Raw genomic sequence first — 576,716 nt, forward strand, 5'->3', positions numbered from 1 at the left:
GCAAACGTCACAACTTATTCGGTGTTGGCGGTTAGGCATTGGCAGGGGTCTATTGTTATGCAAATGAAGGGGGAAGGAAACGCCATCACCTTCCCCAAAAAGAAAAGGGTAGTCCGGTAGAGGACTCCGGGGGGCGTTGCCTTGTCCGAAACCTAGGGAGGTAAGGGCCTCCGGCACGCCCCAGAGCGGTGACACCCGTTGGGATCCTAGTTGGCGTACTTCAACAGGACTCCCGCGGCTTGTGGACAACCCTTCCCAGTCCCCATGCCGGGTAGTTGATAGGAGCCAATGCCTAAGGCTAATACCTTCCAATTCTGTAATCAATAAAGTTGTGGCCTTTTATGCCCATTAACCTTAAATACTGTGTCCAGTGTCTTCATTTCACATGGGGGAGGGGACTTGCCACTCAAAGCACAGAAACAGGCAAGTGAAAGGTGGGGGTGCACTGTACCAATTGCTTAGTTCAATCAGAAAATACTGCGGGAAAGCAAAAAAGTGATGCGATCCTAAGCACGTTTCCTCAGATGTAAGTCCCACTGAGCTCTATGGGGCTTACTTTCAAATCCCCAGCAGACAACTCCCAAAAGTTCCATATCAATGTTAAATAAGATAAGAGAATGGAACCTTGTGGGATACCTCAACACCACAGTTATGGAGCCAAGCAACCATCTCTTCATAACTACTTTTCTGCTGGTGGGAGCAAAGCCACCGTGATACAGATACCAATGTTGGTATGGAAACTGCCTTGGGTGCCCTGTATAAAGACCTTTGTTGGGAGACAGAGGCCGGAGGACCCATCCGGTCACAATCATAATAATAATTTATTATTTATACCCCAGCCACTCTGGGCGACTCTCAACAGAATATTAAAAATGCGATAAAACATCAAACATTAAAAACTTCCCTAAACAGGGCTGCCTTCAGATATCTTCTAAAAGTCAGAGAGTTGTTTATTTCCTTGACATCTGGCGGGAGGGCGCCACCACTGAGAAGGCCCTCTGTGTGGTTCACTGTAAGCTCCCTTCTCACAGTCAATCCCCTCTTGCTAGATTTTACCAGCCATGATGGGCAGGGATTGCGATGGCATGTTGTTGTTTTTTTAAAAAAATACTTTATTAAATTTATATATTATGGAATGAGACGCTCCTATTTTCCTCAGAGAAATGTTGGAGGGTATGCAATACACACCCATAATTTCTGCGCATGCACCCACTGGAGAAGGCGCAAGTGTAAGAGATTGGACAGAGAAGAATTTATGGGGACATAACTACTACATCCTTGGATGTGGTTCGAAAGCACGTCAAAGTGCAAGTAGATAAATAGGTACCGCTCCAGCGGGAAGGTAAACGGCGTTTCCCTGCACTGCTCTGGTTCGCCAGAAGCGGCTTCGTCATGCTGGCCACATGACCCAGAAGCTGTACACCGGCTCCCTCGGCCAGTAAAGCGAGATGAGCGCCGCAACCCCAGAGTTGGCCACGACTTGACCTAATGGTCAGGGGTCCCTTTACCTTTACTTTAACTACTGCATCCACTAAGTGGTAGCTTTTCCTTGATGGTGTCCTCCAAACATGTATGTAACTGTAATAAAAAAGGCTCTTACGACTCTTAGGGTGTGTGATCAGCCTTTTCTGCTCCCCAGATACCCACCCCTCTACTAGGTGGGGCGCACGACTGCTCCACGAGGGAGTCCTGAGCAATGCAGGAAGGCTGCGGTCCCCACAGTGGCCGTGTTGGAAAGACGGCATGATCTGCCGGAAGAGAACGAAATAAAATGCCCTGTGAGCAGATCACAGCATCCACGGTGGGGGAGGAAGCCAAAGGCCATGCCTATGTATCACTATAAAAAATAACATTAATTGGGATGCTTCGCCATTTCCTGAACAACCCATAATTAGGTTAGATAAGAAACTAGCAGTGTCTGAGAGCTATAAATGTCTAAATTAAGTTATTTTGAAAGTGCCCGGCACTTTGACATTTTGAGAGTTCACAGTAATTGAGGTATTGAGATAAAATTGCTCCTGTTATTTAAAAGGTCATTATCTTCTTCAGTTAGATAGATGGAGACTATTTTCCACTCTAGTGAGCCGTTCTATTTGGGACAATTAGCCAGGCTTGAGTAGATCGGCACAGGCCCTACTCCCACTTATCACAGCTCCGGCCGTGACACAGTGAAAAGGTTTGTAAATACAGGCTCAAAATAGCCCATCTGTATTCAGATCACAAGCAGGCACCAAAAACAAACCTCACGCGACACAAACGCCATAGTTAGATGCTGAATGACCCAAACTCAGCCCTTGGAACAAGAGAAAGCCATTTTGCAACCGGTCCCTTCACTCCAACCCCCACGTGCTAATTATGTTATTATTAAGGGAAGTTTTTCTTTTCCCTTTCATAATCCACACTGGTTTCTTTAACGATAAAAAGACTTAATTTGCCATTTTCCTTTTTAAAGAAATCAACAACAAACAGCTGCCATACAAGCAGTAGGCGGTCTTCCGTGCATTCCTAAACTTACAGGAAAGCACAGGCAAGGACTTCATAAGGTTTTCAATGAGCAGTTTGGAAGGATGCAGAATTCAGCCCACTGATTTTATAGCCTCCAACATTTCTCTGATGAAAATAGGGACGTCCTATTCAATAATAATAATTTCACTTTTTATACCCTGCCTGTCTGGCTGGGTTGCCCCAGTGACTCTGGGCAGCTTTCAACAAACTGTATTTTTCGCTCTATAAGACGCACCAGACGACAAGACGCACCTAGTTTTTGGAGGAGGGAAACAAGAAAAAAAATATTCTGAATCCCAGAAGCCAGAACAGCAAGAGGGATCGCTGCGCAGTGAAAGCAGCAATCCCTCTTGCTGTTCTGGCTTCTGGGATAGCTGTGCAGCCTGCATTCGCTCCATAAGACGCACACACATTTCCCCTTACTTTTTAGGAGGGAAAAAGTGAGTCTTTTAGAGCAAAAAATACGGTTTATAAAAACATAATAAAACATTAAACTTCCCTATACAGGGCTGTCTTCAAATATATTTGTATAGTTACTTATCTCCTTGGCTCAGGGGTCACTTAACTTCATACCCTCCATCGTTTCTCTGAAGCAAATAGGAAAAGCAGGGCATTCCAGGATCAAATCAGAAACCGGGACGGCGCCTGTAAATCTGAGACTTAAATCTGGAAAACAGGGCCTGTTAGATTTGTAGAATGAAAGAAAGCCCCTCTCCCCACAGCAGACACCTAAAAAGTAAGGTAAGCACACCAAATTAAAGCACCCCAGGTAACTCCTGCTGAACTTTTCCCTTCCATTTGATAATTTTCAAATGGAAATCCATTTTTTGTGATCAGATGGAACACAGCCAGGGGAATGAGATATTTATTTATTGTTAGATTAACTAACCTGCCCTTCGAACCGTAAGGTCTCAGGCCAGGTTGCAACAGTGGAATATACAATTATAAAACAAACAGACCCGTTAACAAACAGAAACGATTCCCAAAAACGATTCCCAACCGCTTATGTATAAAACAGTTAAAAAAACCAACAACTTCACATATAAAAACAATACATTGGAAAACGGTTCTGTATTTTACAAACAATTAAAAATACTTCCAAGACACCCGAAACTGTGAAAAAGATGGGAGAAAATACATGGAAGCAGCTTTGGTCATAGTCAAAATATCCACCTCAATGAAGCATCACTTGATTCCAGGAACCAGGCACAAAATACATCCGGTGTGAAAAGGTGGTGGTCAAAAGGCCCCGACCGAATACTACAGGGCATCTAGGTTTGGGCCTATGCAAGTTGTCTCTCCATGGTTTGTTGCAAACTCCATAGGCACTGCCTTGTCTGTCTAATGCACTGTAATGCCAGTTCCTCCAGCTCAGTGCTGCGGCTGTTTACAGTGCCAGAGCTTGGTGTTTTGATCCATCTCAAGTTGCCTAGCTGCATGGGTTTCCTTAGTCTCTATGATTTTAAGCTAGGTAAAGGTAAAGGGACCCCTGACCATTAGGTCCAGTCATGACCGACTCTGGGGTTGCGGAGCTCATCTCGCTTTATTGGCCGAGGGAGCCGGCGTACAGCTTCCGGGTCATGTGGCCAGCAGGACTAAGCTGCTTCTGGTGAACCAAAGCAGCGCACGGAAACACCGTTTACCTTCCCGCCGGAGGGGTACCTATTTATCTACTTGCACTTTGACGTGCTTTTGAACTGCTAGGTTGGCAGGAGCAGGGACCGAGCAATGGGAGCTCACCCCGTCGCAGGGATTCGAACCGCTGACCTTCTGATCAGCAAGTCCTAGGCTCTGTGGTTTAACTCACAGCGCCACCCTCGCCCCTTGATTTTAAGCTACAGAAGAAGAAAACAATGGAAGGAGCTGGTGAGGCCTGATACGCTCCCAGGAGGCTCTTGGCCGTGGATCTGCTGAAGGTAGGGGGGCTTCCCCATAGGTATTCTGTGGAGAGCATGTGATGTTCCACTGGGCTTTTGTTTCTTGAATAAGCATCTCATGCAGGCTTCCTCAACATTGGACCCCAGATGCTTGTGACTATAATTCCCATCATCCCTGGCCACTGGTCCTGCTAGCTAGGGATCATGGGAGTTGTAGGCCAAAAACATCTGGAGGGCCGAGGTTGAGGAAGCCTGATCTATTGTGTTACTGGGCCTGAGGTCCAAAAGTAAACCCTTTGGACAGCCACAGTAGACAGAAACCTTTATTTTCTTTAGTAAAGGTAAAGGGACCCCTGACCATTAGGGTCCAGTTGTGACCGACTCTGGGGTTGCGGCGCTCATCTCGCTTTATTGGCCGAGGGAGCCAGCGTACAGCTTCTGGGTCATTTGGCCAGCATGACTAAGCAGCTTCTGGCAAACCAGAGCAGCGCACGGAAACGCCATTTACCTTCCCGCTGGTGTGGTACCTATTTATCTACTTGCACTTTGACGTGCTTTCAATCTGCTAGGTTGGCAGGAGCAGGGGCCGAGTAACAGGAGCTCACCCTGTCGCGGGGATTCGAACCACTGACCTTCTGATCGGCAAGTCCTAGGCTGTGTGGTTTAACCCACAGCAGTATACGCCCCCAAATTGTACCAGAAAAAGAAGCTATTCCAGGAAAATGCAGGATCAGTCACATACCAAATTAAAGTTTGATACTATTTATCATAGGGCATACCTTTTGGGGGGCAAATGTTCTGCTCTGGACACATTTGGAGAAAGGGTCATGGGATGGCTGCCAGGGGTTCATGGCAGCACTTCTGGAAATGGCCGCCACATCCAAAAGAGCAGAGAAGGAGAGAGGAGGACCACAAAATGGTGTGGGCATGGCTCCTCCATCGATGGAGGAAAGGAACCTCTCTTAGTTACCAGCACACACGCTCAGCTCTTTGGATGGCTCCTCTGTTCACAAGGGAAGGGAGAGGGTCCAATCCGCACATGCGAGTGAGTTTAAGGGGGCATGTTCAATTTAGGAGAGGCCAAGGCAGTGCAAACAGGAACCCAGCTGTCTTGTGCATTGTGGATTTTTTTAGAGGGCATTTACCAGTGCCTTTTGTGGGTGCCATGGGAGGAAACCAGTGGGCACACTGGCAATGCCAGTCAGAGGCACTTCAAAAAAAATTATCATGCCCTAGGCCAGGCACATCCAACAGGTAGATTGTGATCTACCGGTAGATCACTGGACGTTTGTGGTAGATCACTGGCTCCCCCCAAAATGCTCAACAACTTTGACCTGAACCCCCCCCCCCAAAATGGGCTTTCCTCCTCCCTAAAACAAGCTCAACAACTTTGACCTGAACCCCCCAAAAGGGGGTAGATCACTGCCAGTTTTTAACTCTGTGAGTAGATCGCAGTCTCTGGGGAGTTGGCCACCTCTGCCCTAGACAAACAGACCTTTGGTAACTGAACGAGGATGCAGTGGGGAGAGAAAATGGAGCTGCGTTGGACCGCAGGTAACACCCCCTCCCCTTCCCCATGGTTACGGTAAGTTTTAGAGGGTTCACAGGCCAGGGTCAAAGGCTTTAGTCCACAGCTGCCAAGTTTCCTGGAAAGAATAAATGCTGGTAATAGGGACATTTCCTTAACTTCCAGCATTGGTTGGCAGGAGAAAGTCTTTGGCTTCATATCACATTATTTAATTGCAGGCTTAGACTATGGCAGAGATTATACCCAAGACCTACACCTGTCTCTGCCTGGTATTGTGGTTCATCATTCTCTGCACATCTCACGTCCAGGTGAGGCCATCAAGGAGCAGACGATGGATCTTCCTACTCATCTACTGACCAGCAGAAGAGCTTTCCTGTGTCATCGCCGGCCAGGAGCTTGGAAGAATTCCTTGCGTGGGGAGAAGGCAGAAAGGACATATTTAGGAATAAAACAATCGGCAACATCTGGATCTTTCAGAGTCTTATGCTGGCGGCGCTCACTGGAACAGAATCGTTTCAAAACAAAGCCCTGGAGAATATTACCGTGAATGTCACATATCTTAAGACAGGAAACATTTTTTCAAGTCAGGTCCATTTTTGATAGAAAAGAAGAAGCACAATGTGTAAGAAGTGCTAATAGTAACAATCCATAGTCTCAAATTACCACTCCCTTCCACACGGAGATATATTATTATTATTATTAAATCGCCTAGGGAGGGACAGCCACACACCACCTTCTCCTGCAAATACGTATTACAGTGGAACCTCAGGTTAAGTACTTAATTCGTTCCGGAGGTCCGTACTTAACCTGAAACTGTTCTTAACCTGAAGCACCACTTTAGCTAATGGGGCCTCCTGCTGCCGTCACGCTGCCAGAGCACGATTTCTGTTCTCATCCTGAAGCAAAGTTCTTAACGTAAAGCACTATTTCTGGGTTAGCGGAGTCTGTAAACTGAAGCGTATGTAACCTGAGGTACCACTGTATGTGCCTGGGTTTGGAAATGCGGACTTGGTTTTGGTCTGTAATCTGAAATGTATCATACACAAGTTCACAGTGTTCTTGGTACTCATCACAGGGTTAATAAGGGGGGCAATTCCTCTCATAGGCTGGGGGCCAAACTAGATTATACATTAGCTACATCTCTCTGCCTCTAAGTGCAGGGTTCGTTTTTACAAAATTCTAGTTTGCCCCCAGATCACTGCCCTGGTGAGGGGTTAGGAAGCTGTCAGGCCCTATTTTGTCCCTATTTTCCAGGGACAGTTCCGGATTTACAGACTCTGTCCTGGTTTCTGATTTGATCCCGGAATATCTGTTTTCCTTAAAAAAGTAAAGGGACCCCTGACCATTAGGTCCAGTCGTGGCCGACTCTGGGGTTGCGGCGCTCATCTCACTTTATTGGCCGAGGGAGCTGGCGTACAGCTTCCGGGTCATGTGGCCAGCATGACTAAGCTGCTTCTGGTGAAGCAGAGCAGCGCACGGAAACGCCGTTTACTTCCCCGCCGGAGCGGTACCTATTTATCTACTTGCACTTTGATGTGCTTTCGAACTGCTAGGTTGGCAGGAGCAGGGACCGAGCAACGGGAGCTAACCTCGCTGCAGGGATTCGAACCGCCACCTTCTGATCAGCAAGTCCTAGGCTCTGTGGTTTAACCCACAGCACCACCTGCATTTCCTTAGGCTGTCCCTATTTTCATCAGAGAAATGTGGGAGGTTATGGAATTAAATGACCCCCAAAACAAGGAGATAAGTAACTATACAACCTTTAGAAAACATCTGAAGGCAACCTTGTACAAGGAAGTTGTTGTTTTTTAATATTTGATGTTTTTATATATGTTAGAAGCTGCCCAGAGTGGCTGGGGCAAAAAAAAAGCACTGGGTGTGAGGAATTCAAATTTGCTATTATTTTTGTGATTGGACATTTAGCTTGGTTAGACTGATGAAGAAGCACACTGTCTGCTTTTGGAAAACCAAAGAATTTTAATTTTACCTTCTGAAAATGTCAGGTAATGCTAAATAAATAAATAAATAAATAAATAAATAATGTAATTAAATAAATAATAAACAGCAAGTATTTGACAATAATCTTTCATGATGTCCGTGCAATTTCTGCCCACGTTTTACTTACCAAGCAAAACTGAATTACATTAATTTAACCAAAATATATTTTGAATTCCCAAGTCTTGTTACAGCCTTTTAGCACCCCTCATTTTTGGGATTTGAAAATTGAAAAACCCAACACTGTCATACTTGGGTCTCTGCTGTGCTTTCATGGTCTGGGTATTCATAAAGATATCATTTTGCACGCTGGGAGGGGGGCGCGGATTAAAGAAAACTGCTCCTAAAAATTTTACTGCCCACAACTGTGTTGACAGCTGTTGCTTTTGTGGTCTCTGGAGGGAGATTCTTCACACAGCGCTCCTCAGGGCCTGTCAGCCCCCGCCCCAATTTTGCTGCTAAGGCAAATCATTATTTTATATGTCATACGCCCGCCCCCCCATCAGAAAAGTCTGATTCATAATGAAACCACAAGACCAATTTCATTCTTAGTCTGCTCTCTCGTGGCCAGATGAGATAACTGCGATTGAAATGATTACCTGGAAACCGCCAGGGCTGTGACAGCTGGAACGGTTTTGCTAGTTCTCTCCGACGGAGTCGTGCTGAGATTCATCTCCAGGCAGAGAGTGAACGGTTTTTCCACCTTGTTGCCTGTAGTGTGGTTTTAAAATATATATATATATATATATTCAGAAAATGCTTGGGGATTTTCATTTGGGGGTGGGTGGGTTGCGGGAAGTGGCAAATGTTATTGTCTATAGTCAGCAACTTGTTAGCTGGAGAACAGATATATTTAATCCTGGGCTTGTGCTGTTGCCAGAAGGGCCTGTCCCAATTGAATTTGCAGGCTATGATAGTTACATGTGCTGACGTGTGGCTATATCAATTGTGAGCTAAATTGGATTTGTGTATTATTGCTTTCTAAATTGCATGCCTAGTTCAGCAAAATTGTTCATCAGTGTTTACTGGCTCGGTGCTTAATAAGATGCCCCAGAATACCTTGCTGCCAGGATATAATGCAGCCCGTAATTGCCCAGTTAAAACAAATTACATGAAGTCCTGGTATTATCAACTTATCTAAATCTGCTCATAATACAACCAATAATTAAATGCCAAGAACACTGTGCAAAAATTGTAACTCAATCATTGTTACTTCAGTCTTTGTAATGACCACATTTTGGATTAATAGTCCCCCCCCCTCCATAATGTTGCCACAGAGACAGGGGAATATCTCTGGCTGTTGAAAATACCTTGAAAGTACGCAGACTTTTTAGGAAACACAGACTCTGGCATCTGCTAGGATTAAGCCTCATTGGTAGTGAGAGATGCTGCGGCGGTAAGAATATCTGTGTGGAATCTCTCTTCCAACAATACATTTATGATCTTGCTATGCTAAGGATTATTGACCTAACAATGAGATTTAGTGCACAGCCCTAGTTCAACGTAAGATAAACATCTTAGTCCACCCACATCCAGAAAAGCATGCCAGTTGGGGAAAGTGGGAACTGCCCACGCCATGAAACTTTGAAACTTCTGTGAATGTGCGTTTGCATAGTTAATATGCAAAAAAGGCCTGCCAGAACCATAATCTCTTGTTAACTGCATTCATCCAACTTACCTAAATCGGACTTTTTACACCGGAACAGAAAAAGCTCGTGACACTTGTGCAATAACACTCACCCAAAATCGACTTGCAAAGCGTTTTCCGCATGTGTGTGTGAAAATATTTCAAAAACATACGAATGTCAAAATCAGACTCTTGGCAGCTGCTGTATTTGTTAGCTCATCTGGTGCCATTTATTTACATTTTTAAGTGCTGGGATTTTCATTACTTCTAAGCTTTACATTCCCTCCCCGGAGCTCAATTGAATTTGACTTGAGCTCAATACGGTGGACAAGAACGGAAGAAATCTTTGGACCAGGAGCCCCCTGCTGGCTTCCTGCAGACTTGGCAGGTCTCCAGTTTTTATTCCATCGCAACAGACAGCTTTTCTGAAATGTGATTGGTGCATATTGCTAAAGACCTTTCTTTTTCTGTAACCATTTCTTAGTCATACTTTATAAGAAGAGCCTGCTGAATCAGGCCAATGAAGCATCTAGTTCAGGTAAAAAAATAATAATAAAAAGGTAAAGGACCCCTGGATGGTTAAGTCCAGTCAAAGGTAACTGGGTGCAGCGCTCATCTTGCTTTCAGGCAAAGGGAGCCAGCGTTTGTCCACAGACAGCTTTCCGAGTCATGTGGCCAGCAGGACTAAACCGCTTCTGGTGCAACGGGACACCGTGACAGAAACCAGAGCGCACAGAAACGCCGTTTACCTTCCCGCCACATTGGTGCCTATTTATCTACTTGCACTGGTGTGCTTTCAAGCTGCTAGGTTGGCAGGAGCTGGGACAGAGCAACGGGAGCTCACTCTGTCACAGGGATTCGAACTGCTGACCTTCCGATCAGCAAACCCAAGAGGCTCAGTGGTTTAGACCACAGCGCCACCCGCATCCCTACACCATCTAGTTCACACAGTGGCTGTCCAGATGCCACCTCGTCGTTCTTTCTCCCCTTCTGCTGCATCCATCTATTAAATCATAACCACCATAGTATAATCTGATTACTTCTGTAGCTTGAATACTGCTCGCAGGTTCATCGTATTATAATATTTCTTTAAATAGTCTGGATAGAGTCTTTCCACTAGCATGGCAGGAGAGGATGACAATTGTGGCAGGAAGATTCAAGGAACATCAAAGCAACATTTAAACATTTCAGTATGGTATAGTATAGTACAGTATCAAGATTTGTTTCTGGTTTTTTAAAATTGCAGAATATGGTATTCACCTCTACACAGTCCCATCCTTTTTTCTGACATCGTGATATATTGATATATCGCTGTTTAGCTGTTGAAATATTGCAATGTTTGAAACTCACACTTCTCACTGAGTTTGTAGACATACTTGAGGTACATATGTAAGAGGCTCATTTATATTTTGGGACTGATTCATGTTCTTACAGAGCTGCATCATTTTATACTTTCTGGATGCCCCATGATCATATTTATAAAGTAGTTGTGATCTATGTTATAAATCAAGCACTGCTAGGTGTGTGTGTGTGTGTGTGTGTGTGTGTGTGTGTGTGTGTGTTTTGTTTTCTAATGTATTTCTTACCAGTAAAAAAAAAAAAAAAAATCCAAGCAAATTTTTATTCTGAAAGTGGGCCCAGAGAAAAAAGTCTGAGAACCATTGATCTAAGTCATTGATAAAAAAATAAATACTGAAGAATGCCAGACATTGGAGTAAGATAGGGCTCACTCAAAACCTTCCTCCAGTTTGACGATACACACTTTTTCCAGTACAGTCTTCCAGCCAGATTGGGAATCTACCTGACCACATTGTCAACCAATCTTTTATCTAGCCAGTTTGCTAACGAACAACCCTGGAGAACTTTGCCAAATGCTTTGATGAAAACGAGACAATCACGCTCACTGCATTTCCAAACTTCACTATGCTTGTAACCAGAGCAAAGATTGGTCTGGCAGGACTGTTTGCCAAAACAGAAAGCAGGGATATTCTGGCCTCTTCCACTGCTGGGAATCTGCATCAAGACAAGTGGGAGATCAACCTTCACCCATTCTGTGGCATTTCTCTAAGCAGAACCAAAGGTTGGCTGTTGCAAAAGGCATGAGCTTTGCTGGAGCTCCGGTAGAAGGCTGGAGAAGAGGAACTGACAACGTCCTTTCTTTCCAGATTGCGTCAACATATTCCTAATCTGATAATCAACATAATGCCTTCTCTTTCACAGAGAAGATTTGTCCAAGCTATCCTTACCCGTTTTTCCTTGGCATTCAGAAGAGTTATTTTGTGATCTCATACTACTGTCCCGGCATGGCTGTGAATTATTTTCAACTTTCCAGACCTATAAGAGCAGAAGAAAATAGATTTAATAATAGGATTGTCACCTGAGAAAGGGATGTCTCACCCCCCCTCCCCGTTCATTCTTGGTCTTCTACCAAAAGCTATTTAAAAAAAACCTTTCCCATTTATTTTACTGGTTCTAACAGTCTCTGCTTATTTGGACCAACTTTTACTGTTGTTGGTGGTGAATTTTGACTGCTCCAAAATGGTTAAATTTCGTTATGAGCTACCTTGAACTTTTAATGAGGAAAGGTAAGGTGGTGATATTTTAAAATAAAGGTCATCAGAACTTAAAAGATAAATACAATAAGTTTCAATAATAAACTTTAAAAATTATTAAATCAACTTTAATACTAAAGCATGTTGAATTATTACATAATCTTAAATTATGAAATAATCTTTAATAAGTATATCAGTTAAATCTGCTTTCTTTTGCATAAAATTAAAAGCAACAGCATGGGGGGAGTTTTAGTGGTGAGCAAATTTGCATTGTTCCAAGCCTCAACTTTGAAATGCTAGGCTTGCCCAAGAGTAGCCAAGATGGTGAAATTAACTACAGTGGTACCTCAAGTTAAGAACTTAATTCGTTCTGGAGGTCCGTTCTTAACCTGAAACTGTTCTTAACCTGAAGCACCACTTTAGCTAATGGGGTCTCCCACCCCCACCACTGCGTGATTTCTGTTCTCATCCTGAAGCAAAGCTCTTAACCTGAGGTACTATTTCTGGGTTAGCAGAGTCTGTAACCTGAAGTGTCTGTAACCCGAGGTGCCACTGTAAATGCATGCATCTAAAATATGGAGAGAGGAAAAACCCAGAGACTTTTCCTCAAGGTGGGACAAGCTGAGGAGCCCCCGAAAGTGGAAACTCTCCCTGGAGAGGCCTACCTTTACAGTCCCATCTGTGTCTCCCGTGACTATGAGGCTCTGCACGTCCCAGTCCATCACTTCCATGAAGCAGCAGCACAAAATGGTGGCTCCAGGGCTGAAGGTTGCTGTAGCCAGAGGCTGTCCATTGACATTCCATAAGTAGAGGGCTGTCCCAGCACAAGAGGCAATGTCACCCTGAAACATATTGCAATATATCACTGGAGAGCACAGCGCGGGCTTAGGCATGGTCTCTCTCCAACTAAAACAGGCAAGGGTGACTTGTAAATAACAAAGGTAAAGGGTTAAAAGGTAAAGGACCCTTGGACGGTTAAGCCCAGTCAAAGGCGACTATGGGGTTGTGGCACTCATCTCGCTTTCAGGCCGAGGGAGCCGGCGTTGGTCCACAGACAGTTTTCCAAGTCATGCGGCCAGCAGGACTAAACTGCTTCTGGTGCAACTGGACTCTGTGATGGAAACCAGAGTGCACGGAAATGCTGTTTACCTTCCCGCGTTAGCGGCACCTATTTATCTACTTGTGCTGGTGTGCTTTCGAACTGCTAGGTTGGCAGGAGCTGGGACAGACCAATGGGAGCTCACCCCGTCACGGGGATTCAAACCGCCAACCTTCTGATCGGCAAGCCCAAGAGGCTCAGTGGTTTAGACCACAGCACCACCCGTGTCCCCTCACAATACATCACAAGGCAGGCTTAGGCATAGTCTGTCCACCAACACAGGCAAGGGGGACTGGTAGATAACAAAACGACCATTACGGCGAGAAGGGATGTGAACCTGCGTCTTTCTGGTTAAAATTCAATAGTCTTGCCAATATACAACACCAGCCTCACGAAGCCAGAATCCAGAAATTCTGAACTGATAAAGTTAGAAGGAGCCCTGCATGGATCATCTAATTCACCACCTGCGAGGCAGGAATCTCAGCTAAAGCATCCATGGCAGATGGCCATCCAACCTCTGCTTAAAAAGCTCCAAGGAAGCAGAGTCCACCACCTCTGAAGGGAGACTGTTCCACTATCAAACAGTTCTTACTGTCAAGAAGTTATTCCTTGGTCATGCTGGTCGATGATCTAGAATCACAGAATCATAGAATCATAGAGTTGGAATAGACCACAAGGGCCATCGAGTCCAACCCCCTGCCAAGCAGTAAACACCATCAGAGCACTCCTGACATATGGTTGTCAAGCCTCTGCTTAAAGACCTCCAAAGTAGGAGACTCCACCACACTCCTTGGCAGCAAATTCCACTGTCAAACAGCTCTTACTGTCAGGAAGTTCTTCCTAATGTTTAGGTGGAATCTTCTTTCTTGTAGTTTGGATCCATTGCTCCGTGTCCGCTTCTCTGGAGCAGCAGAAAACAACCTTTCTCCCTCCTCTATGTGACATCCTTTTATATATTTGAACATGGCTATCATAGCACCCCTTAACCAGCCTCTTCTCTGGCGGGCTAGGGACAAAGGTGAGAGCTGTTTCCTAGTTCTGCTGGATCTCTCAGCGGCTTTTGACACCATTGACCATAACATCCTTCTGGACTGTCTAGAGGGGCTGGGAGCTGGGGGCACTGTTATACAGTGGTTCCGCTCCTTCCTCCTGGGCGGTGTCCAGAAAGTGGTGTTGGGGGATGAGTGTTCAGTCCCCTGGGCTCTCACTTGTGGGGTGCCTCAGGGTTCCGTCCTCTCCCCCATGCTTTTTAATACCTATATGAAGCCACTGAGAGAGATCATCAGGGGGTTTGGGCTGGGTGTTCATCAGTATGCAGATGACACCCAGCTCCTGTCTATGGAGGCACAGGTCAATTCTGTGGCAGCTGTCTACCAGGAAGATTTGGAGCACAGAAGCAGTGGTTGAAGCAAACTACACTGCTTCTCCAATCCCAATGGGTTTTCCAGTTCCAGGTGTGGCGTCGAGAAGCTTAGACACACCTCTGCAAATAGGACATTTAGTTTAGCCCTACATTTAGTGCTGCGGATTATTGGAGAGGAACGTCACGAGACAAGAAGAGGCCGTTTCAAGCTAGCTAGCTCAGTTGGTTAGAGCGCGACGCTGATAACGCCAAGGTTGCAGGCTTGATTCCCGTACGGGACAGCTACACATCCCTAGATGACCCTCAGCAGTCCCCTTCAAACTTGGCAGTTCTATGATTCTCCTCTCAGTAAGAAACAGGCTGGCACAGGCATGGCCCTTGGCCGGGAAAAGATTCTGTTTTTCTCAAACAAATAAAATGCATGCGGAGAGGGTCACCTGTAACCATAGCTGTCAACTTAGAGAATAAGGAATCAGCAGCCAAAATAAGGGATTTTGCTTAGCTTATACATAAATCCGGCACTCATGCTGCTTTGGCTGCCACTGACTGTGTTTTGCAGGGGTTGGACTAGATGATCCTAAGGGTCTACAACTCCCACCAAAGAAGAGTGGCAGACAAAACTGATGAACGACGTCGTGATGGCAAAGCTTACAGGCAGAATTAGAAACCAGGTAGAGGACCTCTTTAATAAAGAATGGGGAAAGTTTATAATTTAGTTGAAAGCTATTGTCAAGAGTTACATACATTGACAGAAAACTTGTAGTAAAAATGTGAACTGTGGATGGACAAATGATTTATAAAAATAGAGTTATGAAAGGGATGCAGAGGGGGAAATCACTACATGAAGATGCTGCACTGGTTGGAGGGTATGATAAGCAGCACGTCAGGGCAGCCGTCATCCTGGTGCAAGGAGTTCCACCAGCCCTTCCCCAACCAAGAGAAGGGGGAGGGAGAGAGACTCTTGCCCACGCCGCCCGCGAGCCCGGCATGAGGCAATTGTGGCACCATGGCGGCCACTGAAGCGCCACCCTTCTGCGTTCCTCCCCATCCCCTCCTCTTCCTCCTCCCTCAGCTACCGCCTCTGGCTTCTCCTGGTAGTGAGGCAGAAGTCTTGCAAGAGAGGGGCTGCCTGCCCGCCCGCTGCCACCCGTCTCCTCATGATGCGCCCCTGAGGGGGAAAAGGGAGAGACGGAGACGCGGCAGCTCGTGCGCATGCTCTCTCTCGTGGCGGAGGACCCCGAGCCGCTGCTTCCCTCCGGAGCCGGGCGAGCATGAAACCCAGGAAATTTAAGGGACATCATCAATAAGGGACAGCAGCGGGACACGGCGCTGGGATAAGGGAGTTTCCCGCCAAATGAGGGACGGTTGACAGCTATGCCTGTAACCAAACAGAAGCGAAAAAGCCTGGAGGCCGAATCCAGCACAGAGAGAACAGTCTGTAACAATTCCCCTCCTCCTCCTCCTCCTCCTGCCTCAGCTCTGTCTCTGAGGCTGCTTTTAGTGCCCCCTCTCAGCATTAAGGATACTATTAGAAACCTCTGTAAAAAGAAGAAAAATCAATCTGTCGCGTCTCAAGATGGTTTCTTGCAGGGAAGGGCACCCATTAAGTCGTCATGAAATGTTCATGGACGTGTCAGGAGGATGATGATAAATGAATATCTTACCGTTGAATCATTGATGGCAACAGCCGAGAGGCAGGCCTCGTGGCCCGGAAGCTGGGCGATGGGTGTCAGCTGGTTCAGGTCCCAGATGATACAGGATCTGTCGGCGGATCCGCTCACGATGATGCTGTAGGAGGTGGAGGCAGCCAAGCAGGTCACGGGCTGCGTGTGCCCGTACAAAGGCTGGGAGACGAAACAAGCAGAGACCACAACAAAGGGAAACACTAATTTAGTACCAAGCCACAAGGCATCCTTCAGTTTGCATAGACAAATGGTCTGTTCCACAGAGAGAGAGAAATCTTCAGCAGAGAACGGCATTCTTTAATGCAGGGAGCAGAGAAGCCGATGCAACGCATTTCGGAGATTTGAAAAACAACCCCAGAGCAACTAGATACCTGCCCCAGCAATTTCCCAAGAGGGGTCAAGTGTGTTGCAAGAGAGAGCTCCTTGTCGCCGTCCTTAACTGGGAGACTTGTCCTAATTCGAAGCAAAATAATTTCCCCTGCTGTGTCAGTAATGAGACATAAGCAGACACATACACCTGCCTGGCACCGCTACAATTCAGAGCGAGGGGGTTTTGTGTTTTGGGGGGGCTTTAAAATCATTCGATCGAGCATTCTCTTAGAACGACAGCGCTACAAACACACCAGTGAACCTGACCTGCCTGTGATGCATGGAACAATGTGGAACAATGCTGTTAAATTAAAACACTGCAGGTGTTCAGTCTGTGGCTTCCATGGTGTTATGTACTGAGCTGAATCAATGCAATTCTGGGCTGCATCAATAGGAGTATAGCATCTAGATCAAGGGAAGTAATAGTGCCACTGTATTCTGCTCTGGTCAGACCTCACCTGGAGTACTGTGTCCAGTTCTGGGCACCACAGTTCAAGAAGGACACTGACAAACTGGAACGTGTCCAGAGGAGGGCAACCAAAATGGTCAAAGGCCTGGAAACGATGCCTTATGAGGAACAGCTAAGGGAGCTGGGCATGTTTAGCCTGGAGAAGAGGAGGTTAAGGGGTGATATGATAGCCATGTTCAAATATATAAAAGGATGTCACATAGAGGAGGGAGAAAGGTTGTTTTCTGCTGCTCCAGAGAAGCGGACATGGAGCAATGGATCCAAACTACAAAAAAGAAGATTCCACCTAAACATTAGGAAGAACTTCCTGACAGTAAGAGCTGTTCGACAGTGGAATTTGCTGCCAAGGAGTGTGGTGGAGTCTCCTTCTTTGGGGGTCTTTAAGCAGAGGCTTGACAACCATATGTCAGGAGTGCTCTGATGGTGTTTCCTGCTTGGCAGGGGGTTGGACTTTATGGCCCTTGTGGTCTCTTCCAACTCTATTATTCTATGATTCTATGAATCCTAGATCAATAGGATCCAGAATGCAGCAGTCTGATTGGTCCGCAGGAGCCACCCAATCCAGCTCCAGGTGGAAGTGAATCAACAACCTGATTGGCCTGCAGGAGCAGCCAATCAGGCTCCTGGATGAAGTGAATCAGCAACCTGATTGGTCTGCAGGAGCAGCCAATCAGGCTTCTGGAGGAGGTGAATCCTCAACCTGATTGGCCTACAGGAACAGCCCAGAATTAGCCAATCACGCAGGGCCCATTGTGTAAATAATGTATATATAGCTAGAAGTTTTGGGGAAAGTTTCGTTCATTGCTGCTATGAGCTGAATAAAGAGCATGAAATTCACACTCGACTCCAAGTATATTTCACATGCTTATTCCATACTTTGGGCCAAATGACACCAGGCACTGAATTCTGTGCCGTTTCTCCCTTAAGGCTTAAAAAGAGGTAGCTGTTGAGGCCTGAAGCAGAAGACCTGAAGGAGGAGATAGAGTTGCCTGCACCAGCGGTCTCAACTGGTGAGCCATGGCTCCCTGGGGAACCTTGAACTATCATCACAGGAGCCATGGGTGGGGAAATACCAATTTTCCTCTACGTCAATTTCCCCTCTTCTATACTCCTACCTGCCTAGTCACCTGTATTTCCTCGAGGGTGAAGAATTGACGACCTAGTGGGAGGAAAGCTCTGAAAAGTGATTCAAAGTGCACTTTGCATTTTCTTTCCATTAGTATACTTTTTCAGATTATCTTCTTATTATTTGTTTGTGTATTGGCTTCTTATTTAATTTTATTATTATTATTTTGTTTTGACAAAGTAATAAACACACATAAATAAGAATGAAAATGTGCACCCCAACACTGAGACCATTCCATTGTAACTATCCAAACTCCCAAAATTTCAACACCACTTGCGATGGTTTGAGCCCTTTCTGTTTTAACAGTACAAATTCTACAAACACCCTCCATATGTCCTCAGAATCATTTCTCCTGCATAGTCCCCATCGTGCTTTAATGGCACATGTTAATTTATCATTAATAGTTATATCCCACACCTCTTTATATCATTATTTCATTTTATATTCTGCTTGCCCCTTCCACTTCCTAGCTATCATAATTCGTGCAGCTGTCAATAAATCTGTGAGCAAGTCCTTCATAGCCTGTAAACCTTCCACCCCATCATAAATTGATAATAATGCTACCTCTGGATTTTTGGTCAGCCTTATTATTATTATTATTATTATTATTATTATTATTATTATTAGCCTTTAATTTCAGTTTCATTTTTTCCCCGACTTACAAAAACAGCATGACTCATAATTTTTATTTTTATTAAAATAAAAAAGCCTTTTCAAAGCCCAGAGAAGCACAAAGCATCGTCACAGTTTGATGACATATTCCAGCTAGGCAAAAGCTCTTGAGGAAGGTGGAAGAGGGTCAGTGGTTTGGCCACATTAAACCCCTGGAACCCGGGTTCCCCACCGAGACCCAAAAGTGTGGGTGGCAATCCAGGACTCTGGTCATTTTTGGCTTTCTACCATTTGTGCCCATCACGTCCTGGCAAATAGAAGGGGAAGAAATGGAGGTAGTGAGAGATTTTACTTTTTGGGGCTCCATGATCACTGCTGATGGTGACAGCAGTTACGAAATTAAAAGACGCCTGCTTCTTGGGAGAAAGGCGATGACAAACCTAGACAGCCTCTTAAAAAGCAGAGACATCACCTTGCCGACAAAGGTCCGCATAGTTAAAGCTATGGTTTCCCCAGTAGTAATGTATGGAAGTGAGAGCTGGACCATAAAGAAGGCTGATCGCCAAAGAATTGATGCTTTTGAATTCTGGCGCTGGAGGAGACTCCTGAGAGTCCCCTGGACTGCAAGAAGATCAAACCTCTCCATTCTGAAGGAAATCAGCCCTGAGTGCTCACTGGAAGGACAGATCGTGAAGCTGAGGCTCCAATACTTTGGCCACCTCATGAGAAGAGAAGACTCCCTGGAAAAGACCCTGATGTTGGGAAAGATGGAGGGCACAAGAAGGGGATAACAGAGGACGAGATGGTTGGACAGTGTTCTCGAAGCTACCAGCATGAGTTTGACCAAACTGCGGGAGGCAGTGGAAGACAGGAGTGCCTGGCGTGCTCTGGTCCAGGGGGTCACGAAGAGTCGAACACGACAAAATGACTAAACAACAACAACAACAACCATTTTTGCAACAGTCCCACAAAGCCCTCCATTTTACAGCAACAAAAATGACAGGAGCCATGTTCAAATATATAAAAGGATGTCACATAGAGGAGGGAGAAAGGTTGTTTTCTGCTGCTCCAGAGAAGCGGACACGGAGCAATGGATCCAAACTACAAGAAAGAAGATTCCACCTAAACATTAGGAAGAACTTCCTGACAGTAAGAGCTGTTCGACAGTGGAATTTGCTGCCAAGGAGTGTGGTGGAGTCTCCTACTTTGGAGGTCTTTAAGCAGAGGCTTGACAACCATATGTCAGGAGTGCTCTGATGGTGTTTCCTGCTTGGCAGGGGGTTGGACTCGATGACCCTTGTGGTCTCTTCCAACTCTATGATTCTATGATTCTATGATTCTAGGAGCAAGCAGAAGAAATCCAAAATCCATTCCCCAGAGATCTCCAAAATGCTGCACTAGAAATGACTTTAAAACTTTCGTATGCTTGATTTGACAGCTAATTTAATACAAGGACTCATTGAATAGCCAGATCTCTTGTAGCACTGTACTGCAGAAAGACTGGAGCAAAGAGTATATTATTTTAGATTTCAGATGTACGACGCACTTTGTGCAAACGAAGTGTTGTGGAACCTTTGGCACTGAGTGTTTTAATACCTCAACATCCATATCCATTCTGAAGGAAATCAGCCCTGAGTGCTCACTGGAAGGACAGATCCTGAAGCTGAGGCTCCAATATTTGGCCACCTCATGAGAAGAGAAGACTCCCTGGAAAAGACCCTGATGTTGGGAAAGATGGAGGGCACAAGGAGAAGGGGATGACAGAGGACAAGATGGTTAGACAGTGTTCTCGAAGCTACTAGCATGAGTTTGACCAAACTGCGGGAGGCAGTGGACGACAGGAGTGCCTGGCGTGCTCTGGTCCATGGGGTCACGAAGAGTCGGACATGACTAAACGACTAAACAACAGCATCCTCATTATTTTTTCAGTACAGATACTTTGTTGGAGCGGGGCAGTATCTCCTGCCTTCCCAAGAGTCAACGGATCTCTCACTTTGTAACACCAAGTGCTCTTGAACATAATCATTTTGCCTCCTGGAAATGTGAACTCGGATATCATACCTGCTTCAGGTTTAAGCAAGCGTCTCCATCTCTAGCCACGGACAGTTCCCAGACGCACAACGCAGAGCTGCTTCCAGAGGTGATGAGTGTCGTTGGTGTAGGGCACACAGCACAGAGGCAAAGCCCCCAATCAGCTGTGATTTCAAATGTGGTCACCTTCTACATACAAAGAGAGAGAAAATAAACATCCATGCAAGCAGGAACAAAGTAAAAGATCAACAAGCAAACAGCCCAAGAAATTCAGAAAGTAGGTGAAATATACTCAGAGTCGCAAAGTGATTTCATGCTCTTTATTCAGCTCATAGTGGTGAGGAGGAATGAATGAAAGTCCCCTCACAGTATCTGCTTTATATACACTATTTACACAATGGGCTGCACATGATTGGCTAATTCCGGAATTCTACTGTAAGCCAATCAGGTTGTGGATTCACTTCTATCTGGAGCATGATTGGGTGGTTCCTGCCAGCCAATCATACTGCTGCATTGTTCTAGGACCAATCAGACTGCTGCATTCTGAATCCTATTGTTCTAGGACTAATCAGACTGCTGCAATTTGGATCCTATTGTTCTAGGACCAATCAGACTGCTGCAGTTTGGATCCTATTCAACTCAGTACATAACACCCCTCCCCTCTAAGTTCCAGTCCTGCCCGGGAGGTCGCATTCATAGTCCTCAAGGTATGCCGGCGGCCTACGTGTGCGTTGCGGCCTGGGGTGTTCTCTGGTCCGGGCTCCAGGTTCTGGCTCGTGTTCCCAGGATGCTGGCTGTGATGGGGCTGTTTGGTCTGGTGCAACCGGCTCGCTCAGTCGTGCTTCTGGTTCCGGTGTCCTTTCGGCCTCACGGGTCCTCTCTGTATTTACTGATTCTGCCTCTCCTGCTGGCCCCTCCTGCTCTATGGGCCTCACTGCCCCGCTGTTCCCTTGGGACTCCTCTGACCTGTCCTCCTCCTGGGTTTCTCCTGGGAATCGTCGCCGTATCTGGTTGCAGTGGCGGCGCCAGCATTGTCCCCCATCCGTTAGCACCTCGTACGACACGGGGCCAGTGACCCTGGTGACTGTGGCGGGTACCCATGCTGGGCCTGCCCCAAAATTCTTTGCATACACTGGGTCCTGGGCCTCGAAGGTCCGGGGGTTCCTGCCTTCCCCCACCAGTACTTCATCCTGAGCTCTATCGGGGTGAAGGCGGTCCAATCTGATTGCAAGGCGCCGACCCATTAGTAGTTCAGCGGGGCTCCGGCCAGTCGTTGAGCTGGGGGTGCTGTGCTGTGCTAGAAGGAATGTGGCAAGGCGGTACTCCCAGTCCCCTTGCGTCATGCGGCGAAGGGTGTCCTTGGTGGTCCGCACCATGCGTTCTGCTTGGCCATTGGTGGCAGGGTGGAACGGCGCCGAACGGATGTGGCGGATGGCATTCTGTGCTGTGAAGGTTTGGAATTCTCCTGACGTAAATGCAGTCCCGTTGTCTGAGACAAGAGTGTCAGGGAGCCCGTGGGTTGCAAACAGCCTGCGTAGTACCCGGATGGCTGCGGACGTGGAAGTGGACGGTACCAGTGCGACTTCCAGCCATTTGGTGTAGGAGTCTACCACTATGAAGAATGTTTTCCCCTGAAAGGGGCCAGCGAAATCCACATGCAGGCGTGACCATGGTGCTCGGGCGGACTCCCAGGACTGGACTGGGGCCCTTGGGGGATCTGGGCGGGATTCTTGGCAGGCCTGGCAGTGTTTGACCCAGGCCTCTATCTCTCCATCGATCCCCGGCCACCACACATAACTCCTGGCAAGGGCCTTCATTCTTACTACCCCTGGATGTGTCTCGTGTAGGGCTGTGAGGACCCTTTTGCGGAGCGGCTGGGGAACAACGACTCTGCTTCCCCATAACAGGCACCCCTTGTGGGCCGACAGTTCATGTTTGCGGGTTGTGTAGCCGGCGAATTCTGGCCCAGGGCTGCTGCTGGGCCATCCCCTCCACACCCAGTCCAGGACCCGGGAGATGACCCTATCTTTCTTGGAATGGTGGGCAACTTCTGGTGCCTGGATGGGGCGGTCGGGAAGCAGCTCCAGGCTCATAACCTCTTGTGCAGGTGCTGGGTCAGGGCCTGTTTCCGGTAGTGGTAGCCTGCTGAGGGCGTCCGCATGGCCCATCGCCTTCCCAGGTCGGTGAATCAGTGCATACTGGTAGCTGGCAAGGAAAATTGACCACCTGAGGACGCGAGGAGACAGCACTTGGGGGGTCTGCTTTTCGGGGGCAAACAAGCCAAGCAACGGCTTGTGGTCAGTCACCACGGTGAAGGGCCGCCCGTACAAGAAATCATGGAATTTTTTTACTCCCTTCACGATTGCCAGACCCTCCTTGTCGATTTGCGAGTAGTTCCGCTCGGTTGCGTTGAGTGTCTGGGAAAAGTACGCCACCGGTACCTCTCTTCCATCCGGGAGTTGGTGCCCCAGGACAGCGCCAATGCCATAGGGTGAGGCGTCGCATGCTAGCACCACCGGCAGCCTCTCGTCGAAGTGTGCCAAGACAGAGTTTGAGACAAGCAAGTCCTTGACTGCCTGGAATGCGGCCTCCTGGCGCTGGCTCCACACCCAAGGGGCCCGCTTGTCCAGGAGTCTGTGTAGGGGCTCCGCTACCGCCGCCTTGTGGGGAAGGAAGGAATGGTAAAAGTTCAATAGTCCCAAGAAGGCCTGAAGTTCAGTCTTGCTCTTGGGCGCTGGGGCATCACAAATGGCCCGTACCTTGTCCCCAGTCGGGTGGACCCCTTCTGCGTCCACCATAAATCCCAGAAAGTCCACCTGAGGCACTCCTAGTAGACATTTTTCCCGCTTCACCTTGAGACCCGCCGTCTGGAAACGGTGCAGAACGGTGCGGAGGCGGTCCTCGAACTCCTCTGGTGTGGGCCCGGCAATCAACACATCATCGAAGAAGGGGGTGACGCCAGGAATCCCTTTAAGGAGAGAGTCCATTAGATTCTGGAATATGCCTGGTGCCACGCTGACCCCGAATTGCAGCCGCTTTACCCTGAACGCTCCTCTGTGCGTCACAATCGTCTGTGCCTCTGCTGTGGCCTCATCTACTGGCAGCTGTTGATATGCTTGGGCCAAGTCCAGCTTGCCAAAAATTTTCGACCCAGCCAGGGTGGCAAGGACATGGCTGACCACTGGCACTGGGTATGCGTGGGCCGTGAGGGCCTTGTTTATGGTACATTTGTAGTCTGCACAGATGCGGACCGAACCATTAGGCTTGACGGGTGTGACGATTGGGGTTTCCCAGGGGGCATTAGGCACTGGCTCCAGCACTCCTTGCTCCACGAGTCGGTCCAATTCCTCATCTATACGGGGTTTCAAAGCGAACGGGACCCGGCGGGCCTTGAGCCTGACCGGTCGTACTGCGGGGTCAAGCTGTAGCGCAATGGGGGGGCCCGTATACTGTCCCAATTTCCCGTCGAAAACCCCTGGAAATTCCTTGCATATGGCGTCCACGTCCACTTGTAAGCTAGTGTGGTTCACCCCAGTGACAGCTAGCCCCAGTGGTCCAAACCATGCCAATCCCAGTAAGCTAATGTAGGGGCCCTTGACCACAAGCAAGTCCAGTTGCCGCGTCTGCCCTCGGTATTGCACCCTGAAGGTCCCCACCCCCATTGTGGGGACCTTACGTTTCTGGAAGTCCCGTAGGGTGAATGGGGCCGGCCTGAGTTTGGGACCCCCAGTAGGACACAGTTTCCTTAAGGTCCTTGCCGAGATTATGGATAGAGTTGAACCCGTGTCAAGCTCCATGCGGCATGGGGCCCCCTCTATCTGCACCTCTACATAAATTTTCTCTACGTTGGGGTGGGGCAACTGGTATACCTGGCAGTCCGTGAGCTCCGTCGAGTTGCCTTGGTGCGTTGGGCCCCGGGACCTGGGGCTCTTGGGTTGGTCATCTGATGCCTGGTGTCGGGTGGGCCGAGCCCGACACCCCCGGGCGATGTGTCCCGATTTTCTGCACTGCCTGCACTCTGCGTTGCGGAAACGGCAGGTCCTCCTCTCATGACTCTCCCCGCAGCTTGCGCAGTTTCCTCCTCCTCGTCGAGGCAGCTGTGGTTTGTGCGCTGCTTGAGTGCGCTGCTGTACTCGGTGCACTTCCTCCCTGTCGGATCCTGAGTCGTCGGTGAGGTCTTCGTGGTGGACCCTCGGTTGGGACGGCAGGCTCGGCCGTGCCTCTTGCGTCGACCTCTCGGCAGCTTCCGTTGCCAGTGCCTCCTCCAGAGCGACCTGGAACGTTAGGTCCTTCTTAGCGTAGAGGCGTCGTTGCAGCTTCTCATCCTTCAGGCCACCGACGAGGCGGTCACGAAGCATGTTCTCCAGCTCTGAGAAGTTGCAGAACCGGGCGGCTTGGCGGAGAGAGGTCACAAACCCAGTTATGGTTTCCCCAGGGGCTTGTCGCTTTGCGTAGAAGGCATTTCGACGAGCCACCACTGAGGGCTGCGGCGAAAAGTGCCCCTTCAGCTGTTCCATTATTGTTTTGTATGGAACAGTAGCGACGTCTTCAGGCGCAAGGAGAGCCCGGGCGATTTCAAACGTCTCCTCTCCGCAGACGCTGAAGAATATCGCCCTCTTCTTGGCGTCTTCTTCGTCGGTGACCCCTTTGGCTTCTAGGAGGAAGGTGAAACGGGAGGCGTACGCTTCCCAGTCTCCAGATGCTGGGTTGAATGGCGAGAAGCTGCTGTTGGCTGCCATTCTGGGTTCCTTGTGTCCCGGAGCTGAAGCCTGGATACACGGTGCGAGGCAGCGGTGCGGCAGGTGGCGGTGCTGCGGTGCTGTGTGTGGCAGTCAGCTCAGCGGGATCCCACCTTCGTCGCCAGTGAAATATACTCAGAGTCGCAAAGTGATTTCATGCTCTTTATTCAGCTCATAGTGGTGAGGAGGAATGAATGAAAGTCCCCTCACAGTATCTGCTTTATATACACTATTTACACAATGGGCTGCACATGATTGGCTAATTCCGGAATTCTACTGTAAGCCAATCAGGTTGTGGATTCACTTCTATCTGGAGCATGATTGGGTGGTTCCTGCCAGCCAATCATACTGCTGCATTGTTCTAGGACCAATCAGACTGCTGCATTCTGAATCCTATTGTTCTAGGACTAATCAGACTGCTGCAATTTGGATCCTATTGTTCTAGGACCAATCAGACTGCTGCAGTTTGGATCCTATTCAACTCAGTACATAACAGTAGGCCTGCATCAGCACCGACCCGTTTAATATTATTTCCCCCAGTTAGAACGATATTATGAATGCAAATAGTAGGACCAGTGCCAGATTTACGTATCAGCTAAACAAGCTATAGCTTTGGGCCCCACTCTCTTGACCCCCCCTCTCAAATATAGTAAAGGGACCCCTGACCATTAGGTCCAGTCATGGCCGACTCTGGGGTTGCGGCGCTCATCTCGCTTTATTGGCCGAGGGAGCCGGCGTACAGCTTCTGGGTCATGTGGCCAGCATGACTAAGCCGCTTCTGGCAAACCAGAGCAGCACACGGAAACACTGTTTACCTTCCCACCAGAGTGGTACTTATTTATCTACTTACACTTTGACGTGCTTTTGAACTGCTAGGTTGGCAGGAGTTGGGACCGAGCAACAGGAGCTCACCCCGTCACGGGTATTTGAACCGCCGACCTTCTGATTGGCAAGCCCTAGGCTCTGTGGTTTAACCCACAGCGCCACCCGCGTCCCCCTCCCAAATATACTTCTTCTTAATTGTATTTCAGTTCAACAATTACTTTGATAAAATCCATATTTTGTTATGTGCAAATGGCTTTAGATACCTGTTAGGTCCAGAAATTACCACATAGCATTTAGTCAACACAAAAAAACAGAGACAATTTGTTGTTGACAAAGGACAGCTTGACATATAAAGGGCCCCATTACCTTCAGCAGCTTAGGGCCTCATCAAACCTAAATCCAGCCCTGAGTCGGACGTCCATCTACCCTATCAAAACCATTCCTTAACCCTTCCTTAATGTTAAAAACCATGTGTGTAGAGCCAACCTCTTTTAATTCTGGAACCAGAATATTTTTTTGTGGAGTATAGATTAACTAATGGGATAATTTTGCTGTATACAAGTTCAAAATGCTTAATTCTTTTTTAAGACACCCCCCAACACTTCAGGAAATGACAGTATTGTTTAAAACAAATGGTTGAATTGTTATTGTTATTTTTGAAAATCCGTTTCTGTGAGCTGAGGTCTACCATTTGCCCCATACAAATCCTGCACGTTCTTTTGCTTCAGTGATCTCTACAGGTTTGCTTACTCCCTGTTGGAGCTAGGATCACAAGGCGATCTCTAATGACAGGTGACTAAGGCAGCCTAGACCCTTAAATAATATCATATTTTAATTATATTGAACTTGCAAATGTTCCAAGTTCTTTACACATGGCATTTTATGATCCTTAAAACAACCCCATGACAACCTCTCCTCCATATTGCTGAGGCTGAGAGGCAAATAATAGTTTGCATTATTATTATTATTATTATTATTATTTGACCTGCCAGAAAATGTTGCTGAGGAGTGCTCTGGTTCAGGGTTCCAACCATGCCCTTTCCCAGATACTCCATTGCATTTTCTCTCTCCCTCTCTACCACTCATGTTTGCTGGCTACCAAACATACCTAGTCCTCATTGCACCTTAGTGTCCCCCCAACATTTTGTTTGTTTTGTACTTCTGCAAAACTTGGGGCTCCCCCCAACCTGTTGGCGCCTGCCTCTTGAGTTTGGGCCTTGCTATTTTGCCTACCTAAGGAGCAGCACTCAGGGAACGTTGACAATTAGCATACACAATTTGCTTGTATTTGTTTTTGTGGGCTGCCTTTCCACAAAAAGGCCTTCAAAGTGACTTCAGAGAGAGAGAGAGAGAGAGAGAGAGAGAGAGAGAGAGAGAGAGAACCCAACCCAACTACGATATTTGTAAAACGTCAATTGAAGCTAAAAATACATCAAGCAGCAGAACACTACAACAATAAATACTAAAGAGTAAAGGTAAAGGGACCCCTGACCATTAGGTCCAGTCGTGGCCGACTCTGGGGTTGTGGCGCTCATCTCACTTTATTGGCCGAGGGAGCCGGTGTACAGCTTCTGGGTCTTGTGGCCAGCATGACTAAGACGCTTCTGGTGAACCAGAGCAGCACACGGAAACGCCGTTTACCTTCCCGCCAGAGTGGTACCTATTTATCTACTTGTACTTTGACGTACTTTCGAACTGCTAGGTTGGCAGGAGCAGGGACCAAGCAACGGGAGCTCACCCCGTCACAGGGATTCGAACCGCCGACCTTCTGATCGGCAAGTCCTAGGCTATGTGGTTTAACCCACAGTGCCACCCACGTCCCTAAATACTAAAGAGGCAGAATAGCAAAAGATAAATCAGTCAATCTCAGATGGCTGAAGAAATGTCCCCGGTAGGAAAGCCAACTTAACTTTTTGTGGGGTCAAGGGGGATGTCACAAACTGGGTGCCACTACTGGAAAGTCTCTAGTTCTGTGTTGAGAGGCGAATTGTCCCCTTGTGGACTCCCTCTGATATTGGTAGGTTCTGCTGGCTAATTTTGATGGTGGCTACATAACCTAGTAGTTACGATCTACCTGCCAGTTTGCCCCATCGTGGCACCAGGTAAGGGGCACGGTGCGTATTTAAAAGGGAGGGTGACTCCTGAACCCAACCAGCAAGCAATGGTTTCTGCCAGGGAGCTGGGGACTGTCTGGGGATTCTGAGCTCTAATGCCAACCCAGTTTACACAATATTCATTCCATGGGAATACCAGTAAATTTAATAGCATGGAATACAGATTCTAAAAATGCAATAGCAGCCCTGGTGTGATGTCAAGAAATGAGATCAGATTGTCAACTGAATACGATATTTCAAAGGCATATTTTTTGACGTTCAGTCCTGTTATTGATGTCAGATGATCTGGAAGCCGATTCTACCAACTTATTCAATACACATTGCCAGCCCATCTCTCTCACTGCTTGCAACTATTGTCCACATGACCACTCAAGCAGCCTGAGGACATAATTTTGAATGTTTCTTGCAGCCATACCCGGAAACACGTTGCTGATTACCTTGTCTGACCCGGAAGCAGCTAGGCAGCAGGTGAAGTCATCGAAACCCCAGCAAAACACTTTATTCCACTGTGGGGGGATCAAAATTTTGTTTTTCCCCACGGCCAAAGTTCCCTTTTCAGTACATACAATGTGACCCACAGGTCCTTGAGGTGCGTCTGTATAGGGAAGGGGAAGAAGAAAAGGAAGTAACTATTTTGACGCATCTGCCTTTAGAAGGAGAGAGAGAAATCCAACTGGCTCATTCCCAAAGGTCAAGAAGGGAATGGAAGAAAAGGGAAGAGGAGAGATATCATATTTTTCGCTCTATAGGACACACTTTTTCCCTCCAAAAATGAAGGGGAAATGTGTGTGCATCCTATGGAGCGACTGCAGGCTCCTTGGCTTCAGTGATAGCAACGGGAAGCCTCTGAAGCACAGAGGGAGCACTCCCTCCGCGCTCCGGAGGCTTTGCGTTGCTTTCGCTGAAGCCTGGAGAGTGAGAGGGGTCGGTGTGCACCAACCCCTCTCGCTCTCCAGGCTTCAGGCAGCTATCCGCAAGCCTTCGGAGCGCAGCAGGAGTTCCCCCCGTGCTCCGAAGGCTTGCGGATAGCAGCCTGAAGCCTGAAGCCCGGGGAGCGCAGCGCCAACTCCCGCTGCGCTCCCCGGGCTTCAGGCAGCTATCCGCAAGCCTTCGGAGCACGCCCTCAGCCCCGCAAGCTCTGGGAGCGGCGGCAACACTGCGCGCAACCTTGCCGCCACTCCCGGACCTGTTCTGGGGGCTGGGGATGGGGGAAGCTCGGGCTTCCCCCACCCCAGCCCCGCGGCTAAAAGCGAAGCCAAGACAGCGAGCGGGAACCATCCCGCTCGCTGTCTTGGCTTCTGCCAAAGCTGTGCGCAGCTTCTCCCGGCTGGAGAGGTTGCGCGCGGCTAAAATAATTTTTATTCCCCCCCCCTAAAAACTAGGTGCGCCCTATGGAGCGAAAAATATGGTACTGGTTCAGAATGAAGTAGTAAACTATAAATGCTCTTCTCTAGTTGGTACATTTGCCTGACTTACTCCTTTAGCTGATGATAATAGGAGCTGTTCCCTAGCAGCTCCCTGCATCAGTTCGTTCTCTGGCTGATGGATGGAGCCAGTCAGGTCTTCCCTTTGCCATTATGCAATTCCTGGGAGACAGACAGTGGAGCCTCTCAGTCGCTTTTGGTCCCTTGGCCACTGGGCAAGTCCAAAGTTTTTAACTTTTAGATCTGCTCGTAGGGAACCTGATCCCATCAAACAAATGTGCATTGAATCTCAGCAATGGCCATCATCAGGTGCTCTTCCACGCCACCCCACCCCGCTCTAAAGTCCCCAAACAATATGTACCTTTGACAGCAACCGACGAAGGCTTCAGATTACGCAGGTTGTTGAGTGTTGGAGGCAACTGACTAGCTGTTTGAGAGAAGAGTATGCTTTCTCTGCTCATTGAATGCTTCCCCAAGGTATTCCTGGCTGGGTGTGGTTTGCTGAAAAGCTGTGAAGAAGAAAAAGTAGCAAAAAAATACTTCAGCATTATTATATTATATTATTATATTTACATACCCCGCCCGTCTGGCTGGGTTTCCCCAGCCTCTCTGAAAGGCTCCCAACAGAATATTAAAAACACGATAAAACATCAAACATTAAAAACTTCCCAAGATGTTTTTCTAAACTTCTAAAAGTCAGGTAGTTGTTTATTTCCTTGATATCTGATGGGAGGGCATTCCACAGGGTGGGCACCACCACTGAGAAGGCTCTCTGCCTGGTTCCCTGTAACCTCACGTCTCGCAGGGAGGGAACCGCCAGAAGGCCCTCGGAGCTGAACGATGGGGGTGGAGACGCTCCTTCAGGGCTGAGGCTGTTTAGGGCTTTAAAGGTCAGCACCAACACTTTGAATTGTGCTCAGAAACATACTGGGAGCCAATGCAGGTCTTTTAGGACCAGTGTTATATGGTCTCGGCGGCCGCTCCCAGTCCCTAGTCTAGCTGCCACATTCTAGATTAGTTGTAGTTTCCGGGTCACCTTCAAAGGTAGCCCCACATAGAGCATGCTGCAGTAGTCCAAGTGGGAGATAACCAGAGTATGCACCACTCTGGTGAGACAGTCCACAGGCAGGTAGGGTCTCAGCCTGCATACCAGATGGAGCTGGTAGACAGCCGCCCTGGACATAGAATTAACCTGCGCCTCCATGGACAGCTGTGAGTCCAGAATGACTCCCAGGCTGCACACTTGGTCCTTCAGGGGCACAGTTACCCCATTCAGGACCAGGAAGTCTTCCACACCTGCCTGCCCCCTGTCCCCCCAAAACAGCATTTCTGTCTTGTCAGGATTCAACCTCAATCTGTTAGCCACCATCCATCCTCCAACCACCTCCAGACACATTGCACAAATGTACCTATCTAAGTCAGCTTATGCACACTTTATACAAATCATTGTCCTCTTTGGTTCTATTTTTCCAGGTGTGTGATGCATTTTCTTCCTTTTGGAAATGTATAAGTAGCCATTTTTGGGGGGAGGGGGGCTGTTCCCAAGTCTCAGGGCTGCTGAGAAAACAACGACGCTCTTCAACAGGATTTTCCCCACTGTGGAAGGCGATATACAAAGCAAAGCCCTTCCGGATGACAAGGGTGTGCAACCATGCGTCAGTACGCTCCAGCTTTCGTTGGCACTTTCTTCCGGTATTTTTTAATCTGTTGCAATTTTGCACAAGCCTTCCTTCTATTCCTTTCTCCTATGCACACAGTGCACAACAAATCTTATTAATATTCTATCAGGTGCTATTAACTTGCGGAAGGCAGGATAAACGTGGGAAGGAAAACACCCCGACTCTTGCCACTCAGAACAGGATTGCTTTTCATAGCTGAGTGCTTAGTCATAAAATGGGCCAGACCCCAAGACTGGATGCACGAAGCAAACACGTTTTCAAAACGATCAACAGAGGGCAGCTGAAGTCAAGGCAGCCCTATAACGGAAAGGCTCAGTTTGACATATTCCTCCTTTCCTGTTTCTAATTTGTGTGCCACCCTATACCCACACGCCTCAGGGCGGTTCACAACATAAAATCATAATATAAAAACACAAAATACATAATAAAAACAAGAACAATAATTCCCTCCTCCCCAACATGTTTTTAAAGGGCACCGGATGTCGATCAGCCAAAGACTTAGTTAAAAAGGGACTGCTATTATGCTTCTCATCCTAAGAGTGTTTCCTTGGAAGCAGATTTCGCTGGTTTTCCATGGTGCGCAGTCAGCAACTCCTTGCAGAGTCATCTCACTTTGAAAAAGGCTGGGGGAAAGGAGGGGGAAGGAAATGGGACGGCTTTGTATTCCGTTGATAGCCTTTGCCGAGTGCTGTGATTTGTTTTCCATACAGATAAACCATTTAGATCAGCTTCAAACAGGACACAGGAATGACGCTTCCAAGTTATCGGCAACCACGAGAGATTCTAAGTGGGACAAGGGAGACCAGCTGCAGGCTGCTCAGAAATCAGAGCTCAGGGAGCTGCAAATGCTTGCGTCTGTGTGCATTTCTGTTCCCAGTGTTGCTTTGCGCCAGCTGGTTGGGAATAAACGGATTGCAGTGGGGCTGCCCCCAAGGAGGGAAATATGTCAGCTCTGATTGGAGAAACTGGGGACCAGCATCTCAGTACAGGCTCCTTAAGAATAGCAGTGGGAGGTCGAGAGTCAACAAGAGATGCGCACACACACACACACACACACACACACACACACACACACAACTTCATTCTGTGATGCAAGGCACCTCGCATGGCCAATCGTGCTGTGCGGTCTCTTTCTCTTAAAAAGTGTTATGTACTGAGTTGAATAGGCTCCAAAATGCAGCAGTCTGATTGGTCCTAGAACAATAGGCTCCAAAAAGCAGCAGTCTGATTGGTCCTAGAACAATAGGATTCAGAATGCAGCAGTCTGATTGGTCCTAGAACAATGCAGCAGTATGACTGGCCTGCAGGAGCCACCCAATCCAGCTCCAGGTGGAAGTGAATCCACAACCTGATTGGCCTACAGGAGAATTCTGGAATTAGCCAATCACGCGCAGCCCATTGTGTAAATAATGTATATAAAGCAGATACTTTGGGGGTAACATTCATTCCTCCTCACCACTAGGAGCTGAATAAAGAGCATGAAATCCACTCTCGACTCCGAGTCTATTTCAAAAAGCCTCAAGCATACAGCATCCATGCAAAAGCTCTCAGCCAAGGTAGATAGTCAATTCGCAGTCTACCTGCTGAAGATGAAAGAAACAAATCAGGACTTTACTGGTAGATTGCCCTACCACCTGGAGCCCAGATGCACCCCCAAGTTAGATCATCAGAAGCTGCTGATATCCTGCAAAATCCTATAATTCTGCGTCCCACTCAGGGTTCAAATTGGAGAAGGCTTTCGACTCTTGGTGACTCACTTTCCCCCACATCTGCACTGTACCTGCTTTGGGATCTGTCCGAAGTTGCTGACAAACCCCAAGACGGTGTTTTTGATGAGTGGGTCGCTGATGCTGTCCGGGTGCACCTGATCCCCATAGAAATAGGGGTGGAAGACGTTCACGGCCTTCGCTGCAGCTGGGCCACGTTGCTTGTAGCCAAAGATCAGGTCTATCCAGTGGTGGATATGGTTGCTGACGTAATCGCTCTCCAGTGCCTGAAACCCAATACTCGCTGAGTTACCTTGTTACTGAGAACACCATCCTATATTTTGCCTTTGTGGGTAGGGTCTGTGTTACTGGAATGCCCACGTAGTAGTGTGGACTCTACCACTAATCCCTGAGTTAACCCTCAAGATGTACAAATTGCTTTGGTCTTCAATGGAAAACATGGAAGGGAAAGATACCATCTCTTGGGTCAAATGTAAAAGGGTAAAAGAGTATTTGGAAATGATATACAGTGGTACCTCTGGTTACGTACTTAATTCATTCTGGAGGTCCGTTCTTAACCTGAAGCACCACTTTAGCTAATGGGGCCTCCTGCTGCTGCCGCGCCGCCGGAGCACGATTTCTGTTCTCATCCTGAAGCAAAGTTCTTAACCCAAGGTACTATTTCTGGGTGAGCGGAGTCTGTAACCTGAAGCGTATGTAACCTGAAGCATATGTAACCCGAGGTACCACTGTACAGTGGTACCTCGGTTTAAGAACAGCCCTGTTTACGAACTATTTGGTTTACGAACTCCACAAAACCGGAAGTACTGTCCCGGTTTGCAAACTTTACCTTGGTCTAAGAACGGAATCCAAACAGTGGAAGGGCACCGGTGGTGGGAGGCCTCATTAGGGAAAGCGCACCTCGGTTTAAGAATGGTTTTGGTTTAAGAACGGACTTCCGGAACAGATTAAGTTCGTAAACCGAGGTACCACTGTATAATGAATTTTTAAAAAATGTTTTAAAGTACCTTTCCAAAAAAAAACCCAGTGTCCTTTTCGCTGGGGATAATTCAGAGGAGAATTCCCAGGTGTCAAAAAACGGTTACCGTATTTTTTGCACCATAACACTCACTTTTTTCCTCCTAGAAAGTAAGGGGAAATGTCTGTGCGTGTTATGGAGGAAATGCCTACTGGTGGCATGCCTACAGATTTTCCTCCTCTAAAAACTACGTGCGTGTTATGGTCGGGTGCGTGTTATAGAGCGAAAAATACGGTATTTATGTATGCCATTAATGCGGCCCATGTTTTGCTAACGAGCGATGTCCCAACTAATAATAATAATTTATTATTTATACCCCGCCCATCTGGCAACATAAACTATGGAATATGCACAGCTTGCAGACTTAACATATGAATAAGAGAACAAGAAGAACACACGTTTAAAGAAGACTGGAAAATGTTTACTGAATATATAGGTGAGAATCGTGTACATTTAAAAACCCTGGTAGCGTTAAGATAAATTCAACACTCTAAATAAGTTTTGATGGATGTAACAATGGAATATTGAATGGTTTAGTTCATGTAAAATATGCATGGGTGTATGGTATGCAAAATGAACCATGGAAAGAGAAGAAAGGAAGTTGTTGACTGAAGGTTTTTTAAATGAATATTTTGAAGGCTTGACAACCATATGTCAGGAGTGCTCTGATGGTGTTTCCTGCTTGGCAGGGGGTTGGACTCGATGGCCCTTGTGGTCTCTTCCAACTCTATGATTCTATGATTCTATGATTCTATGAAATGTAAATTAGAAAAAATTAATAAAAATTACCATATTTTTCGCTCTATAACACGCACCCGACCATAACACGCACATAGTTTTTAGAGGAGGAAAATCCGTAGGCATGCCACCTGTAGGCTTTCCCTCCATAACACGCACAGACATTTCCCCTTACTTTTTAGGAGGACGAAAGTGAGTGTTATGGTGCAAAAAATACGGTACATACAAAAAAAATGAAAGGTCTCCCAAATTGAGTACCAAAGAATGGCTCATTTCACAAAAGCAAGTTCACAATATGGAAGCGGCGCAGAGTGGTTTTCTGGATACTGTCCTCAGTGTAGATTAAATCAAATGGGGGGTGGTTTGTTTCTTAAAAATCTTCATCTGAATCAAGAGAGACCTCCATTGGGGATACTTTAGTAGGAAGTGGGCACATTGTTAAAGAACTGTGAAAATGTTTTTGGTTTTTTTGAGAATGAACTCACTCAAAATTGTGCTTCATTCATTTGTCCATGGCAAATAGCCAATTCCAAATACAGTGGTACCTCGGGTTAAGTACTTAATTCCTTCCGGAGGTCCGTTCTTAACCTGAAACTGTTCTTAACCTGAAGCATCACTTTAGCTAATGGGGCCTCCTGCTGCTGCCACCGGAGCACAGTTTCTGTTCTCATCCTGAAGCAAAGTTCTTAACCTGAAGAACTATTTCTGGGTTAGCGGAGTGTGTAACCTGAAGCATGTGTAACCTGAAGCGTATGTACCGGTAACCCAAGGTACCACTGTAGCTATAAATGCATCAAAGTTTGGCTGAAATCTCTTGAGAATAAATGAAGCAGATATAAAACTGACCAACAGAGTTAGGGCTGTGGGAGGGCTGAGTGTCTGTGAACAGTAGCCAGCAGACAAAGAAAAAAGGTAGCGTTAATATATATTTTTTCATGGCTCCTCCCCATCACTACTCCTGGGCCAGAAAGCAAATTTAGCGGGCATTCAGTTCGACGTAAATATGTGGTGCTATTTTTGACCGGCCACCAGCCCCCAAAACATCCAAACAGCATGCCTTGTCATACTGACCTGTCTATGCAAGCTGATAAACTTATGAGGGCTTCCTTCTGCCCAGGGTGGCAACAGCACGTCACCCAGCGAGGTCCCATCTTGCAAGCTTCCTGCAAGCGACAAAAAAAAAAAAAAACATTATTTGATAATAATAATAATATTTTATTATTTATACTCCGCCCTCCCCAGCCAAGACTGGGCTCAGGGCGACTAACAACCAATAATAAAAACAAGCTGATTAAAATACAATTTAAAAGATTAAGATACAAAATTAAAACATTAGGGTGCAATCTCTTCATAGGAGGAGAAAGGAAAAAGAAAGAGGGGGAGAGAATCAAACTGATTCTGAGCCAAAGGCCAGGCGGAACAACTCTGTCTTACAGGCCCTGTGGAAAGAGATCAGATCCTGCAGGGACCTGGTCTCATGAGACAGAGCGTTCCACCAGGCTGGGGCCAGTGTTGAAAAGGCTAACCTGACTTCCTTAGGGCCCGGGACCTCTAGGGTGTTGCTATTTATGGACCTTAAGGTCTTCCGTGGGGCATACCGGGAGAGGCGGTCCCGTAGGTACGAGGGTCCTAGGCCATGAAGGGTTTTAAAGGTCAAAACCAGCACCTTAAATCTGGCCCTGTACTCCACCGGGAGCCAGTGCAGCTGGAAAAGCACTGGGTGAATATGCTCCCATGGCAGAGACCCCGTGAGGAGCCTCGCTGCAGCATTCTGCACCCGCTGGAGTTTCTGGGGCAGCTTCAAGGGCAGCCCCGCGTAGAGCGAATTACAGTAGTCAAGCCTGGAGGTGACCGTCACATGGATCACTGTGGCCAGGTCGGGGCAGGAAAGGTAAGGGACCAACTGCTTGACGCGGCGAAGGTGGAAAAATGTCGCCTTGGCTGTTGCTGTAACCTGCGCCTCCATGGAAAGGGAGGCGTCAAGGATTTGATTCCTGAATGTTGTTTAACCTTGTCTAAAGGCTGATCCATGTGTACTCTCTCCTTTCCACGACATGTTGGAGAAGGCAGGTTTAGAGTTTTGACATTGGGCTGGGGAGAACCAGTTTTACATCTCCACTCAGATGACTGGCTAATCTTGGACAACTCTCTCTCTCTCTCTCTCTCTCTCTCTCTCTCTCTCTCTCTCTCTCTCGGCCTAACCTATCTCCCCTAGTTCTTGTTACAAGTCGAGTGCCTGCCCCTCTCTCTGCTGAGTGGAGTTCCAGGCACTCACCCAGGGTCTGTGGTCCTTTGGAGAATTGAGACACAATGGAGACTGTCGTTGCTTTAAGAAATATGGTTTATTCACCTATTTACACCTTCAGTCTGCATGGAGATCTTACAGCATGGTCCTTTTAAGAGGGGCTTATCTCCCATAGCAGTGCAGGCATGGAGTCCAAGCCATCTCTTCAGCCAGCCTTCAGCCAGCCTGCCCAAGATGGATCCTGGTCTTTCTTCTTCTACCCAGAACACCCTGCTAAAAACACTCTTTTCTTGTCACCTCACACCCAGTTACCCTGGCAGCCTTCCAAACCCACAGTCTCTGTTGACACCTCAGGACAAGGGAGGCAGGACAGTTCTCCTTTATTGCCAATGGCTCTCAATAGCCCTGAATTGTTCCTTAATGGCCCTGACTTGGCCAGGTCGTTTTGCATTGCCTAGCTCCGGAATTCCTCTACAGCTTGTATTTCCCTCTTCACATCCCAAATAATCAAAATGCTACCATTTATAAATTTCTGGGGGTTAGAGGGTCCCCCCCCCAAAAAAAAGAAAATCTATAACATTATTATGTGCATAAGAAAGAGGAGGAAATCAGTAAGATAGAAATGATATACATAAATAATAATAGTAAAAAGATACAACGTTGAAATGTCAGTGCCACACAATTCATACATCTGGGGAACATAAACAGTTTAGAAATAATTGAGAATGCATTATATAAACAAGAAACAGACAGCGTAACAGCAGGAATGCAACAAGTGTGTAAATCAAATAATACACTGTTCAGTCTCACTGAAGAAACCATTCCAAAATGATAAATGATCTCAAAGAGAGATTCTATGCTGCTCATCCAAAGGTGGAACAGCACATTTCATAGATCCTTACTCATGAACAGAAATTGATCTAGTTCAACTTGGGCAAGACACTACATTAACCATACTGCGTTGTGTGCCTCCTTCCTTAATGAGAACTGTGCCAGTGATGCAATCATCTTGGGGGTGGGAGCAGGGGGGGGGAATGTTTCCTTTGATCCTGGGATTATATGCCAAGGAATATTATCTCCTTTTTTAAAAAAATGATATTTATTAAAAAATTTCAGACAATAAAAAGTCACAAAATTAAAAATAGGAAATAAGAAAAACGTAACAATAATAAGAAACAAAGAAATACAAAAATACAAAGACAAAATACATAAAGAGTAAAAAAGAAAACAAAGTTGACAAAAAATCAATATTTTCATGTCTTATATTTCATTTACTTATTTCCTGACCTCCTCACACCCCCTTTTTTGTATTCCAGTTCACATAGTTAGTTCAGCAAATCCTTACCCTCTATCATTTATCTTTTACTTATTATCTTAACCTATTATAACTATATATTTTGGACCACTGTCAATCTGTATTTACATATTCTTGTTAATCTTTTTACCAATACCACTTATTTTCAATCCAACATCCCTTCAACATTCATTAATTTTACAATATTTCTGCAAGTATTCTGCAAGTATTAAATTTCTTCCAGTCTTCTTCCACCACCTCTTCTCCCTTATCTCGGATTCTGCCAGTCATTTCTGCCAGTTCCATGTAGTCCAATTAACTCCTAAGACTTCTGACTGCATGGAGTCTGGGCTCCTCCCTGCAGCTTTGCACCTCCGATTAAAAAATGCACATCTGAGCACAGATTTGTGGTTGTCTAGATGTCAAAAGGTGCAGGAAAATATGCATTCCAATGGGCATCCTGGCAGGGCCATAACATTTTGAGGGCACATTGTTCTCATTGCACATTGGGGTGCAAACAACTGCAGTGTGGCGCTCCTTGGGCGAGTCAGGACCCAGAATGCGCAAGGTTCAAAAATGCACAGGGAGCCTTCATGAATGCAAGCCCCCTGTTGGAGACGTTCATCCAGTGGCTTAGCGTTGGTTGCCAGTGCCCGGGGCAGGTAGGTGTGCACACGCACCCGGCCAACCAAAGTGCCCCTTTGTAGGCAGATCCCCCCCCCAGTGTGGTGACACCTGTGGAGGGGAACGCCATCCCAGGCTGCGCTGGGGGTGCCTGGTTTGCTCCTCCTAAAAATTGTGCTTCTGGGGCCGCAGCACCCCTGACACACACACCCAAATACTACGTCCCTGCGTCCATCTTTCAGTGTGTCATGGGCAGTGAGACCAGCCATGAGCACATGACAGAGGGGGCAAAGCTAGCTAGTTTTTTAAAACTCTAATTTGTTTACATGGCACTATACCATGGGTAGGAGCGCGGGTGGCGCTGTGGGTTAAACCACAGAGCCTAGGACTTGCCGATCAGAAAGTCGGTGGTTCAAACCCCCGTGACGGGGTGAGTTGCTCGGTCCCAGCTCCTGCCAACCTAGCAGTCTGAAAGCACATCAAAGTGCAAGTAGATAAATAGGTACCACTCCGGCGGGAAGGTAAACGGTGTTTCCGTGTGCTGCTCTGGTTCGCCAGAAGCGGCTTAGTCATGCTGGCCACATGACCCAGAAGCTGTACGCCGGCTCCCTTGGCCAATAAAGCCAGATGAGCGCCACAACCCCAGAGACGGTCACGACTGGACCTAATGGTCAGGGGTCCCTTTACCTTTATACCATGGGTAGGCAAACTAAGGCCCAGGGGCCGGATCCGACTCAATCGCCTTCTAAATCCGGCCCACAGACGGTCCTGGAATCAGCGTGTTTTTACATGAGTAGAATGTGCCCTTTTATTTAAAATGCATCTCTGGGTTATTTGTGGGGCATAGGAATTCATTCACTCCCCCCCAAAAAAAAATAAAGTCTGGCCCCACACAGGTTCTGAGGGACAGTGGACCGGCCCCCTGCTGAAAAAGTTTGCTGGCCCCTGCACTATCCTATCACCACGTTCCTTCTGCAATTCATGACACACTTGTGAGGAAGAAATCCTGCAACTATATGTGGGATGTGAATGGGGGGAAATGTTGCCATGAGAGTAAGTGGTCTGGGTTGCAAGCAGCCATGAAAATACAGCGGGAATATGAAAGGCCTTTCCCAGCCCCAACAACACATTTCAACTTCCTCAAAGTTACTTTTGCTCCCAAATTATTTGCAAGCGAAAATTCAGCAGCGCATAAACACTTACCGAGTGCAAACTGGTTGCAGTTTGTTAAGAATTCGGGGAGGTAAAAAAACTCAGGGATGAGCTCCCTCACGTCCGTCATGTTATCTCTTGAGGCCGAGTTCCAGGTGCTCTTCATGCTATGGAACATTCTCTCGGCAACATCAAAACCGCCTCCCTTGGTTGGTGGGATGAAAGAGAGAGCGACAGGGAAAGTTGCAAGGTTGAATTACACAGGGAAAGTTGCAAGGTTGAATTAGTTTCCGGCCCTCTTTGAAAATGTGTGTTACCTACAGGGGTTGATGATCACTGGCTGAGAAACTCTCGTTTTTTTGGACAGAGAAAGATGGTGCCCCCAGCTGGTGCCACCCACAAACCTTATGACCGGCACAGTACTCAAATTACAGACCCTCCAAGTGTCCATATTGTCCAGGGACAACCCCGGATTTACAGAAGCTGCCCCGGTTTCTGGTTTGATCCTGGAATGTCCCGCTTTTAATCCCTACTTTCATCAGCGGAATGTCGGAGGGTATGGAACAGGATGTCCTTATTTACATGGGAGAAATATTGGAGGGTATGAAATCATAGGGGGCCCTTAGCCCACCAGGGCCAGGGCCTTCTCAGTGATGGCTCCGACCTGGTGGAATGCTCTGTCCCATGGGACTAGGGCCCTTCAGGATTTAACCTCCTCCCGTCGGGCCTGTAAGACAGAGCTATTCCGCCTGGCCTTTAATTTGAATTCAGCCTGATCTTCTGTTTCCCTTCTCTTCCCTCCCCCTCCCCTTTTATGAAGATTACCCGCTCTGAGACCCCACAGCTAATTCTCCCCTGGCCTCCTCGCTGGCCCAAGTATTACTAATTCAGCCAGCTAGCCCTGGTGATTATCTAATGCTTATTAGATGTATTTCCCCTAAACTGATTTCTGAACTTTGAATTTTATTGTTATTCATGTTTCTATACTGTATTTTATGCTGCTTTTACAATTAAGTGTTTTAAATTTGTTCTTGGCCGCCCTGAGCTCGGTTTTTGAACCAGGAAGGGCGGGGTATAAATACAAATTTATTTATTTATTTATTTATTTTTATTAGCGAAATGGAAAAGTCCTCCTGACTTTGCACCAGCTGTAACTTTTGAAGTCATTTTAAAACTGGGAAGGGAGATGTCACAAAAGGTAAGAGGGGAGTAAAGGTAAAGGTAAAGGGACCCCTGCCTATTAGGTCCAGTCGTGGCCGACTCTGGGGTTGCGGCGCTCATCTCACTTTATTGGCCGAGGGAGCCAGCGTACAGCTTCCGGGTCATGTGGCCAGCATGACTAAGCTGCTTCTGGCAAACCAGAGCAGCACACAGAAACGCCGTTTACCTTCCCGCCGGAGTGGTACCTATTTATCTACTTGCACTTTGATGTGCTTTCGAACTGCTAGGTTGGCAGGAGCAGGGACCGAGCAACGGGAGCTCACCCCGTGGCGGGGATTCGAACCACCGACCTTCTGATCGGCAAGCCCTAGGCTCTGTGGTTTAACCCACAGCGCCACCCCTGTAATTTCAGCTCTGGGGTCGGCTGGGCTGCCCAGGTCAGATTTTGTACTTAATCGCAGGGAGTGATGTCTGCTGTGTGCCCTGTCAGTGCGAAACACAAGAAGCCGTACTTTCAAGGTCACTGCGAAGTTAATCATTAACAGACATCAACCCTCAGAGTCAAATTTCAGTGGAAAACTGAAGCATGTTAGTAGACAGGCAGACCATATTTAGAAACCAGAAGCTAACAAGTTTCTCCTTGAAGTCTCTTTTCGAAGCGTGTATCTCATCTGCATACACACGGCTGTGCTTAGACTGACACTTCTTCATTTGCTTTTACAGCTTTTATGAAAGGTGATGGTAATCTCCAGAGAAACAATGTGATTCGTAATAAAAAGGTTACCTGTATTAAATAAAAATAATATCTACATAGGAAATGTTGTTAGTGCCGCAAATCCGGTTAAAGATATTACCATCTAGAAAAATGTAATTTTTTTGCAGCTGTCTAATGCATTTTGGAGGAAGTAATATCTTTTTTAAACATAAGCCTGTATTATTTATAAAGAAAGCAATAACTGATTTGCAGTATTTCTTATATTAATAAATGTATTTGCATATATTTATATCAGAATTAGTCGGCTCTCCTCCTCTCGGAATGCGGAAAGGAAGAACGGGAGAAAGCCCCAAACAACTTTATGAGCTGTTAGCAAAAACAAGACCAAAAAAACCCCCTCCTGCCTCTTCTCTCCTCAATTCAAGACATGTGAATTCAGGGCTCTTCTAGCCTGCAGCCATTGCGTGGACAGGCGGAGTCCCCTAGATCCCGGGTGCCCCCCCCGTCATGTTGAATAACGACTCAAGACAACGTGCTATGGGATTAAATTGGCCACAACTTTATTATATTTCAGATGTGGGTAGACCTTGGCTCAGGCATTGGGCATTTATCCCTCCCCAGTCTCCAGCCGGGGACCTAGGGAACATCAGGGTTATCCAGTGTGTGGGGAGGTGATGAACCGGCTCTGGAGAACATATGTTCAAGCAGAGACAGCCGTCCTCGTTACGCCGCCACCGCAGGGGAGAGCAATGACGACCTCTCGGCGTACGGTCAAAGCCTCCCCTCAGAAAACCCCTTTAATGGAGAACCCTGGTATCGCCTCTACAAAGAGGAAGATAGACTAAAGGATTCCGCCCAAGGCCTGACGTTTTGCTACGGGAAAGGCAAAACTTGCCAAGGCAGGGAAATTCCTTTCCGGCCCTTTAACAGCGACCTTGACGTAGCAGCGCCCGCATACCTGTGAAGAAAAGTTAACCTGCAAAATAAGACTTAACTGAGGGTGGGTAGGGTGGGAGAAGCTCTGGAGCCAACTGAGGATTCCCAGGTAAGATCCTCCCTCTATTGTGTGGGCAGGTAATCCCTCCCCTACCTGGCCTGGTCTCCTTGGCAACGCTTCCCCCAGGCGGGATTGGACAACTGACTGAGGTAGGCGGAGACCTCCAGGTATCCCACCTGGAGGAAGGCAAAGCCAAGCCTGTGCTGATGGAGCCGCTCCAGGTCCAGGGGCTGCGCGCGTCCACACAAAGGGCGCCCCCTGTTTTATGCAGGGAGTGGTCATTACTTATTTTAGGAGGAATGGCTGCAAAACATTCAGACTCTGGGCTAAAGTGGCTGGCAGACACATTTGCATCCCCAGACTTGGATAAGCCACCCTCTCCAACCCTCTGCAACGCGGGAATCTTTTGCCCAGCATGGGGCTCAAACCCACAACGTATGAGCCTTATAGCTTTGCTAACTATCATAGCTATTCTCCCAGTTCATCTGAGCCTGGCATGGATTCGAACCCAGGGGCTTTGACAGGTCACCCTGAACCCTTCTAACCCCTGAACGTCGAAATCAGAGCTCTCTGGAAAGAAATAAAACCCTGCAATACTCCCAAAGGAAGCTGCTTTACTCCATTAGCCTGCGGCGCAGGGGGGGGGGGAATGTTGAGCAGGGGGTAAAATCAGGTGGTGAAGGAAGAAGGAGCAGAGGAGCAGTCTCTTAAAGGTAAAGGGACCCCTGACCATTAGGTCCAGTCGTGGCCGACTCTGGGGTTGCGGCGCTCATCTCGCTTTATTGGCCAAGGGAGCCGGTGTACAGCTTCCGGGTCATGTGGCCAGCATGACTAATTCCATCCCTGTGCATACCCCTGCTGTGGCTGTAGAAACCGATAATGGAGAGACATGTTGTCTTGCAGCTGGGGCAGATGAAGGCATCCAGTTGTGCTGATGTAGATGAACCAAGGTATTTCTTCTTGTTGGGAGGAGCGCAGAGAGAAGAAACATCACGGGGCACCTGCAGCAGCACAAGGTTACACCTTCATCTGCCTCAGCTGCAAGAAAACATGTTGAAGTAGAAAAAGAAGAAGAAGAAGAAATAGAAGCAATTCTATTTACGATAAACAACTACCTGACATTCAGAAGACATCTTAAGGCAGCCCTGTTCAGGGAAGTTTTTAATGTTTGATATTTTAGTGTTTTTTTTGGTTTCTATGGAAGCCGCCCAGAGTGGCTGGGGAAACCCAGCCAGATGGGTGGGGTACAAATAAATTATTATTATTATTATTATTATTATTATTATTATTATTATTATTATTATTATTATTATTATGGTCCGAACTGGAGATTGAAGAATGGTGAGATCTCCTTATGTGGAGATCTGAAGACCCAAGGATTACAAATTTGATTAAGGTGAAAGTTGGAGCTTTGGGGACATTTGGACTTGAAAGGAGTAAGAAACAAGATTTGGGATCCACTTTTAAGTATGGAGGTCTGGCTGGAAGAAACATTGTCCCTATTGGGCCAGAGCGTCTCCAAGATCTGCTGTTTAATACTAAGGACTATCAAAAAAACCGGCAGAGGGGAACTGAGAGAGAATTAAGAGCCTCGGACGTGAAATCTCCAGGCTGATAGCAGATTAAGATTGATGGACATTTGTTGGGGACTGAAACCGGGAAAGGGGATGGGGTGGGGTTTGGGGATCCAAAGTGTACATAATTATAATCCGTTTTTCTTCTTTTTCTTCTGTTTTGTTATTAGTAGGAAAAGTGGGGAATTCGTGGAAGGGAACTTGGGTCGACTTTAGAAAAAGGATTTAAGAATGAGCATTGATGTATAAATTTTGACGTTGTAAAACTGGCTTTTTTAAAAAAATTGAACTAAATACAAAAAGGTTAAAAATTGGGGATAAGAACTTGCTGAACCAACAATTCGAATTGGAATATAAGAAGGGGAGGTGTGGGGAAGTCAGGGAAATATGTTATAGAAAAATATGAATTGTAAACTGTATATGTTTTCTTTTTTTGTTTTTTGTTTTTGGTTTTTTAATGTATTAAAATGGAAAATTCTCAATAAATATCTATTAAAAAAATAGAAGCAATTCTTTGCGGGAAAAACATTCACTTCTATTTAATATCACAATATCATAAAAAAATTAACAATTCAATGTACAGATAAGCAAAAATTAATTGCTTTTCAAAGTCGCATGTACTAATATTATTGGTTTAGAATTAAACTCTTTGCTTATTTTATTATTTACTTTACATACTTTATCATTTAAATGCAGCCCATCTGATTGGCTTGTCCCAGCTGCTCTGGGTAGCTCCCCACAAAAAATTAAAAACATCAACCATTAAAACCTTCCCAAATCGGTCTTTATAGCTACAACAACCTTCCAACAGTTTGTACCGAGGCCCAACAGAATGGTCCTTCATTGTCTCCCCAGACAGGTCCCAACAAACAGTAGCATGCCCCAAGATTTTCCAGTTTGCTACACCTGTGGCTTGGCAACCCTCCACAAACATGCAACTGATGCCAGAGTTGGTCAAGGGACAGTCAGCGTTGGGGGGTTGGGATGGCTTAAGTGCAGGATTTGATCATCGTATTCACAATTTTGGCTGCAACCAGCCCTGCGTGGAAGTCGACTGCCTACCTGCAATGAGCAGAAGATCTGGTTGAAAGGCTCCATGCGAACCAGGTAGGAGGCCACAATGATTGCCGAAGAGTAGTGGGTGCAGTAATGGCACTGGGCTGAGAGGTTACCTGCAAATGTGGATCCATTAGCTATTTTGCAAACTACAATTACCACAGGTGACATTCAAAGGCCTGCCATACCTTGACTGGCTAGATCTCAATGGCACCAGCTCTCTAGGAGCTAAAGGCAGTCATAAGCCTGAGCATAGGACAGCCCAAGGTCTTCCCTTTAAAAATATATACAGTGGTACCTTGGGTTAAGAACTTAATTCGTTCTGGAGGTCCGTTCTTAACCTGAAACTGTTCTTAACTTGAGGTACCACTTTAGCTAATGGGGCCTCCCGCCACCGCATGATTTCTGTTCTCATCCTGAAGCAAAGTTCTTAACCCGAGGTACTATTTCTGGGTTAGCGGAGTCTGTAACCTGAAGCGTCTGTAACCCAAGGTACCACTGTATTCGCCTTTCATAAGCTTGGGAATATCTGCCAGCTAGTGAAAGATGGGCTAAAAATTTCAGAAGTCAATAAGTTCAAAGAAATGCCTGGAAGAACTGTGATCCAAAGTGTACCCCACATTTAGGAATGGCAAAGGGGTTGCAGGGCCAGCTGCAACATCCTTCATTTACATTAGGAACTGGCTGGATGAGGAAGAGTGGTGGGAGCCTCCTGCCCAAGGGCCCCCCAGTGAGGGCACAGAAGGAGATGACTTAGATCCCGGATCCTAGTGGTAGGCAGGGCTGTCTTAAGCATATGTGGTGCTAGAGTGCAAAAATCTGCTTGGTGTCCCCCCCCCCCCTACAGGTTGCCCAGAGTTGTCAACCTTTTTTAAAGGGTTTTTTAGGGGAGTTGTCAACCTTTTTTAAGGCAACGTGCTTTGGGCCGGCCGTTGATGTTATGTATTGAAGTATTGTGTATATAGTTTTCACTCAGGTCCACCTAAGTTAATTTAGGCGGGAAACCCCGGGCTGTTGTTGTTGCAATGTTGACAGCCGGCTGCCTATAAAAACAGGCTGGCTGAGCTGTTTGTTGTTCAGTTCAGTTCCAGCTTACTTAAAAAGAACTACTTGGAGAAATCTCTGTGTCGTCTGCTGTGTCTACCCACTACTTAATAGTTGAGGTGCGCAGGCAGGGCAGAGCAGGGCACAGAGGCCCTATGCCAATCTCAGGCACGCAGGAGGACAGAGCCAGCCGCCAGCCACCTCAATGCCTTGCTGGCTTGCTATCACCTGAACTTGCGGCGCAGAGCTGCCCACAGCAGAAGAGCCCTCCACGGCGCTCCGGCAGGTGGGCTCTTCCCCGGGCTCAAACTCTCGGACCCCGGACTCTCAGCCTGGTGTCCCTGAGAGCCCGGCGCCCGGGTGCCCTGCACCTCTAACACCTATGGTTAAGACGGCCCTGGTGATGGAACACTGAAGAGCAGTCTGCTGAAGAGACGAGCCAGGAGGTGCTAGAAGCAGGGGGGTTGAGTGATCAAGGGGGGGAGGTCAGGAGAAGGAGGGCCTTCCAGGACAAGCTTAGAGGCTGAGAGCCACAGTATAAGTTCAGACTCAGATAGAGAAGAGTCAGAGGTTGGCAGCAGGACAGTTCCAGTCCTGATTTGCCTCCCCCTTGATGACACCCCAATCGAGGAGAGTCCTGCATGTTGCTGAGTATTGGGCCAGAAAGGCCCAGAGGAGGAGCCCAGCCCCTAGATGCAACCTTCGTCTACTTGGTCAGGATCCAGAGAAAAGGCTAGAGAGTGGAGCTAGCGGTCAGTTTCAGCAACATCTTAGCTGGATTTTGGTGAACCAGAGGACTCTGCTGTGTTGTTATTTTCTGTTAATAAAGAGCTAATTGTCTCCTGTGTGTGTGCCTGTCCTGTGGATGACTTGGCTCCTTGTCAACTTATTGCCTAGTTCAGGGGTTAGCAACCTTTTTCAGCCGTGGGCCAGTCCACTGTCCCTCAGACCATGTGGTGGGTCGGATTATATTTGGGGGGGGGAATGAACAAATTCCTGTGCCCCACAAATAACCCAGAGATGCATTTTAAATAAAAGGACACATTCTACTCATGTAAAAACACGCTGACCATCCGCGGGCCGGATTGAGAAGGCGATTGGGCCACATCTGGCCCCTGGGCCTTAGGTTGCCTACCCCTGACCTAGTTATTGCTGGTGCAGTACCACATCATAACCACATTATATAGTATAAAGTTGGGAAGAAACAGGAGTTAATTTATAATTATAATTTATACTCCTGGTTCTTCCCAACATATACAGAAAGTGGGGGTAGAAATGGGACAAATACCTTCGCTCTTCTCTACGTCTTCATAACGCTGGAGAAATTTCCTTTTCCTCTCTCTGGTTTGCGCCCCCATGGGCTTGGTGAAGTCGCGAAAGGCGCTGGGATGGGTAAGGTCCAGAGTCTGGCACGTAAACACAAATAGATCTTTCTCACGCAGCCAAAACACAGCGAGGAGGCAACGCTAATCCCCGACAAAGAAGCCCAACAGCAATACTCCAAAAATCCCTCCCCCCATTCCGCCTACGAAAGAATGGTAGGCTCAGCAGAGTGAAGACTCACTTTGATCTCAGTTTCAACCACACAGTGGGAAACTGTTTTATAACAAGGGTGTCTCTGGATCTTAAATTGAGGCTCAGCCAACAAAAAGTAATATTTAGAATATATTGGACCCCATTACAGGACGCAGGTGGCACTGTGGGTTAAACCACAGAGCCTAGGACTTGCCAATCAGAAGGTCGGCAGTTCGAATCCCTGCGACGGGGTGAGCTCCCATTGCTCGGTCCCTGCTCCTGCCAACCTAGCAGTTCGAAAGCACGTCAAAGTGCAAGTAGATAAATAGGTACCGCTCCGGCAGGAAGGTAAACGGTGTTTCCGAGCACTGCTCTGGTTCACCAGAAGCGGCTTAGTCATACTGGCCACATGACCCGGAAGCTGTACACCGGATCCCTCAGCCAATAAAGTGAGATGAGCGCCGCAACCCCAGAGTCGGTAACGACTGGACCTAATGGTCAGGGGTCCCTTTACCTTTTACCTGACCCCATTACGTTTGTTTTATAAAGATATCTAAGGTATCTAACAGTTGGAGATGCAATAGGGATAATTCTTCTCTAAAACATATGTTTTTTCATTGTCCTATATTGAAAGATTTTTGGCAGAAGGTAACAGAAACCATCAACAGAACTGTATGGAACAACCTTACATCTACAGAGCAAATTATCCTATTGAATTATATGCCCAGCACATGGAGCCTTACAAAAGGACAATATGAATGGACTCTCCATGCCCTTACCAAGGGAAAAAGACTGATACTGATGAATTGGAACAATAAAAATGTGGCTCCCTTCTACGATTGGATTGAAGACCTACACAAACTTGCAACATATGAACAACTTGCATATAAACGCAGACTTGCCGTGGACAAATCCAATGGCATTTGGCATCCATTCTACAAATACTGTAATAGGTTAGGATCTGGTGAAGTACAATAGGTAAAGGTAAAAGGACCCCTGACTATTAAGTCCAGTCATGACCAACTCTGAGGTTGCGGTGCTCATCTCGCTTTACTGGCTGAGGGAGCCGGCATACAGCTTCCAGGTCATGTGGCCAGCATGACTAAGCCGCTTCTGGCGAAACAGAGTAGCGCATGGAAACGCCGTTTACCTTTCCGCCGGAGCGGTACCTATTTATCTACTTGCACTTTGACGTGCTTTTGAACTGCTAGGTTGACAGGAGCAGGGACCGAGGAATGGGAGCTCACCCCATCATCGAACCGCCGACCTTCTGATCGGCAAGTCCTAGGCTCTGTGGTTTAACCCACAGCGCCGCCCGCGTCCCATGAAGTACAATAAGAACCTTGTAAAATAATGCAGTTTTGGACTCCCCCCCCCCCGTCCTCTTTGTTTTCTCTTCACCGTGTCTGGTGCACATATAGTTATGTACTTTTTGAATTTTCAATAAAGATGCTGTTTTTTTAAAAAGAATGACGACTCACCTGGGAGTGATAGTCAGCAAGCACCCACGGAAACACTGGGTACTGCATGAGGTCGCTGTAGGTGCGCCCGGCCAGAGTGTTCAGGTACATGAGGTAGTCAAAGTTGCTGATCTCTCTCCTCTGCCACGACACAGAAGCAAGGATTACTGACCATAGAAAATCTCCAGTAACAGTTACGTCCTCTCGGAGAATGAAGGTATCATTTGCTAACACGAATGGGTTCTGGTTCTGGATGTGGCTTCTTCTTGGAAAGAGGTTCTATCTCACAGACCTCACATGCTTCGTTTCCTCGATCTCTCACCTTGCCAGGAGGGTCTACTGGCCCCACTCTCTGGGATTCAGTGATCTGCTGTCTCCGCTTAGAGAGGTTCCATTTGGCTATTGTAGCTCACAGCCAGTGACGGACCTAGTCACCTCCGTCAATTTGCCTAATCATTAAAGGAAAACCCTACACAACCATTTAAGTTAGTGGCCGTCGGAATACTTCCTAGAAGTGAATTCCATAAATCAATTCCACATGGTATGAAGAAGCTTCTTTTGTCCTCCTTCAGCCTACCAAGGAAGTCAGGAACAGTCAAAATGTATATGGCAGGCACAGGCAAACTCAGCCTTCCAGATGTTTTGGGACTACAACTCCCATCATCCCTAGCTAACAGGACCAGTGGTCAGGGATGATGGGAACTGTAGTCCCAAAACATCTGGAGGGTTGAGTTTGCCTATGCCTGGTATACGGTGATCATTATTTACGCGAATATGCATTGTGAAGGAAGTTACTCATAACTGATTGTCCGTTTCACACATTGTAGTCTGTGCATGTTTATTTTAGAGTGGCTTATAGGTTGCTTAGGGATGCGGGTGGTGCTGAGATTTTTTTTAAAGGAAATAATTTTATAAGTTGTGTGTCTTTATTTCTCAACCTGTGTTGTGTTATTTTATGCACTGTGGCTTGCTGCTCGTTGGTTTCAAAGTTAGTTTGAAACCAGGGGTTTCCATTTCTTTACCTGCCACTTCAAGAGCATCGTCTTCTCCCTTCCAGCGCTTCTCCTGCAAAAAAAGGAAGAGGAAAAAGATCACGCTAAGAATTTCTCCTCTGACAAAGGAGTAGTGGCAAAGGCCAGTACAGTGGAACCTTGGTTCCTGAACGGCTTAGTTGCTGAACAAATCAGCTCCCAGATGCCGCAAACCCGGAAGCAAGTGTTCCGGTTTGCGAACGTTTTTCGGAAGCAGAACGTCTGACGCAGCTTCCGATTGAGCGCAGGAAGCTCCTGCAGCCAATCGGAAGCTGCACCTTGGTTTTGAACTGTTCCAGGAGCCGAACGGACTCCCGGAACGGATTACGTTTGAGAACCAAGGTACCACTGTATCAGCTAGTTGTGCTTACTTCTTTTTAAATTTATACCCCGCTTTTCATTAATTGTGGCAGCATTTGCACTTTGGAACTTCCTGCCTATTGAGATCCACTTGTACTCTTTTCAGAGCTTGCTAAAAACATTCTTGTTTAGAATGCCTATCCAGATGCTTAGAAAGTTGAGGTAATTTTAATATGTTATTAAAGTTTCAACTTTAGTATGCTTTTGTATGTGAACTTTTCCAGGGGCGCCGGCTTATAAAAGATATTGGGGGAGCCCGCGAAAGCTCATGAATAATAAATAAGCTCATGAATATGCAGATAAAGTGGCGCCGCCTCCTCGTGAGCGAATAGGGGAGAGCGTGCTGCGCCTATTAATCAGTTCCGAAGGAAATTGGGTGGAGCTTTTGCTCGGGAGGGAGGGCAGGAGGCATGCAGCCCGACCCTGTGCATTTTGGGCTGGGGGAGGGGCGGCGGTGGCGCTCTGCTGGAGGGGCGCCCGAGATTATTGGGGGGGGCAGAGCCCCCCCAAACGAATTTTTGAGGGGGCTCGGGCCCCCTCAGGCCCCATGGAGTCGGCGCCTATGAACTTTTCTTGATTCTGTTGTCTTATCTTTTTGTAAACCACATCGAGACTTTTAAAAATCAAGTATAAATTTTATGATTATTTTTTTAAAAAATTGTTGCATAGCAATAGTTTGGACATGACTGAGACCACTAATAGTTTCCCCCCCCCCAAAAAAAAAAGAGAGTTACAACACAGGTGAAATGGGACAACCAAACCTCTGTATTGGAATAGTCACCATTGCTGATGAGCAGGGCCAGCCCAAGGCATATTGCCGCCTGAGGCAAAGGACAATATTATGGTTCCCATTCCATGCGCAGACGCTGAGCAGGTTAATGTAGAAAGTGGAAGGCAGGTTATATAGCACACAGAGCACTGTGTTCCAACAAAGAGGAATGCCCGGGGGTTTATGCGCCCATTTCACAGCTTCTGCCACCCGAGGTAGCACCAGCCCTGCAGGTGAGAGAGCATTTTCCTCTCCCACCTGAACTTTTTTTTTCAGGAGGTAGACAGCGCAAAAGTAGAAAGCAGAGGTAAAACTTGACAGCCACCAAATGACCACTGTGCTTTATTGATATTAATTAATGCATGGAGAAATGTTGGAGAGTATGCCTTAGTCTTAGTTGGAGAGTATGCCTTAGGGACGTGGGTGGCGCTGTGGGTTAAACCACAGAGCCTAGGACTTGCCGATCAGAAGGTCGGAGGTTCAAATCCCCACGACGGGGTGAGCTGCCATTGCTCAGTCCCTGCTCCTGCCAACCTAGCAGTTCAAAAGCACGTCAAAGTGCAAGTAGATAAATAGGTACCACTCCGGCGGGAAGGTAAACAGCGTTTCCGTGCGCTGCTCTGGTTCGCCAGAAGCGGCTTAGTCATGCTGGCCACATGACCCGGAAGCTGTACGCCGGCTCCCTCGGCCAATAAAGCGAGAGGAGCGCCACAACTCCAGAGTCGGCCACGACTGGACCTAATGGTCAGGGCTCCCTTTACCTTTACCTATGCCTTAGTCCACATTGGTTTTATTTTTAAAAAAAATTGGTATGGTAGGATGTCCCTAGTTTCATCAGAGAAACGCTGTAGGGTATGGAATTATGTGACCCCCCAAGCCAAGGAGATAAGTAACTGTACAACCTTTAGAAGACATCTGAAGGCAGCCATGTATAGGGAAGCTTTTTAACATTTTATTATGTTTTCATATAGGGACGTGGGTGGTACTGTGGGTAAAACCTCAGCGCCTAGGACTTGCCGATCATAAGGTCGGCGGTTTGAATCCCCGCAGCGGGGTGCGCTCCCACTGCTCGGTCCCAGCGCCTGCCAACCTAGCAGTTCGAAAGCACCCCCGGGTGCAAGTAGATAAATAGGGACCGCTTAGTAGCAGGAAGGTAAACGGCATTTCCGTGTGCTGCGCTGGCTCGCCAGATGCAGCTTGTCACACTGGCCACATGACCCGGAAGTGTCTTCGGACAGCGCTGGCCCCCGGCCTCTTAAGCAAGATGGGCGTGCAACCCCAGAGTCGGACACGACTGGCCCATACGGGCAGGGGTACCTTTACCTTTACCTTTTATGTTTTCATATATGTTTGAAGCCACCCAAAGTGGCTGGGGCAACCCAGTCAGATGGGACAGGAATAAAGAATAAAGTAATTATTACGGAATAAAGGTAATGGGACCCCGGACAGTTAAGTCCAGTTGTGACTGACTCTGGGGGTTGCGGCGCTCATCTTGTTTTATTGGCCGAGAGAGCCGGTGTTACAGCTTCCAGGTCATGTGGCGCACCAGAGCAGTGCACGGAAATGCCGTTTACCTTCCTGCTGGAGTAGTACCTGTTTATCTACTTGCACTTTGACGTGCTTTCAAACTACTAGGTTGGCAGGAGCAGAGACCGAGCAACGGGAGCTCACCCCGTCACAGGGATTCGAACCACCGACCTTCTGATCGGCAAGTCCTAGGCTCTGTGGTTTAACCCACAGTGCCACCCGTGTTCCCAATTACGGAATAGGGCAACCCTAATTTCACCGGAGAAATGTTGGAGGGTCTGTTGCTTCACCCTGCTACGTCGCCAGGGTTAGACACAGGGCAATGATTGCACGGGTGCTTTGAGGCCTCTTGTGTAGCAGCCTGATCTGTCCTTCAGCCAGAGAATTCTACCAGATAAGGAGATCAGCCAGAGAGCCTCACAACCCTGTTCTGAGTCATGGGCTGAGTGGCTTCCGCTGGTTGGAGCTGCTCGTTTCACTGGGAGGTACAGCCAGGGGCGCTGCCTTTGACCTGGCATGTTGCAAACCAGGCAGGCATATGCTAATGGTCTCCAAGGGCTTGGAATTTCCTGTTGCTTAGAAACCAAAAGTTTCACAGGCGGCATCACAAGAGCTGACTAGAATATCACAGGAACAGGGTAAGTCAACTTCTCCCAAAGCAGATCCTACCTTATTTTAGAGTTTAGATTTTAGAGCTTGTAATCCTGTGGAAATCTGGAAGGGATAAACATTTCCCTTGCAGTCCAGGTTTCCCCCCGCTAACTTCCAAACAGTGGCAACGATAAGGACCCATTGTTTGAAGGAGATTAGTGGAAGAAGTTTGCTAACAGAAAAAGCTTGTGTTCAGTGCCAGATCCCCTCGGCGGGCTTGCTTAGTTTCCCAAGGTGCCAGGAGCTAATGCACTTTTCTGTTTATATACAGCAGCTTAGCAACGCCGTTGAGCTGCTCAGATGAAACCTCTTCATCAATTCTCTACACAGAATATCTTGCGTGGGTTTGATACCAGGAACATTTCTACCTTTTTCTTTTTAAAGGCTGTATAAGAGGAACTTTTTTTACCCCCTGCACTCCTCCTAGATGAAACTAAAGAGATGAATTCAATTGCTTTGCTCTCCGATAGCAAGCTGCTGTGAGCCAAAGAGAACCTGCACATCACAGCCTTTGTGAAATGGAGGTTCTCTTTAGTTTAAAGCAGCCTGCCTGCAGAAAGCAAAGCAGTTTGAATCCATCTCTTTAGTTTTATGTAGGAGGAGGGCTGAAAAGGCCGTCAAGTTAGCCGGGATACGCAATTTGTACGTTTCCTAACAGAGGGACTCGATATGTGTCTCTGTCAATCAAGGGTCAAACTATACACGCGACATGAAAAGTTTTGTTTGAAATGCTCCTGTGGTTGGTTTTATTTAGCCACAGGGTAGAGAGGATGTGTTCATCTCTATCTTGTCACGCAGGGATGGGTGGGTTAACCCTTTCCTTCCCAAGACAACGCTGCCCCCAAAATAACAGAATGAGCGATGAATCTGGCCTCCTAAACTTTGGGAGAAAATGGGAGCTGAGCACCCAATATCACTGTGTCTTGGAGAGGCGAAAGACTCTGCTCCTTACATTAGAATGCACACAAATGGCGCATTCTCAGATTCTGTCTGCACGAGTCATGCAACCTGCAAATAACAGAGAGAGCTGGCTATGCAGTAGAAAAACAACATGGCTGGCTTCACAGAAAAGGGTCCTTGTTTTTCAATGATGTGCAGACTTTCTCCTTCAGATTAATCAGAATATGCCTGAGCGGCCACAGAGAACATCCATTTGGGCCCAAGGAATTCAGCGGGGAATGTGGCGTGTGGGGAGAAAGGGGGCGTGTGGATATGCAATGGGGTGGGAAGAATGATTAGGCATGTGAGCAAAGCCATTTATTATGCATTTAGCGGGGATGTCAGGCTCGCTGCCTGACTTGCAATACTGCGCGGTTTCAGTTCATCAGCCCCAATGGGATAAGGTTAGTAGCAGAAGCTGCTATCTATCTGGGAGTTCCCAGTTCAAAGCTCAGCCACAAACCTGATGACTCCAGGTGAGAGCAGGAGCTGATGGCAGCGTTTCCGCCACCTTACCAGGACGGTATAAAAGCAGAGGCAAGGTTGGGTGTGTGTGGACACACTGCAAGAGACAACCTGGTGCTCACAGCGATGCGTCTGCGCCATGCAGCCCCAATTCTACCGCCAGCTTGTCATGCCCCAACACTATACTCATAAACACAAGCAACTCCACCTGCCTGTCTGATGCAGAATACAGAGAAGTTCTGCTTTCACCGTATTTTTCGCTCCATAAGACGCACCTGACCATAAGACGCACCTAGTTTTTAGAGGAGGAAAACAAGAAAAAAACTATTCTGAATGAAACAGTGGATGTATGATTTTTGTGGGGTAGCCCAATGCAAAAATCCTGAGAATCCATGTGGATCTGTGCTTTGTAACCAAGTTTTTGCGCCATTGCGGCCCCACACAACAGTGGGTGTGTGATTTTTTTGGTGCAGGCTGTAGCCACGGACATGCTATGTGATCTGATGGTGAATTTGGGGTGACCCAATGTAAAAATCTTGAGGATCCATGGGCTTTTACCTCCCCTCTCCCAGGCAGCCTCGTCTAGCGTCCCTTATCTCTCTCCCGATCCCACCGACCTTTCCTTTCAACACTCCCTTCCCTCTTGTTTGCCTTAGTGTCTTTTCCTTAGCTGGAGCAGTTATTTGCTCCTCCTTTTCTTCTAATTTCTCTCCTCATTGGTTTAGTCTTCCCGTCTCCTCTCCTTGAAAGTTTGCTGTCTTTACCTCCCCCCTCCCAGGCAGCCTCCTTTATTGCTAGCATCCCTTATCTCGCTTCTGATCACTTGCGATCAGCGGCTTTGTTTCAACACCCACTTCCCTCTTTCAAAATAAAAAAAAACATGATCTGCTTTTTGCCCCTGGGCAATTCGGCTCCAGGGACCACGCATTCACCCCATAAGACACACAGACATTTCACCTTACTTTTTAGGAAGAAAAAAGTACGTCTTATGGAGCGAAAAATACGGTATTTGTCGACAAAGCAAGTCCCAGACCTTCCCAGTCTGGTCTGCTCTCTGCCTAGAAACTCCAGTCTCTCAAAGCCTTGCACACCTGCAAATCAACTTGTGGCGCTGCAATTGGCAGAAAACTGGCGTGCAAAGCAGGATTTAACCCCTTGCTCATCAAGCTGATGAGTGGTGGGTAAGGCTGGGCAATGTATCAATCCATCATCCAACATCAGTTTGAAGTCCACACTAATGGTTTCATAAAATTTGACATGGCACTATATTCCGAATCACAATGTGTGCATGTGTGCTATGTAAAAAAAAAAATGATATGGGAAAAACGATGGAGCTGGTCATCACTTCTCTCCTGATTCTTTCTGTCCTTGTTGCTCTGTACTATAACATAACAGTTGTAACGATGTGGTAAAATAAGTAAAATGTGTCTGTTTTAGACCACTTAAGGTAAAGGTAAAAGGTAAAGGACTCCCGTCAAAGGCGACTATGGGGTTGTGACGCTCATCTCACTTTCAGGCCCAGGGAGTCAACCTTTGTCCACAGACAGCTTTCCAGGTCATGTGGCCAGCAGGACTAAATTGCTTCTGGTGCAATGGGACACCGTGATGGAAGCCAGAGCACATAAAACGCCATTTACCTTCCCGCTGGAGTGGTACCTATTTACTTGCATTGGCGTGCTTTCAGGTTGGCAGAAGCTGGGACTGAGCAACGGGAGCTCACCCTGTCGCGGGGATTCAAACCGCTAACTTTCTGATCGCCAAGCCCAAGAGGCTCAGTGGTTTAGACCACAGTGCCGCCCACGTCCCCAACTACCACTTAGTACAGTGGTGCCCCGCAAGACGAACGCCTCGCAAGACGGAAAACCCGCTAGACGAAAGGGTTTTCCGTTTTGGAGGCGCTTCGCAAAACGAATTTCCCTATGGGGTTGCTTCGCAAGACAAAAAAATCTTGCGCGTCCCCGCGGGTTTTTTTCCGCTCCCCCCCTTTTCCTAAGCCGCCTATCAGCTGTTCCGCTGAAAAACCCGCTTAACAGCTGATCACGGAAAGCCGCTAGACCGCTGTAGCGCTAATCAATGGGCTTGCTTCGCAAGACGAAAAAACCGCTAGACGACGAGAATCGCGGAACGGATTCTTTTCGTCTTGCGAGGCACCACTGTAGTAGCAGTTACCAGGACATTACCTCGTTCACCTCTGCATAGTTACATCCTTATTTCAGACATCGTGATATATAGGTATATCACAATGTTAAGCTGGTGATATAGAATGGTATTGAAGACCAGACTTTGCTCATCCCTAGTGGTGGGGGTGTTAAATCCCGCCCCATTATAGGCAGGATTCAATACGAACCCCTTCCTGGTCATTGAAGCCCCTGCTAAAATGAAGATTCCCCCACCCCACCCATTTTAGCAGGGCCTATTTTCATCGGAAATTTTTTAACAAACCTTGGAGGGGATACTTCCGGTGATACAGTGGTGCCCCGCAAGACGAATGCCTCGCAAGACGGAAAACTCGCTAGACGAAAGAGTTTTCCGTTTTGGAGGTGCTTCGCAAAACAAATTTCCTATGGGCTTGCTTCGCAAGACGAAAATGTCTTGCGAGTTCCTGCGGGGGGTTTTTCCTCCCCCCCCTTTTTCTAAGCCGCGAAGCTGCTTATCAGCTGATCCGATCAGCAGATAAGCCGCTAAAAGCCACTAAAAGCCGCTAATAGCGCTAATAATAATAATAATAATAATAATAATAATAATAATAATAATAATAATTTATTATTTGTACCCCGCCCATCTGGCTGGGTTTCCCCAGCCACTCTGGGCGGCTTCCACAGAAACCAAGAAACACTAAAATATCATACATTAAAAGCTTCCCTGAATAGGGCCGCCTTAAGATGTTTTCTGAATGTCAGGTAGTTGTCCATCACCTTGACATCCAATGGGAGGGCATTCCACAGGGCGGGCGCCACCACCGAAAAGGCCCTCTGCCTGGTTCCCTGTAGCTTCGCTTCTCGCAATGAGGGAACCGCCAGAAGGCCCTTGGCGCTGGACCTCAGTGTCCGGGCAGAACGATGGGGGTGGAGACGCTCCTTCAGGTATACTGGGCCGAAGCCGTTCCCCTGTTGATTCCAGTATCCATCTGGTCAAGGCCAGACCCGGAGGCAGGGATAGTCTTCAAACAACAACTAAACCTGCTAATCCGCTAATCCGTCAATGGGCTTGCTTCGCAAGACGAAAAAACCGCTAGATGAAGAGAATCACAGAACGGATTCTTTTCATCTTGCGAGGCACCACTGTAGTCAGCAATGCATTTGTGCTTGCAAAATACACCAGTACTTTCTCCCTGCTACCCCTGTAATGGTAGCTTTTGTTGTTGTTGTTGTTGTTGTTTAGTCGTTTAGTCATGTCCGACTCTTTGTGACCCCATGGACCAGAGCACGCCAGGCACCTCTGTCTTCCACTGCCTCCCGTAGTTTGGTCAAACTCATGTCAGTAGCTTCGAGAACACTGTCCAACCATCTCATCCTCTGTCGTCCCCTTCTCCTTGTGATCTTTCTCAACATCAGGGTCTTTTCCAGGGAGTCTTCTCTTCTCCTGAGGTGGCCAAAGTATTGGAGCCTCAGCTTCATGATCTGTCCTTCCAGTGAGCACTCAGGGCTGATTTCCTTCAGAATGGATCGGTTTGATCACTTGCAGTCCATGGGACTCTCAAGAGTCTCCACTGGACTATAAACAATCCTACCTGGCTCCAGTTAAGACTTTTCCTTAAATTATTTTCTAACTTCCCCCAAAAAATAAAAAAATCATTTTGGTAACCTGAATCCCAATCCTGATAACAGCACAGCTGTTAATCAGGCCCAAGCTAGCTTTATCTGGATGCTGTTCTTTAGGGTAGACAACGTTCTCATTCTCCTGACCATCTTACTGGCTTCGACTAAATAAAAAAGTGATACGAAGTGGATACAGTTTTCACGAAAACAAAAAGATCCGAGAAGTCTCTTCCAGGAGTAGAGTCTTACTGAAAGGCCAGATGGATCTGTATTGGGAGCCAAGGTTGTTCCCTGCCATTATTTTATTTTGGAGAAAGCTAAGTGTTTGGGCGAATGTGGGATCCTGGTACAAATTGTTAAGGGCCGCAGTATGTTATTGAAATGAGCTGAAATGCATTATCTCCCATCTGATCCCTGCGTCTATGTACTTGCACATGATTAATGAGTAGTCAAAAAGCCTGAAGGGCTTGTAATGAAACCTTTCTAATGGAGAGGAGTGTTGTAGACAAATCTATATTCTTTCTCAAACAATCATTCATCAAAACGGTGATTTGACTCTTCACAATTAAATGCCGGAGATTTCGGTTCAGCTGGGGCTCAGCCAAGTGGAACCGGTGCTCATCGCTACCCTGCAAGCACCTACAAAAAGCGCCAAAAAACGATTTCCAGAAAGTACGGACAACTAGCAACTTGCTTGGGGGTTGGGTTCTGGGGATTGTGTGTAAAGCCAAAATCACGTCTAGTCAGAGCAACCCCAGAAGTGCTCCCATGGGACCATCCCTTCCTTTCCAGATCTGGTGCACGAAATGGGTCTTTCCCCTTATATAGGAACGCAGGTGGTGCTGTGGTCTAAACCACTGAGCCTCTTGGGCTTGCTGATCGGAAGGTCAGCAGTTCAAATCCCCACGATGGGGTGAGCTCCCGTTGCTCGGTCCCAGCTTCTGCCAGCCTAGCAGTTTGAAAGCACACCAGTGCAAGTAGATAATTGGGTACTGCTGTGGTGGGAAGGTAAACGGCGTTTCCGTGCACTCTGGTTTCCGTCACGGTGTTCTGTTGCTCCAGAAGCGGCTTAGTCCTGCTGGCTACATGAACCGGAAAACTGTCTGTGGACAAACGCCAGCTCCTTCGGCCTGAAAGCAAGATGAGTGCCGCAACCCCATAGTCGTCCAGGGGTCCGTTACCTTTTTTACTTTTCCCCTTATGCAAGGTGGAGAGCTTTTAAAGTCTCTGCCTTGCTTACCAGGCTCTGGGAAGGACTCGTGAAGGCTCTGGAGGCATTTGCATGGATGGCCCCAGATGTCTCAACCTTTCCAGAGCCCGGGAAGCTGTCCACTTTGTGGGCGTCTAATTTGTGCAAGCGCAGCTGTCCAGCTGCCAAGCGCATAAAACTGCACTTGCACGGGTTAAACATGTACAAGTTGTGAGTCAACTGTACTGTATTTTGCGTGTCGAGGTCCCCAGGGCCACCCCAATAACTCACACATCACACAAATTTTTTTGTTTAAGGTTTTTGGCATAATTTTGGCCACAACTTTATTAAAATACAAAAATGTGAGTGGTTGCTTAGGCACTGGTTGCGACTATCTGCCCCCACCATGGGGGACAGACTGACATTCCGCACGCCTGCGAAAGTCAGAAAAGGGGAATACACATGGGGGTAGCGACGGAGCAGGGAACCTGCCCTCAGCCCACCCCAAATGCAGCCAGGAGCTCTTGCAATGGCCCGATCCCCCTTGACAGGGTGGACAAGCAATAGTTAGCCCCTGATTCCTTTAACGGAATCCCTTGCAGCACCAGCATTGGAGGGGCAGGCACAGCCAATAAATGCCCCTCAACCAACCAAACCATAAACCAATGCCTAACCGCAACCTTACAAGTTGTGACGATTTGCTACGCAGTAGGCAAAAACCAAATGGCCCCTGCCAATCAGCCAGATGGACAAAATTCCTACCGGGCCCCTGCCCCAAGAGCAGACGACCCCGTGACAGGCATAGCAAGGTCAAAGCAAACAACCCTAAATATGGGGGGACGGACGGGCAATCCGATGCACAGGCGAAAAGAGGAAGCCCTAGCCTCGTGCAAGGAGTTTTAGCATTTCTCACTGTCAATCAACAAATGGCAACATTAACTTCCTCCCAGCAACAAGGGAAGCACAATCGCATCAGTGGCCAATGATCAATTAGCCCGCCCCACAACTTTGGAGTGTCCTGGCGGCCACCACCGCAACACGTGCTCTCCATGAAGGAGAACACTCTTTCTTGCAGTTTACCTAGGGACGTGCCTCACTCAGTTCCATTTTCATCCTGTCATTCCATTGGCCCTTTTCACTTTCATTTGGCATTCTGCTGCAACTGGTTTAGCTTGCACTAGTCTTCCTTCTGTTAGTCCACTGATGTGGAAATATACCTATTCTTTTTTAAGCGCACCGCCCGGGACAATCGATGTGCCTACCTCAGCAATCAACAGATATTTACAAATTGATTGCCTGCCCTGTGCATTTCCTTTCAAAGTTAATGGATTTCCAGAGGAGCGCCCCGGTTGGTCTTTCGCAGCAAAATCAACAAAGAGTATAGTGCCACCTTTAAAGATAAAATTAATAAAGTGGCTTGTCACATAATGGACCATCTCAAAGCCATCTACGGCTGCAATCCTAACCGTGGTCTACGAAGAAGTAAGCCGCATTGAATTCTGGGGTGTTTACTGCCATATAAGTGAGGCTGAGGGATGCGGGTGGCGCTGTGGTCTAAACTAAGGTTACCACATGTCCCCGATTCCCAGGGACAATCCCCAGATTTACAAATCAGTCCCCATACAAAATCAATTGAAGTTGAAATGTGTCCCCGGATTCACTGAAAAAAATCTGGTAACCTTAGTCTAAACCACAGAGCCTAGGACTTGCCAATCAGAAGGTCGGCGGTTCGAATCCCTGTGATGGGGTGAGCTCCCGTTGCTCGGTCCCTGCTCCTGCCAACCTAGCAGTTTGAAAGCAGGTCAAAGTGCAAATAGATAAATAGGTACCACTCCGGCGGGAAGGTAAACGGCATTTCCGTGCTCTGCTCTGGTTCACCAGAAGCGGCTTAGTCATGCTGGCCACATGACCCCGAAGCTGTACGCCGGCTCCCTCGGCCAATAAAGCGAGATGAGCGCCGCAACCCCAGAGTCGGCCACGGTCAGGGGTCTCTTTACCTTTACCTTTAAGTGGGGTCAGCCTTTCTTTCTTTGGCTTTTAATTAGTTTATTAAAGGTTTTTCTTGTATAACAAGCTAACTGAGAAAAACACAAATAGTGTCTCCACTTTCAATTCACAGAGTCTGTTTACATTTGGTGTGAGACACTATTGTCATATGCATTATGCGGTTGCGGGGAAAGAGAGAGGAGAGCGGGGAGGGAGATTGGGGGGGGGTATATTTTGTTATATTACATCCTTTCTCACAACCTGACTTCACAGTTCATTCTATCTTGTTTCCCTCACTCAGGAATTATGCAGGGAGGACAGGAAAAGGGCAAGAACACTTTTTAAAACAACGTTACAAGGGATGGATAGTTTAAAAAAGAGAGAGCTGTCAAATCCAAATGATCCTCCTAATTCCTAGGCTGAGGCTTGGACTTTAATTGAGCAAAACACAGAGTCTACAGAGAGCAAAGGAGATGACTTATTTCCATGGGAAACGAACAATAAAGAATGATACATTCCATTGAAACCCTGATTAGCTTTGCAAAATCTGCTGGCACAGTTGCGTTGCTGCACCACTAGGGGCATTGGTTTTCAAAACTCAAAATAGGAAGCAGGTTAAGGCTGCAATATGTGGCGCTGTGGGTTAAACCACAGAGCCTAGGACTTGCTGATCAGAAGGTCGGCGGTTCGAATCCCCGCGAAGGGGTGAGCTCCCGTTGCTCGGTCCCTGCTCCTGCCAACCTAGCAGTTTGAAAGCGCATCAAAGTGCAAGTAGATAAATAGGTACCGCTCCAGCGGGAAGGTAAACTGCGTTTCCGTGTGCTGCTCTGGTTCGCCAGAAGTGGCTTAGTCATGCTGACCACATGACCCGGAAGCTGTACACCGGCTCCCTCGGCCAGTAAAGAGAGATGAGCAATCCCAGAGTCATCCCTTTACCTTACCTTTACCTCACTACCCCACTTGCCTGGGAGTAAGTCCCAGGGAATCCACTGGAACTTGCTGCTGGGTAAACATAGGTAGACTTGCCGCCTTTGGACATGCAAGCCACAGCCAGCAACAAGCAACGTAAACACACACAAAATCGACAAACAACACTTCAGATAAAAGAAAGTCAATGAGGGAGCTGTTGGGCAGTTGTAATTGTATGTCAACGAATATGTAGATAATGTATACTGGAAAGCAATTTGTGTATGTGTGCATTTTTTTTTTTTAAAAGAAAAAACAACTTTCATTGTAGAGAACTAAGGGGAAAGCGTTCATAGGAAAAGTCCATGCTGTAATGGATTTGGTGACTGTGGGTGTATATTGAATAGGCAAATGGAAGGAAATTAGCTTGATAGTTACAGTAATTTTCAATGGTTTCCTCCAGCAAATCAGTTTATTGGCCTTGGATTGGTACTGAAGAAGAGTACTGTACCTGACTGCCCTGACTCAACAGAAAATCTAGGGGCACAGGCTGAACCAACTGAACTTTGGGCCAAACTCATCATGTCTTTGTTGAGCTGCTCAGCCTCCCTGCCTAACAGCTGACATCCAGGGTAGCGCAGCCGCCACAGCCGCTTCCTTGAGCATTAGCTGAGGAAGCCCTGCTGCCCCTCCAGCAGCAGGATGAAGACAACGTCCCCTTCAGGCTCTGGGGAGGGTCTCCTCATGAGCCAGAGGCTTGTTAAGGCTGCTCCTCCAGCTGCCCTTGCAGCTCACGCAAGCTTGCACACCTGGTGCACGGGGAAGAAGCTTTCTGTCGTTCTGTATTAACAGTATTTTAATAAGAGAACCCTGCCCAGCAAAAAGGAGTGACCTGTATAGATTTAACAGTTATATGTGTATGTGTTTTTAATTCAGGTTCAACAATAAGAAGCAGCAGCAGATCTCACTGGGACGCTTTCCTTGGACTCCTTTAATTCATCTAATCTGCGTCACACTCTTTTCGCTGGGAATGGCTAAAGGGGGAAAAAATCCCAAGGGGAAAAAGGTCACCTTGAAAGTTGCTAAGAACTGCATCAAGATCACATTTGACGGGAAACGTCGCCTTGATCTGAGCAAGATGGGCATCACCACTTTCCCCAGATGCATCTTGAAGCTGAACGATGTGGACGAACTGGACCTCAGCAGAAACATGCTCAAGAAGATCCCAGACTCAATTGACAAGTTCACGAACCTGCGCTGGCTGGACTTGCACAGCAACCAGATTGAGAAGCTGCCAGAAACAATAGGGAACCTACAGAGTCTCATTTTCCTGAATCTTTGCAACAACAAGCTAACAGCCCGGAGCTTGCCCATGGAGCTAAACCAGCTCAAGATCTTGCGTAATCTCAATCTTGGCCTCAACCACATCGACAACCTCCCAACCACTCTGGGACAACTGAAGGAGCTCCAGGAAGTTGGAGTATTTGACAATTTACTGAAGAGCATCCCAAACAGCATTGCAAAGCTCCCTAAACTCAAGAAGTTGAATTCCAAGCGGAATCCCTTTCCTGGGCCCACAGAAGAGGAGCTCTACATTGACCACATTAAGCGCCTCGAGACACTCTACGTGGTGGAAGAAAAAGATCTTTGCTACCCATGCTTGAGGAAGTGTCAAGAAGAGAGGGACAAGCTGAACAAACTGAAGAACACTGCGCCTGCCCCACTCAGAAAGCCAAACTTTTCGAGCCTCATGACGCCCAATTCTACAGCAAAGGAGAACCAGGCAGATTGGAGGTGAATGGGCTACCAACCATCACCGATGGATGCATGGCCAATAGCGAGGTAGAGGCAAGGCACAGTGTGGCCCCTTTGCATCCAGTCATTGTAATCTGTCCCCAAGCAATAAAAGTGCTCTTGATCACATAGCTCTGCACGCACTAAAAGAGGTTCTCCACTACTACTAAGCATGTGTCAGTCCACCAAACAGAAAACAATATACACATCTTGCCAGGCTTGGAGCCCTGATCCATAAACCTGCTGGCCACTCTCACCCGTGGCAAGAGCAGCTCTTCAGTTTGGGACTAGAGGAATGTGCAGGGATCATCACCACAGTTGCGCTGAGCTTCAGATATTCAGCACTACTATGGAGAAGACCCTTGCCTGTCCAAGAAGAAGAGGGGTGGGACTGTTTGGGCACTGGGTGGAAGAAGTACTCCAAGAGTTTGCCTGTCCACTGCTAAGGCAAAACCCAACCTTCCCTTTTAGCTTAGAGAGGAATAGTGAGGGTTGATGTTTTGTGGTTGGGTGGTGGAGCCTGAATACTTTCCTACTCAGCCCCCAAATAAGCCCAACCTATTTCTCTAGTTCTGGAGAGGGTGGCTTTTTGGGTACTTGGCAGCAGAGGTGTTGGCAGTGCCTCGCCACCCATGACCAAAGCAAACTGCTGGTCCTCTCCTCCAGCTCTGACACCCATCCCTCTCTCCAGCTCCAAACTTAGCAGATAGGGGACGGGGAGTAGAGGATACAGCACAAGATATTATGGGCTGTCCCTTGAATCCGCTGGATGAAATAGTGGAAGAACGTTGCCTCAGGAGAGTGAGGAAAATTCTCAGGGATGATTCACACCCTGGTCGGCACTTTCCTGATCTCCTGCCCTCAGGCAGAAGATATAGAAGCATGATTAGTCGCGCCAACAGGGTAAAGAACAGCTTCCATCCATGGGCTGTTAGGCTGCTGAATGAAAAGATAACAAGAGGGCAACTGACTTCCGGGTTTGGTTGGTGTGCATCAGTAAACGAGGGGAATTAAGACTAAGAGAGCTGAGTGGGGGGTGCTCGTGTAATCTCACTGTATACAAGTTGTACAAGTGACAATAAAGTATTTCAATATTGCCCCCGATCTCATGTACAGGTGCAGGGTAAGTTCAAGAAGAGAAAGAGCAGCGAATTTTGTCCTGGCAACCAAAACCAGCCCCAAATTGTGGATCATTGGCCTTGATTGCGCACCACCACAAATATAAATATATATATATATATATATATATATATATATATATATATATATGCATATGACCATTGTCAAAATGCAGGATCTCTCAAAATAACTCATTTGCCCAAACCATATATCTTTTGCATTTAACATATAGTAGCATACAGGCATGTAGAGTCCAGCATATGTAAGTCTGATAACCTGTGCCCTGGATCCTCCTCTTGTTTGTTGCAAGGTACACACATCATTGGCTTACATGGTGTGTTGCAAACACACATCATTGGCTTACACACAGTGAACCCTACCATGCAATGGGTACAAGTCACTTTAAAAGAAACTGCTGTCAGGATAGTGAGGGAGACAGAGGGGGAAATATATATATAAAACAAACACGCTCAGGCACATATTTTTTTAAAAAGACCATAGTGACTTGCTCAAGGCCATTCTATGAACTTTGTAGGGCTTTCTGCACCCAAGCTAAGCAATCTGGCCACAGAATACACACCAGTTTGGAATGCCCTTGTTTCTGCAATGTTAGCGTTTATACCATATTTACTCGAGTCTAATGCGTACCTTTCTTTTTGGCCAAATTACATTGCAAAAATCGGGGTGCGCATTACCTTCAATGGTGCATTTACATTTGCCAGGAAATATTTCTCTGGTTTCAAGGTTTTGAAAAGTGAGGTGTGCACATTAGATTCGATAGTGCATTAGACTCGAGTCAATACGGTAACTAACCTTGGTTTTGTCTAAAAGCAAGGGAAACGCAAAACTGGTTTTGCTTGGTTCTGTCCTCCACAGCAAGGTATGGTAAAAAAATAACAATGTATTGTTGTGCTTTGGGTGACGTTTTCAAATTGTACTGTGATTTGCGACATCATGTATTCTTTTTAACATGCTGATAGCTGCCTTGGGAGGAGCAATACCTGCCGAACAATTAAAAAGAATTGGGGAACGAAAGCTGTGAACACACTCCTGTTTGCTCTGAATCCACCGTGCTCCTATGGCTGGTTTGCGAAGGCGCATACGTATGGCAGTCCACATCTCTCCTGTATTTTTTATTTTATTTTTTAGAAATACTGTGTTTTGTTGCATTTCCCCCAGATCAGCTTCAACCCAGTTTGAAAACCTAAGCCCTATGGAGTCATCCAGGTCCCTTTCTCCACCTACTGGCAGGGGCAGTTTAGGAATATGGCCAACTGTACAATGCACAAATCTAATTCGAAACACAGACAACCTCGCTAACTTTTAAGCTGGCAATGTACCTGTGGTTTTAAGGCATAAGCTTCACTGAAATATATTCGCACACTTCCTGTTTTGCAAAGAGTGTAAGAAAGCAAAACTACAGTCGTACCTTGGATACCGAACGCCTTGCGAGTCAAACATTTTGGATCCCGAATTCCACAAACCCAGAAGGAAGCGTTCCGGTTTGTGAACATTCTTTCGAACCCAAACTTCCAATGCAAGTTCCATGGCTTCTGATTGGCTGCAGGAGCTTCCTGCAGCCAATCGGAAGCCGCGCCTTGGTTTCCGAGCGTTCTGGAAGTCGAACGGACTTCGAGAACGTATTCTGTTCAACTTCCAAGGTACCACTGTATCTTATATTAAAGTGCTTTGACTTCCCTCAGGACTCCTCGGATATTTTGTTTAAGGAGGAATGTCCCAACTCATTTTAAGTTTTGCTTCAGGCCAAACTTGGGTGGCAACTTGTTGTTGTTTTAAATGAACCTTAAATGCAGTATCGGTTATTAAACTGCTTACGAGACTGCCTTCCATCCTCATGCCAGTAAAGAGTTGCGGTTGGCCTATTGGTCGCTGCATATGCTGACCACCCGATTTTGAATGTTACCATTTCTATCAGCTTCTTTTATGGCCTCGGTGCACGTATACTGGAGCTTTGGAGTTTCTATGTTCAGAGTGAAGAAAGTCAGGTGTATTACTGCAGTCAAGTGATTCAACTGATCTTCATTCTCCAGCATCAACAATTTAGAAAATAAGTTGGTCTATGAGGGAAGCAGAGAGGACCCGAAGAAGCTCCAACCAAACAGTGGGGTAGGAGAGCTAGGAAAAAAAATGTATCTGGCAACCCATGCGCCCCTTTGGTTTCAGATAGAACATAGGGACCCCTGACCATTAGGTCCAGTCGTGACCGACTCTGGGGTTGCGGCGCTCATCTCGCTTTATTGGCCAAGGGAACTGGCGTACAGCTTCCAGGTCATGTGGCCAGCATGCCTAAGCCTCTTCTGGCAAACCAGAGCAGTGCATGGAATAATAATAATAATAATAATAATAATAATAATAATAATAATAATAATAATAATTTATTATTTATACCCCGCCCATCTGGCTGGGCCTCCCCAGCCACTCTGGGCGGCTTCCAAAAGAATATTAAAATACTATAATACATCAAACATTAAAAGCTTCCCGAAAATCGCCGTTTACCTTCCCGCCAGAGCAGTACCTATTTATCTACTTGCACTTTGACGTGCTTTCGAACTGCTAGGTTGGCAGGAGCAGGGACCGAGCAATGGGAGCTCACCCTGTTGCAGGGATTCAAACCGCTGACCTTCTGATCGGCAAGCCCTAGGCTCTGTGCTTTAACCCACAGCGCCACCTGCATCCCATAGAACATGAGTAGACAAGTCTAAAAACCATGGGAAACAAATTTCCACAGCCCTCTAGCGGCTACAGTAGCTCGTTTCCCAGAAATTTAGCGTCGATTCTGGAAGTGCATGCTCAATTGTGACCAAACTAAACCTGCTGGTGTATATTTTGCTTTGTGAAGTTTCACCTGAGATCTTTGGGTGAATCAAGGAATATGTACAGTTAATGAGTGTGAAGAAGACTGGGAATGTTTTAAACACTCTGGGAATGCTAAGCAAGAAATAGCAATCAGTGATCAATTTATTTTCTTGGTAATTTCTTCTTGGAATATTTTTACCTACGTATTATTTCAGCTATTGTAACTCATATCACTGTCACTCATCTTTGAATTAAAAAAAATAAACAAAAAAATACCATTATTATTTATGTTGGAATGGATTACCATTTCGCTTGTTATATTCACATCCACACAGCAAAGCCATAGCAGAATGAGACAGACTGAGAGGAAGAGTTCAGAAAGCTTTGGTTTCTGTTTGCTGACTGAGTAGAGAGCTGTTTTGATGTTCCTGACACACAAGATTTGTATTTCCTCTAAAGAAAAGATTCAACTTTCTTTTCAAAGCCTTCACGAAACTCAGTCTTTTGTACCTTCTCACCCACAATCAATCCTGCAAATGCCTTTTTCTTCTTCTTTTGACTACCGCTAGCTAAAGGGGGGGGGGGCAAAAGAAGTCAACACATTCTACTTCACTTTTGTCACTTTTGCAAGTGTTTGCTCATAAATCCATTCTGCCCAGTTAATTATTCAATTGTATCTACATTTTTTTAATAGATAAAAAGATCCGTACAAAAATTTGCACATGAATAATATGTGTAAACTAATATACACCATATACAATTCCCAGCACACCCTTTGTCAGGTAACAGGGGGCACATTGCTTTAAAATGCTTGCTACAGTTCTAAAAGAGAACGAAAGGCTTATCAGTGAATTAATTAATGCAGTTGTTACCTTATATTAATTGATGCTTCCGTGATGCCTTTCGATTTCAGATTAGGCTTCTTCGAATAAAATCTGAACCAGAACGAAGAAAATACAGCAACAATAGAAAGGGCTGATTCATGCTCAGAAATCACAATTGCTTTAGAAATTAACTTTTAAGGATTCCAGTATGTTTTGCCAGCTAAGCCCCAGTGTAGTTCAACCACCAATTATGCGCTCAAGACAAGCTGCTGATAGGACTGGGAGAACCTTGCAAATACAGTGGTACCTTGGTCTACGTTCCAGAAGTCCATTCTTAAACCAAAAAGCGTTCTTAAACCAAGGCATGCTTTCCCAGAGCAGCGGGGGACTCAGTTTACAAATGCAACACACTCAACAAGAAGCGGAACATGTTCTGCTTCCAAGGCAAAGTTCACAAACCAAAACACCTACTTCCAGGTTTGCAGCTTTCTTAATCCAAGTTGTTTATAAACTAAGCTGTTCTTAAACCAAGGTACCACTGCATCTCCTTCAGCTTCTCAGAGTAGAACACACACACACACGGAAGTAAAAATCACTTGAATTTCCCTCCGCATACAATTATTCCATAACCCCAGTTAATTTCCCATACCACATTTTGTGTTAAGATTAGCTTTGAGAAGGGACAACAAGAAGCAACAAACACAGCAGAAATATATGAGCTCATACACCCACATATTATTTGAAGGAAGTTGTTAACAGATTATCTTAGCTGTCCAGCAATAACCCTATTCAGTCAATTTTAACTCAAAATATGCTAGCAGGAAAAAACCCAACTGGCTCAGGAAATAATTACATGGAGGGGCAGTTGTTGATGTTGTTGACGTGTGTGGATTGTGGGATAGTCATTTTTCAGCTATTAGTGCACATGCAAGACCGGGAAGGTTAACTCAACAACGAAATAGGTTTCTGCATACAAATTATTTTGCATACAAAATATTTACACACTTTGCAAATTTGGGTGGGTCCAGGAGAAAAACACATGCCTTGATATTCTGATAATACGAAAAATAAAACCTCATGTTTGTAAGGAGGGATCTGGGAAATTGCTTTGCAATATTCAGCTACATTTCCAAGATATTGTGAGTTTCACCAGCCTTCTTTTTCAATAGGGTAATAGCGGTTCTAGGCAAAACTTGTCACAGTGGAGCAAAGAGTTGTTGCTCCCAAAGCAAATTGCAGTCCAACAGACTGACAAGAATAATGGCATGGTTGTGTCACTGGGGGAAGTTAGCACAGGATCAGGCAGGAGGGAATGTCCGTCAGTGCACTAAAGAGCCTTTGGGAACTTTGAGCTCTCGTGTGAGGTACCTTTTCAGGGTTTTCGTCCTGTCACTGTTGTGGAATACAAGGAATATGGAGTAGCCACTTCTGAAGAAGATTTCCAAGGCAATCTCCTGTGAGAACAAACCAATGGCAGAATGGTGAGATTACAATGGAAAAGGGAATTCATGATCTAAGTAATGCACGAAGGGGTTAAGATCATTGAGTAACCTGTCCTGCCAGGCTTAGTTCACCTTGGAGAGGAACTAGGTAATAAATGCTTTGTTCCCCCTCCAGTCTACCTGAGAAGCTTGGCATATGAAGAGGCTAAGCTGGTTGCTTCAGCTTAGCAGATGTCTCTAACAAGCCACTCTTTAGTTCCTATAATTTAGGAACTTTCACCACTGTAACTAAGCCAAGTTTTACTGCCTGTGCAACTTTTTCCAAATGCTGTATGGGAAAGCACATGGATCTGACCTTTGGAGAGTTTGTGAGTAAACCATTTTTAACTTACCAAATGTGTGCTTTTTCTCTATGCTAAGGAAGTGTCAGAACTCACAAGGGTTTTTAAAGGTCTAACAGCCTATATTTCCATGCTTTACTTTCCTGCATGTTTTCCTGCATTTTAAATCTCTGCTGGTGTTCTCTCACCAAAAAGTACTTGCCCCAAACCTAGATCTTGGCATCCAGGGCATAATCCCTTTTATGACTATTTTTCTTTGCCACCAACAGTAAGGAGTTCTTAGCTCCATCCATCCAGGCAACCCATTTGCTCTCCCCGGTTAGGAACGAATCCAGGTTTCCAGGTCAGATTGTGGTTTTGCTGAGCCAATCTCAGTACTTTAGTTTATTCGTTCAGCTGCTTCTCAAACACCAGTTGCCCAAGGCCCTTCCCTATATTCTTAGGCTTGGAAGAACGCTTGAATAACATCCAATAACATCCAAAACATTTTCCTTCAGCCTGAAGAAACCAGGACTGTGCTGCCAAACTTCAGATTCTATTTTTTGTCTTCTTCAAAATCCACAATTTGTTTCTGTTAAGTTGTGGGTGAACATATCAGACGACACAGCGATTCTTCAAACAGCTCTTGTTTATTCAGAGGCCAGAACAGAACTGAACTGAAGGGTTCAGTCAGCCTGCTTATATAGAGCTCCAGTACAATGTAACTGTAACAATTTTCTAAAACTATCAAATCACTGAACGTCACTTTCGACCCCTTATTTGCATAACTATCTACAGTATCCCCCTGCTGGCCCAGGGTGAGAACTTCAGTACATAACAGTTTCTGTTATTCAATTACCAATGCAAGGTTTCAGTGTGGAATTTCTTTTACAGAGATCGCCAGAAAGGGAAGCACCTAGCATCCCCCCTCAGCAATGCTTTCCCAAAACTTTGGGGAGGGAAATATCTCAGATCCCTCCCCACAAATGTCAACACGACTGCTAGCCAAAGAAGCACTCACAGTCCACGCATGCTTACTATTCCCCCCTCCGTTTTCTTTTCTGATCGTACAGCTATATTTCTTGCACCTGAAAGGCCGTATATTGTGGCTGCATATTGTCAGATATCCTGTACCAAAGGAAAGGTCCGTGCCAACAGCTGGTTCCTACCTGTAGAAGAAAGCACATCGGATGGATCTCTTTAATGTCACTGTAGGAATGGCAGGAACATGTAGCCTGTCCTGTGGCCGGGTCTTTGTCGCACAAGCTATGAATGAATGTATCATTGATGCTAGAAGGAAAACAGGAAATGGACATTAATCAAGGACTGCAGCATTGACTTGTCGCTCTTAACAGGAAGATTGGAGTGTTTCTCTTGTTTCTCTACTCCTCTTCTGTACACAATCAACAATCATGTTGGAGTGGCTCTGCAAAACAAGCTAACCTGTCCCCCCCCCCCCCAAATCAGAAGTACCGTATTTTTCGCTCTACAAGACGCACCAGACCACAAGACGCACCTAGTTTTTGGAGAAGGAAAACAAGGAATAAAATATTCTGAATCTCAGAAGCCAGAACAGCAAGAGGGATCGCTGTGCAGTGAAAGCAGCAATCCCTCTTGCTGTTCTGGCTTCTGGGATAGCTGCGCAGCCTGCATTCGCTTCCATAAGACGCACACACATTTCCTCTTACTTTTTAGGAGGGAAAAAGTGAGTCTTATAGAGCAAAAAATACGGTAATTTGGCTTTTTTCTGAGCCAATCTATCTTGTAAAAGATGTCGCCCAGCCCCTACCTCCAGTCAGCCCCGTTCACTTCCAGCTCAACCAAGCTTCTTCTCCTTAGCAACAGCTGCCACCCTTTGGCAGTGCCACAGGGAATGAGGAGGTCTTTCCCCCCTCTCTCTGGTGCCAGGGCATAAGGTTCTTGCCGCCCTTGGGAAGTTAGCCAAAGCTTGGGGAAATTACATTTCTCAAGGTCTTGGAGCCTTATGGATTAGCGGTTAAGCTGGGAACTCTCCCCTGATTACCGTATTTTTCGCTCCATAAGACGCAGTTTTTTCCTCCTAAAAAGTAAGGGGAAATGTAAGTGCGTCTTATGGCGCGAATAGCGCTGCGCAGACAGGGAGAGCTCCACAGCGCCCCTTCAGCGAAGCGCCTCTCCTGCAAAGCAGGAGGAGGAGCAGAATGGGCTCCTGGCTTCTGCCTTAGCCACGCGAAGCCTCTTGAGGGCAGGGGGAGCCTTCATCCCGCTGCCCTGAAGAGGCTTCGCGCTGCTATCCCAGAAGCCAGAACAGCAAGAGGCTATCCCAGAAGCCAGATCCCTCTTGCTGTTCTGGCTTCTGGGATTCAGAATATTTTTTTTCTTGTTTTCCTCCTCCAAAAACTAGGTGCATCTTGTGGTCTGATGCATCTTATAGAGCGAAAAATACAGTAATTAGATTTTAAAAAAACAGAAGAGAAGAATTTGCAGGCTCCGAATGCCTGTTTCTTTTTGGGCAGGTAACTTGGCTTCAAGAAAGAAAGAAAGAAAGAAAGAAAGAAAGAAAGAAAGAAAGAAAGAAAGAAAGAAAGAAGCTCAAATCAGAAATACACACAGGCCAGAGATCACCAACCATTTTGGAGTAGTGGGTATGTTTTTGAGGGCTCCTTATTTCTAAGAGCGCTAGAGACGAACTTTCTGTTTTAAAATGAAAGCTCGACATCTGTGGCTGCAGTGGATAGTCTTCACAGCACCCGTGGGCACTGGTTGGCCATTCCCCAAACAGGCAAACATAACTGCAACAGTGAAAGTTTCTTAGGAGCAACAAGTAACAACGACAGATAATCACAGGTACAAGAAGAAGAAGAAGAGTTTGGATTTGATATCCCGCCTTTCACTCCCTTTAAGGAGTCTCAAAGCGGCTAACATTCTCCTTTCCCTTCCTCTCCCACAACAAACACTCTGTGAGGTGAGTGGGGCTGAGAGACTTCAGAGAAGTGTGACTGGCCCAAGGTCACCCAGCAGCTGCAGGTGGAGGAGCGGAGACGCGAACCCGGTTCCCCAGAATACGAGACTACCGCTCTTAACCACTACACCACACTGGCTCTAAGCTACAGAAAAGCTACAGAAAAAAGAAAAGCACAGAAAAGCAGAGGAATGCAGAAATTTGAGGGAGTGATGTAGACAGGAACCGGGAGAAAAATCCAAGAGAACAACTTGTTTTGAAGGAGACGAAAACTTTGATGTGGAAGCACTTTAAGCACACAACAGCAAGCAATATGCCAATATGGGTCCCTGTGTCTGTGGGCGTTGAATTGGGATTTGATCAGAATATAGATGCGGCTATTTTATGACACTTCAGAAAGGGCATGTTTTGCCAAGGGCTGCTGTTTTATGGCAGTTGAGTTCCCCAGCATTGTAGAAAGGAGCTGATCTTGATAATAATTTTTATTAGATTTCAATTACAATCCAACAATAGCCTCATTATAACAATACCAATCTATAATACAATTTTAATAGCCAAGAAATGGAAAAATTACCAACTGTGGAAGAATGGCAGATGAAATTGATGGAATAAATGGCGTTGGCTGACCTTACTGGAAGAATCCATGACCAGAAAGAAGAGGAATACCAAGAAAAGTGGAAGAAATTTAAAGACTATTTGAATAAATATTGTAATATTAAAAATTAGAAATTACTTGAAAGTACCAAATAGGACTAGGATTATATTAGGAGTTAGTTAAATAAATGAGATCTAGAACTTTAAGAAAAGTTAAGAAATTTGATTTTAATTGGAATATTGTGTTTTAATAATGATATTAGAAAACTGCTACATTCAAATACAAGGAAATTCAGATGGGAGGGCCCAGAGGATGTCAAAGACATGTTTATGAGGTTAGAAGTTTAAATAACCAATTAATTTGTGTTGTCTAGGTGTTTGTTGTTATGTTTGTTATTTTCTTTTTTGCTTATATTTGTGATTTTGTTTCTTTTTTCTTTGTTGTAGTATGTTATAATTGTAAGAAACTTAATAAAAATTATTTTTAAAAACCAACAACAATTCATAATACAATTACTAATACCAATCATTCAAATACCAAATTATATCATTTAGATAAGGTGGCCCCTCGCATGCTAGAATGGATGGTTTGATTATTTTCTTTATTTCTGCGTTCCAAAATCTTATTAATTTCAATCACATTCCGGTCATCATCATAATCCCTTATACAACAACTGCAATATTAATAACTCCTATTCGTTTTGACACATTAAATGATTCATAGAACTACAAGTGAGGCGCTCAAACTATATCCTTGTTCGTCCTGTGTGTGGCAATTATTCTGTTTCTTCTTCTTCTTGTAAAATGGTATGTCTATCTTGATATAGGAGCTGATCTTGGGGACGAAAGAACTCACCTGGTTATGCAGTGCTTTGTGCAGTAAACTTCCCCCAGCGGGGACACAGTGAAATTCTTGCAGATGTAGAAATGTTCTTGGCCAAAGAGAAGCGCTCCTTCCAAGACAATGTGTCCCTGAACGACCACCACCGATTGCCTGCATGTTATCTAAAGAGGGAAGCAGGCAGCGCATTTTACCAACAAAACAGTGGCCACTATTTGAATATTCTTGAGCATTTCACGGGTGAAAAGAGGTATACCTGTCTATCATTGATTACTGTACTACGCTGTTTCTTTGCTAGCTTACATTCCTTTGTTTTGTAATATCCTGCTACTCAAATACCATACTTTTCCGTGTACAGTGGAACCTTGGGTTACAGATGCTTCAGGTTACAGACTCTGCTAACCCAGAAATAATACCTCGGGTTAAGAACTTTGCTTCAGGATGAGAACAGAAATTGCGTGGCAGCGGGAGGCCCCATTAGCTAAAGTGTTACCTCAGGTTAAGAACAGTTTCAGGTTAAGAATGGACCTCCAGAACGAATTAAGTTCTTAACCTGAGGTACCACTATACAGTGGTACCTCGGGTTACATACGCTTCAGGTTACATACGCTTCAGGTTACATATGCTTCAGGTTACATACGCTTCAGGTTACAGACTCCGCTAACCCAGAAATAGTGCTTCAGGTTAAGAACTTTGCTTCAGGATGAGAACAGAAATCGTGCTCCGGTGACGCGGCAGCAGCGGGAGGCCCCATTAGCTAAAGTGTTACCTCAGGTTAAGAACAGTTTCAGGTTAAGAACGGACCTCCAGAACGAATTAAGTTCTTAACCCGAGGTATCACTGTATAAGACTAGGTTTTCCCCTTAAAAATCGTGCTAAAAAGTGGGGGTAGTCCTATACCTGGGTAGTGCATAGGGGTGGGCGTTGATTGGTTGCTGCCGTGGCTGTCAGGGGCTATTGTGTGTGTTATTGGATGCTGAGTCAATGGGTGGCGTTGATTGGCTGACGCTGCAGCAATTGGGCGGGTGATTGGCAGCTTCTTCAGGTGAGGGAGCAGACGGGAGGCGGGTTTTGTGACGTGTGTGGGTGAGCAATTTCCGGCATTCCCCCCTAAAAAAAGCTCAAGAACCCTTGGTAATCCCCCCCCCAAAAAGGGGGCAATCCTCCGCAAAAATAGCTCAACAACTTTTTGCCATCTCCCCCCATTTTCTGAAATTTCAGTCCCCCAAAATAGGGGGCGTCTTATAGACAGAAAAGCATGGTACATTCAGCAACATTTCTACCTGGATAGTCATGGAGGGAAGGGATCAATTTTGTATCTCTGGGTATTAATGATATGTGCACAACAACTGGGACAGAATGAAGCTGCCCTGGTGACAATGACTGCAGCTTTCCTTGTACAGTGGTACCTCGGGTTACATATGCTTCAGGTTACATACGCCTCAGGCTATTTCCATCCCAGAAATATTACCTCGGGTTAAGAACTCAGGATGAGAACAGAAATCGTGCTCCGGTGGTGCGGCGGCAGCAGGAGGCCCCATTAGCTAAAGTGGTGCTTCAGGTTAAGAACAGTTTCAGGTTAAGAACGGACCTCCAGAACGAATTAAGTACTTAACCTGAGGTACCACTGTACTAGGTTGCAGGGGAGCAAGGCAACAAAAAGGTTGGGGCTACATGGATCCAACAGTGGGAGAGCCAAATTGGCTAGACCAGTGTGTGTGGACAGCCTCAGTTTCGCCACCCCCTGTCCCGCCCTTGCCCTAGTCATAAGAGTAGAGAAGAAGAAGGCAGCCAAGTTACCACAAGCATTTGGGTCTTTTGTGACTGGGAGGAACCTACTTCCTCAGGCAAAGCAGGAACCAGTCTATGTGGATTGTGAGACAACTCTATCAGTTGTCCTTTTAAGGCAGAGGAGACCTGATAGGTGACCACATAACACCTAAATGAACATTGAAGAAGATGGGCGTCCTAAAAATGCTTCCTTCTCTTTGCTTAGAAAGCTGTAGATGATGTCAGTTTGCATTTCTTAGTGCAGAAAGTATTGATCTTAACTCAAGAGGGTACTGGAAGCTTCTCTGTGTGAAAGAAGCAAGCAGAAGGTTCGTGATGTTTGGGTTATTCCTTCAGAGAAGCTGAGTACAGCTGGTTTAAACCGATTCTGTTATCTTTTCTGTCAAGGTCATGCTGACTATAAAAGTAAGGCCAGAAGGAGCCAGGGTTTCACTTTCTCTTTCTATCTCTTTTCCTTCTGGTGTGGTGTTCTGTACATAGTTTGCTTAGTGTTAAGGTTTAGACTTATTATAAGTTATTGTAATTTAAGTTAAGTCTGCTGCAACTGGATTTCTTATGGACTGTGCCAATCCTGAATGTATTGGATTTGTGACCATTATGCTCATTTGCCTTCAGGAGCAGTAAAGCTCTGCTGGATGAAATGCAACTGCCTCTGGTCTATTTTTTGGGAATCCTGCAACGTCTTTAAGTTTTTACCCTGCTAACTATACATTGGAATCTGCTCTGGATCAATATTGAGTAGAATTCCATGACAGATGAAGGGATCTCGTAGGACTTTTCCAGAACATATCTAGAGATGTGGGTGGCACTGTGGTCTAAACCACAGAGCCCAGGGCTTGCCGATCAGAAGGTCGGCGGTTCAAATCCCCCGACAGGGTGAGCTCCCGTTGCTCGGTCCCTGCTCCTGCCCACGTCAAGTGCAAATAAATAAATAGGTACTGCTCCAGCGGGAAGGTAAATGGCGTTTCTGTGAGGTGCTTTGGTTCGGCAGAAGCGGCTTAGTCATGCTGGCCACATTATACGGAAGCTGTCTGCGGACAAATGCTGGCTCCTTCACCCTATAGAGCGAGATGAGCGCCGCAACCCCAGAATCATTCGTGACTGGACCTAATGGTCAGGGGTACCTTTACCTTAGAACATATCTAGCACTTGAGTCCTTGGAGGACTGGAATCCTGCACAACCAACTTGACAGTTCTCAAGCTGTACTGAATCGACTCAACTGAAGCAAAGTCTTTCCATCAATGAACACATTCACAGTCTCAATCATTCTCTCTCTCTCTCTCCCCCCCAACAAGCATCAAAGCTCAGACACAAATGAGGTAGTTTTATAAAGGTGCCCCCAGGGAAAATAGTGTTGTTACCTAATGAAGCAGCGTAGAGCCTGAAATTAACATAGATTAACTAAACTTGCCTTTTCTCAGAGCAGAACACAGAACAAGTTCATTGGTTACTAGAATAATCATTCAGTGATGCAAAGGTGACATGAAATAATTGAATAATTACCTCCAAAGATATTTCTCGGGGCAATGAGCAATGGATTGCTCAATTCATTCAGGGATGCAAAACAGAAAGGATTTAAGTGACATACGTCGGATATTAAAGACATGTCCTAATTTTGTTGGTACAAGATGATATACAGTTTCAATATATAATTGAAAATAGGCTGCTTTCAGATGGGTGGCAATTAGTATTAGCCAATCATTGCTCTGCGGTTGTAAATTCCAAGCAGAACTGAAACTGTCTTTCTACTCACTATCTGGAATATAACATTTTTTTTATGAGTACATCCTACTATGCTCCACCCACACTGGTGGGTGTGATGTAATAGTTGTGGGTGGAGCCATTAGTAGCAGGACACACCCCTCCTGGTGTCATTTTATGAACTTGGTCAGTCTTTCAATTAGAACAAAAATGCTTTTGCAGCTGTATTTTGTTTATGAAAGAGATTTGTAGTGTTATTATACCATAAGACTATTGAGTTAATCTTGGGTAAAGAATGATATCCTTCCCGCCCCCGCCCCCCGCAAAAAAACCCAACATTTGCATTCATTGCCATTGTAGAAACATGGCTAATGGCAGTAGCTAGAAAGCTTTTTAAAAATGTATTTTTAAAAGTTTGACATTATGGAGGTAGAGTTTTATATGTATCTTTCCTTTAAATGTACATATATAACTGGAAGAATGGGACGCGGGTGGTGCTGTGGGTTAAACCACAGAGCCTAGGACTTGCCGATCGGAAAGTCAGCGGTTCAAATCCCCGCAACGGGGTGAGCTCCCGTTGCTCAGTCCCTGCTCCTGCCAACCTAGCAGTTCGAAAGCGCCTCAAAGTGCAAGTAGATAAATAGGTACCACTCCAGCGGGAAGGTAAACAGCATTTCTGTGCGCTGCTCTGGCTCGCCAGAAGCGTCTTAGTCATGCTGGCCACATGACCCGGAAGCTGTACGCCGGCTCCCTCGGCCAATAAAGCGAGATGAGCGCCGCAACCCCAGAGTCTGTAACAACTGGACCTAATGGTCAGGGGTCCCTTTACCTTATATAACTGGAAAAGTGCTTCAGTACTAATTAGAAATTAATTACTGCTAGGAATAGACACTTTCAGGATCTTTATTTATGCATATTAATTATTTTGTACTGGTGTAATATGTACATAATGCCTGGTCTCAGTTAAATATTCAAGCAGTGATTCATACCAACTAAAGTTTCTGGAACATTTTTGAAGGCAGTTCCACACAAAACACTGAATGGGTTTTTATGATTTGACTGTAGCTTGGAAATAACACAATCTTAGTATATTCCTTGATCTCAACTGGGCAAACAATGTAGTTCTTATTTCCCACCCCTCCTTTATCTTTCCTGTTGAATCGGTCTCCAGATATTTTGCTTTTCCTCTGCTAATTCCTTCTGTGGGAAAGAGGGAGTTATTTTTCAACGGCACAGAGACCTTTCAGAGCCCCAGCATCTGAGCTATCTTAGGACCCGATCCTAAGAAAATCAAGCATGTTTACGTGCGGTAAATGCATGAACACAGGTTCACTGAGAAACACAGGTTCTTTACAGTGCAAGAAGCTGATCCATTTGGTTTATCCCTTTCCTAATGCAAACACTCCCAAAAGTAATCGCGGCAGCCGAGAATTTGCCCATCTCTGCGAAAACCCAAAGTGTGCAGTTCCACATACAACAACATTTTTACAGAATCAAACTGTTTCAGAAGCCAGCGCAAGCAATTTGGTACGGGAGAGGTGATTATCAAGGAGCAGTGCTGTGAGAGAGCTGGTTCCTGCTCTGTGGCCAGCAGACTAACTGAATTAGCATGCTAACTGAGCATATAACGGCTAATGTTACCTCCCGCAGCTTTCTAAAATTTGTATCGACTTAGCTGTTGCTAAAAGAATGCTTCTGGCATGTCTTGTGGCTTCCTGTGGAGTTACACAGAGGAACAAAGCAGTGTGGATGTTGGGTAGCAACATTACGTGTGCCAAGGCAAGCAAAACCTGTCTCACTGAGGTTACACTGATGGGAACAGCTTAATTGTGTTGCCTCGATCTACAAGAAACCTAAAGTCCAAGCAAACACATACGTATCACATTCAGAGGACCTTGTTTGACTGATGAACATATCGGCTCGACAGTGTTCCTGAACATTTCTGAAAGGCAATGCTACAGTGACAAAATGCTGTTATATAAAGTTGCAGTTAATGAAGGATATATATTGGCGGGGGGGGGGGGTAGGGAGAGTGAGGTTGTAATTTTCTCATCCCATGGTAAAGATAGTAATAGGTTGTAAGAGTACATTATTAATTGCAAGTCCAATATAAACATACTGTACTGTGAACGGCTGAAGGCAGAGGGCCCTGTCTGAATGCTGACCTCAATTCTTATACACAGAAAACTAGCTCATCAAAGAGGACACTTCTCCCTAGCATCTAACTTTCTATGTGCGGAGTTTTTTCACGTGGAGACACATTCAAGTCAATAGCAAATGAGCTGTTTCTTGAGCAATCGTTCTGAATTGTCTGAAGGGAAGTCATATGATCAGTGCTGGATTTATATATAAGCTAAACAAGTCATAGCTTAGGGGCCCCACTCTCTTGCGGACCCCCAAAAAAATTAAAGGGAAAAAACACCCTGGATGTACATTTCCAAAATATAAGATAAAAAACAAATAAAATAAAACCTACATACAGCAACAGTGTTTTGTGTTGTGTAGGCTCCTATGGTGTAAGTCATGGGCCCCGCCTGCTAGCCTGCTCCCTAAAATATCACTGGTTTGCTCATTTCTATATATAGGACGCGGGTGGCACTGTGGGTTAAACCACAGAGCCTAGGACTTGCTGATCAGAAGGTCGGCAGTTCGAATCCCCGCAACGGGGTTGGCTCCCATTGCTTGGTCCCTGCTCCTGCCAACCTAGCAGTTTGAAAGCACGTCAAAGTGCAAGTAGATAAATAGGTACCGCTCTGGTGGGAAGGTAAACGGTGTTTCCGTGTGCTGCTCTGGTTCGCCAGAAGTGGCTTAGTCATGCTGGCCACATGACCTGGAAACTGTACGCCGGCTCCCTTGGCCAATAAAGCGAGATAAGTGCTGCAACCCCAGAGTCGGCCACAACTGGACCTAATGGTCAAGGGTCCCTTTACCTATATATAGGATGCCTACATTCTGCATGGACTGGTTGGATGGCAACATGTGCAAATGGCTTTAGATTCCTATTAGGTCCATAAAATACTATATAGCATATATTCAACACAAAAAAGCAACAATTTGTTGTTGACAAAGGACAGCTGGACGTATAAAGGGCCCCATTACCTTCAGTAGCTATGGGCCTCATCAAACCTAAATCTAGCCCTGCATATGATGTTGCAATCAATAACAGGGCTGGGCAATGTCTGGTATCGAACATCCTGACATTCATGTATCACCAGCTAAACACTGCCATATACTGATATATCACGATGCCTGAAATAAGGATGGCATTAGCTGGATTCATGGTTTTTCCTGAATTGTGATTATTGCATAGCACACACAAATACTCACACACATCATGATTCACGATATATTCCCAGGTCAAAAATTATGAAACTGATATGGACTTCAAACCAGTTTTGGATGATATATCAATATATCACCCAGCCCTAATCAATAACCTAAGTTTTGCAGCGCATTGCCCCACCAGTTTTTTCACCTCAAAAAGTATGCGTGGGTTTTTCCCCCTCCTGGAAGCAGGTTTGTTGTACAAGGACATGAAATTCACTTTGTGCAACCTGAGTTTGCCGGTACAGTGGTGCCCCGCAAGACGAATGCCTCACAAGACGGAAAACCCGCTAGACGAAAGGGTTTTCCGTTTTGGAGGTGCTTTGCAAAACGAATTTCCTATGGGCTTGCTTCGCAAGACGACAATGCCTTGCGAGTTCCTGCGGGGTTTTTTTCCTTTCCCCCCCCCTTTTTCTAAGCCGCTAAGCCGCTTATCAGCTGATCCGATCAGCAGATAAGCCGCTAAAAGCCGCTAATAGCGCTAATAGCGCTAATCCGTCAATGGGCTTGCTTCGCAAGACAAAAAAACTGCTAGACGAAGAGAATCACAGAACGGATTCTTTTCGTCTTGCGAGGCACCACTGTATATAACTGAATAACATCCACAAACTAGCAGCAATCTGAAAACAGCCTGTATCGTGTCATCCCCATCTATCCTTTCAAGTCAAAGGATAGAGTTACCACAAGATAACTGTTTGGTCTACTCTTGAGGCAGAGGGGGACTGAACCCTCTTTGTAGCTAAGATGCTTAGTAGATGCTTTGTCTGCATCAGGGGTCAGCAAACTTTTTCAGCAGGGGGCTGGTCCACTGTCACTCAGACCTTGTAGGGGGCCAGACTATTATTTGGGGGGGTGGGGGGATGAATGAATTCCTATGCCCCACAAATAACCCAGAGATGCATTTTAAATAAAAGGACACATTCTACTCATGTAAAAGCACGCTGTTTCCCGGAATGTCCACGGGCCGGATTGAGAAGGCTGGATCCAGCCCCCGGGCCATGGTCTAGTCTAGGCCTCAACAGGATCTGAGGTGCTTTCTTGTTCCACTTCTCTGCACCAAATTACACCCCACCACCCATTTGGGAACAGTGATGTGCAAAACAAAAGTTCCCCAGAATCAACTGGTGGTACCTTTTCATCCTGTACAAACTCTTGCAGGATGATTTTCCGCTCTGCGCACATTTCCAAAAATTCTTCCGACTGGAAACTTTCATGCAGGGCAGGGAAGAATGTCAACTGCCCACAATCCATCTCTCCTTCTCTTCCATTTAGCTTTTGCTCTCCTGTATCAGTAGGAAAGACAGGATCAATGGCAGTATATTTACAGTAAATAATAAATGGCTAACAAATAGCTGTGTTTGCCTTGTAAACAAGCCCAACAAACTCACTAGCTACCATCGTAGCTTGCATTTCCAAGAGGGCAAATCCCTTCTTCATGGTCAAAATTGGCAGACTAGTATTTTTTCTTAAATGCCCTATACCAAGTGGACATTTGGAGGAAGACTGCATTTCTAGGCTGATGGTCACAGAAAATACCGTATTTTTTGCTCTATAAGACTCACTTTTTCCCTCCTAAAAAGTAAGGGAAAATGTGTGTGCGTCTTATGGAGCGAATGCAGGCTGCGCAGCTATCCCAGAAGCCAGAACAGCAAGAGGGATTGCTGCTTTCACTGCACAGCGATCCCTCTTGCTGTTCTGGCTTCTGGGATTCAGAATATATATTTTTCTTGTTTTCCTCCTCCAAAAACTAGGCGCGTCTTGTGGTCTGGTGCGTCTTATAGAGCGAAAAATACGGTAGTTTCCCTTCCTTTGCAGCTAGCAGAGAAATCAAAGAAGTGGGCGCATGAGAAAGAGAGCGGTCTCTTTCTGCTCCCTAGCCTGCACTATGGTATTGGGCAAATTGCTCTACACAAGGCTGGTATATGTCATGCCTTCTATATCCATAACTGACCTAGACCCTGAAAGCATCATCTGAGCCCCTTCTTCGTGTGCCTCCTCCACAAAAAGTCCAGAGGGTGGCAACACGAGAACGGGCCTTTTCTGCGGTGGTTCCTCTTATGTGGAATGCTTTCCCCAAGGAGACTCGCCTGGAACCTTCATTGCCTATCTTTATTTACGATGTTCAGAATTCCCTCCAACTTTATTTAGCTATAGTTTGAATGCTCAAGTATATAAAGGTAAAGAGTAAAGGGACTCCTGACCATTAGGTCCAGTCATGACCGACTCTGGGGTTGCGGTGCTCATCTCGCTTTATTGGCCGAGGGAGCCGGCGTACAGCTTCCGGGTCAATTGGCCAGCATGACTAAGCCGCTTCCGGCGAACCAGAGCAGCACATGGAAACGCTGTTTACCTTCCCGCTGGAGTGGTACCTATTTATCTACTTGCACTTTGACGTGCTTTTGAACTGCTAGGTTGGCAGGAGCTGGGACCGAGCAACGGGAGCTCACCCCATCGCGGGGATTCGAACCACCGACCTTCTGATCGGCAAGTCCTAGGCTCTGAACCTAATGGTCAGGGGTCCCTTTACATTTACCTTTATTCTACCACAGCTCTCTTGCTTAGCTAGCAAACTGCACCAGGTCCTTCCAATGGCATTTACAAGATCAGGTGTCATCTTGATCAAATAACTCGGACTAAACTTATCATATTAATTTGCTCTTTTTCATGAATTCATTTCATCGTGGCCTGGTATATTGTTGTGAAAGCAATCAGATGTCCAACACAAACAGATGTTTCGGAATCAGATTGGTGCCTGCCTGGCTGCCTGTTCTTTCCATACATTACCAGATTTATCTCATGGAGCCGTCAGCCCTGGAATATTACCTTGGCTTTCCTCTGGGGTTATAGCAAATGTGCTGTCTTGTGGCTGATGAGCCTGGGCAGAGGAATTATGCAACTGAAATGGGGGAAAAACAGGAAGATCAACACACTTCTACATCAAACTAGAACTCTGGTCAGAGTATTCCCTTCCATGAACCGTCCAGAGTGCCCTCCATGATAAAGCAAGGCATGGCATACAGGTGGTCAATCTTTCCTTTTTATTTGTCGACAGCACCTGGTACTTAAAAGCCCATTGCTTCTGAACATGGAGGTTCCATATAATTACTAGCAGCAGCCATTGATGGGGCTTATCGCACATCATCAGGGTTTCCCAAACTTGGGTCTCCAGCTGTTTTTGGACTACAACACCCATCATCCCTAGCTAGCAGGACCCAGTGGTCAGGGATGATGGGGACTGTAGACCAAAAACAGCTGGAGACAGCAGGGAAACCCTGATTTAAGTTTTATAATGAGACCATGTTGGAAGCATGGAAGTCAATGAATGAAAGGAGGAAGGAGGAGGGTGGAGATTGCGGGCATGATATCATTCTCTCCCCAACAAGCCATGGTTGATTGTAATGGCCTGGGATTCAGACTCGGAGGCTGAACCTGAGGAATCCCAGCCTGCACAGGAGTCCCCGCCTCCAGAACCAGCTGAGCCGGGGCTGGGGCTTGACCCTGAAGGGCCCTCACCTGTGCTGGATCCTCAGCTGCAGGCACCAGCTGAGTCTGCTCTGGCCCCTGAGGTGACGGAGGACCCATTGCCTGCAGGTACTCCACTCTCAGCCCCGTCAGGGGAAGCTGAGGTTGCCTCTGGGTCCGGTAACCCTCCAGCCTCTCCTGAGCTGCAGAGGCTCAGGGCAGAGAGGCGGAGGGAACTAAGTTCCCGCAGGAGGAGTGCTCACCTCCAGGCCAGGAGAGGCAAGTCACCTGTGGACCGGGGCCGCCCTATGCCTCGGGGCAGATAAAAGCCAGCCAGCCCCAGTCCCAGGTTGCGGGAGCAACATTGTTGGTAGCCTGTTCCTGCCTGCTCCTCCGCCAGAGTTCCTGACCTCACCTGACTCCCTGCCTTGGAGCCCGCTTCAGCTTTGACGGACAGCCTCCATACCACACCCTCGACCTCGGACTGCACTCAGACCTCCCTCGCCGCACGGTTAACCTTCAGGGCCAGCACATTTATTAAGCTGATACAGAGTCTGCTCTTCTGCGGCAACATCTGCCAGATGGAGGACCCCTGATAAGCCGTCCGAGTTTATTTCAAGGCTTCTGATAATATGCAAGTGAGCCAAAAGAAGTACAGTGGATGCTTGGGTTGTGAACGTGATCACAACGGGTTGTGCTTCTGCGCATGTGCAACTGCCAAAACCCAGAAGTAACCCATTCCGGTACTTCCGGGTGTTGGCAGTCCGCAACCCGAAAAAACACAACCTGAAGCGGATGCAACATGAGGTATGACTGTACAGGCAAACCTCGGATCCCAAACACCCCTGTATTGGAACGTTTTGGCTTCCCAATGCCGAAAACCCAGAAGTAAATGCCAGAAGTTTTCGAACGTTTTTTGGAAGTTGAATGTCCGACGCGACTTCCGCTTGAGTGCAGGAAGCTCCTGCAACCAATTGGAAGCTGTGCTTCGGTTGTCGAAAATTTTGGAAGCCAAACGGGCTTCGGGAATGGATTACATTCGACAACAGGCGTTTGACTGTAGGTGCCAACGTTCTAGAGGAAAGAGCTGCCCCTCATGATTAGTTTTACAAGGCCATTACTGATGGAAGATAATTCCCACTTGTTGCCCCCACAGCATGTCACCTTGTTCCTTGTTGACACAGCTGTATGATAGGTGACTCTGAGCCAAACCCTCTTCCTCATCCGCGAAGGGCCTTCGTATCCATCCAGAATCCACCTTGAAGTAGAAGGGGCTAAGGCTGAAGCCCAAGGTCCTCCTCTCCGAACCAGCTGCTCCTCAAGGTCTGCCCAGGCTTTTGCAGATTTGTTGTACCCACACATTAACCTCTGCGAAGAAAGACTCAAAACACTCAAAACAACTCAGCTTGGTTTTCTTACATTTATTCAGAGATTTCATCGGGCTGCTGAAGTGGGAGACCTTTACCATGGAAACCTAGGCTACGAGAAGCAGAAAGGTTTGTATGCCGTACATATGTAGCCACATAATAATTAATAACAAAAATTTTTCCAGTAGCACCTTAAAGACCAACTAAGTTAGTTCTTGGTATGAGCTTTCGTGTGCATGCACACTTCTTCAGATACACTGAAACAGAAGTTGCCAGATCCTTCTATATAGTGAGAAGGTGGGGAGGGGTATTACTCAGACTATGGCAGACCAACACGGCTACCTATCTGTAACAAAATTTTTATTATTTATACCCCACTCATCTGATTGGCTTGCCTCGGCCACTCTGAGCAGATTCCAACACATATAAAAGCATAACAAAACATCAAACATTAAAAACTTCCCGATAAAGGGCTGCCTTCAGGTTTCTTCTAAAAGTTATGTACAGTGGTACCTCGGGTTAAGAACTTAATTTGTTCTGAAGGTCCATTCTTAACCTGAAACTGTTCTTAACCCGGGGTACCACTTTAGCTAATGGGGCTGCCACGCTGCCGGAGCCCGATTTCTGTTCTCATCCTTAACCCGAGGTACTATTCTGGGTTAGTGGAGTCTGTAACCTGAAGTGTCTGCAACCCGAGGTACCACTGTAGTTCTTTCTCTCCTTGACATTTAATGGGGGGGGGGTGTTTCACAGGGCAGGGGCCACTACCGAGAAGGCCCTCTGCCTGGTTCCCTGTAGCTTCGCTTCTTACAGCGAGGAAACTGCCAGAAGGCCATAGGTTTCCGGGCTGAACGATGGGGGTAAAGATGTTCCTTCAGGTACACTGGGAGAGCACCTCCCTATCTCAGATTTCTCTCCTACACTTTATGTCCTCCCAAATATGGAACTGGTGCAGTTTCCCTGCACTATACAGGAATGTTTCAGGAGGTAGAAAACAGGACCCCTTCCCCACTATTAAGATTTCCCTGCCCCTTGCTCCAGAAGTTAGGTTCAGGTTTGAGGTTGCAGCCCTGAGACCTCCAGTGGTACAAGAAGCTGCCTTAGATAAGGTCACACAATTTGTCCGTCAGTCTGCTTGGACTTTCAGCAGTTTTCCAGGCTCAAGCAACTTAAAAAAAAACAACCCTTTTTGTAACAACCATTTACATTTCATTGAGAGTTTTTGTATTAAATTGTTTTGCCGCACCACTATCATCTTCAGTTTATTGCAAGCAATCAAATACAGTGGTGCCCCGCAAGACGGATGCCTCACAAGATGGAAAACTCGCTAGACGAAAGAGTTTTCCATTTTGGAGGTGCTTCACAAAACAAATCTCCTATGGGCTTGCTTCGCAAGACGAAAATGTCTTGCGAGTTCCTGTGGTTTTTCCCCCCTTTCCCCCCTTTTTCTAAGCCGCTAAGCTGCTTATCAGCTGATCCGATAAGCCGATAAGCCGCTAAAAGCCGCTAATAGCGCTAATCCGCTAATCCGTCAATGGGCTTGCTTCGCAAGACGAAAAAACCGCTAGACGAAGAGAATCACAGAACAGATTCTTTTCGTCTTGCGAGGCACCACTGTAATTACAATCAACAGAGGAAAACCCAGTAATTCTATATATATATATATATTTAAAAAATCAAATATGCATGCATATGGTGTTTTTCTAGTAAATGTATTAAATGAAAAAGGAGTCGTCGATTAATGGCTTGTCAGTCACAATTAATGTAGCCATTCCTATCAACTATTATATGTTCCTATGTAGAATATTTCGTTGGAAAAATCACATACTTACTGCACTTAAAAGGGGGGAAAAACATTCCTTTCCCACCAAGCAGGGGAGTGTGTGAGCAGTACTTGGTCCAAATTCTAATCTACCCACTGATGCAAATAGAGGTGAGAAAACCAACATAGCTGCCCTTAGCCCATTTTGGGTGTAAAAAAGCACGTACGGTTAGGTCTGTCAAATGAAGCCTGCAAAGGAGTCCTTTTCATTACGCTGTAGTATGAATGCATAAGAAACTGCTTTCCATTTTAATGCCTACCTACCTAAAACACACTTCTCAAACCGGTAGGGAAAATGAAGTGCAGCACCCCTTGAAATTTTGCACTTCCGAGAATGTTTTGATCCAGCTTTTCAACAACAACAACCAAAGTGTTATATATTAGGGGAAGCATGCACAAAAAATGTGCATAGCACTGAAAATGCATTTTAGTGGCAACTGCTAGCAAAAAAACCCATATATAAAAATTTCTGTGCCAATCTTAAAAGAATGTTTGTCATATTTTGTTGCATTGTGCAAAATATGAGCAAGCCAGGGCTGAAGTGATACTACCCTCGCTGGTACCTTTCCCGGGAAAATCAGAGGCTCACTATGTCAGGTTCCTACTGGAAGACCGGACAAATGTTAGAACATTAGCAGTGGCAAAGTTTTTATCGGTGGTTGCAAGAACCAGTGATCCCTATATTCTAAACAAAATGCTTGTTTAAACTGGAGGTAGGCTGTATGAATTGTGTATTGTTTTGTAATGATTTGTTGGGTCTCTGGGCCGTAATAAAGATTGATGATGATGTGATGATGAATAATGTTTGTGGAAATGGGACAAACTGGACTTAAGGATGGTAAAACTCTTTTGTGAACAGCATTGGGGGCAGGGGAGATCACCAAACAGAGAAACGGAGGGAAACTGATCAATTTTTCACCCTTCGCTAATCTGCAGAGATCAGCCCTTGCTTCCGCTTTTTATTCAACTAAACATCAGACCAATGACACCTGCACTTCCGAGTCCATGTTGCTCAGCAGCGCTGCATGGGCTCCCAAAACTCAGTGATGTTCTGCTGCCCTTAATGTTTTGTGTTTAGGTTGCCCAAAAAACTGCAAATGTACCAATGCTATGTTCAAAACACCACAATTCCCTTGCTGGATAGTAGCCCATGTGCCCATGACTAGCCCTGGCTAGGAGCAGAAAAGTGAGGTTGGGGCTTCCTACCTCAGCATGGTCCTTGCACAAAAGCGCATATAGTTCTTGACCATTTCTCCGGTATTCTTCCAGACGCGATACAAAGTCCTGATGAAAGAGTAAGGAGATGTTACAAAGTGGTTTGTGAACGCTCTTCCATATTTGGCTCAGCCCTAAATTGAAATGCACAAACCACAACCTGTGAAAAAACCAAAAGCTTCTGGAACATAGTATACGATGAGTATAACTTTATGAGAATTACAGAAGCTTTTCTACTAGGGATAATGGACACAGGTATAGCAAGAGAAGATCAGAAAATATTCCTCTATGCCACAGGAGCAGCAAGGATCCTAACTGCTAAAAACTGGAAAAAAGAAACTGTGCCAACAAAAAAGGAATGGCAAGACAAACTGTTAGAGTATATTGAACTGGCTAGATTAACAGAGGCAACTAGGGATCACACAAGATAAGAGTTTCAAAAAGCATGGGGGGGAATTCAGAGAATACTTCACAAAACAGTGCCCTAAAATACACACCTGGACTTGTTTTGATTAATATCTGCAGGAGACTTTGTGGATATTTAAGTTATAACTAGAAAAATCTTAATAATTATTCATAAAGGAAATGGCTTATAAGAAGTAAATAAGGAGGCCAGATACAGGATAAAGGAAGTCTTTTATTTGGTTGTTTGTACTTTTGTATGTTATGCTCATTGTATGTTACGTTCACGTTTAGTGAGGGTGGATTTCTTTATTGGGGGGGGGGTTATGTTATGTTGTAAATAAAAATTTAAAAAAAGAAAAGAAATGCACAAACCACAGATTTTAAATCAAAATCTCAGATTTTAAATCAAGGTTGGGGGAGAAGAGAGGAGTGGAGTGAGAGCTATGGAGAGAGCAGGGGGGTAAAAGGTAAAGGTAAAGGGACCCCTCACCATTAGGTCCAGTCGTGACCAACTCTGGGGTTGCGGCGCTCATCTCGCTTTACTGGCCGAGGGAGCCGGCGTACAGCTTCCGGGTCATGTGGCCAGCATGACTAAGCCGCTTCTGGTGAACCAGAGCAGCGCACGGAAACGCCGTTTACCTTACCTATTTATCTATTTGCACTTTAACGTGCTTTTGAACTGCTAGGTTGGCAGGAGCAGGGACCAAGCAACGGGAGCTCACCCCGTTGCGGGGATTCGAACCACCAACCTTCTGATCGGGGGTAGTAGGGGGGTAGTAAACTTTAATTCTTTTACATAGTGTGTGCGCAAGGTTTTTGTGTCAGCGTCACATGGGTAGGTTCTCTTTCTATTCATTTACTAATTTTCATTGGCAAGGAAAAAATGTTTCTCCTGTCACAAGCAACCTGTCAGTGATAAGTTCACATGGCTGTGTATATAAATGCATGCATTTATTTGCTACACCAATTGCTTGGCCAATACCCACTTAGACTTACAGATACTGGCTTTGTATGCATCTAATATATACTGTATTTCTCCATGGTAGAAACTTGGAAAAGTAAGAAAGTGTTAAAGTAATCCCTTACTTTAAGAAAGTATCATGGTCATTTCCCACTGGTGTTATGTTAACACTGGGCTTCCTGTGTTAAAGTGACACACATAACCCTCAGAGTAGCAGTTCAAAAGCACATCAAAGTGCACGTAGATAAATAGGTACCACTCTGGCAGGAAGGTAAACGGCGTTTCCATGCGCTGCTCTGGTTTCGCCAGAATCAGCTTAGTCATGCTCGCCACATGACCCGGAAAAACTGTCTGTGGACAAACGCCAGCTCCTTCGGCCTGTGAAGTGAGATGAGTGCTGCAACCCCAGAGTCATTCGCGACTGGACTAAACTGTCAGGGGTCCTTTACCTTTACCTTTTTTTTTTTTTTTTTTAGGAAAGTCATTCCGGGAGGAAATAATGTAATCTTTCTGTGAAAAAACATTACGACCCAGTATATTTGTATAAAATTAATTTTACTTTTAAAATGCTTAAATTGGAAAGAATGTTGAGGTTTGATCTTGTCAAAAAGATAGATGGGCAGGCAGGCAGACAGGCAGACATAGATATATATTGCTTTGATTTAAGAAATAAAATAACTTACCCCCACAAAAAATGTAAGAAACCCCTGTAAACCTCTGTAAGCCCCTCCCCTCAAGTTAAAAAGGGGGAATAAGAATCTACCACCAGCCCCACAGTAAACCCCCCCTTCTCCCTGTTCACCTGAATGTCCCCCTTAAAAAGATAAAAGGGGCAGCCCTATATTACTCTAGTTTTACTAAAATATTCCATGTTATTACATCCTTTTTATGTTTTATCATATTTCAAATGTGTTGTTCTTTATTGATTTCTGTAATGGCCTCTGGCTAGACAAAGGCTGGTTGATTGAATTTACTGATGCTAAACTACAATGTGCATTCTAAATGCCTGCACGGCCTTTATCGCTGTTTTAAAGTTATTATTGTGAACGGCCGAAATTTTGGCAAGCAGAAAGGTGGCGGGGGGAGGGAAGGTATTAAATATTATAGAGCTGCATACGGTGTCCCTTTTTATTCCACCCCAACTTTCCTAGCTTTGCAAACTTAATTATGACATTGCTTTGTCGCTTTATACAAAAGAAGTCTCAAAGCGGCATAACAGTTTAATAATAATATTTCATAATAGCCTGGTAAATACAGAGGCAAAGAGTGCCCATAGTTCTGTCCCCTGTGAAGGCTGGGCCAGCTGAGAGGGGCTCACAAAGCCACTTCCAACCTTGGGAGGAGGTGGTGTTGCAGGCTTCACGCCCCCCAACACGCGCGCAGAGGCTGGCTTCCAGCCCCCGCGTGATCAGGGGAATCCTCGGGCCGTGTCATCCCCTGAGCCAGCCAATCGGCTGGCTCGGGGTGTGTGGCTTGCCTCACTTAAAGTGGACGTGGCCCCGGGATCTCCCTCTTTGGTCCGCGCAGCTGCTGAGGTTTCCCAGCCATCCACCCTTTAAGGTTCCCCTTCTGACCTTGCTATGGACCTCGGTTGGTCGCCGTTAAGGGGCCTGGTAGGAATTTTTTCCACTTGGCAAATTGGCACCGGCCATTTGGTTTTTCGCCTACCTCGTAGCAAATCGCCACAACTCCTTGGTTTTGGCGGTTAGGTATTGGTAGGGGTATTGTTATGTAGATGGGTTGGGGGGTAGGAGCGCCATCACCTGCCCCACATATTGAAGGGTAGTCCGGTAAAGGATTCCAGGGGGCATTGCCTCGTCCAAAGCTATGGAGGTCAGGGCCTAAAGCGCGCCCCCGAGCGGTGACCCCGGGGGAGTCCCTAGTTGATGTGCATCAGCAGGGCTCCCCCTGCTGGTGTTAACCCTTCCCGGTCTTCAAGCAAACAGGCTGAAGCCGGATAGCCTGATAGGACCAATGCCTAAGCCAATACCGCTCTTTACCTGTAACCAATAAAGTTGTGGCCATTTTTAGCCCATTAACCTAAAATAATGGTGTCTCGTGTCTTTACTCCGACTGGTGGGAGGAAGGAACTCGCCACGCAACAGCCCTGCAGTGTAGGCCAAGATTAATACTGGCCTGGGGGGGTCAAAAGTGGAGGTGGGAGGCTAAAAAGTGGGTCACAGGGGAAGCTGGGGAGGGAGCAGATCTGGAGTAGGGGCCATGTTGGTCAAGTGGACGAGCACAGACAGGTGTCCAGCAACAGGGAACCAATTGGGGGGAGCAAGCTCCTTGTTTGGGGGGGTGCTTCCCCCAACCCACCCAGTGCCGCCCATGCCTTTAAGCAACAATTATCTTACGATCAATTAGCAGGAGTCCCGTTGACATCTTTGCAGTGTGGGAAAGGATCCTAAAACAGGGACAGCTTGTATTCAAGGTGCTGGGATAAGTAGATTAAAGACGAATGGCTTCCTTTGGAGTTCTGTAACTCATTTGGGGAACACAAGGTGGAGCCTTTTGTAACCATGGAAGGTTCCCCCATGAATAGCTCAGTCAGCACAGCATGAGACTCTTCATCTCAGAGTGGTGGGTTTGAGCCCCATGCTGGGAAAAGATTCCTGCATTGCAAGCGGTGCTGGGTTTATGTATAAGCTAAACAAGCTATAGCATAGGGCCCCACTCTCTTGGGGACCCCCAAAAAATGTAAAGGGAAAAAAACCTGGATGCACATTTACAAAATATAAGATAAAAAACAAACAAAATAAAACCTACGTACAGCAACAGTGTTTTGTGTTGTGTAGGCTCCTACGGTGTAAGTCATGGGCTCCGCCTGCTAGCCTGCTCCCTAAAATATCACTGGTTTGCTCATTTCTCTATATAGGGTGCCTGCATTCTGCATGTGCAAATGGCTTTAGATACCTATTAGGTCCATAAAATACCATATAGCATATATTCAACACAAAAAACAGCAACAATTGGTTGTTGACAAAGGGCAGCTGGACATATAAAGGGCCCCATTACCTTCAGTAGCTATGGGCCTCTACAGACCTAAATCTGGCCCTGATTGCAAGGGTTTAGAAAAGATGACCCTCGTGGTCCCTCTACAGCAGTGATGGCCAAACTCGGCCCTCCAGCTATTTTGGGACTACAATTCCCACCATCCCTGACCACTGGTCCTGTTAGCTAGGGATGATGGGTGTTGTAGTCCAACTTGGAGGGCCAAGTTTGGCCATGACTGCTCTACAGTTCTATGATTCTGGAAGGTTATGGTTCTCAATCACATGTTGAGCAGGCAGAAGACACCATCTCCTCCCCAAAATGGACAAACTCCATCCTGGTTGACTCTAATTGAGATGAATGGGATCTGTGCATGGTCTGAGCTATGCCCTAGAGTGGCCTTCATCACCCTTGAGTCAGCCAATGTTGTCGGACTACAACTCCCATCATCCCTAGCTAGCAGGAGCAGTGGTCAGGGATGATGGGAGTTGTAGTCCAACAATATCCGGGGACTCACGGTTGAGAAAAGCTGCCCTTTTTATTTTGGCAAGGCTTCCAGCCAACAAGAGATGCTTCATTATACTCAGCCCAGCTTTGATGGCTTGTTAATTAACACCGAGTCATTTCAAGAAAAGAGGAAACTGTGGGAATGCTCAAGGTGGCAGGAGAGGATATATAGTTTATTATTATCCTTCCTAACTTGCATTAGCAAGTTCCTTTACTTAGCAGAGTTTACATTCCCCTTCTCATGCACAGCAGATAACTGGTTGCAGGCTTGTGCGAGCCTCTCACTATTATACAATTCAATCTGTCTCAGATTGAATTGTACGTTCCTGGTAAGTTCCCTTGAATCCCTCTTAAAAAGAATAAAGATGCCACAATCTTATTTAAAGATGATAAAATCAGTTTACTCACATCAGTTCACAGTTGGATTCCTGAAAGCAGACTTAGTTACAAATATGTACATGGGGATCTACCCTGTATGGGGGAATAATCCCAGTGCTTCTGCTAGCTGAGAGCTAGTAGAGCAGTCCTAGCTAATAGCTGATCAAACGTAGAAGGAAGTCCAAAGAGAGAGAGTGCTGCGTGCCTCATCCTTTTGTTACCTGGACAGGTTAGGTCACGCCCACCTTCTATCACATGCAAAGGAAGGATGCTCCAGCCAGGAGGAACAGGAAGTTTCGACTGGCTGAACCAAACATCCCCCCACATGTCTTCTCTAGCATTACAAGGAATGTTGTACTTGACTGCCTCTCATGGATCACATCCCACAGAAACAAGTTTATTCTAGAGCAAGGTTGGTCAAATTGCCTCAGAATGATGGCCAGGCTTTATCATCCAGTAGCCCTTACATGAGGGACGCGGGTGGCGCTGTGGGTTAAACCACAGAGCCTAGGGCTTGCCAATCAGAAGGTCGGCGGTTCAAATCCCCACGACGGGGCGAGATCCCGTTGCTCGGTCCCTACTCCTGCCAACCTAGCAGTTCGAAAGCACGTCAAATTGCAAGTAGATAAATAGGTAATGCTCTGGCGGGAAGGTAAACGGCATTTCCGTGCGCTGTTCTGGTTCGCCATAAGCAGTTTAGTCATGCTGGCCACATGACCCGGAAGCTGTACACCGGCTCCCTCGGCCAATAAAGCGAGATGAGCGCCGCAACCCCAGAGTCGGTCACTACTGGACCTAATGGTCAGGGAGCCCTTTACCTTTACCTAGTCCTTACGTGCCAGTGGCATGGCAATTCTTCACAACAAACTGTCCTGCTTCTGCTTGGTCTGGGCTCTTAAGTTAATGTGCTACAAGATCTATGGGATCCCAGTTGACACTGGCCAGCATCCAGCTCTGTGTTTGCACTTGACCAGCAACTCCTCTCCAGGAAGCAAACTGTAAAGCACTGATGGAAGCCATTAGAGTTTGTTTGCTTGAAGCATCATTAAGCTCATAATCACGATTGCGGCCTCACAAAACTATTACATAACTCATACCCAACTCCCATAAAGACTGACCTAGAAAGCGGAAGAATCCCTCACCAAGGGCCTGGGCCAGCGGGCAGAAGTCAATGAGCCAGGAGTCTCCTTCACGGCTTAGCTCTGCACGTAAACCCTCTCTACCGATCAACATACATACACAAAGCTATAGGGCAGCCACTTCCCTGCAGTGGGGTCCTATACAGCTGGAGACTGTGGGAAACATTCAGATATGTTTAACGATTGGTAGTTTAAGGCAGCTACTAGGAAAAGCAATGCTGGTACAGTGGTACCTCGGGTTACATACGCTTCAGGTTACACACTCAGCTAAGCCAGAAATAGTGCTTCAGGATAAGAACAGAAATTGGGCTTCGGCGGTGCGGCAGCAGCAGGAGGCCCCATTAGCTAAAGTGGAGCTTCAGGTTAAGAACAGTTTCAGGTTAAGTACGGACCTCCGGAACGAATTAAGTACTTAACCCGAGGTACCACTGTATACCGTATTTTTCGCTCTATAAGACGCACTTTCCCCCTCCTAAAAAGTAAGGGGAAATGTGTGTGATTCTTATGGAGCGAATGCAGGCTGCGTGGCTATCCCTGAAGCCAGGAGAGCGAGAGGGATCACTGCTTTCGCTGCGCAGCGATCCCTCTTGCTGTTCTGACTTCACTTCGCTTGAGAGGCACTGCACAGCTTTCCCTCTCTGCTCAGCGCCCCTTCAGTGAAGCGGCAGGAGAAATGGAGCCCCTTCCATTTCTCCTGCCGCTTTGCTGGAGAGGCTCTGTGCAGAGAGCAAGAGAATATATTTTTACTTGTTCTCCTCCTCTAAAACTAGGTGCTTCTTATGGTCGGGTGTGTCTTATAGAGCGAGAAATACGGTATTTCCTTTACCAGGAAGGAATCCCTAGAGAATGGGAATGGATGGCATTTTTAGGAGAGGACAGATTAGGTAGCCAGTGGTCTTGTGTGGGAGCAAGCAGAAGTGGATCTGCTATGAAACTAATGAAGCTTTAGTTCCAGGGTCTATAATCCTGGGCCCCAGAAACAATTTTATCAGACCATCAAATGTCCCTGTTTTCAAGGGACAGTCCCAGATTTCCTGAAGCCATCCTGGTTTCTGATTTGATCCCAGAATGTCCCACTTTTCCTTTTAGGACACCAGTTCGAAAGCACCTCCGGGTGCAAGTAGATAAATAGGGACCGCTTACCAGCGGGAAGGTAAACGGCGTTCCGTGTGCTGCGCTGGCTCGCCAGATGCAGCTTGTCATGCTGGCCACGTGACCCGGAAGTGTCTGCGGACAGCGCTGGCTCCCGGCCTATAGAGTGAGATGAGCGCACAACCCTAGAGTCTGGCAAGACTGGCCTGTACGGGCAGGGGTACCATTTTCATCAGAGAAATGTTGAAGACATTGCTTTTTTCACCCCAAATGGGTCTAGTAGACCCAATTTGAGTCACACGGCTCAATTTGATTAATTTCTTGTTGTATATATTTCAACAATCCCAACATTTGAGAGTCAGGTGCTGCAAAGGTTGTTGCAAACAACCCCACTGAGGAAGATGACAGCATTCTGAATATGTTCAGAACTCCATATGCTTATTAAAATACAGTTGTACCATGGAAGTTGAACAGAATCCGTTCCGGAAGTCCGTTCGACTTCTAAAACATTCGGAAACCAAAGCACGACTTCTGTTTGGCTGCAGGAAGCCCCTGCAACCAATCAGAAGCCACGGAAGCCACATTGGACGTTCAGGTTCCAAAGAACGTTTGCAAATCGGAACAATCATTTCCAGGTTTGCAGCATGCAGGAGCCAAAACTTCTGAGTACCAAGGCATTTGGGATCCAAGTTACGACTGTAATTGTTTAATTCACATCCTATCATTTACGTCAGTATATGATTCTTGTTGTTGTTTAGTCGTTTAGTCGTGTCCGACTCTTCGTGACCCCATGGACCAGAGCACGCCAGGCACTCCTGTCTTCCACTGCCTCCCGCAGTTTGGTCAAACTCATGCTGGTAGCTTCGAGAACACTGTCCAACCATCTCGTCCTCTGTCGTCCCCTTCTCCTTGTGCCCTCCATCTTTCCCAACATCAGGGTCTTTTCCAGGGAGTCTTCTCTTCTCATGAGGTGGCCAAAGTATTGGAGCCTCAGCTTCAGGATCTGTCCTTCCAGTGAGCACTCAGGGCTGATTTCCTTCAGAATGGAGAGGTTTGGTGTTCTTGCAGTCCATGGGACTCTCAAGAGTCTCCTCCAGCACCATAATTCAAAAGCATCAATTCTTCGGCGATCAGCCTTCTTTATGGTCCAGCTCTCACTTCCATACATCACTACTGGGAAAACCATAGCTTGTGGAAAACCAGTATATGATTAGTATGAATCTTTTCTAAATGAAGAAGTAACAATTATAATAAAAGTAGTTTCACACACCCAACCCCGTGTGATTATGCAACTTTGTTACTTGAATGGTTTTTAAGCTGTTCTCCGTAACGGCTGGATGCAAAAGAGAAGATCTCCTTTCTTTTTGCTTCTTGGGGACAGTCACAGAATGAGCAGTTCTGTTTTTGCACTTTCATTAAACATCTCATTCTCACTGCCGCTCATAATCGGGATCAAATGCTCATTTTGTGTTTCAACAGACTGCAGCTCCAACCATTAGGGCGTCTCGTATAAACTTAGTGCCTTAACCCTCTAGGAGGCTAATGCACATTGCCAACTGCACTGAACCCCCACATGGTTGGGGAATAGCAAGCCAAATGAAAATCCTTGTTTCTCTGCCCCATCTTCCTCCCACCACACCCCCCCCCATTCCAACCAGCTACACTTAGGAAGCAGCAACTGCCGGGAAGAGAAACCACAGTCGCGGAGCCTCAATGTCACCTTGTGGCAAAGCACTTCGTGGAATATCACACAGAGAAATGAATAGAAGACAATCAGATCACAGGCTGGGCATTCCTAAGATCGACTGTGGATGGTAGACAGTGGAGAAAGGGGCCGTATCTGCTCTTGCACAATTCCCATTCAGTGAGAGTTTGTGCAAGAGAGCCAGTGTGGTGTAGTGGTTAAGAGCAGTAGTCTTGTAATCTGGTGAACCGGGTTCGCTTCACTGCTCCTCCACATGCAGCTGCTGGGTGACCTTGGGCCAGTCACACTTCTCTGAAGTCTCTCAGCCCCACTCACCTCACAGAGTGTTTGTTGTGAGGGAGGAAGGGAAAGGAGAATGTTAGCCGCTTTGAGACTCCTTAAAGGAAGTGAAGGGCGGGATATCAAATCCAAACTCTTCTTCTTCTTCTTCTTTGTGATAAATTGCAGCCAGTATAAATGCATAGCTGCATGAGATGACATATGAGAGTGCTTGGACTAAAATTCTCAGCCAAAAGCTTTACTTTTCTGGTTTCTCACCATAACAGTTAGTAACACTGGGCTTCAGTAAAGCAAATAATTTAATTAGACAGTGCCTATATGATACTGGGTGGCGCTGTGGTCTAAACCACTGAGCCTCTTGGGCTTGCCGATCAGAAGGTCGGCGGTTCGAATCCCCGCGACAAGGTGAGCTCCCATTGCTCAGTCCCTGCTCCTGCCAACCTAGCAGTTCGAAAGCATGCCAAAAGTGCAAGTAGATAAATAGGTACCGCTCCGGCAGGAAGGTTAATGGTGTTTCTGTGCCCTACTCTGGTGTCAGTGTTCAGTTGCGCCAGAAGCGGTTTAGTCATGCTGGCTACAGGTCCCAGAAAGCTGCCTGTGGACAAACGCCAGCTCCCTAAAAAGCGAGATGAGCACCGCAACCCCAGAGTCGTCTGCTATTGGACTTAACTGTTGGGGTCCTTTACCTTTTTATATGATACTGACCGACAGAACAATTTGGCCACAATAAGGAAATTTTGTCCGTGGTATGATTATTTTCCACCTAGTCATTCTGACACTTTGGCACCCTATCTGCAAAATTTAACAATTCCAAAATACAGGCGCGCTTTCACTTTCGCAAGATTGAATATGCTGCCTTCGGCTGTACTTGAGGGTCGATTTCAAAATATTCCACTGGGAAAATGGTGATGTCCTTGCGGAGATGGTAGTATTGAGCCCATGGCTCATGTGCTTCTTGCACTCTTTAGAAAGATTTAAGGAGTGAATTTATTGCCCCTCTATTATTGTCCATGTTGGGTTGCTCAACTATTGCTACTGTGTTCTTTCTTCTAGCAGATCAAGGTGACCAGGTAGCAGCAAAAACTGCAAGGTTTTTAGCGGGGGAATTAGAAAAAGATCTGTCATTTGATTGTTGATGTAAACCCCCAAAATGTATTTTCTATAGTTAAGTTTTTACCTCTATCTTGATACATTTTACTTTATTGCTATGGCTAGTGGCTGATGCGCAATGACAAACCTAGACAGCATCTTAAAAAGTAGAGACACCACCTTGCCAACAAAGGTCCGTATAGTTAAAGCTATGGTTTTCCCAGTAGTGATGTATGGAAGTGAGAGCTGGACCATAAAGAAGGCTGATCGCTGAAGAATTGATGTTTTTGAATTCTGGTGCTGGAGGAGACTCTTGAGAGTCCCATGGACTGCAAGAAGATCAAACCTCTCCATTCTGAAGGAAATCAGCCCTGAGTGCTCACCGGAAGGACAGATCGTGAAGCTGAGGCTCCAATACTTTGGCCACCTCATGAGAAGAGAAGACTCCCTGGAAAAGACCCTGTTGTTGGGAAAGATGGAGGGCACAAGGAGAAGGGGACGACAGAGGACGAGATGGTTGGATAGTGTCTTCGAAGCTACAAACATGAATCTGACCAAACTGCAGGAGGCAGTGGAAGACAGAAGTGTCTGGCGTGCTCTGGTCCATGGGGTCACGAAGAGTCGGACACGACTAAACGACTAAACAACAAAAGTGGCTGATGCAAATAAAGATTCTTCTGATTCTGATTCATTTGAAGACATAAGATTCAAGGCCTCCCTCATTCACAAGAACCTCAAAGCCAAAGTCATATTATGAAACATCTAGGTAACATGTCGCTAGACCAACATATATGTACCTGCGGTCTCTCTGTGTGAGCAATGGTGTCGCAAATTAACATATATTTCAGTAATACAAACCAGAGATAGCTTCCTGGACTCACAAAACCCACCCAGATCAGTATCTTCACATGATTTCGCTGCCTTTTGCTACATCACAGTGTTCTAGTTGCAAGCTAGTTATCAAAGCAGGCATTCATGTTGCAAAGGGGAAAGAGTTTAATATACATCATTAATAGCAATAGGTTTCACTGAAGGAAAGCAAAAAAAAAGAGGGTTGCCATGAGCAGTTTTGAAATGAATTTCAGATTCAAAACTCCCCTTGTGTATTTAATGGCATGCTAATTTACATTTTAATTACTTAAGAAATCAAAGCATTTGTTGACAGTGGAACATAATGTCAGCTTCATAGTGCACTGTCGGTAGATGCTTAATGAACTTAATTAGATAATTAGTGATGTTAATTATCCTTCTATTATGAGGATAAAGATGTTACACAAATGATGCACAGAAATATAATTATATGTTTGCTTGTTTGGCTCTTGAAAGAATAGAAATAGCAGACCAAACATAATGGCAAGGGATTTTGACATGTACCGCCTGCTTGCTTTAGCTGCTACGGAAACCCCATGTCTGGAAAGGGCTTTGTGCAATTCAGCTTGGTAGACCCTTCCTTAACACAACACAAACAGCAGAGCAATCCTAAAAAGGTAAAGGAGCCCTGACAGTTAAGTCCAGTCATGAACGACTCTGGGGTTGCGGCGCTCATCTCGCTTTACAGGCCGAGGGAGCCAATGTTTGTCCGCAGACAGTTTTTCTGGGTCATGTGGCCAGCATGACTAAGCCGCTTCTGGCGAAACTGGAGCAGCGCACGGAAATGCCATTTACCTTCCTGCTGGAGCGGTACCTATTTATCTACTTGCACTTTGATGTGCTTTCAAACTGCTAGGTTGGCAGGAGCTGGGACCGAGCAACAGGAGCTCACCCCATCATGGGGGATTCAAACTGCTGACCTTCCGATCAGCAAGCCCTAGGCTTAGTGGTTTAGACCAGTGTTTCCCAAACGTTTTTGGGCAACGGCACACCTGTTTACCGGAAAAAAATCTCGCGGCACACCACCATTAAAGCCCCGCCCAGTGACGTCAGCGCGCAGCGTCACGCCGGGAGGGACGCACAAAGGTCAAAGTTTTTTCCCTCCCCGCGAAGCAACGAAAGAGGGCGCCTCAACACCGGGAGGTGGGCAGGGAGCGGGGGGAGCGGCCAGACGGGCTCCGCTGGGGGACTTTCGGCTGCCGGAGGCGGGGAAGGGGCGGCTGCAGCGGACCCGGAAGTGGTTGCGCCCATCGGGGGCGGTGGGAGCGCGCCGTGCGGGTTGGTGGGTGGGGGAAGGAGAGGAAGAGGAGGGGGCGGCGGCGGCGGCCGGAGGCTGGACGGATCCGCGCAGGGACGGCGCGCGAGCCGGGAGGAGGCGCGAAGAAGGAGGCAAGGCGAGAGCAGCGCGGCTCGGGATGCATTCGGACTGCCGGCTGCTGCGCCCGAGACGCGGGGTATGGTGAGCAGCCCGGAGCGCCCGCTCCCCCGGGGGACCCGGCCGGCGCTGGCCTCCCTCCTCCTCCTCCTGTTGCTGCTCAGGCGGGACGCGGCGGCGCAGAAAGGTGCGTGCGGGAGCCCCGCCGGGAGGGGAGGGACCAGAGCCTTCCCGCCTTTCTTGCTTGGCGCCCACCCAAAAGCCCGCCGGGTTTTCGCGCCTTCCTCCAGTAGGCCGGCCGAAGCGAGCGGCGATGGGATGTGGGAGCTCGCTCGCTCGCTGCCCCGCGTGTGCTCGCCGCCGCCGCCCCGCCTCTCGCCGCCCGACTCGCCCGCCTCCCTCCCACGGCACACCAGCCGGTGTCTCACGGCACACTAGTGTGCCGCGGAACACCGGTTGGGAAACACTGGTTTAGACCACAGCGCCACCCACGTCCCTTGAGCAATCCTAAAAATGTTTAATTAGATGTCTCACCGTGCTCAGTGGCATTTGCTGTCGGCTTTCTTCTGGCATAGGACACGGGTGGCGCTGTGATCTAAACCACAGAGCCTAGGGCTTGCTGATTAGAAGGTTGGCGGTTCGAATCCCTGTGACTGGGTGAGCTCCCGTTGCTCGGTCCCTGCTCCTGCCAACCTAGCAGTTCGAAAGCACATCAAAGTGCAAGTAGATAAATAGGTACAGCTCCGGCGGGAAGGTAAATGGCGTTTCCGTGCGCTGCTCTGGTTCGCCAGAAGCGGCTTAGTCATGCTGGCCACATGACCCGGAAGCTGTACGCCGGCTCCCTTGGCCAGTAAAGCGAGATGAGTGCTGCAACCCCAGAGTCGGTCACGACTGGACCTAATGGTCAGGGGTCCCTTTACCTTTACCTTTCTTCTGGCATGATGCTGAGCATCACAGGAGTTAAGTTGTCGTATATGATCTGGCCAACAAACAATGCTTCTATGTGCACAAAGAAGCATTGCCTCCCCACTGAAGTTTTTTGACAGATGATAGGCAGAAGCATAAGGAAAACCAAGCCTACTTGCCCCATGATGCCAGCTTGAATTATGGGGTGCAAGATATGAGTAAAATTACCCCCCACCCACCCCACCCACCTCTTGCATCAGGTTGAAGCTACGGATCAAGCGATTTGTGTGTAGGCTTTAATTTGTGACCCCCGCATCCCTTGCCTAGCAGGTGCAGCTTCTGTAACAGCTGTGTTGATTTGATGGACCTTTCAATAATTAGAAATAATGTTCAGGCTTCTTGTGGTCTGAAAAGCAACATTAATCTGAAATTGGGAGCTGGGGGGAATCAGAGTTAGAAATAAATTTCAGGACAACCATAATTCTAAGAGCAGTGTGCAGCGGATCAGGAACCACTGCTCTATTTACTTCCTTGTTGTTGTTTAGTTTAGTCGTGTCCAACTCTTCGTGACCCCATGGACCAGAGCACACCAGGCACTCCTGTCTTCCACTGCCTCCCACGGTTTGGTCAGACTCATGCTTCGAGAACACTATCCAACCATCTCGTTCTCTGTCGTCCCCTTCTCCTTGAGCCCTCCATCTTTCCCAACATCAGGGTCTTTTCCAGGGAGTCTTCTCTTCTCATGAGGTGGCCAAAGTATTGGAGTCTCAGCTTCACGATCTGTCCTTCCAGTGAGCACTCAGGGCTGATTTCCTTAAGAATGGAGAGGTTTGATCTTCTTGCAGTCCATGGTACTCTCAAGTGTCTCCTCCAGCACCAGAATTCAAAAACATCAATTCTTCGGCAATCAGCCTTCTTTATGGTCCAACTCTCATTTCCATACATCACTACTTGGAAAACCATAGCTTTAGCTATACGGACCTTTGTTGGCAAGGTGATGTCTCTACTTTTTAAGATGCTGTCTAGGTTTGTCATTGCTTTTCTCCCAAGAAGCAGGCGTCTTTTAATTTCACGGCTGCTGTCACCATCTGCAGTGATCATGGAACCCAAGAAAGTAAAATCTCTCACTGCCTCCATTTCTTCCCCTTCTATTTGCCAGGAGGTGATGGGACCAGTGGCCATAATCTTTGGGTTTTTTTATGTTGAGCTTCAGACCATCCTTAGAGGTCTTCTATAACAAGCTGTAATCTTCAATCAGGCACTCACTGATCTGATTCACACAACATGTCAAGCTAGACTATGGATTCTTAGGATTGCAAGAACATGCAGGCTGCCAGAGGAGCTCACAGCAGTTTTGCTTGTCCCTCCTCCTTTTTGCTCCTACACTTCCATAGGGAGCTGATGGCACTGTGGTCTAAACGACTGAGCCTCTTGGGCTTGCTGATCGGAAGGTTGGCGGTTCGAATCCCCACGACAGAGTGAGCTCCCGGTGCTCTGTCCCAGCTCCTGCCAACCTAGCAGTTCGAAAGCACGCCAGTGCAAGTAGATAAATAGGTACTAATGTGGCAGGAAGGTAAATGGCATTTCTGTGCGCTCTGGTTTCCGTCACAGTGTTCCATTGTGCCAGAAGCGGTTTAGTCATGCTGGCCACATGACATGGAAAGCTGTCTGTGGACAAACACCGGCTCCCTCGGCCTGAAGCAAGAAGAGCGCCGCAACCTCAGCCCCCTTTGTCTGGACTTAACCATCCAGGGGTCCTTTACCTTACACTTCAGTGTGCTAAGCCAAGGTGCCAACCCAACCTGGGCCCTTGTTTATCTCTCTCCTCGCTGTAGCCAAATACAGAAGTGACAAAAACCATGTGGGATAACCCACTAGCGTAGCTTGGGGGGTGCCTGGGGGCGGCACTAAGCTGCAGGGAGATGAGGCCAAGCCGTGCCCAGTTGCCCTTTGGGCTGCTGGCGGTGGGAGCTCTTACTCTCGGCCGGCATGCACCGAGTGCTGCCCCTAAGCCAGGCAAGAGAGATGGAGGGCAAGCGGGCCGAGGCCGAGCCGCAGTGGAGGCCTGGGGTGGCGGCAGTGCTCTCCCAACCTTGCCTGTTGGCCCAGTGGCTCCACTCCCTGGTCAGGCCTGACCCAGGGGGTGGAAGTGCGGGAGGGAAGAGGCAGCATCTCTGCCCCAACCCAAGGCTCCGTTGTGCGAGGCATGATAACCTGGTGTAGCGCAGCCAGGTCTAGCCCTCCTGGCCCCCGGGAGTCAGGCCTGACCTGGGAGCAGAAGCACTGGTGAGGAGGGGAGAGGCAGTGGCAGCATATCTGTGTCCCCCCCCCTCCACTAGGCTGGAGCTTGAACAATGGCCGGGCGCCACCAGGCTGTGCACTCCTGGGTCAGGCTTCCGGGTCAGGGTGGAAGCTTCCCGCGGGGTGGAAGGTGTGCCTGTCCGTCCCGGGTGGCAGTAAGGTAAGCTATGCCACTGGGATAACCAGCCTCATAAAACCAATATGGTTAAGTCTAATTAATACACGAAGGGGTTAATGCCATAGAGTAAGGTGTCCTGCAGGACTTATCACTTCCCAGCATCTTGGGAGGAAACAGGTAATCAAGCCTATTGTATTCAGTCTAGTTGAAAAGCTCAGCATGTGAAGAGGTTTGAGCTGGTTGCTCCAGCTCAGCTGCATGGATCTCACCAGCCCCTCTTGAGTTCCTATGCCAATAGTCTCGGAACTTTTGCCACTTTGTAACTAAGCTACGTTTTACTGCCTGTGCAACTTTTCTGACTCCTGTATCGAAAAGCGCATAAATCTGACCTTTGGAAAATTTGTAAGTAAACCATTTTTTAACTTACCAAATCCAAATTTTGAAAGGAAGTGCTTGACACTCACGTATTAAATTTACTCTTAAAAAGTAGTCAAAAACTGAACAAAATTTGATTGGAAATATCACTAAACGACTTCCTATTTCTGCTCCTTTTCTCAGTGGCGTAGCGTGGGTTGTCAGCGCCCGGGGCAAGGCAAGTAATTTGCGCCCCCCTAACCCGTGGATTTGCGCCCCCTAACCCTAACCCCCAGATGTTGCGCCCGGTGTGGCCGCACCCCCCCCCGCACCCCCCACGCTACGCCACTGCCTTTTCTGTCTGAACAACATTGATTGATTTACTGCTGGCCACTGGTTAAGCCATGGTATTTGACTTAAATTGAGTCCTAGTCAAACAGCCATCCTCACACTCGGCTAATCTCTTTGCAAAGTGCACCGGAGCTAAAAGAAGGTCAGGTCTGGCCTTAGGGGAGACACTTAAGCCATCTTGCTTTCATGGAAAATAAGTCTGCACCCATTTGTGTATCTGACTGCTACAGAGACAATCTCTTGCAAGTATCTTTGTCCACTGCAGAGCAGGCCGGCCGGCCTGAGAAGCACATAAACACACAACTGCCTGGAGCAGGGAAAGAGGGAAAGATTTGGAAACTTGGTTCCGTGTCACACTAGAAAGCACAATTTATCAGATTCGGAGCTGTCAGGCGCTGACATGATAAAGAATAACACAAAATGAGTAATGTCCCAGAACCCAGCTCTTCCTTTAATTATGAGCCTCTCCCTTTCAGCGAAGAAAGACAGAAGACGCAGAAACACCAATTTCATGCACTTGTGCCTGAATAATGTCTCTGTGCTGCCTTTTCCAGATGGCAACCTTTTCTGCTGCGAGAACTAATGATGTGGGCATATTTAGGGGAAAACCAATAACAGTCTTTAACCTTCAACAGCAAAAAGCATGTTGTACAAAGCGTTCCTTGGGATGCATTAACAAATATCAATTACTTTGCTCACTGAGGTGTAATCAGCTGTAATAATCAAAATTAATTTTAAGAAATAATTAAACAGACCCCAAGGCAAATAGTTGGTGCCAGCGCTCAATTGTATCATGGAGTCACAGCACACCTGGAAGCGAGTCGCTCAACAAAAGGAGGAAAAGGACAAGCCTTGAGCCTTCTTATTAAACATTTGCTCTGCTTTGCACTGCTGGAGAAAAAGCCCAACTTATGCTGATAACAAATACCGTATTTTTTGCACCATAACACTCACTTTTTTCCTCCTAGAAAGTAAGGGGAAATGTCTGTGCGTGTTATGGAGGGAATGCCTACGGGTGGCGGGGGGATCTGCTGCAGTCGTGAGCAGAGGATCCATGGTTCCCCTTCCTTCTCTCCTCCGTGGCTCGCTTTGAAACAGCAAAGCGGGAGAAGAGCCGTTGAGTCGGGAGGAGAGAGGGACAGAGAGCCTGCTTCTTTAAAGGAGCAAAGCGGGAGAGGAGAGGAGCCTTCACCCCTTATACCCCTCTTCTTCATTCTTCTCCACACACCCCACGCGTGCTCCTTGTCCCTTGAGTGCTTTTCCTTCCCTCCCCACTTAAAACGTGGTTACAAAGCATGGATCCTCAGGATTTTTGCACTGGGTCACCCCAAATTCACCATCAGATCACATAGCATGTCCATGGCTACATCTTGCACCAAAAAAATCACGCACCCACTGTTGCCTGGGGCCGCAGTGGTGCAAAAACGTGGTTACAAAGCATGGATCCACATGGATCCTCAAGATTTTTGCATTGGGCTACTCCAAACTCACTGTCAGATCACATGTCTGTGGCCACAGCATGAACCACAAAAATCATACATCCACTGTTTCATTTAGAATATTTTTTTTCTTGTTTTCCTCCTCTAAAAACTATGTGCGTGTTATGGTCGGGTGCGTGTTATAGAGCGAAAAATACAGGTATATTTTGACTCAAGACGTTAGCAGACAGAAAACGACTGGGCCGCGACCTCAGTGTCAGAGGTGATGACTTTTTCTCCCACGCAACTCCCAGTCAAGCCTCTCTTACCCCCACGGATCACTGCCTCCTTTACATTTTTAGGCCCACCACATTTCCTATCTTTCATTTTCAACTCAAAACAAGAAAATTGGCCACAAATAAATAACGGGAATAGGGTTTTTAATTTAATGTGGAATTTTAATAGCACATTGTTAGGAAAAGGCAGAGGAACAGTACCTGCAATCACTGAGTGGGGTATTAAGAGCTGGGTTTAACTGGATGGGAGTCAGGGAAGGGAGAAAGAAATCTGAGGAAAATGAACTTTCTAGATAAATTCTTCTGTTTAGTAACAGGGATTGGATGGAGTGGATGAACTGTTACGAACATGGCATAGGCCACATTGGTGTAGATCAGAACTAAGAGCCGGGGGCTGGATGCGGCCCAATTGCCTTCTCAATATGGCCCACAGATGGTCCAGGAATCAGCGTGATTTTACATGAGTAGAATGTGTGCTTTTATTTAAAATGCATCTCTGGGTTATTTGTGGGGCATAGGAATTCGTTCATATTTTTTTTTCAGAATATAGTCTGCCCCCCCCCCCCAAGGTCTGAGGGACAGTGGACCAGCCACCTGCTGAAAAAGTTTGCTGACCCCTGGTGTAGATTATAAGTAAAAATAAATGGCCTCGGCCCAGTATACCCGAAGGAGCGTCTCCACCATTCAGCCCAGACACTGAGGTCCAGCTCTGAGGGCCTTCTGCCGGTTCCCTCTCTGTGAGAAGTGAGGTTACAGGGAACCAGGCAGAGGGGCTTCTCGGTAGTGGCACCCACCCTGTGGAACGCCCTCCCACCAGATGTCAAGGAAATAAACAACTATGTGACTTTTAGAAGACATCTGAAGGCTGTCCTGTTTAGGGAAGTTTTTAATGTTTGAAGTTTTATTCTGTAATATTTTGTTGGGAGCCACCCAGAGTGGCTGGAGAAACCTAGACAGATGGGCGGGCTATAAATAAAAAATTGTTGTTGTTATATAATAACAGAGGTTTTTTAAAGAACTTGAGAACAAATAAAGCTGAAACAGAACAGTCTTACATTGGGTTCTTTAAAAATTTAACAGTTTAAAGAGGAAGTTAATAATTGTTTAGCAATTCTTAAAATGTATAGATATGAAATATGGGATATGTGCCCTGAATGGTTTTGATATTTTTTTTAAAAAAAGTAAAATTCTAGAAACAAACAAAAAGTAGCAGATACATTCTGAGGCAAAGCTAGTCTGGCTTTTTTGTCCTGGGTGAAGTTTCTAGAGGGGGGACATTGAGGCTCCCAGCCTGTGTGTGTGTGTGTGTGTGTGTGTGTGTGTGTGTGTGTGTGTGCGCACGCACACAGAAATGCACTTGGAGGTGCCAAACTGAGTCTTTGACCCGAGGGAACTAAAGCCTACTTTTGCCCCTGCTTTACAACCCTGGTGTGATGCCAGGCACTTGCCAAGGCCCTTTGAGTTTGGTTTTTTCTTACCAGATGCCTTGCCTAAAGCCTAAGATTTGTTCAGGTGATCAGAAGATGCCATGTTACCTGCGTTTTGTATCCCGTCTGCTTCAGGTTCCGGCTGGGGGTCAGTTTCACCGCTGGAGACCAGCTTCCACTCCAAGAACGCGGCTTGTCTGAAGGCTGAGCTGGAACCTTGCTCTGGGGAATTTTCTTTTCTGATGCTGAAGACCAAGGAGAAGAAACAGTTGTTGAAACCAAAGCAGGCAAAGGTTTCTACAGGTTAGGAAATACGTCAGAAGGTACAAAGAGCATGAACCAGGTATGCGCATGGGATACACGGCAAATTGAAAGCATATCCACACTAGATTTTAAAACTGGTTTAAAAGTCCTCCCCTCTCCCCAGTTCTACAAGTGTGGTGGAGGCGACCTAGCAAAAAATGATCAGCAAACAAAAAACCCCGATATTTTTTCTATATAAGTCATTATAGGAACAGTGGCATAAAACCCAAATAAGATGGCAAATGTGATGGTCACATACCAGCCCGTTAAGGTACCTTGGGTTTGGGACAGTCCTTTCATTACCCATCAAACACTCATATGTCCTGGTTGTACCCTAATTAACTCCAGATAAGGGAGAAAGAAATCTGAGGAACTCCAGATAATCGCCTCAGCTCATTTTATTCCTGGTTATAACAACAACAGCAGGAAGCAACCCTAACACATTCACCTATAGCATACCAACACTTTATATTATGTTTCATTGGTGACCTAAGAGGAAAAAATGACTCTTACTCATACTTAATTTAATTGCAAGGGCTCCATATTGGACATTTAGGTAAAGTAAAGGTACCCCTGACCATTAGGTCCAGTTGTGACCGACTCTGGAGTTGCGGCGCTCATTTCGCTTTACTGGCCGAGGGAGCTGGCGTACAGCTTCCAGGTCATATGGCCAGCATGACTAAGCCGCTTCTGGCGAACCAGAGCAGCGCACGGAAACGCCGTTTACCTTCCCGCCGGAATGGTACCTATTTATCTACTTGCACTTTGACGTGCTTTCGAACTGCTAGGTTGGCAGGAGCAGGGACTGAGCAACGGGAGCTCACCCCGTCGTGGGGATTCGAACCGCCAATCGGCAAGCCCTAGGCTCTGTGGTTTAACCCACAGCGCCACCCATGTCCATTGGACATTTAGCTATGGTAAATTCTCCAACCAAGAACTTATACGTTGACCAGTAATAACGAACCACATGTTGTATTATACTATTTTTGTGATGTGCGAATGACATGAGAAGACTTGGTCTATTTTTTTGTATCATTTATCATTCCTGTGATCCTTGTTTATAAAAAGTTATTTTTAAATCAAGAAAAAGAGAGACAGACAGGGGAGTGGGGCCCCTGAATTCTGCTCTTGTGAACACTTTCTTATACCCCCATCATTCAGCCCTGACACTGAGGTCCAGCTCTGGGGGCATTCTGGTGGTTCTCTCACTGCAGGAAGTGAGGTTACAGGGAAACAGGCAGAGGGCCTTCTCGGTACTGGCACCCGCCCTGTGGAACACCCTCCCACCAGATGTCAAGGAAATAAACAACCATCTGACTTTTAGAAGACATTTGAAGACAACCCTGTTTAGGGAAATTTTAAATGTTTGATGTTTTATTGTGTTTTTAATATTCTGTTGGGAGCTGCCCAGAGTGGTTGAGGAAACCCAGCCAGATGGGTGGGATATAAATAATAAATGATGATGACGATGACAACGATGATGATGATGATTACTGCAGCCTAGAAGAAGTCAATGGTTGTAGAAAATGGCACCAGCCATTTAGGAGGCCAAATGCAGTCAGGGGATGGTGCTTAATGTGCACTGCTCAATGTGGTTTTAAACGTAATCTGCATCTTGGTCTTAGTCCAGGATCCTGACTTTGCCTTAGTTTTGCATTCATTCCCAAGCTCTGGGCCTATCAGTCTTTGCCTTGCTTGGGTCACCACCTCCTTTTGGTGGTGTAAACTGAAACAAATCATGTGATTGCCTGCCTGGAGAAAGCCATGTGACTCTCAGAGAGTTGGGAGGGGACATCCTGTCAGCTGACCTGATTTCTATGAACTTTCGTGAGGGGAATATCAATGGCCTATCCTGCCTTCTGACACCAGGCAGCAAAATGTCATGGTAAAGTTTACAAGGTGGCGCTGTGGGTTAAACCACAGAGCCTAGGGCTTGCCGATCAGGAGGTCGGCGGTTTGAATCCCCGTGACGGGGTGAGCTCCCGTTGCTCAGGCCCTGCTCCTGCCAACCTAGCAGTTCAAAAGCATGTCAAAGTGCAAGTAGATAAATAGGTACCGCTCCGGCGGGAAGGTAAACGGCATTTCCGTGCACTGCTCTGGTTTGCTAGAAGCGGCTTAGTCCTGCTGGCCACATGACCTGGAAGCTGTACGCCGGCTCCCTCGGCCAGTAAAGCGAGATGAGTGCCGCAACCCCAGAGTCGGTCACGACTGGACCTAATGGTCAGGGGTCCCTTTACCTTTTACCTTATCAAAGGGTATCATGACAGGTAGCTCCAAAAGAGACCAGTCTCCAAGTCATTAAAAAAAACACCACATTCTGTGAAGTTGATTCTGTTAAAAGCTTTGCATGACTCAAGGACAGAGACCTAGGAAATGCTTCCAAGCCTTTCTCATTATTTCTTCCCAGAAAGGACTCGTGTCGGTCATCTTCAGTTTCTCAGCGCTGACTGCTGTCTCTGTAGAGAGAGACATCTTGTAGGCATCTTCCAAATCCTTTCTCCTTTGAGAGAGAAGTTGGATCCAGATGGCTTCGGTTGTCTTCCAGATGTCTTGCTGAACTAGAAACAAAGAAAAATGGGGAAAGTGTTTGGTGGGAGAAGGTGCCACCAGCAAACAAGGTAATTTTCCCTTCTAGAATTGGGACTTAGGACAACTATTGCTATCAGCCTGGCTGAGCTTCCAGACAAATCAGCTCCAATTTATGCAACTGGCCCCGCCTCCCAACAGTGCGGATAGGTTAACTGGGGTTTGGTGGGAACCCCCAATGAGTAGCACAGGGAGGCGGGCCAGCCCAACCAGCTGGTGAGTCCCACGTGGCCTGAAGTGCTGCCGCAGTCCCGCAAAGGGCGCCCAGAAGGGAAGGTGTGAGCGTTCATTGTCATAGTGTGGCAAGCTTTTGGAGGAACACAGTGTAACAAAGTACTATCCTAAGAGAACCCCCATTATTTGTATACATTACCATTCTTTAAAGCAGAGTTATCATCCATCCTCCCCTCTTCTTTGCCTGGGTCCAGGAAAACACGGGAATCAGACATTGCTCTCTGCTTTGCTTCATGGTTTTCTGGATCGCTGCTGTAAACAGAGGCATGGCATGACCATAGCTGTCAACTTAAAGATTTGAAAATAAGGGATCAGCAGCCAAAATAAGGGATTTTGCTTAGCTTATACAGAAATCCAGCACTCATGCTGCTTTTGCTGTGACTGACTGTGTTTTGCAGGGGGTTTGACTAGAGGATCCTAAGGGTCTACAACTCCGACCAAAGAAGAGTGGCAGACAAAACTGATGAACGACGTCCAGATGGCAAAGCTTACAGGCAGAATTAGAAACCAGGAAGAGGACCTCTTTTTTATAAAGAATGGGGAAAGTTGATAATTTATTTGAAAAGCTATTGTAAAGAGTTACATACATTGGTAGGATTGACAGAAAACTTGTAATAAAAATTTGAACTATGGATGGACAAATGATTTATAAAAATAGAGTTATGAAAGGGATGCAGAGGGGGAAATCACTACATTAAGATGCTGCGCTGGTTGGAGGGGATGCTAAGCAGCAAGTCGGGGCTGCCATCGTCCTGGTGCAAGGAGTTCCATTGGCTCTTCCCCACCCAAGAGAGAGGGGGGGAGACTCTCGCCCACGCCACCCGTGAGCCTGGCATGAGGCGGTTGCAGCATTTGCTTCCAATTGTGTGGCAAGTTCCCTCCCCCAAAGAAATGAAGACACAGGACACGTTAGTTAAGGTTAATGGGCGTAAATGGCCACAACTTTATTGATTACAGAATTGAAGGTATTGGCCTTAGGCATTGGTTCCTATGACTACCCGGCATGGTAACCGGGAAGGGTTGAACACAAACCGTGGGGGTGTCCTGCTGGAGTACGCCAGCTAGGACCCCCACGGGTGTCACCGCTCGTGGGCGTGCCGGCGGCCCTCACCTTACTAGGTCTCGGACAAGGCAAACGCCCCCGGAGTCCTCTACCGGACTACCCTTTTCTCGGGGGAAGGTGATGGCGTGTCCTTCCCCCCATCCATTTGCATCACAAATCTGCTGCCGAGGGGAAAGAGGGAGATCCCGGGGCGTGCCTGGCCTTAAATAGCCCAGGCCACGCCTCCCCAGCCCACCTATTGGCGGGCAGGGGGAAGGCGGAGAGGCACGCCCCCGGGGATTCCCTGGCTCTCGCGGGGCTAAACTCCAGCCCCGCGCTTGTGGGAGGGGCCAGCCCACAACACCCTCTCCTCCCGAGGCTCGGAAATGGCTTTGTCATTTGCTTTGATTCAGCAGTAAAATGCAGGTTTTCCTGGGGGAAGCGTTTGGACAAATAAGGGGGGGGGGGAAGTAAGTGCTTGGACAATGGAGCTTAAAGCCCAGACCTGTGCCTAGAAATGGGGCACAAAAGGAAATCTGGACGAGCCCACTGTAAAATAGGTAAAGGTAAAGGGACCCCTGACCATGAGGTCCAGTCGTGGCCGACTCTGGGGTGCTCAACTCGCTTTATTGGCTGAGGGAGCCGGCGTACAGCTTCCGGGTCATGAGGCCAGCATGACTGAGCCGCTTCTGGCGAACCAGAGCAGCACACGGAAACGTCGTTCACCTTCCCGCCAGAGTGGTACCTATTTATCTACTTGCACTTTGACGTGCTTTCGAACTGCTAGGTTGGCAGGACCATTGTAATATAGGTGTTACCAATGCTATTTTTCTAGAAAGTGAGGTTCCAGAGCTCACCATGAACTTTTACCTTGTTCATGGCAATGGCTCCCACCTGAGAGGTGCTGGGGCCAAGCTCCTGTGAGCTCCAGCTGGGGAGGGGGAGCCCTGGGTGTCAGAAGTTCCCAAGGTAGGCACGAATCAGCATCCTTGCTGTCACATGCATTTTCAGCCAGCTGAAGTTCGCAGATATTCTGCAAGGGCACACTGCAATAATCCAGTCTGGATGTGACTAAGGCATGTGTGTCCCCATAGCCAGGTCTAGCACATTATGAGACAGACTTTGTTGCGAGATTTACAGTCAAAGGGGGAGGTGAGCCACCATTTTGCTTTCATGTGTGGATTATAGATCTGAATGGGCAGAACTCCTCTGGAAAGACTGATTTATGGTGCAACTGGTCTGGGAAAATTAAGGAGCAGATGCCTAGACTGTATTTCATCGGAATTGTCGAAAATGGCGCCGGCCGCTGGAACAGGACTTTTGGATCAGCGTGAGATGAATCACAGGAGAGCATTACAAAGTTCACACAGAAACATAAATAAGGTTTGATTCAACTTGCCTGTGGAAATACTCGGAGGTTATTAAGAAGAAAAAGGATAACAACAAAGAGATGGGAAGATGGGACTTGTGAACATCAAAGCAGCAGAAATATGAGATGACTGGACCCTTTCTGAACTCGAAGCATGGGTACCCCCAACAAAAATTTAAAATTCGGCTAAACATTTGGAATTTATTGTGTATTGGTATAGTTTGGATTTAATCTGATATGATTGGTTTGTTAAATGGAAATTCAAAAAAAAAAAAAGCCAGGTCTGGCACACCTTGCCCTCGAAAGGAAGAAACAGCAAAATTTCCACTCTCTCGCCTACCCTCCAGCGGAAGCAGCTAACACCGTTAACGGTTTATCAAAAGAGTATAAGGAATACTACCTCACAGGGCCGTCTTTAGCAGATGCGGCGCTGGGGTGCAAATATCCACCCAGCACCCCCAAATTACCACAGATAGTGTTGGGGTGGCCATAGCTGCGCGCTGCCAGCCATTGGGGGGGGCACAACTCTCCCCCATGCCGCTGTGGGAGAGCAATCCCCGTAGAGGCTTAGGAGTAAAGTTGTGCCCCTCCCAAACCTCTGCAGGAGGAGAGCACAGCTTCCATCCGAATAATAATAATAATAGTAAATTTTATTTATATCCCACCCTCCCCAGCCAAAGCCCGGCTCAGGGCGGCTAACAACAATAAAATAATACAACATTCTAAAATCATTTCAATATAAAATTAATTCAAATCAAATTGATGGCAACCATTGGGCTAGAGTTCTGTGAGGATTGCCAAAGGAGGGAGTCAGGCTGTGCCTTGGCCAAAGGCTTGGTGGAACAGCTCTGTCTTGCAGGCCCTGCGGAAAGATGTCAAGTCCCGCAGGGCCCTAGTCTCTTGTGACAGAACGTTCCACCAGATCGGGGCCACAGCCAAAAAACTCTGGCGCTGCTTGAGGCCAGCCTAACCTCTTTGTGGCCTGGGACCTTCAGGATGTTTTTGTTTGAAGACCGTAAGTTCCTCTGTGGGACATACCAAGAGAGGCGGTCCTGTAGGTATGAGGGTCCTAGGCCGTATAGGGCTTTGAAGGTTAAAACCAGCACCTTAAACCTGATCCTGTACTCCACCGGGAGCCAGTGCAGCGGGTGAATGTGATCTCGCAGCGAGGACCCTGTAAGGAGTCTCGCTGCAGCATTCTGCACCTGCTGGAGTTTCTGAAGCCTCTGCAGGGATCGCTCTCCTCCTGAGGAGGCTTGGGAGGGAAGCTGCATGCCTGCCAGACTTATGGTTGGCAGGGCGCAGCTGGAGGGCGTGCAGGGAAAGGGGAGGCCTCCGGCAAAGCCACACAGCTCCCCCACTTGCTGGGGCGCCCCTGAGAGGCCGGCGCCCTGGCGCGACGCACCACTAAGCCCTATGGGAAAGACGGCTCTGCTACCTCATGGGCCTGAATTGCAACAGGCAATACAGAAGGCAGATGGTGAAGTCCAGGCTAGAGTTGTGCGTTGCAAAGATGATGTCCCACTGCTGCTGCAGAGTCTGAAGGACACTGAGCAACCTCTGCTCATCAGGAAGGGAAGTAGACAGGTAGTACAGAATGGCTCGGTTCAAGTTGCTGTACAGAATGCTTAGGACGGCTTCCTTGTGGAGAAAACCCTTTTCTGTGACCTAGCGGAAGAAAATAAGAAGCATCAGAATGTGGCAGATCTGGGTCTGAGCATAAAGAAGGCATGGCCAAACTTGGCCCTCCAGATGTTTTGGGACTACAATTCCCATTGTCCCTGACCACTGGTCCTGTTAGCTAGGGATGATGGAAGTTGTCGTCCCAAAACATCTGGAGGGCCAAGTTTGGCCATGCCTGGCATAAAGCCAACTTTCTTTTGGATCTAGTACCAGCATCCAAGATTCAGGCCTTAGTAAATAGTGGACACCTTTTTGCATGGAGCAAAAAAAATAAAGACAAATTGCCCTTTTTCGTTACTGAAAATGCCTTCTTGTTCAAGATGGAAGCAGGCATGTTCCTCTAGGTCAGCCTTTCTCAACCTGTGGGTCCCCAGATGTTGTTGAACTACAACTCCCATCACCCCCTAGCTAGCAAGGCCAGAGCTCAGGGATGGTGGGAGTTGTAGTCCAACAACATCTGGGGACCCACAGGTTGAAAACCGCTGCTCTAGGTTGTCAAGCAACTTCACCATCATGTAGATTTGTTTGCTTCTGGTGTATCACTCATCGAATTGTGTTTTGGTTGTTCAGGACTGGAGTGTCTGTCACACCCAGTGCTTTTTTTCCTGGGGGGACGCAGGGGTATGCATACCCCTAAACATTTTGTAAATCTAACAGGAGCATAAATTAATTTTTTTAAAAACAACAACACATTTCTTCTCTAGCACAGTGAATCATCAGTTCTGTTGCTACCTCCGATGGTGGCGTCACTTCCTGTCACCATGTTTCCTGAGTCTCAGACAGAAGCGGGCGTTTAATGTGTGAAGTAGGAGTTGAAATCTAGCATGGTGACTGGTCAGTTTCGTCCATTTACTATATTAATTTCCCCCCGATTTGAACTATAAAATGGTGGTTTTCTTGAGTCAAAATGAGAGTACCCCTAAACATTTTTCTAAAGAAAAAAATAATACTGCTCACACCCATCTTTGGGTGAAACTGCATATAGTGGGGACATGCCTGCCCATCATTTGCCACCATGAAGCCCTTGTAAGAATCATAGAATAACAGAGCTGGAAGACACCCTAAGGCATGGGTAGGCAAACTAAGGCCCAGGAGCCAGATCTGGCCCAAACGCCTTCTCAATCCGGCCCACAGACGGTCCGGGAATCAGCGTGTTTTTACATGAGTAGAATGTGTCCTTTTATTTAAAATGCATCTCTGGGTTATTTGTGGGGCCTGCCTGGTGTTTTTACATGAATAGAATGTGTGCTTTTATTTTAAATGCATCTCTGGATTATTTGTGGGTCATAGGAATTCGTTCATATTTTTTTCCAAAATATAGTCCGGCCCCCACAAGGTCTGAGGGACAGCGGGCCGGCCCCCTGCTGAAAAAGTTTAGAAAGGATGTCTAAAACCTATCCCCGCTTCATTGTTGCATTTTAAGACTCACAAGCATGCATTTGATTTGCAAAAGAGTGTAAACAGAAATGCAGAATGCGGTCTAGCCACTTCGCTGTTTGCTTTTGGTAAGATGCATAATTGGGTGTGCATCACAGAAACACTCAATAATTATTCTTAACCCCCACCACTCTTGCGCAGGAGTTTCTGTATCCAACCATTGTTTCCCCCGTCCAAATAGACTGCACAAGAATATAACCAGGGAGCCGTCAAAACTACCCCCTCCTCCCATGCAAATTAAATTTGATAGAACAAAGTTTCGGGATAATTTTCTGCACCAGGAGACCTTAGAACTGCACTGGAAAGTAAGCAAAGAAGCCCCTTACCACAATCACTTGCTCTGCAAGGAAAAGAATAACTTTTCTAGGGTCGGCGGCAAACATTCCTGCATAAAGCTTCTCTACCAGCTTCTGGATAAAATAGGAAATATTCACGAGAAGTGACGGCATGGTCGGCTCCGAAGCATTTTTGGCACCACCGTTCCCTGCAAGGTAGAAAAGAAGGTTTCTATTTCTGTAACGTAGTGGATCGAAAAGGGGACAAGGGTGTTGAAAACAGCAAGTGTATCTTGCTGATGCACCCAGGTGTTTTAGATCATTAAAGAGCCAAGCTCATCCCCTAGAAATCAGCTCCTCATTGGCAACTGGGAACTTGCACTCCTTACATGACTTGCTGTGCTGTTTCCCTATGGCATAGGTCCTATGCTAGGTAAAGGCAAAGGGACCCCTGACCATTAGGTCCAGTCGTGGCCAACTCTGGGGTTGCGGCGCTCATCTCGCTTTATTGGCCGAGGGAGCTGGCGTACTGCTTCTGGGTCATGTGGCCAGCATGACTAAGCCGCTTCTAGCAAACCAGAGCAGTGCACGGAAATGCCGTTTACCTTCCCGCCGGAGCGGTACCTATTTATCTACTTGCACTTTGACGTGCTTTTGAATTGCTAGGTTGGCAGGAGCAGGGACCGAGAAACGGGAGCTCACCCCGTCGCGGGGATTCGAACCGCCGACCTTCTGATCGGCAAGCCCTAGGCTCTGTGGTTTAACCCACAGCGCCACCCGCAACCCATGACTTAGATAGGGGACTCTGCAAATAACCTCTGGAATCCCCACGCCACAAAAAAAATATTGTTGGACAGAATCTGGCAAAACCCATGGGTGGAAAGGAGAAAGTCATTTGTTTGTTTGTTTGAAGGAGACTGAATGAAGTTACAATTATAAGGATGTTTGAGTGCTTTTAAATTCAGCTCAGAAAATATATCCAAAACGTATTTTTAAAATCTGCATCTTGGGATACGATACATTTAGAAATTCATCCACTGAGATAAAATGCCAATTTAAATATGTGTTTCGTGAGGAAACGCATTTTAAAATACACGATGGATACAAACTATCGTATGTATTTTCTTTGTAAAAATAATAATTCACAGGTTAATGAGGAAATGTGACAAAACGGATTTATGATCCCATGTGAAAATGACACAACCCAGAAATATTGATTTTGCTCATTCCTAATCTGTATAGTAGTCATTGCCACATCTTGTGAAAATAAATCCCATGAATATTTTGTGAAGTAGCACTTCGTTATGTCTGTCCTAAGTCTGTAGCCTGTCATTCATTGGACTATCCTGAGTTCTAGAGGAAAAAAATGTCACTCAAATGCACTTTTTCTGTGCTCCCTCTCTATACATTTTACATTTACAGGGCAAAAGCGCTTAGCATCTTTTTATAGACAGGACACTGGTAATATATGTTGAGTGGTCATGAGCACTCTTGCTTCAAAGAACATAAGAAATGTCCCCCTGGATCAGACCAAGGCTAGATCTAGACACATCAAAAAAATGTTTCAGGAAAACGTGTGGAAAACGTTTCACATTGCTGAAAGACGGAACTCCACAGCGCCATCTGGTGTCACAGTGTTATAATGCATTTCAAATGCTTTTTAATGAATTTTATTTTACTAATGTAGCTGGGTCCCAAGTCCATTGAGTTCCAGAAGACTCCTAGCACCATCAGTTGGTCTGGTCCACTTGATGTTGGCCAGTGATCCATAGCCTTCCTACCTTCTTTCTCCACAAATATGGAGTAGACCTAGCTACTTGTGGCACTCACCTTGTGCGTTTGATACCTCCCCATCATCTTGGCCAATTATGTAGAAGATATCTATGATGGAAAGTAATAGCTCTGTCTGGAAGCACTTCTTCTGCTCAGCAGTGGCGTTCTCCTCAGAAGCCTGCCCAGCAAGAACATAGCAATCATCAGAGTCTGCAGGAAGCACCAGTAAGGCAGATCCAGACTCTTGAGAGTCCCATGGACTGCAAGAAGATCAAACCTATCGATTCTTAAGGAAATCAGCCCTGAGTGCTCACTGGAAGGACAGATCCTGAAGCTGAGGCTCCATTACTTTGGCCACCTCATGAGAAGAGAAGACTCCCTGGAAAAGACCCTGATGTTGGGAAAGATGGGGGGCACAAGGAGAAGGGGACAATGGAGGACAAGATGGTTGGACAGTGTTCTCAAAGCTACCAGCATGAGTTTGACCAAACTGCGGGAGGCAGTGGAAGACAGGATTGCCTGGCGTGCTCTGGTCCATGGGGTCACGAAGAGTCGGATACGACTGAACGACTAAACAATAACAAAGAGAAATCCTGTTCCCAGCCAAGAGTCTCCAAGGAACTTTTAATGATGAATCCTCAAGCCCATTCGGCAGACTTTACATTGCACGCTTGTGTATGGAGCCCCAGTTCATGTGAAAAGAGCAGGGGGGGGAATGATGGGGGAGCTCAAAGCAGCCCTTTTCCTGTCCACTGCTCCTCAAGGCTCTGCTGGTTAGGAGCCCAGTATACCTGAAGGAGCGTCTCCACCCCCATCGTTCTGAGGGCCTTCTGGCGGTTCCCTCATTGCGAGAAGTGAAGCTACAGGGAACCAGGTAGACGGCCTTCTCAGTGGTGGCACCTGCCCTGTGGAACGCCCTCCCTTCAGATGTGAAGGAAATAAACAACAATCTGGCTTTTCGAAGACATCTGAAGGCAGCCCTGTTTAGGGAAGTTTTAAATGTTCGATGTTTTATTGTGTTTTTAATGTTCTTTTGGGAGCCACTCAGAGTGACTGGGGAGACCCAGCCAGATGGGCGGTGTATAAGTTGTTGTTGTTGTTGTTGTTGTTGTTGTTGTTGTTGTTGTTGTTGTTGTTGTTATTTTCAAGTAATACTGCTACTGACAGGGACCTGCCCCACTTGACCATCAGGCAGGAACACTTCAGACCGTTGGCTAATCTACACTTCAACCCGGACACTAAGATCTAGCTCTCAGGAGCTTCTGGCAGTTCCCTCACTGTGGGAAGTGAGGTTACAGGGAACCAGGCAGAGGGCCTTCTCGGTGGTGGCGTCCACCCTGTGGAATGCCCTCCCACCAGATATCGAGAAAATAAACAACTATATGACTTTCAGAAGACATCTGAAGGCAGCCCTGTTTGGGGAAGTTTTTAATGTTTGATGTTTTATTGTGTTTTCATAATGCTGGAAGCATTATGGGCAACCCAGTCAAATGGGCAGGGTACAAATAATAAAATGATGACTATTGAGCCACTCCCTACATAAGGAGGGGGGTTGTGGGCTCACGCCCACCTACATCCGCGCGGGGCTGGCTGCGGACCCGCCCGACTTGGAAATCCTCGGGCTGCGTCATTCCCTGAGCCAGTCAATCGGCTGGCAACAGGGGCGGGGCTAAGCAGGTCATTTAAGGTCGGGACAGCCCGGGATTGCCCCTTTCTTTCCCTCAGCCAGCCGTGGTTTCCCACCCACCCACCCTCTAGGTTTGCACCTCGGACTTTGCTATGGACCTCGGTTGGTCGCCGCAAGGGGCCTGGTAGGAGTTTTTCCACTTGGCTAATTGGCATTATTTTGGAAGCCATTTGGTTTTTTCGCCTACCTCGTAGCAAAATGTCACAACGCCTTTGGTTTTGGCAGTTAGGCATTGGTAGGTGTATTGTTATGCAGATGAGTCGGGGGGAGCGCCATCACCTCCCCCAAAAGCTTAGGGGTAGTCTGATAAAGGACTCCAGGGGGCGTTGCCTCATCCGAAACCTATGGAGGCTAGGGCCTAAAGTGCGCTCCCAAGCGATGACCCCTCGGGGAGCGCCTAGGGATGTGCATCTCAGGGGCTCCCCCTGTTGGTGTTAACCCCTACCGGTTTTATCCCGGATAGTCTGATAGGACCATTGCCTAAAACCAAAAAAGAGGTAAGCCGCTCTTACCTGTAACCAAGAAAGTTGTGGCCATTTTATGCCCATTAACCTTAAATTCTGGTGTCCGGTGTCTTTATTTATTCCAACTGGGGGGGGGGGCGGGAATCGCCACGCAAATATTATTAGCAGTGGATTCCAGCATCCCATGGGCTCCAAACAACTCCTCCCCTTTAACCCCTTGTCATCTATGAAGGACACAGCATCAAGGGGTGGGTGCTATTTTTGTCATATGGACCCGACCTCAAGAAGTAACTCCAAGGGGTGCCACTGTCTCTCAGCGGAGAAAACAAGCATTTTTTCCATCAGGAGGAGGCGGATGAAGTCCCAAACTTGTTTCCTAGCAGGGTGAAGGGAAGCGGAAAAGGCATCGTTTTTCTTACTGTCAGAGTCAGTCGCCAGGCTGTTGGAAGGTGAAATGCTACCCTGAAGAAAAAGAAAAAGAATCAGGGAGTGACATTCTTCAAACAGTATTTTGGACTGGATAGCGGCATTCATTCTTGGCTCCTCATAGAAAAGGGTGGTGCAGAAGATAATAATAATAATAATAATAATAATAATAATAATAATAATAATAATAATACAGTGGTACCTCAGGTTACATACGCTTCAGGTTACATACGCTTCAGGTTACAGACTCCGCTAACCCAGAAATAGTGCTTCAGGTTAAGAACTTTGCTTCAGGATGAGAACAGAAATCGTGCTCCGGTAGCACAGCAGCAGCAGGAGGCCCCATTAGCTAAAGTGGTGCTTCAGGTTAAGAACAGTTTCAGGTTAAGAACGGACCTCCGGAACGAATTAAGTACTTAACCCGAGGTACCACTGTAATAATAATAGTCAGTACAATGCAATATCATAATTTTTAAAACTGGATACTTTTATTTAATATTTTAGCAGATCTGAGGCTAAGTAGGACTGATTCAGCCAGCTAGCCCTGGTGACTATCCAATGGTTATTAGATGGATTTTCCCCAAACTGATTTCTGAACTTTGAATTTTTATTGTTGTTCATGTTTTTATACTGTAGCTTATGCTGCTTCTACAATTAAGTGTTTTAAATTTGTTGTTTTCTGAACCGGGAAGGGTGGGGTATAAATAAAAATTTATTATGTATTATTATAAGCACTGCATGCATCAAAAACTAGCAGCAACAGAAATGAAAAACAGAAATGAAAAAAATGTTATACGTTAAAGTCCTATCAAAAGAAAAGTGTCATCAGTTTCTAACAGAAAAAGACACAGAGGTGGATTTCGATGGGAAGGGCATGATCCAGACTTGGATCCTAGTGGAGGGGGACCCATGCTAGGATCCTGACCCTCACTCTGGCCATATGTTTAGCAAACAAAACAATCCTGCACTTAAGGGCACAGATATGTAATTATTGCTCATGTCAACAGCCGCTACATCGCTGTCTTCTGAGAGACAGAATCAACATAATAAGCCCATGAGACAATTGGCTGTTCATACCTGAGATACTGCAGAGGGAAAGATGACCAGGGCCAAAGCTTGGAGGAAGTCAGAGTTGTACCAAAGAGGATCCTCAGAGTATTTGTGATATACAAGGTAGATGAACTGCATGATGTGCCCTGGGTAAGTGATCTCCCAGGAATCCTCTGTACCTGCTGGAGTCTGGATACAAACATAAAGGGACCCCTGATCATTAGGTCCAGTCTTGACCGACTCTGGGCTTGCGGCGCTCCTCTCACTTTATTGGCTGAGGGAGCCGGCATACAGCTTCCGGGTCATGTGGCCAGCCTGACTAAGCCGCTTCTGGCGAACCAGAGCAGCGCACGGAAATGCCATTTACTTTCCTGCCAGAGCGGTACCTATTTATCTACTTGCACTTCAATGTGCTTTCGAACTGCTAGGTTGGCAGGAGCAGGGACCAAGCAATGTAAGCTCACCCCGTCGCGGGGATTCAAACCGCCAACCTTCTGATCGGCAAGCCCTAGGCTCTGTGGTTTAACCCACAGCGCCACCCGCGTCCCTGTTCTGGTGATTACTCCATAATAATAATAACTTCTGGGTGACTTGCAACAGAATATTAAAAACACAATAAAACATCAAACGTTAAAAACATCCCTAAACAGGGCTGCCTTCAGATGTCTCCTAAAAGTCATCTGATGACATCTGATGGGAGGGCGTTCCACAGGGTGGGTGCCACCACCGAGAAGGCCCTCTGTCTGGTTCCCTGCAACCTCACTTCTTGCAGAGAGTGAAGCGCCAGAAGGCCCTCAGAGCTGGACCTCAGTGTCCGGGCTGGACGATGAGGGTGAAGATGCTCCTTCAGGTATACTGGACCGAGGCCATTTAGGGCTTTAAAGGTTAGCACCAACACTTTGAAATGTGCTTGGAAACGTACTGGGAGCCAATCTAGGTCTTTCAGGACCGGTGTAATGTGGTCTCGGCGGCCACTCCCAGTCACAAGTTTAGCTGCCACATTCTGGATTAATTGTAGTTTCTGGGTCACCTTCAAAGGTAACTTCACTTTGCCTGACTCCCAAGTGTCAACCATTTGGCAGTCTTCCCTTCCCCACTGTAGAATGGGTCTTTCGCCCTCAAGCATCCCTCCAGCCTATCCGATTCTAGCCTACAACATTCCCAGTACAGTGCTCACCTGTTTCACTATGGACTTCACCATCTTGAGCAGCAGAACCGCTCCCTCCGGGCACAACCCAACTCTGACCACAGCATCCTTACAGTGGTTGTACAGCAGCCATTGTAACATTGAGTCCAAATCTGCCTGAAAGAAGGGTTTACTGTGAATCTACAGGAGGAGGACTTGCTCCCGTGTCAAAAAGCGGCAGCTACATATTCCTCCAGCAAACAACCAAACTGCTAAGTTTGACATACGGGGTAGTGAGCATGGAGGAAGTCTCGAATTTTATAATAGGGATGCTTCCAAAATTCTCATTACACGTTATTCCCTGATTCTGGAGTTCCAAATCACCCTTGCCATGCTTCCAAATCAAAACCAACATTCTATTTTTCATCTTCAATGTTTTTGAAACTGCATTGCTCTTTTGCTGCTGTTATTGGTTGCCTGGTTCTATTATTTTTTATGTAAATTTTACTTGCTTTACTTATGACATTTTTGAAATCCACCCTAGGACCGCTTGGAGTAAAGCAGTCTGTTAAGCACAAACACTGTGCTTCGCACGCTTGGTCATGGCTGTCAATTCCTCCAATTTATTCATGTCTTCTCTCCCTCTCTGCATTTCCACATTGCACATTAATTACTGCAAAAAAAAAAACAACCCACCCACGATTGGCTTTATTAAGAGCCTTCTCTGTGTAGTGTTTTACTGAGAAGGGCTAGACTTATGCACATCGCACCAAAATAATCTTGATGCAACCATACGTAGAACCACAAAATTGCTTTTGTGCAGAATATTGCCAGCACACAGAGCAGTGACTGATGTCCTGAAATTAGTGAGATCAACATTATCAACCAGGTCCGTTTTTCATCTGTTATGGAGAAATGTTACTTTTCAAGAACCTACCTTGGTTTCATCTGGTGGCTCAAACACTGGGGTGGCCAAAAACAGTCCTGACAGAAGGAAGTAGATCTCAGGGACATGAACAAACTTGCTCAGGAATGTTTTGAGCTCTGCAAATCCAGGCAGCAAGTATGGGTTGCACTCAGAGGTATGGGGGCAACTCTTTAAATTATCTAAATCAAAAAACAACAACAAAATAAGACTCTCCTAAACCACTCAGATTTTGAATTATGGTGCTGGAGGAGACTCTAGAGAGTCCCATGGACTGCAAGAAGATCAAACCTCTCCATTCTGAAGGAAATCAGCCCTGAGTGCTCACTGGAAGGACAGATCCTGAAGCTGAGGCTCCAATACTTTGGCCACCTCATGAGAAGAGAAGACTCCCTGGAAAAGACCCTGATGTTGGGAAAGATGGAGGGCACAAGGAGAAGGGGATGACAGAGGATGAGATGGTTGGATAGTGTTCTTGAAGCTACCAGCATGAGTTTGACCAAACTGCGGGAGGCAGTGGAAGACAGGAGTGCCTGGTGTGCTCCGGTCCATGGAGTCACGAAGAGTCAGACACGACTAAATGATTAAACAACAACAACAAACCACTCAGAAATGGCAGAACATTGATCAGGCTTGACGTAAGAAGAACAAGTATACTTAGAACCTACCCATCAAAATATTCAGCCCCGCCGAGCTGTTCTCAAGCCAGAGGCCAGCCATCATCCCCTCTTTAAATTTATGCAGGAGTGTCCGATTGTGGAGGAAATGGAGTAGAAATTTCACAGCCAGCACAACTGTGCTTGGGTGTACGTGGCTTTGTGTGAACATCATGAACCAGTCGGGCCCCAGAGTCTGGAACACCTCTTCTTGGATCCTGTGTGGAAAACAACCTGGTTAAAAGACGCCACCTAGAGACACAATGCGGAATGCGGGTGGCACTGTGGGTTAAACCACTGAGCCTAGGACTTGCCGATCAGAAGGTCGGCGGTTTGAATCCCTGCAACGGGATGAGCTCCCGTTGCTCGGTCCCTGCTCCTGCCAACCTAGAAGTTCGAAAGCACGTCAAAATGCAAGTAGATAAATAGGTACCACTCCGGTGGGAAGGTAAACGCCGTTTCCGTGCGCTGCTCTGGTTCACCAGAAGCGGCTTAGTCATGCTGGCCACATGACCCGGAAGCTGTACGCCGGCTCCCTCGGCCAATAAAGCGAGATGAGCGCCGCAACCCCAGAGTCGGTCATGACTGGACCTAATGGTCAGGGCTCCCTTTACCTTTACCTTAGAGACACAACTGGTAATGTTTGATTCTTGTAAAGGGCCCAGTGCACTACATGGGTAATTCAGCCGGGCACTGGAAATTCAGCATAGTTACAAGCTTCACAAAGCTCTCTGGCACTCCATAGGGTGAAATTCAATACCACACTATTACATTCGTTCGTCAGGACCAGTGACGGACCTTGGCATCTCCAATTTTAGTAGCACCCCGTGTGACACCAACATCTGGCTCCCTGTCCCACCTCTCACCTTCCTCTGCCCCATAATCCTACTTACTCAGAGGAAAAATAAAGTTGATCGGAACGCATCACATCTAGCAGCATTCTCAGCAGCTGGTTTCGTAGCCAAATCATTTTTCCAGATGTTTGGCCTAAGCCTAAAAATCAGAAGACGAAAACAGATGTGCATGAAGTTCTGAACAACCTGGTTTAATCTTATTTGTCCCCCTGGTGAGGCAAAAGCGAAATAGTTCCTAAAAGTTTGCAACAGCCGAGAACTAAAATTGAATATGAGAATTGTTTTATTTCTAAAAGAGCCACACTCTAAGGCAGCAATAGCCAACATGGTGCTCTCCAGATGCTGCCAGCCTTTCCATCCCTTCTGTGCCCCTAGTGCGAATCTAACCCACTCATCCAGTCCACTCATCCCTGCTGTAGTAGCCTTGGCAATAGCCAAGCTGCATCACTGCAGCTTTGGAAATCACTGGGGCTGTTCACTATTTATTTGCGTAAATGGAACCTCTTGAATATTCAACACAGTGCCAGTCCTTACCATCTTCTTTTTTAAAAAAAATGAATTTTATTAGTATTTTCCACACAACAACAACACGAAAGATATCAAAAAATAACAATACACAACACACAAAAATCAACATTCGAAAACTAAAAAGCAAAACAAACAAAAAAACAAATCCATATCTTACAAGTTAATATTATAAACACTAAAACAACAAGAAGACATAGACTTCCACCAATCTCACAGCACCTCCCTTATCTCTCATTGTGTCTTCCTGTTTTCCTGTTTTCTTTATCATCTCTATCCTAACATCTAGAGATAAATCCTTCTTTCATATCCTTTCACTTCACAAGGTTATTCTAGACTCAGCCAGATTTCTGCCCTCGAACTTTGACTTTTGAGGTATTCATTTAGGCACTCCCATTCTTTTTTTACTTCACTTTTTGGTTTTTGTCTTATTATGTCTGTCAATTTGGCTAATTCTAAGTATTCTGAGAGCTTACATAGCCACTCTTCCCTAGTGGGTAACTGATTCCACTTCCAGTACTTAGCCACCAGGATTCTTGCTGCAGACGTTGCGTATAAGAAAAAAGTAGTTTTGTCTTTTGGAATATCGTCATTTAAAATTCCTAAAAGGAATGCCTCTGGCCTTTTACTATATGATATTCTTAATATTTTCTTTATTTCTTCGTGGATCATGCTCCAAAATTTCCCAATTTCGGCAGTCCTTACCATCTTCATAGTCTGGGCAGGTATGGCTTTCATCCACAGAGGAAGGGTATAAAGTGTAGACCAAGAACAAGCCAACCCTTTCAAAGAAAGGGGAAACAGTCAGTTGTCAGTAGCGTTACCAGTTCTGAATGATAACACTTAGCATCTTTCTTAGTGTGAGCTCAGAACACTGTTCTAATTGGCTAAAAATGTGATAAGTTGTTCACCACAGAATCCCTTAATATGGCACCCACTTTAATTCCTAGAACCGCGTCTCTGCAAATGCAGAAAACAGGAACCCGATACTCTAGAGCATATATGCTTTTCCTGTGATTTCGGCAGTTATGCCAGAAAACAATTATTTGAGGCCCTAAAATTTAATAGATTTTTACACAACCAACTGTTCAGGACCTGCTGGCGGACAGCGATGATCAAATTACATTAATAGCGGCTGAATTTTTAAGCGCTGTCCATGAAGAAAGAATGGGCCATGATAAAGAGACTTAGTGGTTTTTAATGGTAGGTGATGTTGCTGTGTTGTATTATATTATCTTTGTACATCAATTCATTTCTTGGAGTTAAGACTAGGACTAGGATAAACTGTGTTCGTTGAGCCCATATTTTATACAGTCTGTATATGATGTTTGTTTGTTAATGTGTGGTGTGTTATGCCTAATAAAGGATTTTGAATTGAATTCCTAGAACCATGTTTTGTGTTTCTTAGTTTCTAAAAAGTCACAGAACTTTTCCCTAGGAAATTGGGTGAAGATGTTCTCTGCCTTCCCTCGCTGTACTGCAAGTCACTAGGAAGATGGAGGTATTGATCGGCTCCCCTCAGCACAACGGGTGAACTGCTGGAGAAGCGTTCATAACCCATCCCTCAAAAAATAAACTGATAAAAGACCTGAAAGGGGTGTGTGTGCAAAGTTTAGGGCGATGTGTTTGTCTTGACTCTACTTCCTTTGGATGCTTCCTGCCCCCCCCCCCACACTTTGGGAAAGATGAATGATAATACCAATCAATATCTTTGATGCTGAAATGGTTGCGCAGCAGATGCGACAGTACGGTACAGATCCTGCCGATGCGAGAGCGTGTAATCTCAGGGTCACTGAAGAGAATAAAAAGTCTGGGTACCATCTGCACCCGATGAGCAAGTTGCACATCCCAGCTTCCTTTTCTGTAACAGACCAAAGGATCACTAACAACCTTTCTTGGAAGATGATGAAAACAACCAAATCTGCACTTCTCCTATACAATTGCTCTACCTTCTGGACCTTTGACTTCTGATGTTGCCTTGGCAACCCGTCAAAAGACTGACGGAGAAATCAAATAGTTTTCAGTGTCAGCCAAGGGGGATAAATTGTTGTCATCGTTTCACCTCTTGCTCTTTACCTCCTCCCCTCAGGCCCATAACTCTTCTTTGATATTTGCCCTGACTTAGAGAGTTCAAATCAAACAAAAGTATTGATTTCTGGAGCTGTACGTCGGTGGAAATAAATGCTTTTCTTAGAAAAGTCAGTAGAAAACATTATCAGGATCCTGGAAGACCTTTTAATGAGAAGGAAATAGAATTCACAGGTCTCCAATATGTTTTAAAATTACAAAAGAAGAGTGCATACTTGAGATTTCTTGGCAGTTGTAAGGCATACCTGATATCTGTTAAATGTTCCTGAATATGCCTTTAAGAACATATCCCACGGGGTCTGTTTTAGTGTGAAGCTACAAATTATAGTAAACATGCATTTTAAAAAAGCACTCTTAAGCTTCCGGTTATGTTCTGAAGTAACAATAGCCACATGAATCCTTTATCTCTATTCATGGACAAAATAAGATCAGCGTCCCCACCTGCTATTTGCCTTTGACTGTATCCTTGGAAGTAAACAGCACTTTGGGGGGACAAATAGCAAAAATTGGAGAGTAATTTCCAGTGGGAAACCAGCATGGGACCATGTTTCACACTGGGACTTCACCCATCTGCTTTTCTTTCAAACTAAAAACTGTTTGAATTTCATTTAATAATAATAATAATATAATAATAATTTATTATTTATTCCCCAGCCACTCTGGGTGGCTTCCAAAAAAATAATAAAAAATACTGCAATACATCAAACATTAAAAGCTTCCCTAAAAAGGACTGCCTTCAGATGTCTTCTAAAAGTCTGGTAGTTGTTGTTCTCTTTGACATCTGGTGGGAGGGCGTTCCACAGGGAGGGCGCCACTACCGAGAAGGCCCTCTGCCTGGTTCCCTGTAGCTTTGCTTCTCGTAATGAGGGAACCGCCAGAAGGCCCTCGGTGCTGGACCTCAGTGTCCAGGTAGAACGATGGGGGTGGAGACGCTCCTTCAGATATACTCGACCAAGGCCGTTTAGGGCTTTAAAGGTCAGCACCAACACTTTGAATTGTGCTCGGAAACGTACTGGGAGCCAATGTAACGTAGCATTCTTTGTAAGATTCCTAGCAAGTAGCATGGGCTCCCTTGGGAGTTGGTCAGTGGTCAGTTGGTGGATTGCAGTCTGTCCCTGTTCTAAAAGCTGAGCAGAAGGAGAATTTCAGGCCTGCCCCCTTTGCTCCATGAACAGCTGATCGAAACTGAATCGAGGAAATGTGCATGACTGGACGTTTGCGATCGCTGAATTCAAACAAACGTTGTGGCCGCACCTTCACCCCACAAAATGTGTTGCATGTGTTTAGCCCCTGATTCCAGGCTCCATGAACATGCTGACCAGCCCACATACCTTGAAGTTTGTAGGATTTCTGTTAGGTGTTCAAAGAGAGAAATCTCCATATTTTCAGGGGCACGGCACCAAAGCTGAAAGCCAAAAGGAACAGCATTCAGAACTTTGAGTGGCTTGTGTTCTGTTCGTTAGGTAAACTTTGCATGCTGACCAAAATGGTGCAACCTGGACACAGGTCAGCAGCCTCACTCAATGAGGCTTATAGGAAATGTGATTTCTTTCTATAGCGGGGGGAAGCCCCCCCCCCCCAGTATGAAAGAGATTTGGCATCTTTACCTCAAAGCAGCAAACAATATGCTGGAATGCCTCCAAGTTCTTGATAGTAGGGGTGTCCTGGCTGATCTCAGCAATGCCCGCAATGGCAAAGACAAGTTGCAGAATTCTGCTGTTTAACAAATGGATCTTTCTTTTCAACAGGTATGCCAGGAGCTGCGTATGGATGGAGGAGGAATTCAGTTTGGTTCACATCTTTAACGCAGACCTACCTCATTCACACTTCCTGAAACAATATATGAATTTTGCAATGCAGTTCTCAACCCCTCCCAAAAAAAAACGTAGACCAAAAATGCTTAGATTAGGAGAAAACGCATATAAAAATGCAGTACACTAGGAAGAACTGATAGCAAAAACATATATATTAGGAAAAATTACATCCACCAATAGTTATATCGGGGGGGGGGGAATGTGCAGTAAAATGTCAACTTTTTGTGAGAACTTTATTTTTTTTTAATTGCAAATTGATGTGGAAATGGGGCAAACTTATGATTGGGAAAATGGGAAACAGAAATATTGAAGTTGACAAAAGCTGTCTAACTGGCACAGCCTGGTTTTTAAAGAGGGTGGAATAAGAATCCTCCCCCCCTTCCCCAGTGTATCTTCCTCCACTGAAGAACGGCAGTAATTCTGAAAATTCAAAATCATCAATACTGAATTGGATTGTGCAATTATAGAATCCTTTGTCTGTTGGAGAAAGAGTGCAGTGAAAATCTATTAGGAATTGTAGGTGCTGATATTCCAAAGGAGCAGAAAAGACTTTTTATGTATGGAACAACAGCTGCCCGGGTGGAAAGAAGACCAGAGAGGAATGGCAAACCAAGCTGATGGTTTGGTAATAATAATAATAATAATAATAATAATAATAATAATAATAATAATAATAATTTATTATTTATACCCCACCCATCTGGCTGGGCTTCCCCAGCCACTCCGGGCAGCTTCCCAAAAAATATTAAAATACTGTAATACATCAAACATTAAAAGCTTCCCTAAACAGGGCTGCCTTCAGATGTCTTCTAAAAGTCTGGTGGTTGCTGTTCTCTTTGACATCTGGGACATGTGGGAGGACATTCCACAGGGAGGGCGCCACTACCGAGAAGGCCCTCTGCCTGGTTCCCTGTAACTTGGCTTCTCGCAGTGAGGGAACCGCCAGAAGGCCCTCAGCACTGGACCTCAGTGTCCAGGTAGAACGACGGGGACGGAGACGCTCCTTCAGATATACTGGACCGAGGCCATTTAGGGCTTTAAAGGTCAGCACCAACACTTGGAACTGTGCTTGGAAACGTACTGGGAGCCAATGTAGGTCTTTCAAGACCGGTGTTATGTGGTCTCGGCGGCCGCCCCCCGTCACCAGTCTAGCTGCCGCATTCTGTATTAGTTGTAGTTTCCGGGTCACCTTCAAAGGTAGCCCCACATAGAGCGCATTGCAGTAGTCCAAGTGAGAGATAACCAGAGCATGCACCACTCTGGCGAGGCAGTCCGTGGGCAGATAGGGTTTCAGCCTACGTACCAGATGGATCTGGTAAACAGCTGCCCAAATAAAACACCACGTGAGGGATAAGGAAGAGCACTGTTGCTGTGAAAAAGGAATTAACATCTCACCTGGTACCCACCAATCTGTCTCATTAGATTTTCGCTCATTGCACTGCTGCAGAGAACAGAATGCAAGACTTTGACAGCAGCATACACAGTGTGGTCATCGTGGGCCATGGCAAGGAGACCCAGCATAATAGCAGGGCCTCCTATGTAGTTCAGACTGACAGCTGCTGGGCAGGACTGGAAAACCCGGGTCCCTGTAAGGAAGGCGAGAATAAAGTGAGGAGGCAAACTCGCTATAGTCCCATTCAGGAAAAAAATCAAAAACACAGAAAGCAACAAGGAGAGAGAAGAGAGATTGGAAAGGCCAACAGCAGAATCAGGTTTCTTTATTACATACAATTGTGCATCTTTCTAGCCATGTAGTTACAGGAAGGAAACAAGTTAAAGGGGCCCCCAATTTCTGTCACCGCCAGCAAAAACGAATACAGTGGTACTTCGGGTTACATACGCTTCAGGTTACATACACTTCAGGTTACAGACTCTGCTAACCCAGAAATAGTACCTTGGGTTAAGGACTTTGCTTCAGGATGAGAACAGAAATTGTGCTCCGGCGGAGCGGCGGCAGCGGGAGGCCCCATTAGCTAAAGTGGTGCTTTAAGAACAGTTTCAGGTTAAGAACAGACCTCCGGAATGAATTAAATACTTAACCTGAGGTACCACTGCAAATGAATAGAAAGAGAACGTACCCACATGACACTAACACAAAATATTTGCACATACAGTATGTAAAATAATTAAAGTTTAACACACACAACCTTCTTTTCTCCTGCAACCTCATACAGTGGTACCTTGGTTTACAACCATAATCCATTCCAGAGATCCGGTTGTAAACCAAAACAGGTTGTAACCCAAGGTACGCTTTCGCCAGTGGGGCCTCCCCCCCCCAAAAAAAAAATTGGTTGTAATAAAAAAAATGGGTTGTAATCCAAAAAAAGGGACACGCACTTCCGGGTTTGACGTTGTTGTAATCCAAAGCGATTGCAAACCAAGCTGCCACTGTACTGTCTATAACATTTGTGGCTCACATCAAATGTAACTGATCTGTAGATAATGGCTCTATGAAATGAAAGCAGAGACGCTGTATGTGCTTTTGCTACCCAAGAAAAGCTTATTAAAAAAACAAAATGTTAATAAATGCCAAAGGAAGAACAATTGAGGAAGGGAAATATTCAACTAAGTTTTACTCAAACTAGGTCTACTGAAATCAATGAACATGACCAAATTCATTTCAATAGGTCTTTGCTGAGTAAAACCTAGCAGAACATCCATCACTAGGTCTACCACTATACACACACACACACACACACACACACACACTGGTGCCCCGCAAGACGAATGCCTCGCAAGACAGAAAACTCGCTAGACGAAAGAGTTTTCCGTTTTGGAGGTGCTTCGCAAAATGAATCTCCTATAGGCTTGCTTTGCAAGACGAAAATGTCTTGCGAATTCCTGCGGTTTTTCCCCCCTTCCCCCCCTTTTTCTAAGCCACTAAGCCACTCATCAGCTGATCCGATAAGCCGCTAAAAGCCGCTAATAGCGCTAATCCGTCAATGGGCTTGCTTCGCAAGACGAAAAAACCGCTAGACGAAGAGACTCACAGAACGGATTCTTTTCGTCTTGCGAGGCACCACTGTATCTTTGCAAAAAGTACCAATGCTAAGACAGCACAGCTCAGTTCCCTCTATCAAAATGTTCATTGGTTTTATTGGTAAAGTCCTCCTTATGAGTGCTTTGGGGAATTACATATGCAGCAAGAGCCTATGAAACATTGTCCTAGCTACAAACAAGTCATTTTTCTTGAGTGATCTGCCCAGGATAAGGGTAAAAGTTAGGTGACCTGGACTTGCAACTTTCAGTTGTCAGGGACAGGCAGATGCCCCCAAATAGTGGGGGGGGGGGCATGGGGAGCATGGGTCTGCAGTCACAGTTTGCCTAGGCAGCTAGTTAGCAGGAAGTGTTTTTGCATATCACTTGCACATTAGGAGCTGATGTAGCTGGGAGCTTCACCACTAAAGAATTAAATTCCAGTCGCTTGCCCCCATTGGTCCAGGGGTGGTTGGGGTGTCGGCCAATCCTGTGTGTCCTGACCACAGAACTGGTACAGCCAAGAAATGTTTGTGTGCTAATTCAGCGGGAAAGACCCCCGCCCATTGGGCGGTTTAAACATCACGCCAACTGTAGCCACCCACCAAATGAAAAAGGATTTCACGTGATTTGTGGCGATGTTTAAAGGGCCTTCGGTCCTACTGCCCTCCTTTGTGCACTGCTTCTGGTCAGACTTCTTAATTTTAGTTAGTTAGTTACCGTATTTTTCGTCCCATAGGACGCTCCGTCCCATAGGACGCACCTAGTTTTTTTGGGGGGAAATAAAGGGAAAAAAATTTGCCTTTATTTCCCCCCCAAAAGCAGCTCGGGGAAACAGAACCAGGTCGAGGAACAGCAGGATGGCGGCGCTCTGCCTCCCTGCTGTCCCCCGAGCTTGTGGGGCTGGCCGATGTCTGCCCCGCGTGAGGGGCGCTCTGCATCAGGGCGCCCCCCCCCCTGCGGGGCGGCAGGCTGCTATCCACAGCGTGGGGAGCCCTGCGGGGAACTCCTGCAAGGCTCCCCATGCTGCGGATGTCTGCCCGGCGCGGGGGGGCGCTCTGCTTCAGTGCGCCCCTCGCGCTGGGCAGCAGGCTGCTATCTCCTGTAAGGCTCCCCACGCTGCGGGTGTCTGCCTGGCGCAGGGGGCGCTCTGCTTCAGGGCACCCCGCCCACCGGGGGGCGCTCTGCTTCAGGGCACCCCGCCCACCGGGCGGCAGGCTGCTATCCGCAGCCTAGACATCCCTGCCGGACCTCCCATAGGGCTGCCTAGGCTGCGGATGTGTTCCTGAAGCCTGGAGAGCGAGAGGGGTCGGTGCGCACCGACCCCTCTCGCTCTCCAAGCTTCGGCAAAAGCCTGCATTCGCCCCATAGGACGCACCCAGATTTCCCCTTCATTTTTGGAGGGGGAAAAGTGCGTCCTATAGGGCGAAAAATACGGTAGTTAGTTAGTTAGTTAGTTAGTTAGTTAGTTAGTTAGTTAGGTTATACTTCTTAATATGTTTCAGTGTTCATGGCCCTCATTTCTGCTTACCGTACAGGCCTACAGCAACTGATCCGATAGTTCTTAAGGGGCCTGCAAGTTTCGCTGCAGTATTTCGAGACATGAAAACTGGCGTTGTGCTGTCACGAGAAGAGAGCTCCAGCTGAAAAATAGAGGGAGTTGTTGTGTCACACAAGGCAGGTAAATGGCAAGGATAATTTTGAAAGAAAAAAAAACCTATTGAGGGACCCCTGACCATTAGGTCCAGTCGTGACTGACTCTGGGGTTGCGGCACTCATCTCGCTTTATTGGCCGAGGGAGCCAGCGTACAGCTTCCGGGTCATGTGGCCAGCATGACTAAGCCGCTTCTGGTGAACCAGAGCAGCGCACGGAAACGCCGTTTACCTTCTCGCCAGAGCAGTACCTATTTATCTACTTGCACTTTGACGTGCTTTCAAACTGCTAGGTTGGCAGGAGCTGGGACCGAGCAATGGGAGCTCACCCCGTCGCGGGGATTCGAACTGCCGACCTTCTGATCAGCAAGTCCTAGGCCCTGTGGTTTAACCCACGGCGCCACCCACGTCCCTCTTGAGCACCATACGATGGAGAAATTCAGAGCTGTTGACCATTCTGGTCCTACAAGGAGATAGCTTAAACATTCTGGACTATTTTTGAAGATGCCATTAGGCTTAAAGGCCTTGCTAGGATCTTGCCTAGGTTGGCAAATGCTTTCAACACCGCACTGATGTTATTGGCGTGCATAGATGCCTCAGTGGGACTTTGGGTCCTGTGGCGCTCGGCTTCCCTTCATGAGCAGAGCACATTCAAGAGTGTCTAATGCCTTTGCAAAACCTTCACACTTTATTCAGCCTCCTAAGTCTCCGCTTCTGCCTCTGGTAAGTCATGTGAAGTGGGGGAAGAGTTTGATTTGCGATACACAGGCTGCGTTAGGACCTAATGCGCCATTGCAATCTCCTTGTCTCATATGTGGTAGCCAGGATGCCTGAGGCTCAGACCCAGAGGCTCAGGGGTTGTGACCTCAGAGCTCCAATGTGATGCCTTTTGGAACAAGTCTAGCAGCTCACAGCAGTTACAAGAATATATATCTATACAGTGAAGGGGGGAAGTATTTGATCCCCTGCTAAATTTGCCCGTTTGCCCTCTGACAAAGAAATGACCAGTCCATAATTTGAATGGTAGGTTTATTGTAGCTGTGAGAGACAGAATAACAACAGCTACACATCAGCCTCGAAATCTTACTGACCTGGAGAGGATCTGCAAAGAGGAGTGGGACAAAATACCTCCTGAGATGTGTGCAAACTTGGTGGCCACCTACGAGAAATATCTTACCTCTGTAATTGCCAACAAGGGTTTTGCCACCAAGTACTAAGTCATCTTTTGCAAAGGGATCAAATACTTATTTCACTCATTATAATGCACATCAATCTCTGACTTTTGTCTTCTGGGTTTCTGGGGGTTTTCCTGTTGTTATTCTCCAGGTCAGTAAGATTTCGAGGCTGATGTGTAGCTGTTGTTATTCTGTCTCTCACAGCTACAATAAACCTACCATTAAAATTATGGACTGGTCATTTCTTCGTCAGAGGGCAAATGGGCAAATTTAGCAAACTTTTTTCCATACACACACACACACACACACCCTCAAGGCTACGCTTTTAGAGAAGGAGCTGTAGCTCATAGCTGTGCACATACATTGCATGCATAGCTTTAGGTTTGGTCTACCTAAACAAGATCTCGGGTAACAGGACTGGGAAAGGCACTGGTTGGCAGTTCTAGGCTGGATGAAACAGTAATCTGACAAAGTAAATGGCAAAATTTTGATCCAAGTACATTAGTTCATGTAGCTTAGAATTGTAGACTTGTAGAGTTGGAAGGGACCATTGAGGGAGGGGTCATCAAGACCAACCCCTGCACAGCATGTTTTTCTAACTATGCTCTGGTGCATGTTCATTACCCGCTTTCCTGTGTGTTTACAAAAACAGTAGATTCAGATGCTCAAAAAAAAAATGTGCAGTTTGAATTTTAGGAGAGAAGCCCCCTGCTTTCTGTCAAGGCTCCTGGCTTTCTCCATGAAGAAAAAGCAAACAAACATGACTTGGGGTCAAACTGTTTCAGGTCAGACTTTGGGAACTGCCTACTTTCGCTTCACACTCAGGCCTAAAGATTTCTAGAAAAGTCTCTCTCTTTTTTTAGAACAATGACAGACCCATGGCTGAATTTGCTAGATGTTCAAAGCAGAATCAATTTACTTGGACCTTCAAACAAGCTAACTGGCTACATTTTTAGAGTAAGAGTTGTGCCTTGTTTGGCCACAGTGCTCTCCCTTTGAGCACCTCTTCCGTGGTGGGTTATCCTACAGCCTCCTGTGTTTTGTGAAATTGTAAAATAATAATAATAAATCTCTCATTTCACTGCTCAGCAAAAGGCCAAAAGGCACTAACCTCTTTAGCGATCAGGCGACCGTCCACCTCACCATAGAAGTCTTTTATATTTTTGATCGTGGTATAAGATGAGTTCATGGCGTTGATTCCAAATGAAATCTTCTCCTGTGCTACCAAGGCTGAAGTCAGTACACTGCTACAAGAGCTTGCGCCTAAGGACAACACAAGGAGATGGCCTACTCTCAGTGTGAGGCAAAGCAATCACTTAGGTGAGAAAGGAACAATTCCCTCCAGCATTAGTTATTAGAGGATATCCCATCCTTCCCTATTCATATACAGTATAGCTCTTTCAATACCAGATTTGCACAAAACCAGAAAAACACACGAGCAAATTTGCAATTGCCTGACTGTGCGCCCCCCAAGGGAGGACAGGGAAGGCAAGGACTTGGACCCTGGCTCTGTTGGGATATGAGTACTACGCAGGCCAATGGGGAAGAGGCTGGAAAAGCAACGAGCTGGGAGATGCTAGAGGTTTGGGTTATTCCTTCAGAGAAGTTGAGTGCAGCTGGTTTAAACGGGTTCTCTTATCTCTTTCTGTCAAGATCATGCTGGCTATAATAGTAAGGCCAGAAAGAGCCTGCGTTTCATTTTCTCTTTCTATCTCTCTTCCTTCTGGTGTGGTGTTCTGTACCATGGTACCTTGGTCCTCAAACGTAATCCGTTCCGGAAGTCCGTTCCAAAACCAAAGCGTTCCAAAACCAAGGCGCGCTTTCCCATAGAAAGTAATGCAAAATGAATTAATCCGTTCCAGACTTAAAAAAAAAAACCAAAACAGCAATTTAACATGAATTTTACTATCCAACGAGACCACTGATCCATAAAATGAAAGTAATAAACAATGTACTGCAGTGACACAATCATTCAATTAGTAGCTGAACTGGGTTCCACACAGTCACAAAAACAAAACAGAGAGCCGCAAAAACAAAAGCACAAAATAAATAGACAGACCTCAGCGTAACACTCAAAACGGAAGTGTGGCGCTCAAATCGGAAACGTAACACTCAAAATGGAGCACATTTGGCTTCCAAAAAAAGTTCGCAAACCGGAACCCTTACTTCCAGATTTGCAGTGTTTGGGTTCCAAGTTGTTTGAGTACCAAGGCGTTTGAAAACCAAGGTACCACTGTATATAGTGTTAGGGTTAAGTCTTACTATAAGTTATTGTAAGTTTAAGTTAAGTCTGCTGCAACTGGATTTCTTATGGACAGTGAATCCTGAATATATTGGATTTGTGACCATTATGCTCGTTTGCCTTCAGCGGCAGTAAAGCTCCGCTGAATGAAATACAATTGCCTCTGGTCTATTTTCTGGGAATCCTGCAACGTCTTTAAGTTTTTACTCTGCTAACTAAATGTCGGAGTTCCACTCTGGATCAATACTGAGTAGAATTTCGCGACACAGAAGAAGGCAGCTCCACCATTCGGCAGCAGGACAGAATCAGTCCTGTTGGTTCTCTTCCTCTCACACCCTGCTCCAGGAGAGTCCTACATGTTGCCAAGCAATGAACCAGGCAGGCCCAGAGGAGGTGCTCAAACCCCATGTCCAGTCCGTGTCTGTTGGGGAGGGCTCCAGAGTGAGAGGCTAGAGGGGAAATGTCTCAAGCTGAAGGAGTTGAGTCAGGGAGACCTCGCTGCGTTACTTTCAGTGAGTAAAAGTCAATTGTAATTGTGACTACATTATTACATGAGCACTGCTCCGCAGCATTTGACATTTTCATTTACATACATTCATTCGAAATAAAGATATCCTCCCACCACGCCGACGAAGAATTCTATGAAACAGTAGTCAATATCCAGAATCACTGTTCAGTGTTGGACATCATATTTGCTGAATACACAAAACTTCACAGCTTGTCTTTCATCGTACAAAGTTCGGTAAAGGTAAAGGGACCCCTGACCATTAGGTCCAGTCGTGGCCGACTCTGGGGTTGGGGAGCTCATCTCACTTTACTGGCCAAGGGAGCCGGCGTACAGCTTGCGGGTCATGTAGCCAGCATGACTAAGCCGCTTCTGGCGAACCAGAGCAGCACACGGAAACGCCATTTACCTATTTATCTACTTGCACTTTGACGTGCTTTCAAACTGCTAGGTTGGCAGGAGTAGGGACTGAACAACGGGAGCTCACCCCGTCGTGGGAATTCGAACCACCAACGTTCTGATCAGCAAGTCCTAGTCTCTGTAGTTTAACTCACAGCGCCACCCGCGTCCCACAAAGTTTGGTACCTCGCTTCATTTAAAGATTTTCAGAAACTTTGAGACTAAAGATTTCATTTTGTACTTGTTATGGTTTGAAGGAATTCTATAAAGATTGTCTATTACGTATATATATGGTCATCATGTTGCCTAGACATTGCTGACAGGGCAAGGAATAGCCTATACAGAGGGCAGGCACTCAGCCCAATGGAGCTCTCTTTCTCTTCTGGTGGAAACCTTTAAAACAGTGGCGAAAAGTGGCTGCGGGAAAGCCACTTCCAAAATAGAGAGGAGGTGGGGTTGTGGGCCCACGCACGCGGGGGCTGGCCCCCACGAAAATGAGGGAATCCTCGGGCGCGTCATCTCCCTGCTTAGCCAATCAGCTGGTCAGGGGTGTGTGGCTCGGGCTATTTATGCCCAGCTCGCCCGAGGACTACCCTCTCTTCTCCTCGCCAGCTGATCAGGTTTCCCACCCCGCCCACCTTTTGGGCGGGGTGGAAACTATGGATTCCAGTTGGTCACCGTCAAGGAGCCTGGTAGGAATTTGTTCCACTTGGTGAATTGGCACCTGCCATTTGGTTTTTCACCTACCTCATAGCAAATCGTCACAATTTCCTCGGCATTGGCGGTTAGGCATTGGTAGGGGTATTGTTATGCAGATATGGGGGGGGGGAGAAAGCACCATCACCTTCCCCCAAAGCAAAGGGTAGTCCGGTAAACGGATTCCGGGGGGGGTGGCCCTGTCCGAAGCCTATGGAGGTGTGGGCCTAAGCTACGCCCCCGAGTGGTGACCCTGGGGGAGCTCCTAGTTGATGTACATCAACTCCCCCTACTGGTGGTTAACCCTTACCGGTCATCACGCAATTGGGCTGAAGCTGGTTAGCTGATAGGACCAATGCCTAAGCCAATACCGCTCAATTCCTGCAATCAATAAAGTTGTGGCCTTTTTTCGCCCATTAACCTTAAATACCGTGTCCTGTGTCTTTATTTCACAAGGGGGGAGGGGGACTTGCCACGCAACGCCTTTTACCTTTAAACCCCACCGCTTGGAAGTTGCTACAGTATCTCGGACCAAGGTTGGCAATAAGCTGCAGAGTTCCCACGGAGAGAGCTTCTTCAAACAAATACATCGGGCCCTGGCACCAAGTCAAGGAGCTCTTCTGTTTCCAGATCCGTGGGGTAGCCACATAACCGTAGACGTCGATAAAGGAAGATGGGTCCATGGAGACAAAGTTGCCTGGGAGAGGCTGGATGTATTGCATCTGCAGCAGGGGGAAAAGGAAACACTGAACGGCTATGCTACGTTTGGGTAGCTCAGTCACCTCCCTCTGGAACTCAGATCTAGGCTAGGCTAGGCTAGAAGCCTTCTCTCCAATATCTATTTTTCTAGGATTTAATTATTATTATTTTTGTAGGAGCATTCAGTTTTGTGAGCGCCCACCCTGCCAACACTGGCCATGAGCAGCCAGGAGGAGCCAATGGCCATGTCCAAAGAGCAAGTTCTAGCCAAAGGATGGAGGAGCCAGTCAGAAAGCAGGACTGAGGGACAACCTTGGCCCCTTGGGTGCCCTCTAGATTGCTCCCCTGATTGGAACACATGGCAATCTGCGGGGGAAGAGAGATCTAAATTGCCCTTTGCTCCAATCGAGCAGTTTTCCCGGGAAGAAAGCTGCAGAGGCAGCATGGATAAGCCCAGCGCCAATCTCACCTGAGCACAAAGTGATTACCTTTGCAGAGCCAACTCTCTGCCCGTTGACATAGGCTGAAATGGTGCAGGTCTGTTTCGTTTCTTTAGCCACGGTCACCGCCAGATGGTGCCACTGCCTGGTCACTAGCAGCTTGGCACACCTGAACTGGACTTGAGATAAGGCAGAGGACCGCCCAAGGTCTCCAAATTCAGGTTCCATCATGTCTGCAATGGCAGAAGCTAGCAAGTCATTCACAACAAATACAAGCGTGTAACATTCCAACTAAAGTACTAGATGCCATGAAAGGACTTGATTCCTATTGATTGTCAGTGGATATTAGGGTTCCTAATGACAAACCTAGACAGCATCTTAAAAAGCAGAGACATCACCTTGCCAACAAAGATCCACTATGGTTTTCCCAGTAGTTATGTATGGAAGTGAGAGCTGGACCATAACAAAGGCTGATCGCCGAAGAATGGATGCTTTTTGAATTATGGTGCTGGAGGAGACTCTTGAGAGTCCCACGGACTGCAAGAAGATCAAACCTCTCCATTCTGAAGGAAATCAGCCCTGAGTGCTCACTGGAAGGACAGATCCTGAAGCTGAGGCTCCAATACTTTGGCCACCTCATGAGAAGAGAAGACTCCCTGGAAAAGACCCTGATGTTGGGAAAGATGGAGGGCGCAAGGAGAAGGGGACGACAGAGGATGAGATGGTTGGACAGTGTTCTCGAAGCTACAAACATGAGTCTGACCAAACTGCGGGATGCAGTGGAAGACAGGAGTGCCTGGCGTGCTCTGGTCCATGGGGTCACGAAGAGTTGGACACAACTAAACAACAACAACATTAGGATTCCTCAGTGACTGCAAATACATCTCTCCTCTGGGTAAGAACCCTGGAGAAATATATCTTGACTAGGAGGGGTTGGGGAATCTTAAGACTATCCGTGCAGCCGCCGGCAACATTTGTGCAATGACATTCCACGCAGCACTCACAATCGTGGCAGAAGACCCAGCTCGAAGAGAAAGATCAGATTTCCAGTGTTAAAACGTTGCAGTTTGAGTGTTGGCAAATGTGATATCCCTAAATCAGAGCTGTTTCAAGTCTAGAAAAATGTCTGCCCCCCCCCCCCGCACCGGACAAATAAGCACCCGTTGCTTATTTATTGTGTGAAAGTATGTGGCAAGACCCTCAGAAGGAAACGGTGACTGTTAAGTACAGAATCTGTACATTGGCTCAGCTTTACGCAGAAATTGGATTTAGCATGGCGTCAGCTAGCAAGGGGACAAGCAAAAGTTTGACTCTTATTCCCACAGAAGGCAAGGCCAGCAAATTGTATGTCCAGGTGGAGAACTACCCCTGTTTCAGGACATTATAAATCCAAGATTTCTGCAGGAAAGAACCTCAAGAAGGAAGGTTTTCTTGGGGTGGATTCCACAACTGGGAACAAGCAGCAGCAGAAATTAACAGATGTACAAAGAAGTAGATTAGAAGGGAATTTCAAAGTAGCACTAATTAGGAGGGGAGCCAAGCAGATTCCTTAATGTTTCTTTTCCAAACAGTGTTGCGAACCGTTCTGTAGATGGGTGGACCGTGTTCTTTCTTGCTTAACTGTGTAATGAAGGGGGCAAGTGGGGGGAGCTAAATTCAGTTTTTGAAAAGAAGAAAGAAGAAAACGTTGGCTTTGGCCCTGGACTTGAAAGTTGGGAGCCACAAAGAGACCCTACTCTCTGGTCAGTAATGCATCTGGGAATTGGGAGATTCTCCTTGCCAGAAGAGGCACCTCATGCTGGCTTTGCCTTCGGTTATATGCTCTCTTACAATTTAGAATATTCATTTAAACAACCTTAAAATGACTTCCCTTCGTCTCTTTCCATGATTCATTTTGCACAAACATAAGTCCTTGCATATGATACATAAACTAAACCATTCGGTATTCCATTATTACATCCATCAAAACTTATTTACACTGTTGGATTTATCTTAATGCTGCCCATATTTCCAAGTATACACAATTCCCCCCCCCCATATATTCAATAAGCATTTTCTAAACTTCTTTAAACATATGTTCTTCTTGTCCTCTTATTCTATATGTTAAGTCTGCAAGCTGCGCATATTCTTTCAGCTTATGTTGCCATTCTTCTTTATAATAATAAAATAAGAATAATTTATTATTTATACCCCGCCCGTCTGGCTGGGCTTCCCCAGCCACTCTGGGCGGCTTCCCAAAAAGTATTAAAATACTGTGATACATCAAACATTAAAAGCTTGCCTAAACAGGGCTGCCTTCAAGATGTCTTCTAAAAGTTTGGTAGTTGTTGTTCTGTTTGACATCTGGTGGGAGGGCATTCTACAGGGAGGGCGCCACCACCAAGAAGGCCCTCTACCTGGTTCCCTGTAGCTTTGCTTCTCGCAGTGAGGGAACCGCCAGAAGGCCCTCGGCGCTGGACCTCAGTGTCCAGGCAGAACGATGGGGGTGGAGATGCTCCTTCAGATATACTGGACCGAGGCCGTTTAGGGCTTTAAAGGTCAGCACCAACACTTTGAATTGTGCTCAGAAACGTACAATTCGGGACCTTTTCCATTTTGGGGCTAACGAAACACGGGCCGCAGTAGTAGCATACATAAATAACCATTTTTGACACCTGGGAATTTCCATCTGAATTATCCCCAACGAAAAGGACTCTGGGCGTTGTTGTTTTTTGAAAAGTACTTTTAAACATTTTCTTCAATTCATTGTGGATTATTTCCCAATACTCTTTTACCCTTTTACAGGTCCACCACCTAGGAAAGAATGTTCCCTCAACCTCTTTGCATCTCCAGCACTTATCTGATTCAGTCTTATATATCCTAGCAAGCTTTTTTCTTTTGCATTTTCACCAAGGCCACTCATGGGCCCTGGCCCTGATCCTGACCCTACACAGGCCTTACCTAGGGCCTGGAATGCCACTTCCTCAGTGGAGATGGTCAGGCAACCATCCATGGGAGAAAAGCTCACAGCAAAGCAGACGAATTCTTCTTCTGTCCTTGCCATGTGACGCACCAGCGTGAGGAACCGGAGAGGGTGGCCGCTGTGAACAGAGCCCATCTTGCTGACCAGGAACCAGGAGGAGAAAGTCAGGCCATCCAATGGGGGGAACAGCCTGGGGCCTAGAGAACCAGAAAGGAAGGTTGCAAGTCAAGTAGCGATGAGCTTGGACTGTCCTGGCTGCAGGTAGTGCAAAGTTATCCCGAGGCACAAGGAAATATGTCTGCCTCCAGGAGCTTTAATGTCAGCGGAGCACTGTTAGAATTCCTGCTCCGTGATTGCAGTCATGCGATTTTTTTTCTATCACATGACGGTATATGTTTCGACTCCACAAAGTGGGAAGTGACAGAGACAGGATGTTTGTGTTACTGTGTTCCGTGAAGTGGGACTATTGTCCTTTATTCTTTCTCTCTTGGCTGTCCGATGCTAGAGAGAGAGGGAGCCATGTTGCAGTGCTCCGTGTGTGTTTATATGTAAATGAAGTAGATTAGCCAAAATGCTGAGCTGCTGAGGTCTGTCACGCATGATGCGCAAACTCTGCGGATCCCTAAGTGTAGTGATCAGGTGCGATTGCTATGAGGAATCATAACAAATATACAGTAAGCCATCTGTGTCAGCAATGAAAGCATTGTGTTGACTGGGTTTAAACTATTTTGATATGATTTTTGTTCAACCTACACCTCTGCATCCCTGTTCCGTTTCTCTTTCTTGACCAGTCATGTACACTGCCAGTTGCTTCGTCAGGCAGGCATCCTGGGTCATCAAAGACAGTGGGCAGGCTTCTTTGATGTAGGTTTTCTGATATGTTAATCTTAGGATATTAATCTTAGGGCCAGGAAACAGATCTCATCCTTCTTATCATGTATATTGCTTGTTTATCACCTCCCGGGGTTGCCAGATGCACTCCTTTGTAGTTCTGTTTTGTTTACCCCAGAAATACGTGCGCTTAATTAGTTTTGGTAGTTTAACTTTGTCCCCACGTGGGGTTTGTTGAAATGCTCAGAAGAAATCTGATTGGTTCTTTCGAACACTCTGTAAAAAGTTCTTTTGTGAATAAAATGACCTGGGCCAGGGGTGGAGGGAGAGATTATTATACGCACCTGTCAGGGGTTCAGGAGCAGAGACGCAGAGAAGGGAGGAGACAGAGAGCGAGGGGGAGGAATACGAAGGAAGGATGAGTGGGGATGACGACCCGAGATCACCGAGCCTGTCTAGCGAGTCCGAGGATTCCCAGAAGGGAGCGCCAGCAGCCAGAGCAAGGGGGGAGAGCAGGGGGACACCCCAGGAAGAAGGGTCCAGAGAGGGATCAGAAAGCAGCAGTTGGAGATCGGGACCCACGTGCCCAGCCGGGAGCAGCGGGGAGAAAGGGGACCAGATATCGGGCTCCGGAGACTTTCAGAAGGAGGGAGGGCATGAGTCAGGAGTAGTCACGCCCACCTCGGGGAGCGATGAAACGATCAAGAGGAAAGTGGAGAGTTGGGCGCGCGCGCCAAGTTCAAATGTAGCGGAAGCTGGCGCAGTCAGCAGCCCAGAGAGTGAGCCGGGTCCCAAAGCCCGCCGCAAGGAGGCGGAAGGGTCAGGGGGTTCTGCGTCAGAAGAGAGTAGGAAGGGAGAGACCCAGGGGGGCAGAAGGACCCAGAGACGGAAGGAAAGGGGCAGGAGGTGGAGCAAGGCTAGGGTATTAAGCTGGTGCGCTAGAGGCGGGGACTCAGACGGGTCTTCGTCGTTCTGACCTAGAAGAAGTAGGGCTGCACATTGCAGTTTGGAAATGGAACCTGTAATCCAATAAAGACTCTTTGAAACTGAACGCTGGCTGACTTGGTCCTATGTGAGCTGGGACTGGGTGGCAGCCCTGACAGTAAGACCCGTCTGACAAGCTTCTGACACCCGATACCTCGCAGCGGAGACAGAAGCAGCTGGAGGAGGAGATCGGTGTTTGGGAGCAAGCTCACGACGGTTGGCAGAGATGACGGAAGCAGAGAAAGTTTCAGCGCTGCAACAGGCAGTTACCCAATTGAATGCGGAGGTACTGGCATCCAAGAAAAGGGAGGAGGATGCGGCAGCCGCCTACCGAGATCTCCACGCCAGGTTTGAAGCATGGGTTAAGCACGGGCAGCCAGGACCCAGACCGGAGGGGGTTGGGTTGGCACGGAGAGCAGGAGGGCTGGTGGCTCACTTCGATGGGAATTTACAACAGTACCCCAACTTTCGAGCAGATGTAATGTGCGCACTGCAACTGCTGGCAAAAGACTTTAGAGATGAGGAAGAGAAAGTGGGGTTTATACTATCCCATTTGCATGGGGATGCTAAAGCGTGGCTACGCAATTTGTGGAGGGATAAAGATCCGGCGCTTCAGAGTGCAGATGCCTTCATCAAAGCGATGGATGCGTGTTTTTTGTCTACCATTGATGTGGATCTTGCCCGACAGGAGATTCATGGACTGAAACAAGGGAGGGCGAGCGTCCGGCAGTACCACGCCCGCTTTTTTGCGCTGGTCAGTGCATTGGAATGGGACCGGGATTCGCCCCCAGTCAGGGACCTGTTCTGGGAGGGTCTAAGCTCTGCTGTGAAGGATGAAATTGCGAGGGGGGAGAGGCCCCGAAGCACGCAGGAGGTGGTCCAAAGGGCGCTGACTGTGGGGGTGAGGCTGGAAGAACGTCCATGGTGCAGAGATGAAGGACGCGGAGGGCGCGAAGCAGCGAGAAGTTTCTCTTTCGTTCCAAGGGAAGCAGCGCGTGCGCAGTCCACACCTCCGCCAGGAGGGGGAGTGGAACCTATGGAGGTGGGAGGCGCCAGGGCTCAGTCAGCTACCAGAGCCTCTGCACCGACGGCAGTCAAGACTAAACCTCCTAGAGGGACCAGGAAGTGTTACATATGCGACAGCCCTCAACACTTGGCGAAAGAGTGTCCCCAGAGGAGCTCCAAGCACACTGCAGCCTCCGCAACGGTGAACGCGACCACGCAATGCAGCGAAGCCCAGCAGGGAAACGACGATGTCTGGCTGGAGACAGAGGCACTGGGGCCCAGCCAGACGCATCAGTGAAGCAGTCCCCAGCGATATTGCAACCCACGGACCCCCTCCCACCCAAACCAGTAGTGCAGCTCACAGCGTCTCTCCAGCTACCCAATGGCGTCACTATCGAAGTGCCGCTTTCTGTGGACTCTGGAAGCAACGCAGACTTTATAGCACAGGATTTTGTGGAGCAGCACGCTATAAAGCTACTGCCTGCCACTCTGCCCCTGCAAGTCGTCACAGTGGATGGCAGAGAGTTGCTAGGGGGGCAGGTGGTGAAGCAGACGCCACCAATGGTGATGCAACTTGGTAACCACAGGGAAGTCATCAGTTTTAATGTCACCCGACTGTCGGACACGCCCATTGTGTTGGGCATGAGTTGGCTGGACAGGCACAGTCCAACGCTGGCTTGGTACCAGAGACAGCTGATCTTCGGCTCCTCTTACTGCGCAGAACACTGCATCCTGCCCAGGCAGGAGGGGGAGGAGGAGGACTCACAACTGCAGTTGGGAACGTTGCAAGCAGTTCCCCACAAATACGCGGACTTTCTGGAGGTCTTCTGCGAGAAAGAGGCAGACAAGCTACCACCGCACAGGCAATATGACTGCAAGATTGACCTCCTGCCAGGGGCGACGCTGCCGAAGGGGAAGCTATATTCCATGTCTGAGGACGAACTACAGGAACTCAAACAGTTCATCGATCACAATTTGCAGCGCGGTTTCATCCGGGAGTCCAGCGCAGTAGGGGGCAGTCCTGTTTTCTTCGTGAAGAAGAAGGACACGCCCCAAAAAAGATTGGTCGTGGATTACCGCCTCTTAAACAGAATGACCAAGCCCTCCGATTTCCCCATGCCCAGGATTGACGACCTGCTGGCGACGGTGCGCAAGGGACGCGTGTTCACCAAGTTGGACCTGCGAGGAGCGTACAATCTCATCCGCATGAGGGAGGGTGATGAGTGGAAGACAGCCATGTTCACGCCTCTGGGCACCTACGAATACAGAGTGATGCCGTTTGGTTTGCAAAACGGTTCTCACTGTTTTCAAGCTTTCATGCATCACGTGTTGGCGGGACTCCTCTACAAGAAGTGCGTCTGCTTTCTGGATGACATCCTGATATTCTCTGACTCGCAGCAAGCACACGACCAGGACGTTCGGGAGGTGCTGAAGAGGCTGCAGCAGCATAGACTGTACGCCAAACTGGAGAAGTGCCAGTTCGACACGACGGAGGTGGATTTCTTGGGTTACAAGCTGTCGGACAAGGGGCTAGCCATGGACAGCGCCAAGGTTCGTGCGGTGTTGGATTGGAAGAGCCCGCGCAACCGGAAAGAGGTCCAGAGGTTTGTCGGATTCGCCAATTTCTATCGCAAGTTTATCAAGGGGTTCGCGATGCAGACGGCAGCTATTACGGACACGCTAAGCTCCAAGAAAAAGAAATTCGTCTGGACGGAGGAGGCGGAGCGGTCCTTTCAGACACTCAAGCGTCTCTTCGCGTCGGAAGAGCAACTGCTGCATATCGACCCCAGCAAACCGTTGCGGGTGGAGACAGACGCGTCCGATAGAGCAGTGGGAACGGTCCTGCTGCAGAGGGACCTGCAGGGGGTCTGGAGGCCGGGGGCGTTCTACTCCAGAAAGCTCAGCAAGTCGGAGCAGAACTACACCATCTGGGATAGGGAGCTGCTTGCCATTCATGCAGCTTTCAAGGCGTGGAGGCACTTCCTGATCGGCGCCAAGCACACGGTGCAGGTCTGCACGGACCACAAGAATCTGGAGCACTGGCGCACGGCTCGGTTCCTGAACCAGAGGCAGATACGTTGGGCGGAGTTCTCTGCTGACTTCAATTTCCGAATTGAGTACGTCCCGGGCGACACCAACATCATGGCGGATGCACTGTCCCGAAAACCGCAATACCTCGAAGAGGCGACGCCAGCGGCAGCCATGCACATCTTCGCGCCAACAGCGTGGGCGTGCGCTTCAGCCACAGTAGACCTGGATGCGGTGCGACGGGCGTTGACGGACGACTCATTCGCGCAGGCAAAGATGGCAGAGGTGCACAAGGGCACGGCGAAGGGCGACGAGTTCCAGATACGAGACGGCTTGCTCTTACGTAAAGACGAACTTCGCGCCCGGGTACTGCAGCAGCTGCACGACGCACCCACGGCCGGGCACTTTGGCACAGAAAAAACGGTGGAATTGGTCGCAAGGGACTTTTGGTGGCCCAGACTGAGGGGGGAAGTCGCGGACTACGTCGCGAGGTGCGACACCTGCCAGAGGGCCAAGCCGGTGCACAAACCACCGGCGGGACTGCTGGAACCGCTGCAAACGCCGTTTGAACCATGGGAGAGAGTGGCCCTGGACTTTGTCACGGATCTACCCAGCTCGAGAGGCAAGACAGCTGTACTAGTGGTGGTGGACTTGTTCACCAAGATGGCACATTTCATACCGTGTGCGAAGGTGGCCACGGCAGAACAAACAGCCAAACTGTTCATAGATCACGTGTTCAAAGTGCACGGGCTGCCGCGGTCTATACTGTCTGACCGCGGACGCCAGTTCATCTCGAATTTCTGGCAAAAGCTGATGGGCTTCCTGAACGTCAAGATCAACCTGACATCAGCAAGGCACCCGCAGACCAACGGGCAAGCGGAGAGGGTCAATGCCATCATGCAGCAGTACCTGAGATGCTATGCCAATCAACAGCCTGCGACGTGGGTGGATTACCTGCCGCTCGCCGAATTCGCCTACAACAACACGAAACACGTATCCACAGGGGTGACGCCGTTCTTCGCCAACAATGGGAGGAATCCCAGAACCTTCCCGGGACTGGACAGAGTGGGGGAAGGGGAACCACAGACGGCGGACGCTTTCGCATCTGAGTTGCAAGAGGTCCACGATCAACTCAGACGGCAGCTGGAGCTAGCGAAGCACGCATACAAAGTACAAGCTGACAAGCACAGGCGAGTGGGCGAGGAGATCCGAGTGGGAGACTGGGTCTGGTTAGCAGCCCACGCGGTGCCGACCCGATCGTTAGCCAAGAGGAAGCTGGGGCACAAGCAACTCGGTCCATACCGAGTCGAAGCGCAGATCAACCCGGTGGCTTTCCGGCTGGTGCTACCGGAGGGTTCCAGGATGCATCCGGTGTTCCACAGGTCGGTGCTCACTCCCTACAGGGCACCGCACAGGTTCCAGGAACCAGGAACGGCACCAAGTCAGTCTCCGGAGCGGACGGAGGCGGGAAGCTTGCCACAGCAGGACCCCATCAACGAAGTCACGGAGATTTTGGACTCCAGATGGGGGGAAGACGGAGTAGAATATCTCCTAGCAAGGGAGGGCACCCGGGCCAGTGCTAATAGCTGGGTGCCGGACTACGCCTTGGAGGAACCCCTGCTCAAGGACGAGTTTCATGCCCTTTTCCCACACAGACCTATGCCAGCGGGCTTCTTCGACGACTGGTTGTTCACGCCCACGCTTTCCTCCAGCACGTTCCATGGCTTCGACTCGGAAGGGGAACCCGCACCGAGCACACGTTCCCCAGAGGGGTCACCGGAGGGTTCGGCGTCCGACAACTCGTATTGGTGGGACGATCGGCCAGAGGAGCAGTGGTGCCGGAAGTGGCGGGAGACACAAGGTCCAGCGACAGACGCAGAGACTGACATGGACGTGTGCGGGGAGGACCTTGGTTTCGAGCACGGCGGCACCGAAATGGAGGCGGAGGAGATCACCGTTGACGAACGCAGGGAGGAAGACTCGGAGGTCTTCAGTTGGCGGCCAGCAACGGGGAGCGAACTGTATCCGACATTCACTCCCGTGACGACGGAGCACCCACCAACCACCCCTGAAAGCGGGGAGGGGGGAAGGGGGGGCTTCGAGGGGGGATGGATGTCAGGGGTTCAGGAGCAGAGACGCAGAGAAGGGAGGAGACAGAGAGCGAGGGGGAGGAATACGAAGGAAGGATGAGTGGGGATGACGACCCGAGATCACCGAGCCTGTCTAGCGAGTCCGAGGATTCCCAGAAGGGAGTGCCAGCAGCCAGAGCAAGGGGGGAGAGCAGGGGGACACCCCAGGAAGAAGGGTCCAGAGAGGGATCAGAAAGCAGCAGTTGGAGATCGGGACCCACGTGCCCAGCCGGGAGCAGCGGGGAGAAAGGGGACCAGATATCGGGCTCCGGAGACTTTCAGAAGGAGGGAGGGCATGAGTCAGGAGTAGTCACGCCCACCTCGGGGAGCGATGAAACGATCAAGAGGAAAGTGGAGAGTTGGGCGCGCGCGCCAAGTTCAAATGTAGCGGAAGCTGGCGCAGTCAGCAGCCCAGAGAGTGAGCCGGGTCCCAAAGCCCGCCGCAAGGAGGCGGAAGGGTCAGGGGGTTCTGCGTCAGAAGAGAGTAGGAAGGGAGAGACCCAGGGGGGCAGAAGGACCCAGAGACGGAAGGAAAGGCGCAGGAGGTGGAGCAAGGCTAGGGTATTAAGCTGGTGCGCTAGAGGCGGGGACTCAGACGGGTCTTCGTCGTTCTGACCTAGAAGAAGTAGGGCTGCACATTGCAGTTTGGAAATGGAACCTGTAATCCAATAAAGACTCTTTGAAACTGAACGCTGGCTGACTTGGTCCTATGTGAGCTGGGACTGGGTGGCAGCCCTGACAGCACCCTTCCCAGAGTCTTGCTGGTTCAAGCCTCTATGTGTATTCTTTTTAATCAGAGTTCAATCCTTCCTTTACTTTGAGAACGCCTCACCTAAGTGTGCCAGTGTCGGTTGGAATTGGTCGCTGTGATGTTCGGGCTGAAGAAAGCTTTTGAAGCTCCCAAACGAACAACCAGGAGGGAGAGAACATGCCAGTTGGGCATGTGTCTCTCCCAGGGTCCTACTCAAGTGTAGGCTGAGCTCCTGACAAGCACAACCTCACTTTCCACACAGAAGAAGTAGAGAACCTGAATGGAGGGCACTGAACAGGTTTATTATCTTAGCTGGGGGAGGAGTGTGTGACTTTTGGTTATTAGCCGTGACCCCCGCTAATTGATTTACGAACCTCGATTAGCGATATATGGCTGCCCGGTCCGGCGCGCTTCCCTCAGCTGCGCCACTCAGTCACGGCTCAGCAGAGTTTCACACAGCGGTGTAGAACTGTCACCAGCTTGATTCAGCTTCCAGACAAATACACAGAGTCCAGTTCGTCTATTTACAGCATTTATTCCGACATTCCCCCCAGGGATTTCCTGGGCTCCTCTCCGCCATTACAGGCTACGTCTTTTCCCCACGGAACACTGAGTGGGACTGGCAATCTTTTGCCCAAACTCCTCCCAGCCATATATCGCAGCCATATATGGCAGCCATATATCCAGCCATATATGGCAGCCATATATCGCTAATCGAGGTTCGTAAATCAATTAGCGGGGGTCACGGCTAATAACCAAAAGTCACAGAGTGCTCCCTAAAATATCAACCTGTGAAGCATGCCTTCCCATCCCTGTCCCTGTGGGATGACTTCAATGTCTACCCGACCTCCCCTGAATTATTTGAATTAATGTACGGTCAGAATGCAAGTTGGTAAGTAGGGGCTTTATGCTTCAACACCTGTAAAGTGTAGGGGATGGGTCAGTGGCAGAGCACAAGGTGCCAGCTTCCACCCCTGGCATCTTGAGGAAGGGCTGGGAAGCATGTCTGCCTGCAACCCTGGAGAGCCATCTAGTCAGTGTCAACAATACTGAACTGAATGGTCTGGCAGCTCCTTTATACTTCCAATTGAAGGAGACTATAAAGGGACCCAGGTGGCGCTGTGGTCTAAACCACAGAGCTTAGGGCTTGCTGATCAGAAGGTCGGTGGTTCGAATCCCCACGACGGGGTGAGCTCCCGTTGCTCAGTCCCTGCTCCTTCCAACCTAGCAGTTCGAAAGCACGTCAAAGTGCAAGTAGATAAATAGGTACCGCTCTGGCGGGAAGGTAAAACAGCATTTCCGTGCGCTGCTCTGGTTCGCCAGAAGTGGCTTAGTCATGCTGGCCACATGACCTGGAAGCTGCCTGCGGACAAACACCGGCTACCTCGGCCTGTAGAGCAAGATGAGCGCCACAACCCCAGAGTCGTCTGCGACTGGACCTAACAGTCAGGGGTACCTTAACCTTTACCTATCCAGGTGATAAAAAGGTACAGATAAAGGACCCCTGGGCATTTAAGTCCAGTCAAAGGCAACTATAGGGGTTGCGGCGCACATCTCGCTTTCAGGCTGAGGGAGCTGGTGTTTGTCCACAGACAGCTTCCTGGGTCATGTGGCCAGCAGGACTGAACAGCCTCTGGCGCAACAGGACACCGTGATGTAAGCCAGAGTGCATGGAAATGCCGTTTACCTCCCCGCCGCAGCGGTACCTATCTATCTACTTGCACTGGCGTGCTTTCAAACTGCTAGGTTGGCAGGAGCTGGGACCGAGCAACAGGAGCTCACCCCGTTGTGGGGATTTGAACTGCTGACCTTCTCATCAGCAAGCCCAAGAGGATCAGTGCTTTAGACCCCAGCGCCACCTGCTTCCCTGTGCTGGCCGATAGCTGGCCAGGGAAAAGAAGGTTCTGCTCTTCCTTTGCTTCCTGCTCCTCCCCAGTCAGCTCCCTCCCCACATTCAAATGGTTGAAGGGTGTAGATCATGTGGGTAGTTTTAAGTCCTTCTCACAGTTTGCACCAGACTTTATGTTCACCTGGAAATATTTACCTTTCCCAGTTCCTCCCAAGATGGAGGATTCAGCGTTGGGGCCCAGAACAGTAGACAATGCCGGAAGAAACAGACAACTGGAAAAGCACAGAAAGACAAGACAATATTGGTATCTCAATATATCGATAGCAATCAAAAGACTACTTGAATATGTCTCTCGCAGTCAGCTTTGGGCCTGGTCTAGACTCTCCCCTACCTAAACCTTATCATTACTCATTCATTCATTTATTTTACTTTCAATATTTTATATGCCACCTTGCAGTGCAAAGCCCTCCCAAGACCACTCAAGTTAACGTTTAAACTATACAACGCATTGAAACAATCTCCTTATAAATACAAAAGCACTTAACAGCCGGCACAGCAGTTAAAATAAAACAAATGAAAAGAAACAGCAATGGTTTAAATATCCAGCACAGCACCTCCATTAAAAGCAGACTGAAACAAAAATATTTTGAGGCTCGTGTAATGTTAATGAAGATGGAATTTAAACCTATATCCAACAGGAAGGAGTTCCACGGATACAGGGCCAAGGCTGAATAGGCTCCATCTCTTACTGCCCAGTAACGATATTTTCTGATGGATTTGACCATTCGTGAAAAGAAACTGCTCTCTAGAATGGGGGAAAGGTGAGGAAAACATGGGGACGAGGTTTTCATGCTTACCTCCTGGGCTACCTGCTTACTGAAAATCATTGGGAAGACCTCAAAGCATAGGCAACCACTATCAGCAATAGTGGTAGCACCACCACCATCACGTGTCTACAAATTAGCCTCCTTTCTGCTCTTCGGGATGAAAAATTCCAGGCAAACTCAAAAGGCTGCCTAATCCTACATCAACAGAAGGTGGGATCAAAGATGCTGGTCTTGGTTCAGGGGGTACACGCACTGGATGGGTTCTCAAGTACATATGCAGGCCCTGGGTGTGAAAGGATTTCCCCATTCATCTCAATGGCAGGGGCACTCTCACGGCCATCTCCCATCACAAGCTTCAAAGCTATAAATCAGGGGTAGGCAACCTAAGGCCCAGGGGCTGGATGCGGCCCCATCGCCTTCTAAATCCAGCCCACGGATAGTCCGGGAATCAGCGTGTTTTTACATGAGTAGAATGTGTGCTTTTATTTAAAATGCATCTCTGGGTTATTTGTGGGGCATAGGAATTTGTTCATTCCCCCCCCCCCAAAATATAGTCCAGCCCTCCATAAGGTCTGAGGGACAGTAGACCGGCCCACGGCTGAAAAAGGTTGCTGACCCCTGCTATAAATCATCACAGGGTAGAATCGAGAAACCCTTAGCATGGAATTGCCGTGCATTTGACCCATGACCTGTTTTGTTCTCATAAATAGGCAATTTGTCTGCAAGCTGGCAAAGTGACAGGAATACGAAAGAAGAAGAGAAGAAGAGTTTGGATTTGATATCCCGCTTTATCACTACCCTAAGGAGTCTCAAAGCGGCTAACAATCTCCTTTTCCCTTCCTCCCCCACAACAAACACTCTGTGAGGTGAGCGAGGCTGAGAGACTTCAGAGAAGTGTGACTAACCCAAGGTCACCCAGCAGCTGCATGTGGAAGAGCAGGGAATCCAACCCAGTTCACCAGATTATGTGTCCAATATGAAATGTGACACCACAATGAAACTGTGTGCCATTCTTGCAAATGGAATGCAAAATATATGGGGCCAAAGGCAGAGGGTGTTAGTGCCAAGCTAGAGAAGCACAAGCAAATGTGGTACCCGTATCCTTCCAGGGACATGTCAAATTCCACAAATGAAGGTGCCAGGCAGGCATGATGGGAATCCAGGCTGCGTGGCGTCGTCATGGAGACCAGGCTCATGGCTGCCTGGAGAGCTACGGCAGAGCTGTTGGATACCCAGGATGCGTCTGAGCCCAGGGAAGCACAATGAAGATCTGCGGAACTTTTCGCTGTAGTGACTACGGAACCTATAACGGCAAACGCATAGTGTCATGCACTCTGTTATGGATCTTGGGTTCTGCCTTCAAGGGAGAACTTCTGGGAGGTGCAACTGGAGGAAGAAGAAGTGTAGGTATAGGAACACAGCAAAGCATTCCACAACTGGGAGTTAGGAGTGTGATCTGAGGGCTGATCTGTACAACCAGTGCTATTTTTCTAGAAAAAGAGGTGCCATGAACTTCTCCCTTGTTCTCCTAGAAGGTAAAAAGGGGTTGAGGCACTCATCTCGCTTTCAGGCCGAGGGAGCCAGCGTTTGTCCACAGACAGCTTTCCGAGTCATGTGGCCAGCATGACTAAAGCACTTCTGGTGCAACAGAACACTGTGACAAGTGCCAGAGCACACAAAAATGCTGTTTACTTTCTCGCCACAGTGGTACCTATTTATCTATTTGCACTGGCATGCTTTCACACTGCGAGGTTGGCAGGAGCTGGAACAGAGCAACGGGAGCTCACCGGCAAACCCAAGAGGCTTGGTGGTTTAGACCACAGCACCACCCGCTCCCTATGGCAAAACAGTTGATTTTCAATCTAGTTTGCTTGAGAATAAAAGACAGTGATGTTATCTAATACAGGTGTGGCTACACATCGGCTACTTGCTATTGCAGTTTTGAAAGCGGCACATTCCTATTTTCATCGGAAAAATGTTGGAGGGTATGATATAGGCTCTGTTACATTAGACAGGGCATAAGAAAGTTATAAAAGCCCTGAAGGATCAGATCAAAAGCAAATCTATTCCAGCAATGTGAAGCCTGTTAGAATTCCTGCTCCATGATTGCAGTCATGGGATTTTTGTCTATCACATGACGGTGTATGTTTTGACTCCACAGAGTGGGAAGTGACGGAGACAGGATGTTTGTGTTACTGTGTTCAGTGAAGTGGGACTGTTGTCCTTTGTTCTTTCTCTCTTTGCTGTCTGATGCTGGAGAGAGAGGGAGCCATGTTGCAGTGCTCCGTGTGTGTTTATATGTAAATAAAGTAGATTAGCCAAAATGCTGAGTTGCTGAGATCTGTCATGCATGATGCACAAACTCTGCGGATCCCTAAGTGTGCCAATGTCTTTTGGCATTGGTCGCTGTGATGTTTGGGCAGAAGAAAGCTTTTGAAGCTCCTGAATGATTGACCAGGAAGGAGGGAACATGCCAGTCGGGCATGTGTCTCTACCAGGGTCCTACTCGAGAGTAGGCTGAGCTCCTGACAAAGCCTACCCTTTCTTCAGGGCAGCTACGCCTATGAACTGTTGCCATCATCCATGGAAAAACCACAATTACTGCCAAAGAACTTTCAGGAAGCCAGATAGCTCCCACCCAAGAATGCCAGTCAGGAGCTTTGCAGAACTTCTGCTCCTGGCCAGGCCTCACCTTCATTCCAAGATGCATGACACGAGCCACTTCTGTCACAGAGAGAAGTTGAGGATGGACTTACACCAGACCCTGGTGCTACAGGTAGCCATGTTGTCCTGAGGCAAAGGAACTGTCTGAAAAAGGCAAGTCAAAGAAAGTAAGATTTTGCTCACATGGCCAAGCAAAGGCGACAGGAACCTTTGTGTGAGGCAGCCTAACCCAGTAAAAAAATAGCAGCTGCCAACATCTGCCTGCTTCCACTCTTCGGGAGGGAGCCCAGTCCTTACTGGAAGAAAGGAGAGGCAGTCAGGTGGGGATGATAGCTGCTGCTCTTCTGCAGTGACAGATGGTCAGAGGCCAAAAAACAGTTATCAACACACACCAATTCACTTGTACGCCATGCTTCCATTTCACTAAATAAATTAATTTAAATACTGTATAGCTTAGTCTTCAGCCTATCAATTTTAGTGAGAAATGAATTCAGTTTGGCTAACCCTTATCTGAAATCTAAGCATGCTACTAAGTAAGGCACGCGCCAGTAATATATATATATACATTTTAGCTGTGTATATACTTGGAAGCTTCATTTTATATCTATAATACAGATAAGTATGCTTATCCATTGGGACCGATCCTAAACTGGTAGCCAAAGCCAACAGTGCTGGAAAAATTAAGCATGTTTCAGATTATTATAACAGGCTTCTTTAGTTTTTGTTCTGTTGGTTTTTGTACTTTAAAGTGCAAATATTGATTTGTTTCATAAATGCAGATTAATCAAATACAGCATGAAAGTACGCCAAATAACTTGCATTAGCACAAATTGAGAAATGCTATCTTCGGGAAGGGACACCATTCTGAACGCGGTTGTCAACTTCTGAGCTTCCAACAACAGATTTTTCTTAATATGCAGACCATGGGTAGGCAAACTAAGGCCCGGGGGCCGGATCTGGCCCAATCACCTTCTCAAACCGGCCCGGGAATCAGCGTGTTTTTACATGAGTAGAATGGGTCCTTATATTTAAAATGCATCTCTGGGTTGTTTGTGGGGCCTAGGAATTTGTTCATTATTTTTTTCAAAATATAGTCCGGCCCCCCACAAGGTCTGAGGGACAGTAGACCTGCCCCCTGCTGAAAATGTTTGCTGACCCCTGATGCGGACAAAGCATCTACTAAGCATCTTAGCTACAAAGAGGGTTCAGTCCCCCTTTGCTTCAAGAGGAGATGACCACAAGTCCCTAATGTTCCAGAACCAGAATGCCTGAAAGGAAGTACCTTAAGACATTGGGCTCAATTGACTGGGACGCAAGTTTCTCAAAGAGTCTGATTAGAGGCGGATGCAAAGGGTTGTTGTCATTGTGTAGCACCTCTAAGCAGGAGGTAACAAGAGCGTTCAGCAGGCCAGCTCCACAGGCCACCTGGCGATTCTTCTCCATCTTCATCAAGGACTGGATGTGATTGGCCACAGCGTATTGGATTTCCCATGATAGCTGAAACGACAGAGGGGAGGGAACAGAAAGAAAGAATATGAGGGGCTTGCCATGGCTGCTGCCAGGTTAAAGGTAAAGGGACCCCTGACCAGCCGTGACTGACTCTGGGGTTGCGGCGCTCATCTCGCTTTATTAGCCGAGGGAGCCGGCGTACAGCTTCCGGGTCATGTGGCCAGCATGACTAAGCTGCTTCTGGCAAACCAGATCAGCACACGGAAACGCCGTTACCTTCCCACTGGAGTGGTACCTATTTATCTACTTGCACTTGATGTGCTTTCGAACTGCTAGGTTGGCAAGAGCAGGGACCGAGCAACGGGAGCTCACCCCATCGCGGGGATTCGAACCGCCGACCTTCTGATCGGCAAGTCCTAGGCTCTGTGGTTTAACCCACAGCGCCACCAGCGTCCCCTGCTGCCAGGTTACTAATAGCTAAAAACTGGAAAGGGGACATTGTCCCCTCAATAGAGGATTGGTTAAACAAATTGTGTGAATTTACAGAGCTGGCCAAAATGACAGCAGCCATTAGACTTCCATCGAATCAGAAACTCAAGAAGGAATGGGACTGTTTGGAAGAATATATGATGAAACTTCATTCCAAAATAAATTTATCGATAGGCATTGGTAAAGCTAAGAAAAAAATTATTGTAAGATTGTTCTTGGGGTTAAGGTAACTAATATATATAACACAGTGGTAAGTTTAAAAATATATCAAAAGATGTTGAGCTGTAGTGGAGGGAAGTCACAATAATAGAAATAAGGAAACTATTTATTTATTTATACACATGTTTAGTAATGAAATAGATATGAAATGGAATGTACTGCTGAAAATGGGAATCTACAAATGTAATATTCGATACTCTATATTTTGTATAGTTTATATTTTATATTTTATTATATAGTAACTAAATAAACACTCAATAAAAATTAAAAAAAGAAGATGAGGGGCTTGCTAATTTCTCCAAAGGAAGCCTGCACTCTCATGGGATATACATAAACTAGAGATGAATCAGAATCATAAAAAAGGGCAGCATTTGTCGGATTCTCCAAATCTGAGAGCCGGACTTTAATGTAGAAACCTCACCCTGGAATTCAGCATCCAGCTTCGGAATAAAAATTCGAAATTTGCTTGTAGTGATGGACAGGATTAATGAATGGGGTTCATATAAAGTTATTAGATTCTGTTTCAAGGCAGCTGTCAAATACCGATTATAGTTCCCTGCCTGCTGTCAGATAGTATCAGACGTTCACTGCCATAAGTCAGGTTTCATCAAAAGCTAGCTGCTATTCCATGCCAGCTATCATATTATAGTCCTACTGGGAACTGAACACAAATGTCTGATATTGAATATATGGTTAATGTTAACACTTATTTTCACCATCAGAATTCGCAGAAGAGAATTTTCAGAAGTTTTGTCTCAAATTTGTTCTAGCTCCGGCAGAGAACCATGAGGACTATAAGGATAATGCATGGAGAGGGATTGTGGCCTGGAAAAAGTCCTGGGGGCCACAGAGAGAAACCTGAATGGCCATAATTGGCCCTCTAATCTCCCTATAGCCTATGCAGGGACACGGGTGGCAGGTGAGCTGTGGTCTAAACCACTGAGCCTCTTGGGCTTGCTGATCGGAAGGTAAGCAGTTCGAATCCCTGCGACAAGGTGAGCTCCCATTGCTCTATCCCAGCTCCTGCCAACCTAGCAGTTCGAAAGCATGCCAGTGCAAGTAGATAAATGGGTACCACTGTGGCAGGAAAGTAAATGGCGTTTCTGTGCACTCTGGCACTCGTCACAGTGTCCTGTTGTGCCAGAAGTGGTTTAGTCATGCTGGCCACATGCCCCAGAAAAGCTGTCTGTGGACAAACGCTGGCTTCCTCAGCCTGAAAGCAGAGATGAGTGTTGCACCCCATAGTTGATTTCAACTAGACTTAACCATCCAGGGGTCTTTGACCTTCCCCCCCTTTTTTTTAACCTTTATAGGCTATGCACATCTACTTGCTTCAAGTTACAGCCCACTAAACTTCCCCCTGGGAAGCAAATCTAGCTGGGTCACAAAACATGAAGAAAGAGAGCTATCAAACTGCATGGTATCGTGGTAAATTAATCAGAATTCATTGTTATAGCTAGCTGAATACATATTATAGCTACATAAACTTGAGAGAAAAGTGGCAAAATTTATGGTAAGTCTCCTTGTATTAACTGTGCAAAGAACAAATTCCGTGTGACTTTGCAGAAATGATTTGCCTTGCTATGCATTTTTGGCGAGCAGGGTATGTTTCAATTGTCGTTTCGTACTCTTGGGATTTTGTAAATATTGCCAAAAATCCAAAAAAGAAAAGAAAATGGTTGGGGCATAGTGGGATTTTAAATAATATAATAATGACCTTCATTGTTTAGTCATTTAGTCATATTCAGCTCTTCATGACCCCCTGGACCAGAGCACGCCAGGCACTCCTGTCTTCCACTGCCTCCCGCAGTTTGGTCAAACTCATGTTAGTAGCTCCGAGAACACTGTCCAACCATCTCATCCTCTGTCGTCCCCTTCTCCTTCTGCCCTCCATCTTTCCCAACATCAGGGTCTTTTCCAGGGAGTCTTCTCTTCTCATGAGGTGGCCAAAGTATTGGAGCCTCAGCTTCACGATCTGTCCTTCCAGTGAGCACTCAGGGCTGATTTCCTTAAGAATGGAGAGGTTTGATCTTCTTGCAGTCCATGGGACTCTCAAGAGTCTCCTCCAGCACCATAATTCAAAAGCATCCATTCTTTGGCGAACAGCCTTCTTTATGGTCCAGCTCTCACTTCCATACATCACTACTTTGAAAACCATAGTATGACCATAATGAGCTATTATTGCTATATCTTTGGCCTCTTCCCAGTCCTGAGTAGAGCCAATGGTACCATGCTGCAGCAGAAGTCAACAATATATGTCTTCTTATCGCCAGCCTAACAATTCTTCTGTTTGGGTCTATACAGCTAGGGTGGCACTAGGCCACAAGTACATAGCCGATGAGCTGGGTTTGGATGGGTTAATGACTAGTTCAGGCCAGTCCTAAAGAAACACACTGAAATTGCTCAAAGCCCAAATGGACTCCTCTCCATCTCTAAGAGTTTTTTCACAAGAACTCTTAAGGGACCGTGTTCTCCAATTCTCCAAGAACCGAGAGAGCATCTTAATCTAGATATTTTAAAGTAGCTTCTAATGCTTTTTGTGCTTTAAATATTGCACTTCCTAATAATTATTTCAGTGGGAAAAAAGCAAGGTCAAGAAAAGAAAAGAAAACCTATGTTGATCTTGGCTAAGTAAACAAGTAATCTCCCAAATAAATTCAATATGGCCATAATGGAGTACAAGGAATTGATTGTTCTCATTATGACAGCAGTCCTGCCAATAACAAGATTGCCTTGTTTTGAATAAAATGTGCTGTTTTCAGGGATGCTCATTCCAGTAAAAAGGGGGTTTTAGTGAAAAAAAATTAATGGTGGCAGGAAACTAGTCTCTGTTTCCCCAGCTTATAGATTGATTTTCCTACAAATCACTCCCACAATTCGTCAGGGATACAGGAGGTGCAATTAGAAATCAGCAGACGAGCTCACAACTTTGCATGAGGGTGAAGTCTAAGGGCAACAGTGTCATTCAGAAACATGCCATATACTTTTAAGTAGTTTTCATCTCCTCCTTTCCAGTGCAATTCACAACTTTATAGCCTTGGGAACTGTACCTGTGTTTCTCTACATTGCAGATCCTATGAACGTATTGCTCTCGTTTATTCCCATTTTTTATTCCCATTGCATTCAGATTCATACATTTGAAAGCATTTGGGGATTATTAAGCATGATATAAATATTCTAAATTAATAATGTTTGCTTTTGAACTTGTGCTTTCAGTTTGGAATGCTTAAGGAATTTGACCTGTGTGAATTCTGGGATGAAATCATCAGATCTCAGATACGGAGAGAATAATAGGTTAGTAAGGACTCAGTTACCCATAATGCCCTAAAATTTCACACTTCCCAAATGCCCTAAAATTCTGCACAGATTCAGGGGGACATAAGGAGATATGGTATAAAGAGGGAGAAAAAAAGTAGAGACAGTACTGGGCTGGGCAACACCCTGATAGAAATACAAATTGCCCCCTCCCTTGTCAGCAGATGGATCATTTGATGGGTAAAGAGATCATTTGATGGGTAAACCTTTCTAGAATAAAGGTTCCCTTTACCCTTTCTGGGATGCGGGTGGCACTGTGGGTTAAACCACAGAGCCTAGGACTTGCCGATCAGAAGGTCGGCGGTTCGAATCCCCACGAAGAGGTGAGCTCCCGTTGCTTGGTCCCAGCTCCTGCCAACCTAGCAGTTCGAAAGCATGTCAAAGTGCAAGTAGATAAATAGGTACCACTCCGTCGGGAAGGTAAACGGCATTTCTATGCGCTGCTCTGGTTCGCCAGAAGTGGCTTAGTCATGTTGGCCACATGACCCGGAAGCTGTACACCGGCTCCCTCGGCCAATAAAGCGAGATGAGCGCCGCAACCCCAGAGTCGGTCACGACTGGACCTAATGGTCAGGGGTCCCTTTACCTTTACCCTTTCTGGAAGTTGGCCTTCAATGGATGCCTCCCCATCTTTCAGAGCTGAGTACTAGGGCAAAGAAAGGCTGCAGCAATTCCATTTGTTTTCCCAAAGTGGGGCTTTTAGGCCCCACTCGAAAGAGGCTGGAAGGAATCCTTTAATGTGAAAGCAATGCAACATTTGCTTTTGATCCTATGGGGCCTTGTAATCTAAGGAACCAACGAGCCAACAAACGACTACGAAGGCAGGACTTACTTCTGGGTAGGCCTCATTGTAGAGCTTGCAAATCAGTTTCACCATGACACAAAGAGCCCCAGGACACACAATTTCCCCGTCCTCAGCATCTAACCTGAAGAGAAAAGACATGGAGAGAGTTAACGTAACTCTAAAGGCATGGGCAGATAGACATCAGTGTGTAATAAAAGACAACAGTTTAGAACATAAGGATATCCTTGCTGGGTCAAATAGGAGTCCACCTACTCCAGCATTTTTCTATAGCCAGTCTAGAAGTTCACAAGCAGAGCAGGAACATGACCATAATACAGTGGTACCTCAGGTTACATACGCTTCAGGTTACAGACTCCGCTAACCCAGAAATAGTACCTCGGGTTAAGAACTTTGCTTCAGGATGAGAAAAGAAATCGTGCTCCAGCAGCGCGGCAGCAGCAGGAGGCCCCATTAGCTAAAGTGGTGCTTCAGGTTAAGAACAGTTTCAGGTTAAGAATGGACCTCCGGAACGAATTAAGTACTTAACCCGAGGTACCACTGTACACTGCTTCATATTCCCTGGTACTAAGACATATGTAAGATCCATTTAGCTACTATAGTTTTCAGTTTGCTGGACAGCTCAGTTTTTTATACTGCAATCAGAAATACACAATGATCCTACCTATGCTTACCAAACATGCATGGAATTGAACTGCTAGTCAATTCCAAATTTGCACTTAATCCGAATTTTGCAATGCAGTTCTCCAATAAACCAACGTTTAGAAAAATGCATATAATAGATTAAAATGTGCATAAAAATGAATATACCACTGAAAACAACATACAAACATGTGTTATATCAGCAGAAACTGCTTGTGAAAATTGCCTACCAAAATGTGCTTATTGGGAGAAAGTTGCACAAAAATACCGAAGAATTTCCACGAGGATTGTTTTTTTAAAGAAAGTTTACAAAACGCTGTAGAAATGTGAAGAACCCAATTTAAGTTGGCAGGAAAATGAGAAACTGGGAGGACCTAAGTTGACAGATCCTTCCACAATCTAAACAGTGGAATCGGTCCGCTTCCATTCTGTGACAATATGTTCACCCATAAATTCATTTTGCTCCATTTCCACATTAATCTGCAATGTTTTGATCCACATACATGCACACCACATTTAAATAAGTATCTAAATATGTATTTATAAATGTGTTTTTCTCTCAAAATATGTGTTTTTATATTCCCTCAAAATATGAGCAGAGAAATGGACAATTTGGAAACTACAAAAACCTATGGATGATTAAGTGACAATCAACACATTAGTCCGTGAGATGTGGATCCAAAATCACACAGATCAAATTCCTCAAGCATCTATAATCCACAATCACATCTCTTAGGATCAAATATAACCTGGACAAAACATACTGGACACACACTAACTAATTTGGTAGATTTCTAGCTTAAATGGCAAATGCCCAACCCTTACAGGCGGCCATAAAATGCACTAGGTGGCAGAAGAAATCAAAAACATCTCACAGGTTCACAATTAAAAAAACACGCACAAACCAACCACCTGAGACAGAAGGAAAGGCGGGGGAAGGCCGAACTAGCATCGGGAGAGAAGCAAAAAGTAAAAGCTATACATCAGTGCAGGAACAGGAAATAAGTCAAATAGGAAATTAAGAAATTAATGCACGAGAGAAAGGTTGTACTGACAATATAATTTCTTATAGTGGGATAAACAGATGAGAACTGGACCATAAAGAAGGCTGATCGCCGAAGAATGGATGCTTTTGAATTATGGTGCTGGAGGAGACTCTTGGACTGCAAGAAGATCAAACCTCTCCATTCTGAAGGAAATCAGCCCTGAGTGCTCACTGGAAGGACAGATCCTGAAGCTGAGGCTCCAATACTTTGGCCACCTCATGAGAAGAGAAGACTCCCTGGAAAAGACCCTGATGTTGGGAAAGATGGAGGGCACAAGGAGAAGGGGACTGCTGTCCAGTCAAAGCAAAATGCCACACATTCCCAAGCTACATCAACCTTTCTTCACGATGTTCAGGCTGGTTCAAAAAATGGCGGCCGGGAAACCAAGCTCTCAAATTCTCCTAAACAGTCCTGTGGCTGACACAGGATAGGGAGAGGAAAGAGCGTTCATTCTGCCCCTCTACAAATGCTTGAGAGTTTGCACTTGTCAATTAACAAATCATTTTTTAAAAGCAAGCAGTCCCCAATTTTTGGAAACGCATGGATGGTGGCAAAATGCCAACCAGAATGGGCATCTGTTTCAAAGATGCTCCATGACAAATGATGACAGGACTGTGCTTTACAAAGGTCAAGCCCTGAATACTGAATACTAGTAATTAAACTGTTCGTAAACGCTTTTTCACTGTGTGAACATCAGTTTACAAAGCAGCTACTAGAACACACATACTGCCCTCCAGTGCCACAGGAATCTTACTTCACTCTCAGCCAGCTGCTTCCTCACAGATTGCCCTGCAACAAAAATTAAGATTGCCGTTTCTAAATATTATTAAAGTTAATTGCTGTTTGCTTGAACTTGGCAGGTCACAACTGGCACTTTCATAACTGTCACCAGTGTCACCCAACTGCCTAATGACCACACCAGAGATAAATACAAGCCTCACATTTTTAATGTGTGAACCTGGGGGGGGGGGACACATTCTACTATGCTATAAGGGATGTCCCTGCTCCTGCCAACCTAGCAGTTCGAAAGCACCTCAAAGTGCAAGTAGATAAATAGGTACCGCTCTGGTGGGAAGGTAAACGGCGTTTCCATGCGCTGCTCTGGTTCGCCAGAAGTGGCTTAGTCATGCTGGCCACATGACCCGGAAGCTGTACGCCAGCTCCCTCGGCCAATAAAACAAGATAAAGTGCCACAACCTCAGAGTCATCCGCGACCTAATGGTCAGGGGTTCCTTTACCTTTGACTATGCTAGAACTTATTCCCAAATTCTCATCGCTCAGGAGGTTGGTTGGGAGGAATGATATCACTGAAAACCAGGGCTTTTTCTTTCTTCAGCTGGAACTCACAGGAACTTGGTTCCGGCACCTCTTGGGGGTGCTCCATTGCCACCGTAAGAGTACAAGGGAAACGTTCGTGGTGACTTCCAGCACCTCTTTTTTCTAGAAAAACACCACTGCCGCAAACATGCCCAAATTTTGTTTTCTTGTTCAGATTCCGCCTGGCTTGCAGCCCCACTGGGCTCCAGCACATTCTGCAGCAGAAAGAGAACATCGCCTGCACCCACGAATGCCAACTCTTTCCCGACAGCCTCATTCCTCATATGCTTCTCATAAAACAAACACTTTGGTCGTGGTAGAGGTCTGCCTTAGCAGAAAATGATGGCCCATCCATGGGCACAAAGCCCTCTTACAGACCTTTCCCCATCGAAAGAAGCCTGAGTGTGGGTGATAAGGTAACTCATTATTACTTTTATATGTTGTTCTCAAAGAGAACAACAACTACCAGACTTTTAGAAGACATCTGAAGGCAGCCCTGTTTAGGGAAGCTTTTAATGTTTGATGTATCATAGTATTTTAATATTCTTTTGGAAGCCGCCCAGAGTGGCTGGGGAAACCCAGCCAGATGGGCGGGGTATAAATAATAAATTGTTGTTGTTGTTGTTGTTGTTGTTGTTGTTGTTGTTGTTATATATTTTTATGGCCTGCCTTTTTCACTAACAATGATTCAAGATGGCTGGCTTACAGATAAAATAGGAACAGATAAAAACACCGGGTGGGTGGGGAGTATTTCTCTCGTGAAAGTACTGTAAATAGGTTTTGTATGTTGCGTAACATACAAAAGTCCACCCTACTGGATCCACCGTGTGGTTGACACAACAAATAAGGTGAGGCAGATCATGTGGTTATTTCTCACTGGATTGTTGCCATTCTTCCCAGAAAGGCAACATGTGGGAAGGAAAGACCCACATGACTTTCCATGTGGTTGTTTCAAGCACACAAACGCCCAATTAACATGGGATGCAGCTCCCATGGCAACGCACAAAATTATGAACAGGACCAAGTTCTGGCCGTCCCCAGTTCTGTGGTAAAGCTACAAATTTCAGGGGTAAGAAACTTTTCTGGATGTGCCCATACTAAAGCAATAAGTTAAAAATAACTGATAAATCAATTAAATAGGAGCCAATGAAGATACATTTTCCATTGGCGAGGCTGCAAGTTGAGGTCCCATAAAATTATGCTAGAATTTCTCGATTAGTTCACAACTTCCTGGTGCAGCAACAGACTCTTCAAATGCCTCTGTTTCCCAGGGATATCCCTGATTTAGAGATTTAAGTTTCTGATTTGATCCCAGAATGTCCCTATTTTCATCGGAGAAATGTCAGAGGTTATGGTAGGATGCCCATATTTTCTTTGGAGTTATCCAACCCCCTTATGGTCTTAAGTTATTGGCTACTTTTAAAATGAGGCTGCATTTTAAATTGCACTTTAACTTGTATTTTAAATTGGGTTTTCCCCCCTATTATGTTTTTACTGTGATTTTATTGGTGTTAGACACCCTGAGCCTGGGGAGGGCAGGGTATAAATTATTGTTATTGTTATTGTTATTGTTATTGTTATTGTTATTGTTATTGTTATTGTTATTGTTATTGTTATTGTTATTGTTATTGTTATTGTTATTGTTACTATTCTCCCATTTTGGACATGTAGAGATTGCCGCACAGGACTGTTCCAGGGCTCATTCGGGTTTACATAATTTTGCTTATGCACACTGTCAGGGAACTGACATCGGAGCGAGAGGTGAAGGGGAGGCTCCCAGATGATGCTGGCGAAGGACCCAGCAGCGGGGGGAGAAACAGCTCAGTAGAGGGGGAAGCCAATCAGCGCAACACCGGGGATAAAGGGGGGCAGATGGGAGAATCGGAGAGAGGGCTCCAGGACTCTTCACTGGACATCAGCGAGGAGAGCCCAGGTCCTCCGCTACCCACACCTTCCCTGCGCAGAAGACTCCCGCGCAGTGAGAGGAGGAGGAGACTGGGTGTCAAACAACTTTTATGTTGGAAGAGGTTCAAGAAACGCCCACTGACGGATTCTGCCAGTGACTGAGACAGTCACGATGAGAAGGGGCTGTGCAGTCAGAAAGGTTTAACAAGGCAAATTAACCGAGAAAGGCACCAGCTTACGAATGAGTAACTCATACCCATTACACACACAATAGTCAGGAACATAACCCCAGCCTAAGGTGAGATCTACCTGCAACGATCTGGGTAGGCCTGTGGCCTGACTCTGTTTAAGGCAGGTTTCCATATGGACGGCTCATTCTTGATTCCTCGCTGCTCTTTGGCGTGAGACCTCTGAAGAAACGGCTTCTTTGAGGAGGAAGTGGGAATACTGAGGAGTCGAAGGAGGAAGCCATAGCAGGATGTTTGGCAACTGCACATAATAATGGGAACCTCACAAAAAAGAAGTATTGGCGGCATTTGAAACTACGGAGATCTGAAGGGGAGGCTGTCAGTTACAAGCATCATGTCATCGTGGCCCTCCAGCACACTGTCATGCTATTGTAGGTTCGCATCCAGCCGCACAACATAATTGTATATGCTGCATAATTCTGCAGAAGAGTATACAGTGGTACCTCGGGTTACATACGCTTCAGGTTACAGACTCCGCTAACCCAGAAATAGTACCTCGGCTTAAGAACTTTGTTTCAGGATGAGAACAGAAATCGCGCAGCGGCGGCAGGCTCCATTAGCTAAAGTGGTACCTCAGGTTAAGAACAGTTTCAGGTTAAGAATGGACCTCCAGAACAAATTAAGCACATAACCAGAGGTACCAGTGTACTGTGCTTTGGGTTGCATCCACAACAGACCTCCTCTTGTGTAACAGGACTTCCACATGTACCTCCAAAATCTGCTCCAGAGGGTTGGTGGACACTTTGGAACAGATGTTGGGGGCACGCTGAGAGAGGAACACATTATACTGGGCATACCATTCTCAAAACATCTATGAACAACATACAGTGGTACCTCGGGTTACAGACGCTTCAGGTTACAGACTCCGCTAACCCAGAAATAGTACCTCGGGTTAAGAACTTTGCTTCAGGATGAGAACAGAAATTGCACAGTTGCGGTGCGGCGTCAGCAGGAGACCCCATTAGCTAAAGTGGTACCCAGGTTAAGAACAGTTTCAGGTTAAGAACGGACCTCCAGAACGAATTAAGTTCTTAACCCCAGGTACCACTGTACTATGTTATATGGCCCTCAGAATTTTCCTTGTTAAAAAAAGAACAACTTTTTTTGCAAGGCCATTCTCTATATTTCCACAACGCTAGCAAAATATACAGCAGCTGTATAAAAAATAGGCTGCCAAGCTGCAATCTTCTGCGCATGTCTGATTTTAAAGCACAAAATAGGCCCGTGGGCATAAATGCTGAACGTTCCTTCAGCCCATCACTTCATACCAAGAAAGATCCCACTTCCAATTGCTGTCCTCCTAGCTGGGCTCTAAACCAAGTTAGAGGCAGTTTTGTTCCTGTCATGTTATACGGCGTTTGAGCTTTTATCCTGTGTCAACATGTACAGAAGCAAGCTGCCAGTTAATTACTGCACATGGAGATGGACAACTCGGTCGCTGTCAGTTTCCCTCAGATTCTTACTTTTCCAATCTTAAATTTAGTTTGCCACAGTCCTCGTGAAAATCCACCAGCACTTCCATTCACAGTTCTCCTGACATGCAAGGTTTTTGTATGCAATTTCTCACAATATACACATTTTTCAAGCAATTTCCCCTATTATATTTTGTGTTCTTTTTCCACAAACATACACATTTTTATGCACACTTTTCCCTTTAAAAAAACAAACAAACACCTTTTAGTACACATTATTTGCCTGAAGAGCTTTGTTATGAAACCCAGAGTAGTACAAACCATGAAGGATCCATGTATTTCAATTCACATATTGTTTGATGGAAGCTGGATAAAATGTCTCCCCCTTCACTTACCGTATGAAAAGAATGCTGTAAAAATATAATAACAGAAGCATCTTTAGACATTTTTTTAGTACTTATAGTAGTCAAAAACTTACCTGTCTTTGAATTCTGGCTGTAGGTCTACAGTTGCTCTATTTTCACCTGAATGCTCAAAGTTGTCTTCAGTTTCTTCTGGTTTATTTTCTTTTACATCTTGAGGGACTTGATCTACACCTAGTTTCATGCCCACCAAGTAGCTCTTGAGTTCGAAGGGGTTCCTCTTGGCCATGTTGTCAAGGAAACTGAGTATAATTATACAGCTTTTAAGCCAGGTAGGAAAGGACGCGGGTGAGGAAACAGCTCCATTTGAAAATTCAGCGAACGACCGTGTTGCGTGGAGCTGTACCGGAATCTGTCCCCACTTCTGTCCTGAGAAGCAGCCTAGCAAGCCAAGGTCCTCCGCCATCTTGTCAAAGAGCCCCTTCTTTTGGAAAAAATCACGGTTGACAGCGTCCGAATAGATAGCAGCCGCTATTGCTTGGAGAATATGCAGTACAAGCTCCATTATGTGGCTAGGACCAAACGGGGCCCACAAGCTTGAGGGCGGATCCTGCAACGCGCCTTCCATGTCAGCCAGCAGAGAGAGCAGCCCATTAAAACCGCTGCTGGTTCTGAAGGCTGAACGGCCCTTGGGATTGTCCAGTGTCCTCAGGAGAGACTTTGGAATTGGAGAGTGAGAAAGGAAGAAAGTACTTAGTCATCACTTCATTTGCTCTGTAAACTTTAAATATTGAATATCAAAATACTTTATTGTCACTTGTACAACTTGTATGCAGTGAGATTACACAAGCACCCCCCACTCAACTCTTTTAGTCTTAATTCCCCTCATTTACTGACGCACACCCACCAAACCCGAAAGTCAGTTGCCCTGTTGTTATCTTTTCATTCAGCAGCCTAACAGCCCATGGATAGAAGCTGTTTTTTACCCTGTTGGCGCGACTAATGATGCTTCTATATCTTCTGCCTGAGGGCAGGAGATCAAGAAAGTGCCGGCCAGGGTGTGAATCATCCCTGATAATTTTCCTCACTCTCCTGAGGCAACTTTCTTCTGCTATTTCATCCAGCGGATTCACGGGACAGCCCATAATATCTTGTGTGGTATTCACCACCCTCTGTAGGCACTTCCTATCAGATGATGTCAAACCAGCGTACCACACCGTGATGCAGTATGAAAGGACACTTTCTATTGTGGACCGGTAGAAGGAGATCATCAAATGTTGATTGACATTGTTCTTCTGCAATACTCTGAGGAGATGGAGTCTCTGTTGGGCTTTCGTAACCACCTGGTTGTATTTATTTTCCAAGTAAGGTCTTCACTGAGATAAACTCCTAGGAATTTAAAGGAGTGATTTGGGCCTAGGACTCAGTGCGGTAGGTTGTAAACCTTCGGGGTGTACCCAAATGCAAATGGGGCTCCCCTGGCAGAAATGACTGGCAGAATCCGAGATCAGGGAGAAGAGGTGGTGGAAGAAGACTGGAAGAAATTTAAAGACTACTTGCAGAAATACTGTAAAATTAATGAATGTTGAAGGGATGTTGGATTGAAAATAAGCAGTATTGGTAAAAAGATTAACAAGAATATGTAAATACGGATTGACAATGGTTGAAAATATATAGTTATAATAGGTTAAGATATTGAGTAAAGATAAATGATAGAGGGTAAGGATTTGCTGAATTAACCATGTGAACTGGAATACAAAAGGGGGGTGTGAGGAGGTCAGGAAACAAGTAAATGAAATATAAGATATGAAAATATTGATTTCTTTTTAACTTTTTTTTACTTTTTATGTATTTTGTCTTTGTATTTTTGTATCTCTTTTTCTTTTATTATTGTTATTCTTTTTTATTTCTTATTTTTAATTTTGTAACCTTTTATTGTCTGTAAAATTTCAATAAATATCATTTTTTTAAAAAAAACAAATGCAAATGGGGCGCCCTCGACTGAATGATCCTCCATTTAAAAAACAACAACATGCCATCCAACATTTCTCCAATGAAAATAGGGACGTCCTGTTCCATAATAATAGTAATTTTATTATTTGTACCCCACCCATCTGACTGGGTTGCCCCAGCCACTCTGGGCAGCTTCCAACATATATGAAAATATATTAAAACATTAAACTTTAAAAAAAAATAATTCCCACTACAGGGCTGCCTTCAGATGTCTTCTAAAGGTTGTAAAGTTACTTATGTCCTTGGCTTGTGGGTCGCATAATTCCATACCCTCTAACGTTTCTCTGGTGAAAATAGGAACATCCTAAGGAAAAGCGGGAAATTCCGGGATCAAATCAGAAACCGGGAGGGCTTCAGTAAATCCAGGACTGCCCCTGGAGCCCTTGCCTTCTTCCACCTGGCCTGGGGTGGGGCTTGACAGGCTTCACGAGGACTGCGGCGGCTGCTTAGCACCGAGGGCTCCTCTTTTAAATTGTTTTTAATTTTTATCTCTGTTTTTTTAAATGAGACCATCTTGGCTGTGAGCCCTGGAAGACCTGCACCCTGCCTTAGTGGCCCTTTCCCATCTGGCCTGGGAGAGTGGAGTGCTGACTGACTCCAGCTACGAAAACGGAGACTGCTGAACAGATTATTGAGCTGGAGTATTCCCGGTATTTACAGGGGGTTGTGAGAGCTGTTGCCATTATTGATATTATTGTTGTATCTTTAGTTTTAGATCTTTTGATTTATGTGAAAGTTGTTTCCATTAGGTTGTGTACTTTTTATGCATTTTATTTATTGTTTATGTCTTCTGTTATGTTTGTAATTATGTAAATCTTGTCATGCTGTAAGTCGCCTTTGAGCATAGTTTCAACTATGGAAAGGTGGCATACAAATAAATGATGATGACTGAAAATAGGGACACTTGGAGGATCTGCAACAAACCTCAACACATAGCAAGACAGAATGCCACAGAGAGCGGTTTTAGCCTTGGCTTTGTGGAATTTGCTCTGTGGAAGGTGTGTTTCTGTGTGTTGGACTCCCACCCTACAATCTGAACTGGCATATCCCAGACAGAGGTTTGCCAGCTCTGTAAGAAGTAAACCTTTGTGACAATGGCTTTACGATGTCAACCTGCACGAAAGAAATACCTGGCCCATCATGTCTCTGGTTGAGGCAATAGATATTTCAGAGGTAGGGCTTAGAAACTCAAACTGTCCAGAATAAGGCGCTTGTAACAAAGCTTGTATCTCTATCAAGAAAAAGAAATGAGATTTGCCTGGCATGACTTGTTTTTGAGAAACCCATGCTGGGTCTTAGTAATGACAGCAGAGGCAGCCAGTTCCGCGCAACGTTGTGGGGAGCTCGTTGTGTGCGCATGACGTCACATGTGTGACACACACGTGTGATGTCCCACACCTTGGGAGCAGGCCGCAAGGCCCAGGGAAGCCGGGTGGGGTCCATGTCTGCTGTGGGGAGGCCTGGAGACCATCCCCACCTCCTTTTTTGGGGGGTGCTGTCCTCAGCCCCATAGAGTTGGTGCCTATTATTCAGAGCATCCTTTTTTAAGTGCTCACAGACCAAGCACATGAGGTGAAACATTCCCATCACAACATACAAATTCTCTTTCTCTCTCCCTCTTAACCCATCAAATGGGTGAGAAGGGGGCTTGCCAGAAACACAGGAGGAGGACTTTATTACTGTCATTCAGTTTTGCATGCTAATGTATCATACTAGGCTCCTGAACAGAGCATAAATCTAATCAGTTGGACTTCAAAGTATCAGGATAGCTCTGACACATATCTAGAAAGGTCAGGAGTAACTCCATTTCTTCTCGCTCTAACTCTGTTATAGTTTAATTGTCTGTCCTTCTGGCTTGAATCTATAAAAGGTTTGCCTGCAGTGGAACCCCCTAACTCATTTACAGCTAACAGAATTTATTTTCACATTGCATTATTCGTTATTCCTCATAATTGCCTACCTCATGCCACTCTGGAATACTGTAGAGCTAATCACATTTGAGCTTGGGGTTTAACAGCTAAATATATATTAGCAAATCAATCTGAATTTGTGCATAATGTAATCACTGTCCCAAGGGCTGTATATAACAAATTCATTTTCTTACATTATGTATTAACACAGTTATAATTTGTCAGAATTAGGCACCAACGCTGCATTGCTTCTCACTGGATCAGGTAATGCAACAAACTCAGTCTTAAAAAGATTGTTGGATCAACTGTGGTAAGTTTATTCTCTTCAGTGGATGGAAGGCATCTTTGAGTGGGTTGCAGTACTCTTTCATTCTAGAAGGTAGGGTTATAGTAAGCAATGTTTGTCTAAACCTTTCTGGGGGCAGGAGACTGTGGGATGTGAAACCCAAGAGCAGTCAAGTACAACATTCCTAGAGTGTACATGTTTACACATAGGGAGGGATGTTTGTCCAGCCAGCAGGTAAACTTCCTGTTTCCTTCTGGGCTGGGACAGACTTCCTCTACATGTGACTAGAGGTGGGTGTGGCCTCACCTGTGCAGGTAATGATAAAAGCACAGGGCAGGGCAGCCATCTTCCTTCTCTTCCTTCTCTCTTTCACCACATGCATCAAAGAAGCAACATCTGCTGAGTGAAAGATGCACTCTTGGCTTCCAGCCAAGAGAGGACAAAGGGATTGTCTTCTTATAAGATAGATTCCAAATGTCTATTACTTCATTAAGCCTAAGTCTGCCTTCTGGGATCTGATTGTGAACAGAATGTGAGTAAACTCTTTTTATACTTTTGTAAAAGACTGTGTCATCGCTTCTATTTCATGAGGGAATAAGGGGAAATTACCAGAATAATTATTATAGAGGCTTTAGCGAGCCTGAGCAAATGCAGCCGCTGCAAACTTAAAATAAAGGGGAATGTATTACTCTGCTGAAATTGGAGAACTTGTTAACACAAGTTGGATAAGGATATAATCAGACAATATATCCTCTCCTGCATCCCTGAACATTCCCACAGAGACCACCCCAGTTGTGGGGTGGGATGAAGAAAATTAGAACACAAGCCCTGTTTTAAAGAATCTGAACAGCTCCTAGAAACTTGAAATAACTGCAAAACTATGGAGTCAGAACTGACTTGTCTACATAGCTGATATAGTGTTCCCATCTGGCCTGAAATCCTTCTCACAGATGTGCTGGCAATGATGAATAGGGCCTGCTATGAAGTAGCAATATGCTGATGACACACAGCTCTGTTTCTCCTTTACATCTGCAGGTGTGGCAGCGGATGTTCTGAATCGGTAATGGACTGGATGAGAGCCAATGAACTGAAGCTCAATCCAGATAAGATGGGAGGCACTGTTAGTGGGTGGCTCCCATGACCAGATGGACGGGAGGTTGCCTGATCTTGCTTCTGGCAAACCAGAGCAGCGTACAGAAACGCTGTTTACCTTCCTGCCGGAGCAGTACCTATCTATCTACTTGCACTTTGATGTGCTTTCGAACTGCTAGGTTGGCAGGAGTAGGAACTGAGCAACGGGAGCTCACCCCATCACGGGGATTGAAACCGCCGACCTTCTGATTGGCAAGCCCTGGGCTCTGTGGTTTAGACCACAGCGCCACCCGCGTCCCCTCTTGATGGGGTAGTTACAATATATAGAGCACAACAGGCTGAATGGCAATGTTTGTAACAAATTTCTTTACTGGCTACCGTATTTTTTGCTCTATAAGACGCACCAGACCACAAGATGCACTTAGTTTTTGGAGGAGGAAAACAAGAAAAAAAATATTCTGAATCTCAGAAGCCAGAACAGCAAGAGGGATCGCTGCGCAGTGAAAGCAGCAATCCCTCTTGCTGTTCTGGCTTCTGGGATAGCTGCGCAGCCTGCATTCACTCCATAAGACGCACACACATTTCCCCTTAATTTTTAGGAGGGAAAAAGTGAGTCTTATAGAGCAAAAAATACGGTACTTCCTAACATGTGAATCAAGTCCAGGATGTACACCATACACAATCCTTAAGGTATATAACCTATTTAATTAAATCCAATGAAGATAGTCATACCTCGGGTTACAGACGCTTCAGATAGCATTTTTTCAGGTTGTGGACCGCCGAAACCCGGAAGTACCGGAACGGGTTATTTCCGGGTTTCGGCAGTCGCGCATGCGCAGAAGCGCGGAGTCGCAACCCGCACATGCACAGACACACCACTGCGGGTTGTGAACGTGGATCCCGCACAGATCACGTTCACAACACGAGTGTCCACTGTATATTTATTCCTTCTTAATACATTCTTGTGTTTACACAGTCCTCGAATGATTAAGGAAAGGTCACCGGAATGTCATGGACAATACAGCTGATGAGGCTGGCTAGTATAGGTAGGAGACACAGGCACATTGGCCCAGGCAGAGACACAGGCGGGCCGGCCCAGGCAGCTGGGTAGGCGGAACAAGGTTTCCAGTATTTCCTTGTTTCGCCCCAAAGGGCTTCCTCAGCTGTTAATAGTTCTATATAATACAAATATAGACACTTGATAACACTATGATCAATATCTTCCGTGACATTCTGGGAGCCTTTCCTTAATCATTTGAAGACTGTGTAACATAATAATGTATTATGAAGGAAGAAATATACAGTGGTACCTTGAGTTAAGTACTTAATTCGTTCCAGAGGTCTGTTCTTAACCTGAAACTGTTCTTAACCTGAAGCACCACTTTAGCTAATGAGGCCTCCCACTGCCGCCGCGCCGCCGGAGCACAATTTCTGTTTTCATCCTGAAGCAAAGTTCTTAACCTGAAGCACTATTTCTGGGTTAGCGGAGTCTGTAACCTGAAGCGTAGGTTAGCGGAGTCTGTAACCTGAAGCATATGTAACCTGAAGCTTATGTAACCCGAGGTACCACTGTATCTGCGTTGGATTTAATTAAATAGGTTATATACCTTAAGGATTGTATATGGTGTACATGATTCGCATGTTAGGAAGTAACCAGTAAAGAAATTTGTTACAAACATTACCATTCAGCCTGTTGCGCTTCTATACAGAGCCGTCTTTCCCATAGGGCTTAGTGGTTCGTTGCGCCAGGGCACAGGCCTCTCAGGGGCACCCCAGTGAAGGGCGGTATACAAAATCAATCAATCAATCAATCAATCAATAATATAGAATTTCCTTAGCATTCAGTGCAGGAGGGGAAAACAAAAGTAGAAAGGATCAAGCCCAGCCATCACGTATTTCTACATAAAGAGGGAGGGGAACTAAATAAACAAGGAGCATTTCGTATTTATCACCTTAAGTAGATCCAGCTTGAAGTTTAGTTCCCCTTGGGTAGAAGAGCACAAGGCCCCAACAATGATACTCATGTACTCCTCAGGGTTGATAACTGACAGATGCTCCAAGATAGTCAGGGTATCATTTCGGTACAATTCATCGTCTATAAAAATCTTGATATATGGCACCATCCCGTAGTCTCTGAGAACCACTAAAGCAGTAAGTAAACATAGTTAACTGATCCATGACCACACCACATCTTGGATTGCTGCATACCGACATAATTTTGAAGATATATTAGTTTTAGTACTTATCCTATTGCATAAATTATCCAGGGTCTTCGAGAGGACCAGCTAGCTAGCCGAGAATCACCAAAAACAAATATAAGGATTATAGTGAATAATGTCAGTTCTAACTCTAGAGAAGAGTTAAAGCACTTAGAACAGTGTTTCTCCAGCTGTTTTCAGACTACAATTCCCATCATCCCTGGCCACTAGCTAAAGCTGATAGGAGTTGTAGTCCAAAAACAGCTGGAGACCCAAGTTTGGGAAACAATGGCTTAGAAATTCACTCATGCATGGAAAAAGCATGGAAATAGCAAATTAGAGGGCCCCCATCTTTACTTTTGTAAGCGTTCTGCAGTATCACACATAGCAATATAGGACAATTCTAACCAAAACTGAAACGGGAGTGAAAATTTGAGATAAGGCTTCATTCGGCTGTCTTATTTTCCCAGTCTGAGAGGGATAATGGTGAAAAAAGGTTATTTATTGAGACAGACTGAATTTTGCAGCTATTGTTAAAGTTGCAAAACAACGAAGCATGGGACAGAGTGAGGGAGAAATTTCTGGAACAGCAATGGGATATCAGCTCCGCCCAAGGCATAATGGATAACAGCAACAACTGGGAAAAGAAGAGACGTAACATTTTACAAAGACAGGAAGAAACACCACAGACAGAATAATTGCCACACACATGAGGAACAAGGATATAGGTTGAGTGTCTCACTTGTAGTTCTATAAATCATTTAATGTGTCAACACGCATAGAAGTTATTAATATTGCAGTTACTGTATAAGGGATTATTATTATGACTGGAATGTAATTGAAATTATTGAGATTTTGGAATGCAGAAATAAAGAAAATCATCAATCAATTCTAGCACTTGGGGGACCCCCTAAATTATATAATTCAGTATAAGGATGATTGGTATTAGTAATTGTATTATAGATTGGTATTGTTATAATGAGGCTATTATTAGATTGTAATTGAAAACTAATAAAAATTATTATCCAAAAAAAAAAAAAGAAACAGGAGGAAAATTGCCAGTTTTTGATTAAATGTCTGAAACCGAAATTAATCCAGCAAAGACAAATTTATCCTTAATCGAACAAGACTAAATAAAAAGCAGAATGACCCTTCTGGAGAGGAAATCCAGAATACCAGTTTGGGTCACTTCTCCATAGTTGAATAAGGGGTCTCTTCTCCAGCCCCTGGGACACATAATCATAAAGAGGGACCAACAGCACTACATGGACTCTTCTTACCTGTGTTCCTAACAGATCCTTCTGTAAGAGAAGCCACCAGCTTCAGTGTCCTATTGGTGAGCTCTCTTTCCTTCGCCTGATCCTGATAGGCTGCTTGGTTTCCACCTGGATAGAAAGAAACCAGACCAATTGCCTCAGCAACAACGCTTCTTATGGAGGAGGGCATTTCTAAAATCAAACAGGAGAACCAGTTCCCGAAAGGAAACAATGCCATCTCATGAGGAACTGGTAAGGGCTGTTGAAGCTGAACAGGTGAGCAACAAGGAAGTAGAGGAATGCCACTATCTGACTGAGGTGTAAAGGTAAAGGTAAAGGAGCCCTGACAGTTAAGTCCAGTCACGAACGACTCTGGGGTGGCCATGCTCATCTCGCTTTACTGGCCGAGGGAGCCGGCGTTTGTCCGCAGACAGTTTTTCCGGGTCATGTGGCCAGCATGACTAAGCCGCTTCTGGCGAAACCAGAGCAGCGCATGGAAACGCCATTTACCTTCCCCCCAGACCGGTACCTATTTATCTACTTGCACTTTGACGTGCTTTCGAACTGCTAAGTTGACAGGAGCTGGGACCGAGCAACGGGAGCTCACTCCGTCGTGGGGATTCGAACCGCCGACCTTCCGATTGGCAAGTCCTAGGCTCAGTGGTTTAGACCACACAATGATAAAAAGGACCCCTGACCATTAGGTCCAGCCGTGAATCTGGGGTTGCGGCATTCATCTCGCTTTATTGGCCGAGGGAGCCAGCATACAGCTTCCGGGTCATGTGGCCAGCATGACTAAGCCGCTTCTGGCAAACCAGAGCAGTGCACGGAAACGCCGTTTACCTTCCCGCTGGAGCGATACCTATTTATCTACTTGCACTTTGACGTGCTTTTGAACTGCTAGGTTGGCAGGAGCAGGGACTGAGCAACAGGAGCTCACCCCGTCGCGGGGATTCGAACTGCCGACCTTCTGATTGGCAAGCCCTAGGCTCTGTGGTTTAACCCACAGCACCACCCGCGTCCCTACACAATGATAAGGGAGCAGGTTCAATGACAAGGCAGGTTCAGAAGAAAGTAGCAGAGCCAGGAAACACTCTGTGGCTACATCAGGCAAACACTAACATCAGCTGTTGATAGGGATGGTGGGCAAATCTGGCAATTTTGGTTTCTGTTTTTCTCATTTTTCCAGGCTTGAGTCCAGCTATCCACATTTCCACATCCATTTGCAATTTTTTTTAAAGTCCCAATGAAAATTTATCGGCATTCAGGTACAGATTTCTGCTAATACACACAGAGAATCATAGAATCATAGATTTGGAAGGGACCACAGAGGTCATCTTCTCCAACCTCCAACCAATCTTTTTGCCGAACGTGGGGCTCAAACCCATATTTGTATGCGAATTTCACCTAATATAGATATAGATATCCACAAGGCAACATCCTCTAGTGTTTGTTATTTTCACTAATATACACATTCATTTAAAAAAGTAAAGGTAAGGACTCCATGACGGTTAAGTCCAGTCAAAGGCGACAATGAGGGTGTGGTGCTCATCTCGCTTTCAGGCTGAGGGAGCCGGCGTTTGTCCCCAAACAGCTTTCCAGGTCATGTGGCCAGCAGGACTAAACCGCTTCTGGCACAACAGAACACCGTGATGGAAACCAGAGCACACAGAAACGCCATTTACCTTCCCGCCACAACCTATTTATCTACTTGCACTGGTGTGCTTTCGAACTGCCAGGTTGGCAGGATCTGGGACCGAGCAATGGGAGCTCACCCCGTCTCAGGGATTCGAACCACCAACCTTCTGATCGGCAAGCCCAAGAGGCTCAGTGGTTTAGAGCAGTGTTTCCCAACCACTGTTCCGCGGCACACTAGTGTGCCGCGAGATGTTGCCTGGTGTGCCGCGGGAAAAATTTAAAAAATCGAAAGATTTTTTTTTTTAAAGTCAAATTTTCAATTGGGGCGCCGTCACTAGATGACCCCTGGGGTTCCCTCCCTCCCGCTCTGCACCTCCCTCCTCCTCCTCCTGGCTCTCGGCCAAGGCTTGGCGGCTGCCACTCACTCACTCGCTCGCCCACCCGTCCCTCCATCCCTGCACCCGGCCTCTCCCCCTCCGTCCCTGGCGCGGGGGCTGCTGGGATCCGTAGTCCCCTCGCCCTTGGGCTCCGCGCCCGCGCGGGGTGCGTGAACTACGTTTCCCAGCGTGGCCTGGCGGGCCGGGCGTTTTGTTTGAAGCGCTCTTCTCCCGGCCATGGAATGAGCGCAGCGGCGGCGGCCGGGCGGGCAGGGGCTCTTCCGCGCAGACCCCGCGCAGCCTGCCTGCGCCCCCGCGGAGATCGGGCGGCAGGATGGAGCCCGGGGATCCCCGCGGAGGCGGAGCGGCGGAGGCTGCCCCCCAGGTAGGGCTGCGTCGGGGGGGTTATTTTTGCAATGCTGCATCCGCGCCGGAGGGGACGCATCAGACCGCGGGGAGACCCCTTGGCGTGCGTGCAAGGCAATGCATGCGTGCAGGCGTTGCATGGAGTGCAGTACAATGCAATGGCAACGCGGCGCCCTGCATGCATGCATGCAACTTCCACCGGCGCTCCGGACTTGGCAGGTGAGGGGGGTCCCCAGTGGGTGGCAGAGAGAGCCGGGAGGGTGAAGGGGAGCCAGGGGGGAGCAGCGCTGCTCCCCGAGCCGAGCCCGGGGGGAAACTTCGGCGTCGTTGCGCCGGGTGTTGGAAGCGGAGGCTAGCGGGGGCCCCTCACCTGCAAAACCTGGTCGCCTCTCATATATTTCGTGCATTGCATTCATCGCCCGCTTTCTCCTCCAAGGAGCTCCCGGGGGCGCGCGTGGTTCTCCCCGTGTTATCCTCGCAACAACAGCCCTGCGAGGTGGGTCAGGCGAGTGGCCCAAGGGAGCACCCAGGGATTGTCCTGGCCAGGTGGGGTGATTTGAACCCTGCTCTCTGCCCAGTCTTCGTCCTCATTTAGCCCCCACATGTGCATGACTGTGCATGACTGAGGTTTTCCCCCCTCGTCTTGGCTATGGTGTGAGTCTGTGCTGTTAATTAATGGGCTTCTGCCTTCGGAGAAGATGAGCCAGCCCTCAAGGAGGTGATTACCGTATTTTTCGCTCTATAGGACGCACTTTTTCCCCTTCAAAAATGAAGGGGAAATGTGTGTGCGTCCTATGGAGCGAAGACGCCGTAGCCCCGCGACCCTCTCCCGGCTGGAGAGGTGAAGCGCAGCTATGGCAGGAGCCTCTACAGCCCCACGTCACCTCTCCAGCCGGGAGAGCGCACGCGGGGCTAAAGAAGCACCCCGCGACCCTCTCCTGGCTGGGGAGGTGATGCGCGGCTATAGAGGCTCCTGCCGTAGCTGCGCGTCACCTCTCCAGCTGGGAGAGGGTCGCGGGAGGCTGCTTTAGCTCCGCACGCGCTCTCCCGGCTGGGGAGGTGACGCGCGGCTATAGAGGCTCCTGCCGTAGCTGCGCGTCACCTCTCCAGCTGGGAGAGGGTCGCGGGAGGCTGCTTTAGCCCCGCGCGCGCTCTCCCGGCTGGGGAGGTGACGCGCTGCTATAGAGGCTCCTGCCATAGCTGCGTGTCACCTCTCCAGCTAGGAGAGGGTCGCGGGAGGCTGCTTTAGCCCCGCGCGCGCTCTCCCGGCTGGGGAGGTGACGCGCTGCTATAGAGGCTCCTGCCATAGCTGCGTGTCACCTCTCCAGCTGGGAGAGGGTCGCGGGGGGCTGCTTTAGCCCCGCGCGCGCTCTCCCGGCTGGGGAGGTGACGCGCTGCTATAGAGGCTCCTGCCATAGCTGCGTGTCACCTCTCCAGCTGGGAGAGGGTCGCGGGGGGCTGCTTTAGCCCCGCGCACGCTCTCCCGGCTGGGGAGGTGACGCGCTGCTATAGAGGCTCCTGCCATAGCTGCATGTCACCTCTCCAGCTGAGAGAGGGTCGCGGGAGGCTGCTTTAGCCCCGCGCGCGCTCTCCCGGCTGGGGAGGTGACGCGCTGCTATAGAGGCTCCTGCCATAGCTGCGTGTCACCTCTCCAGCTGGGAGAGGGTCGCGGGAGGCTGCTTTAGCCCCGCGCGCGCTCTCCCGGCTGGGGAGGTGACGCGCTGCTATAGAGGCTCCTGCCATAGCTGCGTGTCACCTCCCCAGCCGGGAGAGGGTCGCGGGGCTAAAGAAGCACCCCGCGACCCTGTCCTGGCTGGAGAGGTGACGCGCAGCTTTAGAGGCTCCTGCCATAGCCGCACGTCACCTCTCCAGCCGGGAGAGCGCTCGCGGGGCTAAAGCAACCCCTGCGACCCTCCTGGCTGGAGAGGTGATGCGTGGCTATGGCAGGAGCCTCTCCGCTGCGCCTTTCCGCTGCTCCCTGACCTGCTCTTTGGGGCTGGTGGTGGGCTCCCCCCCCCAGCCCCAAAGAGCAGGTCAAAAGGAACCTGAAGCCTGGAGAGCGAGAGGGGTCAGTGCACACCGACCCCTCTCGCTCTCCAGGCTTCCAAGGTAGCCCCTGAACGCACCTTAAACGACACCTTGTTTTAGAGCAGGAAAACAAGAGGGGGAAAGTTCTCCCCCTCTCTGTGCAGCGCCTCCTGCCGCTTCACTGAAGGGGCGCTGGGCAGAGAGGGGGAGATTTTTTTTTCCCTTGTTCTCCCCCCTCTAAAACAAAGTGTGTCCTATTGTCCGGTGCGTCCAATGGTGCGAAAAATACGGTATGTAATTTGCTAGCAATTCATGTCCCTCCCGGCGTGACGCTGCACGCTGACGTCACGGGGCTGTAATGGTGGTGTGCCTCGAGATTTTTTTCATGAAACAAGTGTGCCTTTGCCCAAAAAAGGTTGGGAAACACTGGTTTAGAGCACAGAGCCACCAACATCCCAACTACCATTTTGTAGTAGCAGTTACCAGGACATTACCTCGTTCACCTCTACATGGTTACATCCTTATTTCAGACATCGTGATATATAGGTATATCACAGTGTTAAGTTGGTGATATATCATGATATTGAAGACCAGACTTTGCTCAGCCCTAGTGGTGGAGGCATTAAATCCTGCTCCGTTATAGGCAGGACCCCTTCCTGGGCCCCTCCGTAGTGGGGATTCGAACCACCGACCTTCTGATCAGCAAGCCCAAGAGACTCAGTGGTTTAGACCACAGCGCCACCAGCGTCCATGCTGCCTGGCTGAAACTGCACTACATAGAGCAGCCTTTCTCAACCTGTAGGTCCCCAGATGTTGTTGAACTACAACTCCCATCACCCCTAGCTAGCAAGCCCAGAGCTCAGGGATGATGGGAGTTGTAGTCCAACAACATCTGGGGACCCACAGGTTGAGAAGCGCTGACATAGAGGTGTGGTTAATGCATTGTACTGTATTTTTTGCTCTATAAGACTCACTTTTTCCCTCCTAAAAAGTAAGGGGAAATGTGTGTGCGTCTTATGGAGCGAATGCAGGCTGCGCAGCTATCCCAGAAGCCAGAACAGCAAGAGGGATTGCTGCTTTCACTGCGTAGCGATCCCTCTTGCTCTTCTGGCTTCTGAGATTCAGATTTTTTTTTTTCTTGTTTTCTTCCTCCAAAAACTAGGTGTGTCTTGTGGTCTGGTGCATCTTATAGAGCGAAAAATATGGTACCTTTTTTTCTCAATATCTTCGCCTCTTTGCGCAGTTGCGCGAGTAGCATTCCCAAGAGCCCCGAGTCTCTGAAGATATCTGTGAAGAGCAGGTCCCTCTTTGTGATGCTGTGGAGACAGCGCAGAGCAAGTGCAGTGCACAGTGGATCAGGACTCTCCTTGATCAAGCCCTGAACATCCTTTAGGATCTCGTGGGGGATGTACGAGAGATCCAGCACCAAGGACTCCACCAACTGGAAGAACTGTCTCTGGACCACCATGGGTTTGAGGGGGATGATGCCCACAAACTGGGAAATGGGCTGAAGAGACCACTCCAGGAGGAAAAAGTTCATGGGGTTCCAGGTCCAGATATCTTTCAGGGCCAGTAAGATGTGCTGGCAGAGCTCTGCGTTGCTCGATTTCCGAAAAAGGGACTCCAGCACCTGGAAGGCTTTCAGGTTTTTCACCGTATTTCCTGGGGGGGGGGGGGAACAAGAGCATCAGCAATTTCTCTGGTATTCTCCCTGGGTGATTATTTGCAACCACTCCTTTTTTTAAATAAAAAGTCTTAACAGCCCTCTTCCTAAGACATTATTGGGGGAAATCTAGCAAGCTTTGCTGTCATGTAAATGCTATGGAAATTAATGTCCATGCTCCTGCTGCAATGTTTGGTATGTAGCCTTTTCAGGGCACTTAAACGAGAGGTGCTTCCATTGAGGAAGCCCGCATTAGATGGGGATTCTCAAAGCATGACCACTTCTGGTCCAAATGTTCAGAATTAAAACTGTTACTGTTTGAAGGCACACGCTTCTCTTTTTTGTATATAATTTTGATTAAATTTTCTGTTTTGCAATTTAAAATGCTCATTTTTACGTCATTAAAATATCAATGACTTCCCTTCTTCTCCTTCCATGGTTCATTTTACATATCACAATTCCCTGTGAGGCATCAGGCATAAGCCTGCATTTTATTAATGTTTGATCAGGGCTTGTATATTAAAGAGAGGGCTTAGATTTTCAAATGTTTCATGCCAGGCAGAGAAAACCTTGGCCATTCTCCTAAGACAAGGGGCCCCCCCTTGATTGATAGCAGAAAACAATTCTCAAAGTCGTAAAAGCTGAAAATACAGACTAAGAGCAGGACATTGACCCTACATGTTACAGAAGATAACAAAGGCAGAGATAAATATAATTAGGAATGGGCAAATAGTAAAATGATACCATGGGCCTCTCTTAAACCTTGAGCTGTATTTTCTAAGGCCAGAGGCAAATGGGGAGAAGCATCTAGCTGACAGAAAAAGAGAGCATTTCTAGGAAATCTTCTAAAAACTGTTTCTTTCTTAAACTGAGAGAAAAGGCAACTGGCTTGGCTGGGGAAAAAGAAGCTTCTTCCTATTTTATTTTGAGGCTGGAAAGGAGGGTGAAAGGGGGAGGTGTAAACTAAAGAGCCTTCTTTAAAAACTGTTTTTTACTGAGTTCCTTCCTTTCTACTTTGAGAAGCTTTATTCCTTTTAAGAGGCTACCTGTGTTGTGTATTAAATATATTGTCTTAAATGTAATTATGCAAAGGATTTAAGAAATGCTAGATTTCATATAGTTGTAAGAGTTGTATTTTGAAATTAAGTCAGCTACCAGTCTAAGCCCCCCTGCTAGACAAGAAGACGCCATCCAAGCGGTCCTGATATATGGCTGTCAGACATTTGTTTAGAAACCTTCAAATGAAGTAGATCTTTCAATGTTGATGTGAAACTCAAGATCCTTGACATATGTTTAAGATAAAAATTTAAGATTAACCATTTGTTTTAGAAGGCAATAGGGCAAGGAGGGCAAGAGGTGAGCTGGTAATTAAGATTCCATGTAAGATATATTATTACTTATTTGTCATTTATATATAGCTCTTTGTCTCCCTTATAAGGATAGAAGTAAATGGGTGTATCTATTGTGATTGGTTATAGCAATCAGCCAATAGGAAATCCAACCAGGCTGATTGGACAGAGGCAGCCCAAGGAGGAGCAAAGGGGGCTGGATTAAGGGAATATAAGTGCTGGCCATAATGGCAGGAGGCCAGGCCAGAGCTTGGTAACCATATACCACTGTGCCTCTCATTTATTTGTCTGACAAATAAATAATTATTTTAATTTCTCTATTGCTGCGTTGAATATTTCATTCCAGCTAAGCGTTAACCACAAGCAGGGTGCTACATTTTATGGTGCCCTGTGACTCGGATAAGTGGTCTGCTGGAACGCAGCCCCTTCGCTCTACTGAGCAGGGTACAAGAGAGAGGATCTCTAAACTGCTTACCCAAGCGCGCACTGGTAAATTTTTCCAGGGGGAACGCAGAAGTCTCGTCTGTCTGATACCCTGCTCACTGGCGGCGACGGACCGGGGGGAAACGGAACCAACCAAGGGTAAGTGCACAAAGGGATTTTTGGCCCTCCAATTAATTGGGAGGAAGAGAAGTCTTGATCAAACTTCTGCGTCTCAGTAAGTGGGAACTGAGTACGCTAGGTGGTTGGATACATCAGATGGTGATCTGGTGGGGGAAAAGGGAAAGTTGGGAGGTAGTGTGTGGTGAAGTATCCAGCGCATTGTATGTGTGAGAAAGTACAGAGCAATCTGTAGCTGACCTGAGTGTGGAGTGGGTAGTACTTCGGTTCCCAGTGAGGCGACTCCATCTGGGCAAGGAAACCCACGAAGCGTGTGTGTGAGTGACTGAGTGGATACTTCACAGGGCCATACAATGGGAGTTGGGGGTTCAAAAGGGGAAAATACACCTCTTGAATGTATGTTAAATAATTTTAAGAAAGCCTTCTCAGGGGCGTATGGAGTCAAAATGACGCCAGAGCGCTTGAGAACGTTATGTGAATTAGAGTGGCCGAAGCAAAATACTGAATGGCCATCTCAAGGAACCTTTGATATAAATTTAGTAAGCAAACTTTGGTCTAACATCGCCAAAGAAACTGGAGGGTGCCCAGAACAATTTTCATATATAGATTCCTGGCTGAGCACATTAAATAAAAATCCTCCATGGATAAGGGAATGCAAAGTCCAACGATGCAAATTATTGGCTGTAAAAGCCGAAGCTAGGAAAGGAATCTTGCCAAATAAACTCAAACCCATTTTTGAGGGACCAGAGGAAGAGGTGCTTCCACCTCCACCCTATGCTCCACATCGAAGGGAGCCTAATCCAAACCCTCCACCAGTTGTAACCCCAAGGCAAGAAAGTGGAATGAATAATGGGGCTGGAGTCACAGAACTTGATTCCTTGATAGATTATGATAAATATCTTCAGGAGGCATTGGAGGCCTATAATGAAGCCCAAGCAGAAGTGGTTATTCCATCTGTGAGTCCCAGTAGAACTCCATCTACAGTCTCTTTTAGTGGAACAACTGATTGCCTACCCCAAACCCCTGTACATCCAAGTCCTAGAGAATTATTACAGAAGTTACAGGGAGACCTTAATCGGTCAGCAAGCAATACAGCCAGGCGTATAAGGCTGCTAAAAGAACGCCTTGGGACAAATACCATCCCCTATGATTTGAGGCCCCTAGAGCAAAGCGAAGAGAAAGATCACGTAGTAGCCCCTCTCAGAAGAGTATTTGATGCACTTGAGGAGCCTGTGCTGGTTAACGGGCAACTCGGACCACGGCCACCTCGAACTTCGACCCTCCAGTACATTCCATTCACAACTACGGATCTGATGAATTGGAAAACACACACCCCATCTTTTGCAGAAAAACCTCAGGCTATGATGGACTTGGTGACTTCAATAATAAATACTCATAGTCCTACTTGGACAGATTGCCGCCAGCTCCTGAATACTCTGTTCACCACTGAGGAAAGGAGAGACATAATTGAAAAGGCACAGATATATTTGCGTGAGCAGGCCAGAGTGGGAAATATTTTTAATATTGACCGTCATCTCCAAGACAACTTTCCCTTGGAAGATCCTAATTGGGATCCAAACAATGCAATTCACCTGGCCAGGCTTACCACCTATCGCCAGACGCTTGTGCAAGGTATCCACAGGGCATGCCAGAAGCCCACTAATATGTCTAAAGTCTCAGAAGTAGAACAGAAACCAAATGAGAGTCCAGGAGACTTTTTAGAGAGGCTGCAAGAAGCCTATCGTATATGGACTCCTTTTGACCCTGAAGCCCCTGAAAACAGCAGAATGATTACTGCTACATTTGTGGCCCAGTGCGCTTCTGACATTCGTAAGAAAATTCAGAAATCAGAAGGATGGGAAGGGATGCTGATGAGCCAAATTATGGCCATTGCACGCCGAGTTTATCGGAATAGGGATGAGGCTGAGAAGCAAGAGAAGAAGAAGTGGCAGAAGGAAAAGATGGTAATGCTAGCCACAGCAGTGAAGCAAGACTACCGCCCCTTAAATGGAGGAAGAGGGCGGGGAAGGAATCCACCACTGGGAAGGAATCAATGTGCGAATTGCAAGAAGGAGGGTCATTGGAAGCGGGAGTGTCCTGAACCCCTGAGGTTGGAAGAAGTACGCCCAGGCCCAGGCCCAGGCCCAGGCTCCGGCCCAAGAAACCAGGGACGGGGACGGGGAATGATCCGAGATGGAAGATATCAGAGACCTGGACAAGGACAGAGTAGAGACAATGTCATTGGACTGGCAGAGGAGGATTTTACCCAAGACTAGGAACGACCGGACTCCATAAAGTTAGGCTTCCAGGAGCCCACGGTCACGATTCAATTAGGAAGCCATTTAATAGACTTTATGATTGATACTGGGGCTGAATACTCAGTACTCCCAGAACTATTGCAGAAAAAGGCATCCAAAAGTGTAGTCATTAAAAGTGCCACTGGTCAGTCAGCTAAGAGGTCTTTCCTCCAACCTTTGGAATGCCAGATTGGGGGACATCGTTTAACCCATCAGTTTTTGTATATACCTGAGTGTCCAATACCTCTCTTAGGTAGAGATATGCTGTCCAAATTGCAGGCCCAAATCACCTTCACTCCTCGAGGTCCAGAAATGAAACTGCCATCAAAGGCAGCAGGAATAATTTCCCTCTCAGTACCTAAGGAACAATCATGGCGCCTAATGTCAGCCCTGCAAGTCCAACCCACATTGGATACAGAGTTAAACAAGCTCCTCCGAACTCTACAGGTGCCACCAGGAGTATGGGCCGAAAATAGCCCACCAGGAATGGCCAAGAATATAGCTCCAATTGTAGTAACCTTAAAACCTATGGCTACCCCTGTATCTGTAAAGCAATATCCTTTACCCCGGCGAGCAGCAGAGGGCATCCAGAAACATTTGGACCGCCTATTAAAATATGGTCTGCTTAAGCCCTGCCAATCAGAATGGAACACACCCCTTTTGCCTGTTCGAAAACCTGGGACAGATGAATACAGGCCAGTGCAGGACTTGAGGCTCGTAAACCAGGCTATCGAGACCTTGCACCCAAATGTACCAAACCCATATACCTTGCTGAGTTTGATCCCACCAGAAGCAACATTTTTTACTGTATTGGACTTGAAAGATGCATTCTTCTGTTGCCGGCTGGCACCACAGAGCCAACCTATATTTGCCTTCCAGTGGGAAGACCCTTTGACAGGAACAAAAGGCCAGCTAACTTGGACGAGATTGCCCCAGGGATTCAAAAATTCCCCAACTTTATTTGGCACTGCCTTGGCAAAGGATCTAACAAGTTACCCCTCAATACCTGGAGAAAAGGTGGTTCTGCAATATGTAGATGACCTTATACTAGCAGCAAAGGATTTTGATACCTGTAAAGAAGGTACAGAGGAACTGCTCCACTTGCTCTGGCAAGCTGGCTACCGAGTTTCCCAGAAAAAGGCACAGTTATGTTTAGAAAAGGTCAAATATTTGGGCTTTGACATCTCACACCAACAACGAGCATTGAGACCAGAGAGGAAAGAAGCTATTTGCCTTATCAAGGAACCTACCACAAGGAAACAACTCAGAGGATTCCTGGGAACAGCAGGGTTTTGTAGACTATGGATACCTGATTTCAGCAGTCTGGCCAAGCCCTTACATGAAAGCACTCGAGGTGCAGAAAAGGACCCATTCGTATGGGGACCTGAGCAGCAACAAGCCTTTTTAGTTATCAAACAACGACTTATGGAGGCCCCAGCCCTTGGACTGCCTAATTCGGAAAAACCCTTTCAGCTGTATGTACATGAACAGAATGGGATTGCAGCGGCAGTCCTGACCCAGAGATTAGGAAGTTGGAACCGTCCAGTAGCTTATTTGTCAAAACAATTGGACTCAGTAGCAAAAGGATGGCCTCCATGCCTAAGGGCAGTAGCGGCCACTGCAAGCCTTGTCAAAGAAGCTGATAAATTTACCTTCGGCCAGACGATGTATGTGAATGTACCTCATGCTGTTTTGACACTCATGGAATATAAGGGTAGTTATTGGCTAACGAACCCAAGGATGGCTAGGTACCAAGGCCTATTGTGTGAAAATCCCAGGATTCATCTACGAGTAGTGAATATGCTCAATCCAGCAACTTTGCTGCCCCTACCAGAGGTAGATGATGAAGAATCACATGATTGCCTCCAAGTAATGGATGAAGTTTATTCCAGTAGACCCGATCTGAAAGATGAACCATTGAAAAATCCAGATGTTGTATATTATACTGATGGTAGCAGTTACCTGCATGAAGGTGCCAGACGAGCAGGATATGCTGTGGTCACCAACGAGGAAGTTGTGGAAGCTGAAGCTTTGCCTGCTGGCACCTCAGCACAAAAAGCTGAACTTATAGGTTTAACTAGAGCTCTGCAATTGGCAGCCGGATGTAAGGCAAACATCTATACTGATTCTAAATATGCCTTCTTAACCCTGCATGCACATGGAGCTCTATGGAAAGAAAGAGGTCTAATAGGAGCCCACGGGAAGGCCTTGAAATATGGACCTGAAGTAGAAATCCTGTTAGAAGCAGTATGGGCTCCAGAACAGATTGCTGTAATGCACTGCAAAGGTCATGGACGAGGAAGGGATCCAATAACCAGAGGAAATCATGCTGCTGACAAAGCAGCCCGAGAGGCAGCCCAAAAGCCTGTGGGAGGATTTATAGCAGCCCTCATACCAGAGGTAGTTCCAGAAGAAGTTAAACCTCACTATACCCCAGAAGAGAGGAAGTGGGCTGAACAGGAAGGAGCAGTTGTGAAGGACGGTTGGATGATCCTGCCGGACAATAGGATTTATGTACCTCATCACCTAGCAGGCACAATTGTAAGAAATTATCATGAATCTACTCACCTTGGCGGTACTGCAACCAGAGAGAGTCTCAGTCGGAAGTTGTATATTATTAACCTATCACAATTAGCAACTTGCATTTCACAGAAATGTGTTCTTTGTGCTAAAAACAATCCCAGGCAGGGACCGGTACAACCTCCTGGAATCCAACATGTGGGATATGTCCCCATGGAAAGCCTAATTGTGGACTTCACAGAGCTGGTCCCTTCTAAGGGATTCAAGTATCTCCTTGTGTTTGTAGATACTCTTACCGGATGGGTTGAAGCTTTTCCCACCCGAACTGAAAAGGCACGAGAAGTAACTAAGAGACTCCTCACTGAATTGATCCCGAGGTTTGGATTACCTAGATGCATTGGAAGTGATAATGGGCCAGCGTTCATTGATCAAGTAGTACAAGAAGTATGTCGAGTCTTACAAGTGAAATGGAGACTGCATGCAGCCTATAGGCCTCAGAGTTCAGGGAAAACTGAAAGAATGAATCGGACTCTGAAAACCCAATTGGCAAAATTAACCCAGGAAACGGGATTGGGATGGGTAGATGTGTTACCCATAACACTGTTTCGTGTTCGGTGTGCACCCACAAAAAGACTTAAGTTGTCACCTTTTGAGCTCCTGTACGGGAGACCGCCCTCCTTTGTTCAGAATATTCCAGCTGATCTTAAACAAATAGGAGACCATGTGACACAGGGACAAGTGCAATCTCTCTCCCGTGTTTTTGTTTCTCTTAACAGGTGGGTCCTCGAGCGCACGCCGTGCAGCATTGCCGAGCCGATTCATCAGTTCCAGGCTGGCGATAGCGTATGGGTGAAAGAGTGGAAACGTGATCCACTTGCACCTAAGTGGCGTGGACCTTACACCGTCTTGCTCTCTACTCCAACAGCGGTGAAGGTAGCTGAGGTGACCCCCTGGATTCATCACTCCCGTTTGAAGAAGTCCGAAGGCAGTTGGACGTGCAAAGGTGACCCCTCTAATCCTTTAAAACTGACTCTCTCCAAAAACCCCTGTATCTAGCCCTACCGGGAACGGGCTAGGTCACGGGCAACATTAGACGACCGGCCTGCTGCAGCCACAACCTGGAAGCTGGCTGACCTGCGCACGCCTGAAGCTTGAGGAGCATCTGAACCAGCGATTGTGGAAGGGAAGATTCTCTTATACAATTGATTGACTGCCCCCCCCTTTGTGGAACAATTATCAGAGATATTACTCATTGGGGATCCTCGGGATATATGTTTTGGTCTTGGTGGTTCCCCATTCCTGTCACTGGGGGAATTATATTGGGACTAATATTTATTTGCTATCACAATAAGGTAATCTTTTGTGGAAGGAATGCATATGCTAGACATCAACATGATTTTATTATTAATCCTGATCCCTTGGGAAGGGGAAGGGTCCTTGAATCTGGCCAAATTGACTAAATATGGATTCCGCCATGACCACAATATGTGGGTAGGTTTAGCTGAAATGGTAGCCAATGTTGCAAATAGGACCAATTGCCTTGTTTGCTCTCTTGGGCCAGATGATTCAGAGGGAGGTATGCCCTTATTACCGATACCATTAGATGCCATTGGTATGGTAAGCGAAATACCACACCAAACAGAAGTACAGAATTTCCCCGGATGGAACTCAACTAAACCATTACGAGTTATACCTGTACAAGGGGAATTCTGTGTACATAAATCATCAGATGCAGCTGATTCTACCATGATAGGCTCTTCTCATTGTCACTATACTTGGGATAATATTAAGAATACCTGGGCACACGATACTACCTATCGAACTCGGAATGCCTTGCCCTGTGCACCTCCTTTTATTCATGCATGGAAAGTGGTATGGAACATAACTGTGACAGAAAAAGGCAATCTAACATACTGCACTGTGAACTCTCTACCTCTTCTGATATTCCGCCTTCTGTACTCCACGTACCAAAAACCTCAGACCCGATGGTTGTGGTGGATATGTGGAGAATGGGCATACAAGAAACTCCCCTCCAAATGGAGTGGGACTTGTTTCCTGGGATGGGTATTACCACCAATGTGGATTATGCCTACTAATTTGGCCAAGCGTACACGAAGAAACGCTGATATTTCTCATATAGCAGGAGGAAGTACCCAAAGTTGGAGCGGTACTGATGATTGGCCACCAGAGCGCATTATAGCCTATTATGATCCTGCCTCCTGGAATCCTGGTGAGCTCATACAAGGGGCACGGGATCCTATCTATAATCTAAACAGAATAATTCGATTGCAAGCAGTAGTGGAACTTGTAACCAATGCAACAGCCCAGAGTTTGAGACTTATTGCACAACAGTTGGATGAAAGTAGAGCCGCCATTTTGCAGCTGAAAATGGGAATGGATTATGTACTTGCCAAGCAGGGAGGCCTATGTGGAGTCTTGAACTTGACAGGGAATGCCTGTTGCTTTAACATTTCTGATAATGGTGAGGCAATCCGTGTGTTGGCCACAAAGATGGAGAATATAGCACATGTCCCAGTACAAACATGGGAAGGATGGGATATGGGATGGCTCACCAATTGGTTACCTAATGTCACAGGACTCAAAGGGATACTATTGTCTTGCTTGTTTTTCTTGACAGTAGTGGTAATGGTTTTATGTATGATGCCATGTATCATTTCATGTTTTAGAAGTACAATTAGCAAGATGGTTTCAAATGAAACTCTACCTCATATCATGGCCCTATACAGAGCTTTACCTCAGGAATATGATGAAGGTCAAGCTATCAAGGACACTTGGGACGAAGGTCCTTGAGCTTGAAAGGGGGGAATGAGGCATCAGGCATAAGCCTGCATTTTATTAATGTTTGATCAGGGCTTGTATATTAAAGAGAGGGCTTAGATTTTCAAATGTTTCATGCCAGGCAGAGAAAACCTTGGCCATTCTCCTAAGACAAGGGGCCCCCCCTTGATTGATAGCAGAAAACAATTCTCAAAGTCGTAAAAGCTGAAAATACAGACTAAGAGCAGGACATTGACCCTACATGTTACAGAAGATAACAAAGGCAGAGATAAATATAATTAGGAATGGGCAAATAGTAAAATGATACCATGGGCCTCTCTTAAACCTTGAGCTGTATTTTCTAAGGCCAGAGGCAAATGGGGAGAAGCATCTAGCTGACAGAAAAAGAGAGCATTTCTAGGAAATCTTCTAAAAACTGTTTCTTTCTTAAACTGAGAGAAAAGGCAACTGGCTTGGCTGGGGAAAAAGAAGCTTCTTCCTATTTTATTTTGAGGCTGGAAAGGAGGGTGAAAGGGGGAGGTGTAAACTAAAGAGCCTTCTTTAAAAACTGTTTTTTACTGAGTTCCTTCCTTTCTACTTTGAGAAGCTTTATTCCTTTTAAGAGGCTACCTGTGTTGTGTATTAAATATATTGTCTTAAATGTAATTATGCAAAGGATTTAAGAAATGCTAGATTTCATATAGTTGTAAGAGTTGTATTTTGAAATTAAGTCAGCTACCAGTCTAAGCCCCCCTGCTAGACAAGAAGACGCCATCCAAGCGGTCCTGATATATGGCTGTCAGACATTTGTTTAGAAACCTTCAAATGAAGTAGATCTTTCAATGTTGATGTGAAACTCAAGATCCTTGACATATGTTTAAGATAAAAATTTAAGATTAACCATTTGTTTTAGAAGGCAATAGGGCAAGGAGGGCAAGAGGTGAGCTGGTAATTAAGATTCCATGTAAGATATATTATTACTTATTTGTCATTTATATATAGCTCTTTGTCTCCCTTATAAGGATAGAAGGAAATGGGTGTATCTATTGTGATTGGTTATAGCAATCAGCCAATAGGAAATCCAACCAGGCTGATTGGACAGAGGCAGCCCAAGGAGGAGCAAAGGGGGCTGGATTAAGGGAATATAAGTGCTGGCCATAATGGCAGGAGGCCAGGCCAGAGCTTGGTAACCATATACCACTGTGCCTCTCATTTATTTGTCTGACAAATAAATAATTATTTTAATTTCTCTATTGCTGCGTTGAATATTTCATTCCAGCTAAGCGTTAACCACAAGCAGGGTGCTACACCTGCACGTTTTACAAAAACAATACCGTTCAGTATTCCATTATTGTATCCACCAAAACTTATTTCCACTGTTGAATTTATCTTAATGCTGCTAACGTTTTCAGAGGACACAATTATTTCCCACATAGTCAATAAACATTTTCCAATCTTTAAACGTATGTTCTTCTTGTTCTCTTATTTTTCTATATGTTAAGTCTGCAAGTTGTGCCTATTCCGTCAACTTAAGTTGTCATTTTTCTTTGGCTGGGACCTCGCTCGTTTTCCATTTTTGGGCTAACAAAACACAGGCCGCAGTAGCAGCAAACCTAAATAACTTTTTTGACACCTGGGAATTTCAGTCTGAACTATCCCCAACAGAAAGGACTCGGGGGGGGGGTTGGGGGGGAGTGCTTTAAAACATTTTTTTCCAATTAATTATGGAAATGATCCATAACGAAGGAACACACTTCTGATCTCTTTTTTATGTTGCGAACCAACTACTCTTGGCAGCCATGGAAGTGTTGAATGCCTGATTTCTTCTCACTTTTTCACAGGCTGTGTTTAAATTCCTGGTTGCATGTTCCCACATATCATAAAGGTAAAGGGACGCCTGACCATTAGGTCCAGTCATGACTGACTCTGGGGTTGCGGCACTCATAAGCAGAGGCTTGACAACCATATGTCAGGAGTGCTCTGATGGTGTTTCCTGCTTGGCAGGGGGTTGGACTCGATGGCCCTTGTGGTCTCTTCCAACTCTATGATTCTATGATTCTATGATTCTATTCTATGATTCTATCTCGCTTTATTGGCCGAGGGAGCTGGCGTACAGCTGGCCACCATGACCAAGCCACTTCTGGAGAACCAGAGCAGCGCACGGAAACGCCGTTTACCTTCCCGCTGGAGCAGTACCTATTTATCTACTTGCACTTTGATGTGCTTTCGAACTGCTAGGTTGGCAGGAGCTGGGATCGAGCAACAGGAGCTCACCCCGTCGCAGGGATTTGAACGGCCGACCTTCCGACTGGCAAGTCCTAGGCTCTGTGGTTTAACCCACAGCACCACCCGCATCCCCTTTCACATTTTCATGCCATGCAGCCAAATTCCCTCACATCATTGGCCACATGATACATACCTGGAGAAGGGGACTGTTTAGCACTGAATTGCGGCAGCTGGGGAGGTGTAATATTGCCTGAAACCTTCAGTTCTGTTTTCCCACAAACAGTCAGTTGTGCCAGGAAATCCAGCATTTCTTTAACATTGGCGTCTTCTTTGCTGCTCAGCAGCCCTTCATATCTGGAAACGCAGATGGAGAACTTAGTTATCACATGTGGAAACAGCAACTGGGCACCTCACTGCCACTGCTGCAGTGCAGAATTCCCAAGAAGACATATATGAGAGAAGGAACAGCTAAAGATACTCAAGGCTGAAATTAGGACTGACTAATTCAAGACCAGGGAGGAGATACCGGTAATCATACTAGCTATGACATCATGTTGTCCAGATAGTGATGGGAGGAACAGTTGAGTCTGGTTTCCTCTGTAAACCTAACTGATCCCCACCCTTGGACAGAGGTGCAGATTGGAGCACAATTCACTGGGGAGGGGGGAATATGGCAAGGGGAGCCTTTAATCTATACCAGATTATTATTATTTGTCAAAGAATCCGGGGAAACTTTTTTTAAAAAAAAGAGGAAGAAAAAGTAATTTGTTTTAAAAAAGTAGTAGTAGTAGTAGTAGTAGTAGTAATTTATTTATACCCCGCCCATCTGGCTGGGTCCCCCCAGGCACTCTGGGCGGCTTCCAACAAAACACTAAAATACAATAACCTATTAAACATTAAAAGCTTCCCTAAACAGGGCTGCCCTTTAGATGTCTTCTAAAAGTTTGGTAGTTAATTTTCTCTTTGACATCTGGTGGGAGGGCGTTCCACAGGGCGGGCACCACTACCGAGAAGGCCCTCTGCCTGGTTCCCTGTAGCTTTGCTTCTCGCAATGAGGGAACCGCCAGAAGGCCCTCGGCGCTGGACCTCAGTGTCCGGGCAGAACGATCTTCACTTCTGTGGTCTCCTCTGTCGTGTGGCCTTCTTCTGGGTCCCGGCCTGCTCTCTAGGAGCGCTAGCCGCCATGGAGTGGGCTCGGGTTGGGCCTGGGCTTGGCTACGTGTCTTTGCCCTCCCAGTGCTCTCCTACCTCTCCTCAGAAGCGGCAACACGGCAAGGTCGGGGCTCCCTCTTTCTTCTCTGTCTCCTCTCCTCTTTCTCCCTGTGTCGGCTCTGTGGTTTACCTGGCCCCGGAGCGCCACTGGGCAGTCAGCCAATTGGCTGGACACTCTTGCTCCTGTCTCAATTTGGGTCATGGGGGAGTCAGCGGTTCCCCCAGTTGACGCACCAGGCGTCCCCGGTTCCCCCTCGGCAGTGGCAGCAGCAGTCTCAGCAGCCTGGAGCCAGCCTGGTAGAGCAATTGGCTGGCTTCAGGAGCTGCTTGCTGCCGTGGCGTCCACCATTTTGCCTCACCGGAAGTCCCCATATGATGTGTCATGTGCTGTTGAACCAATCACGCAACATTCATTCCCTACTAATAAATCTACAACACTTCAAATATAAATCCGGGGACATTAAATGAAATCCGGGGACATTCCGGGGACGGATTTTGTCCGGGGACAGATTTGTAAATTCAGGGACTGTCCCCGGGAAATAGGGAATTTCTGGTAACCATACTTTAATCTCCCCTTTTGAACAATGAATAGCTGCTTAATACAACTAGCCTGGTGCTCCTCCTGTCGTGATTTAAACAGTTCCACCACATTGGTTGAAAAGAGTTAATAGCTCTCTACCCAAAATAAAAACGCAGAACCAAAACAAAACTGAACTCATCAGAGCTGTCCCTCTCTAGGTCAGGAATTTAGAAGAAGCAGACATGTTAGAAAACCCAGAAATCTGAATGTTTGATGTAAACTCAGGATTGGGGCTCTTGGGTTCTCTGCCAAACATATCGTTTTGGTCTTTGAAGGACCAAAACGCAGCTCAGTGTGGTGTAACAGAGACCCAACAATTAAATTTGCAACCATGGTAGGAAATAAAGTGAAGTTAGGGCTCATCCAGACTTCCCTTTGTGCCATGTTTCTCAGCACAGGGCTGTGCTTTCATAGAAATGTAGAGTTGGAAGGGGCTATGAGAGTCATCTGGGACGCGGGTGGCACTGTGGGTTAAACCACAGAGCCTAGGACTTGCCAATCAGTAGGTCGGCGGTTTGAATCCCAGCAATAGGGTGAGCTCCCGTTGCTCGGTCCCAGCTCCTGCCAACCTAGCAGTTCAAAAGCACGTCAAAGTGCAAGTAGATAAATAGGTACCACTCCAGTGGGAAGGTAAACGGCGTTTCCATGCACTGCTCTGGTTCGCCAGAAGCGGCTTAGTCATGCTGGCCACATGACCCGGAAGCTGTACACCGGCTCCCTCGGCCAATAAAGCGAGATGAGCGCCACAACCCCAGAGTCGGCCATGACTGGACCTAATGGTCAGGGGTCCCTTTACCTTTTATGAGAGTCATCTAGTCCAACTTCCTGCAAATGCAGGACTCTTTCAACCAATGTGGGGCCCCAACCCACAACCTTGAGATTAAGAGTCTCATGCTCTACTGAGCTTTTTGTCAAATGGAACTCTAGAGCTTCACGTCCAGGCACTTTGGGTATTTTGCCCCAGTCCTTTCCCTGAAAAAACAACGGCAGCTATTTACCACTGAATTGGAGCAAAACCCAGTTCTGCAGAAAACCCAAATTGGCGTTAGTTTCTGCTCAGCGTTAAAGAGGTGGCTTTCCTCTTCCTAACGAAAGAGTCAGGGCAAAAATAAAAGCAGAGTTTGGACACGGATCAAGAAAGTATGGACTTGTGGCTAGAAAGCTTGAGTCCTAAAAAGCACACATTAATGAAACCAAGAGTCTCGTGACAAAATACAATAGAATTACTCAATGAAAAAACACACAGTCTTCACACTATGACAACCAACAGGCTGTATCAACAGACTTGCCTGAGAAACACTTTCAGCAGGAGCTGATAGCCCCCGTTGTTCTCAAACTCCAAAAGCAAGGCGGGAGAGATCAGGTACGAATCCCTCACAAAGCACAGGATGATGTTGATTGCTTCGCATACATCACGAGGAGACAGGGAGTCAGCAAGCCTGGACAAATTCTGAATGGAAATTTTGATGCAATCCATAGCTAGAAATAATAATTAAAAAAGCAAAACAGGTAAATATTAACTACGGAAGCTCAACACTTCCACTTTCAGTACCCAAGGGTATGTCCAAAACTGGGTAAATCAGACCACTACTTCTTGGCCAGCACTACAATACATCTTGTGGATCGAATGCCATAAATTAATTCCCTGCTATCGCATCACTTATTTTGTCTGTCCTGAATCACCTGCCAATTGATTTCATTTTTTCTTTGGATGACTCATATATGACGACAGGGAGAAAGTCTTCTTTCTCTCCACTTTCTTTATGCTATGCATCATTTTATAAAGCTCTTTCATGTCCGCCTTCCCTTACTCATCTTCTCTCCCCCCCCCCATAACAATGTCCAAATATATCCCTTCCTCATAGTGGAGTTGTTCCAGACCCCTGATCATTTGGGTTGCCTTTTCCTACGCTTTTTCAAGCTGTACAACACCCTTTTTGAGATACAGTGATCAAAACAATATGCCTTTTTCCTAAAGCTGCTGCAACGTAGGTTTACGTAATGATGTTACAATGATGGCAGTTTAATTTTCAATCCTTTTGCTAATAATCCCTATCATATACTTAGGGCTGGGCAAGACATCAATAGATCATCCAAAATTGGTTTGAAGTCCATATTGTGATATTGGTTTCATACTTTTTGACCTGGCAATGTATCACCATTCATGATGTGTGTTAGGGCTGATTTTGGATGATATATTGATGTATTAAGGTAAAGGTAAAGGGACCCCTGACCATTAGGTCCAGTCACGGGCAACTCTGGGATTGTGGCGCTCATCTCGCTCTATTGGCAAGGAAGCCGGCGTGCAGCTTCCGGGTCATGCGGCCAGCATGACTAAGCCACTTCTGGCGAACCAGAGCAGCGCATGGAAACGGCATTTACCTTCCCGCCAGAGTGGTACCTATTTATCTACTTGCACTTCAATGTGCTTTCAAACTGCTAGGTTGGCAGGAGCAGGGACCGAGCAACGGAAGCTCAACCCATCACGGGGATTCAAACCGCCGACCTTCTGATCGGCAAGTCCTAGGATCTATGGTTTAACCCACGCGCCACCCGCGTCCCTATTGATGTATACATAAAAAAATATATATTGATGTATTGCCCAGCCCTAATATATCAATATATTGTTCAAAACCAGCTTCAAGTCCATACCATGATCATTGGTTTCATAATTTTTGATATCACAATATATTGTGAATCATGAGATGTGTGTCTTATGCAATCATCACAATGTGATGAAAACAGTGAAACCAGCCAATGTATCTACATAGCTCCATCCTTATTGCAGACATTGTGATATATCGATATATCGTGATGTTTAGCTGCTGATATATCGCAAAGCTGAAAACCAGACATCACCTAGTCCTACATATAATCTGCTTTCTTCACAGCTGCTGCACTCTGGGTCAGTTCTTCAATGAAGTCTATGTGGGAAGCACCTTATGGGAGGCATAGGCAAACTCTGGCCCTCCAGATGTTTAGGACTACAATTCCCATCATACCTAGCTAACAGGACCAGTGGTCAGGGATGGTAGGAATTGTAGTCCCAAACATCTGGATGGTCGGAGTTTTCCTATGCCTGCCTTATGGGATATCATTCACTTCTTAGCCCTAGGAAAGAATCTTTGAACTCAAATAACACCAATACAGATCCACGATATCTATGATGATTGCAGGTCATCTCCATCTCATAAGTACAGAAGAACATGGTTCTTTTTACCTTGCAAGTATGAAATTGTGTTTCTGGACTGGGCCTTTGAAATTGTTCGGAGCACTTGGCTTGTGGGGCCTTTCCAGGAAGGGCTACCTCGGTCCCAAAAGGAGGCTGCTGCTATGATTAGAGACTGAAGGTCAGTAGCCATGAGAAGCTCCTCCACCCCTTGGTCTTCTGCATAAATGTTGAGCATTGTCTGGAAGCAAAGAACAACTGGAAGAATCAGATGCTATTAGCCAAGCAGACCCTTAAACACAATAACACCATCTCCTGCTTTGAGATATTTTCCCCATCCTGCGAATTGAAGATTCCTTTGTGGAAATTTTTAAAGATATCCCTAAACATATTCTGGATGCAAGAAGTCAATACAAAGATTTAGTGATACCAAAGAATTGATGCTTTTGAATTATGGTGTTGGAGGAGAGAGTCCCATGGACTACAAGAAGATCCAACCTCTCCATTCTGAAGGAAATCAGCCCTGAGTGCTCACTGGAAGGACAGATCCTGAAGCTGAGGCTCCAATACTTTGGCCACCTCATGAGAAGAGAAGACTCCCTGGAAAAGACCCTGATGTTGGGAAAGATGGAGGGCACAAGGAGAAGGGGACGACAGAGGACGAGATGGTTGGACAGTGTTCTCGAAGCTACCAGCAGGAGTTTGACCAAACTGCGGGAGGCAGTGGAAGACAGAAGTGCCTGGCGCACTCTGGTCCATGGGATCACGAAGAGTCGGACATGACTAAACAACAACAACAAATCCTACCTGCACAAACATTTCCTGTGCCTGATGTTCAGATTGACTCATCCCAGTGTTTCCACCAGCTTCCTCCAGGGGAAAGGCAAAGAAGTAATATAGACACTGGAACAGGGCGACCGGGAGCCCAGATTTGATTATATTCCACCGGGTTCCTCGTTCCTGGATATGGGAAAGCAAAGCTGATTGCATTAACCCTCATTTAAGGGCTTCTATCCTACCAGCCTCTTTCAGGTGTAGAAAACAGTCCTGTGAGAAAAGCTGGAAAGAGAGTTATGTTCGCCTGGAGAAGAGAAGGCTGAAGGTGAAGAGTTGCTAGGCTGAGGCAACAGATCAGCTGGTACTTAAACTAGAATATGACAAGTGCCAGGGGCGGCCCAAGATGTTTTGGCATCTGAGGAGACCCCCAAAAACAATGCCCCCTCCCCACCAGAAAAGAAGGGGTGAGGAATCAACGTCAGGAACAACGGGGGAATAAAGATCTACATCAGGATCTGCTGCCCCGGCTGCCTGAGTTCGGTCGCCTCACCTTGCCCCATGTATGAGCCGGCCCTGGCAAACGCATACACTGCCACAGGTATAACTGATTAGAGGGTGTTGTGAGGCAGAGGTCTTAATTCAAACCACAAACAGGGCCTAGGATTGCAGACACCCACAGCTCAAGGAGCTAGCAGTGACCCTAGTGGAGTATGGTGGGCCACAGCTATCTTCATATTGGAGGTACTGGCCTAAATAAACATTGAAGATCACCCTCTCGCTCTTCTTACCATCCTGCACTCTCTCCATGGCTGCTGCCCACTCTGTAAAAGCGTTCTGGTATGGACAGCACTGGCCTGTGGGGTGGGGAGCAGCCATGGAGCCACCTTCCTGGCCCTGGTGATGTAGTTTATTTAAATGGGGCTGGCACAGGGCAGGGCAGCAGCAGGGTCGTGGCAGTATAGGGCAGACTAGATAAGCTCTGCTGGTGTGCCCACACAGCCTCAGGACTCATCCACACTCGTCCTGCTGTTTTGCCCTGGGGGAAACCGGAGCAAACAGCAATTTGGGTTTCCCCATATTGCTGCAATTTAGCACGAAAGAGCGGGTTTTCCCTGAGTAAGGAGCAAGGCAAGGGGAAAACCACGTGCACCCATGCCTTGAAAGTGCAGGTCATGAAGAAAACCACTTGGACCTATACTTTCAAGCCATGGGGCAAGCAGCTGGGTGGACGAGCCCTCAGCCTCACCACTGCCCTAAATAAGCAGCAATCGGTTAGGTATGCAGAGACCTACCTTCTTCAGCTAGAAGTTTTCAAACTTCGTAACAATAGGACCTTAAGAAACCGAACTTTCTTAAACGAAAGCCACTTCCAACCTGAAGAGGAGGTGGGATTGCGGGCGTCCCAGCCCCCGCGTGATTGGGGGAATCCCCAGCCGTGCCACCCCCTGGCCAGCCAATCGACTGGCTTTGGAGGTGTGGCCCGCCAGATTTAAATGCACGCGCGGCCGGGGATCTCCCTCTTTTCCCACATACCGGCTGTTCCTGTTTCCCACCCTCCCACCCTTTAAGCTTTTCGTTCCTTGACCTTGCTATGGACCTTGGTTGGTCGCCGTTGAGGGGCCTGGTAGGAATTTTTCCACTTGGCAAATTGGCACCAGCCATTTGGTTTTCGCCTACCTCATAGCAAATCGTCACAACTTTCTTGGTAATGGCGGCTAGGCATTGGTATTGTTTTGTAGTTGGAAGAGGGAAGGAAGCGCCATCACCTGCCCCGCATAGTGAAGGGTAGTCCGATAAAGGATTCCAGGGGGCATGGCCCCGTCCGAAGCGTATTGAGGTGAGGGCCCAAGGCATGCCCCCTAGCAGTGACCCCGGGGGAGTTCCTAGTTGATGTGCATCAGCAGGACTCCCCCTACTGGTGGTTAACCCTTCCCGGTCTTCAAGCAGACAGGCTAAAGCCGGATAGTCTGTTAGGACCAATGCCTAAGCCAATAGCGCTCATCACCTGTAACCAATAAAGTTGTGGCCATATTTAGCCCATTAACCTTAAATAATTGTGTCATGTGTCTTTATTTCCACTGGGGGGCGGGAACTCGCCACGCAATAGGTTTTGTGTAACAGCGAAATTCAATATCATTGAAGTGGAAACAGCTCTAGTTTGAACTGACTCAGGTAAGTGAATGGCGCTCACAGGGTGAATTCATACCAACTCCTTCAAGTGGCAAGTCAGGGGCAGAGGAGGACAATGTTTTATCTCACCATGTGATCAAGGGAAAGTAAGTAGACAGATCTCAGGAGCACATAACCATCATCCGGCTCTTCTTCGTCCTTCTGTTGCAGAAATTGCCACACAGCCAGTTGGGCTTCTTTTGCCATTGAAGAGTAAAGGGGGAGAAACACATTGGTGGGGGAAACAGAAGAATGCTTAGGTTATTGAACAGATGCCAGCAATACAGTGGTAGCTCGGGTTACAGACGCTTCAGGTTACATATGCTTCAGGTTACAGACTCCGCTAACCCAGAAATAGTACCTCGGGTTAAGAACTTTGCTTCAGGATGAGAACAGAAATCGCACGGCGGCGGCGTGGCGGCAGCAGGAGGCCCCATTAGCTAAAGTGGTGCTTCAGGTTAAGAACAGTTTTAGGTTAAGAACGGACCTCCGGAACGAATTAAGTACTTAACTCGAGGTACCACTGTACTCTATTCTGCTCAAGGCCCAAGAGTAGGGCTGCTACAGAACATACTCTTCTCATCCCACTCTTTGTGTCTCTGTTACTTCGATTTCTGCCCCATCCTTCAAGTACATAATCAGGGTGGCTTCGCAATAAAGCACCATAAAATATCTAATACCTAAAACAACCTAAAAGCAGCAGCTCTTTAACAGTAGGTCTATAAAAGCCTTTGGTCATAGTTGGCACAGTCCTTTCTCTATGGAAATCTCCTTTCTCCTTTGGCATGGCGAGCCTTAATTGTCCAAGGAAAAGGCACCACCTTCTTCCAGCTGTCACCCACAGTGGTCTGCTCTGTGTATTCTCCCTCGGAGCTGACGTTCCTCCATCTTTATCCCTGCTACTGTCAGTCACCTTTCCCTGGAAGGGCCTCCCCTCCAAATTTCGTTATGAACCAACACTCTGGCATGGGGATAAACAAGTCTCTGGGACGGGAGCCAAGTTTGGGATAAATGAGGTCCCCATTTCACCCAGGAATATTAACTGGGCAGTAGCGTAGCATGGGTTGCTAGCAGTGCCGCAGTGCCAAACAGGCAGTGTAGGCACCAGAGGATGGGTCCCATGCCTTTTAGGGGCCCCGCGACAACAGATCAAAATAATATTGATTTGATCTTGAAATAAAATTACATTCCAGCTTTCTTAGTTGAATATTATCCCACTAGAGGGGGCTCCCCGAGATTTCAACTGCCTACCTAGGGGCCTCCACAGGGTTGCCAGAACCCGGGGCCACATGGAGCAGGGGGTGGGAGGGAGGGGAATGGATGGAGTACACATGCGCATTCAACCGCATCACCCAGGAGATCACAACCGCGGAGATAAGAAACGCAGAGTCGGTCCATTGTCTGGTCACTTCCTGGCCCACATGGAGAAGCTGTTTTCAACAGAGTCCAGTGACAGAAGCACACAGATGTATTGAGGCAGCTCTGGGTGTTGCCATTGTGTACTCCTAACAATTTTGTGCCCCGGACAACTGCCCCTGCAGTTGTGATGGCCTGGGAATTGGACTCGGAAGCTGAACCTGAGGAATCCCAGCCTGCACAGGATTCCCCGCCTCCAGAACCAGCTGAGCAGGGGCTGGGGCTTGAGCCTGAAGGGTCCTCACCTGTGCTGGATCCTCAGGTGCAGGCACCAGCTGAGTCTGCTCTGGCCCCTGAGGTGATGGGGGACCCATTGCCTGCAGGTGCTCCACTCTCAGCCCCGTCAGGGGAAGCTGAGGTTGCCTCTGGGTCTGGTAACCCTCCAGCCTCTCCTGCGCTACAGAGGCTCAGGGCAGAGAGGCAGAGGGAATTAAGTTCCCGCAGGAGGAGTGCTCGCCTCCAGGCCAGGAGAGGCAAGTCACCTGTGGACCGGGGCCGCCGTATGCCTCAGGGCAGATAAAAGCCAGTCAGCCCCAGTCCCAAGTTGCGGGAGCAACATTGTTGGCAGCCTGTTCCTGCCTGAACCCTGTCCTGCTCTTCTGCCAGAGTTCCTGACCTCACCCGACTCCCTGCCTTGGACCCCGCCTCAGCTTTGACGGACAGCCTCCATACCGCACCCTTGACCTCGGACTGGACTCGGACCTCGCTGCACAGTTAACCCTCGGGACCAGCACCGTGGTCCTCTCCATGCTACACCACTGTAACTGGGGCTGCAACTCAGGTAACATGAAGAAGCAACATTCTGAAGACAGAGTTGTTCCGCCTGGCCTTTGGCTTGGAGTCAATTTGATTCCCTCCCCCTCTTTCTTTTTCCTTTCTCCTCCTGTGATGAGGCTGCATTTTAATTTTAATTGTTTTAGTGCTTTAATGTTGTATTTTAATATTGTTCTTAAGTTGTATTCATTCAACTCGTTTTTATTATTGGTTGTTAGCCGCCCTGAGCCCGGCCTTGGCTGGGGAGGGCAGGGTATAAATAACATTTATTATTATTATTATTATTATTATTATTATTACTACTACTACTACTACTACTATTATTATTATTATTATTATTATGGTTCACCTGCAGGCTTCCCATTCAGCTTCTTCTTGATTTCTTTCGCCAGAAGCTTCGACGTCTCGCTTGCTAAAAGGTGGGTGTTTGGAAAGCAGATGTTGCCAGCTGACTGATCCCAGGCCTGAAACATATTTCAAAAATAGTAAGAATGGTGTGTGTGTCCGTTTGGTATTAATTACACTGATTTTGCTTCCCGGGCATTAATTTCCATTGCTGCTATCCTAGCAGTAACATGTAACATAATGTTTATCACCAGCCTCCCAAATCTGCTAGCAGATAATCTTGTGTGCCCTGTTTTGGCAGGCGCTGTCATATTAAGCACCCTATATTGTTTAGTTTTGCCTAGTAGAAAAAAGGGGGTAGGTGTGGGGTGAGCAGGGGTGGGGTCCATTTTTGCTTTGTAAGCAGAGAAGAAGAGAGCTGAGGAGGTGGAGGACTTAGAGCAGAGGAAAATGGCAAGGGAATAAACCAGTAGTGGCGCTTGTGGAGGGACAGACTTGGCAGGATTTAAAGGATGACACATAACAGAGACTGCAAAATAAAATAAAAACAAAAACGTACTTGTATTTGCATCATACCTTTATGGACATTCAGCACAAGATACAACACAATTTATTTTGTACGGTGAACTTATGTTCCCCTGGCCGTGCAATTGTAACGAATAAATCGCATTTCCCCTCTGAATCATGTGGCTGTGAGTCAGAATGACTAAGGTGGCCCTGAAAATTCTATTACTTTCCTTTGGTGGGGAACTGATGGACAGGGGAAGAAGAGAAATGTTAAGACGCCTGGGTATATTTTGAAAGAGACACCCGCCTTCATCAGAATCACATTGCAGGGGAACTTTTTGTTGTATTGGCTAAAATTCCCATGTTGCATGAAAACGAGGGCGTAAGTTAATTTCCCAAACGGAGGCCATTGCAGGGTTTAAAGGGCAGAGCGGGAGCCCACTCAAGAAAAGTCCTGTGACTATGTTTGGAAATCTATCTATATATATGTTGAAAAATAATGCTGCATTTTAATCATGTGAAGCCAGTTGAAAGACTCATGAGACTTGAGAAAATGAGGAGGTTAGAAATCAAAAGTAACATGATATAGGGTAGGGATTACTGTGCCCCCCCATGTGGAATAATGACTCAAGACAACGTGCTATGGGATTAAATTGGCCACAACTTTATTATATTTCAGATGTGGGTAGACCTTGGCTCAGGCATTGGGCGTTTATCCCTCTCCAGTCCCAGCCGGGGATCTAGGGAACATCAGGGTTATCCAGTGTGAGGCGGGGATGGGCCGGCTCTGGAGAACAAATGTTCAAGCAGAGATAGCTCCCCCCGTTATGCCGCCGCCGCAGGGGAGAGCAATGATGACCTCTCGGCGTACAGTCAAAGCCTCCCCTCAGAAACCCCTTTAACGTGGAACCCTGGTATCGCCGCTGCAAAGAGGAAGGGGGCGTGGATCACCGCTGCACACACACACCCCCCCATTCAGGAAGATAGACTAAAGGATTCCGCCCAAGGTCTGATACCGCCAAAGTTGTGACGTTTTGCTACAGGAAAGGCAAAACCTGCCAATGAAGGGGAATTCCTTTCCGGCCCTTCAACAGCGACCTTGACGTAGCAGCGCCCACATACTTGTGAAGAAAAGGTGAACCTGCAAAATAAGACTTAACTGAGGGTGGGCAGGGTGGGAGAAGCTCTGGAGCCAACTGAGGATTCCCAGGTAAGATCCTCCCTCTATTGTGTGGGCAGGTAGTCCCTCCCCTACCTGGCCTGGTCTCCTTGGCAACGCTTCCCCCAGGCAGGATTGGACAACTGACTGAGGTAGGCGGAGACCTCCAGGTATCCCACCTGGGGGAAGGCGAAGCCAAGCTTGTGCTGATGGAGCCGCACAGGGTCCAGGGGCTGCGCGTGCCAATGCAAAGGGCGCCCCCCGTTTAATGTGGGGAGCGGTCATTCTGGTAGGGTCTGCCCTCCTCCTCCACCGCTTCCCTCTCCCAGTTAACCTCCTTCTCTGCAAGCTATTGCACAGACTTTGGAGAGGAAGTCTGTCCTCCTCTCTTCTCCCAATTAACCTCCGTCTCCAAACTTGCTATTTACCACTGAATCAGAGCAAATGTCAATCGGGTTCTCCTCTCTTCTCCCAATTAACCTCCGTCTCCAAACTTGCTATTTACCACTGAATCAGAGCAAATGTCAGTCGGGTTCCCCACAGATTAATGTTTGCTCCAGTTCAGCAGTGAGGAGCAGGTTTTCCTGGAGAAAACAGTGGGGCAAATGGAAAACCGCTTGGACCTGTGCCTGGAGAGCCTGCGATAAGTGAAAAACCACTCAGACCCGTGCTTTATAGAGGTGGGGCAAGTGACATGTGCTGGGAGGAAGCACAGAGAAAGGAAAATAACTGGTCTGGGCTCAAGAAGAGGGAGGGGACAGTGAGGTGGCCTTTGGTTCTTCTCAAGTGAGTCCAAGGAGGCAAGGACAAGAAAGGAGACTGACGTGAGGAGAAACGAGAGGGGAGGGGAGAGTTCCGACTGGAGGATATATTTATTGTTTTTTGAAGTGGAGTGGAGAGATGGATAATTTCAGGGGGAAGCAAGTGTAGTGGGGTCTGCCTCAGAGGCTGAAGAAAATAAAATGTTTGACTGGGAAGTTCCCAATCCCATTTGAAGGTGGAGGGTTCTAATCAGAAGCCCCAGTGATGGGCATAACGAAATCACTGGATATGTCAGTTTGCATTTCTTAGTGCAGAAAGTATTGAGGTGATGTGTAGAGGTCTTTCCTATTCTAATTAACTCAAGAGGGTACTGGAAGCTTCTCTGTGTGAAAGACGCAAGCAGAAGGTTCATGATGTTTGGGTTATTCCTTCAGAGAAGCCGAGTAGAGCTGGCTTAAACAGGTTCTGTTATCTCTTCTGTCAAGATCATGCTTACTATAACGTCCTCCCATCAGATGTCAAGGAAATAAACAACTATCTGACTTTTAGAAGACATCGAAAGGCAACCCTGTTTGGGGAAGTTTTGAATGACTGATGTTTTGATGTATTTTTAATATTTTGTTGGAAGCCACCCAGAGTGGCTGGGGAAACCCAGCCAGATGGGCAGGGGTATAAATTTATATACCTCTCCCTCCCTCCTCTCTCTCTCCCCCTTCCTTTTCTCTCTCTATCTCTCTCTTCCTTATCGCCCTCTCTCCCATCCTTCCTTCCTTCTCTCTCTCTCTGTCTCTCTCTCTGTCCCTTCCTTCTCTCTTTCTCTCTCTCTCGCCCTTCCTTCTCTCTCTCCTTTTCTCCTTTCCTTCTCTCTCTCTCTTTCTCTCATTCAGTCTCTCTCTCTCTCTTCCTTCTCTCTCTCCCTCTCTTTCTTCCTTAATTATTATTATTATTATTAATTATTATTATTATTATTAGGCCAGAAGGAGTCTGGGTTTCACTTTCTCTTTCTATCTCTTTTCCTTGTGTGTATGCTTAGTGTTAATGTTTAGACTTATTATAAATTATTGTAAGTTTAAGTCTGCTGCAACTGGATTTCTTATGGACTGTGCCAATCCTGAATATATTGGATTTGTGACCATGATGCTCATTTGCCTTCAGGACCAGTAAAGCTCTGCTGAATGAAATACAATTGCCTCTGGTCTATTTTTGGGGAATCCTGCAAAGTGTTTAAGTTTTTACTCTGCTAACTATACATCAGAGTTCTACTCCGGATCATATTGAGTAGGATTTCCATGACAGGACATAGGGGGGGGGGGAAATGATGGCGGGGTGGACAGTGCGTTTAGGAAAAATGAAAGAGTTTTCCAAACTAAAATCTGGATTGATGACGGAGCTATACTGATTCACAAAAGGGACTTCTGCTAGCACCATAGTATTTCTGGCTCCCAGAACACAGAGCTTGGGAAAATAAACTGTGTCCGTGTTTCAATCAGAATCATCGATTCAGAGTTGGTAGGGACTCTGAAGACAGTCTTATCCAACTCCCTGCAATGAAGGAATATGCAACTGACTCTTATGGGAATCGAACCTGCAACCTCAGCATTCTCAAAACCACTCTCTAACCAATGGAGCCATCTAGCTGAACAAGTCTGGAAGATTCTGTTCCTGGTGTGAAAAAAGAGGATCCTTGCAATTTGTCCTCCAGTGGCCAACAACTCCCATCTTAAACACAAAGCTTGGGGAATAAATTTTGCATCTCTGCTTCTGTTTCAAGCAAAGCCTTGTAAGGTTGAGCTGCCTTGTGCTGCTGTCCCCACACCCTGCTAATATTCCAGACAGGTAGACCTGCACAGGTGATCTCAGATGTGGATGTTCATGCTAGATATTCCTGTGAACTCTTAAAATGACTCATCCTTGTTTGTTTGTTTTCCCTAAACACCTTAAAGAGTAGCTAATAATATAGTACAGTGGTATCTCGGGTTAAGTACTTAATTGGTTCTGGAGGTCCGTTCTTAACCTGAAACTGTTCTTAACCTAAAGCACCACTTTAGCTAATGGGGCCTCCTGCTGCGGCCGTGCCACCGGAGCACGATTTCTGTTCTTATCCTGAAGCAAAGTACTTAACCTGAAGCACTATTTCTGGGATAGCGGAGTCTGTAACCTGAAGCGTCTGTAACCTGAAGCGTATGTAACCCGAGGTACCACTGTAGTAGTATAAGCATTGGTGGGAGAGGTTAGGTATTGAGATCAGAAGGGAATTAAAAGCCTACATACAGTACAGGGTTGGCCATTGCGTCATTAAAACTGGCTGGTCACAAGAATAGTTCACATGCGTGTACAATTTTGCAACAGCAATACACACACACATTGGTACCTTGGGTTACAGATGCTTCAGGTTACAGACGCTTCAGGTTACAGACTCCGCTAACCCAGAAATAGTACCTCAGGTTAAGAACTTTACCTCAGGATGAGAACAGAAATTGTGCAGCGGCAACAGCAGGAGGCCCCATTAGCTAAAGTGGTGCCTCAGGTTAAGAACAGTTTCAGGTTCAGAACGGACCTCTAGAACAAATTAAGTTCTTAACCCAAGGTACCACTGTATATATAATATTTTTTTATTTATACCCCGCCCTCCCCGGCCAAGACGGGGCTCAGGGCAGCTAACACTGAATATAAATACAGTAAAAAAATAATAATTTAAAAACCCCAGTTGATTAAAATATAAGTTAGAACACAGTTTAAAATGCAGCTTAAAATGCAAAAAGAAATATACAAAAAGAAAACCCACAAGAGGAACACTCCACCTTATGAGAGGTTTCTATCTTAATTTCCAACCAGTGACATATTTCCTCATTTGTTAGACTGTTTTTCATATGAATGACATGCTCTCAGCGGCTGTGGTTAACTTTGTCATGCTTAATTACATCACCAGGGGCCGCTGCTAAGTCGCAGGTTTGGACCCTGAAATCTGGGATTTCCCAACCCTAGTTGTGGGTCTTTCTCTTTCTTTCTTTCTCTCTCACGCAGGCACACACACACACACACACACACACACACACACACACACACACCCAGAGGTGTGGGCTGGACTTCCTGTAGAGTGCAACTGGGGTAGCAAGAATTAACTCTCTCTTCCCAACTGCAGCCTTCAAGAAGATCAAATAGGCTTGAAAAAAAATTATTCTCTTGGCTACAAGAAGATTTCTTTCAAACCTAATTTCAGCAGTGGGGGAAGGGAGAACAACAGCAACGTCCAGACACCAGCGTAAGTCACGGTGACCCATTAAGAGGCCACTCTGCAATACTATAGTGTGTGGATGTAAATCTTCTCTCTGCCACTTAAAAAATTCCCAGATATTCTGCAGATTCTACTTTGTGACATACAGTGGTACCTCGGTTTTCGAACGTACGTAATCTGTTCCGGAAGACCGTTCAGGTTCCGAAACATTCAAAAACCGAAAACTCAGTACGGAAGCCTCAGTAAGGAAAACTCAATACAGAAGCCGCTTGGCATGTTTGACTTCCAAGGCGAGTTCAAAAACTGAAGCATTTACTGAAGCATTCGAAAACCAAAATGTTCGTCAACAGAGACATTCGAAAACCGAGGTACCCAGCAAAACCATTCCTAGATATTCAGTCAAATTCTGTTCGCTCGCCTCTTGAAACCCATTACTGTTGCTGAGAGGGAGTAAAATGGTGGCTGTTGACATTCCAGCGGTTGCAGTTTTGCAGGGCGGGTTGCCACCTTGTCCCCCACATGCACACACTAGAGAAGTTCTTTTGACCATCCTACCCCGTCCCTCGGTCCGTATAGTTAAAGCTATGGTTTCCCCAGTAGTGATGTATGGAAGCGAGAGCTGGACCATAAAGAAGGCTGATTGCCCAAAGAATTGATGCTTTTGAATTATGGTGCTGGAGGAGACTCTTGAAAGTCCCATGGACTGCAAGAAGATCAAACCTCTCCATTCTGAAGGAAATCAGCCCTGAGTGCTCACTGGAAGGACAAATCCTGAAGCTGAGGCTCCAATACTTTGGCCACCTCATGAGAAGAGAAGACTCCCTGGAAAAGACCCTGATGTTGAAAGATAGGGGGCACAAGGAGAAGGGGACGACAGAGGACGAGGTGGTTGGACAGTGTACTTGAAGCTACCAGCATGCGTTTGACCAAACTGCAGGAAGCAGTGGAAGACAGGAGTGCCTGGCGTGCTCTAGTCCATGGGGTCACAAAGAGACGGACACGACTAAACGAATAAACAACAACAACAAGAACCCTGTCCCTCAGTATGATCAAGACCTCGTAACAAAAATATGCAATAGGTAGAGATCCAACCAACCTTCAGAAAGATGGGCAAGAAGGTCAGAAGTTGGCTTTGTAGCTCTGCTGGATTCATCTCCCCATATTCCATGAACTGCTTGCTTAGGGTCTCCCATAGGAAGTAAGGGCACCTGCTCTGATCTTCCTTACTGAGTTCAGCAGGTTCTGCTTTGACTACCATCTCATTGCTGGCTTGGGCTTGGGCATTCTTGTCAGGTGAATCCATCTCCTTCTCCAGCTGTTTTGGGAACTCTAGCTCAGCCTCCATGCTTAGGTCAAAGTGATCTGGGAAGAAAGACCAAAATGTCATTTTTTTGCAGGGTGTCTTACACTAACAGATGAGTTGATGTGCTGAGACAACGGTGCAAAAGGTTTGAGAGCCTTGTAGTGACGGTTCAGAGGTTACGGCAGTGCCATGGAAGCGGCTGGAGCAAAGCTTCTTCCTACATTTTTGTGGTAACATGCAAACCTGACATTTATAGTTCACTGACGCGGTTGTGTCACACACCCCAATGGCACTTCCCCTACCCAGGGCCAGAAGTGACCTCAGGGTTTCTAAATCCATCCTCTCCGAGTTATGAGTTCCTATATTGGCAGAATGGAATGAGAAGAATCACGAGGCTAAGGTAGTGTTGGAACGGGTCCTAAGATTATGTATTAGCAACAGTGCATGGGAGGCAAATCTCCAGGTGAGCAAAGGGTTTGGGACCCCAATTCTGCTGCAAAACGGTGCAAAAAAATTAGAGCAGCAACATTGTTTTCATTTCACTTCTAATATGGCGCTGTGGGTTAAACCACAGAGCCTAGGACTTGCCGATCAGAAGGTCGGCAGTTCGAATCCCCGCGACGGGGTGAGCTCCCGTTGCTCGGTCCCTGCTCCTGCCAACCTAGCAGTTCGAAAGCACGTCAAAGTGCAAGTAGATAAATAGGTACCGCTCCGGCGGGAAGGTAAACGGCATTTCTGTGCGCTGCTCTGGTTCACCAGAAGCAGCTTAGTCATGCTGGCCACATGACCCGGAAGCTGTACTCCAGCTCCCTCGGCCAATAAAGCGAGATGAGCACCACAACCCCAGAGTCGGTCACGACTGGACCTAATGGTCAGGCGTCCCTTTATGTATACCACCTTTCTATATTGCAATACCCAAAGCCATTTACGAGCTGAAGAAACAACAAAATAGACAGCAAAGGTCACACATGTCATAACAATCTGATCCAATACAAAAAAATCACAAACTTTAAAAAAAACAACTTATATTAAATAAAGCATTATTCAACAATCCAAAATAATATAATAGCAAATGGTGAAATTAAATACTAGCAAATATTAATCAGTTGACACTTATTACAATGAAGAATTACTAATCTATAATCAATAAAAATAACAGCAAGTCACAATGCATAAAATACCAGAAAACATACAAAACCACGTAAAAGAGTCAAATTGAGAAACAAGGACACACAACTTATAAAATTATTATTTTCAAATATCCCTGAACGCCTCTTTTTTCTTCCCAGCTCTGTCCTCAAAGTCCTGGTTTGGAAAAGGCTTCTAGGGTAAGGCAGGTGGAAAAAGCCATTGCCTGATGCACAGCAGAAAGTCTCTCTCCCCTTACCAGCTGAAAGAAACAGCATCTGAAATAAATTCCATGCAGCTGCGGCAAATGAAACCAAATTCCACAATGCTTCCCAACTTGGCCCTGACCTTTTGCTGCAAGTAGCACAAACATCTTAGCATTGCTCTAACTAGAATTACCAACAGCCCACTATTCCACAAGCCCTACTATTATTTCTTTATCCAGACAGGTAATTAGAAGATTGGGGAAAGGGGACCCCCCTAAACCATAGAAATTAATAAATGGTAGGATTTTGGTTACTTGGGATGGAAAGGGAGAGATTCCAGCTGCAGAGGAACTCCTAGGCTAGGCTATGCAAAACAACCTGGCCAAGCTAGAGCCATTAAGAGCCACTTACCATATTTTTTGCTCTATAAGACTCACTTTTTCCCTTCTAAAAGGTAAGGGGAAATGTGTGTGCGTCTTATGGAGCGAATGCAGGCTGCGCAGCTATCCCAGAAGCCAGAACAGCAAGAGGCTATCCCAGAAGCCAGATCCCTCTTGCTGTTCTGGCTTCTGAGATTCAGAATATTTTTTTTCTTGTTTTCCTCCTCCAAAAACTAGGTGTGTCTTGTGGTGTGGTGCATCTTATAGTGCGAAAAATATGGTATATAGGGCAATTGAGAGCCATTGGCAATACAAGAGAACTGCCCTCCCCACTTTCCCTGGCGTGTGAACAGAGACTCGGGGGGGGGGGGTTGGAATGTTATCAGGGTAACTGGCAGGTGATAGGAAAATAGTTTTTAGCAAGCTGTTTTGTTAAAGAGGAAGATAGACTGGGATCCATCTTGGGCAGGCTGGCTGAAGGCTGGCTGCTCTGCTGTGGGGTACAAGCCCCTCTTGAAATGACCAAGCTGTAAGATCTGGCCTCCCTCCCTGCAGACAGAAGGTGTAGATAGGTGAAGAAACCACATTTCTTAAAGCTACGGCAGTCTCTGCCATGTCTCAATTCTCAGACCCCGGGTGAGTGCCTGGAATACCATGGGCTCTTGCTACCGCTCAGCAGAGAGAGGGGGGTGGCACCCAACTTTTCTAACAATACAGTTATTCATGTGTTTGCTAGCCCTGAGTTTGCTTTCTTAACTGGTCACAAAGAGGCTATGCAAGGTACATGAGGAACGGCTTTTAGTGCCTAAGAACCAGGAAATGAAACCCATCCAACCGTTTTTAACAGCCCACGGGGGAGCAAAGTGCATTTGATAACTGTATACAATAGGCATAAGGAGAAACAAAACTCTTTTGAGCAAATTCCCCTCTCAACTGGTAGCACCCTTTGTGTCAGCTGCTTCAAAACGTCCAATATGGCTTCTGGAGGAGAGAAGAGAAAACTTTGGTTTCTTTATAAACTTCAGAAGTTTATAAAATTAGGCACGGCACGGGGGAAGGAGATAGAGAAAAGTTTTTCTCTTTTGAGGGAGGGGAAGGGAGGAAACGGACAGAGTATGCAAGTACATTCAACTGCCTAACGGTGTCTTTGTCCCCCAGGAGATAGATAAGAAGAGTCGTTCTGTTGTCTGGAGTGGTCACATCGTATGGAGAAGTGGAGCCCAGTGACAGAATCACACAGCTGTATTGAGGCATAATAATAATAATAATAATAATAATAATAATAATAATAATAATAATAATTTATATTTATATCCCGCCCATCTGGCTGAGTTTCCCCAGCCACTCTGGGCGGCTCCCAATCAAATGTTAAAAACAGTACAGCATTAAATATTAAAAACTTCCCTAGACAGGGCTGCCTTCAGGTGTCTTCTAAATATCAGATAGCTGTTTATTTCCTTGACTTCTGATGGGAGGGTGTTCCACAGGGTGGGTGCCACTACCGAGAAGGCCCTCTGCCTGGTTCCCTGTATCCTCACTTCTTGCAATGAGGGAACCGCCAGAAGGCCCTCGGCGCTGGATCTCACCAGGCAGCACCAGGTGTAGAAATTTTGCATCCCTAGCAATTTTGCACCTGGGGCAACCATCCCTGTGGCTCCCACATGCTACGCCAATTGCCATGCTTAGATTATCTGAGCATGCTTACGAAGGTTCAGGTTGCAAAAGGTGGAAGAAGTGCCATTACTAGTGCTACACCATTGCAAGCCTTGGTTATTTCTGTATAAGTAGTCAGAAAACAAGTCTGGGAGGGGAGACTATAATCTGGCCAAGTTCCTCCCTGCAACACACAAAACCCAGTGATTTACAACCAGGGTAAGCTGAGAAGTCAATCATTTTTTGTGCCGGTCTAACCACTACCAGTCCACCTTAATGGGCTCTTTCATAGTACATCACTTTGGGTGGTATTCAACTAAACCAACCCTAATCAATGAAACTTAAAGGTAAAGGTAAAGGGACCCCTGACCATTAGGTCCAGTCGTGACTGACTCTGGGGTTGTGGCACTCATCTTGCTTTATTGGCCGAGGGAGCCGGCGTACAGTCATGTGGCCAGCATGACTAAGCTGCTTCTGGCAACCAGAGCAGCGCACGGAAACGGCGTTTACCTTCCCGCTGGAACGGTACCTATTTATCTACTTGCACTTTGACGTGCTTTCGAACTGCTAGGTTGGCAGGAGCTGGGACCGAGCAATGGGAGCTCACCCCGTCATGGGGATTTGAACCGCCGACCTTCTGATAAGCAAGTCCTAGGCTCTGTGGTTTAACCCACAGCACCACCTGCGTCCCCAATGAAACTTAGCCATGTCCATTAATTTAAGTGGGTCTACACTGAGCAAAACCTAACTGAATACCACCCTTTGCCTCTAGAAAAAGCTTGCAGAGCTTTCAAAAAGCCCTGCAGAGAAATGGATAGCTCTGGCTAAGAGACACCCCTTTGTTGACTTTGACCCTCCCGAGCTCAGGAAATTCCCTGTGCTCCTTTCAGCCTCCTGCCTTTTGGAAAAAGAGATAAAATATCTGCAAATTCCCAGTGTCAGATTGGGGAGCCCTATGACTCCCCATGTTAAGGGGAAATCTCGGTGCTACCAGCACAGACAGAAAGTACAGCAGAAAAGAATCAAGAAAGGGGAGAAAAGGTTAATAATTAGCAAATCAGGATATGCGTGTATGGGAAGCGTGGAGCAGATATAAAATTCTCAGGTGTACTTCAGCCCAGTCATCCTACCTGTCTGCCTTCTGTCTCCTCTTTCGGCTTCTATGATTGGTAGTAGCGCCCTGTGTCTGCCTTTGGCCACCCTCTTGCCACGCTGCCACAACCCGAACTCTCACATACGTACTTTCTGTTCTCCGGGACGGCAGGTTGACAGAAGGCACCAGCCAGCAATGATCTGAAAGGGGAACTAGAGAGAGGGCAGGGCCGTTTGAACATACCTGGGCTGGTGTTTCGCTGGAGCGGACAGTGCCTCTAGCCGAAGACAACAGCAGCATGTTCTGAGCTGCCGATCGTCTTAGAGCTCTCTCTCTCTCTCTCCTATCACTTTCTACTGAGATTCACTTGACTAGGCAGTTGTGTGCTTATTTCCTGGCAAAAGCAGAAGTGGAGCAAAGGAGAGCCGACCACAAGCTCTGTTGGAGCGAAAATGCACGGCAAGGGCAGGGGCTGCTTGTCTGGTGGCGCTGGGGGGGGGGGGGACTTGGCATGTGGGAGTTTGGTGAAGCACCTGGCAAGAGATGCTGCTCTCAGTTGAGAAGGCCTTGCTTCGAAAGCTGCTTCTGCTAAGAACTCATTTACCTAAAACTTTCTGAGCCTCTGCCCACCCACCCATTTCCACAGGTTGACGTTTTGTGCGCACGCCATGGTCAGGGCCGGATTTAGGTCTGATGAGGCCCTAAGCTACTGAAGGTGATGGAGCCCTTTACAGGTCCGGCTGTCTTTTGTCAACAACAAATTGTCACTGTTTTCTTGTGTTGAATATATGCTATATGGTAATTTCTGGACCTAATAGGTATCTAAAGCCATTTGTACATGTTGTCATGCAACCAGTCCGTGCAGAATGTAGGCACCCTATAAAGTGGTACCTCGGGTTACAGACGCTTCAGGTTACAGACTCCGCAAACCCAGAAATATTACCTCGGGTTAAGAACTTTGCTTCAGGATGAGAACAGAAATCGTGCTCTGGCGGTGCGGCGGCAGCAGGAGGCCCCATTAGCTAAAGTGGTGCTTCAGGTTAAGAACAGTTTCAGGTTAAGAACGGACCTCCGGAACGAATTAAGTACTTAACCCGAGGTACCACTGTATATAGAAATGAGCAAACCAGTGATATTTTAGGGAGCAGGCTAGCAGGCGGGGCCCATGACTTACACCATAGACGCCTACACAACACAAAACACTGTTGCTGTATGTAGGTTTTATTTTATTTGTTTGTCATCTTATATTTTGGAAATGTACATCCAGGTTTTTTCCCCTGTAATTTTTTTGGGGGCCCCCAAGAGAGTGGGGTCCTAAGATAAAGCTTGTTTAGCTTATACATAAATCCGGCGCTGGCCACGGGGTATGTGCAATGCTGCGGGTTAAGGTGAGCATACCATGCGGCACGCATGCACTGCTGCTGCATTTTGGGGGGGGCTGCCCCCTTCTTTTTTATATACAGTGGAACCTCATGTTACGTACCGTCCTCCTTGCGAACGCTTCAGGTTACAAGATCCGCTAACCCGGAAGTAGATGCTCCCAGTTGCGAACTTTGCCCCAGGATGCGAGCGGAAGTCACGCAGCGGGAGGCGCCATTAGCGAAAGCTTAAAAATGGACCTTCAGAACAAATTAAGTTCATAACCGGAGGTACCACTGTATAAATTTTTAATAAAATTTTCTGTTATACAATTTAAAATACTCATTTTAACATCCTTAAAATATCAGTGACTTCCCTTCTTCTCCTTCCGTGGTTCATTTTACATATCATAGATTCCTGCAAAAACTAAACCATCCAATATTCCATTAATACATCCATCAAACCTTATTTACACTGCTGAATTTATCTTAATGCTGCCAACGTTTTCAGGTGTACACAATTTCCCCATATACATTCAATAAACATTTCCCAATCTTCTCTAAACGTATGTTCTTCTTAAAGGCACCTAATGCACCTGGGCAGGCCTCATTTTGTCAACATCTTTTTTAAAATGTGGCACCGAGAACTGGACGCAATATTCTAGATGCAGCCAGAGTAGTCTAGAATATGGTGGAACCATTACTCCTCATGATCTAGACACTATTCTTCTGCTGATGCAGCCTTAAGATTGTGCTTGCATTTCATTTCATTTCATTTTGGCAGCCAAGCTGCACTGCTGGCTTATTTATTTATGTTGCAACAGCAGTATACAAATTTAATCAATAAAATAAAATAATAAACAAACAATCATTTCTAGGGTTTACGAGGCAAGCCCACCAGGTCCAATGAGCCCCAGCTGCCACTGCTCTCAAGTAACCTGATTCTAATCTGTATTAAGCCTTATATCTAAGCTTTCCACGTTGGTGACACGCTTTTTAGATGCGCATCATTTTGCAACACAGTCATTCAGTTTTACTAGCAAACCAGAGGTTAAACTGACCCCTTTCCAGCCCCGGGAGGAGCGCAGGGAGCCTTCATGCAACACACCTAAACACTGCAGCCGACACACCAACATGTCGCGACACACAGTTTGGAAAGCTCTGCCTTGGGTGTTAGTACTGCTGTAAACAAAAATTGCCCTTTTCCCTTATGGGGTATCCAAGAGCCCATATAGAGTCCTTACATAGGTTCCCTATTGGTAGGAGAGAATAACAGAGGCCAACCAGAGAATATTGAGAAGCAAAGCAGCTAGTAAGCTTGATCTTTATTGATCTGTTGCAACAGGGTGCTCCCCTCACTCGCAGGAGAGAGGAGGAACCCAGAAAAATGGTGCGCAAGGCCTTATAAAGACTTTTGAAATTGCCACCCTGTAGATCAAGACCACCCCCAGAAACATCATACATACATCACAGAAGGGGTGTAACCTAAGACCACCCCTCAGATACATCATACCTACATCACAAAAAAGGCGGTCTAAAACAGAAAATTTGAATATTGTTTTTCTCCTGTCCTTGTTTATCTCCTGTCTGGCAGGTTACTTGATTGGATTGCCTGGGGAGCCTAGCCATTCTTTTGTAGTGATAAATACTTAGTTCCTGGGCCAGGTCACAGGCTCACACCCTATTCAAACACAGACATACCCTTAAGACAGGATTTGTGAATGAAAAGACAATGGGGAGGCTTTTCCAGTTTGACCTTGCAGAGAAAACATTTGCTCAGTTTAGGAATCCAAATGGCTTCAGTTCGGTCTTCCTGTGCTGATCTATGTATGTGCTTGGTTGGTACACTTATGAACATTACCATAGATCTAAGACCATAAAATTCCTATCACAGTACCAAAATCATTTCACACACACTCATTTGCTGTGGCCCAGGCAAAGCCCTGGCCTGATGAACCAGCAGTGTCTTCCCCATTCATGCAGCCCTATAACAACAGATGTCCCCTTGCTGTTGCCCCAGTATGAATGGGTGGACTTAGCACTTGCTATTTTAAGAATGTGTGGTCATAGAAACTCAATCTTGTTTCACTTGTTCTCATTGATGCAGAAGGTAGGCTTGGGGCTATGAAGATTGCCACCTGGAAATTAGACCCTGGTTCATTTATCTTGCCTGACAAAAGCCTGTTCAGTCTTTTTCTCCCAGTGCAACTGGGAGGAACTGGTATGCTCCAGCACCCCCCCCCCAAAAAAAGGCTAGCTGGAGTGGTCAGGGGTAGGGGGGGATGGAGACCAAGCTCTCTGAGACCACTTTTTGGTGTGTATATCAAATGGAACTAAAATATTGGTCGCTCCGTTCTGTTACAGTGGAATCATGCAAATCTGCCTGCGTCTGGAGGTGGGAGGCTGTGGGAGCATGTGTACTCACTGAAGCATTATGCGCAATGGTAAATACTGGTGTGGAGGCTATTTACAGTTCTAAGGATTTCCCCCTCTGCAATCTGGTGAATATTTTACCTATGAATAGCCAGAGCAATGAAGAGTCAAAGGGTTAGAGCAACCCACAACCTGCCCTTGTGTGTTCTTCAGATGTTGTTAGACTCCAGCTCCCATCAGCAATGACCGTTGGCCACATTTGCTGGGGCTGATGGCAGACAGAGCCCTACAAGATCAGGAGTTAAATAGCCCTCCTAACAGAAGCCCGTGGGAACACCTTCTGAGACAATGAAAGCAAATCCAAACCCCTCCGAGATAAGAAAACATCAAATGTGATCAATTGTGCTTTTAAGTCACCCCCTGGTTCTGAATGGGGTAACTGTGCCCCTGAAAGACCAGGTGCGCAGCCTGGGAGTCATTCTAGACACACAGCTGTCCATGGAGGTGCAGGTCAATTCTGTGTCCAGGGCAGCTGTCTACCAGCTCCACCTGGTCCGCAAGCTGAGACCCTACCTGCCCGCAGACTGTTCACAAGAGTAGTGCATGCTCTAGTTATCTCCTGCTTGGACTACTGCAATGCGCTCTACGTGGGGCTTTGAAGGTGACCCAGAAACTACAAGTAAACCAGAATGCAGCAGCTAGACTGGTGACTGGGATGGCCGCCAGGACCATATAACTCCGGTCCTAAAAGACCTACACTAGCTCCCGGTACGCTTCCAAGCAGAATTCAGAGTGTTGGTTCTCACCTTTAAAGCCCTAAATGGCCCCCATCATTCAGCCCGGACATTGAAGTCCAGCTCTGAGGGCCTTCTGGTGGTTCCCTCCCTGTGAGAAGTGAGGTTACAGGGAACCAGGCAGAGGGCCCGCCCTGTGGAACGCCCTCCCAACAACTACCTGATGTGTAGAAGACATCTGAAGGCAGCCCTGTTTACAGAAGTTTTTAATGACTGATGCTTTAATGTATTTTTAATCTCTTGTTGGAAGCCACCCAGTGTTGTTGTTGTTGTTGTTGTTGTTGTTGTTGTTGTTGTTGTTAGGTTATTATTAGCACCTGTGTGGGAGAACCGCCGACACCACCCTGAATCCAGCACTGTGTTTAGAAAGGAGTGAAAGGTTATGAAGAACTTTTGCAACTCAAAAAAAGAAAGAGGAATCTGTCTCCAGCTTTAAAGAGCATTCATTCATCTTTTCTGAGGCAATAATGACATCATGTGGCCACATGGATTCATTACAAATAAACTTTTTTTCTGGAAATTCAGGAGGAGCAAGCGAAGTACCCTCAAACTCAGGTGTACATGCAGAAAAAGGCCAAGGGGCAGCTGATTTTCCTAAGACAAATGAGAGTCACTTTCTCTATTGCACTTTTACTCTGCTTTTGGCAAAGTCCTCCTTCAAAAGGCTCAGAGCAGGTTGAATGCCCCCCCCCCTTCTTGCACTGTATCCAGTCCAACTTAGGATGACTTTGAGTAGGAAACCCCTTTGTCATGTAGGGCAAGTAGTTTGATCTCGGAATCTGTCAGTAAAGCTTGTCGTTGATGAGGATCCAAACATAGCGATCTGCTCATTGCTGGAGACCAATTGGCTGTTAAGGACAACGCTATAGGATCCGCCCTCAGGGGCGCGGATTTACAAAAAATATTGGGGGGGCCCGGGAAAGCTCATGAATAATAAATAAGCTCATGAATATGCAGATAAAGTGGCGCCGCCTCCTCGTGAGCGAATAGGAGAGAGCGTGCTGCGCCTATTAATCAGCTCCGAAGGAAATTGGGTGGAGCTTTTGCTCGGGAGGGAGGGCAGGAGGCATGCAGCCTGACCCTGTGCATTTTGGGCTGGGGGAGGGGTGGCGGTGGCGCTCTGCTGGAGGAGCGCCCGAGATTATTGGGGGGGCAGAGCCCCCCCAATCGAATTTTTGAGGGGGCTCGGGCCCCCTCAGGCCCCATGGAGTCGGCGCCTATGCCCGCCCTGTGGAACGCCCTCCCACCAGATGTCAAAGAGAAAAATAACTACCTAACTTTGAGAAGACATCTGAAGGCAGCCCTGTTTAGGGAAGCCTTTAATGTTTAATAGGTTATTGTGTTTTAGTGTTTTGTTGGAAGCCGCCCAGAGTGGTTGGGGAAACCCAGCCAGATGGGCGGGGTATAAATAATAAATTATTATTATTATTATTATTATTATTATTATTATTATTATTATTATTATTATATTATTATTATTATTATTAGCTCAAAAGATGCTTGGCGAAGGAGAAATCAGATTCTGTGTGCATTTAAAGCCGTATCTCTCAAATTCTGCTTTCCAAAACAAGGAGCAAACCTAAACACAGCTATTCTTCAAAACTTGCACTTATGCAAGTTTCGCAATGCGGTGATCAAACCTGATGATGTCTATAAGAATGAATATACATGGTGACGGCCACTGCAAGAAGCCTCCTGGCCCAAAGATGGAAAGCACAAGATATACCAACCATCCAGGAGTGACAGGTGAAGATGACAGAATTTGCAGAACTTGCCAAAATGTCAGGGAGGATCCGGGACCAGGCCTATAGTAGCCATCAACTTTGTGGCCTTTGCCTTCTTTCTAGAGAGCCTCCTCCTTTCTATGCATGGGAAGGCAACAGGGTTAAGTATAGTACAGTGGACCCTCCGGATACACCCAAAAAGTACATAAATAGAAGCGTGTTTCTGTGCAAAGCCAGAAGTATACATTTCCGGGTTTGCCATGGCCATAACCTGAAGATTACTTATCCAGAGGGATATGTAAGTAGAGGTACGACTGTAATTTAAGTCACTGAAATTGTATGCGTTAATATGTGTTTAAATTTGATTGATCCATAACTGATTTCTAGAGAGTTCTCTAGTAGTTCTCATGTGCTTGGCTAACATTGGTCAGATGGTGTCAGGGACTGGGCAGATGAAGAGGAGTGGTGGAGACCACCTCCCCAGGGGTCTTCCAGAGAGGAGGAAGGGGCAGAGAGTATAGACCTCCAGGAGGGGTTTGGCAGAGGGCACACTCCAGAGAAAGATGAAGGCAAAAGTTGGGAGATAATGGGAGAGGAGGTGGAGGACTTTGATAGCATTCAACAGGCAGAGCCTAAGCAGCAGTTGAAAGAGACACTGTCACTTGAGAGCCTCCCAGAACCTGTACCTTCCCCCCAAACCAGGTGTTCGCTGAGGATAGCAGAGAAGAAAGCTCAAAGTCAAGTGGTCCTGACCAGCCGCCATCAGAAGCAGGAGGAGTCTGATGAATAGGGAAGTAACAGAGAAGAGGGTGGAGCTTCACAGAGCAACGTTAGTTACTGAACAGTGCTTCATGGAGGTGTCTTGATAAAAACAGAATGGAAAAGCTCGCTGTGTCCCTGCCTCTCTGCTTTTCTGGGCAATTGACCAGATGTTGCCAACAGCACCCTCACACATGGGAGGTATCTAGTTTAGGAGAGACTCAATTTCATGTGAAGCAAGATGACTGTGTTTTAGGATCCACTGTGAATACTGCTAAGTTGAATGGAGTGCTGGAGTGCTTCTTCTCTGCTTGAAAGAGGACCACGCTGCAGGAGAAGGTAAAAGTGGACATCTCTCATAGGAGCTACAGAAGGCTGAGTGCTGAGCTCTGGAAAGACAGGGTAATACAGCTGTTTGGAAGTTAGAAGAAGAGACTTTAGGCCCATGCTTCAATAAGCATGTGACTGTAAACATTACGTTTTAATTAGTAATCTGTAACTCTAAGTTTCCACAAGTAAAGTTTTCGAATGTTAAAGTCTGGACATTGGTTTAATTTCCAAAGAAGGGTGTTGTTGTTGTTGCTGCTGCTGCTGTTGTTGTTTAGTCGTTTAGTCGTGTCCGACTCTTTGTGACCCCATGGACCAGAGCACGCCAGGCACTCCTGTCTTCCACTGCCTCCCACAGTTTGGTCAAACTCATGCTGGTAGCTTCAAGAACACTGTCCAACCATCTCGTCCTCTGTCGTCCCCTTCTCCTTGTGCCCTCCATCTTTCCCAGCATCAGGGTCTTTTCCAAGGAGTCTTCTCTTCTCATGAGGGGCCAAAGTATTGGAGTCTCAGCTTCAGGATCTGTCCTTCCAGTGAGCACTCAGGGCTGACTTCCTTAAGAATGGATAGGTTTGATCTTCTTGCAGTCCATGGGACTCTCAAGAGTCTCCTCCAGCACCAGAATTCAAAAGCATCAATTCTTTGGCGATCAGCCTTCTTTATGTTCCAGCTCTCACTTCCATACATCACTACTGGGGAAACCATAGCTTTAACTATACGGACCTTTGTTGGCAAGGTGATGTCTCTGCTTTTTAAGATGCTGTCTAGGTTTGTCATTGCTTTTCTCCCAAGAAGCAGGTATCTTTTAATTTCGCGGCTGCTGTCACCATCTGCAGTGACCATGGAGCCCAAGAAAGTAAAATCTCTCACTGCCTCCATTTCTTCCCCTTCTATTTGCCAGGAGGTGATGGGACCAGTAGCCATGATCTTCTTTTTTTAATGTTGAGCTTCAAACCATATTTTGCGCTCTCCTCTTTCACCCTCATTAAAAGGTTCTTTAATTCCTCCTCACTTTCAGCCATCAAGGTTGTGTCATCTGCATATCTGAGGGTATCTGTCATATATATATGATTTGAGCTTCTTAGCCGTGATTTTGCTACCCTTACTTCAACAAACAGTCCCACGCCATATGTACAGTATATGATCATTATTGTAATAACTGCTTATTTCTGCCTCCATGCACAGCTTACCTAGGTCTACACTGCCTGGCTGCACATTCTTTTTCCAAGCTTGGAGAAATTTGTTTCTGATGCTTGCCAAATTATAGACTGTGTGTTTGGTAGAAGCAAGGAAGAAGGTGGGGCTGGAGCATTCAAGTCCTTGCCCAGCCAATTAGATGAAGGACAGAGCCAGAGGAGGCCAGGCCTTTTGTATCTGTGCTCCTCGTGATTTATTGGCACTAATTACCAAGGCACTTAATGGCTGGTTCTGGATGGGAATTAATTCTGGCCTGGTGGATAAATAATGCACGATGGTTTATTTAGCTAAATGCAAGGCAGCAGAGAAGAGGCTGGTGCAGGCAGGAGGTTGCTGCAGACAAACAGGACAAGAGATGCTGTGATGAGGGGATTCATCTGAGTACCAGTAAGAGGGGGAAGAGGAGGGCAGGATGATGAAGACAAGGAGCAAATTGTACTTGCAATCAGGAGGGCTATGTTGAGTCCCAAGATAAAGCAAGCCAGGAGAGGTGAGTACGGCTCGGATCTAATATTATCTCCGAAGGTAGGCCATAACAACCTTGCTTTCAAGTGTCGTGAGATCAAAACAGGAAACTTTTCGGGCTCCTCGTATCGCCAATACAAATTGTGATATTGAACGCTATCAATGCGGCCACGGCATAATTATCTCGCTGCTCCAAAATTGTTTCTTGAGTTCTGAGAGGCAGGTAGGGGTGTATTCATCCAAGGTAGAGATGTATCTTGTTTTGCTGATGCTTTAGAGAAGGAAACTTGTGTGTGTGTTGCACAGCAGAAGAGGATCTTGTCCATTTTCAAGTGCAAGGCTTGTATTCTGGAACTGGGAGCAAGTGGGGTTTGCCTTGCTGCATTGTAACTTTTATCTGCTCAGTTGTGCTTGTAAAGTTCCCTAGTAATATATACTGTGTTCTCTTTTCAACATAATAGCATTTAAAGTATGGGTGGACATGTTGCAAAAATGTTTGTAGAAATGAATGGATTGTGTCCCTTGTAAGGGGCATGCTGAAAAATTGGCGGTGAACAAGCACCACAGATCTGCGCATAGTGGTCTGGGCTCCCAATGTCTTATGATTTCTCTCAAAGAGCTGTGAGGGGAGGGGAAACTTAGCTCAGGACCAAGGTGTGGACCCTCACATCTCAATATCCCAGCATGGCCAATGGCCAGGGATGATGGGAATTGTAGTTTGTCAACATTTGGACACCCACCCCTGCTATATCCCTTATGAAACATTCATTGTGATCTATTTAAACAAAACACAGGAAATAAAGCCTGCCTGCTCTGGAAGAAGCCCTTGACAGAACAGAAACCTAGATTTGCCAGCTACGTGAGTACAGGAATTCGGTCGGCTTGTTACCACAGAGCTCTTAGCTCTCCGCATCTTGATGAAACAGGCAGATTTAGAGGCTCCATTAGCGAAATATATTGTCAGGGGGATACATTCTGCAGCCTTGGACTGTTGCTGATGCAGTTCTGCACTCGGCATTGATTCTGCAGTTCATGCCTGAGTTATTTGTGCCATTTCCAGGCCAGCATTAATCCCCGCTATGCCTCTTTTCACCTGTCAAAATAAGGTAGCACAGGCAGTTTTCCATAGCCTGAGCAATGGAAAGTCAATCTGTGCAGAAAGAAATGCAGGGTAACCTCCCCACATGCCTCCATACCTTGGCTTGGGCTATTTAGTCATTCTGTAAACTTATAGTCTGCCCCTCAACATAAACTTCAGCTCACTTTTAATTTAGAAACGTGCTGCTGATACTATCATAGCTTGACAGATGTGGGTGCTTTTCCTAGGGTGTTCTATGGCGTTGTCAACTCTGTCATTTTCAGTACAGTGGTACCTTGGGTTACAGACGCTTCAGGTTACAAACGCTTCAGGTTACAGACTCCGCTAACCCAGAAATAGTACCTCAGGTTAAGAACTTTGCTTCAGGGTGAGAACAGAAATCGTGCGGCGACAGCGGGAGGCCCCATTAGCTAAAGTGGTACCTCAGGTTAAGAACAGTTTCAGGTTAAGAATGGACCTCCAGAATGAATTAAAGTCTTAACCTGAGGTACCACTGTATTTAAAACACTCAACCATGGGTAGGCAAACTAAGGCCTGGGAGCTGGTGTCGGCCCAATCGCCTTCTCAATCCAGCCCACAGATGGTCCAGGAACCAGCGTGTTTTTACATGAGTAGAATGTGCCCTTTTATTTAAACTGCATCTCTGGGTTATTTGTGGGGCATAGGAATTCGTTCATCCCCCCAAAAAATATATATATATATAGTCCGGCCCCCCACAAGGTCTGAGGGACAGTGGACCGGCCCCCTGCTGAAAAAGTTTGCTGAGCCCTGCGAGTCAAGGCCAATTGGCCCAATACTGAGTTCTTCTCAGAAGAACAACCCAGCTGATTGGCTGGGCTACTTATTTTCTGGGACTTTTATGGGTGCTTCATCGCTAGCCCCAAATATTGCAGAGTGTGTACACATTTAATATCTCAGTCAGGCCTGAACTAGGTGCGGCATGAAGTCATGTGCATATTCAACCCCTGACTTCCTTTTTTAAAAAACCAAAAGCTGCAGCAGGAGACTTGGAAGCTATGGGTGCCATCTGTTCCATTCCCCTCACTCTGCACAAAAGCCTAGGAAGAAAAACTGTCTGTGTTTGTATCTCTTTTCTGCTTCTTACGCCCTCGTAACACCACACTTAACAGCCCCTGCTAGCCAGAGAACTTTAATGCCTTGCGCGTGAACTTTGTGGGGAAAGCTGATATAATAACTGTCAGGGAACTGCCATTGGAGCCAGGGGAAGAGGGAGGGCTCCAGAGGGATTCCGGAGAGCGTCCCGGGAGGGAGAGAAGCAGCACATCTTCTGGGGAAGGAAATCAGCGTAACACCAGTGGAGAAGGGGGGCAGATGGGGGAATCGGCGAGGTGGCTCCAAGACTCTTCGCCGGGAACCAGTAGGGAGAGCACGGGTCCTCCGATGCCCACACCCTCCCTGCGCAGAAGCCTTCTGCGCAGGGAGGCTAGGAGGAGACTAGGCGTCAAAGAGCTTCTTTGCTGGAAGAAGTTCAAGAAACGCCCACTAACAGATTCTGCCAGCGATTGAGACAGCCACGGGCGCGTGGCTGTCCAGACAGAAAGGGTTCATTCAGGCAACCAGCCAAGAGTGGTGTTGATTTACACACAAGCAACCCCTAGAACCATTACAATAACATCCAGCTTCCCCAATGCATGCGGTAAGAATTATTTATGTTTCCACAAGACGGCTGCTGTTGAACATTCCTTCCCTGAATGAGAACGGCCTTGGACCTGAATGGTCTGGCCACAGGAAGCATTTGCACGCTGAAATCACGGGGCCTTCAAGGCTTCAACAACCCCAAACTTCAAACAGCATCCTTTTTTGGCCAGAAAAAGGCCCACGGGGTCATGCAGGGCTGTCAAAAACAGCCTGGGGTTGTGGAAGCATGAGAGCTTCCATGATCTTTGGCTGCCTTCAAATGCTTCAGTTACTGTGCTGGGGCAAGGGGAAAATCTCTCCCCTACCTGGGCGTGCTGGCAACCCCACCACCACCAGTGCCAGGGAAGGCGGGGTGCCTTTGGGGCACTGCCTTGGGAGTTTCTGATGCCCAGGGCAGCTGCTTCACCTCACCCCATGGTCTGGGACCCTCTTGCCCCAAGGTATCCCTGCAATATGGTGTTCCCTTCTGTTATGTACTGAAGTTCTCACCCTGGGCCAGCAGGGGGATACTTTAGATAGTTCAGGTCCACATATGCAAATAAGGGATTGAAACTGACGTTCAGTGATTGGATAGTTACAGAAAGTTGTTACAGTTACGTTGTACTGGAGCTCTATATAAGCAGGCTGGCTGAACCCTTCAGTTCAGTTCTGTTCTGGCCTGTGAATAAACAAGAGCTGTTTGAAGAATCGCTGTGTAGTCTGATATGTTCACCCACAACTTAACACTAAGCAACAGCAGGCTTTGCCGGAAGTCACTGTGCAAACCATTGGGAATTACTGTATATACTCGAGTATAAGCCTACTTTTTCAGCACATTTTTTATGCTGAAAAAGCCCCCCTCGGCTTATACTTGAGTGAGGGTCCTTTTGGGCTGCTGCTCCTTCCTCCTCTGCCGCCTTTGCCGCTGTTGGTGGTGGTGGCGGCGGAGGAACGAGCAGCCCAAAAACAGCCCTTTTAGGCTGTTCCTTCCTCCTCCACCACCTTTGTCGCTGTCGGCGGCAGAGGAATGAGCAGCTCAAAAGCAGCTCTTTCGGGCTGCTTGTTCCTCCTCCGCCGCTGCCTCCACCAGCCTCTGCTTCTCGGCAGCACCCTAGGTAGGCAGGGGGACAGGAGGGGCTGGGGGGAGAGAGAGAAGCCCCCTCTGCCGTGTGTGCATGCGTGCGCACACACACGCACCCCGGCCCACCAGGAGGTTTGTGGTGTGGTGAACCAGCTTATACTCAAGTCAATAAGTTTTCCCAGTTTTTTGTGGTAAAAGTACCATATTTTTCGCTCCATAAGGTGCACCTGACCATAAAGCGCACCTGACCATAAGGCGCACCTAGTTTTTAGAGGGGGAATTCGAGAAAAACAAGGCTCTGCTCAGCGCTTCCTTTCACGAGCAGCGTGGAGTGTGTGTGTGGCTTTTGGGGGCTTTCCCCGCTTGCCTCTCCCCCCCCCCCGCATTCGCTCCATAAGACGCACACACATTTCCCCTTACTTTTTAGGAGGGAAAAGTGCGTCTTATGGAGCGAAAAATACAGTAGGTGCCTCGGCTTATATTCGGGTCGGCTTATACTCGAGTATATACGGTATGTTCACATGTGGTGGGGGTGTAAATATGTACATTTTTTTTCTGGCGAAGGGTGTTAACAGAAATCATTGGGTTAAAGCTGACCGAAAGTCCAGAGGTAACATTATTACCAATTTACGATGGGGTGGAAGGTTCGCAGGCTATGAAGGACTTGCTCACAGATTTATGGACAGCTGCGCGAATTATGATAGCTAGGAAGTGGAAGGGGCAAGCAGAATATAAAATGGAAGAATGGTATAAAGAGGTGTGGGGTATAGCTATTAATGATAAACCAATATGTGCCATTAAGGGAACACACAGGAGAAATGATTTTGAGGAGATATAGAAGGTGTTTGTAGCATTTGTGCTGTTAAAACGGAAAGGGCTCCAACCATCGCAAGAGATGTTGAAATGTTGGGAGGTAGGACAGTAACAATGGAATGGTCTCGGTGGTGGGGTGCACAGTTTTACAGTCATACCTCGGGTTACAGATGCTTCAGGTTGCGTTTTTTCAGCTTACGGACCGCCAAAACCCAGAAGTACCAGAATGGGTTACTTCCGGGGTTTGGCAGTCGCACATGCGCAGAAGCGCTAAATCGCCTTTGCACATGCGCAGAAGCACTGAATCACCACCTGTGCAGGTGTGCCGCTGCAAGTTCTGGATGCTGCGAGTTGCAGACATGCATCCCGCATGGATCACGTTTGCAACCCGAGCATCCACTGTATTCTTATTTATTTATGATTATTACTTTGTCAAAATATAATCATAATCATAGAAAAGAAAATTAATCCAATTTTTTAAAAAGTCTGTCAAGAAAAGGAGGGCTTATATAGCCATGAGGAATCCAGGAGGCTTGGGGTAGGTATGGGGGGACCCTGCCTGTCAGATAAGGTGGGTACCCCATCAATCAATCGATTGATTGATTGATTGATTGATTGATTGAGAGATTGCTGGCGTTAAAGTTTGGAGCACACTCTTGTAGATATTCTGCCTTTGTCTTCCTTTGTGAATGATTTTTTTTGGGGGGGGAAGAAAAAAGAAAATAAAAAGTGGATTTCTCCCACCCCCCACTCTCTTTTACTTAGACCGCTCCAAGAGCCTGGTGATGGGGGAACCTCCTGGGCTGCCCTGCCGGCCTCCCTCCCCCTGCCGACAAGAGCCGGTGCTGAAACGTGGCTGGCTGAAGAAGCAGAGAAGCATCATGAAGAACTGGCAGCAGCGCTGGTTCGTCCTTCGTGGCGACCAGCTCCTGTACTATAAGAACGAGGATGAGGTCAAGCCACAGGTAAAGTGCCTCTGGGCTGGAATTGAAAAACAGTAACCAGCAATCTGGTGGGTCTCTTGTCTGTGGTTGTGTGCCTGTGTTCTGCTTTAACTGTCTACATATAGGGTCTTCTCTTGCACATCTGGCTGTGTCTGTTCTGTCCAAAGGCTTCTTTGGCGATCACTCGTAGCCAAGTAAGATTGTCTTCCAAAACAGGATTTTAGCAGTGAGTCCATAAGTGACTGTGGAGGCCAATTCTGAATCCACAGGTCCTTCCACAGTGTGGGCATAGGTTTCCGGGCTGGGGGTTGATCACTGTGAGGGTTTGCCAAGCGTGCCTTTCTCTTAGCACATTTCTCCCTTTCATCCTGAGTTCAAGTGTCTTCAAAGCCCATGACACCTTTAGTAAAGGCTGTTCTCCAATTGAAGCGCTCGCAGTCCAGTGTTTCCCAGTTGTCGGTGTTTATACTACTTTTTCTTTTAGATTTGCCTTGAGAGAGTCTTTAAACCTCTTTTGTTGACCACCAGCATTACGTTTTCTATTTCTGAGTTCGGAATAGAGTAGTTGCTTTGGAAGACAATCACCATGCATCCGCACAACATGACCAGTCCAACGAAGTTGATGTTGAGGAATCATTGCTTCAACAGAGGCATAACGTTGGCAGCACACATGTTGTGGACAAAGGGCCAACAATGGGCACTAGGACTGGGCAATATATCAATATATAGTCCAAAACCAGTTTGTAGTCCATATTGTGGTATCAGTTTTATAATTTTTGACCTGGCAAAAATCATGATGTATGTGTGTGCCGTGCAAAAATCACGATGAAGGGAAAACCGTGAAGCCAGCCAACGCCTCTACATATCTCCTTATTTCAGACACCGTGATATATGGGTACATCACAATGTTTAAGGTAAAGGTAAAGGGACCCCTGACCATTAGGTCCAGTCGTGGCCGACTCTGGGGTTGCGGCACTCATCTCGCTTTATTGGCCAAGGGAGCAGGCGTACAGCTTCCGGTTCATGTGGCCAGCATGACTAAGCCGCTTCTGGCGAACCAGAGCAGCGCACGGAAACACCGTTTACCTTCTCGCCGGAGCAGTACTTATTTATCTACTTGCACTGGTGTGCTTTCAAACTGCTAGGTTGGCAGGAGCAGGGACCGAGCAACGGAAGCTCACCCCATCGCAGGATTCGAACCGCTGACCTTCTGATCAGCAAGTCCTAGGCTCTGTGGTTTAACCCACAACGCCACCCACGTCCCTAACCACAATGTTTAGCTGGTGATATATCACAATGTTGAAAAACCAGATATCGCCCAGCCCTAATGCAGAAACCGTGACCCTTGTACACTTTCACAGCCTGGTTGTGGACACAGCCCAGTTTCAGCACTCAAGGATGAAAGACAGTGACCTGACTATGCAGGGTGAAATCTCTACCTGTATGTCCAGCTCACTGTGAAACAGGTGAAGTGCTGGTTAGCTGTGAGGGGAAGATTGTGGCTTAAGGAGTGAGCTGGAAGCTGGAATTAGAGACCTGGTGGGCCAAATTTGGTCCAAGGGGCAGAGGTTCCCCATGCCTGCTATATAGGAGATAATACACTTGGCATCAGCTCACCAAGTAAGTGTTATTATCTTCAAGCAGATACATCCTATATTGGCAGCAGGAGGGAAGAGACAGGGCCGGCCCACCCATGAGGCAAGATAAGGCAGTTGCCTCAGGGTGACAGGCCCTGGGTAGCTGGGAGATGCAGTAGATCTGCCTTCAGGGCTTGTCAGCCACCACCTTCTCCTCTTCTGTGTGCATACCCTCCAACATTTATCCAATGAAAATAGGGATGTCCCATTTATTATTATTATTATTATTATTATTATTATTATTATTATTATTATTATTATTATTTTGTTTATATCCCACCCATCTGACTGGGTTGCCCCAGCCCCTCTGGGTGGCTTCCAACATATATAAAAACATAATAAAACATTTAAAAACTTTTCTGCCGTAGCTGCCTTCATTTAGTTAGTTATCTCCTTGGCTTGGGGAGTTCATAACTCCATGCTCTCCAACATTTCTCTGATGGAAATAGGGACATCCTAAGGAAAAGCGGGATATTCCAGGAAACCGGGATGGCGTCTGTAAATACAGGACTGATCCTGGAAAATAGGGACACTTGGAGGGCAGCTTTTGGATATATGGGGAGCTGAAAGACCCTCTTTCTGCATGCTGTTTACCAGGCATAGACAAACTCCGGCCCTCCAGATGTTTTGGAACTACAATTCCCATCATCCCTAGCTAACAGGACCAGTGGTCAGGGATGATGGGAACTGTAGTCCCAAAACATCTGGAGGGCTGGAGTTTGCCTATGCTTGCTGTTTACCTTCCACGTTTACATTTCAAATGTCTACTTCCCTTCTGTTCCCTGACTTTTCTCTCTGCCAATTTCAGGGGTTCGTCCCTTTGCAAGGCAATCAGGTGAATGAAGTGGTCCCCAATCCTGAGGAGCCAGGGAAGTACCTCTTTGAAATTTCTGCAGGTAGGCCTGCCTTTCGGTCTCCTTTGTCTCGATCGTATGGTTCCGATTTGATGAGCGGAGCAGGGAAGTGGTGTAACTCCATGGTGGGGCATTTTAATTTTTAATTCTGATAGGAAATGCTCTGCAGGGGTTGAGGGGACAAAAAAAACCGGGGACTAAGGAAGGTCAAGGACATGGGCGGCGCTGTGGGTTAAACCACAGAGCCTAGGGCTTGACGATCAGAAGGTTGGCGGGTTGAATCCCTGTGGCAGGGTGAGCTCCCGTTGCTCGATCCCAGGTCCTGCCAACCTAGCAGTTCGAAAGCACCTCAAAGTGCAAGTAGATAAATAGGTACCACACCAGCGGGAAGGTAAACGGCGTTTCCGTGCGCTGCTCTGCTTCGCCAGAAGCAGCTTAGTCATGCTGGCCACATGACCCAGAAGCTGTACGCCGGCTCCCTCAGCCAGTAAAGCAAGATGAGCGCCGCAACCCCAGAGTCGGTCACAATTGGACCTAATGGTCAGGGGTCCCTTTACCTCTAAGGAAGGTCAGTTGCGAGGGAGGGAGAAATGCCCCTCTTCTCATCTGAGAAATGTTAAGAGGGTATGAGATGCTTTAGAGGGACGCGGGTGGCGCTGTGGTCTAAACCATTGAGCTTGGGCTTGCTGATCAGAAGGTCAGCGGTTCGAATCCCCACAACAGGGGTGAGCTCCCGTTGCTCTGTCCCAGCCCCTGCCAACCTAGCAGTTCGAGAGCATGTCAGTGCAAGTAGATAAATAGGTACCATTGTGGCGGGAAGGTAAACAGTGTTTCCGTGCACTCTGGTTTCTGTCACAGTGTTCCGTTGCACCAGAAGCGGTTTAGTCATGCTGGCCACAGGACCCAGAAAGCTGTCTGAGGACAAACGCCTGCTCCCTCAGTCTGAAAGCAAGATGAGCACCACAACCCCATAGTCGCTTTTGACTGGACTTAACTGTCCAGGGGTCCTTTACCTTTACCTATGAGATGTTTTAGACTACACCTTCCATCAGCCTGAGCCTGTTGTAGTTCAAAATACCCAGGAGACACCAAATTGACAATGGCTGTCTTAAACATTGTTCCTGTTTTTGCTCGGATTCCTCTTGCCATGATTATCTTAGGCCTACACCCTGGAGGAAGTTGCTGTTTTGGAGCTACTCTTTAGCTGTCAGCAGGTTTCGAACAACAACTGTTGCACTTGTTTTGATTCCCAATACCAGCATGCTCTCTGCAAGATGAGTCTGAGGACTCAGCTACCTTAGTCAAAATGCAGTGTTATACAGCACCAGACGGCTGAACTCACAACTCAATGATACTTTCAATTACAACAGTTTTTTTGCAGAGTGTTTTTTAATAGCTTCGTAGATCTAGCCACACATGCACATCCATACAGGTTCGTGCGAGAGTCAGTATGGCTATGCTTAAGCTAAGTATGTTATGTACTGAAGTTCTCACCCTGGGCCAGCAGGGGGATACTGTAGATGGTTATGCAAATAAGGGATCTAAAGTGACATTCAGTGATTGGATAGTTTTAGAAAATTGTTACAGTTACATTGTACTGGAGCTCTATATAAGCAGGCTGACTGAACCCTTCAGTTCAGTGCTGTTCTGGCCTGTGAATAAACAAGAGCTGTTTGAAGAATCACTGTGTCGTCTGATATGCTCACCCACAACTTAACAAAGTATATGCAGTGGTACCTCGGGTTAAGTACTTAATCCGTTCCGGAGGTCTGTTGTTAACCTGAAACTGTTCTTAACCTGAAGCACCACTTTAGCTAATGGGGCCTCTTGCTGCCGCCATGCCACCGGAGCACGATTTCTGTTCTCATCCTGAAGCAAAGTTCTTAACCTGAAGCACTATTTCTGGGTTAGTGGAGTCTGTAACCTGAAGCGTATGTAACCTGAGGTACCACTGTAAAAGCAAGGACCGGAAGCCAAAATTGTGACAGCAGGGACAACAAGCAAGTTAACAAACCATGCAGGAATAAGCCAGAGTTTAGGAAGACCATGGAGTTCAAGCAAGGATCAGCTGGAACTCAAAAGCCCTGTGTACTCCTGTCTGCCCCAAAGGCTCCAATAACCAGTCAGTTCATGCAGTTACTTCACTGAGAAAGCCGCTACCTGAACATTGGTGGTTCACCACATGGGGGAACTGAGCACATAGCTATAGTCCAAGACAGCACTTTGATACCAGAATGTCCTCCATGTTTGAAAATGTTACATACAGTGGTACCTTGGTTCTCAAACTTAATCCATTCCGGAAGTCCGTTCCAAAACCAAGGCGTTCTAGAACCAAGGCGCGCTTTCCCATAGAAAGTAATGCAAAATGGATTAATCCGTTCCAGATTTTTAAAAAACAACCCCTAAAACGGCACTTTAATGTGGATTTTACTATCTAACAAGACCATTGATCCATAAAATGAAAGCGATAAACAATGTACTGCAGTCCCACAATCAATCAATCAGCAGCTGAACTGGGTTCAACACAGTCACAAAAACAAAACCAAAAGAGCCACAACAACGCAAAATAAATAGCAAAAACAGACAGACCTCAGCGTAGCACTCAAAACGGAAGCGTAATTCTCAAAACGGAGCAGATTCTGCTTCCAAAAAAAGTTCGCAACCGGAACACTTACTTCTGGGTTTGCAGTGTTTGGGTTCCAAGTTGTTTGAGTATCAAGGCGTTTGAGAACCAAGGTAATTATCTCATAGCTGACCACAGAACTGCAGGGCTTTCTATTCTTATTACAAAAAGGAGCCTGTGTTTAGAGGCTTGCCTCCACGCCTGGGTGCCCCTAAATGCAATTTTTTATCACCCTGTTAGATAGGTGTGGTTGTGGTTGTTGTTTTAGTGTTTCTTTTTCAGGAATATAGTGAGGTATTTTGAGCGGCAGTCGCCTAGCATTTTGCAGCTGTGGCCCTCCTCACAGGTAAAGGTAAAGAGACCCCTGACCATTAGGTCTAGTCGTGACCAACTCTGGGGTTGCGGCGCTCATCTAGCTTTATTGGCCAAGGGAGCCGGCATACAGCTTCTGGGTCATGTGGCCAGCATGACTAAGCCACTTCTGGCGAACCAGAGCAGTGAACGGAAATGCCGTTTACCTTCCCACTGGAGCGGTACCTATTTATCTACTTACACCTTGACGTGCTTTTGAACTGCTAGGTTGGCAGGAGCAGGGACCGAGCAATGGGAGCTCACCCCGTCGCGGGAATTCGAACCGCCGACCGTTTGATCAGCAAGTCCTAGGCTCTGTGGTTTAACCCACAGCGCCACCCGCGTCCCTCACAGTTACCAGCTGCCAAATCTCACTGGGGCAAATGGATTTACTTGGAAGCAAGCTTTGAGCTGAGTTCAACCTTAATAAAGATGACAACTGCCAGCAATTAGCCCTTACTACTTTTCCGTGAGCATAAAGTTGGACCACCACCTCCCCCTTATCCCTTTCCTCACAGGCCTGTTTGCATGGTGTGCAAGAGAAACAGACAATATTTTCAAGGTTTTTTGTTTTTTTAAGAGATGTGCTGAGCTCTGTTGGAGCATTCTCATGCCGCTCCCATTACTGAACAGGCTCCGTGATCACATTTGCATCGCACAGTAATTTGCTTCCATTATTCTCCTGCTTGAGCTCCCGAGAGTTTAATTGACTCAAGTGAGCTGTGGCTTACTTGACAGCGCGAGCCCCGGGGCGTCATCAGGGATAATTGGGGGGTGTAAGTTCCGGGGTACTTACTTGTGCACATGATATAGTGTTCCACTCACGGCGGCAGCGACCAAATGATTACCGTGGAGCTGCCATTAAATGCTTCAATTACTAGCTAACATTTGCACCAGTTAATTAACTGCACTGGCAAATAAGCTTGACTTGGCTTCCTGAATTAGGTAACAACCACCAATGTTCGCTGCAGCCCAAGTACTGTAACAATATAGAGTTCTTCTGAATGGGTGCAGGGTTTTGGTTTTTTTATGGCATCAGTGCTCAGCATACATGCAAAGCTTTTTGCACTGCCCACGCAACCTCATCGTGGGCATCAAAATGCTAGCTCATTCCACACAAACACCCTTTAATCCAGATTTTCCTTCTCTGGTGAATTTTTTTTAAAAACCCAACCTATTGCCAGAAACCTTTTGACAGCATTATTCACTTCCCCGCAAAGCACCTCAACTCTGTCCCCATTTGCCCCTGCTGTCATTTACATGTGATAAGGAGGGCTTGGGGGCTGGAGAGGGGAAGACAGTTACGTGGCGAGTCCCCCCCCCCCCGTTGGAAATAATGACACATGACACAATTATTATGGTTAATGGGCTAAAAAAGGCCATGACTTTATTGGTTACAGGTGATGAGCGGTATTGGCTTAGGCATTGGTCCTAAACGACTATATCAGACTTCAGCCCATCCGCTTGAAGTCCGGGAAGGGTTAACCACCAGTAGGGGGAGTCCTGCTGATGCACATCAACTAGGAACTCCCCCGGGGTCACCGCTCGGGAGCGTGCCTTAGGCCCTCACCTCCCCAGGCTTTGGACAGGGCCACGCCCCCCGGAATCCATTAACAGACTACCCTTCAATATGTGGGGCAGGTAATGACGCTACCTCCCCCTTTCCATCTACAGAACAATATCAATGCCTAACTGCCATTACCAAGAAAGTTGTGACGATTTGCTACAAGGTAGGTGTAAGTAGGGACCATTTGCTACGAGGTAGGGACGCGGGTGGCACTGTGGGTTAAACCACAGAGCCTAGGACTTGACGATCAGAAGGTCAGCAGTTTGAATCCCCGCGACGGGGTGAGCTCCCGTTGCTCGGTCCCTGCTCCTGCCAACCTAGCAGTTCGAAAGCACGTCAAAGTGCAAGTAGATAAATAGGTACCACTCCGGTGGGAAGGTAAATGGCATTTCCGTGAGCAGCTCTGGTTTGCCAGAAGCGGCTTAGTCATGCTGGCCACATGACCCAGAAGCTGTACCCCGGCTCCCTCGGCCAATAAAGCGAGATAAGCGGCGCAACCCCAGAGTTGGTCACAACTGGACCTAATCGTCAGGGGTCCCTTTACCTTTACCTTTAGGTGGAAACTAAGTGGCTGGTGCCAATTTGCCAAGTGGAAAAATTCCTACCAGGTCCCTCAACGGCGACCAACCAAGGTCCATAGCAAGGTCAAGGAACGGAAACCTTATAGGGTGGGAAGGTGGGGGAAAACAGGAACAGCAAAGAGGGAGATCCCCGGCTGCGTCCTGCCTTTATAGGGCAGGCCACGCCCCCTGAACCAGCCGATTGGCCTGCCAGGGGGTGACGCAGCTGGGAATCCCCCCAATCACACGAGGGCTGGCCTTCACCCACCGCGCGCGTGGTGGGGCCGTGAAGCCCACAACCCCACCTCCTCCATAAGGTGGAAGTGGCTTTGGTGTCATAGAATCGTATAGCTGGAAGGGACCCCAAGGGTTATCTAGTCCAATCCTCTACATTGCAAGAATCTTTTGCCCAATGTATGGTTCAAACCCACAACCCTGAGATTCAGAGTCCCGTGCTCTACTGACTGAGCTACCTCAAACATCTTTGCAGTTTCTCTTGATACCATGTCAAGACAAGGGATGGACTTAGCCCCATGTCTGGAAGTTCTGAGGCTTAGTGCTAATCCCAGATTTCAGATGAGGCAAAGCCAGAGGTTGACTCAGTCACTGTTGAATGGAAGTCTTTTTGCACATGCCCAGATGCACCCATGCAAAGCAAGATGGATCGCAATGAATGAATGGTTAAATACCCAGCGGAACACTCATTGTTCTCCTCCTGGACTTCGCCTTCCACGGACCAGCCTACTCTTGAGACAAGTTTCCCCGCTAGAAGCAGAGGGGGCAGTTCCAAAATAGGATAGATTGAGCTCAGCTTTTCTGCCAACCACTCTCAGTTGTTGCTGCTGGCCTTACAGGGCAGTAAGTAAGAAGAAAAGGATAGGCAGAGAATGTTTATGGAGCAGGGCATATGGGAATGAGCCCAGTCAGTAAGGGGTTAACAGGAGAAGTGCTTTTTCTGTTTCCCTATCTCTTCAGGGGCAATGAGAAAGTATCCTTCTGCTTGCACTTTCCCCCTCACTTCCCCGAAAGGAAAAGAGCTCAACGAGAGCTGGAATTTCCAGAAGAGCTCTCTTAGGAGTCAGGTCCCCGTAGATACAAGCCTGATGAAAATTCGCAGGCACTCAAAATGTCCCTGCCTCCTGCAGAAATGAAAAGCATCTGTCCTCAAGCTTGGAATATACTAAAGTAGTGACATCCCAGTGTGCACATCCTCACACCTTCCTATCAAATTCTTGTCTGCCTAAGGAGAGAAAGCCTTTTTTTACAATGTCTTATAAAGGTGTGTCAGCGTGCAAGCAGGCCATATAAGTGCCCTACATATATCTTCAAAGATATTTGCATGTTGTTTTTGTTATTACTTTAGTGGATTGCCAGGACCCGCCTGGTTAAAATGCTATTTTAGCATGGGTTAAAACAGGCAGCCCTAAGTAGTAAGTAGGGACGTGGGTGGCGCTGTGGGTTAAACCACAGAGCCTAAGACTTGCTTATCATAAGGTCAGCAGTTCGAATCTCCATGACGGGGTGAGCTCCCATTGCTCGGTCCCTGCTCCTGCCAACCTAGCAGTTCGAAAGCATGTCAAAGTGCAAGTAGATAAATAGGTTCCGCTCCGGCAGGAAGGTAAACGGCGTTTCCGTGCACTGCTCTGGTTCGCCAGAAGCGGCTTAGTCATGCTGGTCACATGAGCCGGAAGCTGTACGCCAGCTCCCTCGGCCAGTAAAGCGAGATGAGCGCCGCAACCCCAGAGTCGGCCACGACTGGACCTAATGGTCAGGGTTCCCTTTACCTTTAAGTAGTAAGTGCAATCAGGTGTTGCTCATAGACACTCTAGCTTTTTAATCCTGGCTAATCAATCCATTTCAGCATGGGAAGACTAGGAAGAATTTTGTCAGCTGTGCAGAGTAGAATAACAATACAAGTTTGGGGTTTGCTTTGTTGTCTTGTTCAAAGCTGGCTCAACATTTCGCACAGGGAGGCAATGGTCTCTCTGGCAGGAGATGCTGGGGAGCAGAAGTGGCAGCTCCCCCCCCCCTTTTCCCAAGTACCCCAACCATTCCCCTCTGTTGGAGATCAGAGCTTTGAGTGCATAGGCCATTTACCCCCTAAACTAGCCTGCCCTCAGGGGCACGAGAAGAAGCCATCCTATTGCCAGTGTTGAGTAAGATTTGACACCCCCCATTGTCCCAAACCCCTGGCTTACCTGGCAGCAAATTAGTGTGCCAAGTTCAAAATCCGAGGGTTGATCCACACAAGCAAAGTCCAAAGGTCAGGAAAGGTTCAGGGTCAATCCAAGTCTGAAGTCCAGCAGTCAGGATACAGTCCAGAGTCAACCCCAAAGCACAGTCCCATGGAGGTCGAGGAGCATCCAAGACAAGGTCCGTCAACATGGGCAATCAAGCAGACGTACTGAGCACGCTCATTGCAGCTTCTGGGCTTGATGAGGCAGGTGACCCTCACCTGTTCTAAGCCTACTCCAGCTGAGGAATCACACACCTCCTCCCAGAACTAGCAAGCTTCATCTGGCCAGCTTTGTCTCCAGCAATACAGTGTCTTGAACCAGCCCTAGCCTTGCTATGCTTACTTCCTGAAGTATTTTGGGGCAGCAGGGGTTGGGGGGAATGCGGAGATAATGTGACGATCAGCCCCTAGAACACAAATCTCTCCTGTCAGGAATTCGCTGGAGCTCTTTTCCACTGTGAATGTAGATGGATATTTCCAAACATATGCCGAGCTGCCATGCTTCTAAGATTAAGGAAGGATATTAGGCCTTTATTTATTTATTTATTTATTTAGACATCTTCAATGAAAGTTCAAAAAATACATAATTATATGTGCACTAAACATGGCGAGGCATCAATAAAAGAGAAAAAAGGAGGAGGGAGAAACAGCACCCGTGTATAAGGGAAAATAAAAGGGGACGGATGGACCCAAAACTGTATACTTTACAAAGTTGTTCTTGTACTTCACCAGATCTTAACCAACTACAGTATTTGTAAGAATTACAGTACAGTGGTACCTCTAGATGCGAACAGGATCCGTTCTGGAGCCCCGTTCGCATCTAGAAGCAAACGTAACCAGTGTCTGCGCGTCTGTGAGCGCAGGTCACATTTCGGTGTTTCTGTGCATGTGCGTGATGTCATTTTGAGCGTCTGCGCATGCGCAAGTGGCAAAACCCGGAAGTAACGTTACTTCTGGGTTGCCCGGGAGCGCAACTCGAACACGCTCATCTTGAAGCACATTCAACCCGAGGTATGGCTGTATTACAGTATTTGTAAAAATGGATTCATAGAATCATAGAATCATAGAGTTGGAAGAGACCACAAGGGCCATCGAGTCCAACCCCCTGCCAAGCAGGAAACACCATCAGAGCACTCCTGACATATGGTTGTCAAGCCTCTGCTTAAAGACCTCCAAAGTAGGAGACTCCACCACACTCCTTGGCAGCAAATTCCACTGTCGAACAGCTCTTACTGTCAGGAAGTTCTTCCTAATGTTTAGGTGGAATCTTCTTTCTTGTAGTTTGGATCCATTGCTCCGTGTCCGCTTCTCTGGAGCAGCAGAAAACAACATTTCTCCCTCCTCTATGTGACATCCTTTTATATATTTGAACATGGCTATCATATCACCCCTTACCCTCCTCTTCTCCAGGCTAAACATGCCCAGCTCCCTTAGCCGTTCCTCATAAGGCATCGTTTCCAGGCCTTTGACCATTTTGGTTGCCCTCCTCTGGACACGTTCCAGTTTGTCAGTGTCCTTCTTGAATTGTGGTGCCCAGAACTGGACACAGTACTCCAGGTGAGGTCTGACCAGAGCAGAATACAGTGGCACTATTACTTCCCTTGATCTAGATGCTATACTCCTATTGATGCAGCCCAGAATTGCATTGGCTTTTTTAGCTGCCGCGTCAATATCATTGAATTTGTCCATGGCAAGTCTGCATTTATATGCAAGTTGCTCATACATTGCAAGTTTGTATAAATCTTCAATCCAATCATAGAAGGGAGCCGCATTTTTATTTTTCCAATTCATCAGTATCAGTCTTTTTGCTATGGTAAGGGTGCGGAGCGTCCATTCATAGTCCTTTTGTAAGGTTCCATGTGCTGGATATATAATTCAAGAGTTTTGAGCTTGACATTAATCACTATATATCAAATGAAGCACTATATACCAGTATTTATACCAGGGAAGAGTAGAAGTTACGTTCTGTATGCAGATGGTAACGGAAGTGTGTCTTCTTTCCAGGTGGCACAGCAGGTCGGGATAAGGTGCCCATCCACCATGAAGCCTTCTTGTTCATGGCTAGCTCCCAGAATGATATGGAAAATTGGGTGAAAGCTATACGGCGGGTAATATGGACACCATTCACTGGAGGTATGATTCACAGCTCCTATTCACAAAACCTAAATCCCTTTCTCTCAAGGTAATGTAGCAAATTGGTCTGAAGCTCAGCATCAAAAAAACTAAGATCATGGCCACTGGTCCCATCACCTTCTGGCAAATAGAAGGGGAAGGAATGGAGGCAGTGAAAGATTTTACTTTCTTCGGCTCCATGACCACTGCAGATGGTGACAGCAGCCACGAAATTATAAGACGCCTGCTTCTTGGGAGGAAAGCGATGACAAACCTAGACAGCTTCTTAAAAAGCACCTTGCCAACAAAGGTCCGTATAGTAAAAGCTATGGTTTTCCCAGTAGCGATGTATGGAAGTGACTGCTGGACCATAAAGAAGGCTGATCGCCAAAGAATTGATGCTTTTGAATTATGGTGCTGGAGGAGACTCTTGAGAGTCCCGTGGACTGCAAGAAGATCAAACCTCTCCATTCTTAAAGAAAGCAGCCCTGAGTGCTCACTGGAAGGGCAGATCGTGAAGCTGAGGCTCCAGTACTTTGGCCACCTCATGAGAAGAGAAGACTCCCTGGAAAAGACCCTGATGGTGGGAAAGATGGAGGGCACAAGGAGAAGGGGACGACAGAGGACGAGATGGTTGGACAGTGTTCTCGAAGCTACCAGCATGAGTTTGACCAAACTGCAGGAGGCAGTGGAAGACAGGAGTGCCTGGCGTGCTCTGGTCCATGGGGTCACAAAGAGTTGACTAAACAACAACAAAATGTAGCAAATGGTTATGCAGGGAACACCTCCAACCAACACGTGGCCTCCAACCAAGTCCAAAGGTTCTGTGTTTTGTTGTTCCCATTCTTGGGAAAGTTCATGAAAAGAGCAGGTCTATCGTGGTGGCCTGTGCTCTTGGTTTGGCTTGCAGAGCTCTCCTAAAGTTCATTTCTCTAAGAGGTTGATACAGTTGGTGTTCACAGCTTTGAGGTGGCAAAAGCCTTATCACTCGCTTTATTCCGACCACACCTGGAGTCCTGCATCCATTTCTGGCCACCACAATTTAAGGAGGATATTGACAAGCTGGAAGGTGTGTGCCCAGGGGTGACCAAGATGATAAATGGTCAGGAAACCAAGCCTTATGAGGAATAGTTGAGGGAGTTGGGTATGTTTAGACTAAAAAAGAGGACACTGAAGGGAGATACGATAGCCATCTTCAAATATCTAAAGGGTTGTCACATGGAGGATGGAGAAAACTTGTTTTCTCCTGCTCGGGAGGGTAGAACCTGGACCAATGACTTCAAGTTACAAGAAAGGAGATTTCAACTAAACACCAGGAAGAACTTTCTGGTAGTAAGATCTGTCTGACAGTGGAATGAACTTAGAAGGTGGTGGACTCTTCTTCCTTGGGGACTTTTAAGCAGAGGTTGGATGGCCATCTGTCAGGGATGCTTCAGCTGATATTCCTGCATTGAAGGGGGGTTGGACTAGATGACCCCTGGGATCCCTTCGAACTCTACACTTAGTGCTCTCCAAACGTTTTGAACTACAGATCCCATTATGCCTGCCCATTGGCCATGTTAGATGGAGCTGATGGTAGTTGCAGTCCAAAATATCTGGAGGGCACCAGTTTGGGAAAGGCCGGATTAGGAAATCTAGGTGCTTACAGTAACTTGCATGGTGAAACTTGCCTTTTCAATCCAGTGGAGTTCTACCCAGTCAAACCTTTGATACTTTCAGCAACCAGGTGGTTGTGCCTAGTTCTGCTTGATATTTCTGAGCCTCTGAGGCCATGAAGAAACTTTGAGTCAATTTGTGCTTCTCTACATGACCGAGAAGGGACGCGGGTGGTGCTAGGGATGCGGGTGGCATTGTGGGTTAAACCACAGAGCCTAGAACTTGCCGATCAGAAGGTCGGCGGTTCGAATCCCCACGAAGGGGTGAGCTCCTGTTGCTCGGTCCCAGTTCCTGCCAACCTAGCAGTTTGAAAGCACGTCAAAGTGCAAGTAGATAAATAGGTACTGCTCCAGTGGGAAAGTAAACGGCGTTTCCGTGCGCTGCTCTGGCTCAACAGAAGTGGTTTAGTCATGCTGGCCACATGACCCGGAAGCTGGATGCCGGCTCCCTCAGCCAATAAAGCGAGATGAGTGCCGCAACCCCAGAGTCAGACGCGACTGGACCTAATGGTCAGGGGTCCCTTTACCTTTACATGACCGAGAAGAACCCTCTGTTGACGGAAGGCATTAAGGTGATGCCTAGTAGGCAGCAGTGCTCAGGCAGCCCAGGAATGTTTCACTGGACGGGACAGACAGCATGGCATGATGCCGACTGCACGCTTCTGGAAGTCATCAAGAAGATCTCTGATAAGACCCTGAATTTCATACTCAGCCCACGGGGGAGACATTTGTTAAAACCTGTGACCCAGACTGAGTTGCTGTTTACCTTGGCTGCAACTGGGAGGAGTGCTGAGAGTGGGCAAGACCCTACCTGCCTTGCCTCCCTTGCCGCTGCATTGGAAGCTAGCGAGCTCCCCGTTTTCATTGGATATTTCAAATGCTTTAGCAACAAGTCATAATTAATGCCGAGCGAGTCGTGGCGCTGAGGCCAGATGGGCTGCCGCGATTTAATCCTCTGCAGCCGGAGGGGAGCTGTGCGGCTGCTCTCCGTGTTGCAGCCGAGGCCTTGTGGGCAACAGGGGCTGCAGGGGGACTCAGAATGTGTCTAATGCCTGGAGTCAAGACCTTCCTCCTCTGCCGCTCCTGCGCCATCACGTTGCCAGACTTCTGCTGGATGTTGGGGAGCTGCCATGCACCCAAGTGCTGCGCCACAACCAGAGGTAAGGTGCAGGGGGAAAGCCGCAGTCGTTTCTCAGATGGCAAAGCTTGCAAGGTCAGGCGGGGGCTCAGAGCTTCTGCTGAAGGCTTGCCTTCGCTTGTCGGACTAAAAACTCCCTTCAATGGAGAATCGAGGGCCAGCATTTTGTACTTGCGGCGCAAACTCACGAGTGAAGGATGGCTGCAGGGCAACGGCGATGTAGGAATCTCCAGCTCTGCAGTGATCTTGGCCATCAAACCTGGATGAATTCCATGGGTCTTTCTGGGCCTTATTTCTCAAACTCTATTTACTCCTGCAGATGTGGGTAGCGCTGTGGGTTAAACCACAGAGCCTAGGACTTGCTGATCAGAAGGTCGGCGGTTCGAATCCCTGTGACGGGGTGAGCTCCCGTTGCTCGGTCCCAGCTCCTGCTAACCTAGCAGTTCGAAAGCACGTCAAAGTGCAAGTAGATAAGTGCAAGTAGATAAATAGGTACCGCTCCAGCGGGAAGGTAAACGGTTAGTCATGCTGGCCACATGACCCGGAAGTTGTATGCCGGCTGCCTTGGCCAGTAAAGCGAGATGAGTGCCACAACCCCAGAGTCGGTCACAACTGGACCTAATGGTCAGGGGTCCCTTTACCTTTACTATTTACTCCTGCACTGCAAGGAGGTTGGACTAGATGACCCTAAGGGTCCCTTCCAACTCCACAATTTTATGATTCTAAGCCATTGATCATCAGGCCACCAATAAAGGGTTGTTGTGTTTTTTCCCATCGGACTGTAAGGTTTGGATGAAAGTGCAGGTTCTGCCTGTATGCACATGTTGTGCTGGCTGGTTTTGCTATCAGGATGCCGATACGGTTGTGTTTACATGTGACCTGTATTCAGCAGCGCAGCTGAGCCTTAAAGCTTGCCCATTCATCCTGTCACACGCACACAGGAAAGTGTCCCAGTGTAACCAACACACACAAAGAAATATAGAAAGCGAAGAAGTGAGAGCTTGCTGAAATGAGCATAAATACACAAATCGTCCATTTGATAAGATATTGAGCAGCTTTACACACACACACAAGCCAACACAGGAGAATTTGCCTAGATTAACTATTTACATTTGTATCAATTGAAAATGTGCTTTCATGAAAGTGCAAATGTGTTACTTTCTGCACTTTGGGGGCTTGCCGTTGGGCGACTGGCAAACCAGAAAGTGCATGATGACTTTGTCTCCCTGAACATGTGTGAACCAGAAGCTCTCGCAAGGAATGCAATCCTACCATCTGGGCAGATGGATGAAACCAACCAACGAATGTATTTTACGTTTTCAGAATTTCGAGTCTTGTCTTTGAAGCTGGTGTTGAATTAGGGATTTGTGACGCACTCCAAATATTTTTGCCCCCGTCCTCAACATGTTCAGACTTTGTTCTGCTAAGCATTTATTGAGTAACTTATCCCAGCTGGAGAGAGAACCTCCTACAGTTACAGAATAATTTTGTTTTCTCCACTCAAAGTTATGTCTGCAAGGGCTGTTTAAGAAACAGGCAGCTTGTCTATAGGCATATCTTCTTCCTGCATCAGGTGTGCTGACTTGAGAGCCTGCTTGTCTGTTGGACCTTAGAAGATAGAGATGGAAACCTAGCAAGCCATTTTTATTGCTCTTAAACCTAGCCAAACACCTGGCTTCGTAAGGAGGGAAGAAGCTCCAGAAAATATGTTAACTGTTTAGTTCCCATGCATCAGCCAGAGTGGTACATGCTCTAGTTATCTCCTGCTTGGACTACTGCAATGCGCTCTACGTGGGGCTACCTTTGAAGGTGACCCGGAAACTACAACTAATCCAGAATGCGGCAGCTAGACTGGTGACTGGGAGCGGCCGCCGAGACCACATAACACCAGTCTTGAAAGACCTACATTGGCTCCCAGTACGTTTCCGAGCACAATTCAAAGTGTTGGTGCTGACCTTTAAAGCCCTAAATGGCCTCGGCCCAGTATACCTGAGGGAGCGTCTCCACTGTCATCGTTCTGCCCGGACGCTGAGGTCCAGCGCCGAGGGCCTTCTGGAGGTTCCCTCATTGCAAGAAGCAAAGCTACAGGGAACCAGGCAGAGGGCCTTCTCGGTAGTGGCGCCCGCCCTGTGGAACACCCTCCCATCAGATGTCACACAACTACCTGACTTTTAGAAGACATCTTAAGGCAGCCTTGTTCAGTGAAGTTTTTAATGTGTGACATTTTAGTGTATTTTTGGTCTCTGTGGAAGCCTCCCAGAGTGGCTGGGGAAACCCAGCCAGATGGGCAGGGTACAAATAATAAATTATTATTATTATTGTTGTTGTTGTTGTTGTTGTTGTTGTTGTTGTTGTTGCCTTTTCCTTGAGCTTTTCTATGACTGACAAGCAAACTCTTGGATGTATGGTACACATTAAGCTGCCGGATAATTCCCAGAATTGGACACAAGAATTCTAGATCAGATGGACCAATGGGCTGACCTGTTCAAGGCAGCATTTTCCATCTTTGAACACTTTTTGTGGCCTTCTATTTTCCAACTGTTTTAGGTGTGGCAGCTATTCCGTGCTATGCCAAGCTCCCAACGGGTGCCCATTTGTGACTGGCATCCGCCACCCCAGAAGTTTGGTGACGCGGGTGGCGCTGTGCGTTAAGCCACAGAGCCTAGGACATGCCAATCAGAAGGTCGGCAGCTCAAATCCCCGCAACAGGGTGAGCTCCCGTTGCTCGGTCCCTGCTCCTGCCAACTTAGCAGTTCAAAAGCACGTCAAAGTGCAAGTAGATAAATAGGTACCACTCCGGCGGGAAGGTAAACAGTGTTTCCGTGCACTGCTCTGGTTCACCAGGAGCGGCTTAGTCATGCTGGCCACATGACCCGGAAGCTGTACACCAGCTCCCTTGGTCAATAGTGCGAGATGAGCGCCACAACCCCAGAGTCAGTCACGATTGGACCTAATGGCCGGGGTCCCTTTACCTTTACCTTTTAGGCTACTCTGTCAATTCTTTGCCAGCTAGTTCCCTGTTCAGAATCCTCTCCACACAACTTTTCTCCCATGGGGTGTTAAATGCATTCTGCATTTAAGTCCCCATAAGAGGAAATTGCCATGGAGAGGAAGATTTGGAACACAGAAACAGTGGGTGAAGCAAATTTCCCTTTCCTTTCCTGATTCTCCCATCCCAATGGCTTTTCCAGTTCCAGGTGTGGCGTTGAGAAGCTTAGACACACCTCTGCAAATAGGACACTTCGTTTAGCCCTACATATAGTGCTGCGCCTGCATTAGCTGATTATCGGAGAGGAACGTCGTGAGACCAGAAGAGGCCATTTCAAGCTAGCTAGCTCAGTTGGTTAGAGCGCGGTGCTGATAACCCCAAGGTTGCAAGTTCAATCTCCTCATGGAACAGCTGCATATTCCTTCATTGCAGGGAGCTGGAGTAGATCAGGCTTCCTCAACCTCAGCCCTCCAGATGTTTTTGACCTACAACTCCCATGATCCCTAGCTAGCAGGACCGGTGGTCATGGATGATGGGAATTGTAGTCTCAAAGCATCTGGAGGGCCGAGGTTGAGGAAGCCTGGACTAGATGATCCCAGTGGTTCCAAGACCATTGATCCATCTAGCCTGGTATTGTCCACACTTACTGACAACAGGTCTCCAGGTTTTGGACGTGCCCAACCATACCTGGAGAGGCTTGGGACAGGACCTGCAGCTTTCCGCTAGCAGGATCAGTTCGCTGAATCTGGCCCCAAGTCTTTGAGTGGTAGTTGAAGTCCTACTCAGAGTAGAACCTATTGAAATGAATGGGCCTCACGCAGTCATCATGTTCATTAATTTCAGTGGGTAAAACTTGGTCGAATGCCATCCTTTGCGATTATTTCAGCATAGGTACTTCCAGTTCCTTTGCAGCTACTTCTCTTTTGCAAAGCTACAGTATGTGAGTCTGTGGAACGGAGCCAGAAGCTTCTCAATCAAATGCTTGAGGAACTCTGGCGTTTTGGTAGAATCATTTTGCTCTAGAGAGACAGATACTCTGAAATGAGAGCTAGATGTTCTAAAGTGCGATTCTAGGGACGGAATTCAGTAGAGAGATCAGAGTACAAACGCTATTTATACACTGTCCATGAAGGTACATGGTGGTAGGAGAGGAACATTTGTTCGGAGTTCTTTCCACATTTCGTGTAATCAGAAGGTCGGCAGTTTGAATCCCCGCGACAGGGTGAGCTCCCGTTGCTCAGTCCCAGCTCCTGCCAACCTAGTAGTTCAAAAGCACGTCAAGGTGCAAGTAGATAAATAGGTACCACACCAGCAGGAAGGTAAACGGTGTTTCTGTGCACTGCTCTGGTTTGCCAGAAGTGGCTTAGTCATGCTGTACTAAGCTGTACGCCGGCTCCCTCAGCCAATAAAATGAGATGAGCGCCACAACCCCAGAGTCGGCCACGACTGGACCTAATGGTCAGGGGTCCCTTTACCTTTACCTTTAATCTGGCAAAATGCTCCATCAGGTAATGTGAAAGGGGGCAAGCTCATAAATAATAACTGCATGGATTATAGCATTTACAGTGTCCACATGCATTGTCTTAATGTAACCCTTACCACAACCTCCTAAAGTTAGGTCGCTATTAATATCTTCACGCTGTAAGGGGCGGTGGGTGGGGGAGTGGGCTGAGATAGAATAGTTTGCCTGAGGCCACCTAGCGAGTTCAAAGCAGAGGCAACATTCCGTCAGGACTTCCTGGTTCATAGTTAGCCTCTTATACCAGCTCTCTCTCATGCACTGAGGCTAGAGCGCCAAAGAATTTTCTTTCCTTGGTTAAGACCTGTTTGCCTCTGGTTCATCTGAAGACATATTCTAGCCTTTGGAGAATTTTGCCGAAGTGGAGGATCACAAACGCCTTAGGTGCAATTGTTCCACAGACGTAGCCAGTATGCTTCGTTACTTCCAAGTTACGGGAGGTATTTGAGAAACAAGGCTTTGTCATTCTCTCTGATGTGTGTAAAGCATGGGTAGGCAAACTAAGGCCCGGGGGCCGGATCTGGCCCAATCGCCTTCTAAATCCAGCCTGCGGACGGTCCGAGAATCAACGTGTTTTTACATGAGTAGAATGTGTGCTTTTATTTAAAATACATCTCTGGGTTATTTGTGGGGCATAGGAATTCATTCATACAGTGGTACCTCAGGTTAAGTACTTAATTTGTTCCGGAGGTCCGTACTTAACCTGAAACTGCTCTTAACCTGAAGCACCACTTTAGCTAATGGGGCTCCTGCTGCCGCCGCGCCGCCGGAGCATGATTTCTCATTGTTTGAGCACGAGCACAAAGTTCTCATCCTGAAGCAAAGTTCTTAACCTGAAGCAATATTTCTGAGTTAGCGGATTCTGTAACCTGAAGCATATGTAACCTGAAGCGTATGCAACCCGAGGTACCACTGTATTTCCCCCCAAAATATAGTCCAGCCCCCCACAAGGTCTGAGGGACAGTGGACCAGCCCCCTGCTGAAAAAGTTTGCTGACCTCTGGTGTAAAGCTAGGATTCAGCTTTTGCACCAAAGGAATTTCTCTTCCACTAGCTGTATTTAATAGCATAGGTTTAAACATGCCACAAACAGCTGTTGTGGCCTTTACAAGGTACATGGTCCTCAGTTGAATAGGGCAAATTAGTAACCTCTCTCTAGGCTTAAGTATTCTTAGACAATATTTCTTAATAATATTGTTTATAGCAGTTAACACAAACCAGAAAACTGCTGTAACTGGTGAGGAATCACAGATATGAATGAACCTTTCAGGACTTGTCAATTATGCACCTTTATTTAGAAAGTGATTGGTCTATTCTAGCAAGTTTTTTTGAAACCTTAGTTGGTCCTCTCTCCCTTTCCTGACTTTCAGCTTTCTTCCCTCCTTTCAGTTCCTTCTCCCCATGACCATTAGCCAGCTGACTTGGTCTCCATTTGTCTTTTCCCTCACATTTTATGCCCCTCATAAAACGCCACACATCTCATAACCACACAGTAGCGTCACTCCCTGGTTAGGGCGTCTCCTCATTCTTCATTAAGGAGGAACTACAATTCTTGCAATTCGGGACACGGGTGGCGCTGTGGGTTAAACCACAGAGTCTAGGACTTGCCGATCAGAAGGTCAGCGGTTCGAATCCCTGCAACGGGGTGAGCTCCCGTTGCTCGGTCCCTGCTCCTGCCAACCTAGCAGTTCAAAAGCACGTCAAAGTGCAAGTAGATAAATAGGTACTGCTTCAGCGGGAAGGTAAATGGTGTTTCCGTGCGCTGCTCTGGTTCGCCAGAAGCGGCTTAGTCATGCTGGCCACATGACCCGGAAGCTGTACACCGGCTCCCTCGGCCAATAAAGCGAGATGAGAGCCGCAACCCCAGAGTCGGCCACGACTGGACCTAATGGTCAGGGGTCCCTTTACCTTTACACAATTCTTGCAGTGCCCCTTTGCAATGTTACATGTTCCGAGGCAGGGTGCTGCTGGTGGGGTGCACTTTGACATCACACCTGTGTGTAGACTGCATTTGTGGGGGACACTAACATCTGGGGAAAGGTTCATGCAACCTGCGACTTCACAGCGATTCCTCTCAAGCCATAGGCACCCGAGGAAAACAGTGCTGGGGCCTCAAACAGCATCTAAGAATGTTTCAGGTCCCAAATGGATTTGCCCATCAACTTCTCCCTTCACTTCATGTAACCTGACAGACTCAGTCCACCTTGCTTGCCCCACAACTCCTCCCACACCAGAATTGCATACCCTCCAACATTTCTCCAGTGAAAACAGGAACCCCCTATGCCATTATTATTATTGTTGTTGTTGTTATTCTTATTATTGTTGTTATTATTATTACAGTGGTACCTCAGGTTACATACGCTTCAGGTTACAGACTCTGCTAACCCAGAAATAGTACCTCAGGTTAAGAACTTTGCTTCAGGATGAGAACAGAAATTGCGCGGTGGCAGCAGCAGTAGGCCCCATTAGCTAAAGTGGTGCTTCAGGTTAAGAACAGTTTCAGGTTCAGAACGGACCTCCGGAACGAATTAAGTTCTTAACCCAAGGTACCACTGTATTATTATTATTATTAATTATTATTATTTTATTTTATTATTATTATTATTATTATTATTATTATTATTATTATTATTATTATTTTATACCCCGAGTTGCTCCAGCTATTCTGCATGGCTTCCAACATTAGAGAAAAACATAATGAAACATGAAACATGAAAAAAACTTCCCTAGACAGGGCTGCCTTCAGATGTCTTCTAAAGGTTGGATAGTTACTTATCTCCTTGGCTTGGGGGTCTCATAACTCCATACCTTCCAACATTTCTCCAATAAAAATAGGGGGACGCCCTAAGGAAAAGCGAGACATTCCAGGATCAATTCAGAAACCAGGATGGCTTCTGTAAATCCGGGACTGTCCCTGGAAAATAGGTCTGAGATTGTGGACCACCAAAGATAATGCTTGGCTTCTCCCATTGGCAGGGATCTTTGGTCAACGCTTGGAAGACACAGTCCAATACGAAAGGAAGTACGGGAAGCACCTGGCTCCACTTCTGGTGGAGCAATGTGTGGATTTTATCCGGGAGCATGGGCTCGCTGAGGAAGGCCTCTTCCGCATGCCTGGGCAAGCCAATTTGGTGAAAGAGCTGCAGGACTCCTTTGACTGTGGGGAGAAACCTCTGTTTGACAGGTGAACTGGCATTTTTTAAGGGAACACTAGGAGAGCTGCAAGTCCCCCACGTGTCTGGATTGGGAGATTTCTTGCCATCACCGTCCCCTCCTCCTGAGGAAGGAGGATCGCCACCGTATTTAGTTTAGAAAATATCTGAGTTCAGCGGAACCTCCCAGGGCAGTGTACAGTGGTACCTCGGGTTACATACGCTTCAGGTTACATACGCTTCAGGTTACAGACTCCGCTAACCCAGAAATATTACCTCAGGTTAAGAACTTTGCTTCAGGATGAGAACAGAAATCATGCTCCAGCGGCACGGTGGCAGCAGGAGGCCCCATTAGCTAAAGTGGTGCCTCAGGTTAAGAACAGTTTCAGGTTAAGGACGGACCTCCAGAATAAATTAAGTTCTTAACCCGAGGTACCACTATATTTAGGGAATTGCCTGAGCTCCTTCCCATTACAGTGGTACCTCGGGTTACATACACTTCAGGTTACATACGCTTCAGGTTACAGACTCCGCTAACCCAGAAATATTACCTCAGGTTAAGAACTTTGCTTCAGGATGAGAACAGAAATTGTGTGGCGGTGGTTTGGCGGCAGCAGGAGGCCCCATTAGCTAAAGTGGTGCTTCAGTTTAAGAACAGTTTCAGGTTAAGAACGGACCTCCGGAACGAATTAAGTACTTAACCCGGGGTACCACTGTACAATTACAAAAAAAATAAAACCATATTATAAACACTTAACGGTTAACCAATACAGAAGTAGCCGTGTCTGTTTCTTATGCTAGATCACAGGTATGTATCACTGGTAACATAGACACCATCTCTGGGGGGCCCGAGGCACCCTCAAATTTCTTTACCGTGGGGGCCCAGCCAGCCAAACTAGCATGTGGTGCTCTGCATTTGCCATTCAAATGGGAGGGTGCCACATCCAGTGATTATGTGGGGTGGGGCTTACCTGGCCCCCATGGGCGTAGCCAGGATTTATGTTAGGAGGGCAGACTTTATGCTAGCGGGGGGCAAAACCTCAGTTATTTAACTATTTTTATTGATCTACTTGATTTAGGGGGCAGTTGCCCCCTGCCCCCTCTTGGCTACACCCACACTGCCCCCTATAGTTTATTCAAGTTGGCACCCCTGCCCAGATCCCCTCAAATATTTTATGGGGGGCAAAAGGACCTTGACCCCTGTGAGTTGGCTCCTATGATAGGAGGGAAGAACAGTGGCTACTTTTCCTTCCGCGGTGGTTAGGAGGCTTAAACATTATCAGGTAAGTACAGTGGTACCTTGGGTTACATACACTTCAGGTTACAGACGCTTCAGGTTACAGACTCTGCTAACCGAGAAATAGTACCTCGAGTTAAGAACTTTGCTTCAGGATGAGAACAGAAATCGTGCTCCGGTGGCGCGGCGGCAGCAGGAGGCCCCATTAGCTAAAGTGGTGCTTCAGGTTAATAACAGTTTCAGGTTAAGAACGGACCTCCGGAACGAATTAAGTTCTTAACCTGAGGTACCACTGTAGTAGCGAGGCTGGTCCATGGCAGGTACCCTGCACATCAGCAAGAATGGCGTACCTCACAAAGCAACAGCAGCCACTCAAAAAGCTGTTGTGCAACATGTGGGAGGGAGCAGGGTCATGGTAGGACAAAAAGACAGACTGTCAGGATGCTGTCATCGGCTCCCGGCTGGTTGCCCAGGAAAGCAGAAAGACAATGGAAAGTATCTTACATTCCTTTTTTATTTCCAACGTTACAGAGAGGGGCTATAAAACCCAGCCTCTTGGATAATGCTGTTGTCCCAAGTGATTCTCCACTCCCACTGAGCCTCTTGGGCTTGCCGATCGGGAGGTCGGCGGTTCGAATCCCCACGATGGGGTGAGCTCCCGTTGCTCAGTCCCAGCTCCTGCCAACCTAGCAGTTTGAAAGCACACCAGTGCAAGTAGATAAATAGGTACTGCAGCCAGAGGAAGAAAAACGGCGTTTCTGTGCGCTCTGGTTTCCGTCACGGTGTCCTGTTGCGCCAGAAGCTGCTTAGTCCTGCTGGCCACATGACCCGGAAAGCTGTCTGTGGACAAACACCAGCTCCCTTGGCCTGAAAGTGAGATGAGCGCCGCAACCCCAGAATCGCCTTTGACTGGACTTAACCATCCAGGGGTCCTTTACCTTTACCTATGCAGTAACCTCTAGGGTTCACCCCACCCCCAAATGATATTTTATGAACATTTTTAACATACACAGTCCAATAAACATTTAATTTTTTCGCCCTCTTGTTTTTGTCGACTTCCCACCCTGTTTCCCATGGATTGGTTGATTCTCTTCTTCTTCTGCGTCCTACTTTCTCCCTGTTAAATCATAACCGCAAGACTATAATCTGATTCCTTTTGTTGCTCACAGCTAAAATCCTGCTCACGAGTTCATCATACTATAATATTTCTTTAAATAGTCCAAAAAAAGGCATCCATTCTTCCATAAAACGCCCGTTACATTCTCTTAAATCTTGCTTTTAATTTTTTGGGGGGTGGGAATTTCTTCTTCCTTCCATTTCTGCACATAAAGAATCCCAGCGGCTATTGTCACATACATAAACTACTTCATTTTTATTTATTTTATTTTTAAGTAACCTCTAGGTTAGATTACTGCAACTCATGATGCATGGGGTTGTCTCTGTAGACTGTGCAGAATTCAGTGGCCGGATTGCTCACCAGGGCAAGATGGTTTGAGCATATAATACTAATTCTGGCCCAACTGAACTGGCCTCTAATTAGTTTCCGGGCCCAGTTCAAAGTGCTGGTTTTGGCCTATAAAGCCTTAAATGCTTCAAGAATATGATACAGTAAGCCCCCAACTTATGTACATTTAACTTTTTTTTAAAAAAAAGCTTTAAAGAGAGCAGGAAGTGAAAAAAGACTTTGGCAATCCCACCTGCCATCGCACCCGATGTGTTTTTGACTATACATGATTTTGGCTTTAGGTGCAATCCCTGAAACGTAGCCCCCACATAAGTTGAGGGTTTACTGTACCCCACCCTGTGGAACACCCTCCCACCAGGTGTCAAGGAAATAAACTATCTGATTTTTAGAAGACATCTGAAGGCAGCCCTGTTTAGGGAAGTTTTTAATGTTTTTTCTTGTATTGTGTTTTTAATATCCTGTTGGAAGCCGCCCAGAGTAGCTGGGGAGGCCCATCCATATGGGAAGGGTATAAGTAATAAATTATTATTATTATTATTATTATTATTATTATTATTATTATTATTATTAATCTGAAGTCCTCCTCCATGAGAGATCAGGAGAGGCAACAGGAGAACTGGCCTTTTCTGTGGTGGCTCCCTGTTTGTGAAACACTCTCCCCAAAGAGGCTTGGCTGGCAGCTTCATTATACATATTTACTTTGGCTTTCTGTGGCCTTTAGGAAGAGAGTGGAATGTTTTTTAATGGATTTCTCTTTCCTCTTTGCTTTCATGCATCTATATGGGGTTTACTGTCTGTTTGGTTCTAAGTCACTTTGCTCTGGACAAGAAAAAGGGCCTGACCACTTAGATAGATAAATAAACGTGTGTTTCAAGGTATCTTTTAGTTTTAGTTTTCTTTTAGGCCATTTCGGAAGCTTGCCCATCTTTGCCAAGGGCAACTGCAGAGTTTCTGACTCAGCTGCTTTGCATCTTGCTAAAACTTCCTTTTTTTCTTCCTTTGTTGCAGCAACACCGATGTCCACACAGTAGCCTCTCTCCTGAAACTTTACCTTAGAGAGCTTCCAGAGCCTGTCATTCCTTTTGCCAGATATGAAGACTTCCTCTCCTGTGGGCAACTGCTTTCCAAGGACAAAGGAGAGGTCAGTAAACACGTCGCAAACTCATGAACAAACCTTTGTGCAAAGATCAATCAAACTGGGGGTCTTTTTAGAAGGTGATGAATTCCAAAACAATAATTTTATTCTTATTTAACTTCTTTACCTGCTCTTCACCATGAGGTCCTAGACATGTGACAGCAATATAAAAACACAGTACAGTGGTACCTCGGGTTACATACGCTTCAGGTTACAGACTCCGCTAACCCAGAAATAGTGCTTCAGGTTAAGAACTTTGCTGCAGGATAAGAACAGAAATCGGGCTCCGGCGGCACGGCAGCAGCAGGAGACCCCATTAGCTAAAGTGGTGCTTCAGGTTAAGAACAGTTTCAGGTTAAGTACGGACCTCCGGAACGAATTAAGTACTTAACCTGAGGTACCACTGTATTAAAATCAGTTAAGACGAATTGCCATCAGAGGAATAGTTGCCGTAGGTGGGGAGGGAATGTGACAAGTTTAGGGACTGCCACAGAATCTGCCCCTCCTCCCACCCCATAATTTATGAGGTGGAACTATACATAGGAGCCCCTCTGCTGATATTCATTCCCAAGAGGGGGTGTAGGAAAGGAGGGGCTCTTTCAAATATGTAGGGTTTTTGAACCCTAATGTGAACACCTCGAATTGGGCCCAGAAATGAATTGGCAGCAAGGTGCAGCTGTTTTAAAATGACGGCGATGCGAGATTAGCCCTGCTGGTAATCTGGCTGCTGAGTTTCTGAGTCGACCTCTTGGAGTCAACTTCAAGGGCTGCCCCACGTCAAGCGCTTTGCAGTAATCCCGTCTGGAAGTTACTAGATCATGGAATGCATGATCATGGAATATCCAAATGGGGCCATAACTGGTGAACCAGTCATAGCTGGAAAAGCACTCTCCTAGTCACTGGGGCCACGAGTCTTCAAGGCTGGATCCAGCAGTATCAGCAGGTTAGGAGCTGCCTTGTTCCAGTGGAGGACAACTCTGTCCAGAACTAGACTAATCGATCTCCCCAGATCGCCATTGAATATGGGGGCTGGTTGTGTGTTTGGTGCTAGTTATGGAGCTATTGAGCTTAGTGTTCATTCTGCTTTCGTCCCGTCCCTCAGGGCACTCAGGAACTGGCAAGACATGTGAGAAGCCTTCCGCAGGCCAACTACAATCTCCTCAAGTACATCTGCAAGTAAGTCATGTTTATGGGAGGAGGGTGGAAGTATTGGCCCAAGCAATCTTTCCTTTGGTTTTGACAACAAAGATCAGACACTGAAGCACTGGGAGCGCTATCACCAGAGGGGTTAGGAAAGTCACTGCTGCCCAACTAGTACTGGCATGGAACCTTCTTTTTCTGGAAGATGGAACTGACGGTCTAACAGAGAGATAATCACCAGCAAGAGCATAACTGCTTGAATGTCCTGTGCATGAGCTCTTTTGCACTCTTTCTGCTCCCCCAAATTATGGACAGGGCATGAAGGCTCAGGCCTACTCAGTTCCAAAATTGTACTCTGCCAATTGCTCGTGTGTATATCTATTCAGGGGGACAAGCATGGAGGCATCCCAATTTCTACTCACAATGGCTTTGATGTCTAGAGATAATGACTTGCTAAAGCAACTCACTCTCCTCTGCTGGAGGTTGAGGACCACAGTGCAAGTGATAATGAACACCAGGGCCTCATCTAGGTCAGGATGAGTATCCAAGGTGAAGCAAATTTGGACTATGGGTGCAGCCCTCAGTGGGTCCAGCTTGCTGAGTTTGGGAAGATGTTGTCTCGGCAAAGGCTCGGAGTCAACTGAAGCTTTGGAAAGGCCATCAGGGCTTGCCCTTCCAATGGCTCCACCCCACTTGAAGACCTGTTTGCAGTATTAAAAGGAGCTGTAGCCTATTGTGGCAGTCACATGCAACTGGGTGCTGGTGGAACAGGAGAAGCTGCAGGGGAATCACCCTCAGATTCTTGAGATGATGGAAAAGGCACATCCTCAAGCTGTAGCAATGTAGAACGGAGAGATGAGCTAGAAAGAGTGTTGCTAACACCTGTCTTGGCGTGACTTGCACTGCTCTCCTAAACGTTAATCGTAGCAGTGCCTTCATTCATTGGTTAACAGAACTGAAAGGTGGTAGTAACTAGTTTCTAAAAAACAGCAACAGTTGGTCAGAATAGCATCTGCACTTTTTGCCTCATATCTCTACTTCTACATGGGCTAGCTCAGGCTTCCTCAACCTCGGCCCTCCAGATGTTTTTGGCCTACAACTCCCATGATTCCTAGCTAGCAGGACCAGTGGTCAGGGATGATGGGAATTGTAGTCTCAAAACATCTAGAGGACTGATGTTGAGGAAGCATTTTCTGCAAAGTAAAAGCATCAGGAGACTCATCTTGTATCTCCCACATATTCTAACTTGACCCTTAGTAAAGAGAGCCATGGCAGAGACACAAACGGTAACTCCTCGCTCTGGTCTTCTTCCTCCACTGAGAAGAGTTGGTGGTGAATGTAACTTTCACTTCTCTCTTGGGTGGGGTCTTTTCAAGATTTCTCGATGAAGTTCAGTCTCACTCGAGCCATAACAAGATGAGTGTCCAGAATCTTGCCACTGTATTTGGACCAAATATCCTTCGACCGCAAGTAGAAGATCCGCTAGCTATAATGGAAGGTATGCACTTTATATTCCTAAGGTTCTGATGCATATTTCAGGTGTGTGTGGACAATTTCAGCAGCTATAGAACCTGTGACTATTCGGTTGTTGAATGCATAAGAATTCTAGACAAAATGCCAAGTCAAAGCAGACCCACTGAACTCAGTGGTCCAAGTGTATTGGTTTTAGTGAGTCTGCTCTGAGTATGGCTATCACCGCAAATGTTTGCAAAGCTGGCTGTCTCCGCCTAACTCTCTTAACATCACCACACAGGTACTTCCCTGGTCCAGCACTTAATGACTGCTTTGATCAGCGAGCATGGTCAGCTCTTTGGTGCCTCTCTGACGGAGGGCCCCGGGCAGCACCCACATGGCACTATAGACCATCTCCCCAAGGACCGCGAGTTAGAAAGCCCCACGGTCAACCCTGTGAGCCAGCTCTTCAAGGCAGCATCTTCTGCAGCTAAGGAGCAGAACAGCAAAGCAGACTGCAGCCTTCCTGCAACGAGCCCCGGCAAGAGAAGGCAAACGTTGCCCGCCTGGAAATACTCCTTTCGGCAACAGGGGTCTGGGTCGCTCAGTCACAAACTGGGAAGCTCTTTGCTGGATAACCCCGCTTTCCCTTCCGGTGGGAACTGGCTCATGAATGGACTGTATTCCCTTCAAGGCCACTGCAGGCCGTCCTCAGGAGGGCGGGCCACAGGTTCGCCTCAGAGACTATCCACCTACGACAATGTCCCCACTTCCGGCCTCTCTGTCAGCACCCACAGCAGCAGCACCAGTGCCACTTGGTCGAGCTCATCCTGCGAACTCTCTCTCGCCGTGGATTCGGTCAGCAGCTGCCCTGCCTGTCGGGCCAGCGACTCCTCGGCCTTGAGCTCTCTTCAGGTGGAGTGGGCCACGGCTAGCTCCTTCCCGCAAAGCGAAGCCTGCTTGGATAACAGCGGGGAGAGGTCAGGAGCGTCCTGCAGCGGCGACAGTGATCCAAACAATGGGGCGTCTGCTTCCAAAGACTCCACACACTGCTCTGAAGCCCTGCAAAGTCTTGTTGCCGAGCTGAAGGCAGAGCTGAGCAAACAAAGGATTGCGTATGACTCCAGTATCAAAAGGTAAGCGTTCCAGAAGGCAGGCAAATAAATGCCTGAGAGTCGAGACAAGAGGCTCTGAATGGCTGTTGTTGTTTTCAGCTGGAACTCACCGGAACTAAGTTCCGGCACCTCTCAGGTGGGCGCCATTGCCATTATACGAGAACAAAGGCGGTGTTCATGGTGAGTTCCGGCACCTTTTTTTCTAGAAAAACAGCACTTTCTTTCCCTTCCATGTTGACTTCAGTTTACCCACTCAGTAATCTGAGAAATCAGAGGTTTGCCAGGGCTTTTTTTTTCAGCCAGAACTCACTGGAACGGAGTTCCAGCACCTCTCAAGTGAGCTCCGTTGCCATTGTAAGATAATAAGGGAGGTCATGGTGAGTTTCAGCACCTCTTTTTCTAGAAAAATAGCACTGGTTTGGGCCATTTAGAGATAGTGTTTTAGGAAGACTATTTAACAAGAAATACCATGCTCATGGGACACAGGTGGCGCTGTGGGTTAAACCACAGAGCCCAGGACTTGCCGATCAGAAGGTCGGCAGTTTGAATCCCCGCGAAGGGGTGAGCTCCCGTTGCTCGGTCCCTGCTCCTGCCCACCTAGCAGTTCGAAAGCACGTCAAAGTGCAAGTAGATAAATAGGTACCGCTCCAGTGGGAAGATAAATGGCGTTTCTGTGTGCTGCTCTGGTTTGCCAGAAGCGGCTTAGTCATGCTGGCCACATGACCCAGAAGCTGTATGTCGGCTCCCTCGGCCAGTAAAGCGAGATGAGCGTCGCAACCCCAGAGTCGGTCACGGCTGGACCTAATGGTCAGGGGTCCCTTTACCTACCATGCTCATGCCAGGGATAAAGACAAAGGACAAGAGGGCAGCTTCTGATTTTTGCTAAGATTTACTTGGATTTGGGGTTTCCCCTCCTGCCTTGGAGGTGTTGCCTTTTTGGAAGGCTCTGATGTGCTTACAATTGCACACATACCCCCCCCCCCAAAAAAAAACATGGCTTCAGAGAGCTTAAGCTGCAATGTCCATGATGATTTGGGAATATGTTTGACGTCAGCTTGCACTCGGGGAGCTTCCTGATGAAGTACCATATTTTTTGCACCATAACACTCACTTTTTTCCTCCTAGAAAGTAAGGGGAAATGTCTGTGCGTGTTATGGAGGGAATGCCTACGGGTGGCATGCCTACGGATTTTCCTCCTCTAAAAACTACGTGCGTGTAATGGTCAGGTGCGTGTTATAGAGCGAAAAATACGGTAATTTCACTTCCTCTCTATCTTGTAGTGCATGGCTGCACAAAGAGAGATACAGAAAAGGTATTGGTGCCATGTAGATTTGATTTAACATTTTGGAGATACATTTAATAAATGGTGTTTCTGCACAGGGATGGGTGTGGATACCCTGGGGGTCTTCCCAAAGGTATTTTGTTTTCCCACCACTTCAACAGGCAAATACTACATTTTTAGAGTTACAAAATAGGTAAGGTGAGCAGTCTCCTTATATAGATTTATGTGCAACTGAAAAGTTTGCATACACAAACTGAGGGCTGCTCCTGCCGTACATCAAGGGCTTGATCTAGAGATATTTTAAAACACTGTAAAAAATAGAGCTCCCAATGGAAATTTTCATTGACTTGGGATTGCTGCTCTACAGCACCATCTGGTGTCACATTTTTAAAATGTATTTATTGTTGTTTAGTCTTTTAGTCGTGTCCGACTCTTCGTGACCCCCTGGACCAGAGCACACCAGGCACTCCTGTCTTCCACTGCCTCCCGCAGTTTGGTCAGACTCATGCTGGTAGCTTTGAGAACACTATCCAACCATCTCGTCCTCTGTCGTCCCCTTCTCCTTGTGCCCTCCATCTTCCCCAACATCAGGGTCTTTTCCAGGGAGTCTTCTCATGAGGTGGCCAAAGTACTGGAGCCTCAGCTTCAGGATCTGTCCTTCCAGTGAGCACTCAGGGCTGATTTCCTTCAGAATGGATAGGTTTGATCTTCTTGCAGTCCATGGGACTCTCAAGAGTCTCCTCCAGCACCATCACATAAATTGAACTGTGTAGCTGAGTCCATAGTGATATGACATGCTTCCAATGGCACCATGTGAGGGAGATAGATGAAGGCAGGAATTGGTGTCTGAATGGTGCGGACTTTTTAAAACTGTTGTCCCTTTGTGCTGTATTTGGGCTCTACTTTAGACAGAAAAATGTCCTGCGCTAGTACAGTACAAAACAAAGTTGGCTGGCTGTGTCACTGTGGGGACATGACTGTCCCAGGCTTTCTATGGCAGGTCGTCACATCACAGATAAACATGTGGCAGCATTTGTTAACTTGTTCATGCTCTCTCTTGGCTTTAAGGATTGAAGAAGCAAACACGGAACTGAGGAAGAGGGTGGCAAGATTAGAAGAGGAGCTCGATCAAGAAAAGAAGAAATACACAATGCTGGCGATCAAGTTGCGGAACTCTGAGAGGGCTCGGAATGATGCAGACAAGAGGAACCACCTCCTGCAAGAAGAGATGGAAGATTTCTTCAAAACTTTGGGGGATTTGACTGCAGAAAGCCAGATGGCCAGCACCCCGAAATAAAGAGAAGCCGTCAGCCAGATTCCTCCTGCCCTGTTCCCCATTTCAAAATGGCATGGATCAATTTTGCCCGTTTGCTTGCAGTGGTGCGGGAAAACTTTTGCTAAATTACTGGCTTACAAACACTACAAAATGCCAGAGAAGTTGTTAACAGCTGAAGATAAATGATAGATTGGCAAGGAAGAAGTTGAACCTCTTATCTGGAAAGCAAGGGGGATTGTTATCAATTTTGGCAGTTTCTTTTCGATGGCCCAGGGCAAGTGTGGTCCTGTGCATGGTTGCAAAGTGCTTGAACTCTGCTGAAGCAATGCACTGCCTTCTCCTGCGCGGGAGCACAAAGTTCAGTTTGCAACGTTTAACTGATCTGCTAAATTAAAACGAACCTGCATAGTCAACATTTCTAGCCTATGCATAACTTGCATAATCAATACTGCCAGCTTACGGTGTCAACAGCAACTGATTATTATGAATTAAATTTGAATGCCCCCCTTCCTTTGAAGCTCCAGGGGCGGTTCACAGCATAAAAACACAAAATACCAACACAAAATGCACAATAAAAGCAAGGTCATATGCAAACCAAATCAATACCCCCCCCAAAAAAACCCCCACATTATAAAAGCCATAGAATGTTAAACCAGCTAATGGCCTGGTTGAAAAGCAACGTTTTTGCCTGGTACCTAAAGATGTACAATGAAGGCTCCAGATGAGTCTCCCCCAGAGAATTTCCACAAGCAGGATGTGAGTAAGGAATCCCCCAGGACTCCGGCATCTCTCAGACTGCGTTATTTTATGGAGCTCCATTCACCAGAAGGGACAACCCTGCTACTGGTTCGCTTTCTTTCAATTCTCTTCAAGCTCCAACGGAAGTCTAGGATATGTTCTATGATGCCCCTTCCCAACAAGCTACGTTTTAGGAGAACCTCTGTTGAAAAGTGTTTTGGAGTTTGACCCACAATACCCAGCTGCCCAAAAGCCACGCGAATTTCCTCCTCTGATGTGGTTTCGCACAACATGTGGCTTATTAAAATTTTTATAAGTAGCCCTACTTTCTGCCTCTACTACTTCTGTTTGACATAGTGGGGAAGGGCTGTGGTTGTGTTCTCAGATGAGATAGGGTAGGCAACAAGGAGAATGCTGGAGGCCCCGGAGAAATGCAAAATGCCTTCAACCAAACGATGGAATCTGAGGGACCCCGTAGGCAAAACAGCATTTAAACAGTTCAGAAACGTTCGCAGGTTTTGCAAAAATGGCATTAAGTTCATTTCAGGGAAACCAGGCAGGTGAGACGCTGGATAATAGATATGCGCACAATAAATGTATAAGAAGAAATTGCTTTTCTGGGATCGGGGGGAAAGAAAGAGAAGAGTGACTGTAATCCACTGCCCAATTTCCAGACATGGTTAAGCCTCTTGAGAATGTCACAAGCAAGACAGAGCCCATGCACAGTGTTTAGCATCTGAGTGTAATCCTCAGTTAAGGTGTTATTTTTTTCCAGCTATAGAAAAAGGAAACATTCATTCAAGACACCACTCTGTCCCTCATTCTGTACTGTGGGCTTCAGGTTAAAAAACTGGCTTGGGAATTTTCAAGAGTTGTCAAGTGGGCTCCCCAAAATTAACAAAGAGCACCATTTGCATCATTTTTCAGACCAGCTCTAAGAACTATAACCAAACTAGATATGATGGCTGCTTGTAAACAGATTAGAATCTCTAATCTGGGCCCATAATGCCACCACTGGTTTCAACATCAAATCTTACCCATTCCTCAAGGACCATAACAAGATGACTCACTTTTAGTCATTGCCAGGATGCCATGGTTCAAAATTAAAGTAAACAAACATATTTAACTTAAGTAAGAGCTTTGTAAATCCCACTACAACTAGAGGGAGAGGGTACCAGTTCTGAACACTTCCCCCCAACCCTCTAAAGTGTGGTAACATTTCAGCTTAAGCTGGTAAAGCACCGCTATTGTTGCCTGTGGTTTATACATTTATTGCTTTTTCCTGCTAGTCTCTCTAGCTTTGCAGTTTCTGACCCCAAGAAGTGGGGAAGATAAAACGAGAATGCCCTATATGAATCAGTAGCTCTATTTGAATCTATTTGAATTCACCGGGGGGGTGGGGTATATAGCTGGTTGAAAGAGTATTGAACGAGAAGAAAGCCAGGGTCTACAAAGGCACCATTATATTCTGGGATGGAAAGAGGTACGGAATTGCCCTAGCTAGGGTAGTAAGCAGCAGGGTTCGAAAATAAATGCCACTACATCATCAAAATCTGGACCACATGGCAAAGTTTCCCCATCTTCCCCTACCCACCCGCTAAATCTACTGCCTGCCATTCTGCCACTTTCCAGAATGGCAAACAATGTGAAATCACCCAATCCTGTTTTCTCCCATGCTACCTGAAAACATTTGCTTTTCTTGCAGCGACTGAAAACAAACACAGACAAAACAAAAATTTGAAAAGAAGTAGCCTCTCTTTAAAAACAAGCAAGCAAGCAAAGAAACAGACTTTCGCTTCCAAAGAACTGGATGGATAGAACCAAACAGTTGCAGGCAAGATTCAATTCTCTCAGCCTTCATGGTTGTGTCCAACAAGATACTTGTGCTATCGTTTAATATTTGCTTCTGTAGGCAGCACTGATGTACAGTTTTGTTCACATTTAAATCCACTACACAAAATACTTCTATCTACGCAAGGCAGTCAGCACAGCCTAAATTCACAAACATTGCATTTCCTAAGGACAAATCCCCAATGATTGTTTTACTCACACAAAACTTAATCGGTTGCACAAAAAAATATCATTCAATAATGTACACTGTAAACAGTTAACATACTTCAGTGAAGAGCAGACCATTTTACATTATATTTAACATTTCTACATAGTTCGTTGTTGATGGTTGGTTGTTGTTTTTTTAAGGGAGCACGCCCAAAGTTGGGATCTCTGTGCTGAAATGCTACCCGATTCTCATGGCTTCAGAATGACCCACTGTCAGTTTTTTTTTTTTTGGGGGGGGGGGGTTCTATGCCGCTCCAGTGACACAGTGAGGCAAAAGAGGAACGCTGTCAGTGCAGCACAATGGACGTTCCTGCAGCATCATCTTATTCAATGCATTCGCTGCAGATCCTGAAGCGACAGGATGCTGTGTAAGGAGAAAGTGCTAAATTTGGGGGAAAGAGCGCTTTATAAACTAAGAGATGCACTAGCCTGAATATGCAAGGAAGGTAGAGAAATGAGCACCACAGAACCATATTCAGTGTGGGAAACCTGAATTTGCATTGCTATTCTATTTAACTATGGGGCAAGTTAAATTTGCATGGCAAAGGCGGCGTGCTCTATCATGCTTCTTCATCTTGTTTTGAGTGATTCCTTTGGGCACAAGAAAATGTGACATTGTCAGAGCTTATATAATGTTCCCTATATACCGCAGGAGAGGTCTCTGTTCAGGACTGCTATCTCCATGGCTATACCTTAGCCTATAATTAGATAGTTTAACCACTCAAATGGCTAAAAATAAAACATTTAGCTTATGGACTGAAAAAGGGTGTGCAACACACAAAGATACCCTAATAAAATGATTCCGAAACTCAAGTAAACCTTAAATAAAGCTGTCGTGTAACAAACGGGACAGCAATGTTACATTTAATAATGTAATTTTTAAAAACGAGGTCCACATCACAGTAGTAAAACATATGCGAATTTAAAAACTCATGATAAAAATTATTAATACTGTACAATTTATTACAGGAAAGTATTGTGGCTTACTTTTAAAACGCAACTTAAATTAAAATTAGCACTCTGAAATGAATCCCACAATTACTTTTGAAAACACTCCCCCAAATAATACCACCAATTTTTGTAACTAAGAGAACCCCTGTCCCCCAGTACGTCAAGTAGTCATCTACAGCAGCCCAGGGGGCCTGCGGAGGCTTCTAGGCTGCTGTCTGTATCGGAGGCCAATGTTGGGTCAGTAGACATTGAAGAGTCGTCATTGGCAGATGACGATGAAGAGGGATGCCGAGAACCATTGATCACTGCTGCACCTGTGCTATGAGAAACAGAACATCAATTCGGTTACAGAGAGACTGGCCTCCTTCACTGGCTCGTTTTCACTCTGACTGGCCATTAATGCACTTGGCTCATAACAGGCTGGTTAAAATTAAGTCTTGTAGGATTCAGTTTTAGGTTACCCAGGACAGCACATCAGCTAAGTGCAAGCTTAGATCTCATTCCAGGTTAAACGTTTCAGCTTTCAGCTCCATTTAAAACCAGTTAAAAACTAGGATCAACTTTAAAACAACCCCTCGAGTGTCAGCTTTCAGTGCCGTTTTAAAAAACCAGACAGTCTAAGTTACAACTTAAAGCAAGAGGGCAACTTAGGTTCCAAAACAAAAACCAACCAACCACCCTCAGTTGAAGATTAAGCTTATCGCAGAGTTATTAAGTGCTGTATATGAGCTAAGTGGAAGGGTAAGACTCAATCCAAGTTAAAAGCTCAGCTTTTGGTTAAGTTTCAAAATAATTTAAAAATCAGCTCAATTTTTAAAAGTCCCACAGGGAGTCAACTTCTTGCAATCCCAGAGGTCCTCCACTGCCCACCTTAACCCACCTTTGTCAACCCCCAACAACAACAACAACAACAAAAATCAAATCACGAGGGGGTGGGCTAAGATGACCCCAAATCTCGTTTCAGATTTCTACTCACTGGAACTGGGTGCAGCCCAATAATTGAGCCACTCCTCCTTGCATTTTTCTAACAAGGCGCTCCTGACCTAACTGGCTGCAGCAACAGCTGGGGGAAGCTAGTCAGGGCTACCAAACCAGGGAGTCCACTTTGTGAGAAAAGAAAAAAAAGGGTGGCACAGTCGACAAAGCATCTCAACCTGTGGCATGTTAGCTGGTGAGTTTGGCAGTAGGAGTGAGGAGGCCAGAGCAGATTACTCCCCTACAAAGCTACTGATGTAAGAAACTCCAAGCTCCACAGTAAATCTACCTAACAACCAACAGGAACTATAGTTAGAAAGTCAGGAGGGGTCTAGGGGCTACCAGTCATACTGTGCAGAATGTTACACGTCTCTCTGCTGGACAGAGGTTGTGGGTGGGTGCTTGGTGCCATGAGTTCCTGGCCCTCAGGGATCAAACTCGTCCCCGTGAGGCCAAGGCAGCTGACTTCAGGAAGCTGAGAGTCAGAGAGGTTGGGGGACAAGGCCTTCAAGGGATATGATAACAGCACCCCACTGCCAGAGTTGCAGGCCTTCCACAGTCAGAGAGAATGAAAGCCCTGGGAGGTGGGAGTTGCTCTGAAGAGAAAAAAGAACCCTTTGGTAGGATGAACAAATATGCCCACAGAGGATACGCCTCTGGAAGTTGGGGGATTCCATCATTAGGGACACAGGTGAGCTTATGACACATGTGCAGAGTGGAGGGTGACTTGCGTGCCTGGCGCAAAGGTTGCAGTTGCTGTGTGTTGTCTACGCCAGAAATGGGCTCCAGTAGATCTCTGAGTGGTCTGAAGTAGATCAGCAAGGATGTCGAACTCCCATTTATTTAAAATGGAAACAAACAAAAAAACCTCCCCCAATTATAGGGCTCCAACAAAGAAAGACCAGGTAACCAACAGGGGTCTCCTTCCTGAATTACAAGGCAAACATGGGTGATTCAGGTGAGGTTTGCATATGCCCAAGTCAGATTACACTGTTAGCTAGGCAATGCAAGTCTGATCAGGGATTTCCTGAAGTCCTCAGTCTCTCTGGGCGCCCCCAAAAGCTGCTTTTTCAAAGTGACAGACAGAAAGCAGACTAGCAAAACTCTCTGAGCTCAAGTGGAGAAGCAGCCTTTAACTCAGCCTTTAACTCAGCCTTTCTCCAGAGTTCAGCAGTCACAAAGATTTGGGAAAGGGCTGATGGAGTAAGTACTGAAAACTGGATGGGATTCACCAAATGGATCCTGCCAGCAAAAGCCCAGCGCAAGCAAGGGTTTCCACTTGCATAACAGGGATTTCCCCTCCTCAACTGGCTTTGTGGGGTTGGATAATTCCATCTGCCAAGCTGATACGCTTGCACCGATGGGATGTTTGTAAGACAAAAATGTTGAACCTGTTCATTATTCCACCTCATGTTCTTAAGGTAACATCTAGCAACAGAGAATTGGGATTAGTGTTTGTATCCCTCAAAGACTTTTTTGAGGTCGGATAGACCCAAACAGGCCCCACAGACCTGAGACAGCTGCACATGACTATTCACAGTGACGGAGGCAGGTGTATTTACTGCATGCAGATAATAACAGATCTACACCTGCCACCTTGTTGCAGGGGAAGAAGGTGAATCAGAAGTGCTTGTGCAGACACCATCACAGAAATTTGCAGTGGCTTCTAAAATGACTTACTGTATCATGGCAATAATGGGTAACTGGGTATGTGTGTAAAATGCACATGAGTACTGTAGAGCAGGTTGCCTGGTACAGACAGCTCTTCTCCATGTAGTGAAGGTGGATGGGAATGTGGAAGGGCTGTCCTCGCTTCCTTCTCCATGCTCCAGCACAAACACCTGAAGAGGGCTAATTGGCAGAAACTAGAGCAACAGCACTTTTATTGTAAACCAACCTAAAGGAGGCGGTTGTCCACATATAACGCCATTCTTGGTTCTCTCCTCCAGGTCCATAACTTCCTTGTAAATCAACTCTGAAAATCACCAGGTATAGTGTTATCCATACAGTATTTCAAACAAGCCAGAGAAACAGACTCCTATATAACAAGTATCACATAGTCTATTGAACATAACTCTGTTCATCAAGGAGAAAGCAGAGAATGTAGTACATTAGGCAAGTCAAACAATGCACCCGTGAAACACCGCCGTTCTGCTCCACTTTGCAAAACTGAGCAACTCACTGAGCAAACAGCTTCAGGGGGGATGAGCACATAAAAAAGCATTTTGAAAAGGCCACACCCACCCTGACTCCTCGATATCTGCAGACATTTGCTTCCTTAAATGCTTCTGGGTCAAATGATTCTTCAACCACAAAACTCGCTAAACTTCAGAACACTATCAGAAACAGAAAATCTACCCAAGCAAGAGACTTCAGATACACAATGGGTGCCTTTTCCAAAAGTTGCACTGCTAGTATTCTAGAAAGAAAAATATAGAGGCATGGATATTAGTCCTGAAGAGAGGTGGCCATTATAGTGCCTTTACAGATCCTATTTGGATATATCAAAAGCTAGTTAATGGATACTATAACACCCAGTTCTTAAAATGTGCAAGGGATTTTAAAAGCAACGCCTTTATCAAAGTTCAAGGAGAAGCCCCCTTTTTAACTCTTAATTCCCACACATTTTGTTCCAAGTTTCTCTCTGACCTTTGTTCTCTCCTTTTCTGCAGGACTCTGAGCCATACAACTAACTGCCTCCCTGGCTATGCAAAGATGATGATACTCACACATGATCGTTTTCTTTCACTCCACTTTAATTAACTTATTCATGATACCCACACTTCATTGTTCTTTTCCAGCTACAAGCAGATTAGATTCTGTACTTCCTTCATAAGAAGGCACTGAAATAATGGATACCAATCTCCTACTTTACCTAGCTGTGAGCACAAAATGATAACTGAACATTAAGTACAGTACTCCTGAGATTCATTGCCCTATTTGTGGGCTTCCCACAGGCATCTAGTTGGAAACAGGATGTTGAATCAAATGGACCTTTGGTCTGATCCAGCAGATATCAATAAGCTATATATTAATAAGCTTGCACAACATCTACCTTCTCGGTAGTGGCGCCCACCCTGTGGAACGCCCTCCCATCAGATGTCAAGGAAATAAACAAAATAAACAACTATCTGACTTTCAGAAGACATCTGAAGGCATACCTGTTTAGGGAAGTTTTTAATATTTGTAGTTTTATTCTGTTTTTTGTCATCTGTTGGGAGCCGCCCAGAGTGGCTGGGAAAACCCAGCCAGATGGGCGGGGTATAAATTATTTTATTATCATTATCATTACTACTACTGCTACTACTACAGGAGTAAAGGCTGAGAAAAAGAATCACCAACCAACCCAAGTGTTCAGAAACCCGCTGATTTAGAAAACTGTTGGGGGCTGTTATTCCCAGCACAGTTTGCGGGGCAAATGCGGTTCCCACCACACTTTAGCATCTTAAAACAGTGCAGCAAAAGCTTCATTGCTAATAATATTAATACTTAAAGTATTAACCTCACCTTTCCATTCTTCTATTGTGTGCTCTCTTTCATCCAGCTGCTTGTCTGGTATCTTTGGAGGAGGCTGAAAACAAAAATGTGGCAGAAAACTGAATAGAAGGTAGCAAATATAAATTTACACTCTCAATTTCAGAATAATCGTGTATTGATCCCAGGATATTAATACCAGACAGGCCCTCAATTTATTAATTATTTTGCATTACAGATCCCGTTCGCAACCAGAGGTACCACTGTATCTGTATTTTGTAAAATAAAAAAAAAACTCCAAAAAAAGCTATGTGCCATGGCAAACAGAGCCTAGGGATCATCTCAGAATAAAGTAGTGCTCGCTTCGGCAGCACATATACTAAAAAAAAATAAAAAATCTCAGAATAAAGTAGTTTTAGGATCACTTTCCTTCAAAACAGGGTTGATTTCTATTCTCGCAAAGCTTTTTGCAATGCCTCCCATTTTGGCTCAGCTTATCCTGAACCTTCTGAAACTCCAATTCAGTAATAAGCTGTATAAGCTGTAGAGCAGACAATCAGCCTTTTGGGCTACCTTCCGGCACCAGACACCATGATCGGTGGTGTCCCTGTCAGCAAAAGAATCCAGATTCTAAATAATAAACAAAACTTACTGCTTCTGCTTCTGAAGGGTCATACCAGACATTGATGTATGGGTGCTGTAGAGCTTCATCTACTGAGATTCTTTTTGATGCGTCGATCACCAGCATTTTGGATAACAAATCTCTTGCCTGACTGGCTGCAGGAGTAACATTTAACATAGGATGTAATATTTAAACACTTTGGGCAACATGGGAAAGGTTGGGGTGAGAGTCATAAGCAAAATAAGGAACAAACTTATTATTATACAGCTTATTTGGCGATACAACCAAACTAGCTGCTTCAATTTCAATGTAGTTTATGAGCAAGGCTCTACAGTCTTGCTCACTACTTTCATCATGGCGATGTGTCAGCTAGCCTCTAGAGAGCCAGATAAATGCAAAGCATCTTCCCAACCCTGGAACCGAGGATTATCCCAACCCACTTCTCAAAGATGGAAAGAAGGCTGGGCTTTGTTTTAGTTCTGCATTTGCTGGATGGAAGCACAGAACCAAAACTAGCCTCTGACTCCTCCTCCTGAGCTGGAAAGGGAAAGAGGCATGTGGGCTTGTGTCTGCCACAGTGGAAATCGAAGTGGAGCACTGCACAAAACTCTTACCTTTCAGTTTGTTATGTTCAGAATCAACTGGAAACAGGACATCTGGGAAGAGCTTTTCAAAACTATAACCAGCATATTTAGGCCTATTCTCCACGTATGTCCTCACCGTTGGCTGCAGCTTCTTCATGAATTCTGAGCACGGCGTTCCTAGTTGTTCAATAACTTTATTCCATTGATCAATATCTGAGGTGAAGCAGCTAAGGAAAATTGTTTATGTAGCGTTCAGGACAAAGGCCATGTTAAAACTACACCAACAATAAATGGGAGAGCTATGGCCAACAATAACTTGTTAGAGAACCAATGATGGCTAAATCAAATAACTGCTCTTTTCGCTATGATCTCAACAAGGGCTAGTCTCACCTGGCGCACAGGATCTCATGCATTTCAAAATGCCACTTAGAGGCTTTCAGAACAGTATAGAAAACAGAAAGAATTTGAATCAACTGAAAGTCTGAGTTTCCCCCTCCGTTGTCAGGACTGCCACGTTCAAGACTGTTCTGGAGAGTTTAGAAAACTTAGCAGGAAAACTACACGGGAAAATACCTGAATATTACTTCTTTCTAAACAATCTGGCAACAGGTTTAACTGAAACTATTTTATTTCACCATACTAACGATTTTTAAACCTTGAGAATAAAAATATGAAAGCTCACATATAATTGATCCAGTTGAACTAATCTGAGTTCTCCAAACAGTAGCCTAATCAACAGAATAAGACATCACAACCTAAGATTCAATATCAAATTTCAAAATCGTCTGCCACACCATACAAACCCAGAAGCAAACCATTTAGCATATAGGGAACACCTATGTGAATGTAGCTTATAAGCTTTACTCTCTGTATATGTGTATGTATGTCTGCTGATCTTCTGGTCCTGAGCCAAGAAGTACTCTTAGGAAATCAGTATTTCACAGAATCATAGAATTGTAGAGTTGGAAGGGATCCTGAGGGTCATCTATGCAGGAATCTCGTTTATAGCATCCATGACAGATGGCCATCCAACTTTTACTTAGAAACCTCCAATGAAGGAGAGTCCACCACCTCCTAAGCGAGGCTGTTCCACTATCAAACAGCTCTTACTGTCAGAAAGTTCTTCCTGTTTAGTCGAATCTCCTTTCTTGTAACTAGAATCCATTGGTTTGGGTCCTGCTCTCTGGAGCCGAAGAAAGCAAGCTTGCTTCATCTTCCATGTGATAGCCCTTTAGATATTTGAAGATGGCTATAATATATCCTCCTCTTGCTTTGAGCATAGCCAAAGAAACCATCCTTATATTTATATACTGTGTATATAACTTTTCTTGCACTTGGCCATCTCCCTGCAGCTGTAGGTTACTCAGGAATACTCCTCCTTCATGACTTCCCTTTTCTTTAATTTCTTATACATGCCCTTCTTAAATCTCAGCTCATCTGTAAGCTCCTTCTGCAGCCACACCGGTTTCTTTAGGTGCCTCTCACTATTCCTTCTTGTTGGAACCGTCGGCATTTGTGTCATCAATATGTCACCTTTAAAAAACTCCCATCCCTTCTCTTTGACTATTTCTGACCATGGGATCTCACCCACTAGTTCCTTAAGCTTTTCGAAATCAGCCTTCTTAAAGTCCAGAGTGCATGTTTGACCACCCTCAGCTTTACGTTGCCTCTGTATAATGAAACCCAAGAGGACGTGATCACTTCCTCCCAAGGTTCCCAGTACTTCTGCTTCATCAATCAGTTCACCTCCTCCCTGTAGGTGAGGACTAGGACCAAGAGAGATGATCCCCCTGTTGCGTCTTCAACCTTCTGGGAAATGAAATTGTCAGTAAGGCAACTGGGGAATTTGCTGGACCTTACATTGCTGGCAGAGTTTGAGTTCCAACAGATACCAGGGTAGTTGAACTCTCCCATGACTTCTGTATCTGTCCCTTTTGAATGTCTGGTAATTTGGGGAAACCTGTGATCATCACTTGAGAAAGTGTCTTCCAAAACACCCCTTGCCCTATTAATCACACTGCAGGGAACATCAAGAGGATTGACAGTACAGTGGTACCTCGGGTTACGAACGCTTCAACTTACGGTTTTTCAGGTAACCCGGAAGTTGTCCAAGCTCTCAGAGGCCTCGCCGCTGCCTGGAAGCAAACCAGGACATCGGTGGGGCCTACAGAGCTCTCTGAAGCCTCCGCAAATGCCGCGAACCAAACCCCAACATCCGCAGTGCCTAGAGCGGCTCCGCGAATGCCGGGAATGAAGCCCTGGCATCCACGGTGGCTGCAGAGGCTCTGCAACTGGGCTCCAGCCGCAGGAGCTCTCTGAGGCCTCCACGAATGCAGGGAGCCAACCCGATTGTGATTGTGGAAGAGGACCCTGAACCCCCTCCAAACAGTGAGTTTGGAAATAAATTTAATCTTTTTTTCCATCTAAAATACTGTCTTATTTATTTTATAGTACAGTACATTGATTATTGCCTTCATTTTATGGATCAATGGTCTCGTGAAACAGTAAGATTTGTGTTAAATTGCTGTTTTAGGGGGTGTTTTTTCATCGTCTGGAAAGGATCAATCCACTTTCCATTACTTTCAATGGGAAAGTCCACTTCAGGTTAAGAACGCTTCAGGTTAAGTACAGACTTCCAGAACCAATTAAGTACTTAACCTGAGGTACCACTGTACAGGGTGTGGTGCTTTTGTCCTATCAAACCCAGTAAACCAATCAGTCTTCTCCCCATACCTCAATCTAAGCCAAGAACAGTTCTGCATCAGTCAGGGAATCACTTGTAGCAAAATATGTTATAAGAGTGAGAAACGATTGCTAACAAGGAGTATAGCAGTACCACTAATGAAGGTGTCCACACACAAATGAAGATTAACAGAATGTTAAATACAGTTACAGATAGGTAGCCGTGTTGGTCTGCCATAGTCAAAATAAAAAAATTCCTTCCAGTAGCACCTTAATGACCAACTAAGTTAGTTCTTGGTATGAGTTTTTGTGTGCATGCACACTTCTTCAGATACACTGAAACAGAAGTTGCCAGATCCTTCTATAAATGTTAAATAACTAGCTCTGTTAGGACACAAAGCTAAACATAAACTATTAAGACAATACGCTCGGGTACTCAATAGAAAGGAGAAAATGCAAAAAATGAAGTTACAGAGGAAAAAAAGCAGAAGGATATTAAATAGATCTCACTAATTTTGCACATGCTGCTCACTAGAAACACTTCTGTGTTCAAGCCCAAATCACACAAAGACACAACCATACAAGGTGTTCCTCCGGCTGGTGGAACTGTTAATCAACACAAAACTTTTTACTGTTCTGGAGCATATAAAAACCACTTTGTTTACAAAGCAAGTAGGCCTATGCTCTTAATTGGAGCAAACAGCAAACTGTATACGTGTTTGAAACAATAGAATTTTAAAGCCTCGGCAGCTGGAGACAGCATTATTTGATGTTGAAAAGGAAAATGCTAGAATACATTTGACTTTTGATCATTCAGTTCTAGGCCCAAAGTAAGGATACGGTCTGTACCAGGAAATAATACACCACCTTTGATCATTTCTCCCATGATGCACCCCACTGACCAAATGTCAACTGAAAACAAAATGCAATGACATTAACTGATTAAAAGAAAAGCAAAAAGGACTTTAAAAGGGGAAAAAAACCAATGATAATAAAGAGCAGTGCAGGATGAAAATGAATGAGAAAAGTGAAGATGTGCTTGCTATCATACCAGCAGAGACTATTTCCTACTGCTAAATGCAGCCTCAATAGAACCAAATTTATTCTAATAATTTTTATACTTATCCGGAGGAAATAATTATGAGCCTTTTAAGGGTGGGTGGAGGGAGTTATAAGCATTTTCCAAGGAATATTTGGGGGGGGGGGGGACAAAGGGGGAAGAGAGTCACAAGGTATTAGTTACCAAAAAATTCACATGCTGCAGCAGTACAAGGATACAGTCCCTTCCTGGAAAGAGGATTTTGTGGCAAACCATTTCTCCCATAATGCACCCAACAGACCATAAATCCACTATGTTTGTAGCACAAAAAGAAGAAGCAAAGCAAATTGTCACTGAAAATTAAAGAAGCAGGAGGGCATGACTGCATTTTTACTATCTGCAGAGAAAGCACCAAAAAGGAAGAAGCACTCATGGGATCAAGCTGTAAACGTATTTTTAGAACACACACACAGAGCTCCATATGTCCAAAACGTATTCTGAGTGGGACCCAATGGAAGCAATAATGGTCGCAGGAGAATAGCGTCCTTACATAGCTCCCATTACATTTCAATGCAACTTGCTAAGCAGAAGTAGAGTAAACCCCCAATACTTGAAAGCTAAAAAAAAACAAAAATTCTTGTTCATTAAGAAAAGATTAACAATAACCGAATTCCTTAACAAACAGCTGAAATGACAGAGGAAAATACACACAGGTTCATAATTAGTAATGAGAATTAATCAATCTCAAAAAGGTAGAATATCAGCGGGGTAGGTGGTTCATCTAGTGAGACTGTGTTCAACCAGTTCTAGATGGGTTCCACTCCCTCTAAAATATCAAGGGATACGTGGGCTGGCTCCTAGATGCACCCTTGTCACCAAAGGCCCAGCTAGCCTCTGTGCCAAAAGAGTGCCTTTTATCAGTTTAGGATGGCAAACCAGGTGGGATCTCTCCAGGATGGAGACAGCCTGGTCACAATTATTCATGCTCTGATAAACGTCTAGTGTTGAGTGCTCTAATGTACTATACATGTGCCTCCTCTGAAGACTGCTTGGAAACTACCATTAGCTCATAATACAGCCACCAGGCTGCACTGCCTGGAGTGTATTGAGGGAACTTCCAGGCCATTTCTGAGCACAATTCAAAGTGCTAGAGCCTGGGGTACAAGTTTCTAACTCAACACTTGCAGTTGTGCTTTTCACACAGGTACCTGAACAGGCATCTGCTCCCATCACAACCTGCCTATGTACTTTGTTCATCTCTGGAGTCTCTTCTCCAGGAGCACCATCATCCAAGGTAAGTTGAGTGGCATCCATATGGAAAGCCTTCTCTGGGAAGAATGTGCCACAGACAAGGCTGCACCACTGGAGCTAAGGCTGCTGCTATGCAAAAAGTGTCCCCCTTTGAATTCTAAGCACAGCGTTCTTTCTTATCACAAGGTACCCCTTAATTTATACCAGGGCTCCCTGAAACAGCTTCCTATGGTGGACTGGTGTGCTAATACCGGAGCAAGATGGTTTGAGCATGTAACGTCATTCTTGCCCTGACTGCACTGGCTGCCAATTAGTTTCCAGGCCCATTCCAAAGTGCTGGCTTTGACCTATAAAGCCTTAAAACAGCTCAGGACTGCAATACCTCTCCCCATATGAACCAACCCAGACCTTGCAATCACCGTCCGTGGTCCTTCTTCCTGTGCCTCCTCCATGGGAGGTTCAGAGGGTAGAATCACAAGAACAGACCTTTTCTATACTGGCTACCTGTTTGTGGGAAACTCTTTGTTGCCTATCTTTAGGTGCCAGGCATAAACATCCCTCTTCTCCCAGGCCTTTGGCCAATTAAGCAATCTATGTGAGAGAGAACGGGGTATTGTTTTTGTTTCCTATTATGGTATGTATTTATGTGTTTTTATTTTGTAAACCGCCTCGTGATTTCAGATGAAGTGTGGATTTAACAAACAAACAAACATCACATTGTTATAGACAACGTGGTCAACTTCAAGGCAAATTAGCTTTTCCTTTTCCAGTAGGGAATTTCCTGCTCCTGTTCATCAGAACCTCTTAAAGTAGTAGAGTTCTGAGGTCCTTGATAGAAACCACATTCACGCAATACATTTCAATCACTCTGACACCACTTTAAAGAGTCATGGCTTCCCCTAAGTAATTCTTGGAGCCGCAGTTAGTTATAGGTGCTGAGAGTTGTTAGGAAGCCCCTATTCCCCTCACTCCCTTTTGTTTTCATCTTAACTATTGTTGTTTTCATTTTTTAACTACCGTATTGGCCTGAATATAAGCCACACTTTCCCCCCAAATTCTGACTGTGAAAAGTTAAAGTGCGGCTCATATTTGTGACCTTGCAGTATGCAACCAGGAGTGCGGGGCAAACAGCGCCAGGGCCGTGGTGAAGAAGCACCCTCGCTGCACATAGTCCCCTGTCCTCTCCCCAAAGGCCAGGAAGGGAGAGAGCAAGGAAGGGGAAAGGCCGCCAGCAACGCGGCACACCTTCCCCCACGCCCAGTATGCAGCCAGGAGCAGCAAGGAACGGAGCGGCTTCTATTCGGGGGGGGGTCCCCCTTCAGTTTTAAAGCTGCGGCTTATATTTGGGTGTGGCTTATATTCGTGCCAATACGGTTTGTATTTGTATTTTTATCTTGTGAACCGCCCTGATATCTTGTGATGAAGGACGGTATATAAATCTATTTAGCACTAAGTAAATAAATAAATGGGACTGGTTGTTAAGCCGCTCTGAGAATTGTGGCTCTGGGGAACTTGTTAGCGCAGATGATGAAGCAGGCTTTGGCTCTACCATCCATCCGCTGATGAGTGGGAGAGCTGAAGCCTGCTTTCTCTCGCCAGTGCACAATCAGGAGTGCACTTGACAGCTCCTGGTGGTGCATTGGCAGCTACATCTCTACCTGTCCTACACCTGGGATCACATAGGACATCAGGTGTGAGAAAGGTGGCCTGGCTCAGTATAAGGCAGCTTTCTATGTTCTATTGTCCCAATCCTCTCACTAACACTTGCCCGGAGAGAAGCTAAGCAAGAAGAAATGGTAGATACCTCTATAAAAAGCAGCAAACATGGTTTCCTCTCTTCCTAGTAAGGTAAAGGTAAAGGGACCCCTGACCATTAGGTCCAGTCGTGACCAACTCTGGGGTTGTGGTGCTCATCTCGCTTTATTGGCCGAGGGAGCCGGCGTACAGCATCCAGGTCATGTGGCCAGCATGACTAAGCCGCTTCTGGCGAACCAGAGCAGCGCACGGAAACGCCGTTTACCTTCCCACCACAGTGGTACCTATTTATCTACTTGCACTTTGACGTGCTTTCGAACTGCTAGGTTGGCAGGAGCAGGGACCGAGCAACGGGAGCTCACCCCGTTGCGGGGATTCGAACCGCCGACCTTCTGATCGGCAAGCCCTAGGCTCTGTGGTTTAACCCACAGCGCCACCTGTGTCCCTCTCTTCCTAGTAGGAAAGTGTAAAAAGGAGTGTGAATGAGCAGTACGGCTTCCCAGAGGAAGATGACAAGTGTGATCTTGGAAGCAGAGGCAGGTGCATCTTACAGCCATTGCTTGACTAATTCTCCCTTCCGTGCTGCCCACAGGGATAGCAGGAAAGGAGCAGCTGTCGTCTCCACAGTTACTCCTTTCTCATAGCCACACAGCAGGAAGGATCGTGCAAGTACTAGATGCAAGGAGCAATTGCTGCTTCTGATCATTCATCTATCTTTATCTCTCTGGGAAAGCCTACCTATTCATTCACCTTCATTATTTGGAGATGGTGGGGAAAGTTTTGGTAAATCTAAATCTGCAACAGATAATCACCTGCCTCTCCAATCCCCAGAGAAGGTGGGAGACTGGCCACCATCTCAGGCTACAAGCAGCAGCCATCACACTGCAGCTTTTACAGGATAAAAGCTGATAACTGAGTGGTGGCTTGAATGAAGTTTTACATCCATTTCCATTATCAGTTCTAGATAACTGAACCTCCATGTCAAACATGAGATCAAGGTGGACTTAGCATAGAGTGGGAAAGTGTTATTTGTGCAGATAGAATAAAACACTGCCCCAAGAGCATATTTTATCTAAACAACTGCATCCCATCTTTCCTCAATGTATAAATAGTATTTCCTAACATGCTTTCAACACAACATAGTGGGATTAAACATTTAGCATTCTTAGGTCATGGTGTTATTTTAAAAAATAAGTTTCAGCAGCTGAGAAAAATGTAAAATGTAACGTGCAGGGTGTAGGGACAGAAGATATAAAGCACATTATGTTAAGGGACAAAATGAAAGTTGCTGACCATTTTCTTTGTATCCCATCCCTAGGATGACTTCTGGTGCTCTGTAGTAACGAGTCACAACATAAGGTGTCATCATAAAGCTGGTTCCTGCTGTTCTAGCTAATCCAAAGTCAAGAATCTTCAGCGTGCAGTCAGATTTTACTACTATATTGCTAGGTTTCAAATCCTTTCAAGAGAGAGAGAGAGAGAGAGAGAGAGAGAGAGAGAGAGAGAGATATTATTCTAAGCCAAGCATAAAAGTCCCCAGTAGAAGATAAAAAACAAACTGGTAATTATGATACAAGTGTGGGGAGGGGTTTTTTTCAGCCAGAAGTCTCATGCTGCCTGGGGACAATGGGAGTTGGAATCCAACAACATCTAGAAGGCTACAGGTTCCCCACCCCAGCTCTATAGGATTAAGTTTGTAATCTGGACGTATGACCAGACAGGTGGCCTCTCTGCTAGGGAGTGCCTTTCATCTCCTTATCTTGTAGTAAGATATAGGCTTGACTACTGTAAAGTGTTGTACATAAGTCTGCGTTTGAAGGCTGTTTTGAAACTGCAGTTGGTTTAAAACATAGCCACCATGGCAGTTTCATTTCAAGTGAACAGCAATCTTCCTTGGCTTAACAGCAAAGAAAAATACTCCCCAAACAGGAATGTTAAAACAACGGCAATAATCTCACTAACCCTATGTATAATTCCAGCTGAGTGAAGATGCTTAATGCCGCACAGCATTTGATAGAGGAGATAGGACATTCGTTCATGGTCGAGCTCCATTTGAATCACTTGGCAGAGATTTGCATCCATGAGCTCCATCACTATGTAACTTTTGAAGAACATCAAAGCGTAAAATCAGACGAGAGCAGCAACTTTGGTCATAAAATCAATTGTGCACTCGTAATGTACTCGCCAAACAAGTTTTACAAAAAAATTATACTTACACATCTTGAAATTCTTCCAGTGATTTCTGTGGGGTAAAGACATTCAATAGGCCAATTATCTATGGGAAAGAAACATGTCACAATGAAGGCCCACAAACAGTCTGTTTGTCTCTAAGTGAGTTAAGTAATAAATGCAAAAAGAAACACGCAAGAAAACATAGCATTTGATCAAATCAGAACTTGTAGCTTATCTTTGTTGTTTTGTTATATAGTTTTAATTTGCACTTGTTTTCATCTTTTTATGCAAAACGCTTTGTGAGGTTTAGCTGAAAAGAAGTACATAAATATTTTACAGATACCAAATTGCTGATGTCCAAAACCCATCAATTCAGCATAGTATCATCAAGATAGTATAGTATAAATCAACATAATAAAATATAATCCATTTCTAGCAAATTAAACCATCCTGTATCCTATTTGCTATTTTCTTGCTATGCCAAATTAGACATGATGTCTGTCCTATTTAAGCATTAAAGAGGAGAATGGGATGCTAATTTTTACAACAAAAGGTTAATGATAGTGAAAGAAACAGGATCAGTTTGTCCATCTTTACACACAAATGTGGCAAATGCATGAGTAAGAATGATCTCACATCTAGTCTGACCCTTACCGTTGATATTTAAACGATGAACAAGTGTACTTACGTTTTTGTGGTTTACGCACTTCATGAGGACAAGCTCTCTGTAGGCTCGTTTGGCATGGGTTTGGTTCTGAAATGGCCGACTTAGCTTCTTGATTGCTACATTTCTTTCAAGGATAGCATCGTAGGCTGCACTGTAAATAAAAGTGAACTGTCATAACCATATTTGTATAAAAACTGACAAGAAGACTGGGAGACTGGAGTCAAGACCTAGCCGTGAAACACAATCAGTCAAGGATCTGAAAGAGGTTTGCAGTATTATAGATATTCTGATTTGAATAAGAATCAAAAGAGCTTAAATATTCCGATACTGTGAAATGTTTGTGGGGAAAATAATTGCTGAAGCGAAAGGCTTACTCACAGATTGTACAGCTCAAAGTAAAGATTTTATGAAGAACATTTATCTCAAAGATGTCATTCTATGGTGATATCAGGTGATCTGCCATGGGTGGTGAACCTCAGGCTCCAACCTGCTGGGCTGAAAAGGTTCTCCACCCCTGCTGCAGACAGAGGAGGTGGTGCTGCCACTGAGTATTCAATACACTGGTTCGTTCAAGGGGCCCAGAACTGTCCACAACCACTGGTCAAGTAAAGAAAAGCAACTGTGGAAGGCTGCTAGTTTCAATGGGTGGGCTGCTTAACCCTTTTCCTTTCTGACATTTTGTCTTCTCAAAATCATTCTCTCCTGCTTGCTTTCCAACCCATAAGGGACAAGATACAAAGTCCCTGTATTTTTTCCCCCTCGTGCTTGCAGAAAAGCAAGACAGAGAGGGTGATTTAGATGAGGCAAAATGCCAGGAAGGGAAAAGGCTAATTAATCCATTCCCCCAAAAAGATAGCCCTCTGCGGTTATTTTCAATCAGGAGACTTATTCTCACATTTTATTAGGTGTGATATTTCATTGGTTTGAGGCGGAGTTTTGCGGCTGTTCTCATGGACAGGAGTGTGCATACAACTGCTATTCTCCCAATTATGTACCTGTCACACCTACTTTCTAGTTACACTTGACCTTTACATGACCTGATGTCATTGTATCTGGTTCTATTCCCTCTTTTCGCCTTGCGCTACAATAAAAGGACTGGGGCACTCTATATACAAAAGCAATGGTTCTCTAGCAACCAGTACTATCTAGCATTCAAGTGGCACGTCAATCCGTTTTGCTCATGTTCGCATTTTAAACAAAATGAGATTTCATCACTGAGCTATTTTTAAAAAAGGAAAAGCCTTACCATACTATGCCTTGCGCACCCGAACCAATAGGTTTTAAATTCTGGTATCGTTTGAGTACAGTGAAAGTAGAATCTCCAATCTCTACACTATAGAAGTTGTTTTCACGTTTGCTTCTGCTCATGACGCCGTTAGTCGAACACTTTAATCTAAAAGACATGAACCTGCAAACACAAGGAAAATGTTACATGCCTAGGCATATAAATATATAAATATAAATGTGTGTGTGTGTCTCAAAGTTTGAAAACTTTTCTGCATTTTTGGCCACAGCCATCCCAACTGTCTCGACTCCTGCTTAACACAGACAGGTGCTCTTGCTTTTAAGAAAGAAAGAGGTCCAATTTAATGTCATGGGCTGGAAAGCAGACACAGACTTCAAGAGTCAAGAGACAGGATATAGGAGTTCTGGAGCAGGATAAGAATTTCAGAACCGGATGGAAATGGCAAAGATGTCCCAGCAAGTTTCACTGTTAAAATAAGGCACATTCACTCGCAAGACACTCTCGCCTTCTGGGAAAGTTGAGATTGCAAGTGTGCAATCAGGGTGGGTGGGATTGTTCCCATTTGTGAAGGCGTCACCTGGTTCGAGGTGACAAAGCAGTGCCCTCCTGTCTAGCCTCTTGAACGAGTTCAGTTTCCGCCCTTGACTGATCAAAGCCTCTCTCAATCTCCACTGAGTCTCCCTGCTCCACAGGAAGGTTGGAGGGGAGAGCTGGCATACCTTCTCCTCGTTCCAAAGTCAAGAGTGGAAGGGGGAGATACTTTGTCCAACCCAGAGTGCCTACATTCCCCATCTTTCTTCCTCCTGCTGCTTCAGAGTCTCCCAACTCAATCCCGATTCCCAACATTGCTGTGGGGCTCATGACATCAATAACCTTACAAAAACAATTTTCTAGTAAGACTGCACTCCCTCAACATCAGCTCAGCTCAGCTCCTTGTTGGTAGAAAGAAGAGTAAAACTTTTCCTTTAGGGATCATGATGCTTTTCCTGCAAAAGGTCCCAGGTACAATTCAAATTCCAGAGGCAAGGAAAGGCCTCTGTGTCCAAGACCCTGATGAGCTGCTGTTGACTGGGAATAGATAATAGTGGGTGAGATGCCTTTGAATAAGGAAGCTTCACCCGCTTGTGAAAGATGGTTCTGAGGTACTGAGTCAACGCAATTAAGAGATGTATAGTTCAAAGGCAGCACCCTAGGTTGTTCTTGGCAGGCGGATTAATATAGGATGACCTTTCACAGCTGAGGATTAATTTTCAGTGAAACACATTTTAGCGATGTCTTCTTAACAGCATTCCAAATGAAAAGCACTAGGCCTCTTTCTTTTCTTTTTAGCATGAAACATGAATAAATAGCACAGAATGTCAGGGTAAAGTGGGATGCCATTTTGCTATTTTTTTTTAAGGGAGGGGGCAGAGAGACTTATACTGTCCCACCCTTATTTTGCCACCTGCATGCTTGCTTCCCTCCCTCCTGGCATTCTCTTACTTTTCCAGAATTTAAGAGATAGGAGGTCTAGCAATAATATTTATAATTTAATTAATTAAAAAAAAATAAAACGGGGGCAGGAAGAGAGAGACTGGCAACAGCCAAGGAACAAACATGCGGTAACCGACAGCATTTAGCTGTATCTCCATCCTGAATCCTGTATCACTACAGCATTTCCCATTCTGGACTCAGCAAGCCCCAAACAAGAGCAGTCACGGTATACAATCAGGAGATTATAATTTCTGGTTGTTGTCTGAGCAGTCCCAAAGGGAAAACTTTCAGTGGCAATATTTTTCTTACCCAAACCTTTACTATAGATTCGTGGAGTGTGTCCCTAAAAGTTCACACGCTTGAGCCTTGTTTCTGCCACTTCCTCCAAGACTCTTTAAGCTACGGCCAGTATGTACCTTTTGTAGCTTAAAGATCGCTCGGTGGAAGTTATTGATTGGGAATGGAGAAAGGATAAGAGGAAAAGCACAAATCGTCTCCATACTAGCCTTTAAACCGCAAATGGGGCAGAGACCCTAAGAGCCAAAAGCAGGGTTAGGTAGCTCTTTTCAGCACTCTGTAATTGTTTCACTAGCTCTATCACCTTCCATCGTGGGAAGCAATGTCTGGGATTCCAATGCCTGATAAGTCAGGGATTCCTAACTCCTGGCCTGAAGGATTCTTGGTTGGGGATTCGTACTTGATATCATGAACCCTCACAATCCCAACTTCTCTGTCCTGTTATGTTTCCATGACAGTACACACAACTCTCTCATTCTTTCAGTGTTGGGGTTCCCCCACCTTGCCTTTAAATCCAGTTTTTTTCTACATATTTGTGGAGTCACCTGGGTATGCAGAAACCCAACCCTTGTTCGTGGGTGGTCCCGTTGTGCTGCCTTACTGGTCATGGGAGTTAATCGTCTGGAACAGCAAGCAACAGATGCCCTGCAATGAAAAAAAACAACAGTGAAAATACTGCAGCGTTTGCACTGGATAGTATGAATGCTTGGCCTTGATCCTCAACCTTTGCTGTTTTTTAAAGGCAAAAGTGTATGTTTCTACCTTTAGTTATACAAAAATGTGGGCAAGGAACCTCACAATGGCATTTGTAGGGGAGACAGGACTGACATTTTTATTTATTTGTAATATTTGTGTCCCATTTTTCCATCCAGGAATCTATCAGTCATTAATTTAGACATTAAAACAAAGTAGCCATCGCTTTCATTGAAAGGCTTCTTGAAGTATGACTACATGAGTCTCCTGGCATCTTCCACCTCTGAAAATCAGCGGATAGGAAAACCAGGCAGCAGATGACAGTTACAAAGGACAAGGTCTCGTCCAGGGAACCACAGCTCTAAGCGTGCCACACTTGTTCCCCAGCTACTGTCACTTCTCTGCAGGGACTGTAAGCAGAACAGAGGGCCGGGGGTAGGAAAACAGCAGGCTTCATCTGCATCTGGAGTTCTTCTAAAGGATGACACAGGACCATTTGAGACATCTCTTTCAAGGCCTCAGCCCAGACACACAAAAAGGGAACTGCACCCAGAAGCCAGTAACAGGATACAGAAATGGGAGGAGGGTGTTTAGAAAAAAGCTTAATGCAACTAACACCTACTTTCTGATCCTACCTGGTTGGAGACTAAACAATATTAAAAATAGAAATCAGCCAAATCTAGCTTTTCCTTCCAACTAGAAAGTCTTATACAACAGCCTTTCCCCCTGTCCTGGGGTGGGCACCCTGCAGACCTAGAGCCAAAGGCAGCCCTCAGCCTAATTTCGAAAGACCTCCACAGATCATTTCAGATATCTGGCAAGAGTGATCTGTCCCTTCCCCAGCAGCCTCTTCTTGCCTTTAATTCCTCTGTAAAGACAACATATTTGCAGCAACAGCCCCCAGGAGGGTAGATTTCTCTGCAAGCAAGCTGCTGACCCAGGTAAGAACTAGGAGATGTGGTCCCCAAGTCCTGACTAAGGAGGAGCAGAAATGTCTCACAGTAAGTTCACTGGCCCTTTGCCAGGCAGAACTCCAGTTGCTGGGAGTGATGATCCATTTGCATCTTTTCTTAATTCAAAATAAAAATAAGGAAAATGTGCAGCACCTACCATGAACACAAGTGCCCCTGTGAAAAGGTCAAGATGGTGACTCATGTTCTCCTTTTACCAAGAACTGCATAAAATCTTTTTTTTAAAAAAAAAAACCCGTAAGCCAGGACAATCAGATCATATTCATCATCATACCCTGCCCATCTGACTGGGTTGCCCCAGCCACTTGGGTTGGCTTCCAACAGGGTATACAGAAACACCACCACCACCACAACCAGAACATCACACATTAAGAGCGTCCCAATCCAGTGCTGCCTTCAGGTGCCTACGGAAGATCATATCATTAACATCTGACAGGAGGGCGTTCCACAGGGCGGGTGTGACTACCGGAGAAGGCCCTCTGCATGGTTCCCTGTAACTTAACTTCTCACAGTGAGGGAACCGCCAGAAGACCCTCGGAGCTGGCCCTTAGTGTTTAGGTTGAACGATGTGAGTAGAGACGCTTCTTCAGGGTCAAAGCCATTAAGGGCTTTAAAAGTCAACATCAACACTTTGAATTGTGCTCAGGAATATATTGGGAGCCATTGCAAGTCTTTTAGGACTGGTGCTATATGGTCCCAGTGGCCGCTTCCAGTCACCAGACTGGCAGCTGCAGTTTCCAAGTCACCTTCAAAGGTAGCCCCATGTACAGCACACCACAGTAGTCCAAGTGGGAGATGTACCACTCTGGTGAGACAGTGCGCAAGCAGGTACTGTCTTGGTCGGCGTACCAGATGGCGCTGGAAGACAGCCACTCTGGACGCAGAATTGACCTGCACCCCTATGGACAACTGTGAGTCCAAAATGACCCCAAGGTTGAGTACCTGGTCCTTTAGGGACACGGTTACCCCATTCAGGACCTACCTGCCCCCTGCCTCCCAGAAACAGTACTTCTGTCTTATCAGGATTCAACCTCAATCCATTAACTGCCACCCACCCTCCTCCTACTTCTCTCAGATCAAAATGAATCTATCACTCTCAGTGTGGCCAAGTACTGCACTGCAACAAGCAATCACAGCCAGGAACTGACCTCAAGACGTTTTGTACTTTTCCTCTTTGGAGTACATGTTATGACTACAACTTTCAATAATATTCATTCCAATTTTACTTTTCTATATGCTATTTCTATTTACTTTCTTTATTCTTTTCACTCTATTATACACATCTGGATAAGGTGTTCTATGTGCTTCTTGCTTTGATTTCTTAATAATAAAGATTAATAAAGTGAATAGTCCCTCCCAGTCCTGGCTCTACTTTCATCAGAAGAGCAGGGTTAATAATTGGCCATTGAGCTTATCTCAGGAGCACTATGTGACCTAGTCTGCCTTTCTTCTCCCTTTTGTCTGGTCTATAGGGGACTAGGAAGGACAGGTGGGTTTGGGGTCCTGCAAAAGAAGACTGTTCCAAGCCCTCTAAGTGCTGCATGTTCTTTATATTTTTAAGTATCTTCCCTCCAGTACTGCTGAAGGAAGGGCATTTAGGTGCACCAGTGTGAAGTCTCTGCAATGCTTTTGGACCAAGAGTGCAGAAAGACAGTTACTGAATTTACTGAATTAGAGTGCTCCGTCAATTAGTGTGTGGTTGGGGGTTGAACCTAGATGATGTTGGCATTCAACATCTGCAAAACATTGCTTTAGAGCCACTCTAGCCCTCTCCTATTCCAGAGAAATGGCAGAGCCCAAGGAAAATCTGGATAGCTAGAGTTCAGACGTTTGATGAACAGCAAACTGAATGGTTTGTGGGGCTGCTAAGCCAGTTGGCTGTAAGGTTAGCTTTTGCCAAAAATTGAAAATAGCAAGCCAGTCCCTGGCTTCAGCTTTCTAAAGGCCTGCCTCCAGACACTGGGTGATGTCTGTCACGCCACAGGGTACCTGAAGAACAGCCCTCAGAAATCTGGATTGAACTGCTTTGATAGGTGTAAAAATGGAGTAATGGTTAAGATGGCCAATCAAGTGACTGCATATTTATTTTCAATAATAATAATAATAATAATAATAATAATAATAATAATAATAATAATTTTTTATTTATACCCCGCCCTCCCCAGCCAAGGCCGGGCTCAGAGCAGCTTACAAGCAATAATAAAAACAAGATGAATGATTACAACTTAAAAACAAAAATAAAATACAACATAAAAATAATGGAACATTAAAATATTAAAATGTAGCCTCATCGCAGGAGGAGAAGGAAAAGAAAAAAGAAAGAGAGGGAGGGAGGGAATCAAACTGGCTCCAAGCCAAAGGCCAGGCGGAACAACTCTGTCTTACAGGCCCTGCGGAAAGAAATCAGATCCTGCAGGGCCCTGGTCTCATGAGGCAGAGCGTTCCACCAGGCCGGAGCCAGAGTTGAAAAGGCCCTGGCTCTGGTTGAAGCCAATCTAACTTCCTTAGGGCCTGGGACCACTAGGGTGTTGTTATTTATGGACCTTGAGGCTCTCCGTGGGGCATACCAGGAGAGGCGGTCCCGTAGGTACGAGGGTCCTAGGCCGTGAAGGGCTTTAAAGGTCAAAAGCAGCACCTTAAATCTGACCCTGTACTCCACCAGTGCAGCTTGAAAAGCACTGGGTGAATATGCTCCCATGGCAGAGACCCCGTGAGGAGCCTCGCTGCAGCATTCTGTACCCGCTGGAGTTTCTGGGACAGCTTCAAGGGCAGCCCCGCTTAGGCATAGAGAAACTATGTTATTTAGGAAATACAACCTTGGGAAAGTTTTAAGGCTGATTAATGCATAAACATAATAAAATGTAGAGCACAGCTATTCAACACACCTGGTGATGGTTTGGGGGCAAGTGGCTGAATCCTAACAGTGAGGAGAGCAGGTTGCAAAGATTTAGATTAGAAAGTACTTGGGAAGACCCATATTAATGCTTTGCATTATGTGACACTGAAATTCAGCATGAACTTCAGAGATCAATCAATAACCACAATTTTTTTTGCTTCTTCTATTTACAGCATGTCAACTCAGCATAATCCTGTAAACTTTCTCATGGATAAGTAACCAGTTATGAAGAAGATTTGGCATGAAACAACCTGAAGCCTTGAAAAGTCACTTCAGAAGTGCTTAGTAAGAAAAGTAACAAATTCTGACAAATGCAAGCATGCCAATCTTCAAATGCTGTAACGCTACAATCCTAACCACACTTATTTGGGAGCACAGTACAGTGGTACCTCGGGTTAAGAACTTAATTCGTTCTGGAGGTCCGTTCTTAACCTGAAACTGTTCTTAACCTGAAGCACCACTTTAGCTAATGGGGCCTCCCACTGCCACCGTGCCGCCGCCATGCGATTTCTGTTCTCATCCTGAAGCAAAGTTCTTAACCTGAGGTACTGTTTCTAGGTTAGTGGAGTCTGTAACCTGAAGCATCTGTAACCTGAAGCATCTGTAACCCGAGGTACCACTGTAATCTCCATTAAACACAGTGGGTCATATCTGTATAAACCTGCACAGAATTGGTCTACAGGCAGGTCCTGCTATCCGAATAAAATGTGTTATCGGGAAACCTTTTGTTAGGCAAGCGGTCACATAAATAGTCAACTATTTCTACTGATTCCTATAGTAAAATTTCTAATGTGTTCCCGACCACGGAACTTTGATCCCAAAATGACAAAAACAACAACAACCTTGGGGAAACCTTCTGAAACCTTGCAAAAGGCAACAAGGAAGGAAAAAAATGTTATCTTATTTGTCCAGTCTCTCATCCTTCCTCCCCTCTTCACCATGGTTTCTGATGAAAAGGCTGCTGAAAAAGTAAGCCTTGTTTAAAGAGGCTTATTAGTTTAACAGTACTACACACAGATCTGGCTGTTTAGATATTTGAATCTGCGATGTGCATAGCAAGATTAAAAGTACTACTTCCTCGTATTTTGATAAGTGTTTTTTTTGTATACTAAGCGTTTGGATAGTGGGCCTTAAGTATAATTAGTGTAATTTACATAAGCCCATACAGGATAGGTTTACTCCAAGAAGTACTCACACTCCTTATTAGCATGTCATTGGACCCACTAGATAGCAACCTTGTAGCATCTTAAAGAACGAAAGTTTTCTTGTGGAGCATAACCTCACTGTCAAAAACATGAAGCGTAATTCTCATTTGGAAGACACAGATAGATAAAACATAAACTGGAGCTGCGAACAGAACCAAAAAGCCATGACACACAAGAAACACAAATGGTTTGCAACACGTCTATGCCTTCTGAGCTCAGCGCACATTGTTGCATCTTGTGGCCTCACTCTCTATACCATTTCCCACCCCTCTGAACATGCATGCGTTAGTAGTAATTAGATCGATAAATTGGTCCCTCTCAACTCTACGATTCTATGTCCGAGTGCAGATTCAAACCCTGGTCTCCCGGGTCCAACACTGTCTAAATCATTACGCCACACTGGCTCCCACTTGGCCACTCAGCACCTCTCGGTCCACTTCGCAGGGATGTTGTGAAAACAAGAAGGGGGAGAAGGAGGGAGGAACAAGGTAATCTGGGGTAATTTTCGGGGAGACAAGTCAGATGCATAATAAAACAAGCATGCTGTAATCTGCATTTCGTGCACACTGGGCCCAACAAAATGTGCAGCATCAGCAGCATCAGTATTCCAGGGGTGCCAATTATCACCATTATCATTAGTCTATGCCAACTTCCATTATGATCATTGCTGTATTCTGTATCACCCAGGGGGGTGCCCAACTTGAATAAAATATTGGGGGCCTCAGGGAAGCCCCATGGTGCACACCCCCCCATTTGAATGGGAATTCCCCTCAAATTTCCCCCTCAAATATTTTATTGGGGGGGGACACACACACCAAAGGATCCCCTTCAGCTGAGGATCCCAGGGCTGCCTTTAAACACACACAAAAAGCACGCAACCACACAACCTCCCTTAGGGGCCCCCGAGTTTCTTTGCACCCCCCCCCCCCACTTTGAGCAAAGGGGAGCAGGCCCAAAAAGGAGAGGCGGGTGGGGGGAGGAAGAAGGAAGGACCCCCACACACCCCGCTCCAAGCCCAGCGAGGCCTGGTGAGACCGGAGGCGACGGTGGCAGCCTGTGCCCGGTGAGGAGGAGGAGGAGGAGGGTGTGAGGGCGCCTCTCTGTCTCCCTCTCTCCCCTCAGAAAGGCACCCATGGGCGCGAGGGAGCGCCTCCCCCAGGCAGGTAGGCCCAGCCGCCAGCCCGCTCTCTCCCAGCCACTCACTCGCTCGCTCGCTCGCTGGCTCCGCTTCCTCCCTCAGCCGGGCCTTGTCGCCGCTGCCGCCGCCTCTTCCTGCCTGGCCGCCGCCGACCACAGCGAGGCGGAGCGGGGCGGGGAAGGGGGCGGGCGCACGACGCCTCGCGCCCGCCTACTGACGGCCGGAGAGGCCGCGGCGCGCCTTCCGCCTCCGCCGCCGGGCCGGGCCGGCATCTTCCTCAGGGAAGGAAGCCCGTCGGGGGCGCTGAGGCGGCGGGAGGGCCTGGCCCGCCTTCCTCCGCCGGACGGGAAAGGCTCCCTCAGCGATCCGCCCGCGCAGGAGCGATATCCTATATACTCTCTTAAAAAAAATAAAAATACTGGTTTTCACAACATTAAAAACAAACAAACACATAAAACAAACAAACATAAATCATAACCTTATTAAAAATTACACTTGTTAAGTGACTTGCTAGCTTCCCCATGGTTGAATTTCATTGCATGTCCTTTTAACGGTTTTCCAAATCACAGTTCTTAAAATAATTTAACTTAAACATTAACATCCTTAGATCTTCACGTTATGAAATCAAACATATTAATTCATCACTTAACTTAAATTAAATCCTAAACCAATTAAGTATCTATTGTAGCCTTATGAGGCTTTGCCCTCGGGTGGGGAAAATATTGCGCCCGGGAAAGGGAAAATGGGAGTCAACAGACTCTCAAGGAATAGTTTTGGAGAAAAGGCTTTTATTTCTACCATCCATGAACTGGTAGAAGGAGCAAGTGTGATAGTTCACAAAAAGCATGCACGAGTTCACAATCATGTGCACAAGAGTATACAGTGGTGCCTCGCAAGACGAAATTAATCCGTTCCGCGAGTCTCTTCGTCTAGCGGTTTTTTCATCTTGCGAAGCAACCCTATTAGCGGATTAGCGGTATAGCGGCTATTAAAGGCTTAGCGGCTATTAAAGGTTTAGCGGATTAGCGGCTAAAAGGCTATTAGCGGCTTAGAAAAAGGGGGGGGAGCGAAAAGAAATTGGAACACTCGCAAGACGTTTTCGTCTTGCAAAGCAAGCCCATAGGGAAAATCGTCTTGCGAAGCAGCTCAAAAACGGAAAACCCTTTCGTCTAGCGGGTTTTCTGTCTTGCGAGGCATTCGTCTTGCGGGGCACCACTGTATACCCTTCCAGTTCCCTCCTCCTTTCTCCTCCCTCAGGAGTCCTGCCCCTGAGTTCCTCTGAGCATGAACAGAAAGCTCCCCTGTCTTGGGACTCTTTTGGGACTCTTGGCGCCCTTCCCAGGAAAGGGGTTTCAGAGTGTTCAGATATGTTTCAATCTCTTGTTCTGGCATGGTTCCCGGACAGAAAGCAAGTTGCAATGTGGTTCTTTAGCAAGGCCAGAAGGCATGAGAAAGGCCTGAGAAACAATGGACTGTTCTCTACCTTTGTTACAGCAGAGCGGAATGTTTCTGATGCTTAGCTGCTGAGAAAATGATTTTGAAAAGCTTTGAGAAGCTTTGAGCCTGCTTTGGTGGGGGGTGACTTCGGGCCTAGGTGAGGTCACCTGTCCTCACCTTCCTTCACTATATCGTAGCGCGCACGAGTTTTCGGGGGCTTTAGTTTTGTTTTTTTTAGTTTCTTATTTATACTTTTCAAATTTATAAATTTCATTAGTTTGACAGTCAATTTAACATTTCCAAATTTTGACTTCCTTCCCCCTCTTTCTGCAGTTCCTTAAATTATTATTTTTTAAAAAATATCTTCTTCATATTCAAGTTGCTCTTTGATTTATCTCCTGTAAATATATACTCTTGTGAAACTGCAGGTTATTATTACATTAATGCTGCCAATGTTTTTTTATCCGTTTACACTTTATCTGTAAATATTCAATAAATCATTTCCATTCTTTTTTTTTTAAAAAAAGTTTATCTTCATTTCTTATTCTTCCGGTTAGTTTCGCCATTTCTGCATATTCCACAAGTTTTTGTACCCATTCTTGTTTTTCTGGGACTTTTCTGCTTTTTTCCACTTTGGGGCAAATAACATTCTTGCTGCTGTAGTAGCAGACATAAATTTCTCCACAATTTAAGTAGTTCTGTCTCTATAATTCCCAAAAGAATTTAGCTCTTAAGTGCGACCCCCCCACACCAAAAAAAAAAAAAAAAGCTCAACAAGGGTGCCTTGTGCTGCAACATTTTGTTGCTGTTGCCATGCGATGTCCCTGCTCGCAAACTCCAGGTTGCAGATTTTCTCCCTTTGAGGAGAAAATCGGATTTCTTGCTCAGTCTCTGGGCCACAAGGCCTGGTGGGTAGGAACGAGCCCCTCACTCCTGTTCCGGATCCAGATTTGGAACCGATGTGTGACCCGCAAGTTGCATGGACACCTTGGGGTGGCACCTGGCAGGACTGCAGTAGGTGCAGAATGCTGCAGCACAATTGCTGACCAGAGTGAGGTCTGCACTGGTTGCAGGGCTTGAGTTCAAGGTTGGCATAGCAATAATAATAAGAATAAATTTTATTATTTATACCCTGCCTGTCTGGCTGGGTTTCCCCAGCCACTCTAGGCAGCTCCCAACAGAATATTAAAAATACAATCAAACATTAAAAACTTCCCTAAACAGGGCTGCCTTCAGATGTCTTCTAAAAGTCAGATAGTTGTTTATTTCCTTGACATCTGGTGGGAGGGCGTTCCACAGGGTGGCCACCACCACCAAGAAGACCCTTTGCCTGGTTCCCTGTAACCTCACTTTTCACAATGAGGGAACCGCCAGAAGGCCCTCAGAGGTGGACCTCAGTGTCCAGGCTGAACGATGGGGATGGAGACGCTCCTTCAGGTATACTGGGCCGAGGCCGTTTGGGGCTTTAGAGGTCAGCACCAACACTTTGAATTGTGCTTGGAAACGTACAGGGAGCCAATGTAGGTCTTTTAGGACTGGTGTTAAACGGTCATGGCGGCCACTCCCAGTCATAGCAAGCCATTAACGCCTCGGGAGCAGTTCATCTGCAAGATGGTCTTTACCCACAAGCGCCCACCCGGCTGTTTCGGATCAGCAGTGCCACATGATGCCCATTCCGTGTTGGTAAGAACTTGATTGTTTAGTGTGCCCTTTGGAACTCCCCGCTTGTTGAGATCAAGCAGGCGCCTCCATGGCACTGCACAGCCCCTGCTAAAAGCATTCCTGTTCAGACAATCCTACCCAGATGCTTAGAAAGCCAAGGTAGTTTAAATCTCTTTTAGTATTTTAAGTTTTAAAGTAGGGTTGTGAATTTTCCTCAGTCTTAACTATTCTGTCTTTCGTAAAAGCCATGTTGAGGGTTTTTTACAATCAAGCAGTGCGTGCATGCGCATAAAACGTTATGGTTTTCCCTCCTTCTATGGCCTTTGGATATAACATTGGGGAGAACAGAGGTTTGCTGTGGTTCTTCATTGTCTCTTCCTGTATGGCAGGTTTGTGGCACCTGTGGCCTTCCAGGCGTCCTCATCAAAATGCCATACCATGTTGTCTTCCCATTTCCATTTCAGGCAAATATCTGCTAAGTAAACAAACAAACCCCCCAAGGAGAAGACTTCCAACATCATCAGGGGAGCCACAAGTTCCTTTTTCTTGCTGTGCGGCTTGTAGGATCATGCAGAGCTGATGCCGTACTGTGATGGCCTGGGATTCAGATTCAGAGGCTGAACCTGAGGAATCCCTGCCTGCACAGGAGTCCCTGCCTCCAGAACCAGCTGAGCAGGGGCTGGGGCTTGAGCCTGAAGGGTCCTCACCTGTGCTGGATCCTCATGTGCAGGCACCAGCTGAGTCTGCTCTGGCTCCTGAGGTGATGGGGGACCCATTGCCTGCAAGTGCTCCACTCTCAGCCCCGTCAGGAGAAGCTGAGGTTGCCTCTGGGTCCGGTAACCCTCCAGCCTCTCCTGAGCTGCAGAGGCTCAGGGCAGAGAGGCGGAGGGAACTACCGTATTTTTCGCCCCATAGGATGCACTTTTTCCCCTCCACAAATGAAGGGAAATGTGTGTGCGTCCTATGGGGCGAATGCAGGCTTTCGCTGAAGCCTGGAGAGCGAGAGGCATTGGTGTGCACCGACCCCTCTCGCTCTCCAGGCTTCAGGAAGCTATCCGCAAGTCTTGCAAGCCCGGTGGGAGTTCCCAGCCAGGGTGGGGGGGAATTTTTTTTTTTATTTCCCCCCAAAAAAACGAGGTGCGTCCTATGGGCCGGTGCGCCCTATAGGACGAAAAATATGGTAAGTCCCTATAGGACGAAAAATATGGCCTAGGACCCTCGTACCTACGGGACCGCCTCTCCTGGTATGCCCCACAGAGAAACTTACGGTCTTCAAATAAAAACATCTTGAAGGTCCCAGGCCACAGAGAAGTTAGGCTGGCCTCAACTAGAGCCAGGGCTTTTTCGGCTGTGGCTCCGATCTGGTGGAACACTCTGTCACAAGAGACCAGGGCCCTGCGGGACTTGACATCTTTCCGCAGGGCCTGCAAGACAGAGTTGTTCCGCCAGGCCTTTGGCCAGGGCACAGCCTGACTCCCTCCCTCGGCAATCTTCGCGGAGCTCTGGCCCAATGGTTGCCAGTGGCCTGAATTAATTAATTTTACAATGAATGATTTTAGAGTGTTGTTTATGTTATACTTTTATACTGTTTTATTGTTGTTAGCCGCCCTGAGCCCGGCTTCGGCTGGGGAGGGCGGGATATAAATAAAATTTATTATTATTATTATTATTAAGTTCTCTTAGGAGGAGTGCTCACCTCCAGGCCAGGAGAGGCAAGTCACCTGTGGACCGGGGCCGCCCTATGCCTTGGGGCAGATAAAAGCCAGCCAGCCCCAGTCCCAGGTTGCGGGAGCAACACTGTTGGTAGCCTGTTCTTGCCTGCACCCTGTCCTGCTCCTCTGCCAGAGTTCCTGACCTCACCTGACTCCCTGCCTTGGAGCCCGCTTCAGCTTTGACGGACAGCCTCCTTGACCTCGGACTGCACACGGACTTCGCCGCATGGTTAGCCCTCGGGACCAGCACACATACTCTACAACAATTTACAATTTGAGTCCTAAGTCACAGCTTGGTCCTGTGCAAAGTTAGGCAGACCTAAATCCCATTGAAGTGAATGGGCCTAACCTAACCCAATCTGTTTGTTAAGGAAATCTCTTCTCTCTCTTTGGCAATCACTTGTAGCCGAGTAAGATAAACACAGTTTTAACAATGAGTCTGTAAGTAATTGTGGAGGCCAATTTTGGATCCACACTTCTGGATCCACATGTCCTTCCACAGTGGGGACATAGGTTTCCGGGCAGAAGTTGATCACGGTGTGGATTTGCTAAGTGGGCCTTCCTCTTAGCACGTTTCCCCCTTGCGTCCTGAGTTCGAGCGTCTTCAAATCCCATGACACCTTTGGTAACGGTGAGGCATCAGGCATAAGCCTGCATTTTATTAATGTTTGATCAGGACTTGTATATTAAAAAGAGGGCTTAGATTTTCAAATGTTTCATGCCAGGCAGAGAAAACCTTGGCCATTCTCCTAAGACAAGGGCCCCTTTGATTGATAGCAGAAAACAATTCTCAAAGTCGTAAAAGCTGAAATTACAGACTGAGTAATGACACTGACCCTACATGTTACAGAAGATAACAAAGGCAGAGATAAATATAATTAGGAATGGGCAAATAGTAAAATGATACCATGGGCCTCTTTTAAACCTTGAGCTGTATTTTCTAAGGCCAGAGGCAAATGGGAGAAAAAACATCTAGCTGACAGAGAAAGAGAGGCTTTTTGGGAAGTCTTTTTAAAGCATCTAGCTGGGAAGTCTTTTTAAAGCTGTTTCTTCCTTAAACAGATAATGGGGAAAGCAGCTTGCTGAAGGGGGGGGATGTAAACTGAAGAGCCTTCTTCTGAAACTGTTTTAAACTGAGTTCTTTTTTTTTCTTTCTCTCTCTACTTTAAAAAGGCCTTATTCCTTTTAAAAGGTTACCTATGATAATGTATGAAATATATTAGCTTAAATATATTGGCTTAAATGTAATTATGCAAAGGATTTAACAAATGCTAGAAGAGTTGTATTTATCCTGGAATTAAGTCAGCCACCAGTCCAGCCCCCTGCCAGACAAGAAGACGCCATCAAATGCTGTCCTGATATATTAGCTGTCAGACATTTGTTTAGAAACCTTCAAATGAAGGATATCTTTCAATGTTGATGTGAAACTCAAGATCCTTGACATATGTTTAAGATAAAAATTTAAGATTAACCATTTGTTTTAGAAGGCAATAGGGCAGGGAGGGCAAGAGGTGAGCTGGTAATTAAGATTCCTTGTTGAGACACATGTAAGATATATTACTACTTATTTGTCATTTATAGATGTAACAATATATAGCTGTTTGTGTTCCATATAAGGACAGGAGGATGTGGGTGTATCTTTTAGGATTGGATATAGCAATCAGCCAATAGGAAATCCAACCAGGCTGATTGGACAGAGGCAGCCCAAGGAGGAGCAAAGGGGGCTGGATTAAGGGAATATAAGTGCTGGCCATAATGGCAGGAGGCCAGGCCAGAGCTTGGTAACCATATACCACTGTGCCTCTCATTTATTTGTCTGACAAATAAATAATTATTTTAAATTCTCTATTGCTGCGTTGAATATTTCATTCCAGCTAAGCGTTAACCACAAGCAGGGTGCTACATTTTATGGTGCCCTGTGACTCGGATAAGTGGTCTGCTGGAACGCAGCCCCTTCGCTCTACTGAGCAGGGTACAAGAGAGAGGATCTCTAAACTGCTTACCCAAGCGCGCACTGGTAAATTTTTCCAGGGGGAACGCAGAAGTCTCGTCTGTCTGATACCCTGCTCACTGGCGGCGACGGACCGGGGGGAAACGGAACCAACCAGGGGTAAGTGCACAAAGGGATTTTTGGCCCTCCAATTAATTGGGAGGAAGAGAAGTCTTGATCAAACTTCTGCGTCTCAGTAAGTGGGAACTGAGTACGCTAGGTGGTTGGATATATCAGATGGTGGTCTGGTGGGGGAAAAGGGAAGAATGGGAGGTAGTGTGTGGTGAAGTATCCAGCGCATTGTATGTGTGAGAAAGTACAGAGCAATCTGTAGCTGACCTGAGTGTGGAGTGGGTAGTACTTCGGTTCCCAGTGAGGCGACTCCATCTGGGCAAGGAAACCCACGAAGCGTGTGTGTGAGTGACTGAGTGGATACTTCACAGGGCCATACAATGGGAGTTGGGGGTTCAAAAGGGGAAAATACACCTCTTGAATGTATGTTAAATAATTTTAAGAAAGCCTTCTCAGGGGCGTATGGAGTCAAAATGACGCCAGAGCGCTTGAGAACGTTATGTGAATTAGAGTGGCCGAAGCAAAATACTGAATGGCCATCTCAAGGAACCTTTGATATAAATTTAGTAAGCAAACTTTGGTCTAACATCGCCAAAGAAATTGGAGGGTGCCCAGAACAATTTTCATATATAGATTCCTGGCTGAGCACATTAAATAAAAATCCTCCATGGATAAGGGAATGCAAAGTCCAACGATGCAAATTATTGGCTGTAAAAGCCGAAGCTAGAAAAGGAATCTTGCCAAATAAACTCAAACCCATTTTTGAGGGACCAGAGGAAGAGCTGCTTCCACCTCCACCTTATGCTCCACATCGAAGGGAGCCTAATCCAAACCCTCCACCAGTTGTAACCCCAAGGCAAGAAAGTGGAATGAATAATGGGGCTGGAGTCACAGAACTTGATTCCTTGATAGATTATGATAAATATCTTCAGGAGGCATTGGAGGCCTATAATAAAGCCCAAGCAGAAGTGGTTATTCCATCTGTGAGTCCCAGTAGAACTCCATCTACAGTCTCTTTTAGTGAAACAACTGATTGCCTACCCCAAACCCCTGTACATCCAAATCCTAGAGAATTATTACAGAAGTTACAGGGAGACCTTAATCGGTCAGCAAGCAATACAGCCAGGCGTATAAAGCTGCTAAAAGAACGCCTTGGGACAAATACCATCCCCTATGATTTGAGGCCCTTAGAGCAAAGCGAAGAGAAAGATCACGTAGTAGCCCCTCTCAGAAGAGTATTTGATGCACTTGAGGAGCCTGTGCTGGTTAACGGGCAACTCGGACCACGGCCACCTCGAACTTCGACCCTCCAGTACATTCCATTCACAACTACGGATCTGATGAATTGGAAAACACACACCCCATCTTTCGCAGAAAAACCTCAGGCTATGATGGACTTGGTGACTTCAATAATAAATACTCATAGTCCTACTTGGACAGATTGCCTCCAGCTCCTGAATACTCTGTTCACCACTGAGGAAAGGAGAGACATAATTGAAAAGGCACAGATATATTTGCGTGAGCAGGCCAGAGTGGGAAATATTTTTAATATTGACCGTCATCTCCAAGACAACTTTCCCTTGGAAGATCCTAATTGGGATCCAAACAATGTAATTCACCTGGCCAGACTTACCACCTACCGCCAGACGCTTGTGCAAGGTATCCGCAGGGCATGCCAGAAGCCCACTAATATGTCTAAAGTCTCAGAAGTAGAACAGAAACCAAATGAGAGTCCAGGAGACTTTTTAGAGAGGCTGCAAGAAGCCTATCGTATATGGACTCCTTTTGACCCTGAAGCCCCTGAAAACAGCAGAATGATTACTGCTACATTGTGCCTCACACGGGGCACCAATTGTCGAGTTACAGCTCGGCATCCAGAGAAAAATCAGTCTCACACCAAGATAGGTTCCGAATTATGGCTGCTCCTAGGGAAATATGGCTGCTCCTAGGGCTAATGCAGCACAGCTTTTATTGTGTGAAATGTGTGAAATAGAAAGATACAAAAAATACAAGTCAAGCAATTTGTTCTAGCCAGCAGATAAAGACCTTGGTACTAGACCATGCGAGCGATCAGACCATACTACGTTAGCCAATCATATGGGACAGCACGAGCTGTTCACGCGCTATTCATGCTCCAAGGATGCTTCTAGCTATGAGATCACCCTGCAACAATAAGAACTTTGCTCATGCTCTCATGTACAAGCAATCATTTTCCCACATGTCCCCTTTTCTTGTTTATATTATTAGAGGAAAAGAGGGACCATTAGTCCAAATCGTACACTTCATTGCCTAAGCGTCTGCACTTTGCAACATAAATTCCTCTTGTAACCCCTGTGGTGGGCCGTGGTCGGTACCACCATGCAGTGCATTGGGAAATCAAAGAGGGTATGCATTGAATGCAACAACACACCATGATGAAGCCAGCAATACATGCAATTACAATCAATAATATTTTTCTTAACCATAATCCATTAGGTAACCAAGAAGACAACCACTCCCATGGATCAAAACCTTCAGGTGGATTCAAAGGATTATGAGCTATCATCTGTTCCATATAATCAATAGTAGCAGAGATATTGGTCGATTGATCAGTTATATACATGCAGCAATGAGAATGAATTAAGGCACAAATTCCACCTTTAGAAGCAAGAATCACATCTAAAGCATAATGATGTTGAAGAACTACATTTCTTATTTCTGATATTTCTTTGTTAATCATTTTTAAAGCCAAAATGGTGGAATTAAACAAATTTTCTGTCCAGTTTGCCAATTTATGCAAATCACGGTAATTCATGGCTGCACCTAAAGAAGGCAGAAGGGACCTAGAAATGGCTGTCCCTGTATATTGAGAAATAGGTGATTGTACTTCCCTTCTGTTACGCAAACGAACCTCTGGGAGCTTATCTATTTTATATATCAGGGGTATCACTATTCCTAGAGTGTAGGTTCCAGAAAAGGCAAAGGGGATTACTGCAAACAACAAAACACAGGTGATAAACTTATACGATTATCCTTCATATTATTGCTAATCTTATATGAAGCATTTACTGGAATGCTAGAATACCACCACCAAAAAAGAGCTGAAAGCTTTGAGAAGCTTTTAAAAATCATTTTTCTCAGCAGCTAAAAAAAGGCACTAGCCAAGCATAGTCCGCTTCAAGCATATTCCGCTTGCTGTAACTAAAAAGATTGCAACAAGGTCGAGAACAGAGCCCATTGTCTTCGTGGGCCGTGTTAAAAAACCATATTGCAAGTTGCTTTCTGTCCGGGAACCATGCCAAAGCACAAGAATGAAACAACTGGAACACACTAAAATCCCTCACCCCCTCCCTTGCCAAGAGTCCACAATAGTTTCAAGACAGCCCTCTGTACATGCTCAGGGGAACACATCATAGGGCAGGACTCCTGAGGGAGGAGAAAAAAGGAAGAGATCTGGGGGGTAAAATCCAAGTGATGCCAATAAGGATGAGAATGGTAAATTAGTCCAATGGCCACTTCCAAGCAACCTGTGTGATATTTCGTGGCTCGATTATTGGCATGTAAAAACCACAATCCAGAAGAAGTCACACAACTATTTCTGCAGATACAGGAGCCCATTTGCTGTAAATAAGTCTGATGTATTGTTCCTTGTACTGCTGAGTCAAAGTCCAAGCTCAACGAAACGTGATGACACAGATGGGATGGTTGCTATTGGGAGGCAGCAAAACTGTAATGATGTTTGGTGGTTGAAGTGGCTTCCCAGGGAAAAGGGCGGCCAATGCAGTAGGGATGAAGATGGCCTTTCAACGTGCCAGGAAACACTGGAACAGCTGTGGAAGAGCCTCTTCCATTGCAGAGGTGATTGTGATCTTGTCCGCTGGATTCTTGTGTCCTTTAAGGGCAGAAAATAGTGGAGACAAGGTAGAGGTGGGCAGGTCCAAATAACTCTTTATCCAATTCAGCTGTCCAAGGATTTGTTGTAAATCTACCAGTCTAAGATGACCAGGAAACTGTAGTTGAGGCATAACTGGAATGGCTGCAGATGCTGTCAGCTTGTGTCCCAGGCACGTAATAGGTAAAGTCCGCTGGATTTTTCTTTAGCCACTGTCAATCCAACAGGTTGTAGCCTTTGCAGGATTTTGGGACACGGCGGAGGACAGGGCCGTGGCTAGCAGGCCGTGGCTAGCAGTGCCCACTGACTGGCAGGCTTTAAGCATATCAGCAATGGCTATATTTGATGTTGCCATCAAAGGGCGCAGCACTTGCTTACAGTCCTCATGATCAAACGCAAGCTGGCGTACAATCAGTTCTTGTGCTGCCAGGTCCTGAACTTGCCGCTTGAAGGTATTGTACAGGCCATCAACAAATTGTCCATAGGGCTTTGCAGGATCCTGTCTGATGCTCGCCCATCGGCCATTGCGCTCAGTCTTGTCATCAGGGACAGAGGCCAGAGCCTCTTGGGCTGAGGCTGTGGTGGTCGCCCAATACATAGGATCAAGGGCCAACTGTTGGGCAATAGGAAAAAAATTGCCTCCTCCCGTTAACCCATCGAGGACATCAGCTTGGGTTAACATGACGGGGGCTGGGGGTGGGGCGGCACCAGCAGCCAAAGCAGCCAAAGCAGCCTGATGATTAGCCAATGCAACATTATTAAGATTATTCCGAATCCCATCAACACGACGTTGGCAGGCCCAGTGCCAAGCTTGTATAAACAAAATCATTTGATGAGGCTGCATTACAGTGCGGGCCAACAGCTTAACATCCTCTGGTATCAAATTTTGTTGAAAAATAGTGCCAAACAAGCCCAGGGTGTAAGGAGATTGTAAACCATTGTCCTTGACAGAGGAATGCAGTTCCTTTATGAATCTCAAATCAAACTGTTCGTGCCGGGCTGGGCCTCCCCCTGGCGCGGCAGGAGCAATCACAGGGAAGAGATTAGGAGTTGTACAGTCAAAACCCAACAATGGGGCAGCGGCACGGAGAGATTCTTGGAGAGGCGTAGTAGGAGCGGTGCCAAATGCCTTGGGCGGAGGAGGTGGAAGAGCAGGGGGTGCTGCAGAATTTGAAGAATGCAGGGGAGTGACAGGAGGATCCGGCGGTTTAGGAGGTAGGTTTGAGGCAGGCAAAGCGGGAACCGGGGGGGCGTTTGAAGAAGCTGTTGCAGCAGCCAGAAGAATGTTTGAAGGAGTTAAGCACGACATAGCTTTGTAGACGTTACTCCAGGCATGCAAAACCTTTACATCAATCTGCGGATGATTTTGAAAGAAGTGTCCAATTTTTTTCCAATCGTCTAACTCCCAGTTTCCGTCCTGGGGGAACCACGGACAGTGAGTGTCCAGGGCTTTTATAAGGGACTTAAGGTCAGCTTTCCGAACAGCAAGGTTGTTACTGGCCAAAAGGAATTTAAGGTCTTTAAAAAATTTTTTCTGTGGTGCAGAGAGAGATTTTCCCATGATTGCAAGAGTTGCAAAAAGAGCAGGGAGCACTTACCGAGGGATCCGTAGGAGGATGAGGAAGACGCCTTTTTGCCCGGTCCGGGCGGAGATAAGTGCTGATAAGTCCGTAACGTAGTCCAGAATCACATTCACACGGGAGCTCTCACCGGGGATCCACTACGTGGATGATCGACGCGTCTGCAGCCCTTGCGGGGCGAGGTGAGAGCTGAACGTTGTACACACGGGAGCACTCACCAGGGATCCACTACGTGGATGAACGACGTGTAGGTGAGTGCTGAATAATGAAAAACAGGCAGTCACACGGGAGCACTCACCAGGGATCCACTACGTGGATGAACGACGTGTTGGTGAGTGCTGAAAAACAACGTGAAGTCCGAAGGCCTCACACGGGGCACCAATTGTCGAGTTGCAGCTCGGCATCCAGAGAAAAATCAGTCTCACACCAAGATAGGTTCCGAATTATGGCTGCTCCTAGGGAAATATGGCTGCTCCTAGGGCTAATGCAGCACAGCTTTTATTGTGTGAAATGTGTGAAATAGAAAGATACAAAAAATACAAGTCAAGCAATTTGTTCTAGCCAGCAGATAAAGACCTTGGTACTAGACCATGCGAGCGATCAGACCATACTACGTTAGCCAATCATATGGGACAGCACGAGCTGTTCACGCGCTATTCATGCTCCAAGGATGCTTCTAGCTATGAGATCACCCTGCAACAATAAGAACTTTGCTCATGCTCTCATGTACAAGCAATCATTTTCCCACACTACATTTGTGGCCCAGTGCGCTTCTGACATTCGTAAGAAAATTCAGAAATCAGAAGGATGGGAAGGGATGCTGATGAGCCAAATTATGGCCATTGCACGCCGAGTTTATCGGAATAGGGATGAGGCTGAGAAACAAGAGAAGAAGAAGTGGCAGAAGGAAAAGATGGTAATGCTAGCCACAGCAGTGAAGCAAGACTACCGCCCCTTAAATGGAGGAAGAGGGCGGGGAAGGAATCCACCACTGGGAAGGAATCAATGTGCAAATTGCAAGAAGGAAGGTCATTGGAAGCGGGAGTGTCCTGAACCCCTGAGGTTGGAAGAAGTACGCCCAGGCCCAGGCTCCGGCCCAAGAAACCAGGGACGGGGACGGGGAATGATCCGAGATGGAAGATATCAGAGACCTGGACAAGGACGGAGTAGGGACAATGTCATTGGACTGGCAGAGGAGGATTTTACCCAAGACTAGGAAAGACCGGACTCCATAAAGTTAGGCTTCCAGGAGCCCACGGTCACGATCCAATTAGGAAGCCATTTAATAGACTTTATGATTGATACTGGGGCTGAATACTCAGTACTCCCAGAACTATTGCAGAAAAAGGCATCCAAAAGTGTAGTCATTAAAAGTGCCACTGGTCAGTCAGCTAAGAGGTCTTTCCTCCAACCTTTGGAATGCCAGATTGGGGGACATCGTTTAACCCATCAGTTTTTGTATATACCTGAGTGTCCAATACCTCTCTTAGGTAGAGATATGCTGTCCAAATTGCAGGCCCAAATCACCTTCACTCCTCGAGGTCCAGAAATGAAATTGCCATCAAAGGCAGCAGGAATAATTTCCCTCTCAGTACCTAAGGAACAATCATGGCGCCTAATGTCAGCCCTGCAAGTCCAACCCACATTGGATACAGAGTTAAACAAGCTCCTCCGAACTCTACAGGTGCCACCAGGAGTATGGGCCGAAAATAGCCCACCAGGAATGGCCAAGAACATAGCTCCAATTGTAGTAACCTTAAAACCTATGGCTACCCCTGTATCTGTAAAGCAATATCCTTTACCCCGGCGAGCAGCAGAGGGCATCCAGAAACATTTGGACCGCCTATTAAAATATGGTCTGCTTAAGCCCTGCCAATCAGAATGGAACACACCCCTTTTGCCTGTTCGAAAACCTGGGACAGATGAATACAGGCCAGTGCAGGACTTGAGGCTCGTAAACCAGGCTATCGAGACCTTGCACCCAAATGTACCAAACCCATACACCCTGCTGAGTTTGATCCCACCAGAAGCAACATTTTTTACTGTATTGGACTTGAAAGATGCATTCTTCTGTTGCCGGCTGGCACCACAGAGCCAACCTATATTTGCCTTCCAGTGGGAAGACCCTTTGACAGGAACAAAAGGCCAGCTAACCTGGACGAGATTGCCCCAGGGATTCAAAAATTCCCCAACTTTATTTGGCACTGCCTTGGCGAAGGATCTAACAAGTTACCCCTCAATACCTGGAGAGAAGGTGGTTCTGCAATATGTAGATGACCTTATACTAGCAGCAAAGGATTTTGATACCTGTAAAGAAGGGACAGAGGAACTGCTCCACTTGCTCTGGCAAGCTGGCTACCGAGTTTCCCAGAAAAAGGCACAGTTATGTTTAGAAAAGGTCAAATATTTGGGCTTTGACATCTCACACCAACAACGAGCATTGAGACCAGAGAGGAAAGAAGCTATTTGCCTTATCAAGGAACCTACCACAAGGAAACAACTCAGAGGATTCCTGGGAACAGCAGGGTTTTGTAGACTATGGATACCTGATTTCAGCAGTCTGGCCAAGCCCTTACATGAAAGCACTCGAGGTGCAGAAAAGGACCCATTCGTATGGGGACCTGAGCAGCAACAAGCCTTTTTAGTTATCAAACAACGACTTATGGAGGCCCCAGCCCTTGGACTGCCTAATTCGGAAAAACCCTTTCAGCTGTATGTACATGAACAGAATGGGATTGCAGCGGCAGTCCTGACCCAGAGATTAGGAAGTTGGAATCGTCCAGTAGCTTATTTGTCAAAACAATTGGACTCAGTAGCAAAAGGATGGCCTCCATGCCTAAGGGCAGTAGCGGCCACTGCAAGCCTTGTCAAAGAAGCTGATAAATTTACCTTCGGCCAGACGATGTATGTGAATGTACCTCATGCTGTTCTGACACTCATGGAATATAAGGGTAGTTATTGGCTAACGAACCCAAGGATGGCTAGGTACCAAGGCCTATTGTGTGAAAATCCCAGGATTCATTTACGAGTAGTGAATATGCTCAATCCAGCGACTTTGCTGCCCCTACCAGAGGTAGATGATGAAGAATCACATGATTGTCTCCAAATAATGGATGAAGTTTATTCCAGTAGACCCGATCTGAAAGATGAACCATTGAAAAATCCAGATGTTGTATATTATACTGATGGTAGCAGTTACCTGCATGAAGGTGCCAGACGAGCAGGATATGCTGTGGTCACCAATGAGGAAGTTGTGGAAGCTGAAGCTTTGCCTGCTGGCACCTCAGCACAAAAAGCTGAACTTATAGGTTTAACTAGAGCTCTGCAATTGGCAGCCGGATGTAAGGCAAACATCTATACTGATTCTAAATATGCCTTCTTAACCCTGCATGCACATGGTGCTCTATGGAAAGAAAGAGGTCTAATAGGAGCCCACGGGAAGGCCTTGAAATATGGACCTGAAGTAGAAATCCTGTTAGAAGCAGTATGGGCTCCAGAACAGATTGCTGTAATGCACTGCAAAGGTCATGGACGAGGAAGGGATCCAATAACCAGAGGAAATCATGCTGCTGACAAAGCAGCCCGAGAGGCAGCCCAAAAGCCTGTGGGAGGATTTATAGCAGCCCTCATACCAGAGGTAGTTCCAGAAGAAGTTAAACCTCACTATACCCCAGAAGAGAGGAAGTGGGCTGAACTGGAAGGAGCAGTTGTGAAGGACGGTTGGATGATCCTGCCAGACAATAGGATTTATGTACCTCATCATCTAGCAGGCACAATTGTAAGAAATTATCATGAATCTACTCACCTTGGCGGTACTGCAACCAGAGAGAGTCTCAGTCGGAAGTTGTATATTATTAACCTATCACAATTAGCAACTGGCATTTCACAGAAATGTGTTCTTTGTGCTAAAAACAATCCCAGGCAGGGACCGGTACAACCTCCTGGAATCCAACATGTGGGATATGTCCCCATGGAAAGCCTAATTGTGGACTTCACAGAGCTGGTCCCTTCTAAGGGATTCAAGTATCTCCTTGTGTTTGTAGATACTCTTACCGGATGGGTTGAAGCTTTTCCCACCCGAACTGAAAAGGCACGAGAGGTAACTAAGAGACTCCTCACTGAATTGATCCCGAGGTTTGGATTACCTAGATGCATTGGAAGTGACAATGGGCCAGCGTTCATTGATCAAGTAGTACAAGAAGTATGTCGAGTCTTACAAGTGAAATGGAGACTGCATGCAGCCTATAGGCCTCAGAGTTCAGGGAAAACTGAAAGAATGAATCGGACTCTGAAAACCCAATTGGCAAAATTAACCCAGGAAACGGGATTGGGATGGGTAGATGTGTTACCCATAACACTGTTTCGTGTTCGGTGTGCACCCACAAAAAGACTTAAGTTGTCACCTTTTGAGCTCCTGTATGGGAGACCGCCCTCCTTTGTTCAGGATATTCCAGCTGATCTTAAACAAATAGGAGACCATGTGACACAGGGACAAGTGCAATCTCTCTCCCGTGTTTTTGTTTCTCTTAACAGGTGGGTCCTCGAGCGCACGCCGTGCAGCATTGCCGAGCCGATTCATCAGTTCCAGGCTGGCGATAGCGTATGGGTGAAAGAGTGGAAACGTGATCCACTTGCACCTAAGTGGCGTGGACCTTACACCGTCTTGCTCTCTACTCCAACAGCGGTGAAGGTAGCTGAGGTGACCCCCTGGATTCATCACTCCCGTTTGAAGAAGTCCGAAGGCAGTTGGACGTGCAAAGGTGACCCCTCTAATCCTCTTAAACTGACTCTCTCCAAAAACCCCTGTATCTAGCCCTACCGGGAACGGGCTAGGTCACGGGCAACATTAGACGACCGGCCTGCTGCAGCCACAACCTGGAAGCTGGCTGACCTGCGCACGCCTGAAGCTTGAGGAGCATCTGAACCAGCGATTGTGAAAGGACAGATTCTCTTATACAATTAATTGACTGCCCACCCCTTTGTGGAACAATTATCAGAGATATTACTCATTGGGGATCCTCGGGATATATGTTTTGGTCTTGGTGGTTCCCCATTCCTGTCACTGGGGGAATTATATTGGGACTAATATTTATTTGCTATCACAATAAGGTAATCTTTTGTGGAAGGAATGCATATGCTAGACATCAACATGATTCTATTATTAATCCTGATCCCTTGGGAAGGGGAAGGGTCCTTGAATCTGGCCAAATTGACTAAATATGGATTCCACCATGACCACAATATGTGGGTAGGGTTAGCTGAAATGGTAGCCAATGTTGCAAATAGGACCAATTGCCTTGTTTGCTCTCTTGGGCCAGATGATTCAGAGGGAGGTATGCCCTTATTACCGATACCATTAGATGCCATTGGTATGGTAAGCGAAATACCACACCAGACAGAAGTACAGAATTTCCCCGGATGGAACTCAACTAAACCATTACGAGTTATACCTGTACAAGGGGAATTCTGTGTACATAAATCATCAGATGCAGCTGATTCTACCATGATAGGCTCTTCTCATTGTCACTATACTTGGGATAATATTAAGAATACCTGGGCACACGATACTACCTATCGAACTCGGGATGCCTTGCCCTGTGCACCTCCTTTTATTCATGCATGGAAAGTGGTATGGAACATAACTGTGACAGAAAAAGGCAATCTAACATACTGCACTGTGAACTCTCTACCTCTTTTGCTATTTCGCCTTCTGTACTCCACGTACCAAAGACCTCAGACACGATGGTTGTGGTGGATATGTGGAGAATGGGCATACAAGAAACTCCCCTCCAAATGGAGTGGGACTTGTTTCCTGGGATGGGTATTACCACCAATGTGGATTATGCCTACTAATTTGGCCAAGCGTACACGAAGAAACGCTGATATTTCTCATATAGCAGGAGGAAGTACCCAAAGTTGGAGTGGTACTGATGATTGGCCACCAGAGCGCATTATAGCCTATTATGATCCTGCCTCCTGGAATCCTGGTGAGCTCATACAAGGGGCATGGGATCCTATTTATAATCTAAACAGAATAATTCGATTGCAAGCAGTAGTGGAACTTGTAACCAATGCAACGGCCCGGAGTTTGAGACTTATTGCACAACAATTGGATGAAAGTAGAGCCGCCATTTTGCAGCTGAAAATGGGAATGGATTATGTACTTGCCAAGCAGGGAGGCCTATGTGGAGTCTTGAACTTGACAGGGAATGCCTGTTGCTTTAACATTTCAGATAATGGTGAGGCAATCCGTGTGTTGGCCACAAAGATGGAGAATATAGCACATGTCCCAGTACAAACATGGGAAGGATGGGATATGGGATGGCTCACCAATTGGTTACCTAATGTCACAGGACTCAAAGGGATACTATTGTCTTGCTTGTTTTTCTTGACAGTAGTGGTAATGGTTTTATGTATGATGCCATGTATCATTTCATGTTTTAGAAGTACAATTAGCAAGATGGTTTCAAATGAAACTCTACCTCATATCATGGCCCTATACAGAGCTTTACCTCAGGAATATGATGAAGGTCAAGCTATCAAGGACACTTGGGACGAAGGTCCTTGAGCTTGAAAGGGGGGAATGAGGCATCAGGCATAAGCCTGCATTTTATTAATGTTTGATCAGGACTTGTATATTAAAAAGAGGGCTTAGATTTTCAAATGTTTCATGCCAGGCAGAGAAAACCTTGGCCATTCTCCTAAGACAAGGGCCCCTTTGATTGATAGCAGAAAACAATTCTCAAAGTCGTAAAAGCTGAAATTACAGACTGAGTAATGACACTGACCCTACATGTTACAGAAGATAACAAAGGCAGAGATAAATATAATTAGGAATGGGCAAATAGTAAAATGATACCATGGGCCTCTTTTAAACCTTGAGCTGTATTTTCTAAGGCCAGAGGCAAATGGGAGAAAAAACATCTAGCTGACAGAGAAAGAGAGGCTTTTTGGGAAGTCTTTTTAAAGCATCTAGCTGGGAAGTCTTTTTAAAGCTGTTTCTTCCTTAAACAGATAATGGGAAAAGCAGCTTGCTGAAGGGGGGGGATGTAAACTGAAGAGCCTTCTTCTGAAACTGTTTTAAACTGAGTTCTTTTTTTTTCTTTCTCTCTCTACTTTAAAAAGGCCTTATTCCTTTTAAAAGGTTACCTATGATAATGTATGAAATATATTAGCTTAAATATATTGGCTTAAATGTAATTATGCAAAGGATTTAACAAATGCTAGAAGAGTTGTATTTATCCTGGAATTAAGTCAGCCACCAGTCCAGCCCCCTGCCAGACAAGAAGACGCCATCAAATGCTGTCCTGATATATTAGCTGTCAGACATTTGTTTAGAAACCTTCAAATGAAGGATATCTTTCAATGTTGATGTGAAACTCAAGATCCTTGACATATGTTTAAGATAAAAATTTAAGATTAACCATTTGTTTTAGAAGGCAATAGGGCAGGGAGGGCAAGAGGTGAGCTGGTAATTAAGATTCCTTGTTGAGACACATGTAAGATATATTACTACTTATTTGTCATTTATAGATGTAACAATATATAGCTGTTTGTGTTCCATATAAGGACAGGAGGATGTGGGTGTATCTTTTAGGATTGGATATAGCAATCAGCCAATAGGAAATCCAACCAGGCTGATTGGACAGAGGCAGCCCAAGGAGGAGCAAAGGGGGCTGGATTAAGGGAATATAAGTGCTGGCCATAATGGCAGGAGGCCAGGCCAGAGCTTGGTAACCATATACCACTGTGCCTCTCATTTATTTGTCTGACAAATAAATAATTATTTTAAATTCTCTATTGCTGCGTTGAATATTTCATTCCAGCTAAGCGTTAACCACAAGCAGGGTGCTACAACGGCTGTTCTCCAACTGGAGCGCTCGCAGGCAAGTGTTTCCCAATTGTTGGTGTTTATACTACATTTTTTCAGATTTGCCCTGAGACAGTCTTTGAACCTCTTTTGTTGACTACCAACATTACTCTTTCCATTTTTAAGTTCAGAATAGAGTAGTTGCTTTGGAAGACGATAATCAGGCATCCGCATGACACGTTCAGAAACCTCAGAGACTTGTGCTTCCCATGCATAACGGCCTAGGTTCAGTCTTTGTCATGCGTGCCATGGAAACAAGGAAGGCCACTTTCAGACTGTCGCACCTCGACTGTGCGCTCTGCATTTTGCTGGTATGTGATTGAATCCCACGGCTGTAAACTCTATTGCAGTCAAATTAAATAAATAAATGCAACCACAGCAACAATCCCCCATGGAAAGGTCATAGGATTGGTGGAATTATTTCATATGCTTGCCATAAATTTGGGGGTGTCTTTATTGAAACAACATAGAACAAACTCGCCTGTAAGAAGCAAGTAACTGCGTCGGGGAATTGTGAGGCGAAAATAAGCAATCATTAACCCAACGGAGAAGATACTCTGACCTTATAATGGAGGCAAGTCCCATTATAAGTGAAATACAATCCCAGCAATATATTACCGAGAGAGGCCATGAAGATGGCTTAGGTTAAGAAGATTTGTATGTCGTTTCTAATTAAGGGCAGGATTTTAAGAAGCTTTCCTGACCTTGAAACCACCAAAGCTAAAATTGGAACTGTAATCCCCACTTCAAAAGGTCCAAGAAGTTGCTCCATTGTGCTATATGGGGAGACTCATTTCGGTGCTGTAAGCTTGTGTGGGAAGCCAGTGAATAGCCAGGGCTTATGCAGTATAAACGGCTAACGAAACAGGGCACTGAGAACATAAAGGGCAAAACTGCATCCTTGGGAAGTTGTCACAGGCAATTTGGAGTCATCAAAAAAAACACCTGGCCACCTCGCTGTTCGCTCCTAACTCCACCAGGTAATTTATGGACAACTTAAATAGAACCAGCTTTGGAGGAACTTGACTCTTGCATCCTTCGCTTGTGATTTTCAAGCAATAGGGGACATTGATTTTTAATTAAATCTATTTGCATTCAAAAGGTAGACTTCCCCACTCAACATTGGGCAAGTCAGGGACTGAGCATGTGGGGCAAAAATGCACAGAGATGTTGCCCCTGCCTCCTATCCACAAATACACCAGAGCAGACCTTTAGAAAGTGGTAAATACTGATGAGCATTTAGCTCAGCATTACCTTGACTCTCATAACACCAGTAATAATACTAGTAATTATTAATAATACTATTACTAGTATCAAAGAAGGAACACCTGAAAATTAAAATTCCCAATTAAGCCGATCTTTAAAATTCTTTATTTTTGCTCTTAGGCAATCACATTTATCAAATATCACATATTAAATCATGAATCAAATTTGCATAGATTTGCCTACCTAAATCCATATCAAGAATAACCAGTAAACAAATTTATTTATTTTGTTTCACAATAATTTATTTTATTTCGCTGCTTGATTGTAAACAAAAACCCCAACCACCTCAAAAGTGCTTTACACAAAGATAAAACAATGAAATCGAGGAAAATTCATGACCCCGCTTTAAAACATACCAAAGTTAAAATGCTAAAACAGATTAAAATCACCTCAACTTTCTAGGTGTCTGGGTAGGCTTGTCTAAACAATAATGTTTTTAGCAAGCGCCCAAAAGAATGCAGTGAAGACTCCTGCTTGATCTCAATAGGCAGGGAGTTCCGGAGTTGCATGTGCTGCCACACTAATATTGATTGAACACGGGGGGAAATAATAAGAAAAAAATGTTCAGCACAGCGCTGTGTTGTTTCTGTAGTCGTTAATGAAGTCTCCTGGGAAATCTCTACTTTCCAGAGACAGTGCAGTGTAGAGAAGTGTTGTACCTGAATATTTCAACAAGCTCAATTCAAGGCGCTCCCCCCCCCCATGATTTTTAATCCAATATCTTGGATTAGCTCAGAGTGGGGAACCATTAGCTCTGCCCTTGCCTTTTTCTTACTATATAAAATAACTCTTGAGTGTCATCACGTTGCAGTTTCCTTGGCCACAGACAGGTGGTGCTGCAAGCATGGCAACACAGAGCCACTCTACAATTCTATGGAAGAAGGTCTAAGAAGAGAGAAGAGGCTTAGCAATGAAAAAAACCACACTGAAAACAATTTAAGCATTTACGAGAAAGAATGTGATGACAAAAGATAGGGTACCTTCCAAAAAATATACACCTCAGGTGTCAAAGGTTTTAGCTTTAGCAAGCAAAAGTGTCATGGAAGGCTCATTAGACGCACCAGTCAGGAAGTCAGACAATAATTTGATTGTTTCTTTTAAACAAGAACAGAACAGTAAGAGGAAAGTGAACTATTTTCCTTGCCAATGAAAAACACTGTTCATTTCTGTTTGTTTGTTTTTTAAAAGGAGGTTCCTGACACTTTTAATCGCACATGTCATCTGGCAACATTTCCTTGAGTGCTTTACTAATTGAGCAGCACACAGAATAAAAGTATTAACAGAGAAACAAATCAGCAACAAAACACACCCTCTGAGACAACTGGCCCTACATTCTTCAGTTAGACCATGGAGCAGAATAGCTGGTCATTATCATCTGAGATGACAGCCTATGACCCTTTAAAAATCTACAGTTATCTCAATATCCCCACTGCCACCTCTTCCCCCCACCCCACCCCAGTTATGCTTCTTGCAGCACTTCATAGAGGTCAGAAACATGTAGATGTTCCTGGCAGGCAACAGATTAATTATTTGTTAGACAAACCACCTCCCTGGGAGTATCGGAGAACAATTTTATCCTTTATCCTGCTGATGCCTCCAGCCCAGTCACATGGCAGCTTTAAGGGTTGCTTTGGAAACTGCTCTCTGGGAGGTGAGGGACTCTTGGGTTCAGTTAGCACCACAAACGGGCGGAAACAAACAGAGGTGAACCACCTTTGGGCAGGGGGTGCAGCAGCTTCATATCATAGCTTTGTGAAAATCCACCCATCTTTCCTGCTTTTGGGCGAAGAGAGTTTCGCACCTCAGCGCAGCACGCCTGATTCTGCGGCACACGAGGTATGGCAGAGTTTTTACCAATCCGTAAAGTGAGCCAGCGCGGCATGTTGGATAAAGTGTCTGACTTTTGAACGCAGGGCATTCGGCCTACGCTTCCTCACTGGGTTGCAGAATAAAAGGGGGGAGATCAGTCACGAATGCTGCCCTAAGCTCCTTGGTGGAAGGGTGCAGCTGAAATCAGAGTGAATCGGGTACAATTCTGCAACAGCAGGCTCTCCAGAACTCGATTTCCCGCAATTGAATTCCGAGCCTTTGCTTATTCCTCTAGCCTCTTGTAAGAATGAATGACCTTTTCTGAAATGTAATGCTGTAAAATGCATTATGAACAAAATAGAATCAGAGACTCATCTATGAAAGGGAGAGAGGGTTGAAATTTTGTAACTTGAATTTGGTTGTTTGGGTGGGGCTGAGTGAGCTCTGTATTCTATGGCTAGAGACACCGGCGGTTGTTCACAAAAAAATACACCTTAGCCTCTTCACTGGTTTATTTCCTCAGGACACAATACATTCTGGAGTTTTGGGTTGGGCTGCCATCAGTGTGCTGATGACACCCAACTCTATCTGTTGATGGATGGCCATCCTGACTCAGCCTCAGACACACTGATCAGATGTTTGGAAGCTGTGGCTGGATGGTTACGTGGGAGCCGGTTGATGTTAAATCCTTCGAAGACAGAGGTCCTTTGGCTGGGTCGGGACGATATGGGATTGGGGGGGAGCAACTCCCATCTCTTGCAGGGGCGCAATTAGTGCCAGCACCATCCGTTAAGAGTTTGAGTGTAATCTTCAACACCTTCCTTTCCATGGAGGCACAGATTGCAGCTATAACAAAGGCGGCATTTTTTCATCTCCACCAAGCTAAGCAGTTGGCTCCTTACCTCTTTCGCCCTGACCTAGACACTGTGATCCATGCGATGGTCACCTCCAGACTGGATTATTGTAACTCGCTCTACATGGGGCTGCCCTTGAGACTAACCTAGAAACTCCATCGGGTGCAGAATGCCGCAGCGAGACTCCTTACAGGGTCTCTGCCGCAGGATCACATTCATCCAGTGCTATACCAGCTGCACTGGCTCCCAGTGGAGTACAGGATCAGGTTTAAGGTGTTGATTTTAACCTTTAAAGCCCTATACGGCCTAGGACCCTCGTACCTACGGGACCGCCTCTCCTGGTATGTCCCATGGAGGACCTTACGGTCTTCAAATAAAAACATCTTGGAGATCCCAAGCCACAGGGAGGTTAGGCTGGCCTCAACCAGAGCCAGGGCTTTTGGGGCTGTGGCTCAGATCTGGTGGAATGCTCTGTCACAAGAGACTAGGGCCCCGCGGGACTTGACATCTTTCCGCAGGGCCTGCAAGACGGAGCTGTTCTACCAGGCCTTTGGCCAAGGCACAGCCTGACCACCTCCTCTGGTAATCCTCACAGAACTCTAGCCCAATGGTTGCCATTAATTTGATTTGAACTGATTTTATAATGAATTGATTTTAGAATGCTGTGTTATTTTACTGTTGTTAGCTGCTCTGACCCCAGCTTCGGCTGGGGAGGGCTGGATATAAATAAAATTTTATTTTTATTATTTTTATTATTATTCCCAATACTGAATGCACAGAAGCAGCATGCCGCCATACCTTAAACCAGGTGGTGGTGGTGAGAATCTATGGCAGAGCAAAAGCCAAATTCTGTGCCCCTGTGTCCCTGCCTGCCTACTCAATTCTATATTTTTGACCAACAGTGGCTCTGCAAAAGTCAAAAGGGTCAGTTGCACCTGCAGCGTGCATGAACAGCACACTGTGTGTCTATACAGAAGGCACTCAGAGCTGCAGTAAGCCAGCTGTTCTTTCACTGTGACCTGGGCAAAAGTTGGAAGTGGGCCACTTTTTCCTTTTATCGCCCATTGACTGCAGTGGCAAGGAATTTCTCACACCATTATGTCAACTTTCCACCTCAAGGAGCCTACAGTGGTACCTCGGGTTAAGAACTTACGGTAATTCGTTCTGGAGGTCTGTTCTAAACCTGAAACTGTTCTTACAGGGGTAGGCAAACTAAGGCCCGGGGGCTGGATGTGGCCCAATCGCCTCCTCAGTCCTGCCCATGGACAGTCCGGGAATCAGCGGACATTTTACATGAGTAGAATGTGTGCTTTTATTTAAAATGCATCTCTGGGTTATCTGTGGGGCATAGGAATTCGTTCATATTTTTTTTCAAAATACAGTCCAGCCCACCACATGATCTGAGGGACAGTGGACCGGCCCACGGCTGAAAAAGGTTGCTGACCCCTGCCTTAGATGTTTGCTGCCACTCACCTTTTATGTCTCTGAGGCCTTCCAGAAGATTATAATTCCATAATGATTTAGCTTTTTTAACCTTCAGGACAGCAGTTTATTCTTCTGTTTTAATTGCAGAGGTGTTCCCATGCCTGCATAATTAGAAGACCTGCATGTCAAGAGAGCCTACGGTATATTTCACACCATCAATAAATATGTAATAGAAATATAGGAAGGTGCCTTAATTATAACCATCCATTGGTTGGCTTGTGACTGCTTGTTTATTCCACATATATCAACATATGTTCTCCGTTGCAGAATAGTTAATCAATATTGAGCTGGAGAAAGCAGCCGGTGGCAGTCTGGGACTTGCTTTGGTGGAATGACCAGGCAATCGTGAGAAAAGCTGCCAGCCAAGTCTCCGGGTGGGTAGCATCTTACTGAAGGTAACATTTGGATCCCATTGAAATTAATGAGACGTACATCATTGCTAACTTGTCACATTCATTTCAGTAGGGATTCAGTTAATCTAACGTAGTTTGGAACCAACCCGTTCCGCTACTCCAAATGATAGAGATTTTTGTACAGTGGAACATCAGGTTAAGTACTTAATTTGTTCCAGAGGTCCGTTCTTAACCTGAAACTGTTCTTAACCTGAAGCACCACTTTAGCTAATGGGGCTTCCGGCTGCCGCCTGAAGCAAAGTTCTTAACCTGAAGCACTATTTCTGGGTTAGCGGAGTCTGTAACCTGAAGCGTATGTAACCTGAAGTGTATGTAACCTGAAGCGTATGTAACCCAAGGTACCACTGTATCTCTTGTCAAGAGCAGGTCTACCAGCTGGATAACTCAACTGGTTAAAGTGTGGTGCTGTTAACACCAAGGTTGCAGGTTTGGTAATAGCTGCATATTCCTGCATTGCAAGGGGTCGGAGTAGATCAGGCATCCCCAAACTCGGCCCTCCAGATGTTTTTGGACTACAACTCCCATCATCCCTAGCTAACAAGACTAGTGGTCAGGGATGATGGGAATTGTAGTCACAAAACAATTGCAGGGCCGAGTTTGGGGATGCCTGGAATAGATGGTGCTCAGGGTCCCTTCCAACTCTATGATTCTGTGATCAGGGGTGGCTGAATGAAGCAGACAAACTTGTATAATCCACATTAAACATTGGAGTCATGATAGCTAGACTGTAAGGTAAAGGTAAAGGACCCCTGACAGTTAAGTCCAGGCACGAATGACTCTGGGGTTACGGCGCTCATCTTGCTTTACTGGCCGAGGGAGCCAATGTTTGTCTGCAGACAGTTTTTCTGGGTCATGTGGCCAGCATGACTGTTATGCCTACCGGCGTGGTTGCTCGAGAGCAAACAGGCAAGATCCCCACTGGTCTTTTCAAAGGCTTTTTTATTGGCGCAAAAACATTTACAGTGCAGAACGTCTCAATTCCATGTCTTGCTCAGTCACTAGCAGAATCTGAGAGTGGGCGGTCCTTAAACTTTCCCCAGCAGAGTAGTCTCTTGACCCCCATCTGACGCCTCCCCTCTCTGCGCGTAAACCTACTGCGCAGAGAGAGCGTAGCTAAAGGGGGACCTGGCTCTCCCCCCCCCCGCTTTGCTCATGCACGGTGTTTTGGCTCTCTCTTGCACCCTCCGAGCCCTGCATCTCTTCCCCACTAGAGGCGAGGCTTCCCTCCTCCGCGGAGGAAGTGCTGCTTCTCACCATCTTTGGAGGCTCCCTGTAACCCAGTTGCCTTTCCACCTCTCACCTCTGAGCTGATGGCAGTTTCCTGACAATGACTAAGCCGCTTCTGGCAAAACCAGAGCAGCGCACAGAAACACCGTTTACCTTCCCGCCGGAGTGGTACCTATTTATCTACTCCGAGCAACGGGAGCTCACCCCATCACGGAGATTCGAACCGCCGACCTTCCAATCAGCAAGCCTAGGCTCAGTGGTTTCTGGGTCCCCATTGACAAACATATAGGACTTCTGAGATACCTGATAAAGCCACAGTACTTAGGAAAATTAAGTATTATAGTGCAGCATTTGTCCTTTTTAATGGAGCTGCCAGAACAGAGCCAGCTGAGAAGCATTGGGTAATAGTGCACTGCCACTAGGACTGTGAATGAAGCTGCAATTATAGTGTTAAGTTGTGGGTGAACATATCGGACGACACAGCGATTCTTCAAACAGCTCTTGTTTATTCACAGGCCAGAACAGAACTGAACTGAAGGGTTCAGCCAGCCTGCTTATATAGAGCTCCACTAGAACGCAACAGTAACAACTTTCTGTAACTATCCAATCACTGAACGTCACTTTCAATCCCTTATTTGCATATGTGGACCTGAACTATCTACAGTATCCCCCTGCTGGCCCAGGGTGAGAACTTCAGTACATAACATATAGGCCATCTTGCCCCAGAATTTTTAAAGAACCGGGGGGGGGGGGGGGGGGGGCTGAACAGACAGGCCCAGGCCTACTAACTCGATGCTGTTGCATACAGCATTTAGAAATCGCAGCTAGTTCGAGATATATTTTATCATGCCATTTGAATTAAAGTGCCTGTGCTTCTTTCCTTTGGGCTTATTCTGCCCTTCATAATGTTAAGCAGTGTTTGGAACCCCCATTGTTCTAGACGCGTTTTGTGACAGGGAATTTCATCAGCACAAGCAGTTTCTGAGCTCTGGGTGCGGTACGGCGCCTAAGATTTCGGATTAAAACTGTAGAGTGGAAGGAGAGAAGGACTTTTTTTCTGCCTCCCCAATTATAGCTACCCTACAATGCACCTGACCATAAGACGCACCTAGTTTTTAAAGGAGGAAAACAAGAAAAAACATATTCTGAATGAAACAGTGGATGTATGATTTTTGTGGTTCATGCTATGGCCACAGACATGTGATTTGACGGTGAGTTTGTGGTAGCCCAATGCAAAAATCCTGAGAATCCATGTGGATCCGTGCTTTGTAACCATGTTTTTGCGCCATTGTGGCCCCACGAAACAGTGGATGTGTGTTTTTTCTTGGTGCAGGCTGTAGCCATGGACATGCTATGTGATCTGATGGAGAATTTAGGGTGACCCAGTGCAAAAACCCTGAGGATGCATAAGCTTTTACCTCCCCCCTCCCAGGCAGCCTCCTTTATCGCTAGAGTCCCTTATCTTGCCTCCCGATCGCTTGATCAGCTGATCAGCGGCTTTGTTTCAACACCCCCTTTCCTGTTTCTAAAAATAAAAAAAGCACGATCTGACATTTCCCCTTACTTTTTAGGAGGAAAAAAAGTGCATCTTAAGAAGCGAAAAATACGGTACGGACTAGAGAAGAGACGGTCTTAAGAATATTAGGGGTGGGTGGGTGGTCAGGGGAAGGACTAGACCATGTGAAAGGCGAACGTAATATTTTAGCCACAGTTTGTTCATTTTTAGCTTTGTTTTCTTGTTTTATATATATATTAAAAAGTGCCCTGTTGCACCCATAAGCTAGGTTTTAAGGTGCCATTTAGCTCCTAGCTTTCCTGTCTCAGTTTCTAACATTGATGTTAAGCCTATATTTCTCTGGTTAACGTGGTATCTTCAGTGCTGTGAAGATTGCCTTCTTTGACAGGAACAGATCCCATGTAGAGTATTGCTTATTATTATAATAGAACACGCCAGGCTGTGTTGTGAGCTTCCTCCCTGCTGCGTGTAGTTTGTGCTTGTCCCCAGAGAGAGAGAGAGATGTGCAATCTGAGTTTGTGTGACATCACAGAGTCATAGGCAGAAGGTTCTACACCGGAACTGTGACAGTTGGGGAAGCAGTTGCGCAGGATGTTGTGAAGAGGTGGAGCATCTGGGTCATCTGTGGGGTGCATACCAGACTACATCCACGGCTGATCATGAGGCTTTCCTAAGTTAACATCCCTCTGAACTGAAGGAGGACTGTGCAGACTGCCTTCTATATGAGGTTGTGCCCTTTTTCTCTAAAGATCACGTTGCTTTCATAACTGGAAGTTTGAACACCCAGGAGTGAATGTTGCCTGTTTTAAAGTGTTGCTACACTAATGCCTTAGCAAGTGAGCGTTGCACGTTCTAAAGCAGGCTATGGTTGGTTTTTTTGGACTACAATTCCCATCATCCCTGACCACTGGTCCTTCTAGCCAGGGATGATGGGAATTGTAGTCCAACAATAGCTAGAGACCCAAGTTAGGGAAAGCCTGTTCTAGAGGGACAAATTCTTCATCTGGACTGCATGAGATGCTGCTTTTTCTCTCCATTGTGGCTTCTAAGGTTAAAAAACAAAAAAGGTAAAGGACCCTTGGCTGGCTAAGTCCAGTCAAAGGAGACTACGGGGTTGTAGCGCTCATCTCGCTTTCAGGCCGAGGGAGCCGGCGTTTGTCCACAGACAGCTTTCCAGGTCATATGGCCAGCAGGACTAAACTGCTTCTGGTTGAATGGAACACTGAAGGAAACCAGAGCACACGGAAACACCATTTACCTTCCCACTGTGACAATACCTATTCATCTACTTGCACTGGTGTGCTTTTGAACTGCTAGGTTGGCAGGAGCTGGGACAAAGCAACGGAAGCTTACCCTGTCACGGGGATTCAAACCACCGACTTTCTGATCAGCAAGCCCAGGAGGCTCAGTGGTTTAGACCACAGCGCCACTCGTGTCCCTAGTTGTGGCTTCTGTCTTGACGTAGCAAGGGAAACCTTGCTTATACAGTTTCTGCTCTGTTAACATACAGGTCCTAAGGGTCTCCCACAGAAATTCATTTTTTAATTTTTTGCTCAGTATGGATTCGTATGCCTGGATGAACGTGTTTACTTGGGAATCCTAGGAGCACAGCGAAGGATCACTTTCTAAGACCAGGAAGAATCCAGTCAAATGTGTAGCAAGGTGAGGAATGGCTGCAACTTCTTTTCCAGCGAATTACTAACTTGTCTGTTGTTTCTTCAATACAGTTTGGTGAAATGAAACAAGCCCATCTCTTGCTCTTTGCCTCAGTGGTGTTGATAACATGCTACATGTAGCCCAGAGATAACATTTCCAGAAATGCTGCGGCCATGGAACCTTTTCCACAAAAAGAAAAGCAAAAAGGGAAGCAGGGTGCGTGTGCTTTAGAATAAGTGCAATGTTTACTTTCTTAAATGTTTGTGTGTAACTTAAATTGTACTTCTTAGCCTGTTTATAAAATGCAAAAAATATAAATGCTTTTGTTTTAAACAGCAATCAGAAATGTACCCGTTGTTAGAAATGAAACTGCAATCTGCTGGTTTCTAGCGGCACAGTCCTTTGCATGTCTGCTTATAAGTCCCCGTATGTTAAATAGAAATTACTCCCAAGTAAGTGTGCATAGGATTGCAGCCAAAGGTAATTTAGGATTGCCTGCATGCTAGAGTAATTTAGTGCTGTTGAGGCACTGCTTTTCTGTTGCTAGCTGGAAGTGGAATTAAAATGGATATTCTATACAGGACTATAGCACCATATTATCCAGCAGTCGCCTAATTTGGGCTGCAATATGTTATTCAGGTAATGTTCTTTCCTGTTTTGTTGCTTTCTATTTATCCCAGCTTAAGGGCTTTTTAAAATCAATTTTATATCCTTTCCTTCCTCTTGAAAAGGAGCCCAGGATAGTTCACAGCATAAAAAAGTATAGGGGGGAAATGAATGTTTAAACATTTTTCAGAGTTGGAGAATCACAATCACAGAGCCTCCAGCTGTCCCTATTTTTAGGGACAGTCCCGGATTTACAGAAGCCATCTCGGTTTCTGATTTGATCCTGGAATGTCCCAGTCTTCCTTAAGACATCCTGATTTTTATCAGAGAAACGTTGGAGGGTGTGGAGTTATGCGACCCCTGAGCCAAGGAGACAAGTAACTATACAACCTTGAGAAGACATCTGAAGGCAGCCCTGTATAGGGAAGTTTTAAAAAATGTTTTATTGTGTTTTTATAAGCGTTGGAAGCCACCCAGAATGGCTGGGGCAACCCAGTCCGATGGGCAAGGTATTATTATTATTATTATTATTATTATTATCATTATTATTATTATATAGGACACCCCTATTTTCATCGAAGAAATGCTGGAGGGTATGCAATCAGCATGTAAAACAGCGGCATAATATAATAGTGGCTGGTTTACTTTACAAAGTGTAAGGCAAGTCTCCATCTGCTGAGAGATAGTCAGCGATCAGCTAGGTGCAGAGGCCCGAGGGCAGAGAAAATGTGGCTTATACTATTTGTAGGCACAGAGGAGCCAATGCTGCATTCAGGAAGACATCCACAAATCTTCATCCTCAGCCTGGGTTCAATGGGAAGATACTCTGAGTAGCTGTCCAGAGCTCGCCATGCTTCTGTGGTCTTCTGTATCTCTTAACAGCATTTCCAATTGCCCTTGTTTCAGATCACTCACCAAGTTTGCCGTTGTTCTTCTTAGGCTACAGATGTTAAGTGCAGCCCTCCTCTCAAAAGAAAGGATGAACCTGGGAAATCGGAGGTTATTTCAGGCAGGTATGGTTCTTGCACAGCTGAATCCATCACCACACATAAAATACAGGTATATTCTCTGCCAGCTCCATCATATTATTTAAGCGAGGAGCAGGTGGCGCTGTGGTATAAACCACTGAGCCTCTTGGGCTTGCTGATCAGAAGGTCAGTGGTTCGAATCTGTGCGACGGGGTGAGCTCCTGTTGCTCTGTCCCAGCTCCTGCCAACCTAGCAGTTCAAAAGCACACCAGTGCAAGTAGATAAATAGGTACCGCTGTGGCGGGAAGGTAAACGACGTTTCCGTGCGCTCTGGTTTCCATCACGGTGTCCTGTTGTGCCAGAAGTGGTTTCGTCCTGCGGGCCACATGACCCGGAAAGCACTGGCTTTCCACAGCCTGAAAGCGAGATGAGCGCTGCAACCCCATAGTCACCTTTGACTTGACTTAACCATCCAGGGGTCCTTTACCTTTTATTATTTAAGTAATCATTTAAGCCTTTTGACAGGACACACAAACACCGCCTCAGAAGCACCTCTGTAGCACTGTCCTCCTTTTTTCTGCCCTTTGACCTCTTTCCATACTTTTCAGTTTGTGTTGTTATATCTTACAGAGTCACCTTTCTGGGTGCTCCCCTGAAGATGTTTTAGACAGCACCCTTCCTGTGAGAGTTAGCTTCCCCAGATGGAGGGGTGCAGCCTATCTCTCCTCTGTCTGGGAGAAGGCCACTTTTTTTACCCTGGTCGCCACTGCCAGGCGTTCCATGCCAAGTGCTGAGGGCTCTTTTCTGGAAGAGGGCATTGCCAGAGACTGATACCAGGCACAATCCTAAGCAATTTTTGCTCATTGAGACAGCCTGGCTTCTCCCACTCTCAGTGTTTTTAGCCAATGAGTGAAGTCAGAGCTCTGATGGACAAATGAGTTGTTGGACACCAGCAACAGTAAACCCTGGGGTACAAAAGAGCTGTTGTTTCCCCCTCCCCTTCAGTGCACTTTTACAGTACAGTGATGCCCCGCAAGACGAATGCCTCGCAAGACGAAAAACTCGCTAGACGAAAGAGTTTGCCATTTTTTGAGTCGTTCCGCAAGACGAATTTCCCTATGGGCTTGCTTTGCAAGACGAAACATCTTGCGAGTTCTTGCGAGTTTGTTTCCTTTTTCTTAAAGCCGCTAAGCCGTTAATAGCCGTTAATAGCCGCTAAGCCGCTAATAGCCGTGCTTCGCAAGACGAAAAAACCGCAAGACGAAGAGACTCGCGGAATGGATTAATTTCGTCTTGCGAGGCACCACTGTATCTCTTCTTATTTTTGTCCAAGGGATCTCTGTAGTTTGCCCTGTTTTCCAGCAACTAAGATGCATATTTCATTGGGTTTGATCAGATACTCCCAAGGAGTTATTTTCTGCAAGTTCTACTACACTGTAAACATCGGCAAATCTCCCCCTCTCTGCCAGAAGCCAAATGTTTGGAAAGAGGCTTAGGAAATTCTCATGCAGTACATGAGATAAAGACCAGGCACTCATGGAGAATTTCCCATATTTTTAACCTGCAGTACAATGGTATACATGGCTACTCAGAAGGAAGTCTCTGTGTTTAATGGGGCTTGCTCCCAGGTAAGTGTGTAAAGGATGGCAGCCTAGGCATTGGTTTAGGGTTGGTATTGAGGGACGCGGGTGGCGCTGTGGGCTAAACCACAGAGCCTAGGACTTGCCAATCAGAAGGTCGGCGGGGTGAGCTCCCATTGCTCGGTCCCTGCTCTTGCCAACCTAGCGGTTCGAAAGCATGCCAGTGCAAGTAGATAAATAGGTACTGCTCCGGCGGGAAGGTAAACGGCGTTTCCATGCGCTGCTCTAGTTCGCCAGAAGCGGCTTAGTCATGCTGGCCACATGACCCGGAAGCTGTACGCCGGCTCCCTCGGCCAATAAAACGAGATGAGCACCACAACCCCAGAGTTGGCCACGACTGGACCTAATGGACAGGGGTCCCTTTACCTATTGAGGAAAACAAGGTTCCTGTGCCTTTAGGAGCTGTGTGGCAGGCAGAAATTAAACAGGTTGTTAGTTTGGAAACACATTAGGGGAAAGTTTAATCGTCACAGTACAGGTAGTGCCCCCACCCTAGTTAATGTGCATTCAGTAGGTGTATATGCACATCGCACTGAACCCAGAAATGACCCAGAAATGTCACAAAGGCGTCACTGAAACATCACTCAAAGGACATAACCTGGGGCAGGGCAGGAAAGAATGGGGTGTTTGCAGGCTTTTTCAATGGGTTTCAATTATACGCAATTTCACACAGGCACGAGATGCCTCAGAAGGTAACGCAGACGGGGATCTGTCTGTACTCACTCGTTTTGTGTTTTGTCAGGCCCCACGGCTGCCATTTTGTGACTGGTGCCTACAGTACTTTCTCAAAATTCCACTTGTGCCCACTGGCCCCAAAACACTGGTGACTCCTGAGCAAAGCTTTAGTTGTGATTCCTGCATTGCAGGGGGTTGAATTAGATGACCCCTGGGTTGCCTTCTAACTTTGTGAATCCTCAGAATCACTACGGAAGTGCTAAGCATTATTATTAAGAATTTGTGTTTTACTTTTAGTAGCTGGGATTTAAATTAAGGCTCCCCAGGTTGAACATCTGGAGAATGATGAGAGTTCTTCCCATCTTCTGATAGGAAAAATACCTCGATGGCTTACAGAAAATTACACAAAAGCCATGCGTTCATTTTATATTTACCATTAGGCTAGTGGCCACTAATTAATGTTACGATGTAGACTTGGAACAGCAGAATAAAATGTCACTTCGCTCTAATATGTTGGGACTTGAAGTACCAGAAAGTCCTGGACCCTGGGACCAGAGGCATGTTGGGCAGGAATTAAGCTTGGCCAAAAACAGGAGTACTGCAAGAGACCCTATGGAGTACCAAATAAATAATTTTAACAGCCTGATCTGAGACCAACGAAAGCTTCCACATCATTCTCGCTCACAGATCTGAGCAGCAAAGACGCTCAAGTTGTGCCGCGTTCTTTAAAAGAAACTGCTTCGTAAACCACTGAGCAGGAGTTTGGACTGACACGTAGCTTCCACCTGGTGCAAAAGAAGTTGGGGTAAAGGTGTAGCTTGCAACAGGGGACTCCACATTTCTGTGCGGTAATCAGCAAAGAGAAAGAAAACAGTGAGACAGGTGCTTTGAGGTTGTTTAACTTTAGCTCTGCCACGTGGTAGCGGTTTCTGCCATTTCCAATATAGAAAGTTAAGTGAATAACGTCATTCTACAGCCTGCAGAAAAACAAGCTTGAAACACAGAAAATGGAAACAACAGAATCAGAGGGCTACATGAGTGAAGATGAAGACGTAGCCAAGAGACTGTCTACCCTGCCCAGAGGTACCTACATAGATATCTGCATCAGCTGGTATAAATCTCATTTACCTTTTGGTCTCATTGAAGCAACGCCATTAGTAGTAGTAGTAGTAGTAGTAGTAGTAGTAGTACACTGGTTGCCCCAGCCACTCTGGGCAGCTTCCAACAAACATAAAAACATAATAAAGCCAAACATTAAAACTTCCCTCTACAGTTGTACCTTGGAAGCCGAACGCCTTAGCTCCCGAACGATCGAAACCTGGAAGTGAGTGTTCCGGTTTTCAAACGATTTTCGAAAGCCGAACGTCCAGCGCGGCTTCCACGGCTTCTCATTGGCTGCAGGACGCTTCCGCAACCAAGCGGAAGCCGTGTTCTGTTCGAAAACCAAGGTACCACTGTACAGGACTGGCTTTAGATGTACAGTGGTACCTCGGGTTAAGTACTTAATTCATTCCGGAGGTCTGTACTTAACCTGAAACTGTTCTTAACCTGAAGCACCACTTTAGCTAATGGGGCCTCCTGCTGCTGCCACGCTGCCAGAGCACAATTTCTGTTCTCATCCTGAAGCAAAGTTCTTAACCTGAAGCATTATTTCTGGGTTAGCGGAGTGTGTAACCTGAAGCGTATGTAACCTGAAGCATATGTAACCCGAGGTACCACTGTATTCTAAAAGTTGTATAGTTATTTATCGCCTTGACATTTGAATTTACTGTGTAGTAGCATCTACAGAAAATAACTTGTAGCGAATACGTGATCTCAGGTAATGCTCCCATGATGGCATAGTTGCCCAGCATGACTGGAGTATCTTCTTTCCCCTTCTTATGTCCCATGCGGAGGTCAGGATAGCAGCCTTTGAGACCTTGTACCATAGGGCCTTGGCTGAGTTGGGAATAGGCAGGTACCTTTCTGTGGAGAGTCCTGTCCGCCAGACCTCCCCAACCAAAAGCAAACAATTCCTTTTATATCGATCTGATAGGGGCGACGCTTGTCAGTGATGAAGAGTTGGCTGAAATGTCACAGATATCGCAAAGGAAAAGCGGTTCAAACTGTAATACTGAAAATCTAATCCAGAAGCTTCAAAAGCAGATTGAACAGGAAGAGATTCTGAAGGAATATGTGGTGAGTGCTCTACCTGAGTGTTGCTATTTCAGCAGCAATAAGCAGAATTATTTTCCTCCATTATGAGACAATTGTACCAGTATTGTTACGGTGCAGTCCGTACCCGTATCTGCTCATGAATTCGGTAGGGGTTGCTTCCCGGTAAGTGTGTACTGATTTAAAGTATCTCTGAAATACTGAGAGAAAAATGTGTTCTGTTTCTGGAAGAAGGTACAGAAAACTCCAGTTTAGATGCTTAGAAACACCATGACAATTCTAATAACATTTAAGGTTTAGTAGACATGAATGCTAGGGACACGGGTGGCACTGTGAGTTAAACCACTGTGCCGCTTGGACTTGCCGATCGAAAGGTCAACGGTTCGAATCCCCGCGACGGGGTAAGCCCCCATTGCTCTGCACGCAGTGCAAGTAGATAAATAGGTACCGCTCCGGAGGGAAGGTAAATGGCGTTTCTGTGTGCGCTGCTCTGGTTTCACCAGAAGCGGCTTCGTCATGCTGGCCACATGACCCGGAAAAACTGTCTGCGGAAGCGGACAAACGCTGGCTCCCTCGGCCTGTAAAGCGAGATGAGCGCCACAACCCCAGAGTCATTCGCAACTGGACTTAATTGTCAGGGGTTCCTTTACCTTTACCTTTAGACATGAGTGCTAGCTATGAATCAGATGGGTTATCTCTTACAAAAAAAAAAAAGAGGAAAAATGGATTCACTGAATGCACACACATAAAACCCCCACATATATACTCCCACTCATGTCTCTGCAAATGAAAGATGTTGAATTTTACCTTTCTTTTAGAGCTTAGAGCACATGAAGCCAACCGATGACTGCCAGATTGCTGCAGCAGCAGAAAACCGGGAAAAGAACAGATACCGAGATATCCTCCCATGTAAGGAATTGTCTCTGTGGCAGTCTAGGGAGAATGCAAGGAAAATGTATGAATGAGAACAGAATGTGCTCAATGCCAGCTCAGTTGGTTAGAGAGTGTGGTGGGTTGGTTAGAACATTTACCTGTGATTTTAAATCTTGGACCTAGGCCATAAGATTTTCCACTGGACAATTACAATAATTCAATTTCATTCTGATATGAGGAACCAGCTCTATAGCTCACACACAATTTACAGCTCATGTTTATATTATTGTAATGGGTCTAGGGGTTGCTCGTGCATAAGCCAGTGAAAACACCTGGCTGGGTTGCCTGAGTGAACCTTTTCTGTCCGGACAGCCACTCTCCCGTGGCTGTCTCAATCGCTGGCAGAATCTGTCAGTGGGCATTTCTTAAACTTCTTCCAGCAAAGAAGCTCTTTGACGCCTAGTCTCCTCCTACTCTCTCTGCGCGAAAGCCTTCTGCGCAAGGAGGGCGTAGGCAGCGGAGGACCTCTACTCTCCCCGCTGGTCCCCGGCAAGGAGTCATGGGACCGCCTCGCCGCTTCCCCCATCTGCCCCCCTTCTCCACTGGTGCTACGCTGATTCTCTTCCCCAGAAGATGGGCTGCCTCTCCCAATCCCGGGACGTTCTCCGGAATCCCTCTGGATTTTGCTCTCTCCCTCCGGCACTGATGGCAGTTCCCTGACAATTATATATTTACTTGCTTTTGGGGTTTTGTGTGTGTGGCTGTAACTCAGTAGCACGCAACAGGCTGGACTTGTTCTGAACCTGGTCCCTAAGAGAGCCAGTGTGGTGTAGTGGTTAAGAGAGATAGACTCGTAATCTGGTGAACCGGGTTCGATTCCCTGCTCCTCCACATGCAGCTGCTGGGTCACCTTGGGCTAGTCACACTTCTCTGAAGTCTCTCAGTCCCACTCACCTCACAGAGTGTTTGTTGTGGTGGAAGAAGGGAAAGGAGAATGTTAGCCGCTTTGAGACTCCTTTGGGTAGTGATAAAGTGGGATATCAAATCCAAATCCAAACTGTAAGGGATTTAATCTGTGTACATCCCCAGCCACACAACTGGAGAGCTATAGCCTACCAACTTGCAGCTCTTTCTCCAGGCTCTCATCCTGGATGGTGCTGATTTTCTGGACCCAATCCAGTCTGGCTCCAGCATGGTTTGAGACTGAAGTGCCTTCAGTCAATCTGGTGGGTGACCTGTACCAAGAAACTATAGATAGCCGGTCTCCTTGTTGATTTTCCTAGACTTCCTAGCTGTGTTTTGTATTCGGCCATGATATACTCCATCTTGGAGGGGAATTGGGACCCTATTTGCAGTGGTTCCTCTTTGTTTGTTTGTTTGTTTGTTTGTCTGTTTAGAAAAGGTGTACTCTGCCGCTTCAGTATTGCTACTTCCAAGGCAACTATCAAGACCAATGAAACAGATAAAAACAGCATTGCACGGGCAAGCTGTAAACAAATAGATACATGGGATATTTTGTTAGAAAGCACCCCATGTCAATATTGTCAGGAGCTCAGCCTACACTCGAGTAGGACCTTGGTAGAGACACATGCCCGACTGGCATGTTCTCTCCCTCCTGGTCAGTCGTTCGGGAGCTTCAAAAGCTTTCTTCAGCCCGAACATCACAGCGACCGATGCCAACAGACACCGGCACACTTAGGGATCCGCAGGGTTTGCGCATCATACGTAACAGACCTCAGCAACTCAGCATTTTGGCTAATCTACTTTATTTACATATAAACACACACGGAGCGCTGCAACATGGCTCCCTCTCTAGCATCAGACAGCAAGGAGAGAGAAAACAAAGGACAATAGTCCCACCTCATGGAACACAGTAACACAAACATCCTGTCTCTGTCACTTCCCACTTTGTGGAGTCAAAACATATACCGTCACGTGATAGACAACAATCCCATGACTGCAATAATGGAGAAGGAATTCTAACAAATATTTAATGGTGTAGTCTGCAGACTGTAGAGAAGGCTTAGAGGCCTGGAAGGGCTCATCTGTATTCCTTCCTAGACGACAAAACGCGGGTTCCCCTCGGAGAGGCCGAAGGCTACATCAATGCCAGCTACATCCGCGTGCCAGTGGGCAAGGAAGAGTTCTTCTACATCTCCACCCAGGGGCCTCTGCCTTCCACCATGAACGACTTCTGGCAAATGGTCTGGGAAAACCAATCCAATGTCATTGCCATGATAACAAGAGAAACGGAGCGAGGAACATCCAAATGCCACCGCTACTGGCCTGAGCCCCCCCAGGACACTCTAATGGATCTGAGTCAGTTTCAGCTGCGAATGAGTAACTACCAGATCCTAGATTGCTTCATCATTAGAGTGATAGATGTTACAAAGAAACAGGTATGGCGCCCAGGTTTGCACAAGAAAGAGACTTGTCACAGATGCCAAGCGTGATCTATGCACATAATGAGAATAGTGATTAAGTTACCGTATTTTTTGCTCTATAAGACGCACCAGACCACAAGACGCACCTAGTTTTTGGAGGAGGAAAACAAGAAAAAATAATATTCTGAATCTCAGAAGCCACAACAGCAAGAGGGATCGCTGCACAGTGAAAGCAGCAATCCCTCTTGCTGTTCTGGCTTCTGGGATAGCTGCGCAGCCTGCATTCGCTCCATAAGATGCACGCACATTTCCCCTTACATTTTAGGAGGGGAAAAGTGAGTTTTATAGAGCAAAAAATACGGTATATTTGTTTGCTGGATTTTTCTTCTCTTCCGTTTGCACGAGGAAAGTGATGGTTGAGCTATGTGCATAATTAGAACAGTGATTAAGCTGCCTTTCTTTGCCCAATTTTTCTTCTGTTCTGTTCAGTGATGCCAAATCAGCACAATTCTCCAGCCTGCCTGTCTGATAATATTGTTTCCAGTCTTGCGCAGGGCAAAGCATTCAATCCTCCCCTTTTGGAGGAAGCGTTTTGGGAGATGTGCATTTTGGAACTGTTAACGAGTTGTGTCCTGCTTTGGAATGCCTTGGCCTAAGTACGTTTCCCTGTTGCCTGTGACCTTGGCTGTTACAATGCTGTTTCAATGTTCAAGATGTGGGAATATAAGACCTCTCAGAGAGGCATCTAGTAATCCTGTCCCTTCACAGCCGCCTCGTAGGTGGAAAGGGAAGAGGCCAAGACAGCGGTTGACAGCTGGGGGGTGGGTTGGGGACAACATTTATTTTATTTACCGTAACAAATGAATTGTAATCAGTGCTTTTTTTCTAAAAAAAAATGTTTAGGGGTACTCTCATTTAGACTCAAGAAAATCACTATTTTATAGTTCACATCAGGAAAAATAAATACAGTAAATGTACAAAAGTACAAAGATTCACAAAATGTTTAGAGGTATGCATACCCCAGAAAAAAAGCACTGATTGTAATAAAACTTTTAAGAGGTTTACAAAAATTAAAAACAGAATACAGTGGTACCTCGGGTTAAGTACTTAATTCGTTCCGGAGGTCCGTTCTTAACCTGAAACTGTTCTTAACCTGAAGCACCACTTTAGCTAATGGGGCCTCCTGCTGCTGCCGTGCCGCCGGAGCACAATTTCTTTTCTTATCCTGAAGCAAAGTTCTTAACCTGAAGCACTATTTCTGGGTTAGCAGAGTCTTAACCTGAAGCGTCTGTAACCTGAAGCGTATGTAACCCGAGGTACCACTGTATTAAAATTATTATCAATAAGAGACTGTTAAAAGCAGGGCTTGCATAGGGGTTTTGTGTTGTTAGTAGCGTCAGGGGATGCAGACTGCAGATTTCGACTGAATTGCTTGGTTTCCTGAATTCTGATTTTGAGAAGAGGGGAATCTTCCCATGACTAATTGCGTAACGGCTAGTTCTTTGACTCCTTCTGCTGTAGACACTTGAGAAGCGCTCTGTGCACCACCTCCAGTTTACATCCTGGCCAGACCACGGCACTCCCACGTCATCAAAAGATCTTGTCAAATTTGTCCGATACATGAGAAAAATCCACCAGTCAGGCCCCATCATCGCTCACTGCAGTGCTGGGATTGGAAGGAGCGGAGTGCTGCTTTGTGTGGATATTCTGTTGAGCTACATCGAAAAAGATATGCCTGTAAGTTCACTAAAATCCTCATTCCATCCTTAGCAGGCATGCTGTGTTGGGATGCTCGCTATGTGCACAGGCAGTGAGAACATAAAGGTGAGGGGAAAGGCTGAATAGACTGGTGAGAGTTGTGGTGATCTCGGAATCAAGAGACCCAACTGTGGACTCATGGTTTTGTAGAATCACAGAATTGTTGAGTTGGAAGGGACTCCGAGTGTACAGTAATGATCTCTGTCAGGCGAGTAGCCTGATAAGCAGCGAAAGACTCTCCGTCAGTTTTATACAAGTTTAATTTAAAGAAAAACACATTCAGAGCATGGCGTTCTGCCTGCTCTCATTAATCTTAGTTGCTCAGTCTGACTCATCATTCCTCCCCCAACAAGAAGAACGCCAAAATTCCGCCTTTCGTCTCCTTCCTTTCTGTTGCTCTCCAAGCTTTTCTAATCTCCTCGTTTTAAGACTACAGGACTGGCCTACCTCTTCCTCAGAAGACTCAGCCTCCGACACAGGCTTATCTGCTGGTTGCCTGGCAACGCCTTGGCTGACTTCTAACTCTTCCTCCCCTTGGGAGCTAACTGCTTCTTCCCTGGAAAGGAGAGGCTGCTCTCTCTAAATCAGACAGACAGTTCTCATCTACAGAGTCAGCCTCTTCTTCACTCAACTCAATTTCCGAGGCTGACTCTTTTGCTGAGCTCGGGGGGGGGGGCGCGTTCCTGACACCGAGAGTCCTCTAGTTCAGCCCCCTGCAATGCAGAAGTCTCAGCTAAAGGATCCATGACAGCTAGCCATCCAACCTCTGTTTAAAAACCTCCAAGGAACCTCCCCATTTGCCATGAACTCTCCAGGTGGCATCAGGAAGCCAAACGCTTGTCTCAGCTTCTTCCTAGCTAAAATGCAGGAATAAGAATACAGTGGTGCCTCGCAAGACGAAAAGATTCCGTTCTGTGATTCTCTTCGTCTAGCGGTTTTTTCGTCTTGCAAAGCAAGCCCATTGACGGATTAGCGCTATTAGCGGCTTATCTGCTGATCGGATCAGCTGATAAGCGGCTTAGCGGCTTAGAAAAAGGGGGGAGGGGAAAAAACCAGCAGGAACTCGCAAGACATTGTCGTCTTGCGAAGCAAGCCCATAGGAAATTCGTTTTGCGAAGCACCTCCAAAACGGAAAACTCTTTCGTCTAGCGAGTTTTCCGTCTTGCGAGGCATTCGTCTTGCAGGGCACCACTGTATTGACCTGCCTCAGAAGGGTTCTTGCGGGGGCTGCCCCATTATCGTCAGAAGTTTGCCGTGGGCCTTAGCTGCCCTCTCCTACTGGTCCCCAAGGGTGGCAAATAAGTCAGCCTTCTTTATTCCCGCAGTTTGACATCAAGCAGATAGTAACGAATTTGCGGCAACAGCGCTGCGGCATGATTCAAACCAAGGTAAGGAGATCGAGCTCACTTGTCTCCTTGCACAAACTGCATGGAGTTAAGTGGTTTACTTGTGCAAGAACAACAAGCGACTCTCAAAGCCTGAGAGCAGGAGCTGCCTACTTTTGCTTCCCATTGTGAAGAGGCCTTAGCAATCAATTGTGTCAAGGATGTGGCTCAGAAACTGGGCTTCATTTGTGCTGGGGGTTATCCAGGCTCAGCCAAGGAGCCTGTTTTAGTATCATACCGTATTTTTCGCTCTATAAGACGCACCAGACCACAAGACGCACCTAGTTTTTGGAGGAGGAAAACAAGAAGAAAAATATTCTGAATCCCAGAAGCCAGAACAGCAAGAGGAATCGCTCTTGCTGTTCTGGCTTCTGGGATAGCTGCGCAGCCTGCATTCGCTCCATAAGACGCACACACATTTCCCCTTACTTTTTAGGAGGGAAAAAGTGAGTCTTATAGAGCAAAAAATACGGTATATTCTCTCTTGAAACCTGCAAAACAAAGGTGACTTCCTCTGTGGAAGGAGTAGCAGGAATTCTGCAGTTTTTAGACACTATTGAAACCCCAGCACTTCCCCCTTTGGGAGATTATCTGCATCTTATTAGCAGGGAGATGCATTTCCATCATTTTAGAGTCCACTACAGAAATAATAATAATAATAATAATAATAATAATAATAATAATAATAATAATAAAATTTATTTATATCCCGCCCTCCCCAGCCAAAGCCGGGTTCACGGCGGCTAAGAACAATCAAATATTCAAACAATCAAACCCAGAGAACAATTTTTTTTCCTTTAAAAATTACATTTGATGGTTCATTGAACCTTTCCATATTTGGGTCTTTTTATAATTTATAAAGTTTGAAAAAGGTGTGTCTTCTGGCCCCTCAGCTGTGCATGCTCTCTTGCTTATGTAACCACTTGGATCCTGACCCAAACATTGCAAATCCCCTGAAAAGCCAAATAAATGATGTCGCAATTATGTGTGTGCATGGACGTTTAATCTCCCAAGAGAGCAGGATTTCAGTTCCATTAGAATTGGACGTGATTGGATTTTTCAAAACCTGTAACTGGCCCTGTATAGTAATTTTTAGAGAGCAAAAGCAAATGTTCAAAAGGGAAGGGTCTTCAGGACAACACCCTAGCAAAGGAATAGGGGAGGTCCTGCTTGCCTTATCTTAGCAGAGTTTCTCAAACATGGGTCTCCAGCTGTTTTTTGGACTACAATTCCCACCATCCCTGACCACTGGTCCTGCTAGCTAGGGATGGTGGGAGGTGTAGTCCCAAAACATCTGGAGACCCATGTTTGGGAAACCCTGATTTAGGGCCTTGGATTAGCTCAGGAAATGAAGCCTGTTATTTCTGGTGGTTGTTTCCAGGTAAGTCAGTGCAACGTCAAGTCTATCTGAGGTGAGCAGGGGCAAACTTGCCCATCTCTCTCTCTCTGTTTGCCACACTTCTTCAGGGGGAACTACTCCTGTTTTGAAGGAAAAACCTAAAACCGAAATAGTAGTGTAGCAGCTGTGGGAATGTTCAGGGATGCAGGAGAGGATATTTTGTCTGATTATATCCTTATCCAACTTGTGTTAACAAGTTCCACAATTTCAGCAGAATAACATTCCCCTTATTTTAAACTTTGCAACGGATGCGTTTGCTCAGGCTCGCTAAAGCCTCTATAATAACTGTTCTGGTATCTCCCCCTTATTCCCTCATAAAATATAAGAGACGACACAGTCTTTTACAAACGTATAAAAAGTTTACTCACATATCATTCTGTTCACAATCAGATCCCAGAAGGCAGACTTAGCTTAATGAAGTAACATACACTTGGAATCTATCTCATAAAAAGACAGTCCCTTTTGTCCTCTCTTGGCTGGAAGCCATGAGGGCATCTTTGGCTTAGTAGATGTTGTTTATTCGATGCATGTGGAGAAACAGAGAGAGATGGCTGCCCTGCCCTGTGCTTTTGTCATTACCTGCACAGGTGAGGCCACACCCACCTCCAGTCACATGCAGAGGAAGTCTGTCCCAGCCCAGAAGGAAACAGGAAGTTTACCTGCTGGCTGGACAAACATTCCTCCCCATGTGTAAACATGTTCACTCTAGGAATGTTGTACTTGACTGCTCTTGTGTTTCACATCCTACAGCGGCAAGCATTAGCCAAGCGATTGTCCCCACTGAATAGTCTCTTTCTGATCTGCTTGCATTAGGAGAGGTGGCTTCTAACCCGTTGCTTTGCAGAGAGAACTATAAATACGAGAGTAGTGCAGGTAGAAAAGAAAGTAGGCTTTGGCTCAAGGTTATGCCAAGTTTTTTCTGCAACACATTCCTTGAGTCTTTGCAGACTCAGCAATGAAATGTTTCTGCTCTGGGAAAGAGAAGGGAGACACAGATTGTCCCAGAGCCAGAACATTCACGAGCCTAGCAAGTTTTCTCTGTCTTTCATCCTGTGATGAGGAATATAACTGGCTGTTTCCTTCTTCATGCCCAGGAGCAGTATATGTTTTGCTACGAACTAGCTCTTGAAGTCTTGAAGAACATTCAGAGCACGAATTCCTAGCCGGCGCAATAAGCAAAGCCACGCTGCTGCCGCCACCTGTCTCAGATCCGCCTTGTTACTTGAAACTCTTTCCATCGAGATGGCCATGAGAGGTGCTGTACAAGCGAGGATTTTTTTTTCCTGTTTCAGGGCTTGACAAACATGGATTTCTAAAGCTTTATGCAGGCAAAGTTGACACAGTGGGTGTAGACAAATGTCTGGTAACTAGCCATAAAAAAATCTGCTTGCAACTGAATTCAGTTCTACTAGTATTTGTTATGGTTTGGGCTTAATGGGTGCGTGGCTCTGTCCATCAGATGAATGGCAGCTGAAAGTAAGTAGACTTTAAGCCACACAGGACCTTGCTGTCTTCACCTACCCGAAAAAGGGGGAGCTGTGTTTTGAATAGAGGTGGCTTGTTTCCTATGGCAATGCCCCCCATTTTCATTCAAGCTAGAGAAGTATGACTTGTCAAACCCAGGCTTCCTTGGCTGCTTCACTTTATCACTGGTGATAGGACATGGCCTTTAAGTAGAAGCTGAAACTCACAGAGAAAGTGTTTTAGCAGTTACAGGAGACAACGTTTTTGTCACCAGGACTGTAAAATGACAGGCACCTCATCTTTTTATCCAGTGTATTTTGATTCAAGAAAAGTAATGATTGGCTGGCTCGCTGGTTTTTAATAACAGAATGGCCATGTATGTATGCATCTAGTACACTAGACTTCTGAAATTTAGCTGCCCAACTAGAATGGCTTTTGCAGGGAATCTGTGAATCAGCCCTTTGGATAAAACAAGAAGATGCCAGGTTTGCAATGGAGCCATTCATGTTCTTACTCTCCCTGCAAAAACCCATGTCCTGAAATTTCAACACAGTTTCCAAAGGGAGAATGAATTATCATGAAGGAACGAACTGAGTTTTGTACATAATGTAAGTAAGGTGTGCTAAGGAGAATGGTCAAGTGCCATTTCTGACTGAGCCAGAGTTTCCAAACTTGCAGTCAGTATCTGTAACAGTGGACTGGTACCTGAGCCAGCAGTACAAAGCTATAGCTTTTGCCACTCTTCACACATCTCAATTTACATGGTTCCCCCCCCCCCTACATGCCAAGTCAATCTCTGGGATGGAACTTTTTAATAATCATGAAGCAACCCTCCGAACCTATCTAACTTCTCCATGTCTATAATCTTGTGATAGATGAGATGAACTCCCTTCATCGCTGTCCATTGGCCATGTTGGTAAGGACTGATGGGAATCCAAAACATCTGGAGAGCACCAGGTTGGCTATCCTAATGCAATCCATGACATCTTTGTGGTGTACCTTACAATGAAATTACCCATCACAAGAGAAATCTGGGTGATCAACCCTAGGTCTCCCTCCCAACACTGTATGGCTGGGGGCATTTGCCTGGGAGAATTAGCAGGCTCACTCTGCCATTTAAGATCATCCCCCAGCTGTGCTCCAAACTCAGGGGGGAAATGACCCAGCTGGGGGCATCTGCTGGGGAGAATTGGCAGTTGCAGGAGAGCCCTAGTCTGCTGATTCTCTCATGCCTGTGGGTTTGGTACCAAACTTTTGCCAAGGTGATGCCTTTCCGGGAGAGATGTTTTGGAAGCAGACTGCTTAGAGAAAGAAGGTCACTTCCTTTTAGAAACAGGTGGTATACACAGTTAAGTGTGGGAATGTTCAGGGAGGCAGGAAAGGATATATTGTTTGTGAATATCCTTCCTAGCTTTCACTAGCAAGTTCCTATACTTAGCAGAGTTTCACATTCCCCTTTTAAACATACAGCAGATAGCCGGTTGCAGGCTTCTGTAAGTCTCTCACTACAGTGGTACCTCGGGTTAAGTATTTAATTCGTTCTGGAGGTCCATTCTTAACCTGAAACTGTTCTTAACCTGAAGCACCACTTTAGCTAATGGGGCCTCCCGCTGCTTCCACGCCGCTGGAGCACGATTTCTGTTCTCTTCCTGAAGCAAAGTTCTTAACCCGAGGTACTATTTCTGGGTTAGCGGAGCCTGTAACCTGAAGCGTATGTAGCCTGAAGTGTATGTAACCCAAGGTACCACTGTATTAGGTTCCTGGTAAGTTCCCTTAATATCCCTCTTAAAAGAATAAAGACACCACAGTCTTATTCATAAGTAAATAAAAAAAGTTTACATACATCAGGCAGAGCACAGTGTGATCCCCGAAGGCAGACTTAGTTACAAAGTATATACATGTAGAGTTATCCTATATGGGGATAATCCCAGTGTCTTCTGTTGTCTGGAAGCCAGCAGAGCATCTCTAGCTAAAAAGCTGCTCCAACGACGGAGGAAGTAAAAAAGAGAGCGAGAGAGAGTGCTTTGTGCCTTGTTCTTTTTGTCACACCCACCTCTAGTCACATACAAAGGAAGTACGTCTCAGCCAGGAGGAAACAGGAAGTTTTCGACTGGCTGGACCAAACATTCCCCTGCATGTCCACTCTAGGAAAACAAGGAATGTTGTACTTGACTGCTACTTATGTATTACATCCCACATTAAGAGTTTCATCGTAGACTTTTGCCTGCAATACTGCACCTCACTCTGCAAAATGGTAATAAATAGCTTGTGTTTAAATCACGAGCTGTTACAAGAAGACCAAGACCATCAAACGCAGCCAAATGTTCCTCATGATCAAATTGTTCCGAGGGTAAGTTTGGAGTTTCTGCTCTCACCAGCCTGATTCTGAGTCTCACTATAATGAACAGAGCTGAAGAGGCCTGCACTCCCACTGGCTGGAAGTAGTTCAGGGTTTTGACGTATGTATCGCCTTAAATGATGCAAAACTTCATTTAAGGTAAAACATATAGCTAGGTTCTGATGTACTTCCTGCCTGTGGGTGGACCAAGAGAGTTTTTTAACCTCCAGATTATGAGTGGCTTTTCCATTCCATTCTTTTCTTTGGTGTTTTTATTAGCCAAATTTAGCTGCAGAAATATTACATTACCAGGTTGTATACGTATTGAATGTCATATTTAAAACTGCAAACATGGGGCAAATTATTTGTACCAGTTTGATTCAAAACAGTTTGCGAATGAAAACGTTTACCAACTTTTGCTCAATTATGGTCTCCGAGACTACTGAATACGACCCCATTGATCTTATGCAGACACAATAAACTAAAGAGTCATGTTATTCCTTTTTTTTTCAACTCGTAGCCCATCTTTCCAGGTGTTTGAATGATTTTTTTAAAAAAAAAATAAGCAGCCTTTAAGTGCAAAAGCATGATTCCCATTTCAGTTTGAAAGACTCTGACCCCAGCTATAGCTTACGTTCAGCAACATGATTTGAGTCACAAGAAAATTAAGAACAGGGACGTTAGTAAGATTTTAGACTGAAGAACAGAATTTTACCCATTGCGGTTATTTTTGTGGGCCGCAGCTCAGAAGACACATCTCGCAGCAAACCTCTGCTGCCTGGTCTCTGTATACAACGGATGAAAAACTACGCCAGAGTTTTGAGAATGAACTGTGCAACTTTTGACACACCATTTAAAATGCTTTCTTGCCTTAAAACCTAAAAAAACCAACCTCTCTGCACAAAGGAAATTAATACAACTTGACACAGGTTATGGATCTTATTGGTATGCTAGAGTTTGCTCTTTTACTTTTAGAGGATGGTTTAAACATGTCAAATGCATTTGAAACCGCGGTCCCCGGCTGCAGTCCACTTTTCCCGCTCTGGGTTTTACCAGCGTTTTTCTGCGTGTCTAGGCCAGGCTATAGTTCTTGGGGGAAGGAAAGATCCCAACCTGGTCCTGCAGGAGGAGGTTGTGCTTTTTATGTATTTACATAGCACGATTTCAGGGCAAGTATGTAATACTTCCTTTTCCATCTGGAGCTAGGAGGGAAGATAGTAGCTGTAGGCAATTCAAATAAATGCAGCTGTTTTTCAACCCTAGCACCAGACGTTTCGGAGTCCCCTCTGGTTCCAGCCTTCAGCTGCTTCTATAAGAACTGTTATGGCTGCAATAGTACAAGACACTCCAAAAAGAGCACTTCTTCTGCTAACAACTAGGCCAAGTTAATGCATTTGCACTTTGAGGCCCCCCAAACCCCCCTTGTAAATAACTTCACAGGGACACTGGTGGCGCTGTGGGTTAAACCACAGTGCCTAGGACTTGCTGATCAGAAAGTTGGTGATTTGAATCCCCGCGACGGAGTGAGCTCCCGTTGCTCGGTCCCTGCTCCTGCCAACCTAGCAGTTCGAAAGCACCTCAAAGTGCAAGTAGATAAATAGGTACCGCTCCGGCGGGAAGGTAAACGGTGTTTCCGTGCGCTGCTCTGGTTCGCCAGAAGCGGCTTAGTGATGCTGGCCGCATGACCCGGAAGCTGTACGCCGGCTCCCTCGGCCAATAAAGCGAGATGAGCGCCGCAACCCCAGAGTCGGCCACGACTGGACCTAACGGTCAGGGGTCACTTTACCTTTAAATAACTTCACACAGACACAAATTCTAGTTTAAGTTATTGGGCAAAATTTGGCCGCAACTTTATTAATTACAGAAAGATGAGCAGTATTGGCTTAGGCATTGGCTACAGACTACAGTGGTGCCCCACAAGACGAATGCCTCGCAAGACGGAAAACTCGCTAGACGAAAGAGTTTTCCGTTTTGGAGGTGCTTCGCAAAACGAATCTCCTATGGGCTTGCTTCGCAAGACGAAAATGTCTTGCGAGTTCCTGCAGGTTTTTTCCCTCCCCCCCCTTTTTCTAAGCCGCTAAGCCGCTTATCAGCTGATCCGATAAGCTGCTAAAAGCCGCTAATAGTGCTAATCCGCTAATCCGTCAATGGGCTTGCTTCGCAAGACGAAAAAACCGCTAGACGAAGAGAATCACAGAACGGATTCTTTTCGTCTTGCGAGGCACCACTGTATAACTGACTCCGCCTCTCTGGCTGGTAGTCTGAAAGGGTGAACACCAAACGAGGTAGCAACATCGATGAAGACCAACCAAAGCTCACCTTGGGGTTCCTGTGGTCCTGGCATAGCCCTAGCCCCTCAAGTGGACTTCGGACGAGATCCAGGACCCCCAGATTCCTTTACCGGAATATCCTTTTCCAGGAGGGGCAGGTGATGGCCACACCTCCCCTCCCACACATTCCAATAAGCCAACGCCTAACCGCCAAACCTTATAAGTTGTGACAATTGCTGAGGGGCTGGGCGAAAACCAAGTGGCCAAAGCCAATCTGCCAAATGGTAAAATTCCTACCCAGCTCCTGTTCCAAAACAGACGACCCAAACCAAAGCAAGGCCAGAGCAACACAGATTAACAACAAAAAAGGGGGACATTTTAGGGGAACAAGATGGCCGCCACCATTGAGAACTGCCATTGTCTTCCCAAATGCCCAGGAACAACACTGCATCTAGCCATTCTGAGGGAAAAATCAAAATGGCGGCTGCCAAACACAGCAGCACAAAACATCTTAAAAGGTGTTTATCGAGGGGGAAACGCCGCCAAATTGATGCCTCAGAACCAAAGAAATGGAAATGAGTAAAATCTGAAACAACCTAGGCTTTCTACAGTGAAAATGTGGAGACAGAGTGATCGAGGAAAAAATGAACATATTCTACAGCCCTAGAATGACTCTGCGACTGGGAGTGCAGGGCTCCCAAACAAACGTACATACACTTCTGTGGATGTGGCCTTTTAAGACCACAACAAATAAAAGTATACCAAAGATTTGGAGGCTGCCATCACAAACAACAACAACAACAACAAAGGGGGGCAGGTGTCCAGCAGCGCAAGGCAAGTGCCCCCAATTGCCACATATACAGAGCCCAGGGATCACGCCACCTCACGCGATTGGCCAAAACAGCCTGGTGTGATCCCTGGGCGGGGGGGGGGGAGGCTAACTACGCCCCTAACAATTTTAACCCTGCCGGGTCATCTCTGGGGCCCACGTGCAACCAGGATCCTCAGTGAGGAGAATCCCATTTCTTTCCTTGGTCACCATCTGATCAAGATCCTAAGGACAGTCAGGGGTGTAAGGACAACATAAGGTCAGTTCCCGAGTCTTAGAATGGGTGTGTGGGAAAAGCCCTGCAATTCTTCCCAGAGGTCCCCTTTTCAGGCTCGCAGGAACAACCTGTAGCATATTGCATCCTTTCACACCTCATTCTTTCTTACTTAAACCTTTGAAGTCTTCCAGTGAGGGCCAAATGCATCTAACATCTGTGCCTGGATCATAGCTGTCAGCTTACAGATTTGAAAATAAGGGACCAGCAGCCTCGAAAATAAGGGATCAGCAGCCAAAATAAGGGATTTTAGTCAACCAGCTCCTTTCCTTTCCCCCATAACAGTCAATCGAAGGAGCCTCCAAAACAAATCCAAAAGCCCCCCCCTCCCACGAGATCACCTTTCCTTTCCCCCCACCATGTGCCCCCGCTCCAGACAAACCTTTTCCCCGGGAAGGGTGAGTGGGCCGCCGATGACATATGCATCCGATTCTGGTCACAGGTATGTTCAACTTCTGAGCCCCTCTGAGCCAAAGGCAGAAAGCCCAGCCAACAGCCAAACGAAGCCTCAAGCGGTGGTTCCCACAGCGCAGCAACCCGGCAAAGGGGATGCAGCAAGGAAAACCACCGTCACCTCTCTCCTGGGAAGCGCTGAGCAAAAGCGAGTCCCCAGGCAACGCGGCCGATTTGATCGGCACAAGGCATGCAAGCTCCACCCCCCCAATCGTTCGTAGACTCCTTATTGGGTGAGCAACGCAGCCAAGCAACCCAGTTGGAGCCTCCCTCCTCCCTGGCCGGCAGGGAGGGAGGGAGAGGAGCTGCTTCCTTTGAAACCCGGGAAATTTAAGGGACATCATCAATAAGGGACAGTAGCGGGATATGGTGCTGGGATAAGGGAGTTTCCCACCAAATAAGGGACGGTTGACAGCTATGCTTATGATGTGATGTGAGTCCCAGGAGTAGGGAACACCCTGCTGAAATTATAAGCATCAGCTTGACTCTTCTCCAAAGAATGTGAGCTTCAAGCCAAGACATTTTAAAAGATGACAAAAGAAAGAAAGCAAAAGGAACAGGCCCTGAGAATGCAAGAATAAAACAGAAGGCAGGCAAAAGAAGTTTGGCGCAAGCAAGCAAAAAACACAGCGCTCTGAAAGCATCATCGCTCCCTGTACTAAGGAAAGAAAAGGATCGTAGGATCGTAAAGCTGGAACGGACCCTGATGGTCATTTAGCCTGCGATGCGGGAATTTCAGCCCTAGCATCACGACAGCTTGCCATCCAACCCCTGCTTAAGAACCTGTCCAAGGAAGGAGAGTCCAAGGAAGGGAGCAAGTAGTTTTGAAAGGTCCTTTGAGCCTGCAAGCAAAGCTCTAGTCAAGGAACAGGGCTCAACGGTTGTCAACAATTATTGATTGGTTCTCCCCCCCTTTTTTGTTGTGTTTTGTTACTGTTCTTTGTTGCATCAAGACAGAACTTGCCATTTTGCTAGGAGAAGGAAACTGAAAGCCTGTGGACTCGAGGAGGCTGCATGGCAGATACTTAGTCTCCCTTTTTGCTAACTGGATGCCTGGTGTCAATAATAATAATAATAATAATAATAATAATAATAATAATAATAATAATAAATTTTATTTATACCCTGCCCTCCCCAGCCAAAGCCGGGCTCAGGGAGGCTAACACCAGTAAAATTACAGTAAAAACATAATAAAGGTAAAGGTAAAGAGTCTAAGTTCTCCAAAGGGCCACAGACCCTGGGACCCCATGAGCTCTTGCAGAGAGAGGGGGAGGCACCCAACTTTTGTAACAATATATGGTATAAACCAGGGACCCCCAAACTCAGCCTTCCAGCTGTTTTGGGACTACAACTCCCATCATCCCTAGCTAACAGGGCCAGTGGTCAGGGATGATGGGAACTGTAGTCCCCAAAAAACTGGAGGGTGGAGTTTGGTAAACTTTAAAGACCGCAGTTACTTCATGGACCACCAGGTGTCACTGTTCCCTTACATAAGGTATGTTTTCCTTATAGTGTGGTCTTACAATGCCCAACCCGCTGAGCTGCTTTTTCCCTGACCACCACCCGCTAAAGAGAAAGGGTTGTATGTTGGTGGGAGGAATATTATTGCTCCTGCTCAGCTGCCACTTAATGGGGACCACTCCATCAAGCAGCAGAGTGGAGAGAAGCTGGGTTATTCCATCACTTCTGCAAAAAGCCCTACAGCCATATCTCAAGTTGCATTTGCTTCACGTTGCGTTTTTTTCAGGTTACGAACACGGCAAACCCGGAAGTGTTTGCTTCCAGTGTGATAGGAATTTTTAGGTCTTAGATATATGGCAATGTTCATAACCGCACGTACACAGATCAGCACAGGAAGACCGACCTGGAACCATTTTGATTCCTAAACTGAGCAAATGTTTTCTCTGCAAGGTCAAAGTGGGAAACCTCCCCATTGTCTTTTCCTTCACAAATCCTGTCTTAAGGGTATGTCTGTGTGTGAATAGGGTGAGGCTGTGACCTGGCCCAGGAACTAAATATTTATCACTACAAAAGACTGGCCAGGCTCCCCAGGCAATCCAATCAAGTAACCTGCCAGACAGGAGATAAACAACAACAGAAGAAAAACAATATTCAAATTTCTGTTTCAGACCACCTTTTCTGTAGTGTAGGTGTGATGTATCTGAGGGGTGGTCTTAGGTTACACCCCTTCTGTGATGTATGTATGCTGTTTCTGGGGGTGGTCTTGATCTACAGGGTGGCAATTTCAAAAGTCTTTATAAGGCCTTGCACGCCATTTTTCTGGGTTCCTCCTCTCTCCTGCGGGTGAGGGGAGCACCCTGTTGCAACAGTTCAATAAAGATCAGGCTTATTAGCTGCTTTGCTTCTCAATATTCTCTGGTTGGCCTCTGTTATTTTCTCCTACCAATAGGGAACCTATGTAAGGACTCTATATGGGCTCTTGGATACCCCATAAGGGAAAAGGGCAATTTTTGTTTACAACACCGCTTCGCACATGCGCAGGAGTGATCTGCTGCGTCATGCGCAGAAGCGGCTCTCTACTTACGGACTCTTTGGGGTGCAAACAGCACCCCAGAACAGATCACATCCGTAAGTAGAGGGACCAGTCTACTGCTTTTGGCTCTTCGTCAGCAGTCACATGGGGCTTATATTAAATAACGGTGGGACACTGAGTGCAGCAGCTCCTGTTCCTGCAAGCGCCAACGGTCGGAGGGGTCTGCAAAAACTGAGGACACTGCAAAAAGCAGCAGGGCAGGCCCTCCACCATAAATCAGACCTGAAATTGTTCAATCATGGGACAACAGGCTTTCCGGGTTGCTATTTTAGATTATTAGGGACGCGGGTGGCGCTGCGGGTTATACCACGGTGCCTAGGACTTGCCGATCAGAAGGCTGGCAGTTCAAATCCCCACGACGGGGTGAGCTCCTGTTGCTCGGTCCCTGCTCCTGCCAACCTAGCAGTTCAAAAGCACGTCAAAGTGCAAGTAGATAAATAGGTACCACTCCAGCGGGAAGGTAAACGGTGTTTCCGTGAGCTGCTCTGGTTCGCCAGAAGCGACTTAGTCATGCTGGCCACATGACCCGGAAGCTGTACACCAGCTCCCTCAGCCAGTAAAGCGAGATGAGCACCGCAACCCCAGAGTCGGTCATGACTGGACCTAATGGTCAGGGGTCCCTTTACCTTTATTTTAGATTATTAATGCGTGCTTCAAAAGTAATTCCTATTAGGTTCACGTAGCAGTTTAAGGTGGATTCTCATGCATGCATGATTTTTGCATCACTTGTGTGATGTTGTCCTTATCCAGGAGGTAGCCTGCACCTCTACCATTTAATTCAGGTGTTTTTTTTCCAAACCACACTTGTTTACAGTCACATCAGCCTGGTTCCTGCAATGGGTTGCCTCTGCAAAATGTACTAAAGGTAAAGGGACCCCTGACCATTAGGTCCAGTCATGACGGACTCTGGGGTTGCGGCGCTCATCTCGTTTTATTGGCCGAGGGAGCCGGCGTTTGTCCTCAGACAGCTTCCGGGTCATGTGGCCAGCATGACTAAGCCACTTCTGGTGAAACCAGAGCAGCATACAGAAAGGCCATTTACCTTCCCGCCGGAGTGGTACCTATTTATCTACTTGCACTTTGATGTGCTTTCGAACTGCTAGGTTGGCAGGAGCAGGGACCGAGCAACGGGAGCTCACCCCGTCATGGGGATTCGAACCGCCGGCGTTCTGATCGGCAAGTCCTAGGCTCTGTGGTTTAACTCACAGTGCCACCCGCATCCCTGCAAAATGTACTAGAGCTGCATTAATTATTCTTCATAATGCATTTATCATTCAAGTCAGACCATGTTTAGAATGCTGCCAGGCCTGAATGTTAAAAGCCTTACAGCCTCCATTCAGCCCCATTTGAAGAACCTCGCAGTGTGATCTCGGACGACTTCCCTCTGTCAGCGAACCGACCTCATGGGATTCCTGTGATTGCAAAACTTGGTCTTGAGATTCTTTCCAAAAAGCTCCCTCGAGAAATCTGCCTCTGTCCCCTTACTGGGTAGCAGGAGTTCCAGACTGGGACCAGGAAGGACGTTCCCTTCACATCAGCATAGAAATTACGCTGCGGGTATGGCTGGGTGATTCCTGGTTTACAACATTGTGATATATCACCAGCTAAACATCATATGTGGGACACGGGTGGCATTGTGGTCTAAACCACAGAGCCTAGGGCTTGCCGATGAGAAGGTCGGTGGTTCGAATCCCCGCAACGGGGTGAGCTCCCGTTGCTCGGTCCCAGCTCCTGCCTACCTAGCAGTTCAAAAGCACATCAAAGTGCAAGTAGATAAATAGGTACCACTCCGGCGGGAAGGTAAACAGCGTTTCCGTGCACTGCTCTGGTTCTCCAGAAGCGGCTTAGTGATGCTGGCCACATGACCCAGAAGCTGTACGCCGGCTCCCTTGGCCTATAGAGGGAGATGAGTGCACAACCCCAGAGTCGTCCACGACTGGACCTAATGGTCAGGGGTACTTTTACCTTTAAACATCATATATACTGATATATCACAATTTCTGATATAAGGATGGAGCAATGTAGTTTTGGATGATAAATCGCCCAGCCCTAAAACACATAATGATTCACAATGTATTTGCCAGGTCAAGAATCATGAAACCAATATCACAACATGGACTTTTAACCAGTTTGGGCTGATATATCAATATATCACCCAGCCGGTGCATTTTTTTCTGGGAGTACTCAAGGTACACAGTCCCAACACCTCTCTCTTTTTTGCTGAAAGGAAAGTGCTGGCTTAAAGTGTGGCACTTGCTGTAACAACTTCATGGTGTGTAGCAGCACCTCTTTCTAGAAGAAAAGCACTGCACCCGGCCCTAATTGTGGGTTGAAAGTGGTGTTCATTGCCCACCTGTACCCCTGGTTGGCATCTGTCTGTCACGGGAGACGAAGGAAGAATGTGCCTTCGGAGGTAAAGTCAAACTGTCATTTGTTGACATTTGTAAGGATTGTGTACAGTACCATCTACAAGTTGGGCTGCCCAACTTATTTTAAAGCCTTCAAAAAGTAAGTTTATAATACAGTGGTAACTCAGGTTAAGTACTTAATTCGTTCTGGAGGTCCGTTCTTAACCTGAAACTGTTCTTAACCTGAAGCACCACTTTAGCTAATGGGGCCTCCTGCTGCCACCGCGCCGCCGGAGCCCGATTTCTGTTCTCATCCTGAAGCAAAATTCTTAACCTGAAGCACTATTTCTGGGTTAGCGAAGTCTGTAACCTGAAGCGGATGTAACCTGAAGTGTATGTAACCTGAGGTACCACTGTGGTTGCTACATTTTTCTATATTGCACTGGTCACTGGAGTGTGGAAGTCTGGTCTTGGGCAAGCAATGGTGGAAACTTAGACTGAGGAGCTTCTATAAAGGCTGTGGTTAGCTGTTCTCAAAGTCTCATGAAGGAGGCAAAGTTCTTTTGTGTGTGTGTGTGTGTGTGTGTGTGTGTGTGTGTGTGTTTTCACACGCTTGGCTGCTTGTTGTCCCCAGCACCTGTCTCCAATTACTGAGAATGACAAGCCGCAGCTCTGATTGAACCGCGTACATCTAAACGAGATCATTTGTCTTCATCATCTCTGTCCATCCTTCAATGCCTTGACAGCAGTCTCTCATTGGAAGATAATAAGACCCATTATGGCTTAGAGGAGGAATAATGTATCGCAGGCCCCGCACAGAGCCTTTGGGAGCAATTTGTATTCATTAACGTTCTCGCAAATTAAGTTTCACTGATTAATATGTAAGTGTGACGGGCAAGTTGCTTGAGCTGCCGAGAGGAGTCTGCTTGCATCCATCCCGGTTGTTCGGAAAACAAAAAAGAAAGATGATACAAAAGGAAGCAACATACCTATCTAGAGGTGCTTCTTCAGCTATCCGGAAGCCCAGCAGAAGTTGGTCTTTCAAAGCAGATGAGTTTTAAACAGAGCCATTTGTTCCACAGGCCACTTCCTTGGTGCAACCACCTAACTTGCTTTCCTAAATACAGTCTCAATAGTGCACCTTCACCTTTAGACATTTGAAGTACAGAACATCTCACAGCTTGCGTTTTCCAGGAAGGTGTAACATATGAACATTCTCCACAACTACCCCATCCAAAGTTCAACAAGTAAGGGCTTTTCCAGATGACCTGTTTATTGAACATTCACCCTTCATTTGGTTAAAAGAGGTAAAGGGACCCCTGACCATTAGGTCCAGTCGTGACCGACTCTGGGGTTGCGGCGCTCATCTCACTTTACTGGCTGAGGGAGCCGGCGTACAGCTTCCGGGTCATGTGGCCAGCGTGACTAAGCCGCTTCTGGCGAACCAGAGCAGTGCACAGAAATGCCATTTACCTTCCCGCCGGAGCGGTACCTATTTATCTACTTGCACTTTGACGTGCTTTCGAACTGCTAGGTTGGCAGGAGCAGGGACAGAGCAACGGGAGCTCACCCCGTCACGGGGATTCGAACAAGTCCTAGGCTCTGTGGTTTAACCCACAGTGCCACCCGCGTACCTTCTCATTTGGTTACACAGAGGTTAAGATTATATCCCGTCTCTACTAAGTCCTCATCCTCATTTTCTTGCATGGCATATACGCATTTCCCTGTGAATATTTTGTTTGCCCTACATTTTTCAGTGGGACGCGGGTGGTGCTGTGGTCTAAACCACTGAGCCTCTCGGGCTTGCCGATCAGGAGGTTGGCGGTTTGAATCCCCATAACAGAATGAGCTCCCGATGCTCAGCCCCAGCTCCTGCCAAGCATGTCAAAATGCAAGTAGATAAATAGGTACCGCTCTGGCGGGAAGGTAAATGGCGTTTCTGTGCACTGCTCTGGTTTCTGGCCACATGACCCGGAAAAACTGTCTGAGGACAAACACCGGCTCCCTCGGCCTGTAAAGCGAGATGAGCACCGCAACCCCAGAGTCATTCGCGACTGGACTTAACTGTCAGGGGTCCTTTACGTTTACCTTTTACATTTTTCAGTGTCGTTCCCCTTCACTTTCCTAAATTCAAAAGAGCCCAATTCTTTTTAAAGTGCATTTGCTAAGCCATTTTAGCTGCAGAAACCTGACGTTCTCAAATCCCTTGTACAAAATACTGTCAGCCTCGGAGTTACCTAAGCCTTTGTAATGGAATATCCAAAAAAGGGCATCTTTAACTCTCCTGGGTCTTGGGAAGTCCTCTTTAAGAATGTCAAGGTAGTTGGTACCTCACTCTGTTCCAATGAAGCTGTTATGTACTGAGTTGAATAGGATCCAAAATGCAGCAGTCTGATTGGTCCTAGAACAATAGGATTCAGAATGCAGCAGTGTGATTGGTCCTAGAACAATGCAGCAGTATGATTGGTCTGCAGGAGCCACCCAATCCAGTTCCAGATGGAAGTGAATCCACAACCTGATTGGCCTACAGAAGAATTCCAGAATTAGCCAATCACGTGCAGCCCATTGTGTAAATAATGTATATAAAGCAGATACTTTGGGGGAACATATACCTCCTCACCACTATGAGCTGAATAAAGAGCATGAAATCCACTCTCAACTCCGAGTATATTTCAGAAGCATTGATCTCTCCTTGAACCAACCCAGTCCATCTCCTTCCCACAGACAAGAGTTAAGAGGGCAGGTGGTTCAAACAAACGAGGGGCTGGAGCTGAGCTACCCCACAGCTTTCCCCAGACACCGTGTGCTGGAGGTTGTTATGGGCGGTGTGGTTATCACCACAAAAGCATGTATCACCTGAACGGGGGCTCGCTTTCATTCCTTTGCTGATAAAGGCCCGTCTCTTTGCCACCGGTCATTCACAGCTTCCCTTCCCTCGGTGCCAGACTCTCCAACCATGCTGGGAAAGCCACTTCCTTGCCAAGAAGCAGTAATGATTTCCTCCTCTCTTCCAGATCTTACGGCCATCGAACTGTGCCACAATCCAGAGCATTGTGAAAGCTGTCAGAGTCATTCCAGGCGTTCCAGAGCCCTACAAAATGAACTTTCTGGCTGTTCTGCTCCTTGATTCAAGCAGATACATTGTGTTAACAGCGTACCCCAATACGCCTGTACATGCCAATAAATTTGGCATGTGTATACGCGATTAGCATTTGATCAGACTTTGGATGAGTGGACTTGAAATTGCAATTGTCCTTAGCGGTGGGGGGACTGGTTACACATTTTGTCTTCCGGTGCTTTCTTAACTTGCATAACAGAGATAATGTTGTTTACCATATTCTTCTATATTTAGCGTCACCCCCCCAAAGCTCAACCTCCTAAGAATTTGTAAAGGGAAACTGTGTTTCCGGGATAAGAAACGGACACATCTTCACTTGCGTGCGTACACAAACACAATATTTCCATGCACAATGTGGTCCATTCATGCAGAATTTATACTAAGAAGTTGAACTCACGGAGATATATGTGCCTAGATAGGTAGAATGTTAGTATAGCAAAAGGAAATGTGGAAAAGCCCTACGCGTGGTGAATCATTATTTCCCAATTAATATCACACACCTGCGTGAGGAACCCCCTTCTTAAAGAATGGGAACAGAAGGAGACATTCCTCCTTCCATCCAGTGTTGAGAAACCTGGATTACTACATATGGCAGGGCTCTCTGCCAGAGCTCTCCACTCAGGTCAGGAGAAGGCAACACTAAATGCAGCCAGAGAGACACTGAGTCTCTTTTATGTTTTAAACAAACAGCAAAGGTGACAGGATTCAATCATCGGAATGAGGTCTCCTCCAGATTTTGAAAGGGTTCCTATCTTAGCTCTAGTACACGGAGGAAAGCAGAGGTTTAGAAGTTTCCAAAAGGCTGAATAGACCTTATTTGGTGTGGGAGCTGAAGAATGAAGCCCAGGGCTCTTGGGTGAGGCCAGCCAAGTGTGTACACAGACAAACCACACGAGCCAGGGCTGTCTTTAGCTGGGGGTGCAAGGGGTACAGGGCACCCAGGTGCTGAATTCGGGGGGGGGGGAGGGAGGCAAATGTATACCTACTGTATACTGGTCCCTCTCTATTGGTGGCAGTGAAAAGCAATGGAGCGAAAGTGCCCCCCTCCCTCCCCCCCGCCGCTCTGTTACTCCATAGCAGTTTTTTCCGCTGTATCGTTCTTAAAGGTAAAGGTAAAGGGACCCCTGACCATTAGGTCCAGTCGTGGCCGACTCTGGGGTTGCAGCGCTCATCTCGCTTTACTGGCCGAGGGAGCCAGCGTACAGCTTCCGGTTCATATGGCCAGCATGACTAAACCGCTTCTGGCAAAGAAGAGCAGTGCATGGAAGCGCCGTTTACCTTCCCGCTGGAGTGGTACCTATTTATCTATTTGCACTTTGACATGCTTTGGAACTGCTAGGTTGGCAGGAGCTGGGACCGAGCAACGGGAGTTCACCCTGTCGCGGGGATTCGAACCGCCAACCTTCTGATCAGCAAGTCCTAGGCTCTGTGGTTTAACCCACAGCGCCACCCGTGTCCCTATGCATCGTTGTTACAGATGAGCAATTTCCCCTCCTAAAGAAAGCTCAACAACTTTGAGTTTGTCCCCCCCCCCCAAAAAAAGGTCAACAACTTTGACTTCTCCCCTCCCCAAAAAAGTTCATCAAAAGTCAATTTGGGGGCAGCTAAACTAAATTTGGGCAAATCTTTGCACCCCAGCGGCGCATATTCTAACGATGGCCCTGACACAAGCAAATGAACCTTAATCAGTTTTATCACCTTTCCTATGGCCCCTTCACCAAGTATTTTAAATTTGTTTTGTAGGTACTTTAATTTCCCTTAGCTTTAACTTGTTCCTCGGTTGACAGGCAAACTGTTTTTGTTTTGTTTTGTTTTGTTGTGGGAGGTCCCAGGTGCACGCTCAGGAAAACTTGACCTTATCTTTTATAAAAGCAATGCCTCGGTGGTGCAAAGGAAACAGGAAGTGTGGGCATCTCACGGACAGCTCCATCCATCTCGCCCAAGGGCAAGTTCCCACAACTCACCCAAAGCCTTTCTTCTACCTGGCTGATGAGATATATGATGAGTTGAGAAACCTGAATAGCAGTGATACGGAAGGGGGGGCATGTCTTCTCCACCTTCTTCTTCGCTACAATATATCCATTTATTTCCAATTGTCAATGTCAAAAGGGACTAAAATCTATAAAATTCATAGAAAATCAACGTGCCAATTTGCTCAATTTCTCTAGGATCCCATGACACCTCCCCTGTCCTCCATAATCCCTCAAGCAAGGTGTCAAGACCCTAACCCGGTCAAATCGCTCTGCCAAGCCCTTCCTCCGGGCGATGCCAGGTGACAGACTATGCATACATGGACCATTGTCTTCTCAGGATGTGCTTATCTGCGCATATCTCCAGCTCTGCATATTCCCCCCTCCCTCCTCCATATCTCCAGCTCTGCATATTCCCCCCTCCCTCCTCCATATGTTAATCCGGTGTAACCCAACCTCTTCCTAATGTATTTGTGATGTAATCCGGTGTAACCCAACCTCTTAATGTATTCATGATGTAACTGGGATGTATTTTGCACTGTATTCTGGGATATGGAGGGAAATTTCAAAAGTTCATGTCACCCCTTTCTCAGGGTTCAATCTCGCCTTGAACCTGTTGCGCAATAAACTTGGATCTTCTGCAGTTTGCTCCTGCTTCCGGCTGAGCTCATTTTCTTCCGCATGGACCCGCGGACCTAGTCCGACGAGCTGGGTGGCAGAGTAGCCCTGCACCCAGATTTTTCCATAACAGCAGGATCACAGAAGTGGTCATTTCCTAGAAGCCTAGGAAATGTAAGGCACACCTGCTTCTAAGTCTCTTTGTAAAAAATGATAGCAAGAATGACTCTCAGAAGGGCTCACAAGGTTGAAGGGTGCTTTGTTCCTGGTTATATATAACTCTTTGGAAGTCACCGAAACCTGGAGTAGGACTACTTAACTTCTACCTGCTATGGTTTCAGTGCTCATTCTAGCTGTTATCTGTGCAGACTGTGGGAGCTTATTGCACCAGGATTCCATCATATTGTTATAGATTCTTTTGGGTGGGGTCCCCTTAAACCTTAAACGTTTTCAGCAGGGGGCCAGTCCACTGTCCCTCAGACCTTGTGGGGGGCGGACTATATTTTGGAAAAAGAAAGAATTCCCATACCCCACAAATAACCCAGAGGTGCATTTTAAATAGAAGCACACATTCTACTCATGTAAAAACACCAGGCAGGCCCCACAAATAACCCAGAGATGTGTTTTAACAGGGAATCCCTGGGCTGGCTTATGCAAAGCAGCCTGGCTGATTTAGTGAAGAGCAAACCTGTTAACATGGCAAAAGGGGTTGGTGGGCCATTGGGGAGGAATGGCTTGGGGAGTAAGAGGTTACCAAGGTGATGGGGTGTGTGGAAGCAAGGGATGGTGGGAGGAAGAAGCAGGGAGAAGAGCTGAGATCCATCTTGGGCAGGCTGGCTGAAGGCAGGCTGGGAGAGATACCTTAGGCTCCAGCTCTGCTCAGCTGTGGGGGATAAGCCCCTCTTGAAATGGCCATGCTGTAAGATCTGGACTCCCTTCCATGCAGACTGAAAGTGTAAATAGGTGAAGAAAGCACATTTCTTAAAGCTGTGACACTCTCGACCGTGTCTTCCATTCTCCAAAGGAACACAGGTCCCCATGGGGTTGCCTGGGACCTCATGGGCTGTGGCCACCGCTCAGCAGAGAGAGGGGCAGGCACCCAGCTGTTGTAACAATATGCACAGACTGTTTCCTTCTCATCACAAATCTATGTCCAGCGACTGCGCCATAGAACGTGCTTCCCTCAGAGACTTGCCTGAGCCCCGTAAAGAGCTTCATGTTGGGACGCATTATATCGAAGGAAGGAAGGAAGCTTTGTGTACAAAAAGGCTATATAACAATAACAATTTATTATTTATTATTGCCGCCCAGCTGAGTGGGTTGCCCCAGGTACTCTGGGCAGCTCCCAACAAAATAATAACGATAATAATGATAATAATAAAAGATTCAGGTAGATAGCCGTGTTGGTCTGACGCAGTCAAAATATAAATAAACAATAAAAAAATTGTCCAGTAGCACCTTAAAGGTAAAGGGACCCCTGACCATTAGGTCCAGTCGTGGCCGACTCTGGGGTTGCGGCGCTCATCTCGCTCTATAGGCCGAGGGAGCCTGGCGTTTGTCCGCAGACAGCTTCCGGGTCATGTGGCCAGCATGACTAAGCCGCTTCTGGCAAACCAGAGCAGTGAACGGAAACGCCGTTTACCTTCCCGCTGGAGCAGTACCTATTTATCTACTTGCACCTTGACGTGATTTCAAACTGCTAGGTTGGCAGGAGCAGGGACCGGAGCAACGGGAGCTCACCCCGTCGTGGGGATTCGAACCGCCGACCTTCTGATCGGCAAGTCCTAGGCTCTGTGGTTTAACCCACAGCGCCACCCGCGCACCTTAGAGACCAACTAAGTTTGTTCTTGGTATATGCGTTCGTGTATCTGAAGAAGTGTGCATGCACACGAAAGCTTATACCAAGAACAAACTTAGTTGGTTCTGTAAGGCGCTACTGGACAATAATAATGTTTGTTACTTACCAGAAAACCAAGGAATTGCCATCATATCCATCCAAGTCATAACTGACAGTCCGGGGGGAGGGGGAGATGACAGAAAGCAGATCATCTTCTGTGTACAAACAATAGCGCTTAGCTGATAAATGAGTCCCCTTTATGGGTATTTCCATCGTCATAGGATTGTGTCTTACATCAGAGCACATCGGCGCCGTTTGGAAAGTATTTTAAGGAACTTTGGAGCTGTAGTGGGGGTGTTAATATTTTGCTGCGGGAATCTAGGAAAACACTTTACAAACCTCCCTCCCCTCCCCCTCCAAGCCTCCTATTAGGCATCCTAAAATACATATTGTCGCTGGCAAGGAAATGACAACGGAACATCATTAAGCAACAATGACCCCCCAAAGGAGAACATAGATTCCATCGTGGGCTTTCATGAGCCATATGTGCTCGTCGGCATGTTTATAGAATCTTCATTAGTGAAGAGCCGCAATAGATAAGGGACTGAAATGTTAGCATCAATCGCTGAGATAAGGGCAAGTGTATGACCAGTCTACTTGACAATTCACAAGGGTCTGGGGCTGGGGAAAAGAGCGGCCGCCACACAGCTTCAGAAAGTGTCTAGCTTTTGTTTTGCTTCCCTACTCACTTCTGAGACTCTAATCGGACAAGACGTTCCTGGATCTCTGTTGGCTTTTCCCCCACCGGAGAACGAAGCACATGCAAAATGTACTGTTTCGGTGCCTTGGCTCTTTGGAATGTCATCTTCGTCCACCTGACCAACAGCAAACCTGTGGATGTTAGGAGCGGATTACTCACCGCGGGGAACTCTCCCGAACACTCTGGTGACCTTGGGAATATGGATGAAGAGGCCCCTTTCGACTTTCAGGCTTTCCTGGAGAATCTGAAGGCCGATTTCTTGAGGAACTTGAACCTATCAGAGATACCTTCACAGGAGAAGATGAAAGAAGAGCCACCCCAATTCATGATTGATTTGTATAATCGATATACCAAGGACAAGTCTTCCAGCCCCATATCCAACATTGTCCGTAGCTTCAGTCCGGAAGGTATGAGGGTTTTCTTCCACAATGTGTGGGCTTGGTTTTCCCGGTGGGTAGGAATCCTACAGTGGAATCCTTTGTGTGCCTACTCAAAAGTAAGTCCTATTAAGTTCAATGGATCTTACACTAAGTGTTTACGAAATTGCAGCTGTAGTTACTTGCTCTATCAGCAAGCCTGATCGTTCTTCACTTTTCCTTATACAGTGGTACCTCAGCTTAAGTACTTAATTCATTCCGGAGGTCCGTTCTTAACCTGAAACTGTTCTTAACCTGAAGCACCACTTTAGCTAATGGGGCCTCCTGCTGCCGCCGTGCCACTGGAGCCCGATTTCTGTTCTCATCCTGAAGCAAATTTCTTAACCTGAAGCACTATTTCTGGGTTAGCAGAGTGTGTAACCTGAAGCGTATGTAATCTGAAGCGTATGTAACCTGAGGTACCACTGTATAATATAAAATATGTTGTTTTCTTTTTAAATCAAGAAGAAATCAGATACCAGCAATAAACTGATAATGTAATTTAGGGCTTGCTTGTCAAAACATCTCTGGATTTCTGCCCCTGCCAACTGGACAGCCAGCCAACCCTTCTGAGTTTATTCCTCATGTCAATTGTCTCCCCAGCGAAGGTTCCTGTTTTGGGCCAGCGGCCAAACCACGATACTTCAATAGGGTTTAAAATTCTTATATAATAAATTTTTATTCAATTTTCCTTTTGCTTATATTGGTTACAACCATGATTACAAATTTACAGTTTTTGAACCTCCACCAGCACCTCCCACAGTCATCCATTTTTCTTATTTTCCCACATTTTCTATATAGTATTGCTAATTTACCATTATCTTACACCTCTCTGATTCTGTCATACAATATACCTTACAGTATTACAAAGTCTCTTTAAACCCCACTGGCGTTGTTTGTTGATCACATATAGATTCCAGATATGCCGCAAACTTTCCCCAGTCCTCGATGAATTTTTGATCTTTCTGATATCTTATTCTTCCAGTCATTTTGTCCAATTCTGCATAATCTATGAGTTTCATCCTCCATTCGTTCAAGGTTGGCATTTCCTCCTGTCTCCACCTCTGGGCCATCAATATTCTTGCCGCTGTAACAGCGTATTGGAACAGTTTGTAATCCTGTCTTTTTATCTCTCTTCCTGTAATACCTAGCAGGAAGGATTCTGGCTTCTTCGCAAATGAGTATTTAAACATCTTTTTCAATTCACAATAGATCAATTCGCAGAATCCCCTCACCCTCCTGCAATCCCACCACATATGAATGAGAGATCCCTCTTTTTCTTTGCATTTCCAGCACCTATTGCATGTCTTGTACATCTTTGCTAATTTTGTCGGTGTAATATACCACCTGTACACCATCTTCACAATAGGGTTTAAAATTAGCGGTAGTTTTCATGAAATTGTGGTTGCCACGTGTCCAGAATTCCAGCCGGGCTGTAATGTCCAGAGAAATTCCATGTCAAAGAGTAGATATTTTCGAGATTTTGCAGGGCGGGGGCGACTTTGGGGGAAACTCAAAAACTCAACAGTGTTGCACCCCCCCCCCAATAAAAGCTCAGCAACTTTGCCAAAAACCATTTTGCTCAAAAACTTTTGTGTCCGGATTTTCAATTATTGAAATATGACAGCCCTATTAAAAAAACAACCACGCCAAACTAAGCCTTGAGCCCATCTTCATTTGCTATGCTTTAAGGGAGACCCGAAAATGCTTTCCTCTTTGCACCAATGTGAAGACACCTTAGGGTGCTTTTTTAAAAAGTGAAACTAATAAAAAGAATAGCAACTAGGACCACATTTCAGGAACAATTGTAGGCGCCAGTTCCTGGGGGCCAAGGCACTTTGCCCCCCCCCCAGTTTTTTGGGTTTTTTTGTTTTTGTTTTTTTGAGGGCCTCATCAATGTTCAGAAGATGATCAGCTCCATTCCCTGACTCCTTGCATGCGATGTCAGCACATGGCGTTGGGCCCCCTGGGAACGCTACCAGGAATAGAATTCAGATAGCAAAATAATTATGATTGTTAATGTTATTGGTTTGTTTTGGTTCTGGTTATGTATTTTTTGTTTGCTCTCGTTTTGCATTACAGTGGTACCTCGGGTTACATACGCTTCAGGTTACATACGCTTCAGGTTACAGACTCCGCTAACCCAGAAATAGTGCTTCAGGTTAAGAAATTTGTTTCAGGATAAGAACAGAAATCGTGCTTCAGCAGCACGGCAGCAGCAGGAGGCCCCATTAGCTAAAGTGGTGCTTCAGGTTAAGAACAGTTTCAGGTTAAGAACGGACCTCCGGAACGAATTAAGTACTTAACCCGAGGTACCACTGTATTATGTTGTGAACCGCCCTGGGATCTTCAGATGAAGGGCAGTATATAAATTTGATTAATTAATTAATTAATTAATTAATTAATAATAATGAGATAAAATGTGCTCAGCAATTCTATTCGCTTATGACCTTTACAAAGAGGAGTTCCAAAAGGGGCAGAAAGTTAAGTGGAAACTCTCTCTGCCCCTGCCCCCCAAAGGGCATGCCTGAATTACTCCCCTCATCCCTTGCCCTGTCATGGCGCAGTCCTCATAGAAGGCCATTAGGTAAAGGACCCTTGGACAGTCAAGTCCAGTGAAAGGCGACTGTGGGGTTGCAGTGCTCATCTCGCTTTCAGGCCGAGGGAGCCGGCATTTGTCCACAGACAGCTTCCCGGTTCATGTGGCCAGCATGACTAAACAGCTTCTGGCACAACGGCACACCGTGACAGAAACCAGATCGCATGGAAACGCCGTTTGCCTTCCCGCCGCAGCAGTACCTATTTATCTACTTGCACTGGTGTGCTTTCGAACTGCTAGGTTGGCAGGAGTTGGGACCGAGCAACGGGAGCTCACCCTGTTGTGGGGATTCGAACCACCGACCTTCTGATCGGCAAGCCCAAGAGGCTCAGTGGTTTAGACCACAGCGCCACCCACGTCCCACAAGGAGGCCTTTACTAGGTAAATGGAAGGAGGAGCAGAGAAATCAACCTGTGATTTCTTGGGCTTTATCCAGTTTGGCTGCTGAGTGTGCATTTGTTTGATTTGTGCCACAGTGAAGTCCTTCGCTGCTTGTTTATGGGCAGATAGCTGGCCAATAAGCTACTAAATGCTAGTGGCTAGGATATATAATTTGTTCTGTAGTGCCTGAAACTGATCCATGCTTTATGTAAAATTGGGATCAGGGCTGGCCTTACCATTAGACAGGGTGGGACATTGGTCTTAGGCGGCAGATGTTGGAGAGCAGTGACAGTAGCCCTCAGCTGTTCCTCTTGAACCCTCAAGGTGTTCCTCACTGTTGCGGAACACCACTTAGTATGTTGCATAGCTTCTCCTGGTTCTCTCCCCCCACCAAAAAAACCCCCACCCTTCTGCCTCAAGCACAATGGAGGGTGCCATTGCTAGTACGGCTGGTGATTCTGCTGCCAGCCCAATTAACAGGCAATCAAATGTTTTGGGAAAAGCCTGGGCTTTTTTCATTGATGCCCTCCCCACTTTCAGGGCAGGGAAGGGGGGCCCATTCATCCTGAGAGAAACACAACAAGCCCATAACCTGCAATAGTTCTCTGATGAAAATGTTGTTGTTGTTGTTGTTGTTTAGTCGTTTAGTGGTGTCTGACTCTCCGTGACCCCATGGACCAGAGCACGCCAGGCCCTTCTGTCTTCCACTGCCTCCCGCAGTTTGGTCAAACTCATGCTGGTAGCTTCGAGAACACTGTCCAACCATCTCATCCTCTGTCGTCCCCTTCTCCTTGTGCCCTCCATCTTTCCCAACATCAGGGTCTTTTCCAGGGAGTCTTCTCTTCTCATGAGGTGGCCAAAGTATTGGAGCCTCAGCTTCAGGATCTGTCCTTCCCGTGAGCACTCAGGGCTGATTTCCTTCAGAATGGAGAGGTTTGATCTTCTTGCAGTCCATGGGACTCTCAAGAGTCTCCTCCAGCACTGATGAAAATAGGGACATCCTATTCAATCGTGGTGGTGGTGATGGTGATGATTATGATATTTATACTCCACCCATCTGACTGAGTTGCCCCAGCCACTCTGGGCAGCTTCCAACATTCAGTGGACCCTCCAAATATGAATTAAATTCATTCCGGGGGTCCGTCCGCATCCTGAAAAGTCCGTAGGCAGAGGTGCTGCTTCTGCGGGCAGCGCGATTGAGCGCTTCTGCCCATGCCGCGTTCATAACCCGAAAGTTACATATCCAGAATGGTACGTAACTAGAGGGTCCCCTGTATATAAAAACATAATAAAACATTTTTAAAAAAACTTTCCAATTCAGGGCCGCCTTCAGGTGTCTTCTAAAGGTTGTATAAATACTTATTTCCTTGGCTCGGGGGCCGCATAACTCCATACCCTCCAACATTTCTCCAGTGAAAACAGGGACGTCCTAAGGAAAAGTGGGACATTCCAGGATCAAATCAGAAACCAGGGCGGCTTCTGTAAATCCGGGACTTCTGTAAATAGGGACACTGGGAGGGTCTAGACCTCTCTCTCTCTTTGCCAGGCAGTTTTCTTTTAATGCACTGAAATTCCACAACAATAGGAGATGGAGGCTTTAGATACTGAACCTCGCTGTCATAGTAAGTCTGTTAGAAATATTAAAAGAATCCCTTATTTCACCCATAAAATGTTGTCTACTGGCTGCAAGCAGAATACTCATTACTATTTTGATTTACATGAGAACTTGTAACACCAGCAGCAGCAAGACATCAATTAAGATGCAGGTTAAGACCTATTCCTAATAATAACAAACAGTAAAACAACAACAACAATAACAACAGTGCTTTTTTCTAAAAAAATGTTTAGGGGTACTTTCATTTTCCTACTCATATTGAAATACTGCCCCTCAATGAGGCCAAACTTAGATTCACAAAATGTTTAGGTGTATGCATACCCCTGTGTACCCCCAGAAAAAAACAATGATGATAATGGTGGTGGTGGTGGTGGTGATATTATTTTTATTTTTATTTATTTTATTTTATTTTATTTTATTTTATTTATTTTATTTTATTTTATTTTATTTTATTTTATTTTATTTTATTTTATTTTATTTTATTTTATTTTATTTTATTTTATTTTATTTTATTTTATTTGTACCCCGCCCAACTGACTGGGTTGCCTACATTTCATATCTCCCACCCTGCAATAACAGAGAGCTATGGTAACAATAGGGACACGGGTGGCGCTGTGGGTTAAACCACAGAGCCTAGGGCTTGCCGATCAGAAGGTCGGCAATTCGAATCCCCGCGCCAGGGTGAGCTCCTGTTGCTCAGTCCCTGCTCCTGCCAACCTAGCAGTTCAAAAGCACATCAAACTGCAAGTAGATAAATAGGTACCGCTCTGGTGGGAAGATAAACGGCGTTTCCGTGCGCTGCTCTGGTTCTCCATAAGCGCTTAGTCATGCTGGCCACGTGACCCGGAAGCTGTACGCCGGCTCCCTCGGCCAATAAAGCAAGATGAGCACCACAACCCCAGAGTCGGTCATGACTGGACCTAATGGTCAGGGGTCCCTTTACCTTTACCTTATGGTAACAATGCTTATCAATTTTCTCCCGCAGATATTGCCTCGGGGGAAATGGATCCCTTTCAGAAATACATCTTGCTTTTCAATGTCTCCATCCCATGGCATGAAGAAGTCACCAGAGCTGAGCTTCGGATCCACACTGCTTGCCAGGAGGAGGCAGAGTGTTTCTCTCGCCTTCAAGGAAACGTGGTCATCTACGGCAGTCAAGGAGGGGATCCCTGGGAGAAACCAAAAGAGGCCCAATCTTTCCTAGTCTCCAAAGAAATCCACGAATGTGGCTGGGTGATGTTTGATATGTCTGGCACTGTGAAAAGATGGGTCAAGGCAGAGAAAGCAAGGACTACCAGCCAGCTACAGATCACCGTGGAAAGCCATGTTCAGAGGGAGCCCCCCTGTGGGAAGCCGTGCATCAGTGTAACACCCGAGTCCAACCGTCTGCCCTTGCTGATAGTGTTTTCCAACGATAATGGCAACAGAATCAAGGAGAATCACAGGGAACTTCAGGAAATGATGGCGCATGAACAGGAGAGCGTGCTTAAGAATGACACTGTTCACAAGCAGAATGTGTTGCCTGTCGGCGGAACCCACCGTTCTCCATCTAGAAGCAAACGCAGCGTTGAAAGCAACCACTGTCGGAGAACGTCTCTTCACGTCAACTTCAAAGAAATTGGCTGGAATTGGATCATTGCGCCCTCGGATTATGAGGCGTTTGAGTGCAAAGGGGGCTGCTTCTTTCCTTTGACCGATAACGTCACCCCGACCAAACACGCTATCATCCAGACCTTGGTTCACTACAAGAACCCCAAGAAAGCAGCCAAGGCTTGTTGCGTTCCCACCAAGCTGGAAGCCATTTCCTTGCTTTACAATGACGATGCTGGGACGCCCACTCTGAAATACCAGTACGAAGGGATGAAGGTAGCAGAATGTGGCTGCAGGTAGGAGAGCAGAGGACCTCTCCATCATAACTGAACCAAGCGGTGGAAATATCTCTGCGGATATTTCATAGAACGGCACTTGTTGGAAATAAATGGCTGAGTATGCGAACGGTTGTCTTCCAAGCTGACACCTACCTTTCTCTCTCTCAAGAGACAGACAGACACACAGAGAGAGAATCTGAGACCAAAACTGAAAAATTGGAACAGCTACAGCTTCTCTTAGGCCTATTGCATTAGCAGGTCCTCTCGATGCCCACCCACGGCATTGCAAATGTGTCTAGTAGTATTTGAGTTTGATACATCTCACGGTCCATGCTAGATCTGCTTAGGACACTGGCCACCCGATCCACATGCATTCATGAACTTCTAATTGTGCCTTTTTGCGGTGTCTCTTCATTCTTCCTGAGGCTGAGCATGGAAGTATTGGCAATTTGAGGCAGTAGTCGTACGAAACATTTCGTTTTGTCATCATGTCCGTTGCGTTGTAACCATGTTCCTTCCCATTTTCCTTTCTCCGTGGTCTACATCCTGTTTCTAAGCCCATATAATACCATCTCCCCTCTTTTGTTTTCCCGAATATTGACGCTTTCTTGTTTCAAATTATTATTTCCCCCGTTTGCCAGATAGTAATAAAAGATACACTTAGCAGCTTGAAATTCTGCAGCACTTTAACCCAAAGGGGAGCTGTTGAGACGGCAAGTACAAAGTCTTTACAATTTTGTCAACAAGCTATTTGGCAGAGAAGAGGAGCGAAGGTGAGGGAATTTAATTTAATTTATTTCCCACACTTTGCCCTAAGGCATAGCTGTCAACTTACAGATTTGAAAATAAGGGACCAGCAGCCTCGGAAATAAGGGCTCAGCAGCCAAAATAAGGGATTTTCCAAGCACAGGTAGGTTCGACTTCGGAGCCCCTCCGAGCCAAAGGCAGAAAGCCCAGTCAGCACCCAAACGAAGCATCAAGCGGTGGTTCCCCAGCGCAGCAACCCAGCAAAGGGGATGCAACAAGGAAAACCACCGTCACCTCTCCGCTGGGAAGCGCTGAGCAAAGGCGAGTTCCCAGGCAACGCGGCCGATTTGATCGGCACAAGGCATGCAAGCTCCACCCCCCCAGTCATTCTTAGACTCCTTATTGGGTGAGCAACGCAGCCTAGCAACACAGTTTGAGCCTCCCTCCTCCCTGGCCAGCAGGGTAGGGCTTCACAAGACTGGGGCTTTCCCAAGTTTGTTCTGAATAGGCAAGGCGTGGCCGCACAGGTGAGGCCGACTGGTAACTCACAGTACCTGGTGGCAAGAGCCGGGAAGGGATATAAGGTCAGCATTTCCCTTTGGCTCTTGGCCACAGCAACACACTTCCTGCCTTGCTGTGTTTGGCTTCTTGAGTCTTGGTTTCCTGACCCTCGGACCCTTGGCTTCCGGACTCCTGGCTTCCAGACACTTGTTCCTACTCCCACCCCACCGTCTTGCCCCCGGTCCCGACATTATCCGCCAGGACTTCGACCGCCTGTAAACCAGACCGCGACAATATCCCGCAAGGCAGTGGATGTTTAGGACCAGAGTTTACCCTCTCCTAGATGGGCTGCCTTCCCAGATATATGAGCTCCATCTGCCCCTCACTTCCGTCTAAAACAGGCACCCCCAACCTTCGGCCCTCCAGATGTTTTGGACTACAATTCCCATCACCCCTGACCACTGGTCCTGTTAGCTAGGGATCATGGGAGTTGTAGGCCAAAACATCTGGAGGGCTGCAGGTTGAGGATGCCTGGTCTAAAAGCATGTGCAGAAAAGGCCTTCTTGACCATTGGTACCACTCTTGGTCTTGTCCACTCAATCAACCAGAGCCTGTCTTTGCATGCAACTCATTGGCTACTCTCAGCTGGTTTTGGTGGCCAGTGGAAGCCGTTCCACAGGATATGACCACTGTCCCATGTGGACAGCTTCTAGGTGCCACAGGTGAGAGCTGAGTGCATGGTGGAGACCAAAGGTACACAAACTATCCCAGAAGAAGCATGATGCGTCCCCACCAGAACAATTTAAAATGCGGCATTCAGGGCAACTTATGATCACCCAAATGTTGTTTAGTCGTTTAGTCATGTCCGACTCTTCGTGACCCCATGGACCAGAGCACGCCAGGCACTCCTGTCCTCCACCGCCTCCCGCAGTTTGGTCAAACTCATGCTGGTAGCTTCGAGAACACTGTCCAACCATCTCGTCCTCTGTCGTCCCCTTCTCCTTGTGCCCTCCATCTTTCCCAACATCAGGGTCTTTTCCAGGGAGTCTTCTCTTCTCATGAGGTGGCCAAAGTATTGGAGCCTCAGCTTCACGATCTGTCCTTCCAGTGAGCACTCAGGGCTGATTTCCTTAAGAATGGATAGGTTTGATCTTCTTGCAATCCATGGGACTCTCAAGAGTCTCCTCCAGCACCAGAATTCAAAAGAATCACCAAAATAGGATGGGTCTTAAAATAGGCATGCCAGGCATTTGCCTTTTGAACTTCTGAGGGTGGTGGAGCTACCAAAAGTCCTCTGCCCCAGGGCTGAGCTTAACACCTGAGAGGGTCTGTAGGGAATGAGGTGCTCTTTCAGGTATTGGGGGCCTGAGTCGTTTAGGGCTTTAAACATTAACCCCATTGAATTGGGTCCAGAAACGGTGCAGCTGTTTTTTAAACAGGAGTGATGTGAGATCTAAATGTAGCCCCTTCCAAACAGCCCTGCTCCCCCTTCCAAGCAGTCAACCACCACGATTTTTAGGTTTTAAGGACACATTCTGCACAGGAAGCCCCGACCTGGCAGCTGGACCAGGGAGGGGAACAGCATGCAAAAGCACATCATCAAGATACTCAGCCCTTAACCCAGCAATGTGTGCAGAAACCTTCTTCCGCCCATGTCGTAGTGTCCTCTAGGTGCATTGGGGTATAGTACATTTGTAATTGTACTTTGAATAAAAATTAATGAATGTATTCTTTGGAATCCACCACTGAACTGTGTTGCAGGAACACACACACACTCCAATCATTCAGTTTGTACAAACACGACACACACACACCACATACACGTTTCTGTTATAAATTCATAGTAAATCAACCATACATCGGATTTACACTGGTCCACTTTTATTTTACTCCATGAAGGAAGGACTATCAAAGGGGGATGGTTTGATACAGGACGGCCATAATCCCTTAACCATACCAGCAAATACACAGGAGCCCTACCCAGTTGGCATGACAACCTTGATGGTCCCAGACAGAAGACCATCAAGGTCACAAAGGACTTGCATATGGGAGTGGATTCAACATGGACTGGAACAAAGGACAATGATCTGATCTTCCCTCTGGGGGCAGGAAACTGCCAACTCCCCTTTGTCCTCTGGAAATGACTCATGGGGAAGGGGAAAGGAGGAACCAGCCAGGTGACAAGATACTCAGGTTACCTCCACAACTCCTCCCTCAACCCCTCCTTTTTGTGATGTAGTTGTGATGTAGTTGTGATGTAGTCTTAGGGGTGTAGTTTGGGGGATTAGTAACTAATAAAAGTTGGGGTCTTCTTTTGTTCTGGACTTCCATTTTGCTTCATCTTGTTGCGGGTGGGAGTCCTGTCGCGACACTATTCAATAAAGGCCAAGCCTACAGGCTGCTGTTTTGCTCCAAGTTATCTTGGTTGGTGTCTTTGTTTTTGTCCAAGGGAGCCCTCGGATTTTTCTGTTAACAACTGGGAGGCAAGGCAGCTGTGGCTTCTTCATTCTCCCTCCCTCCTTCCTTTTGACAGCTTTCTCTCCCACCTGCAGTAGTTGGGAGGAGGACTGTGTGATGTAGTGGTTAGAGCAGACTTTCTCAACCTTTGATCCCTAGAGGTTGTTGGACTATAACTCCCATCATTCCTAGCCAGTATGGCCAGCGGTCAGGAACTGGTGGGAAATGTAGTTCAAGAACACCTGGAAAAGTTGAGAAAAGCTGGGTTAGAGTGTCAGACTGGGAAACAGATTCATAATCCCCATTCAGCCATGAAGCTCACTGGGCGACTTTGGGCCAACCACTCACTTTCAGCCTAACTTACCTCAAAGGGTTGTCGTGGGGATTAAATGAGGAGAGGAAGAACCACTTTGAAGTCCTTGGAGAAAAAGGGAATAATATGAATGCAATCAATCCATCCATCCATCCACAGCTGCTTTTCTGCTGCAGCAACAGTTACCGTATTTTTTGCTCCATAAGACACACTTTTTTCTTCCTAAAAAGTAAGGGGAAATGTCTGTGCGTCTTATGGAGCGAATGTGTGGTCCCTGGAGCTGAATTGCCCAGGGGCAAAAAGCAGATCATGCTCTTTTTTTTTTGAAAGAGGGAAGTGGGTGTGGAAACAGCCGCTGATCGTTTGCTGATTGGGGAGAGAGATAAGGGACGCTAGAGATAAAGGAGGCTGCCTGGGAGGGGGGAGGTAAAGACAGCAAACTTGCAAAGGGGGGAAACAGGAAGACTAAAGCAATAAGGAGAGAAATGAGAAGAAAAGGAGGAGGAAAAAACTGGTCCAGCTAAGGAAAGGACACTAAGACAAACAAAAGGGAAGGGAGTGTTGAAAGGAAACAGCTGATCGGTGGGATCCAAAGAGAGATAAGGGATGCTAGCGGAGGCTGCCTGGGAGGGGGGAGGTAAAAGCCCATGGATCCTCAGGATTTTTGCATTGGGTCACCCCAAATTCACCATCAGATCACATGTCTGTGGCCACAGCATGAACCACAAAAATCATACATCCACCATTTCGTCCAGAATATTTTTTTTCCTTGTTTTCCTCCTCTAAAAACTAGGTGTGTCTTATGGTCAGGTGTGTCTTATGGAGCGAAAAATACGGTAACTCGACCACAGAGACTGGGGAGAAATTCAGTTTGGTGTGCATTTTAACATCCTTTGAAATTTGTGCCTCTCCAAATTTTGCAACCAACCCAAACATCTGCACAAAAATGCATTTATGAGGGGGAAATTGTGCACAGAGTTGCATATATTTCTGAAAATAAACTACGACAGGCATTCTGCTAGGAAGCATCACTTGCCCAAATGTGTATACTCAGCTAAAACATGCACTAAAATACTGAAAAATTATTGTGAGGACTTGGTTTTTTTAAAAAAATAAAACAAAACAAAATGGCAAATTGATGTGGAAACCTGGAAAACTAAATTTAAGATTGGGAAAAAATGAGAAACTGAAAGCTAACAGATTCTCCCATCCCTACTTAGGAATCTTAATTGCTATTGTTCTTTCTCAGTTTTCAGGTATGTCCTGCACAGGGATAAAAAAGGGATTAAAAAACTAAGGACAAGCAGGCTCAGCGAGGCTGAAGAAAGCTAGAAAACCATGCCAGAGACTCAAATTCCCTAAAACTACATACTAAGACCAAAATGTCTGTCAAAGCAAATGGACAGAGGAGCATGTTGGGTAAAACTGCAGTTTTCTAGTGCATTAATAAAATATTTTTCTGCCTCTTCTCTCTCATAAAGTACCGGTACTTGAAAGATGAACTGTCATCAATACCGCCAGAGCAATCCTCTACATGTTTTCTCAAAAGTGTCCCATAGAGCTCTGTGGAATTTACTCCCCGGTAGACTGCAGTTTAAAATATTGTACAGCTCTTAAAACAAGCATGCCCACAGTCTATCTCCACCCTTAAAAAAGCAATCTCGGAGGTCAAAGGATTTCAACTAATTGCCTAAAGCAGTGAATGAACCAGATGGATCGCACTTCGAATGTAGTTCCACTGGGGTCGTGTGGCAGAATAGGAAAAAATGGCCTTTGCCACCACAGGTATTGCAGAGTCCTTGAGGGCTAAATGCCTCAGGCCTCCATTCTTCCCAGTGGCTTCCTTTTCATGGTCGCCAGTGCCCCATCTTCTGTAATCCTGTATGCCTCTATTTTTACCCCTTTATGAGACACATCTGAGTGATAAGAAGCAGAGAAAGAGACTCCTAAGACATAACTCCGTCTGAGGAGCAGACTCTTTTATCTCCACACTCAAAGCATCGAGCTTTCTAACATTTCCATTCACAAATCCTCAGGTGACCAGTCAAATCACACAGAGAGGCCATGTCGTAAGAACACACAGCCATCAGCAAAAAAAAACAAGGAGGGAGGGGTGTTTATTTATTTGTTTATTTAAAGGATACATTTTAAAACCCTGATATCTGGATTCTTTCCCCTTTTTTTGTACAGGGCCCCATTCAAAGCAGGTAGCAAAGAAGAGAAATTAAGAATGGTCAGATAAAATAAACGTAAGCACGTAAACGTATTTTGTGCTCAGCCGGTAATTGTGTCTGAATAAATCTTATGTTACAGAAAATGCAGCAGCAGTCCTCAGTGACCTTCATTGACACAGAGGGCTTGGATTAGGGAAGGAGTACAACACTTAACGTTTATTTATTGGGACAAATGTCAGGTTCTGCACTTGGGCAGGAACAAAAGGTAAAGGGACCCCTGACCATTAGGTCCAGTCATGACCGACTCTGGGGTTGCTGCGCTTATCTTCCTTTATTGGCCGAGGGAGCCGGCATACAGCTTCCGGGTCATGTGGCCAGCATGACTAAGCTGCTTCTGGTGAACCAGAGCAGCACACGGAAACACCGTTTACCTTCCCTCCAGAGTGGTACCTATTTATCTACTTGTACTTTGACGTGCTTTCGAACTGCTAGGTTGGCAGGAGCAGGGACCGAGCAACGGGAGCTCACCCCGTCGCGGGGATTTGAACTGCCGACCTTCTGATCGGCAAGCCCTAGGCTCTGTGGTTTAACCCACAGTGCCACCCTCGTCCCGGGCAGGAATAACCAGGTGCTAAAATATAAGACAGGGCACGCCTGGCTTGCTTAGAATCATAGAATTGTAGAAGTGGAGGAGACCCCAAGCATCATCTAGTCCAACCCCCCCCCCAATGCAGAAATCAGAACTAAATAATCCCTGACAGGTGGCCATCCAACCTCTGTTGAAAAACCTCCAAGGAAGGAGAGCCCACCATCTTCTGAGGGAGTCCATTCCTCTGGAGCAGCTCTTACTTTCAGAAAGTTCCTCCTAATGTTTAGTTGGAATCCCCTTTCTTGTAATTTGAATCCATCTGTTCGGTCCAACCTTCCACAGCAGGAGAAAACACAGATTGCTCTATCTTCCATGTGACAGCCCTTGAGATATTTGAAGATATTTCCTCTCAGTCTCCTCTTTTCCAGGCTAAACATACCCAGCTCCCTCAACCGTTCCTCATAAGGCTTGGTTTCCAGGCCCTTAGAATCATAGAATCATAGAGTTGGAAGAGACCACAAGGGCCATCGAGTCCAACCCCCTGCCAAGCAGGAAATCATCTTGGTCACCCTCCTCTTTACATGTTCCAGTTTGTCAACATCCTTCATAAATTGCAGTGCCCAGAATTGGACACAGTATTCCAGGTGTGATCTGACCAAGGCAGAATAGTGCAGGAATATTATTTGACCTGGACACTATGCTTCTGTTGAAGCAGCCTAGAATAGCATTAGCTTTTTTTTTCTGCTGCTGCATTGCACTGTGGACTCATGTTAAGCTTGTGTTCTACCAAGACCCTGTGACCTTGGAGAAAAAGGGTAGAATATGAATGAACTACCAGCAAGCCGGGGACGCGGGTGGCACTGTGGTTAAATCACAGAGCCTAGGACTTGCCAGTCAGAAGGTCGGCGGTTTAAATCCCCGCGACAGGGTGAGCTCCCATTGCTCGGTCCCTGCTCCTGCCAACCTAGCAGTTCGAAAGCATGTCAAGGTGCAAGTAGATAAACAGGTACCACTCTGGCGAGAAGGTAAACAGCGTTTCCGTGTGCTGCTCTGGTTCGCCAGAAGCGGCTTAGTCATGCTGGACACATGACCCGGAAGCTGTATGCCGGCTCCCTCGGCCAATAAAGTGAGATGAGAGCCACAACCCTAGAGTCGTCCGTGACTGGACCTAACAGTCAGGTGTCCCTTTACCCTTTACCAGCAAGCCAAGTGTCCCCCATCTTGTATTTTTGCAGCTGGTTCTTCCTGCCTAAGTGCAGAACCTGACATTGAAGAAGAAGAAGAGAAGAGTTTGGATTTGATATCCCGCTTTATCACTACCCTAAGGAGTCTCAAAGCGGCTAACATTCTTCTTTCCTTTCCTCCCCCACAACAAACACTCTGTGAGGTGAGTGAGGCTGAGAGACTTCAGAGAAGTGGGACTAGCCCAAGGTCACCCAGCAGCTGCATGTGGAGGAGCGGGGAAGCAAACCCAGTCCCCCAGATTATGGGTCCACTGCTCTTAACCACTACACCACACTGGCTATTGAAATTCCTTTTGTTAGTTTTGGCCCATTTCTCCAGTCTGTGATGGTCATCTTGAATCCCAATTCCATCTTCTAAGGCATTAGCTATCCTTCCCAATTTGGTTTCATCTGCAGATTGGATGAGCATCCCCTCAATTCCTTTATCCAAGTCATTTATAAAGATGTTGAAGAACAACGGGCCCAGGACAGAACCCTGCAGCACCCTTCTTCTCACTTTTTCCCCAGGATGATGAGGAAATTGAAACTGTCTCATCCTAACTCTATAAAATCTGTAAATTGGCACTCACATTTTATCCTCATGGAAACTGCGTAGACCGGCAAATTTGAAAGGGATAAAGTCTGGACTGATCCTCTTTCAATCTCTAAGCAGCACAATAGAATGGCGCTTAAGAAATAACACACACATTCTATTTCAGTCTGTCGGGTTGAGTTTCTCTTGTCCGGAAGCAGTGGCCATATGTTCTGCGCTGGTATTACAAGTAAATCCTAATTGATGACAAATTGTGAAGATTAAAGTCACCTCAGATTTAGCAACACTCTGGTGAGCAGACATAGTAAAAGTGCAGCCCTGAGAATGGTCAGTAACACTAACAGCAAATGTATTCTTACTTGACAGGGAGGGGATTGCAGCGCAAATATTCAGGGTTGGAAAAATCCAAAACACCAAACGCAAATAGAATGTAAGCTGGAGGATTGGGAAGCTATCATTGGTCCAGGAAAAGAAACTGCCATACCCTCCAAAATTTCTCCAATGAAAATAGGGATGGACTATTCAATAATAATAATAATAATTAATAATAATAATAATAATTATACCCTGCCCGCCCAATTGGGTTGTCCCAGTCACTCTGGGCAGCTTCCAGCATATACAAAAACATAATAAACATTAAACAAACTCAATTGTAGTCAGTTTCCCACAAAAGTCTCCTAAGAGTGGCCCATGGACCACTTGGAAATTACTGGGGTTCTCGGCGGACCATTTAATGATTTTTCTGCCTGTTGTAGCAGTTGCAACGTGCTGTAGGTGCTGTGTGATATTCAGTTACTCTTGATTGATCCTTTTGTTCCTTAGATTGAATTTTATTACCTTGCCATTCAGATTTTAAGTGTTTTTCACACACCTGCCACGCCCCACCTGAATGACCACTGGCGTTCCACAGACTACCATTTGGAAACCCCCGATCTAAGCGCTTCTCTTGGCTTCCTAAAGCTCCTTAAAGGCCGTTTTGTAAGAGGGATTGTTGAACGATGAAGCTGCACTTTGTGTGGCCTTTGTCTGATGCCCTCCAGTTTAATGAGATTAAGGGGTTAGAACCAGATTTAAGGGCTAGTTAAAGGATATTCCATGCTCTCCAAATGTAATACTTGGCTGTTCAGCACTGATTCACAGAGAGCGCCGGCAGAAAGCTAAGATCCTCCCGACTGCAAGGGGTTTGGATTTCTCTTGCGGCACATTTCACTTTGCACTATCCTGACCAAAGAAAATGATCGGGGAACGTCTCCTGCTGTGGGTGGCCCTGATGTGTTGCAGCAGCTGTACTGAGGGCGTCCTCCAGTCCACACTGGTGTTGGATATGGCAAAGCTTCTGCTGGATAATTATTGCTTTCCCGAAAACCTGGTGGGGATGCAAGAAGCCATCGAGCAAGCTATCAAGGGCGGCGAGTTCTGGGACATCTCTGATCCCAAACTTTTGGCGACTGTTCTGACAGCTGGGGTGCAAGGAGCCCTTAACGACCCGCGGCTGGTGATTTCTTATGAGCCCTCAGCTCCCGTTGCCCCCAAGCAAGAAGCAAAGATTTCTCTGACCTCGGAGCAGCTCTTAAATCTCATCCAACACACAGTGAAGTCCGAGGTGCTGGAGGGCAACGTAGGCTACCTAAGGATCAACTCCATCATCGGTCAGGATGCTGTGGAGCAGATTGGGGCTTTCCTGGTAGAAAAGGTGTGGAAAACCTTGATGGAGACGTCAGCTCTGGTCCTCGACCTGCGTTACAGCACCGGAGGGCAGGTTTCCGGCATCCCGTTCATTATCTCTTACTTGTACAACGAGGACAGGGTGCTGCATGTGGATACCATATACAACCGGCCGTCCAATACGACTGTGGAAATCTGGACTTTGCCGAAGGTGCTGGGTGTGAGATACAGCAAGGAGAAGGACGTTGTTTTGTTGATAAGCCAGCACACCACAGGGGTGGCGGAAGATGTGGCCTATATCCTCAAACAAATGCACAGGGCTATCATAGTGGGAGAGAAGTCAGCTGGGGGCTCCTTGGACACCCAAAAGTTGCAGATTGGGGCTTCCCAGTTCTACATGACAATTCCTCTATCCTGCTCCGTGAGTCCCTTGAGTGGAAACGGGCAAAGCTGGGAAAGCGGTGGCGTGGAGCCATGCGTAGCTGCCTCATCAGAGCAAGCTTTGGAGAAAGCCCTGGGCATCATTTCGCTACGCAAAGCTATCCCTGGCAGTATCAACCTCTTGATGGGTATCCTGAAGGACAACTATTCCGTGGTAGACCGAGTCCCCACCCTGCTGACGCACCTCTCCGCTTTCGACCACTCTTCCGTCCTATCGGCAACTGAGCTGGCTTCCAAGCTCAACGCCGAACTGCACACTGCGTCGGAAGACCCGCGCCTATTCTTGCGGGCTGCCACCCCGGGCGAATTTGCAGCTGTGCCCTCCGAGGAGCAGGTTGCCATGGCTACCGACCTACCTAACAACGAGCAACTCATGCACGCCCTGGTAAATACCGTGTTCAAGGTGTCGGTACTGCCAGGCAACGTGGGCTACATGCGCTTCGACGAGTTTGCAGATGCTACGGTGCTGGTCAAGCTAGGGCCCTACCTCGTACGTCAAGTCTGGGAGCCCCTGGAAGCCACAGACAATTTGATCATGGACCTACGGTACAACATCGGAGGCCCCTCCTCAACCGCTGTGCCAGTGTTGCTCTCCTACTTCCAAGACCCTTCTGCTGGCGCTGTACATTTCTTCACCACGTACGACAGGCGCACAAACCAGTCCCAGGACCACAACAGCAGGGCTGAAATGCTAGGCAAGCCCTATGGAGCTCGGCGGGGCGTCTATCTGCTCACAAGCCACCACACGGCCACAGCCGCTGAGGAGTTTGCTTACCTCATGCAGTCCCTTGGCCGTGCCACCCTGGTTGGCGAGATTACGGCAGGTATCTTGACCCACTCGCACACCTTCTGCATTTTGCAGCTCAGTGAAGGAGCAGATTGCAGCCTTCTGATCAATGTACCGATCGTCTCTTTTATCGACAACCACGGGGAGTGTTGGCTGGGTGGCGGGGTGGTTCCCGATGCCATCGTGTTGGCTGACGAGGCTCTTAAAAAGGCACAGGAAATACTGGCCTTCCACAACGGCATGGGAGTACTTGTCGAGGAAGTAAGGCAGTTGCTGGAGGCCCACTATGCCATACCGGAAATGGCCACCAGGATCAGTGGCGCCCTCCGTTCCAAGCTGGCCAAAGGCGGGTATCGCTCAGTCGTGGACTTTGAGACCCTCGCTTCTCAGCTGACCAGCGACCTTCAAGAAACCTCTGGGGATCATCAGCTGCACATCTTCCACAGCCACGTGGCGCCGCCTCCAGAGGAGCACTCTCCTGACAAGATGCCCACTGCCAAGGAACTGGCTTACCTCATCGAGGCTCTTTTCAAGGTGGAGGTGTTGCCAGGCAATGTGGGGTACCTGCGTTTTGACATGATGGCTGAGGCGGAGACGGTGAAGGCTATCGGGCCGCAGGTGCTGCACATAGTTTGGGACAAGTTGGTGGAAACGGAAGCTATTGTTGTCGACATGCGCTACAACACAGGCAGTTACTCCAACGGCGTGCCCATTTTTTGCTCCTACTTCTTTGACGCCGCTCCTCAGCGACACCTGTACACAGTTTTCGACCGCAGCACCTCTCAAAGTACCGAGGTGTGGACTTTGCCCGAGGTGACCGGCAAACGTTACGGCTCGGCTAAGGATGTCTATATCCTAATTAGCCACATGAGTGGCTCGGCTGCCGAAGCCCTCACTCGCTCTTTGAAGGACCTGCATCGTGCCACAGTAATTGGGGAGCCCACGGTCGGGGGCTCGCTTTCGGCTGGCAATTACCACATTGGCAGCAGCCCATTGTACGCATCGATCCCCAGCCAAGTGGTGCTCAGTCCAGTCACTGGCAAAGTGTGGAGCTTGTCTGGAGTGGAGCCCCACGTCACCACGCAGGCTCCAGAGGCCTTAGCTTCTGCCCAGAAGATCATTGCCTTGCGCGCCAGATTGCCCAGTGTGCTGCAGACCGTGGGCAAACTGGTGGCCGACAACTATGCCTTTGTCGATATCGGGGCTACAGTGGCAGCCAAGCTTGCTGAGCAAGCCACCTACAGAAATGTCAACTGTGAGGTGGAACTGGCTGAGAAAATGAACACTAACCTAAAAGCTCTCTCTGGAGATAGGCACCTCAAGGTCACCCACATCCCTGAGCATTCAAAGGACCACATCCCAGGTATCGTGCCCATGCAGGTAAGTTCCTATTCGGGGTGTACTACCTCTTCGGTTTCTGCTACCCAAGGTGACTGCTTCACCCTGCCTAATGTGTGGGCCGGCCCTGCTGGGAAATGTGGCAAATGTGTGTGTGTGTGTGTGTGTGTTTACTTTGTCATCCTATGGCATCACTGAACTTTCTGCTACCCTGCCACGTTATAGAGGATCAGCGGCAAATCATGTGTATTATTATTATTATTATTATTATTATTATTATTATTATTAATTTCATTTTGATACTCCTGTATATTTTTAGGGAGAGATCTCAAAGCAGTTTACAACCTACATTAAAACAGCAAATAAAACAATTTAAAATAAAACATTACTGAAGAAAGTCGAATATAAAGCATACATTTAAATACAATTAACATTCATTCAGACATAATTAACAGGAAACTAAAATATTATCCTGAACATTAAAAAAAACAAAAACTACAGAGTTCAACTGCAGAATCCACGTTTAGCAGAGCAAAGTTAACAAAAAAAATATCTTAAACATTTCAAAAGAAAGCATGACTAAGTGAAGTCAAATATAAAAGGCACATTTGAAAGAGCATAACTAGCAAAATAGTAAGTTGTCCTATTCTCTCCACAGTGTTACTATCCCTTTCTACAGTTTGTTTGTTTTTAAGAAGAAAGACACTTCTATTGTTGCCCGTATCAGTTTTTTGCCCTTCCTGTTGTTCAGGGTGTGTCACCCCCCAGTTACAATTTAGGGCCAAGCTAGATGTATGCATTTAGCATACCGTATTTTTCGCTCTATAAGACGCACCAGACCACAAGACGCACCTAGTTTTTGGAGGAGGAAAACAAGAAAAAAAAATATTCTGAATCTCAGAAGCCAGAACAGCAAGAGGGATCGCTGCGCAGTGAAAGCAGCAATCCCTCTTGCTGTTCTGGCTTCTGGGATAGCTGCGCAGCCTGCATTCACTCCATAAGACGCACACACATTTCCCCTTACTTTTTAGGAGGGAAAAAGTGACTCTTTTAGAGCAAAATATACGGTAATTTCTGAGCAGAGCCTCCTGCACTCTGAACATTAACCTCTTCTGACTGCATAACCTGCACTCTGCAGATTCTAAACACAGACTGTATCGTCGCACATGCTCTGTTCAAAAGTCAGAAGCTGCAACAAACATGTGGGCATATCAGGGCAAGTGATGGCAATCCTGTCTCAGTTCTCCAGTGTAACGGATTCTCTGCTGAGGGTTGCCATAGTTCAAAAAGTAAAATTCCTGACACCTGCAAAGTCGCTGAACTTTTTTTAGGAAATCCCCAAAATTGTTAAGCTTATTTTTGGGAACAAACCCAAATTTTTGAGCTTTTTTTTTGGGGGGGGGGACTAACCCAAACAGTGAGTTTAAGCTTTTTTTTCTGTTTCCACTGCTTTTTCCACTGTGTTGCCATACATCCGGGTTTTCCCTGACATTTTGCCAATTCAGCAAAAATCCCCCAACACCATTTGTGCACCAGGTGACCAGGACATGTCAGGGATTTTCCTGACATATGGTAAGCATACAACTGCTGCAATTATCTGCCTGCTTATTTCAAAGCAAATCCCAGGGCGGGGTGCAAATTAAGGTGCCATGGATAGGCTTGGGCGGTATAGATCCAGAAGCAAAGGTTAGCAGTATCTGAGCAAAACTGTCTTTCTTTGTTGATAAAGTCATAAAGGTAAAGGGATCCCTGACCATTAGGTCCAGTCATGGCCGACTCTGGGGTTGCGGCGCTCATCTCGCTTTATTGGCTGAGGGAGCCGGTGTACAGCTTCCAGGCCATGTGGCCAGCATGACTAAGCCACTTCTGGCAAACCAGAGCAGCGCACGGAAACGCCGTTTACCTTCCCGCCGGAGTGGTACCTATTTATCTACTTGCACTTTGACGTGCTTTCGCACTACTAGGTTGGCAGGAGCAGAGACCGAGCAACAGGAGCTCACCCCGTCACGGGGATTCAAACCACCGACCTTCTGATCGGCAAGTCCTAGGCTCTGTGGTTTAACCCACAGTGCCACCTTGATAGAGTAATAAACATGCATAATTATTCACAAGTGAAATTATTCAGTAACATGGGTCCTCTGATCATCTATATGGTCTTGTGGGTAATCATGGAGGTCCATGATAGCATCTCTTTCGAGGCTACAGCCTGTGATGACTGTATTTATTTATACATACATACATACATACATACATACATACATACATACATACATAACCCGCCCATCTGGCTGGGTTTCCTCAGCCATTCTGGGCGGCTCCCAAAAGAATATTAAAAACACGATAAAACATTAAAAACTTCCCTAAACAGGGTTGCCTTCAGATGTCTTCTAAATGTCAGATATTGTTTATTATTTTGACAACTGATGGGAGGGCGTTCCACAGGGCAGGCGCCACTACCAAGAAAGCCCTCTGTCTAGTCCAGTTGTTCTCAACCTGTGGGTCCCCACATGTTGTTGGACTACAACTCCCATCATTCCTAGTCAGCATTACTAGTGGTCAGGTTGAGAACCACTGGTCTAGTCCTTGAGTCGGCAGGTGACCTACACTAATAAAACACAACTTCCAATTACAGATAGGTAGCCGTGTTGGTCTGCCATAGTCAAAATAAAAAAATTCCTTCCAGTAGCACCTTAAAGACCAACTAAGTTAGTTCTTGGTATGAGCTTTCGTGTGTATCTGAAGAAGTGTGCATGCACACGAAAGCTCATACCAAGAACTAACTTAGTTGGTCTTTAAGGTGCTACTGGAAGGAATTTTTTTATTACAACTTCCAATGTTTGCCTCCCTGGTTTGCTTTTTTAACACAGGAAAGCAGCCTTAACTTAATAGGTTCAACAGATGGCCATGGTTCATTTTAAAGATATAATTATTATTATTCGTTTAAAATTCTGATTTCTACTTACACCAGGTTTGCAAGTGCGTGAAATGCTTTTACTGTAACTGAGAAGTTTTCGCATTAAAATGCATATATCTGCTCAGGAGGGAAGTTGCTGTCCCTTCATGGTTTCTGACGGGTTCAGAGTGCCCCACCCAGTAGAGAAACAAGATTTATTTATTCCCATGTATATTCCCCCTTTCCTACAAGGGACTAAAGGTGTATATGGTTTTCTCCTTCCCACCTTTCCTTCTCACAGTGAGGTAGGAATGAGGCAGGCTAAGAAACAGGAACCAGCATCATGGCTGTGTAGAGATTTGAACCCTGGGTCTCCACCATCTTCATTCTTTTGACGATGCCCTTCTATGTTCTTCAACCTATGTTCTTCAAACCATGGCAGATCCCTCCTCCCGAAATGTTTGAAGACCTCGTGAAGTTCTCCTACCACACCAACGTGCTTGAGAACAACGTGGGCTACTTGAGGTTCGATATGTTTGCCGACTGCGATCTTTTGTCTCAACTCTCTGAGCTGCTTCTGAAACACGTTTGGGAGAAGATTGCCCACACGGATGCGCTAATCATAGACCTGAGGTAACTGCTAGGCCAAAAATTATCAGGGACTGGATGAAATCAACAAGGAATTAATCATAATTTTCTTTTCTTTCTTTAAATGTTAATTTTTATTTGGTTTTCCCAAAGTTTAAACAAATTTACTTCACATGCATCACTCACTTATATTTTTCTTTTTGACTTCCCACTCCTCCAGCCTGGATGTTTTTATTCTTATCCTTAATTGCTGCAATAAACCCCCAAGTCCATCTGGTCATTTCAGCCCCCCGCCGCTTATATCTCGAATCCTGCTCACTAGTTCATATCGCTAAAATACTTTGACAGTCTAAGAAAGGCCTCCAATTTTCCATAAACAATTCATTGTGTTGATCTGTTACGTTTTACAATCAATTTTGCCATTTCAGCATAATCGAGTGGTTGGAATCTCTTCCTTTTTCGGCGTGTATAAGATTCTGTAGTTGCTGCATACGCAAAAAAATTAAAAATTAAAAATTAGTCATCGTCTTCAGAGCTTCCATCCCAATTATCCCTAGCAAAATGGCTTCGTGTTTTAGGAATCACCAATTTAAGGAATTAATTGTAATTTGCAAAATGGAACATACACAGTAAAAGTGGTGTTTCTCAAAGCTTCAGATTTAATCCCTTTGTCCCTTAAACCACTTGTATCAGTGCAACTGAACATTTCAAACGTCATACATGCAGTTATATGGCAGCAGGCTATAGATTCGGACCTTCACAGTAAATCTGTGATGATGATGAGGGTGATAACAATAACAACAATAACAATATTTATTTATTTATTTATTTATTTATTTATTTATTTATTTATTCATACATACATACATACATACATACATACATACATACATACTCTGCCCATCTGGCTGGGTTTCCCCAGCCACTCTGGGTGGCTCCCAACAGAATATAATAATAAAAAAGCGATAAAACATCAAGCATTAAAACTTCCCTAAACAGGGCTGCCTTCAGATGTCTTCTAAAAGTCAGATAGTTGTTTATTTCCTTGACATCTGATGGGAGGGTGTTTCACAGGGCAGGCGCCACTACCAAGAAGGCCCTCTGCCTGGTTCCCTGTAACCTCACTTCTTGCAGTGAGGGAACCACCAGAAGACCCTTGGAGGAGTTCCTCAGTGTCCAGGCTGAACGATGGGGGTGGAGATGCTCCTTCAGGTATACTGGGCAGAGACCGTTTAGGGCTTTAAAGGTCAGCACCAACACTTTGAATTGTGCTCAGAAACATACTGAGAGCCAATGTAGATCTTTCAGGACCAGTGTTATATGGCTTTGGTGGCTGCTCCCAGTCACCAGTCTGGTTGCTGTATTCTGGATTAGTTGTAGTTTCTGGGTCACCTTCAAAGGTAGCCCCACATAGAGCGCATTGCAGTAGTCCAGGCGGGAGATAACTAGAGCATGCACCACTCTGGCAAGACAGTCCGTAGGCAGGTAGAGTCTCAGCCTGCGTACCAGATGGAGCTGGCAGAAAGCTGCCCTGGACACAGAATTGACCTGTGCCTCCATGGACAGCTGTGAGTCCAAAATGATTCCCAGGCCGCACACTTGGTCCATCAGGGGCACAGTTACCCCATTCAGGACCAGGGAGTCCTCCACACCAGCCCGCCCCCTGTCCCCCAAGAACAGTACTTCTGTCTGTGATCCAGATTCCCTCCCTTCACTGAATATACGTGTGTTCAAACCATGCAGCACATTTTAGAAAGTATGTCTGCCTTGTCCCTCAGGTTGAACCTTATGTGATCTGGGCTTTCCTCCTCTCTTTAGATATAATATAGGAGGCTCTACATCTTCCGTAGCAGCTCTGTGCTCATATTTCTTTGATGAAGGACACCCAGTTCTTCTGGACAAGGTCTACAACAGACCCAATGATACCACCAGAGACATGTGGACCCTTTCGCAGCTTACAGGTGAGAGCAATTATACTTTTGGTTTGTAGGTGCCAATAGATTTCCTGATACCTACCGTATTTTTCGCTCTATAGGACGCACCCGACCATAGGACGCACCTTGTTTTAGAGGGGGAGAACAAGAAAAAACATTCTCCCCCTCTCTGCTCAGCGCCCCTTCAGCGAAGCGGCAGGAGAAACGGAGCCCCTTCCATTTCCCCTCCCGCTTGGCTGAAGGGGCGCTGCACAGCTCTCCCTCTCTGCTGAAGCCGGGAGAGTCTTGCTCTCCCAGCCTCAACAAAAGGAATCTGAAGCCTCCGGAGTGCAGCGGGAACTCGCGCTGCGCTCTGAAGGCTTCAGGCGGCTATCCCTGAAGCCTGGAGAGCGAGAGGGGTCGGTGCGCACTGCCCCCTCTCGCTCTCCAGGCTTCAGCGAAAGCAACGCGAAGCCAAGGAGCGTGGGGGGAGCTCTCCCTCTGTGCTTTGGAGGCTTCCCGTTGCTATCGCTGAAGCCAAGGAGCCTGCATTCGCTCCATAGGACGCACACACATTTCCCCTTAATTTTTGGAGGGGAAAAGGTGCGTCCTATAGAGCGAAAAATACGGTATATTAGAAAGCCACTGATTTGTGAAATGTCAGAACGGCTGAAAGCACGGATCATTGTCAAGCAGTTCTGATTAAGAAATGGGGGGACGCAATGAATAAATGGAGAAACAGTGTTTAACACCTCACTTTTTGTAATGTTTGAAAATGGGGTGTTACTGGGGCTAGACCACTGAGTGTGAGGAAGGTGGGAGAGCTAAATCCTCAGGTCAGGAGGGACCTGGGAAGGCACCAAAGGTTCCCCACTGGGTAGAGCAGTTTGTATTTCATCCTGCATCTTCCTCAGGGGTCTGGGTTGAGGATGACATTACTCTCGCTTCAGGCAGTTGCCTGGTTCTGGCTGTCTGTGTGGCCTTTATCAAGCTGCACTTTTTCGGCCTTAATTTGCAATCTGTAGAGCAGAAGGAATAGCCACTTGCTTTTCAGGATTGCTGTAAGCAGAAACAAGATTCATATAAGGCACTTCTAAAATTGAGACACTATGGACTCAACTACATTAGTCGAATTATAACGTTATAAATGCGTTATAACACTGTGACACCAGATGGCGCTGTAGAGCTGAAATGGAAAGTCAATAATAATTTCCATTGTGGGCTTTTACAACTTTCCCTCCATAGCGTTTTTTTATAGCTGTGTAGATCCAGCCTACGCAAATTAAGTATTTCAATTTTGTTGTTGATTTTGAACCCTTGAGGTCTTAATACCCCTTATTTCATAGCTGCAAGGAGGAGGGGAGCCAATCGTAGAATTGTAGGGTTGAAAGGGACCAATGTACTAACCTACTGCATGTTATCTTGCCTCTTGAAGGTATGAGATACGGTTCCAATAAAGGTCTAGTCATCCTCACCAGCTCTGTCACTGCCGGTGCTGCCGAGGAATTTGTGTTCATCATGAAGAGACTGGGCAGAGCCTTCATCATTGGGCAAAGGACCAGCGGGGGTTGCCTTCAGCCTCAGACATACCACGTGGATGGCACCAGCCTCTACCTCACCATTCCAACTTCCAGATCCATCATTTCCATGGATGACACCTGGGAGGGTGTGGGCGTTAGACCTCACATGGAAGTTCCCCCTGAGGTGGCACTCATCAAGGCTAAGGAAATGTTGCGGCTGCACAGGTCTAGCTAAACTCGAGGTCCAAAACGAAAGGCCCCATGGGAGCAAAAGGCAGGAAGTGAAAATTAGGGGAGGTGAGTGTTTCATCCCGGCAAATCTGTCCCAGGCCTCTGCTGTCTCAAGGATATCACTGACCCAATCCCAGTTCTTATGAGAAGTCCACAAAGGGGGAAGAAAGACATGCAAAAGAACACCCCACCCCACAGGTTCCTCTTTCAGACCCAGGAAGGCCTGAGCCCCCACAATACAAACAGAGTAGATGGCTAGGAGCAGCCGAAGCTCTCTGATTCCTCGAGTTCGTGCATGTACCCTTCCATTTCCACTTTGATGCAAATTTACAGGTCACACCACCCTGAATGTCATCCCCCCTCACTGGCGTGTGCCCCTTATTCATCCTTGCTGATTCAACAAGCGGATTCATGCAATCTTGTACGCGTGTGAATCATCGTGAAGAGAGATGCCGATTCCTGTAGGGGTTATTCAGAAGTATGTAAAATACTTCTACCTTTGCCACCAAAGAAGTCCTATGCGCCTAGGCAGAAACTCATCAGACTGATGGTAATATTGCCATGTGTGAGCCTGGGGGCATGCATGCATGCAGACAACCTGTGAGAGTAGACGCTCCTGTCTGGGGAACTCCCAAGAAGCTCCTTGCATCTGATTGCAGATCTTCCTGATATGGAGCGTCATTCCTGTGTGTTTGCGAATGTTCAGGCCACTTGAATTGGTTCTGAGTTTTACTGTTTGCTAGGCAGTGAGAAGAAGAGAGTGCCTGAAGAAAGGAAAGATTGTGCATTTTCAGAATGATATAAGCATAAGTAGGAAACCATTAACACTCCACAGTGAAACGGAGGGAATTGAACTCAGAGCTTCTGAGCCCAGTTCCTCTCTGTTGCATGGTCTTTCCAGCTCTGATCCTTTAAAGGATCGCAGAATCCTACAATTGCAGAGTTGGAAAGGACCAAAAAGGCAACCCACGACAACCCTCTGAAATGCAGGACTCACCGCTCTAAAGAATCCCTCACCCAACCTCTTCTTAAAAACCTCCAATGAACCAGAGTCCACAACCTCCCAGGGGACTCCGTTCCGCTGTCAAACAGCTCTAACCACCAGGAAGTTCTTTCTAATGTTTAGTCAGACTTTCCTTCCTTGTAATCTGAAGCCATTGGTTCGGGGTCCTACTCTCTGGAGCAGCGTAAAACAAGCTCGCTCCATCTTCCATGTGACAACCTTTCGAGTATTTGAAAATGGTTATCATATCTCCTCTCAGTCTCCTCTTCTCCAGGCGAAACACAACCAACTCCCTGAACTGTTCCTCTCAAGGCTTGGTTTCTAGACCAAGGGTAGGCAAACTAAGGCCCGGGGGCCGGATCCGGCCCAATCGCCTTCTCAATCCGGCCCACAGATGGTCTGGGAATCAGTGTGTTTTTACATGAGTAGAATGTTTCCTTTTATTTAAAATGCATCTCTGGGTTATTTGTGGGGCCTGCCTGGTGTTTTGACATGAGTTGAATGTGTGCTTTTATTTAAAATGCATCTCTGGGTTATTTGTGGGGCATAGGAATTCGTTCATCCCCCCCGGAAAAAAATATAGTCCGCCCCCCCCCAAGGTCTGAGGGACAGTGGACCGGCCCTCTGCTGAAAAAGTTTGATGACCCCTGTTCTAGACCCTTGATCATCTTCATTGCCCTCCTCTGAACACGTTCCAGTTTGTCAACATCCTTCTGAAGGGAAGCAAGGAATAAACCTTATTTCCAACCTCACCACAGAGAGGGCTCCATCCTTTGCGCTGCTGACAGGATTCCTTGGCATAAGGGCAGGAGGGCACTGGAGGGTTTCACAATCCCACCACTTTTTCCCCCTGCAACATTCTCCAGAAGGTGGAAATCTTTTGCTACCCAATTCTCCCAGCCCCACATTTAATTCCTAAGGTTGTCCATCTATTTCTCTAATCTGGGAAGTGATGGAGGCTGCCTGTTTTCATTGAGGGTTTTTACAAGACCTTTTTACGAAAGCGTAGCACGTTAGACCCATCTATCATGGTTCCAGTGATATGTCATTAGCTGAATCGTATTACTTAGTATATGGAGCCTGAGTTTGCCACCAGAATTCTTATCAGTGACCAGGTGTTCTTGAAACCCATTTCCTTGTTGTACTTGGACATTTTTTTCCCCAGACTAGCTGACCGGAAGCAGTGCCTAACGGTCAGGTGTTGTCTGAGACAAAAATGCAAGTCGTATAGGCTTCCATTCTGTATCTTCACCAATGTATGTTTATTAAGAAAAGGGCATCATGCAGGAGACTAAGAGCAGAATCTGGACTGCAATGTTCTGTGAGAATTAAGATCCAAGAACAGAAAGAGAAAAGTCAGGTCAAAATAAAAATCTGATTTAATCCTATCTGCTTCTCCCTGTGATCAGCATCTTGCTCCCAGCACTCATGTGAGTCATGTCTTTGCTGTTGTGTTGAAAACACTTCTGTCGTCACTGCATGTGTAAGAGATGAATTGCATTCCAGCCACTCCAACATGTGTGACGTATTTAGATGGGCGGATTATTAGCATCGCTGCTGTTCATCAGATCTGCAACCCATTAGGGCAGCACACGCCATTTTTATGGCCTTTATTCTCAACTTCCAAAGCCTGATATTCCTTATGTCCCTTTCAAAACCAAAAAGAAATTACCCTTAGATTTAAAAGTGCATATTTTATTCTGATGCTTACTTAATTTACAACTTTTGCGGGCATTTAAAAATTCTTGCTGCATATTTTGTAAACCAGATTACCGCTGCGAAAAGTTCTGTAATAAGAATCTGGTGGCATATATTGATTTATTTGCAGGAAAAGTCACAGTATAAAGGTCTGTGTCAGTTTATGTAGCTAAAATAGAGCCGTTTTGGTCTTCAGTATGTATTTAGCAAATCTTAGCTGCTTCGGCGTGCTTAACATCACAGTTTTAAACATATGTATCTACTCTGAAGTAAGCACTACTGAGTTCAATGGGGCCTACATGCATGTGAGTATAAAAATGCCATCAAAGTTATTTAAATATATCTAAATTTGTGTGTAATGATGTAATGTTTACTTTGTGTCTAAAGGGTAAAATGCTTTTTATTCACACTTATCTTGTATAGTGATTATTAGTAGACTAAATAAATAGTCCAAGAGTTTTTCTCTCACTTGCTAAGGGCTCAAAATATTACATACAGGTATTCTTATTGGAGCAACCTGTTTTTACATCCAAGCTACTGAAACTGAGAACTGCGTGAAACTTTCATCCAGAACCCATTAACCTACTCATTGCAGTTGTGTAGTCTACACTAATAAATGAAACCAAGTTTATATTTTGTATTATACTCATTCACACAGTAAACCATGGTTGGAAATGAAACCATGGTTTCCTGTGAACTACTAGAACGCTGGTGCACACTGGTTCGCGCTCCACTCTACCTGCCTCTGGGAGAAGCAAGCAACAAGTCTCGGCTACCTCTTGTGATATGTTCTCTGCCCCGAAAAACTATGAGCAGTAACCCAGTACTGCTGCTTTTCACGTAGCGCTAAAGTCTCATGGTTTCTTTCTCCCAGAGCCAGAAAGGATGGAGCAGGCACCCTCGCTTTGCTCCTTCGTGAAACCATGGTGCTGTCAAGAGCAGACGACATGGTGGGGCTGCGGGGCTTGCCTGACTGCTCTCCAGCTGAGTCACTGCTGCATTCTGGGATGAGGGAGATGACAAAGTCAGGAAAAGCACCAACACATGCAGCAGATTGGCACATGAACTGGGAGAACCATGGTTCCTCCCAGCCTCTGTCTTGGTACCCAAGCAACTCAGCCATAGGGAGATCACTCACCATCCTACTGCTTATTGTTACATTTGAACAAAGCCAGTACAGAACTATGGTAGGCTTATCCTGCCATAAACATTAAATTATCTAATCATTGCAGCACCTACCAAGTCCCTCTAAATACCTTAAAGGTAAAGGGACCCCTGACCATTAGGTCCAGTCGTGGCCGACTCTGGGGTTGCGGTGCTCATCTCGCTTTACTGGCCGAGGGAGCCAACATTTGTCCGCAGACAGTTTTTCCGGGTCATGTGGCCAGCATGACCAAGCCACTTCTGGCGAAACCAGAGCAGCGCACGGAAATGCCGTTTACCTTCCCGCCAGAGCGGTGCCTATTTATCTACTTGCGCTTTGACGTGCTTTCGAACTGCTAGGTCGGCAGGAGCAGGGGCTGAGCAACGGGAGCTCACCCCGTCGCAGGGATTCAAACCACCGACCTTCTGATCGGCAAGTCCTAGGCTCTGTGGTTTAACCCACAGCACCACCCACGTCCCCAGAGATAGCATCCCACAAATGGGGAACCACCACTGAAAAAGCCTGTTCTTGTGTGGTCACCTTCCAGACCTCTCATGGACGAGGCACACAAAGAAGGTCCTTGGGTGATGATTGCAGAGTCTGGGTTGCTTCCTATGAGGAGAGGCTGTCCTTGAGGTTTGGTGTTCCAGGAGCTCCTGCTCTCTCTCTTTCTCAGACAGAGCCTGAGAAGGTCTCCATCTGCCTCCTGCCTGCCTGCACACTTGCCTCTTTGCCCAAGCAAGTGGAGTGGCCTGTCTCTTTGCCCCCTGACTGGGAGGAAAGAGGCGGCCTGTCCCGTTTGCATGGGCGAAGGCAAACACACAAATAGACGTGCTGACCAGCAAGCAGGCAATTTGAGGTGGCAATACTCCCTGGTCACCACCAGCAGGCAGTCTGGAATGTGCTGTGCTGGCAGGGGCCGTGGCGCCATGATGCACCGCCAGCTATGAAAGTCTGAAACCAGTATCGCGATCTGAACTTCATCCTGGTTTCAGACGAAGAATCCAAATATTGCCCAACTCTATCATCGCCTATGATGTCTCAGGTACAGTGGTACCTCGGGTTAAGAACTTAATTCGTTCTGGAGGTCCGTTCTTAACCTGAAACTGTTCTTAACCTGAGGCACCACTTTAGCTAATGGGGCCTCCCGCTGCCGCTGCATCACCGGAGCACGATTTCTGTTCTCATCCTGAAGCAAAGTTCTTAACCCGAGGTACTATTTCTGGGTTAGCGGAGTCTGTAATCTGAAGCGTCTGTAACCCGAGGTACCACTGTACTGTCCAATGTTTTACTCATTACAACAATGCCTACACCGGTCCTAAAGGATCTTCACTGGCTCCCAGTACATTTCCGAGAACAATTCCAAGTGTTGGTGCTGACCTTTAAAGCCCTAAACGGCCTTGGCATACCTGAAGGAGCGTCTCCACCCCCATCGTTCAGCCCGGACACTGAGGTCCAGCGCCGAGGTCCTTCTGGCAGTTCCCTCATTGCAAGGTGAAGTTACAGGGAACCAGGGTAGAGGGCCTTCTTGGTAGTGGCACCTGCCCTGTGGAACGCCCTCCCACCAGATGCCAAGGGAAAAAACAACTATCTGACTTTTAGAAGACATCTGTCAGCTGCATCCCATTGCTGACAGAAGGAGAGAGCTTGTAGAGACAGGTAATTAGGCAGGAATGCGGAAGGAGGAAGGAGCAGCCTAGTTGCAGTAGAAGCCTGAGTTCCAAGAACAGGGAAAAGGAAGGGGGGAGTTATAGGGAGAAGACACAGACTGACAGTTTAAGCTCGGACTCAGAGGGAGGGCCACCGGAAAAAGCCTATCCCACGATGCGCAGGCGAGCAAGAATTAATGAGAGGCATGAACAGGAAAGGAAGCGAAGGGGGGCTTTAAATGTGGGAAGAGGAAGGGGCGGAACTCGGACTCGGCAACAGCTAATTTGGAAGCAGACGCTGAGTGACTGAGCTCCAGAGTGATTTGTGTGTTTTGAGCAATAAACCTGAGTTAATTGCTGCTGGAATTGTCTCGCTTCTTTGGGAGAGACCCAACCATTACACATCTGGAGGCAGCCCTGTTTAGGGAAGTTTTTAATGTTCGATGTTTTATTGTGTTTCTAATATTCTGTTGGGAGCCTCCCGGAGTGATTGGGGAAACCCAGCCAGATGGGCGGGGTATAAATAACAAATTATGATTACTACTACTTCTGCTCAGTAGAGTGGACTGGACTTTACAGGTGGACAGGCTTTTTTGAAGAATAACATGAGGTACGATAAGCCCCCCGCCACCCCAAACCAGCAAAATTATTTCCAAAATAACACCACCACCTCAACGTCTCAGTCTTTTATTTCCTTGGAAGCATATCAACAGCGCTCAGTTTCCAGGAACATATCTTCCTGGAGCTCCTGGCGTAATGGTCCCCCTCCCCACATCTGAAAAACACAGAAATCACTGCAGATTGCGTGGCTCTTGTAAAATCACGGTGAAATCTAGCAGAAAATGAATAGAAACAGCTCAATCAATGCACACATCTAACCCAAGTGAGGGCCTAATTATGAGAAGTCATGTGCCGAGATAAATGGTGCCGTTCCCGGAAATATTCCTGGCACACGGGGCAGATCAGCTTCTCCTCCCGCCTCCTTTTGCGTGGGGACTCAGGCGAAGCCCCCTCCTTTTTGTGGTGGCAGCGCATGTGGAACACCAGGTCAGACGTCATGCGGAAAGAGAGGTTGCATTTGGCGCACCAGTTTTGGGCCGCGACACCGAAGGAGGTGAAGGTGGGAGGCAGCAGAGTCAAGGAAGCGGACGAGGGACTTGAGGCTGGGGCGGACGTGGCCTGCCTTTGCTCTCCCATCTGCCTGGGCCACAGCCCTGAGGTATAAGGGTTGCGCGGAACGAGACTCGTCGGCAGCAACGGGGAGCTGTTCAAGTCGCTGGCCAGGAACTTCGAAGCCAGAAGGGCGCTGTAGCGCATGACATCCGCAGCACTGACGCAGTCTGACAACTCCCCTGGGCCTTTTGCTAAGTCGCTCAGAGGGTGAGGGGCAGCTGCCGTTGTCCTCCTGTCCAGCAGGCATCTAGCTGGCTTGCTGAAAGCGCTCTTTGGCTCCCTGGCACCTTGATTGGGCCAGACAAAGGAGAATGCACTGCCAGGGGAACACGGAACAGGGTCCCTGCCAGGGTGAGCCTCCCCAATTCCTTGTTCCACCGCCTTGGCTTTCTCCATTTCCATCTTCTCCTTTATCTGCCTCACTTCAGTGAACGCACTCTCCTTCTGCTCCAGGAGGAGAGCATCCTTCTTGACAGGCATTTGTTTTCCTGCGCCGAGCTTCCAGAAAGATCCCCCTGATACCTGCTGCGCAACTCCTTCGTCCCTGCTCCCGCTGTGCGGTCCTCCGTGCAGGTGGTTTGTCTTCTCCAACAACACAGCCTTCCGGCTCGGGCCGTTCTCCACGTCGTCGCAGTTCATCCGCCTCTCCCCGTGGGAATCCTCTTTCCAAGCGGCCATTTTGAACTCCAGGTCCCTAGCCAGGCTGTGGAAGTTTGTGGGTTGTCCTACCAACCTGCTTTTCGTCGTCTTTGGGGCAGAAAGGTTTCTCCAGAGCTGGGCGCTGTTCTCTGGGAAGCAGAGGAAGCGGGCGTGAGACAGATAGGGGTGCTCCCATTTGAAAACTTGCTTGCAGTTCGGGCAATCCAACTCTAGGCAGAAAGAAAAGTCATGAAAGTCACGGAATTGCAGGTCTTTTCCTACAATCCCTAACAAAAATGCCTCTGGTTTTTTTTACAAATGTTAATTTAAACATTTTCTTCAACTCATTATTGCCAAAGAAAATAAAGAATTTATTTATGTATGCGACAACAGCCGCAAGAGTCTTAATAGCACAAGGATGGAAGAATGAGGAAACCCCGACAAAAGAACAATGGCAAAAGAAATTGATGGAAGTGGCAAAACTGACATACAAATTGCGAGATGAGGACAACTGTGACTTTAAAGAAGAATGGGAACTTTTTACAAACTGCTTTTAAAAAACCCCAAAATGAACTGGACTCCTTGGCAGGTTTTGAATAAACATACACTAATTTATTGACTGTTAATATAATAGATAGACATTTTAAGGATCGTTACAATTTTACAATATGCAGAGAGCAACATGTGATGAAAAATCAGAGAGAGGGACTGAGGGAAGTCTTGGGGGGAGGGAGGGAGGGTTCTTTTTGGGGAGGGGGGAAAATTGGGGGGGAATGATGAAGATATGTTATGATAATTTGTTATATTGAAATTATTACTAAAAATACTTTTATAAAAAAGAAAGTCACGGAATTGTAGAGTTGGATCATCTAAATCATAGATCATATCTGCGTCATTATCCCAAATCCTATGCTTATTGACAGTCTCGTTTGGGAATGTAAGACTTCTGTTGCAGAAGGCATGATTCTTCCTCAGCAAGCCTTGTTCTTTTATATGCTTAATAATATTATTGATAATGCTTTCAACCAATAGACACTGGTACATTGGAAGTCGAACGGAATCCATTCCGGAAGTCCGTTCGACTTCCAAAACATTCGGGAACCAAGGCGTGGCTTCCGATTGGCTGCAGGAAGCTCCTGCAGCCAATCAGAAGCCGCAAAAGTTGCGTCAGATGTTCCAGTTCCAGAGAACATTTGAAAACCGGAACAATCACTTCCGGTTTTCGATCGTTTGGAAACCAAAATGTTTGACTCCCAAGGCATTTGAAAACCAAGGTAAAACTGTTCTTGGAACAGATGTTGGACTTATAATTCCTCACTCCCCCTGCATCCCTCTTTAAAAACTGGCATTATTTTGGTTACTCTCCAATTCTCTAGTAACAAAGTCGATTTTAGTTACAAGCTCCTTTTGTTAGGAGACGAGCAATTTCACACTTGGGTTCTCTCAGGGGGCTCTCAGGTGTATGCCAACTGGATAGGATGGCATTAATCCTTAATTTGTCAATTAGCCCTAGAACCTCATCTCTTGTCAGTTCTTCAAACGCCCTCCCTGAAAAATTGCTTCTAGGACATCTGTCTAACATCTTCCACAGGAAAACCAACGCAGAATCACTGCTTCTCAGTTAAGGGAATAACAGCAATGTATCTTACAGCAACAAGGCATGGGAAAAAATGATATATTCTTGCAGGAAACATTGCATCATTACACACAAATTTAAATATATGTCAAAAACTTTGATGCCCCCTTCCCACGCGAGGGCTGTCGTGTGTGTGCCAAATTTTGACGTAGCTCAGGGCGCCATGATGCCCAAGTCTGCCCTGGTGAGGAGTTCGATGGATTATTAGTAATAACGAACAGGTCCCTACCTTACTGATCCTCTGTAGGGTTTGTTACCATATCAGTTCCCACAGGTGGAAGTGTTTAAGACCTCAGAGTGAACCAAGGGCATAGCTGGCTGCAGTGCCAATGGCCCAGGGCACATTTTTCTGGGGCCCGTGAGGAGAAAGCAGCAGCCATGCACCCTTTGATGCCAACCTTGGGGCTGGCATCACATCAGCGTGGAGGGCTGGGCTGGAGCTCCCTGCCCCTGGCGCGCACCAGTGGGTCGCCCCCCCCCCCAAGTGACATGAAGACAAGCTCCACAGCTGGATTTTCAGATGAAGGCTTCCCCAGCTAAGATAGGCAGTTGTGGACTAGGAAATTAGGACTCGTTTTGATAGGTCGTTTTTCTGCAAAATATCTGGCCATTTCTTTCAGGGCATCTAATGAAGTGGAATCTAGTTAGGCTATGTCACGGGTCAGCAAACTTTTTCAGCAGGGGGCCAGTCCACTGTCCCTCAGACCTTGTGGGTGGCCGAACTATTTTTTGGGGGGGGAGGGATGAATGAATTCCTATGCCCCACAAATAACCTGGAGATGCATTTTAAATAAAAGTACACATTCTACTCATGTAAAAACACCAGGCAGGGCCCCAAAAACCCAGAGATGCATTTTAAATAAATGACACATTCTACTCATATAAAAGCATGCTGATTCCTGAACCATCCGCGGGCCGGATCTGGCCCTGGGCCTTAGTTTGCCTACCCATGGGTTATGTCGTAATAAATGTGTTGATCTTAAATTGCTGCAATACATTCTTGCCTTCTTAAGTATGTTTTATTGCAATACAAAACAAAACAAAACAAAACAAAACAAAACAAAATAATTTATTATTTATACCCTGCCCATCTGGCTGGGTTTCCCCCAGCCACTCTGGGTGGCTCCCAACATAATATAATAATAAAAAAGCGATAAAACATCAAACATTAAAAACTTCCCTAAACAGGGCTGCCTTCAGGTATCTTCTAAAAGTCAGATAGTTGTTTATTTCCTTGACATCTGATGGGAGGGCGTTCCACAGGGCAGGCACCACTACCGAGAAGGCCCTCTGCCTGCTTCCCTACAACCCTCGCAGTGAGGGAACCGCCAGAAGGCCCTCGGAGCTGGACCTCGGTGTCCGGGCTGAGCGATGGGGGTGGAGACGTTCCTTCAGGTAATTCGAATACAATAGATGCTACTGATAAAAGCCTACTGATTCTGAAGGTGTCTGTCTTTCTATTTAGGAAGAGAAGGATGGTGTCCCAGACAAAATGTCGTACGTGCAAGCCCTCCAAGGGATTGGCAAGCCAAGGTGGGCGATAAGCGAAAGAATTATGGCTTGCACTCCCTAGAAAATGAATATTCCACTTGGCACTAGACGGTGGGCTTTCTGCACTCACCACTGTGGAGTCTTCTGCTGGCTTTAATCTCGTTGAATCCCAGAAGCCCGGAGAGCTCCTCATCATACCAAACCAGGAGTTCCTCATTCCGGTGTATTTTCCTCGTAGGGCGATAGTACAGCTGGCTATTCCTTAAGTAGGCTTCTAGGTTCTGCTCTTTCTTGTTGGACGCTGGTTGAACCAACCTCATCCAAGGAAACCCACCTGGATTCTGCACTGATGTGGCATCTACCTATAGGGCCAAAAGTGGAGAAATTCACTGTTTTGTTTTGTTTATTATTATTATTTTTTAAAAGAAGTTTCCCCCCCCAAATACTTTTTATTGCTTTTTTGTAACAACAACAAATAAACCAAATACTCTTACATTCAAAAATTTGTATGTCTTCTTATTTACCCTGCGCCTTATTGCGCCCGGACTTCCTTCCATCCCTTCAACGGGTTTTCATGTCTCAAATCTTTTCTTACAGTTTCTTATTTACACTCCATCCACATCACAAGATTTACATTAATCCTGATACAGTTTTTAAATTCTTATAATTACTCCGTATACATTCAACAAATTTACTCCAATCCTTTTCGAACTTTGCTTCTTTTTGGTTCCGAATCTTATAAGTCAATTTCGCCACTTCTATGTATTCAAACATTTTTGTCTGCCACTCCATTAAAGTTGCGATTCTTTGGGATTTCCATTTCTGAGCCACTAAGATTCTAGCGGCAGTCGTTGCGTACATGAATAGTTTGTAATCTTCCTTGTAATTTTTAAAAAGAAGTTTTGTGTGAGTGCTGCCATATTAATGGATACATGTCAGGCTTCAGGATTCCTCTCACGGTGGCAGCCAAGAAGCAGATAAACAAAAGGAGTTCTTACCAAGTAATTTATTCAATATTCACAGAGAGAGATGAAGGAATGCCGTCTCCCTAAGACAATGGCGTTGCTCCGAGTAAAGTCCCCTCCCCTCCGTTTCTCCTACTCTAAATCATCCCTGCGTCGGCTGATCTGTGCTTTCTGCCTCTGAGCTTTCGGTTCTACAACTCTCAATGGCCGCCTGGTCCTGGGAGATGGAGGGCGGTCAGGAATGCTTTCCAAAGACACTGAGTCTATCAGCTTTCTCTGCCCTGGTGCTTCTTCTTCCTGCTGCTCTCCCAATATTTCCCAGCTTCTCCCCACTGCAGCCTCTGAACTGTGACCTTCTGCAAACCACTGTTCTAAATCTATACTGTCCTCCTGTTCTCAGGAAGGTTCAGGAGAATGGAGGGCAGTCCCCACCATTCCTCCTCAGTCCAGCCCCTGACAATACATCCATAACGGTGATGAACACGTCTTCCCACATAAGCTTCAGAAAGAATCGACATTTCACCCTTTGATTAGGATGCTGCGCACACCTAACTCTTTTGCCCTCATCCTTCATTAGCTGCCTTCTTCAAGTATTCATGGTGGACCTCTCACCAGTTGGCCCCACTAAAATAAATCCATGTAGATTCTCCAGTGAGCTACCTACTTTCTGGGAGGAAGGTCACCTCCTAGGTGCTAGGGTTAGGCTTTGGGATGACACCGGGACTGCATTTCAGGATTTGGTTGGTGGCATCAGCTCCAGGTCAGCAGGGACAATCACACCATAGTCAATTTGCTGGATCTTTCTATGGCCCTTATTATGGCTTACTATGAGAGCTCAGTGATACAATGGCAAGAATTTGCAGGAAAAAATTGCGGGACTACAGTGGAACCTCATGTTACGGACAGGATCCGTTCTGGAGGCCCGTCTGCAACACGGAACTGACGCAAGCAGAAGCCCGGCGCATGTGCAATTTAGCGCTTCTGCGCATGCGGCGAAACCCGGAAGTGACCCGTTCCAGTACTTCCGGGTTGCTGTGGGTCGCAACACGAAAACATGTAACCTGAAGCGGACGCAACTAGAGGTATGACTGTACTTATTCCTTGCTGGGAAATCCCCAAAAGCAATAGTCGGAAGCCATTGTATTACATTATTTATTGTATACAGTGGTACCTCTGGATACGAACGGGATCCGTTCCGGAGTCCTGTTCGCATCCAGAAGCAAACGTATCTAGCGATGGCACGTCTGCGCATGTGCGCGTTGCTTTCGCCACTTCTGCACATGCGTGTGACATCATTTTGAGCGTCTGCGCATGCGCAAGTGGCGAAACCCGTAAGTAACGTGCTCTGTTACTTCCGGGTTGCCACGGGGCGCAACCCGAAGCGCATTCAACAGAGGTATGACTGTAGTTGTATTGTATAGTTATTAGAATTGTATTACATTAGTTATAATTTGACACTAATGCATTATAAATTTGGAAAAATGGATAATAAATAATTGGTTAAGTAAGTAAGTAAGTAAGTCAGGGTCAATAGAATAAAAACTTAAATTCACAGTTTAGCCTTAAATCCAACAGTACAGAAAATCCTGGGTGCCTGGGCCCCTTGGGAAATGATCCCAATGATTGCAAATACAGTGGTACCTCAGGTTACATACGCTTCAGGTTACATACGCTTCAGGTTTCACACTCCGCTAACCCAGAAATAGTGCTTCAGGTTAAGAACTTTGCTTCAGGATAAGAACAGAAATTGGGCTCCGGCGGCGCGGCAGCAGCAGGAGGCCCCATTAGCTAAAGTGGTGCTTCAGGTTAAGAACAGTTTCAGGTTAAGAACAGACCTCCGGAACGAATTAAATACTTAACCTGAGGTACTACCGTATCACAATACAGTAACCATTCTCATTACTTTAGCTCACAATTAGGATTAGAGTGCCTATCAAAAGCTAGCTGGCTTCGTTTCAGAATCACTTTCTGGAGTCATGCAAAGGGACTCTTCTGAACAGCCTCTTACCTTGATGACATAATGGATGTTTCTTTTCTCTGAGCACTTGAGCGCAATAAAAGCCACCGTGTCCAACTGCGCATCGTGCAGCAGGCATGGCCCCAAAATAGTTTCCTCTGGAATTTCTTGAGTGGTGTGGACAGTTGCTAAGACGTCTGGGAAATGCTGCGGCAGAAGTCTGTTATCACTCGTCCTGAATTCTTTCGTTAAAAGTGTAAGTTCCATTGCAGACCTGTAAGGAGCAAAGAATTAAAGTGTCTACAGGGAATACGTAGAGGCAGGTCCACCATGTACACATTTTTCACCCACGGGATTTTAATTGCACATCTGACTATGTTTCTTATAAGCTAAACAACACATGACTCAATACGTTTGTGATCAGAATCTCCCACTGCTGCTGCTTCCATATTAGGTTTGCTTCCAGAGCAGCTACATGGGGGCTGCTAATTTGATCAGGAATAAGTGCCGAAGAATGCTCCAACTACCGCACAATTGCACTCATTTCACACGCTAGCAAGGTTATGCTTAAAATTCTACAAGGAAGGCTCAAGCAGTATGTGGGCTGAGAACTCCCAGATGTGCAAGCTGGATTTAGAAGAGGCAGAGGAACCAGAGACCAAATTGCAAACATGCGCTGGATTATGGAGAAAGCTAGAGAGTTCCAGAAAGACATCTACTTCTGCTTCATTGACTATGCAAAAGCCTTTGACTGTGCCGACCACAGCAAACTATGGCAAGTTCTTAAGGAAATGGGAGTGCCTGATCACCTCATCTGTCTCCTGAGAAATCTCTATGTGGAACAAGAAGCTACAGTTAGAACTGGATATGGAACAACTGATTGGTTCAAAATTGGGAAAGGAGTACGACAAGGCTGTATATTGTCTCCCTGCTTATTTAACTTATATGCAGAATTCATCATGCGAAAGGCTGGGCTGGATGAATCCCAAGCCAGAATTAAGATCGCCGGAAGAAATATCAACAACCTCAGCTATGCAGATGACACAACCTTGATGGCAGAAAGTGAGGAGGAATTAAAGAACCTCTTAATGAGGGTGAAAGAGGATAGCGCAAAATATGGTCTGAAGCTCAACATCGAAAAAAATGGAGATCATGGCTACTGGGCCCATCACCTCCTGGCAAATAGAAGGGGAAGAAATGGAGGCAGTGAGAGATTTTAGTTTCTTGGGCTCCATGATCACTGCAGATGGTGACAGCAGCCACGGAATTAAAAGACGCCTGCTTCTTGAGAGAAAAGCAATGACAAACCTAGAAAGCATCTTAAAAAGCAGAGACATCACCTTGCCAACAAAGGTCCGTATAGCTAAAGCTATGGTTTTCCAAGTAGTGATGTATTGAAGTTAGAGCTGGACCATACAGAAGGCTGATCACCGAAGAATTGATGCTTTTGATTTATGGTGCTGGAGGAGACTCTTGAGAGTCCCATGGACTGCAAGAAGATCAAACCTATCCATTCTGAAGGAAATCAGCCCTGAGTGCTCACTGGAAGGACAGATCCTGAAGCTGACTCTCCAATACTTTGGCCACCTCATGAGAAGAGAAGACTCCCTGGAAAAGACCCTGATGTTGGGAAAGATGGAGGGCACAAGGAGAAGGGGACGACAGAGGACGAGATGGTTGGACAGTGTTCTCGAAGCTACCAGCATGAGTTTGACCAAACTGCGGGAGGCAGTGGAAGACAGGAGGGCCTGGCATGCTCTGGTCCATGGGGTCACGAAGAGTCGGACACGACTAAACAACAAGTGTTGGGGGCTGTGTTAGAAGCACAGGTATATAAGCTAGGTGCCAAATGGCTCCTTAAACCAAGGTGCCACCCGCGCCCCAACGGAGGCAGTTACAACCCCAAATAGGCTTTGTGAAGGTTTTCACACCTACACTTCGGAAACCAAGACCTTAACACCTACACTTCGGAAACCAAGACGTTGCGGAGTGTGTAAACCAAGCAAAGGGCAATTGCAAAGCTGTTGTTTCAGGGCATGTGAAGTTGTGAGACACACAGACTGGGAACAACAGGACCCAGGAGCCCTGTACATCTCCAAGGCAGGTAAAATTTTCAGCAATTCCATCTGCATTGGGAATGCTTGGGGGTAAGGGAGAACAGGGTGATAAAAAAGGAGAGCTCTGCTCAGAATCACTGCTGCAGCGGCTGCATCCAGAGACATGCGCTCTGAGACCGACAGCATCTGCCATAATACCTCCCTTTATTCAAACAACTGTGTCCCAATTGGTTAGGTGTTGCCAGTCCCAAGAGGCTGGATCAATGTGTCTCAGCGTACAATATAAATTTCGATGCTTTGTGAAAATCAAATGAAATGATTAGGGGAGCCAAGTTTGAAGAGCGGGTGTGGGCATGGTCGGCCAATTGGTGCTAAAGAAGGATAGAACTTTCTTTATGTACGCCACAACAGCAGCAAGAATACTTATTGCAAAGTATTGGAAGACACAAGACCTGCCCACTTTGGAAGAATGGCAGATGAAGCTGATTGACTGTATGGGATTGGCAGAAATGACTGGCAGAATCCGTGACCAGGGAGAAGAGTCGGCAGAAGAAGACTGGAAAAAATTTAAGGACTATTTACAAAAATATTGTAAAATTAAGGAATGTTGAATGATGTTGGATCGAACTTAAGGGGTTTCAAGCTGTAATTATGATAAAATGACTTTCTTTCTTTTTTGTAAGTAAGAATTTAAAGCTACAACAATTTAAGATGTTGAGATAAGGATTTGCTGTATAAACAACTCAAACTGAGTATACAAGAAGGGGAGGTACGAGGAGGTCGGGGAAACAAGTTACAAGAAAATAAGTTGTGAAATTAATGTGTTTTTAATATTTTTATGTTTGTTTTTTCTTTTTGTTTGTTAAAAATTGGAAACTTTAATAAATATTTCTTTAAAAAAAGAAGAAGAAGAGCGGGTGTGGGATGTTTATATGAGCTAAATGAGGACACTGGCTTTTTAAAAAAAGGTTAAGAAAGACTGGGCAACATGGAGCGTCATTGTGACTCCTTGCCATCCCTGAACGGGAACTTCCTGAAGAATTTATTTCTCTCAGTAGAGTTACAAGGGGGGAACCCCAGGCCACAATGCTGGAGACTAAAGCAAGGAGAATGTAAGTGATTCTGGCGGCAGGACCCCCTCAGAAGCCGAGAGACCCAGGCCACTTCCACCGTTTGAGACCCCTAGCTGTAATTTTTTAAAAAATGACAACACAAAAAGGGACCCAACAAAAGATTGAGTTGTTTGTTTATAAAATCAAAGGATCTGAGGTGACATCACAGTCTAATCCTGCGCCAGCAGAACCATTTTAAAAACTAATATTTCCGAAAAGGTTTGACTCTTCAACATGACAAAATCTGTATATCACTTATGGGTGGGATTCACCTATCAGAAGCCCTGCAAAAGGACTTCCAATTGCACAATGATGCGATTTTCACTTCTCCTACCCCTACACGCCACTTGTGACCCCCAAATTGCATCAGAAGGGGGCATTTTGAGAACCTCCACTCAGCTATTGGAGATCACTCTACCTGCAAGCTGCAATGTTTGCGCAGGCAGGACAGAAGAGCACAACACTGAATACCAAAGACCCCAAGTCTCTGACAAAATCGCATCTCTTATTTGCTTAAATCTGCAACTCTAAGCCGAGAGTGCATGTGAACACCTTAGTCTGGCGCCTATGAAAACAAGGTACCGTATTTTTTGCACCATAACACTCACTTTTTTCCTCCTAAAAAGTAAGGGGAAATGTCTGTGCGTGTTATGGAGGGAATGCCTACGGGTGGCATGCCTACGGATTTTCCTCCTCTAAAAACTACGTGCGTGTTATAGTCAGGTGCGTGTTATAGAGCGAAAAATACGGTAACAAGTGTCTAACTCTGTGGCCCCCTTTGAGCTTGAGGTCCAGGCAAGAAGCCAGCTCTGCATTTATAGTCACCTGGAGAAGGATATGGGTTGCTGTCTGGAGAGATGAGCAGGATTAGTCCTTTAGAGGGAGGGATTGGGATACTCCTAGTTATTTATCACCCCTGTCATACAGAATCCCATCTAAGGGAAATCACTGCTTTAACAAAACTTGGGACTCCTCCAGACATCCGTTATATTACGGATTAATGACGATTTGCGCTCATGATGCTATCAGGGAGGTCACACGCAACCCGCTTTCCATGCTGTTTGTGCCTGCAAATGTTGGGGGGGGGGGCTTCGCTTCCAGGCGGCGCATATTCCATCACTTCCTGCCGGCATCTCGTAAGTTATTATACCGCAAATGTTCCGGTTTATTTTTCTTCTGCCCTTGTTGCGATGTGGCCCTTTCAGACGGCAATAATGTGTAGCCTTGCAGAAGCATCACAGGACAAACTGAAGCAAAATAAATCCACAACTAATGCGCTATTGTGGCGTCAAGAAGCTGTTGCAAAAGACACCTGCACTGAAACATCACTCTAGGGAGAGTCCCTAGGAATTTTAGCAAAGGGTGCTCCCAGATTCATGGCACAGAAAATGCAGTCATCCTCTCATTTTGGTACAGTTCGACGTTCAAAAACAATACAGCAATGCAGTCGCACTTAGCCAATCTCAATTGCCTAAAAAGAAGAAGCATTGCCATGCAGAATTGCAGAGATCCAGAGTTGCTCTTTTCTTAACTGAGTAAATATTTTCTCCAGAAAAAAAGGATGATCGAAACAGACTCCACCCTGCCTCTGAGTCTCACAATATGGGTGTTGCTGCTTAACAAAGTATCTTTGTTTAATGTTTGTCCAAAACGTCAAGTACACTCTACAACAATGTCAGGAAAGCAAGTAATATGGCAGATATCTTGTGGAATGGTATTCCAAGTCTACTATAAATTGTAACAACATGCACAGACGTCTCTCAAAACCTAAAGATTCAGTTCACCTGCCCATTCTCAATGCCAACAGATATATAAAAAATCCTTTGTTTTCCCTACTTTTGCTTAAGAGCTTTCTTATTAGAAACATGGATTAAATTACACCATTCATTCTCCCTAAAGGGTTACGATTACTCCCAACGCTTCCTCTATTCTAAATAAAAGAGGTATTAAATTTTGGTATCCACAATTTAAGTAAGTTTCATTATTAGTTTTCTTTTATCATTACTGCAAAGCCATTTAGCATTAAAAGTTAACAGTACAAAAAAATAATAATCAACCTTTTGTATCAGCCCTGAAAAGATAACAGCAAAACCCTGCGCATGTTTCCTCAAAAGCAAATCCTGCTGTGTTTTGAACTCTCCTTAGCATCCCAAATAAAAGATATAAAGAAAGATCTAAGCCAAGCATCCAGAGATAGTTCATCATTTCACATTATCCGTGTTCAGCTACTCCTTGTAATCCAAATTCCACACAGGGAAACGGGAGTATTTGAAATCTATTCCAAAGCCCAAAAACAAAACCTGGATGTCAGATCCTGCCACTCAGGCAGCATTGCAGTATTCCAGTTTGGTGTTTGAAACGCTCTTCAGAAGCCGGATGGTCGCTAATTTTTGCAAACGTGCTATTATGGGATGTGTCCCTGGTGCTTTCCAGCAGGTCTGCCTCCGGCGGGCGAGTTCTCTGCGGGTTTCCCGCCCCAAAGAGACCTCCCGGCGGTTCCAAGGGACGCCCCTTCGACAGTGCCGTCGGAAGAGCGCCTGGATCCAAACTACTCCCGAACGTTAAGGCGATCCTATTATATGAGCACGCGAGGAAGTCCCGCTGAACCGAATGCGGATTCACACTCCCTCGCAAGCGCGCCTCGTCGGACAAAAGGGTCCTTTGGCGGACAGCCCCCTCCCCGCCGCTCAAACCCATCTTAACCCGCTTACTTACCTGGGAGGGTCGAAGCGCGGCTCGCTAGCCGGGTGGGCATCAGCTGGTGCTCAGACCCGCCCCGTCGGCTCCATCTCCGGGAGACGTCCAGCCGGAGCCCCCTGCTCTCCCCGCTCTGCTCCCGGTAGCCAAGCCAGCGGGGATTCGTCCGCGGGAGGAGGAGGAGTTTCGACGGGGCGCTCAGTCCAGCCCAGAGGGGGCGGCGGCGGCGCAGAGGGGGTCCAGCCCTCACTTGGCTGCCGTCTGTCCGGAGGCCATCGCCCGGACCAAGCCACCCGCCGCGGAAGCGCCTCTCCAGGGGGATCCCCAAAGCTCCCTCGACGGGGCAGGCTGGGGTGGGGGGAATTCACGCCGCCCGCTGCAGTCTCGCCCCCACGGGCCGAGCTTTTCCCTAGGCTCCTACCAAGGGGGTAGCCGAGGGAGCAGGTCTCTAACATAAATCCTGCCCCACCCCATAAATCCTGGCTACGCCCACGGTTCCTACCCGCCCCCGCGATTTAGTCTCCACTTACCGGACGGACGACAGCCTGGCATTCCGGTATCGCAGGGGGTTGGGCTAGATGGCCCTTGGAACCCCTCCCTTCCAACTCTGCAATGCAATGAGGGCCCCGTCTGGGCCATAGCTGTTAACTTACAGATTTGAAAATAAGGGACCAGCAGTCTCGAAAATTAGGGATCAGCAGCCAAAATAAGGCATTTGGGCTTAGTTTATACAGAAATCCGGCACTGATGGAGCCCCGCTGCTTTTGCTGCGACTGACTGTGTTTTGCAGATGATACTAAGGGTCTACAACTCCGACCAAAGAAGAGTGGCAGACACAACTGATGAACGACGTCCTGATGGCAAAGCTTCCAGGCAGAATTAGAAACCAGGAAGAGGACCTCTTTAATAAAGAATGGGGAAAGTTTATAATTTAGTTGGAAAGTTATTGTAAAGAGTTACATACATTGGTAGGATTGACTGAAAACTTGTAGTAAAAATGTGAACTATGGATGGACAAATGATTTATAAAAATAGAGTTATGAAAGGGATGCAGAGGAGGAAATCACTACATTAAGATGCTGCACTGGTTGGAGGGGATGCTAAGCAGCACGGCGGGGCTGCCGTCGTCCTGGTGCGAGGAGTTCCATTGGCCCTTCCCTGCCCAAGAGAGTGGGGGAGGGAGAGAGACTCTGCCCACGCCGCCTGTGAGCACGGCATGAGGCAGTTGTGGCACGGCCGCGGCCCTGAAGCGCCGCCCTTCTGCGTCCCTCCCCATCCCCTCCTCTTCCTCCTCCCTCAGGCCGCCTCCTCAGCCACCGCTGCAGGGATTTGAACCGCCGACCTTCTGATTGGCAAGCCCTAGGCTCAGTGGTTTAACCCACAGCGCCATTCTACTCATGTAAAAACACCAGGCAGGCCCCACAAATAACCCAGAGATGCATTTTAAATAAAAGGACACATTCTACTTGTGTAAAACACACTGATTCCTGAACCGTCCACGGGCTGGGTTGAGGAGGCAATTGGGCCTCATCCGGCCCCTGGGCCTTAGGTTACCTACCCCTGACTTAAGTCTGACAAAGGAAGTGGCTCTGTGCAAGCGGGCGAATGGGTGGGTTCCCTCCCTCTCCTGGCTGGTAGCAAGAAGCGCAATAGCCAGGGCTGTGAGAGAGAGAGCTGGGCTGGAAGCAGGCTGCAGGCAGACAGGGAGAGCCACGCTGGGTTTCTGCTGGGATCCAAGGCTGCAACTATGGGAGAAGCAAGACCCTCTTGGGGTATGAATGCTGCGAGCCCTTCCATCATAGACTCAGGCTGTATATATGTGTAAATAACCCATATATCTTAAAGACACCACAGTTTCTGTTGCCCCTCGTTTCCAGGAAACGGGTAAGTGCCTGGAAGCCCCGGAATCACACATCGCTCGGAGACTGGGGTGGCGTTCAACAATACATACTTTAAAACAATAAACAAAAAGTCTGGAAAGGCAAAGCATGGATTTCTAAAGCTTCAGCTAATTTCAGAGCCTCCAAGTGCCCCTATTTTCCAGGGACATTCCCAGATTGAAGGCAGCCCTGGATAGAGAAGCCTTTTAATGTGTCATGTTTTACTATGTTTTTATACATGTTGGAAGCCGCCCAGAGTGGCTGGGGCAACTCAGTCAGATGAGTGAGGTACAAATAATAAAATTATTATTATTGAGAAGCTGTCCCGGTTTCTGATTTGACCCTGGAATGTTCCGTAGGACATCCCTATTTTCATCGGAGAAATGTAGGAGGGTTTGGGGTTATCCGACCCCCGAGCCATCTGAAGGCAGCCTTGTGTAGGGAAGTTTTAAAATGTTTAATGTTTTATTGTGTTTTTATATATGGGGAGCCACCCAGAGTGGCTGGGGTGGCAACCCAGACAGACGGGCAGGGAATTAATAGTAAAATTATTGTGGAATAGGGCGTCCCTATTTTCATCGGAGAAATGTTGGTGGGTATGTAATTTGGCCTTATTTGTGAACTGAGCTGGGATAATGTTCTAGAGACATTCCCATTCTGTGTACACTTATGTGGGAGTATGTTCTTAAATGTGGGAACCTTTTGGGAACAAGTGACTAATAAGTTGGGACAAAAAGAAACACATAGGGGAGCCTTCGTCTGACGTCCTCCAGGTGTTTTGAACTACCAGGCCCAACCGGTTTCGCCAATGTTCAGGGATGATGGGAATTGTCACCCAAAACATCTGGAGGGCATCAGGTTGGGAAAGCTTGACATAGTGGGATTTGCTTCTAAGCAAACCTCATAGTGATAGAATGAATGAGGAGTTCACGAGTGGTGATAGGAATTGGTGATATGAACAGGATGCCTCTCCTATTGGAACATTTGTTGTTGTTGTTTAGTCATTTAGTCATGTCTGACTCTTCGTGCCCCCGTGGACCAGAGCACGCCAGGCACTCCTGTCTTCCACTGCCTCCCGCAGTTTGTCAAACTCATGCTGGTAGCTTCGAGAACACTGTCCCACCATCTCATCCTCTGTCGTCCCCTTCTCCTTGTGCCCTCCATCTTTCCCAACATCAGGGTCTTTTCCAGGGAGTCTTCTCTTCTCATGAGGTGGCCAAAGTATTGGAGCCTCAGCTTCAGGATCTGTCCTTCCAGTGAGCACCCAGGGCTGATTTCCTTCAGAATGGAGAGGTTTGATCTTCTTGCAGTCCATGGGACTCTCAAGAGTCTCCTCCAGCACCAGAATTCAAAAGCATCCATTCTTTAGCGATCAGCCTTCTTTATGGTCTAGCTCTCACTTCCATACATCACTATTGGGAAAACCATAGCTTTAGTTATACGGACCTTTGTTGGCAAGGTGATGTCTCTGCTTTTTAAGATGCTGTCCAGGTTTGTCATTGCTTTTCTCCCAAGCATCAGGAGTCTTTTAATTTCGTGACTGCTGTCACCATCTGCAGTAATCATGGAGCCCAAGAAAGTAAAATCTCTCACTGCCTCCATTTCTTCCCCTTCTATTTGCCAGAAGGTGATGGGCCCAGTGGCCATGATCTTCGTTTTTTTGATGTTGAGCTTCAGAAAGCTGCATTATACAGAGTCAAATTATCCATCTGTGTAACTCAGAATTGCTTCTGGCTGATCATGGCTTTCTAGGGCAGGCATAGGCAAACTCGGCCCTCCAGATGTTTTGGGACTACAATCCCCATCATCCCTGACCGCTGGTCCTGTTGGGGATGATGGGAGGTTTAGGCCAAAAACACCCGGAGGGTCGAGTTTGCCTATGCCTGCTCTAGGGTTTCCCCAGCCTCAACCTAGAGATGGCAGGCAGTGAACCAGGGACATTGTGCCTGCAAAACCATTTACACTTGGCCACTGGAGTGCAGCTCTTACCCTTATACAATTCCCTATTCAAGATGGAATTGGCTGGGGGAAAAGTGTTTCGTAGCCAGTGGAAGTTCTTCACTCGGCTTACAGACTGGGGAATTGTGGGGAAAGAGGCAGGTATAATTTGTGAAAACGGCATCGGCCTTCTCTGCTCAGGATTGCCAAACATCTTCGAGGCTGCATCCTCTATGGAGCCACATTCAGAACAGGGACTTGTTTGCATGTATTCTGTAAAACACCGTGCATGTTGATGGAATAATGCTTATGCCAGTCTGCACAAGATCAGCAGTAATGGGAAAGGGGATGAGATAATAAACCCAAATGTGTTTTATTACGCTGCCTTCAGAAAGGCCCCTTTGCAATGAATTCTAGCAAACGGTTTATCCGTTTTATCTCCTATCTTTGGAATCACTAACTTTGATTTCCAACCCTTTATTTAATATTGTAATGGAATTCACCTGATTCACATACAAAGATCATCATCATCATCCATCATCATCATCATCGCAAGAAGTGCCTTATGCCTGTTTGTTTTTAATTTCTTTATAAAAGGCACTTGCTGGAGATAATTTATGGCTCTGCATAGCAAATGGTTTCTGGCACAGCTGGTACATAAAATATAGAACCATCAAATGTCTTGTCAGAATCGAATAGGCCCCAAATTGGGACTTGCTACATCGCTTTTGAAAGATGTCATTCCATATAAATGCCTTTAACGCCTGGTAGAAAATTCCTATGAGCATGTTGACAAATGAAATAACCGGGCTTCTTTGATTAATGTCCAAGCAAACTGAATATTGGCTTGTATTGAAAAACCAAACGTCAACCCACTAATGGTTTTGAAGGAGGGATATTTTATATTTGATACAATCAAAGAGAAATCTGTTGCCAAAAGAAAAGCTGACAGGAGAGATTGCGGAAGAGACAAAACAAGCTCAGGAGATCTTGCAAAGCTGATGTAGAAAATGGGGGGGGGGAGGGGGACGACGAAATCTTTGCAATATTTCTGATTTTGCAAAGAAAAAGAAAACACAGAAATCAATCCAGGCATTTCATAAAGGTCTTTATCCAACGTTCTCCCATCAGATGTTTTGATCTGATTGGTTTGCCAGCGCAGGAATTTGCTACTTTAGGAGTGTTGGAGGAAATAAGGAACCTGCCTTTTTTATTTTCATTTTACCTGTTTCGGAGACTGACTCTGAAAGTGTCCCCAATATATTTCCTGCCTCCTCTGTGTTGGAAATGGTGCTGGCTCTTATTCCGACGAAGGTCTGATAGTTTGATTTTATTTTGAGCAATGGGGGATGAGCAAATAGGAGCAGGCATCCTTGTCGCAATTTCCAGTGGTGCAGCTGGGTCCCCCCATTTCTGCAGCTCCCTCCCTGCAACCTTTTTTTATTAGACATGACTAGACCCACCCACCCGTAACAGGAACTGCCAGGCTTACATGCCACAGAAAGCAACCAACTAGGCAGGTTAATGCAGATGATGAAGTTCTCCGTTAAAGGGTTTTGACTTGCTGCCTTAATGGCAATGCCAGTGTTTTCAACCAAAAACAAAGGGGGGGGGAATGGTAGTAAAATGCAGAATTATTTATTACAACAAACAAATCATGCCTACAAAGATTCCAGCAATAATTCCTTAACCATCCTAATACTATGCAAATCATTTTGACATAAGCCAAAGATCTTCATCGGTGGCCTAATATAACAATTTTTTTATAAAAAAAAAAACCTAAACACGGCAAATCGATAAGCTTTTATTCTTGCACATAAAACCTCAGAGGAGAGCAAAATTACTCCCATCACACGGAAAACATTTGCCGTTGATAAACAAATTATTGACCTCTGTCTTTCTAACACTGGACTTGAGCTACAGATCTGCTTCTTCTGAGATCATCCCTGAAAATTTGGCACCTTTTACCTGTTTTTTTACCTGTTCTTCTGTCAACGCGGGAAGCAGTCTTCAGAAGGGTCATCTTGAGCAATGATGCCGGAGGCTTTGTTGAAGCCGTCCAGAGCAATCTGTTTGTTTTTGCAATAAATCCTCCTTTTTAATTACCTACGCTAACAGTGTTATCAAGCTCAGGGCTGTCTTAAGCATATGCGGTGCCGGGGTGCAAAAATCCGCCCGGCTCCCCCCACCCACCCACCCCCAGATTGCCCAGTCCCTGGTGTGCAGGAGAGTGGAGCCGGCTGGCCACCTCAGTGTCTCGCTGGCTCAGTCACCCCCAAACTCGTGGCGCATAGCCGCCGGCAGCAGAAGAGCCCGCCGCAGAGCTCCAACCGACAGGCGGGCTCTTCCCCGGACTCAACTCTCGGTCTGGCGTCCCTGAGAGCCCGGCCCCGGGTGCCCCACACCCCTAGCCCCTATGGGTAAGATGGCCCTGATCAAGCTGGGAACCTGGACTTCTGACAAGGAGGAACTTGAAGACGCAGACACGGTGGCAACTTACACATAGCAGAAGTCACAGATTGCTTTTGCGTGCCTCGCCAGGCAAGGATACTTAAATGTGGGTGGAAGTGTGGTCAAGCAGTGGCTCCCAATAGTCCAGCTCAGAGCGCAAGCCTGGGGAGGAGATGCCAGCTACTCTGTCACCAGAAGTGTGTGTCTGTGTCTATGTATGCTCAGTGCACCTTAGTTACAGGGAACCAGGCAGAGGGCCTTCTCGGTAGTGGCACCCGCCCTGTGGAACACCCTCCCACCAGATGTCAAAGAGAAAAACAACTACCAGACTTTTAGAAGACATCTGAAGGCAGCCCTGTTTAGGGAAGCCTTTAATGTTTAAAAGATCTTCACAAACAAGTGCTTCCAGGTAAGGTAAAGGTAAAGGGACCCCTGACCATTATGTCCAGTCGTGGCCGACTCTGGGGTTGCGGGCTCATCTCGCTTTATTGGCCAAGGGAGCCGGCGTACAGCTTCCAGGTCATGTAGCCAGCATGACTAAGCCGCTTCTGGTGAACCAGAGCAGCGCACGGAAACGCCGTTTACCTTCCCGCTGGAGCGCTACCTATTTATCTACTTGCACTTTGACATGCTTTTGAACTGCTAGGTTGGCAGGAGCAGAGACCGAGCAGAAGGTCGGCGGTTCGAATCCCCGCGATGGGGTGAGCTCCCGTTGCTCGGTCCCTGCTCCTGCCAACCTAGCAGTTCGAAAGTATGTCAAAGTGCAAGTAGATAAATAGGTACCACTCCAGCGGGAAGGTAAACGGCGTTTCCGTGCGCTGCTCTGGTTTGCCAGAAGCGGCTTAGTCATGCTTGCCACATGACCCAGAAGCTGTCTGCGGACAAACGCTGGCTCCCTCGGCCTATAGAGCGAGATGAGCGCGCAACCCCAGAGTCGGTCACGACTGGACCTAATGGTCAGGGGTCCCTTTACCTTTTAAGCACCATTGATTTCAGGGGAGCTTATGACATATAAACGTGCATTGCGTCAGGCTGCATGTGAGACCATGAGGAGCACAGAGGTGCAGTTGAGCCTGATGTGAGAGACTTTGAGTCAATATAATAGCTGCAATGTATGGACAAAACATCAACACGCATCTCCCCAGGTTGAGTCAAGGCTTGTTTCCCACCGAAACGAAAATGGACAAATTGCCTCCAAAGTGATTCTGTTTTGCTTCCCTGTCCTGTGGCTTGATCCATTAATTAGGTCAGATCGGTCCAGTTCCTTCTCATGAGCTGTGGCTCGAGGGGGCGAGGGACACAGGGATGACAAGAAAGAGTCGGTCATAATTATTGCAATAATTTCAGGTGGCTTGACAACCTTTCTAGGAAAAAGACTTTGGCGAGAAGGGTGAAATATGGAAGTATGCAAAATAGGGTGGGTGGGTGTGTTTGTTTGTTTTAGAATGTTTCATTGCAAGAACTACATGTGTCTTACACACATAAATACAAGCATGTGCGTGACAAATGTATCAATATGGTGCAAAGCTAATTTAGGTTAGATTTGCGAATGATTTTATCACGTTAAATTCTGATTTTGTGTAGCCTCAACACTATATGTAAAGGTAAAGGGAACCCTGACCATTAGGTTCAGTCGTGACCGACTCTGGGGTTGCGACGCTCATCTCGCTTTACTGGCCAAGGGAGCCGGCGTACAGCTTCCGGGTCATGTGGCCAGCATGACTAAGCCACTTCTGGCGAACCAGAGCAGCGCACACAAACACTGTTTACCTTCTCGCTGGAGCAGTACCTGTGTATCTACTTGCACTGGTGTGCTTTCAAACTGCTAGGTTGGCAGGAGCAGGGACCGAGCAACGGGAGCTCACCCCGTTGCGGGGATTCGAACCGCCGACCTTCTGATCGGCAAGTCCTAGGCTCTGTGGTTTAACCCACAGTGCCACCCGCGTCTCTCAACACTATATGTAGTATAATCAAAAACCCAAGCTTTGCACAGCCATCCATATGTGAAGCTACCTATTTCTGTGTTTGCTTTTAAAGCACAATTTACCATATTCTAAGAAACAGTTTGGACGCAGGCTATTGCTGAACACAGCATTCCCTTACCAATTACAGTCACAATATGTAGAAAATAATGGACTAGGGTGTGTGCCCAATTAGCATTGGCCCATCCCAGTTCCTTATTTCTTTCTCCATCTATTGGCTGTTGTTGGCAATGAAGTCCAAGCTCGACAGCATCCTGCCCCCAAACAGAGGGCTGGACCACCAGGCACAATTCACCACTACCTCATAAAGGACACATCTCCAACTGCCAACTGGCAGTTTACAGGCATATTTATCTTGGTCACCTGGGCTCATCATGTTATCGATGAGTGTTGTGCAAAAAACAATGGTTTTGCCTGAATATAAAGAAGACAATTTCCCAGTCACGAAAATCTGTTAGACAAAACTTACTTTGTGGCCTAGGGACATAGAATCATAGGACGGATTTATTGATTGAGCTCATTCAAACTTTCATTGGAAATAGTCAATATTCTAGTGAACTAGTACAGTATTCAGCTTCAATAGACGCCCCTAGGAGACTACATGCTTTTGAATTCTGGTGCTGGAGGAGACTCTTGAGAGTCCCATGGACTGCAAGAAGATCAAACCTCTCCATTCTGAAGGAAATCAGCCCTGAGTGCTCACTGGAAGGGCAGATCCTGAAGCTGAGGCTCTAATACTTTGGCCACCTCATGAGAAGAGAAGACTCCCTGGAAAAGACCCTGATGCTGGGAAAGATGGAGGGCACAAGGAGAAGGGGACGACAGAGGACGAGACGGTTGGATAGTGTTCTCAAAGCTACCAGAATGAGTTTGACCAAACTGCAGGAGGCAGTGGAAGACAGGAGTGCCTGGCGTGCTCTGGTCCGTGGGGTCACGAAGAGTCAGACACAACTAAACGACAACAACAAGGAGACTACAAGTGGGGTGAGGGGTGGCAGTGGCGGCACTCTGATGCATCTGTGGTCTCCTCTGAAAAGGATGCCTTGAATCAACCCTGATTTTACTGCTTTTTCTTGCTAACAACTACAGTGGTACCTCAGGTTACAGACGCTTCAGGTTACAGACTCGGCTAACACAGAAATAGTGCTTCAGGTCAAGAACTTGGCTTCAGGATAAGAAAAGAAATCGTGCTCCGGCGGTGCGGCAGCAGCAGGAGGCCCTATTAGCTAAAGTGGTGCTTCAGGTTAAGAACAGTTTCAGGTTAAGAGCGGACCTCCGGAACGAATTACGTACTTAACCTGAGGTACCACTGTAGTTAATACATAAAAAAGCTGACAGCTCACTTCTCTGTTAGATGCCTGCTTTCATAGGAGCCAACTCCTAGGGGCTGAGGTCCCTGGGCCCCCCTCCTCATAAAATACTGTATTTTTCGCTCTATAAGATGCACCAGACCACAAGACGCACCTAGTTTTTGGAGGAGGAAAACAAGAAAAAAAATATTCTGAATCTCAGAAGCCAGAACAGCAAGAGGGATTGCTGCGCAGTGAAAGCAGCAATCCCTCTTGCTGTTCTGGCTTCTGGGATAGCTGCGCAGCCTGCATTCGCTCCATAAGACGCACACACATTTCCCCTTACTTTTTAGGAGGGGAAAAGTGAGTCTTATAGAGCAAAAAATACTTGAGGAGGCTGAGTGTTCCCAAGTTGCCATTCAAATGGTGTCCCTGTGCTTGTCATATGATTGATTACGCGGGGTGCAGTTTACCCCAGTATTTAATTCAAGTTGAATGGCAGGACACCCATTCGTCACCATTCTCCGCCTGTCTGTCTAGGAGCTTCAGGCTGAAATGTCTCAACAGCAGTTGTTTTATTTATTTATTTTTTCAAAAAAAATTATTAAGTTTCACAAAATTATACACAAGCAAAACACACACGCAAACATAAATCATTTCCTTATTAAAATTACACTTATTGTTAAGTGACTTCCTCGCTTCCCCTTAGTTGAATTTCCATGCATATCCTTATAAAGGCTTTCCAAATCATAATTCTTATAAACTTAACTTAGTCCAATAACATCCTTATATCTTTTCAATTCGAAATTGTACATGTTAAACATCACTTAACTTACATAAATTCCTAAGCCAATCTGTTGCCTGCAAGCTATTTCCAATTCATTTAACTTAACAAATTTAGCTAAGTAATCGTTAAATTTTGTCCATTTTTCCTGATCCTCCTCCTCCTTCTGGTCACGGACTCTTCCTGTTAGGTCGGCTAGCTCCAAAAAATCCATCATCTTCATCTGCCATTCTTCCACTGTTGGCAATTCTTGGGTTTTCCACTTTTTAGCTAGTAAAATTCGAGCAGCAGTTGTGGCATACAAAAATAATTTAACATCTTTCTTGGGTAATTCCAAACCTGTTATTCCAAGAAGAAAGGCCTCTGGTTTCTTTAGAAATATATATTTCAACATTTTTTTCAGGTCATTATAAATCTTTTCCCAGAAGTCTTTCACCTTGGGGCAGGTCCACCACATGTGATAAAAAGTTCCTTCCTTTTCTTTACATTTCCAACATAAATTATCACAGTTAGGTTATATCTTTGCTAGTTTGACAGGAGTCAAATACCAGCTGTACATCATTTTCATTGTATTTTCCTTTAACACAGTACATGCAATGAACTTTACCCCTTTCTTCCAGTCTTTCCCAATCCTGAAACATTATATTCTGTCCTACATCTCTTGCCCAATCTATCATCACCAACAGCAGTAGTTTTAAATGACTTTCTTTTGGACCCCTAGTGCTCAGAAAACTTTCTACAATATCTACTTTTAGCGAAGTATGCTTGGTTAAGGAAGGGCAACCCCGATCTCTGCGCTACGCCCGGGCCCCTCGGCGGTCTTCCCGCAAACGTCGGGGATGAAGCGCGCACGTGTGAACGCCGCTCTTGGCTGCAACCTCCGGAGGGCTGCGCGCTCCGCGATCCCCCGTGGGCTTCCCCTTCCCCGGGTCCTCCTCTGGCCGAGCTCCGAGGAAAGCGGCGGGGCTTTACGCGCCCCACCAAGGCGCCCGCCTCCCTCTCCATCTCCTGGGTCCTGTGCGCGCCCGTGCGCCCCGGTTCCCTGCGCGCCCGCCTGGCCGTCCGAGGGAGCTCCGCGCCGCGCGTCCCGGAACAGGAAAGGTCCGCGCGGCCGGCTCCCCTTCTCCCGGCCTGGGCGCGCAGCAGCCCTCTTTCCCTGCTGGCCCGCTCCGTCCGGCCCTCCTTCCCCTCCCCGCCAAGGCGGGCGCGCAGGAAACCGGGGCTGCGCGGCAGACAGCCTCTTCCTGGGGCTTTAGGTAACGTCTCGCCAAGCGCCGCGGGCAGCAGCAGCAGCCCAGCCTTCGCGGCCCTCTGCCGATCGCCCCACCCAAGCAGCCGTCCGCCGGGGCTGCTGAGCCGGGCGCGCACGTCGGAGGAGCGGCCCGCTGCGCGCTGCTGCAGCTGCTGGCGGAGGCGAAGATGGCGCGCCCGGGGAGCGGAGGGGCTCTCTTCCTCGGCGCCGCCGCCCTGCTGCTGGCCGCGGGCAGCCTGGCGTCGGGAGCCCGCCAAGAGAAGGACATCGGAGGAGGAGGGCACGGAGGCGGCGGGCCAGGGGAGCGGCCCTCGTCGTGCCACGGCGCCTTCGATCTCTACTTCGTCCTGGACAAGTAAGTGCCTGCCGTCGGGGCTCTCCAAGAAGAAGCCTCCTCCCCAAAGTGCCCTGGGCGCTTACTCCCGAGTAGTCCGTCCTCCAGGGAGGCTGGCTCCCGAGGAAGCCGTCGTGGGCTTGCAGCCTCCCGGTGTAGGTTTCGTCCGGAGAGTTGCACCGTCGTTTTGTCTCGGAGCAACGTCCGCTGCGGGAAAGTGCGTAAACTTCGGGGTTGCACCGAAATGCGTGACAAGAAAGGGGGGGGGGTGTCGTCGGGCTGCCCAGACGCCAGCCTAACAGGGGCAAATTGGAGTACTCTTTTTCTGCCAGCTGAAGTTACTCCAGGGTCGTTGTCTTGCAAATCCGCACCTCTTTGTTGTATCTTGTGTGTAGTTGCAACCCGAGGGCAATTGCGTCCCCTCCCCTCCTCTCCCCTATGCATCAGCTGCACAGAGGCCCTACAGAGAGAGTTGAAAAGTGCGATTGATGGAAGCGTACCAGTCCTGGTTATTCCTGCCTCGTTGCTGATGTTGTTGTACAGAGGCGTTCATATTCTGCCAGACCGGATTGAAAGGCCAGACTTTTTGCCAGTTTTCTGGTCATTGTGAGGAAGAACCATCACAAACAGAAATCCAAGCAGCACAAAGTAGGTTCGGCAGAAAGAGCATTTAAAAAGCACGATCCCAAGGAAATGGGTTCATTTCCAGCAATTCTCCAAGAGGCCAAGTTTTGGCCAGATGTGAAGACTTCTGTGTGCACTGTCAGCGCATGACGGTCTGCATTGAACTGCACCTGGATCGAGTTCCGGGTCTCCCTCATAGTTTGGCCCTGAGCAACGCTGCTTTTATTGCATATTAAGATTAATATTCAGACTTCTTAAGCGACTTAACAGCCTAAGTGAAAACACGTTAGCTCCAAAAATTGTTCTTTGCTCGAGCAAGTATGGAGCTCAGACAAAGAATGTTTCACTTCCTAGCATGCACATCATGGAGGGACACGGGTGGTGCAGTGGGTTAAACCACAGAGCAGCGGCGTAGCGTGAGTTGTCAGCACCCGGGGCAACGCAAGTAATTTGCGCCCCCTAACCCGGGGCAAGGCAAGTAATTTGCGCCCCCCGCTGCTGCCCAAACGACGCCGCTTGCCCGGAGGAGGAGGGGGGCAGAGAGGCGAGGAAAATGCAACTGCCCAGCAGCTGCAGCAGCACCGGCGGAGGCGGGGCTGTGAAGACGGGCTGCCTGGCGCGTCCTCCGCGGCCAGCGCTGAGAGCCGCTGCCTGCCGGGCGCCTTCAGCCCGGACGCGCGCACAGCTCGGCGGTTCCGCGAGACATGCGGCTCCGCTACAGCCTGCGCCTGAGGCTCTTTGGTGACTCCGGAGGCAGCGAGCGCGCCCCTCCCAGATGTTGCGCCCGGTGCGGCTGGCACCCCTGGCACCCCCCACGCTACGCCACTGCCACAGAGCCTAGGGCATGCCGATCAGAAGGTCGGCGGTTCGAATCCCCGTGACGGGGTGAGCTCCTGTTGCTCGGTCCCTGCTCCTGCCAACCTAGCAGTTCAAAAGCACATCAAAGTGCAAGTAGAGAAATAGGTACCACTCCAGCGGGAAGGTAAACGGCGTTTCCGTGTGCTGCTCTGGTTTCGCCAGAAGCGGCTCAGTCATGCTGGCCACATGACCCGGAAGCTGTACGCCGGCTCCCTCGGCCAATAAAGCGAGATGAGCGCTGCAACCCCAGAGTCGGCCACGACTGGACCTAATGGTCAGGGGTCCCTTTACCTTTACTTTACGCACATCATGAGCTGAAAGCATTTCTCCTTGGGAGAAATCGGTTCTGTGGACCCCATGAACAAATAGCTTGCAACTCTTAACTCTGCCGTGCGTTTAAGCCGCTCTGTTTAGAACCATGACTGAAAAATATAGCAGCCGATGGAACAGACCTCCAGCAGCGACAGCTTAAATTGTCTCACTAATCACCAAACAAACCCACAAAATTAAGAGAAGCCAAAAGAGTTGATTGTCACGCAGTTGATGAAAACAACCGAGACAGCTTCATTTCTCTTAATGCTGAGTGGCAATTTAAAATACATATATTCCATGCAAACTGTCACTGTCGTTCAAGATCCTCCGAAAATGATACAATAATGGCAAGCCGGTGGTCAGTTTATGCTGGCCTAACATACCTAGTTGTAGTATTGAATTGTAGAATCATAGAATTGTAGAGTTGGGAGGGACCCCAGGGGTCATCTGTTCCAACCCCCTTTTGCCCAACGTGGGGCCCGAACCCACAACCTAGTTGTGTGCTGTCTGTACATGAAGAGTGTGATGGAGGGAGCTAGTCTGTGCATGGCGACAAAGAAAGGTTTCCATAATTTCGCTGCCCCTCGCTACAGGCTCAGCACACCGGTGTCTATAGAGACAGCTACCACAGCGCTGTGAGTCATTGTGGCACAGGCAGAAAACAGCCAGCGGCTCTTTTTAAAATGATCTTTTTAAGTTTTCAGCAGAGAAATTCCCATGTGTGTTGCTCAGCTCCCAGTCTGAATCACTGGGTAGAACTGATTTATAGACTGTCCAACGCAACAAAGAGCACAGAAGGTGCGGATTTAACAGACACGGGGAAAGAAAAGAGAGACAACCCCCCCCCCCCCGTTACATGGATTGTCAGTCAAAGGAAAAATGCTGTTGAAATCAGTGAGGTTTACTTCTGAGTAGACATATTTAGGTTGGCAGTAAAAAAAATCTACTGGAGCTCTTTACCTTCCTCTTTCCAAATGGGGATAATAAAACGTAAACCAGCAACTTTCTAATAAGACTGTTATGTTCACCATTGAAGGCAGCAATTATTCATTTCCGCATTTCCTTTCTTTTTAATAATGCTTAGCGTTCATGTATATTTTATTATACTTCACCAAGTTGGTGAAGTAAGCCAGTGTCGTTCTGTCACTAAGTTGGGCTGAAACCGTCCTACCGTCTCCAGGGGCCCTATTTGCTCCCCCAACCTCCTATTACAGTTTAATTTTGTTTCATAGGGAGGAGTCCAGCGCAGTGCGAACGTTACAGCAGAGTGGAGATTTCTGCTTGTACAACGGACCATTCTCCCCTCTCCTCCCTGTCTCCCGCATGACCCATGAATCTGTTCTAGGGGTTTCCGTGACTCTCTGGAGCAGATTTGCAGGGGGCGGGACCGCAAGAGTCATCTAGTCCACCCCCTTGCAATTCAGGAATCAATAATAATAAATAAATAAATAAATAAATAAATATTTACACCAGAGTGGGAGATAGCGTCCTTGCAACTGATGCAATTTTATTTTATGCATTTGTGTTCATTTGTTGTTTTTATGTATGCAATTGGTGCATATTTGTGTCCTTGGATGTATTCTCTGCTTCCCACCGGTTTGTTATGCTTGTGTGAATGCTTAGCCGTCCGCAAATGAAACCACAACAGCTTAATGTTATTGTGGTGTGTCACTGACTGTTTTGCTATAGCCAATTTCAGTGTTAATTTGCATCAGGCTTTCAGGGCTTTGAACGGTAATGGGGTAGTTTTTTCTGCTTAAATACAGTGGTGCCCCAGAGGATGAATGCCTCGCAAGACGAAAAACTCGCTAGACGAAAGGGTTTTGCGGTTTTTGAGCTGCTTTGCAAGACGAATTTCCCTATGGGCTTGCTTCGCAAGATGAAAACGTCTTGCGTTTTTTGCAAGTTTGTTTCCTTTTTCTTAACACCGTTAATACAGTTGCGACTTGACTTCGAGGAGCAACTCATAGAACGCGGTGTGGTAGCCTTTTTTGAGGTTTTTGGTGATTTTTGAAGCTTTTCCAAAACTTTTCCGACACCGTGCTTCGCAAGACGAAAAATTCGCTAGACGAAAAAACTCGCGGAACGAATTAATTTCGTCTTGCGAGGCACCACTGTATTGTGGCTATGTTTTATGCAGAAAGCTGGGGTAGAAATTATGAAAAGTGAATAAACGGTGTTTCCTCGTGAGAAAGCAAAAACTGAGTTCTATGTTTCACCAGGAAAAGACGGAAAGAAAAAAATAAATAAATACTGTTATTCAAAAAGAGAAAGCAAAGCAAACCGTAAATAGCCCAAGATCCCCTAGTGGTTTTGTGTGTGTGTGTGTGTGTGTGTGTGTGTGTGTGTGATTTCAGTCAGTCTTGCTGAATTAAAAAAAAACCTTGCCTGTACAGTGGTACCTTGGTTTGCAACTGTTTTGGATTATAACCGTTTTGGATTACAACCACGTCAAACCCAAAAGTGCGTGTCCCTTTTTTTGGATTACAACCCATTTTTTTGGGGGGGGGGAGGCCCCATTGGCGAAAGCGCACCTTGGGTTACAACCTGTTTTGGTTTACATCCGGACCTCCGGAACAGATTATGGTTGTAAACCAAGGTACCACTGTACTGGATGATCAGAGAGAGAAGAAATCATCATCATCATCATCATCAATCCTTTATTATTTATACCCCGCCCATCTGGCTGAGTTTCCCCAACCACTCTGGGTGGCTCCCAATCAAATGTTAAAAACAGTACAGCGTTAAATATTAAAAACTTCCCTAAACAGGGCTGTCTTGTCTTCAGATGTCTTCTGAATGCCAGGTAGTTGTTTATCTCTTTGACATCTGATGGGAGGGCGTTCCACAGGGCGGGCGCCACTACCGAGAAGGCCCTCTGCCTGGTTCCCTGTAGCTTCACTTCTCACAATGAGGGAACTGCCAGAAGGCCCTCAGCACTGGATCTCAGTGTCCGGGCAGAACGATGGGGGTGGAGACGCTCCTTCAGGTATACTGGACCGAGGCCGTTTAGGGCTTTAAAGGTCAGCACCAACACTTTGAATCGTGCTCGGAAACGTACGGGGAGCCAATGCAGATCTCTCAGAACCAGTGTTATGTGGTCCCGGGGGCCGCTCCCAGTCACCAGTCTAGCTGCCGCATTCTGGATTAATCGTAGTTTCCGGGTCACCTTCAAAGGTAGACCCACGTAGAGTGTATTGCAGTAGTCCAAGCAGGAGATAACCAGAGCATGCACCACTCTGGCAAGACAGTCTGCGGGCAGGTAGGGTCTCAGCCTGCAGACTAGATGGAGCTGGAACACAGCTGCCCTGGACACAGAACTGACTGCACCTCCATGGACAGCTGTGAGTCCAAAAAGACTCCCAAGCTGCGCACCTGGTCCTTCATGTTTTAACATGAAGCTGTTGAAAGGAAGAAGGACCATGCCTAGATGGAATGTGACAGCTCTCCTGTTTACACTTACTTCAAAGTAACGTCCGTTGCTTCTGAGGAATTATACACAGGAGCCAGACTAGCAGCAAGGCATGATGCCACTAAGTAATGGGTAGCTTGTCTTACCAAAGCACTTTGGCTGGCCCAGTCCAACACCTGATTTGGAACTGCATGCCTGTTCTTGCAGCTTTCTCTGCTGTCTTCACTGGGCAGGGTGTGGTGACAATTACCACACAAGCTTTTCATTTTCTAACAATGAAAAACTATTGCCAGGGGATAGTCATTATGGTAAATATAGATTGGAGCAAAATCTAAATTCCATCGTGCACGTTTTTCATTTGATGAGGGAGCATGGCAGAGAGGGATACGTATGAAAATGCAAAGGTGAAAACGTGCATCCCGTTTGCATAAGAGATTTACTTGCTCCCAAAACCGTTCTAACAACCTTTATTTATATGCAAATATAACTTGTTCTTATTAAAGCACGGTAATTATCCTAAGGGATAACCACAGAGCCTAGGACTTGCCGACCAGAAGGCCAGCAGTTCGAATCCCCGCCACGGGGTGAGCTCCCATTGCTCGGTCCCTGCTCCTGCCAACCTAGCAGTTCAAAAGCACGTCAAAGTGCAAGTAGATAAATAGGTGGGAAGGTAAACAGCATTTCCATGCACTGCTCTGGTTCGCCAGAAGTGGCTTTGTCATGCTGGCCACATGACCCGGAGGCTGTACGCCGGCTCCCTTGGCCAATAATGCGAGATGAGCGCCGCAACCCCAGAGTCGGTCACGACTGGACCTAATTGTCAGGGGTTCCCTTTACCTTTACCTAATTATCCTAAGATACATACAGTATAGCAGGTTCTGCATTCCCTCTGGCTCTGATGTGCATGAACCAGGGACTGTACAAAAAATAGAGAGTTGCCCCCACTTTGCAGCCATGTTGTTGCAATCTGCTGTCTATCAGGTGAAGCAGCGTGGCTCTAATTTTTTCTGCGGTACTCATCCTTCACTAACCTGGCTTTGCTCATCAATTAAAGCAAACTAGTTCATGGCTTTGCATGTTAGTTAAGGTTTTGAAGGGGGCTTGTACATTTTGCTTCATAACGCCTGCAAATACTAAAGATGTAATTTCTTTAATGGAGGCTCAAAAGTCTGGGCATTGCGCAGGCTCTGGCACCTGTGGAGGCGAGATGAGGAAGTAGCAGATCCCTGAACTGGTAGCATGGGATGTACTTTTCAGTCTGCAGGGGTGCAATATTTTGAAAGATCCCTGTGGTAAAATGAGCATCTGATTCACCTGAGATATTCTGGATGCGGGTGGCGCTGTGGTCTAAACCACAGAGCCTAGGGCTTGCCGACCAGGTCAGCGGTTCGAATCCCCACGACGGGGTGAGCTCCCGTTGCTCAGTCCCTGCTCCTGCCAACCTAGAAGTTGGAAAGCACATCAAAGTGCAAGTAGATAAATAGGTACCACTCCAGCAGGAAGGTAAATAGCGTTTCCGTGTGCTACTCTGGTTTGCCAGACGTGGCTTAGTTATGCTGGCCACATGACCCGGAAGCTGGCCACATGACTCCCTCAGCCAGTAAAGCGAGATGAGCAGAACTCCCCTCTGCCTTCTCTGTCTTATGTCTTCGCTATGGAGCACCCCCCCCCCAAAAAAAAAAACCCCACACCTTGATAATTTTGCTGTTATCTCCAGGAGCAACAGTGGAGGATTTTCCAGGTGGACACTCACGTTGCATCTGATCTCCTCAATGTAGACCCTGAATTCTTTTCTGTCTTGGGATACCTTTCCCCCTGGATTAAGGGTAAAAAATCCAACTTGGGTGAGCCCCTCAGCTTAAAAAGCTCTTCTATCCTGATCTTTTTTTATCCTTTAAGGCAGTGGTTTTCAACCAGCGTGCCCTGGCATTCTGGGGTGCCTTGAATGGTGGTCAGAGGTGCCGCGGGCAATACTGGCCTCTGTCCCTCTTTTCAGCAGGGGGCCTGTCGACTGTCCCTCAGACCTTGTGGGGGGCTGGACTACATTTTTTTGAGGGGGGGGGGAGAGAAATGAACGAATTCCTATGCCCCACAGATAACCCATAGATGCATTTTAAATAAAAGCACACATTCTACTCATGTAAAAACACGCTGATTCCCGGACCATCTGTGGGCTGGATTGAGAAGGCGATTGGGCCGGATCTGGCCCCCGGGCCTTAGTTTGCCTACCCATTCTCTTGCGTCTCTGCCTCCCAAAGGCTTGCACGGCTGCTTGTTGCAGCAGCCCTGGCTACAAGCTCCCCAGGCGAATGGAGCCTCGGGCGTTGGCCAGGGGTGCTGGTTGGCAGGAGCTGAGGCGGCCTTGGAGCGAGCAAGCGGGCGAGGGAGCCCAGCCAGCCGGTCCGCCAGCCCTTGCTGTTGGGAATGGACAGACAGATGGGAGACCAGGCAGGTGGGCACCCTGCTGGACTTCCTTGTGTGGGAGCTGAGTGCCCGGCGCTGCCATGCAGGCCCGGTGGTGCCCGCTGCTGCCTCCCAAGGAGAGTAAGATGGTGGCCTCACATTTGGGCCAGTCTCTGTTGGGCCACTAAGGCTGGGGCACCCTCTTCCCCGGCCCCTGTGGGGCAGTGTGAGAGACCAGGGATGGCGGCGGCAGCTGCCCAGAGGACCCCCAAGCAGAGGGGAAGGGAGAGGAGGCTGAGAGAACACTTCCCAAGGGAGGGTATTTGATTTTTCCCCCAGATTTTTTTTTATTGGTTTTCACAACATTATAAACAAACAAACACATAAGACAAACAAACATAAATCTTAGTCTTATTGAAAATTACACTTATTAACATTGTTAAGTGACTTCCTCGCTTCTCCTTGGTTGAATTTCATTGCATATCTTTTTAACGGTTTTCCAGATCACAGTTCTTATAAAATTTAACTTAAACATTAACATCCTTAGATCTTCACATTATGAAATTAAACATATTAATTCATCCCTTAACCTAAATAAAATCCTAAGCCCATTAAGTGTCTGCAAGCTGTTTTCAGTTAATTTAACACATTAAACCAAGTAATCATTAAATTTATTCCACTCCTCCTGATACTCCTCCTCCTTCTGGTCGTGGACTCTTCCAGTTAGGTCAGCTAGCTCCGAAAAATCCATCATCGTCATCTGCCATTCTTCTATCGTTGGTAATTCTTGGGTTTTCCACTTTCTAGCTAACAAAATACAAGCAGCAGTTGTCGCATACCCTCCCAAGGGAAGGTATTTGAAAAGGGGTGAGAGACTGCCAACTCTGCAGGCAAGGGGTGACATAACTGGGCTCCTGAGCCCCACAGGGGGGCCGCAGAAAGAAGGTAGTTGGTCAACAGAGCCATGAACCCAAAAAGGTTAAGAAGGTCAAGGGAAGTAATAGTGCCACTGTATTCTGCTCTGGTCAGACCTCACCTGGAGTACTGTGTCCAGTTCTGGGCACCACAGTTCAAGAAGGACACTGACAAACTGGAACGTGTCCAGAGGAAGGCAACCAAAATGGTCAAAGGCCTGGAAACGATGCCTTATGAGGAACGGCTAAGGGAGCTGGGCATGTTTAGCCTGGAGAAGAGGAGGTTAAGGGGTGATATGATAGCCATGTTCAAATATATAAAAGGATGTCACATAGAGGAGGGAGAAAGGTTGTTTTCTGCTGCTCCAGAGAAGCGGACACGGAGCAATGGATCCAAACTACAAGAAAGAAGATTCCACCTAAACATTAGGAAGAACTTCCTGACAGTAAGAGCTGTTTGACAGTGGAATTTGCTGCCAAGGAGTGTGGTGGCGTCTCCTTCTTTGGAGGTCTTTAAGCAGAGGCTTGACAACCATATGTCAGGAGTGCTCTGATGGTGTTTCCTGCTTGGCAGGGGGTTGGACTCGATGGCCCTTGTGGTCTCTTCCAACTCTATGATTCTATGATTCTATGATTCTTGGTCTGCTTTAAGGTATTACCGTAATTATTTTGTTCAGGTAGCAGTAACCGAAAACAAATGTGCAGAGGAAGGTTGTTCGTTGTTTAATGATGATGATGATGATGATGATGATGATAATTTTATTATTTATATCCCACCCATCTGGCTGGGTTTCCCCAGCCACTCTGGGCAGCTTACAACACACATAAAAAATGGTAGAACATCAGACATTAAAAATTGGTCCCTCTGGTGACATACGCTTCAGGTTACATACGCTTCAGGTTACAGACTCCTCTAACCCAAAAATATTACCTTGGGTTAAGAACTTTGCTTCAGGATGAGAACAGAAATTGTGCAGCAGCGGCGGCGGGAGGCCCCATTAGCTAAAGTGGTGCTTCAGGTTAAGAACAGACCTCCAGAAGGAATTAAGTTCTTAACCCGAGGTACCACTGTATAGGGCTGCCTTCAGATGTCTTCTAAAAGTCAGGTAGTTGTTTATTTCCTTGACATCTGGTGGGAGGGTGTTCCACAGGGCGGGTGCCACCACCGAGAAGGCCCTCTGCCTGGTTCCCTGTAACCTCACTTCTTGCAGTGAGGGAAGCACCAGAAGACCCTCGGAGGAGTTCCTCAGTGTCCGGGCTGAATGATGGGGGTGGAGACGCTCCTTCAGGCCATTTAGGGCTTTAAAGGTCAGCACCAACACTTTAAATTGTGCTCGGAAACATACTGGGAGCCAATGTAGGTCTTTCAGGACCAGTGTTATATGGTCTCGGCGGCCACTCCCAGTCACCAGTCTGGCTGCTGCATTCTGGATTAGTTGTAGTTTCTGGGTCACCTTCAAAGGTAGCCCCACATAGAGCGCATAGCAGTAGTCCAAGCAGGAGATAACTAGAGTATGCACCACTCTGGCAAGACAGTCCGCAGGCAGGTAGGGTCTCATCCTGCGTACTAGATGGAGCTGGTAAGCAGCCGCCCTGGACACAGAATTGACCTGCGCCTCCATGGACAGCTGTGAGTCCAGAATGACTCCCAGGCTGTGCACCTGGTCCTTCAGGGGCACAGTTACCCCATTCAGGACCAGGGAGTCCCCCACACTCACCCGCCCCCTGTACCCCCAAAATAGCACTTCTGTCTTGCCAGGATTCAACCTCAATCCGTTAGCCACCATCCATCCTCCTTTTACTGAGTTTCTGCCAGAAGCTATAAGAGAGTTGAGTACAAGTTGGCCATTGCTGATCTGAGTATAATTCACTTTCAGGTCTGGAAGCGTCAAACACCACTGGATAGAAATTTATTCCTTTGTTGAAAGTCTGGCTGAGAAGTTCATAAGGTGAGTATAAACACCGGGAGATTTAAGAGCAGTTGATTTCAGTATTTCTAATCTTATTCATATTCACTTATTCACTGTGCTTTGCCCTGCCTTTGCCTCACAGTCCGATGCTTCGAATGTCTTTCATTGTGTTTTCCTCGCGAGGGACCACAATTATGAAGTTGACTGAAGACAGGCAAGTGTCTATATTTTTAATTAAATAAAGAAGAGGAGGGGAGGCGAGCAGAGGTGTTCCTGTGAATTGGTTGGTAATTTCCTAGGATGAAAGAGGGGCTAGTTTTGGAGAGAGCGTTGGTAGTTACTAGTTTGTACAGTTTTCGCCCAGTTACAACTGGGGAAATAAGAAAAAAACCTCAGTTCGTATGCACTGAAACGTATTTTGACATTTGGCGATACTTTTTCCAGTTCTGCTTGTTGTGTAGCTTTCTTCACAATCACAGAACGCTGGAAACTTGAGAGAGGCAGGCAATTAATTTTGCCTGAGGAGAAAATAATAATAATAATAATAATAATAATAATAATAATAATAATAATAATAATAATAATAATGGTAATAGTCATACCCCGCCCATCTAGGCGGCTCCAAACAGAATATTAAAACCATTTAAACATTAAATATTTTAAAATATTAAAAATTAAAAATATTAAAATTAAGGTCAGCATGCTAGAAACCAACTACAGTTACCACGGCAACAGATTCAGGATGCCGATGGAAAGACCCTTTAGGTAACTAAAAGCTGGAGATGCCCCTTCAGCCTGCTTGATATTGAGGCCATTGAATTGTAGAGTTTCAAGCGTAGAGGACATCTCAGTGATGGGCATCTTCAGATATTTGAAGGTGTCTATTATATTGCATGTGGATAATCTCTCCTCCAAGCCAGACAGCCCAATCTCTTTGACCTTTCTTCATAGGCAGTGATGGCCAAACTTGGCCCTCCAGCTGTTTTGGGACTACAATTCCCATCATCCCTGACCACTGGTCTTGTTCGCTAGGGATGATGGGAGCTGTAGTCCAAAAACAGCTGGAGGGCCAAGTTTGGCCATCGCTGCTCATAGGTTTCCAGGCTTCTTGCCATCCTTGTTGCTTCCGTTGTGTTCTTGCTTGATGGTTAGTAAAGCTCGCTTGAAAGCAACAACCCCGATTTCATGAAACCAGCGGAAGCCGTTGAGGTTGCTGGTGGAGTTTTGTTAAGTTTTGTTAAGTTGTTGTCAGCTGGGTGGGATGTGTTGGTTGCAGGGTTGGTTTATTTTTAAAATAATAATTTTAAAAATCAGATTTTTTAATTTAAATCAGGGGTTTTTTTATTTAAATCGGATTTTTTAAAATTTAAATCAGATTTTAAAAAATAAAATGCTTTTGGAGGAAAAAGCTTTCTAAAGATAGTTTTCTATTTAAGTTACATTATAGTCCGAAGGCTATTCATCAGGAAATAAGGGTTAGTTTTAAGTTTTTCATGTGTGCTAAAACTCAGTCTAAGTTGGGTTTTTTAAAAAATTGTTTAACCACATCAGTTAACAAACATGGATACATATGCTATAATGTTATTGTTTTAGTTAAATAAGTTGTTTAAATTGTTATTAAGGAAATGATTATTTTTCTCCTTCCAATAAAGTACAGCAGAAAAGTTCTCCTAATATAAACAGCTAACTTATTAAATTTCATAATTATCTGTTTATGTATTTCTAATGGTATAACCAAATCAGTAATTTTTGATATACCTGTAAAAACCACTCTGAAAATTTATCATTCCAGAAATGAAACCTTCATCTGGTTGTAAATATTAAGACGATACCAGCAGGAGTCTTTCTGTAAAAAAATAGTAATGATTTAAATCAAGTCTTACTGACGAGTGATTTAAATTGTGATTTAAATCGATTTGATTTAAATCAAATCCTCCTGGGTTGGCTGATGGTTGTGGGTCGAAACACAAGGGCTTGTCGCTGTCTAATGCAGTGTTTCCCAACCTTTTTTGGGCAACGGCACACCTGTTTAATGAAAAAAATCTCGCGGCACACCACCATTACAGCCCCGTGACGTCAGCGCGCAGCGAAAAGTGAAAGTTTTTTCCCTCCCCCTTGCCGGGGAACCTCCAAGCTTTGGGGGTGGGAGGAGGCAGCAGAGCGAGGGACTGAGGGACAGCGGCAACTGAGGCGGCGGCGGCTGTTGTGGTGGTGGCGGCGATAGCGGGCGGAGGAGGGGGCGGCGGCGGGGCTTGAGGAGCCGTCGCCGGGAGTTGCTGCTGCTGTTGTTGCTGCTGCTGCCCGGACATGCCGGCCTCCTCCTCCTCCGCTGTCTCACGCTCCTCCCTTTTGCACGCGCTGCCCCGCCGCTCGGCACCACCACCGCGGAGCCGCCCCCGGCTCGACGCGGATCCTCGCCGCCGCCGCCTCTCACCGCCCGACTCGCCCGCCTCCCTCCCACGGCACACCAGCCAACGTCTCACGGCACACTAGTGTGCCGCGGAACACCGGTTGGGAAACACTGGTCTAATGTACGGCTTCCATTTTGTTGGGTCGTGTTGAGTTTGTGCATAATTTTCAATTAGACAGAGAGAGCTAGAGATCTATGAATATGTTAATTCAGAGAAGTATTTCAGTTCAATAGGCTACGTAGCAGTGAACAGGACCACCTATTTTTATTTACGTGCACGCAAGTCCCCAGGGGGGATGCAATTCCGAGCGAGCTTAGGTGATGTACAACGCACGCTTTCCGGTCACTTTTTAGTCATGTCTCTTGCTGAGGGTTTGCTGTCTTATTGCAACGTTTTGCGGTGGCGAAGCAAAAACGTTGAAAAGCTCTGCCTTTTTCCCTAGGGAAGTCATCCAGCGAGGCCTTGCAGTTCTTCAGAGACAAGTGCCTGGAGGAGACACATTCATGCATGAAGGCTTTAAAAGGGTAAACGCTGCAGTGCTGTGATTTACACATACTAAGTGCTTCCAATTCATTTCGGGACCCAATTCAAAATGCTGGGTTTTTGGTTTGTTTTTTACCTTTAAAGCCCCCAAAGGCTTGAGGTTGGGCTATTTGAGGGATCACCTTCAAATGTGGTGCAGTATACCTGCCTGAGTGTTGAGACCTTAATAAGAGGCCATTTTTAGCTTAGTGAGGTGGCGTGGGTGGCGAGCAGGGCCTTTGTAGGGGTGGCACCCAATATATGGAACGCTGTGGTCTCTTGTCAAGCGAAGAATCTTTTTCTTCTCCCAAGGCACTTGCTATTCCCCTTGCTGACTTTATGCCGGTTTTAAGTTGTTTTTCGGTTGCATTATTTGTGTTGGTTTTAGCTATATTGGTATATTTGTAAATGGTTTTAGTGGGGGTTTTTAACCATTTAATTGTTGTGATGCACTTTTAGTGGTATGTAAAGGACCCAAATAATACATCATCATCATCATTTATTATTTATACCCTGCCCATCTGGCTGGGTTTCCCCAGCCACTGTGGGCAGCTTCCAGAAAAATATTAAAATACAATAATTCATCAAATATTAAAAGCTTCCCTAAACAGGGCTGCCTTCAGATGTCTTCTAAAAGTCAGATACTTGTTTATTTCTTTGACATCGGATGGGAGGGCATTCCACAGGGCGGGTGCCACTACCAAGAAGGCCCTTAGTTATGTGGTGGTATGTAATATATGTAATAAATAAATTTGTATCCTCTGTTGCAGGCAAATGAACAGATCTATGAAAATTATGGAGGTAGGAGATGTTTCTGTTAGGAGCACTGTCACTTCCTACTGTAAGCATCCCAGGGAGGGATATGCGAGGGAGGAGGCCTAATAGGAGTTGCCATTAGATTAGGCCATGCCTACCATCTTGAATAAGGGACGCGGGTGGCGCTGTGGGTTAAACCACAGAGCCTAGGACTTGCCTATCAGAAGGTCGGCGGTTCGAATCCCCGCGACGGGGTGAGCTCCCGTTGCTCGGTCCCTGCTCCTGCCAACCTAGCAGTTCGAAAGCACATCAAAGTGCAAGTAGATAAATAGGTACTGCTCCGGCGGGAAGGTAAACGGTGTTTCCGTGCGCTGCTCTGGTTCACCAGAAGCAGCTTAGTCATGCTGGCCACATGACCCGGAAGCTGTCTGCGGACAAACGCTGGCTCCCTCGGCCAATAAAGTGAGATGAGCGCCGCAACCCCAGAGTCAGTCACTACTGGACCTAATGGCCAGGGGTCCCTTTACCTTTACCTTACCATCTTGAATAATAATAGTAATAATAATAATTGTTATTATTATGAATACTCTGCCCATCTGGCTGGGTTTCCCCAGCCACTCTGGGTGGCTTCCAGCAAAATATTAAAATGCAGTACTTCATCAAATATTAAAAGCTTCCCTAATTTATCTGTTTTGATTTGGTATTTTTTACAATTGCTGTCCAGAATGTTTTCTTGAAGTCGTTAACTGTCTTAGGTCATTGCTGTTCTTATATGATAATCTGAAGGTATCATTTCACCGCCTGCAAAAAAGTTAGAGCGACCGACTATTGCCATTTCTTCTTATTACATCCAAATGGGTTTTTTTAAAAACATTTGTGCCATGCAAGCTTGATCTTTCTAACATCAAAACTTAAATGGCTTTTGCTTTCCGTTTAGCCGCATTTTCTAGGAACTAGACTATTTCATATGAAACAAAGACCTGGATGCCAAATGATAATCCCCTCTCTTGCCTGCGTTTCTCCCAAGAAGCAAGACGAATGCGCCCGCTCTCTCTCTCCCCCTTCCCAAGGTCACCTTGAAGATCTTGCGTCTCTGTGGCATGAGCAAGAAAAGAATATTTGACATTAAGAACACCTGTCAACAGTGATCAGTGTCTTTAATTTCAAGCTAGACTGAGAGAGACATTTGAAAATACGATGAATTGTATTAGGAATGCACCCAGTAATAAAACAATATTTTAAACGACTGCTTAGCGGCGCTTTCAGATTGATGTATGTAACAAATTTCACAAAAGCGGTTTTCTTGAGATTCTTCATTGAGCTACCTACCTGTTGCTAATGGCTGGGTTTGTAGAATCCCCAGGCGCTTCAATGAGAGTGGCTACTGTATGTTGGAGTCTTGCTTCTGTGCATGTCATTCAGCCCCAATCCAGTTTCTCTGCTGGTTGATGCCCAAGTAAATTACTAGCTTTTCTCTTAAGCTGAAGCCTTTTTTTCTTTTTTAATTGAAGAATCTAATATATATTTTATGCTGCCGTATTGCAGGACTCCAGACAGCTAGCGTGATCATAGCTCTCACAGACGGGGAGCTGCAAGAGGCTCAGTTTTATTACGCAGAAAAAGAAGTAAGTGGAGCCTGAATTTCGTCAGATTATATGGAAATGTTCAAGTGTGCACAACATGCCCTTGGAAGTTATATAGAGTTTTTTAATACTGTTATGTACTGAAGTTCTCACCCTGGGCCAGCAGGGAGATACTGTAGATAGTTATGCAAATGAAGGATCGAAAGTGACGTTCAGTGATTGGATAGTTTTAGAAAGTTGCTACAGTAGCGTTGTACTAGAGCTCTATATAAGCAGGCTGACTGAGCCCTTCAGCTCAGTTTTGTTCTGGCCTGTGAATAAACAAGAGCTGTTTGAAGAATCGCTGTGTCGTCTGATATGTTCACCCACAACTTAACAAATACTACCTCTCATTTTAGGCCGACAGAGCGAGAAGCCTCGGAGCAATTGTCTATTGTGTTGGTGTGAAAGACTTTAATGAAACTCAGGTAATTTTCAAAAAAATAATAATAACGTTCTTCTACAAACGGAGTTTGATTCTTCCATTGCATTAAAGGACAACAGATGGTTCCTGTAAGTCACTCCTGTACCTGTAAACAAAGACAAATATTTTGTCTGAATAAGTAACACACACCTTTGTCTTTGTTCCCCTTTAAGGTCAAGCACCCTAATCCCCCCTTTACTAGTATTAGCATATGAACATCCATACACAGTGTCCTCCTTCAAATGACTCTGTCATACACATTTTCCGCTGTGCACTTTGGCCTCTTTGAATGGCTATCATTTCTTCTTTCAATTTCCAGTTCTACCTCATTCGAATCCAGACAACAAGAATAATAATAATAATACAGTGGTACCTTGGGTTAAGTACTTAATTCGTTCCGGAGGTCCGTTCTTAACCTGAAACTGTTCTTAACCTGAAGCACCACTTTAGCTAATGGGGCCTCCTGCTGCTGCCGCGCTGCCGGAGCACAATTTCTGTTCTTATCCTGAAGCACTATTTCTGGGTTAGTGGAGTGTGTAACCTGAAGCGTATGTAACCTGAAGCGTATGTAACCTGAAGCGTATGTAACCCGAGGTACCACTGTAGTAATAACAACAACAACAACAACAACAATTTATTATTTATACACTGCCCATCTGGCTGAGTTTCCCCAGCCACTCTGGGCGGCTCCCAATCAAGTGTTAAAAACAGTACAGCATTAAATATTAAAAACTTCCCTGAACAGGGCTGCCTTCAGATGTCTTTTAAAGAAAAGATAGCTGCTTATTTCCTTCATATCTAAAGGGAGGGTGTTCCCCAGGGTGGGTGCCACTACTGAGAAGGCCCTCTGCCTGGTTCCCTGTAACCTCACTTCTCACAGTGAGGGAACCACCAGAAGGCTCTCAGAGCTGGACCTCAGTGGGTGAACGATGGGGGTGGAGATGCTCCTTCAGATATACTGGACCAAGGCCGTTTAGGGCTTTCAAGGTCAGCACCAACACTTTGAATTGTGCGTGGAAATGTACTGGGAGCCAATGCAAATCTCTCAGGACTGGTGTTACATGGTCCCAGCAGCCGCTCCCAGTCACCAGTCTAGCTGCCACATTCTAGATTAATTGCAGTTTCCAGGTCACCTTCAAAGGCAGCCCCACGTAGAGCGTATTGCATGTGCAGAGAGTAGCACTGGTCTCTTTGGGTCACCTGGATCACGCCGCCTCAAAAATCGTGTGCCCCCCGGCACCCCCCTTTTTAAGAAGGCTTTTATGATCTCTATTGCTGCGGTTGGTTGATTGTGGTTCATCACGCTGCTTTCTTTTCTCTGTTTTATTACTATGCTTTGTGCTTTATGTACATCTTATTTTAATGTATGCTGCTTTGAGGGTCTCCTCTGGCCAAGAAGCTGAGTATTAATGTAAGTAAGAACTAAATAATAAATACTACACCTGTGTCCTTTCCAAAATGTTGGTGTATGGCAATAGTTAAACTGTGTGGGTTGCAAGTTCAAATTTTGCATCAGCTCATTGATTGGCCTTTGGGTAGGTCATTATTTTCTTAATCTTGGTTGCCTCCCACCCATGAAATATTGGGAAATAGAACTGGCCTAATGGCAATGCCGTTAGGCAGATTACTGATATATGTGAAATGCTACAAACTTTCAAATGCATCTCTATAAATGCGAAGCCTTTTATGACAAAGAAATCTGCATGTATTTTAATAAGTGGCCTTAAAGTCTTCCAGTCAGCCTCTACTCTGGGCACGCAATTCTACCATGTCTCTGGGTGGATATCGCTGGATAATTTAAGTCTCTCCTGGGTCACACCTTCTTCAGAACTTCCCAACGGGAAAGGGGCATAAGCAGAAAGCAGGCTCTGTTTATAATTTAATAGATATTATTTTCCCCACCCCACATTTATGAGTGTCTTGTCTTTGCAGCTATCGACTATTGCGGATAGCATTGATCACGTTTTCCCTGTGACTGGAGGTTTTTACGCTCTCAGAGGCACCATTGATTCAGTAAGTAGCTTATCCAATAAATGCGCCCTTTTCTCAATTTGTCAATCAGCGTCAGGCTACCCTTGGCTGCAAACACCGTTCTTTCAATCCTACAGATTCTGAAGAAATCGTGCATTGAGATCCTGGCCGCCGAACCATCAAGCATCTGTGCAGGAGGTGAGTAATGCTACCTCGTCCGTTATGGATTCTGGTGATCTTTCTAGATGGTGATGTGAAATGCTGGGCTCTTTTAAATAAAGTTCTGGCTTTGATTTTCCACACAATATCACAGAATCGTAGAGTTGGAAGGGATGTTGAGCATCATCTAGCCCCAGCAATGCAAGAATATCCTTGCTTAACCAACTACCGTATTTTTTGCACCATAACACTCACTTTTTTCCTCCTAGAAAGTAAGGGGAAATGTCTGTGCGTGTTATGGAGGGAATGCTTACGGGTGGCAGGGGGGATCTGCTGCAGTCGTGAGCAGAGGATCCATGGTTCCCCTTCCTTCCCTCCTCCGTGGCTCGCTTTGAAATAGCAAAGCGGGAGAAGAGCCGCTGAGTGGGGAGGAGAGAGGGACAGAGAGCCTGCTTGCTTTAAAGGAGCAAAGCGGGAGAGGAGAGGAGCCTTCTCCTCTTATACCCCTCTTCTGCATTATTAACAGCATCCTTCTCCACCCACCCCACGCGTGTTCCTTGTCCCTTGAGTGCTTTTCCTTCCCTCCCCACTTAAAACATGGTTACAAAGCACGGATCCACATGGATCCTCAGGATTTTTGCACTGGGTCACCCCAAATTCACCATCAGATCACATAGCATGTCCATGGCTACAGCTTGCACCAAAAAAATCACGCACCCACTGTTGCCTGGGGCCGCAGTGGTGCAAAAACTTGGTTACAAAGCATGGATCCACATGGATCCTCAGGATTTTTGCATTGGGCTACCCCAAACTCACCGTCAGATCACATGTCTGTGGCCACAGCATGAACCACAAAAATCATACATTCGCTGTTTCGTTTAGAATATTTTTTTCTTGTTTTCCTCCTCTAAAAACTATGTGCGTGTTATGGTTGGGTGCGTGCTATAGAGCGAAAAATACGGTAGTTTTTTGCAACATGGTGCATCCACATTTTAGGAATATGCTTTCTTCTTCTCCTTCTCTGTTTGTTTGGCAAACCATAGCCTACGATGTGTTGTTGTTGTTCCCTGCTGAACGAAGGACTTGATGGTCAAATTCCATAACATGCAAATGGCTCCTACACTCGTGAAGGAACAACCATGGACTGCAGGACGCCATATGCATTCCAGATCACAATGTGCGAGATCCGAAGAGAGGTCAGGTGTGTCCTGGACTGGGTTCTTCAGAAGACAATGGTTCCAGTTGACTTGAGAAAGCGAAGCAAATCGTTTCGTTTCGTTTCACTTTTAATTTGTATTCCGCCTTTCTATTTTGCTGTACGCAAGGCGGCTTACAGCAACAAAATATACAACAAAGAACACACGCCTTTATAATAATCTGACAGAAAGTCATAATAAAACATAACTCTGAAATGGAATGACTAGTATCAAATAAAGTAATATTAAGTAATCTATTAGAATATAATAGTACACCATTAAAATTAACTATCAGAACATCGGCAAACAATAATTGAACAGAAATTCACTCCCCGTGGAACGCCCTCCTGTCACGTGTCAAGGAAATAAACAACTATCTGACTTTTAGAAGACGTCTGAAGGCAGCCCTGTTTAGGGAAGTTTTTAATGTTTGATGTTTTATTGTGCTTTTAATATTCTGTTGGAGCTGCCCAGAGTGGTTGGGAAAACCCAGCCAGATGGGTGGAGTATAAATAAATTATTATTATTTATTATTATTATATTTATTATAAATAATGACTAAACTATGATCAGTAAAAATGACTGAGGGACCGTGGACCGCCCCCCCCGCCCCCCGCTGAAAAAGTTTGCTGGCCCCTGTTCTAGCCCAACCCCCTGAAAATTATTATTATTATTATTATTATTATTATTATTATTATTATTATTAATTATTAATTATTATTATTTATACCCTGTCCATCTGGCTGGGCTTCCCCAGCCACTCTGGGCAGCTTCCAAAAAAATATTAAAATACTGTAATATAGCAACTAGAATCTCAACTAAAGCATCCGTTGCGTTTAAGAACGGGTCTCTCTGTGTTTGTATTCATAGTTTTTCCACATATATTTCCACCTGCCTCTGTTGAATCATGGATAGCCCCCAAGGCTGGTTTTTAGCGATGGAGAGAACTGAATGTTGACTGAGCTGCTGTAGATGGATTAGTCTGTCTGGGTTCTGACAGTTCTCTGAGGCTTAATATTTTGTGACCCTCCCAATCTGTAAGCCCCCCGACTCGTAGTCCACTCTGCAAATTTGGATCTTCCTTGATTAGAAGTGACCGAGACGCGCAGCCTGCAAAGAGGCCCATCAGTCTGGAGTCCGGATTTCCCAGAAGCTTCGTTGCTCTGATTATACTCACAAGTGCCCTGGCTTGATTGAAAGGTTGCGCTGGATGTTGGCACCCAACCGGCCGCGTCAACTCCCAGGTGTGGATGCAAGCCGTCAGCTCCTCATCAGAGTCACGGAAGCAAAACCGACAGCGCCGCCAGTGCGCACCAGTTTCAACCCACCCTCTCGCTGCCAGCGCTGCCTCTTTGGTTCTGCGCTGACCTTTTCCCCTTCGTTGTCTTGTCAAAATCGGCAATTTGGTTTCTGACAGTAACGAAGGAAGAAAAGGACGCGTGCCGAGTCAGGGCCCCAATTTAAATAGAATTAGCCCTTTCAGCTGGCTTGGGTTCCCCGGAACTGAGTCGCGCTGTATGGGATTAAGAACGGGGCAAAAAGGGGCACAGGCTGCAAACCCAACAGTTTCCACCGCTCGTCTAACCCGCAATGAAAAGGAATAGTTTCCCCCTTTTTTTGTTTCTGTACCTATTAATGGGAGTGGAAAATGCATAGTGGTCGTTTTCACAAACACCGATAACATTGGGGGTGGGGAATGCAGTCATTAAAACATAATATTTTTGTAGTGTCAGAAAAAGCATTTTTACAGGAGGCGACAGTAATAGTCAGGGAAGAGGACTGTGTCTCAAAAGCATAATTCTCCAGCCTTCAAATAGGTCAGAACTGAATGCTTTCCCCAAGAATATTTTAATGTTAATAGTGATTTCATAGCTCCTCGGCATCGCACTTCTTGATTTCCTTTATCGTCTGAGGTTCTCCGTAAAATAGTGTTCCCATTTCACAGTCGGTGCACTGAGGACCGTGAAGCCCTGCTGTATGTTATTGGGCCACACCAGTTTTCCTCATTGTAACGTTTTCTCTTGACAGAATCCTACCAAGTGGTGGTCAAAGGCAACGGCTTTTATTACGCAAGGAACATTGACCAAGTTCTCTGCAGTTTCAAGATCAATAACACCATTACTCTTAGTAAGTTGGCAGGTTAAGCCTTCCCACCCCAGAAAAGTGCTTTCACCATGTTGTGGTGTGAAATGGTAACGGGGAAGAATTTTCACTCTCATGGCTACTTCTGCATCATTCCCATCGTACCTGGGCTTGTCTTGCTGGTCGGAGAGCCAGTGTGGTATAGTGGTTAAGAGTGGTGGACACGTAATCTGGTGAACCGGGTTCGATTCCCCACTCCTCCACATGCAGCTGCTGGGTGACCTTGGGCCAGTCACACTTCTTTGGAGTCTCTCAGCCCCACTCACCTCACAGAGTGTTTGTTGTGGGGGAAGAAGGGAAAGGAGAATGTTAGCCACTTTGAGACTCCTTCGGGTAGCGATAAAGCGGGATATCAAATCCAAACGCTTCTACGTGCAGGAGATGTTCGGCCAACGCATTTGTCATCGTTGGATTGGAAGTTACGAATTTGATAATCCAGAACAGAAAAGCACAGGCAGAGTTGCAAAGTTTAAGGAAGATAAGGAAACTTACACTAGTTAAATTTCTGCATGTCCTGCAGCTGATAATGTCAGTCTGTATTCTCTGTCAAGGAGTGCAGTCAGATAGCCACACAAAAAGGGCCTTTGCATTATTTTCCTAGATAAGGATTTCATGAACTTCATCCGAAAGAAGCAAGTCTGAACCTCCCTAACGTATACTTAGGGACGTGGGTGGCTCTGTGGGTTAAACCACAGAGCCTAGGACTTGCTGATCAGAAGGTCGGCGGTTCGAATCCCCGCGACGGGGTGAGCTCCCGTTGCTTGGTCCCTCCTCCTGCCATTCTAGCAGTTCAAAAACATGTCAAAGTGCAAGTAGATAAATAGGTACCACTTCGGCGGGAAGGTAAACGGTGTTTCCGTGCGCTGCTGTGGTTCGCAAGAAGCGGCTTCGTCATGCTGGCCACATGACCTGGAAGCTGTACACCGGCTCCCTTGGCCAATAAAGCGAGATGAGCGCCGCAACCCCAGAGTCGGTCACGACTGGACCTAATGGTCAGGGGTCCCTTTACCTTTACTTTTAACGTATACTTAGCACAAAAGGGCAACAACTCAACCAGCATCAGTTAGGGAATCAAATCACTCTAAAACAGAACAGACAAATAATTATCTATCTATCTATCCATCTATCTTTCTATCTATCATCTATCTATCTATCTATCTATCTATCTATCTATCTATCTATCTATCTATCTCAATTTGTTCTACTCTGAATGAAATGAAAGGGAATTCACACATATAACCTGTAACTCACTGGCTGAAATGTTAAAAAAAGCAGAAAGGAAACCTAAAACTATTTGCTGCTGTAACGAAATTTTTTAAAAAATGAAACAGGCACTCTTCATAAACTTGCCATCTTAAAGTTTTTTATGGCTGCTTTGTACTAGCATAGAAGTGATTTTTCGTTTCTTCCCTTCAGATGAAAAGCCAACAATTGTTCAAGACACATACTTACTTTGCCCTGCTCCAGTGATAGCAGATGTTGGACAGTAAGTACATTGTGCTTTTACCTGTTCCTCACACCACCTCTTGGACGTGGGTGGCACTGTGGGTAAAACCTCAGTGCCTAGGACTTGCCGATCGTATGGTCGGCGGTTCGAATCCCCGCGGCAGGGTGAGCTCCCGTCTTTCGGTCCCAGCTCCTGCCCACCTAGCAGTTCGAAAGCACCCCTAAGTGCAAGTAGATAAATAGGTACCGCTTTATAGCGGGAAGGTAAATGGCGTTTCCGTGTGCTGCGCTGGTGCTGGCTCGCCAGAGCAGCTTCGTCACGCTGGCCACGTGACCTGGAAGTGTCTTCGGACAGCGCTGGCTCCCGGCCTCTTAAGTGAAATGAGCGCACAACCCTAGAGTCGGACACGACTGGCCCGTACGGGCAGGGGTACCTTTACCTTTACCACACCACCTCTTACTTGTTGTGTTTTCTTCCCCCCCCCCAAAAAAATAACCACTGAAATGCTAAAATGTGAAAACCGCCAACTGAAATATATTAGTTCTAAGGGGTTAGAAACTTGTGGGGGTGGGGAGAATCATTCATTTCATTGTTTGTTACGATAAACAGAGAACAGAGATAGTAAAAATTATAATTTATTATTTATACCCCACCCATCTGGCTGGGTTTCCCCAGCCACTCTGGGCGGCTTCCAACAAAAGATTAAAAATATATTAAAACAGAGAGAAAGACCACTGTTTTAATTTATGTCTCTGTTGGCTCTCCAGGGTGGTTTACCTGCAAGTTAGCATGAACAGCGGACTGACGTTCATCTCCAGCTCTGTCAGCATCACCAGCACCCGCTGTGTAAGTATGAACCAGGAAACTGAGGGAAGGAAGGACCTAAAACACAGAAACAAGGACTAAGGGGTTGGGTGGAAGGGTGTGGCTTTTTGACCACCGATCCAGCTCTCAATAATAATAATAATAATAATAATAATAATAATAATAATAATAATAATAATAATAAATTACTTATACCCCACCCATCTGGCTGGGCCTCACCAGCCACACTGGGTGGCTCCCAACAGAACATTAAAAACACAATATTAATCAAACATTAAAAACTTCCCTAAACAGGACTGCCTTCAGGTGTCTTCTAAAAGTCAGATATTACTTGACATCTGATGGGAGGGCATTCCACAGGGCGGGCGCCACCACCGAGAAGGCCCTCTGCCTGGTTCCCTGTAGCTTCACTTCTCGCAGGGAGGGAACCACCAGAAGGCCCTCGGAGCTGGACCACAGTGTCCAGGCTGAACAATGGGGGTGGAGACGCTCCTTCAGGTATACTCAAGGGAACATGAACTGGGTTTGACAGGGCAGCCAACATTGTTTATTCCTGACCCACTCACATCTAAAGCAGATTCTGCCAGGAACGGTTTTTGTTGGCTGCTTGCCAGTGTTATATTTGAAAACACACACAAAATTAAAACGAGGTTTTTAGCACTGTTTTTGTTCTGCTGCAGTCTGGAGTTTCAGTCTCTGGGTGTCGAACCTAGATAGAGGGGGACACTGCTCTCTGAAAACTGCTTTGCACTAGAGAAGCTGTGTCTGGCTTTCAAAGAGATGAGCTTGTGTGGCTTCCTTCTTCGTAAGGAGAAAGCAAGGAAATTGATCTAATGTTCTGCCTGAGGGCCTGACCACAGCCAAACGACACTCGCAGATGTCACAAGTAGCACATTTATTCGCATCGCATTTTTTCTTTCAAAGACACATGAAGCAGCTTACAAAAAACGATGCAGCAGAGGTTAAATTGAAAAACAACAAACGCCGACTAATATAGCAGCAGTAAGCATGGTAAAAGTCCATGATACAAACTTTCATTTAAAAAAACAACAACAGTGGGTCATTAAACGCTTGTTAGATAAAAAAAAAAGTAATGAAATGAAAAGAATAAAGATTTGCAAATTCAATGCTTAATTGCAAAGGACTTGCGATTAACGGTAGATTAATGGGGAAGAGCTGTAGCCTTGCAAAAGCTCCCTGCTTCACTCTCAGGAGACGGGAACTGTTATTGGTTATACTGGATGAGGGTGGCACTGTGGTCTAAACCACTGAGCCTCTTGGGCTTGCAGATTGGAAGGTTGGCGGTTCGAATACCCACGACGGAGTGAGCTCCCGTTGCTCTGTCCCAGCTCCTGCCAACCTAGCAGTTCGAAAGCACACCAGTGCAAGTAGATAAATAGGTACTGCTACGGCAGGAAGGTAAACGGTGTTTCCGTGCGCTCTTGCTTCTATCACGGTGTCCCTTTCTCCAGAAGCAGTTTAGTCATGCTGGCCACATGACCTGGAAAGCTGTCTGTGGACAAACGCCGGCTCCCTCAGCCTAAAAGCGAGATGAGCGCCGCAACCCCATAGTCGCCTTTAACCGTCCAGGGGTCCTTTACCTTTACCTATACAGTGGTACCTCAGGTTACATACGCTTCAGGTTACAGACTCCGCTAACCCAGAAATAGTACCCCGGGTTAAGAACTTTGCTTCAGGATGAGAACAGAAATGGTGCTCCGGCGGCACGGCTTCAGGTTGAGAACAGTTTCAGGTTAAGAACGGACCTCCAGAACAAATTAAGTTCTTAACCCGAGGTACCACTGTACTGGTTGCAGCGAAGGAAGCAAGGTGGGGTTTGCCACATTTCCCACCCAGCGCTGTTTCTTTGAACTAGTTGAAATTTAGAAGGCTGAGCTTCCTTAGTAAAGCCCTCAGCAAAAGTTCCTTGGCTGCATTTTCCGGGTGTCAAAGCCAGAAGCAATGGGCACCATGGGCTCAGCGGGGCTTGTGTCCCAGATGTTTTAACGAGTACCCTGAATACTGGGGACACCTCGTGGCACTGATAAACAGTGGTGTGGGTGCTAGTAGTTCAACAAGCAGGGCAGCCGTGGGAAGAAGGAAGTTTTTGTTCCCAGCCCTTCTCCTCACCCTTCTCTGATGCACTGCATCCTGGGTGATAGAGCCCAGTGGAAACCCAAAGGTGTTTGTAGTTGTAGATGTTTTAAAGAAAGAGAGGGAAGAAAATACTTACACTTTGTTTGTTTGTTTGTTTGTTTGTTTGTTTATATTAGTTTTCAATTACAACAATCCAGTAATAGCCTTATTATAACAATGCCAAATTACAGTGGTGCCTTGCAAGACGAAAAGAATCCGTTCTGTGATTCTCTTCGTCTAGCGGTTTTTTCGTCTTGCGAAGCAAGCCCATTGACGGATTAGCGCTGTTAGCGGCTTTTAGCGGCTTATTGGCTTATCGGATCAGCTGATAAGCGGCTTAGCGGCTTAGAAAAAGGGGGAGGGGGGAAACCGCAGGAACTCGCAAGACATTTTCGTCTTGCGAAGCAAGCCCATAGGAGATTCGTTTTGCGAAGCACCTCCAAAGTGGAAAACTCTTTCGTCTAGCGAGTTTTCCGTCTTGCGAGGCATTCATCTTGCGGGGCACCACTGTATAATATAATTCCTAATACAAATCATTCAAATACCAAATTACTGTATTTGTCACTCCATAAGATGCACCAGACCATAAGACGCACCTAGTTTTTGGAGGAGGAAAACAAGAAGAAAAAAAATATGAATCCCAGAAGCCAGAACAGCAAGAGGGATCGCTGCGCAGCGAAAGCAGCAATCCCTCTTGCTGTTCTGGCTTTTGGGATAGCTGTGCAGCCTGCATTCGCTCCATAAGACGCACACACATTTCCCCTTACCTTTTAGGAGGGAAAAAGTGAGTATTATAGAGCAAAAAATACGGTATATAATTTAGGTGCCCCCTCGCATGCTAGAATTAATGGTTTGATGGTTTACTTTGTTCCTGTGTTCCAAAACCTTACCGATTTCAATTACATGCCCGTCGTAATAGTGATCCCTTATGCAACAGCTGCAATATTAATAACTTCTGTTCATGTTGACACATAAAATAATTTATAAGCGTGCAAGTGAAGATCTCGTATTGAGTCATTGCTTTCCCGGTGTGTGACATTTATTCTGTCCGTGATGTATCTTCCTGTCCTTGCCACCATCACCTCGTACACCATACGTCTGAAACCCGCGATTAAATCCGAACTGCGTCGATTGCAATGCGAAATAAACAATGCCCGGTTCTGTTGCAAAATCTGTAACCTAGGAATACCTTGCTTGCTTGCAGCATCATGGGACGATTGTTTTCATTGTACTTCTGATCCTCTTCCTGCTCCTGGCCTTGGCTCTCTTTTGGTGGTTTTGGCCGCTCTGCTGTACCGTGGTAAGTATTCAAGGCTGTTTTTATTATTACCGTATTTTTCGCCCTATGGGACGCACTTTTTCCCCTCCAAAAATGAAGGGGAAATGTGTGTGCGTCCTATGGGGCGAATGCAGGCTCCTTGGCTTCAGCGATAGCAACGTGAAGCCTCCGAAGCACAGAGGGAGCCTGCGCTCTGGAGGCTTCGCGCTGCTTTCGCTGAAGCCAGGAGAGTCTGCTCTTTGAGGCTGGCGGTGGGGGAAAGCAGCGCTTCCCCCCACCGCCAGCCCCACAGGCTCGGGGGGCAGCGGGAAGGCGTGTGATGCCTTCGCGCTGCTCCCTGACCCGGCTATGAGCCTGGCGGTGGGTTTGACCCACATGCTGGGTCGAAAAGCCCGCAGGAAAAAGAGAAAAGCTCTTTAAAGGGTGCGTGGCTTCTGCGGGCTTTTCTATGAGGTGGGGGAATTCCCCCACCTCATAGAAAAGCCCGCAGGAGCCGTACAGCCTTTAAAGAGCGCGCCACTATTGGGGGCTTTTCCCCAAGGAGGGAGAAGGGACTGACTGGCCGAGTCAGTCCCTTCTCCCTCCTGTAGGCTTTTGCGGGAGATGGGGGAATTCCCCCACCTCCCGCAAAAGCAGGGAGAAGGTCTTGGAGTAGCGCACAGGCTGCGTGCAGCCTGTCCGCTGCTCCCAGAGCTGTGGGGGGGGGGGGTGTCATTTTTTCCCCTTGATTCCCCCCCCTGAAAACTAGGTGCGCCCTATGGGCCGGTGCCCCTATAGGGCGAAAAATACTGTATTTCTTTTTATATATAAATTTTCATTATTTTTTTTTAACATACCATTTTCAACAGTAATTAAACATATTTTTACATCTTATTCAAATTTTTTTACTTCCATCAGTCCTGTCTGAAAACTTTCCAATCCAATCTCTTAGTATACATTTCTTATTTTCCCTGTTGCATTAAAACTCATAACCAATGTCTCTATTCTTTATCTGCTTTGTTGCACTTCATATATTTCTCCCTACAAAACTTCTTGTAGTCCTACTAGCGTAATTTGTTGGTTACAATTGCTCTTCAAATCGTTCATATACTTCTTCCAATCTTCTTTAAATCTCTGGTCCCACAGGTTTCGAATCCTTCCTGTCATTTTGTCCAATTCTGCATCGTCCATTATTTTCGTCTGCCATTCTTCTTTCGTCGGAATTTCTTCTTGCTTCCATTTCTGGACTAACAATACTCTTGCCGCTGTTGTTGCATATGAATTTTTTTTTTTACATCTTGCCTGTTAATATCCTAACCTATAATACCAAGTAAAAATGCTTCTGGTTTTTTAAAAGTTGTATATTTCAACATCTTTTTCATCTCATATATCATTTCCCAGAAGTTCTTTATTTTCTTACATTCCCAGTATTCAAGGCTGTTATTTCGCCAGGGGCAGGATTTAAAGTCCAGGAGAAATGTAAAAGGAAGAGAAACACTCTCCCTTGTTTGACCTGAGAAATACAGTGCTTCCACCTCCCTTCCCTGCACGCCCAAAATTGTATTGCTTTCCAAATATAACAAGGCTTAAGAAAACAGCCTCCTCTCTTACTAGGTTCCTGAACTTTTAGCAGCAGGCCGACACGTGCAGATTTAGGAAAGGAAGGTTTTTCTTTTCACTTTAGTTTCCTGCCAGGAAAGGCTTCCTCATTTCTGTGTGATAGACTGCTGTTATCCTGGGATATTTTTTAATTTTTTTTCACCAAAGGGTCACATGGAAGCATTTTAAATATATTAATAGCATCCTAATGCAGTGAGAGGTCTAGGTGCTGATAAAGGGTCAAAGACAGGCCGTCCTTGTTTCTTTTGCTCAGTTTCCATCCTTTTTTCTAACAATGAAGACATAGGAGATGGGCCAGGATAAACTAGGTGAACGTAGTGAGAGATTCAGTCTCAGATCAGTAATGAACTGATGGGACGACTTTGCCCTTTCCTGTTGCTGATCTTTCCCGTTTTGTAAAAAGGCGACAACAGTAAGCGTTCCTTGCAGGGATTTTGTGAAGATTTATTAAGGCAAAAATAGAGTTGCCTGTCCTTAAGCTTGGCTGTAAGGAGGCAAAACAATAGGGTACTGAGTGGGAATGGTCAGAGAAGCATCATGAACAGGAGCAGGAAACCTGATTTTAAGAAATTGTATTAAATTAAATTAATTTGGCTTGATTTGTAATAATTGGGAAAATTAATAAAAAATAATTTTTAAAAAGAAGTAGCAGCCGAATAATGATGATGATGATGATAATTTATTTGTACCCCACCCATCTGGCTGGGTTTCCCCAGCTCCCAATAGAATATTAAAAACACGATAAGACATCAAACATTAAAAACTTCCCTAAACAGAGCTGCCATCAGATGTTTTCTAAAAGTCAGATAGTTGTTTATTTCCACAGGGCAGGGGCCACTACCAAGAAGGCCCTCTGCCTGGTTTCCTGCCAAGATGTTTCCAGAGCTTTGGGGCTTATGTTTAACAAAAGGATGTCTTGAAGAAAGCTTGACTGTGAGCGCCTTTCTCGCAGGAACGGGCGCTGTGTGCTTTCATTGCACAGAGAGCCCTTAGTAGATTCTGCAGCCAGCAGCAAAGCGATTAGAGTCTCGGGCTACATGCCAGGATCCCACCCCAGAACTTGCACTTGCTTGTAAGTTTAGAAAATGAGTCACTTCCTTGCTGCTCAGCTCTGCTTTTGCGAGATACCCCTGGCAGGGTTTTCATCTGGAAGACGCTTGCTTTTTTTTCTGGGCACTGGAAAAAGATTCGTGGCGGCTGAGCTTGCAGAATGATACAAAGCCCAGAAACCACGTTTCAGGCAGAGACAGAATTCACTAGATATTAGTGGTCCACAGACAACAAAGCAAGGTTTGGTTTCTAAGGAGCAAACATATTTTTACAAAATAAATCACTAAGTTATTTCTTCAGAAAAGGAATGCCAAACAATCCTATTTCAGCTGCCACTGAGGGCTGTTTCATATATTGTCAGCTAGAAACCTGGGCCAGCAGCCAAGCTGACTGCCCTTGTATGATCTTTTTATTTCCTGCGTTTATACTTTCTGTGTACATTTTTTAAAAATCTTCAAGTATCCACTGCTTGTTAAACTAAATTTAGCAAGCCAGTAGAATTATATGAGTGGATTGCATTAATTTCCTCAGACCAATTATATCCGCGCCATCTTATACCATGAAAAAAAACTGTAAAAGAACAGTTTAATGAGATTGCCAAGAAGCGGAATACTTCTTAACAGGGAGAAGAATGTGAGCACAGTAAAATGCGGAAAGCATAACTGACTCGTTCACGGCTGGTTCACGGTGGTAGTAGCCTGTCCTTCCTTGGTTTCTGCATCAGGGTACATTTTCATTTTTGTCAAATTATCCCTGATTTGCCAGGGGTGTTTTAAAGAGTCACACCCACCACAGCTGCACAGCCAGTGGCAACAAGTTAAAGACAGATGTGTGGGCTGGATGGCTGCCACAATTCTCCATGATTAAATGCCTAAGGTTGCAATCCTGGCTCCCAGCCCCAAATGCTGATTTTTGCCTCTGCTTCTGGGGGAGCTCCATTGTCACAGAAGCCCTGAGCTTTTACCCCTGTGGTCTGGAAACTACTTTCCCGGGGTTAGACTAGATGGCCCTTGTGGTCCCTTCCAACTCTACGATTCCGTGATCTGTGAGTTTCAGGGCCGGATGCCAGAGGCTGGATCCCAAAGCCCCACAGATCTCCCGAGGGGCCCGATCTTTGGAGCTGGTATAGCGAAAAAGAAAAAAGTGCCTCCCTTTTGCTTTGCCCTTTTGCAGGAGTTGGCAGGATTGTAAGGGCAGCAGTGAATACAAAACACTGAGGCTTTTCCATTGCCCCTCGCTAGGAAGATTGGTGTTTTCCCAGTAGTGATGTATGGAAGTGAGAGCTGGACCATAAAGAAGGCTGATCGCCAAAGAATGGATGCCTTTGAATTATGGTGCTGGAGGAGACTCTGGAGAGTCCCATGGACTGCAAGAAGATCAAACCTATCCATTCTGAAGGAAATTAGCCCTGAGTGCTCACTGGAAGGACAGATCCTGAAGCTGAGGCTCCAGTACTTTGGCCACCTCATGAGAAGAGAGGACTCCCTGGAAAAGACCCTGATGTTGGGAAAGATGGAGGGCACAAGGAGAAGGGGACGACAGAGGATGAGATGGTTGGACAGTGTTCTCAAAGCTACAAACATGAGTTTGACCAAAATGCGGGAGGCGGTGGAAGACAGAAGTGCCTGGCGTGCTCTGGTCTATGGGGTCACGAAGAGTCGGACATGACTAAACGACTCAACAACAACAAAAAGGAATATTGGTGGAGCAATCCCAACCTTAGGTTCATTTCCCATGCTTTAGCAACGGCACTGTTCATCCTGGAGCAGGAGTGGCTAACTTCTGGGGCTGCAGATATTTTGGGACTCCCAACATCCATCAGCTCCAGCCAGCATTATATTTTATTAAGTTTCAATATTTTAACATGTATAGTCACAACACGAATTTGTCTTTCATTTTTGTCGGCTTCCTGCCCCTTTCCCCATGGAGTTGTTATTGGTAAAACCTATTTGGTGTTTCGCAACTTTCTGACTAGTTGCAGGACCTTAGCCAGACCTAGCAGAGTAAACGCAGAATCCACGGAAGCAATTGGCGACTTGGCTGCAGACAGGATAGACGAAGTAGGAACCAGGAACTTGTAGTTAGGTGTTTATTATATACAGTGGACTATTTACAGGAACAGAACACGGATCATATGCTAGCTCTCTCTGATACGACTCTCAACTCCAACACCTACAACTCCTACTAGCTCTCATTCCAGTTAGTAGGCCATTAATTATCACTCCCTTGAGAGAGCTTGACCAATCAGGGAGCAGTCTTCATGTCTCTGTTATCACCAGGCAGACTTACTCCTTCAGATTGCCTTCTGGCTGTCTGCCAAACCTTAATTGACTCTGTGTGAGTAGCTGCACGTGCAGTTTCCCAACAGTTGTTTTATCCTCCCCTTCTGTCACACCTCATCTTTTATCTATCGCATCATAACCACAATATTATAATCTAATTACTTTTGTTGCTCATAGGTCAAATCCTACTGGCAGGTTCATCATGCTAAAATATTTCTTTAACTAGTCTGAAAAAGGCAACCATTCTTCCACAAAACACTCATCATAAGATTTCCTCAGTTTTGCTGATCATTTTGTTGGCTCTGCTTAGTCCATTATCCATTTTTCTTTGGTTGGAAATTCTTCCCCTCCATTTCTGTGCATATACCATATTGGCCCGAATATAAGCCGCACCTTTAAAATTCGGGGGGGGGGGGAGGGGAGGAAAAAAGGCAATACCCGAATATAAGCGACTCCCTTAAAATTCCGCAGGCACTCACACCCGTAAATGGCAAATGTAGAAGAAAATCCTACGGCGATATCATAAAAGCCAATTTTTGTAAGATCGCGAATTTAAGCCGCACTTTAATTTTTCACGGTCGGAATTTGGAAAAAAAAAAGTGTGGCTTATATTTGGGGCAATACAGTAAAATCCTAGTTGCTTTAATATTTTTTTGGGGGGGGATTTCTGCCATCATATTCAACAGTCTGTGATTGTGGTCCAATGGCATCTGAGGGGCACCACTGGTCTAAAGACTCTAAAGGGCTCGGGTAAAGCCAACCTTTGCGAACCATTTGAAGAGATGAAGTTGATGAGCCGGACTGTTTCATTGAGTGAAAAGGTTGCATGTAGATGGGGGACAAAGCTTGCAGGCTCTGACAGGCTTATGTGTGTGTGTGTTTCAGGTCATCAAAGAACCGCCACCGCCACCCCCAATGGAACCTGTAAGTATGTTGTTACTCAAGCTGTTACCCTGCAAGCAGCACCATTCCCATAGGGCAGGGGTCAGCAACCTTTTTCAGCTGTTGGCCGGTCCACTGTCCTTCAGACCATGTGGTGGGCTGGTCTATATTGGGGGGCGGGGGGAGAATGAATTCCTATGCCCCACAAATAACCCAGAGATGCCTTTTAAATAAAAGCACACATTCTACTCATGTAAAAACACCAGGCAGACCCCACAAATCCAGTGGTACCTCGGGTTACATATGCTTCAGGTTACATACGCTTCAGGTTACAGACTCCGCTAACCCAGAAATAATGCTTCAGGTTAAGAACTTTGCTTCAGGATGAGAACAGAAATTGTGCTCCGGTGGTGCAGCGGCAGCGAGAGGCCCCATTAGCTAAAGTGGTGCTTCAGGTTAAGAACAGTTTCAGGTTAAGAACGGACCTCTGGAAAGAATTAAGTACTTAACCCGAGGTACCACTGTAACACAGAGATGCATTTTAAATAAAAGCACACATTCTACTCATTCTACACGCTGATTCCCGGACCGTCCGCGGGCCGGATTGAGAAGGCGATTGGGCCACATCCGGCCCCCTGCGCATTAGGTTGCCTACCCCTGCTGTAGGGGCTCCTTGGAAGGGCAGCGAATGGGGCAGGCTAGGTAGGGAGAAGAGTCTCCCATTAATTTAGCCAGTAAGTGAGCGATTGCAAACTGAAACTTCCAGTTCTCTGGGAAGGAAAACAACACAGTTTCCATTTCCTTTCTATGGGAAAAAGAAAGGGCTGTCTAGCTCAGGCTTCCCCAACCTCGGCCCTCCAGATGTTTTGGGACTACAACTCCCATGATCCCTAGCTAGCAGGACCAGTGGTCAGGGATGATGGGAATTGTAGTCTCAAAACATCTGGAGGGGCGAGGTTGAGGAAGCCTGGTCCAGCTCTACCATTGGAGCTTTCCTCTTTTTTCCCCGTCCCTCAGAAGGAAACAGGAATGGTGTTGTTTTCTTTTCCTTGAGATATTTGAGGTCACACTGGGCTGCACTCGGCTGCCAGCTTCCTTTTGCTTAACGCAGGCTTTTGTTTTTAAGGAAAAGGAAAAGAGGCGCCTTCTCCAACCAGTATCTACATTAGTGATACTCAACACTTTTCCAGCTGAATCTCTTTGGCTGGAGCAGGGTAACGCCATTTATCCGTGCCAGAGCTAGCACACTTAAAACAGAAGAGGAGTCCCAGCAGTGCTAAAAATGTGTAAACGGGAGCGTGGGTGTTCGGGTGCAGGCGCTGTTCAGTGTAAATAAGTGTAACATGATGCACATTGGTGCAAAAACACCTGATACAGTGGTACCTCGGGTTAAGTACTTAATTTGTTCCGGAGGTCCGTACTTAACCTGAAACTGTTCTAAACCTGAAGCACCACTTTAGCTAATGGGGCCTCCTGCTGTCGCTGCACCACCGGAGCACGATTTCTGTTCTCATCCTGAAGCAAAGTTCTTAACCTGAGGTAATATTTCTGGGTTAACCTGAAGCGTATGTAACCTGAAGCATATGTAACCCGAGGTACCACTGTACAGACTAGTGGAGTTTGAGCTGACAGTGACAGACCAGGAAAGTCTGAGGGGTAATTTGCTTCCAGATGCAGTAGCATTTTCAACAAGAAACCATGATCAAAATAATAGTTGTATAACTGGAGCAATTAATAAACAGGAGTTTGCGAGAAATATGGATAGTTTCAAAAGTATATAATAAATACAGTGGTACCTCGGGTTAAGCACTTAATTCGTTCCGGAGGTCTGTTCTTAACCTGAAACTGTTCTTAACCTGAAGCACTACTTTAGCTAATGGGGCCCCCTTCTGCTGCCGCGCCGCTGGAGCACGATTTCTGTTCTCATCCTGAAGCAAAGTTCTTAACCTGAGGTAATAGTTCTGGGTTAGCGGAGTCTGTAACCTGAAGCGTATGTAACCTGAAGCATATGTAACCCGAGGTACCACTGTAAGGTCATATTTTATTAATTTCATTGCCCTTTAGAATATCTAGCGTTATAACGTACAATACAGCTTTAGAATCTAAACGGATTTTTGAAGCTCTCTCTGTATTTGATTACAGATAAATAGCCTTAGCTAAAAAGGCAAAGAGCCCCTCTCTCCTTTTTTTATGCCCTGGAAGGAGCTGCAGCTGGGAAAACAACAAGGTTTCTGTTTGCTGCCAGGCTATGAATGCAGACATGCAAAGCCAAGAATAGAGATTTCAGATGCCTCCTAGTTGACTGAGCTGCTTCCTGAGAATGTACACACACATATCGCTCTCCCTTTCCGTATCTTTCCCACAGGAGTCAGATGATGAAGATGGGTTTCCAAAGAAAAAGTGGCCTACAGTGGATGCGTCATATTATGGAGGCAGAGGTGTCGGTGGAATCAAAAGAATGGAGGTATTGCATTTGTTCTGAAGCCTGGGTGGGGCTCCTAATTGTGTCTGCAAAACTCCTCACATACACAAGCAAACGGTTTGCATGTGACCATGCACATTCAGATGATTGGTGTAAAGGACAGGCAGGATCCAGTCTCAAAGTTTGAGAAATCTTCGTAATTTGGGGCCTTCAATCAATCACCTGTTAGCGCCAGGCAAGCTGACACATGGGTGTCACAGGGACACAGGTGGCGCTGTGGTCCAAACCACTGAGCCTCTTGGGCTTGCCAATCAGAAGGTCAGCACTCCCCACGACGGAGTGAGCTCTCGTTGCTTTGTCCCAGCTCCTGCCAACACAGCACTTTGAAAGCACGCCAGTGCAAGTAGATAAATAGGTACCGCTGCGGCGGGAAGGTAAACGGCATTTCCGTGCTCTGGTTTCCGGCAAGGTGTTCCATTGCGCCAGAAGCGCATGCTGGCCACATGACCCGGAAAGCTGTCTGGGGACAAATGCTGGCTCCCTTGGCCTGAAAAGTGAGATGAGCGCCGCACCCCCAGTCGCCTTTGACTGAACTTAACCGTCTAGGGATCCTTTAACTTTACCTTTTACATGGATGTCAACATGGGCAATTCATTTATCAAGCCAGATTCTCTACTGATGGCGTCAGTGGAGCAATATTGGTGTTATGCCAAATCGTTCCTGGCCCACACATCACAAACTAACAATTTTATAATAATAATTTTATTATTTATTATTATTTTTACCCCGCCCATCTGACTGGGTCACCCTGGCCACTCTGGGTAAACCTCAAAGTATTTTGCACTTGGACCCATGGGAAATCCCAAGGTAATCCAGTAGTGACAGGTTTTTCAGGTTTCACAGTTCTACTGAAATCATATAACCAGTGGGTTTCTTGTGGGCTTTTTTTTTTAATGTTTAGGGGTACTCTCATTTTGACTCAAGAACATCACCATTTTATAGTTCAGATCGGGAAAAGTAAATACAGTAAATGGACAAAAGTACAAAGAACATGCACTACCTCATATTGCACAGCTGACAGCTCACAGTAACTTCCACATTGGCATGAGGTTGTGTGCACTAACATCTTCCCGAAACTGACCAATCACAGTCCTAGATTCCAATTCCTACTTCACACATTAAACGCTCGCTTCCGCCTGAGACTCATGAAACACCGTGGCAGGATATGAGTCCGCCATCGGCGGTAGCACCGAAACTGACGATTCACCGCACTAGAGAAGAAACTAATTTTTTTAATAAAAAAAATAAATAGTTTCTTCTCCCGTTAGATTCACAAAATGTTTTAGGGGTACGCATACCCCTGCGTCCCCCCAGGAAAAAAGCACTTCATATAACGAAATTAGGATGAGATCACTGTAATTCTTAAAAGTTCAAGGACATAACCAGTTTTAAGCAGATGCGAGTTCACAATTAAAAAATAATACTGAAGTATGGAAGCATAAATGGTATAGAATGAGACTACCCCTTCCCTCATCCCCCCAAAATAAATAGAAATTCAATCTGAGATAGAAATTCAAAATTATATATATAATGTGTATTAGTTTTTTTTAACATATCGTTTTCAACAGTAATTAAACATAGTTTTACATCTTATTCAAATTTTTGACTTCCATCAATCCTGTCTGAAAATTTTCCAATCTAATCTCTCAGTATGCATTTCTTATCTTCCCTCTTACATTTCAAACTCATAACCAATATCTCTATCTTTTTCTACTTTGTAACACTTCGTATATTTCTCCTTACAAAACTTCTTGTAGTCCTACTAGCGTAATTTGTTGATTACAGTTGCTCTTCAAATAATTCATATACTTCTTCCAATCTTCTGTAAATCTCTGGTCCTGCAAGTTTCGAATCCTTCCTGTCATTTTGTCCAATTCTGCATAGTCCATTAATGTCGTCTGCCATTCTTCCTTCGTCGGAATTTCTTCTTGTTTCCATTTCTGGGCTAACAATACTCTTGCTGCAGTTGTTGCATATAAAAACAATTTAACATCTTGCCTATTAATGTCCTGACCTATAACACCAAGTAAAAATGCTTCTGGTTTTTTTAAAAAATGTATATTTCAACATCTTTTTCATCTCATTATATATCATTTCCCATAAGTTCTTTACTTTTTTACATTCCCACCACATATGAGAAAATGTTCCTTCTTTTTCTTTACATTTCCAACATTTATTATTTGTCTTATACATTTTAGCTAATTTCACTGGTGTAATATACCATCTATACATCATTTTCATCATATTCTCTTTCAAAGCATTACAGGCTGTAAAGAGATAGAAATTCAAAATGAGAAAAACATAATATGCATGACTTGGGGGGGAAATTATGAAAAGTGTTAACCATGGGTAATGGTAGTGCTGTTAGAAAAATAATAGAAGAGTCTTGTGATAAGACAAAAGAAACTGCATAAACATTTGTGGACTAAAGCCTTATCAGGTGCATGAGGAAGTCTTATTCTCTTGCACATACAGCTGTGGAGGGGGGAAATGTAAAACAGTGGGGTCAGATGGCAGTGAAATGCAAAAACAAGACCTGTGACAATTCATCTGGCTATTTCCCCAGTCAAAATCACAAACACCTCACACACAAAAACCCGATTTCCCACCTGCAAGAGAGAATATCCCATTCCGTTGTGTTTTACCTTAATCAGGTGAGATGGGGTGACAAAGGATCGACAGAGGAAGGAGCAAAGCTAGAGAAGCCCAAAAATGCCGTCATCAAATTGCCAGAAGAGGAGTTTGAGCCCTGGGAACCCAAGCCAAAGAGAGATCACCCCCGGAGGTTGCCCTCCGAAAGGAAATGGTACACTCCCATTAAGGTAACGCACGTATTTGATTTTCTTCTAGGTTTTGCCAGACACCCGCTCCCAGAATTGAACACCAGAACGGCCGCCGTCGTTCTTTGCCACGATCTTCTTAGGGACCTGCTCTCATTCACGTATTAACTGTAAAGAAAGAAACCAAACCAGCTCTTAATTTTATTAAATTTTTATATGCTGCTCAAGAAGCAGAGAAGTGGGAGTGGTTTCAGGCAAGATCTCGTGTGATCTCGCCAGAACCTGCCACCATTGTTGCTGCTTCGTGGGCACAGGATCCAGGTAAGGGTGGCTGCGGCAGGAAGACAATTTCCTGTCGTGCCTCAGGCGGCAAAATGGGGTGGGCTGCCTCACTGCAGAACAGTGATACCCCCTTTTTTTCTGTGATTGCGAGTTGTTTTCAACTCTTTGAATCTTGTGTTTTGCCGCTGTAACATGCCTTGGGACCTTAGGGTGAAAGGCAGGTAATTACGATTCATAATACAGTCGTACCTCGGTTCTCAAATGCCATGGTATTCTGACGTTTTGGCACCCGAATAACAAAAACCCAGAAGTAAGTGTTCCGGTTTTCGAACGTTTTTTGGAAACCGAACGTCGGACGCGGCTTCCAGTTGAGTGCAAGAAGTTCCTGCAGCCAATCGGAAGCCATGCCTTGGTTTTTGAACGGTTTCGGGAGTCGAACGGACTCCCAGAATGGATTAAGTTTGAGAACCAAGGTTCCACTGTAATAATAATATAAAAGTCCCAAGGCAAGGCAGGCAAATGCTGCAAGCAGTTCACTAAAATTATGTGAATAGGGCAAGTTATGAGTTATGTGTAAATAATATTTGCCCGTTTAATAGGCCCTTGATCTGATTGCCATGTTGTTAAGATTTCTGAAATATTTTGTTACAATTTTTTTCAGAAATGTGGGTAACAGTTGGGATTCCAGCCAAATCTAGCCAATGTGGTTAATGATCAAGGATGACGGTGTTGCCGTCCAACCACACCTGAGGAACCAGCGTTGGGAAATGCTGTTTTGTCCTGCCCAATATGATTCCTATGCAATAGATTAACCTGTCTGAACTGCTTAGAATGGCTAAAGACCTCAAATGTTGTTTCTAAAGACTGGTGCACCTTAATTCTGTCTTAATTCAAAGTGTTGGTGCTGGCCTTTAAAGCCCTAAACGGCCTTGGCCCAGTATACCTGAAGGAGCGTCTCCACCCCCATCGTTCAGCCTGGATGCAATTGTATGCAACTGGTGAATTGTATGCAATTGATGAAATTGTATGCAATGGAGGGGGACTGAGCATCATTCCCTCCCCTCCTGTCTTCAAGACTTACACTCCATCACTGCTGGGACTTCTCTCAAAGCCCAGCTTCGATAGGAATAGGGACAGTAAGATGGGATAGCAAGAAGAGTGTTTCAGGCTGCAGGTAGCAGTGAGGTAATAAGGAAACAAAAGGGGTCTTACACTCACAGATCCCTTTCTTGGCTTTAAAATTAGCCCCCCACCCCATCCACCCAGCCTCTGCTTTAGATGTGAGTGGGTCAGGAATAAACAAGATTGGCTGCCCCTGTCAAACACAGTTCATGCTCCCTTGAGTATCCCTGAAGGAGCATCTCCATCCCCATTGTTCAGTGCCGAGGGCCTTCTGGCGGTTCCCTCCCTGCAAGAAGTGAAGCTACAGGGAAGCAGGCAGAGGGCCTTCTTGGTGGTGGCGCCCGCCCTGTGGAACGCCCTCCCATCAGATGTCAAGGAAAGAAACAGCTATCTGACTTTTAGAAGACATCTGAAGGCAGCCCTGTTTAGGGAAGTTTTTAATGTTTGATGTTTTATTCTGTTTATTATTGTGTTGGGAGCCGCCCAGGGTGGCAGGTTATAAATTATTATTATTATTATTATTATTATTATTATTATTATTATTATTATTATTATTATTATATTTGCTGTCCCATTTGCCCCTGACTTGAAAAGCCAGGTCTGTGACCAGGTACAATAACAACCCTAAACTCCAAGTCTAAGTTTTCAAAGGTAACGCAACCCCTTGTTTAACATGCAAGATAAAAACCCTACTGTTTGGTAGAACCTCTTTCTTGCCTGGATTTAGTTTCAGTTTGCTAGTCCTCATTAAGCTCAGTCTAGGAAACCTACTGTTTCCAATGTCCAATATGTCAATCATTTCTTATTTTAGGGCAAGCTGGATGCCCTATGGGCCCTTGTTCGACGAGGCTATGATCAAGTTTCTCTAATGAGACCACAGCCTGGGGATAAGGTAAGGTATTATAAGTGCCTTGACACGTCACTTCCTTCTTGTCAGAGGCTATGCTTTTCATCTTTCTCTCTGTCTTGTGTGTCCTTCTAAAAGTATCTATTATCATTCTGCATTAGTCTGAACCCCAAAGCCATAGCTGGATCCTGTTTTGTTATTTAACACGCAATCAACAATATCTTCCAGCTGGTTCGCAATGAAAAAAATAATTAAATACTGCATTCCAAAACTAAAACAATCAGTTAAAAAACAGACCAACAAACAAATCGCCATTGATACCAAGAAAGGTCCTAAAACAGATAATTGAACAGTTGGTCTGTGAGCACTTAGAAAATGCTGTGATTACTAAGCGGCAGCATGTTTTTCTCAAAAACAAGTTATGGCAGACGATTCTCCTTTTTTGATGCAGTTCCAGCTTGGTGGATCAGGGGAATGCTGTGGATGTAGTAAATCTTGATTTCACTAAGGCTTTTGGCAAAGTCACCCATGATATTCTGGCAGAGAAGCTGGTAAAATGTGGACTAGATGAGTAACTGTTAGGTGGATTTGTAGCTGGTTAAGTGACCGAACCCACAGAGTGGTTTCTCATCGTCCTGGAAAAAAGTGACGAGTGGGGTGCTTCAGGGTTCTGTCCTCGGCCTGTTGTTCAATGTCTTTATAACTGACTTGGATGGAAGAATTGAGTGGATTCTTACCCAATTTGCAAATGTCACCAAACTGGGAGGGACAGCTCATACTGCAGAAGACAGAATCGGGATTCGAGATGACTGTAACAGATTGGGGAACTGAGCCCAGACTAACAAAATGAATTTCAATAGGGACAAATGTCAGTTTGTGCACTTAAGCAAGAAGAACCAGGTACACAAATATAAGATGGTTTGTCTGCATCAACCAAGTATAGTGTTCTGATCAAGGGAAGTTAATAGCCCTGCTCTATTCTCCAGTGTGGAAGAAGAAGCAGCCAAGATACATTCCGAACATCGTGATATATCAACGTGTCATGATATTTAGCTGCTGAGGTGGGGTGAAATAGCACACAATTTTGTTGCCCATAAAAAGGCAGATGGAACATTATAGGTTATTTGAAGAGGAGTAATATGCCAGCAAGTTTGGAAAGTGGCCAGAGGATTGGAGAAGATCAGTCTACATCCCAATCCCAAAGAAGGGCAGTGCCAAAGAATGCTCCAACTACCGCACAATTGCACTCATCTCACACGCTAGCAAGGTTATGCTTAAAATTCTACAAGGAAGGCTCAAGCAGTATGTGGACCGAGAACTCCCAGAAGTGCAAGCTGGATTTAGAAGAGGCAGAGGAACCAGAGACCAAATTGCAATCATGCGCTGGATTATGAGAGCTGGACCATCAAGAAGGCTGATTGCCGAAGAATTGATGCTTTTGAATTATGGTGCTGGAGGAGACTCTTGAGAGTCCCATGGACTGCAAGTGATCAAACCTATCCATTCTGAAGGAAATCAGCCCTGAGTGCTCACTGGAAGGACAGATCCTGAAGCTGAGACTCCAATACTTTGGCCACCTCATGAGAAGAGAAGACTCCCTAGACCCTGATGTTGGGAAAGATGGAGGGCACAAGGAGAAGGGGACGACAGAGGATGAGATGGTGGGATAGTGTTCTCGAAGCTACCAGCATGAGTTTGACTAAACTGTGGGAGGCAGTGGAAGACAGGAGGGCCTGGCGTGCTCTGGTCCATGGGGTCACAAAGAGTCGGACACGACTAAACAACAATACAAAAATTGTGTTATGCTGCATTGCATTGCAATGCAGTGCTGTGCCTTCCCTTCCCACTCCTGTCCCTAAAGTACTGTGTGCAGTTGCAGTTATGCCACAATTTTATGACTGTGGCAACAATGAGGCTTCTGGCATAAGGATGGGAGCAGGCTTCCCATGTAAGCTAAATCTCTGTGGGTAGCGGGGGGGGGGAGGCGTTGGAGAGAAGCTTGCCTTATGGAGCCCTGACCTTGTCCTTCTCAGATCCTCCTTTGATTTGGTTTTCGAAAAGAATCTGCCCTAGTATGCATTTCAGCAAATAACCACACAGGAAATTCCCCAAGCCCTGGTTGACCAAAAACCTCAGCTGAAAAGAGTCAGCATTCATGTTTACTCCAGCCCAGATGGAAAAGCCCGCCATTTGTCTCTGAAAAATGCATGCCCTCTGTTGCTGAACACCATCCCATACATGTCTACTCCCATCGTATTCAATGAGGTTTCTTTTTTAATAATAGAAAACAACAACCAGTGCTAAGTGTGGCCTAGCCACTAATCAGAACCATAGCTGTCAACTTACAGATTTGAAAATAAGGGACCAGCAGCCTCGAAAATTAGGGATCAGCAGCCAAAATAAGGGATTTTGGCTTAGCTTATACAGAAATCTGGCACTGATGGAGTCATGCTGCTTTTGCTGCGACTGACTGTGTTTTGCAGGGGTTGGACTAGATGATCCTAAGGGTCTACAACTCCCACCAAAGAAGAGTGGCAGACAAAACTGATGAACGACGTCCAGGTGGCAAAGCTTACAGGCAGAATTAGAAACCAGGAAGAGGACCTCTTTAATAAAGAATGGGGAAAGTTTATAATTTAGCTGAAAAGCTATTGTCAAGATACATTGTCATTACATTGTCAATACATTGGTAGGATTGACTTGTAGTAAAAATTGGAACTATGGATGGACAAATGATTTATAAAAATAGAGTTATGAAAGGGATGCAGAGGGGGAAATCACTACATTAAGATGCTGCACTGGTTGGAGGGGATGCTAAGCAGCACGTCGGGGCTGCCGTTGTCCTGGCGTGAGGAGTTCCATTGGCCCTTCCCCACCTGAGAGAGAGGGAGAGAGACTGTCGCCCACGCCACCCGTGAGCCTGGCATGAGGCGGTTGCGGTGCCACCGCGGCCCTGAAGTGCTGCCCTTCTGCGTCCCTCCCTATCTCCTCCTCTTCCTCCTCCCTCAGGCTGCCTCCTCAGCCGCCGCCACTGCCGCCTCTGGCTTCCCCTGGCAGCGCGGGGGAAGTATCGCAAGAGAGGGGCTCCCTTGGCCAATAAAGCGAGATGTGATGGGATGATGAGCTGCTTGTGCGTAAAATCCTAGTCCCTCAGAGTTGGGTTAAGTCCGCAAACCTCTGTCTGTAACGGAGCCCCTTAAGCATGGCTCCGTCAGTCGCTGGCAGATTCCGAAAGTGGTTGCTTACGGAATCTCTTCCAACATAAAAGCTCCTTGACGGAAATGCGTCTTCTGGACTCACGGTGTGACAGTTTCCGGCAAGGAGTGGGTGTCCCTATAGGAGGTCCTGAAACCTCCCCACTGCCTTCGCTGGAAGTGTCTCTGAGCCATCCCTCCCGCTCACTTTCCCTCGGAGCTCCTTCTCTCCCCCTGCTGGTTCCCTCTTCAGCTGCTGAGTCTCTCCCAACCTCTGTGAGCCCTTCCACCTCCTGTCCCTCCGATGGCAGTTCCCTGACACGAGATGAGCGCTGCAACCCCAGAGTCGGCCATGACTGGACCTAATGGTCAGGGGTCCCTTTACCTTTAATACGTACAAGCATTTACATTTTAAGTGAATTAAATTGCTGTACTTAACAACCTTTGCTTAAAAACCTCCCAAGGAAGGAGAGTCCACCCCCTTCTGAGGGAGACTATTCCACTGTCGAACAGCTCTTACCGTCAGAAAGGTCTTCCTGACGTTTAGTCGGAATCCCCTTCCTTGTAACTTGGAGCTGTTGGTTCCGGTCCTACCCTCCGGAGGAGGAGAAAACAAGCTTCCTCCATCTTCCATGGGACAGTCCTTTAGATATTTGAAGATGGCTTTTAAAAAAAAATAGAAGGAGCAGGTGGGAGCACAGTCAAGGACTAGTGCGTGCTTTTTATTTTTAAAAGCCATCCAGATAAAATCACACCTTGCTCAAAGGGCACATCATTTAGTTGAGCTCTGAGAAAAGAAGGCACAAAGGCCATATCCTTTCCCCTCTGCTTGACCCCAGCATCTGATTGAGAATCATGGCTAATATCTGTAGAATAAATCTGTGAATTTATCTAATTTTCCATGAGTTTGTGAGTCACATGTGACCAGCTTGCTTCCCTGTTACCGCCGCGCAGTTCCTGCGGGGTTTCTGATCCCGCCAGTGTCTCCTGCTGTTTTTGAAAATGACAACATTCTGGATATAATAGATAATTCGCTGGGGAGAGCTTTGCATAGCCTCATTGCTCTCTTGCAGTGCTTCCTAGACTAGACTTTTGTTGCCATGACAAGTGACTTGTATGCCTCCCAGCTTGATGCATATGCTTAATATCAGTGACACTGCCTTAATGTTTCCTGATGTTTGCTGACCGTGATTTCTGGGTGTCCTAGTCTAGGGGTAGAGCACTTCAATGATATAAAGCAGTTGGGCCCAGAAGTATAATAGCTAGATGACTGCAGTCAACAAATCAGTTTTTGGCATAGGCCGGTCTAATAGGATCTGTGTTTTGGGTGCTCAAGAATCCGGAGCGTTCCATTCTCTGGCCAGGCATTGTTTGGTTCCTTACCCAGAATGGAGGGAAGTGTTTCATAGGTGAGGAATCATGGAATTCTAGAGTTAGAAGGGACCCCTAGAGCCATCTAGTCCACCCCCTGCAATGCAAAAGCAGGTCATTTGCTGGTCGTAAATGAATTGGCTTTGAGTGATTTGCCAAAGAGCACCGTGGGCTTGCAACACAGCTGAAAATCTGCCTCTTATGAGAATATTTACAGAAATATTGCAAAATTAATGAATGTTAGAATGATGTCAGAATGGAGTTAAGTGGTTTAAGCAGCAATGTTATAAAGGTGTATGTAAAAATGGATTGTTAACAGGTGAGAATCCAAAGTTATAATATATTATGTTAAAGGACTAAGATAAAAAACAAAGAGGGAAAGAAATTGCTGAATTAACTAACTGAATTGGAATACAAAAAAGGGAGGTGTGAGGAGGTCAAGGAAACAAGGAAATGGATGTAAGGTATGGAAAGATTGATGTATTTTTTAAAGTGTTTTTTATCTTTTTTGTATTTTCTATTTTTCCTTTTATTTTTCCTTTTGTCTTTCTTTTCTTCTTTTTTTCTAATTCTTGTAATTCTTTTCTTTGAAACCTTAATAAATATCATTTTTTAAAAAAATGTCCCTCTTATGTCCCATACCCCTCGAGTTTTCAAGTATATTCTCTGCTGCTTCGAGCAAGGCATTGTTGTTTTTTCATGTAAGGATGAAACCCCACTCAGTGTGGAAGGAGAGGATGGTGAGAAGATTCAAGGACAATCAAAGAAACATTTAAACATTTCAGTGTAGTGTAGTACAGTGACATTTTTTAAAAAAAATTTGCAGAATATAGACCAGGGGTCAGCAACCTTTTTCAGCCGTGGTGGGCCGGACTATTTTTTTTTGGGGGGGGGGGAATGAACAAATTCCTATGCCCCACAAATAACCCAGAGATGCATTTGAAATAAAAGGACACATTCTACTCATGTAAAAACACGCCGATTCCCAGACCGTCCGCAAGCCGGATTTAGTAGGCGATTGGGCCACATCCGGCCCCTGGGCCTTAGGTTGCCTACCCCTGATATAGACATATTTTCAAGACGAGAGCAAGAGTATCAAGTGATATGGAGGACAATCCTAGTTGTGTTTTCCGATGTATTTCTAACCGGTGAAAAATTTGGTGTGGTGCGAGCAAATTTTTATGGCCCAGAGAACAAAGTTTGAGAACCACTGGTGTACCATACTGAAGATGACTTCTCAGCCCAAGCCCTCCTGATGATTTTACCCAGCAGTTTCCAATTGCATGGGTGGCAAAAAATTGAACCTTGTGGCACAGCATAAACTCTCCTTCCATCACTACCCCCTGAGAACCGCCAAGGAAGAGCCAGGATCAGTTCAGCTCCCTCCCAGTCCCATTCCTTCCCAGCGGGTTCTCTAAATCAGTCCAAGCAAAATCTTTCAGTCACTTGAATCATCCATGCCGACAGATTTCAGAAATATTACTTGAAAACTATGTTTAATACCTGAAGCTGTATGGCCTTTTTGACAAAAATTATGGATAGTACTGTTGGGGACGCGGATGGCGCTGTGGGTTAAGCCACAGAGTCTAGGACTTGCCAATCAGAAGGTCAGCAGTTTGAATCCCCGCGACGGGGTGAGCTCCCATTGCTCGGTCCCTGCTCCTGCCAACCTAGCAGTTCCAAAGCACGTCAAAGTGCAAGTAGATAAATAGGTACCGCTCGGGCGGGAAGGTCAATGGCATTTCCGTGCGCTGCTCTGGTTCGCCAGAAGCGGCTTAGTCATGCTGGCCACACGACCCGGAAGCTGTACGCCAGCTCCCTCGGCCAATAAAGCGAGATGAGCGCCGCAACCGCAGAGTCGGTCACAACTGGACCTAATGGTCAGCGGTCCCTTTACCTTTACCTATGGACATTACTGAGCTGAGGACAAACGTCCGCAAAAACCCCATCACCCAGTTTGATGCTAATAATTCTAGAGCTGAGGCTCTAGAATTCTGAGGCTCACCATTTCTGTGACCTGAAGAATTGGAGCGTCTGATCCTCTGAGACAGTCCAGCTTATAAAAATAATTTAACAAAAAATAATTTTCAGGGATGTGTGGATTAGCATTCTAAAATGTTTTATTAAATATGTGAAGTAACTGCCTTTTTTCAGTGCAAATGTCAGTTGATTGTGCTCATGTGGGAAAAGATTTGGTTAAATATAGATCTATAAAAGCCCTCTCATTTTTTTGTTTCCTCTGATAAATCGTACTGCGTGAATGCACTTAGCAATTAGCAGAAGCCCAGTTATAGAAACTGTTATTTTTTCTACCTTTTCAGCTGTGAAGAGTTGGGTTAGAGAAAGCAGGCATGACTGAAAAACACACTACTGTCTTTAAGTTGCAGCTGTTTTAATCGCCCTTTTGATTAACGCTGAGGCAAAAACTGATTTCTAAACCCAAGGCTTTGTTTCTTGCAAGCTGCAAACTGGTGTGAGTTAACCCAGGCATACATTAAGTGACCAACTGTGCCAGTGGCTTCCTAATTTCCAGCTCTGCTCTCTATGATAATCAGTAAAATACCACGGGAAGCAAGGGAGGTTTTTTAATCGGCCGTGACAGCCAGCCCATGCCTTTTAGCAAGCATCAATTTCCTTAAAGCGCAAACTCCGATACAGGCCATCTAGTTAACATGAATTGCCAGTGATCAACTTTATTCCAAGTCCGTCTATCTTAACAATAAATCTCATCACCTTCTTCTCTGCTTTGCTGGCACCACAAGCCAGACAGAGCCAACCCGGCAAGGACCTGCCCATCAGAAAGAATAACCTCCCGGACTTCATTGTGTTGGTATCATCAGTTGACAGATATGAGATGCGTTTGCCTAGTGCCCGGGGCTGCTAACTTAGAGCAGAGAGGCGCATGTTGCTTGCGTCCGAAGCAGCGTCTCCTCAGCAAGTTCCTACAGAGACGGGCAGTGTGAAGTATTTCTAAACCAGAGGCCTTGCAGTTCAGGGCACAGAAACTGAAAAATGCGGAGACGGGCATCCATTCAGTTGTTGTTGTTGTTGTTTAGTCGTTTAGTCGTGTTCGACTCTTTGTGACCCCCTGGACCAGAGCACACCAGGCCCTCCTGTCTTCCACTGCCTCCCGCAGTTTGGTCAAACTCATGCTGGTAGCTTCGAGAACGCTGTCCCACCATCTCGTCCTTTGTCGTCCCCTTCTCCTTGTGCCCTCCATCTTTCCCAACATCACGGTCTTTTCCAGGGAGTCTTCTCTTCTCATGAGGTGGCCAAAGTATTGGAACCTCAGCTTCATGATCTGTCCTTCCAGTGAGCACTCAGGGCTGATTTCCTTCAGAATGGATAGGTTTGATCTTCTTGCAATCCATGGGACTCTCAAGACTCTCCTCCAGCACCATAATTCAAATGCATCAATTATTTGGCGATCAGCCTTCTTTATGGTCCAGCTCTCACTTCCATACATCACTACTGGGAAAACCAGAGCTTTAACTGTACAGACCTTTGTTGGCAAGGTATCCATTCAGTAAGCCGCTCTAAATGTTACTGCTGCAAAGTGGCATTCCTGAGATCGAGACGTCAAATCTTTACAGACAAGCCCTGTCTTTTTCAGATATATTTTTTTTATGTGACGGGCCTTGTGTGGCCACCCTGGTTCCATTTTGACTGGAAACGCTTCCGGTTATTGTTTTGTTTTGTTTTTATTTATTCATATCTCGCCTTTTCTCCAGAACCAGGCATCTCACAGATATTTAAAATTCAGGTAGGTAGCCATGTTGGTCTGACGCAGTAGAAATATATAAAAAAATTGTCCAGTACAGTGGTACCTCGGGTAAAGTATTTAATTCGTTCCGGAGGTCCGTACTTAACCTGAAACTGTTCTTAACCTGAAGCACCACTTTAGCTAATGGGGCCGCCCACTGCTGCCGCGCTGCCGGAGCATGATTTCTGTTCTCATCCTGAAGCAAATTTCTTAACCTGAAGCAATATTTCTGGGTTAGCAGAGCCTGTAACCTGAAGCATATGTAACCTGAAGCATATGTAATCTGAGGTACCACTGTAGCACCTTAGAGACCAACTACAGTCATACCTCAGGTTGCGAACATGATCCATGCGGGAGGCACGCTCGCAACCGCAGTATTCACAGCCTGAAGCACCACGTCTGCACACTCGCGTGACATGATTTGGTATTTCTGGGCATGCGCGAGCGCCAAAACCCGGAAGTAGCCCATTCTGGTACTTCTGGGTTCGGCGCAGTCCGCAACCTGAAAACGTGCAACCCGCAATGTTCGTAACCCGAGGTATGACTGTAAGTTTGTTCTTGGTATGAGCTTTCATGTGCACGAAAGCTCATACCAAGAACAAACTTAGTTGGTCTCTAAGGTGCTACTGGACAATTTTTTTATTTTTTAAGATATTTTAAAAATACAGATAAAACCACACATAGCTTTTAAAAAGCATGTAATTATTGTTACTGTTAAAAAGCAATTAAACTGTCTATGGAATTAAGGTAATGTACTACTAAAATTGGATGCGGGTGGCGCTGTGGTTTAAACCACTGAGCCTCTTAGGCTTGTCGATCGGAAGGTCGGCGGTTCAAATCCCCATGATGGGGTGAGCTCCCATTGCTCGGTCCCTGCTCCTGCCAACCTAGCAGTTCGAAAGCACACCAAAAAGTGCAAGTAGATAAAAAGGTACCACTCTGGCGGGAAGGTAAACAGCATTTCCGTGTGCTGCTCTGATTTTGCCGGAAGCGGCTTAGTCATGCTGGCCACATGACCCGGAAAAACTGTCTGCGGACAAACGTCGGCTCCCTTGGCCTGTAAAGGGAGATGAGTGCCGCAACCCCAGAGTCATTCGTGACTGGACTTAACTGTCAGGGGTCCTTTTACCTTTACTACTAAAATTATGATTAGTTATGGGATTTGTATAACGAATTTGCATAATAATAAGAAATGTGTATAATACATAGTAATCAATCATCATTCTATACTGAAATGCAGACAGTAAACCAAAAATAAAGGAACAGCACACTATTAGCCCTTCCCTTAAAAGCAATCAGTTCCCCTGAGAGTTAAAATAACTATTCATCTGTCAGTGGAAGGACAACAAAGAAGGAGCCGCCAGTCTAGCTTCTCTAGGAAGTAAGATCCAAAACCTGGGAGCAGCCATCACTAAGAAGGCCCTGTTGCACATCCCTAGCAAGATGTGCCTTTGAAGGTGGCAGGCTTCATGTCTTTGCTGTGATTCTTATTTTGGCTTCGGGCAACGTGTCAAATACGGAGGGCAGTTTCTGTTGAGCAGGGGACTTCCTGTTTAGAAGCTTAGTGCCACTGCCAGTTATGCTACACAAGTCTCTTTTCAATAGTCCACCTTGGCCAAATTTTCCCTTTGCTGAGCCAGCCCTGGAGCGCTCCTCAGGCTGCTTTTACAGAAGAAAGAGGTTGAGAACAGATTATGCTGAACCAACGCAGGATAAAGCACCATTGCTGTCTCAAGGGTTTTCCATATGGTGGCTTTAAAATTGACTTATCCCTGCTGGGATTTGCCATTCTTGTAAAAAGAATGACAGCGCTGGCTTACATTTACATTGTGCAACTAGGAGCACATTTCTGCGCATGGCTATTCTGAAATAAGTTCAATTGGGCTTGCTCTCATATAAGTACAAGCCCCAAAACCCCTTGACTTTTCTGGTGAATGCAGGCTGGCATCAAAATTAAAAGAATTATTAATTATTTGTTGCTATCTTTCACCCTTGTAGCAATACAAGGCTGAAATTCATCTTGATTTCTTGAAGTCTCATCTCCTTTGAGCACCACAGTACAAAACGAGACAAGACTCCTGCGATATTTTGCAAGGAAATGTCACACTAGATCTGTTGATGACCGGGCCAGTTCTGTGTCAGGCGTTCCAGTCCAGCTTTATTTTCCAAGACAAACGTAGCACTTGGCCTTTAAATTACCCATCTGTCTGACAAATCAAGTGGTGTGGCAGGAACTGGCAATAGTTTGACGTTGCCCATCAGTTTAATTGAAGTGTAAGTAATGCAAAGTGATCATCCTACAGGATTCGCTTTGATTATGGACTGTGAATATATTTGGTGCAGCGAAGGAGGCAGAAAACAAAAGCTAGCGTCAGGCAGCAGTGCTTCTAAGCTTTGAAATAATAATAATCCAGGCATTAGCAAAGATTAAGAAGCACCTTGTTAATCACAGAGCAATCGGTAACACGACTGATGTGTCTTTGTCTCTGTCTTTTAAAATGGAATCCCTCTCACACACCCCTCTCTTACAAATGTGCTGTAACCCGGTACGATCCATTCTACTAGAGCAGGCATAGGCAAACTCAGCCCTCCAAATGTTTTTGGGACTACAGTTCCCATCATCCCTGACCACTAGTCCTGTTAGCTAGGGATGATGGGAGTTGTAGTCCCAGAACATCTGGAGGGCCGAGTTTGCCTAGGCAAAGCAGTTGGAGTATTCTTTCATTGTGGAGTTAAGAGTTTCAAGTAAAAATGAAATGGGTGTGATTCCACCCTGTTTTGAGGGCAGGCGGCTGAGACGGAATGGCCGCTTGGTGGATTTCAGATTACCATGCGCCACAAGCCTGCAGAACCAGAAAACATCAGGCGTACCTGGAGCCCGGATACCACACTAGCCTCTGGGGTTATTTTGACTTGTGGGAGCAGTTTCAACAGCTACCAGCCAAGAGCCACAGGTTCATAGCAGCATGTTTCTGCCTGAAAGCCGCCGCAGCTGCTCAGCCATTCAGAAGTAATGGACTATGTAAAACACAGGCTTCATAGTTACTTAGGGTTTGCCAGGGCTTGGCAGATGACTTGTGGATCCTGCCCTGTATGTTGGCATCGGCATATCTGCCATAAAGGCCTCGCGGTGCCAAATTAACAGGTCTATGAGACATGAGCCTAATCTTTTGATTAGGCTGTTAGTTGCGGATGTGGCTCCCCCTGGATTCATATATCCCAAGGAAAGGGGCAAGTAGTTAGCACTGTGTGTTGGTAGTGCTGTATTGATGATTAACCAATTAATTGATTACAGTGGTACCTTAGTTCTCAGACGCCTTAGTACTCAAACAACTTGGAACCCAAACACTGCAAACCCAGAAGTAAGTGTTCCGGTTTTCGAACATTTTTTGGAAGCCGAACGTGCTCTGATTTGAGTGCCACACTTCTGTTTTGAGTGTTACGCTGAGGTCTGTCTGTTTTTGCTATTTATTCTTTATTTATTTTTGCTCTTTTGTTTTTGTGACTGTGTGAAACCCAGTTCAGCTACTGATTTATTGATTGATTGATTGATTGATTGTGTGACTTCAATACATTGTTTATTGCTTTCATTTTGTGGCTCAGTGGTCTCATTAGATAGTAAAATCCATGTTAAACTGCTGTTTTAGGGGTTGTTTTTAAAAGTCTGGAGCAGATTAATCCATTTTGCATTACTTTCTATGGGAAAATGTGCCTTGGTTTTGGAACGCTTTGGTTTTGGAACCGGCTTCCAGAACGGATTAAGGTTGAAAACCAAGGTATTACTAAAAAAATAGCGGAAAGAATGATGTCGGTACTTGGAAAGAGTAACCTTCCCTTTGTTTGCCTCTACAGGGACGATGCATAAATTTCACCAGAGTGAAATCAGATGGGACGGTCATCTCGTACAGCGCATCTCAGCAACCAAGAGAACACCACACCCTCAACAATGCTCCAAGAAGCCCATCTTCTCCAGCGCCAATGCAGCCCCCTCCGTGCAGGCAACTTCCTCCTGCGCCTCCCCCTTCGAGATGTCCACCAGGGCCCCCTCCATCCCGCCCTCCACCTCAGCTTCTGGCTTGAAGTGTGGGGAACCAAGATGGGAGCAGAGCATATCCAGTCTTAGTTTATAATCAAGAGTTTGTTGCTGGTCAGCAAAAAAGCAGAACAAAATGCCAGGCGTCCTTTTGTACTGTCGAGTATATTTATGCCACATGTGCCGTATAAACATTCCATGATTGAATTTTGGGAACCGCTGGGTATTTGACAAAAGAAAAATATCCAGGCAGCGAGTGATAATAGATTATGCATTGATGATTCACACACACATACCCTCGATATGTTTTATAAGTCGTTAGCCAGATGGCAATAGCCTTCGCTGGTGAATGGGGTTAGGTTTCCCCGCGAATAATTTTGCTATCCCTAATGGTAATGCTAGGAAGGGTCCGATTAAGTGGAAGCTAGATTCTGTAAACCCCCCCCCCCCACTGTCTCAGGTTCTTTCAATGCCACCGGGAAGGTCCTGCTAATTTTAAGCTGACTAAAGTAACGACTTCATATTTGCTCGTTTTGGATTCGGTAGTGAGGAAAATTCGGAAAGCTTCCCAAGTCTCCCATTTCTTTGCACCTCACAGTTGATGGGGCAGCAACTACCAGGCAGCAACTCTTGCAGGGTACGAGGGGGGTGGTCATTTTGCACATAAACCGACTTCTGTTGGACTTCCGTTGCATTGCATCCTTCGTCGATGGGCGCCAGTCTTCTGATAAATTCAGCTGGGCGTCTCCTTTCCAATATAGTATCGTTCCTGTTTTTTATTCACTGATAAAACTGTTCTGCTTCCATACATAGAAAAGAAAGATAGATGTGGAAGAGATGGTACACCTTCTACTTTACTGCTGGACAGTCAAAATAACTTATTAAATAGTACTGCAGGCAAATGTGCGTCAAAGGCGCCACACAATTATCAGTTCAGGTGCGATCATGCTGCATGTGCTGTTATCAAATGACTCTCCAGCTTTGAGCTGGGCTAGGGGGGGAAACATTGGTACTTTTTCTGCGTTTTTAAGAGCTTCATCCAATTGAATCATGCAAATCTATGCAAAGTATTAATAGCACCAAGAGGGCCAGGGATTTGTGCACGCGCAACAAAACTGTAAAAGATACAGCGATAGCAAAATAAATTAAAAGAGGAGGATTATACAGATGGCCTTTTTTTAAAAAAGGCATACGCGTTGCAGTTGTGGCCTGGTGAGGGGTTTTGAGAAAGTAAAAAGACGGTGTTTGGCTGTGTAGCGTCTTGAGAATTTAAATAGGGTATGTGTCAGAGCAGGTCATTGAATGCTGTCCACTGGTCCATCTTGTATACAACTTTCTGTAAGTAAAAAAGTGCTTCCAATGTTATACTTGTGTAAGATTTGTGCATTGTGCGCATCTCGTTAGCAACATCTGCAAGGGTAAGTATGTGGCGATGAAAGCTATGTAGCAAAAAATATTTCATAATCCAAACTTTTATGTAGTTCTCATGGATTTTAAAATAGCAATAAAACTGCTAAATTAGCTACAGATTGTCTTGGTGAATTAAGAAAAAGATAATTCTGACTTTCTACCTGCGTTCCTATTGTTGTTACTGAGTTTGTTTACTGGGGGGGGGGGGTGTAAATCAATAAGGGGAAGCGTTGGCTGTCCTGGCCACCTTGCCCTGTTCCTTAATTCACATTTGTTTATTTCCTTAATGCTTTTTCCAGGCTTCTTCAGCCACTGCTTTTCTCTCGCTTGGTGTCTTGAACAAAACAATGCAGAGTTTGCAATGTGCACACAAATTCTTAACATGCACACAAAACCAGCAATTACAGATGGTGGAGGAAGTGACCTTGGAACCAACTGAGCTTAAAAATAGCCCTGGACTGAGGTCTTGCCAAAAGCTCTCTCTCTCGCTCTCTTTCTCATTGCTGAGTCAAACTATCCCTCTCCAAGTCTCTGTCGTTCCTGCAGCCACAAAAATTGATACTGAACAAACCAAGAATTATTTCCTTTCCTTTCACACCAACGGTTTGTGGCAGGTCGGACTGTCTACTGTCAGTAACCAAGAGGGAGGCCCAGGCACTCAAGAGCTAGAACACTCTTTCTTTCTTTCTTTCTTTCTTTCTTTCTTTCTTTCTTTCTTTCTTTCTTTCTTCTCTCTCTCTCTCTCTCTCTCTCTCACACACACACACAAAGAGAGAGAGGGGAAAAAAATTAGACACAGTATTCCAGATATGGTCTGACCAAGGCAGAATAGAGTGGGACTATTGATCTGGACAGGGACGTGGGTGGCGCTGTGGGTTAAACCACAGAGCCTAGGACTTGCCAATCAGAAGGTCAGCGGTTCGAATCCCCGCAACGGGGTGAGCTCCCATTGCTCGGTCCCTGCTCCTGCGCACCTAGCAGTTCGAAAGCACATCAAAGTGCAAGTAGATAAATAGGTACCGCTCCAGCGGGAAGGTAAACAGCAGTTCCGTGTGCTGCTCTGGTTCGCCAGAAGCGGCTTAGTCATGCTGGCCACATGACCCGGAAGCTCACTTGGCCAGTAAAGCAAGATGAGCGCCGCAACCCCAGAGTCAGCCACGACTGGACCTAATGGTCAGGGGTCCCTTTACCCTTTACCTATTGATCTGGACGCTATACTTCTGTTGACGCTATTTTTTGCTGCTGCATCACACTGTTGACTCACGTTAAGCTTGTGGTCCACCAAGACCCCTAGATCCTTTTCACACGTACTGCTAGTGAGCCAGGTATCCCCCATCTTGTATTTGTGCAGCCGGTTATTCCTGCAAAAGTGCACAACCTGATATTTGTCCCTACTGAAATTCCTTTGGTTAGTTTGGTCCCAGTAATCCAATCTGTGGAAGGTCATATTGAATCCTGGTTCTGTCTGCTGCGGCATCAGCTACTCCTCCCAGTTTGGTATCAACTGCAAATTGGATGAGCATCCCCTCAATTCCTTCGTCCAAGTCGTTTATAAAGACGCTGAACAATCCAATACCTGGTTTAGTTTGTGTTATACACTTTTCAGTCTGGTGTGCAGGTTAGAACCACCCCTAAAAAAACCACAGGCCTCAAAACACAGTACAGTGGACGCACGGACTGCAAACGTGATGCGTGCGGCATGCACATTCGCAACCTGCGCCTATGCATTTGTGCACACGCAGGTTGCAATTCGGCGCTTCTGCGCATGCACAAAGCACGATTTAGTGCTTCTGCACATGCGCGACCGCCGAAACCCGGAAGCAACCCGTTTCAGTACTTCTGGGTTTCGGCGGTCTGCAACACAAAGAAATGCAACCTGTAGCGGCTGTATGACTGTACAGTGGTACCCCGGGATGCGAACAGGATCCGTTCCGGAGCCCCGTTCACATCCTGAACAGAAAGTAAAACGCGATGGTGCATGCGCGGGTTGCGTTTTGTGCTTCCACGCATGTGTGTGATGTCATTGTGAGCGTCTGCGCATACGCGAGTGGCAAAACCCAGAAGTAACGTGCTCCGTTACTTCCGGGTTGCCGCAGAGCGCAACCCGAAAGCACTCAACCTGAAGCGCATTCAACCCAAGGTATGACTGTATAGTACAGTGGTACCTCAGCTTAAGTACTTAATTCGTTCCGGAGGTCCGTACTTAACCTGAAACTGTTCTTAACCTGAAGCACCACTTTAGGTAATGGGGCTTCCTGCTGCCACTGCGCTGCCGGAGCACAATTTCTATTCTCATCCTGAAGCAAAGTTCTTCACCTGAAACACTATTTCTAGGTTAGCAGAGTGTGTAACCTGAAGCGTAATTAACCTCAAGCGTATGTAACCTGAGGTACCACTGTAATTCCATTTTTTCTCAAGGAACACTTTTGCTTTTTGGCCACTAGGTGGCAACCACACCAGCGTATCTTACAGAAAGGACCACAAAGTCAACATGATACGAGGTGCTATATGTAATTAAAAGAGGAATGCACACTTGAGCTTCTAATAAATCGAGATGAAGCCAAATGAATGGAAAAAAGGAGCTCGCAGAAGTGACCCCTGCAGTTGATGACTCCATGTTGGGGTTGACAGGTGAAGAACTTCTGAGACGGATAAGAAATCTCATTAGCAATGGCCAGCAAAGTGCCGCTCCACAGTACCTCACACTTCGTTAACGCTGAACTAAATGCTATTCCCCGTCTGAGCAAAATAAGGCAAAAGCCAACTGCGTAAGATGTGAAGTGCTTTGAACTGGACTTCCTGGCATAGCTGTCAACCTTATTTGGCGGGAAAGTCCCTTATCCCAGCACCGTTTCCCAATGCTGTCCCTTATTGTTGACGTCCCTTAAATTTCCCAGGTTTCAAAGGAAGCAGCTCCTCTCCCTCCCTCCCTGCTGGCCAGGGAGGAGGGAGGCTCCAATTGTGTTGCTTGGCTGGGTTGCTCACCCAATAAGGAGTCTAAGAACGACTGGGGAGTGGAGCTTGCATGCCTTGTGCCGATCAAATCGGCCGTGTTGCCTGGGGACTCGCCTTTGCTCAGCGCTTCCCAGCAGAGAGGTGTTGGTGGTTTTCCTTGCTGCATCCCCTTTGCCGGGTTGCTGCGCTGTGGGAACCACTGCTTGAGGCTTCGTTTGGCTGCTGGCTGGGCTTTCTGCCTTTGGCTCGGAGGGGCTCAGAAGCTGAACATACCTGTGACCAGAAAATCCCTTATTTTGGCTGCTGATCCCTTATTTTTGAGGCTGCTGGTCCCTTATTTTCAAATCTGTAAGTTGACAGCTATGCTTCCTGGTCTAGGCATGTGCGCGAATAAAGGCGCATGCAGAAATGTTACAATAGGGCCTGACTGCTTCACTGTCATGGCTGCTGAAGACGGAGATGAGCCAAAGAAGAAGTAGCCCGTATGCCACCAAAATGTTTTACCAAGGCCAGATTTAGGTTTGATGAGGCCCTAAGCTACTGAAGGGAATGGGGCCCTTTATATGTCCAGCTGTCCTTCGTCAGCAACAAATTGCTGCTGGTTTTCTGTGTTGAATATATACTATATATGCTAATTTATGGACCTAGGGTGGGACGCGGGTGGCGCTGTGGTCTAAACCACAGACCCTAGGCCTTGCCAATTGGAAGGTCGGCGGTTCGAATCCCTGCGACGGGGTGAGCTCCCGTTGCTCGGTCCCTGCTCCTGCCAACCTAGCAGTTCGAAAGCACGTCAAAGTGCAAGGAGATAAATAGCGGGAAGGTAAACAGCGTTTCCGTGCGCTGCTCTGGTTTTGCCAGAAGAGGCTTAGTCATCCTGGCCACATGACCCAGAAAACTGTCTGCGGACAAACACCGGCTCCCTTGGCCATTAAAGCAAAATGAGTGCCGCAACCCCAGATTCGTTTGCGAATGGACTTAACTGTCAGGGGTCCTTTACCTTTACCCTTTAATTTATGGACCTAATAGGTATCTAAAGCCATTTGCACATGTTGCCATACAACCAGTCCATGCAGAATGTAAACACCCTATATATAGAAATGAGCAAACCAGTGATATTTACGGAACAGGCTAGCAGGCAGGGCCCATTATTACATCATAGGAGCCTACACAACACAAAACACTGTTGGTGTATGAAGGTTTTATTTTATTTGTTTTGTATCTTATATTTTGGAAATGTACATCCAGTTTACTTCTTTTAATATTTTGGGGGGCCCCAAAAAGAGTGGGGCCCTAAGCTATAGCTTGTTTAGCTTATACGTAAATCTGGCACTGAGCTTTACCCCTAACTCCAGTCCCAGCTGGTGTTTCTGTGTGGTCCAGGAGCCATTAATTCATCATCCTTTGCCTTACGCTAGAGTGGAAAAGAACAGATTGGGCAAAATTTTGGGGAGAACAATAATTTGACAAGAGGCAGGGCTTTCGACCCGTGAGGGGAGTCCATACTAGGGAACCAACATCAATTGCACCTCCCTATCAGAGTATGTTGTGAATGAGTGCGATCCTGCCCAACCTCCCAACTTATCTCCAGTGAAAATAGGGACAGTGTCGGGCTCCATTTACAGTAAAGAAATAAACACCCCAGGCGTTTCCTAAGAAATGGTTGGCTGCTGAAGCCCTGAAGCGGATTGTTGACCTTTTACTTTAAGAATTATTGGAAGGACTTCACCTTTGCCTTCATTTGGTACAGGTGTTCTGTTTTCAGTATGAGGAGCTACGTATATGCACACACGGACAGCACTTTTAATTGTTCTCTGATATGTGGAGGGGGGGACGCGGGTGGCACTGTGGGTTAAACCAGAGAGGCTAGCACTTGCCAATCAGAAGGTCGGCGGTGGAAATAGAAGGCTTTTTATCACAGGAAAAGAAATCAGCCCTCGACAACTTAACCGGCAGAAAAAAGATTTTTTTGAAAAAAAATCCCTAAGCCCCAGGGTCACAATTTCATCAAAAATGTTACTTTCGGCCATTCACTCAAAAATGGTGCAAAACGGTGGCAAATGCTCCCCTGAGAGGTTTGGCGGTCAAAACAGAAGGCTTTTTATCACAGGACAAGAAATCAGCCCTCAACAACTTAACCGGCAGAAAAAGATTTTTTTGAAAAAACCCCTCACATTTTCATCAAAAATCTGACTTTCGGCCATTCACTCAAAAATGGTACCAAACGGTTGCAAATGCTCACCTGAGAGGTTGGCGGTCGAAACAGAAGGCATTTTATCACGGGAAAAGAAATCAGCCCTCAACAACTTAACCGGCAGAAAAAGATTTTTTTGAAAAATTCCCTAAGCCCCGGGTCACAATTTCAGCAAAAATCTGACTTTCGTCCATTCAATCAAACATGGTGCCAAACGGTTGCCAATGCTCCCCTTAGAGGTTTGGCGGTCAAAACATAAGGCTTTTTATCACAGGAAAAGAAATCAGCCCTCGACAACTTAACCGGCAGAAAAAAATATTTTTTGAAAGATTCCCTCAGCCCCGGGGTCACAATTTCAGCAAAAATCTGACGTTCTCGAATTCACTCAAAAATGGTGCCAAAGGGTTGTAAATGCTCCCCTGAGAGGTGTGGCGGTCGAAACAGAAGGCTTTTTATCACAGGAAAAGAAATCAGCCCTTGACAACTTAACCAGCAGAAAAAGATTTTTTTGAAAAAATCCATAAACCCCGAGGTCACAATTTTATCAAAAATCTGACTTTCGGCCATTCACTCAAAAATGGTGCCAAACGGTTGCCAATGCTCCCCTTAGAGGTTTTGTGCTCGAAACAGAAGGCTTTTTATCACAGGAAAAGAAATCAGCCCTCGACAACTTAACGAGCAGAAAAAGATTTTTTTGAAAAAATCCATAAACCCGGAGGTCACAATTTTATCAAAAATCTGACTTTCGGCCATTCACTCAAAAATGGTGCCGAACGGTTGCCAATGCTCCCCTGAGAGGTGTGGCGGTCGAAACAGAAGGCTTTTTATCACAGGAAAAGAAATCAGCCCTCAACAACTTAACCAGCAGAAAAAGATTTTTTTGAAAAAATCCCTAAAACCCCGAGGTCACAATTTTATCAAAAATCTGACTTTCGGCAATTCACTCAAAAATGGTGCCAAACAGTTGCAAATGATCCCCTGGCAGGTTTGGTGCGCGAAACAGAAGGCTTTTTATCACAGGACAAGAAATCAGCCCTCGACAACTTAACCGGCAGAAAAAGGTTTTTTTGAAAAATTCCCTAAGCCAAAAAAATGGTGTGAAACGGTTGGAAATGTTCCCCTAAGAGGTTTGGCGATCGAAACAGAAGGCTTTTTATCACAGGAAAAGAAACGAGCCCTCAACAACTTAACCGGCAGAAAAAGGTTTTTTTGAAAAGATCTCTAAGCCCCGGGGTCACAATTTCAGCAAAAATCTGACATTCTCGAACTCACTCAAAAATGGTGCCAAACGGTTGCAAATGCTCACCTTAGAGGTTTGGCGGTCGAAACAGAAGGCTTTTTATCACAGGAAAAGAAATCAGCCCTCGACAACTTAACCGGCAGAAAAAGATTTTTTTAAAAAAATTCCCCTCACAATTTCAGCAAAAATCTGACGTTCTCGAATTCACTCAAAAACGGTGCCAAACGGTTGCAAATGCTCCTGAGAGGTTTGGCGGTCGAAACAGAAGGCTTTTTATCACAGGACAAGAAATCAGCCCTCGACAACTTAACCGGCAGAAAAAAGATTTTTTTGAAAAAAAATCCCTAAGCCCCGGGGTCACAATTTCATCAAAAATCTTACTTTCGGCCATTCACTCAAAAATGGTGCCAAACGGTGGCAAATGCTCCCCTGAGAGGTTTGGCGGTCAAAACAGAAGGCTTTTTATCACAGGACAAGAAATCAGCCCTCAACAACTTAACCGGCAGAAAAAAGATTTTTTGGAAAAAATTCCTAAGCCCCGGGGATACAATTTCAGCAAAAATCTCACTTTCGGCCATTCACTCAAAAATGGTGCCAAGCGGATGCAAATGCTCCCCTGAGAGGTTTGGCGGTCGAAACAGAAGGCATTTTATCACGGGGAAAGAAATCAGCCCTCAACAACTTAAGCGGCAGAAAAAGATTTTTTTGAAAAACCCCCTCACATTTTCATCAAAAATCTGACTTTCGGCCATTCACTCAAAAATGGTACCAAACGGTTGCAAATGCTCACCTGAGAGGTTTGGTGGTCGAAACAGAAGGCATTTTATCACGGGGAAAGAAATCAGCCCTCAACAACTTAAGCGGCAGAAAAAGATTTTTTTGAAAGATTCCCTAAGCCCCGGGGTCACAATTTCAGCAAAAATCTGAATTTCGGCCATTCACTCAAAAATGGTGCCAAACGGTTGCTAATGATCCCCTTAGAGGTTTGGCGGTCGAAACAGAAGGCTTTTTATCACAGGAAAAGAAATCAGCCCACGACAACTTAACCGGCAGAAAAAAATATTTTTTGAAAAATTCCCTAAGCCCCGGTCACAATTTCAGCAAAAATCTGACGTTCTCGAATTCACTCAAAAATCGTGCCAAAGGGTTGTAAATGCTCCCCTGAGAGGTGTGGCGGTCGAAACAGAAGGCTTTTTATCACAAGAAAAGAAATCAGCCGTCCACAACTTAACCGGCAGAAAAAGATTTTTTTGAAAAATTCCCTAAGCCAAAAAAATGGTGCGAAACGGTTGGACATGTTCCCCTAAGAGGTTTGGCGGTCGAAACAGAAGGCTTTTTATCACAGGAAAAGAAACAAGCCCTCAACAACTTTACCGGCAGAAAAAGATTTTTTTGAAAAAACCCCTCACATTTTCATCAAAAATCTGACTTTTGGCCATTCACTCAAAAATGGTACCAAACGGTTGCAAATGCTCACCTGAGAGGTTTGGCGGTCGAAACAGAAGGCATTTTATCACGGGAAAAGAAATCAGCCCTCAACAACTTAACCGGCAGAAAAAAATATTTTTTGAAAGATTCCCTAAGCCCCGGGGTCACAATTTCAGCAAAAATCTGACGTTCTCGAACTCACTCAAAAATGGTGCCAAACGGTTGCAAATGCTCACCTTAGAGGTTTGGCGGTCGAAACAGAAGGCTTTTTATCACAGGAAAAGAAATCAGCCCTCGACAACTTAACCGGCAGAAAAAGATTTTTTTAAAAAAATTCCCCTCACAATATCAGCAAAAATCTGACGTTCTCGAATTCACTCAAAAACGGTGCCAAACGGTTGCAAATGCTCCCGAGAGGTTTGGCGGTCGAAACAGAAGGCTATTTATCACAGGACAAGAAATCAGCCCACGACAACTTAACCGGCAGAAAAAAATATTTTTTGAAAAATTCCCTAAGCCCCGGTCACAATTTCAGCAAAAATCTGACGTTCTCGAATTCACTCAAAAATCGTGCCAAAGGGTTGTAAATGCTCCCCTGAGAGGTGTGGCGGTCGAAACAGAAGGCTTTTTATCACAAGAAAAGAAATCAGCCGTCCACAACTTAACCGGCAGAAAAAGATTTTTTTGAAAAATTCCCTAAGCCAAAAAAATGGTGCGAAACGGTTGGACATGTTCCCCTAAGAGGTTTGGCGGTCGAAACAGAAGGCTTTTTATCACAGGAAAAGAAACAAGCCCTCAACAACTTTACCGGCAGAAAAAGATTTTTTTGAAAAAACCCCTCACATTTTCATCAAAAATCTGACTTTTGGCCATTCACTCAAAAATGGTACCAAACGGTTGCAAATGCTCACCTGAGAGGTTTGGCGGTCGAAACAGAAGGCATTTTATCACGGGAAAAGAAATCAGCCCTCAACAACTTAACCGGCAGAAAAAAATATTTTTTGAAAGATTCCCTAAGCCCCGGGGTCACAATTTCAGCAAAAATCTGACGTTCTCGAACTCACTCAAAAATGGTGCCAAACGGTTGCAAATGCTCACCTTAGAGGTTTGGCGGTCGAAACAGAAGGCTTTTTATCACAGGAAAAGAAATCAGCCCTCGACAACTTAACCGGCAGAAAAAGATTTTTTTAAAAAAATTCCCCTCACAATATCAGCAAAAATCTGACGTTCTCGAATTCACTCAAAAACGGTGCCAAACGGTTGCAAATGCTCCCGAGAGGTTTGGCGGTCGAAACAGAAGGCTATTTATCACAGGACAAGAAATCAGCCCTCAACAACTTTGCCGGCAGAAAAAGATTTTTTTGAAAAAACCCCTCACATTTTCATCAAAAATCTGACTTTTGGCCATTCACTCAAAAATGGTACCAAACGGTTGCAAATGCTCACCTGAGAGGTTTGGCGGTCGAAACAGAAGGCATTTTATCACGGGAAAGGAAATCAGCCCTCAGCAACTTAACCGACAGAAAAAAATATTTTTTGAAAGATTCCCTAAGCCCCGGGGTCACAATTTCAGCAAAAATCTGAATTTCGGCCATTCATTCCATAATGGTGCCAAACGGTTGCCAATGCTCCCCTTAGAGGTTTGGCGGTCGAAACAGAAGGCTTTTTATCACAGGAAAAGAAATCAGCCCTCGACAACTTAAGCGGCAGAAAAAAATATTTTTTGATAAAATCCCTAAGCCCAGGGTCACAATTTCATCAAAAATCTGAATTTCGGCCATTCACTCAAAAATGGTGCCAAACGGTTGCTAATGCTCCCCTTAGAGGTTTGGCGGTCGAAACAGAAGGCTTTTTATCACAGGAAAAGAAATCAGCCCACGACAACTTAACCGGCAGAAAAAAATATTTTTTGAAAAATTCCCTAAGCCCCGGTCACAATTTCAGCAAAAATCTGACGTTCTCGAATTCACTCAAAAATCGTGCCAAAGGGTTGTAAATGCTCCCCTGAGAGGTGTGGCGGTCGAAACAGAAGGCTTTTTATCACAAGAAAAGAAATCAGCCGTCCACAACTTAACCGGCAGAAAAAGATTTTTTTGAAAAATTCCCTAAGCCAAAAAAATGGTGCGAAACGGTTGGACATGTTCCCCTAAGAGGTTTGGCGGTCGAAACAGAAGGCTTTTTATCACAGGAAAAGAAACAAGCCCTCAACAACTTAACCGGGAGAAAAAGGTTTTTTTGAAAAAATCTCTAAGCCCCGGGGTCACAATTTCAGCAAAAATCTGACGTTCTCGAACTCACTCAAAAATGGGGCCAAACGGTTGCAAATGCTCACCTTAGAGGTTTGGCGGTCGAAACAGAAGGCTTTTTATGACAGGAAAAGAAATCAGCCCTCGACAACTTAACCGGCAGAAAAAGATTTTTTTAAAAAAATTCCCCTCACAATTTCAGCAAAAATCTGTCGTTCTCGAATTCACTCAAAAACGGTGCCAAACGGTTGCAAATGCTCCCGAGAGGTTTGGCGGTCGAAACAGAAGGCTTTTTATCACAGGACAAGAAATCAGCCCTCAACAACTTTACCGGCAGAAAAAGATTTTTTTGAAAAAACCCCTCACATTTTCATCAAAAATCTGACTTTTGGCCATTCACTCAAAAATGGTACCAAACGGTTGCAAATGCTCACCTGAGAGGTTTGGCGGTCGAAACAGAAGGCATTTTATCACGGGAAAAGAAATCAGCCCTCAACAACTTAACCGGCAGAAAAAATATTTTTTGAAAGATTCCCTAAGCCCCGGGGTCACAATTTCAGCAAAAATCTGACGTTCTCGAACTCACTCAAAAATGGTGCCAAACGGTTGCAAATGCTCACCTTAGAGGTTTGGCGGTCGAAACAGAAGGCTTTTTATCACAGGAAAAGAAATCAGCCCTCGACAACTTACCCGGCAGAAAAAGATTTTTTTAAAAAAATTCCCCTCACAATTTCAGCAAAAATCTGACGTTCTCGAATTCACTCAAAAACGGTGCCAAACGGTTGCAAATGCTCCCGAGAGGTTTGGCGGTCGAAACAGAAGGCTATTTATCACAGGACAAGAAATCAGCCCTCAACAACTTTACCGGCAGAAAAAGATTTTTTTGAAAAAACCCCTCACATTTTCATCAAAAATCTGACTTTTGGCCATTCACTCAAAAATGGTACCAAACGGTTGCAAATGCTCACCTGAGAGGTTTGGCAGTCGAAACAGAAGGCATTTTATCACGGGAAAGGAAATCAGCCCTCAACAACTTAACCGACAGAAAAAAATATTTTTTGAAAGATTCCCTAAGCCCCGGGGTCACAATTTCAGCAAAAATCTGAATTTTGGCCATTCATTCCATAATGGTGCCAAACGGTTGCCAATGCTCCCCTTAGAGGTTTGGCGGTCGAAACAGAAGGCTTTTTATCACAGGAAAAGAAATCAGCCCTCGACAACTTAAGCAGCAGAAAAAAATATTTTTTGAAAAAATCCCTAAGCCCCGGGGTCACAATTTCAGCAAAAATCTGACTTTCGGCCATTCACTCAAAAATCGTGCCAAGCGGTTGCAAATGCTCCCCTGAGAGGTTTGGCGGTCGAAACAGAAGGCTTTTTATCACAGGACAAGAAATCAGCCCTCAACAACTTAACCGGCAGAAAAACATTTTTGTGAAAAAACCCCTCAAATTTTCATCAAAAATCTGACTTTCGGCCATTCACTCAAAAATGGGGCCAAACAGACGCAAATGCTCCCCTGAGAGGGTTGGCGGTCGAAACAGAAGGCTTTTTATCTCAGGAAAAGAAATCAGCCCTTGACAACTTAACCTGCAGGAAAAGTTTTTTTTTTTTTGAAAAAATCCCTAAGCCCCGGGGTCACAATTTCATCAAAAATCTGACTTTCGGCCATTCAATCAAAAATGGTGCCAAGCGGTTGCAAATGCTCCCCTGAAAGCTTTGGCAGTCGAAAGAGAAGGCTTTTTATCACAGGAAAAAAAATCAGCCCTCGACAACTTAACCGGCAGAAAAACTTGTTTTTGAAAAACTCCCTAAGCCCCGGGGGCCACAATTTCATCAAAAAATCGACTTTTGGCCATTCACTCAAAAATGTTGCCAAACGGTTCCAAATGCTTCCCTGAGAGGGTTGGCGGTCGAAACAGAAGGCTTTTTATCTCAGGAAAAGAAATCAGCCCTTGACAACTCAACCGGCAGAAAAAGATTTTTTTGAAAAAAATCCCTAAGCCCCGGGGTCACAATTTCATCAAAAATCTGACTTTCGGCAATTCACTCAAAAATGGTGCCGAACGTTTGCAAATGCTCCCCTGCGAGGTGTGGCGGTTAAAACAGAAGGCTTTTTATCACAGGAAAAGAAATCAGCCCTCGACAACTTAACCTGCAGAAAAAAATATTTTTTGAAAAATTCCCTAAGCCCCGGGGTCACAATTTCAGCAAAAATCTGACGTTCTCGAATTCACTCAAAAATGGTGCCAAAGGGTTGCAAATGATCCCCTGGCAGGTTTGGTGCTCGAAACAGAAGGCTTTTTATCACAGGAAAAGAAACGAGCTCTCGACAACTTAACCGGCAGAAAAATATTTTTTTGAAAAAATCCCTAACCCCCGGTTCAAAATTTTGTCAAAAATCTGACTTTCAGCCATTCACTCAAAAATGGTGCCAAATGGTGGCAAATGCTCCCCTGAGTGGTTTGGCCGTCGAAACAGAAGGCTTTTTGTCACAGGACAAGAAATCAGGCCTCGACAACTTAACCGGCAGAAAAAGATTTTTTTGAAAAATTCCCTAAGCCAAAAAAATGGTGCGAAACGGTTGGACATGTTCCCCTAAGAGGTTTGGCGGTCGAAACAGAAGGCTTTTTATCACAGGAAAAGAAACGAGCCCTCAACAACTTAACCGGCAGAGAAAGGTTTTTTTGAAAAAATCTCTAAGCCCCGGGGTCACAATTTCAGCAAAAATCTGACGTTCTCGAACTCACTCAAAAATGGTGCCAAACGGTTGCAAATGCTCACCTTAGAGGTTTGGCGGTCGAAACAGAAGGCTTTTTATCACAGGAAAAGAAATCAGCCCTCGACAACTTAACCGGCAGAAAAAGATTTTTTTAAAAAAATTCCCCTCACAATTTCAGCAAAAATCTGACGTTCTCGAATTCACTCAAAAACGGTGCCAAACGGTTGCAAATGCTCTCGAGAGGTTTCGCGGTCGAAACAGAAGGCTTTTTATCACAGGACAAGAAATCAGCCCTCGACAACTCAACCGGGAGAAAAAAGATTTTTTTGAAAAAAAATCCCTAAGCCCCGGGGTCACAATTTCATCAAAAATCTTACTTTCGGCCATTCACTCAAAAATGGTGCCAAACGGTGGCAAATGCTCCCCTGAGAGATTTGGCGGTCAAAACAGAAGGCTTTTTATCACAGGACAAGAAATCAGCCCTCAACAACTTAACCGGCAGAAAAAGATTTTTTTGAAAAAACCCCTCACATTTTCATCAAAAATCTGACTTTCGGCCATTCACTCAAAAATGGTACCAAACGGTTACAAATGCTCACCTGAGAGGTTTGGCGGTCGAAACAGAAGGCATTTTATCATGGGAAAAGAAATCAGCCCTCAACAACTTAACCGGCAGAAAAAGATTTTTTTGAAAAAACCCCTCACATTTTCATCAAAAATCTGAATTTCGGCCATTCACTCCATAATGGTGCCAAACGGTTGCCAATGCTCCCCTTAGAGGTTTGGCGGTCGAAACAGAAGGCTTTTTATCACAGGAAAAGAAATCAGCCCTCCACAACTTAAGCGGCAGAAAAAAATATTTTTTGAAAAAATCCCTAAGCCCCAGGGTCACTATTTCATCAAAAATCTGACTTTCGGCCATTCACTCAAAAATGGTGCCGAACATTTGGAAATGCTCCCCTGAGAGGTGTGGCGGTCGAAACAGAAGGCTTTTTATCTCAGGAAAAAAATCAGCCCTCGACAACTTAACCGGCAGAAAAACTTGTTTTTGAAAAAATCCCTAAGCCCCGGGGGTCACAATTTCATCAAAAACCTGACTTTCGGCCATTCACTCAAAAATGGTGCCGAACGGACGCAAATGCTCCCCTGAGAGGGTTGGCGGTCGAAACAGAAGGCTTTATATCTCAGGAAAAGAAATCAGCCCTTGACAACTCAACCGGCAGAAAAAGATTTTTTTGAAAAAATCCCTAATCCCCGGGGTCACAATTTCATCAAAAATTTGGCATTCGGCCATTCTCTCAAAAATGGTGCCAAGCGGTTGCAAATGCTCCCCTGAGAGGTGTGGCAGTCGAAACAGAAGGCTTTTTATCACAGGAAAAGAAATGAGCCCTCGACAACTTAACCTGCAGAATTTTTTTTTTAAAAAAAATCCCTAAGCCCCGGGGTCACAATTTCATCAAAAATCTGACTTTCGGCCATTCACTCAAAAATGGTGCCAAACGGTTGCAAATGCTCCCCTGAAAGCTATGACAGTCGAAAGAGAAGGCTTTTTATCTCAGGAAAAAAATCAGCTCTCGACAACTTAACCGGCAGAAAAACTTGTTTTTGAAAAACTCCCTAAGCTCCGGGGGCCACAATTTCATCAAAAATTTGAATTTTGGCCATTCACTCAAAAATGTTGCCAAACGGTTGCAAATGCTCCCCTGAGAGGGTTGGCGGTCGAAACAGAAGCCTTTTTATCTCAGGAAAAGAAATCAGCCCTTGACAACTCAACCGGCAGAAGAAGATTTTTTTGAAAAAAATCCCAAAGCCCCGGGGTCACAATTTCATCAAAAATCTGACTTTCGGCCATTCACTCAAAAATGGTGCCAAATGTTTGCAAATGCTCCCCTGCGAGGTGTGGCGGTCAAAACAGAAGGCTTTTTATCACAGGAAAAGAAATCAGCCCTCGACAACTTAACCTGCAGAATTTTTTTTTGAAAAAATCCCTAAGCCCCGGGGTCACAATTTCATCAAAAATCTGACTTTCGGCCATTCACTCAAAAATGGTTCCAAACGGTTGCAAATGTTCGCCTGAGAGGTTTGGCAATCGAAATGGAAGGCTTTTTATCTCAGGAAAAGAAATCAGCCCTCGACAACTTAAGCGGCAGAAAAAAATATTTTTTGAAAAAATCCCTAAGCCCTGGGGTCACAATTTCAGCAAAAATCTGACTTTCGGCCATTCACTCAAAAATGGTGCCAAGCGGTTGCAAATGCTCCCCTGAGAGGTTTGGAGGTCGAAACAGAAGGCTTTTTATCACAGGACAAGAAATCAGCCCTCAACAACTTTACCGGCAGAAAAACATTTTTTTGAAAAAACCCCTCACATTTTCATCAAAAATCTGACTTTCGGCCATTCACTCAAAAATGGTGCCAAACGGACGCAAATGCTCCCCTGCGAGGTGTGGCGGTCAAAACAGAAGGCTTTTTATCACAGGAAAAGAAATCAGCCCTCGACAACTTAACCGGCAGAAAAAAATATTTTTTGAAAAATTCCCTAAGCCCCGGGGTCACAATTTCAGCAAAAATCTGACGTTCTCGAATTCACTCAAAAATGGTGCCAAAGGGTTGTAAATGCTCCCCTGAGAGGTGTGGCGGTCGAAACAGAAGGCTTTTTATCTCAGGAAAAGAAATCAGCCCTCGACAACTTAACCGGCAGAAAAACTTGTTTTTGAAAAACTCCCTAAGCCCCGGGGGCCACAATTTCATCAAAAATTTGAATTTTGGCCATTCACTCAAAAATGTTGCCAAACGGTTGCAAATGCTCCCCTGAGAGGGTTGGCGGTCGAAACAGAAGGCTTTTTATCTCAGGAAAAGAAATCAGCCCTTGACAACTCAACCGGCAGAAAAAGATTTTTTTGAAAAAAATCCCTAAGCCCCGGGGTCACAATTTCATCTAAAATCTGACTTTCGGCCATTCACTCAAAAATGGTGCCAAACGGTTGCAAATGTTCGCCTGAGAGGTTTGGCAATCGAAATGGAAGGCTTTTTATCTCAGGAAAAGAAATCAGCCCTCGACAACTTAACCGGCAGAAAAACATTTTTTTGAAAAAACCCCTCACATTTTCATCAAAAATCTGACTTTCGGCCATTCACTCAAAAATGGTGCCAAACGGACGCAAATGCTCCCCTGAGAGGGTTGGCGGTCGAAACAGAAGGCTTTTTATCTCAGGAAAAAAAATCAGCCCTCGACAACTTAACCGGCAGAAATACTTGTTTTTGAAAAACTCCCTAAGCCCCGGGGGCTACAATTTCATCAAAAAATTGACTTTTGGCAATTCACTCAAAAATGGTGCCGAACGTTTGCAAATGCTCCCCTGTGAGGCGTGGCGGTCAAAACAGAAGGCTTTTTATCACAGGAAAAGAAATCAGCCCTCGACAACTTAACCGGCAGAAAAAAATATTTTTTGAAAAATTCCCTAAGCCCCGGGGTCACAATTTCAGCAAAAATCTGACGTTCTTGAATTCACTCAAAAATGGTGCCAAAGGGTTGTAAATGCTCCCCTGAGAGGTGTGGCGGTCAAAACAGAAGGCTTTTTATCTCAGGAAAAGAAATCAGCCCTTGACAACTCAACCGGCAGAAAAAGATTTTTTTGAAAAAAATCCCTAAGCCCCGGGGTCACAATTTCATAAAAAATCTGACTTTCGGCAATTCACTCAAAAATGGTGCCGAACGTTTGCAAATGCTCCCCTGCGAGGTGTGGCGGTCAAAACAGAAGGCTTTTTATCACAGGAAAAGAAATCAGCCCTCGACAACTTAACCAGCAGAAAAAGATTTTTTTGAAAAAATCCATAAATCCCGAGGTCACAATTTTATCAAAAATCTGACTTTCGGCCATTCACTCAAAAATGGTGCCAAACGGTTGCAAATGATCCCCTGAGTGGTTTGGTGCTCGAAACAGAAGGCTTTTTATCACAGGAAAAGAAACGAGCTCTTGACAACTTAACCGGCAGAAAAATATTTTTTTGAAAAAATCCCTAAGCCCCGGGGTCAAAATTTTGTCAAAAATCTGACTTTCAGCCATTCACTCAAAAATGGTGCCAAATGGTGGCAAATGCTCCCCTGAGTGGTTTGGCCGTCGAAACAGAAGGCTTTTTATCACAGGACAAGAAATCAGGCCTCGACAACTTAACCGGCAGAAATACTTGTTTTTGAAAAACTCCCTAAGCCCCGGGGGCCACAATTTCATCAAAAAATTGACTTTCGGCAATTCACTCAAAAATGGTGCCAAACGGTTGCAAATGCTCACCTTAGAGGTTTGGCGGTCGAAACAGAAGGCTTTTTATCACAGGAAAAGAAATCAGCCCTTGACAACTTAACCGGCAGAAAAAGATTTTTTAAAAAAAATTCCCCTCACAATTTCATCAAAAATCATACTTTCGGCCATTCACTCAAAAATGGTGCCAAACGGTGGCAAATGCTCCCCTGAGAGGTTTGGCGGTCAAAACAGAAGGCTTTTTATCACAGGACAAGAAATCAGCCCTCAACAACTTAACCGGCAGAAAAAGATTTTTTTGAAAAAACCCCTCACATTTTCATCAAAAATCTGAATTTCGGCCATTCACTCCATAATGGTGCCAAACGGTTGCCAATGCTCCCCTTAGAGGTTTGGCGGTCGAAACAGAAGGCTTTTTATCACAGGAAAAGAAATCAGCCCTCCACAACTTAAGCGGCAGAAAAAAATATTTTTTGAAAAAATCCCTAAGCCCCGGGGTCACAATTTCATCAAAAATCTGACTTTCGGCCATTCACTCAAAAATGGTGCCGAACGGACGCAAATGCTCCCCTGAGAGGGTTGGCGGTCGAAACAGAAGGCTTTATATCTCAGGAAAAGAAATCAGCCCTTGACAACTCAACCGGCAGAAAAAGATTTTTTTGAAAAAATCCCTAATCCCCGGGGTCACAATTTCATCAAAAATCTGACTTTCGGCAATTCACTAAAAAATGGTCCCGAACGTTTGCAAATGCTCCCCTGAGAGGTGTGGCGGTCGAAACAGAAGGCTTTTTATCACAGGAAAAGAAATCAGCCCTCGACAACTTAACCTGCAGAATTTTATTTTGAAAAAATCCCTAAGCCCCGGGGTCACAATTTCATCAAAAATCTGAATTTCGGCCATTCAATCCAAAATGGTGCCAAGCGGTTGCAAATTCTCCCCTGAGAGGTGTGGCGGTCGAAACAGAAGGCTTTTTATCTCAGCAAAAAAATCAGCCCTCGACAACTTAACCGGCAGAAAAACTTGTTTTTGAAAAACTCCCTAAGCCCCGGGGGCCACAATTTCATCAAAAATTTGAATTTTGGCCATTCACTCAAAAATGTTGCCAAACGGTTGCAAATGCTCCCCTGAGAGGGTTGGCGGTCGAAACAGAAGGCTTTTTATCTCAGGAAAGGAAATCAGCCCTTGACAACTCAACCGGCAGAAAAAGATTTTTTTGAAAAAAATCCCTAAGCCCCGGGGTCACAATTTCATCAAAAATATGACTTTCGGCCATTCACTCAAAAATGGTGCCAAACGGTTGCAAATGCTACCCTGAGAGGGTTGGCGGTCGAAACAGAAGGCTTTTTATCTCAGGAAAAGAAATCAGCCCTTGACAACTCAACCGGCAGAAAAAGATTTTTTTGAAAAAAAATCCCTAAGCCCCGGGGTCACAATTTCATAAAAAATCTGACTTTCGGCAATTCACTCAAAAATGGTGCCGAGCGTTTGCAAATGCTCCCCTGCGAGGTGTGGCGGTCAAAACAGAAGGCTTTTTATCACAGGAAAAGAAATCAGCCCTCGACAACTTAACCAGCAGAAAAAGATTTTTTTAAAAAAATCCATAATTCCCGAGGTCACAATTTTATCAAAAATCTGACTTTCGGCCATTCACTCAAAAATGGTGCCAAACGGTTGCAAATGATCCCCTGAGTGGTTTGGTGCTCGAAACAGAAGGCTTTTTATCACAGGAAAAGAAACGAGCTCTTGACAACTTAACCGGCAGAAAAATATTTTTTTGAAAAAATCCCTAAGCCCCGGGGTCAAAATTTTGTCAAAAATCTGACTTTCAGCCATTCACTCAAAAATGGTGCCAAATGGTGGCAAATGCTCCCCTGAGTGGTTTGGCCGTCGAAACAGAAGGCTTTTTATCAAAGGACAAGAAATCAGGCCTCGACAACTTAACCGGCAGAAAAAGATTTTCTTGAAAAATTCCCTAAGCCAAAAAAATGGTGCGAAACGGTTGGACATGTTCCCCTAAGAGGTTTGGCGGTCGAAACAGAAGGCTTTTTATCACAGGAGAAGAAACGAGCCCTCAACAACTTAACCGGCAGAAAAAGGTTTTTTTGAAAAAATCTCTAAGCCCCTGGGTCACAATTTCAGCAAAAATCTGACGTTCTCGAACTCACTCAAAAATGGTGCCAAACGGTTGCAAATGCTCACCTTAGAGGTTTGGCGGTCGAAACAGAAGGCTTTTTATCACAGGAAAAGAAATCAGCCCTCGACAACTTAACCGGCAGAAAAAGATTTTTTAAAAAAAATTCCCCTCACAATTTCAGCAAAAATCTGACGTTCTCGAATTCACTCAAAAACGGTGCCAAACGGTTGCAAATGCTCCCGAGAGGTTTGGCGGTCGAAACAGAAGGCTTTTTATCACAGGACAAGAAATCAGCCCTCGACAACTTAACCGGCAGAAAAAAGATTTTTTTGAAAAAAAATCCCTAAGCCCCGGGGTCACAATTTCATCAAAAATCTTACTTTCGGCCATTCACTCAGAAATGGTGCCAAACGGTGGCAAATGCTCCCCTGAGAGGTTTGGCGGTCAAAACAGAAGGCTTTTTATCACAGGACAAGAAATCAGCCCTCAACAACTTAACCGGCAGAAAAAGATTTTTTTGAAAAAACCCCTCACATTTTCATCAAAAATCTGACTTTCGGCCATTCACTCAAAAATGGTACCAAACGGTTACAAATGCTCACCTGAGAGGTTTGGCGATCGAAACAGAAGGCATTTTATCATGGGAAAAGAAATCAGCCCTCAACAACTTAACCGGCAGAAAAAGATTTTTTTGAAAAAATCCCAAAGCCCCGGGTCACAATTTCAGCAAAAATCTGAATTTCGGCCATTCACTCCATAATGGTGCCAAACGGTTGCCAATGCTCCCCTTAGAGGTTTGGCGGTCGAAACAGAAGGCTTTTTATCACAGGAAAAGAAATCAGCCCTCCACAACTTAAGCGGCAGCAAAAAATATTTTTTGAAAAAATCCCTAAGCCCCGGGGTCACTATTTCATCAAAAATCTGACTTTCGGCCATTCACTCAAAAATGGTGCCGAACATTTGCAAATGCTCCCCTGAGAGGTGTGGCGGTCGAAACAGAAGGCTTTTTATCACAGGAAAAGAAATCAGGCCTCGACAACTTAACCTGCAGAATTTTTTTTTTTGAAAAAATCCCCAAGCCCCGGGGTCACAATTTCATCAAAAATCTGACTTTCGGCCATTCAATCAAAAATGGTGCCAAGCGGTTGCAAATGCTCCCCTGAAAGCTTTGGCAATCGAAAGAGAAGGCTTTTTATCTCAGGAAAAGAAATTAGCCCTCGACAATTCACTCAAAAATGGTGCTAAACTGTTGCACATTCTTCCTGGAAAGGTTTGGCGGTGGAAACAGACGGCTTTTTACCATAGGACATGAAATCAGCCCTCGACAACTTAACCTGTGAAAAAAAAATTTCTAAGCCCCGGGGTCACAACTTCAGCAAAAATCTGAAATTCTCCAATTCACTCAATAATGGTGCTAAACTGTTGCAAATTCTCCCCTGAAAGGTTTGGCGGTGGAAACAGAAGGCTTTTTATCATAGGCCAAGAAATCAACCCTCGACAACTTAACCTGTGGAAAAAAAAATTTCTAAGCCCCGGGGTCACAATTTCAGCAAAAATCTGAAATTCTCCAATTCACTCAAAAATGGTGCTTAACTGTTGCACATTCTTCCTGGAAAGGTTTCGCGGTGGAAACAGACGGCTTTTTATCATAGGACATGAAATCAGCCCTCGACAACTTAACCTGTGGGGGAAAAAATTTCTAAGCCCCGGGGTCACAACTTCAGCAAAAATCTGAAATTCTCCAATTCACTCAAAGATGGTGCCAACGTGTTGCAAATACTCCCCTGAAAGGTTTGGCGGTGGAAACAGAAGGCTTTTTATCATAGGACATGAAATCAGCCCTCGACAACTTAACCTGTGAAAAAAAAAATTTCTAAGCCCCAGGGTCACAACTTCAGCAAAAATCTGAAATTCTCCAATTCACTCAAAGATGGTGCCAAAGTTTTGCAAATACTCCCCTGAAAGGTTTGGCGGTGGAAACAGAAGGCTTTTTATCATAGGACATGGAATCAGCCCTCGACAACTTAACCTGTGAAAAAAAAAATTTCTAAGCCCCGGGGTCACAATTTCAGCAAAAATCTGAAATTCTCCAATTCACTCAAAAATGGTGCTAAACTGTTGCACATTCTTCCTGGAAAGGTTTGGCGATGGAAACAGACGGCTTTTTATCATAGGACATGAAATCAGCCCTCGACAACTTAACCTGTGAAAAAAAAAATTCCTAAGCCCCGGGGTCACAACTTCAGCAAAAATCTGAAATTCTCCAATTCACTCAAAAATGGTGCCAAAGTTTTGCCAATACTCCCCTGAAAGGTTTGGGGGTGGAAACAGAAGGCTTTTTATCATAGGACATGAAATCAGCCCTCGACAACTTAACCTGTGAAAAAAAAAAATTTCTAAGCCCCGGCGTCACAACTTCAGCAAAAATCTGAAATTCTCCAATTCACTCAAAGATGGTGCCAACGTGTTGCAAATATTCCCCTGAAAGCTTTGGCGGTGGAAACAGAAGGCTTTTTATCATAGGACATGAAATCAGCCCTCGACAACTTAACCTGTGAAAAAAAAATATTCTAAGCCCCGGGGTCACAACTTCAGCAAAAATCTGAAATTCTCCAATTCACTCAAAGATGGTGCCAACGTGTTGCAAATACTCCCCTGAAAGGTTTGGCGGTTGAAACAGAAGGCTTTTTATCATAGGACATGAAATCAGACTTCGAAGACATAACCTGTGAAAAAAAAAAAATTCTAAGCCCCGGGGTCACAACTTCAGCAAAAATCTGAAATTCCCCAATTCACTCAAAGATGGTGCCAACGTGTTGCAAATACTCCCCTGCAAGGTTTGGTGGTGGAAACAGAAGGCTTTTTTTCATAGGACAGGAAATCACCCCTCGAAAACTTAACCTGTGAAAAAAAAAATTTCTAAGCCCCGGGGTCACAATTTCAGCAAAAATCTGAAATTCTCCAATTCACTCAAAAATGGTGCTAAACTGTTGTAAATTCTCCCCTTAAAGGTTTGGCGGTGGAAACAGAAGGCTTTTCATCATAGGACATGAAATCAGCCCTCGACAACTTAACCTGTGAAAAAAAAAATTCTAAGCCCCGGGGTCACAATTTCAACAAACGTCTGAAATTCTCCAATTCACTCAAAAATGGTGCTAAACTCTTGGAAATTCTCCCCTGAAAGGTTTGGCGGTGGAAACAGAAGGCTTTTTATCATAGGCCATGAAATGAACCCTCGACAACTTAACCTGTGAGGGAAAAAAATTCTAAGCCCCGGGGTCACAACTTCAGCAAAAATCTGAAATTCTCCAATTCACTCAAAGATGGTGCCAAAGTTTTGCAAATACTCCCCTGAAAGGTTTGGCGGTGGAAACAGAAGGCTGTTTATCATAGGCCAAGAAATCAACCCTCAACAACTTAACCTGTGATAAAAAAAATTTCTAAGCCCCGGGGTCACAACCTCAGCAAAAATCTGAAATTCTCCAATTCACTCAAAAATGGTGCTAAACTGTTGTAAATTCTCCCCTGAAAGTTTTGGCGGTGGAAACAGAAGGCTTTTTATCATAGGCCAAGAAATCAACCCTCGACAACTTAACCTGTGGAAAAAAAAATTTCTAAGCCCGGGGTCACAATTTCAGCAAAAATCTGAAATTCTCCAATTCACTCAAAAATGGTGCTAAACTGTTGTAAATTCTCCCCTGAAAGGTTTGGCGGTGGAAACAGAAGGCTTTTTATCATAGGCCATGAAATCAACCCTCGACAACTTAACCTGTGAAAAAAAAATTTCTAAGCCCCGGGGTCACAATTTCAGCAAAAATCTGAAATTCTCCAATTCACTCAAAGATGGTGCCAAAGTTTTGGAAATACTCCCCTGAAAGGTTTGGCGGTGGAAGCAAAAGGCTTTTTATCATAGGACATGAAATCAGCTCTCGACAACTTAACCTGTGAAAAAAAAAATTTCTAAGCCCCGGGGTCACAATTTCAGCAAAAATCTGAAATTATCCAATTCACTCAAAAGTGGTGCTAACCTGTTATAAATTCTCCCCTGAAAGTTTTGGCGGTGGAAATAGAAGGCTTTTTATCATAGGCCAAGAAATCAGCACTCGACAACTTAACCTGTGGAAAAAAAAAATTCTAAGCCCCGGGGTCACAACTTCAGCAAAAATCTGAAGTTCTCCAATTCACTCAAAAAAAAAAATTTCTAAGCCCCGTGTTCACAACTTCAGCAAAAATCTGAAATTCTCCAATTCACTCAAAGATGGTGCCAAAGTTTTGCAAATACTCCCCTGAAAGGATTGGCGGTGGAAACAGAAAGCTTTTTATCATAGGTCAAGAAATCAACCCTCGACAACTTAACCTGTGGGAAAAAAAATTTCTAAGCCCGGGGTCACAATTTCAGCAAAAATCTGAAATTCTCCAATTCACTCAAAAATGGTGCTAAACTGTTGTAAATTCTCCCCTGAAAGGTTTGGCGGTGGAAACAGAAGGCTTTTTATCATAGGCCATGAAATCAACCCTCGACAACTTAACCTGTGAAAAAAAAATTTCTAAGCCCCGGGGTCACAACTTCAGAAAAAATCTGAAATTCTCCAATTCACTCAAAGATGGTGCCAAAGTTTTGCAAATACTCCCCTGAAAGGTTTGGCGGTGGAAACAGAAGGCTTTTTATCATAGGCCAAGAAATCAACCCTCGACAACTTAACCTGTGGGAAAAAAAAAATTCTAAGCCCCGGGGTCACAACTTCAGCAAAAATCTGAAATTCTCCAATTCACTCAAAGATGTTGCCAAGGTTTTGCAAATACTCCCCTGAAAGGTTTGGCGGTGGAAACAGAAGGCTTTTTATCATAGGCCATGAAATCAACCCTCGACAACTTAACCTGTGAAAAAAAAAAAATTCTAAGCCCCGTGTTCACAACTTCAGCAAAAATCTGAAATTCTCCAATTCACTCAAAGATGGTGCCAAAGTTTTGCAAATACTCCCCTGAAAGGTTTGGCGGTGGAAACAGAAGGCTGTTTATCATAGGCCAAGAAATCAACCCTCAACAACTTAACCTGTGATAAAAAAAATTTCTAAGCCCCGGGGTCACAACCTCAGCAAAAATCTGAAATTCTCCAATTCACTCAAAAATGGTGCTAAACTGTTGTAAATTCTCCCCTGAAAGTTTTGGCGGTGGAAACAGAAGGCTTTTTATCATAGGCCAAGAAATCAACCCTCGACAACTTAACCTGTGGAAAAAAAAATTTCTAAGCCCGGGGTCACAACCTCAGCAAAAATCTGAAATTCTCCAATTCACTCAAAAATGGTGCTAAACTGTTGTAAATTCTCCCCTGAAAGTTTTGGCGGTGGAAACAGAAGGCTTTTTATCATAGGCCAAGAAATCAACCCTCGACAACTTAACCTGTGGAAAAAAAAATTTCTAAGCCCGGGGTCACAATTTCAGCAAAAATCTGAAATTCTCCAATTCACTCAAAAATGGTGCTAAACTGTTGTAAATTCTCCCCTGAAAGGTTTGGCGGTGGAAACAGAAGGCTTTTTATCATAGGCCATGAAATCAACCCTCGACAACTTAACCTGTGAAAAAAAAAATTTCTAAGCCCCGGGGTCACAATTTCAGCAAAAATCTGAAATTCTCCAATTCACTCAAAGATGGTGCCAAAGTTTTGGAAATACTCCCCTGAAAGGTTTGGCGGTGGAAGCAAAAGGCTTTTTATCATAGGACATGAAATCAGCCCTCGACAACTTAACCTGTGAAAAAAAAAATTTCTAAGCCCCGGGGTCACAATTTCAGCAAAAATCTGAAATTATCCAATTCACTCAAAAGTGGTGCTAACCTGTTGTAAATTCTCCCCTGAAAGTTTTGGCGGTGGAAATAGAAGGCTTTTTATCATAGGCCAAGAAATCAGCCCTCGACAACTTAACCTGTGGGAAAAAAAAATTCTAAGCCCCGGGGTCACAACTTCAGCAAAAATCTGAAGTTCTCCAATTCACTCAAAAAAAAAAAATTTCTAAGCCCCGTGTTCACAACTTCAGCAAAAATCTGAAATTCTCCAATTCACTCAAAGATGGTGCCAAAGTTTTGCAAATACTCCCCTGAAAGGATTGGCGGTGGAAACAGAAAGCTTTTTATCATAGGTCAAGAAATCAACCCTCGACAACTTAACCTGTGGGGAAAAAAATTTCTAAGCCCGGGGTCACAATTTCAGCAAAAATCTGAAATTCTCCAATTCACTCAAAAATGGTGCTAAACTGTTGTAAATTCTCCCCTGAAAGGTTTGGCGGTGGAAACAGAAGGCTTTTTATCATAGGCCATGAAATCAACCCTCGACAACTTAACCTGTGAAAAAAAAATTTCTAAGCCCCGGGGTCACAACTTCAGCAAAAATCTGAAATTCTCCAATTCACTCAAAGATGGTGCCAAAGTTTTGCAAATACTCCCCTGAAAGGTTTGGCGGTGGAAACAGAAGGCTTTTTATCATAGGCCAAGAAATCAACCCTCGACAACTTAACCTGTGGGAAAAAAAAAATTCTAAGCCCCGGGGTCACAACTTCAGCAAAAATCTGAAATTTTCCAATTCACTCAAAGATGTTGCCAAGGTTTTGCAAATACTCCCCTGAAAGGTTTGGCGGTGGAAACAGAAGGCTTTTTATCATAGGCCATGAAATCAACCCTCGACAACTTAACCTGTGAAAAAAAAAAAATTCTAAGCCCCGTGGTCACAACTTCAGCAAAAATCTGAAATTCTCCAATTCACTCAAAGATGGTGCCAAAGTTTTGCAAATACTCCCCTGAAAGGTTTGGCGGTGGAAACAGAAGGCTGTTTATCATAGGCCAAGAAATCAACCCTCAACAACTTAACCTGTGACAAAAAAAAATTCTAAGCCCCGGGGTCACAACCTCAGCAAAAATCTGAAATTCTCCAATTCACTCAAAAATGGTGCTAAACTGTTGTAAATTCTCCCCTGAAAGTTTTGGCGGTGGAAACAGAAGGCTTTTTATCATAGGCCAAGAAATCAACCCTCGACAACTTAACCTGTGGAAAAAAAAATTTCTAAGCCCCGGGGTCACAACTTCAGCAAAAATCTGAAATTCTCCAATTCACTCAAAAATGGTGCTAAACTGTTGTAAATTCTCCCCTGAAAGGTTTGGCGGTGGAAACAGAAGGCTTTTTATTATAGGCCATGAAATCAACCCTCGACAACTTAACCTGTGAAAAAAAAAAATTCTAAGCCCCGGGGTCACAACTTCAGCAAAAATCTGAAATTCTCCAATTCACTCAAAGATGGTGCCAAAGTTTTGCAAATACTCCCCTGAAAGGTTTGGCGGTGGAAACAGAAGGCTTTTTATCATAGGCCATGAAATCAACCCTCGACAACTTAACCTGTGAAAAAAAAAAAATTCTAAGCCCCGTGGTCACAACTTCAGCAAAAATCTGAAATTCTCCAATTCACTCAAAGATGGTGCCAAAGTTTTGCAAATACTCCCCTGAAAGGTTTGGCGGTGGAAACAGAAGGCTGTTTATCATAGGCCAAGAAATCAACCCTCAACAACTTAACCTGTGACAAAAAAAAATTCTAAGCCCCGGGGTCACAACCTCAGCAAAAATCTGAAATTCTCCAATTCACTCAAAAATGGTGCTAAACTGTTGTAAATTCTCCCCTGAAAGTTTTGGCGGTGGAAACAGAAGGCTTTTTATCATAGGCCAAGAAATCAACCCTCGACAACTTAACCTGTGGAAAAAAAAATTTCTAAGCCCCGGGGTCACAACTTCAGCAAAAATCTGAAATTCTCCAATTCACTCAAAAATGGTGCTAAACTGTTGTAAATTCTCCCCTGAAAGGTTTGGCGGTGGAAACAGAAGGCTTTTTATTATAGGCCATGAAATCAACCCTCGACAACTTAACCTGTGAAAAAAAAAATTTCTAAGCCCCGGGGTCACAACTTCAGCAAAAATCTGAAATTCTCCAATTCACTCAAAGATGGTGCCAAAGTTTTGCAAATACTCCCCTGAAAGGTTTGGCGGTGGAAACAAAAGGCTTTTTATCATAGGACATGAAATCAGCCCTCGACAACTTAACCTGTGGAAAAAAAAATTTCTAAGCCCCGGGGTCACAATTTCAGCAAAAATCTGAAATTCTCCAATTCACTCAAAGATGTTGCCAAGGTTTTGCAAATACTCCCCTGAAAGGTTTGGCGGTGGAAACAAAAGGCTTTTTATCATAGGCCAAGAAATCAACCCTCGACAACTTAGCCTGTGGGGAAAAAAAAATTCTAAGCCCCGGGGTCACAACTTCAGCAAAAATCTGAAATTCTCCAATTCACTCAAAGATGTTGCCAAGGTTTTGCAAATACTCCCCTGAAAGGTTTGGTGGTGGAAAGAGAAGGCTTTTTATAATAGGCCAAGAAATCAACCCTCGACAACTTAACCTGTGAAAAAAAAAATTTCTAAGCCCCGGGGTCACAACTTCAGCAAAAATCTGAAATTCTCCAATTCACTCAAAGATGGTGCTAAACTGTTGCAAATTCTCCCCTCAAAGGTTTGGCGGTGGAAACAGAAGGCTTTTTATCATAGGCCATGAAATCAACCCTCGACAACTTAACCTGTGAAAAAAAAAATTCTAAGCCCCGGGGTCACAACTTCAGTAAAAATCTGAAATTCTCCAATTCACTCAAAGATGGTGCCAAAGTTTTGCAAATTCTCCCCTGAAAGGTTTGGCGGTGGAAACAGAAGGCTTTTTATCATAGGCCAAGAAATCAACCCTCGACAACTTAACCTGTGGGGAAAAAAAATTCTAAGCCCCGGGGTCACAACTTCAGCAAAAATCTGAAATTCTACAATTCACTCAAAGATGTTGCCAAGGTTTTGCAAATACTCCCCTGAAAGGTTTGGCGGTGGAAACAGAAGGCTTTTTATCATAGGCCAAGAAATCAACCCTCGACAACTTAACCTGTGGGAAAATAAAATTTCTAAGCCCCGGGGTCACAACTTCAGCAAAAATCTGAAATTCTCCAATTCACTCAAAGATGTTGCCAAGGTTTTGGAAATACTCCCCTGAAAGGTTTGGTGGTGGAAACAGAAGGCTTTTTTTAATAGGCCTAGAAATCAACCCTCGACAACTTAACCTGTGAAAAAAAAAATTTCTAAGCCCCGGGGTCACAACTTCAGCAAAAATCTGAAATTCTCCAATTCACTCAAAGATGGTGCCAAAGTTTTGCAAATACTCCCCTGAAAGGTTTGGCGGTGGAAACAGAAGGCTGTTTATCATAGGCCAAGAAATCAACCCTCAACAACTTAACCTGTGATAAAAAAAATTTCTAAGCCCCGGGGTCACAACCTCAGCAAAAATCTGAAATTCTCCAATTCACTCAAAAATGGTGCTAAACTGTTGTAAATTCTCCCCTGAAAGTTTTGGCGGTGGAAACAGAAGGCTTTTCATCATAGGCCAAGAAATCAACCCTCGACAACTTAACCTGTGGGGAAAAAAATTTCTAAGCCCCGGTGTCACAATTTCAGCAAAAATCTGAAATTCTCCAATTCACTCAAAAATGGTGCTAAACTGTTGTAAATTCTCCCCTGAAAGGTTTGGCGGTGGAAACAGACGGCTTTTTATCATAGGCCAAGAAATCAACCCTCGACAACTTAACCTGTGAAAAAAAAAAATTCTAAGCCCCGGGGTCACAACTTCAGCAAAAATCTGAAATTCTCCAATTCACTCAAAGATGGTGCCAAAGTTTTGCAAATACTCCCCTGAAAGGTTTGGCGGTGGAAACAAAAGGCTTTTTATCATAGGACATGAAATCAGCCCTCGACAACTTAACCTGTGGAAAAAAAAAATTCTAAGCCCCGGGGTCACAATTTCAGCAAAAATCTGAAATTCTCCAATTCACTCAAAAATGGTGCTAAACTGTTGTAAATTCTGCCCTGAAAGTTTTGGCGGTGGAAACAGACGGCTTTTTATCATAGGCCAAGAAATCAACCCTCGACAACTTAACCTGTGGGGAAAAAATTTCTAAGCCCCGGGGTCACAACTTCAGCAAAAATCTGAAATTCTCCAATTCACTCAAAGATGGTGCCAAAGTTTTGCAAATACTCCCCTGAAAGGTTTGGCGGTGGAAACAGAAGGCTTTTTATCATAGGCCAAGAAATCAACCCTCGACAACTTAACCTGTGGGGGAAAAAAAATTCTAAGCCCCGGGGTCACAACTTCAGCAAAAATCTGAAATTCTCCAATTCACTCAAAGATGTTGCCAAGGTTTTGCAAATACTCCCCTGAAAGGTTTGGCGGTGGAAACAAAAGGCTTTTTATCATAGGCCAAGAAATCAACCCTCGACAACTTAGCCTGTGGGGAAAAAAAATTTCTAAGCCCCGGGGTCACAACTTCAGCAAAAATTTGAAATTCTCCAATTCACTCAAAGATGTTGCCAAGGTTTTGCAAATACTCCCCTGAAAGGTTTGGTGGTGGAAAGAGAAGGCTTTTTATAATAGGCCAAGAAATCAACCCTCGACAACTTAACCTGTGAAAAAAAAAAATTCTAAGCCCCGGGGTCACAACTTCAGCAAAAATCTGAAATTCTCCAATTCACTCAAAGATGTTGCCAAGGTTTTGCAAATACTCCCCTGAAAGGTTTGGTGGTGGAAACAGAAGGCTTTTTTTAATAGGCCTAGAAATCAACCCTCGACAACTTAACCTGTGGAAAAAAAAATTTCTAAGCCCCGGGGTCACAACTTCAGCAAAAATCTGAAATTCTCCAATTCACTCAAAAATGGTGCTAAACTGTTGTAAATTCTCCCCTGAAAGGTTTGGCGGTGGAAACAGAAGGCTTTTTATTATAGGCCATGAAATCAACCCTCGACAACTTAAGCTGTGGGAAAATAAAATTTCTAAGCCCCGGGGTCACAACTTCAGCAAAAATCTGAGATTCTCCAATTCACTCAAAGATGTTGCCAAGGTTTTGCAAATACTCCCCTGAAAGGTTTGGTGGTGGAAACAGAAGGCTTTTTTTAATAGGCCTAGAAATCAACCCTCGACAACTTAACCTGTGGAAAAAAAAATTTCTAAGCCCCGGGGTCACAACTTCAGCAAAAATCTGAAATTCTCCAATTCACTCAAAAATGGTGCTAAACTGTTGTAAATTCTCCCCTGAAAGTTTTGGCGGTGGAAACAGAAGGCTTTTTATCATAGGCCAAGAAATCAACCCTCGACAACTTAACCTGTGGGAAAAAAAATTTCTAAGCCCCGGGGTCACAACTTCAGCAAAAATCTGAAATTCTCCAATTCACTCAAAAATGGTGCTAAACTGTTGTAAATTCTCCCCTGAAAGGTTTGGCGGTGGAAACAGAAGGCTTTTTATCATAGGCCAAGAAATCAACCCTCGACAACTTAACCTGTGAAAAAAAAAAATTCTAAGCCCCGGGGTCACAACTTCAGCAAAAATCTAAAATTCTCCAATTCACTCAAAGATGGTGCCAAAGTTTTGCAAATACTCCCCTGAAAGGTTTGGCGGTGGAAACAAAAGGCTTTTTATCATAGGACATGAAATCAGCCCTCGACAACTTAACCTGTGGAAAAAAAAATTTCTAAGCCCCGGGGTCACAATTTCAGCAAAAATCTGAAATTCTCCAATTCACTCAAAAATGGTGCTAAACTGTTGTAAATTCTGCCCTGAAAGTTTTGGCGGTGGAAACAGACGGCTTTTTATCATAGGCCAAGAAATCAACCCTCGACAACTTAACCTGTGGAAAAAAAATTTCTAAGCCCCGGGGTCACAACTTTAGCAAAAATCTGAAATTCTCCAATTCACTCAAAGATGGTGCCAAACTTTTGCAAATACTCCCCTGAAAGGTTTGGCGGTGGAAACAGAAGGCTTTTTATCATAGGCCAAGAAATCAACCCTCGACAACTTAACCTGTGGGGGAAAAAAAATTCTAAGCCCCGGGGTCACAACTTCAGCAAAAATCTGAAATTCTCCAATTCACTCAAAGATGTTGCCAAGGTTTTGCAAATACTCCCCTGAAAGGTTTGGCGGTGGAAACAAAAGGCTTTTTATCATAGGCCAAGAAATCAACCCTCGACAACTTAGCCTGTGGGGAAAAAAAATTTCTAAGCCCCGGGGTCACAACTTCAGCAAAAATCTGAAATTCTCCAATTCACTCAAAGATGTTGCCAAGGTTTTGCAAATACTCCCCTGAAAGGTTTGGTGGTGGAAAGAGAAGGCTTTTTATAATAGGCCAAGAAATCAACCCTCGACAACTTAACCTGTGAAAAAAAAAATTTCTAAGCCCCGGGGTCACAACTTCAGCAAAAATCTGAAATTCTCCAATTCACTCAAAGATGGTGCTAAACTGTTGCAAATTCTCCCCTCAAAGGTTTGGCGGTGGAAACAGAAGGCTTTTTATCATAGGCCATGAAATCAACCCTCGACAACTTAACCTGTGAAAAAAAAAATTCTAAGCCCCGGGGTCACAACTTCAGCAAAAATCTGAAATTCTCCAATTCACTCAAAGATGTTGCCAAGGTTTTGCAAATACTCCCCTGAAAGGTTTGGTGGTGGAAACAGAAGGCTTTTTTTAATAGGCCTAGAAATCAACCCTCGACAACTTAACCTGTGGAAAAAAAAATTTCTAAGCCCCGGGGTCACAACTTCAGCAAAAATCTGAAATTCTCCAATTCACTCAAAGATGGTGCCAAAGTTTTGCAAATACTCCCCTGAAAGGTTTGGCGGTGGAAACAGAAGGCTGTTTATCATAGGCCAAGAAATCAACCCTCAACAACTTAACCTGTGATAAAAAAAATTTTTAAGCCCCGGGGTCACAACTTCAGCAAAAATCTGAAATTCTCCAATTCACTCAAAAATGGTGCTAAACTGTTGTAAATTCTCCCCTGAAAGGTTTGGCGGTGGAAACAGAAGGCTTTTTATCATAGGACATGAAATCAGCCCTCGACAACTTAACCTGTGAAAAAAAAAATTTCTAAGCCCCGGGGTCACAATTTCAGCAAAAATCTGAAATTCTCCAATTCACTCAAAGATGGTGCCAAAGTTTTGGAAATACTCCCCTGAAAGGTTTGGCGGTGGAAGCAAAAGGCTTTTTATCATAGGACATGAAATCAGCCCTCGACAACTTAACCTGTGAAAAAAAAAATTTCTAAGCCCCGGGGTCACAATTTCAGCAAAAATCTGAAATTCTCCAATTCACTCAAAAATGGTGCTAAACTGTTGTAAATTCTCCCCTGAAAGTTTTGGCGGTGGAAATAGAAGGCTTTTTATCATAGGCCAAGAAATCAACCCTCGACAACTTAACCTGTGAAAAAAAAAAATTCTAAGCCCCGGGGTCACAACTTCAGCAAAAATCTGAAATTCTCCAATTCACTCAAAGATGGTGCTAAACTGTTGCAAATACTCCCCTGAAAGGTTTGGCGGTGGAAACAGAAGGCTTTTTATCATAGGACATGAAATCAGCCCTCGACAACTTAACCTGTGAAAAAAAAAAATTCTAAGCCCCGGGGTCACAACTTCAGCAAAAATCTGAAATTCTCCAATTCACTCAAAGATGGTGCCAAAGTTTTGCAAATACTCCCCTGAAAGGTTTGGCGGTGGAAACAGAAGGCTTTTTATCATAGGCCATGAAATCAACCCTCGACAACTTAACCTGTGAAAAAAAAAATTCTAAGCCCCGGGGTCACAACTTCAGCAAAAATCTGAAATTCTCCAATTCACTCAAAGATGGTGCCAAAGTTTTGCAAATACTCCCCTGAAAGGTTTGGCGGTGGAAACAGAAGGCTGTTTATCATAGGCCAAGAAATCAACCCTCAACAACTTAACCTGTGAAAAAAAAAATTTCTAAGCCCCGGGGTCACAATTTCAGCAAAAATCTGAAATTCTCCAATTCACTCAAAGATGGGGCCCAAGTTTTGGAAATACTCCCTTGAAAGGTTTGGCGGTGGAAGCAAAAGGCTTTTTATCATAGGACATGAAATCAGCCCTCGACAACTTAACCTGTGAAAAATAAAATTTCTAAGCCCCGGGGTCACAATTTCAGCAAAAATCTGAAATTCTCCAATTCACTCAAAAATGGTGCTAAACTGTTGTAAATTCTCCCCTGAAAGTTTTGGCGGTGGAAATAGAAGGCTTTTTATCATAGGACATGAAATCAGCCCTCGACAACTTAACCTGTGAAAAAAAAAAATTCTAAGCCCCGGGGTCACAACTTCAGCAAAGATCTGAAATTCTCCAATTCACTCAAAGATGGTGCCAAAGTTTTGCAAATACTCCCCTGAAAGGTTTGGCGGTGGAAACAGAAGGCTGTTTATCATAGGCCAAGAAATCAACCCTCAACAACTTAACCTGTGATAAAAAAAATTTCTAAGCCCCGGGGTCACAACCTCAGCAAAAATCTGAAATTCTGCAATTCACTCAAAAATGGTGCTAAACTGTTGTAAATTCTCCCCTGAAAGTTTTGGCGGTGGAAACAGAAGGCTTTTTATCATAGGCCAAGAAATCAACCCTCGACAACTTAACCTGTGGGAAAATAAAATTTCTAAGCTCCGGGGTCACAACTTCAGCAAAAATCTGAAATTCTCCAATTCACTCAAAGATGTTGCCAAGGTTTTGCAAATACTCCCCTGAAAGGTTTGGCGGTGGAAACAGAAGGCTTTTTATCATAGGCCAAGAAATCAACCCTCGACAACTTAACCTGTGGGAAAAAAAAATTCTAAGCCCCGGGGTCACAACTTCAGCAAAAATCTGAAATTCTCCAATTCACTCAAAGATGTTGCCAAGGTTTTGCAAATACTCCCCTGAAAGGTTTGGCGGTGGAAACAGAAGGCTTTTTATCATAGGCCAAGAAATCAACCCTCGACAACTTAACCTGTGGGAAAATAAAATTTCTAAGCTCCGGGGTCACAACTTCAGCAAAAATCTGAAATTCTCCAATTCACTCAAAGATGTTGCCAAGGTTTTGCAAATACTCCCCTGAAAGGTTTGGTGGTGGAAACAGAAGGCTTTTTTTAATAGGCCTAGAAATCAACCCTCGACAACTTAACCTGTGAAAAAAAAAATTTCTAAGCCCCGGGGTCACAACTTCAGCAAAAATCTGAAATTCTCCAATTCACTCAAAGATGGTGCCAAAGTTTTGCAAATACTCCCCTGAAAGGTTTGGCGGTGGAAACAAAAGGCTTTTTATCATAGGACATGAAATCAGCCCTCGACAACTTAACCTGTGGAAAAAAAAATTTCTAAGCCCCGGGGTCACAACTTCAGCAAAAATCTGATATTCTCCAATTCACTCAAAAATGGTGCTAAACTGTTGTAAATACTCCGCTGAAAGGTTTGGTGGTGGAAACAGAAGGCTTTTTATAATAGGCCAAGACATCAACCCTCGACAACTTAACCTGTGAAAAAAAAAATTTCTAAGCCCCGGGGTCACAACTTCAGCAAAAATCTGAAATTCTCCAATTCACTCAAAAATGGTGCCAAAGTTTTGCAAATACTCCCCTGAAAGGTTTGGCGGTGGAAACAGAAGGCTTTTTATCATAGGCCAAGAAATCAACCCTCGACAACTTAACCTGTGGGAAAAAAAAAATTCTAAGCAGAAATCTGAAATTCTCCAATTCACACAAAGATGTTGCCAAGGTTTTGCAAATACTCCCCTGAAAGGTTTGGTGGTGGAAACAGAAGGCTTTTTATCATAGGCCAAGAAATCAACCCTCGACAACTTAACCTGTGGGAAAATAAAATTTCTAAGCTCCGGGGTCACAACTTCAGCAAAAATCTGAAATTCTCCGATTCACTCAAAAATGGTGCCAAAGTTTTGCAAATACTCCCCTGAAAGGTTTGGCGGTGGAAACAGAAGGCTTTTTATCATAGGACATGAAATCAGCCCTCGACAACTTAACCTGTGAAAAAAAAAAATTCTAAGCCCCGGGGTCACAACTTCAGCAAAAATCTGAAATTCTCCAATTCACTCAAAGATGGTGCTAAACTGTTGCAAATACTCCCCTGAAAGGTTTGGCGGTGGAAACAGAAGGCTTTTTATCATAGGACATGAAATCAGCCCTCGACAACTTGACCTGTGAAAAAAAAAAATTCTAAGCCCCGGGGTCACAACTTCAGCAAAAATCTGAAATTCTCCAATTCACTCAAAGATGGTGCCAAAGTTTTGCAAATACTCCCCTGAAAGGTTTGGCGGTGGAAACAGAAGGCTGTTTATCATAGGCCAAGAAATCAACCCTCAACAACTTAACCTGTGATAAAAAAAATTTCTAAGCCCCGGGGTCACAACCTCAGCAAAAATCTGAAATTCTCCAATTCACTCAAAAATGGTGCTAAACTGTTGTAAATTCTCCCCTGAAAGTTTTGGCGGTGGAAACAGAAGGCTTTTTATCATAGGCCAAGAAATCAACCCTCGACAACTTAACCTGTGGAAAAAAAAATTTCTAAGCCCCGGGGTCACAACTTCAGCAAAAATCTGAAATTCTCCAATTCACTCAAAAATGGTGCTAAACTTTTGTAAATTCTCCCCTGAAAGGTTTGGCGGTGGAAACAGAAGGCCTTTTATTATAGGCCATGAAATCAACCCTCGACAACTTAACCTGTGGAAAAAAAAAAATTCTAAGGCCCGGGGTCACAACTTCAGCAAAAATCTGAAATTCTCCAATTCACTCAAAGATGGTGCCAAGGTTTTGCAAATACTCCCCTGAAAGGTTTGGCGGTGGAAACAGAAGGCTTTTTATCATAGGACATGAAATCAGTCCTCGACAACTTAACCTGTGGAAAATAAAATTTCTAAGCCCCGGGGTCACAACTTCAGCAAAAATCTGAAATTCTCCAATTCACTCAAAGATGTTGCCAAGGTTTTGCAAATACTCCCCTTAAAGGTTTGGTGGTGGAAACAGAAGGCTTTTTTTAATAGGCCTAGAAATCAACCCTCGACAACTTAACCTGTGAAAAATAAATTTCTAAGCCCCGGGGTCACAACTTCAGCAAAAATCTGAAATTCTCCAATTCACTCAAAAATGGTGCTAAACTGTTGTAAATACTCCCCTGAAAGGTTTGGTGGTGGAAACAGAAGGCTTTTTATAATAGGCCAAGAAATCAACCCTCGAGAACTTAACCTGTGAAAAAAAAAATTTCTAAGCCCCGGGGTCACAACTTCAGCAAAAATCTGAAATTCTCCAATTCACTCAAAAATGCTGCCAAAGTTTTGCAAATACTCCCCTGAAAGGTTTGGCGGTGGAAACAGAAGGCTTTTTATCATAGGCCAAGAAATCAACCCTCGACAACCTAACCTGTGGGAAAAAAAAAATTCTAAGCCCCGGGGTCACAACTTCAGCAAAAATCTGAAATTCTCCAATTCACTCAAAGATGTTGCCAAGGTTTTGCAAATACTCCCCTGAAAGGTTTGGCGGTGGAAACAGAAGGCTTTTTATCATAGGCCAAGAAATCAACCCTCGACAACTTAACCTGTGGGAAAATAAAATTTCTAAGCTCCGGGGTCACAACTTCAGCAAAAATCTGAAATTCTCCAATTCACTCAAAGATGTTGCCAAGGTTTTGCAAATACTCCCCTTAAAGGTTTGGTGGTGGAAACAGAAGGCTTTTTTTAATAGGCCTAGAAATCAACCCTCGACAACTTAACCTGTGAAAAAAAAAATTTCTAAGCCCCGGGGTCACAACTTCAGCAAAAATCTGAAATTCTCCAATTCACTCAAAAATGGTGCCCAAGTTTTGCAAATACTCCCATGAAAGGTTTGGCGGTGGAAACAAAAGGCTTTTTATCATAGGACATGAAATCAGCCCTCGACAACTTAACCTGTGGGAAAAAAAAATTCTAAGCCCCGGGGTCACAACTTCAGCAAAAATCTGAGATTCTCCAATTCACTCAAAAATGGTGCTAAACTGTTGTAAATACTCCCCTGAAAGGTTTGGTGGTGGAAACAGAAGGCTTTTTATAATAGGCCAAGAAATCAACCCTCGAGAACTTAACCTGTGAAAAAAAAAATTTCTAAGCCCCGGGGTCACAACTTCAGCAAAAATCTGAAATTCTCCAATTCACTCAAAAATGCTGCCAAAGTTTTGCAAATACTCCCCTGAAAGGTTTGGCGGTGGAAACAGAAGGCTTTTTATCATAGGCCAAGAAATCAACCCTCGACAACTTAACCTGTGGGGAAAAAAAAATTCTAAGCCCCGGGGTCACAACTTCAGCAAAAATCTGAAATTCTCCAATTCACTGAAAGATGTTGCCAAGGTTTTGCAAATACTCCCCTGAAAGGTTTGGCGGTGGAAACAGAAGGCTTTTTATCATAGGCCAAGAAATCAACCCTCGACAACTTAACCTGTGGGAAAATAAAATTTCTAAGCTCCGGGGTCACAACTTCAGCAAAAATCTGAAATTCTCCAATTCACTCAAAGATGTTGCCAAGGTTTTGCAAATACTCCCCTGAAAGGTTTGGTGGTGGAAACAGAAGGCTTTTTTTAATAGGCCTAGAAATCAACCCTCGACAACTTAACCTGTGAAAAAAAAAATTTCTAAGCCCCGGGGTCACAACTTCAGCAAAAATCTGAAATTCTCCAATTCACTCAAAAATGGTGCCAAAGTTTTGCAAATACTCCCCTGAAAGGTTTGGCGGTGGAAACAGAAGGCTTTTTATCATAGGCCAAGAAATCAACCCTCGACAACTTAACCTGTGGGGGAAAAAAAATTCTAAGCCCCGGGGTCACAACTTCAGCAAAAATCTGAAATTCTCCAATTCACTCAAAGATGTTGCCAAGGTTTTGCAAATACTCCCCTGAAAGGTTTGGCGGTGGAAACAAAAGGCTTTTTATCATAGGCCAAGAAATCAACCCTCGACAACTTAGCCTGTGGGGAAAAAAAATTTCTAAGCCCCGGGGTCACAACTTCAGCAAAAATCTGAAATTCTCCAATTCACTCAAAGATGTTGCCAAGGTTTTGCAAATACTCCCCTGAAAGGTTTGGTGGTGGAAAGAGAAGGCTTTTTATAATAGGCCAAGAAATCAACCCTCGACAACTTAACCTGTGAAAAAAAAAAATTCTAAGCCCCGGGGTCACAACTTCAGCAAAAATCTGAAATTCTCCAATTCACTCAAAGATGTTGCCAAGGTTTTGCAAATACTCCCCTGAAAGGTTTGGTGGTGGAAACAGAAGGCTTTTTTTAATAGGCCTAGAAATCAACCCTCGACAACTTAACCTGTGGAAAAAAAAATTTCTAAGCCCCGGGGTCACAACTTCAGCAAAAATCTGAAATTCTCCAATTCACTCAAAAATGGTGCTAAACTGTTGTAAATTCTCCCCTGAAAGGTTTGGCGGTGGAAACAGAAGGCTTTTTATTATAGGCCATGAAATCAACCCTCGACAACTTAAGCTGTGGGAAAATAAAATTTCTAAGCCCCGGGGTCACAACTTCAGCAAAAATCTGAGATTCTCCAATTCACTCAAAGATGTTGCCAAGGTTTTGCAAATACTCCCCTGAAAGGTTTGGTGGTGGAAACAGAAGGCTTTTTTTAATAGGCCTAGAAATCAACCCTCGACAACTTAACCTGTGGAAAAAAAAATTTCTAAGCCCCGGGGTCACAACTTCAGCAAAAATCTGAAATTCTCCAATTCACTCAAAAATGGTGCTAAACTGTTGTAAATTCTCCCCTGAAAGTTTTGGCGGTGGAAACAGAAGGCTTTTTATCATAGGCCAAGAAATCAACCCTCGACAACTTAACCTGTGGGAAAAAAAATTTCTAAGCCCCGGGGTCACAACTTCAGCAAAAATCTGAAATTCTCCAATTCACTCAAAAATGGTGCCAAAGTTTTGCAAATACTCCCCTGAAAGGTTTGGCGGTGGAAACAAAAGGCTTTTTTTAATAGGCCTAGAAATCAACCGTCGACAACTTAACCTGTGAAAAAAAAAATTTCTAAGCCCCGGGGTCACAACTTCAGCAAAAATCTGAAATTCTCCAATTCACTCAAAAATGGTGCCAAAGTTTTGCAAATACTCCCCTGAAAGGTTTGGCGGTGGAAACAAAAGGCTTTTTATCATAGGACAGGAAATCAGCCCTCAACAACTTAACCTGTGGAAAAAAAAATTTCTAAGCCCCGGGGTCACAACTTCAGCAAAAATCTGATATTCTCCAATTCACTCAAAAATGGTGCTAAACTGTTGTAAATACTCCCCTGAAAGGTTTGGTGGTGGAAACAGAAGGCTTTTTATAATAGGCCAAGAAATCAACCCTCGAGAACTTAACCTGTGAAAAAAAAAATTTCTAAGCCCCGGGGTCACAACTTCAGCAAAAATCTGAAATTCTCCAATTCACTCAAAAATGCTGCCAAAGTTTTGCAAATACTCCCCTGAAAGGTTTGGCGGTGGAAACAGAAGGCTTTTTATCATAGGCCAAGAAATCAACCCTCGACAACTTAACCTGTGGGAAAAAAAAAATTCTAAGCCCCGGGGTCACAACTTCAGCAAAAATCTGAAATTCTCCAATTCACTCAAATATGTTGCCAAGGTTTAGCAAATACTCCCCTTAAAGGTTTGGTGGTGGAAACAGAAGGCTTTTTTTAATAGGCCTAGAAATCAACCCTCGACAACTTAACCTGTGAAAAAAAAAATTTCTAAGCCCCGGGGTCACAACTTCAGCAAAAATCTGAAATTCTCCAATTCACTCAAAAATGCTGCCAAAGTTTTGCAAATACTCCCCTGAAAGGTTTGGCGGTGGAAACAGAAGGCTTTTTATCATAGGCCAAGAAATCAACCCTCGACAACTTAACCTGTGGGGGAAAAAAAATTCTAAGCCCCGGGGTCACAACTTCAGCAAAAATCTGAAATTCTCCAATTCACTGAAAGATGTTGCCAAGGTTTTGCAAATACTCCCCTGAAAGGTTTGGCGGTGGAAACAGAAGGCTTTTTATCATAGGCCAAGAAATCAACCCTCGACAACTTAACCTGTGGGAAAATAAAATTTCTAAGCTCCGGGGTCACAACTTCAGCAAAAATCTGAAATTCTCCAATTCACTCAAAGATGTTGCCAAGGTTTTGCAAATACTCCCCTGAAAGGTTTGGTGGTGGAAACAGAAGGCTTTTTTTAATAGGCCTAGAAATCAACCCTCGACAACTTAACCTGTGGAAAAAAAAATTTCTAAGCCCCGGGGTCACAACTTCAGCAAAAATCTGAAATTCTCCAATTCACTCAAAGATGGTGCTAAACTGTTGCAAATTCTCCCCTGAAAGGTTTGGCGGTGGAAATAGAAGGCTTTTTATCATAGGCCATGAAATCAACCCTCAACAACTTAACCTGTGATAAAAAAAATTTCTAAGCCCCGGGGTCACAACCTCAGCAAAAATCTGAAATTCTCCAATTCACTCAAAAATGGTGCTAAACTGTTGTAAATTCTCCCCTGAAAGTTTTGGCGGTGGAAACAGAAGGCTTTTTATCATAGGCCAAGAAATCAACCCTCGACAACTTAACCTGTGGAAAAAAAAAATTCTAAGCCCCGGGGTCACAACTTCAGCAAAAATCTGAAATTCTCCAATTCACTCAAAAATGGTGCTAAACTGTTGTAAATTCTCCCCTGAAAGGTTTGGCGTTGGAAACAGAAGGCTTTTTATTATAGGCCATGAAATCAACCCTCGACAACTTAACCTGTGGAAAAAAAAAAATTCTAAGCCCCGGGGTCACAACTTCAGCAAAAATCTGAAATTCTCCAATTCACTCAAAGATGGTGCCAAGGTTTTGCAAATACTCCCCTGAAAGGTTTGGCGGTGGAAACAAAAGGCTTTTTATCATAGGACATGAAATCAGCCCTCGACAACTTAACCTGTGGAAAAAAAAATTTCTAAGCCCCGGGGTCACAACTTCAGCAAAAATCTGAAATTCTCCAATTCACTCAAAGATGGTGCCAAAGTTTTGCAAATACTCCCCTGAAAGGTTTGGCGGTGGAAACAGAAGGCTGTTTATCATAGGCCAAGAAATCAACCCTCAACAACTTAACCTGTGATAAAAAAAATTTCTAAGCCCCGGGGTCACAACTTCAGCAAAAATCTGAAATTCTCCAATTCACTCAAAAATGGTGCTAAACTGTTGTAAATTCTCCCCTGAAAGGTTTGGCGGTGGAAACAGAAGGCTTTTTATCATAGGACATGAAATCAGCCCTCGACAACTTAACCTGTGAAAAAAAAAAAATTCTAAGCGCCGGGGTCACAACTTCAGCAAAAATCTGAAATTCTCCAATTCACTCAAAGATGGTGCCAAGGTTTTGCAAATACAACCCTGAAACGTTTGGCGGTGGAAACAAAAGGCTTTTTATCATAGGCCATGAAATCAGCCCTCGACAACTTAACCTATGGAAAAAAAAATTTCTAAGCCCCGGGGTCACAATTTCAGCAAAAATCTGAAATTCTCCAATTCACTCAAAGATGGTGCCAAAGTTTTGCAAATACTCCCCTGAAAGGTTTGGCGGTGGAAACAGAAGGCTTTTTATCATAGGCCAAGAAATCAACCCTCGACAACTTAACCTGTGGGGGAAAAAAAATTCTAAGCCCCGGGGTCACAACTTCAGCAAAAATCTGAAATTCTCCAATTCACTCAAAGATGTTGCCAAGGTTTTTCAAATACTCCCCTGAAAGGTTTGGCGGTGGAAACAGAAGGCTTTTTATCATAGGCCAAGAAATCAACCCTCGACAACTTAACCTGTGGGAAAAAAAATTTCTAAGCCCCGGGGTCACAACTTCAGCAAAAATCTGAAATTCTCCAATTCACTCAAAAATGGTGCCAAAGTTTTGCAAATACTCCCCTGAAAGGTTTGGTGGTGGAAACAGAAGGCTTTTTATAATAGGCCAAGAAATCAACCCTCGACAACTTAACCTGTGAAAAAAAAAAATTCTAAGCCCCGGGGTCACAACTTCAGCAAAAATCTGAAATTCTCCAATTCACTCAAAAATGGTGCCAAAGTTTTGCAAATACTCCCCTGAAAGGTTTGGCGGTGGAAACAGAAGGCTTTTTATCATAGGACATGAAATCAGCCCTCGACAACTTAACCTGTGAAAAAAAAAATTTCTAAGCCCCGGGGTCACAACTTCAGCAAAAATCTGAAATTCTCCAATTCACTCAAAGATGGTGCTAAACTGTTGCAAATTCTCCCCTGAAAGGTTTGGCGGTGGAAACAGAAGGCTTTTTATCATAGGCCAAGAAATCAACCCTCGACATCTTAACCTGTGAAAAAAAAAATTCTAAGCCCCGGGGTCACAACTTCAGCAAAAATCTGAAATTCTCCAATTCATTCAAAGATGGTGCCAAAGTTTTGCAAATACTCCCCTGAAAGGTTTGGCGGTGGAAACAGAAGGCTGTTTATCATAGGCCAAGAAATCAACCCTCGACAACTTAACCTGTGGGGAAAAAAATTTCTAAGCCCCGGGGTCACAACTTCAGCAAAAATCTGAAATTCTCCAATTCACTCAAAGATGTTGCCAAGGTTTTGCAAATACTCCCCTGAAAGGTTTGGTGGTGGAAACAGAAGGCTTTTTATAATAGGCCAAGAAATCAACCCTCGACAACTTAACCTGTGAAAAAAAAAATTTCTAAGCCCCGGGGTCACAACTTCAGCAAAAATCTGAAATTCTCCAATTCACTCAAAAATGGTGCCAAAGTTTTGCAAATACTCCCCTGAAAGTTTTGGCGGTGGAAACAGAAGGCTTTTTATCATAGGCCAAGAAATCAACCCTCGACAACTTAACCTGTGGGAAAAAAAATTTCTAAGCCCCGGGGTCACAACTTCAGCAAAAATCTGAAATTCTCAAATTCACTCAAAAATGGTGCTAAACTGTTGTAAATTCTCCGCTGAAAGGTTTGGCGGTGGAAACAGAAGGCTTTTTATTATAGGCCATGAAATCAACCCTCGACAACTTAACCTGTGAAAAAAAAAAAATTCTAAGCCCCGGGGTCACAACTTCAGCAAAAATCTGAAATTCTCCAATTCACTCAAAGATGGTGCCAAAGTTTTGCAAATACTCCCCTGAAAGGTTTGGCGGTGGAAACAAAAGGCTTTTTATCATAGGACATGAAATCAGCCCTCGACAACTTAACCTGTGGAAAAAAAAATTTCTAAGCCCCGGGGTCACAATTTCAGCAAAAATCTGAAATTCTCCAATTCACTCAAAAATGGTGCTAAACTGTTGTAAATTCTCCCCTGAAAGTTTTGGCGGTGGAAACAGAAGGCTTTTTATCATAGGCCAAGAAATCAACCCTCGACAACTTAACCTGTGAAAAAAAAATTTCAAAGCCCCGGGGTCACAACTTCAGCAAAAATCTGAAATTCTCCAATTCACTCTAAGATGGTGCCAAAGTTTTGCAAATACTCCCCTGAAAGGTTTGGCGGTGGAAACAATAGGCTTTTTATCATAGGCCAAGAAATCAACCCTCGACAACTTAACCTGTGGGAAAAAAAAAATTCTAAGCCCCGGGGTCACAACTTCAGCAAAAATCTGAAATTCTCCAATTCACTCAAAGATGTTGCCAAGGTTTTGCAAATACTCCCCTGAAAGGTTTGGCGGTGGAAACAGAAGGCTTTTTATCATAGGCCAAGAAATCAACCCTCGACAACTTAACCTGTGGGAAAAAAAATTTCTAAGCCCCGGGGTCACAACTTCAGCAAAAATCTGAAATTCTCCAATTCACTCAAAGATGTTGCCAAGGTTTTGCAAATACTCCCCTGAAAGGTTTGGTGGTGGAAACAGAAGGCTTTTTATAATAGGCCAAGAAATCAACCCTCGACAACTTAACCTGTGAAAAAAAAAATTTCTAAGCCCCGGGGTCACAACTTCAGCAAAAATCTGAAATTCTCCAATTCACTCAAAAATGGTGCCAAAGTTTTGCAAATACTCCCCTGAAAGGTTTGGCGGTGGAAACAGAAGGCTTTTTATCATAGGACATGAAATCAGCCCTCGACAACTTAACCTGTGAAAAAAAAAATTTCTAAGCCCCGGGGTCACAACTTCAGCAAAAATCTGAAATTCTCCAATTCACTCAAAGATGGTGCTAAACTGTTGCAAATTCTCCCCTGAAAGGTTTGGCGGTGGAAACAGAAAGCTTTTTATCATAGGCCAAGAAATCAACCCTCGACATCTTAACCTGTGAAAAAAAAAATTCTAAGCCCCGGGGTCACAACTTCAGCAAAAATCTGAAATTCTCCAATTCATTCAAAGATGGTGCCAAAGTTTTGCAAATACTCCCCTGAAAGGTTTGGCGGTGGAAACAGAAGGCTGTTTATCATAGGCCAAGAAATCAACCCTCGACAACTTAACCTGTGGGGAAAAAAATTTCTAAGCCCCGGGGTCACAACTTCAGCAAAAATCTGAAATTCTCCAATTCACTCAAAGATGTTGCCAAGGTTTTGCAAATACTCCCCTGAAAGGTTTGGTGGTGGAAACAGAAGGCTTTTTATAATAGGCCAAGAAATCAACCCTCGACAACTTAACCTGTGAAAAAAAAAATTTCTAAGCCCCGGGGTCACAACTTCAGCAAAAATCTGAAATTCTCCAATTCACTCAAAAATGGTGCCAAAGTTTTGCAAATACTCCCCTGAAAGTTTTGGCGGTGGAAACAGAAGGCTTTTTATCATAGGCCAAGAAATCAACCCTCGACAACTTAACCTGTGGGAAAAAAAATTTCTAAGCCCCGGGGTCACAACTTCATCAAAAATCTGAAATTCTCAAATTCACTCAAAAATGGTGCTAAACTGTTGTAAATTCTCCCCTGAAAGGTTTGGCGGTGGAAACAGAAGGCTTTTTATTATAGGCCATGAAATCAACCCTCGACAACTTAACCTGTGAAAAAAAAAAAATTCTAAGCCCCGGGGTCACAACTTCAGCAAAAATCTGAAATTCTCCAATTCACTCAAAGATGGTGCCAAAGTTTTGCAAATACTCCCCTGAAAGGTTTGGCGGTGGAAACAATAGGCTTTTTATCATAGGCCAAGAAATCAACCCTCGACAACTTAACCTGTGGGAAAAAAAAAATTCTAAGCCCCGGGGTCACAACTACAGCAAAAATCTGAAATTCTCCAATTCACTCAAAGATGTTGCCAAGGTTTTGCAAATACTCCCCTGAAAGGTTTGGCGGTGGAAACAGAAGGCTTTTTATCATAGGCCAAGAAATCAACCCTCGACAACTTAACCTGTGGGAAAAAAAATTTCTAAGCCCCGGGGTCACAACTTCAGCAAAAATCTGAAATTCTCCAATTCACTCAAAGATGTTGCCAAGGTTTTGCAAATACTCCCCTGAAAGGTTTGGTGGTGGAAACAGAAGGCTTTTTATAATAGGCCAAGAAATCAACCCTCGACAACTTAACCTGTGAAAAAAAAAATTTCTAAGCCCCGGGGTCACAACTTCAGCAAAAATCTGAAATTCTCCAATTCACTCAAAAATGGTGCCAAAGTTTTGCAAATACTCCCCTGAAAGGTTTGGCGGTGGAAACAGAAGGCTTTTTATCATAGGACATGAAATCAGCCCTCGACAACTTAACCTGTGAAAAAAAAAATTTCTAAGCCCCGGGGTCACAACTTCAGCAAAAATCTGAAATTCTCCAATTCACTCAAAGATGGTGCTAAACTGTTGCAAATTCTCCCCTGAAAGGTTTGGCGGTGGAAACAGAAAGCTTTTTATCATAGGCCAAGAAATCAACCCTCGACATCTTAACCTGTGAAAAAAAAAATTCTAAGCCCCGGGGTCACAACTTCAGCAAAAATCTGAAATTCTCCAATTCATTCAAAGATGGTGCCAAAGTTTTGCAAATACTCCCCTGAAAGGTTTGGCGGTGGAAACAGAAGGCTGTTTATCATAGGCCAAGAAATCAACCCTCGACAACTTAACCTGTGGGGAAAAAAATTTCTAAGCCCCGGGGTCACAACTTCAGCAAAAATCTGAAATTCTCCAATTCACTCAAAGATGTTGCCAAGGTTTTGCAAATACTCCCCTGAAAGGTTTGGTGGTGGAAACAGAAGGCTTTTTATAATAGGCCAAGAAATCAACCCTCGACAACTTAACCTGTGAAAAAAAAAATTTCTAAGCCCCGGGGTCACAACTTCAGCAAAAATCTGAAATTCTCCAATTCACTCAAAAATGGTGCCAAAGTTTTGCAAATACTCCCCTGAAAGTTTTGGCGGTGGAAACAGAAGGCTTTTTATCATAGGCCAAGAAATCAACCCTCGACAACTTAACCTGTGGGAAAAAAAATTTCTAAGCCCCGGGGTCACAACTTCATCAAAAATCTGAAATTCTCAAATTCACTCAAAAATGGTGCTAAACTGTTGTAAATTCTCCCCTGAAAGGTTTGGCGGTGGAAACAGAAGGCTTTTTATTATAGGCCATGAAATCAACCCTCGACAACTTAACCTGTGAAAAAAAAAAAATTCTAAGCCCCGGGGTCACAACTTCAGCAAAAATCTGAAATTCTCCAATTCACTCAAAGATGGTGCCAAAGTTTTGCAAATACTCCCCTGAAAGGTTTGGCGGTGGAAACAAAAGGCTTTTTATCATAGGACATGAAATCAGCCCTCGACAACTTAACCTGTGGAAAAAAAAATTTCTAAGCCCCGGGGTCACAATTTCAGCAAAAATCTGAAATTCTCCAATTCACTCAAAAATGGTGCTAAACTGTTGTAAATTCTCCCCTGAAAGTTTTGGCGGTGGAAACAGAAGGCTTTTTATCATAGGCCAAGAAATCAACCCTCGACAACTTAACCTGTGAAAAAAAAATTTCAAAGCCCCGGGGTCACAACTTCAGCAAAAATCTGAAATTCTCCAATTCACTCAAAGATGGTGCCAAAGTTATGCAAATACTCCCCTGAAAGGTTTGGCGGTGGAAACAAAAGGCTTTTTATCATAGGCCAAGAAATCAACCCTCGACAACTTAACCTGTGGGAAAAAAAAAATTCTAAGCCCCGGGGTCACAACTTCAGCAAAAATCTGAAATTCTCCAATTCACTCAAAGATGTTGCCAAGGTTTTGCAAATACTCCCCTGAAAGGTTTGGCGGTGGAAACAGAAGGCTTTTTATCATAGGCCAAGAAATCAACCCTCGACAACTTAACCTGTGGGGGAAAAAAAATTTCTAAGCCCCGGGGTCACAACTTCAGCAAAAATCTGAAATTCTCCAATTCACTCAAAGATGGTGCTAAACTGTTGCAAATACTCCCCTGAAAGGTTTGGCGGTGGAAACAGAAGGCTTTTTATCATAGGCCAAGAAATCAACCCTCGACAACTTAACCTGTGGGGAAAAAAAATTCTAAGCCCCGGGGTCACAACTTCAGCAAAAATCTGAAATTCTCCAATTCACTCAAAGATGTTGCCAAGGTTTTGCAAATACTCCCCTGAAAGGTTTGGCGGTGGAAACAGAAGGCTTTTTATCATAGGCCAAGAAATCAACCCTCCACAACTTAACCTGTGAAAAAAAAATTTCTAAGCCCCGGGGTCACAACCTCAGCAAAAATCTGAAATTCTCCAATTCACTCAAAAATGGTGCTAAACTGTTGGAAATTCTCCCCTGAAAGTTGTGGCGGTGGAAACAGAAGGCTTTTTTATCATAGGCCAAGAAATCAACCCTCGACAACTTAACCTGTGAAAAAAAAAATTTCTAAGCCCCGGGGTCACAACTTCAGCAAAAATCTGAAATTCTCCAATTCACTCAAAAATGGCGCCAAAGTTTTGCAAATACTCCCCTGAAAGGTTTGGCGGTGGAAACAGAAGGCTTTTTATCATAGGACATGAAATCAGCCCTCGACAACTTAACCTGTGATAAAAAAAATTTCTAAGCCCCGGGGTCACAACTTCAGCAAAAATCTGAAATTCTCCAATTCATTCAAAGATGGTGCTAAACTGTTGCAAATTCTCCCCTGAAAGGTTTGGCGGTGGAAACAGAAGGATTTTTATCATAGGCCATGAAATCAACCCTCGACAACTTAACCTTTGGAAAAAAAAAATTCTAAGCCCCGGGGTCACAACTTCAGCAAAAATCTGAAATTCTCCAATTCACTCAAAGATGGTGCCAAAGTTTTGCAAATACTCCCCTGAAAGGTTTGGCGGTGGAAACAGAAGGCTGTTTATCATAGGCCAAGAAATCAACCCTCGACAACTTAACCTGTGAAAAAAAAAATTTCTAAGCCCCGGGGTCACAACTTCAGCAAAAATCTGAAATTCTCCAATTCACTCAAAGATGTTGCCAAGGTTTTGCAAATACTCCCCTGAAAGGTTTGGTGGTGGAAACAGAAGGCTTTTTATAATAGGCCAAGAAATCAACCCTCGACAACTTAACCTGTGAAAAAAAAAATTTCTAAGCCCCGGGGTCACAACTTCAGCAAAAATCTGAAATTCTCCAATTCACTCAAAAATGGTGCCAAAGTTTTGCAAATACTCCCCTGAAAGTTTTGGCGGTGGAAACAGAATGCTTTTTACCATAGGCCAAGAAATCAACCCTCGACAACTTAACCTGTGGAAAAAAAAATTTCTAAGCCCCGGGGCCACAACTTCAGCAAAAATCTGAAATTCTCCGATTCACTCAAAAATGGTGCTAAACTGTTGTAAATTCTCCCCTGAAAGTTTTGGCGGTGGAAACAGAAGGCTTTTTATCATAGGCCAAGAAATCAACCCTCGACAACTTAACCTGTGAAAAAAAAAAATTCTAAGCCCCGGGGTCACAACTTCAGCAAAAATCTGAAATTCTCCAATTCACTCAAAAATGGTGCTAAACTGTTGTAAATTCTCCCCTGAAAGGTTCGGCGGTGGAAACAGAAGGCTTTTTATCATAGGCCATGAAATCAACCCTCGACAACTTAACCTGTGAAAAAAAAAAATTCTAAGCCCCGGGGTCACAACTTCAGCAAAAATCTGAAATTCTCCAATTCACTCAAAGATGGTGCCAAAGTTTTGCAAATACTCCCCTGAAAGGTTTGGCGGTGGAAACAAAAGGCTTTTTATCATAGGACATGAAATCAGCCCTCGACAACTTAACCTGTGAAAAAAAAAATTTCTAAGCCCCGGGGTCACAACTTCAGCAAAAATCTGAAATTCTCCAATTCACTCAAAGATGGTGCCAAAGTTTTGCAGATACTCCCCTGAAAGGTTTGGCGGTGGAAACAAAAGGCTTTTTATCATAGGACATGAAATCAGCCCTCGACAACTTAACCTGTGAAAAAAAAAATTTCTAAGCCCCGGGGTCACAATTTCAGCAAAAATCTGAAATTCTCCAATTCACTCAAAAATAGTGCTAAACTGTTGTAAATTCTCCCCTGAAAGTTTTGGCGGTGGAAACAGAAGGCTTTTTATCATAGGCCAAGAAATCAACCCTCGACAACTTAACCTGTGAAAAAAAAATTTCTAACCCCGGGGTCACAACTTCAACAAAAATCTGAAATTCTCCAATTCACTCAAAGATGGTGCCAAAGTTTTGCAAATACTCCCCTGAAAGGTTTGGCGGTGGAAACATAAGGCTTTTTATCATAGGCCAAGAAATCAACCCTCGACAACTTAACCTGTGAAAAAAAAAAATTTCTAAGCCCCGGGGTCCCAACTTCAGCAAAAATCTGAAATTCTCCAATTCACTCAAAAATGGTGCCAAAGTTTTGCAAATACTCCCCTAAAAGGTTTGGCGGTGGAAACAGAAGGCTTTTTATCATAGGACATGAAATCAGCCCTCGACAACTTAACCTGTGATAAAAAAAATTTCTAAGCCCCGGGGTCACAACTTCAGCAAAAATCTGAAATTCTCCAATTCATTCAAAGATGGTGCTAAACTGTTGCAAATTCTCCCCTGAAAGGTTTGGCGGTGGAAACAGAAGGATTTTTATCATAGGCCATGAAATCAACCCTCGACAACTTAACCTTTGGAAAAAAAAAATTCTAAGCCCCGGGGTCACAACTTCAGCAAAAATCTGAAATTCTCCAATTCACTCAAAGATGGTGCCAAAGTTTTGCAAATACTCCCCTGAAAGGTTTGGCGGTGGAAACAGAAGGCTGTTTATCATAGGCCAAGAAATCAACCCTCGACAACTTAACCTGTGAAAAAAAAAATTTCTAAGCCCCGGGGTCACAACTTCAGCAAAAATCTGAAATTCTCCAATTCACTCAAAGATGTTGCCAAGGTTTTGCAAATACTCCCCTGAAAGGTTTGGTGGTGGAAACAGAAGGCTTTTTATAATAGGCCAAGAAATCAACCCTCGACAACTTAACCTGTGAAAAAAAAAATTTCTAAGCCCCGGGGTCACAACTTCAGCAAAAATCTGAAATTCTCCAATTCACTCAAAAATGGTGCCAAAGTTTTGCAAATACTCCCCTGAAAGTTTTGGCGGTGGAAACAGAATGCTTTTTACCATAGGCCAAGAAATCAACCCTCGACAACTTAACCTGTGGAAAAAAAAATTTCTAAGCCCCGGGGCCACAACTTCAGCAAAAATCTGAAATTCTCCGATTCACTCAAAAATGGTGCTAAACTGTTGTAAATTCTCCCCTGAAAGTTTTGGCGGTGGAAACAGAAGGCTTTTTATCATAGGCCAAGAAATCAACCCTCGACAACTTAACCTGTGAAAAAAAAAAAATTCTAAGCCCCGGGGTCACAACTTCAGCAAAAATCTGAAATTCTCCAATTCACTCAAAAATGGTGCTAAACTGTTGTAAATTCTCCCCTGAAAGGTTCGGCGGTGGAAACAGAAGGCTTTTTATCATAGGCCATGAAATCAACCCTCGACAACTTAACCTGTGAAAAAAAAAAATTCTAAGCCCCGGGGTCACAACTTCAGCAAAAATCTGAAATTCTCCAATTCACTCAAAGATGGTTCCAAAGTTTTGCAAATACTCCCCTGAAAGGTTTGGCGGTGGAAACAAAAGGCTTTTTATCATAGGACATGAAATCAGCCCTCGACAACTTAACCTGTGAAAAAAAAAATTTCTAAGCCCCGGGGTCACAACTTCAGCAAAAATCTGAAATTCTCCAATTCACTCAAAGATGGTGCCAAAGTTTTGCAGATACTCCCCTGAAAGGTTTGGCGGTGGAAACAAAAGGCTTTTTATCATAGGACATGAAATCAGCCCTCGACAACTTAACCTGTGAAAAAAAAAATTTCTAAGCCCCGGGGTCACAATTTCAGCAAAAATCTGAAATTCTCCAATTCACTCAAAAATAGTGCTAAACTGTTGTAAATTCTCCCCTGAAAGTTTTGGCGGTGGAAACAGAAGGCTTTTTATCATAGGCCAAGAAATCAACCCTCGACAACTTAACCTGTGAAAAAAAAATTTCTAACCCCGGGGTCACAACTTCAACAAAAATCTGAAATTCTCCAATTCACTCAAAGATGGTGCCAAAGTTTTGCAAATACTCCCCTGAAAGGTTTGGCGGTGGAAACATAAGGCTTTTTATCATAGGCCAAGAAATCAACCCTCGACAACTTAACCTGTGAAAAAAAAAAATTTCTAAGCCCCGGGGTCCCAACTTCAGCAAAAATCTGAAATTCTCCAATTCACTCAAAAATGGTGCCAAAGTTTTGCAAATACTCCCCTAAAAGGTTTGGCGGTGGAAACAGAAGGCTTTTTATCATAGGACATGAAATCAGCCCTTGATAACTTAACCTGTGAAAAAAAAAAAATTTAAGCCCCGGGGTCACAACTTCAGCAAAAATCTGAAATTCTCCAATTCACTCAAAAATAGTGCTAAACTGTTGCAAATTCTCCCCTGAAAGTTTTGGCGGTGGAAACAGAAGGCTTTTTATCATAGGCCAAGAAATCAACCCTCGACAACTTAACCTGTGAAAAAAAAAATTTCTAAGCCCCGGGGTCACAATTTCAGCAAAAATCTGAAATTCTCCAATTCACTGAAAAATGGTGCTAAACTGTTGCACATTCTTCCTGGAAAGGTTTGGCGGTGGAAACAGACGGCTTTTTATCATAGGACATGAAATCAACCCTCGACAACTTAACCTGTGAAAAAAAAAATTTCTAAGCCCCGGGGTCACAACTTCAGCAAAAATCTGAAATTCTCCAATTCACTCAAAAATGCTGCTAAACTGTTGCACTTTCTTCCTGGAAAGGTTTGGCGGTGGAAACAGACGGCTTTTTATCATAGGACATGAAATCAGCCCTCGACAACTTAACCTGTGGGGAAAAAAAATTCTAAGCCCCGGGGTCACAACTTCAGCAAAAATCTGAAATTCTCCAATTAACTCAAAAATGGTGCTAAACTGTTGCAAATTCTCCCCTGAAAGGTTTGGCGGTGGAAACAGAAGGCTTTTTATCATAGGCCATGAAATCAGCCCTCGACAACTTAACCTGTGAAAAAAAAAATTTCTAAGCCACGGGGTCACAACTTCAGCAAAAATCTGAAATTCTCCAATTCACTCAAAGATGGTGCCAAAGTTTTGCAAATACTCCCCTGAAAGGTTTGGCGGTGGAAACAGAAGGCTGTTTATCATAGGCCAAGAAATCAACCCTCGACAACTTAACCTGTGAAAAAAAAAAAATTCTAAGCCCCGGGGTCACAACTTCAGCAAAAATCTGAAATTCTCCAATTCACTCAAAAATGGTGCTAAACTGTTGTAAATTCTCCCCTGAAAGGTTCGGCGGTGGAAACAGAAGGCTTTTTATCATAGGCCATGAAATCAACCCTCGACAACTTAACCTGTGAAAAAAAAAAATTCTAAGCCCCGGGGTCACAACTTCAGCAAAAATCTGAAATTCTCCAATTCACTCAAAGATGGTGCCAAAGTTTTGCAAATACTCCCCTGAAAGGTTTGGCGGTGGAAACAAAAGGCTTTTTATCATAGGACATGAAATCAGCCCTCGACAACTTAACCTGTGAAAAAAAAAATTTCTAAGCCCCGGGGTCACAACTTCAGCAAAAATCTGAAATTCTCCAATTCACTCAAAGATGGTGCCAAAGTTTTGCAGATACTCCCCTGAAAGGTTTGGCGGTGGAAACAAAAGGCTTTTTATCATAGGACATGAAATCAGCCCTCGACAACTTAACCTGTGAAAAAAAAAATTTCTAAGCCCCGGGGTCACAATTTCAGCAAAAATCTGAAATTCTCCAATTCACTCAAAAATAGTGCTAAACTGTTGTAAATTCTCCCCTGAAAGTTTTGGCGGTGGAAACAGAAGGCTTTTTATCATAGGCCAAGAAATCAACCCTCGACAACTTAACCTGTGAAAAAAAAATTTCTAACCCCGGGGTCACAACTTCAACAAAAATCTGAAATTCTCCAATTCACTCAAAGATGGTGCCAAAGTTTTGCAAATACTCCCCTGAAAGGTTTGGCGGTGGAAACATAAGGCTTTTTATCATAGGCCAAGAAATCAACCCTCGACAACTTAACCTGTGAAAAAAAAAAATTTCTAAGCCCCGGGGTCCCAACTTCAGCAAAAATCTGAAATTCTCCAATTCACTCAAAAATGGTGCCAAAGTTTTGCAAATACTCCCCTAAAAGGTTTGGCGGTGGAAACAGAAGGCTTTTTATCATAGGACATGAAATCAGCCCTTGATAACTTAACCTGTGAAAAAAAAAAAATTTAAGCCCCGGGGTCACAACTTCAGCAAAAATCTGAAATTCTCCAATTCACTCAAAAATAGTGCTAAACTGTTGCAAATTCTCCCCTGAAAGTTTTGGCGGTGGAAACAGAAGGCTTTTTATCATAGGCCAAGAAATCAACCCTCGACAACTTAACCTGTGAAAAAAAAAATTTCTAAGCCCCGGGGTCACAATTTCAGCAAAAATCTGAAATTCTCCAATTCACTGAAAAATGGTGCTAAACTGTTGCACATTCTTCCTGGAAAGGTTTGGCGGTGGAAACAGACGGCTTTTTATCATAGGACATGAAATCAACCCTCGACAACTTAACCTGTGAAAAAAAAAATTTCTAAGCCCCGGGGTCACAACTTCAGCAAAAATCTGAAATTCTCCAATTCACTCAAAAATGCTGCTAAACTGTTGCACTTTCTTCCTGGAAAGGTTTGGCGGTGGAAACAGACGGCTTTTTATCATAGGACATGAAATCAGCCCTCGACAACTTAACCTGTGGGGAAAAAAAATTCTAAGCCCCGGGGTCACAACTTCAGCAAAAATCTGAAATTCTCCAATTAACTCAAAAATGGTGCTAAACTGTTGCAAATTCTCCCCTGAAAGGTTTGGCGGTGGAAACAGAAGGCTTTTTATCATAGGCCATGAAATCAGCCCTCGACAACTTAACCTGTGAAAAAAAAAATTTCTAAGCCACGTGGTCACAACTTCAGCAAAAATCTGAAATTCTCCAATTCACTCAAAGATGGTGCCAAAGTTTTGCAAATACTCCCCTGAAAGGTTTGGCGGTGGAAACAGAAGGCTGTTTATCATAGGCCAAGAAATCAACCCTCGACAACTTAACCTGTGAAAAAAAAAAATTCTAAGCCCCGGGGTCACAATTTCAACAAAAATCTGAAATTCTCCAATTCACTCAAAGATGGTGCCAAAGTTTTGCAAATACTCCCCTGAAAGGTTTGGCGGTGGAAACATAAGGCTTTTTATCATAGGCCAAGAAATCAACCCTCGACAACTTAACCTGTGAAAAAAAAAAATTTCTAAGCCCCGGGGTCCCAACTTCAGCAAAAATCTGAAATTCTCCAATTCACTCAAAAATGGTGCCAAAGTTTTGCAAATACTCCCCTAAAAGGTTTGGCGGTGGAAACAGAAGGCTTTTTATCATAGGACATGAAATCAGCCCTTGATAACTTAACCTGTGAAAAAAAAAAAATTTAAGCCCCGGGGTCACAACTTCAGCAAAAATCTGAAATTCTCCAATTCACTCAAAAATAGTGCTAAACTGTTGCAAATTCTCCCCTGAAAGTTTTGGCGGTGGAAACAGAAGGCTTTTTATCATAGGCCAAGAAATCAACCCTCGACAACTTAACCTGTGGAAAAAAAAATTTCTAAGCCCCGGGGTCACAATTTCAGCAAAAATCTGAAATTCTCCAATTCACTGAAAAATGGTGCTAAACTGTTGCACATTCTTCCTGGAAAGGTTTGGCGGTGGAAACAGACGGCTTTTTATCATAGGACATGAAATCAACCCTCGACAACTTAACCTGTGAAAAAAAAAATTTCTAAGCCCCGGGGTCACAACTTCAGCAAAAATCTGAAATTCTCCAATTCACTCAAAAATGCTGCTAAACTGTTGCACTTTCCTCCTGGAAAGGTTTGGCGGTGGAAACAGAAGGCTTTTTATCATAGGACATGAAATCAGCCCTCGACAACTTAACCTGTGGGGAAAAAAAATTCTAAGCCCCGGGGTCACAACTTCAGCAAAAATCTGAAATTCTCCAATTAACTCAAAAATGGTGCTAAACTGTTGCAAATTCTCCCCTGAAAGGTTTGGCGGTGGAAACAGAAGGCTTTTTATCATAGGCCATGAAATCAGCCCTCGACAACTTAACCTGTGAAAAAAAAAATTTCTAAGCCACGGGGTCACAACTTCAGCAAAAATCTGAAATTCTCCAATTCACTCAAAGATGGTGCCAAAGTTTTGCAAATACTCCCCTGAAAGGTTTGGCGGTGGAAACAGAAGGCTGTTTATCATAGGCCAAGAAATCAACCCTCTACAACTTAACCTGTGAAAAAAAAAAATTCTAAGCCCCGGGGTCACAATTTCAGCAAAAATCTGAAATTCTCCAATTCACTCAAAAATAGTGCTAAACTGTTGTAAATTCTCCCCTGAAAGTTTTGGCGGTGGAAACAGAAGGCTTTTTATCATAGGCCAAGAAATCAACCCTCGACAACTTAACCTGTGAAAAAAAAATTTCTAAGCCCCGGGGTCCCAACTTCAGCAAAAATCTGAAATTCTCCAATTAACTCAAAAATGGTGCCAAAGTTTTGCAAATACTCCCCTGAAAGGTTTGGCGGTGGAAACAGAAGGCTTTTTATCATAGGACATGAAATCAGCCCTCGACAACTTAACCTGTGAAAAAAAAAATTTCTAAGCCCCGGGGTCACAACTTCAGCAAAAATCTGAAATTCTCCAATTCACTCAAAAATGGTGCTAAACTGTTGTAAATTCTCCCCTGAAAGGTTTGGCGGTGGAAATAGAAGGCTTTTTATCATAGGACATGAAATCAGCCCTCGACAACTTAACCTGTGAAAAAAAAAATTCTAAGCAAAAATCTGAAATTCTCCAATTCACTCAAAAATGGTGCTAAACTGTTGCACATTCTTCCTGGAAAGGTTTGGCGGTGGAAACAGACGGCTTTTTATCATAGGACATGAAATCAACCCTCGACAACTTAACCTGTGAAAAAAAAAATTTCTAAGCCCCGGGGTCACAACTTCAGCAAAAATCTGAAATTCTCCAATTCACTCAAAAATGCTGCTAAACTGTTGCACTTTCTTCCTGGAAAGGTTTGGCGGTGGAAACAGACGGCTTTTTATCATAGGACATGAAATCAGCCCTCGACAACTTAACCTGTGGGGAAAAAAAATTCTAAGCCCCGGGGTCCCAACTTCAGCAAAAATCTGAAATTCTCCAATTCACTCAAAAATGGTGCCAAAGTTTTGCAAATACTCCCCTAAAAGGTTTGGCGGTGGAAACAGAAGGCTTTTTATCATAGGACATGAAATCAGCCCTTGATAACTTAACCTGTGAAAAAAAAAAAATTTAAGCCCCGGGGTCACAACTTCAGCAAAAATCTGAAATTCTCCAATTCACTCAAAAATAGTGCTAAACTGTTGCAAATTCTCCCCTGAAAGTTTTGGCGGTGGAAACAGAAGGCTTTTTATCATAGGCCAAGAAATCAACCCTCGACAACTTAACCTGTGAAAAAAAAAATTTCTAAGCCCCGGGGTCACAATTTCAGCAAAAATCTGAAATTCTCCAATTCACTGAAAAATGGTGCTAAACTGTTGCACATTCTTCCTGGAAAGGTTTGGCGGTGGAAACAGACGGCTTTTTATCATAGGACATGAAATCAACCCTCGACAACTTAACCTGTGAAAAAAAAAATTTCTAAGCCCCGGGGTCACAACTTCAGCAAAAATCTGAAATTCTCCAATTCACTCAAAAATGCTGCTAAACTGTTGCACTTTCTTCCTGGAAAGGTTTGGCGGTGGAAACAGACGGCTTTTTATCATAGGACATGAAATCAGCCCTCGACAACTTAACCTGTGGGGAAAAAAAATTCTAAGCCCCGGGGTCACAACTTCAGCAAAAATCTGAAATTCTCCAATTAACTCAAAAATGGTGCTAAACTGTTGCAAATTCTCCCCTGAAAGGTTTGGCGGTGGAAACAGAAGGCTTTTTATCATAGGCCATGAAATCAGCCCTCGACAACTTAACCTGTGAAAAAAAAAATTTCTAAGCCACGGGGTCACAACTTCAGCAAAAATCTGAAATTCTCCAATTCACTCAAAGATGGTGCCAAAGTTTTGCAAATACTCCCCTGAAAGGTTTGGCGGTGGAAACAGAAGGCTGTTTATCATAGGCCAAGAAATCAACCCTCGACAACTTAACCTGTGAAAAAAAAAAAATTCTAAGCCCCGGGGTCACAACTTCAGCAAAAATCTGAAATTCTCCAATTCACTCAAAAATGGTGCTAAACTGTTGTAAATTCTCCCCTGAAAGGTTCGGCGGTGGAAACAGAAGGCTTTTTATCATAGGCCATGAAATCAACCCTCGACAACTTAACCTGTGAAAAAAAAAAATTCTAAGCCCCGGGGTCACAACTTCAGCAAAAATCTGAAATTCTCCAATTCACTCAAAGATGGTGCCAAAGTTTTGCAAATACTCCCCTGAAAGGTTTGGCGGTGGAAACAAAAGGCTTTTTATCATAGGACATGAAATCAGCCCTCGACAACTTAACCTGTGAAAAAAAAAATTTCTAAGCCCCGGGGTCACAACTTCAGCAAAAATCTGAAATTCTCCAATTCACTCAAAGATGGTGCCAAAGTTTTGCAGATACTCCCCTGAAAGGTTTGGCGGTGGAAACAAAAGGCTTTTTATCATAGGACATGAAATCAGCCCTCGACAACTTAACCTGTGAAAAAAAAAATTTCTAAGCCCCGGGGTCACAATTTCAGCAAAAATCTGAAATTCTCCAATTCACTCAAAAATAGTGCTAAACTGTTGTAAATTCTCCCCTGAAAGTTTTGGCGGTGGAAACAGAAGGCTTTTTATCATAGGCCAAGAAATCAACCCTCGACAACTTAACCTGTGAAAAAAAAATTTCTAACCCCGGGGTCACAACTTCAACAAAAATCTGAAATTCTCCAATTCACTCAAAGATGGTGCCAAAGTTTTGCAAATACTCCCCTGAAAGGTTTGGCGGTGGAAACATAAGGCTTTTTATCATAGGCCAAGAAATCAACCCTCGACAACTTAACCTGTGAAAAAAAAAAATTTCTAAGCCCCGGGGTCCCAACTTCAGCAAAAATCTGAAATTCTCCAATTCACTCAAAAATGGTGCCAAAGTTTTGCAAATACTCCCCTAAAAGGTTTGGCGGTGGAAACAGAAGGCTTTTTATCATAGGACATGAAATCAGCCCTTGATAACTTAACCTGTGAAAAAAAAAAAAATTTAAGCCCCGGGGTCACAACTTCAGCAAAAATCTGAAATTCTCCAATTCACTCAAAAATAGTGCTAAACTGTTGCAAATTCTCCCCTGAAAGTTTTGGCGGTGGAAACAGAAGGCTTTTTATCATAGGCCAAGAAATCAACCCTCGACAACTTAACCTGTGAAAAAAAAAATTTCTAAGCCCCGGGGTCACAATTTCAGCAAAAATCTGAAATTCTCCAATTCACTGAAAAATGGTGCTAAACTGTTGCACATTCTTCCTGGAAAGGTTTGGCGGTGGAAACAGACGGCTTTTTATCATAGGACATGAAATCAACCCTCGACAACTTAACCTGTGAAAAAAAAAATTTCTAAGCCCCGGGGTCACAACTTCAGCAAAAATCTGAAATTCTCCAATTCACTCAAAAATGCTGCTAAACTGTTGCACTTTCTTCCTGGAAAGGTTTGGCGGTGGAAACAGACGGCTTTTTATCATAGGACATGAAATCAGCCCTCGACAACTTAACCTGTGGGGAAAAAAAATTCTAAGCCCCGGGGTCACAACTTCAGCAAAAATCTGAAATTCTCCAATTAACTCAAAAATGGTGCTAAACTGTTGCAAATTCTCCCCTGAAAGGTTTGGCGGTGGAAACAGAAGGCTTTTTATCATAGGCCATGAAATCAGCCCTCGACAACTTAACCTGTGAAAAAAAAAATTTCTAAGCCACGTGGTCACAACTTCAGCAAAAATCTGAAATTCTCCAATTCACTCAAAGATGGTGCCAAAGTTTTGCAAATACTCCCCTGAAAGGTTTGGCGGTGGAAACAGAAGGCTGTTTATCATAGGCCAAGAAATCAACCCTCGACAACTTAACCTGTGAAAAAAAAAAATTCTAAGCCCCGGGGTCACAATTTCAACAAAAATCTGAAATTCTCCAATTCACTCAAAGATGGTGCCAAAGTTTTGCAAATACTCCCCTGAAAGGTTTGGCGGTGGAAACATAAGGCTTTTTATCATAGGCCAAGAAATCAACCCTCGACAACTTAACCTGTGAAAAAAAAAAATTTCTAAGCCCCGGGGTCCCAACTTCAGCAAAAATCTGAAATTCTCCAATTCACTCAAAAATGGTGCCAAAGTTTTGCAAATACTCCCCTAAAAGGTTTGGCGGTGGAAACAGAAGGCTTTTTATCATAGGACATGAAATCAGCCCTTGATAACTTAACCTGTGAAAAAAAAAAAATTTAAGCCCCGGGGTCACAACTTCAGCAAAAATCTGAAATTCTCCAATTCACTCAAAAATAGTGCTAAACTGTTGCAAATTCTCCCCTGAAAGTTTTGGCGGTGGAAACAGAAGGCTTTTTATCATAGGCCAAGAAATCAACCCTCGACAACTTAACCTGTGAAAAAAAAAATTTCTAAGCCCCGGGGTCACAATTTCAGCAAAAATCTGAAATTCTCCAATTCACTGAAAAATGGTGCTAAACTGTTGCACATTCTTCCTGGAAAGGTTTGGCGGTGGAAACAGACGGCTTTTTATCATAGGACATGAAATCAACCCTCGACAACTTAACCTGTGAAAAAAAAAATTTCTAAGCCCCGGGGTCACAACTTCAGCAAAAATCTGAAATTCTCCAATTCACTCAAAAATGCTGCTAAACTGTTGCACTTTCCTCCTGGAAAGGTTTGGCGGTGGAAACAGACGGCTTTTTATCATAGGACATGAAATCAGCCCTCGACAACTTAACCTGTGGGGAAAAAAAATTCTAAGCCCCGGGGTCACAACTTCAGCAAAAATCTGAAATTCTCCAATTAACTCAAAAATGGTGCTAAACTGTTGCAAATTCTCCCCTGAAAGGTTTGGCGGTGGAAACAGAAGGCTTTTTATCATAGGCCATGAAATCAGCCCTCGACAACTTAACCTGTGAAAAAAAAAATTTCTAAGCCACGGGGTCACAACTTCAGCAAAAATCTGAAATTCTCCAATTCACTCAAAGATGGTGCCAAAGTTTTGCAAATACTCCCCTGAAAGGTTTGGCGGTGGAAACAGAAGGCTGTTTATCATAGGCCAAGAAATCAACCCTCGACAACTTAACCTGTGAAAAAAAAAAATTCTAAGCCCCGGGGTCACAATTTCAGCAAAAATCTGAAATTCTCCAATTCACTCAAAAATAGTGCTAAACTGTTGTAAATTCTCCCCTGAAAGTTTTGGCGGTGGAAACAGAAGGCTTTTTATCATAGGCCAAGAAATCAACCCTCGACAACTTAACCTGTGAAAAAAAAATTTCTAAGCCCCGGGGTCCCAACTTCAGCAAAAATCTGAAATTCTCCAATTAACTCAAAAATGGTGCCAAAGTTTTGCAAATACTCCCCTGAAAGGTTTGGCGGTGGAAACAGAAGGCTTTTTATCATAGGACATGAAATCAGCCCTCGACAACTTAACCTGTGAAAAAAAAAATTTCTAAGCCCCGGGGTCACAACTTCAGCAAAAATCTGAAATTCTCCAATTCACTCAAAAATGGTGCTAAACTGTTGTAAATTCTCCCCTGAAAGGTTTGGCGGTGGAAATAGAAGGCTTTTTATCATAGGACATGAAATCAGCCCTCGACAACTTAACCTGTGAAAAAAAAAATTCTAAGCAAAAATCTGAAATTCTCCAATTCACTCAAAAATGGTGCCAAAGTTTTGCAAATACTCCCCTGAAAGGTTTGACGGTGGAAACAGAAGGCTTTTTATCATAGGCCAAGAAATCAACCCTCGACAACTTAACCTGTGAAAAAAAAAATTTCTAAGCCCCGGGGTCACAACTTCAGCAAAAATCTGAAATTCTCCTATTCACTCAAAAATGGTGCTAAACTGTTGCACATTCTTCCTGGAAAGGTTTGGCGGTGGAAACAGACGGCTTTTTATCATAGGACATGAAATCAGCCCTCGACAACTTAACCTGTGAAAAAAAAATTCTAAGCCCCGGGGTCACAACTTCAGCAAAAATCTGAAATTCTCCAATTCACTCAAAAATGGTGCTAAACTGTTGCAAATACTCCCCTGAAAGGTTTGGCGGTGGAAACAGAAGGCTTTTTATCATAGGCCAAGAAATCACCCCTCGACAACTTAACCTGTGAAAAAAAAAATTTCTAAGCCCCGGGGTCACAATTTCAGCAAAAATCTGAAATTCTCCAATTCACTGAAAAATGGTGCTAAACTGTTGCACATTCTTCCTGGAAAGGTTTGGCGGTGGAAACAGACGGCTTTTTATCATAGGACATGAAATCAACCCTCGACAACTTAACCTGTGAAAAAAAAAATTTCTAAGCCCCGGGGTCACAACTTCAGCAAAAATCTGAAATTCTCCAATTCACTCAAAAATGGTGCCAAAGTTTTGCAAATACTCCCCTGAAAGGTTTCGCGGTGGAAACAGAAGGCTTTTTATTATAGGAGATGAAATCAGCCCTCGACAACTTAACCTGTGAAAAAAAAAATTTCTAAGCCCCGGGGTCCCAACTTCAGCAAAAATCTGAAATTCTCCAATTCACTCAAAGATGGTGCCAAAGTTTTGCAGATACTCCCCTGAAAGGTTTGGCGGTGGAAACAAAAGGCTTTTTATCATAGGACATGAAATCAGCCCTCGACAACTTAACCTGTGAAAAAAAAAATTTCTAAGCCCCGGGTTCACAATTTCAGCAAAAATCTGAAATTCTCCAATTCACTCAAAAATAGTGCTAAACTGTTGTAAATTCTCCCCTGACAGTTTTGGCGGTGGAAACAGAAGGCTTTTTATCATAGGCCAAGAAATCAACCCTCGACAACTTAACCTGTGAAAAAAAAATTTCTAACCCCGGGGTCACAACTTCAACAAAAATCTGAAATTCTCCAATTCACTCAAAGATGGTGCCAAAGTTTTGCAAATACTCCCCTGAAAGGTTTGGCGGTGGAAACATAAGGCTTTTTATCATAGGCCAAGAAATCAACCCTCGACAACTTAACCTGTGGAAAAAAAAAATTTGTAAGCCCCGGGGTCACAACTTCAGCAAAAATGTGAAATTCTCCAATTCACTCAAAAATGGTGCCAAAGTTTTGCAAATACTCCCCTAAAAGGTTTGGCGGTGGAAACAGAATGCTTTTTATCATAGGACATGAAATCAGCCCTTGATAACTTAACCTGTGGGAAAAAAAAAATTTAAGCCCCGGGGTCACAACTTCAGCAAAAATCTGAAATTCTCCAATTCACTCAAAGATGGTGCCAAAGTTTTGCAAATACTCCCCTGAAAGGTTTGGCGGTGGAAACAGAAGGCTTTTTATCATAGGCCATGAAATCAACCCTCGACAACTTAACCTGTGAAAAAAAAAAATTCTAAGCCCCGGGGTCACAACTTCAGCAAAAATCTGAAATTCTCCAATTCACTCAAAGATGGTGCCAAAGTTTTGCAAATACTCCCCTGAAAGGTTTGGCGGTGGAAACAGAAGGCTTTTTATCATAGGCCAAGAAATCAACCCTCGACAACTTAACCTGTGAAAAAAAAAAAATTCTAAGCCCCGGGGTCACAATTTCAGCAAAAATCTGAAATTCTCCAATTCACTCAAAAATAGTGCTAAACTGTTGTAAATTCTCCCCTGAAAGTTTTGGCGGTGGAAACAGAAGGCTTTTTATCATAGGCCAAGAAATCAACCCTCGACAACTTAACCTGTGAAAAAAAAATTTCTAAGCCCCGGGGTCCCAACTTCAGCAAAAATCTGAAATTCTCCAATTAACTCAAAAATGGTGCCAAAGTTTTGCAAATACTCCCCTGAAAGGTTTGGCGGTGGAAACAGAAGGTTTTTATCATAGGACATGAAATCAGCCCTCGACAACTTAACCTGTGAAAAAAAAAATTTCTAAGCCCCGGGGTCACAACTTCAGCAAAAATCTGAAATTCTCCAATTCACTCAAAAATGGTGCTAAACTGTTGTAAATTCTCCCCTGAAAGGTTTGGCGGTGGAAATAGAAGGCTTTTTATCATAGGACATGAAATCAGCCCTCGACAACTTAACCTGTGGAAAAAAAAATTCTAAGCAAAAATCTGAAATTCACCAATTCACTCAAAAATGGTGCCAAAGTTTTGCAAATACTCCCCTGAAAGGTTTGACGGTGGAAACAGAAGGCTTTTTATCATAGGCCAAGAAATCAACCCTCGACAACTTAACCTGTGAAAAAAAAAACTTCTAAGCCCCGGGGTCACAACTTCAGCTAAAATCTGAAATTCTCCAATTCACTCAAAAATAGTGCTAAACTGTTGTAAATTCTCCCCTGAAAGTTTTGGCGGTGGAAACAGAAGGCTTTTTATCATAGGCCAAGAAATCAACCCTAGACAACTTAACCTGTGAAAAAAAAATTTCTAAGCCCAGGGGTCCCAACTTCAGCAAAAATCTGAAATTCTCCAATTAACTCAAAAATGGTGCCAAAGTTTTGCAAATACTCCCCTGAAAGGTTTGGCGGTGGAAACAGAAGGCTTTTTATCATAGGACATGAAATCAGCCCTCAACAACTTAACCTGTGAAAAAAAAAATTTCTAAGCCCCGGGGTCACAACTTCAGCAAAAATCTGAAATTCTCCAATTCACTCAAAAATGGTGCTAAACTGTTGTAAATTCTCCCCTGAAAGGTTTGGCGGTGGAAATAGAAGGCTTTTTATCATAGGACATGAAATCAGCCCTCGACAACTTAACCTGTGAAAAAAAAAAATCTAAGCAAAAATCTGAAATTCTCCAATTCACTCAAAAATAGTGCTAAACTGTTGTAAATTCTCCCCTGAAAGTTTTGGCGGTGGAAACAGAAGGCTTTTTATCATAGGACATGAAATCAGCCCTCGACAACTTAACCTGTGAAAAAAAAAATTTCTAAGCCCCGGGGTCACAATTTCAGCAAAAATCTGAAATTCTCCAATTCACTCAAAAATGGTGCTAAACTGTTGTAAATTCTCCCCTGAAAGGTTTGGCAGTGGAAATAGAAGGCTTTTTATCATAGGACATGAAATCAGCCCTCGACAACTTAACCTGTGAAAAAAAAAATTCTAAGACCCGGGGTCACAATTTCAGCAAAAATCTGAAATTCTCCAATTCACTCAAAAATGCTGCTAAACTGTTGCACTTTCTTCCTGGAAAGGTTTGGCGGTGGAAAAAGACAGCTTTTTATCATAGGACATGAAATCAGCCCTCGACAACTTAACCTGTGAAAAAAAAAAATTCTAAGCCCCGGGGTCACAACTTCAGCAAAAATCTGAAATTCTCCAATTCACTCAAAAATGCTGCTAAACTGTTGCACATTCTTCCTGGAAAGGTTTGGCGGTGGAAACAGAAGGCTTTTTATCATAGGACATGAAATCAGCCCTCGACAACTTAACCTGTGAAAAAAAAAATTCTAAGCAAAAATCTGAAATTCTCCAATTCACTGAAAAATGGTGCTAAACTGTTGCACATTCTTCCTGGAAAGGTTTGGCGGTGGAAACAGACGGCTTTTTATCATAGGACATGAAATCAACCCTCGACAACTTAACCTGTGAAAAAAAAAAATTCTAAGCCCCGGGGTCACAACTTCAGCAAAAATCTGAAATTCTCCAATTCACTCAAAAATGGTGCCAAAGTCTTGCAAATACTCCCCTGAAAGGTTTGGCGGTGGAAACAGAAGGCTTTTTATCATAGGAGATGAAATCAGCCCTCGACAACTTAACCTGTGAAAAAAAAAATTTCTAAGCCCCGGGGTCCCAACTTCAGCAAAAATCTGAAATTCTCCAATTAACTCAAAAATGGTGCTAAACTGTTGTAAATTCTCCCCTGAAAGGTTTGGCGGTGGAAATAGAAGGCTTTTTATCATAGGACATGAAATCAGCCCTCGACAACTTAACCTGTGAAAAAAAAAAATTCTAAGCCCCGGGGTCACAATTTCAGCAAAAATCTGAAATTCTCCAATTCACTCAAAAATGGTGCCAAAGTTTTGCAAATACTCCCCTGAAAGGTTTGGCGGTGGAAACAGAAGGCTTTTTATCATAGGACATGAAATCAACCCTCGACAACTTAACCTGTGAAAAAAAAAAATTCTAAGCCCCGGGGTCACAACTTCAGCAAAAATCTGAAATTCTCCAATTCACTCAAAGATGGTGCCAAAGTTTTGCAAATACTCCCCTGAAAGGTTTGGCGGTGGAAACAGAAGGCTTTTTATCATAGGCCAAGAAATCAACCCTCGACAACTTAACCTGTGAAAAAAAAAAAATTCTAAGCCCCGGGGTCACAATTTCAGCAAAAATCTGAAATTCTCCAATTCACTCAAAAATAGTGCTAAACTGTTGTAAATTCTCCCCTGAAAGTTTTGGCGGTGGAAACAGAAGGCTTTTTATCATAGGCCAAGAAATCAACCCTCGACAACTTAACCTGTGAAAAAAAAATTTCTAAGCCCCGGGGTCCCAACTTCAGCAAAAATCTGAAATTCTCCAATTAACTCAAAAATGGTGCCAAAGTTTTGCAAATACTCCCCTGAAAGGTTTGGCGGTGGAAACAGAAGGTTTTTATCATAGGACATGAAATCAGCCCTCGACAACTTAACCTGTGAAAAAAAAAATTTCTAAGCCCCGGGGTCACAACTTCAGCAAAAATCTGAAATTCTCCAATTCACTCAAAAATGGTGCTAAACTGTTGTAAATTCTCCCCTGAAAGGTTTGGCGGTGGAAATAGAAGGCTTTTTATCATAGGACATGAAATCAGCCCTCGACAACTTAACCTGTGGAAAAAAAAATTCTAAGCAAAAATCTGAAATTCACCAATTCACTCAAAAATGGTGCCAAAGTTTTGCAAATACTCCCCTGAAAGGTTTGACGGTGGAAACAGAAGGCTTTTTATCATAGGCCAAGAAATCAACCCTCGACAACTTAACCTGTGAAAAAAAAAACTTCTAAGCCCCGGGGTCACAACTTCAGCTAAAATCTGAAATTCTCCAATTCACTCAAAAATAGTGCTAAACTGTTGTAAATTCTCCCCTGAAAGTTTTGGCGGTGGAAACAGAAGGCTTTTTATCATAGGCCAAGAAATCAACCCTAGACAACTTAACCTGTGAAAAAAAAATTTCTAAGCCCAGGGGTCCCAACTTCAGCAAAAATCTGAAATTCTCCAATTAACTCAAAAATGGTGCCAAAGTTTTGCAAATACTCCCCTGAAAGGTTTGGCGGTGGAAACAGAAGGCTTTTTATCATAGGACATGAAATCAGCCCTCAACAACTTAACCTGTGAAAAAAAAAATTTCTAAGCCCCGGGGTCACAACTTCAGCAAAAATCTGAAATTCTCCAATTCACTCAAAAATGGTGCTAAACTGTTGTAAATTCTCCCCTGAAAGGTTTGGCGGTGGAAATAGAAGGCTTTTTATCATAGGACATGAAATCAGCCCTCGACAACTTAACCTGTGAAAAAAAAAAATCTAAGCAAAAATCTGAAATTCTCCAATTCACTCAAAAATAGTGCTAAACTGTTGTAAATTCTCCCCTGAAAGTTTTGGCGGTGGAAACAGAAGGCTTTTTATCATAGGACATGAAATCAGCCCTCGACAACTTAACCTGTGAAAAAAAAAATTTCTAAGCCCCGGGGTCACAATTTCAGCAAAAATCTGAAATTCTCCAATTCACTCAAAAATGGTGCTAAACTGTTGTAAATTCTCCCCTGAAAGGTTTGGCGGTGGAAATAGAAGGCTTTTTATCATAGGACATGAAATCAGCCCTCGACAACTTAACCTGTGAAAAAAAAAATTCTAAGACCCGGGGTCACAATTTCAGCAAAAATCTGAAATTCTCCAATTCACTCAAAAATGCTGCTAAACTGTTGCACTTTCTTCCTGGAAAGGTTTGGCGGTGGAAAAAGACAGCTTTTTATCATAGGACATGAAATCAGCCCTCGACAACTTAACCTGTGAAAAAAAAAAATTCTAAGCCCCGGGGTCACAACTTCAGCAAAAATCTGAAATTCTCCAATTCACTCAAAAATGCTGCTAAACTGTTGCACATTCTTCCTGGAAAGGTTTGGCGGTGGAAACAGAAGGCTTTTTATCATAGGACATGAAATCAGCCCTCGACAACTTAACCTGTGAAAAAAAAAATTCTAAGCAAAAATCTGAAATTCTCCAATTCACTGAAAAATGGTGCTAAACTGTTGCACATTCTTCCTGGAAAGGTTTGGCGGTGGAAACAGACGGCTTTTTATCATAGGACATGAAATCAACCCTCGACAACTTAACCTGTGAAAAAAAAAAATTCTAAGCCCCGGGGTCACAACTTCAGCAAAAATCTGAAATTCTCCAATTCACTCAAAAATGGTGCCAAAGTCTTGCAAATACTCCCCTGAAAGGTTTGGCGGTGGAAACAGAAGGCTTTTTATCATAGGAGATGAAATCAGCCCTCGACAACTTAACCTGTGAAAAAAAAAATTTCTAAGCCCCGGGGTCCCAACTTCAGCAAAAATCTGAAATTCTCCAATTAACTCAAAAATGGTGCTAAACTGTTGTAAATTCTCCCCTGAAAGGTTTGGCGGTGGAAATAGAAGGCTTTTTATCATAGGACATGAAATCAGCCCTCGACAACTTAACCTGTGAAAAAAAAAAATTCTAAGCCCCGGGGTCACAATTTCAGCAAAAATCTGAAATTCTCCAATTCACTCAAAAATGGTGCCAAAGTTTTGCAAATACTCCCCTGAAAGGTTTGGCGGTGGAAACAGAAGGCTTTTTATCATAGGACATGAAATCAGCCCTCGACAACTTAACCTGTGAAAAAAAAAATTTCTAAGCCCCGGGGTCACAACTTCAGCAAAAATCTGAAATTCTCCAATTCACTCAAAAATGGTGCTAAACTGTTGTAAATTCTCCCCTGAAAGGTTTGGCGGTGGAAATAGAAGGCTTTTTATCATAGGACATGAAATCAGCCCTCGACAACTTAACCTGTGAAAAAAAAAATTCTAAGCAAAAATCTGAAATTCTCCAATTCACTCAAAAATGGTGCTAAACTGTTGTAAATTCTCCCCTGAAAGATTTGGCGGTCGAAACAGAAGGCTTTTTATCATAGGACATGAAATCAGCCCTCGACAACTTAACCGTTGAAAAAAAAAATTTCTAAGCCCCGGGGTCACAATTTCAGCAAAAATCTGAAATTCTCCAATTCATTCAAAAATGGTGCTAAACTGTTGCACATTCTTCCTGGAAAGGTTTGGCGGTGGAAACAGAAGGCTTTTTATCATAGGCCAAGAAATCAACCCTCGACAACTTAACCTGTGAAAAAAAAAATTTCTAAGCCCCGGGGTCACAACTTCAGCAAAAATCTGAAATTCTCCAATTCACTCAAAAATGGTGCTAAACTGTTGTAAATTCTCCCCTGAAAGGTTTGGCGGTGGAAATAGAAGGCTTTTTATCATAGGACATGAAATCAGCCCTCGACAACTTAACCTGTGAAAAAAAATAATTCTAAGCCCCGGGGTCACAATTTCAGCAATAATCTGAAATTCTCCAATTCACTCAAAAATGGTGCCAAAGTTTTGCAAATACTCCCCTGAAAGGTTTGGCGTTGGAAACAGAAGGCTTTTTATCATAGGACATGAAATCAACCCTCGACAACTTAACCTCAGAAAAAAAAAATTTCTCAGCCCCGGGGTCACAACTTCAGCAAAAATCTGAAATTCTCCAATTCACTCAAAAATGGTGCTAAACTGTTGTAAATTCTCCCCTGAAAGGTTTGGCGGTGGAAACAGAAGGCTTTTTATCATAGGACATGAAATCAGCCCTCGACAACTTAACCTGTGAAAAAAAAAAATTTCTAAGCCCCGGGGTCACAATTTCAGCAAAAATCTGAAATTCTCCAATTCACTCAAAGATGGTGCCAAAGTTTTGCAGATACTCCCCTGAAAGGTTTGGCGGTGGAAACAAAAGGCTTTTTATCATAGGACATGAAATCAGCCCTCGACAACTTAACCTGTGAAAAAAAAAATTTCTAAGCCCCGGGGTCACAACTTCAGCAAAAATCTGAAATTCTCCAATTCACTCAAAAATGGTGCTAAACTGTTCTAAATTCTCCCCTGAAAGTTTTGGCGGTGGAAACAGAAGGCTTTTTATCATAGGCCAAGAAATCAACCCTCGACAACTTAACCTGTGAAAAAAAAATTTCTAAGCCCCGGGGTCACAACTTCAGCAAAAATCTGAAATTCTCCAATTCACTCAAAGATGGTGCCAAAGTTTTGCAAATACTCCCCTGAAAGGTTTGGCGGTGGAAACAAAAGGCTTTTTATCATAGGCCAAGAAATCAACCCTCGACAACTTAACCTGTGGAAAAAAAAAATTTCTAAGCCCCGGGGTCACAACTTCAGCAAAAATCTGAAATTCTCCAATTCACTCAAAAATCGTGCTAAACTGTTGTAAATTCTCCCCTGAAAGTTTTGGCGGTGGAAACAGAAGGCTTTTTATCATAGGCGAAGAAATCAACCCTCGACAACTTAACCTGTGAAAAAAAAATTTCTAACCCCGGGGTCACAACTTCAACAAAAATCTGAAATTCTCCAATTCACTCAAAGATGGTGCCAAAGTTTTGCAAATACTCCCCTGAAAGGTTTGGCGGTGGAAACATAAGGCTTTTTATCATAGGCCAAGAAATCAACCCTCGACAACTTAACCTGTGAAAAAAAAAAATTTCTAAGCCCCGGGGTCACAACTTCAGCCAAAATCTGAAATTCTCCAATTCACTCAAAAATGTTGCCAAAGTTTTGCAAATACTCCCCTAAAAGGTTTGGCGGTGGAAACAGAAGGCTTTTTATCATAGGCCATGAAATCAACCCTCGACAACTTAACCTGTGAAAAAAAAAAATTCTAAGCCCCGGGGTCACAACTTCAGCAAAAATCTGAAATTCTCCAATTCACTCAAAGATGGTGCCAAAGTTTTGCAAATACTCCCCTGAAAGGTTTGGCGGTGGAAACAGAAGGCTGTTTATCATAGGCCAAGAAATCAACGCTCGACAACTTAACCTGTGAAAAAAAAAAAATTCTAAGCCCCGGGGTCACAATTTCAGCAAAAATCTGAAATTCTCCAATTCACTCAAAAATAGTGCTAAACTGTTGTAAATTCTCCCCTGAAAGTTTTGGCGGTGGAAACAGAAGGCTTTTTATCATAGGCCAAGAAATCAACCCTCGACAACTTAACCTGTGGGGGAAAAAAAATTCTAAGCCCCGGGGTCACAATTTCAGCAAAAATCTGAAATTCTCCAATTCACTCAAAGATGGTGCCAAAGTTTTGCAAATACTCCCCTGAAAGGTTTGGCGGTGGAAACAGAAGGCTTTTTATCATAGGCCAAGAAATCAACCCTCGACAACTTAACCTGTGAAAAAAAAAATTTCTAAGCCCCGGGGTCACAACTTCAGCAAAAATCTGAAATTCTCCTATTCACTCAAAAATGGTGCTAAACTGTTGCACATTCTTCCTGGAAAGGTTTGGCGGTGGAAACAGACGGCTTTTTATCATAGGACATGAAATCAGCCCTCGACAACTTAACCTGTGAAAAAAAAAATTCTCAGTCCCGGGGTCACAACTTCAGCAAAAATCTGAAATTCTCCAATTCACTCAAAAATGGTGCTAAACTGTTGTAAATTCTCCCCTGAAAGATTTGGCGGTCGAAACAGAAGGCTTTTTATCATAGGACATGAAATCAGCCCTCGACAACTTAACCGTTGAAAAAAAAAATTTCTAAGCCCTGGGGTCACAATTTCAGCAAAAATCTGAAATTCTCCAATTCATTCAAAAATGGTGCTAAACTGATGCACATTCTTCCTGGAAAGGTTTGGCGGTGGAAACAGAAGGCTTTTTATCATAGGCCAAGAAATCAACCCTCGACAACTTAACCTGTGAAAAAAAAAATTTCTAAGCCCCGGGGTCACAACTTCAGCAAAAATCTGAAATTCTCCAATTCACTCAAAAATGGTGCTAAACTGTTGTAAATTCTCCCCTGAAAGGTTTGGCGGTGGAAATAGAAGGCTTTTTATCATAGGACATGAAATCAGCCCTCGACAACTTAACCTGTGGAAAAAAAAAATTCTAAGCCCCGGGGTCACAATTTCAGCAAAAATCTGAAATTCTCCAATTCACTCAAAAATGGTGCCAAAGTTTTGCAAATACTCCCCTGAAAGGTTTGGCGGTGGAAACAGAAGGCTTTTTATCATAGGACATGAAATCAACCCTCGACAACTTAACCTCAGAAATAAAAAATTTCTCAGCCCCGGGGTCACAACTTCAGCAAAAATCTGAAATTCTCCAATTCACTCAAAAATGGTGCTAAACTGTTGTAAATTCTCCCCTGAAAGGTTTGGCGGTGGAAACAGAAGGCTTTTTATCATAGGACATGAAATCAGCCTTCGACAACTTAACCTGTGGGAAAAAAAAATTTCTAAGCCCCGGGGTCACAATTTCAGCAAAAATCTGAAATTCTCCAATTCACTCAAAGATGGTGCCAAAGTTTTGCAAATACTCCCCTGAAAGGTTTGGCGGTGGAAACAGACGGCTTTTTATCATAGGACATGAAATCAGCCCTCGACAACTTAACCTGTGAAAAAAAAAATTTCTAAGCCCCGGGGTCACAACTTCAGCAAAAATCTGAAATTCTCCAATTCACTCAAAGATGGTGCCAAAGTTTTGCAGATACTCCCCTGAAAGGTTTAGCGGTGGAAACAAAAGGCTTTTTATCATAGGACATGAAATCAGCCCTCGACAACTTAACCTGTGAAAAAAAAAATTTCTAAGCCCCGGGGTCACAATTTCAGCAAAAATCTGAAATTCTCCAATTCACTCAAAAATAGTGCTAAACTGTTGTAAATTCTCCCCTGAAAGTTTTGGCGGTGGAAACAGAAGGCTTTTTATCATAGGCCAAGAAATCAACCCTCGACAACTTAACCTGTGAAAAAAAAATTTCTAACCCCGGGGTCACAACTTCAACAAAAATCTGAAATTCTCCAATTCACTCAAAGATGGTGCCAAAGTTTTGCAAATACTCCCCTGAAAGGTTTGGCGGTGGAAACATAAGGCTTTTTATCATAGGCCAAGAAATCAACCCTCGACAACTTAACCTGTGAAAAAAAAAAATTTCTAAGCCCCGGGGTCACAACTTCAGCCAAAATCTGAAATTCTCCAATTCACTCAAAAATGGTGCCAAAGTTTTGCAAATACTCCCCTAAAAGGTTTGGCGGTGGAAACAGAAGGCTTTTTATCATAGGACATGAAATCAGCCCTCGACAACTTAACCTGTGAAAAAAAAAAATTTCTAAGCCCCGGGGTCACAATTTCAGCAAAAATCTGAAATTCTCCAATTCACTCAAAGATGGTGCCAAAGTTTTGCAAATACTCCCCTGAAAGGTTTGGCGGTGGAAACATAAGGCTTTTTATCATAGGCCAAGAAATCAACCCTCGACAACTTAACCTCAGAAAAAAAAAATTTCTCAGCCCCGGGGTCACAACTTCAGCAAAAATCTGAAATTCTCCAATTCACTCAAAAATGGTGCTAAACTGTTGTAAATTCTCCCCTGAAAGGTTTGGCGGTGGAAACAGAAGGCTTTTTATCATAGGACATGAAATCAGCCCTCGACTACTTAACATGTGAAAAAAAAAAATTCTAAGCCCCGGGGTCACAATTTCAGCAAAAATCTGAAATTCTCCAATTCACTCAAAGATGGTGCCAAAGTTTTGCAAATACTCCCCTGAAAGGTTTGGCGGTGGAAACAGACGGCTTTTTATCATAGGACATGAAATCAGCCCTCGACAACTTAACCTGTGAAAAAAAAAATTTCTAAGCCCCGGGGTCACAACTTCAGCAAAAATCTGAAATTCTCCAATTCACTCAAAGATGGTGCCAAAGTTTTGCAGATACTCCCCTGAAAGGTTTAGCGGTGGAAACAAAAGGCTTTTTATCATAGGACATGAAATCAGCCCTCGACAACTTAACTTGTGAAAAAAAAAAATTCTAAGCCCCGGGGTCACAATTTCAGCAAAAATCTGAAATTCTCCAATTCACTCAAAAATGGTGCTAAACTGTTGTAAATTCTCCCCTGAAAGTTTTGGCGGTGGAAACAGAAGGCTTTTTATCATAGGCCAAGAAATCAACCCTCGACAACTTAACCTGTGAAAAAAAAATTTCTAAGCCCCGGGGTCACAACTTCAGCAAAAATCTGAAATTCTCCAATTCACTCAAAGATGGTGCCAAAGTTTTGCAAATACTCCCCTGAAAGGTTTGGCGGTGGAAACAGAAGGCTTTTTATCATAGGCCAAGAAATCAACCCTCGACAACTTAACCTGTGGAAAAAAAAATTTCTAAGCCCCGGGGTCACAATTTCAGCAAAAATCTGAAATTCTCCAATTCACTCAAAGATGGTGCCAAAGTTTTGCAAATACTCCCCTGAAAGTTTTGGCGGTGGAAACAGAAGGCTTTTTATCATAGGCCAAGAAATCAACCCTCGACAACTTAACCTGTGAAAAAAAAAAATTCTAAGCCCCGGGGTCACAACTTCAGCAAAAATCTGAAATTCTCCTATTCACTCAAAAATGGTGCTAAACTGTTGCACATTCTTCCTGGAAAGGTTTGGCGGTGGAAACAGACGGCTTTTAATCATAGGACATGAAATCAGCCCTCGAGAACTTAACCTGTGAAAAAAAAAATTCTAAGCCCCGGGGTCACAACTTCAGCAAAAATCTGAAATTCTCCAATTCACTCAAAAATGGTGCTAAACTGTTGCAAATACTCCCCTGAAAGGTTTGGCAGTGGAAACAGAAGGCTTTTTATCATAGGCCAAGAAATCACCCCTCGACAACTTAACCTGTGAAAAAAAAAATTTCTAAGCCCCGGGGTCACAATTTCAGCAAAAATCTGAAATTCTCCAATTCACTGAAAAATGGTGCTAAACTGTTGCACATTCTTCCTGGAAAGGTTTGGCGGTGGAAACAGACGGCTTTTTATCATAGGACATGAAATCAACCCTCGACAACTTAACCTGTGAAAAAAAAAATTTCTAAGCCCCGGGGTCACAACTTCAGCAAAAATCTGAAATTCTCCAATTCACTCAAAAATGGTGCCAAAGTTTTGCAAATACTCCCCTGAAAGGTTTGGCGGTGGAAACAGAAGGCTTTTTATCATAGGACATGAAATCAGCCCTCGACAACTTAACCTGTGAAAAAAAAAATTTCTAAGCCCCGGGGTCCCAACTTCAGCAAAAATCTGAAATTCTCCAATTAACTCAAAAATGGTGCCAAAGTTTTGCAAATACTTCCCTGAAAGGTTTGGCGGTAGAAACAGAAGGCTTTTTATCATAGGACATGAAATCAGCCCTCGACAACTTAACCTGTGAAAAAAAAAATTTCTAAGCCCCGGGGTCACAACTTCAGCAAAAATCTGAAATTCTCCAATTCACTCAAAAATGGGGCTAAACTGTTGTAAATTCTCCCCTGAAAGGTTTGGCGGTGGAAATAGAAGGCTTTTTATCATAGGACATGAAATCAGCCCTCGACAACTTAACCTGTGAAAAAAAAAATTCTAAGCAAAAATCTGAAATTCTCCAATTCACTCAAAAATGGTGCCAAAGTTTTGCAAATACTCCCCTGAAAGGTTTGGCGGTGGAAACAGAAGGCTTTTTATCATAGGACATGAAATCAACCCTCGACAACTTAACCTGTGAAAAAAAAAATTTCTAAGCCCCGGGGTCACAACTTCAGCAAAAATCTGAAATTCTCCAATTCACTCAAAAATGGTGCCAAAGTTTTGCAAATACTCCCCTGAAAGGTTTGGCGGTGGAAACAGAAGGCTTTTTATCATAGGACATGAAACCAGCCCTCGACAACTTAACCTGTGAAAAAAAAATTTTCTAAGCCCCGGGGTCACAACTTCAGCAAAAATCTGAAATTCTCCAATTCACTCAAAAATGGTGCCAAAGTTTTGCAAATACTCCCCTACAAGGTTTGGCGGTGGAAACAGAAGGCTTTTTATCATAGGACATGAAATCAGCCCTCGACAACTTAACCTGTGAAAAAAAAAATTTCTAAGCCCCGGGGTCACAACTTCAGCAAAAATCTGAAATTCTCCAATTCACTCAAAAATGGTGCTAAACTGTTGTAAATTCTCCCCTGAAAGGTTTGGCGGTGGAAATAGAAGGCTTTTTATCATAGGACATGAAATCAGCCCTCGACAACTTAACCTGTGAAAAAAAAAATTTCTAAGCCCCGGGGTCACAACTTCAGCAAAAATCTGAAATTCTCCAATTCACTCAAAAATGGTGCCAAAGTTTTGCAAATACTCCCCTGAAAGGTTTGGCGGTGGAAACAGAAGGCTTTTTATCATAGGCCAAGAAATCAACCCTCGACAACTTAACCTGTGAAAAAAAAAAATTTCTAAGCCCCGGGGTCACAACTTCAGCCAAAATCTGAAATTCTCCAATTCACTCAAAAATGGTGCCAAAGTTTTGCAAATACTCCCCTAAAAGGTTTGGCGGTGGAAACAGAAGGCTTTTTATCATAGGACATGAAATCAGCCCTCGACAACTTAACCTGTGAAAAAAAAAAATTTCTAAGCCCCGGGGTCACAATTTCAGCAAAAATCTGAAATTCTCCAATTCACTCAAAGATGGTGCCAAAGTTTTGCAAATACTCCCCTGAAAGGTTTGGCGGTGGAAACATAAGGCTTTTTATCATAGGCCAAGAAATCAACCCTCGACAACTTAACCTCAGAAAAAAAAAATTTCTCAGCCCCGGGGTCACAACTTCAGCAAAAATCTGAAATTCTCCAATTCACTCAAAAATGGTGCTAAACTGTTGTAAATTCTCCCCTGAAAGGTTTGGCGGTGGAAACAGAAGGCTTTTTATCATAGGACATGAAATCAGCCCTCGACTACTTAACATGTGAAAAAAAAAAATTCTAAGCCCCGGGGTCACAATTTCAGCAAAAATCTGAAATTCTCCAATTCACTCAAAGATGGTGCCAAAGTTTTGCAAATACTCCCCTGAAAGGTTTGGCGGTGGAAACAGACGGCTTTTTATCATAGGACATGAAATCAGCCCTCGACAACTTAACCTGTGAAAAAAAAAATTTCTAAGCCCCGGGGTCACAACTTCAGCAAAAATCTGAAATTCTCCAATTCACTCAAAGATGGTGCCAAAGTTTTGCAGATACTCCCCTGAAAGGTTTAGCGGTGGAAACAAAAGGCTTTTTATCATAGGACATGAAATCAGCCCTCGACAACTTAACCTGTGAAAAAAAAAAATTCTAAGCCCCGGGGTCACAATTTCAGCAAAAATCTGAAATTCTCCAATTCACTCAAAAATGGTGCTAAACTGTTGTAAATTCTCCCCTGAAAGTTTTGGCGGTGGAAACAGAAGGCTTTTTATCATAGGCCAAGAAATCAACCCTCGACAACTTAACCTGTGAAAAAAAAATTTCTAAGCCCCGGGGTCACAACTTCAGCAAAAATCTGAAATTCTCCAATTCACTCAAAGATGGTGCCAAAGTTTTGCAAATACTCCCCTGAAAGGTTTGGCGGTGGAAACAGAAGGCTTTTTATCATAGGCCAAGAAATCAACCCTCGACAACTTAACCTGTGGAAAAAAAAATTTCTAAGCCCCGGGGTCACAATTTCAGCAAAAATCTGAAATTCTCCAATTCACTCAAAGATGGTGCCAAAGTTTTGCAAATACTCCCCTGAAAGTTTTGGCGGTGGAAACAGAAGGCTTTTTATCATAGGCCAAGAAATCAACCCTCGACAACTTAACCTGTGAAAAAAAAAAATTCTAAGCCCCGGGGTCACAACTTCAGCAAAAATCTGAAATTCTCCTATTCACTCAAAAATGGTGCTAAACTGTTGCACATTCTTCCTGGAAAGGTTTGGCGGTGGAAACAGACGGCTTTTAATCATAGGACATGAAATCAGCCCTCGAGAACTTAACCTGTGAAAAAAAAAATTCTAAGCCCCGGGGTCACAACTTCAGCAAAAATCTGAAATTCTCCAATTCACTCAAAAATGGTGCTAAACTGTTGCAAATACTCCCCTGAAAGGTTTGGCAGTGGAAACAGAAGGCTTTTTATCATAGGCCAAGAAATCACCCCTCGACAACTTAACCTGTGAAAAAAAAAATTTCTAAGCCCCGGGGTCACAATTTCAGCAAAAATCTGAAATTCTCCAATTCACTGAAAAATGGTGCTAAACTGTTGCACATTCTTCCTGGAAAGGTTTGGCGGTGGAAACAGACGGCTTTTTATCATAGGACATGAAATCAACCCTCGACAACTTAACCTGTGAAAAAAAAAATTTCTAAGCCCCGGGGTCACAACTTCAGCAAAAATCTGAAATTCTCCAATTCACTCAAAAATGGTGCCAAAGTTTTGCAAATACTCCCCTGAAAGGTTTGGCGGTGGAAACAGAAGGCTTTTTATCATAGGACATGAAATCAGCCCTCGACAACTTAACCTGTGAAAAAAAAAATTTCTAAGCCCCGGGGTCCCAACTTCAGCAAAAATCTGAAATTCTCCAATTAACTCAAAAATGGTGCCAAAGTTTTGCAAATACTTCCCTGAAAGGTTTGGCGGTAGAAACAGAAGGCTTTTTATCATAGGACATGAAATCAGCCCTCGACAACTTAACCTGTGAAAAAAAAAATTTCTAAGCCCCGGGGTCACAACTTCAGCAAAAATCTGAAATTCTCCAATTCACTCAAAAATGGGGCTAAACTGTTGTAAATTCTCCCCTGAAAGGTTTGGCGGTGGAAATAGAAGGCTTTTTATCATAGGACATGAAATCAGCCCTCGACAACTTAACCTGTGAAAAAAAAAATTCTAAGCAAAAATCTGAAATTCTCCAATTCACTCAAAAATGGTGCCAAAGTTTTGCAAATACTCCCCTGAAAGGTTTGGCGGTGGAAACAGAAGGCTTTTTATCATAGGACATGAAATCAACCCTCGACAACTTAACCTGTGAAAAAAAAAATTTCTAAGCCCCGGGGTCACAACTTCAGCAAAAATCTGAAATTCTCCAATTCACTCAAAAATGGTGCCAAAGTTTTGCAAATACTCCCCTGAAAGGTTTGGCGGTGGAAACAGAAGGCTTTTTATCATAGGACATGAAACCAGCCCTCGACAACTTAACCTGTGAAAAAAAAATTTTCTAAGCCCCGGGGTCACAACTTCAGCAAAAATCTGAAATTCTCCAATTCACTCAAAAATGGTGCCAAAGTTTTGCAAATACTCCCCTACAAGGTTTGGCGGTGGAAACAGAAGGCTTTTTATCATAGGACATGAAATCAGCCCTCGACAACTTAACCTGTGAAAAAAAAAATTTCTAAGCCCCGGGGTCACAACTTCAGCAAAAATCTGAAATTCTCCAATTCACTCAAAAATGGTGCTAAACTGTTGTAAATTCTCCCCTGAAAGGTTTGGCGGTGGAAATAGAAGGCTTTTTATCATAGGACATGAAATCAGCCCTCGACAACTTAACCTGTGAAAAAAAAAATTTCTAAGCCCCGGGGTCACAACTTCAGCAAAAATCTGAAATTCTCCAATTCACTCAAAAATGGTGCTAAACTGTTGCACATTCTTCCTGGAAAAGTTTGGCGGTGGAAACAGACGGCTTTTTATCATAGGACATGAAATCAACCCTCGACAACTTAACCTGTGAAAAAAAAAATTTCTAAGCCCCGGGGTCACAACTTCAGCAAAAATCTGAAATTCTCCAATTCACTCAAAAATGGTGCTAAACTGTTGCAAATACTCTCCTGAAAGGTTTGGCGGTGGAAACAGAAGGCTTTTTATCATAGGACATGAAATCAGCCCTCGACAACTTAACCTGTGGGAAAAAAAATTTCTAAGCCCCGGGGTCACAACTTCAGCAAAAATCTGAAATTCTCCAATTCACTCAAAAATGGTGCTAAACTTTTGTAAATTCTCCCCTGAAAGGTTTGGCGGTGGAAATAGAAGGCTTTTTATCATAGGACATGAAATCAGCCCTCGACAACTTAACCTGTGAAAAAAAAAATTCTAAGCAAAAATCTGAAATTCTCCAATTCACTCAAAAATGGTGCCAAAGTTTTGCAAATACTCCCCTGAAAGGTTTGGCGGTGGAAACAGAAGGCTTTTTTTCATAGGACATGAAATCAACCCTCGACAACTTAACCTGTGAAAAAGAAATTTCTAAGCCCCGGGGTCACAACTTCAGCAAAAATCTGAAATTCTCCAATTCACTCAAAAATGGTGCCAAAGTTTTGCAAATACTCCCCTGAAAGGTTTGGCGGTGTAAACAGAAGGCTTTTTATCATAGGACATGAAACCAGCCCTCGACAACTTAACCTGTGAAAAAAAAAATTTCTAAGCCCCGGGGTCACAACTTCAGCAAAAATCTGGAATTCTCCAATTCACTCAAAGATGGTGCCAAAGTTTTGCAAATACTCCCCTACAAGGTTTGGCGGTGGAAACAGATGGCTTTTTATCATAGGACATGAAATCAGCCCTCGACAACTTAACCTGTGAAAAAAAAAATTTCTAAGCCCCGGGGTCACAACTTCAGCAAAAATCTGAAATTCTCCAATTCACTCAAAAATGGTGCTAAACTGTTGTAAATTCTCCCCTGAAAGGTTTGGCGGTGGAAATAGAAGGCTTTTTATCATAGGACATGAAATCAGCCCTCGACAACTTAACCTGTGGAAAAAAAAAATTCTAAGCCCCGGGGTCACAATTTCAGCAAAAATCTGAAATTCTCCAATTCACTCAAAAATGGTGCCAAGGTTTTGCAAATACTCCCCTGAAAGGTTTGGCGGTGGAAACAGAAGGCTTTTTATCATAGGACATGAAATCAACCCTCGACAACTTAACCTGTGAAAAAAAAATTTCTAAGCCCCGGGGTCACAACTTCAGCAAAAATCTGAAATTCTCCAATTCACTCAAAAATGGTGCCAAACTTTTGCAAATACTCCCCTGAAAGGTTTGGCGGTGGAAACAGAAGGCTTTTTATCATAGGACATGAAATCAGCCCTCGACAACTTAACCTGTGAAAAAAAAAATTTCTAAGCCCCGGGGTCACAACTTCAGCAAAAATCTGAAATTCTCCAATTCATTCAAAAATGGTGCCAAAGTTTTGCAAATACTCCCCTGAAAGGTTTGGCGGTGGAAACAGAAGGCTTTTTATCATAGGACATGAAATCAGCCCTCGACAACTTAACCTGTGAAAAAAAAAAATTCTAAGCCCCGGGGTCACAACTTCAGCAAAAATCTGAAATTCTCCAATTCACTCAAAAATGGTGCTAAACTGTTGCACATTCTTCCTGAAAAGGTTTGGCGGTGGAAACAGACGGCTTCTTATCATAGGACATGAAATCAGCCCTCGACAACTTAACGTGTGAAAAAAAAAAATTCTCAGCCCCGGGGTCACAACTTCAGCAAAAATCTGAAATTCTCCAATTCACTCAAAAATGGTGCTAAACTGTTGCAAATACTCTCCTGAAAGGTTTGGCGGTGGAAACAGAAGGCTTTTTATCATAGGACATGAAATCAGCCCTCGACAACTTAACCTGTGGGAAAAAAAATTTCTAAGCCCCGGGGTCACAACTTCAGCAAAAATCTGAAATTCTCCAATTCACTCAAAAATGGTGCTAAACTTTTGTAAATTCTCCTCTGAAAGGTTTGGCGGTGGAAATAGAAGGCTTTTTATCATAGGACATGAAATCAGCCCTCGACAACTTAACCTGTGAAAAAAAAAATTCTAAGCAAAAATCTGAAATTCTCCAATTCACTCAAAAATGGTGCCAAAGTTTTGCAAATACTCCCCTGAAAGGTTTGGCGGTGGAAACAGAAGGCTTTTTTTCATAGGACATGAAATCAACCCTCGACAACTTAACCTGTGAAAAAGAAATTTCTAAGCCCCGGGGTCACAACTTCAGCAAAAATCTGAAATTCTCCAATTCACTCAAAAATGGTGCCAAAGTTTTGCAAATACTCCCCTGAAAGGTTTGGCGGTGTAAACAGAAGGCTTTTTATCATAGGACATGAAACCAGCCCTCGACAACTTAACCTGTGAAAAAAAAAATTTCTAAGCCCCGGGGTCACAACTTCAGCAAAAATCTGGAATTCTCCAATTCACTCAAAGATGGTGCCAAAGTTTTGCAAATACTCCCCTACAAGGTTTGGCGGTGGAAACAGATGGCTTTTTATCATAGGACATGAAATCAGCCCTCGACAACTTAACCTGTGAAAAAAAAAATTTCTAAGCCCCGGGGTCACAACTTCAGCAAAAATCTGAAATTCTCCAATTCACTCAAAAATGGTGCTAAACTGTTGTAAATTCTCCCCTGAAAGGTTTGGCGGTGGAAATAGAAGGCTTTTTATCATAGGACATGAAATCAGCCCTCGACAACTTAACCTGTGGAAAAAAAAAATTCTAAGCCCCGGGGTCACAATTTCAGCAAAAATCTGAAATTCTCCAATTCACTCAAAAATGGTGCCAAAGTTTTGCAAATACTCCCCTGAAAGGTTTGGCGGTGGAAACAGAAGGCTTTTTATCATAGGACATGAAATCAACCCTCGACAACTTAACCTGTGAAAAAAAAATTTCTAAGCCCCGGGGTCACAACTTCAGCAAAAATCTGAAATTCTCCAATTCACTCAAAAATGGTGCCAAACTTTTGCAAATACTCCCCTGAAAGGTTTGGCGGTGGAAACAGAAGGCTTTTTATCATAGGACATGAAATCAGCCCTCGACAACTTAACCTGTGAAAAAAAAAATTTCTAAGCCCCGGGGTCACAACTTCAGCAAAAATCTGAAATTCTCCAATTCATTCAAAAATGGTGCCAAAGTTTTGCAAATACTCCCCTGAAAGGTTTGGCGGTGGAAACAGAAGGCTTTTTATCATAGGACATGAAATCAGCCCTCGACAACTTAACCTGTGAAAAAAAAAAATTCTAAGCCCCGGGGTCACAACTTCAGCAAAAATCTGAAATTCTCCAATTCACTCAAAAATGGTGCTAAACTGTTGCACATTCTTCCTGAAAAGGTTTGGCGGTGGAAACAGACGGCTTCTTATCATAGGACATGAAATCAGCCCTCGACAACTTAACGTGTGAAAAAAAAAAATTCTCAGCCCCGGGGTCACAACTTCAGCAAAAATCTGAAATTCTCCAATTCACTCAAAAATGGTGCTAAACTGTTGCAAATACTCTCCTGAAAGGTTTGGCGGTGGAAACAGAAGGCTTTTTATCATAGGACATGAAATCAGCCCTCGACAACTTAACCTGTGGGAAAAAAAATTTCTAAGCCCCGGGGTCACAACTTCAGCAAAAATCTGAAATTCTCCAATTCACTCAAAAATGGTGCTAAACTTTTGTAAATTCTCCCCTGAAAGGTTTGGCGGTGGAAATAGAAGGCTTTTTATCATAGGACATGAAATCAGCCCTCGACAACTTAACCTGTGAAAAAAAAAATTCTAAGCAAAAATCTGAAATTCTCCAATTCACTCAAAAATGGTGCCAAAGTTTTGCAAATACTCCCCTGAAAGGTTTGGCGGTGGAAACAGAAGGCTTTTTTTCATAGGACATGAAATCAACCCTCGACAACTTAACCTGTGAAAAAGAAATTTCTAAGCCCCGGGGTCACAACTTCAGCAAAAATCTGAAATTCTCCAATTCACTCAAAAATGGTGCCAAAGTTTTGCAAATACTCCCCTGAAAGGTTTGGCGGTGTAAACAGAAGGCTTTTTATCATAGGACATGAAACCAGCCCTCGACAACTTAACCTGTGAAAAAAAAAATTTCTAAGCCCCGGGGTCACAACTTCAGCAAAAATCTGGAATTCTCCAATTCACTCAAAGATGGTGCCAAAGTTTTGCAAATACTCCCCTACAAGGTTTGGCGGTGGAAACAGATGGCTTTTTATCATAGGACATGAAATCAGCCCTCGACAACTTAACCTGTGAAAAAAAAAATTTCTAAGCCCCGGGGTCACAACTTCAGCAAAAATCTGAAATTCTCCAATTCACTCAAAAATGGTGCTAAACTGTTGTAAATTCTCCCCTGAAAGGTTTGGCGGTGGAAATAGAAGGCTTTTTATCATAGGACATGAAATCAGCCCTCGACAACTTAACCTGTGGAAAAAAAAAATTCTAAGCCCCGGGGTCACAATTTCAGCAAAAATCTGAAATTCTCCAATTCACTCAAAAATGGTGCCAAAGTTTTGCAAATACTCCCCTGAAAGGTTTGGCGGTGGAAACAGAAGGCTTTTTATCATAGGACATGAAATCAACCCTCGACAACTTAACCTGTGAAAAAAAAATTTCTAAGCCCCGGGGTCACAACTTCAGCAAAAATCTGAAATTCTCCAATTCACTCAAAAATGGTGCCAAACTTTTGCAAATACTCCCCTGAAAGGTTTGGCGGTGGAAACAGAAGGCTTTTTATCATAGGACATGAAATCAGCCCTCGACAACTTAACCTGTGAAAAAAAAAATTTCTAAGCCCCGGGGTCACAACTTCAGCAAAAATCTGAAATTCTCCAATTCATTCAAAAATGGTGCCAAAGTTTTGCAAATACTCCCCTGAAAGGTTTGGCGGTGGAAACAGAAGGCTTTTTATCATAGGACATGAAATCAGCCCTCGACAACTTAACCTGTGAAAAAAAAAAATTCTAAGCCCCGGGGTCACAACTTCAGCAAAAATCTGAAATTCTCCAATTCACTCAAAAATGGTGCTAAACTGTTGCACATTCTTCCTGAAAAGGTTTGGCGGTGGAAACAGACGGCTTCTTATCATAGGACATGAAATCAGCCCTCGACAACTTAACGTGTGAAAAAAAAAAATTCTCAGCCCCGGGGTCACAACTTCAGCAAAAATCTGAAATTCTCCAATTCACTCAAAAATGGTGCTAAACTGTTGTAAATTCTCCCCTGAAAGGTTTGGCGGTCAAAACAGAAGGCTTTTTATCATAGGACATGAAATCAGCCCTCGACAACTTAACCTGTGAAAAAAAAAATTTCTAAGCCCCAGGGTCACAATTTCAGCAAAAATCTGAAATTCTCCAATTCATTCAAAAATGGTGCTAAACTGTTGCACATTCTTCCTGGAAAGGTTTGGCGGTGGAAACAGAAGGCTTTTTATCATAGGCCAAGAAATCAACCCTCGACAACTTAACCTGTGAAAAAAAAAATTTCTAAGCCCCGGGGTCACAACTTCAGCAAAAATCTGAAATTCTCCAATTCACTCAAAAATGGTGCTAAACTGTTGCAAATACTCCCCTGAAAGGTTTGGCGGTGGAAACAGAAGGCTTTTTATCATAGGCCAAGAAATCACCCCTCGACAACTTAACCTGTGGAAAAAAAAATTTCTAAGCCCCGGGGTCACAATTTCAGCAAAAATCTGAAATTCTCCAATTCACTCAAAAATGGTGCTAAACTGTTGCAAATACTCCCCTGAAAGGTTTGGCGGTGGAAACAGAAGGCTTTTTATGATAGGCCAAGAAATCACCCCTCGACAACTTAACCTGTGGAAAAAAAAATTTCTAAGCCCCGGGGTCACAATTTCAGCAAAAATCTGAAATTCTCCAATTCACTGAAAAATGGTGCCAAAGTTTTGCAAATACTCCCCTGAAAGGTTTGGCGGTGGAAACAGAAGGCTTTTTATCATAGGACATGAAATCAGCCCTCGACAACTTAACCTGTGAAAAAAAAAATTTCTAAGCCCCGGGGTCCCAACTTCAGCAAAAATCTGAAATTCTCCAATTAACTCAAAAATGGTGCCAAAGTTTTGCAAATACTCCCCTGAAAGGTTTGGCGGTGGAAACAGAAGGCTTTTTATCATAGGACATGAAATCAGCCCTCGACAACTTAACCTGTGAAAAAAAAAATTTCTAAGCCCCGGGGTCACAACTTCAGCAAAAATCTGAAATTCTCCAATTCACTCAAAAATGGTGCTAAACTTTTGTAAATTCTCCCCTGAAAGGTTTGGCGGTGGAAATAGAAGGCTTTTTATCATAGGACATGAAATCAGCCCTCGACAACTTAACCTGTGAAAAAAAAAATTCTAAGCAAAAATCTGAAATTCTCCAATTCACTCAAAAATGGTGACAAAGTTTTGCAAATACTCCCCTGAAAGGTTTGGCGGTGGAAACAGAAGGCTTTTTTTCATAGGACATGAAATCAACCCTCGACAACTTAACCTGTGAAAAAGAAATTTCTAAGCCCCGGGGTCACAACTTCAGCAAAAATCTGAAATTCTCCAATTCACTCAAAAATGGTGCCAAAGTTTTGCAAATACTCCCCTGAAAGGTTTGGCGGTGGAAACAGAAGGCTTTTTATCATAGGACATGAAACCAGCCCTCGACAACTTAACCTGTGGAAAAAAAAATTTCTAAGCCCCGGGGTCACAACTTCAGCAAAAATCTGAAATTCTCCAATTCACTCAAAAATGGTGCCAAAGTTTTGCAAATACTCCCATACAAGGTTTGGCGGTGGAAACAGATGGCTTTTTATCATAGGACATGAAATCAGCGCTCGACAACTTAACCTGTGAAAAAAAAAATTTCTAAGCCCCGGGGTCACAACTTCAGCAAAAATCTGAAATTCTCCAATTCACTCAAAAATGGTGCTAAACTGTTGTAAATTCTCCCCTGAAAGGTTTGGCGGTGGAAATAGAAGGCTTTTTATCATAGGACATGAAATCAGCCCTCGACAACTTAACCTGTGAAAAAAAAAAATTCTAAGCCCCGGGGTCACAATTTCAGCAAAAATCTGAAATTCTCCAATTCACTCAAAATTGTGCCAAAGTTTTGCAAATACTCCCCTGAAAGGTTTGGCGGTGGAAACAGAAGGCTTTTTATCATAGGACATGAAATCAACCCTCGACAACTTAACCTGTGAAAAAAAAATTTCTAAGCCCCGGGGTCACAACTTCAGCAAAAATCTGAAATTCTCCAATTCACTCAAAAATGGTGCTAAACTGTTGCACATTCTTCCTGAAAACGTTTGGCGGTGGAAACAGACGGCTTCTTATCATAGGACATGAAATCAGCCCTCGACAACTTAACGTGTGAAAAAAAAAAAATTCTCAGCCCCGGGGTCACAACTTCAGCAAAAATCTGAAATTCTCCAATTCACTCAAAAATGGTGCTAAACTGTTGTAAATTCTCCCCTGAAAGGTTTGGCGGTCGAAACAGAAGGCTTTTTATCATAGGACATGAAATCAGCCCTCGACAACTTAACCTGTGAAAAAAAAAATTTCTAAGCCCCGGGGTCACAATTTCAGCAAAAATCTGAAATTCTCCAATTCATTCAAAAATGGTGCTAAACTGTTGCACATTCTTCCTGGAAAGGTTTGGCGGTGGAAACAGAAGGCTTTTTATCATAGGCCAAGAAATCAACCCTCGACAACTTAACCTGTGAAAAAAAAAATTTCTAAGCCCCGGGGTCACAACTTCAGCAAAAATCTGAAATTCTCCAATTCACTCAAAAATGGTGGTAAACTGTTGTAAATTCTCCCCTGAAAGGTTTGGCGGTGGAAAAAGAAGGCTTTTTATCATAGGACATGAAATCAGCCCTCGACAACTTAACCTGTGAAAAAAAAAAATTCTAAGCCCCGGGGTCACAATTTCAGCAAAAATCTGAAATTCTCCAATTCAGTCAAAAATGGTGCCAAAGTTTTGCAAATACTCCCCTGAAAGGTTTGGCGGTGGAAACAGAAGGCTTTTTATCATAGGACATGAAATCAACCCTCGACAACTTAACCTGTGAAAAAAAAAAATTCTAAGCCCCGGGGTCACAACTTCAGCAAAAATTTGAAATTCTCCAATTCACTCAAAAATGGTGCCAAAGTTTTGCAAATACTCCCCTGAAAGGTTTGGCGGTGGAAACAGAAGGCTTTTTATCATAGGACATGAAATCAGCCCTCGACAACTTAACCTGTGAAAAAAAAAATTTCTAAGCCCCGGGGTCAAAACTTCAGCAAAAATCTGAAATTCTCCAATTCACTCAAAAATGGTGCCAAAGTTTTGCAAATACTCCCCTGAAAGGTTTGGCGGTGGAAACAGAAGGCTTTTTATCATAGGACATGAAATCAGCCCTCGACAACTTAAACTGTGAAAAAAAAAAATTCTAAGCCCCGGGGTCACAACTTCAGCAAAAATCTGAAATTCTCCAATTCACTCAAAAATGGTGCTAAACTGTTGTAAATTCTCCCCTGAAAGGTTTGGCGGTGGAAATAGAAGGCTTTTTATCATAGGACATGAAATCAGCCCTCGACAACTTAACCTGTGAAAAAAAAATATTCTAAGCCCCGGGGTCACAATTTCAGCAAAAATCTGAAATTCTCCAATTCACTCAAAAATGGTGCCAAAGTTTTGCAAATACTCCCCTGAAAGGTTTGGCGGTGGAAACAGAAGGCTTTTTATCATAGGACATGAAATCAGCCCTCGACAACTTAACCTGTGAAAAAAAAATTTCTAAGCCCCGGGGTCACAACTTCAGCAAAAATCTGAAATTCTCCAATTCACTCAAAGATGGTGCCAAAGTTTTGCAAATACTCCCCTGAAAGGTTTGGCGGTGGAAACTGAAGGCTTTTTATCATAGGCCAAGAAATCAACCCTCGACAACTTAACCTGTGAAAAAGAAATTTCTAAGCCCCGGGGTCACAACTTCAGCAAAAATCTGAAATTCTCCAATTCACTCAAAAATGGTGCCAAAGTTTTGCAAATACTCCCCTGAAAGGTTTGGCGGTGGAAACAGAAGGCTTTTTATCATAGGACATGAAACCAGCCCTCGACAACTTAACCTGTGGAAAAAAAAATTTCTAAGCCCCGGGGTCACAACTTCAGCAAAAATCTGAAATTCTCCAATTCACTCAAAAATGGTGCCAAAGTTTTGCAAATACTCCCCTACAAGGTTTGGCGGTGGAAACAGATGGCTTTTTATCATAGGACATGAAATCAGCGCTCGACAACTTAACCTGTGAAAAAAAAAATTTCTAAGCCCCGGGGTCACAACTTCAGCAAAAATCTGAAATTCTCCAATTCACTCAAAAATGGTGCTAAACTGTTGTAAATTCTCCCCTGAAAGGTTTGGCGGTGGAAATAGAAGGCTTTTTATCATAGGACATGAAATCAGCCCTCGACAACTTAACCTGTGAAAAAAAAAAATTCTAAGCCCCGGGGTCACAATTTCAGCAAAAATCTGAAATTCTCCAATTCACTCAAAATTGTGCCAAAGTTTTGCAAATACTCCCCTGAAAGGTTTGGCGGTGGAAACAGACGGCTTTTTATCATAGGACATGAAATCAACCCTCGACAACTTAACCTGTGAAAAAAAAATTTCTAAGCCCCGGGGTCACAACTTCAGCAAAAATCTGAAATTCTCCAATTCACTCAAAAATGGTGCTAAACTGTTGCACATTCTTCCTGAAAACGTTTGGCGGTGGAAACAGACGGCTTCTTATCATAGGACATGAAATCAGCCCTCGACAACTTAACGTGTGAAAAAAAAAAAATTCTCAGCCCCGGGGTCACAACTTCAGCAAAAATCTGAAATTCTCCAATTCACTCAAAAATGGTGCTAAACTGTTGTAAATTCTCCCCTGAAAGGTTTGGCGGTCGAAACAGAAGGCTTTTTATCATAGGACATGAAATCAGCCCTCGACAACTTAACCTGTGAAAAAAAAAATTTCTAAGCCCCGGGGTCACAATTTCAGCAAAAATCTGAAATTCTCCAATTCATTCAAAAATGGTGCTAAACTGTTGCACATTCTTCCTGGAAAGGTTTGGCGGTGGAAACAGAAGGCTTTTTATCATAGGCCAAGAAATCAACCCTCGACAACTTAACCTGTGAAAAAAAAAATTTCTAAGCCCCGGGGTCACAACTTCAGCAAAAATCTGAAATTCTCCAATTCACTCAAAAATGGTGGTAAACTGTTGTAAATTCTCCCCTGAAAGGTTTGGCGGTGGAAAAAGAAGGCTTTTTATCATAGGACATGAAATCAGCCCTCGACAACTTAACCTGTGAAAAAAAAAAATTCTAAGCCCCGGGGTCACAATTTCAGCAAAAATCTGAAATTCTCCAATTCAGTCAAAAATGGTGCCAAAGTTTTGCAAATACTCCCCTGAAAGGTTTGGCGGTGGAAACAGAAGGCTTTTTATCATAGGACATGAAATCAACCCTCGACAACTTAACCTGTGAAAAAAAAAAATTCTAAGCCCCGGGGTCACAACTTCAGCAAAAATTTGAAATTCTCCAATTCACTCAAAAATGGTGCCAAAGTTTTGCAAATACTCCCCTGAAAGGTTTGGCGGTGGAAACAGAAGGCTTTTTATCATAGGACATGAAATCAGCCCTCGACAACTTAACCTGTGAAAAAAAAAATTTCTAAGCCCCGGGGTCAAAACTTCAGCAAAAATCTGAAATTCTCCAATTCACTCAAAAATGGTGCCAAAGTTTTGCAAATACTCCCCTGAAAGGTTTGGCGGTGGAAACAGAAGGCTTTTTATCATAGGACATGAAATCAGCCCTCGACAACTTAAACTGTGAAAAAAAAAAATTCTAAGCCCCGGGGTCACAACTTCAGCAAAAATCTGAAATTCTCCAATTCACTCAAAAATGGTGCTAAACTGTTGTAAATTCTCCCCTGAAAGGTTTGGCGGTGGAAATAGAAGGCTTTTTATCATAGGACATGAAATCAGCCCTCGACAACTTAACCTGTGAAAAAAAAATATTCTAAGCCCCGGGGTCACAATTTCAGCAAAAATCTGAAATTCTCCAATTCACTCAAAAATGGTGCCAAAGTTTTGCAAATACTCCCCTGAAAGGTTTGGCGGTGGAAACAGAAGGCTTTTTATCATAGGACATGAAATCAGCCCTCGACAACTTAACCTGTGAAAAAAAAATTTCTAAGCCCCGGGGTCACAACTTCAGCAAAAATCTGAAATTCTCCAATTCACTCAAAGATGGTGCCAAAGTTTTGCAAATACTCCCCTGAAAGGTTTGGCGGTGGAAACTGAAGGCTTTTTATCATAGGCCAAGAAATCAACCCTCGACAACTTAACCTGTGAAAAAAAAAATTTCTAAGCCCCGGGGTCACAACTTCAGCAAAAATCTGAAATTCTCCAATTCACTCAAAGATGGTGCCAAAGTTTTGCAAATTCTCCCCTGAAAGGTTCGGCGGTGGAAACAGAAGGCTTTTTATCATAGGACATGAAATCAGCCCTCGACAACTTAACCTGTGAAAAAAAAAATTTCTAAGCCTCGGGGTCACAACTTCAGCAAAAATCTGAAATTCTCCAATTCACTCAAAAATGGTGCTAAACTGTTGTAAATTCTCCCCTGAAAGGTTTGGCGGTGGAAACAGACGGCTTTTTATCATAGGACAAGAAATCAACCCTCGACAACTTAACCTGTGAAAAAAAAAATTTCTAAGCCCCGGGGTCACAACTTCAGCAAAAATCTGAAATTCTCCAATTCACTCAAAAATGGTGCCAAAGTTTTGCAAATTCTCCCCTGAAAGGTTTAGCGGTGGAAAAAGAAGGCTTTTTATCATAGGACATGAAATCAGCCCTCGACAACTTAACCTGTGAAAAAAAAAAAATTCTAAGCCCCGGGGTCACAATTTCAGCAAAAATCTGAAATTCTCCAATTCACTCAAAAATGGTGCCAAAGTTTTGTAAATACTCCCCTGAAAGGTTTGGCGGTGGAAACAGAAGGCTTTTTATCATAGGCCAAGAAATCAACCCTCGACAACTTAACCTGTGAAAAAAAAAATTTCTAAGCCCCGGGGTCACAACTTCAGCAAAAATCTGAAATTCTCCAATTCACTCAAAAATGGTGCTAAACTGTTGTAAATTCTCCCCTGAAAGGTTTGGCGGTGGAAATAGAAGGCTTTTTATCATAGGACATGAAATCAGCCCTCGACAACTTAACCTGTGAAAAAAAAAATTCTAAGCAAAAATCTGAAATTCTCCAATTCACTCAAAAATGGTGCCAAAGTTTTGCAAATACTCCCCTGAAAGGTTTGGCGGTGGAAACAGAAGGCTTTTTATCATAGGACATGAAATCAACCCTCGACAACTAAACGTGTGAAAAAAAAAATTTCTAAGCCCCGGGGTCACAACTTCAGCAAAAATCTGAAATTCTCCAATTCACTCAAAAATGGTGCCAAAGTTTTGCAAATACTCCCCTGAAAGGTTTGGCGGTGGAAACAGAAGGCTTTTTATCATAGGACATGAAATCAGCCCTCGACAACTTAACCTGTGAAAAAAAAAATTTCTAAGCCCTGGGGTCACAACTTCAGCAAAAATCTGAAATTCTCCAATTCACTCAAAAATGGTGCCAAAGTTTTGCAAATACTCCCCTGAAAGGTTTGGCGGTGGAAACAGAAGGCTTTTTATCATAGGACATGAAATCAGCCCTCGACAACTTAACCTGTGAAAAAAAAAATTTCTAAGCCCCGGGGTCACAACTTCAGCAAAAATCTGAAATTCTCCAATTCACTCAAAAATGGTGCTAAACTGTTGTAAATTCTCCCCTGAAAGGTTTGGCGGTGGAAATAGAAGGCTTTTTATCATAGGACATGAAATCAGCCCTCGACAACTTAACCTGTGAAAAAAAAATATTCTAAGCCCCGGGGTCACAATTTCAGCAAAAATCTGAAATTCTCCAATTCACTCAAAAATGGTGCCAAAGTTTTGCAAATACTCCCCTGAAAGGTTTGGCGGTGGAAACAGAAGGCTTTTTATCATAGGACATGAAATCAGCCCTCGACAACTTAACCTGTGAAAAAAAAAATTTCTAAGCCCCGGGGTCACAACTTCAGCAAAAATCTGAAATTCTCCAATTCACTCAAAGATGGTGCCAAAGTTTTGCAAATACTCCCCTGAAAGGTTTGGCGGTGGAAACAGAAGGCTTTTTATCATAGGCCAAGAAATCAACCCTCGACAACTTAACCTGTGAAAAAAAAAAATTCTAAGCCCCGGGGTCACAACTTCAGCAAAAATCTGAAATTCTCCAATTCACTCAAAAATGGTGCTAAACTGTTGCAAATTCTCCCCTGAAAGGTTTGGCGGGGGAAACAGAAGGCTTTTTATCATAGGACATGAAATCAGCCCTCGACAACTTAACCTGTGAAAAAAAAAATTTCTAAGCCCCGGGGTCACAACTTCAGCAAAAATCTGAAATTCTCCAATTCACTCAAAGATGGTGCCAAAGTTTTGCAAATTCTCCCCTGAAAGGTTCGGCGGTGGAAACAGAAGGCTTTTTATCATAGGACATGAAATCAGCCCTCGACAACTTAACCTGTGAAAAAAAAAATTTCTAAGCCCCGGGGTCACAACTTCAGCAAAAATCTGAAATTCTCCAATTCACTCAAAAATGGTGCTAAACTGTTGTAAATTCTCCCCTGAAAGGTTTGGCGGTGGAAACAGACGGCTTTTTATCATAGGACAAGAAATCAACCCTCGACAACTTAACCTGTGAAAAAAAAAATTTCTAAGCCCCGGGGTCACAACTTCAGCAAAAATCTGAAATTCTCCAATTCACTCAAAAATGGTGCCAAAGTTTTGGAAATTCTCCCCTGAAAGGTTTGGCGGTGGAAAAAGAAGGCTTTTTATCATAGGACATGAAATCAGCCCTCGACAACTTAACCTGTGAAAAAAAAAAATTCTAAGCCCCGGGGTCACAATTTCAGCAAAAATCTGAAATTCTCCAATTCACTCAAAAATGGTGCCAAAGTTTTGCAAATACTCCCCTGAAAGGTTTGGCGGTGGAAACAGAAGGCTTTTTATCATAGGCCAAGAAATCAACCCTCGACAACTTAACCTGTGAAAAAAAAAATTTCTAAGCCCCGGGGTCACAACTTCAGCAAAAATCTGAAATTCTCCAATTCACTCAAAAATGGTGCTAAACTGTTGTAAATTCTCCCCTGAAAGGTTTGGCGGTGGAAATAGAAGGCTTTTTATCATAGGACATGAAGTCAGCCCTCGACAACTTAACCTGTGAAAAAAAAAATTCTAAGCAAAAATCTGAAATTCTCCAATTCACTCAAAAATGGTGCCAAAGTTTTGCAAATACTCCCCTGAAAGGTTTGGCGGTGGAAACAGAAGGCTTTTTATCATAGGACATGAAATCAACCCTCGACAACTAAACGTGTGAAAAAAAAAATTTCTAAGCCCCGGGGTCACAACTTCAGCAAAAATCTGAAATTCTCCAATTCACTCAAAAATGGTGCCAAAGTTTTGCAAATACTCCCCTGAAAGGTTTGGCGGTGGAAACAGAAGGCTTTTTATCATAGGACATGAAATCAGCCCTCGACAACTTAACCTGTGAAAAAAAAAATTTCTAAGCCCCGGGGTCACAACTTCAGCAAAAATCTGAAATTCTCCAATTCACTCAAAAATGGTGCCAAAGTTTTGCAAATACTCCCCTGAAAGGTTTGGCGGTGGAAACAGAAGGCTTTTTATCATAGGACATGAAATCAGCCCTCGACAACTTAACCTGTGAAAAAAAAAATTTCTAAGCCCCGGGGTCACAACTTCAGCAAAAATCTGAAATTCTCCAATTCACTCAAAAATGGTGCTAAACTGTTGTAAATTCTCCCCTGAAAGGTTTGGCGGTGGAAATAGAAGGCTTTTTATCATAGGACATGAAATCAGCCCTCGACAACTTAACCTGTGAAAAAAAAAATTTCTAAGCCCCGGGGTCACAACTTCAGCAAAAATCTGAAATTCTCCAATTCACTCAAAGATGGTGCCAAAGTTTTGCAAATACTCCCCTGAAAGGTTTGGCGGTGGAAACAGAAGGCTTTTTATCATAGGCCAAGAAATCAACCCTCGACAACTTAACCTGTGAAAAAAAAAATTTCTAAGCCCCGGGGTCACAACTTCAGCAAAAATCTGAAATTCTCCAATTCACTCAAAAATGGTGCTAAACTGTTGCAAATTCTCCCCTGAAAGGTTTGGCGGGGGAAACAGAAGGCTTTTTATCATAGGACATGAAATCAGCCCTCGACAACTTAACCTGTGGGAAAAAAAAAAATTCTAAGCCCCGGGGTCACAATTTCAGCAAAAATCTGAAATTCTCCAATTCACTCAAAGATGGTGCCAAAGTTTTGCAAATACTCCCCTGAAAGGTTTGGCGGTGGAAACAGAAGGCTTTTTATCATAGGCCAAGAAATCAACCCTCGACAACTTAACCTGTGAAAAAAAAAATTTCTAAGCCCCGGGGTCACAACTTCAGCAAAAATCTGAAATTCTCCAATTCACTCAAAAATGGTGCCAAATTTTTGCAAATACTCCCCTGAAAGGTTTGGCGGTGGAAACAGAAGGCTTTTTATCATAGGACATGAAATCAGCCCTCGACAACTTAACCTGTGGAAAAAAAAATTTTAAGCCCCGGGGTCACAACTTCAGCAAAAATCTGAAATTCTCCAATTCATTCAAAAATGGTGCCAAAGTTTTGCAAATACTCCCCTGAAAGGTTTGGCGGTGGAAACAGAAGGCTTTTTATCATAGGACATGAAATCAGCCCTCGACAACTTAACCTGTGAAAAAAAAATTTCTAAGCCCCGGGGTCACAACTTCAGCAAAAATCTGAAATTCTCCAATTCACTCAAAAATGGTGCTAAACTGTTTCACATTCTTCCTGAAAAGGTTTGGCGGTGGAAACAGACGGCTTCTTATCATAGGACATGAAATCAGCCCTCGACAACTTAACGTGTGAAAAAAAAAATTCTCAGCCCCGGGGTCACAACTTCAGCAAAAATCTGAAATTCTCCAATTCACTCAAAGATGGTGCCAACGTGTTGCAAATACTCCCCTGAAAGGTTTGGCGGTGGAAACAGAAGGCTTTTTATCATAGGACATGAAATCAGCCCTCGACAACTTAACCTGTGAAAAAAAAAATTTCTAAGCCCCGGGGTCACAACTTCAGCAAAAATCTGAAATTCTCCAATTCACTCAAAAATGGTGCTAAACTGTTGCACATTCTTCCTGGAAAAGTTTGGCGGTGGAAACAGAAGGCTTTTTATCATAGGCCAAGAAATCAACCCTCGACAACTTAACCTGTGAAAAAAAAAATTTCTAAGCCTCGGGGTCACAACTTCAGCAAAAATCTGAAATTCTCCAATTCACTCAAAAATGGTGCTAAACTGTTGTAAATTCTCCCCTGAAAGGTTTGGCGGTGGAAAAAGAAGGCTTTTTATCATAGGACATGAAATCAGCCCTCGACAACTTAACCTGTGAAAAAAAAAAATTCTAAGCCCCGGGGTCACAATTTCAGCAAAAATCTGAAATTCTCCAATTCACTCAAAAATGGTGCCAAAGTTTTGCAAATACTCCCCTGAAAGGTTTGGCGGTGGAAACAGACGGCTTTTTATCATAGGACAAGAAATCAGCCCTCGACAACTTAACCTGTGAAAAAAAAAAATTCTAAGCCCCGGGGTCACAATTTCAGCAAAAATCTGAAATTCTCCAATTCACTCAAAAATGGTGCCAAAGTTTTGCAAATACTCCCCTGAAAGGTTTGGCGGTGGAAACAGAAGGCTTTTTATCATAGGACATGAAATCAGACCGCGACAACTTAACCTGTGAAAAAAAAAAATTTCTAAGCCCCGGTGTCACAACTTCAGCAAAAATCTGAAATTCTCCAATTCACTCAAAAATGGTGCTAAACTGTTGTAAATTCTCCCCTGAAAGGTTTGGCGGTGGAAATAGAAGGCTTTTTATCATAGGCCAAGAAATCAGCCCTCGACAACTTAACCTGTGAAAAAAAAAATTCTAAGCAAAAATCTGAAATTCTCCAATTCACTCAAAAATGGTGCCAAAGTTTTGCAAGTACTCCCCTGAAAGGTTTGGCGGTGGAAACAGAAGCCTTTTTATCATAGGACATGAAATCAGCCCTCGACAACTTAACCTGTGAAAAAAAAAATTTCTAAGCCCCGGGGTCACAACTTCAGCAAAAATCTGAAATTCTCCAATTCACTCAAAAATGGTGCTAAACTGTTGCAAATACTCCCCTGAAAGGTTTGGCGGTGGAAACCAAAGGGTTTTTATCATAGGCCAAGAAATCAACCCTCGACAACTTAACCTGTGAAAAAAAAAATTTCTAAGCCCCGGGGTCACAACTTCAGCAAAAATCTGAAATTCTCCAATTCACTCAAAGATGGTGCCAACGTGTTGCAAATACTCCCCTGAAAGGTTTGGCGGTGGAAACAGAAGGCTTTTTATCATAGGACATGAAATCAGCCCTCGACAACTTAACCTGTGAAAAAAAAAATTTCTAAGCCCCGGGGTCACAACTTCAGCAAAAATCTGAAATTCTCCAATTCACTCAAAAATGGTGCTAAACTGTTGCACATTCTTCCTGGAAAAGTTTGGCGGTGGAAACAGAAGGCTTTTTATCATAGGCCAAGAAATCAACCCTCGACAACTTAACCTGTGAAAAAAAAAATTTCTAAGCCTCGGGGTCACAACTTCAGCAAAAATCTGAAATTCTCCAATTCACTCAAAAATGGTGCTAAACTGTTGTAAATTCTCCCCTGAAAGGTTTGGCGGTGGAAAAAGAAGGCTTTTTATCATAGGACATGAAATCAGCCCTCGACAACTTAACCTGTGAAAAAAAAAAATTCTAAGCCCCGGGGTCACAATTTCAGCAAAAATCTGAAATTCTCCAATTCACTCAAAAATGGTGCCAAAGTTTTGCAAATACTCCCCTGAAAGGTTTGGCGGTGGAAACAGACGGCTTTTTATCATAGGACAAGAAATCAGCCCTCGACAACTTAACCTGTGAAAAAAAAAAATTCTAAGCCCCGGGGTCACAATTTCAGCAAAAATCTGAAATTCTCCAATTCACTCAAAAATGGTGCCAAAGTTTTGCAAATACTCCCCTGAAAGGTTTGGCGGTGGAAACAGAAGGCTTTTTATCATAGGACATGAAATCAGACCGCGACAACTTAACCTGTGAAAAAAAAAAATTTCTAAGCCCCGGTGTCACAACTTCAGCAAAAATCTGAAATTCTCCAATTCACTCAAAAATGGTGCTAAACTGTTGTAAATTCTCCCCTGAAAGGTTTGGCGGTGGAAATAGAAGGCTTTTTATCATAGGCCAAGAAATCAGCCCTCGACAACTTAACCTGTGAAAAAAAAAATTCTAAGCAAAAATCTGAAATTCTCCAATTCACTCAAAAATGGTGCCAAAGTTTTGCAAGTACTCCCCTGAAAGGTTTGGCGGTGGAAACAGAAGCCTTTTTATCATAGGACATGAAATCAGCCCTCGACAACTTAACCTGTGAAAAAAAAAATTTCTAAGCCCCGGGGTCACAACTTCAGCAAAAATCTGAAATTCTCCAATTCACTCAAAAATGGTGCTAAACTGTTGCAAATACTCCCCTGAAAGGTTTGGCGGTGGAAACCAAAGGGTTTTTATCATAGGCCAAGAAATCAACCCTCGACAACTTAACCTGTGAAAAAAAAAATTTCTAAGCCCCGGGGTCACAACTTCAGCAAAAATCTGAAATTCTCCAATTCACTCAAAAATGGTGCCAAAGTTTTGCAAATACTCCCCTGAAAGGTTTGGCGGTGGAAACAGAAGGCTTTTTATCATAGGACGTGAAATCAGCCCTCGACAACTTAACCTGTGAAAAAAAAAATTTCTAAGCCCCGGGGTCACAACTTCAGCAAAAATCTGAAATTCTCCAATTCACTCAAAAATGGTGCCAAAGTTTTGCAAATACTCCCCTGAAAGGTTTGGCGGTGGAAACAGAAGGCTTTTTATCATAGGACATGAAATCAGCCCTCGACAACTTAACCTGTGAAAAAAAAAATTTCTAAGCCCCGGGGTCACAACTTCAGCAAAAATCTGAAATTCTCCAATTCACTCAAAAATGGTGCTAAACTGTTGTAAATTCTCCCCTGAAAGGTTTGGCGGTGGAAATAGAAGGCTTTTTATCATAGGACATGAAATCAGCCCTCGACAACTTAACCTGTGAAAAAAAAATATTCTAAGCCCCGGGGTCACAATTTCAGCAAAAATCTGAAATTCTCCAATTCACTCAAAAATGGTGCCAAAGTTTTGCAAATACTCCCCTGAAAGGTTTGGCGGTGGAAACAGAAGGCTTTTTATCATAGGACATGAAGTCAGCCCTCGACAACTTAACCTGTGAAAAAAAAAAATTCTAAGCCCCGGGGTCACAACTTCAGCAAAAATCTGAAATTCTCCAATTCACTCAAAGATGGTGCCAAAGTTTTGCAAATACTCCCCTGAAAGGTTTGGCGGTGGAAACAGAAGGCTTTTTATCATAGGCCAAGAAATCAACCCTCGACAACTTAACCTGTGAAAAAAAAAATTTCTAAGCCCCGGGGTCACAACTTCAGCAAAAATCTGAAATTCTCCAATTCACTCAAAAATGGTGCTAATCTGTTGCACATTCTTCCAGGAAAGGTTTGGCGGTGGAAACAGACGGCTTTTTATCATAGGCGAAGAAATCAACACTCGACAACTTAACCTGTGAAAAAAAAAAATTCTAAGCCCCGGGGTCACAACTTCAGCAAAAATCTGAAACTCTCCAATTCACTCAAAAATGGGGCTAAACTATTGTAAATTCTCCCCTGAAAGGTTTGGCGGTGGAAATAGAAGGCTTTTTATCATAGGACATGAAATCAGCCCTCGACAACTTAACCTGTGGAAAAAAAAAATTCTCAGCCCCGGGGTCACAACTTCAGCAAAAATCTGAAATTCTCCAATTCACTCAAAAATGGTGCTAAACTGTTGCAAATTCTCCCCTGAAAGGTTTGGCGGGGGAAACAGAAGGCTTTTTATCATAGGACATGAAATCAGCCCTCGATAACTTAACCTGTGGGGAAAAAAAAATTCTAAGCCCCGGGGTCACAATTTCAGCAAAAATCTGAAATTCTCCAATTCACTCAAAGATGGTGCCAAAGTTTTGCAAATACTCCCCTGAAAGGTTTGGCGGTGGAAACAGAAGGCTTTTTATCATAGGCCAAGAAATCAACCCTCGACAACTTAACCTGTGAAAAAAAAAAAATTTCTAAGCCCCAGGGTCACAACTTCAGCAAAAATCTGAAATTCTCCAATTCACTCAAAAATGGTGCTAAACTGTTGCACATTCTTCCTGGAAAGGTTTGGCGGTGGAAACAGACGGCTTTTTATCATAGGACATGAAATCAGCCCTCGACAAATTAACCTGTGGAAAAAAAAATTCTAAGCCCCGGGGTCACAACTTCAGCAAAAATCTGAAATTCTCCAATTCACTCAAAAATGGTGCTAAACTGTTGTAAATTCTCCCCTGAAAGTTTTGGCAGTGGAAACAGAAGGCTTTTTATCATAGGCGAAGAAATCAACCCTCGACAACTTAACCTGTGAAAAAAAAAAATTCTAAGCCCCGGGGTCACAACTTCAGCAAAAATCTGAAATTCTCCAATTCACTCAAAAATGGTGCTAAACTGTTGTAAATTCTCCCCTGAAAGGTTTGGCGGTGGAAATAGAAGGCTTTTTATCATAGGACATGAAATCACCCCTCGACAACTTAACCTGTGAAAAAAAAAATTTCTAAGCCCCGGGGTCACAATTTCAGCAAAAATCTGAAATTCTCCAATTCACTGAAAAATGGTGCTGAACTGTTGCACATTCTTCCTGGAAAGGTTTGGCGGTGGAAACAGAAGGCTTTTTATCATAGGCCAAGAAATCAGCCCTCGACAACTTAACCTGTGAAAAAAAAAAATTCTAAGCCCCGGGGTCACAACTTCAGCAAAAATCTGAAATTCTCCAATTCACTCAAAAATGGTGCTAAACTGTTGTAAATTCTCCCCTGAAAGGTTTGGCGGTGGAAATAGAAGGCTTTTTATCATAGGACATGAAATCAGCCCTCGACAACTTAACCTGTGAAAAAAAAAAATTCTAAGCCCCGGGGTCACAATTTCAGCAAAAATCTGAAATTCTCCAATTCACTCAAAAATGGTGCTAAACTGTTGCACATTCTTCCTGAAAAGGTTTGGCGGTGGAAACAGACGGCTTCTTATCATAGGACATGAAATCAGCCCTCGACAACTTAACGTGTGAAAAAAAAAAATTCTCAGCCCCGGGGTCACAACTTCAGCAAAAATCTGAAATTCTCCAATTCACTCAAAAATGGTGCTAAACTGTTGCAAATTCCCCCCTGAAAGGTTTGGCGGGGGAAACAGAAGGCTTTTTATCATAGGACATGAAATCAGCCCTCGACAACTTAACCTGTGGGGAAAAAAAAAATTCTAAGCCCCGGGGTCACAATTTCAGCAAAAATCTGAAATTCTCCAATTCACTCAAAGATGGTGCCAAAGTTTTGCAAATACTCCCCTGAAAGGTTTGGCGGTGGAAACAGAAGGCTTTTTATCATAGGCCAAGAAATCAACCTTCGACAACTTAACCTGTGAAAAAAAAATTTCTAAGCCCCGGGGTCACAACTTCAGCAAAAATCTGAAATTCTCCAATTCACTCAAAAATGGTGCTAAACTGTTGCACATTCTTCCTGGAAAGGTTTGGCGGTGGAAACAGACGGCTTTTTATCATAGGACATGAAATCAGCCCTCGACAAATTAACCTGTGAAAAAAAAAATTCTAAGCCCCGGGGTCACAACTTCAGCAAAAATCTGAAATTCTCCAATTCACTCAAAAATGGTGCTAAACTGTTGTAAATTCTCCCCTGATAGTTTTGGCAGTGGAAACAGAAGGCTTTTTATCATAGGCGAAGAAATCAACCCTCGACAACTTAACCTGTGAAAAAAAAAATTCTAAGCCCCGGGGTCACAACTTCAGCAAAAATCTGAAATTCTCCAATTCACTCAAAAATGGTGCCAAAGTTTTGCAAATACTCCCCTGAAAGGTTTGGCGGTGGAAACAGAAGGCTTTTTATCATAGGCCAAGAAATCACCCCTCGACAACTTAACCTGTGAAAAAAAAAATTTCTAAGCCCCG

The 576,716-nt window shown here is 45.3% G+C and overlaps 9 protein-coding genes across 23 annotated transcripts; 6 read left to right on the forward strand and 3 right to left on the reverse strand.

Moving 5' to 3' along the window:
- Positions 1-3,354: 3,354 nt before the first annotated feature.
- WDFY4 (WDFY family member 4) lies at positions 3,355-222,018 on the reverse strand. Of its 2 annotated transcripts, XM_083505395.1 has the most exons (62): positions 221,868-222,018; positions 216,958-217,223; positions 210,203-210,317; positions 207,754-207,860; positions 205,525-205,677; positions 204,769-204,958; positions 202,838-203,027; positions 199,950-200,110; positions 187,572-188,024; positions 181,978-182,082; positions 180,452-180,642; positions 173,315-173,916; positions 166,297-166,390; positions 161,275-161,489; positions 160,021-160,136; positions 158,424-158,631; positions 156,697-156,773; positions 146,903-147,121; positions 144,011-144,195; positions 143,314-143,545; positions 140,093-140,244; positions 137,685-137,796; positions 134,573-134,763; positions 132,971-133,123; positions 132,695-132,768; positions 130,975-131,136; positions 129,981-130,057; positions 128,790-128,889; positions 127,909-128,114; positions 127,253-127,422; positions 126,367-126,492; positions 125,217-125,378; positions 123,993-124,175; positions 121,620-121,740; positions 119,841-119,998; positions 117,833-118,062; positions 114,123-114,235; positions 113,530-113,721; positions 110,969-111,105; positions 90,887-90,964; positions 87,656-87,859; positions 85,853-85,925; positions 84,161-84,312; positions 76,228-76,376; positions 73,006-73,126; positions 71,443-71,528; positions 70,123-70,185; positions 50,962-51,004; positions 49,961-50,080; positions 48,253-48,370; positions 45,927-46,036; positions 40,469-40,622; positions 36,174-36,265; positions 33,400-33,612; positions 30,302-30,449; positions 28,954-29,111; positions 20,869-21,027; positions 16,211-16,390; positions 12,750-12,926; positions 11,779-11,866; positions 8,505-8,616; positions 3,355-6,318 (listed from the first exon to the last, which is right to left on the reverse strand). In XM_083505395.1, the coding sequence occupies exons 2-62, from the start codon at positions 217,204-217,206 to the stop codon at positions 6,252-6,254; spliced, it is 9,546 nt and encodes a 3,181-aa protein (XP_083361521.1). In that variant the 5' UTR covers positions 217,207-217,223; positions 221,868-222,018; the 3' UTR covers positions 3,355-6,251. The 2 variants fall into 2 exon arrangements, with proteins under 2 accessions (XP_083361521.1, XP_083361522.1); XM_083505396.1 differs by lacking the exons at positions 180,452-180,642; positions 181,978-182,082; positions 187,572-188,024; ... (6 more) ...; positions 216,958-217,223; positions 221,868-222,018 and adding an exon at positions 178,305-178,342 and having other exon boundaries at positions 130,975-131,127; positions 132,683-132,768.
- Positions 54,247-65,445, forward strand: LRRC18 (leucine rich repeat containing 18). The gene is made up of 2 exons (XM_083505505.1): positions 54,247-54,264; positions 64,457-65,445. Exon 2 carries the CDS (start codon positions 64,551-64,553, stop codon positions 65,316-65,318), a length of 768 nt encoding a protein of 255 aa, XP_083361631.1. The 5' UTR covers positions 54,247-54,264; positions 64,457-64,550; the 3' UTR covers positions 65,319-65,445.
- An 8,331-nt stretch (positions 222,019-230,349) lies between the features above and the next one.
- On the forward strand, positions 230,350-270,778 carry ARHGAP22 (Rho GTPase activating protein 22). Of its 2 annotated transcripts, XM_083505460.1 has the most exons (10): positions 230,350-230,646; positions 236,018-236,217; positions 238,642-238,729; positions 248,029-248,157; positions 258,413-258,620; positions 262,299-262,431; positions 263,528-263,601; positions 264,942-265,063; positions 265,319-266,153; positions 268,483-270,778. In XM_083505460.1, the coding sequence occupies exons 1-10, from the start codon at positions 230,613-230,615 to the stop codon at positions 268,709-268,711; spliced, it is 2,052 nt and encodes a 683-aa protein (XP_083361586.1). In that variant the 5' UTR covers positions 230,350-230,612; the 3' UTR covers positions 268,712-270,778. The 2 variants fall into 2 exon arrangements, with proteins under 2 accessions (XP_083361586.1, XP_083361587.1); XM_083505461.1 differs by lacking the exons at positions 230,350-230,646; positions 236,018-236,217; positions 238,642-238,729; positions 248,029-248,157 and adding an exon at positions 250,613-250,951.
- Positions 270,779-271,164: 386 nt separating this feature from the next.
- Positions 271,165-297,877, reverse strand: MAPK8 (mitogen-activated protein kinase 8). 9 transcript variants are annotated; one of them, XM_083505489.1, is made up of 13 exons: positions 297,643-297,877; positions 291,220-291,319; positions 288,905-289,066; positions 287,680-287,809; positions 287,036-287,094; positions 286,782-286,920; positions 286,113-286,278; positions 281,615-281,686; positions 278,123-278,305; positions 277,539-277,663; positions 276,920-276,983; positions 275,310-275,387; positions 271,165-272,756 (listed from the first exon to the last, which is right to left on the reverse strand). In XM_083505489.1, exons 3-13 carry the CDS (start codon positions 289,060-289,062, stop codon positions 272,740-272,742), a joined length of 1,191 nt encoding a protein of 396 aa, XP_083361615.1. In that variant the 5' UTR covers positions 289,063-289,066; positions 291,220-291,319; positions 297,643-297,877; the 3' UTR covers positions 271,165-272,739. The 9 variants fall into 9 exon arrangements, with proteins under 9 accessions (XP_083361615.1, XP_083361617.1, XP_083361611.1 ...); XM_083505491.1 differs by lacking the exon at positions 281,615-281,686 and adding an exon at positions 282,053-282,124; XM_083505485.1 differs by having other exon boundaries at positions 271,165-272,751; positions 297,643-297,875.
- Positions 297,878-326,889: 29,012 nt separating this feature from the next.
- On the forward strand, positions 326,890-343,237 carry PTPN20 (protein tyrosine phosphatase non-receptor type 20). 4 transcript variants are annotated; one of them, XM_083505497.1, is made up of 10 exons: positions 326,890-327,068; positions 327,899-328,003; positions 329,543-329,616; positions 332,863-332,969; positions 333,922-334,064; positions 334,859-334,949; positions 336,975-337,312; positions 338,819-339,034; positions 340,381-340,443; positions 342,934-343,237. In XM_083505497.1, exons 2-10 carry the CDS (start codon positions 327,992-327,994, stop codon positions 343,000-343,002), a joined length of 1,113 nt encoding a protein of 370 aa, XP_083361623.1. In that variant the 5' UTR covers positions 326,890-327,068; positions 327,899-327,991; the 3' UTR covers positions 343,003-343,237. The 4 variants fall into 4 exon arrangements, with proteins under 4 accessions (XP_083361623.1, XP_083361622.1, XP_083361625.1 ...); XM_083505496.1 differs by lacking the exon at positions 327,899-328,003 and adding an exon at positions 328,069-328,213; XM_083505499.1 differs by lacking the exons at positions 327,899-328,003; positions 332,863-332,969 and adding an exon at positions 328,069-328,213.
- Positions 343,238-362,672: 19,435 nt separating this feature from the next.
- Positions 362,673-370,225, forward strand: GDF2 (growth differentiation factor 2). The gene is made up of 2 exons (XM_083504714.1): positions 362,673-363,079; positions 368,669-370,225. The coding sequence occupies exons 1-2, from the start codon at positions 362,740-362,742 to the stop codon at positions 369,571-369,573; spliced, it is 1,245 nt and encodes a 414-aa protein (XP_083360840.1). The 5' UTR covers positions 362,673-362,739; the 3' UTR covers positions 369,574-370,225.
- A 9,014-nt stretch (positions 370,226-379,239) lies between these two features.
- Positions 379,240-389,673, forward strand: RBP3 (retinol binding protein 3). Its single transcript, XM_083505456.1, has 4 exons — positions 379,240-382,381; positions 385,675-385,865; positions 387,639-387,781; positions 389,169-389,673. The coding sequence occupies exons 1-4, from the start codon at positions 379,343-379,345 to the stop codon at positions 389,486-389,488; spliced, it is 3,693 nt and encodes a 1,230-aa protein (XP_083361582.1). The 5' UTR covers positions 379,240-379,342; the 3' UTR covers positions 389,489-389,673.
- A 5,978-nt stretch (positions 389,674-395,651) lies between these two features.
- ZNF488 (zinc finger protein 488) lies at positions 395,652-409,336 on the reverse strand. Of its 2 annotated transcripts, none has more exons than XM_083505467.1 (4): positions 409,236-409,336; positions 402,891-403,113; positions 400,048-400,279; positions 395,652-397,020 (listed from the first exon to the last, which is right to left on the reverse strand). In XM_083505467.1, exons 2-4 carry the CDS (start codon positions 403,104-403,106, stop codon positions 395,870-395,872), a joined length of 1,599 nt encoding a protein of 532 aa, XP_083361593.1. In that variant the 5' UTR covers positions 403,107-403,113; positions 409,236-409,336; the 3' UTR covers positions 395,652-395,869. The 2 variants fall into 2 exon arrangements, with proteins under 2 accessions (XP_083361593.1, XP_083361592.1); XM_083505466.1 differs by lacking the exon at positions 409,236-409,336 and adding an exon at positions 408,724-408,848.
- A 10,625-nt stretch (positions 409,337-419,961) lies between these two features.
- ANTXRL (ANTXR like) lies at positions 419,962-475,152 on the forward strand. Its single transcript, XM_083505465.1, has 18 exons — positions 419,962-420,636; positions 431,016-431,087; positions 431,191-431,262; positions 433,902-433,983; positions 434,752-434,782; positions 436,283-436,362; positions 436,719-436,787; positions 438,716-438,796; positions 438,892-438,952; positions 442,138-442,236; positions 443,668-443,737; positions 444,466-444,544; positions 447,864-447,959; positions 453,755-453,793; positions 456,117-456,215; positions 458,888-459,055; positions 461,229-461,309; positions 473,445-475,152. The coding sequence occupies exons 1-18, from the start codon at positions 420,449-420,451 to the stop codon at positions 473,670-473,672; spliced, it is 1,695 nt and encodes a 564-aa protein (XP_083361591.1). The 5' UTR covers positions 419,962-420,448; the 3' UTR covers positions 473,673-475,152.
- The last annotated feature ends 101,564 nt before the right edge of the window (positions 475,153-576,716 follow it).

This window comes from Podarcis liolepis (genome assembly GCF_965112155.1).
Source record: "Podarcis liolepis genome assembly, chromosome: 5".
NCBI lineage: Eukaryota > Metazoa > Chordata > Lepidosauria > Squamata > Lacertidae > Podarcis > Podarcis liolepis.

What these genes read in the sequence shown, in the direction of transcription:
- ARHGAP22 (XM_083505460.1), top strand. Translation starts at nt 230,613, where the DNA reads ATGTTGAGTCCCAAGATAAAGCAAGCCAGGAGAG. An exon ending in CTCCTCAAGTACATCTGCAA is followed by an intron (nt 263,602 to 264,941) that starts GTAAGTCATGTT and finishes GGTCTTTTCAAG; the next exon opens with ATTTCTCGATGAAGTTCAGT. An exon ending in TCCGCTAGCTATAATGGAAG is followed by an intron (nt 265,064 to 265,318) that starts GTATGCACTTTA and finishes ATCACCACACAG; the next exon opens with GTACTTCCCTGGTCCAGCAC.
- ANTXRL (XM_083505465.1), top strand. Translation starts at nt 420,449, where the DNA reads ATGGCGCGCCCGGGGAGCGGAGGGGCTCTCTTCCTCGGCGCCGCCGCC. An exon ending in GCATCACCAGCACCCGCTGT is followed by an intron (nt 444,545 to 447,863) that starts GTAAGTATGAAC and finishes GCTTGCTTGCAG; the next exon opens with CATCATGGGACGATTGTTTT. An exon ending in AATGGTACACTCCCATTAAG is followed by an intron (nt 459,056 to 461,228) that starts GTAACGCACGTA and finishes TTCTTATTTTAG; the next exon opens with GGCAAGCTGGATGCCCTATG.
- MAPK8 (XM_083505485.1), bottom strand. Translation starts at nt 289,062, where the DNA reads ATGTCTTTTAGATTAAAGTGTTCGACTAACGGCGTCATGAGCAGAAGC. An exon ending in GGTGCGCAAGGCATAGTATG is followed by an intron (nt 287,810 to 288,904) that starts GTAAGGCTTTTC and finishes TTTTATTTACAG; the next exon opens with TGCAGCCTACGATGCTATCC. An exon ending in TGGACAACCGCCTCCTTTAG is followed by an intron (nt 272,752 to 275,309) that starts GTTGGTTTACAA and finishes CTCATAGCACAG; the next exon opens with GTGCAGCAGTGATCAATGGT.
- PTPN20 (XM_083505496.1), top strand. Translation starts at nt 328,160, where the DNA reads ATGCTGCGGCCATGGAACCTTTTCCACAAAAAGAAAAGCAAAAAGGGA. An exon ending in AGATTCTGAAGGAATATGTG is followed by an intron (nt 334,065 to 334,858) that starts GTGAGTGCTCTA and finishes CCTTTCTTTTAG; the next exon opens with AGCTTAGAGCACATGAAGCC. An exon ending in ACATCGAAAAAGATATGCCT is followed by an intron (nt 339,035 to 340,380) that starts GTAAGTTCACTA and finishes TTATTCCCGCAG; the next exon opens with TTTGACATCAAGCAGATAGT.
- WDFY4 (XM_083505395.1), bottom strand. Translation starts at nt 217,206, where the DNA reads ATGGAGGCTGAGCTAGAGTTCCCAAAACAGCTGGAGAAGGAGATGGAT. An exon ending in TCAAGCTGGATCTACTTAAG is followed by an intron (nt 173,917 to 180,451) that starts GTGATAAATACG and finishes CCAATTCCAAAG; the next exon opens with TCTCTCCTGAGGACACTGGA. An exon ending in ATATTGTTTGCTGCTTTGAG is followed by an intron (nt 132,769 to 132,970) that starts GTAAAGATGCCA and finishes TTTGGCTTTCAG; the next exon opens with CTTTGGTGCCGTGCCCCTGA.
- RBP3 (XM_083505456.1), top strand. Translation starts at nt 379,343, where the DNA reads ATGATCGGGGAACGTCTCCTGCTGTGGGTGGCCCTGATGTGTTGCAGC. An exon ending in CAGGTATCGTGCCCATGCAG is followed by an intron (nt 382,382 to 385,674) that starts GTAAGTTCCTAT and finishes AAACCATGGCAG; the next exon opens with ATCCCTCCTCCCGAAATGTT. An exon ending in GACCCTTTCGCAGCTTACAG is followed by an intron (nt 387,782 to 389,168) that starts GTGAGAGCAATT and finishes TGCCTCTTGAAG; the next exon opens with GTATGAGATACGGTTCCAAT.
- GDF2 (XM_083504714.1), top strand. Translation starts at nt 362,740, where the DNA reads ATGTACTGTTTCGGTGCCTTGGCTCTTTGGAATGTCATCTTCGTCCAC. An exon ending in CCGTAGCTTCAGTCCGGAAG is followed by an intron (nt 363,080 to 368,668) that starts GTATGAGGGTTT and finishes TTTCTCCCGCAG; the next exon opens with ATATTGCCTCGGGGGAAATG.
- ZNF488 (XM_083505467.1), bottom strand. Translation starts at nt 403,106, where the DNA reads ATGGAACTTACACTTTTAACGAAAGAATTCAGGACGAGTGATAACAGA. An exon ending in ACATCCATTATGTCATCAAG is followed by an intron (nt 400,280 to 402,890) that starts GTAAGAGGCTGT and finishes TTGGCCCTATAG; the next exon opens with GTAGATGCCACATCAGTGCA. An exon ending in CAGCAGAAGACTCCACAGTG is followed by an intron (nt 397,021 to 400,047) that starts GTGAGTGCAGAA and finishes CTTTCTGCCTAG; the next exon opens with AGTTGGATTGCCCGAACTGC.
- LRRC18 (XM_083505505.1), top strand. Translation starts at nt 64,551, where the DNA reads ATGGCTAAAGGGGGAAAAAATCCCAAGGGGAAAAAGGTCACCTTGAAA.